The sequence below is a fragment of the Leuciscus leuciscus genome (genome assembly GCF_965113295.1).
Source record: "Leuciscus leuciscus genome assembly, chromosome: 23".
NCBI classification, from domain to species: Eukaryota; Metazoa; Chordata; class Actinopteri; order Cypriniformes; family Leuciscidae; genus Leuciscus; species Leuciscus leuciscus.
Window position 1 is genome coordinate 10,095,617 of NC_138747.1, and position 569,927 is coordinate 10,665,543.

General features: G+C 37.9%; 7 protein-coding genes across 9 annotated transcripts; 3 read left to right on the forward strand and 4 right to left on the reverse strand.

Annotated features, from left to right (window-relative positions):
- Positions 1 to 34,976: 34,976 nt before the first annotated feature.
- On the forward strand, positions 34,977 to 282,096 carry igsf21a (immunoglobin superfamily, member 21a). 2 transcript variants are annotated; one of them, XM_082155028.1, is made up of 10 exons: positions 34,977 to 35,538; positions 134,226 to 134,338; positions 200,031 to 200,152; positions 209,165 to 209,283; positions 248,390 to 248,505; positions 262,772 to 263,252; positions 268,353 to 268,453; positions 272,191 to 272,383; positions 275,917 to 275,955; positions 280,755 to 282,096. In XM_082155028.1, exons 1-10 carry the CDS (start codon positions 35,400 to 35,402, stop codon positions 280,829 to 280,831), a joined length of 1,500 nt encoding a protein of 499 aa, XP_082011154.1. In that variant the 5' UTR covers positions 34,977 to 35,399; the 3' UTR covers positions 280,832 to 282,096. The 2 variants fall into 2 exon arrangements, with proteins under 2 accessions (XP_082011154.1, XP_082011155.1); XM_082155029.1 differs by having other exon boundaries at positions 34,978 to 35,538; positions 268,353 to 268,438.
- A 2,466-nt stretch (positions 282,097 to 284,562) lies between these two features.
- Positions 284,563 to 287,811, forward strand: klhdc7a (kelch domain containing 7A). Its single transcript, XM_082155022.1, has one exon. The coding sequence runs from the start codon at positions 284,708 to 284,710 to the stop codon at positions 286,976 to 286,978; it is 2,271 nt and encodes a 756-aa protein (XP_082011148.1). The 5' UTR covers positions 284,563 to 284,707; the 3' UTR covers positions 286,979 to 287,811.
- A 629-nt stretch (positions 287,812 to 288,440) lies between these two features.
- cfap107 (cilia and flagella associated protein 107) lies at positions 288,441 to 294,378 on the reverse strand. Its single transcript, XM_082155044.1, has 4 exons — positions 293,696 to 294,378; positions 291,978 to 292,088; positions 291,368 to 291,542; positions 288,441 to 289,552 (listed from the first exon to the last, which is right to left on the reverse strand). Exons 1-4 carry the CDS (start codon positions 293,786 to 293,788, stop codon positions 289,296 to 289,298), a joined length of 636 nt encoding a protein of 211 aa, XP_082011170.1. The 5' UTR covers positions 293,789 to 294,378; the 3' UTR covers positions 288,441 to 289,295.
- Positions 294,379 to 294,492: 114 nt separating this feature from the next.
- On the reverse strand, positions 294,493 to 296,625 carry aadacl4 (arylacetamide deacetylase-like 4). Its single transcript, XM_082155034.1, has 4 exons — positions 296,407 to 296,625; positions 295,720 to 295,945; positions 295,566 to 295,629; positions 294,493 to 295,466 (listed from the first exon to the last, which is right to left on the reverse strand). The coding sequence occupies exons 1-4, from the start codon at positions 296,581 to 296,583 to the stop codon at positions 294,683 to 294,685; spliced, it is 1,251 nt and encodes a 416-aa protein (XP_082011160.1). The 5' UTR covers positions 296,584 to 296,625; the 3' UTR covers positions 294,493 to 294,682.
- A 3,435-nt stretch (positions 296,626 to 300,060) lies between these two features.
- On the forward strand, positions 300,061 to 308,132 carry dhrs3b (dehydrogenase/reductase (SDR family) member 3b). Its single transcript, XM_082155042.1, has 6 exons — positions 300,061 to 300,653; positions 305,890 to 306,033; positions 306,314 to 306,433; positions 306,661 to 306,899; positions 307,500 to 307,625; positions 307,744 to 308,132. The coding sequence occupies exons 1-6, from the start codon at positions 300,459 to 300,461 to the stop codon at positions 307,826 to 307,828; spliced, it is 909 nt and encodes a 302-aa protein (XP_082011168.1). The 5' UTR covers positions 300,061 to 300,458; the 3' UTR covers positions 307,829 to 308,132.
- A 29,612-nt stretch (positions 308,133 to 337,744) lies between these two features.
- On the reverse strand, positions 337,745 to 359,312 carry lrrc38b (leucine rich repeat containing 38b). The gene is made up of 2 exons (XM_082155043.1): positions 356,928 to 359,312; positions 337,745 to 341,360 (listed from the first exon to the last, which is right to left on the reverse strand). Exons 1-2 carry the CDS (start codon positions 357,553 to 357,555, stop codon positions 341,113 to 341,115), a joined length of 876 nt encoding a protein of 291 aa, XP_082011169.1. The 5' UTR covers positions 357,556 to 359,312; the 3' UTR covers positions 337,745 to 341,112.
- A 32,234-nt stretch (positions 359,313 to 391,546) lies between these two features.
- Positions 391,547 to 532,469, reverse strand: ephb2b (eph receptor B2b). Of its 2 annotated transcripts, none has more exons than XM_082155016.1 (16): positions 532,286 to 532,469; positions 475,131 to 475,210; positions 466,637 to 467,321; positions 431,711 to 431,866; positions 428,987 to 429,322; positions 412,960 to 413,084; positions 411,606 to 411,768; positions 410,042 to 410,150; positions 409,717 to 409,781; positions 407,240 to 407,353; positions 406,900 to 407,147; positions 403,330 to 403,545; positions 403,092 to 403,241; positions 400,491 to 400,684; positions 398,219 to 398,374; positions 391,547 to 396,894 (listed from the first exon to the last, which is right to left on the reverse strand). In XM_082155016.1, the coding sequence occupies exons 1-16, from the start codon at positions 532,455 to 532,457 to the stop codon at positions 396,786 to 396,788; spliced, it is 3,078 nt and encodes a 1,025-aa protein (XP_082011142.1). In that variant the 5' UTR covers positions 532,458 to 532,469; the 3' UTR covers positions 391,547 to 396,785. The 2 variants fall into 2 exon arrangements, with proteins under 2 accessions (XP_082011142.1, XP_082011141.1); XM_082155015.1 differs by having other exon boundaries at positions 407,240 to 407,362.
- Positions 532,470 to 569,927: the final 37,458 nt, after the last annotated feature.

The following is a 569,927-nucleotide window of genomic DNA, read 5'->3' on the forward strand; positions in this document are numbered from 1 at the left end:
TTCCACAGATGATACATATTTATTAAAATACATTTTATACAGCTTAATATAGTGATTGCTATGCAGGATTTGAGAAAAATTTCAACCAGCATAACAATTTTTTTTTCTGTAATCACCTATTGCACCTTTAACGACAGATCTTTTTTTAAATCATCATTGCACTCCAAAATGGCCAAATTTGTCGTTTCGTTGCTCAGAATGCTATAATTTATTTGCTGCATTTTTTGATATTTTGCCATTAGAACGCACCATCATTATGTGAGTGTGTAATTAGTGTCAGTGACTGTAGCAGAATAACTGCCTGTAAATATTTTAGAGCATCAACCAAATATGCAGTAAGCAAGCAAATACTCAGCTATTTTTCAGTCACTGACATACATGTTATGAGGGCAATTACAGTTGCTGCATTTTGAACCTCGACACAACCAGCTGCATGATCTACACAAATACACACAAACTTACTAAAGGAAAATTGTTTAGTCGATAAATGAGAATGTTAAGAAAGCAATGCCTTTTCTGTGTGATTTTAACGTAAAGATCAAGAGCTGAATTCCAGATAGCACTTTCCAAAATAAAAACTGCACATCCAGTCTTATTCCAGCTGCAGCTAACTCAGTGGCTGTGATTAAATGTCAACTCAGAGCAACACTGAGGAGTGTCCAGGTTAACCTCGGGCCACCTAACAAGTGAACACATAATAAGAGGATTCTTTAGGGCCCTGTCTTCCATGATACCCTGATTCTGAAGACTTGGTCTGTAACGACTAAATTGTTTAAAGCTCTGCTGTTTACACTATATTTCTTCATCAACACTGGCCAGAGGGTATAGAAAAGGATCGAACCGCTTTGTTTGCCTGTGAAAACCTGTGCCCTCTTTACTTGCTTGAAACAGGAAGCACTTTATATTACCTGTCCATACGTTTTTTTTTTACTCTTTTCCATTTTTAGATCTTCTGTGAAGGTTTTTTTTACAAATTTCGCCTCGTGCTAGTAAGAATATGTAACCTAAACAGTAAGTTAAACTGCACTATGTATCTCTATTACGGCTTAAATTCGCTTATAGTTGGGGGAGAAATTCTCATGTGCAATGAGACATAACTAAAGGACATATTTACATGCTTCTTACAAGAGCACCATCTGCTCAACAGCTCTTATGTTTTGATCATAATGTATTTACCCTGAAGTGTGTAGGACTGTGCCAGTGAGATCAGGTGGGCTTTAACTCAGGTGGTGATGGAGCAAAAGGTCAATATGCCAGGCTATGGATCACACCATATGGTACTGAACGGCGGGGGAAGATGATCTTCTGACTGAGCCTTTTCTTATCGGGCCAATAAAAGCATGTTTAACAGAGCTGTTGTACCTTGCCTTGTTTTACTTTTTGGAGAGATGACAGATTTTCTTAAGCTATCTTCTCAATCTTCAGTGAAAATGTTCTTCACTGGTTTTTCTGCCTGAGAAAAAAAAAAAATATATATATTTTTTTTTTTCATCCAAAAAAATTTAATTAATTTATCCTTTATAGATCCATGTCAGAAGAATTCGGACATTTTACCCATCTAAACAAATATAATATCCACCACATAATCTATGGTTGATTCTGTGGTTGAAATTGCAGTTCGTGTTTAGAATTTAAAAAAAATATCTTACTTGTTTGTTTTGCTAAATCTACCTACATAGTTAACATTTTATGTATGCTAAATACACACAATTAAATAATTTTAATCTTTTTGCATAAATCTGACAAAATTACAGCTTGATTTGTAATGATGCACAATAACGCTTTGATTTTTCTTTGTTTTCCTCACACAACTCTTCACTTAGTTACCCTTGGTTAACAAGTATGGGAAAAACAAACAAACAAAACATTAGCGGCTGGTTATGATGTAAATGTTGAAACACACAGTTCACATAATGCTATAAAGAAGGTTTATGCTATCTACACTACCATTCATATTATATTTTTTATATTAATGAATTAATTTAAAATATGAATTAATATTTTTGAAATAAATGTAGAAATGTATTCACATTAAAGACGTTTACATTGTTACAAAAATTCTATTTCAAATAAATCCTGTTCATTTGGAATTTCTATTCATCAAACAAAAAAATCATCATGATTTCCACAAAAAAATAATTTAAGCAGCACAATTGATCATTTGTGATAATCATTGATGATAATAAAAAAGAGCACTAAATCTGCATATTAGAATGATTTCTGAAGGATCATGTGAGACTGAAGTAATGATGCTGAAAATGCATCTTTGCCAGAATGAATTACATTGTAAAATAAATTCAAATAGAAATGTTATTTTAAATTATAGTAATATTTCACAACATTACTGTTTTATTGTTTGATCAAATAATTGCAACCTTGGTGAGCATAAGAGACTTCTTTCAAAAACATTTAAAAAAAAAATACTGAGCACACACTTGAACCGTATAGTGTACTTTTTGGGAAAAACCTACATGTTGTGCTTGAAGTTCTACTCCACTTTTAAAGCAATCAGCCCACTCTGACTGTTTAACATACTATTTTGCATGATCATCCATCCATCCTTGTGCCACTGGCCTCTGAATATCCCATGGAACAGGTCACAGACTGTCAGGATAGCTAATCAATCATCCCTCAGACTGGCCATGGGCACTGGGAGCCTCAGGGTTTTGTCCTCTACTCCCTGCTCCTCTCACTTTTCACATATGATACAACCTTCTCAAAATTCCTGATGCATGGCTGTCTCATTCCACTCCTTAGTTAACTATTACACAAATCAGTATACCATGAAAACTGCTAGCAAGGGCAATGACTAAGAGGTTGTGCATTAAAACAGACCTGACATTTCTTCAAACTACTTGGCATACACATCAACAGATCGTTAAAATGGGATATAAACTCTTTTTACACTAAAGGTTCTGATATACTCATGGCAAAGTTCTTTTTCCTTCTTCACTTAGGGGTAAAAATAAGTTCGAAACATGTGACCAGCGATATACTTTTAGTGAACATCCTGTTTAGATGAATATGTGCTGTGTGCTTTCCTCTCAATAACAAAATAGACAAAAAAAATAAAAATAATGACAGCAGTGAGAAAACAGCAGTTAAGAAAGCATCTGATCATAGCACATTGAACATGTTTGCACATGCTCTGCAATTCGGCTCTCCAGTCAAGTCACGTCACATTTATTTTAGCATTTTATAAAATGGATTGAAGATTAAAATAGATTAAAATATTAGATTAGAAAATAGATTAGAATAAATCGATTAGATTAAAATCGTTTTGTTTTTTTTAAATAACAGTGACACTTTCAATTAACTTCATTTTGTACTATAAAGCGTTTTTTCAGTGTGTTCATGTTTTTACTCTTGTGGACGTCCGACCTTGACAGACTGAACAGAAGAAATTAACCGGAGAAGATTTCCATGTCAAAGAAGGCGGAGCCTTAGCACACACCAACCTATTACATTATCACTATGGATAAATGGTGTGCGAAGGTGTTTACCAGCGAAGTGTACTTTGAGAGGCTGCTCACTGCAGTGCCAATGGGTGAAGCTTGACGTCCAGCTCCCCTCGCTGGACGTAATGGGTGGAGCTAGATGGCCCAACCACCTTTTAACCCTACCCATAAACCTTTTGTCCAGTGAGGGGCAGCTGGATGTAATTTGGCTCTGCAGTAAGAACCATTTTAACTTTTTCCGGATAGTTTGCTTTGGAATGTGGTTTTAAACTCCCGAAACAATGTCCAAACGAACTTATTTTGCGCTCGATGGTGTTTTAAGCCCCCAATGGCTCCTTAGAGGCAGCTAACCCTACCCTCAACCTTAAACCTACCCATCCCCTCGCTGCCTGGAAGGTGCCGTTGGGGGCTTAAAACACCAACAACCTTATTTTGCCTGATTTTGATAGAATTGTTTCCGTTTTTTTCTGAAAGAAGTCTCTTACACTCAACAAGGCTCCATTTAATTGGTAAAAAAACAAAACAAAAAAAAAAAACATTAAAAACAATATGAATGCAAAGTTTAAAAGATCAGCTTTTATTTGAAACAGAAATATTATGTAACATTATAAATGTCTTTACTGTCACTTTTTACAAGTGTGTTTTTCGTGAATAAAGGTATTATTATTTTTTTACAAGAAATTACTGTACTTTCTCAGGGAAGTTAGGGAACAGTAGCCTTCGATCCGACCATCATTAGATAGTTTCTTGACAACATCCATAACCGTCTGGTCTAGTATCTCTGGCATGAGTCTAGCGGTACTGGAACAGAGTATTCAGCAGAAAATCCAAGATGCAGACTTTCAATACATTCGTTTTTCTCAAACTTTTGCCCAGGGTAAGCCAAACCCATCTCTCGGATGAATTCTTTACCCCAACCCATTTGTTCTTCCAGCCTTTACCCTCTGGAAAATTCCACAGGTCTCCTTCCTCAATGAGCTGCTGTGTAATAAACAGCATCTTTCCCACTGCAATCAGGGTCCTTAACTCAGAATATTAATCGCTAATGACCTCCTCAGAGCTTCTGTTCATTGTTTTACACACTGACGTGTCATTTTTCTACTGTATTTATTGGTGTACTTCCTTGCACTCTCGCCTCAGCGCCGTACGAGACTGTTTTCCTCCTTCCACGGCACACAATCATCCACAACACGGCAATAAAAAAATCATGAATGCTGAATTTTAAATGTTGTTTGGGTGTGTGAGAAACACAGTCCTCAAATCAATGGGTTCCTGCCAGCTAGCTAGTTGTAATAGACAGGATAGTATTAGCTTCTAATTTAAGACAATCAAAATATTGCAAAGCGAAATGCTCACTTATAATCTTCAACTGGATGAGTGTTATGCATTCTGATACTGAACATCAATTGAAATTTTACAGCTGTTCAAACTCTCAGTGTGGCTTCCCATCAAGAAAACAAACAGTGGTGATGCATGGGCTTATTAATGGTAGCTGTGCCATGGAAACAAACACGTTTTTCCTAATGCTCCTTTCTGATAGGGTTTAATGTACTGTGACTCATATGCATGAAAGAAAAACGTCAGGCTTAACCTCTCACCACAGATGCCAGAGATTGCTAAAATGTCATGTTTGATAAAAAATAAAAAATAAATAAAACTTGTGTCCTTGTAACTACAAAAAGAACACCATGTAGCATTCATGTGACACTGAATCGTGACAAAGAGAGACCCTTTGACCCCCAAAAATATTTGGACACTGAAGTCACAAAAAAACCTGAGCATTAGCAAACTTGTCAGAACTATTTGCACTTTTATGCTATGTTTAGAATTTATTTTAAAGCTACACTGTGTAATTTTTTAAGTTGATTCTTAGCAAAAAACACTTTGTTCTTTCAAAAATATATGTGCTCATTAATGTGTAATTACTTGTACCGACTAATCAAGTATTCTCGTAAGCGTAGAATCTGCCATTTAGAATACATACGAGCGAGTCGCTCGAATGGCGGCAGCCATGTTACGCCTCCATCTTGAAAATACATTAGCCAAAGAGGGACATACCTGGAAATTCAGGCTTCATCTTTCGCATTTTTACACAGTGGCACCGTGACGAATGCGAGGGGGAGATTACTCACGACTGCCGGCAGATTTGAAATAATACGGCCACCGTAGGAGTTAAAACGCCCTTGGAATGGGAGGTGCTAGAAAGTAATATTCAGTTGGTAGTCATAAACAATTTCACCGCTAGATGGGAGAAAATCCTACACAGTGTAGCTTTAACCAACTGGTTCCGAGGTCTATTTTGGTAGATGTGTGTGTCACCATTATGTTCAGTTTAGTTTTGTTTTCATGGACTTGCAGTTTGTTGTAATTTGTCACGTGTCTTTGTTCAGATTCCTGCCACTCATATGTCTCCTTGGTTACAGTCATTATTATTTCATCCGTATCAGCTGTGTTCTATTAATTATCCTTGTTTGTGTTTGCTTTATAAGTTCATCCCTCACGTTCATTCTCTGTTTGGTCTACATTACCTTTAGTGTGTGTTGCCCAGCCTGTCTTTATGTTATTTGTATTATCCTCATTAAAGTTCGTATTGGAACTTTATTCATAATCTTCGTCTGCCTTCCTGCAACCACCCGTGACAGTATGAAGGTACCTCCTAAGAAAACAGACAAAGGCATAATGTCACATTTATGAATCTAGAAAAAAATTCAAGTAAGTTATAGATCCAACCGAGTGAATACTAAGGACTACAATGATTATGTCTTGCTATTATAAGTTGAAAATATTTAATTAAACAAATATTTTATTCCCTCCACCAACCACCAAACCACACACAGGTTTGTGGTATGGTATATCATATCAGTGAAGGATACATTTACGCTATATTTATCTTAAGATGAAGATATCTAATGCTATATGACATAATATTATTAGGATATTGAATTTGGATGTGCATTGATGTCTTTCTACCTCTGAAATTCAGACCCAGCTGAATTAGACAAATAAAAGTATCCAAACTTGGTCTTTTTGGATAGTACATTGATTGTGTTCATCATTGTAAAGGGGTGTTATAATGCCCTTTTCACAAGATGTAAATACGTTTTTGATGTCCCCAGAGTGTGTATGTGAAGTTTAACTCAAAATACCCCACAGATATTTGTATGCGTGTTAAAATTGTCACTTTTTGAGGGTGAGCAAAAACGCACCGTTTTTGTGTCCTTTTAAATGCAAATGAGCTGCTGCTCCCGGCACAGAGGGCGGAGCTTCAAGAACTTGTTATTTTACCTCGCACAGACATGCACTGAAACTATCATGTTCAAACCGGAGTCAGCCAAAGATGGAGAGATTCAAGAAGTGACATGTAGAATGCAACAGGACACTTCTGAATGGTTAGTTGATGAATTTATGTAGCTTATGTGTAGTTATCTTCTAATCATTGATTAGCATATTCTGTCATACTATGTTTTGTCCCTCTAGAAGTTAATAAACAAAACTGCATGCATTTTGCAGAAGAACATTGTTTTGGTTGTGCTTCGGCCTTGTGCTGATGAATATGGTAACCCTACTGCTCATAAAACATTCACTACTATGGCTTAAGATGTATAACCAGTTTAGATGGAAAGGATCTCAAGCTGACTAGCTGAAGACGTTACTGTAGCTATACCCATTTATAGACATGGTACTTCCTTTAAAGTAAATTCCAGCATAGCTACAACAACCATATTCTAATGACCCTTCACAATAGTTAATGCTTTACAATGAGCTCTGTTAGGGAGCTACATGTGGCAATTTATATGTTAAATAAAATCCCCTGTTGAATATAATAAAAACGCCATCTCCACATAATTTCTAACTTTTCAAACCCCTCAGTTCTCTCCATCTCTGAACAGCCAAGCCAATAGGCTTGTTTGAGATGCGCCTTGCCTCGCCAGAAATGTAGGCGAGAGTCGGCGGCTGCAGTGAGGGGAGGAGGGAAAAAAGTGCAGGCAAGACGGACAGAGCAACTGTCCCTGACTGCAGAATCCGACCGCACTCGGACACATTTCTAACGGCATGCATCTCGCAGTGATCACCGGTGATCCGTTCTGCGCAGATTTTGCTAATCTCAAACAAGCCTAATGTTAACTCACTCGTTGTGACAACTAACCTATGCCACTCCCACATCAAAGTAGCTGGAGCAACTTTTCTCTATTTACGTATATAACAAGACAAGTACATATGTACACAATCCCCCCCCCCCCCCCCCCAGGGATTGATAATGTATTGACTCATTATTTAAATTTTGTTCATTTTGAACCATTACAAGTTACATAGTGTACCTTTAAGCAAACATTGATTTGCTTCTTTCTTAAAAATAAGATCCACCCAGTATTCTGTATCTATTGCAATGGCATTCATAATTTAGAAAGTTTAGAATAAGTTTCAAAATATTTTATGGGCCACGTTTACTAAAGAAAAGTTATTTAGAGATTTTTCATAAGCTTACAGTTTCTGTGCAAGTGGCAGATCCTTCACACATTGGAAAAACAATCTTGCAGATACTTTTCTCATCCTGCAGTCTTTCACTCGAGGGAGGAACATACAATAGTTTTCTCTCTCAGCGCGCTGAACTTAACTTTGATTCCCAACCTTTGAATTAAACAAAGTGTAAGAAATCTCCGGACGATACGAGTTTTTTGTTTTAATTCATGTCAGCAATGTTTCTATTTGCAATATGCCCTAAAAAAAGGTTGGCAGTAAAACATTCAACGCATTCCAGTGCTAAGCACCATAAGCACCATTACAATAGCAGTATTCGTGATTACCTTTAGTCTTAGTCAGTCAATAGGCAACAACTTAAAGATTACTAAAAGAAGAAATTGGTTTGCTAACCCTGTCAGCTACATTGACACAGTCTGCACTTTTGGGTTTCAGCAGTTTTTGTGTTTGATGGATAATGCATTACTAAACGACAAAGCTTTTAATGCAAAAGCTTTGTAGATACATTAAACAGGAGTTCTATATAAAACAATGTTGGTTTAATGATATTATATAAAAATAAAAATTATATCAAATAAAATGTCAAATAAAATCAAGATTATATGAATCATAATAAATTTAATTTAATCCTAATTTATTCCCTTCAGGTTTTTATTCAGTTTATGTTCAGGTCTTCGAGTTTCAGGAAACCAATTATTTCATAGGAAATTCTGTGAAACTAAATGGTCATTTTCTGGGCGCAATATTCCTTTCATGCAATACAAATCATAATGTGCCACTGTTAGCACAGTTAGCTAAATGTTGATCATTCAAAAAAACAAAAAACATTATTTTTGTGACTTGTCCATTTATCATAAAGTAACACATAAAATGCAATAAAGCATGCAAGTAGCGTACTTTTGCTGTGTTTCCATCCTCTAGTGAATGTCACTATGTTAGCTAATGTCTAGTTCGGAAAAAAATGAAAATACACACTCTGACTAACTTTAAATCAAATTATTGAAACACATTATTGAAAACTTTTACTATGTTCATGTCTTAGTTTGCAAAGTCAGAATCCCAACAAACCCCACCATAATTAGCACTCTGACTATCCCAGAATAACAGGTAAACCAGGACCGCAATTTTCTATATGGCTGACAAATCTGACAGGCAATTTAAACATTCCGGATCAGACATATCTGAGAAATAATGGTTTACCTTTAATAAATCCATGGAACTTTGTATCTTTGCAGCCAATTATTCCTGAACCAAACTTCTGTCAAAAGTCTCCCTGCAATTTGGAGGTCTCAGTGTTTCATATGATAGGAAGGAGAAAATTGTTTCTTCCTCAACTTTTGTCCATTAGCATGAAACTTTAATTCAATATTTTTTTTTAATTAAAATGTACAGCACTGTGTTATAAAGCATGGAAGTTTGCTAACAATAATTATATATCTCAATGCATGTCCAGGTGGCTTGTAGTTTTATGAACACACTGGTTAATCTGGATAAAAGAGCATGTATTTTTGTGAAGGTTCCAAGCCTAGTTAATGGAGCTGCGAATAGACAGTGTTATCTTCAATAAGCACTAGATAATTGGCATTTCTCTTTGCCTTGCATGGAAATTTCCCATTTGTTTACATTGGTCCAGAAAGAAGAAAATGCAGTAGCTATGAAAATTACCTGATAAATTCTCTGCCTTGATTCTCTATCTCCCTCCACCAGACACAGGAGGAAAGGAGAGAGAATTAAAGAGAGAGTGACAAAGGGAAGAAGAGAGAAAAATTGAGAATGTGTGTGTGTGCCAGTGGGTCGAAGTTTGGCTAGTTAGCTAGCTAACTACATCATTCTGCATATGAAAAAAACTCATACTCTACTGATGGCCATATTAATGTTTTTTTGTTTTTTGTATATATATATATTTTGTATTAAATAAATAATTTAGCAAAAAAAAAAAATTCTGCATATTGATACCTACATGTATATTGATACAATTATATTAACATTTGTTTAACATCGATTGACAGCCCAAATACGTTATATAAAATTCCTCTTCCTACAGTACAGAATCTGTCTTAAGAATAGAATATGCCAAGGTATATTGCATTCAGTAAAGTACAGTACAAAGAGCCCTTTTTAGCCAATTTCTTACAGTTTGAAAAGTCATACTCCTAAACATTTCTTATACTGGTAGAAAATAGATTTTCTTTTTTTTTATTGCATGCAATTTAAAAAAATAACTGGGTTACTGGAATAATTTCATGCTGATTCTACTATCGTTCTTATTATTTGATTTCTCAGTTTTGCTCAAATGATTTGTGCACTGGATTTCCAATCTACCAGTTAATGTATGCAGTTCCATTACTGGTAATATTTGTGACCATTAACAGGCAGAATTGGATTCAGTGATGGGTGCATCATTCATTCCTTTCACAGTACATATACTGTACATACAGAAATGGTGCAGCTGGTAATGGGCTAACCGCAAATGTAATGCTTCCAGATTACATACAGGGCCCTGCTGCACTGTTAGCGGTATTAGTGATGCGATATACTGTATCTGGAGTGGGTTTTGGTAGAACAGTTGTTCCACTTTCAGTAACTGGTTTAATCTCTACTCTTACTTGTCCCAGATTAATCCTGACAAGGCTGGCATTATCAGCTCTCTGACACAGGACACAGCAGGAAACCAGTTTCCTCACATTCTGGCTACAGGGCCCTATGGAGACCCCCACAGCATCATGATCGTCCATAAAGGGCAGATGATACAGAACTATATCTATATCTATGCTACACACAACTGGTCAAAAGTTTGGAATAATTGTTTTTTTCATGTAAAAAAAAAAAAGGCTGCATTCATTTGATGAAAAATACAGTAAAAACAGTCATATTCTGAAATATACCAATGTAAAATAACTGTTTTCTATTTTAATATATTTTAAAAATTATTTTATTTATTTTATGGCAAAGCTAAATTTTTTGCAGCCATTACTAGTCTTCAGTGTCACATGATCCATCTGAAATAAGCATGATCATGTACAAATTCATATCCACTATCCAATACTGACAGATACATTAAAATGTACATACAAAATCTGAAATATCTCCCAATAATCACATGGTACTGATATATAGTGCGTACTTGAAACAAGTATAAAAATCACCCTGTGTAAGGTGATGTGATGGTCTCATATTTGAAAACAAGGAGCCTGGAGGTGCTCTGTGCTCTGACAAACACATGCGATTAATTATCTTTATAATTTAGAAGCAAATGCTGTTTGATGTAGCGTGACAGATTGATGTAATACAGGCAGAGTGTTGCAGCCGTGGCTGTTCTTAATAAAGCAAACGGAGGCCTCTCTCATCTTAATAGCAACTTCAAAGGCAACATCAAGAACTTTTTTAAAAGTAGGCAAATTACCGAGGGGCAATTACTACTTTCCCCCCGTACTGAGAGATGTTGTATTTGCCAGACAATTTGGGCTTTAAGTACTGCTACAATTACAGCAAGACAAGAAAATAACATAGGAGCCATTTGGAGTAGCCACTTGCGGTCACATCGGGACAAGGAAAAGGACTTCCGAGTACTCATGGATATGCATTAGGACTGTGATGATTGAGTAGGACAACCACAAAAGAGATCTGGCAGAGCGATGGAAAGCCAGAGTGTCAGTAGTTCCTCTGTCGCAAAATGACATGCAGTGGCGATAAGAAAAATTTAGACACTTTTCAGCCAACTGCACAGTTTGATGGGATCAAAAAATAAGCCAATTTTCGCTTTAAGTGGAGAGTACATTCAAAGACCCCCTCGAAAAACCTCCCCCTGAAGTTTTTCAATCTTGTCTGACTCTCCGCAACAGTACGCCAACAGCTGGACGCTGCACTCTCTCCTTTATACCCCCTGGACCAAACTGCTTAAGAGCTGTCACTGGTCTCGGAGATAAACCGGCTCACTAAGACCTCTCTTTTATGTGAATGTCAAAGGCCACATGCTAAGGCTAGTAAGAGCTACTGAAGTCTGCAAATAAACCCTGCCTCCGCAGTGACTGTAGATGGAGACCTTTTAACCCACACTGGGACAAAGCAGGGCCGCTGACACTTCCGCAGCCTCATTCCGCAAGTTTTAGGACACAGTAACTCCTGCTGGTTCCTTTCTTTCAACTTTATATTACAGCATCCTGGGTTAAAGTTGGCACTTAATCATTTTCTCAGAACACGAAAACAGCAGGCTTCTGCACCCATCGATCACTGCTCTTATCACATTAAACCCAGGTTACCGACGTCAAACTGCATGGATCTCTGGGCCCTGGCATGTGTCACTTTACTCGGTTCTTTACAGCTGTTAAACAATTGGGCCACCGGGGATGAACTCAGACTCTATGGCAAATGTATTCTTTAAATGTTACATCCTGGCGCTTGACCAGTCAACAGAATATACACACTTTCTCACAAACAAGGGTGATCAAAATATATACTTCTGAGACTGTTTTGGGCCTTTTCTTCAATGTATTGTTATATTAGTCTTGCAATCGTTGTTTGTATCAAATATTTTTTAATGCCTTTGTCTTGCTCAATGATTCAGTTTATTGATTAGTAGTGGTGTAAGTTAACAATATAACCTACAGTATATTGAACAATATGTATCGTGGCTAGAGACAATACATATTGTGTATAGTTCACCCAAAGTGAAAGTTTAAAGTTTAAATTTAGCATCAAATATGGGAAGTCACATTTGAGCTTCCATGTTTGTTCATTATTATTAATAAATAAAAAATATAATAAAAAAAATACAATATTTAAAACATTTTAAAGACCCCCTGTGGTGAAAATCAAGTTTTTATTGTGGTGTTTTTAATATACTTTAAGAGAAACCATGTGCAAATTCATAAGTCAACACCACTGCTGAGTAATTTATAAAGGGAATTTTGCACAGGTTCTGGCGTACACATGCCTGGTTTTATAAATCTGAAAACTGTTGTGCGAACGCAAAATCTAGCATTTGTGCATTCGCACACTTTTAGGATGAAACCTACAGAAGGCACCAGCTGGAAAACAATAACTTTTAACATTAACATTACTAAACAAAATAGTCTCGCAATCTTTGTTTAAAAACTATATAGGACATTGTGTTGCTCAATGATTTTTTTTTAAACTCAGAAGTAGGGGTGTAACGATACACTCATATCACGATTCAATACAAATCGCGATACTGAACTCACGACATGATACTATCACGATTATTTAAGCCAAAATAAAGAGAGGTTTATATCACTATCTAGAAGATATATATATGCATCATAAAAGCAAAGAAATAAAATGGAAAGACAGCCTTTGAAAAAAAAGAATAAAGAAAAGAATCAAATCCACGCATATTTGTAAAAATGGCCGAGAAGACATTGAGGTATTTAGGCTTATTGGAAAACAAAAAGGAAATGACAAAAAAGACAAACTGAGCAGAATAATGCAGCTTGGCATTTCCTCGACTGCTTGCAATTTACCTCACAAGCAAAGATTTATGGCTTGTCTACATACTGAAATTATTTTATTCTCACCAATGCAAAATATATTAAAGATGTGACAAGAAGCTGGGCCACCGCTAACTTTCTAATGAGATATCACATAAGGCAAAGTTTTGGAGAAAATCATTGATTCAGAGCTGTGTGTGACACTTTACAGTATAGTCTCTCAAACAATATGAGGCATAATTTTGCATAACAAATTATGAAATAATTAGTAAAATACAGTAAAATAGTTTAAAACAGACTATAGCATGTCAGATCAGCTTTCCAAAACATATCAATTACCTGTACTATACTATGTAAGCAATAATGTACGAGAGGCCGTGCTGAATTGTAAATTAGTGAACTGTAACAATATTTTATTAACATTTAATTAATAAAATATTATTAACTGACACACATTGCTCACCGTAAAATCCTTGTTCATCGTGACTTGAGACTATTTCCGTCGGTTAAAATGCGAAATGAGCCTGGCACGAGTTCTTAGTTTCCTCTTTCTCTCAACTTATGAAATGTAATTGCTCGTCAAACCAGACTTTGTTTACGAGTCCTTCAGAGGCCAATACAAAGAAGCCGGTCTAGGTGTATAGCCAGTGGCCCGTTGCACAAAGCTGGTTTCAGTTGCAACCCAGGTAAGTTTGAGATTAGTTTGAGCAAACTCTGGATCAAACCTGAGTTGACAGAAGACATAATACCAAGCTTTGTGAGACAGCTGAACCTGATCTAAACCAGGTTGGATTTATCTGGATTTGTCAACTCTAAACCTACTCTGAAACTCTGAGTTTGTACAGCTAGCTTCGTGCAACAGGCCACAGGTATGTTGCAGTTTAGTTTGCACCAACCCTGGGTTTTAGGCACCATGAAAGGGGCTCTGCTTTTAGCAGGATTCATCACCGTAGTATAATAGTAACTTGCGCTCCATAGCTAACCAGCTCCGAAATTGGACCAATCAGCTGTGAGTAAAGTGACACATGTCTGATGCAATAAAGCCACTCCCCCAGTTGCTCTTGCTCCAAATTAAAGGTCAATATATAGTAACATATTTTTAAGGACAAAATTGTCTGGCTATAGCGATTATTATTTATAACAATTATTTTATATGATTTATATTTTATTTGTAGAAATATTATACCCCTTATCCATTACAAATGAACAATTTAATTGAACAATTATTATTAAGCGTTTAGTTTAAATGAGTATAAATATATACAGATAATATGTAATATAAATAAGATTTGAAATCAGTAGATGAAGCTTTAAAAATGACTACATGTGAGCATATGTTTGAGTCCCTGTATACCTAATACAAAAAATGTATATATTAAAAATAATATTAACATTACCATATCACCATTTAAAATTTTGTTACAAAAAAATCTAACATTTCATACAGCTGCGTTCACTCCTATGTAGAAGTAAACTAGATGAAGTGTACAAAAAATCTGATTGGTTTTACTGACAGTGATGCTTAGGGAACAGCTTGAAGAAATCGGAGTTGAACAATTTTGACAAGTTGTGACCCTGCCACTCAGAGAACCCACTGTGACAGACTCAATATCACTCTGAAGGCCCAAACCCCCATTGCTTAAATGACCCAGCTTTCCTCCGTTAAATATTTCAGCTGCTAGCAGGGAAGGTCAGTCTCTGTATGTGACATCTATCTCAAACAAGCCTCGCAGTGTCCACGGTTTGGACCCAGTATTGAATGAGTTCCGCATTCATTTACCATGGTATTCACAGTACAGATCGGTCTAAACATACTTTGTTTTTGTATTTCAAGTGCATTCATGTAGGCTACTGACAGTGTAATTGCTATTTGTTTTGCATATGCATTTACCTAAAGCATAATGTTCTACACAAGCCCACGCGTATAGATGTTGGAAATAATAAATACCTTCTTCACTGCTGACAGACGAAGGATGCATTTGCAGGTTGGTTTCAAATGATGTTTGTCCTCCTTATGCTCTTTGTATTCTGCTTTCTTTAAATGTTGACTGAGTGAGAAACCGCTAAACGATGAAAAGTATGAATGATTCAGACTAAATAGCGAACCAATTCAGTTTTCATTACCCATTCGACCAATTCATTTAAATTACCTATTCAAAACTGTTTCCAAATCGCTCCCATACACTAAAATTCTCGAGGGGACAGCCATTTGTAGTGGTGTCCGAAACCAATGGATAACAAGTGTACAACCGATGTACGCTCAACCATTGACATAAAATATTCGCTCAACGGCAAGAGAATGAGTCGCGCGCCGAATAAATTCCCGTGTCTCGTCAGAAGATGGCGCCAGCAGCTGTAGGCTATTCGGTTGTTAAGTCGTGACGTAACCACTCTCCGATAATACTCTTTCCGGGTCCAAAGTCCAGTGCTGCGTTCCAGTCCACTTTTAGACACGCACTTGCGAACTTCCCTAAGCACTTCCCCTTGGGGGAATCCCTGCCGCCATTTTGAAGTGCGTTCCACTTCGTGAAGTGGACGAGGGAAGTTTATATGGACAGACCCTCGTTCCCTCGATTTTGACCGAGGGAGCGAGTCTACTTCAAATGTACACTTCAGGCACCTATATGTGCCACAATGCAGTACGATTGTGACGTCACCACATATCTCGTCTAATCACCACCACACAGACAACTCTATGATATATTAATGATAATGTTTTAAATTTAAAACAACCCAAACACACCTATAAACATTTGGATGCTGCATTAAACAAATTATTAAAGGGAAAAAAATTTAAATAATATATCAACTCCACAGCTGATTCCAAGTGATCAAGGGCTTAGGACGTTCCAGTTCAGCCCATTGCAGTTTCCGCCAGTAGTGGGCACTCGCAATGACGTACATCCGAGGGAACGAGACGAAGGGAAGTTAGCGAGTGAAGGGCATGACAATTTTGGACTGGAACGCAGCACAGGTCCTCTCTACCTACCTACCGCTTTCGCTAGTGTTTTGGTTATTATTGAGTGTTTTTACAATGCCGCAGTGCTGTGTCCCGTGTCCCGAGCTAACTCACTTCAACCTCGAAAATCTTCTTTTTCATTGATGCCTGGACTCTACCCTTAATACCCTTAATTATGCCACCTGAGTGATGAGCTACACTAACCACTCTGTTGGTGTTAAAGGAATTTAAACCCTTTTTGACCGCCAAGGGTGCCTCACTAAGAAGGACATGATTGTAAGTAAATTTACAGGTTCCACCATTGTTATTTCTGGACGAGAGGAGCGCTTGGACCCGGAAAAGGCTAAACGTCACGCGTGTCAGACTTAACAATCGGATAGCGATATCGTACAGGTATAAATTATTTTTAATTTTAAATGTAATATTTTTAAATAGTTTCTTTAAAGTTTATACATAGTTTCCAAGACAGAGCTCAAGATAAATCTTTTCATCTTACTATTGGAGCAGAGCTGCCAGTCTGCTAGTTTCAAAGGATTTTAACAGCAAGCACAAACTGCAAAAACGACAGCCCATCTAGTGCAGTGTCCGGAATTTACTCGCTTGTTTTCATTCACTCCTTCAAGTGGACTATATTAGTTCAGCAATGTACTAGGGACGATTTCAAACTCAGTCATTCATTCACGAATCGGGCTTCGCTGGTTCTGATACCAAACAGCGAAAATTCTGACACACTACTTGATTACTGAAATATTGTGAGGGGTAATGTCATCTGCGGGGTTATACCCGTTAGATAGATTTATATGGGTTATGGAACATATTCAAAGAGTGAAAATATAAATCGTGAGTCGCGAAACCTATAGCTAGCCTACTATAAACAGCTGACAGAAAACACGTAGGCCTACTCTACACGACTTACTTGCTGAAAATATTTATCTCAGGTCAGTTCGGTTGCAGACAGTTATGATAACCGTTTGAATGATTCATTGGAAAGAACAGACTCAAAGAATTATTCATTGGCGAATTGGGAATCGTTCTGAACAGTCGTCAGAGATGGTTGCTCAGTGAATGGGGATCCGTAGATATTCGCTACTGTGCTCGTAGGATCGCATTGGTAAACTGCAGCTCTAGTTGGCCTGCATCAAGTCAACCTACATATGTACTGTACGTTTACTGCAATTGTCTGCAATAGACTATTGGCAAGCTGTGCAATAGAGTGTATCTGTATCTGTATTGAAGATAAATAGCTCTCTAAATGTGTAGTAGATAACAAAACAACTTCTTGTGGTGTCTGGCATTGTAGTCCCAAAAATGGTTGGAACAGAGGTAATGACTTTTTAAATGGCCCTTAACTAAAGGCTACAAAAGCACTGCCTACAAGCAAATAATTGTTTTGGAGAGAAAAGGAATGACTCAGGAATGCTTTTGCAAACATTTCTGCTGCACATGTTTATCTACTAAGTGTTCACTAGGGGCCAGTAAAAAAAAAAAAGCCCGGTACTAGGTGGGAGGATTCTCATCCCAGTGTTAATTTGGCATCTCTCTGTGCCAACTTTAGATTAATCCAATTTAAAGGCTTATATCGAATTGACTTGAGCTAATCCAAATTCCATCCACATGCCTGCATAGATACAGCATGATTCATGCCACTGATGCACTCTCTTCTATGATGAGCTCACCCGGGTTCTGGCCACATCCTATGAATACTGATGTCCCACAAAAACACACACACATTTGCAGTCTCAATCAACAGTGACCCCAGAGGATATTTTAATGGATTGAGGAGGCCGATCCCCTCGTGGTGCCCTGACGTTATACTGATCCTGACGTATGGCTTCACTAAATTAAAAGGAATGGTGGACTTCATTAATCTGACGATCTAAAACAGCGTTTGCTCATCCTCTTCTTGGCCCGCAGACTGTACAGTTTATCTGGACTTTGCATCTGCAATCTCCCAGGCTGTGGAAAACATCTCACAAGTAGTCAATAATAGTTAGACATGATGGACTATTCGTATTGCACCTACAAATTGAATTGCGTAAAGTGGCCATTAGATACATTTCCGTCTTGATCCTACCAGTTCGTGTTGGATTTCACACAATGATAGGAAATGTACATAAGATATCCGCACTTTGCTGCATGAGACAGACAGATACTTTACATGGATACTTTGTGATCTAATTAAAGGGATGGTTGACCCAAAAATGGAAATCTGCTGTCTCACCCTCATGTCATTCCAACCCTGTATGAATTTGTGTGTTTTTTTTGAAGAGCAAAAAAGGAGAATCTTATGAAAATTGTACTGGCTGAGCTTTTCCATGTAATTATAATGAAAGTATACCAGAGCTTTTAAGCTTCAAATCTTGGCGAATTCATTAGAGAAGCAGACACCTTCAGAAAAGTGAACACATCACCTGATTAATTGAAAAGATCCCAATCAAAAGAAACATTCTTTAACATGAACAGTAAAATACATGGGTTTTGCAGCAATGAAAGAAATGACCGTTATTGGGGGTGACAGGGATCAATAATGAATGATTCATATCCTAAATGGTGATAATATGCTTGCATTCCATGCAGGTTATATCTTTGTCAAGGCTATTATGTGGGTCATTGTCAGATATGCAGTTAATGGAGGATCAGGCAGAGTATATTCTTCCCATTACTGACGTTAATATCACCCTTAAGCACTATTTGTGGGCTGTGTTGTTGATTATCGAATGTTTTTATTTTTTTTATTTTTTTATCCCCTCTGTTGTCGCAATACAGAGAAAAGCTGAAGAACATCTTTGAAGAAACTGCCAATTATCCTTATTTTTTTCCTCACATTTTTTGCAAACGAAGAAAAGTAAAAGAAATCCCTCCTCATCACTGTTATTAAAAGAAGCAGACTTCCAATTGACTTTGTTGCCTAAATTAATGAGGCTTGTAATTAATTGAACTGCAGCTGTGCTCTGTTAATAGATAACTTTTACCCTCTTTATTTGCCATAGATTAATAACTGAATTTAATCTGATGTGTCCCAGACCTTATTCTTATTATTGTTGTAGGTCATTGCTTCATAGAACGTTAGCTGTGTCACCTCTGGCAGTACAAAAATGCAGATGGACATCAAAACATGCAAAGCACAAGGAGTCCTAAAAACTGTGAAAATGCCCATTCATCTCAACTGCAGTTGCTCGGCTAGTGCAGGACTCCCGTAAACTGTGGTCACATTGACATAGACGGGCAACAGTGCCCATCCCCTTTTTCAGCGTCACTGGTTCCAGAAGTATTTTTTCAATATATTTTAAGTTTATTGCAAAATATGCATTATATATATATACAAACTTAAGTATTTTTAGAGCATAGAGAGATTGACATGTTGCTTTTTTCAACTTTCTGTTTATGTAATCTATACAGCATCAATCGTAATGTAGTTTTTACGTCCGGTACCCGCCTGTTACACTCTATTGTTTCAATACCAGAAAAGTTAGTAGTTTAGCTAATGCTAATAAACAGGTTTCTGTTGTGTTCCATATATGAAATATGTGTCATAAATGAGGGCATTTTCATTGATAGGTATTCACATAAACATTTGCATATTGAATACAATATACAATATCAGTGTATTGACAGAAACTACTGTACAATGTAGGCTAAACAATGTTACAGATTTAGAGATGTATAAATTTGTATGAATTCTTTAAGTTATGTTTACTAAAATTGACAGAACTTTTGAAAGGCACCCTAATTATTAGTCAAATAATTATCTATCCAAACAAACACCACTTTATGAATGAATACTTACAAATACTAATGAGATAACTTTGCATAATCAACTAGGATATAGAGGAAGCCTCAAATGCTTTAATAAAGTCTCACTGAAAAGCTTGTATGTATTCATGAAGTTGTTAACGTAAAATACAACCTTAAGAAACGTGCACACTGACCTAATAGTGAATTGTGATTTAATTTCTCACCTCTCCAGAGCTAGAAACTATTTGACAGGCTCAAGAAGCTTTTCTAAGCCACGCTGCATTCTGATTGATAGTAAAATTCTAAGCACTTGACAATTAATCTTTCAAAGAGAGAGTCATTAATAATGCATAGTGTAATTCCCCTGAGTACAGAGAGCAATAAGACATAACTGTTTTTTTAAGTGAAATGTGGAGCAGTGGCTGGATTTCAGATTCCTCATTTACACTGGATATGGCCAACATCTGGTTTGGTGACTATAAACAAGATTGTTTAATTTCCAAAGCATTGCGGTTGCAGCTGTTATACAGATACCATTAATGCAGAGTGGCGTTTAAGAGGTTGTTGTACAGTTTATACAAAGATAGGATCATATCTCACATAATTCACAATTGAAAAGAAAAAAGTTTTATGCAGTTGTGAAGGTCATGTGGTATCAGTCTGTTTTTGCATATTTGAAGTTCGTTATTTTTAACGTAGCTGGTTTTGATAACATGCTATTGCATATGTTGGTTTAATTTTGTGTTTTTCAGAGGTAATTGAATTATGTATTTATGTATGTATTTTTATTTTATTTTTTTTATATCTGCATCCTGCACTCTCTAAATAAAAAATTAAAGGGTTCTGTCAAGCGTTTCATATATATAAAACCTTTTAGGGGCTCCCATCATGGGATTATTTTATGGAATTAGTTTTATTTGTTAATAATTTTAATTTTTTATGAAAGTGTATGAATTAAACGGTTTGTATTTTTGCCATCATAAGTGATTTACAAAATTTCGAAGCTCAAGACAGGTAGATAGATACAGTAGATAAACAGGCAGAAATAGTACAGAAGAAAAAAATGTCTAGGCACTATACAGTAAACAAATTGTATTAAATTCACAATGATGTATCACTGAAATGACACAGGCCATTGCTTTAGAATCAGATGTGCTATTAAATTGGCTATTTGTGACGCTATGCATGCATGTAACCCCAATAGAGACAGAGTGTTGAGAAGCTTCATACATATCTTTTATTTGAAGACACCCAAGTTCTTCTTTTTATTCAGATCAGTTATGTGGCCTCTATTACCCGTACTATTACTCATGACTGTTTTGTACTTCATGGAAACAACAACATTAAAATGAACAAAACAGATTACATTGTCATACAGCCATTGTACGATACTTTGAACAGCAATTCAAAATTAGAGCCTTAACTTTTCCTTAAGATATACATTTTCACATAATATCTCTCTTTTAGTCACTTACGCTGCTGAATCTGAACTTAAGTGTGTTTTGCAATGGTCATTGCATTAATTAAGTATTTCTGACTTTCATATTAAACTCTTATACTTGAATAGCACTTCTCAGAACACAAATTCCTTTAAGTTATTAAGTGCAGAGTGTTCATAATGTGCCCTTTCACAAACATACTGTGAATATATGCTATATCTAAAGAATCATTAAGTGAATGAGTTCTTAAATTGAATTTTATGCAAGCAAGAACATAATTGATTAACTTTTTTAATGGGTTACTAAATCGTGCCAGTCTTACACTAGGCATGTTCCTTCCAGTCAAATGTATTATACTTTTCCCCCTTTTAATTAGAAGTGAGTTTTTAATTAGAAAATAGTTATTTTCCAAAGAGAGATGAAGTCATCACACAAAAGCGATTCTGATACATTTGCTTGGCGCACAATAATATTGCATGGTCAGGATAATGCATTTCAAATCTAATTAAATCAAACACCCTTATGAAATACCAATGTGCTTCCGGCTTTCTAACTTGCCGGCACTCCAGGTAAGAGCCAAAGCTGTGCCATTACATTGTTTTTTGCTGTAATTGACTGTCTCATCTGATTTCCTGTCTTCTATCAGAGAACAAAAAAGTAAAAAAGTTTATTATATGTTTATTATATGACAAATATAGCACCTTTGGTATTGCTGTTGTATAGAGTACTTTGAGTTTTCCAGGTCTTTCAAGAGATACTTCTGCCATCATTTAAACTCCCTCATGTTGTTCCAAACCCATATGACTTTCCTTTTTTTTGTATAAAAAACACAAACACAAAATTAGATGTTTTGAAAAATGTACACACTGCTCTTTCCCATACAATGAAAGTGAATAGTGACCAAGCGTTTTTAAGCATCATAAAAAACGGTCCATAAAATTAGTGCATTTTCCTCCAAGTCACAGTGAAGTCTGGTTTAGCTGTAGACATGCAAGTCTTTGGTCACTAACAATCTTGTTGTGGTTACCATTCACTTTCATTGCATAGAAAATAGCAGTGTCGAAAACTAAATATCAATAACTTGTGTGTTCCACAGAAGAAAGAAAGTCATGTGGGCTTCAAAACTACATGAGGGTGAGTAAATGATGACAGAACTTTCATTTTTGCGTGAACATTGACTGCAAGCTCTCACTATTAAAGTCTAAGTGGCAGCAGTTGTACGAGAGATCGATCAACAACATTTCTCTGTGAAGTGCCTCTGCCATACATTTGTATAAGTGCGTAATTGATTATACAACTCAAGCTTCACCTCCCTCCAGCTACTCCTTCCAGCTATTTGCTTTTCATCCATGTCCAAATTTTCCGTAACGGCTGCTAATGCGGTTAGCTTGAACCTGGATTTTTCAACTTGACCCCTAAAGGACTTTGCCTAATTAGTTCTTAAGAAAAGCTCAATTAATCTTTCTTAGTGGGTGTAGGTGGGGTCCAGCTCTTTCCAGCAGACTTCCATAGAAAACCAAGGAACCATTTCCACCTGATTTGTGGTTTAATATATTAAAATCCTGGTGACTTTCCCTGCAGCTTGTTTGTTTGTGTGTATACCATTTTCTTTTTTTCTACAAAAATAAATAAAAATCTGTTTGGATTTATGATAATTTGCTGAATGTTTTTTTTTTTTTTATGTGATTACAAGCAAATTCAATTTGATTGGTAATAAACTGTGCAGCATGTCATCTGCAATTTTGTCCCGGTTGATCAGAACACACAGACCATCTGATGTAGCTTTCAAGGTATTTATGCATCTCCCTGCTCTGTCTTAACTAGATGGGGGAGAAATATATTGATTGGCCAAATAATACTTAAAGGACTATTAAGGATTAATATAAAAAATTAAAATACAACATCATTTACTCACCCTCTTATTTTTCGAAGCCTGTAACGTGTGTCTTTATTTTGTTTGTACAACAGAAAAGGAGTTAACCTGTTGCTCGTATTACCAGTAGCAAACCACATTGATCCAATCAATTCCCAGAGGACAATATCAAGTCCCACTCTACATTTTTTTCTTGTTCGAGAAGCGGTTTCACTCGGATATACATATAGGGAAGAAAAGACTATGGCAACTTCCATTTCATGCCAACTCTTATAATCATCTCAAATATTGGAAGAAAAAAAAAAACCTTCTTGAAAAATAGTGCACACGTTTTATAATGTTGTTATTGTGCTTTTTTTTTTTTTTTTGGAGCTTGACAGCCCCTGGTACATTCTTCGAAACTTTGTGTTCCACAGAAGAAAAAAGGATGAGATTTGAGCAATATGAGGGTGAGTAAATTCTGACAAAATTAAAAAAAATGTGTGTACTATTCCAAACTGAACTCCTGAGCTACTGGTCCATTTTTGGACATTTTGGGCTGGTTGATGTTCCCCTGAAAATGTCAATGTAGCGTCTCACTTTTGTAAAGGTTAAGCTGCTTAAATATCCATTCATATCCCTCCATTGACAGAGGTCATAATATAAAGTATGTCCTTTGTTATTATAGTCTGTGGTAGCTAGAGACATTTTGTATTCCTGGAAGGCACTTGACTTAAAGATCAAAGATAAGAATTCCATGGATGTTCGTGCTCAAATACTTTGAGAGTGTCTGTCTTCAAGTGCTGAATTCGTAAAGGCTTTCTATGTGACTTCTGCTATCCTCTTCAATATTCTGTTGTGCTGGCCTGATTCTGACTGAGTGTGAGCACTAGAGTTGCTGAAGATGAGATCAGCCTCTGGTTACTTTTAAACTTCATCTAAACTTAGGGGTGCATTTCCTTAGCCAACTATGGTCGCAAGTTCTGTCGTTATCAGCATAGTACAACAAGTCAATGTTTCTCGAAACCATAGTTCCAATAAACATTTGCAAACAGCATCGCAAAGTTGTCTGGACGGAACGACAAAGCTGTGGTTAGAAGCATATTTTCTTGTTTGCGTGACATGTGGACATAATCAACCCTTATCTTGAGCAAAATAAACAAGCTGACATTCAGTACAATCTATATCTTTCATTTCGAGTATATACAAATTTAATTTGTCCTTTAGTTTGTCAAGAGATTTAAAGAGTTTTGAAGAGTGCGCATGTGCATAGTACGTATACGAAGGAGCCTATGATTGAATATGGAAATAACGGAGAAAATGAGAATCAGTCTTCAGATGACATGTCCATAATTTATAACAAAAATATGGCATTAATTCGATCTCAAATGGATTCATTAAAATAAGTTATTACTCTACCAACTGCGTGATGTCATTAACCAACGTGGTTCTGGAATGAGTTATAACTAGCTAGTTGATTTCTTCAACGATACATACAATTAGAGTTAAGCAGTGAGTTACATTGTTGTATGGGAAACACACCCCAGATTGATCTAGTAATTAAAGAGCTGATGGGATATTGTACCACATACAGGTATGTGATTATATATTTTTCTTGTTTAAGTCTAATTTGACTAATTTGGTGCAGTGCTGACATGACACCTCTCTAAACTAACCATTTGGCATAAGCAAATCATCTGTCTCTTTAGCTCTCAAGCTGTAACAAGACAGTCTGTAGGTTGATTTACTACCCTCTTCTCCTTGGTAGAATCATGTGTGGCTCAAAGAAGTAGACTGACAGTTGTGTTTATCTAAAATGCTTCAGGTGTATTTGCACCAAGATATTTGGGAATTAATTTCAATTAATCCGCCTCTGATTCCTTCTTAAGCACAAAACCTGAACATTTCACAGAATTGTTTTCTGTTATGCATCAGCTCGAAAACAATCCTCTGAGATTGGAGACATATTTCATAGTTGACCGTTCCAAAGGTCCTCAGGAAAATTGGTAGTGGCTAGCAAACAAGAAAACATGAAAATCTCTTACCTAAATTACCCTTGAGAAGAGGAAGCAGTATTGGATTATCAAATTAATGCTTTATGATATGGAGCCATTTTGAGCTATTTTCTGTCTTTGCTTCAAAGAGCTGAAATGGTTATGAGGCAAGCAGAGAAACTAGGCTTCCAACAGCTTGACATTAAGATAGAAAGCTGTTGAAAGGAGGAGAACAGCAAACCTCCTTATGAATATCTGTGTTGTATCTCTGTAGGATGCTGATCTGAAAGAGTTTTGCAGTTTTGCTTAATTGCTGTCAGGCTCAGTTTGTGATCGTATTCCTAAACCAGTACAAAAGGACATGCTTTTCCTGACTCAGCACAGTAATATAGTATAGGGGATTTACATATATAGTACTTTAAATCCATCTTATCCAGGGAGAGATATGGCATACAAAGCGAGTTAGATGTATGCTTTATTTCGAAAACCCTGAAATAATTCACATACAGTAACTTGAAACCTTGGTGCATCCTGACTGACTTTTCTTTCTTGTACAATATGCAATGCAACTGTGTTGTTTTTTCTCATCGATATTTCATTTCTGTTCAAATAACACTGCATAAGAAGATCTCAATTTAATGTGAGAATAAGCTTTAGACCCATTCTGTACGACTTTCCATTATCTCAATTTGTCAGTGGTGGGAAATTAAAGAAGCATGCTGAATTTGCAGAACACTTTTTTTTGGGAATTAATGGTGTTGCAGGCCACTGCACACATTCATATGCTGTTATTGCTTACTATCAACATAAAATGGAGAGGAACTGGGTGACAAGGTCTGTTCCCTGCAGTGAAGGGAGCCTGATAGAATACAGGGGAGAAAATGGCAAGCCCACTAATATAGTTATGATGACAGAGAGTGAGAGCAAGAAAGAGAGAGAGATCAAAGTCAGCTAGATCTGACGCAGGCAAAGCACTTATAGAAAGGGGAAAAGGGCCATCTGATCTTGAGGCGTCCCCACAGCTCAGCAATCTGCATAGCATTGCACTATACTTTAGTTTTTGCCATTATTTTTAACCATTGAAAAGATTTACGAGTGTCCAATGGTGTTCCTAGTGTGCATCTTCTTGTTCCAATGAGGTTGAGGGAAACATGTTGGGGAGGGGGTAGGGGGTGGGGGTGGGGGGTGGAGGGTGGAGGGTGGAGGGTGGAGGATGAGAAAAAGAATAAAAGCTCAACTTTTAATGTTTTAAGAAAAGTGTTTGGAAGCTAGTTTTCATTATAGCGTGTAAGGCTATGTTCACACTTAGCGTCTTTTTTGACATGAAAAAGTTGACAACGGCGTTTTTTTAGCAAAAAAAAAACGCTGGCAGCGTTCGGTTACAGCCGAGCGCGTCTTTTGTTGCTATAAAAACAGCTGCAACAGTAGCCTAGTGCTGTGTGATGCAAAAAATGTCGAGAAAGAGAAAGTTGGCTCTTGCGTTGGCTTTTGAAGTTACCGGGGAGGAGAATGTCGGTTCACAAAGACGTTTGTGGGTGCACGACAGACAGTTGTTCTTGTTGTTATGGAAACGACAGGTCTCGCTACTCGCTTGTCATTGGTCAGCTGTCAAAAAGGCGCTTGACGTAGGGCGTTCTTTTCAGAAAAGTTGAACTTTTTTCAACTTAAAAAGACGCTCTGAGCTGCAGAAAAAGACGCCGGCGGTGGCGTCTAAAAAAGCGCTCAGGACTTTTTTGAAAAAACGGTTCACTCCATAGGGTTATAATGTAGAACAGACGCTGGCAGTTTGAAAAAAGACGCTAAGTGTGAACATAGCCTAAAGCGTTTTTTCTGGCGCAAAAAGGATTGGCTGTAAAATAATATTTCTTAATGGAATGTGGCCACTATTCTGTATTCCTGCCAAGATACCTGGAACAAATTTATAAAAAAGATAAAAATAAAAAAAATAGACATTGCCCAGTCCAGAGGGAGATAACACATATTAAAAAAGGACCCATCGGGTTTGGTTCAAGCTGTGCTTTTGTAAGTATTGTACAGTACAATTTCTCAAAGGATATTCTCTTTCATAAAACTTGCCCTAAAACATTTTAGATTTTTTTTTAACTTTTTTTTTTAAATAAGATTTTTTCAGATAATAAAAAGACTTAACAGTTGGAAACTGAATCAAACTGAAGGCTGTCTCTGACAGAGTAAAAAAAGGGGGGGGGGGGGGGGGGGGGGTAATTTTGGCTCTCATAATTCTTACTTTATATCATAAAGTGACTTTATATCCTAACAATGTAACTTTATATCTCAAAATATAAACAATATACTTTTCACTGTTTTAAAATTTACTCGATGTGAATGTGATATTTGTTATATGTATGTGATACTCAAAAAATGGATATTTTCATATAAAGAAAATATGGCCTTATGTGATTTTCTTTTCCTCAATTCTACATACCATTTTTTGCCCACATTTGCACTCTTCCCTGCTATTATCCCGGATAATCTTCATAGCATCCCTCACACAACTTTCGGCGGTAGAGCTGTACTAATCGACTGTGGCAGCTAGTAAATGATGTTAAAAGCAACTTGAATCACTTGGTGAAGGGCCAGTTAGTGCCATTCTGTCTGACCGAAGCTTCTTAGGAGGAGTAATAACAGTAAACATCCAGTAATATACTGTTCCAATGAAGCTTGTAAGGCAATGTCATGACAAAATATTACTTTCATTACTTTACTGTTTGGGTATGTGGTCTAGCAAGTAAGCTATCCCAACATCCTGTTGTTAGAGTTTATAAAATGGCAATGATTTAGTGTTATGGACAGTAGAATTTGTTGCACGTTAGCTCACTTTAAATCCTCAGTTTATGACTGTTTTGTTTAATTTGCCTTGTTATCTTACAAATATTATTCATAGATATTACCATAATGGATGTTATGCTCATAAAGTGGCAAGCACTATTGTGACTCAGGCAATAATGCAGTTCTTTTCATTCAGTGATTCAAAGCTCAATGGCATTTTTAATTTTGTTGTATTTGCACCAATTGGTCAGCTCAGTAGTCTTGTTTGATCTTGGGTGGTCTGCCAAAATATCAGTTAATTAGAACAAACTCATTTTAATTAATTCAAAGTTTGATATGAGGTTTGAATATCATTGCATAAGTAGTATGTGTTATTCGTGTAACCTGCAAATGATTCATTTGAAGTACGATCCGTCCATTATACATTCAGTTTATTCGGATTTAAAAGCAGTGTCATCAATCGGAACGGTTTTCTGCGCGGTAGATGGATGTCTGCATGATGTAAATTGTTGCAACCTCACCACTGCTGTTACCGACTCAACCTGGTCACACCCTGGAGCTGGGAAACGTCCCATTTTCCAAAGTTGCTCCTAATCTGGAGTGATAGTGCGGACTTGCTGCAACATTTTTCCTGCTGGCGCTGTTACAAGCCTGCCTTCCACATGCATAATATCCATGCAATACTGCCCCTGACAGATACTATAATCTCTTTGAAAACCAGCATTTGCACAATGGGAAAGTCTTGGAGCTGCTGCTTTGACTAACATGGAGAAATAGAGAGGGGCTTAACTTCCTGGATGTATATGTTGAGGTACACCTGGATACGTGGCACTTGTATATTTCCACTTATTTTATTAGGATGGAAAACTTTATATGAGAAATGCTGCAGTAGAGATGACAAAGAAATATTGGTAACACTTTTTTTTACAGTGTCCTAGTTACATATGTTACATGTACTTACCATAGTAATAACAGTAAATTATGCATAATTACATGCTAACCCTCAACCAAATCCCAATCCTACCCTAACCCTATAGTAAGTACATGTAGTTGCTTAATATTACTCAGTACTTAAATATATAATTACACTGTAACAATGACACCTTAAAATAAAGTGTAACCGAAATATTTTCATGAGAGTTACCATAATGTTGAAGTCTCCTTTATTTATATAGCGCTTTGTATAATACAGATTGTTTCAAAGCAGCTTCCCAGTAATAAACAGGAAAATAACAGTATTCATGTTGCAAAAATACAATTTCAGCTGTAAAGAAGCTTTAAAAGCAATAATGTCATATTCACCTCAATTTAGTTTAATGTTTATTCAGTTTAGTTCAATAACAATTTTCTGGACATCTATGTAGAGGAACACCTGGACAAGTGTATACGCTATGTTATGGTTAGTAAACCTATCGACTGAAAGATCTTGATTTTTTTTTTTTTACTTATTGTATTTGCACACGTTTATACATATCATATATTGTGTTTAAAGTGCCATATTTCCCCCACTCTACATAATCTTTTACAGACAATATGTAATTTGTGATGCCATGTTCAGATTTATAGTTTTCTCACGGGAATATCCTTGCTGAATGATGCAGGAGCACCAGGGCGGTTGGAAAGGCCTCATTTGCATATTAGATTATGTGTTTGTTTGTTAGGCTTGTTTTTTGTGAGACATGTTCTGGTTGACTGATGCTGTGACAGCCCTTGTTTGCAAGCTAAGGAAGTTCAATAGGCGTCCTGTGAGAAGCATGAGGGAATCCTTAAGCAGGTTCGTCCACACTTGGATGATCCTGCTTCTCCTGTATGAGGTCTGGGCTTTAGCTCTCTAGATGCGTAAGGCTCTGTAAAAACCACAGCTTAGATCTACAGCAGCTTGTTGGGATTGAGGTTGTGCTCCACCCCACATCACATTTCAATGGATAGAGACATGGAGAGAGATTTTTTTTTTTTTTTTGTTAATAGCATGAAAGATGTTTATTTTTTTATTTTTTTATGTGTTTGCACTGGAGACACAGTTATTACATTTAAAACTAAAGAGTAGATTTTTTAATTCTAATTCTAATTTTATGATTCTTTATTGAATGGCTATGATGTAGTTCCATGATTGTTAAAAGCATTTGCGTGTAAATTTGCTTCCATTGCATATTAATTTACATATTTAATTGTTTAATTGTTACATATTTAATTGAACACACACACACACACACACACACACACACACACACACACACACACACACACACACACACACACACACACACACACACACACACACACACACACATCTGCATGTACGCACATCCATCCATCCATCCATTCATCCATCCATCCATCCATCCATCCATCCATCCATCCATCCATCCATCCATCCATCCATCCATCCATCCATCCATCCATCCATCCATCCAAAACTTCTCATTGCCTGTGACTAATTAAACCAAATATATTGTTATAGCACTTATACCTGGTAGAATTAATTATTAATTATTGAATTAGCTACTTTTTGTTTTACTCTACTACAATAATAAGCATTTTATTTTCAATCACCCTTTATGATAATAAAAAAAAAGAGGAATTAAGAAATGTGGTGGGAAACATGCTTATTTATCATGTAAATGTCAAAGTAAGAACATCAATTTTTATTGTCTTAAAATAGGCTTAATATTCTTGATGTAAAATATAAAAATGTAAAATAATTTCTGCCAATGCTAATCTTGATGTAAAATAATTTCTGATTTGGAGTAAAATGTGTTAAACGAGTTAAATGTATTTCATGCCTATTCAATAAAGAGTTTCTATATTGTGGCTTGAATTGTGTGTAAGGAATATTCTTAGAAGAAGAATATACTCCAGATAGTTGAATCATTGAAAATGTATTGCACACCTGATGTTTGGTCTCATTACTGTCTGTTGTCATCTATTCTATTCTATTCTATTCTATTCTATTCTATTCTATTCTATTCTATTCTATTCTATTCTATTCTATTCTATTCTATTCATTCTATTTATTCTATTCTGTGGCAGTATTGGTTTGTTTCAGAGCATTTCTGCTTCCATGTCTCTACACATAATATGCATGCGTGATGATCAAAAATGAGTCATCCTAAAATGCAAATAAAGTCACCTAGAAGAATTCGAATACGTTTTGTTTTGACAGCAATTTTGTATAGGACTACCACACAAGCTTTCCTTCACTGAATTTTGCAGCTTAAACTGCAAGTCTAGCTAAGTGTGATAAAAGACTGCAGGCACCAAGAACGACAGCTGATGGAAATGTATCTGGTACGCAAAGAGAATGTTTACTGATGTCAATGAGAATCGGAAATTTCATCTGTCCAGCCCTCTTTTCCCTGCCTGCTGAGTTAACTCCAGGCAGTTTAGAGGACAGAAAGTGTCAAGTGTTCAAGAAAAGGACAAGAAAAATGTAAGTGGAAGAAAATGGGATTTGTTCTTCCGCCTGCATGTCTGTCTCTTTTTGTCCGAGGAACTCTCCTCAGCTGTCTGTCAGACCAACAATCAGAATGCAAATACCATTTAGGATTTATCGAACCAAGAGCCTAGTCTTAAATTAAACTTAAAGAGACTGTCATCGTTTACTCATGTTGTTCCAAACCTACCCATAAGACTTTGATTAATCTTCGACACACAAATTAAGATATTTTAATAAAACCTGTTTCTGTCCCTCCAGGTAAACAAAACTAAAAAGATCCAAAAAAGGTTATAAAGGCATCGTAAACAATAGTCTTGTGACTTTACAAGTCACAATAGTCTTGTGACAATAGTCTTGTGACTTTAATCCGAGTCTTGTGAAGACATTCATTCGCTTGATACGATGCACAGAGATTTGATTTAAGATTGTATTCACGTATAAACACACACATTGGCTACATATATCGCATCATATGGTAAACACGGAAGCTTGTGTGTGCGTCTTGCGGTAGAACAAACCTCATTGGTTCTCGTGAGTGTGTGAAACAAGAAAACCAATGAATTTGTCTAGTGCGTGATGCGCACACAAGCTTCCGTATTTATGTTTATCTCTGTCATGACAACTCCCAGAGTGTTTGGCATGGTAATGGATATAACAATGTTGATATGTTTGGTCTTGGCGGAATAGATCTGCTATACTGCTGCTTTTTTTTATTGCTGCTGCTGTGGCAGAGCAAGTACGAGACTTGCTACTGCCAATACATACATGACACTCTGCTATGAGCAAGTAAGACATGCTGCTGCTTTACAATAAATCATACATGAATTAGAAGATCTATACAGGTGGAGCTGTGGAAGTTGGAGGCAAATGCTACGCATGTATTTGAAGGTTGAGCATGCAAGCTCATTGCTACTGATACAGCAGGGACCAATCAGCTGCGCCCTACAGATAATGATGTGATTACGAGCGATTACGTTTTTCGTGTACTGTCGACAATGTTGTCAAAACGATCCCTGTTCACACAGATCCGCAAAAACGATTAAAACCACTGTTTTACGCTGCCAGGCCAGTAGTTGGTGATGTCACTTTGTAAAGAAACAGTTTATACACGCCTATAGACTGAACGCGTAATACGAATGATATCACAAATTCACCTTTTTTTTCTTTTTTTTCTAAAACGTGCACTTTGAAACCTGTTTTCAAAAGTTTGCTTTTTCAGGCCCCAGGCTGCTGTCATGTAAATGAAAGGCCAAAGCGCATCAAAAGTTTTCAGATTTTAGTTGAAAACGGTGTCGTGAACGGCCCCTGAATTTGTTTAAAAGATTTCTCTTACAGGTTTGGAACGACATGAGGTTGAGTAAATGATGACAGAATTTTCATTTTTAGGTGAACTATCACTCTAACATCTACAGGATTAAAGAGACTAAAGTCAGACCACCCAAGACAACTGGAAAAGGTGTAGTTGCTTCTGAAGAGGTCTGTCAGTGTCCAAGGGGCAGGTGCCAAATGGACAGGAACATGTTGAGCTGTGTTGCTTCAATAAATTGTTGTTGACACTGCCCTCTAGAGATGCACGATATCGCATTAGTATTGTAGGTCCCTGCCCAGGCGTCAGCACTACCCAGACCAGAAGCTCCGCAGCCTCTTCATCTTGAGCAGAGTGCTTACATGCTCTAGAGAGGTGCTGTCTTTGTCCATTAATGAGGCTTCACATTTTGTTTTTCCTTTCCTCCCGTGTGTTCATTCCCTTACGTCACAGCACCGCCATCTCATAAATCATCAGAGAGACTTACCAAGGGTCTTGTCATGACTCCACAAGCACGTGTGCTTGGAGGAAGTATCCAACTGACACCAAGCTCTGTCTGGCACAGCTCAGATAATAAATATGCAGTATAGGAGCATTTGCAAGCATGAGTGTCAGTCAGGTATCATGGCTTTGTCATTCTCTTTTCAAGTTTCTTCAGCACATAAAAACAAATACACATTCAAATGAGCCAAATGCAGGCTATACGATATATCTTTTTCCAAGCTCCCCAGACTCCCAACAAGATTGCGCAAGAACTTGTCATCTGTGGTGTGTAGGTGAATACAAAGTGTTCGGCACAATGGAGTTCAACATCAGGAAGACCTTAAACTGCCTCAGGTATGTGCAAGTACACCCACATTTCTTTAATTAGCACTTGTGGCAGGTTCTGTTGGAGAGTTCAGAAATATATTTCTAATTTGTGCCTTTGATTGAATTTCAGAGCGCCTGCAACGAGGTCTTGACCCCAGAGTATTGCATAATATTCTCATCCTTGCTTCCCTCCTTCCTTGTGGGTGTTGTCGGAGGCAAGATTAGCATTTCATTAATGTACTCTCGGGTGCAGGTAAAGTGCTAGACTGTATGCATCGTGTGGGAGCTCACCAAAACTGCCTCATTCATGGTAAAGACCCATATGGCCACATTAACCTTTGCAATGATTAAACAATACTCTTGCCACACTAATCTATTTGTCTACCAGAATGCATAGCAATGCATGCTAAATTGTGGTACATTATCCTTTGTCAGCATGCAATGTTGTATAATTTTATGAGGCCAATAAAATATTTCTCACTATTTTTATGATAATAGCATCATCATCCAGGGGCGAGATGGTGGCCCTATAGGCAGCTCTACAATTTGATTGGCTATCTGAGATGGCACTCCAAATGTGAATGTAAACTATGATTGGCCAACTTCTACATCAAAGGAGGGAAAATTACACCAAATATAACCTTTTTGGTTTATATAAAGTGCAAACTTACCTTGTGATTCAATTAATTAACCATCAATTTGTTCTGGGCTAATTTATATTATTACATGTCATATTCAAATGAATGAATGAATGAATTGTTGTAACATTTTTAAACCCTTAATCCATTTTGTTGTCAGGTGACCAGAATCACAAGAACCAAATGTGTTTTTTTGTGTGTGTTTTTTTTTTTTTTTTTTTTTTACTGTAGTGATGATTACCTTTAAAAATATGTCTGAAATAATCATTTTAGTACTTTTAAATTATGTATCTACCATTTTCAGAGTCATTCAATCAAAATATTTGTATAGAACAGGCCTTAAAAAAAAAAAAATGAAACCCACATGAATGCAAAGACTACATTTCTAATAACCTAGCCTATGATTTTTTTTTTAAAGAATTTGTCCCTTTTTTTTTTATCTTCACAGACATCCCATTTGACCCTCATGAACGAAAACTTACTGGAACACGAAAACTCACTGATGCTGAGTGGGGTTCATTTGCAGATACCCTAGGTGACGCTGTTCGTAGAAACATTTCCAGCGCTTGATCTTTCCAGGTTCTATGCAGTTAATGCAGAGTAAGGCATCTCACCACGTATGCCTATAATGATCTTTCAAAACCTTTTCAGTGTGGGGAAAAAATCCAGCACGAATAAATCGGCTTAGTGGACAGAATTAGAGGGGAAGGGTTTGGAGCCAGAGTAGGATTAAGGAAAATTGTGTGAAATAAAAAGCGAGTGATCACGAGTGACTCTGTTCGTGTCTGTTTCGGGAGGGAGGGAGAGAAAGAGAGAGAGAAAGAGAGAGAGAGAGATTTTCATCCAAATCCATATCTATTTTTTTAATCCTCGTCTGTGCGTAAACGTTGTTTGCTGCCTTCGCGAGGAGACTATTTCACAATGCAACGCTTTTCATAATCTTTACTTAATATTCAACAACCTTATATCTTTTGAAGTGCGCATTTGTTTTAAACTTCAATCTTCCCTCCGACACTTGGACAGCATCATGACCAGTTTGTGGAATCGCATCCCTTTGGAATGGTGGGAATTACGCAGCGAGCTGCCGGAGAGCATGTAAACGCAAATGGAGTTTGGGATTTATTGCAAAATATGGGAAAGATGACCGTCCTGTCTTTGTGTTTTCTCTTGTGCGCTGATCTACTGCAAGTAGCTGTTGGTAAGTAATTGTTGTGTTTTGTATTATCATACTCGTATGCGCTTTTTAGTAGAAAACACTCATTCTGCACAGCGCTTCGAATCCCGCACACACATATTCTCATCAGAAACCGCTGCACGCACATATTGAGACATCTTTCATATTTACTTAGATCAAGTTTGTCCGTTTTGTGCGAGACCCCGCTTAGTTTGGATTCTCCGAGAATAGCCAGGCTTCAGTCGCGGTACTTTGGGCTATAGTGTTTGCTGGGTAAGAGCACAGACACTGGGTGAATGTCATTTTTCATACGGTACATTGTGAAACAGCAGTAGGCTACGTTTGAACATTCTGACGCCCAGGAATAAATGAGGCTGAAAGCATTAGTGCCAAGAGCTATTGACTTTCACCCTGACCATATTTATTATTTCATAGTCAAATCTCATGATTACATAGCCTATCCATAATTCGATGACTTTTATTGTAAATGTGAAAAGAGGCACACATTTGGCTTTTTGTTTTAGATGAACCCAGACATACATTAACCATGGGATAATCTCTCTCTCTCTCTCTCTCTCTCTCTCTCTCTCTCTCTCTCTCTCTCTCTCTCTCTCTCTCTCTCTCTCTCTCTCTCTCTCTCTCTCTCTCTCGGCTAAATAATAACCGTGTTGTATTATGGTATAATGGAGTCATTTACCATTTTCTTATTCTTTTTGTTAATTATTTTCTCTTTTTCGTAGCGAATTTGACCCCCATAAATAAGGTTTGGACGTTAATAAATTAAGTTGGTAGAATTCCAAAGTATATTCCTTTTACAAGTATGTTTCATCAGCATTTCTAGTAACCAAAAAAGTTAGATTACAAGTTAGTCAGAATGGGCTATTGATGCTCATGAACTGAAATCATTGTGAGAAGGTAACCATGACAACAGTAAACGCATGTTCTCTTTCCTTTACAATGCGGTACACGAAACCTGCAGACACAGGTATTTTTTTATATGCATAAAAAAAAAAAAAAGAAGACATTTGGTTAACTGCACATAGCCTACTGTGACACCGTTATACAGTTGTACATGTCCTGGAAATTACTAAAATATTTTCTTTAAGAAAAGTAACCCCCATGAAAGTCATTGAATAATTCACACACTGACCCTATGTAGCCTAATAGTACTGAATGCAGTTGGTTGCACTGTATTCTTACTTTCTGTAGTTGAATCTAATGTAAAACTGCAAACATGATTGTCATTTCACAGCAAAAATAAAAAAAAAAGAAGAAAAAAGCTACCGTGGAAGTACTAGGAACATTGTAAATTCACACTGAATAGATTTCCCTTCATTTGACTCTGAACCAAGATGTTCTTCCACCCCCCAATCTTTCTATGCCTCGATTTACAAAATGCACAGACCATGTACTGTATGTTGTAACAGCCTGATACCTGGAGGAATATTCATATACTGAGACAAGTGTTACTGCTGTGTTGATGGCATGTTTCATTGCTGACAGTGATCTCTTGCAAACAGTAAAAAAAAAAAAAAAATGTAATAAACATTTTAAACATGTAAAAAATTATAGGCACTGTTTGAACCATTGTGATATGCTGTGAATTTGTCTATTGCGGTCCCTGAGTTGACTGAAAGTCTGTATGGGGTGTCCCTGGGTCTGTAAAGGTTGAAATCCCCAGTTACTTGATGATTGATGTGTGATGGTTCTAATCTCTGGGCGACATCTGGCACGTTTACAATACTCATCTTCACTCCCACCCAGCTGTTTTCATTCTCTCTGTACTGGAAGATTACATGTCCTCATGCAAAAACCCTACAAAGAAATTTAAATCAAGACAAAGTCAGTGATATAACACCTACGATGTCCCGCAAATAATGCCTTACAGAGTGAAGTGATCATTCATAATTTCTGACTGCACTGGTGTTTGGCGTGTCCCATATTTTAATACAGGCCACCGGAGCATAATGCAGTCTCGTGAGTGAGCGAGAGACAGAGAGAATCATTTATTATTGCAGAAACCATCAGGTCACAAAGTTCAGCTGAGGTTGTGGTCACAAACTGCGGTATGGACAGTCTACAGCCACAATTAATGGACAGGAGATGGTTTTTATGGGTCGAGTGCCATTGTCATCCACCTGTTTCATTTCATCATCATTTCAGAGTCCTGCTGCCTGGCTGGTGTACAATTTTGCACATAATTTTGTGATCAGCGTTTTCGATGAGAGCAATAAAATAAGGACTGACAAATGCATAGCTTTGCAATCTTATGCTGTCATTCAATTAGCTGATACAAATGATTTATATCATTTTATTTACTGTCATGTTGTTCGAAACTAGGGTTATTACTTAACCAAGCCAAACTAAAATGAAAATAAGAAATAGGAAAATAAAAATGAATTCAAAATATGAATAAAAACAATAATAGTAACAATGACACTAAATTAACACTGTTCAAAACCTGTTTGAATTTCTTTTATCTCGATTATGCATTTTTGGTAAACTATCCCCTTTAAATCTTGGAAACACTACCAAAATATTATCTTTTATGCAAATCCTCAACTATGATCTCTTTCAGTAGATGAGGAGTACTGATTGTACATGAAGATTCAAAATCACGAATAACTTCCCTTTCTGTTTCTTTTAATAGTTAAAGACAACATTTCATCCTTTAAAAAATGAACCCATCTTTCATCTAGGAGATTTTTTGCCCTACTGACATTACGACTACCTCATACTTTGGAAAAATCTTCTAGAAATATAGCTTGTCTGGAGGTGCTGTTACTCCTAATGACCTTTAACTCCAGGACTGACCCACAACATCAACCTCAACACCCCTCAGAGCTCAGGGCAGTGCAGGCTCTCCACAACTGAGCCATTCAACCCCCCATGTGGATTCCTCCATTTCCCCTTCTTAAGAGACTTCTTCCCTAACAGATCCATCTTGATCAAGTGCACTAGCTGCAGTCAGAGACAGGTGTTGGCAATTCCTGCTTTAGTCTTCAATAATCACTCTTTGATTTCCTGCCTCCTTTAGAAGACATAAATGTGACCTTCAGGAGCTTCTTTGTCACCCAATACAAACTTGAATCTTCCAAATGAAGAATTCAAATGAGTTCTCTTTATGCTAACAGTTTAAATGCACACTTACTTTTTAGTCTCAGTTCAGTTGCATTGGGTTGAATTGAGATGAATCTGAATCAACTGCTTTGAATTTTTAGATGTTACAAAGGAGCATTTCATCTGATCATGCAGTTACAGTACAAAAATATGATACATCAATTTCATTTTGATCTGATAATGTCTTTTGATGATGAAACATCAAAGCAAGTACATTCAAATGCTGATCTCTTTTAGCCAGAACTGAGTGTAGTGAGTCTTCTCTTTCAACAGTTTCATCATCCACATGTTAGAGGTTCATAGAGCAGCCGTTCTCAACTGGTGGTTCGTGGAGCAGTAAAAATTGGTCACAGGTCTGTTTTAGTTACTTTTATGCATTTAGAAGAAGCATCTTAAATTGCACTCACTGTATACATTTTATCAGCTCATGCTTTCCAAGGGAATTGAACCCAAGAGCTTGTCGTTGCTAGTGTTATGATCTACTGTTTGAGCAACAGGAATGCTGTTATAAGTGGCAAATGAATGAATGAATGAATGAATGAATGAATGAATGAATGAATGAATGAATGAATGAATGAATGAATGAATGAATGAATGAATGAATGAATGAATGAATGAATGAATGAATGCATGAATGAATAAATGAATACATAAATACATACATACATACATACATACATACATACATAAAACAACTAACCATATAAGAAATAAAAAAAATTTAAGGATTAGTTCACCCAAAAATGAAAATGCTGTCATCAATTACTCACTCTCGTCGTTCCAAACCCATGACTTGCATTCATCTTCAGATCACAAATAAAGTAATTTTTTTATGAAATCTGTGAGATTTCTGTACCAGTGTCCCCACATTTAAAGTCTGTTCACCCAAAGCTCTGATGGTTCAAAACATCCGTAAAGAGATTGTAAAATAAATCCATATGAATCAAGCGGTTCAATCCAAGTCTTCTGAAGAGACATGATCGATGGAATGATGTAAGGGTGAGTAATTGATGACAGAATACATTTTTTGGGGTGAACTAACCCTTTAACATAGCAAAATCAATAGAAACTAAAAACAGGAGGCAATGCTTCCCATATCATTTTGCTGTTGATGTCCAATTGTGTCTAACTCAACTAAAATGTTCGGGGGAAATTGTCTCCAATTAATCTGTCACTGTTTTAAAAAAGTGCATTTGAGTAGATATCTTGACATCAAACGTGTAGATGTAAATACAGGTTCACTTTGCAGCAAAGATAAATATTTGTGTAATGAATTCTTGGCTGCTGACATTTAGACATTTAGAACCAAAATTGACAATTTTCCTTTTCAGCCAATGTCATGTTAACAATTTTGCATATTGTTTTCGAGTCTGTGCAGTTCATGGTAATATTAATGAATGTTCTGTTGTTCCTGCTTTTGCTGTTCGCGTTGTAAATGCAACAGAGCTCAGGGCTTCCCAAGCCAATGCTGCCATGTCTTAACAGCAAATGAAAACAACCATAATCCATATGAATATTGACGGTTGTACCATACCGGCTGTGTTCCCTTCCCACACTCCATGTCATACAAAGAACATAATGCTTTCTGCAAACTGTGTTCTCCAACTTACTGGTGTAAGCAGGTCACTGTATTGTGTAAAAAGCTTCAAGGGCTTCCGTCAGAAGGGGAAGAATAGAAGAGCACTTATAGAATAAACTGCAATGTGGCTGTGCTTGTAAAAATACTTGTTTACAGAAGGGTAGCATAGTTCATCAATACTGTACATACAGTACTGCACTTATGTGTGTATGTTTATAATGGATGAAGGGAGGCAGGGTAAAGGGAACAACTCTCCTTTCTGATAACCAATGGAAAAAGTTGGATTGGCATGTTCGGTGCAACCACAGAAAACACTATAAATTCATTTCATGATCAGAGGACAGTTAAAGGGATTAATTTCAGCTATATTCTCATCAGAACCATTCATTAGAATTGAATATACTAGGTGCAGACTTCAGAGCTGTTAACTAATAGCATTGCAATGTTTATTTGTGTTTGGATGCTCGTATCTGTGCACCTGCGAAAATGATTCTGATTAATGAGCAGGCTGGGGTGATCTTTACTGGCATGCCTGTCCTTTGACATGGAAATTTGCTCAAGTTGGGCAGCTTTGTCTTTTGTTTTTGCAAGCATAAATTAAATGATTACATGGTTATGCGCTGAGCTGTGGATTTGGCAGCCCTGTGCTGAAAATTGATTACCTTTGACAATTTCTAGTTTGCAGACAAAGCTATTGTCAACTCTGGGATAGATGTTTTGAAACTACAGTCAAATGAATTGAGATTTAATTAATCTAGCTGCCTCCGTTTCTCAAAAAGTCAAGGTGAGTGGCGGACCAGATGACCCCTGTGACACTTACATTTCAATCCAGCTTTATTTGAAACATAATAGGAAATTTTTGAAATTCAAATTCAAAACTATGAATGGGAAGGAAATTGTAATTTCGTTTAGAAAAAGTTTCACTGGCCTTCGATCACATTTAGGACTAATAACTAGGACTACTGTCCCAATAATTTTTTTATATTTCATTTAACATGTGTCATATCTCTATTGTAGAGTTTACTGTATGTATATTATAAATTTATATAATTATGAAATAAAATCATAGGTAACACTTTACAAAATTGTTTCATTTGTTAACATTAGTTAACTACATTAGTTGAACTAAAAATTATAACTATTTCTAAAGCATTATAGTTAAAGGGATAGTTCACCCCAAAATGAAAATTCTGTCATTGTTTACTTAAAGTTGTTCCAAACTTGGATGAATTTCTTTCCACTACTGAACACAAAGGAAGATATTTTGAAGAATGTTTGTTACCAAACAGTTGTGGGGCAACTTCCCCATACTTTGGAAGTCAATGGTGCTCCAGACCTGTGTGGTTACAAACATTCTTCTAATGTTAAGTTGTATCTGTTAATATTATTTAATGGACCTGAGCTAACATGAACTAACAATGATCAGCTGTATTTTTATTAACTAACCTTGAAAAAAAGAATACTACTGTAACAAAAGCATTGCTCATTAAGTTACTTTATGCATTACATTTATGCATTTGGCAGACGCTTTAAGCGACTTACATTGCATTATCCTATACATTTATACATAGGTATGTGCAATCCCCTGGGATCGAACCCACAACTTTGCGTTGTTAACACAATGCTCTTACCACTGAGCTACAGGAAAGCATTAACTAATGTTAACCAATAGAAGCTTATTATAAACTTTTACCATAATATATAATTATTGTTGTGATTTCAATCATTATAATGTATAGGCTACAATTAAAAGTATTAAATGTTAATCGTAATTTTTTTTTTACAATTTAATAAAGTTAATTTCTTGGGGGAATTTTGTTTTGGCGAGAGGCTCAATGCTCCACGGTCGGTTCAGGGGCAGCAGTGTTTCCTGTCTCCTCTTTTGATAAGTGGTTGGGTAAATAAATGCTTTTAATTGCAGACAATTGCAGAGAGTAGAAGCAATCTGAAGCTCTTCACCCATCTCCTCTGAGCTCATCATCAAGTCTCTAATGCAAAGGATGTGCATCTCTTCAGCTGAATCATGTTATGAAGGGCTCTCATCATGACATACATACAGACAAAAAAAAATAATAATAATTAAGATGTGTTTTATGGCTGTACATGATATGGCTGCGACATCAGATTAGCTGATTGAGTTAATATTTTCCATAATAATATATACAGCACAGCATCACTGCAGGGATTCAATAAGGCAATAGCACCATTGGGCTGTTGGTGGGCGTCGGTCGGGCTAGTTTTTGCAGTGTGTTCCACAAGCCAGTGGCAGTATGTTGAATCTGCATCAGGGCTGTCTGTGAGAGATCACTCTGATTGGCTGTTCAGTTTTGCTAACGAGTCAGTGCATGAGAATAAAAACAAGCACAGAAGTCAACACAACACAGACAGAAGGCTATTCTAATTTTATGCCATATCTGAGCATTCCAAAATGTGAATATTTTCATAACAACATGAGCCTCCTGGAATGAAGAAAGTGATCAACATGAGTGATATTCAAAATGGCAAGCAAGTGCTTCTTTATTAACGGTTTGTATATCTGCAGTCCTAGTTTTGGTTTCTCTTTTTAAATGACTAATGTAGACTATTGATACCTGCTGATATAGACAGTTATTTCCTTACACACAGGCACAGAACACATGTCATTGGCAGTCAGCTGTAGTCTTTGCGGTGTGTTCAAGTGCAGCTTTATATCCAAGATGCAGCCAAAGCGAGGTAACAACACAGTCGCCTTGTGCATTTCTTGGAAATTGAACCCATGACCTTGGCATTGTTAAAATCCACACTCTATAGGATCCCACTTTGGCATTTGAATGAAACCACAGTGGGATTAATCGTTCTGTATTGTGACTAAATAAAAAATTTGAGGATACAATATTGTGTCCCGTGCAACATGGTGGCTCAGTTGGTAGCATTTAAGATGCTGGTCCGAGTCCCGGCTGGGATTTGCATCCGTAGTTTCAAGCTTAGTAACATGCAAACTCTACATCTCCTAGATTTTAGCAGTAAATGTTGGAATTAAATGTTATTTTATGTTTTTGTGAGCAAATGAAATGGCTGTTTAGTGCTTAATGTTCATTTATGATGGAGATTTAGTTTCCCCTACAGTCGAAAGACATGCAGGATCGGTGAATTTTAGACACTAAATTGTCTGTTAGTGAGAGTGTGAAGGCAATGTGTAAGTGCTGCGACAGACTGGCCCAAGATGTTGGGATAGACTCCATCATCCCTACATTGCGGTTTAGAAAATGGTTGGATATTCTGGATAATCCAACATATAGACTATAGTAACATGTCTGTGACATTTTGCAGTAATATGCATTGTTCTCCAGCAGTGTCACTGGCTTCCCCCGGCAAAGATTCACACACTCCTTTAAATTCCACCTGCAGTGGAATCTGTGGCATTTCCCTTGCCACAGATTCAGGATGCTGCATGCCTCATATATATTTTTCTTGTCCTTGTACTTTGTCATTTATTTCACTAAATTCACTTTTTTGTGCCATTGTACGGATTGTTGTTTTCACACTATGATATAATTATTTAAAAATCTGTCCAAATGACTTGCGTCTTAGTCTCCCCCTTGCTCTTAATAAGGTGTAAAAGGAGTTTATGCATCGATTTCTCAAGGTTATTGTGCTGTATATTGATTTTAATCCCCGGGAGGTCAAAGTTCAGACTTGAGCTTCTCAGTAATGAACCTCTAATAATCTTGATTCTAATCTTGCTTGGAAGTCCCTCTGTTGCAGGAGTGGACGCAGCACTGGCACAAACTCATAGACATTTACTGACTGATGTTCTTCACAGTGTTTTCAAGATTACTTTTCCTTTTATCTCCGTACTTGTGAAGATCATTCAAGCTGTGCTGCCCAGTGAATGAGAACTTCAAGAACACATACTGTAGTTCCTGGAACTTATTAACAGAATTGTAACAAATATAAACAAAATTTTAGGAGACCTCCAAAACAAAATTAGGAACTTTTAAAGTCGTATAATTGGGGCACTTTAATCTCAAGGGGATTGTTCTGAACCCGGACATATCATAAAAAGTCCTACATTTGATGGCCATGTACAGTATAGGATGTCACAGCATCTCAATAGATTTCCATGACCACCTGATCTGACCCTGAATTCACAGAACTGGAAGTGGAGCCGTAATTAAAGGCCACATTAACCTTAAAATAAAGGAAGAATGGTGCTGCGTTTTATCACAAGCACCCACTGTGGCCTCTTGTTTTTCCACCATTCTCATCTAAACAGGCCTTGTTCTCTATGTATTGACCCATGCAACTGCTTCCAACTGTTAATATTAATGATATTCTTTTGGCTTGTGTTCACCACTTTATCTTTTGAGCACTTTGTTAGTGACCCTTAAAATATGTATAATCGTCTTCTTTTTTAAGAGCACAAGAACAATTAGATCCAATATGTTAAGATATTCAAGGTAAAAAAAAAAAAAAAAACTTTATTTTTTCACAATAGTATATAGATTGCAGCATCACCTCTTTCCTCACAGTGTCTGAAACGGTTCGATCAAGGATTCAGTCTCTCTAAACTCCTTTTTGAGAGCCAACTCTGCTCTGATTGGTCAGATGGCCCAGTCTGTTGTGATTGGTCAACTGTTTACAGTGTCGAAAACAAAACGCTCATTACCATATTTGAATTTCAGCTCAGGAGGGTTTCTTGGCACTTGTACACACAGTGTTAAGAACGGTAAAGATGGCCTGAGTTGTCATCCTTTGAAAATGCGTGCAAAGTGGATTTGCTTTCACAGTGCAAAAAATATATACATGTATATATATATTTTCGACATTTCGACAACACAAACCAAAGTCCTCCAGGCCTCAGCTAAAACCACAGTGTTTGAGGGCGGGTTAAAGTAGATTGATCACTGGCAGCCAATGAAGACCATAGGCAGGCATTATGCAAATTCTTTACAAACGTAGGTTCGAGTAAGGCCGGAATTACTGATGACTCGTTTCAGGCAGCCCAGAATCATTTCTTTCCTTTGGGAGACAATAACTCCCATTTATCGTGCATTTTGATCTTTGAAACTTTGCAGACCTTTGACAGTCACATACACACTACATAAAAAACGTAATACCCGAAAAAGCGTAATAGAGGCACTTTAAAGCTCTAGGTTGCTACATTAGAAAGCGTAAGAAACAGCTCTTTTTCTTGACTCCCATCTCACCAAGTTAAGGTGGTGAGAATTTAAGGATTGTGATCCGTGAGCTGATCTGAGGCTTTCCTCTCTCTGTTTCGGTCTGCCTGTGACAGCTGGGCTCGACTCAGAGGAAGTGAGAATAGATATTGGCAGGGAAGAAGAATGTGCCAACTTTTGTCTACCAATCATTGGCCATTGGCATGGTGCCTCAATCTCTACTTGCATTTAATGATTAGACAAGAAAAAAGGGAAATCATTAGGGTTTTCATGATTTATGGTTTATATATTTAAATGAACAGTTTCTTTATGCTACATATGATTTGCTAGATACCATGTGGGTTTTTCTCTCTGAATTCAGGTTCGTGGAGACACATCCACACCCTCTACAGTGACTCTGAATGCCCCGAAACCCTTGTATTAATACAGGAGTGACAACAGCACAAACATAAAACGATCTTGCAAATTGCGGTTTCTATTGAAGATTTTCAGTCTTTACAGTAAAAGCAATGGACTGCAAGTGATTGGCCAATTTTAGAAGAATAAAATCTTTCTGGCTTTAGATTTTGTACATGTTGTGTTCACAGTATGCTGGCCTTTATCATTACATTTGCTTTTGTTCTGTTGACAGGGCAGTTATTGCTCTTCCATCTCTCTATTTTTGCTTGAAGAGTGATCATTCCCTTTTCCAAGCCTGTGTAATAATCAAACACCAGTTTATTGCAATTAACCAAACAAGAATGAAAGCTTTTCTGAATTGCTTTTGCATGATTGTTTCATTTTCAACTCTGCCACACCATGTGTCATGAAACAGGATTCACACATGTAAAGACGGATGAAGGAAGCAGACTGAAGACAAATCGTTCTGGTAGGTATCGTGTAGGTATCGTGCAGGTAAGTGTTCTTTGAGGGAACGACGAGACTAGACAATGGTGAACTGCATTGGTAAGTGTTATATAGTGCTGGGTGATGATCAGTGAAGATTGGTGACAGATGATTAGTACTCTGGTGACTGGGAACGAGTTGGTGGAGTGTAGAGCTCTGGTGCTATCGATGTTGTTGACTCTGTGACACCATGATATGATGCTCATTTTTGTCAGGATTTTTTAAACTGTTAAAAAAATGCACAAAATAATAATATGAATATTTTATTTATATATTTATGTATTATTTGTAATAAAATCTTTTGAAAAAAACCTGTTCATATTTAAATATTTCTGAAATTATTTGAAAAGCCTAGTTTGGCTCAACCTTTTTTCTTTTATTTACACATTTCTTATATATTTCTATAAAAACATGTTTTCACTAATACAATTTAAATATTGATCATATTTTGTTATTTCATATTTGTTCACCAAATCAAGGTCAGTGTATTCATCACAGAAGACCAACATAAAGGCAGCCATTTTGATAACCAGGTAGTAATAACACAGAGAAGACACCTGCAGGCATTGGGTGCTTCTTAAACAGAAGGCTGCGTCCTAGTAATGCTGCATATCTCAGCTGCCACGTCATCAAGGACCGCTGAAGGCCATATAAATTGAAAGAATCCTCGGAAGGCAGACTTTGTTTCGCATCCTTTATTCATCTGCTTTTGAAGGATGCATCAAGTGTATTCTTTGCACCCTTCACTCACCCACAATCCTTTGCACACATTCCAATTCACGAAAAAGAACTGATGGAAAACAAGTTGGCACTGAGCTCATTTTGAAATGTAAAACAAAAACAATGTTTTCAGAGATAAAAACATAAATCTCTGATATTTTGTTTTGGTGTAAATTAATCACTTAACACTAAACTTCTCATAATGTAAGCCACTGGGAGACCACAGACGGTTGTCATTTACTGCATTGCATTAATAGAAAGGTAGTTAATATAAATATTTTTTATATAAAGTATTTTTCCAAAATTAAGTTTTAATTTTCGTGCCATGGCCGTGGGACCGGAAATATGTGTGACGTAGCATGCGTGTCTCCATCCAATAATCTCAATAAGCTTTGTGCGTTGTGCTACATTATGGCGGACGGCTTACAGATAGTGGTCCATTTGAAACAGCCGCTAACGAGGCATCTACATCTATGGTTATAGTGATCCCTAAAAGGGGAACCAAAAGAAAAAACATATATTAGGAGTATGTTATCTTTATGCTTAAAAACAGGCGTTGGAGGAGGTTGAGACATTCCAGGCTTATAATAATAATGCAAATGAACAAACAAGCGAAGATGACCCACAAGTGTATTTAAGCAAAAGACAGCATATCTTAATTCTGTGAAACACAGCAAACCCAACATTACTAATAGAGAAAATTAAACCAACCTCTGTGTCCTGTTTTTAGGGCTTCCCAAGGTCTCTCCAGTGCTGGAAAGCTTCCCTGTAATGAATGCAGGAAAGTCATATTCCCCTGGCCTTTTCCTCTTTTGTATTTTCTCTGCTATCTCCCTCTTTCTATAATATTTCTGCTCTCCTCCCCCATCATGAGTGTATAGTATAGGCTACACGCCTTACAGATCGCATTCGCAGTAGCTGCCTTTCCACTGCACACGACAAAGACAGCCGTCGGACCGGAAGTTATTAATTTCCAATGGAGAGTCGGACTCGTACGGGAGGCGATATTGTTTTTCACAGGATGGTATATTGGGATGACTTCCCTAATGAATATTCATGAGTCTTCCCCTACCATCCTGTGAAAAAAAATATCGCGTACGGGAGCTGCGGGGAGTTCCGATCATATGCGTATGCGTAAATTTCGGATCCGATTTGAGCTTCGGATGCATTGAAATATCTGAACTTCTGCGGCTAGACCGTATGCGACCGGTCGACCGGATATTATGTATTCTAATCAAAACTATGAGCGCGAAGCTAGAATTACCAATATATTTTAATACTTTAACGTAAACGCTAGGCTATTCCTGCAAAATGGCGGTTATTAATAATTATGGCTGAAAATAATTATTTAATAAAAACATTATTAAATCAATATTTATATTGATTAGCTCTATAAAATCGACTATTTTTTATTTTAGATGTATTGAGGGTAATTTGTTTTGTGTGGATATATTCATGCATGCATTACATTCATTAAAATCATTAATTTTACCATTGTGAATTGCCGAGGGTAACGGTTGCTTCACGACCAATTTCAAAGTTCTGTGCGACTGACACCAGGGGGCGAAATGCGCCAATCAAATGCGAATGTGTGCAGTGGAAAGGGGGCTTGAGTTCAGGCGAAGCGGCAGCGCGGAGGGCACGAGAGCTGATACTCTCTTCATCTTTACTACTATTACACGGAATAAATATGAAGGAACATCAGAAGGTATGTTGAAAGATACTGTACAGCTTTCCGAAATGTATCATGTCATCGCTCAATCAGTGTTTTAACCACGGACGTCGTCAATAAAACAGCTTGTAAGCAATGTCACGCGACGCGTTACACTTAACGTTACCTCAGACAAGCCTTTTAATGTCCACAAATCGTTATTTAGTTAAAAACTGAACTCTAGACAGGAACATTTTGATAAATATGCACTATATTACATATTCATTATATTTGACTTAACCTGTTCTTCAATATAGTGAATTTTTGAATATACACTACATCAATTATGAAAACAAGTGTTTATGATAGCCATTGTGTAGTTTTAATTTCACAAATGGAGTAGAAACATAATGTCAATTAAAAAAGTTGTTGTGGTTATGTTGTTAGCGGTTAGGCTACATGATTACTAGTGTATGATGCTTTACATATGTTTCCATTATAAGAACTTCAATTAAGTTTGTTCAGCAAAGCATTCTTTGTGTAAATGCAGTTGTTCTAGTCATGTGATACCAACTTGCATTAATTGTGTGGAAAAGTTATCTTTTTTTGCAAGATAATTTATGATATAATATAGATACTGTAGGCATTTAACAATTTGAGAGGTTTGTTCTGAAGGTGTTATGTGTGCAATCCTGTTACGTGCTTAAAATAATACAAATCTATGTGTTTTTCATCTCAACCTCATTATCCTTTTTTTGTTTTATCATATTGTCCATTCAGGAAACAATTCCCTTAGTAAAAACTTTGTGATTTTATTTATTTATTTAGTGGTTGTCTCCATAGGCACATGTAACATTCACAAGATTAAGCACACAGGTAACAGATAAACCTAAAATTAAACTATTTGTTTATTGTCTTTGGAGAGTTGTTGTGGTGCTAAGTAAAGGAATGAAAAATGGTGAGAGGCTATTACCATATTTTATTAACACAAGAAAATGTCTTGACTTCTTACTGCTTGGCTGGTTCGGATTCCTGAGAGAGAAGCTCAGAGGACTTAAGGCTCCCTCAGTACAAATAATAGAGTGGGTCTCAGCCCATTATCCCAAATGCCCTGTTCTTTATGTGTCTTGAGAGTGATGCAGATGAGAGGGAATCCAGAGGGTGTGCATAATAGCAACTGAACTTACTTTGGCCTTTACGATTTTGGCGGTGTTATCACATGCTGCATAGTCATGTCTCTAGAGTGGGTAATTTTTAAAGGCAAGACAAATGCCATGGGTAAAAAAAGAAAAAAAAGAGAGAGTTGTCCAAGAAGAAGGCTTTTTCTAGACCCTGAGCACTCTAAGGTTTGTGGCAGGCATGCAGCGGCAGGGTTTTCACATGGTCCTGAGAGAAGCGGCTTTGTTTGCTTTTTTTGATTCACCATTATATAAAACTAATATAAATAGAAACCTGATTTAAAGAGGCTTTACTGTATTAAGGGTGTAATTTAGGTCAGGTCATTTTAGAACCTATTTCATATCTAGGATCAAATTACACTTAAGGGAGTTACATTATTTGTAGCATTAGCATATAATGCCTTTATTTCCATTTATAATTTCTGAGATAAAAAATTCTACAAAGTGTTATTTTGTATTATTTTCTTTGTTTGAGTATAAGTAATGAGAAGGATCATGGGTTGCTTCTTCTCAGACGCCCTGTGGACCATCGTCTCTTGCGGTGACAGACAAGTATTGATGACACTTTAGTCCCTAGCTTCACTTTTTTGGAAGGATCAGCAGTAGACGACCAGTTTTTGCTTAGACAGGCATCATAAGAAATTTCTCCGCTGCATTTCCTCGTGTTATGCTGTAAATATGGATTGTGTGACTTGTTTATCATCGTTAAACGGTACTAGACATATAAAATGCATTCTGTCGCTATCAATGTATATTACTGTTGGACAGACTGTCAGCAGCCTTGCTTACGCAATCATGAGATGTTAAGAGCAGAACATCTCATGATTCACTCCATCACGATTTGGGATTTTTGGCACTGTTGGCCCTCAGAACCATCAAGCATATGAGATTTGAGTCAAGTGGGTTTTTAAAGCAACTTAAAAAACAAAATGAATTGCATGATGCTTGTGTTGGTCCTTATCTTCTTGCTAGTGATGCACAATATATGCAGGTATATCGGTTATTGGCCAATATTAGAAAAAAATATTGGCTTAAGGGCACACAATGTGAGTTTCGCCACTAGAGGTCGCTTATTCAAAACAATAACAAAGGTGTAGCTTGATGATGCCATGAATGAGTGTGGATTCACCTTCACAGCCGATGGAAAGCAATCAGACGGTACTCATTATTATGTTCATGGGTGAGCTAATGTAAAGTTTTTTTATTTTTTATGTTACTGTGGTATGAAGCAGGGCGGGGCTGAAAGCCTCCCAAGAAAGTACATTTTCTGAATGTAGTCAAACAAAACTGAAGTCTGATCACAGCAAATACTAAAAACGTAGTGTACTTAAGTTTCAATAATGCACGCTCACATACACGCACGCACATGCTCACACACACTCAAACACTTGCTCGCTTACACGCGCGCACACACGCTCACACGCTGTAAATGTTAAAATTGTGGGTGTATTTTTTATTACTTGCTTTTGTTTTGCCTCCCTTGTTTTGCCGCCATTTTACGCTAGCGAGACGAGCATGTATGCGACGAATGACGTCAGAGAAACGTCAGTAGGCTATAACGGCTATAATCGATTATGGCCTATTACTGCATCAATGCAGAATCGCCCACTTTTGCATCTCGATGCATTGTAGAAACGATTATTTTAACACTCCTAGTTTTTATTATTCTGACTCACTGCCGGTCCTTATTGTGTTTATTTTACAATTAAAGATACATTTAATGTCCGCCTCCTTCTTCCCTGAACTTTATTACAGTTACGTTTGATTACTTACATTTTTATTCATTTATTTCATTCTAATGAAACAGCTGCAAGTGCTGAATTTCTACTCGTACAGATCACTTTATAAGACAGATTAAAATTGTGGGGTGACGCAGCACTGTTTTACTTGGTCAAAACAATCTTACTAAAATGCATTTGAATGTGTTGTAAGCTATGTTATAACATAAAAAAAATAAAAAAATAAAAAACTACAATAGAACAAATCATGTTTATTAGGCTGCTGTCGCTTTAAGCGTATATTTCGCTTTAAGTATATTGATCTAATATACTGATACACATGCGCTTTCTTTCTCAAGCATTTATGTTCACTTTAGCCACAAACTACTGTGATTGTGAGGATACTCGCAAAGACGGGCATTTTGACATATAAGTGTGTGTATTTGACTGTTCAAGTCCAGCAAGGCACTAAAAATAACTCTAGGCGCTAAGTTCAGTACTCATATGCTGTATGAGCAGCGGATTTATGTACGCGCGTCTCTCACAGCATTCAGAAACAGTCTCTCAGACAGCGCACACATATAACGAGATGAGTCTTCTTTCGCTGCTTACTGCACTTCAATGGTTTAAAATCACTTGTTTTTTTTAACTGCAAAGCTTAAACACTGATTAAAACGATAAGCTTTCAAGACTGCACAGAACGGCAAAGTCACGTGAGCGTAACCACGATAGAAATGATAGTCCAAAATCTCTACCGGTTGATACATTTCTACTGGTTAATCGTGTCTACCGGTATATCGCCCACCCCTAATAATAATAATAATAATAATAATTTTGTAAATCTCCTTACAATGGGTTACAATGAATAGGTGATGAACACATTGGAAATATATTGAATTATTGAAAGGAGGCATTAGGAGCAGAGATGCATCCCACTCCTCTTCCTGCAACACATTTTTTTTTCTGTAAATAAATGTGGGAATAATAGAGTTACACTGTTACAAAGATGCAGATAAAAAAAAAAAAAAATCAATCTCTCTCTGGCTCAGGGATTTTCGATCTTTGTTACACATGTCGCTGTTTTGCTTCCTGGGAAAGCAGCTTTTAGATTATTAATAAGGGAGGAGGGAGTGAAAGAGATGAAAACATTCTAATCGACGTCATGCTGGATGGACCAAGGCGGAGGAAAGGGAGAGAGCATTTCAAGAAAAACTATTGCCATATTATACACACAGAAACTTCAGGACAACGTCAAAATAAAAATAAATTATAACAGGAATATATTAATATTGCGTAGTAGTAGTAGTAGAGTTTATTTAAACAGACCGAAAATCAAAGGTCTTCATTACAACGTGAAACAATTTTTTCGTCTAGCTTGAATAAATTATGAAATATATTATTATTGCACAGTAGAATGTACTTCCTAAAATAATTATAATCATAATATCATTTATTAAAATTATTTTTAAGGATAATTTACATTTTCATTTGATTACATTTTAAAAGTTTTTTTTCAAATTGATTTTATACATTTTTGTTTTGTTTTATACATTGAATTTGATTTAGTTAGGGATAGGAAGACCTCAATATTTAAGTGACTGGCTATTATAGCTAACCTCTTTGTGAAACAAAGCTACATGTCTAAAGGTTGAGATGTTAAATGGCAGTTGTATTTTAGGGTGCATGTTGTTGTTTTTAACCCATTTTTGCTGTTTACTGAACACTGAAACTGAAAAATAGTAAAGTATTTTGAATATTAAAGTATATTTTGTACAAACATGGAGAATCCAGATTTTAATTGGTCTGTCCTCTTGAAGGAGTTCATTGGTGAGATTTGAGAAGGATGCTGCTGGGTAGCCTATACTGGTGGTCTTTGGCAGGGCAGCAGTTCATTTGGACAATAGAGTAGAGGTCTGGGTTGATGTTTACAATAGAAAAGCTTGCCAGCTCACACTTTTCAATAAATATGCATGGTCACGCACCTCTCTGATAGTTGTAAATAATGTATGGAATAGTACGTATTTGCACAGCTTTGATAAAATCCAGTACAATTTCAGCGCTTCTAGCCGTAATCCTTTACGTAATCCTTAAAGAAAATAACAACAAATGCAAGGCAATGCAATGAGCAATCAACACCACACTTGAGTGTTTTCCCAATGCTATTCTAATGCAGAGCAGGCACTCTGGATTTGGGTTAGAAACAGCGTGAGTCAGATGCTTGAGGCTTATCTGTTCGGTGTGGGACATGGCATAATTTTGGCTGAAGGAGGCAGATCATAGGTCACTGACCTATAAACAGGACATATGATATAAAGAGTTTGATGAACCAAATGTCCTAAATTAACAAGCAAATTAACCAGTGTACCGTTTAAAAGTCAGTTGCTAGAAGGAAAAAACAGATGATTAAACCTGATGTAAAGACACAGCAAGTTTTAATCACATATTAGTCATTCCAGAACTGTATGCTATTATTATTATTATTATTATTTTCAGTGGAAAATATCATTTTATAATTGTTTAATTTTTTTTAGATACACTTTTCCTTTAATTTCGAGATGGAGTTTTTAAGGTTTTATTCAGTTGTTATCAATAATGGATGATATTGGAACAGGTCATTAACAATTTAGTACAACAAATCGCTTTGTGGTGAAATGGAGGATTACATTTATAATCTAGCTCACCCTGTAAAACCTAGACACCCTTTTTACAGTGTTTACTGTACCATTACTTTGTAGATCTGACGTTAAAGAAGAGACTCTCACAACCGTTGATCTAAAATGCAGATTGATTTTAAGGGGTGTTAATCAGAATCACAATACAATTTAATATTGATTCTCATAGCCAGCGATATTATATTTGCCAATACCCTTAAAAACAATTACTTTTTGATCTGATTCAGGCCTATATTATCAATATATTTGATATTATAATATTATGTGCCTATTTTACACAACCCAGGGCCTGAATTTCATTTTGGAAAATGGCGGGGAAATCCCCCCTTAGGTGATTCTTATGGGGGGGAATTTTTTATTTGAGGGGGGAGTTTAGACTTTTTTCCAATTTTTATTACATTTATCTCACCTAAATGTATGCTCACTCATTGCATTTTTACAATGGGGTAATTTTGTTCTTAAGAATTTACACAAGTAACACAACACAAGGAAGCTTGATTTCAATCTTTGAATAAAATTGAAAAAAGTAGCACAAATAAATACAATAGAATAAAGATACCAATAAAGAGAAATAAAGAGAAAAGTTTTTGCTTAGGTCTAACACTAGTATTCAGAAATACTAGAGACTGAATAAAGTAATCAAATGTAAAATAACACTGGGTAGTATTTTAGTCCTGACTAAATTAAATACATAGGCTATTAATCCTGATTCCTTAAAATGAAAGCTATGTTTTGTTGTTTTGACAACCAAATTAATGACAGACACATATGGCTGCTATAGTTCACGGATCCTGTTTTCATTATATGGTCACGTGCGATTTATGCTTATTTAAGACATAACCGACTGTGTTTAGAGGATACTCACCAAGACCGAAATTGACAATTTTCGCATGTTTTTGACTGTTAAAGCGATATAATCCACGAAAAAAAATCTTTTGTTACCCGCGAGCTGTTTGTGAGGCGGCTTTACTCTGTGTGCAGAGAAAAAAACATCTCTCAGACAGCGCGCAAGTACTGAATAGTTTCAAATCGCGTGAATGTTTAAACTGGTAGGCTACGACTTAAAAAGACGTGCAAATGGTAAAGTTACTTATGATGCAATGCTGGCCCGATTATGCAAATGACAATTCCGTCTATCCCGACTCCCGAAACGCGAGAGTGTATTATCGCCTGCAGCTCTTAACGAGCTAATAAAGACGCAGCACTTCTGAATCACTCGCGCTGTTTGTGAAATTGCGTCTCGCAGACGGTTTTAAAATGACTGATTTGATTTTATAATCTGTGTGGATTAATTTACTAATACAACCTACATGCTAAAGTGAATCAATGTTTGCGGGAATTTCCCGCATTATAAATGGGAGACCTGCGGGAATGATTAAAATTATGCGCAATACCCGCAATCCCGCGCCGAAATTCAAGCCCTGACAACGAGTTACATTTTTATTATCTCACAAAAAAAAAAAAAAAAAAAAATTGTATAACAAACATTTCTCTGAAAATGGCACATCCTTTACTGTACGTTCACACCGCCGCCGACTTGAGCTGCAAAGAAGCTCTGGCCGCCCTGTCAAGGACGCTTGTCAAAAACGTACGGGGAAGCTTGTTGACGCTTTGGCCGCTCTGAAGTCTTGTGTCACACCATGAAATGTAAACAGAAAAAAAAACAAGCAATACATTGACACTAGGAACCTTTTATAATGACAGCATTTTTATTACCGTTTTTGTCACATTTGGTCGAGAAAAAAATATTTGATTAATATGCGCGAGGGAGAGAGAGCAAGACATATTGTTTGAAGACGGTGAAGGTGAGTGCGCGCGCGCGGCCGGGGCTTTCTCTCTTTTATAACTGGTCCCTATATGAAAATAACGTCATATCATAAATGATAGGAAACCCAGCAACAGCGATTATCAGTTTCTCCTCCATTTTCTCGGAACTAATGTTTTGGTAGGAACGAAAGTTTACATCGTATGTTTCTCCGGAATCAGCCAGCGCGAAGGACGTCTATATTCCGATTGGTTGCTGGCGTTTGCCGCTGTTTGCCGCTGAACCGCGTCATAGCTCATTACCATAAAGTTGAGATACTTTCAACTTTCTGATTGACGCTCAAAACGCTCAAAACGCCCAAAACGCGACGCCAATGGATTTGACGCTCCTTGCAGCTGAGAGAAGCCAGCTTCCATTGAAAATGAATGACTTCCGGTAACTTTGGAAGCTCAAGTCGGCGGCGGTGTGAACGTACAGTTACCCCTATTGGGACATCCACAAAAACAAAACAAAAAAAAAACCTTTACATTTTTTAAAATAATAAACAAATAAATAATGGGGGGAAAAATCAAGTCACACATGAGATCAATAATCTGATGACTGCTTGTGATATGATAACAGTCAAGTCGGTCAGGCTTCTGTGCTAAAATGTGCAATGTGTAAAATTTTGTGCAAATCCTCAAAAAAAAAAAAATTTTTTTATTTGAGACTATTTATTTATTTTGGCTGCTACTATACATCGCAATCTGGGGTACATGCTGACATGATGCTAAGAATATTTTCTACAGATAACCAAATTACAAGCAATAGCACAAATAAATACAATAGAACAAAGACACAAATTAAATAGCCTAGCGGTTTTCAGGTTTTTCAGATAGATCTTTCAGGTACAGAAAATTTAATAGAGTAGTCAAATGTAAAATAACACTGCATAGTCTTCACTATGTAAATTAAATGTAGATTAATCCTTATTAAAGTCACAAAAGTTATTCAGTCAAGAATAAGACTTTGTCTTTTGTTGTTTGATTAACATTAATGACACAGACAGCAGCGGGTATATTAGGCTACTGTCACTTTAAGACCAAATGCACAGATCCAATATACTGATACAAATAAAATAAAATTCTCAACTGTTTTTGTTCACTTAAGAAATAACTGGCTGTGTTTGAGGATATTCGCCAAGATGGGCATTTTTAACATATTTGTCCGCTCAAGGGCAAAAAGTGAAAGAGAACTCTCTCTCTGTGTGCGCTGTGGATGTACAGAAAACCTCTCACACAGTGCGCAAGTCCAAAAGTGAGTTATCTGTCACGTCTTTTTGCACTTGAATGCTTAAATTGACAAAGATTAAAAACATGTGCCACTGATAAACTAATAAACCCATACAGAGAAAATCTGAATTTGGACTCCAGCCAGCTGACATTTATTAGTTTGTGGTTTAAGTAGAGCTGCTTTTTGTTGTTATTGTTGTTGTTGTTGTATTTCATTTAATTTATTTTGTTTTTTAAGTTATCGAACATCTGGTTGAAAAATGTGGTAGACATCTGTCATCTGATCCAAAAGCAGATTCTGTCTCCTCTCTCTCTTTCTCTCTCGAGTATCCCTGACACATTCTGTTTGGAAATTAAGTAAGCCATGCTGTTACACGTGAAAACATCAATGGGTGTTTCTCAGATTTGGACATTTTTGGAATAAAATGTCAGACTCCTTTGTTTAGCCAAGGCTAGAATGTTGTTTTTTTCCAGTCTTGCACATCATTATATTGGACATGAATCATGATACACATGAAATATTCTGCTCACCATTACTTTTTACCTTAATTATAATTTGTTTTAACTGTAGTGATTTACCTGTAACAGGGATAACTGAGATAAAAAATAAAAAATAAATAATAATAACTGATTATTGGGTGGTCATGGTGAAAATGGCAATTTAGCTATATAAATTTGTACATAATTTGTGTAAAAATTTACATTTCCGTTAAAAAGTTATGGGGTTGGTAAGATTTTTTTTAATGTTTTTGAAAGTCTAATAATTCATACTAATTAATAAGATTAATGGGAAGTCTTATCTGGAACAAGGCTAAAACCGCAACAATAAATGATTAATTCTAACAAAATTGCACATGAAAGTTCCTGTAGTTGAAGAAACACCCTACATGGAGGGCCTGACGGATTGTTTGAGATGATCAGGGTAAGGTCATCTTAAGTAACTCACGCAACTAGCTTGTGTTTTAAATTTTGTGATTGAAAAGATGGTTGCTATTTCATAGAAATGGTGAAAGTCATCATTGTCGAATTATGCAGCCCCACTGAGATCTTTCTGTGCTGTGTAAAGTAAAAACAAAGCTTACATCTAAGCTACAAAAGGAACTGTCTAAAAACATTTAAAACCTTTGAAACAAAGAAGTAATCTAGATTTTGCAGCCTCTACGCATTCGTTTTCAGGAGCAACTCTAATAAAAACTTTGAACTGTTCTCTATTAATGATCTCTGTTCACAGCTGGACGCTTCAGTTCACCTCGCTTTTTAAAAAGTAAGCTACGTGCAGGAAGAATACAATTGCTGACTGACTTGACTTCAACTTTTCTTTACCTTTCATGCTGGTACAAAGGGGATTTTGATTGAGAGACAGACACTTTGCATCTTTTTTTCACTCTTTCTTTCAAGATGTCAGTTTGAAATCACATAGGAGCATCTGAGGCACAAGGCAGAATGGCTTCTCGTCCTTACTGTGCCGGTTGGCACCGCTTTTTTCTAGCAGAATATGACATATTTTACACTTTCAAGCGCACCTGATAAGAGGAAAGAGCATTTTTGTGAGAAGATTGCTTCATGACAATTCTTAATTTTGCCCTCACACCTTATGCCGGTTTGAAAGAATTGAATAGACTCTGTTGGGGAGAGAAAATAAGAGTAGCAAGACTTCAGACTGAAATGAGACTCCTCTAACCCACTCACAGTGCCAATGCATTTCCCCCAAGGTCAAACGGGCAGGATATTTTTGTTTTAGGCTTGAATTTCTAACATTTCTTTCTCTGTTAAGAATGTTCAATTCCTCCATTCATTCTTTGTTCAAATTTATCATTGTTTTATTGTGTAAACTAACTTTCAGTTACCTTGTGTTAAAGATACTGTTTGTTAAATTAGACACACTCTTCAGACATTTACTCCATTATACTGTTGCGACTATAATAATCCTAGATGGAGCAGTAGAGCATCAGCACATCATCTTAGTTGTCAAAGTTGTCAAATGCATTTTCAACCAACTTCTCATATAGAAGAAAATGGCATTTATAGAGTTGACCTTAAAATGGACATTTTGCTATCGTTTACTCACCTTCCTGTCACTCAAAACTTGTATGACTTCTGTAGGACACAAGGGAAGTTTTGGACCCCATTGAGTTTCATTGTATGAACAAAAACAGAAAAAATTAAGTCATGTAGGTTTGGAACATAGCCTAAGGTTTGGGATTTATGGAAGTTAATGGTACCCCAAGACTGTTTGGTTACAAACATTCTTCAAAATATTGTCCTTTTTGTTCAGCAGAAGAGATACATTTATGAAGGTTTGGAACAACTTGAGGGTGAGTAAATGATGACAGAATTTTCATTTTTGGGTGAACTATCCTTTTAAAATCATTCCAATCCTCCAATCATTCTTTGCTACTTCAATTAAAAGTTACTACATTCAAACTACTTGCTTTTCAAGGTTACCTTATGTTAAACAGTTTTAAAACTGATTCATGCAATTTATAAATAGATATTTTTTGAACTTGAAATGAATGCAGTTCTGTTCTTATTGGCAGACTGAAACTGAAAAGAGAATTCATTTAGGAAAGAAAATGGCGCCTCAGATGAACTTGAAGGGAGAAGTGATGCAAAGATTCTGAATAGACTGCAAAAAGGTTTATTAGATCACCTAGTGGTTTCTAAGAAAGAGTTGGATAAAACAATGTCTTGGACTAATTAAGGAGAGTGCTGAACAGACCCCAGCATGGCATCATGATTTTTATTTTATTTTATGCTATTCAGGCTCTGATAAAAGACGGACACGTTTTCTTCTGTGCGGACATCTTGACTGGAAATGTCTGTTTTTACAGGGACAGACCTTGTAGATAATTAGTTATTTCGGGATGCAGCAGAAATTACATTACAATTGAGACTGAGAATGATTCTGTGGTTCGACTTTATGTAAAACGTCTTACCAGACGTGCATGTATTCACATTGTATGTGGATGTTTAAGATGTTTAAACACATTTTATGTCAGAAAATCAGTGTGGTTGGTATACAGTGGCCCTAAAAATGGTTTTCACATGTATATCGCATGTTAAATGTCATTGATATTGTGTATCAACAAAACAAATTATGCAAACCTATTCAAATGACTTTCTCAGCCATTTTTGTGAAATGTGTGTTAAAAGCACAATACACTACCATTCAAAAGTTTTGGGGTTAAGATTTTTCTATTATTTTTGAAAGAAGTCTCTTCTGTAATATTTGATCAAACATAGTAGCATTTCACAATATTATTGTTTTATTTTATTTTTGTGTTTGTGTGTTTTTTAAGTTTTCAGTAATGGCAAAGCTGAATGCTTTTCCTTCAGAAATCATTGTAATGCTGACTTGGTGTTCAAGAAGCATTTTGTATTATCAATGTTGAAAACAGTTGTGCTGCTTTTATATATAGGCCTATATTATTTTTTATTTTTTTATTTTTTTTGGAAATAGAAACCTTTTGTAATATTAGCTATAGCTAATATATATATATATATATATATATATATATATATATATATATATATATATATATATATATATATATATACGGATCCCACATTTTTTCAACAGTAGTGCATGTTATTAAAATAAATTATGCTTGGTTTGATATTTTGTTATATAATGCTTTTGTTATAAAGTGTCTTCTTATGAACCTCATATTCTTCCATGAATGTGAGCCATAATACGACCCAGCTGTACTTGATACACCAATATTATCACTGTACAATATCATAAAACCAACATACGTTTGTCTCTATATATAGCCTGAATGCAGATTATCTTCTGAGTGCAATTATGGCTGCTTTATGAGTGTTTGTATTTTCATTGGTGGTACAGTATAAGTCTTGTTCATTATTATGCAAAAATAGAGCATGTCTCCCGACTGGCATAATATGAAAATAGGTCAGTGAATGTTCTCACTAAAGTTCTGAAATGACTGAGCAATCATTCTCTGAGAAACTGAAAGACAGGGATGTGAGCGGCAATATCACAGACATATTTGCTCTCTTCGCATTTATATCAAACATGTAAGCAGGTGACAGATCTGAAATTGAACATTGATTGTTTTTCTATACTGTGTGCATTCAGCATTTTAATTGTAATTCATCACCTGTCTCGATACATCCCTCAGCTGTGCCTGTTCTTTGGCTCTGCTCTTTTAATTTTTTTTAACACAGAGGTGCATGTGTACAAAGTAATAAATACACCCAGGGTTATTGTGTGATAAAAATTATTGATTTAAAAGCATTTTTGTGAACTCAAATATTTTTTATTTTTTTTGCAGTCATCAATCTCTCTTTTCAAAGTGTTATTGTAGTGGTTTGGGAGAAGACATCCCGCCTGATGGTGATATGGTTTGTGACACAAGGATTGCCAATAATGTTATAAAGTTCATCTCGCAAGTTAGGGTTAGAGAGAGTTCAGCTGATTTGGTCTGACAGCAAGTCTTGTTTTCAGATTCTTGCTTTAGAATGAAGTGGCATATGTATTGAGCTTAAATAGTTTCCAGTGGTTGTGCTTTAAATGTAAATGCATTTTAATTAGTGGTGGAACGGATCACAAAATTCACGGTTCAGATCATTTACGGATTTTGAGCCATGGATCAGCCCAAAAAAAAAAAAAAAAAAATTAACTTGGATGTATGTAACTTTGCTTTTCATTCATTACTTAAAGATCACTTGAAGTTCTTTGATACTACTTCAAAAACTACTAGCCAAACTGATAAAGTTCAAACATTATTAAATTTAAGTGAATAGTCGGTAATAAAATGAGAACAAATACACAAATTATAAGCAGAGATGAATACTAAATAACAAAGTTACAAAGTCTAACAGTAGGATTCAGGTCCAGAAATTTATAATTAAGCCTAAATGCAAAATAACACTATTTGTTCACTTAAAGCTGTATTTTGTTGTTTTATTAACATTAATGACACTAACAACAGGAATATTAGGTATGTGCTGTCACTTTAAGACCGGCTGCACAGACCTTTTCTTTCTCGACTGTTCACCTATGACATAACCGAGAGAATACTTGCCGAGACGGGTATTATGACATAATTATGTGTTTTGTGTCCGTTCAAGGGCAAGGAAACGCGAAAGAGGAATCAATTCGGTATTCGAGCGCTATCTGAAACGCGTCTCTTTCTCTCTCTCTTTGGGTGCGTGCGGCTGTGCACACAGATAACGCGCAAGTCCTGATTTTCACCTCTTCTTCTGCGTTTAAAATAGTTTGAATGTGTAAATTGGCAAGACAAAACACGTCCAAATGATAAACTTTCACTCTATGATGGTTAAATTTAGCAGTTAATCCGCGAATCACATGCGTGCCGATGGGGCCTGATCCGTACGACACACGGATCAACTGCGATCTGTTCCACCCCTAATTTTAACGCATTAATGATTAATACATACAAATAAACAGCATCATTTATGTACTATCGTTCGAAAGTTTGGGCCTTTGGGGTCAGTAAGATTTCAGCAAGGATGCATTAGATGCTAAAGTGACAGACTGATACATTGTTACAAAATATTTCTATTTCTGATAAATGCTGTTGTTTTGAACTTTCTATTAATTAAATAACTTTTACCAACCTGTTAAGCTTGTTAGCACAGGGATGGGCTACTGGCGGCCCGTGGGCCTCATATGGCCCACTGAACCATATTATATTCGGATTATAAATTTTAAAACATTTAGAAAAGTCAGTCACGAAAGACAGCTTTTAGATTATGATGTTGATACTAACTCCAACCAGGAGAGGTCGCTAGTTTCCAGCCGATTCCCGTAATTTCTTCTTGGGGACGATGCCCCCAGACCCCGCTACAAGGATTACATTCACACACATCACCTTTTTCACCTCTTCTGGGTGTGCAGGTATGATTAAAGTGAAAGCTGAAAGTGAACCTACTGCTTTATATGTTGTTTATATGAATCAAACAACAAAAGAAAAACGGGAAATCACTCAGTGCTCTTGATTGAATAATTTAGTAGCTTTAATGAGAATAAATTACTTACTTGAATATTGCTGTTAAATGCTCTGGCGAGGAGATAAACATTGCTGACCGTGTGTACAGCTCACTCAGGGCGGGTGAGCCCATAGACTCCATAGGGTCCATAATAACTCTAATAGGTTAGAGTCCATCAGCAGTCGTGGGCGGGGCCTAAGCATTTGTGATGTCACAAAAGCTACAATCTGCAGACGGCTCGTTCTGAGACACTGCTTATGATTTATGGGGATTAAAAAAAGAGGAGTGTGTGGATTTTTACCAGTATAGGGTGGTTGTGTACACACACTGCCGACACGCATTCATGTTCAAACACCATGTAAAAGAAAATTTTGCATAATAGGTATCAACTCTAAAAATAACTCCACAATTGGTCTAATGACATGGCCTTATTGGCCAAATAGAAAACACATTGCTGAATTGAAATTTTTGCTTAAGTTTATATTGCAAGCAAAATGATTGTGAATAATGTGAATATTGGATATCGCTAGTTCACAGGTAAAAACGAACACTCAAAACCCAGAGGACTGTATGATGAAAGGAGAGGAACACATTATAATATTCTGTGTGTCTCTAGTATTGTGAGCGTTGAATACACCCTATAGATGAGATCAAGCTTCTGGCAGAATGTCTGGCGCATGCTCATTAACTCGCAGGATGCATGCTCTTTGTAATTAGTGTCTGACACTTGTCTAAGCCCGGATCCGAGCCTCATGAAAGGAGAAGGCAACGCCAACAGAACAATCCACTAATGATACCGAACAATTAAGATTGACATTCCAAACGCGTTCGTTCTCATCTTTTCAACGGCTGTCAATAATTAAAAATCACATCAGGGACTGTTAGCTTTGAGATGCTCAATGCTAATCATTACTCTGGCACTTCTGAATGTTTCACTGTTTATGTACATGAGACATTTTTAGAAATTCAATTTAATTAGAGATGGGTATTTTGGTAATTTGTACAGTGCGAGATGGACATATTTAGCTCCGCAGTGCATGCAAAAGGGTTTACAGTCACTGAGATCCATTAGCATTCCCATTAATGTCAATGGCAACTGCTTGACTGCCCAGGTACATGGTTTAAAACAAAACCTTTCTTTATCGACTATCCCAACATATTTGTTACGGTTGATGAACATTGTTATTGTGTTTTCATGAACGATTGCCATAGAGTACTTTCTCATTCCAATTTTTTTATAATTTTGGACCTAAACCACTGTAAAAATTTTATTTTCATAATTGATGTTACATATTTCAAAATTTGCAGTTGGTTTTCAATTGCTCGGAGAGTTTGAAGCCAGAGGTTTGAAATGAGGAGTGTTATTGTAGTGTTTCATTTGCTTAAGGATGCAAACACTGAGTCACAGAGTTCTTAAGGAAGCTCTTCATCAATGTGATGAGTGTGCTTTCTAAAGCCCTATTCGCACGGGATTAGTATTACCTAGGGACCTCCGGTAATTTGTAATAATCTCAGAGGTCGTCTGTGATTTTTATCCCGTGCGAATCTGCCATGTCTGTAAAAATGTCTGTAAAAATTCCCCCGAAAATGACCTACCGTATTTCGGCCAACACAGGGGTCCTCTGATAATACCAGTCCCGTGCGAATCCCCATGTCTGTGATTTGGGCTGTTTTTCTGTGAGCCTATCGTTTCCTAAAGAACGTAATAACCATTATGGGCCGTTTAACAGTCCATTTTACGTCTGTATTAAAACTATATTAACAATAAAATCTCTCGATATGCTTTACTCCAATCCGATTATAGTTTTTCTCCAATAAAAACTATGAAGTGCTGCAAAAGAGAAAACAAACTACAGTAAAGACGTGATCCGGAAGCTCAACTCGGACCGTTGTCATGGAAACGTCAAAGTAAGTATTTTGGCGCAACATGGAAGCTCTTTTGGAAAGTTTGGACGCTTTTTGTGGTAGTGTAATTTAGTAGTCTGTATCGGGGAGCATTTCTTTGTCTCACACGGCCTCTAAAGACGTCCATCCTGTAAGTATCTCAAGAAATCAAAGTGTGAAAGAGTAAAAATGATATAAAATGAAATAAACCAAATAAAATGAATAGAAAAACAAGCCTATCGCGACGTTTCGGTATTTATAATACCTTCTTCAGGCAGGCTTGTTGTAAATATGGACAAAGAATAAAAGATAAAGAAGATATATTATATATTTATACAATAATATCATATTCTATAATATATATCATATATTTCTCTAATAAATTGGTTTTAAATAAGTTCTTTTTTTTGAATTGCAATACTGCAGCGCGATCTTCGTTTCAGCACGTTCAGCTAGTGAAGTGTGAATGGGTGGGCGCACGCTGTAAAGTCCGTAAACTCGAGGGAATTATGAACATTTATTTGCCCGTGTGAATGAGCCACCAAAAACACAGACGTCAGGGGGTAATTTCTTAATTACAGAGGTCCAGGGGTAATACTAATCCCGTGCGAATAAGTCCCACATTTGGCCACAGTATTTATATCGAGTTCCAGTTCTTTGCTAGAACATGAGACAGAATTAGCCTGAACTATTTACTAGATCTTTTTGAGAGTGTATTCAGGTTTTAATAGAGAGTGCCAGAGTGAAACATCATGTTTTTGGAACACAGCTGCTTGGACAATATTATATGAAGCAGCTCAACTCATTTTTGGTATTTTCAGTGTAGTGCACTTATTAAACTGTAGGAGACATTTTGTTGAATGTTTTAAGGAGCCGAATGGGTAAGATTTGCCATTATAGGCTAAGCATGTCTGCAACTGGTGTTTAGCAAAAACTGAAAGCAATATGATATTGAACTTTATTGCTCCTTTTTTTTTAAATCAGGCTTCATTATAGGAGGACATATCAATGCATTTCAAATAGTGTGTGGGTCATAAGGTATGCCCATGTGCATAAGATAACTAAAAAGGATTTTAATAAAAGTCATGCAAGCTTAAAAAAACTTTATATGATTTATAATCACTGGGTGTTGATTCATGATAAAAAACATTTTTTAAATAGCTGATTCTATTTGCACGTTGAACATGTACAATACAGCATAGTTTGCTTTCCAGCAGATTCATGTGGGTATGCTAACTGACTAAAATAATATATTTAAAAATTGCTTAAATATAGTATCATATATTAGGTGTGTTAAAATACTGTACATGTAAAGTTGTCATACTAATTCTGCTACTTCAGAAAGTCAACTTAACTGTAGCTATTATTATACCGGAAATTACAATAGGACTCTACAGTAAAGTTCCTATATTAAGGGAGGTCATTCATTCTATGTTCAAAGTTTTCAAGTTGAGAGAAATGTTGTTTCAATCACACATGATGTGTTGCTGCTAGCTTTAGCACGTTTAGCTTCTTCCCTGCCATTAAGAAGGGAAAATGGCAATTGTTGAGTGTCCAGTATTCCACACTTTTTCCAAATTTTTTTTTCAGTTTAAAAAGTAGCAGGAGTATGTTTGCAGTATGATATGGTGCACTTCATACACACAAATTATATATATATATATATACTTTAGGGATGCACCGATTGGGAAATTCTGGGCCGATACCGATACCGATGTTTAACATAACAACTTGGCCGATGGCCGATGCCGATGCCGATGTTTTTTTCTTTTTGTTATTTATTCCTTCTTTTGTGCCACGGAAACATACAAGTCTTTCGGCTCTTGATCACACTATCCTAGAATGAGCACAAATTCAATCAGACCAATTTTATGAAACAAAAAAAACCTTTAATGTCACTTTCTGGTTGACAGTTATAACCTTATTTATAAGTTCTTTTTCAGTTGTTATGAAGAGCAATATGAGAGAGAAATTTGGTAATCATTGTCTGACCCAACAAAAAAAACATTATAATATTCATTTTATTTTTCGTGTTCGCATTTATGAGGGAAAAAACACGGGTGAATGTTCATACCAAAATATTAAATTTTAAGCGCGCACGCGCTCTTCTGCGAGAGAGAGAGAGAGCCCCGACCGCGCGCGCGCTCTCACTCACTATTCAGAGCGGTCAAGCTTCCCCGTACTTTAAGAGTCCTTGACAGGGAGGCCAGAGTTTCTTTGCAGCTCAAGTCGGCGGCGGTGTGTACAGTTAACGCTCTATCTGTTGACGGCGCTGAGGGAAAAGCTCCCGCCACTGGAAGAAGCAGTCGCCGCCCATTTGTGTCGTCCTGCGCACCCATCAAAGCCGTGCAGAACGTCTTCAGCACTCGCGGATCGTGCATACTCCGCCGCTTCTTCTGCTACACACCATGGTCGTTCTTTTCTCGAGAAAAGGAGTTTTCTCATAGAAAATAAATAAATAAATGCGTCATTGTACCCAGCACTTCTGAAAATGCACTTCCGAATGCGTCTCTGTCCCCAGCATATCAAACCAAACTGACGCCCATGTGACATCGGCGAATGTCATTTTTATTTCCCGATGGCCGATGGCAGTTAACGAGGCAAATATCGGCCGTTACCGATGTTCAGCCGATGCATCGGTGCATCCCTACTTCATCATGCTATGTTAATGCTCCTTCTAGAAGTATGTTAAGGGCGTGATCTCAGAAGAGGGATGGGGTGCGTGCAGTTCACGGGAGGTTGTAGCGGGGTCAGATGTGAGTTTTGGATTTGGACTTTGGCTATTTGAACCTAGTTTAATGGAAATGTGTGCAATAAAATGTGTGCAGTAAACAGAATATTTTTAAATATACTTTGAAATATTAACAGAGGTAAATAACCTCATCCAACACAATCCCTTCTGATTTCATGTCCACGCTCTTCGCTGCATTCGTCTTGAGATTTTTCAGCTAAGGAATTAAACTTCAGAATTTTTAGTGTGGGATGATTTGGCCGGCTGTTTTTACTGAAATATTGCCCAAAGAGGGACAGTTTTTATTTCTCTTTCGTAACTCCCTGCAGTGCCAGCTTGGGTGGAATGACCAAAAGATGGGCAGCTCTTTGTGGACGTGTCCTCCAGGCTTGGCTGCTTGTTTTGGGGACGTGTGGAGAGACGAGAGAGCAACGCAGAAGCAATGGGAGACTGCCAAGCCTCCCACTGGGTGTTTATGGTCCTCATCAGTTTGAAATGTCAGCCCGACTTGAGAAGTTACACTAGGCTCTTCTATAAACGCCGTTCTTTTCAGTCAAGTGATTTGGACAAAATCAACCTCCTGCCAGTCTTGGCTATAAAAGTCAGGAGGTCAATCATTCTGCCCGAAACAGTTGTAGTGCACATCCTTAAAATGGCAGGTTCAGATTACACAATGTCAGCCCGATTTTGGAACGATCTGTTTGATGTAGGGTCTCGTGGTGATTTGTCAATGACAATGGGCGTCGGAACGCAAGGATTGGTAATTTTATCTCGTATAGTGTAAAGCTGCACGATTCTGGATAAATTAAGAATCAAGATTTTTTGGGTTCAAACAGAGATCATGATTCTTCCACGATTCGGAACAGACAACTAAACAAAATAACGTAATTTACAAGAAGTTCTGACAAATGTTAATTGTTGCAGTCAATTTGCTGCCATCAAAAATCTAGGTGGAATTACAATATGCAGTAGAGGAACGGTTCGTGGAGTTGTGGCAGCGATACTCCTGCCTTTATGATGATTCCTTGAGTGTTTACAATGACAAAGTGAAAACAGATAAATGCAATGAATACTGCAATTAGCATTAAGCTAGCAAATCATTCATCGCTTTGGTAGTCATTGTTTGTTTACACTCTTGTTTCCGGAAGTCAGTTACTAGTTCTCGATGACATCACGTACGTCCTTTAAGATGGCAAGCGATGATTGGTCGGAAAGCAACATGTTTCTTGTCCACGACGCAGCAAGAATTCAGGAGTCAAAATCGCATAATCTGACAGTCACTATCACAACAGACAAAAATATTGTGTAGTCTGAGCCCGGCATAAGACACTGCAACACAAAACTTATTTTTCAAATCCCTTCTATGTCATCATCTAAAATCCGAAAGATTCTTTATTTGCTTACAAGTGCGTTTGAGAATTTGTTCTACTCCTGGAGACCAGGTAGAATGATAACAGAATTTATATTTTTGGGTGAACTATTCCTTTAACAACATCAAGAGTGCAGAAAAACATGTCTAGATGTGTCTAATTCTTCGCATTTAAATCCCCTAGTGAACAACACGCTAATTTCACTCCCTCCTCCATTTCCTACTATTCTTCTGGAGGCTTTTCAGCAATCGGCATGTGACCAAGCCATTGATCGGATCTTCTGCGCTTAAACAAACAGATGCAAATGGATTTTATATGCATCTTCCTCTCAACCCTTGAATGTTTTTGTTCCCCATAAATTACAGACGCCACACTACACAAGTAGACAATCTGTGTTAAAAGGAGTGAAATAAGTGCTATGGCTGTGCTGTTCTGTTCTAGTTCAAAATCCCAAATTTTTCGTCCACGTGTAGGGCTGAAATGTGAAACAGCCTCCACAGCTGTATGATATGAATTGATTAAATGGACGATTAAACGCTAGACCGAGCAGGATGGCTGTTTAATTCAAAGGCATATGCAAATAATCTTGCTGTGTAGATTGTTAGCCTACTACACACACACATACACACTCGTACACACTCTCACTTCAGGATAATATGAACAGGAGCCCGGGAGAGCGTACTAAAGAGGATTACAACTCTCACAGACACCGTTTTCTATATGCAGCCTCAGAGATATGCATTTGTAGTATAGATGGCTCAGCGGACTCATAACCTGTATGCATGTTGGCAAGTTTCTTTCTGATCTCGAACAACAACTTTGCTTCGTTTGCGTCAGATTTTTCTCACTAGAGCTATTTCGGTTGTTACATCCATGATTAAGCTGGCAAATCCTTCCAACACTGACTGTTGTTGCTTGTGCTTGGACGTGGCGTTCTCAGGAGGTTTTGCTTCTGAACGCGTCAAGTGTTTAATAGAGTAGGCTATACTTAATTGTGACAATCATCTAAAACTTCATTGTATTGGAGAGTATAAAGAATATTAATTTCTATTTCACTGTAAATTTTATGTTTCATTTGATTATTTGTTTTATTTTACCTCATTGTGTGTATCGTCTTTGCAACTGGTTTCTACCATAATCTGGCTACAGTATCTGGCTTTGGTTTCTGCATCTGTCTAATTTATCTAGCTTTTCCATGTGACAGATGCATATGTGGCAGAATATTGAGTGTTAATGGTTGCATGGCATTTGATGTCAACAACATTTGATGCGTTTCTCTTCCATCTAAAATTGATAAGCTTAATTAATTTCTCTAATATAATTATTCATGATTATACCATTAGCCTACATTTTTAGCTGCATTTTTGCCTTTAGCACATTTTTCTCCCTGCTGTTTGCGGCCTTATCAGAACAGACCTGCAACCCACCAGTTGAGGACCACTGGTCTAAATGACATGACCCTGAAAGAACCCTTTGAAAGCGTCCTAAAAAACAAATCTATTCCGCACACCTGCAGCATTATCACAGCAAATGAGCACGGGTGATCTTCCTCGTATTACTTCCACATTTATCACCACATCTTTCTCGCTCTGCACTAAAAATCACAATGCGCCCCATGCATGTTCTGACATGCCTGTATATCCACCAACATTTCACACTTGACAAAACCCACAAGCCCACCTGTCACTAGCTGTGCCAGCAGGTGATATGGAAACTCATAGCGTCGTGGTGTCGGGCTCCACACTGACCCAGTTAGCTGTGGACTTGGTAATGAGGCAGTAACTCGCTTCAGCTCTTGCGATCCATGCGTGCCAGTGCCCTGCGGCTGCACAGCATCTGGACCTCAGCTGCATCTTGTCAGGTTCAGCAAACATGCCCAGGACCATGACAGAACAGCCAATATGTGCAGTCCGCCGCATACATCATATGCTACCTGAGTGCTGTTTTCCAGGAAATCGCTATTATCTAGAGCGCATAGATGAGTCTTTAGGGACCTGTTAGATACAGCAACAGTTCAATATTTAAATAGATATTTGGAGGGGTGGATATGCAGTCTATGTTGGATTTACGTTTGCTGTAGTTTCAGTGTAAATTTCACATTAGCTTATCAGACTTACACCACCTCTCTGAGATATAATGTCTGTATTGTACATGTATAGCTCTAATTAAATGTATAAATCTCCATTGTACATCCTGTTAGGCATGACTGTGGTGGACACAGTATAAAGATGCTTTTGAGCTTCAGATTGGTACAATACTCAAGTCAGACAGCTGTACCTATTGCATTTCTCCATAAGTTCTCTCCAAAAACAAATTTGAAGACACTTTGTGGGCAGGATTGCATCATGCTTATAAAACTAGAAGCAACTTTGGCTTGAACTTTAACTTCTTTTCTGTCTCCAAGATCTCAGTTTTTAGATGAATTATTATGAAGAACTTGCATTGATTTCTACGGTTAAATGTCAGATTTTGCAGACCGGCTAAAAATATTTTGAATCTCTTGGACTAACTTGTTTACGTTACTTCACACAGCAATGAAGCAGCCAGAATACCGCATGTGCAGTAATTGCTTCAACTAATGGGATCTGAAAATCGAAGAGGATGGATAGATTAAAGGAAAAGCCAGTCTTTTTAAAACAATCACCCACTGCTGCGTATTGTGATCTACAGGCTATTATACTCTAAATATAATCAAGAAATCTCGAAAGAGTAATAGAGGAGCTTTGTTTATTTAAATGGTCCTATTATTTCCAAATCCATAAAAGCAGTACATAGTTGTATACATTCATTGCTGCTTCGGGTTGTTGGCAGTAATGAAGGTAGTTAGGCGGCGTTGGAACTGTTTTGTGTAGTGAACCCCAAGAGAATCATTACCCCCTTTTTTTGCAGTCTTTAGCCATTGTATTTAAAGACATACAAAACTGAAGAGCTCAGCTCTCAGTGGAACTGCTTAAACCAATAGAAAATCCCCTTGTTTAAAAAAAATCCATGCTCTTAATTTACATTGAGCCGATACAACTCTGCACTTTTTGCGGTCTCTGTGAACAGGTGAAGAATATAGAAACTGCTTAAAAGGGTCAGAAGCTATTTTTATTGTATTTCAGAATATATAACAGAAAAACAAGCAAACCCACAAATAAACTTTCTGAAAGTGAGGAGAACATAACATTTGCTCGAACAAGTGACTTCAGACTTGAATCTTTTACCTTATACAGTATGCCTCTAATGATATTTATAACTTGATGTACACGTTTCATTAAAAATGAAGTATACTAATAATATTATTTAGGAACACATGATACATTGGTAACATATCAGTAATGATCCGATATGAACTGGTTAATATTGTGTGTGTGGCATATGAATATTGAGTTATTGAGAATATTGAGATTGCAAAGGCAATCTAAATGTAAAAATAGGGGAAATTGGTGACATTATATTAGTCGTTATATTTGATAATTAAATAAGTAATTTAATTAAATATTCATCACATCGACTCATTTTACAATCCTACTAGCCCTTTATTTAGACTAAAAACCCTTCTCATTCATTTGGTGAGGAACATAGCATTTTGAGCAGCATTTGCACAGCCTGCCATGCTGTTGGCTATATGCCAATGCAGTAGATGCATATGCCATATTAATGCTAATGATTAATTGATCGTTAATTTAAAATGATGCTCGATCATGGGAATTTGTGTAAGTTGACACACCTAGTCCAGCTCAATCCAGATAAAATCAACAGCGCTGGCTTGCAGCCCCAGTGCAACCTTTCAGATCTCGCATCACTGATTATATTGCCTCTTGTGTGGATACAACATCAGGGTGTGTTTATTTGTGTGTGATTATTTGACATGATGATAATGTGCGTTCCTAATGCATCCGGTACATGAAACTCTTGATATTCAGTATGCAGACGGGAATAAATGAAGCACAATATGGCCTGTTGTTAATACGCCTCAATGAGGAAGTCTGCAGAAAATAATGATCTGCCCCATCAGCGCTCTTGATTGGCAGGCATATGATTAATCTCTAACTGTGATTAGGCACTTTGGGTCCAGGGCAGCTGAGGTGAGAGGGTATTTTCATTAGGGCCTCATGGATAGTGAAGATGAAAATATTACCATGATTATTAACTATTGTTCTGAATTTGATTACGTTTGATTGCATGGATGAAATTTAAAGCCGCAACAGTGGAAATCTGGACTCGTTCGAAGGTCATCATTGACTTCATCTCACACTTCATGATATATATATATTTTTTTGTCTGGTAGAAGCATGTTTCCAAAAGATGTTTTCTAATCATGTGTCTGGGATATCAGCCCATAGAATATGTTAATTTGGCCAGATTCATACACGTACAGAGCCCGTACCAAAACAAATGAAATCAGGCAATCCTGTTTCATTCTTGGAGTCGAGCCAGGACAGTTCTGAAAATTATTTCTAGTGAGTCTTAAGGGATACTCATTAGTTCCGGCAGGAGCATAACATTTCTACACGCTCTTTTTGAATAAATGCAAGCAGGTAACATCCTGCCAAAGGCCATTTAATTCTCTCGTTTATCAAATTGCGAGCCGAGTTTCAGAGCACTTTTTGGTCCCCGCCAAGACATTCAGTGAGCGCACTAATCATTTAAAGCACTGAAATGCAATTTCAAACCTGCATTTTTGCACTATAATTACAAGCTTTTGTTCTTGTATGATTTCCCTCTACTTTTTTATGTCCTTGCTTGTCCCTGAGAGTTAGCAGACGAGAGCTTGTCTAATCCGAGATGGGACTTGCTGGCTTGGTGTTTAGGATTGAGAATTCTATGTTTATTTACAGACCTGTGACTCTTGAATTGTCCTCTTCATGTAACAGCTTAGTAGCAGCTTGAATTCTGATGAATAACAGCATGAATAACCTCTGTAAGTAACTATACTGACAGTGTTTAAAATACCTATAAAAGATGGTGACCTCTGAAAAGTCTCATCACAGTGGACATGACGTTATTTAATATCATTAAATCAAACTGGATAGTGTTTGGGGGTTCTCAGAAAATTTTAGCAATGTATTTTTTATGGTTGTCAAAGTTAAAATGCTAAAAATAATGAATTAATGAATTTTTTTTATTCTATATTTATTCAATTTAATTTTACAGTTTATTTTACTTCAGACTGGTTGAATTATTTTATTTAAATTTATTTTTAATTGTATTTATAAATCTTTATTATAATTAACTTTTTTTTTTTTACAAATTTTTTTCTATTGACAGTAATTATTATTTTAAGCTAAATATGCAGTTATTCTACTGATTCTAACATTTACTATAATAGTGGGCAGAAAAAAAAATCTTAGTGTTAATGTAATTAATACAAAGTAAATATTTTCCAGATTATATTTTAATAATTTGCTTCAGTAAGCTAGTTAAATAATTTTGCTTTGACATTGTGACAATGTTAAAGCCAATTATTTCATTTTGCAAACAATGTGCTATCTTTATAATGTGACTTGTAATAGTTTTACAAACAGTTTATATGGGTCTTTTACATGAAAATATGTGACCCTGGACCACAAAACCAGTCTTATGTTTTTTTTTTGTTTTTTTTGTATTTATTTATACATCATCTGAAAGCTGAATACATAATTGATGTATGGTTTGTTAGGAGGATAGGACAATATTTGGCCGAGATACAACTATTTGAACATCTGGAATCTGAGGGTACAGAAAAATCGAAATATTGAGAAACTTGCCTTTAAAGTTGTCCATTTCTATTGGCGATAGTGCTGCATCCATTGACAAAAATAAATGTTTTATACATTTAAGGTGGGAAATTTACAAAATATCTTCATGGAACATGATCTTTACTTAATATCCTAATGATTTTTGGCATAAAAGAAAAATCTATTATTTTGACCCATACAATGTTTTGTTGGCTATTGCCACAAATATACCCGTGCAACATAAGACTGGTTTTGTGATCCAGGGTCACATATGTAACTGCCTTTATATTTTAGGAAGGGTGACCCTTGCAAGGGGATCATCATATTTGGTGGTCCTCTGGGTCAAAAAGTTTGAAACCCCCCGATTTAACAATCGAGTTCACACAATTCACCAGTCAATTCCCAGTTAACCATCAGCAGCTTCTAAGTGAATGGAGAGCGTAGCAATTGGGACCACAAAACTTATGAGAGCAGCTCCGATGGAAGACAGTGATTCAAAATCTTCGGATGACATACAGCTCATATCTCCATCTCTGGGAATTACCAGAACCCCACATGAAAAAACACTCTTGAGACAGGCATGTGTAGAGTAGAGTAGCGATTGTGACAGACAACTCGCTGTCCACTGATAGATTTAAAAAGAAAGTATTTGGCAGCTGCTCATGCGGCATAGGCCTAATGACAATTGTAATTTTGCAGTTTCATCTGTTTTTTTCATATTTACTATAAGTTCACAAGGAATTCTTAATTATAGCTGTCTGTCTTTGCTTGTGTTATGACAAAGGAAAGAAACACAACTGTAGTTTGATCATATACATGATAATAGGACCATCTGTGTATATATTCCTAAGGATTTATTATTATTATTATTGAGCCTTTTCCAGGGAGGTTTTGGAGTCCAATTTTTCCTTATTTATGAAAATATAGTGCACATAATTATGTACTCATACATTTGTGTAATGATGACCAGATGCTTATTTATTTAATAGATATATTATATGCATATGCACTTTAAGATGAAAATGTACTTGCACTCTCTGCTATTGCATGATTCGTGTCTACGCCTATCTCAGTTCCATCTGGGATGAGCTCTGCCACGATGACTGTGAAATCACATGGAAATCCAGATGAATAATAAAGTGACTTACAGGTTAGAGTGGTTTGTATTATGCCAGGAATGTTGTTGCCATTTTCAGATATTGTGGGTGGGAGGACTGGCAGAGGAGATATCACAAAATTGAACACCCCTTAATTAGTATTGAACATTAAAATCATGCATTTGCATAAAACATAGGTCTTTGGCTTTGTCTCCTGTAGTCCTATAGAGGCTAAACATAAAGCTAGTTTTCTGTAGGCTGTAGGATTATTTTGTGAAATGTTATTTCTGTTAAGCTTTGAACAAGGAAAAGCTGAGTCGAATTGAAAGAAAGTAGCATCTACACATTTTTTATCCTCAGAAATATATAAAAGGAATACGCTAACAAATTAGCCAGTAGCAACGTTGTCATTAGCACTTCAAATATAACGGCTTTAGCATGTGGTGTCACAGGTGTACATTTATACTAGAGCTGGGTAAATTGAGAATCACAATTTTTTGGTGTAAAATGGAGATCTCGATTCTCTGATTCTGAAGAGAAAAAAAACATTAGCCACCTGAACAAAATAACATGCATACTAGAGGTTCTGACAAAATGTTCATTGCTTTAGTCTATTTAAATATATATATTCATTTGAACGAAATTATTAAAAAATAATTTGAATGGAGTCAATGCCTCATTCATAAAGACTTGTTTCGTTATTGGTTGAATCAGCGTTTGTGAATAAATCTTTAAAATGAATGATTCTATGACAAACACTATTTTTAAACACTCACTCGTTGCCACCTCCTGGTTTAACTATAAGCAATACAATACATACAAGTGTCAAAATACTTTCAAAAGATGATTTACTCTTATTTTTAGCACTATCGTAGACATCACCCTTTATACCCAAACTATAAACTTTTATCCCTTGTTATTTAAATGTTTGTGACACATCAATAACAATAATGAGTGGTTTAAAATAGGCTACTGTTTGTGAAGCTGCTTCATACTGTACATTTACATGGCAGCTGCTCTGTCCGGATCATCGGCAATGCGAAAGAAGATTTGAATGTTACAGTGTGATGATCGTACTTTCAAAGTCTTTGGTTTAAACAGTTTCACATAGCAAGCGTCAGCGGAGAGTAAACAGCACGTGTTTTGTCGCTGCACATTTCAATGAACGAGAGCGTTCACATCGGAAGCGTGACGGCCGACCCTCTTAGTCTTTAAGATGGGCGGCAACAAAATACACGCTGACGCTTACGATGTGAATCAGGCGTAATAGACATTGCGAAATCGTTGTCATTTAGGAATAAGATCACATGGGTGTTTGAATCGAGATGACAATCTTTTAACGATTAATTGTGCTGCTCTAATTTATGCTCACTTAATGTGTTTGAATGTGAGTCAGAACTATCCGGTTTATAAAAACTTTGAAGAATTTCTGGTAAGCTTGAATATTCCTTGAGAGCTCAGTGATTCATATTTTTCAATTTCTACCACAACACACCACTCTGATGATCTAACCCATGACTTTTCCAAACTCTATGCTCTACCTCATAACTTGGTGATTTCTTTGTTCTTTTCTTCTGTGACTATTGACAAAATCACCCCATTTATTATGAATTATCATATTGTGTTGACATCACTCCCTGAGATGAACCAATTAAGAACCATTAATGCAGCTCTAATACTCAATATCGACAGAACGATAAGCTTTAAAATGTGCTAAAGAACCTTTCTGTCTAACAAAGGGGAATCATTCCTTCCTGGGGTAAAGTGGAACTATAAATGGACCATTTTTCAATTTGAAAGTCTCTCTTTTTCTGCAATGTGAGCAATTAAGTTGAGCTCTTGTGGAAGTCACTCACAGCACTCACCGCAGCCTTCGGCAGAAAGAGATCTTGAAAATCCTCTCGTCCGTTCCTTCTCATTTTTCATTTTCCCTTTTACCCTGTCACCCAGAATGATAGCATGAATATTCACAACACAGTATGGCATACTATGTCTTAATCCAAGTTATTATCTAAAAATGCATTCACACAAGATTATAGTATATAAATGGCCTAAAGAAAATATATATGGTTGAAAATACAAGATATTAGCCTTTTAAAGGGAAAGTTCTCCAAAAATCTTTATTTACTCACCCTCAAGTTGTTCCAAACCTGTATGTCTACCATGGAACACATAAAATGGACTTTGCCTTCATTGACTCATTGCCATCATGACATTAAAAGTTCTCCTTTTGTGTTTACTGAAAACAATTAAAGTCATATCTTATTGTAATGACATGAGGGTGAGTAAAGGATGACAGAATGTTCCCTTTTGGGTCAACTAATCCTTTAGATCAGTTGCTAAGTAACTAAGCAAGTTGATAAGTTGCTTCACTGTGTGTGGATAAATCAGAATTAATTCTGTATGAAATAGGGCAGCATGATTTGGGGAAATGTTTTAAAAAAATAAACGCACGACTGTGACAATACAGTATATGGTGTATTTGAGTTCTTGACGCCTTCTCTGGTATTTTCATAATAATAAAGTATGTTTATAATGTAGTGCTAATCTACATAGCCTTTATCACCATATAGAATAGGCCTACTATAAAATAATATATTGTCTGCCTCGTTCTATGATAAGAAGCCACATCAGATCACAAAAGGAAATTTCAAACCCTCGACTGATGATGTGAATTGAGTAAAACATGTTATTAAATGTTGTCTTTTGCCTAGCATTACAAGTTTAGGAAGATGTTTGACACTTGTTTCTTTCTCAAATGCACCTTTTAAGCGAATCAAACTCGCAGTGCTTTCAGAGATGGAGCAGCATTTACTACTGATCACAGAGCCGCTCTTTTCTAACACGCTCTGCATATATTTATTTAATTAAAAATCATGTTGCTATTTCATAATCGCACTATGCCAAATTGCTATTTCAGTTAGATTCCGATTAATCGTGCAGCCCTAGTATGAAATATCTAATATCCTAATATTCCTGGGAGAAGAAATATCACAGGAGTAAAGTTCGTTTGCCCTTTTTAGATTCATAAAATAAAAGGTCTTTAAAAGGGATATTATGACAGGAAAATAGGCCTTAATGGCCTCGTCCTCTGATGGGTTTAATAACACATTTATTTGAACTTTGAATCTTTTCTGGGTCAATCTCCCTCAAACATTTTTATTGGAATTTATGTTCTTTCTGCTGAAGTGAGGGTGTTGTATAAAGACTGTCGGTTTCTTTTCAGGGAGTGATGGAGACAGATTTCACTTAAACACAATGCTTAATGACTCATTAATGCGGTCAGCCATTGAAAATTGATGAGATAGACATTTTATCCCGATTAGCTCCGTTAATGGGCATGCCTGTAAAACCAAACTGTCATTTTAATGATGCATGCACATTCCCAGGGCCTCTTATTTTTAGATCAATAATGCGTTTAGTAATCCATCAAGATTGACAGCGATCATTAAAATAATAAGGAAAGTGGATATTTGATATGAGGCGCTCCTGGTGGCTGCTTTTCGTGGAGGCTAATTGTCTGAGGCTGAACAAGGCAAGCTGCCCTGACAAGCTAAGTATCACCACAATGTCAAATCAATGGTGATTCTACCTTCAAGAAAGTGTTTACCCTCATGTTCTATAGGGTGGTCCTTATTTTTAAAGTCTCCAATTGTCATGCTCTTAACCCTTCAAATTGTTCCTTTATATAAGAAAATACAGCATGCCAATTTTTATGGCAGTAACATAATAATTACTGGTAGCTCAATAGCTTTAAACTTTCTGATATTTTGATGATTTTCGTAAAAACAGATCATTTGAATTGGTATTGTACCTGGCTAGTAAAATTCCCAAAAAAATCTCCATAAAAGCATCTAATGCACCATATATTCCTAAATATGTATTTTAGACACATATCTCAGTTTACTTATTGTAGAAACTAAATCCAAATTAATCCATCCATGACCCAGTTTAGCAGATTTACCTTTCCTGGTGGAATCAATACATATTTCTATTGATGATCACCTTGGTTATTGTTTGGGTTTAGAGCACATTTTTTGGTTAAAAAAATTATATTATGTTCCTTGAAATTGACCCGGAACTTTAGCCGAATCAAGCAGATTATCAGGAGGCACAGGCAACCATACATGCAATGAAAGTAGTCAATGATCACGCCGAGAGAGACAGTGGCTCTGATTCAAGAATACAATGGCTATCTCACACACTCTGAAGAACAATTGCAGTTTCTCCTTCATGTGGTGGAAGATCACCGACGGATCTATCCAGACTGCAAAAAGTCAACACTGGCTGCTGAGCATCAGAAATGAGGGATTGTTGAAAACTTTGTGTTTTTTTTGAGATGGTTGTCTTTGTCGTCATGTCAGTGTTGCTCTGATTTCAATAAAAATGTAGTTCATTTGCAGCAACTTTTAATATTACTTGCATATCACAATAACGCCGCACAGCTTAACATAGGCAATCTTCCACATGATTGAGCTACCTCTAAATATAAATTTTTTTTGGTTAACATTTTTGCATATTTCTAATTTTGAAGTTAAAAGGAACAGTTTAAGAGGTTAAGACACTAACATTTTGCACAAAAAAAAAATGTAACTTGATAATGACCACCCTAATGTTCTATTGAGATTGACTTTACTGCTTTAGCCTGGGGTCCCAGAGATCATTAATCTCTTATTTTCTATTATTTTCCAGTTCTAGACATGGACATGTCAGAAATGTGACTGGCATCCATTTTGGTAGTATGACATCTGTTTGGGGATAATTTTATCTCAGCAAAAATACAATAAATCAAAATAAAGAACTGTGGAGTGTGTGAAACCAATCTGAAAATCTTATCCTGTGAAAAATCATTGAATTTAATTCATATTTTATGTCTGGGGTCTCTGAGATTCCAAACAGAAATACTGTAAAATGTTTAATGGACAGTGGTTGTAGGGTGTTAACAAATTGATATTTTGTTGACATTTAGTAGAAATCATGTATGTAGAAATGACTCAATGTAAAAATGGTCTTTCAGGCCCCAATCAAAACAAAGTGTGAATGATATGTTGAATTTTTCTCTGTAGGGATATGTTACATTATACACCACACATTTTGAATGCCAGAAAGAGCCTATATTATGTAAATTGCATGTTGGATTGTTGGTAAATGCTGTTCTGTCTTGGCTGACACATTTTTTATGCTGAACTTCCATAGTTGGAGACTCTCAAATGGCTTCCGTGTTGCCTGGTAATACAAGGCTGTTGGAGTTTGTTATGGATGTCTAAAACGGATTTAAAAGCAGACTCGATGTGTCAGTGTTACAGTCACAATTGGACTGAGAGTCATTGCTTTGAGTTGTCCATTAGGAGCATTTCCAGGATTGTAGAGAACGCTTGTGCCACTTCCTGTCACTTTCCATTTATATCATATTTATTCATTTTGGCAGACTGCTTGACCAAAGCTACTTCCAATTACTGTATACAATTTATGGCTGATACAAATACAAGTGGAGGTTACAATGAAGAAACAGAGTGGCGCAAAACAAACAATAACCTTGATTTTGTGGTCATGCTGCTGAGATATATAGTTGACTTGAAGTAAGTTATCCAGTAGTCTCGCTTGTGACAAAGTCTGGCCCCCATTGCAGCTTAAACTGGGTAGCAGAATTGGTGAATAGTAGTAATAATAATAATTATTATTATTATCATTATTAATATTATTATAATTTCTATGTGACCACCCATTAAGAACAGACTATCCTATAAAGCATGATGAAATACAGTGTGATTTGTCATTTGTGCATTTCTACCAGTTATTGGCCAGTTTTGAAACAAGATTCCTACTTATCAGCATTTCAAAGCTCTAAAAATGAGATGTAAGACTCATAAAGGTCATTTTTGTAAATGAGTTTGATTGAAGATATCTCAATTTTCATTCTGTGTTTAGAAATTAACATAACAAAGTAAGTTTTTAATAGGAGTAATAGGGCGTTTCTTCAACCTTGGGCACTTTTATCTCTCAGGGGTTGGTTTTACCTTTTTTATTATTTAATTTTTATAACTTTATATTATATGAAGGTCACATTAAAACTGTCTTGGAAACTTTTTTACCATGCTTTCTTGATATGGAGGCAGTCGTGGCCTAATTGTTAGAGAGTCAGATGGGAAACCCGAAGGTTGCGGGTTTGATTCTCAGTACTGGCAAGAAATGAGTGAGGTGCCCTTGAGCAAGGCACCTAACCCCCAAACGCTCCCCAGGGCGCTACAGCAAATATGGCTGAGTATTGTAAGTTAGTGTAAGTGGTTACCAAGTAAATAACTGTCAGTAAAGAGCATACTCAAGATATGAGAATATGTGATGTGTGAAGATAACAAATAAGTCTGAACATATTTGAAATGATGTGTCTTGTTTTATATTTTATTTTATATATATATATATATGTATGTATATGTATGTATATATATAGGCCTGTCACGATAACAAATTTTGCTGGACGATAAATTGTCCAATAAATTATTGCGATAAACGATAATATTGTTGTTCTGAGACCATTTTCATCTAATATAATGATAATGGCATAATAATGCAGGTACACCTTTTCAAAGATCTATAAACTTTTATTTCTAAAGAATATTAAACATTGAAAACGGAAAACATTTTAAATATCCACAAAAAATTTACAAAACAACCAAAACCAATAAAAGCAATGAAATAAAAGCAAAATTCACTTGAATAAATACCAAAAACAATAAATAAAATGGATGTAAACAAAATTGCACTTCAAAAAAAATTATTAAACATTAGGCTCAGACATAAATAGTGATACATTCCATAACAGGCAAAACTGCCAGTTAGGACCTTTGTAAACAAAAAAAACAAAAAAAAAAAGCCTCAACAGGCCATATCACACCATTTTGCACTGTCCTCCTTCCTGTTACTTTGTCGACTAAACGACCGAGTGATGTGTACTGTCGGGAAGACGGAGACACACTTTATTGCGTGTATATGCTACTATTTTGGGCATATAAATGGCACGATAAATAACATTCGTGGTATAGATACGCATTTTCATGAGATCGGGCTCGACATACCGGCCCGCTCAGGTTAAGTGGTTCACCACGATCATTCGGTTTGAATCCGAAGTGAAACCAATTCTATCTTTTTTTTTTTTTTTTCTCCAACTCACAACTAGCGTCTTCTCTCTCTCCCGGCAGTCGCCGCAAGCAGTCCCGCCAGCGCTTTCCCATACAAAGACCATGTGACTGACAAGCGCCGCGGCACCGCCTCCCCACACAAAGACCATGCAACTGACAAGAGGGTTCACACTCCTCCTATACGCTAAGGAACCGAGAGTGGTCATCCAGTCTCTTTGGTAGAGAGAGAGAGAGAGACAAGGAAAACAAACAAGCATGCAAATGGAATTATCGCGGCCGGAAAAATTATCGAGCTAATTTTTTTTATCGTGCGATTAATTGATTTATTGACTATCGCGACAGGCCTATATATATATATATATATATATATATATATATATATATATATATATAAATTCTATAGACTGCTATTAAACACGCTACGAAATTTGAGATGTGATAGCAATGACAGTGCAGTGGAAATGCTGAATGAAATCTCCTATACATGTATAATCCACTTTTGGAGTTGGAATTAAACTGAGAGTTAGAAAATAAACTCACTTAAAACACTCTTCCAAAAAAAGTGCCCAGGGTTGAAGAAACACCCAATGATCACTGAGAGCTCTGTTAAGAGGATTTTTGTTGTACATCCCTGGTGAAAAATAAATATACTAAATGTATTTGAAATGTCGAGAAAACTCTACAATGTGAAGGTAAAGCCAGTTTTTGTTTTTCACTGCCTAAGGACGAGCATGTGAAGAATTGGTGGTTAAAATTAATCTTTACCACGATATCACAGCAGTATAATCCTACACTTTTGCTGTGTTCCCTTTATTTTACTTATGACTGCTTCTCAAATCTTGGAGTTCAGTGCAAGATTCGCAAACCGCTTGCTCTTGAAAAACTTAGTTTTGAGTTTTATATTGTGTAGGTCTCCTGCTAACTGGTTAACTCACGTTATTACTGTCTTACTGACATACTTCTGCTAATCAGTTGGGGGCCACTATTACCCAAAATTCTGTCTATTAATGCAGATTGTCTGTCGTTCTCACTACTTTGAGGAAAGATTAAGCATGGAACAAGATTTGTTTTACCAACATTTATGTTACATCAGTCATTCACGCTAGAGCTCGGCTAATGTATACATTGCATACTGTACATGCACTGTTATTGGTACAGTTTCCACGTGTTCACCGCAATATATTAGAAAAATACTCGGCAAATAAATTAGTAGAAGTAAAATAATCGGTTTGTTGATGGACATGCACTTGTTAATGCTGATGGTGAGGAATTACAGTTGCAACATCTCATAATGTACCTCAAACTGAGTAGAGTATCACTGAGAAACACTGAGTCCTGCTTGAGTTGTCCTTGCGATGGAGGTTCAGTTTGAATAACTAGTTCTTCCAATGTTTCATCGTCAGACTCGCGCTCAGATTGATATGGTAAAATCTACGTCATTGTTCGTCACTGTCTTTAGTTTACGGTGTAGGAAGCTTCAGGACAGCTGACGTTATTATGGCAATGGGCGTTTTTGTTTTCAACACGCGCTGTACAAGGTAAACCAATCACAATAGAATTAGCTGTCTGGCCAATCAGAGCAGAGTAGCTCGCAGAAAGGTGGGATTTAGAGAGATTGATCATTTGACGAGTCTTTTGAGAATCATTAAAAATGTGGTGATGAGCAAATGCATATTATGAGAAAATCAAACAGTTTTTTTTTACCTTTGATGCATGTAAACCTGTTGTAGGAGACTCCAAAACAACATTACGAGACTTTAAAATAGCATAATAGGGGCACTTTAATATAAATGTCCTACAATTGTACTTTTGTTATACTAAATTGATATACTTAAAGTCTGCTAAATTGGAACAACTAGGCTAATTGTATACTTAATGTACTTGAGTATATCTTTAGTTGGACCTCAGCACTGTTTCTGAATAACTGAAGTATATTTGATTTTGCTAAAGTGGAACTATTGCAAGAATACTTTAAGTACATTTTAAATATTTAGCATTTAAAGATATTATATAGAGATCACACTATCCTTACTAATAGTGATATTAAACACATTTTAGGCTTAATATTTAGAAATGTGCATTGTGTAAGTCCAAATAAAGTTTCATTATAATATTCTCAAGTCTCAAGCGATATGTCAGTAAATATGTTAATGGTTTTGTAGTATACTTAGTATGAAATAAATGTACTTTAAATACATCTTGGTATAGGTTTTTTCACTAGGGATATCTTGAAATTATATTCTAGAGCATAACCTGAACCCAAAGAATGACAGATTTTATTCAGTTTGCTATGAGAAGAGACACATTAATTAATTTCCTAGGCACTAATTGCAATAAGCCAATTAACTAATGTGTCATGCATTTAGTTAATAGATTTAATTTACTTTCTGTAATTAATAGTCACTGACTCTGCTGTTCTCTAGTAAATTGATAGTGAGTAAATTTATTGGAAAACATGGCATCATAGTGCACATTTTGAATAATGGTTTCTGTGCTTTGCTCACTGTTTACAGTATGTGGACCATTTTGAATAGATGCTTAGCAAGAGATACATTTTGGTCAGAGGAGGAATGCTACAATAAAAACCATACTGGATATATTATCATCAGAGTGCTACTTCAATCAGGCCCAAAAAAGCCTCTTGTGAATGTTCTCCTCATATGCACTGACCGGGCTGCCTTGAAATCCTGCAAATTTTTACTTTAAAATGAAATCTCATTGAATCTTGTGATAATGCTTTATTCTTGCAGCCAAATCTTGCTCAGTCAAGGGCATTTGAGTTGCAACCTCACTGTTCTCGCAGGGAGGAGAAAGATTCATCTTCACAGCATCCAATATGGTTCCAGGCTGAGCTGATTAGCCGTTTAATAAAACGTCTAGATGAATTTAGCACTGATGTGCGCTCGTATGCGGCATGGCTGAAGATATTGGACTTGCCCTCCCACCGTGTCCTTTTCAGAAGAACAGTTACAGCGGGCTCCTTTGAGATGGGCACTTCCTCCTGTCGTCCTCGTCAGGAGCAGATGAATCTTATTAGAGATGCATTTTGTCAAAAAGACCGTCACCTCTGCTTTTCTTCACACACTCTTTTTTCTGCGTGGAGAGAAAACCATATTGAAATGGATTTTTGCTTCTCATTGCATCCAACATATTAATATTGTGCATGGCAAATGTTCCCCTTGCAAAAGCCAAATTTCCGACTGAAGCGCACCTGATCAATAATTTTCACACAGTGCAATGTGAACTCCAGGCCGTGAAAGTACAGAGACGCATACCAAGCAGAGCCTCTTAGGTATACTGTGGTCAGCATAGCATGAGGCGCTTGCTTTTCTTACCATAGAAAAACCATAATTTACATCCATATGAAAAGAAGGTGCATAAAATGTGGCCTTCTGAACATTGTGAGGGCAGGTAATTTCTTCACTGTGTGTGTCTGCCTATAAATGTTGGATCCAATTTGAAATATAATTTTGTATTCTATTTTAAAGTGTATTGTTTCTAAACAATAAGGGTCTTAAGCTAACGAAGAGCACACTACACTAAATGCAACCAATAAAAACGATTTATGTGAAGTTAAAACATAGTAATGAACAGCAGCATTTGCAAAATATTTTTCTAATAACAGATGACATAAAAATTCAGTGACTGAATAATTTTTTTACTTGTTAATTTCAAATCACGAGGTCCGTGGTCATTAAAAATGGCCTCTGTCCATCATGGCCTCCTAATCATCCCCATATACTGATTGACTTCATCACTGTAAGCTGGGCGTTGTGGTGCAATATGGCTGCCATTGCATCATCCAAGTGGATGCTTCACATTGGTGGTGGTTGAGGAGATTCCCCCTTCCATTTAAAGCGCTTTGAGTGCCGAGAAAAGCGCTATATAAATGTTACGAATTATTGTTATTATTATTATTATTAATTTAAATGAACAAACCCATTCAAATTAACAGATTCATTTAAATGAACTGTCCAAACAAACTGATTCATTTAAATCAATCGTCCGAATGAACAGATCGATTTAAATTAAACAAAAAAAACTGATTCTTTTAAATGAACTTTCTGCACATTCTAAGCAAGCATATATTTATTATTTCAAAATAACTTTTGCGAATTGAGATAAATATTCCATAAATATATTTTCATTAAAAAAAGACAATGGTTTATTTAGCTGTTTTCTTTATTGCAGCAACGCTTGTCATTCTGTTTGACTCATAAGAACCCTATGATTGTGTTGCATTTTGATTGCTTAAGACTTTAGGCATCCAAAATAAATGACTGTTGGTTATTTTTCTGTGATAAATTCTTGAATAATAAATAAAGTCTTTTGTTGGCGGTTTCATGTATTTTCTTGTAGCTCCTAATATATACAGTAGGTTCACTGTAAGTTACCATACAGCTACTTGCTTAAGTATATAAAACATTTTTTTTTTTACTAACATTTGCCGGAGTACTGTCCACAAAACTATGACTCCGACAAGAACATTTATTTGTTAATGACCCTGGATGTAGCTCTATCTCTCCACACTGTTTATCAGGAAGTAGCTTGATACTGCAGCTATTTTGAAAACCAATGAACTACTATCTACTGAAGACAGTAGTTATTTTAGCAGTTAATACTGCTGCTTTTAGTTAGTTACTCACCAACACTGCTGTCTTCCTGTCTCTGTCCATCGGCCTGTGTCCATATGGCTTGTAGCCTATTCCATGCTGAACATTAATGGGCTATAGTTTTCTATGCCCCTACATTGGCTGGCCTCTGCAAGCTCCTCATTAAATGATATGAATGGCATATCTGTCAGGCCTCATGTTCTTTTGGCTGTTGAGGGAAAATATGTGCTACCATTGGCACCCAGTACGGGCTCACCAAGGCACCCATTTTGAGGTGCAAATAAATAAAAAACAGTTTTCTGAGTGCCAGGTCGCCCTCTCGGAATGCTAGCACCTCTGCTAACGCTTGTCAGTCCTGTTCGGAGGTGTCAACAGCTGTGTACCAGCCTGGACGGCTCACCTTTACTTTTTCTCCTCCAATGCCAGACCGTGCTTAGCATGACAGAGTGATTGGCAGACTGATATTTATGTGCGCTTTCAAACCCTTGACATCTAAACAACATGAATCTAATGGTGCAAGTGCAAAGTTATTTCCTAGGGAAATGGTGGAAGGGGGTTCTTCATTCCTCTGATTTGGCAAGTGAACATGCCCATAAAATCAGATCGCTAATCAATTCCCGTGCCAAATTGAAGCCGTTTAAGAGATGTTGTGTCGTTGTGGCTTTCCTGCTGTTTTTCATTACATATCCCTTTCGGCACTGAGTTATATAAACTGAATGTTGCTGATTAGATGTGGCTTTATTTTCCAAATGCATTTATGTGCAGTTCTTGCTAACCTCTGTCTGTCTGTTTTTCATCATTGTTCTGCATTACCACGCTGCGTCTAGCTAGTAGAGATGCAATGATGTGGGAGTCTGAACTGCATGACCCGAATGACCCGAATTTTTTTCTCTATTTTAAAGGGATAGTTCACCTAAAAATAAAAATGATTTCATGTCATTCCAAACACATACAGTATGACCTTGCTTCTATTGAACACCAATGTGAATATTTTATGAAGTAAAGCTGCACGATTCTGGGTAAATTGAGAATCATGATATTTTGATTTAAAGGGATGGTTCGGAGTAAAATCAACCTAGGGTCCTTTGCACCATGTCCTCAAGCCAAACACACCCCAGACGCCTTTTTTCCCCTTTGTCGAACATTATAAGAGTTAGAGCTTATTTAGAGATATCAGCTGCATGGCTTAGTGCAGGCGCTAATTTACGTATCTCGTAAATTACCCCACTAATAATGCCCGGAATCGTACCAAATTTCTACAGTAGTACAAATAGGTTCTGTACTCATAAAACGAGGCATTGGAAAGTTTGTAAGTACATCAGGAGTTTATTTAAATAACACTTGCCCGATGGCTAATGCTACCGCTAACCCGGACGTCGAGGTCACTTCAGTGATTAGGGAAAAGCACATAAAAGTCCTGGCAGCGCAGCCACGCTTCATGACGAACACTCTTAAAGACTTCACTTGTTTCATTACTGGATGAATCAGTGTTTTTGAACAAATCTCTTGATTGAATGATTCAATGACAAATAAATTTTTTAACAGTCTCTTGGCACCACTTAATGGTGTAACGATGTAATTGATACAATCTTTATTTGAAGCATCAATTTACTTTCAAAAGCTACTGTAGACGCCAGTGTTTGTATCCAAACTAAAAAGTTTTATCCCAGTACTTCTGTGATAATTTGATTTATTGTAAGACAGAAATAATGATCCTGTGTGGTTCAAAAGACTGTTTGTGAAGCTGTTTCATATCTATACATGACAACTGCTCTCTCTCTGTCATTGGCAGGGCCAACGCCAACACAGATCTGAATCACTGTGGTCGTACTTTTAAAAAGTTTAATAGACTTGAATTTAGGAATAAGGTCACGTGGGTGTATGAATCAAGATCGCAATCTTTTAACGATTAATCATGCAGCTTTATGACAGCGAGTAAAGAATTTACATGTTTGAAAGTATAGGACGCTGTAGCTCATTTATTTGATTTAAAATGAATGCAATGTTTAATTATGCAGATTTCAAGCCATGAATTAGTTCATAGCATGTGTGCAAGTGCAGAATAAAAAACATATATATGTATTCAAAGGAATGTCACAATAAGTGTGTGTTAACCTTTAGAATGGTATGCAATGTGACATGAATACAAAATGGAGGGAGCATTATGAAAAAGAACATGGCATTACGTTCTACATACTTTTTATACAAAAGGTTATTAATATATTTTTCATTGTGCCTCTGTAATTATTGAACATACCGTTTTTTTTTTTTTTTTTTTGTCTCCTGAATGTCTTACTGATTACTTCACTGGATTCAAACACTGCACTTTTGTATCTGCTCTCACAGAAAGAAAAGCTGATGGGTCACAACCACTCTCATTTACAATCAGTTTGTGTGAAGTTTGAGCTACACTCTATGGTGCAGAGTGTCTACAACACAACTCTGTTGGAGCACATGCTGAATGAGGCCTGCCATTGTCTTGCTTCCCAGGAAAGATGTCATCTTGATGCCATTAAATGTCTCTGTACAATCTAAGGTTATTACAGTTCTGCATTTTTAAATTAGTTTTTATTTTAATATCATTTTCAAATTTCCTATACATTTCAGTTTATTAGGAGCCAAGTACAGAAGGTGCGTAGGCACCTTTTGCATCTGTTCCCGTTCCTATTATTATTATTATTCATTTTTCCGACAGGGAGTCTATGGCAGCCCAAAGAACCGCTTGTGGGAAAATTATGAAATTTGGCACACTGATAGAGGACAGTCTGAACTGTCACCATAGCAAATTTGGAGTCTCCAACTCAATCCCTCTAGCGCCACCAACTGTCCAAAGTTGCACTCATGTTTATGCTAATCACTTTTGAACCACATGGGCTAGAAACAAAATTCTTGTTTCCTCTGATTCCCTAGCTCAAGACGATTCGATTGCATCCTATGACGTCATTTTCCGTCATGGAAAATTTTCTGCCATTTAGAATTTTCCAAAAAAACCTACTTTTTCAAACTCCTCCTAGGCCGTTACTCCGATTTTCACAAAAATTGAACCAGATCATCTACAGACCATGCCGACAAAAAGTTATGGTTAAACCCGTTTTCGATAAACCCACGAACAAATTTTACGTAGCGCTTGCGAAAACAGACGTAAGGCTGTATCTCCGCAACGTTTTATCGGATTCAGACCGAACTTGGTACGTCATCACATGACTTGAGGTTACATGCTGCGTTGCAGCGCAGCGCCAACTACTGGTCCGGAGATATGAAAATGGCTATTTTTGCTTATAACTTCTGAACAGTTTGTCCAAAAATCATAAAATTGGTCTCGTTAGATTCAGGGCAACATGCCGAGTCGACTAATATCCAATTTTGCCCATTTTGAATTTTGTGCTAAAATGCTGTATTTTAAGAACGCATGAACGGATTGTTACGAAACTTGGTATGGGTCATCAGCACGATGCCCTGAAGGAGCGTGATAAATTTTGAACCAGCGCCACCTAGTGGTCAAAAGTTATAAAAAAAAATCCAAAAAGACTAATAACTTTTGAATAAATCTGGCTATTGAAATGCCACTGGTCTTAATATATTCCTTGGGTGAAGCCGAGAACATAGATACTAAGTTTTTCTTATTTGGCCAAACTTCCTGTCCGCCATCCTGATTTTCATTCAAAACCTACTTTTTCGAACTCCTTCCTAGACCGTTTGTCCGATTTTCACCAAAATCGAATCGTATCATCTCCAGACCGTGCTGAATAAAAGTCATGGATTTCGTGTCGATAGACGAAACCGTTTTCGTATAGTGCAGCAGCAAAGTTGAGGCATGATGCCAAAAGGACTATTCAGGCTTTATCTCTGCAATGCCTTGACATATTGACACCAAACTTTGTATGTGTCATTGTCACTTCACTCTGACCACATCACATCAGTTTTGTAACTGCGCCACCTATTGGTCGAAAGTGATAGTTCATTAAATCATATTTTAAATTACTTTAAAACGGATTATTTTTCAGCCATTTTGCCTAAATTCATTTTTAAATGTCTTTAATTGCTCATTGTTGCAGTTGGTCTGACACTTTCAACAATGTTGGCATGTCTTATCGTCTTATTCTGCTTGGCCCCGATAATTGCTGCTTGCAGCTATATTTTTTGTTAGTTTCATTAATGTTTTGTACACATTTTATATTTAGATTTTATATATTTAGTTTCAGTTCAACACCGCTCTACAGTAATTTGAAAGTGATTGCAGTACCAGTTTTGGCCACAATCTTATATACGGCTCCTTTAAAATTTTAGTAATTATAGTTTAGCAGAGTTAACAGAACACTTCCAGGTAAAGACATTTCATTTCAGCAATTTATTTAATGTTTACAGTTAACTCTTGTGCAAACTTCTTAATAATAAAAATAAAATAATGGTTTGAGATTGAACAAAAAACCAAACAAATGCAACCTAAAAGTAAAAATGATTCATTCATGCTCATTCATGTGGTGTATAAGGAAAATAAAGAAATATGTGTATGATTATTGTTTTATGGTTATTTCTATGATTAATCCTTTCAAACATTATTATTGTATTGATACAAATATGCTTTTTGTCTATTGCATCTTTTAATATCATACACTCATATTTATACTCAGATTCATGTGTTCTTTTCAGACCAGACATTTAGTTTACTTATACTCTGACAAATTGTACGTCTATTTGTGGGCTAGACGTGCTATTTTTATTTTTTTATTTTTTTTGTTCTGCTCAGTGTGGTTTCCCTTTTCTAATAATGTGCGATATCTTGTTTCATTTCACATGAGATGGTTATCTTACTTGGAATTAAGGTACAGCTGTATCTGCATAAGGTCCAGACATGATGGAAATACTAATTTGGCCATTTCTGCTTCTTAGATCTGGTTCACACAGAAAGCGGTTTTGCTTTGAAACGTTTGAAGAGACGCGGGCAATGGAATGGGAAAAAAGCACAAGGTCTCGAGATGCGTCTTTTAAAAGTTGAACTTATTTTAACTTGAGTGCCGCGTTTTTAGAACGTTGTGTCATGCATGAGACGCTGCAAAAGACGCGAGCGCACCCATTCCGTTTGCACGGATGAACCCTCATACCATGACAGATGTTTGCTTTTCCACCTGTAGCTGATGAGTCTGGATGGACCCTTTCGTCTTTGGTACTGAGAACTCAGTGTCCGTTTTTCCCAAAAAACAAGCTGAAACATCGGGCCCTGAGAACTCTGAGACATCTCTGAATAGAACAGATGTATTCCTTTCATAGCAGAGATTCAAGTGGGAGTCCTTAATGCAGCAGTAGACTGGTTTCCCAAAGTATTCCCAAGCACACGTGGCTGTATTTTAACACAGTAGCTTGATGGTTTCTCTTGTAATGCCGTCTGTGGGCTCGAAGGTCACACACATTCAACAGAGGTTTTCTGCCTTGCCCTGCACAGACTGAGATTTCTCTGGATTCCCTTAATCTTTTCATAATATTATGTATGGTAGATGGTGAAAGACCTAAATACTTTACAATCTTGCGTTGAGAAATGTGATTTGTTTTTAATTGTTTGACAATTATCGCATGATATTTGGCACAAAGTGATGAACCGTGACCCATCTTTGCTTGCAAAGTCTGAGATGCTCCTTTTACACTCAATCACAATATTACCAATTCACTTAGGCCTACTTATTGTTAAATTTGGATATTCTATAAGCTTTTTTCTTTTATTTTGCCTCGGTCCCAACTTTTTTGGAGTGTGTTGCAGTCATCAATATCAATCTCTTTATATTTAAAAAATACAATCAAGATATTTAGTGAAAACATAATACATCTTTTCTTTGTTCTTTTGCCAGTTAAATAAAGTTGAAAGAGAATTAACAAATCACAGATTCTTCATTTTATTGCATTTTACAAAATGTAAAATGCATTTTAAATATATTTCACAGGTTAATTAATCTATTTTCCTCTAATTCTCCTAAAAAAAGTTTTTTTTTAACTCTGATTAACAGGTGCAGTAATGTAAAATATGCAGAAAATACAAAATAGCATTTTAAATGTAGAGCAGAGACCTCGATTCCCATATGGAGCTTTGTGATTAGCAATAATTCTGTCTGTGGGGCCACAAACATAACTCAGCAAAAGCCAGGATGTCACCTGGTTATTATGTATGTTTATCAAAGGTTTTTGAATTCCCAGCTGTATATTAGCACGGACGTTTGCTTCAGTAGCAAGCATAGGTTTGCTCAATTCTCAACTTTACTTCAAGATTTTTTTTTTTTTTTTTCATTTATCTTTTTTTTTTTTTTTTTTTGCTATCCAGAGTGCTAGACATCTAATGAAAAGTATCTATAAAGCAGTATGATTTGCCAACTCAGTCTTTGTAGTATGATTGGTATTCTTTAGCCTAGTTTAAAATGGACTATTGGGATGAACTGGTGTCAAGCGTGGGACAAGCCAACATACCTTGTGCAATATACGTAACTATCCATAATTAATGTCATTTTCCGCTCCAGACTCCCTCTGGTTCTGCAGTTTAGTACCACTGGCTAAAAGGTCAACCTCAGCAAATTAGTCTTGTCATTCCATGAGACCACCTGCATGCTTCAAATAGGAACATTTCAAACCACAGGTATAGTGTCACTTTGAGTTATCGCCAGTTGCAGAGTAGCTCTGGGTTTTTGGCACAAAGCTCGGCTGTCGCAGCAGAACAGAGGAAGCTAGGAACTCTGAAGGAAGGTTGTCAAAAACATTCTCATGAGAGAGCAGAAAACGGATCTGCATCTCACCCCCCGTGTCCTTTCCTGTGAGTCCCACTTGGATTACCCATCATCTTGTGAATCATTACCTGCTCTTGACCTGGCGGAGATAGACACTGAATGGGCTTCCGTGGTAATGGTTATGTGAATAATTAGTTTAATCACTGAATTACGGGCTCATGGGGCTTTGTCAGCCCTTGGGGACTCGCATCAAGGATCCCACTCAAGTGCAGTGAAACACAGAAGCTTCAGCACTCGACAGAAGTCTACAGAGCTGCTTTTGTGTAGATCCATTCATCTTGCACAAAACAGAGGCTAACGCAGGCTTTTTTGTCCTACTCATTAGAGGTGCACTTACGAGCTAATGAGGGAAGAGGAGGGATGGCGGCCTTGGCATGGAGATGCACAGCGGTCACCCCATTTAAACTTGAAGAAGAGCTTGTTTTGTGTGTTTGTATTCGGCTGCACACTGTAGATCCTCTTCTACGGGGGTTAGTTAAAGCTTGTGTGTGTGTGTGTGTGTGTGTGTGTTTGTTTGTGTGGTTTCTTTCTTTTCCCCCTGTCCCAGTTTATTATGCAGAGACGCAAGTAAGCTATCTGTAGGTTGCTTTCCGTGAAAAGTGTAAACACTGTGGCTCTGTGGTTCTGCCAAATCATTGCTAGTTTGTTAGTGCAGCAACATTTTGTAGCAACATTAATGTAACCAATAGCATGAGTTTGAGGGTGGGATTATCTCTATGAACAATGGCAGATTGATGAAGGAAAATCACATAGTCGTCCATTGAAGGACCGACTCAAGCAATATGTGGAACCAGAATATAGACTTTTTTTTTTCCTTAAAGGGATTCACCCAGAATGGAAACTTCTATCATAATTTACTCACCCTCATGCCATTCCAAACCCATAAGTCTTTCGTTCATCTTCAGAACACAAAGACATTTTTAAGAAAATCTGAGGCCTTTGGAATGACTAACCCTTTAAGAAAACCATCATAGAAACTGCATAGCAACACCCTAGCAATCAGAATACCCTAACAACTGCATGGAATTTCATTGGAAACCATCCAGAACACCTGGCATTGCTCTTCAGAAAACTTTAGCTGTTTTTGCTGTTGCGTTTGTTGCCGCTAGTGACGTATAAATTGCACACAGCATCAGTGTACTCTGATATTAAGCTCATTAAGCTCTCAGTGTAAATGTTCTTGTTGTTGTGTAGTTTTAGGATGCACACTCTCTTGTGTATACGAGACGTCAGCTGTAAAGGCTTGTCAAAAAAAGTGACTGCTTTAAAACCTTGCTGCGTCCTATAACCACAAATGAATGTTGAGAAACGCAATGTCAAAACCATCTCTTTGCCTTTCACTCTGTGCGTACAGCGGTCAACAATCCCGGTGTCATTTTCCCCTTCAGCCAGGCAGAAAGCTACCGCGGTTCGTCTGTAGGTCAAACATCTATATACAGCGTTTACCTTTTGGAAATGCAATGAATGACAGCTAAATGTGGCCTTAAAGTGTCAACATTCAGGGATGCATATCGCTTCAATGATAATGTTTATTGTATCTGTCTCTGTGACTTTGACTGACATTGACTTCTTCCCCCCTGTGTTTATGATGCATGTTAAACCTTTTAGTTTGTTTAAATCAAACAGGTGCAACCGGTTATTCAGACCACCAGTTGATCTGGCTGGCTTTATTTTTCTTTTCTCAAGGTTTTTATCTAGCTTCCTATGAATGTTATGCTGTATTCTCAGATGCATCAGCAGTCAGGGCGAACCGTTTCCCCTTTAGTGTTTAATACAATAACATACACAACACAGAGTTGAGGCTCAAATTGCACCCTATTAAAAGTCAGTGAGGCATTGCTCAGATGTTTCAGGCTGCTGTTAGGCAGCTCAAAGAATAATTTAACATGCATCAAGAGTCAATCTAATATGTGAGGAACAAAATTAGAGTAATCCTTAAAAGGGGGGTTTAACATAGTGAGACCAGAAGCCATAGTGTACTGCATGTTTCCTACAAACACATGCTACATAAGTGTTGAGGAGTTAAGCCTAAAGTATACTTAGTAGTAGGCTTATACCTACAAGTGCCATTATTAGCATTTTTCTAACCATGCATAGTCTGTATGCTCAACTTTGAATATATATATTTATTAATTATTAATTATAATTATATATATATATATATATATATATATATATATATATATAAAATACTAAAAAAATTGTAAAAAAAATAATTTTTTGCGCTAAAAAAAGGTGGTAACACTGGCCCGGGCCATTGTTTCAGTCAAAACATTTACAGAGAAGTAGGGCTGTCCCCGACTATGGATTTTCATAGTCGAATCAGAATCGTCATGTCTTGCCTATAGTCGACTAATAGTCGAATCATGTGTATGGGGGTGGGGCTGGGGGCGGGGCTTTAACGTTTCAAAGCCGCGATGTACAGAAAATCACACAAAGATATAGAAGAAAATTTATAAAAACATTTTTGATCAATAAAACTAAGAAATAACATAAATAACTCCAGAAAGGCCACACTGCAGATTTGCATTTCACATGCAAATCAAATTAAATCGGCTAAATGACCTGTGCGAGCAGGCCAGCCTACAGCACAACATCGATGCACCAAAAAAATAAACAATTAATTTACTAAATTAAATTAGAACAGCCTTTCTAATAAATAAAAATACAAAACGAAATAAATCAGAGTCAAGTCACAGGATGAGGAGCAAATGTGTGCAAAATGCCTAAAGTGCAGGGGAACATATATTCAAAACACAAGCCACAAATAGTTAGATTAGATAACCCTGACAGATTAATAAATGAAATAAAAATAAAGAAATTATAAAAATAACGATAGTAGCCAGAATTTTCAACTTTGTCTTTTTAACTGCAGAAACAACAATAAATGCTAAACTGGAGAGGCAGTCTTTTTAGCAAAAAATTTTCACAGCATCCAAAAATAAAATTAGAACCGGCTGAAAAGTTTTGAAATCACTTGTACCTGATCGAGAGAACAAAATCCTGAACGTCTTTCACTCTGTCTGTCCGTTGGAGTCTTTTCAAATTGTGCGCGCGGATAAAATACATTCTAACGTGAAACCCAGTCTATGTGTGAAACATGTTAACGTTGGCCGGCAGAAGTGCGATCATGGTTTTCCTGATGCTAAATCCAGCCTTGGAGGATATCCTTTCTAATCGTGTACATCCACACTTTAGATTTTCTTATCCCAGACATTGTTAAAGATTTAAATCCTTGCAGCGAAGACGCTCCTCTGTTACGATTAGAAACGTCAAACAAATTTCGCCTACGTATGCGATTGCATGTATCTGTATGCATGAGACTGTCTGAATACTGGCAGAATTCACATTTTTGTAGTAAAAAGAGACACATTATGCAGAAGTATAATTTGCTGTTATGTGTGTTTGTCAGAGCCTGCAGTTGCTGTGTGACGCGCGTTCGCTGCTGGCTTATCGTGACGAGCTGGACGTTAACTCACCCTCAAGTTGTTCCAAATCTGTATGAATTTCTTTCTTCTGCTGAACACAAAAGAAGATATTTTGAAGAATATGGGTAAACAAACAGTTGATGGATCCCATTGACTTCCATAGTATGAAAAAAATAAAATAATAATGTTATGGAAGTCAACGAGGCCCATCAACTGTTTGGTTCAAATAGTATTATTTTGTGTTCAGCAGAAGAAAGAAACTCATACAGGTTTGGAACAACTTGAGGGTGAGTAAATTATTTGATTTTCCCAAAGAATTGATTTTTGGGTGAACTAACCCTTTAAGCTGTTTTCAAAATAAAGTAGCATTTCCAGCAATCGAGAAGTGATATTGTAACGTCTAGGTCCAGATAATAAAAATGAATAGTTCAAAAGGTAAAAAAAACCCCAGATTTATTAAAATTAAAACAAACTCTGGTAATCCACCTGAAGAAAGGCAACGTGACAGCGTGTAGAACAACAATACCAGATCACTGAATGGACAAAAAGGACCTTAAATACACAGTGATGATGACAAAATAACAAAACAGTTGTGATGATTGAATGAGTTTCCATGACAACTAATGACTGGTGAGAAACTAGGAACTAAGGAAACACAGGAAATAGGTAACTGAGGAATACAAACTAAAAGTCCATGAACATGAAACTAGACACACTGATCTTGACATGTATAACATGACAAAAACCTATATTGTTGTATTTTTATCAAATTTTTTTCACGGCTGAAGCTTTTAGTGATGGGAAGTTCGGATCATTTTACCTGACTCGGATCTTTGAATTTTGTTCAGCGAAAAGAATGAATAATTTTTCACACCATTTAGTTAATTTCAGCAGAAAATAATTAAAATGTTGTTTTAATAGCCAAATTCCCCAACACATCTACGTATGCAAACGTTGATCAGAATTTTAATAAGAAAAAACAGTTCTCTTCAGGATAATGTGAGCGAATGGGAGGCTTGAAATAAAAACAAAACAGTCTGCGAGACAAAGAACTGTACTGTAGATGGAAGGCTGTGTGAAATGCCTGGGGAGGGTTTGATGTAGTCCCAGTGTATTCCTCCTCAAGAACTTGACTAACTGTGGTTTGCCAAATGACAACTGAGAATGACAGTCAATTGGTGTGCCAAATAATGGTCTTTCCACGCTACCATACAGGAATGTGTCTCCATCGGCCCCAGCCAGGCGTGGACTTGAAATGGAGAGACAAAATGATGTATTGATTTATCCATTCTCTTTAGAGCAGTTGTGCGTGTGTTCGCGGGCACGTCTGGTTCTGTGTTTGATTGTGAGCGTGAGAGAGAGAAAGAGGGTGAAATTGCTTATTGAATGATGGAGATAATCTCCTATTGTAGTGTCAAGATTGTCTGCAACGCAGATTTAGGATATGTAGAATACCAAGAATTTCCTTGCTGCTGTTCTTAGCAATTTCGACTGGACATTTTTCATTTTGCCGTAGCCGCTAGTTAGACAAGTAGGACTCCATCAACCCTGCAGCAGTTCCCCATGATTAGATAACTGCTGCTTCGCTGTGATTCCTCAACCAGTCACGTGAACCTCAGAACCCCCCATAAAATTAATTCCCCAGGGCAGCAGTGGTTGGGTGTGCATGCGTGTTGAACGGCGGGGGGATTAGCTCTTCCTGAGCAGATGTACACACCTGATTGCTTCAGACTCCCCTGACAGTAGCCCAGAGCCCCGCTGAGATGGGTGACCTTGTAGAGACACGCAGGCAAACCACGACTGCCTCCTGTGTTACCTTATTTAGGAAGCTTTTGACACAGCTCGCCAGAGACAAACGAGCATCCTCTGTGTCTCTGTGGCTGGGTCACATCGTGACCTACGGAGCACTCCACGGATTCCCCTCTGCAATGCCTCATTGATCTGGTGGTCTTTTGGGAGGGGGGTGGAGGGGGGATCTACTCACTTACTTTAAACCTCATGTTAATCAGACTTTCACATTCCTCTTGACATATCTTTTTTTTTTTTTTTGTCTTTCACTTCTGTTTTATGTAATTTCATTTGACTATTTTATATTTTATTTATTTAATTTAAAATATTTTATTTGAGTCTTTTTATATTTAATTATTTTACTATTTACATTTATATTTTGTTTATATTTATATTTTATTACATTTTAAGTTTTCTATTTAGGTTTTTAATACTTTGTTTAATTTTTTATATATTTTTTTTATTTTAAAGGTCCCGTTCTTCATGATCCCATGTTTCAAACTTTAGTTAGTGTGTAATGTTGTTGTTAGAGTATAAATAATATCTGTAAAATTATAAAGCTCAAAGTTCAATGCCAAGTGAGATATTTTATTTAACAGAAGTCGCCTACATCGAACGGCCCGTTTGGACTACATCCCTCTACTTCCTTCTTTAATGACGTCAGTAGAACAGTTTTTTGACTAACCTCTGCCCACAGGAATGCTCCCTCAACTCTACCGAAATTCGTTTATGTACTTGCGCACTTCTTATAACTTACTGTGTTTACTCAGCTCTTATGGTGATTTTCTGAAGTAAAACTGATGCTTCATCTTTTGTGTGATGTACAATAAAGTTTATTAAACTCATCAGTATATGTTTGATCATCATTCGGACCTGGTCCGAAACAGCAGACTTGTAGGCTATTAATAAATAATGGATACATACAAGCAGATGACAAATACGTTATAATAACCGTAATTAAACTACTAAACTATACCTGTTCCATCTCTATACAGCACTCTGACTCTGTAGGCATTATTGTCCGACTCGAAATGAACACCGTTACTGAGAGTTTCTGATATTATCATCATTCCGTGAGATGAAATTGTCCCGAGACTGAGCACGAGCTCATGAAGCTCCGCCCCCTGGGTCGTCCAGCAGCAGCTTATTTGCATTTAAAGGGCACACACTAAAACAGCGCGTTTTTCTGAGCCCCAAAAAATGACAATTAAACATGCTGTAAAAAAAGGTCTGTTGGGTATTTTGAGCTGAAACTTCACATACACACTCTGGGGACATCAGAGACTTATTTTACATCTTGTGAAAAGGGGCATAATACGGGACCTTTAATAATAGTTTTTCATTTATTTATTTTACTGCATTATTTTATTTTCATGACCTTTTTCCACTGTCTCTTTGTCCCGTAGAATTAAAGTTTTTTCTTTACTTTTTTTTTTCCTTCTTCTTTTTGCTACTGTACCTTTAAGAAATGCCAAAAGCACACTGAACTACTGAAATTATCTGGGATATTGTTAAAAATAACTTGTTTCTAATAGTGTAAAACTTATTCAGCAGGTGCTACAGAAACACAATGTTCTCCCTGTTATCTCTCCGTAACTTGATTAGTCGTGTTGATGCATCAGTTATTCATGGTCTGATGTTAGAAAGTTGAATCATTTTTCCAGGTTATTTTTCCTAATTTTTCAGGTTCTTTTTCCTGATTTCCAAACCTGTAAGACATTCATTCATCTTCAGAACACACATGAAGATCTTTTTGATGAAATCTGCGCTTTTTCTGTCCCTTCATTGATAGACTACGCACCTACCACTTTCACAAGAGCTCTACGACGCATGCGTGCTGTGTTGATGCGAGAGCAGACGTTGTTGCGTGAATTCACGTGGAAGATTAATATTTTGTAAATAAAGTAGTAAATTATGCTTTTTGCGCAAAGAAACATCTCAGATTTAATCAAAAAGATCTTCATTTGTGTCCCTAAGATGAACAAATGTTCTAAGGGTTTGGAAAGACATGAAAGTGGGTATTTAATAACAGAATTGTCATTTTTCTGTGAACTAACCCTTTAAAGACTTGTTTAATGAAAGCGTGTTTTGTTGCATATGCAAATTCAATTAGTTCTAGACACAGACGAATACAGACACGCACCCATTCTCACTGTGGCTTTGTTATGCAGCATATCAACAAAACAAACCAGAAAACCGTGCCACAGTACAGCGGCAACAATACCTAGTGAAGCGTTGAGCCACTTGTATCTCTTTTGAAACATGTACTGTAGCTGTCCTCGGCTGAAATCCATTCTCTATACTCGCCACCCACAATTATTGCCTTCTCTAAGGCGTGAAACGAGCTGTCAAAACGTCATATTGTTTTCCATGTCGCTGTAAAGAAAACTTTTAAGCTGTTTTTATTGATCAGCTCAGCTGTTTCGCCCAGACGTGTTATTTGCTTATAACGGTATGATGTCGATGGCACAAAGTCAAATCATATTGAGAATCATGTTCTACCATCTGGTTACAATTTTGATTTAAAAAAAATAAAAAATCCTAAATGCATTTTGCTTCCCATATTGTTTGAATATAGTTATTATGACTGACAACATTGTGCTGGGTCTTGAGCTGATTGTGAATGTATACATGTTGAATATTAAAGAATATTAAGCAAATAACAGAACATTTTAAGCAGCCTAACCAAGCTTTTGTCCACCATACGGCACTAGAGAGCATTTAATCCAGTGCAATGTGCTTTAGTTCTTCCAGTAAGTGCCTCTGTGAAAAAAAAAGAAGAAAAAAAGATGATTGGATAATGTTTGCTGTGTCCTGGCAGAGATATTGATCACACTTTGATCCCAGGCTGGAAGTGAAACTCAAGATATTCTTAAAAGTGAGAATTAATTAAATTTCAAATATGCGCTCTCTCTTTGCTTTCTAGAATTTCCCCCAATGCAAGAAAAAGTGCTTAGAATTTTTAAGTGGCATATTGATTTCTCAGTAACATCTAAGTTTGTAGTCTTTTACTAATCATTAGAAACATGATTATTCTCAACATGACCATTCATTTCAGGCCATTTTTTGTGTGTGTGTGTGTTGTTGTTTTGTTTTTTTGTTTTTTTTGCATTGAGATATTTAGTCCATTTCCATTTCAAAGAGTATGATGATACCATAAATAATTTCAGATGGTAATACCATGGAAAATATATTATGGGACTGAATATTGGTGTTTATATAATCTGTGGGCCAGATTAACTAACAGCTTGTGCCACCGCAAACCCTCTTTTGGCGTTAAAAACTACTGTCAGGATTTAGGATGCATTTATAGAAGTTTCCCTTTCAGATGCAACATTTATGGGAGGAGAATATTAAAATGAATCATGCAAGGTGATTTAGGTTTGCGCTCGTCAATTTACTGGTATTTGTACCATTATTTACCTCCCAAAATAAGTCTTAAAACAGATGCTAATTTGCGCTGCTTTTAGTAGATTGTGTTGGTCATTATGGAAATGATCTGGCTGCATCTGTTTTTTTATTTGCTCGTCTTCAGTTGATCACGCGCAGAACTTTCCACTCCCATCTGCGCTTTTATGGAATTTCGCTCTCACACTAATTTGTCTTGTTTAGTAAATCTGGCCCTTAAGGGGGTCGCACACCGGACGCGCAGCTCCACGTCTTTTAAATTCGAACACATTATTCTCTATGAGAGTACACACACCGGCGGCGCCTTTCGGCGGCGGCTCAGGACCGTGTTCAAAATCCTGCTGCGCCACAGAGCGCCATTTACGTAGTTTTATATTAAATTTACATTTATGTGTCTCAAATCGTAGTTAATGTATATACGGACTTCACCCTGTGCTGCAATATACATTTAGTTTTATATTTATTTACAGAAATCAGAAAATTGCTGATGTTATCGGATTTTCAGGTGAGAGTTGTCCTAGACGTGGCGCTGAGCTGCGCATCCGGTGTGCGGCCGCCTTTAGTGTCTTAAAGTCCCACTGTAGTCACCAAAATAACATATTTAAATGCCTTAAAATAGCTTGAATGTAATGTTCAGTTAGTATACACGGATCCATGAAATTAGCCCCGCCTCCACTCACTCACACCAGCTCAGAGATCCACTCGCTAAACTTTACTGTAGTAAACACAGCACAATGGTATCGCTCTTTACAACGCCGGAGACATAACTGTAATTAATATGAGTTAGGCCTGCACGATTAATCGCAATTTACATGTAATCGCACTTAAATCGATTTTGTAACGGTCACCAGCTGGAGTGCCCTTGAGAGCCACCAGAGGGCACTCCACATCAGACACTCACGTTCACTCTCAGACTACATTTCCCATACTCACTGCCCAGACTCATCATCTCTGATCACTCATCACAGTCACCTGTACCTCATTATCACTGATTGCATTCACCTGTGTCCCATCACCCTGTTAGTCTCAGTCTATTTATACCATGTTCATTCATTCACTCACCGCGAAGTCTTGTTTTAAGTGTTACACTGCAATTCCAAGCGTTTTCCCTGGTTTCTTCTCTGGTCCCTGCCTGTTTTGTTTGTTCCTTTGTTGGTCTGTTACGGACTGCTCCGAGACACGAAGGTTTAGATCCAAGTGCAGCTTTATTTGAGGGCAATCCAGAGGCGTAATCCAAGGTACAGGCAAGAGGTCAAAACACAGGTAGGCAGTCCAAACAAACCAACAAAGGAACAAACAAAACAGGCAGGGACCAGAGGCAAAAGAGTAAACCAGGGAACATGGCAAGAAATCCAAATTAACCAAAAGACAAGAAACCAGGGAAAACGCTCGGAATTGCAGTGTAACACTTAAACAAGACTTCGCAGTGAGTGAATGAATGAACATGATATAAATAGACTGAGACTAACAGGGTGATGGGACACAGGTGAATGCAATCAGTGATAATGAGGTACAGGTGACTGTGATGAGTGATCAGATATGATGAGTCCGGGCAGTGAGTATGGGAAATGTAGTCTGAGAGTGAACGTGAGTGTCTGATGTGGAGTGCCCTCTGGTGGCTCTCAAGGGCACTCCAGCTGGTGACCGTTACAGATTTGGCTTATCGTGATTTTGAAATCGCAAAGGCTGCGATTTTTTTTTTTTTATGCGCAGCTTGTCAGTTATGTACGGCTCTGTAAATGCTGCTCCATCTGAAAGCACTGTGAGTTTGAGTCACTTATAACGTGCATTTGAAAAAGCAACACGCGTCAAACATCTTTCCAAACACGAGAATCATTTATGAACCTCTTGTCCAACAAAAGACAACATTTAATAACATGCATTTACTCCAAACTCACTTCATAACGACAGTTGAGCATCCTTCTGTGAGATGATGTGCCTTCTTACAGAGAAGGCAGTCATGTATTTATAAGTCATGTTTAATCAAAGCGTTTCAATCTTCTGTTTATTCAGCTACAGCGATAGGGATTTCCTGGAATGATGCGCTGTTATTGTACTTCTGCGGTGGGGCATATTTAGCGTGTTTGCGTGAGAGCGCCCTCTGGCGTTCAGATGGAGCAGTATTTACTACCGATCAGCCACACTCCACTGACAAGCTGCGCATAAGATAATCGCAGCCTTTGCCAAATCGCGTGCGGTTTTATTGCAATTAATCGTGCAGCCCTAATATGCTTGACTACATTATCAAACAGCTAATAATGTGTTGGTGATATTGCACAAACCATGTTGCCGTTCACCATCTCAGAGTCAGAAAGCTGCCTTCTAAGAATCAGCATAGAAACGCTTTGAACATCATTGAACTTAACATCGTAATATACATCATATTCATCATTCACCCGCTATATTGCTAAAAGTTCCCGATTTTTCACATCAACAGAAAAATATACTGGGATAACCTGGATTCTCTTGAGGCTCCACTGCTTCAGAGTGGTCATATGCTAAAGCCCGCCCGCACGTTGATGTGATTGGTTACAAGGTAGGAGAAAGTACTCAGCAGTGGTGCTGACTGCTGACTTATGAATTTGCACATGGTTGCTCTTAAAGGATATTAAAATATCTCATAGACATATCAACAACATTAAAAACTTAACTTTTTCACCACAGGGGGTCTTTAAAAACCAGGGTACTTTTTTCTTGGTCAGAGTGCGTGAGTTGGGTACCAGCAACAACATTTTATTATTTGTGTTGCATTATTTTGTCTATTTGACCTTCTGCCATTTGGCTTGACTTGTTTGATTTGGTACACGCATATCTTGAAGTGTCAGCTTCAGAGTTACTGTACCTCCCGCTCAAGACTTCAACATTAATTTAACATGTTAATCTATTTAAATCCACTATATCTGGAGTAATTAATTCTATTAACACAACCTGTACTCATGCAGATCATTTCTCCCCAGGTGTCCATGGGTTACTTTAATTATAATCATAATTGCACTGATAATTACACTGATTGGCTTTGTGAAACTATCAGTGAACGTTGTGAAGCGAAAAGCAATATGATTAACTTACAGTCAGAGATGGGTCGCGCTATTTAAAGGCAGTCGCGCATGGGTGAATTCAGTGCCTGTCAGAACGCTGATGATTCTGTCCTAGCTCAAGTCCACTAGAATCATTTATTTGCTGCGAGAGTGATCTATGCGTTTGCGCTGAATTACCACCTGGTGAATTACATCCAGAGAAGTATGCCATGCTCCAGGGAGATCGTAATCATTTGTGCAATACTGCCGCTATATCATGACAACATAATATGTAAACAGAGCTCTCAAATACATTCTTCAAGTCAATATATTATTACGATTTTACCATCAGCCAGAGTTGACAGATTTAGATCTGAGATGAGGTAATCGCCATACTTTAGTTGAAATGTGAACATGTACTGTGATAAATATTTCACCTGTATTTGTACATTAAATTTACAAAATCTCAAGGCTGAGTTCTTACTTAAGAACATTTCTTGGCAAGACTAGTGTGAGTAGAGCAGAGATAATTGTAGAGCAGAGATAATTGTATCTCAGAAAATGTAATAAATCTATCAGTAATAACTTAATGCACAATGCACTGACTTTGGACATATCCGGTATGTGCATGTACAAATTAATCCTCTACCTTTTTTTTCCCGCAATAATTGATAGTATCAGTAACTGTTTTAAGTGGTAGAAATATAAACTGCTTTACAAAAAAGTCCTAGTTATGTTTTTGTGTTGTTTTTAACTCTGATTTAATAGCAGTTTTACAAAACATTTATGATGTTTCCTGTTTGCATTAATAAAAAAAAAGTCTCTTTGCGCTTTGAAATTTGAGTGATGCACAAATTATTGCTACCACATTGTTTATCGGCTGATATATAAAAAAACATTTAAAAAAATAATATAGATTTTGTAGCATTTAGTAATGAATCATTATTAATAATAATAATTAATACTTATTTGTTTTAATAGTTTTTTTAATATTGACCATTTATCAGTTATTGGCAATATGTGCATATTGCCTTATCTGTATCTGCCAGAATGTTAATATTGGTGGAAATTTTATGTCAGGTTAAATATAATTGATATGGATAATATATGAGACATTTTGTGAATGAGTGAGCAAAAAGCTAAATTATATCCTCTGTTCTGTATGGCCTATCTCATTTTAGAGCCTTTTGGCTTTTTTTGATGAAAACAAAGAACTGCCAGCTTTGCTTGGCAGTTTAGATAATTTCTTCAATATGCACGCGAAGGAATAAAATACTGAAGACACATTGCCCTGTGTGCCGTCTTTGATCTCATAAACCTGACAGATGCAATTCCTCTACCACTTAGAGCTGTGCAGTAATTCTAACTCTATCCGACTAATACACTTTAGTCCAATTAACACTCCTGCCTCCTCGCCATCAAAATAGGAACCCGTAGTTGTCCATAGTGTCCGAATGCTGAAGGAGCTCCAGACGGGCCTAAATGAATGCCAATGTTGCCTCTCATTCCCTTACTGCTTGAACTAGAAAAAAGACTGCGAAGCCGATGGACCAAAAAAGGTGACCGGGAACAGAGAGGTGTGGAAGCAGGAAAAGGGCATAATGGAGGTCGGCAATAAAGGACAGCAAAAATAAAAGCAACAAAGCTTTTCTGCAATAGAGAAAAAAAAAAAAAAAAAACTGAATACAAAGAGCAAAGGGTGAGAGGGATTGAAAAGTGAGAGAGAGAAGTTTGCGTAGGAAATAATGCTTACCATTTCACTCGTGCTATCAGAGGGAACAACAAATAGAACTGTCAGCCGCTAAGATTCTCCTCTCTATCTTAATGAAATACACTGAGGGTAATATGATGGTGGCGATAGAGATCTCCCAAGGCTATTGTCAGATTGGGCTCCACTCAACTGCCCCCCCCCCCATTCCATTCTCCGTCCTGTTCCTGCAGATGTGGGCTGACGCATGTTCTCCATCCTTTGAAAGGTATAATAGCGGCGGGAAGATGACACGAGGGGAGCTCAGCTTAGCTGCTCTCACACCTGCTCTATGACAGGCCGTAACGCAAGGATGAATCGGGCGTGTGACAGCGCATAGACACAGCTGAGACGGCGAGGATAATAAAGGCTGATTAATACTGGGCCGTCATCGTGGCGATACAGTGAAATTTGCGGGGAGTTGATTGCTCCAGCATTGCGGCTAATCGCGCCGGACGCCCTTGACTCATCACAAGCAAATGTGTTTGCGTGCGAGTGTGTGTGCACACGCACGGTGACAGCTGTAAGGGAAAGGAGGAGGTGGCAGCGTTGACGTCCGACGGCAGAAAGGGGAACGTGAAAGTCAAAAGAGTGCTGTAATCACCTCACAACGCCAGCAACCATTAGCTCAAGTTAATGGCAAGATTTATACCGATGTTTACCCTTTCTGAGTGCGTGCATCTCCGTCTGTGGGTCTCCGCTGGTAATGACTTATTCTGGAGCGAGAGGAGTCAAATTTGTACTCTGAACCGACGTCACACGTGGAGATGGAGGTCGAAGGAAATTGTCATTCCGCTCTTGATGCAGCCTGTCCCTATTCGACATGCTATAATTAATTGCTGGAAAAATATTGTCCCTAAAATTGTCTCCTTGAAAGAGGCAATTGCATCATCGTGGCTCCGGCAGTAATGGATAAATGGCGGAGTGCTTACCTCTCACCAAAAGAATATACAATAAAAATGGCAATGAATGCATTCTGTAGAAAAACTGCTGGTGAAAAGTATTGTTCGGCTTGCTCACTTTGTCACGGCACGTCTAAGACAAATGTGCAACGCTGTTGGTAATCGAATTGTCCTATGCTGGAGACGTACGTTTGTTTATTCTCAGCATAACTGCCAAGTTATTTCAGTCAAACTAGATTGATGTGATGAAAACATTTTTGATGTAAGCATATAAAAAAATGTCTCATGCTTTGTTTTTTATGTTTTCCACATTCTTTAAAAAATATGAGGTGCTGTAGCAAATTAGCTCAAGGGAAATATGAATAATTAATTATCACTCGTTATAATTAATTATTCATATTTGGATCAGTTAATAGAATTAACTTGATATAGCAGAATTAATACCACAATCAACTAACCTGTTCATCCAGCGAACCCTCAGTATTAATTATTTATTAATTCTAAGAAATGTTCATTTCCAGGGTGAGGGAAATCACTTACTGTGCAGTACTACTTGAATAAAACGGTCCTGATGCAATTTGTTGAGGCTCCAGTTGATCTTTGCCGATGTTGTCTTGAGAGAGAACCAGTTGGAGTCAGAGGATCTTTGGTGAATGGAAAGACAAGCCCACAGCCTGACACAAACTTAGGGGTCCTTAGAAGACTTATCTAGGGGGCATACCATGAAAATCTGACTTTTTCCGTGTTTAGTCCCTGGTGCATCTACCAACCCAGATTTCGCTCCCCTTCTGACGTAGGAAGGGGATCTTATTATGATATTTCCGCCGTTTAATCTGCCCATTTCCACCCACGCCACCCGCCATTTGGTTTTCGCAAATGACAACAGTGTAACCAGTTCTAACGCAATGGCAAAAGTTAAAGCAAAGCATGCTATCTTTCGCTCAGGCTTCATCCTTGTGGTATTTTGACCACAAAATGTCACAGCTATCTTATAAAGACCTCAGGGAACTGTATCAACTTGTGTAAAAGTTAAACATGATGATACATGCACAAACTCTATGTAACTCTACAACAACTACATAAATGTACCCACTAACCATTCAGAAACGTCCAGGTGCGTCTAATAGTGGCAACCTCTTCCTGAGTCTCTCTGTAAGGCTGCACTCCGCTACTGGTTATTTCAGAGATTTTGGATGAGAGTTTGAGATTCGAGTGTTTTGTTATTGCCGGAGTATCCGAAGCTTGTGTAAACGATCGACCCTCTTCTGAACCGGGGCATGGAGCAGCAGCTCATTTGCATTTAAAGGGACACACATAAAAACTGCGTAAATTTGACAAGCTATAATAAATTATTTGGGGGGTATTTTTGAGCTGAAATTCACAGACACATCCTGGGGACACCATAGATTTATATTACATCTTGTGAAAAGGGGCATAATATGTCACATTTAAAGTGTGAAGATGTCACACCCTCTGGAGGTGTGTGAGCCAATAAGAATTTTTTCCTTTGGAGGGAAACTTTAAGACTCTTTGTGTTCTAGCAAGGCATTTGCATGTAATTTGATTGGGTGTTGAAGAGAAGAACCTTCAAGTTTCTTGTAATACTAATGTGTCTCAGTGTTATAAGGAATGAAAATTAGAGTTCATAGATACCATTGCAATTTTAGTTAACCTAAATGTAGTTTAGGTATATTATGGATTATTTGTTAAATATTACAAATAATTGTGTCTGATCCGTCTCAGTCGCTACAGTGCAAATTCATATATCCAATTTTAAGATGAGAAATGACATGACAGCAAACTTTACAACTGGACATCCAGTGACATTACTTGTGTCTCAAATATAAAAATTACATGAAATGACATGAGAGTTGACATTACAAAGTGGCATTTCTGTAACAACCCAGTTTCTAGTTATGGATATCAAAATAAACATGCAAAAGGTCACTATGGTGGACACCAGGCGGATCTGTGCCATTCCTAGAACAGAATAAAGCACTAGCTTCAGTGCCAAGCTGTAATCCGCTTTAATTTGTTTTCAGATCAGGCTTTGGAAACAGCAGCCCGCTCTCAGTACCGCGCTCTCTGAAGAATGTGGGCAGGGACAGCTGTCTTCTCTTCCGGCGCTGTTTAATACAGGTTTTCTCCCTGCTTTGCCACCTCAGGCCTCCGCTCTGATGAATAATTCTTGCTGGGGTGGAAAGAGTATTCCTTACCAGTTATTTTGAGAAGGGCTACTTTGCAATCACATAGCGTTCAGTGGTTACACTCGGGCTTGTTATTTGCAATCGGAAGAGAGGGGTTTGCGGCCACCCGGATTAGTATGCGTGCGAGCTGCCTTTCACGTAAAAAAATAAATAAATAACATAAAAAGCAGCAATTGAGTTTGAGGCTCGCTTGTCTGTCCTTCATTTGATAGTTAAGGTTGAGCTATAAAAAGACGGAAAAGATTAAAAAAGCCCCCTTCCGTTTTGCTTTTGACCGTGTTGTGCTAGATGCAGGTGATTTGTATCCATGAATGCTGGCTCTCCATACAACGTTATTTTAATATTGCTTTTTGTTCCCCCGAATGTTCGAACGAAGGCATAATTCTATTGAAATGATGAAGCACATCTTGAGAGACAGAGGGGGTTTAAAATGCACTGAAACAAAGCATGCAGGCAGAAGGTTGGCAACGCAGGCAGGGCGGCTGGCAGTCTTTTAATCCGTGGCGCTGCACTGATAAATCGCCACGCGTGTTTCATTTTTATCCTTCTCACCAGTTGTCTGGCCCCTGAGTAATGAGCAGCCCTGGGTCTTCTCTCAGACCCTTAGATATAATGTCCAAACAGTGGGATTAGTGACTCGCCTGTGCTGTGAATTGAGTGGGAAAGTGCTGCTCGAGGTGCCAGGTGAATGTTTAGGAGGCCGCTCTCCCACAGATCCCAGGCACGGCTACAAAGCGATGGGGGCAAAGTAGTATACTATGGTGAGCTGGTGCAAAGACATGGAGGCTCAGCCCATGGGCCAGAATGCTTCGGCACACAAGGATGCTGTGTCCTTTGCTAAGTGTGGGGTTACACTGAGCCCTGAAATTCTGTGCATTTTATATGGACTTCCAGCCTCTTAAACAATGGGAGACAGATTAGCTGTTGTTAGGCAGCTGAACTTAGCCTGACCCAGCTCAGTTGCTGGCACAAGCACATCTTTTTACTTGCCGATGAAAAGCCTTCAAAACTTAAAACGGGTCAGTGGTGCAGAGAATTTAATTCTGATGTTGTTTACTCTGTTGTTTAGAAAAGTCTCTCTGTGGAGATGGTGAAAATGCCTTGTCATGCATTACAAAAATACTTACTGTTATTGTAATTGAGTTCCTATTTTCTGATATAACTAAAAACATATTGAGATTCTCAGAGAGTGCTATTTGGAATTCAAAAATGTGGAGTTATGATTTTTTGTATGTGTGAAAGGAATCTCTTATGCTCTCCAAGGCTGCATTTTATACAGGTAAAAACAGTAATATTCTGAAATACAATTTCTCAATTTTTCAATTTTAATAGATTTTAAAATGAAAAAGAACAGCATTTATTTGACATAATATATTTTTTTAAGATAAATAATGATTTTACTGCCATATATATATGGCAGTAAAATCATTATTATACAGTATATGCCTGCATTTTATATATAAATCTATATCTATATCTGATTGAATCTATATATATCGGCAAAAATTGGTAATAGGTTCTCTATGTTTTGTCTTCAGACATTGTTGGCAGTTTTTCCCTATGATGGGATAAAATTCATAATTTTTCTGTTCCAATCTGTATGACAAATATAGGCTAGCTTTTAGATATTAAGATTCCTTGTAAAAAAAAAAAAAAACTTTAAACGCAGCCATGGTTAAAAACTAGAGCACAGAAGGATTTCTGCTTCAGCCTGTCCATATTTCCTGTCATTTAACAGATCGATGGAAGCAGCGCTGTCAGTAATCTTTTCCTGTGTGTGTGGGTGTAGACAGCAGATTATATGCTCCAGTGTTTGGTTACGTCAGTGTCCTGCCTCCCCCAAACCGTCCCCCCGGTGCAATGAAAGAGTACTGTTGTTTGTTTTTTTAAATGTATAATGGTGTTCTGATTTAAAGAATGAGTGTACTGACAGTACCTTAACAGACTGTTCTCTTTTAGCAAGAAGCTTTTTTATTATATTTTTGAGCTTTTGGTAGAGACAGAGCGAAAATGAAAATTATGGGTATTGAGTTTTGGAATGTGTTGGATTCAGACGGGTTTTCCTGGATGAGTACCAAAGCTCAACATTTCTGTTACATCTGCAATAGTAGTAGTAGTAGTAGTAGTAGTAGTAGTAGACCACAGATCTTATATTAGGAAAACCACTGCACTGACAGACTTTGTGAAAGCCTTCATTGCTGAATGGTATTGAAAAACCACATTCACATTAGTTTGAACATGCATTTCCCACATAAGCACCATGGCTCACCATGTGTAGCAATATGAATCAAATGTAATGGAAATGAATGAGCTCTGTATATAATATCTGTAACCTGTACCAACTGATAAACACAGGCTCATTGGAAAAATTTGTCTGTGGCAACATGTTGGCCAAAATATATGTGACCAGTGCTGGCAAAATAAGAATGAGCATATTTCAAAAATGAGTTCTTGTTATTTGGCACACACCAAGTCAAAACCCATATCTATAGGGAATATATATGTTAAACTTAATTGAAAATATTTATATAAAGTATATTTACCATTGTTGACCAACTGTTACCTAACTGATTTTTCTGCTTGGCTGTCAGTTTGAGAAGTGTGTCATTGGTTTAGCAAAATGATGCAACAAAATATCAATAATAACAATAAATAACAATTCTCATGTTAACAAGTACAAAAAAAAGACTAAATTCTGTCAAATAATTATACAATGCGCCAGTTCGCTGGGTGTTTTGATTAATCACCGAAGGTGTTATTGCAACTTGTTAGGAACACGCTGAAAATCACATTTCATTGGTTCAGACTCATGCCATTGAGAATTCGCTATGAATATACACAAAGTTGGAATTACAATGATACCAAACTCGAGAAAGCATTGAGAAGCGAGCAGAGAAAAATGGATTATTAAAACAAAGGAAAGATTTAGGAAGGTACACCTCTCAGAAAACATACAAATAAAGATCATTTTAGATGTTTAATTGCTATTTAGAGCGCTAGACAAGGGCTTAATAAATTCACTTTTGTGCAAACCTAAAACTCTACCAAAATTAACATTTTACTTGTTTTGCCTGTAGCTTGTAATTAGCCGTGCTCATTTTGCCTGCACAGGTCACATATTACATTGCTTCTTTGTTTCATGGCATATTTAGTTTTACCCAAAACAGATGAACGTGAATCTGGCATCATTTATTATGTTGGTGGTTGTATGTATCATGGCAGTTCTGCATGAACTGCATGAAAATAAGTCTCTTTTTTATCTATTATCTTCCCCTGTAAGTTGTAACCATAATTTATATTAAAATTAATCAAAGTTAGAGGCATTTTACCGCCACTAGCGTTCATTTCAGCTGAAAATTGTAGTGAATTGGATGTTTAAGTATGTTTATGGAGTTTTACAAAAATATTGATAGAGGCACTTTGTTTTCCCAATTCAGCCTAGAATGGCTGAGCCTCAGCTCTGATATAAAAAAGCTTGTTTGAGCTTCTGTACTGAAAAACTTTTTGAAACCCTTCCCTGCAGAATAGGATCAGGGTTTGGTCCACGTGTAGCAATTATGCTAACTGTTAGTTTAGCCACAGTTACAATACTGTATGTGGAAAGTTGTTTAGACTGCTGAAAGAGTTTGTCTTCCCTAAATAACAAATTCCCTGAAGAACGAAATGAGCTCCATCAACCAATCATAATGCTTGGGGGTGCTGTCGTGCGTTGAGAATGTAAAGCCCTATTCGCACGGGATTAGTATTACCTAGGGACCTCCGGTAATTTGTAATAATCTCAGAGGTCGTCTGTGATTTTTATCCCGTGCGAATCTGCCATGTCTGTAAAAATGTCTGTAAAAATTCCCCCGAAAATGACCTACCGTATTTCGGCCAACACAAGGGTCCTCTGATAATACCAGTCCCGTGCGAATCCCCATGTCTGTGATTTGGGCTGTTTTTCTGTGAGCCTATCGTTTCCTAAAGAACGTAATAACCATTATGGGCCGTTTAACAGTCCATTTTACGTCTGTATTAAAACTATATTAACAATAAAATCTCTCGATATGCTCTACTCCAATCCGATTATAGTTTTTCTCCAATAAAAACTATGAAGTGCTGCAAAAGAGAAAACAAACTACAGTAAAGACGTGATCCGGAAGCTCAACTCGGACCGTTGTCATGGAAACGTCAAATTAAGTATTTTGGCGCAACATGGAAGCTCATTTGGAAAGTTTGGACGCTTTTTGTGGTAGTGTAATTTAGTAGTCTGTATCATGGAGCATTTCTTTGTCTCACACGGCCTCTAAAGACGTCCATCCTGTAAGTATCTCAAGAAATCAAAGTGTGAAAGAGTAAAAATGATATAAAATGAAATAAACCAAATAAAATGAATAGAAAAACAAGCCTATCGCGATGTTTCGGTATTTATAATACCTTCTTCAGGCAGGCTTGTTGTAAATATGGACAAAGAAAAAAAGAAAAAGAAGATATATTATATATTTATACAATAATATCATATTCTATAATATATATCATATATTTCTCTAATAAATTGGTTTTAAATAAGTTCTTTTTTTTGAATTGCAATACTGCAGCGCGATCTTCGTTTCAGCACGTTCAGCTAGTGAAGTGTGAATGGGTGGGCGCACGCTGTAAAGTCCGTAAACTCGAGGGAATTACGAACATTTATTTGCCCGTGTGAATGAGCCACCAAAAACACCGACGTCAGGGGGTAATTTCTTAATTACAGAGGTCCAGGGGTAATACTAATCCCGTGCGAATACGGCTTAAGACGTGTTTTCGGTCAGATTTACTCATATATTGAACAGCACAATCACTTTTTTGTTGTTGCATGGCTTAAAACTAGCTTCCTAAACCCTGGTACTATTCTTACACTGATTATAAATTGTAAATATGCTGTCGTCTCGGTCCAAAGGCGACGCGGGTAAAGGAGGCCGCAACAAAGCCCCTCTCTCTTCAGGCGACGCTAACGGGTCCACGGCGAGTGTGTGCCCCGCGGATGATTCTCCTGTGAATGTCACTTGGACTCTTGTCAATCATAATGCTTTTTGATATCTTTTGTGCATTAACTGTGACACAGTTTCTGATCATGTGAAGGGGGTTTCATGCCTGGAGTGTCAGTCAGTCGTCTGTCTTTCTGTCTTTGTATTTTGATGAAGGGGACATTTTATTTTGAGGGACGCTTGACAGAGACAAGAGGCTGTGGATAGAGAGAGGACAATGCAAAGGACCACTCACTGGAGAGGCTCACTCCACCAAGATCAGAGAAGCGCTTGTTTGACTTTGATAAATGAACTCTACTATTTATACTCTCGGATTCACTGGGAACTCTCTCTTGATTGACATGAAGCAGCCACCTCTTCATTGCATCCTTGTCTCGTTCCGTATCGGGCAGTGTTGCTCATGTGACCTGCAGCGATGCTGGGGTCTCCTGATTAAACATACAAACCATGATTGATCATAGGGGTTAGTCAAACAACTGCCTCGCTCTGCTACAAGGACCTTCCACCTGGCCGGTAGTCCGATTTAGCTGGCAGCAAAGGTTGTGTTTACCTTATTAAAACAGATTGAAATATCTATTTGCTAGCCACCGTGCTATTTAATCTTTATCTGGGTTTCTTTTGAGAGCTTTTGGATGTCCTCGGTTTGACTAAAACAAATAAACGAGGAAATATTGTGTAACAATTGAGTCACTACTAGGCTATACATTTTAAAGTAGTTCCCTGGTTTCCTAGTACTGAGATACCTTTTACAACACTTTACTATTCAGCATTACATAACTTTAGATTGATGTTTATCAGGACACTTTGTTTGCACATTACAACTGAGTGAACCAATTATCAGCCATTTTTCTCTTAAACTAGAACTTTCAGATTCATTCTAGTGAATCCGTTTATTCGGATAGTTTGTTTAAATGAGTCCAAATGAAAATTCTCTAATTCAAGTCATTGCTCGCCATTTCAAGTTGTTGCTGCTTTTGACCAAAGTACATCACAGACTTAAAATGTAAGACTAAATGAGACTAAAATATGAATATGTGCTATTTTAGTTGAAATAGTCAAAATCAGTGATACTGTAGCAGTTTACTCCAAGATTATTCGCGTTTGTTTGTACGTGTGCCTGTTTCTTTTTACTGTGCTCTGGCTTTCAAAAACAAGGCTCAGTTTTCATGAATATAGGCATGAATGTGTGTTAATGAATACAGATGATCCATCAGTTGATGTTGAGGAGCCTGTATCATCACAATCCACAGGGAAACGAGAGTGGATTTTGCTTCATTTCCATCGATTATGTGATCATAATTGCATAACCTATAAATCAATTTGCACTGTGTAGGCATGATGCACATGCGAATGCCATCTCCTCTCACAGATGGGTTCTCTAAAAATGTCTTTGTCTGTTTATGATGGAATGCAGAAATGTCAAACACATTTCAAAATTGCCTATCTACCATCACATTCATGGTAAAGTAGTATTTCTGAAACTATTGACCTGAGATTTGAGGTTTTTAATATAATAGCAGTGCAGTTATTGTAAGAATATGCAGATCTGGAGTTGTTGAATTTGACCTTGTATAAGTCATAAAAAACGTCTGGAAATCAAGTACACTTATATAGATGCAGTACTTGTTAACATTTTATGCTTTTTTTTATTTATTATTATTTGATTTACATTTATGCAGTGTTTTTTTTTTTTCTTTTTTCTTTTTTACTGAAATCATGGATTTAATTTGTCTTTAAGGCATGTACTGCCCATATATATAGACATATATGTTTGTTATCTGAACTGAAATTTTATAGGTCATGTAGAAATCCATACACAAGATAAATCCTGTTCAAATATAGCCTGAAACAGCTGTTTAATTCCCTAAAGTCCTGATTTTAACTAAGCTGTATGACTCATGACCAGTGATGAGAGCTCAAGGCCACATTCAAGTTAGGTTAAATTTTATCTTGTTAACTTCTCTTGCCAGTGATTATTTCGCCTACAGGCTTTTTTCGCCATAATTTAAAGATATTGTAGGCTGGATTTTGAACCAATCGAACAAGAAACTGGCCTTGAGCCGAACGGTTTGTGAACTGCTCTTAAAACATAATAAATGCGAGGGCATTACTGTTTGCATGTCACTTGAGCGCTCTAACTTTAAATTAACAGCGTACAAACATGCTGACTTCCCCTTTTTAGGACCTTGGCAGAGCTCAGCATATTTATGTCCAACTTGCATTTTGTGAAGAATAAAAAAAAAAGACAGAATCTGGAACACAGAAGTAACAACTGCTGTCTCGCTCTTACTGCATGTTTGCAATAGGTTGTTTATCTGACTGGGAATACAGACTCCGAAACCTCCCCGTCTGTGACTTATGCCAAAAACAGAAAGACTGATTGATTTAGGGGATAAGTAAGGGACGTGGAAATGTGGAGGGAAAAGACAAAGACCACAAATGACAGACCACAAAGAGTATAGAAGACCAAGATTGTGCCTGTTGCTCTGCTAATATTGATAACCTTGTTTTTGTTTTTTTATCATTTTTAAGTCACCTTGCAAAGCATCTGCTAAATAAATAAATGTAAATGTCTGGAAAATCTGGATTAATCGATTCTAATATAAAAGTATGTGTTATATATATCAGCGGCGTGGGGTCCATATAAGCTGCGAATGCTCTGCATATACCCAAGCCCATTCATGGACTCGCTGATTTGTATTAATACTATAAATTCCCTTGTTTGAGGTGTATCAAAGCTTTTATGATAAAATATGTAGTCATTTATTTATTTGCCAAACAACAATTTTCTTAAAATCTGCCACTCACTGATTGTTCCGGGCAAGCTGATTCACAGCTTTGTCTGTTACGCTCTGTTGTTACAGTACAGTATGTGTCGTCGTCACTGTCCTGCGTTCTCATTGGTTTATTGGTATATGGGGAATTTAATGCACAGGGAAAGCTGTCCGCGGATCACTCTCCCAAGAGGAAAAATGTGCTGCTGTTGCCAGATCACAATCAACTAAAATTATAGTGTTTGATACAAGACTAACTAGACTAAATAAAGTGGACAAAAGTCATAACTAAAACTATTTTCATAGTATTTTATTTTCTCCATAGGGACATTTATTTTTACATAAAAAAAAACAAAACACAACAACATGTCGCGCATGACAACTCAACAGCTTTTATGGGAGCTTGTGAAGGCATCAACAGGTACATGTAGGACCCTTTCAAATAATGGTCATAAATAGGAAACTTTTAGCTGTGTTGCCATGTGTCATGAGAGTAAGCAACTGAGCAGATAACACTGTTTGGAGAGCGAGCGTGCTTATTATAAACCCATCCAACATGCACCAGGTGCATTTTTGACATAATGCGTCACCCAGCATACCGGTTAAAAAGTATATATATATATATATATATATATATATATATATATATATATATATATATATATATATATATACATACACACACACACACACACACACACACACACACACACACACACACACACACACACACAGTATATGCATGCATGCATATATATGTTCAAAGCATGTATATATATATATATATATATATATATACATATATATACATATATATATATATACATATACATATATACATGCATATATACATAAACACAAACTTATATATTAGAATCAATTAATCACTGACAGTTTATGCAAAGCATCATGGGACATACAGTATTGTGGATTAGACTTTTCAGATATCAGGTATCTGGATTCTTGAACGGGCCGAACGGGCCTGTGTGACTAGGGACTTAGAATCATCCCAATCTTCCCACCGTTACTGCACTCCTGATTATTATCAATACTGAAAACAGTTTTTTTTTAATAGCCTAATGTTTTTGTGGAAATCATGATTCATTTTCATATATTCACACATATTATTAGGATTCGGTGAAAAAGTTCAAAGCAACGGCATTTATTTTAGATATAAATGTTTTCTAACATTATAAAAGTCTTTACTGTCACTTTACTGTCAATTTAATACATACTTGCTGAATAAAAGTATTAATTACTTCCCCCCCACCCAAAATAGAATAAAAGTTATTTGTGGAATCAAGCTCTAAACCTTTTAGGAGTATTTCTGAAGAGTTTGAGGCTCATCCTCTTCTTCATGGTAGTCTATGAGATCTAAAAATCAGATGTAGCCATGTAAACCTGATCCAGCTGCATCAGGTGCTTCTGTACCAGGGCATCTGGTCACACTTAGATGGGTTCCCCCCCCCGTCCATCAGACTTAGCACTCCAATCGCCAGAGTAGTGAGATAATGTCGACAGCCCACAGCAATTAAAACCCTTGAGTCTAGAAGCAGCTGATTTGGGCTCCTGATTGCTGTCTATTCTGTCGTGCATGGGGAGGAGGTAGATTAGATATGTGTCATGCATCCCTAAGCCTAATACTCTCTGGGCTCGAGCTTGTCATTAAACAGTAAATCATTCTGATTGAACATGCATCATCTCGTAGCAACTTCACGACAAACCCAGTCCCAGCTCCAGAAGGCAGATCATCTTTTTAAGCGGCATAAATCAGCTGCCATCCACGTTCATCATTCACAAATCCGCTCTTAATGCTCACAGTTCCCACTCACTTTTTCCTAAATCTTTGAATATTAAAGCCTATTCAACACATGGGGCCTGTGCTCCTGGCTTCATCAACCATTAAGGTGCTGTTAACATTCGGTTTTCTGCTTTGCCTAAAATTATCTTAAAGGAATGTTTCAGGTTCAATAAAAGCTCTATTGACAGCTTTTGTGGCATAATGTTAAAGGGGTGATGAACTGAGAAATTAAATTTTCCTTGAGCTTTTGACATATAAGAGGTCATCATACTATAAGAATATCCTGTAAGTTTCAGAACTGAAAACTTCCTTGTTAGTCCAATAAAAGCTTTTATTGACACCAGACACAGCGAACGACAGGTTTTTCAAAGTGGGGATCTATGACGTCAAAGGGTATAAAATACCGCCTCCGCAGAAGAAGATCAACGCCTACTTCAACAATTCCTGTTTAGCCCCGCCCACCGATTAGCGCATTAAATGAAACCCATTATAATATGCAAAACTGTTATCCAATCATAGCAGTGGACGTTTACTTCCAAGTCTTCAGTGCGGCACGCCCATAAAAACCGAGCGTTTCAGGAGCTAGGCTCAAAACCAGGGTAGAAAATAGCCATTCATTTGAATGTTTTTGAATGTAAAAACCAAGCGAACGTCATAAGTTGACCTCAGACAACAATATAAAAAAATTAAAAAGCCAATTCATTTGAATTATTTCAGAAAATAATTTCAAAAACATCTATTTTTTATTACTTTATCTGAGGTGAGATTTATTATTTATAAATAGTTGAATGTATATATATTTTTATATTATAATTTAATTTATATTCAAATCATATATAATGTGTGTTTTAATTATGTACTTAAGACTGTTTATTTTAATGTTTACTGCCTTTTCCTTTGCAATGTAAGTCTGTTTCTGTAACCATTTTGCTTTTATTAAAAACTCATAAATGATGCTCTGTGGTAATCAACATTGTGCCACAAAAGAGCATAACTTTAAGAAGTGGAATTGTCTTGGACACAATATCATATTTAGAGGAGTCGGCATCACAATATTTATAAAAAACAAGATTTTTCTCAAATGTTGTTAATTGTGGCAAAGAAACAGCTATTCTCTATGCCTGAATGATGCTTGGCATGATTACATTGATTGCACATTTTTGTTCTGGGTCTCTAATTGGCTGCTGCTCAATCTGAAGTGCAGTAATATGTAGATTGTGTGGGCATCTGAAATCTGATGCATTTCAAAAATAAATCTTTGATTTGTTTTAGTTTGTTTGACTTGTGGTGTTACATATAGAACGTCACTACAAGCAACCATAATGCACTGAATACAATCAACATTACAAGAACAGAAAAGCTGAAACATTTAACAAACATGGTTAGCCTTTTAGGAACTAATTAATGTCAATCACTGATATGATTAATTGGTTTTAATTATTAATAACCTTAGATAAATAACAATTTCCCAGGTGCACATTGGTTCATAATCTTGAAAGGTAATGGCTAAATTTATATAAGTGCCAGAAATCACAGGGATTGTGGTTATCTTCATTACCAATCTTGATTAAAGGGCTTTATATTTATGAGGCGATTATTATCACTTCATTCCGTTGTGATGAATACATTGTGCATAATTGCTGGTCTCTTGAATCATTGTAGAAAAATATCCATTGTTACCTATTATGGAAAAAAAAATTCAATTGCCTCTGCAAACTGTGCAAAGTAACTCGTTTGCCTGTTGTTTCCTCGTACTGCTTAAAGGTGTGTGTTTATGAAGTTGGAGTTTTCTGCCAAACGGCAACCGAACAAGAGGCAATCAAGAAATATTTACTGTACGCTTCTGCTCTTTTGAAGGGTTTTAATTGTCCAGTGAGACAAATTATTTCCTATTCTTGAATTAAGTATGAAATCTGAAGAGGGACACTTAGTGTTAAAATGGCTCAATCTACGTTTTGTGAACATGCTGATTGTTTTGTTTGCTTTTAAAAGTGTTTTCCATGATTCGTCCATGGTCCATTATTGTTTGCAACAGTAATGTTTTTTTTTCTTTTCTTTTTTTCTCTGTGAAATCAAATATAATATGAGGGGGAAAAATCAATAAAATAATATGTATCTTTATTTTTTTATGCTCACCAAGGCTGCATGTATTTATTTGACAAAGATAATACAGTAAAAACAGTACTATTGTAATCTCCTTGAGTTTGGTCTCTCTTCCTTATCTTCTCTCTCACAGCAGTTTCTTGGCTCAACAGGACACCGTTTCCTGAATTAGATTTAAAATGCACGGTCGCCAGAGCACCTGCTTCTAAAATACGTTGAGGAACAAGGAGCATCTCTAAATCTTCTCTAGAACAACATGTCTGAGCTTTAAGCGCCATGTGGCCTTGCTGCTTAATGTGTCTCAAGGCTTTGTTCCAGAGATGCTTTCTCAGCATAAACACACACATTTCATCTACTCCTTTTTTTTCCCCCCTGAGGAACAACAGGACTGCTTTGTTCCACCCTATTTTCTCCTGCGAGGTACCATGAAAGTGCTTAAAAATGTCTGTGACACCACAAATCAGTGGACTGTTTATCCCACTTATGATAAAGTATAGAGTAATGCTTGTAGACAACAAAGTCGGCAATTCCTCTCTTCCTGGAGACATTTGCTTCGCCATTGATGCCTAGGAAAGCCATTACCATTAATCACACCAAAGAATTACACAGTGCGCAGTCCAGCCCGGTCCATCTCGGAGTTGTTTAGATTTCTTATTGTGCCTTTGGCAGATTACTGTTATTAATGGCAGAAAGGGCGCTTTGCAAACTCTCATTAGATGTTATTTTAATGGTGAGACTGATGGATTAAGATGTGGAAGAGACCATGCTTGCTTCTACAACCAGTTAATATGAACCAATTACTGTGGCACGTTCGTAGCCTCAACATTTTTTATTTTTCAATGATAGTCAACTTGGTTCCAGTTCATTTCAGAATGATTTTAGCACCAGTGCACTCAGCATTTTGCTACGTAGTCCGTGCTATACTTATCCGTCCCTTCAGATCCCAACTGCTTCCTGAGGCTATCCATGAGCAGTGCTGGATTTTTTTTTAACCCTTTATGACCTACCATAGAACAGTTCTGCCAGAGTATATCTTTGTATTTTTACATGCTGTGCTGTCATTCTTTTGTGCATTTTCATATGCCATACATCAAAATAATCCTTACTTTCCCAATTTGAAGGCTATATTTGTAATAAATCAATAGTAACTAGATAAATATCTCAAAAGTGCAATAAAAAAAAAAAAAAACTTGTCAATGTGAAAAACGTGCATAAAACGATTTTAAACTATACAGAATTGATTTGAACTGTTTACATAAATTAGTTTCTAAGATGCACTCATTTGAGTCTGTACAAATTGCGTAATATGCGTTTACAAAAACAAAAGAAAAACAAAGAAAAAAAAGAAAAAAACACAAAAATGCACTGCACGTCATTTCTTTCTTTGGCTGCACACCTGGCTTTCTTCCTGGGACGGATCTATTCCTTCAAGAAAGTCGGCTTCGTCCTTGAAACGGAATCTGGAGCCGATGAGCAGACGGAGAGTTCATCTTCATCGGACGCAATTAGTATTGCCAAAACATCCGCGTCCATGTACTTTCGTTTAGACTATGTTACGTGCGTGCGCGTGTTTGTGAATGTGCTTGCATTTGTAAAAGTGTATTTGTGAGTGTGTAAAGGAGAAATAAATGATAAAATGAAGAAATGATAAAAAGACAATAACGAAAAGAAAGAAACATACCAGTACAGCAAATGGGAGTCAAACGCATGGTCAAATGACGCAGCGTGTGACGTCACAACATGTGACAACCTTTGGGGTCATAGTGCACAGAACGTGATACGTCAATGAGCATCGGAAGATGTAACTATCAATCGCAGATCTACAGAACGTGTGCAAAGACGTGCAATGCATTTTTGTGTGTTTTTTTTTTGTAAACGCATATTACGCAATTTGTACAGACTCATTAGAGGGTGAAAAGAACGCAACAGGAGCATGTTGGAGGCTTGATCTGAACATGTTACATCTCTGGTTTTGTATGCAAAAAGAGTTATTGAGCTAGCGATTTGGTTTCAGTTTCTATAGGCTCTTAAACAGACACACTCAAACGGGAGCGCCGGCGCTCCCGTCGGTCTTAAAGGGTTAATGCATTTGTTACTCAGCAGTTGGTGATGTTTTTTTATGAGACATTGCAGCAGCTTCATGTCAGCCCCGCGCTCCATCTCTCCAGACATTTAAGGCACCGTTTTAACATTGACATACCAGGCGGCACAAGAACTGCATTAATAAATGTTAGGAGCACAGTGGAGATGTCTCACTGACATTTAACAGTAATATCCAGCCTGGCAGAGTCTCCGAAACATGTGGTGGTTGAAGGTGAGGAGCAGATGGAGAGTATGGAGGCTATAAACAGGTCTGTCTGACTTCCTCTGGGCGAAGGCTTATGCCATAGGGCGGATCAATACAACACTGCAACGAGCCAGAGTAACGGAATGTACTGGAAGCCTGTTTAGTGGATTTAAGCTTGGTTAAAGCTCAGCTCAACACATGAGTGGGCATAGTAGTCCAGCTGTATTAGATATGTTCAGCCTTCAAATCTTTTGTTATTCTGATCACAATCTCTGAAGAGAAGGCTCTGAAGTTGGTGCAGAAGGTCCTGCACATTGGAGGGCACACACCTGGCCGTTGTTGCTGTTGCAGTTTCCAAACTCCCAAAAATTCCTTTCTTGCAGAATTCTTGATTCTCTTTAAGAGCTTCAGAGTTGCAGACTTAAAACAACAACTTAGTTACTGAGTTACTACCTGTTTTTCACAAAGATAACCTTTTTATCCTTTCTGAGAAGGAGGTATTTGCAAATTGGAGCCTTTCCAATCCAGCACTGATTGGCTGTTGTTGTCAGAGGTGGCCACAGTATGGCTCCTCGGGTTATTTGCATATTTTAACATTTACTTTTCTGTGACAGTGAAGGTTTTTCCTATGTCATGTCAAAGTCATTTTGAGAAAACGGGCTTAAAGATTTATATCAGCCAATGAGATTGCGCATTTAGAGTTAAATCCCCCCTTATACTTTCACGATTGGTTGCTGGTAAAAAAGGAATGGCCATATTTGGATCTGATAGCATTGTACAGGAGAGAGAGAGAGCTTTCCAACGGTGTATGTGATGACAGGGTGCAGGCAGCGATCGCGGAGCAGCGGGATGATTAAGAACGCCAATTTTTGTTTTATTAATAAGAAATCTACAGACGCAGACAAAGTGTAGTAAAATAAAGACCTAAATGTGTATTTCTGACTTTTTTTCACCACAAGTCTGAAAGAAGACATGTTATTGAAGACAAATATCCCAAAATCTCAAAATTGAGAAAATTGAGTTTTTTCCTGCTGTGTCTCGCCTTAATAAGTAGGTTTGTACACATTGTTTAAGTGTATATGGATTTGGAGATGATCTGCTCCATTTTGTGTCCATTTTGTGTATGGATGGCGAAAACCAAAAAATGTATTGACCGACCACCGAGCCTCATTAGCCGGTTGAAACCGGTTAACCGATTAGTTTAAAATATGCTACGCTATTTGAAATAACAGCCATTTCGAGCCGCGCCTGCAATTTCGCAACTCTGTCGCATCTCTCTGCCGCTCTGCCTCCCGCTCACACACACACTGCGCCGCCCTTCCCCTCACGTCACTTTTTTAAAATCCCCTACAGCGCGAAACATGAGTCCCGCAAACGCGGCGCCGAGGAGCTTGTATGTAATCGGAGGACAAATGGCTCCTTAGTTTCGAAATGGTTTGGGTACAAGGTGATCGCGTTGAAAATATAGGCGTTTGTCTAGCGTTAGAAGCTCATTTGAAACATTGCCGCGGCTCATTTAAGAAAATGACAGCTCCGAAGAAACGCCGCTTTAGTTTGAGGTAGTGCTAACAATAATAAAGAAAGATGATGATCATCATCACCTTATCTGTTACTTTTCTTTGCACGCAATTTTGCTGTCGTCTGCCCTGGCTCTAACCTCGAGTGTTTTAGCCTGTAGCCTTTACTTTTCGCAAACCTTGTGAGCGCGCGAACCCAAACGCTGTGACCTCGCGCCAAATGTTTTTATTGGTTTATTAAGTACAAACAGGCGCGTTATGAAAAATTGAGTGTGAGGGATTTGTTCACTTCACACAAAAAGATCTTGGAATGAGATGGCTAACTGTAGTAGCGTTTAGTCCACTGTCTATAATAGCCTAATTTAGAGATCACATTTTTTTTTTTAACCGACTACCGACCACTTTGATCGGTTAACGTTGATACGGTCAACCATCGGTCAAACGGTCATCGGTTAACATCCCTAATTTTGTGTAATAGAAGTATGTGTGGAGTCTGTGAAGATCTGTCCTTCCTTTGTGGCTTCACCCATGTGGCAAAACTCTTTTTTTTCCTGGGAGTCCTAATGAGTTTATGATCATTCACATTTGTGGATAAGAATGAGGGAGAACAAAGGAGTTCCTGTGATTGAGGTTGTCACTCTGAGTTGATAAATCCCCTCCTCCTGTTCTCCACAAGTTGTTGTTATCTGAAGGCAAAAGGGATCTGTTTTTGTTGTCCACAGAAATCCGATCAGATTAAAGTGAAACTCGTTCCACACGAGGGGTGGAAAGGTGTTGCCATTCTTTTCTCCTGCTGTTCCCTACATACTCATTGACTTTCACACATTCATGAGGGGTCTACTCCATTATATAATTTTCTCTTTGTTTCTTTTTTCCCTCTGCATGTCCCCCCACCACAAATATATAAAATAATATTAATACAGAAATGAAAAATGTTTGTCATAGATATATGCAAATCATTGTATGTATGAAGTGCATTACTAATGTATTTTTAATACAATAATAGAGAGAATATAAATAGAGTGATAAAGTGAAGTCAGGTTTTCATAAGTTTGAAATCATAAATGACACATAAACACAAAATGAAATGTGGTTGGCCTCTTTAAATGTTGTTCAGATGTTCTCTTGTCTAAGTGGGCGATTCTTGGGCAGAATAAGCTGTGAAGTGACTCCCTACCAATCAAAATCTGACTATGTGAGACAACTGGGACTGGCATCAGAAACTTCTGAAAGTTTTTTATGTGTTTTGAGGAGGTGGACACTGTTAGATTGATGTTGACAGGCTCTTTTAAAAAAAGAGCAAATTAATAGGCAGAAAATGTTGTGGCAGAAGTGTTATAAAATAGGGGGCGTGGTGTCCTTATTGTGCCAAGAGAAGTGAAGGTCGGGCTGTAAAGGAGGGATGTGCATCCAGAGGCCCAGGAACGTCGTCATCGTCTTATACTTAGACCTCAAGGACACCTTGTGCATGCAGGGACGTCTGGACCTTTGCAAAGGAGTGACATAATGCTGAATTTATGGTAGTGGTGACAGGCATAATTAGCATCAGGTGCTAATAAGTTGCCAGCAGCGGTACATTGTCATTCCCACTCGTGTCCATCCTTTTATTAGCTTGGATATTTTGTGTTTTGTGGCTTTTTAGTCCATGTCTGTTGCATAATATACTGAAAAACACATATACGGTATGTATTATACTCATATATATGTATGTTTTTTGTGTGTCTGTGTGTGTATATATATATATATATATATATAACTGTCAATTTAAAATACATTTTCAATCAAGAAAAATATAAAAAAATATATATTGACCGTAAAATATCATTATGTGAGAAATTTTTTATCTAGATGACTTACAAATGTTCAATGTACAAGTGACTAATCAAATGCTCTCTAGTATGAGAAGTCTCTCTCCCTAATTACATCTGCCTTTGACTAGCAATAGCAACAAGTAAAACTAGTTCACAGACTCATGTTGATTCAAGGCTATTGGTTATTTAAAATAAAATAAAAACTAAACAAAAAAAACCCCTTTTAATATGTTTCAACAATAATTTTTTTTTTTTTTTACACTGATTGCAATTGTTAACACTTAGAAATCTGTCATGATGATGAAGTTTGTGTAAATCACATTAGCTGATTCCATTTTACCTGCTTAGCTAAGGTCTATTTACATTCTGATTGTTGTATCCGTCCCTCAACTTAACATTGACAGGCTGAATCCTTCCGCCCATGGGAGCGCATACCCGGATTGGCAGCAGACATTTATGTGATGTGAGTTTATGCTGGTTAGGGCATGATGCTTACAGTTTGTTGACATCAAAAGGATTGAGCATTGGGGAGACCCAGGTGTGACGGGATACAGGATGTGTCATCTGTCAGAGGTTCACCGGATTGGGCTGATTTCCCAAAAGTCAAGAGCAGGTGTGAACGTATGCCCTCCTTAGTGATATGGAGACGGCGTGAAAGGGATTTAGATGGAGGTATGTGCCAAGAATAGTTTGGTTTTAAATCATTTAGCTTTACCTCACAGAATTCCAATGCTGCCTTGGGCTAAACTCTAAATGTGTCCTTTATTTGGCTGTAGACAATATGCTACCCGGAGTTATCGTGAACACCCTTGTTTAGTCGTCCTTTCTATCAACCTCATTAGTATTTTCATTAAGTATTCAACAAATATGAAGACAAATCATATCGGAGGAAATTCCGGGCTATTAGTCCCCAGCACAAAAAATGACGGATGGCATTTCTGCTAGAAGGTGCAATGAGGTTATTCAATTACAGTTGAGTTGTAGGCTGACTCGTATGATGTAACATGTAGCAGCGAAGTAGAAATTGAACTGCCTGTGTGGTTAACAGCTACGCCGATACCGAAGTGAACTTCTTGGCCAACTCTCTCATCATTGCTCCGTGTAATTGGGTAATCCGGCCGTGGTCTTTCCTTAAGCTAGCTCTAGCAGAGACTTCATGGCTTAGCAAAGCCTGACCGCTTGCCCATAGGCGCAGTTATTGGAGAATCAGTGAGTCCCTCCAAAAACTCCCCTTCTCGCTGTGGCCGTTTGCCCTATCATTAAAAGATTTTGTTTGTCGGCTGTCATTTCTTTTGAAGGCTTATGAAACCTGGACCTTTTTCAGTTGGACATCAGTTTGGGGGGTGGGGGGAGTGTTTGAAATATGTACTGCTCAGACCCAAGTGCACAAGTCCATGTAATGAGCTATTTTAAAGTCCCTGCTCATGGCTCTTTCCGTATCAGTAAGTCACGCAATATCACACAATTCTGCTCATAGCCCTTTTTCGCCCCTAAATTAGCATGCAAACACAAAGGCATATATAGCCTCACGCTAAGGAGGCCGCTACCGTAGCCGTGATTGGGTGGGAAACTGTCTCATTTGAATTTCAAAAGCAGAACGATTAACAATGCAGGAAGAAAAGATTGGACAAAAGAAGTATTTTACATCAACGTGATTTGTACAACGCTGGTTCCAATTTACAACTTGTAATTTTTCTTTAGTCGCTATTGTTTAAGCAGTGACCCTATAAGGATGCTATTAAAATGCAGGCAGAAGTTAAGTTAGTTATTCTAGAAAGTAGACTTTCTAGATTTAAAAAATATATTTTCAGTGTATTTTTATTTTATTTTATTTATTTATGTGGATAAAAAAAAAAAAATGTGTGTGGATGGATTTTTACCATAGGCTGGTTGTTTACATTACATGTTTGTACAAACCATTAGTGTTCAAACATCATGTAAAAGTGAATTTTACATAAGGCTCTATCTATCTATCTATCTATCTATCTATCTATCTATCTATCTATCTATCTATCTATCTATCTATCTATCTATCTATCTATCTATCTATCTATCTATCTATATATCTATCTATCTATCTATCTATCTATCTATCTATCTATCTATCTCTCTCTCTCTCTCTCTCTCTCTCTCTCTCTGTGTGTGTGTGTAAATATACTCTATCTATCTATCTATCTATCTATCTATCTATCTATCTATCTATCTATCTATCTATCTATCTATCTATCTATCTATCTATCTATCTATCTATCTATCTATCTATCTATCTATCTATCTATCTATCTCTACACACATATCTATATATACTGTGTTTATATACTGTTCATACACTGTTTTTACCCACACAGAGTAAATCTCTTTCAGCTAGAATAAATTGCTCTGTTTCTTTAAGTAGTGATTTTCTTACTCTTTAAGTATCTTATTTTTTTTTACCCTACTTAATGATTTGACATTTAAATAAAAATACCACATATGAACATAATGCTTCCCTTGCACCAATTTCTCGAGACTTTCAAAGCTCTTTATGGATGTATGGGTGCTAAGTGGAAGGGATTTTATTTGAGAGCTTCAGCTCCTTTTAATGACCTGTAGCTCTCGAGGCTTATCCATTCAAATCTCCTCTGGCGTAAAGATCCCTCGAGCGTGATGATTAAATTAAGATTCTTTAACAAGCACATCAAGGTGCAGCTAGATCTCAGAGAGAATGCTTCGCGTGTTGCACTGGCAGGCCACCTTACAATAGGAACGTAACATTTCAGAATGACTCTTTCCGACAGAGGACTGATAATCAGTCTTCATAATTTAAAAGAAAAGGCCATCTGACTGTGTCAATGTCTTCATGTGTATATGTTTTCAGCAATCTAGCTGTGCTCAATACGTCTTGCTTTAGGACCCAGGAACCGACTCAATTTCTAGAAGGCAAAGTTTGGGAGAAAGTGATTTCTTGGGGTTCAGGCTCCATCACAGTTTGGGAATTTTGAAACGAAGTGAGGTCGCAGATCTGCTGGAATTTGTTCCTATCCTTGCTCCCTTATTTCCCTCGAGGCTTAGAGGGAGCTGCTCAGTCTTCCACCGAGATAAATGTACAGAATTGCAAGTCAATTCTGTCAGTCTGACACAGTGATAAGGCCTTGGCCGATGCGGTGAGCAATTGAGCTGTTTTGTCTGACAAGAGCTAATTGAGACCTCAAGATGGACAGATTATTGAAAAGCACGGAATTGGTCCTGCGAATCATTTCATTTTACGTTCCTAGATTACGCTGAGGCATAACGATTCATGCTCACATACTTGTTTGAGCACTTGACAACAATTGTTGTTTTGGGTGCAATGCATAATTCATTCAGAGACTTACAAACATTAAATGGGTTTTTAAAGTAATGTTGGTCTAAAAATGCTGTGGAATCTTGGGAAAATTCTTGTGTGTTGCTGTCTGTGGTCCTGAAATTGTATTACAGCATTGTTGAAATGAAGAGTAATATTTAATGTGACACATCACTATTAGTTGGAATGTGAATATGATGTAAATGTAAAATATATTTGATTGTAAAACAGCGCATCAAGGCTGTAATCACATGAACGTCAACTGTGAGATTTTCGGTTGAAAATGGCAATGGATATAGATTTGGCTATTATAATATTTAATTCTCCAGGTAATAATCACTCCCCTGGGGAGCTTGCAAAACACCATGTTTTTCATTTTACATCAATATTCAATAAATCTGCTGTAGTCTATAGTCTTCAGTTAAATGTCTTATCTCTTAAGGTAAATGAGAAGATTGGCAGAGAGCGCTAAGGAGTTTTATTTTAATTTGTCCCCCACGATGAGGGACTTAATTTCCCAGCATGCATTGACATGTAAGATTGGATATCTCCTTATGATGTGATGTACCAGATGAATATGAAACATATGCAATTATTATTCCCTCCTGCAATAGGAAATTAATGCTTTAGGGGCATACTAAGATTTGGTATTAATAAAAAAAATAAAAAAAACATCTATCTATATATCGTCTGTCTGTCTGTCTGTCTATACACAGACACAGAAAAACACACACACACACACACACACACACACACACACACACACACACACACACACACACACACACACACACACACACACACACACACACACATATATATATATATATATATATATAAGTTTAGTTCATACCGTATATTTGTTTTTAATAAATGAACCGAAGTTTCCTCACATTGATGATGTGGCTCTCCCTCCTCTTTCTCTGTCTGTGGTAAGAGGAGTATTGACTGGTTAGATGGATAGACTGTGCAGTCAGTAGGATCCAGGCCACCTGCTAGGCAGCTAGAGAGAGCACTCACTAGAGCAGGACATTCCCATCTTTATCCTTAAGAGGCGAGAGCTCTTCCATTTGTCATTCATGTCTGCACCCAAGCATTTTGATAAATGTGTTTTCAGTGTGTCGGAAATGTGATCAACTTTGTAATTGCGCTCATTAACTCCCTAAACCGAGAGCACGTATTTGTTTAATCAGAAATTATCCAGAGATCCGCATATGTGAATTAGGTGCACGGTCTAATGTGGAAGAATTAGTTTCCCATAAAATTCTTATGAAATGATGCAAAACTTGTTACAAAGCATTTTAGAACAAGAAAAAAAGCGTTTATATAGCATGCATAAAAAGGTCGGCCATATGCCATGATGAAGTGTAGGTCCTCAAAAGGCTGTATATAAAGACGCGGGCTAATTGTTATAGTTGTGGCTAGCAGGAGTTAGCCGAAGTGTCAGTTTATTTGTGGGGTGGGACTGCAATAGCCAAGCTGATTTGGAGACTAAATTAAACAGATGGCAAAGTGTCCATGGCTTAAGTGTAATTAATGAAGCAAATGAATCTCTCCTTCACACTTCTGAGTGTGTGTGATGTGCTGTTGAGAAGATCTGAGTTTGAGAATGTGGCTCTTATGAAAAACAAAAAAAAAGTTCTCACATTGTACTTTTTACATTTTTAAACCTTGTATACTTTTTTAATTATTTTATCTGTTTGATACTAGGGAAATGCAGATCCACTTGAAGAGACGATCACAGTTGTGGGGCCTTTTTGTTTCGTGTTCATATCTTTGAATATTAGAACAGAATAAATTATATGATTTCTCATTAAATTTTTGATTACACAAAATTAGCATAACTTGAGTTCTGTAGAACTGAACACACTTAAAGATTTACATGTAATTTACATAACTAATTTGTCAAAAACATTACATAACATTTACTTCTTTTTTATCAACAAATGCATACCATAGTTAATGTGCAATTTTATATAAAACTGAAGGTACATCTCAGAAGTGGATGTGATGTTAAACACTTTTACAGCAAAGTACTGCAAAAATACTGTTACACTGTAAAATGTGGTAACCTGCAGTTATTACTTTAAAGAGCTATTTCTATCTGATTTCACCCATAAAAAATCACTTTGTTGGTATACATGAATATACAGTATGTTTAGGTTGATTCTGCGATCTTAATATTTTTTGTCTTGAATAAACCCAGTTTATTTAGATTTTTTTTTCTTCAGTGTGTTATTCTTTGTTTATTGTTTACTTGTGCAAATGTGTTTGTGGCCTTGTTATATTCATGGTCATAAAACGTGACTCTTTGAGCAATTCTCATTTTACAGACTTCAGATTCAGCATGACATTCAGCATGACAGACATGCTTTAGTTATTTTGAAGTGAAAGTCTTAGTTTCCCTAGAAACAAAGGTATTTTAATTAGTTTCAATTCATTCTGTAATAATTCTGAATAATATAAATGATATCATGGAGTGGTATGGTTGTTAATCTTTTCAACCTGCACCCCGTGTATTGCCATCTGGTCATCATTTGGCTCTTTTTTAAATGTGTGAAAATGAACATGGTTCCAGTGATGTCTCACTTTGCCTCTGCAGGATATCTGACTGTAACGATAGAGCCCTTGCTACCAGTTGTTGTGGGAGAAACGGTGACTCTAAAGTGCAACTTCAAGACAGATGGAAGATTGAGAGAGATCGTTTGGTACAGGGTAAGTTGCTGTTTTCTGCATATGTGCTAATATTTCATCATTAATGTACTGTATAAGTTCATAATCTGTTATTTTCTTCTCTGATTGGACCTGTTATTGCAATATAACTTGTTAAAGTTCTGCCTTTTAAACTGTGTGATCTTGAGGCCATAGAGACGTTTATTATTAAAAAGACTTGCTTCTTATTGGTCAGCTGCAGATAGGCCTATACATTAATATTCACTGTTGTCCATGGAAACACTGTATATCTGACTGATCAACACAACCCACCGCTACTTTCATGTTTTGGGCATCGCACTGTTGACTTGCTCAAGCGATCGCTGTTGTTTCATACAAATTCAACTGCCACCAATCTACCTTCTCATTTATGAAGTGAAAATGGCCTTAGAGGCTGATTGTTTTGTTGACTGTTTTTATTTTAGCATAAGCTTTAAGGTAGAATTCTATTTCAAATTTTTATTTCATATCAACATATTTATCTATTTGGTTAAACATCGCTTTGTATGTTTTGACCATAGAGTGGTTTTCCTCATAGGGATTATGATAAGGTCTTTAAAGAGTTATAAGCCATGAGCCAATCCAACCAAGGTTACAAGGTGAATCACAACATTACAAACTTTAATTTGAAGGAAATAAGTATTTGAAAATCAGACAAAAAATACAAAGGTACAAGATTGTGTACTTAATGACTACAGTAGTTCACACAAAATGTTTAATTCTGTAATAATTTACTCACCCTCAGACCTGTATGAGTTTGTTTCTTCTGTTGGACACGAAAGAAGATATTTTGAAGAATGTTAACCAGACAGTTGACTGTAGCCGTTGACTTTTATAGTATTTTTTTCTGCAATGGATGTCAATGGCTACCGTCAACTGTCTAGTTACCAACATTCTTTAAAATATCTTATTTTGTGTTAAACAGAAGAAAGAAACTCATGCAGGTTTGGGATGACTTGAGGGTGGGTAAATGATGACACATTTCTTTGGGGGGAACTATCCCTTTAATAAAGGAAAGAACTACATTGCAAAGTGCTTCATGGGAGTGTGGTGTGCGCTAAAATGTTGTTTTGACAAGATTTGCTTGTTGTGATTCTCTGATTGGTAAAGATTTATCTGCAAAATCATGGGCAATGTAGTTTTTCCCCAGGAGTATTGTTAAACATGATTTCTTTTTAAATAAGTTGAAATAATAAAGGCTGATTGCTTCGACAAAAGCATATACAACTGCTTAACAAACTCGTAGCTCGCAGTAGGTCTGTCTTTAACAGCTAATAAGTTATCATTAAAAATCAATTCCTATATGGAGAAAATTAATGGGAGTGTTACTTCCAAAACCAGACTGTTGCACTGTCTATTCCGACCAGCAACATTGGTTCAACCAATGATGTGCGTTTGGGGAGGGACTGTCTGTTTGTTTGACCAATGGCAGACCGGGGAGTGTTTAGGAATCATTTTTACAATTCTGTTTGTTGATGATAGTGGAACAGAAATACTTCATCTTTAATTTTCATCTGGTCATTATGGACCTGTCTTAATGGATCCCAGCTGGATGCTTCACATTTTACCACCCACTATTAGCTCTTTGCCTAGTAATAAGCGAATGGATTATTTAAGCATTTTTTGCAAGAGACATTTCTGAATAAATTTTACAGTACATAGCTGCCTAATTCACATATGCAATATATATGAACTGACTGCCCTAAAGTAAAATCTGTATAATGTGGTTAAAACGAATCTCTTAGATCGGCTGTGGATGTACCGTATATCAATACACAGTCAAAATCTGTGATCTGATCATGTTCAGACAGATGGTTGAGGCCATATCTGTTTAAGACCTAAACAGTCTTTGATTCAACCTTCTGTTCACAAATGCGACACATCTACTGTCTCCATACTTGTCTTTGCAAATGCTGACCTTTCCAGACAGAACAAAAAGAGATTAATAGCACTTTACATATTAGCTATAGTCTCATACATCATACTGAACGGTTAGACAGTCCCACTGAATCAGTACAGGTTCCAGGAAGCTTGTTTGTTTGCACAAGGTCTCTTCCCTGCATGATTGGCTGTTTATTGCTCAGATGAAAGTTAACTTTGTTGGGTGGGGTTGACAGAAAAAAAGAATACATACATTTTGTATGAAGATAATATTCAAATCCTAATTCATATCCTCAGAGTTATGTGCCTGTGAAAATAGCAAAAAGCACAGCCCTTTTTTTTTTTTTTTTTTTTTCAACAGAACACGTTCGTGTGATAATGAACGGATGCAAAGCACGCACTTCTGATTGGCTTAACAGCTGAGAAGAAATGTCTATTTGCACATTGACAACCGCAATTTAAGGGAAATGCCTCTGCGGGCATTTGGCGTATGATCAAAACCACAAGGTGGTAAAATGAACCAACTTGCTCTCCTATGACTGCTGATCAGCACAGGGCTTAATACATTATAAATCAGTTATCTGCACTTGGTTGATAAAGTTTCTTAAATCTCAGGTTTTTATTTGACTGAACTGTCGACTTATCAGTTTTTGCTTTTGTTCGAAATGTAACCCTGGTTGATATCCACCTTTGGGATTTACAATATCTAATCAACAGCTCTGGCAGATGACACAGAGGCTGTTTGAATAAAAGATCGCAGCTGTGGGTTGATCATTACGGGGATGCTGTTATCTTGACGGGCCCAGTTTGAGGGTTTTGTAATGCACACCACAGCCCGACTTCTCCTTTAAGATTCTCTGTCGGGCTGAGGCGCTTCCTCTGCTGCTCAGATAAAGGATATTACTATGGAGAGGCTCTTTAACCAGCGCTGCCAAAAAGCACTCATGCCAAATTGAGGCTTGTTGCCTGATTGGAGGATTCGTTTTCTTCTTAATAGCTGCCTCTGCTTCAGGTCCATGACAACAGCAAATCAAGTTTTGAGTGGAGTGTGCATTTCAATATCCTCTGGTGTTTTACATGCATAATATGTGATGAATGAAAGCTAGTTCACACTTCTCCAACAAAACAACAATTGTTGGATTATGGCATTTGTTGAGGCAATGCAAAAAATTATGTCACAGACTGTTGTAGAATATTAGTAGCATATATACAGTCAACATTTGAAGTGGATCAAAAAGGTTAATCAAAGTTATATATACTGTATATTAGGGGTGTAACGGTACACAAACATTACAGTTCGGTACGTACCTCATATCAAAGTCATGGTTTGGTATAGGTTTGGTACAGCAGGGGGGAGAAAACTAAACACACATTTTTAGTAAACTGTTTTTTTTTTTTTTATATACAAATGTGTATATGTTTAAATAAATTCTATTATAATTACTTTTCTTAAGGATGAAAAAATCTATCTTAGCTAATGCTGTAAACTATATGGGGAGCCCTTAATTACACATTACTATAATATTAAAGGTTACAATTGACAACAGAGCCCAACTTATTATATTTAGTTGCTATTTTAATAATCATCACTCAAAAAGAAAAAAAAAAGTTTACTGTAAACATAAGCAGGTTTTGTACATAAACATAAACAGTAAACATTTGCACATAAGGCAGGTTTTGCATTAACTTCTAAATCTAGAGTTAATTTCTCGAGCGAACTAACCTGCTGTCGACACTAAATGCTCGAGGGAAATGTAATGCTACGTGAGATATTTTCTCAGGCTGTTTTGATATCTTTCCGCAGTTGAAACACTGATTAACATATCGCGTAATCGCCTCTTCTTCTGCGCTTTTTACTGGTAGAAAACAGCGTTGCATTGCCGTGCACGCCCCCTTCTGGATTGGAGTGTGGATCGCCTGTAACTGAATGTATTCGCCGTTCGACTGTATGCACCGAACCGTGGCGTCCGTAATGTACGGTTCGGGATAAATACATGTACCGTTACATCACTAATGGAACCTGAGGATGGAAAATGTGAACAGATCAAGTGCTGCATGATGTTAGCTAAAAAGGTTTTTCTTTTATTCATTTAAATGGATTCCTTGTCCTGAGGTTTATAATGTTCTTGAGCACAGATGTTAAAGTCATGGAGGAGCCCACCTATCACATTCGCCATATCTTTAGAAGTTAAAGTATTAATGCAAATAGTAGTCCAAATGCATTAAAGCATCCTGAGTAAGTGCAATGTTGCAAAACATCTTTAATTATCACATACATGTCCCCGTTTCCCAGTGAGACCGTTAGAATGGTCTTATATTAAACTACAGACAAACCATTGATGCCTTGATAATGCACCATGGGTGTTGCTAAAAATAGACTTAGAAATCACTTTGAAGCTGTTTTATATTACGCCCATGGAGTTGGGCGCGAGCTTAGAATCCTGGGAAGGCCCATGGAGAATTTTCCTCAATGAAACGCCTGGCAGTTCATCTCACATTGTGCTTGTACTGATTATGTCATTCTAATGAAGAGATAGCCTCGGCCCCGTCCCACCGGGCTGCTCGACGGTGACGGCTGCTAACACTGAGTTTCCGCCTGACTGCCTGTTGAGTGCCACTCTGAATTACCTATGATCTTACCAGATTAACCCTCTCCTGCTCATTACTCTTCACAGAGTGCTGGTTTACACATGCTGGGCAGCGGTTTGCACCCAATAGAGGGAGTTTAACACCGATTTGCCCTCAGGACTCATGCGGCTTGTAACATTATTTTTCACTGAAAGGTTTGCTGCAATAGGCCATGCAGATTAGACAGGCTAGCATTAGATAAAGCTTCTTTTTTCCCCTTTTTTCTTTATGAAAGTTCTTAATATACACTGTAATAAAATGATTTTTCGAAGTTGTAAATAAAACAGATTATTGTAGTACGTTTTACAAGAAAATGCTTTTTTTATTTTTATTGTGTGTTACTTGCCATTTCTTTGTAATAGGCTCTATGCACGATCACTTCCGCGTTTTGTCTCAACCCGCCCAGTTACATCCGGTGCTGCGTCGGAAACCGTTTTTGCATTTGGTGGAGATAATGGTAAATTACACTCGCTGTTTACAATAACTTCCAGCGGTTAACGTGAATGATGTTAACAATATTGTGAGGCAGTTAGCTGTCACACCTAAGAGTAAGAAAGAGAAGAATTTAAATTATATATTTCGAGCTACATCGACAACTTTGAGGGTGAGTATTCTCTCATATCATGCGAAATCCGACTAGCGAATCGGTTTCTAAAATCGTTGTGTCCGTTTCTGAGAAAATGAATTTTAAGAAAGACTTTGCTATAGAAAATGTTCTACACCAAATTTTTGAAAAAAAACTTTTTTTTGATAAGGAACAAGGCTTCACTGAAATAGTGGTTGAAAAATTTCTGATATTGCAGAGTCATCAACATAATGCTATTTCAAGGTGAGCCTTCATTGAAAAGATGTGAATATCACCCAGCAACATCTCAGAAAGCTCATTTTATGTTTTTCAAAGTAAGGTCAACCTTTAACTCTCATGTGCACATCTTCGGCATTTTGGCTCCCACTCAGCTCTAATATTCCGGACACTTTGGTTGTTTCCCCGGCTTAGTTTGTAGCCCACGTCTTCGCAAATCTCATTACCAGTATTGACACTGAAGCACACCATTACAGTATGCAAATGACTTTGCTCTTGGCAAGATAATGCAGTTTTAAGGAGTGGAGGAGTGTGCAGATTAACACGCCTGTCTTTCGGACCACCATAACGGAATGCTACCTCAACCACTTTCTTTTTGTTTGTTAGTGCTATGTGTACTGTCAACTTCAGAAGACCTCTTGACCCAGAGGTGGTGATCTCAGACTGAATAACAAAATGGTTTCTTAGCATTAAACCTGCGAGGCACAGCATTCCGATTCCTGGTTTGAGAAATTCCTACACTTGGTTGCTATAGTAACAGAAGTGTTGGATGGAGTCTGTGCATTCTCACTTTGTGTAGTTGCTACACTCCTGTGAGGCTCCCACATGCCACTCTTTCTGCTATTTTAGAAGCCCTTGTGTAATTGTGTCATGCAAATTTTCTTCCCAGGCGGGAAAAAAAGCTCTTTAGTCTTCGCCGAGAGTTGCACTGCATAGCTAAAAATATTGTTTTCTGGATATTTTTACCCTCCCACGACTCTAAAGAATCTAGATTGCTTTCTGAAGGCGGTGCTTTATGCTGTGTAGGCTGTCTGAGGTGAAGACTGTGAAAACAATGTGATTATTGGGGTTTTCGTTAAAGCTTCAGATTAAGGCACTGAGGTGAGATGACCTACAAAATGATGGGAAACATGCAGTTTTAATAATTTAACAAGGGTTTAAATACCCTGGATGTTGCACAAGGAGCAAATTATTGCCAAGTAACTCTGGATTATAAGGGTAATACAGCATATAATAATAATCAAACAAATGGTCCACGTAATTGTTTGATGTCCTCTGATATTTACGCTGAATGTGGCTCTGAAAAGATTTGAATCAATATTCAGAAGTAAAAATAAAAAGCAAAGATTCTATCTTCTTTATATCCACACAAGCAAACTCTCCAGAGCAAATGATGCTCTAAATGTAATGTTGCTGTTTAATGAGCCCCCTAAAAGACCGATTTTGCTTAGAGAATTACTGCCATTGAGAGTGTTATCTCTGAAATGAAAAAAAATAAAAAATGAAATACTAAAATTTCTTCTCAATTAGTTTTTAAAGGCCTCTACCTTCGTTCATTAAACGTACTGTGGTTTTTGCAGAATAAATGGTGTGAAAATAAAGAATTGAATTACGAAAATCAAACAAACCAGACTTGTTAGTATTTCTTACCAGTATTTTGAGCTGCACTCCATACTAAGACTGTTTAATATTCTTCACAGAAGCTGTGTACCATTAAATTACATGGGTTTTTAAAGGAAAATGATGAGTTGTTTTTTCGAAAGAAATCTGCATCTGATTGTCCCAGAATGTCTTGTGTGTGCGGTGTGCAAAAGTGGAACAACATGCAAAATACATTTATTAAGAGACACTGAATGTCATTTATGCACTGACTGTTTTCATTATGTTGAGTGTGTATAATACAGTATGTTATTAAAATACTGTGTACACATTAAAGAAAAGCTATTGTTTGTTAAATAGTTGAAGTGTTGCTGTTATTAGTGAAGGGTCATGATGATTGACTCTAGTTAATTAGTGGGGTCGATTAGTGAGCTTTGAGTTTTGTCATCTTCTTTATGTAATTTGGTGGTTCTTTATTTTGCAGGCTGACAGCATGCTGCACTTACCACCATACATGTGCAAACAGGCATATTTGGACAGTTTTTAGAACATCTTGCACCACGAGTGTTGTTTTTTGACAGCATTTCAAATAAAAAATAGTGCCACATTTTAAAACCCTTCTCAAGACCCGTACCATTTTTTTTTTTATGTAAGAACGTGTGTTATGTAAACGCACTCCAAGAAATGTGTCTGATCAATCTGGAATCCAGCCTGATGATTTTGTGCTTCTTTAAGACCATTTTGTTGACTTATTATTCAAGGCAGTGGTTTTCAACCCAGTTGATTCCAAGGACCCCCAAATTCGATGATTCCAGTGGGACCCTAGCCTGGGTTTCCCCATGCTGCCTTGAGCACAGCGCGATTTTATTCACGCTGCTAGGCAGCCTGGACACCATGGACCAGATTTTCCCCTCAAAAAGGGAACCAATCACAGAACGGGGAGGGAGCAGCAAGACGATGACGACGTCTATGCGACACACCGAAGCAGTTTGTTTATATCTATGGATCCAACATGGCATCAGACGCGAAGTTACCTTTCGATGCAGCCTTAGATAGTCAAGTCAAGTCACCTTTATTTATATAGCGCTTTTTACAATACAGATTGTATCAAAGCAGCTTCACATTGATAACATGAAAATAATACAACAAAGTTTGTTTCTAGAAGAAAATTGCATCATTGTCCACCCACAATAAGGCAGATCAATAATATTGTTGAATATTATATGTCCCCAACTAAGCAAGCCAAAAGCCAAGGCAACAGTGGCAAGGAACCAAAACTCCATCAGGTGACAGAATGGAGAAAAAAAACCTTGGGAGAACCCAGGCTCAGTCGGGGGCCAGTTCTCCTCTGGCCAACGAGCGAACAGTGTATGATTATGATCCAGGCAGCGTTACAGGTCAGAAGTCAGATTGGTCGTGTCGATGATGCCTTCACAGGGCTGATGAGGCTGGCACTTCAGGATGCGTCATGGTTAGGTCCAGGTGCAGATCCACCATCTGATCTGGATACGGCCGATGTCCACCTCACTTCAGGAAACGGAGAGTCTTGTTGACACTTCAGGACTGCATTGTCGTCGCGTCCAGGCGCTGGTCCTTCTTCAGATCTGGATACGGCCTGGATCCGACGGACTGCGGTAAACCTCGGTATAAACAGAGAGACTAATATTAGCGTAGACGCCATTCTTCTTATGATGTAACGAGTACATCAGGATTTATGGGAAGTGTTACCGGTTCCGGCTGGCTTTATCTATGCAGCCTAATATGGAATTATAGAAGTCTATAATGTGTTATGTGTATGCTAGGTCAAAAAGATGTGTTTTTAGTCTAGCTTTGAACTGACAGAGTGTGTCTGCTTCCCGGACAATGTTAGGAAGATTGTTCCAAAGTTTTGGCGCTAAATAGGAAAAGGATCTACCGCCAGCAGTCGATTTTGATAAGAATTGAAAACATTATACAGAAAACAGATAGTGTTCTAAGTAGTTTAGAACGCAAGTTTATTTCGTCTTCTTCCTCGTCGAATTTCTGTCGCTCTACACACGTCATCTGGTATAATTGAAACGATTGGCTATGAGCTACGTACAGGCGCATTTGATAGACATTTGTAGCGCCCAATAAACGGCTCTGGGCATTCGTAAACCACGCCTCAAATACGAGAAAATAAACGTGGTTCCCAGACCACGTCTCAATGAGAAAGAGGTCTGACGTTAGCCAGGCTAGTGGGACCCCCTTTTTAAATATAAATGCAGGTACACTAACTTTCAAAAGTTTGGGGTTGGTTAGATTTAAAATGAAATTTATTTTGTTGATGCCATTTATTTTCTTCTGAATTTTCAGCATCATTACTCCAGCCTTTAGTGTCTCATGATCCTTCAGAAATGATTCTAATTTGCTGATTTGATGTTCAAGAAACATTTATTATTATCACAGCTTGAAAACTGTTGTACTGCTTAATATTTTTGTGTAAAGACCTATTTATAGTGTATATCAAAAAATACTAAATGTTAAAATATAAAGACAGCATGTTGTTTGCTAAATTAAATTTTAAAGCTGCAGTCCGTAACTTTTTTGGGTTAAAAATTATCCAAAATAAATGTAAGCAAATATATAACCAGCTAGTGTTGCACGGTGTACCGATACTTCAAAAGTATTGCGATACTCGGAAATGAAAAACGTCACGATACCTAAATTTATCAGTATCGATACTTTAAAAAATAAATAAAAATAAAACGCCTCCCTATGGACGTCTGTGTTTTTTTTCTGACGCACGCAGCAAAGAACCTGCCGCTGTCAGTGTCATGTGACAAAACACTACAGCGAGATGGCTGCATGTGCGAGCACAAGTGGTCCACGACTCGTAGAAAAAGATGACGCGAGGAGTGACATATGGAAGTACGTTGCCTACCTTGCTCTGTTGCACGGTGCACCGATACTTCAAAAGTAAATCGTAAATGAAAAACGTCACGATTCCTTAATTTATTAGTATCGATACTTCTAAGAATGACCGCGTTCCAGATTTGTAAGGCCGGCGACACACTGGCTGCGTGTCGTGTCCGTTTTTATTTCGGCTCCCATGTTAACTGCCTGCGTGACACACGCGTCTGGGCGCAGCTCGAGACGCGCGGAAAACGCGTGCATGCTAGAAATAGAACCGACGCCTATTTTTCACGCGACACGCAAGCGTGTTGGAAGCGTTTCCAGGCAAAATAGAATGGGAAAAGATGTTTCTATGTCATTTTGACACAAATACATATTAATAAATGACATTTTGATGTTTGAAAGTTTTGACATAAATACAATATAAATGTAATTATTATTTTTTTTCGATTTTCAAATATTGCACCTCTCAATACAGAACGAATTATTCTGTAGCCTATTTTGCCGTCAACACTGCTGACGTTGTCTTTGCTGCTATATATTTATGTTTAACATGAAGTATAGGCCTTCCACAACTCTCTCCCCCCATGTCAAATATATCACCAATGAGGCTTATCATATGTTACCAATATTAAACATTGTTTAATATAATCGCTGTTCATATTTTTATTCAAAGTTCAGAATCAAGATGCTGCTAAATTTATATATTTTTTTACCTTGAATGTCATTGCTCTAATTTATTTTTTATATTTTTATATTTCATATTTTGTTCAAATGTTTAATATATCTGCTGTTCATATGTTCATTTATTAGTGTGTTCTATGATTAGAATGTTGTCCCGGTTTTAAAATAAAGCACATCAATGATATTTGAGAGTGTTTCTCCCTTTTCAGGAAAGTATCGAAAAAGTATCGAAATCGCAATACTTGACTTGGTATCGGTATTAGGGATGGGACGGTATGAAAATTTAATATCACGATAATAGTGACCAAAATTATCGCGATTATCAATATTATCACGGTTTTGTTAAAACGAGATGAAAGTGTTCAAAAAGAGTTGATGCTCACACTGAAGACATTTCAACAAGTTTTATATTTGAAAATCAACAAACAAAAAATAAAACAAGCAGCTCTATGCACTTTTTAAAGCATTTCCTTCCTTATAATGACGGTCGTCAATAGCAACGCATTATAAGACCGCGCACATGCATTGTAACGGCCACCTAGTGTTAAGTAGTGTTCATGACATGAATGTTGATGTGCCTTTAAGATAACTTCTTCTATGGTGTACGTTATTGTATGCATGCTGTTTTTATGTGAGCGCGCACGCACAGTGAGAGTGAGATTGATCACGCAAAGAGGAAGATGACCGCTCTACTGCTGACCGTTGTTTTATTATAATGTGTTTACTTTGATTTGTAGCATGTTTTAGAGTTTTCTTTTCCCTTTTAACATTCGCTCTTCGACATGTATGTGAAGAGTGTGCTTAACTGAGAGAAAACATCTATAAAAGTCTCGTGGAACTACCAGTTCATTTGCACTGTCTTGTATTCTTCATCTGGGCAGACTTCAAACTCTCTGACAGACGTTACACCATGTATCACAATGGACGCGCTCGCTCGTTTCATTCAAATACAACTTGCCGTCTTGTGTCTCCGTTTTTAATTGTATTGAAAATTAATAAATCAGAGTTGATTTATTGTTTACAGAGTTTGATAATATTGTTGTGATCATCTTGTCTGAACGATTGTTTTGTACGCTGTACATGATTTTTAAAAAGGTAAGAAAACATTAATCCCAATTCAATGTCCCCGTAATTAGCCTATGTGGTAAAAAAAAAAAAAAATCTGTGTAATAAGTGTATAATGAATATAAATTAGTATCCCTTAAATGTCACTCTTAATAGTCTTGTTTGAACTTGTTCGTTCGTTCGTCTTTGGCTAAGCCACTTGCTGCAAACTTTTCTTTGCGGAAGCTTCACGTTTATTGATATAAAATAGTTCAACTTAAAACAACATTTCATGCCCAATTATTTCCCAGACGTAGTTTTGGTATTGAGGTCAAAGTTAACTTGCCTTGCGTTCGCTATACAACAGTCGGTGATGGTCACACAAGACGACTCGGCAGATCTGAAGTTTCCCCCTATTGCAGCGACTTTTTCTTGTGCATGTTCTGCTGACAGGGTGACCATCCTCGATTAAGTTTCCCTCGGGACTTTTGTTAAAGCCAAAATATGACCACACATCAGAATTGGTTCTTTTAAAATGCTGAACAATCTCCCGAGCACGGTCACTGCCTTCCGCAATTCCTTCTTGAATAAAAAAATAACATTGCGCGCTGCGCCTGCGTCAGACTGTTGCTGGCTGAACAGGATCTAAAATCGCGATAATCAAACACGGTTTTAATGATAATTAAATTTTAAACGATATTACTAACCGTCAGTACATTTTATCGTGGTTTATCGTGAAACCGGTAATCGTCCCATCCCTAATCGGTATCGAAACAATAATTTTGGTATCGTGACAACACTATAACCAGCCAGTGTTCAAAACTTATCTGCTTGCCTTAGCTCGATTCAAAACGGTAAGCTTGTAATAATGTTTTTAATTCCAGTGGTACTGGTTGATTTCTGAGGGGAAATTCGAGCATGTCTTTGCGCCATTACGTCACATCTGTACTCATAAAGAAGGTGTCTCGGCTAGTAGGCTATATTGAGTGTGAGGATGCTGGAAGTGGAGATTTATAGCCTTTTCTCACATGACTTGATATAATTAAACTTATAAATTTGATGGCGGATCCAGAAAGGTTCAAATGACAATCATCAGTGACAACTGGAGATTCACCCGTTGTAAAATGCAAAGGACTTCGGAGAAAAAAAGAGACTGCAACCTCTTATCCCATGCGAAAACAAGGATAAATATCGGAAGGGCATTAAATGTAGTCACGCAATGCTGATGTTGTTAACATCAACAATTTGAGAACAAAGTATAGTTTGCACGGTTTGACGTGATATGATAAGCAATCGTTAGATTTAATCAGCGCGATTTACTGCAATGCTTTTTTCCCCTTAGTTGGTCAGAACAAAAGTGGATGTTACTTACTTGTTCAGATGACATTTTCCAGTGAAAATTCGTATGTTGGTCATACTTGCAAAAAGTAGAATCTGTGATTGCGAATGACAGTATCCACACCACCAGCGCGGTGATTGACAGCCGCACATTCTCCTCAAAACACTGGATTCATCTGCGCTGTGCCGTGCCGAGGCATAACTGCAATTGCAGATTTCGAACAGAGATGGCGACAAAGAGGAAAAACTACGTACTGCAGCTTTAAATATTTTATATTGTTTATTTTAAATGTTCTAAAGCCAAAATTAGTGAAAGAAACCCCCACTTCTTGACAACTTTTGAAAATATGCACTCTTAAAATCTGAATAGCAGCAATACTCTGTATAAAGAAAGCGAAATCTCTTTAGGACACTTGTAAAAACTATAAGCTATAAGTAATAAGGTTTTTCTCATGACATTGAGGACATTGTTGGTCTCAAAACAGATTTTCTAAATCTATCTTGCTATCACAGGATGATCAAACAAGGCTGTGTTTATTGAGCGATTAGGAGTGGATCAAAGGCTGATTGTGACATTTGCATTAGAATAGGAAAGAGATTTTAATTCGGGCCGACATTGTCATAGCCCCCTGCCAAAAGCGTGTTGTCTTAAGGAATATGAAAATAATGTGAAGGAAAAAAAAGGCCAATTCACCTTGAGTTTTTTTTTTTTTTTGCTTTGCTTTGTCACGCTGCAGTTTAGGGAGAAAGTTTTCTCAACAGAAAGCACGTCCGGGAGAGACAACGTCTGTCTTTTTTCAGAAGAATCAAATGTTCTTGCTGCCCATTGCTGCCATCCAGGTATTTTCTGTTCCTCTTTTTTGAAGCACTCAGAACAAACTGGCTGGACTTGATGTACGTCTGAAAGGTTCAGTGATGTGGCCTTTGCCATTTGAAAGAGGCAAAAGCTTGGAGAGAGCTGATTGTGCCAGAAAAGTGCACCCTTGAGTTGATTTTAGAAAGGGGTTTACGTGGGCACCACGTTGCACTCTGAAACACATTTTTCCAACAGATGCCAGCAGGTGCCAAACTGCACGTTGAAATGGTAGGGAAAATACAACACGAGGGAAGTTCTCCATCTAGCTAAAGGAACATTGCAACAAGGCAAAATATAGTGGATGAAATGTAGCACATTTAAAAAGCTGTCAGCATACAAAGAAAAAAAAAAAGGTTTAAAATCACTTTAGCAACTTTGTGGTCATGCGGGAATAGCTGATTTTTCCACAGTTGGCACAAATTGTGGTAACTCTAAGTGGTTTTGACAACTGTAAATCAGTCGTGGAACATGGTCATTACTGTCAAAATGAAGCGTCTCTCTTGCCCTTTCTTACTTTCAATCCTCCAGTGGCTGAAGTTTTGAGCTAGATCAATGGCCACTGCTTCTCGTCCTGCGCTTATCTTTGCGCTTCGGACCACAGCTATTTGGGTCAGCTGTGTGGCAGAGGAGAAACAATTAAAGAAACCTCCCTCTCCTCCTCTGGGTATAACTCTTTGTGCGGAAAGATGGGTTTTGTAATAGATTTTTGTCGGTGTAAAATGAGACGCTGACCTCTGAGTCCGCCAAGCTCAAAGGCATCTGGAGAGGCGAGGGCAGCGTTGTCCCTGTGGGCTTGGAGCAATTTTAATTCTACCCATCACTCAGTGATGATGTTAGTCATGCTCCTGATAATGAAAAAACACATTCATGCCATCACTGAAAAAGCACTTTTAAAAGCATGATTGGATCCAAACAATTATGGCATGTTGAAATGGCTTTGTCTGTGTTTGTTTTGGCTTTTATATGTCCTCAGCAATGTGTTTAATTGTGTCTGGATTCATATAAATAAAAAAAAAAATTGGACTGACTCATATCGAAATTGGATTCATGAAGTAGAATGTTTTGTTAATTTTGTCTGGGGCTTTTTCCCCTTGTTGCAGTTTGCTCCAACATGAACTGCTTGTGGGCATATTGTTCTTCCACTCTTATTCTGTTTAGAGTAATGAATTGCAGGCATGCTGATCTATACAATTTATCTGGACTATGCTGTTGACTCATGCTCGACTGTTATGTTGGGTGTTAAATATGTGTGTGTTTGTTGTTAAGTTGTTTGGCATGCTTGTTTTGTTTAATGTACTTTTATATTTATGCATTTTTTATTGTTATTATGCATTGTGTTACGTGTTGTGGTAGATTTTTCCCTAAACCTAACTACGTACATGGGTCTCGTCTACTATCGACGTCCCCGTTCAATAATATTAATACTCTAGCGCGTCTACAGTCGGCGTCGGCCGAGTCACCTAACTAACTTGTTCCTCTAACTAGCTTGCTGCGCAGCAAAAAATGACAAACAGACTTCAGCAAATGTCCTTTAAATGCTTTAATCACGGCCGAAGGAGATCCCAAGCATTTCTCAAAGAATCTTCCCCAAGAAGAGAGAAATAAGGTTAGGGGCCCTATTTTAACGATCTGAAACGCAAGTATCAAACGCGAAACGCAAGTAACTTTGTGGGCGGATCTCGGGCGCTGTTGCTATTATACCGGCGGGATAAATGACTATTGCGCCCGACGCAAATCTAAAATGGGTTGGTCTGAAGTAGCTACATTATTCATAGGTATGGTTTGGGCGTAACGTGAAATAAACCAATCAGAGCATCATCTCACATTCCCTTTAAGAGCAGGCGCGCTTGTTCCATGGCGGATTGCTATTATAATTATTGCCAGGCGCACGCCAGGAGCGGTTCACAGCCGAGGAGACCGACGTTCTCGTCAGGACCGTAAAAGACAGAGAAGTGACATTGTATGGGGATGGGAGAAACCCACCCTAATTAACTTCGGTTAAACAGGCGTATAATAATTTGGGTAAATGTGTAAGCTAGATGTATGCCTATTTTTTCACATCTTCATGGACACCACAATGATTTCCCTCATGTGGAATATTTTTCCTTGTAATTATGAATGGTTTGCAAAAATGTCAACTGCTGCGTCTGTGTGTAGATGAGATAAGCAAACTGCATGCGCGTTGTGCACACGCTACAATATGGCCAAGCATGCGCCCTTAAATTAGCATCTGAATAACGCGCCACTGACTTTAGACTAGGTTTTTCCTGGTCTGTGGCGGAACTGTTTTCTGGAACTGCAAAATAGCACCAGGGAACGTTTGCGCCGGAGTACGCCTCCCCTTTTCGCTGAACCGCCCCCGGGAGCGCAAGTTCATTCCCTAATTTACAGACGTGCGTCTGTGGAGGGAAAAGTCTGCTGTGCGCGGGTGCAAAATAGGAATGATACATGCGTCGGTGTACAAAGTCAATTGTGCTGGGTGCAAGATAGGGCCCTAGATGTTAGAAACATGGTTAGTTTAATATACAGTTTACTATTTTATCTATTAAAAATCCATCACAGTGTATACATATTTTGTTTATGTATTTGGTCATTCATTTTGTTAAAAGATAAAAAAAATAGTTTTGTGAAGATGATCAAAAAAAATCTTCTTTACAAAAGTCACCAAAAAATATTTCATCCACAAAATTCATTGTAATATATTTAGTTTATACATTTTATACTATGCAGTTTGTTTATTTGTTTTTATACATTTTAATGTATTTTTGTATTCAATTACAAAAAAAGAAAACTAATATGTAACCTAAAATGCTTAAAAATTCAAGTATTCATACGTAGTGTTCATATTTTATGAATTTTGTTTTGTATATTATTTAGATATTTTGTTCATAAAAATATCAACAAAACACTTCAAATGTATGAAAAACAAACACAATGCACAACATGTATTGTTCAGAAGATATATGGAATATATTTAAAAAACATACAAAATATATAAACAATAAAATGCATAATGTAAAATGTTGTGCATATTTTAGTTTACATAATTTGTGTTAAACATTATTATGATTTATATATGTTATATGATGCAGTTTGTAAAGCATCCTGAGCACTGGGGTAGCACTATATAAAGTAAGTTTATTCTTATTGGTGGTTGTAGAAACAAGGCTGGTCATGTGATCTCAACATGATGGCATGACCCACTATATGTACAGATATGAGGGATCTTGTGTGAGTTTACATCATTTTAATCATATTTGTTGAAAGTGCTATTAATTTTTGTGTAAATCCTTTTTAATGAGGAAAATATGACTGAGTGCCACTTTAAGCAGTGGCATTTGTACGGATGGGTCACTCTCAGCCTCACTCTGCATTTAAAAAGCTGACTTTCAGCCGTACAGAACTGGGGTAAAACCCTTCTCCACTTATCTTTCCATAAAGTGACACATCTCACCCTCTCTTCCTCCCTAACCACTCAAACCCTCTATCTTTGTTATAATTCATCCTTCCAAGGGCTGTTCATTTCACTTCTAATCTGTACCCAACCTTGCCTCGCCCTTCTCCAATCTGTTCGTCTCTTGTGACCAGTCGTGGTTTAAGTCACGTTGTGTTATCATTCAATTTTGGCTTCCTGACAGATGTGTTGATGCACCATGTTATCCTTGGTATAGCATAGTGTGCCACTTAATGTTGATGTAAGAGTAGATTTTATTACAGATGATGGTGTTGACAACTCTGTGTGTGTGTGTGTGTGTGTGTGTGTGTGTGTGTGTGTGTGTGTGTGTGTGTGTGTGTGTGTGTGTGTGTGTGTGTGTGTGTGTGTGTGTGTGTGTGTGTGTGTGTGTGTGTATGTATGTGTTTTATTAAATGGTCACTGAAAGAAGGTGCTTTAGGAGCTTGAACTAAATATTAGAGTAGCTTTTAGTTTGTATTCATTTTATATGTGGTTTTACATTTTTGCAATCCAGTTATCTAAAGTTAAAAACGTGTCTAATTTTATTTATATACAGTCATGTCCAAAAGTGATGTCCGGCCTAGGAAAATGTACATCTTAACCCTTTATCCAAATAGTATAAAACATTTGTTAAAGGTTTTGTGTAGTTGTGCTTGGAGTCAATTGTTTTATTTGTGATACTGCAATGGATTTTTAGCCAGGCTGTCATACAAAGAAAATTGGAACCCATGCAAAAACAAGAAAGAACCAATTAAATATAATTTACTGATTATGCTGTATTTTATTATTATTTTTTTTTTTTGCATAGTAAAATTAAACCTGTATGTAGTTTGCCATTTTTGGGACTTGTTTCATTTTTCCCTCATATTGAATATATATATATATATATATATATATATATATATATATATATATATATATATATATATATATATATATATATATATATATATATATATATTTAAATTACACTGTAAAAAATTTCTAACCCTCCCAAATCAAAACTTTCAAGTGACCGATAACATCAAAATTTTTCAATTGGCTCAAGTGAAATTCTTGTTGCAATAGTCTGTTAACATTGGCTCAATGAGAAATAATACGTCAGACTAACTGAAAAATTTAGATGTTATCGGTCACTTGAAATTTTTGACTTGGGGATGTAATTTTTTTTTTACAGTGTAAATATTATCCTAAAATTTCGATTATTTAATCGAAACTGTAGGGTCATTAAAAACAAATATCGACGTCACTTTTGGCCACTACTGTAATATATACTACTAGTCCGACTACTACTACTACTACTAATAATGATGAGGTCGCATGACAGGGTTGCAAATATTTTATCACTGTTTTTCTGCCAACTTGCACACGTGAGATCACATGACCCACTCTGGGCTGCTTACATAAATAATGCTGGTTAAGTAGGAACTGAAGAATTACTAGGATCACAGTCCTGCTCCATGAATGTTGTGCCATTGAGCATGTTTTAAGTCTACAGACTTGACTGTTTGCCAGTATGTTTGCTAAATACATCATGCAAGAAAGAATGTGTGATTTACATTGGTGGAGTTGATGGATAGGGCTGGAATGTTGCAGAGAGAGCATTGTGCAGAGGTTGCACTCCTGGTGCTGTTCCCATCTGGAGCATTTATATTTTTTATGTTCCTCATCTTTGATGTTCACTCACATCTCCATCTTATGATTCATCTGATGTATAAAGGATAGTTATGGGTAATCCCTGAAGCGTAGAGAATATACGTTAGTCTGTTTCAAAGAAAACAGACATAAATTTGATCTTTTATTTATTTATTTTCCACTGGACAGCTAACTCATAACTAAGCCTTTCCTCTAGAGCCAGGGTTTTTAGCTTAGGGGATCCAAGGTTCAGCAGGTGGTCTATGGGTTGATAAATACAGCATTTCTTTTTTTTCTTTTTCTTTTTTTTTATATGTATATACAGCTCGTTAACACAAATATCTAATCAGCCAGTCACATGGCAGCAACTCAATGCATTTAGGCATGTAGACATTGTCAAGAAGATCTGCTGAAGTTCAAACTGAGCGTCACAATGAGGAAGGAAGGTGATTTAAGTGACTTTGGACGTGGCCTGGTTGTTGGTGCCAGACGGGCTTTGAGTATTTCAGAAACTGCTGGCAGACTGGCAAAAACGTTGCCTGATCTGATGAGTCTAGATTTCTGCTGCAACATTTAGATGGTAAGATTAAAATTTGGCGTAAACAAAATGAAAGCATGGATCCATCCTGCCTTGTGTCAATGTTTCAGGCTGCTGCTGGTTGTGTAATGGTGTGTAGGATATTTTCTTGCCACACTTTCAGCCCCTTAGTACCAATTGTGTATCATTTAAACACCACACCTACAGTACATGAGGATGGTTGCTGACCATGTCCATCCCTTTACGACCACAGTGTACCCATCTTCTGAGCAGGATAATGCACATGTCACAAAAGGGGCTTTCGCACCGGAGGAACCTTTACATAGTTCCTAGAACTACTGGCGGAACTACCCAGATTTTGGCATGTTTGCACTGCAGGAACTAGGAATGATTTTAGTTCTAGGAACTCCTTTTGGAGGAACAAATTTAGCTCCTACTTCAGAGTAGGGTCTTAACCAGCACTATAGGACCAGTGATGTTAGTGTACGCTGATCGGCCGAATGCACACGAAACACCAGCTCCCACATACAATTTTTTTTAAAAAAGCTGTGTAAACACACAGATTATAGCCTATATATTCACAAATTAACTCATGGAAAACAGTGATAGATGGGCCTCTATATTTCCCCCTCCGAAATTCCCTGCTCGCGAGGTAGTGCTTTTTCAAAGTTCAGGAGCTTTCAGGGGTGGGACTTGGGCGCTGAACATGCTGATTGGTCGAGTTCATGCCGCATTTTGATTAGTTGACTCTACGTAGCGTTTTATTCAACCACCATCTGTTGTGGTGCATGCAGTAACAGTCGTCTGCTATTCGAATCAACAATGGAGTTTAAAAAAATACGACAGATGGACCGACGACGAGGTTCAGGCTTTAAGCTTAAATTCAGAGGATGAAATCCAGTGGGAACTGTAAAGTCGCGCACAGTCTAGTGATGTTACGTTCGTGAACGAATCGTTCTTTTTGAACGAATCTTTTAGGTGAACGAATCGTTCTCGTTCACGTAATCCATTGACTCATATTTCTCGTTCACTGAAATTCCTCCCTCCACAGCCGCGCGGCGCTATTAGCAGCGCATGCGCAGCTCAGTGAACCGGGTAGCTTTGTGTTTTCAACCTGTCAAGAATGACTAAACCTCAAGCCAATAGCCTTCGAGTATGAGATGTGACGGAGCATGTGATTTGTTGGATGTAGTGAACGAATACGCCCTTCACCCGAGTTGCTTTTGAGTCTGAACGAGAGAGAGAGAGGTCTTCTCGTGAACGAACTGGTACATGTCGTTCGTGAACGAAAAGAACCAATTGTTTGAACGATAATGATGGCGAACCGATAGAGCTGGGTTTGTGTAGTCAGCATATTTGCATCAAAGAATGAAATTTACACTTTACCATTGTAATGAAAACAATTTAATAACGCAAGCATGGTTAAATATAGGCTTACAAAGACAAATTAACATTGTCATTTTGTACTTGACTGTTTACTTGATTTAAATTTACACTTCTCTTGACCTGCTTTTCTTTTCTTTTGTTTGTGTGTTTTAATGAGTTTTGTGGTATTTTGCACTTTGAAAAATTTACTTTACTACTTGTGTTCATTTTGTATTATCAAAAATGAATTAATTACGTTTTATTCATGTCATATGCACTTCTCTAAAAACTAAAACAAACCAAAAAATATGACAGTATTGGTTAGGTCTCATTTGCGTAACGTCAGCAAATAGCATTTCAGTTCGGGCTGTGAAGGGGCATGTAATTGGTTGGATCTACTGAACGAATACGCCCATCACTGGCCGAGATCGCTCTGTTTCGAGTCTGAACGAGAGAGAGAGATGTCGTTCGTGAACGAATTGATCAAACTGGTACATTTCGTTCGTGAATGAGAGTACTGGGTAGATCGGTCATTTAGCATGTGATTAAATCTCATTCAAAGCGCAGTTATAGGTGTGCATATAATTGTTTATCATATTTAACATACATAACATAACTCAACGTTTAATATAATCCCAGATTTATAAATGTGTATGTCTGACCAAACAATTAAAATGTTAATTATGCAAGAAAACCTTGGATTGGTCATCTGAACCTCTTATTTAGACTTATTTTATTAATTTAGTAAATAAGGCACAAATTTTAACAAAGCCAAATCAGTTTTTCTGTAACAAGTAAATACGTTCGTTAAAACATAGCATAAAATACACTCTTTTTCGCCACCTGCTGCAGTATATATGTAATATGAAGAAATTATCACTGAACGAATCAGTGAACGAATCTGAACGAATCATTTTGGTGAACGAACTGAAAATGAACGAGTCTCTGGAAAGAATCAAAATTTCCACCACTAGCACAGTCCTACGTCACCGGACTATTTGCCTAATCTTCACGGTACTTTAGACCGCGGTGGAAACGCGGCTAGCAACAGGTCTGGGGGAAAAAAAGTTCCTGGTAAAAAAGTTCCTGGGACAAATTGTTTCGGTTAATTTCGGTGGAAAGGCGGCTTAGCCCTATGTGTTTCTGCTCAGCTACACTGGACATCAACCACAAGCCATATGCTAATACCTTTTCATGTACTGTCTACTTTCTATGTATAACAGTTCTATCTAATAACATATTAGACAGGACTGTTAGACAGATCGTAAAATAATGAACACGGAGAATGCAAGCACTATATGCCCAGCCTCTTCTCAGCGGCGTCAAAATAAAAGTCACGACAACAAGCGTGGCTTACGTCACTTCAGAGTTCCTACTGGCAGTGCGAATGCAACCAGGAAAATGTTCTTAAGGGAACCAAGGAATGTTTCCAGCGCTTTGTTGAACCTATGCCATGAACGATTTAAGCAGTTCTGAAAACAAAAATGGGTCCAACCCAGTACTAGAAAGTTGTATCTAATAAAGTGGTCGGTGAGTGTATATATTTAGCTACACTGCCATTCAAAAGTTTTTGATTGGTACGTTTTTTTGTTTTGTTTTTATGTTTCTGAAAGAAGTCTATGTTCATCAAGACTGTAAAATACAGTAAAATTTTAAAATACAGCAAATACACTTCTTTGCTCAAACATGAAGTACCTGAAATATCCATAAACACTCATTAGACATCATTGACTTTTGTGACATGGGTTTAATACAAAAATTCAAAAAGTCAAATTTACCAAAAAGAAGATAAAAACATCTCCAGGGTCAAGAAAAATCTGCCAGTTTTCTTGAAGCCTGTCTATAGTGAGGCAAATAGGAAAAGATAAGTATCTTCCTTTCTTTTGTTGACCAGAACAAACAAAACATATAATCCGAGGGTCAAATTGATCCCTTGTCGGATTTCGACCAACACCACTTATCAGGTGTGATTTTAGAGAACAAAGTTACACTGGATAGTGTTGTATTTGAGGAACAAAGAGGGGAAAAGATATGAGATTTGGAGCAATTTCATTGAGTACACTGTTATGGTGGCAATGACAGTTATGAGATTGTATCTAAAGCAATAACTCAACAAGTGCTAATAACACATAGCCATGCTATTTCCCATAAGTCACTGCTCGCTTAATGCCAATGGCACAGTGCTGTTCAACTCCTAGATAAAATTACATCATTTCAGCAACTAATGCTGATGACAATTCTCGTCTTTCTTACCTTCGTTGTGAAATAGGAGATACTGATGGCATACTAGGGCAACCAAGATGAGGATTTCAACTTAGAAGTTAGAGTGCTGCAGTCTTGATCTACAATATAATATTATACCACCTTCAAAGACACATTCTTTTAGAATTATGACTCAATTCTAAGGAAGCATTGAAGTGAAAAAGTAATACCTTACTGAAATTTCTAATTTGAGTTGCTGGTCTTAGCTGGTCTCCTAGTTTGGCCAAGCTGATCTTCAGCTATTAGTCAACTAGCCTGTCTAGCTGAAGCTCAAATCTGCTCTAAAAGCTCAAGATTTCTAAAGTTATTTTACCCAATATTTGTGTGTGCAATGTATTTTTAATGCTTATTATAGCAGGTGTTTTATAAATGTATAATATAAATGTGTAAAATATTATCATAGTTTCACTATGGCATTCTACTCTATATAATACTTTACTGTTGTATGTATTGTATATTTAAATCATATTTGTATTTGTTTTAATAGGTTTTTATTTATTTATATCAATGAAATAATATTCATATTCATTATTATTACTATTTTTACAAATTTTTTCTCGAAATAATTTCCAAATCAGTCACTTATGAAGTTCCATGATGGTTAGGATGCTTTCTTTGAAGGCAGTGTGGCATCTTAGTTCAGGGCTCGAATTTCGGCGCGGGTTTTGCGCATAATTGTAATAATTCCCGCAGGTCTCCCACTTATAATGCGGGAAATTTCCGCAAACATTGATTCACTTAAGTATGTAGGTTGTATTTGGTAAATTAATCCACACAGATTATAAAATCAAATCAGTCATTTTAAAACTGTCTGCGAGACGCAATTTCTCAAACAGCGTGAGCGATTCAGCGGTGCCGCGTCTTCTATCTCTCGTCTCTCAAAATGTGTTGCACAAGGCAATCGTTAGGCGTTGCAGGCGGTGATAATACACTCTCGCGCTTCGGGAGTCGGGATAGACGGAATTGTCACTTGCATAATCGGGCCAGCATTGCATCATGAGTAACTAAAGTTTACCATTTGCACGTCTTTTTAAAGTTTTACCAGTTTAAACATTCACGCGATTTTAAACTATTCGGTACTTGCGCGCTGTCTGAGAGATGTTTTTTTTTTCTCTGAACACATGCATAGAGTAAAGCTGCCTCACAAACAGCTCGCGGGTAACAAAAGTTATTTTTTGTGGATTATATCGCTTTAACAGTCAAAAACATGAGAAAATTATGTAAATTTTCGGTCTTGGTGAGTATCCTCTGAACACAGTCGGTTATGTCTTAAATAAGCATAAATTGCACGTGACCGTATAATGAAACAGGATCCGTGCACTAGCTCTTAAAGTGACAGCAGCCATATGTGTCTTAATTTGGTTGTCAAAACCAAATTAACATATCTTTCATTTTAAGGAATCAGGATTAATAGCCTATGTATTTAATTTAGTCAGGACTAAATACTACCCAGTGTTATTTTACATTTGATTACTTTATTCAGTCTCTGTATTTCTGAATACTAGTGTTAGACCTAAGCAAAAACTTTTCTCTCTATTTCTCTTTATTGGGATCTTTATTCTATTGTATTTATTTGTGCTACTTTTTTCAATTTAATTCAAATATTGAAATCAAGCTTCCTTGTGTTGTGTAAATTCTTAAGAACAAAATTACCCCATTGTAAAAATGCAATGAGTGAGCATACATTTAGGCGAGATAAATGTAATAAAAAAAAAAAAAAAGTCTAAACTCCCCCCTCAAATTAAAAATTCCCCCCCATAAGAATCACCTAAGGGGGGATTTCCCCCCCATTTTCCAAAATGAAATTCAGGCCCTGTGAGTTTTAGTCTTTCCAGTCCGTTGTCCTCTGCTAATGCTGCCCATGTTTACATGCTAATAATCAATTGTCAGAAAAGACAAAGCATTAGGTTTGCATGCAGATTGTCACGGTCGGAGGATATCGACAGTCTGCTCAGCAGCACTTCTGTGCTTTGCTTTCTCTGTCAGTATCAGTGACTTGCTCAAGGGAAGTGTTGGACCTCGCAGACCGCTGGCAAGAAAATAAATTATGTCAAGACTTGACTTGAATGCTGAGAATTATAGACATGAGATCCAAATGAGAGGTGTGAATGAAAATGGCGGCTGACTAATGCCTGTAATTTGATCCAATAGTGCTGATGACAATTTCTCTAAATTGCAAATTGCTTTGGAAAACAATTTTGTCCCTATAGCATTGCATTGCACAGACAGGCAGATAATCAAAGGGTAGACAAGAAAAATCACATCCAACATGCACAACACATACATAGAGTGAGCTCCAAACGTCTGAGACCACAAAATCAGGCATTCAAAATCGATTTTAACCTTAAACCTTAAAAATAAACTGAACATTTTAGAAAATATAAAATAAAACAAGAAATGTGGTGACATAAAATCAATAAGATAATGTTTTATAAGGTTATGCAGTTTTTTTAGGTCACTATTCAATTAAAGAATATTTGTGACATTAAACGTACATTTTTCAAGGTAACTTTTAATTCAAAGTATTTATAATATAATATAATATAATATAAAACGGAAATTCATTTTAATTTATTAAGGTTTATTCAGATATTATTATATTATATTATTTTATATTATATTATTATACATAATTTTCTTACATTAGAAAATTGAAAAATAGCATTTTCACTACTTATATAATATATAGTCTTTTAGACACAGTGGTACACAAAGGGCCGGTTCATGCTCGATGGTGACCATACAGTGTATTTGTGTTGGTGTTTTGTCTTGTCATATTGTATGCTGAGATAACACAGAGTATGGACTTTAGGCTGGTGTTTTATTCAGGCAGAACAGCTTGGCCCTGGAGGCAGTGCTGCAGGGTGGTGATGTAATGCAGTGTTGCTGTCAGTGTGTCACTGTGAGTTTTACCAATACATCATCTCATCACACATGGCTCCCTTGCTAAGACCAACCATTATTGAGCTAGGTCACCTGTGTTCCTGGGAAATGATGTAACATGGTCAGAAAGTGTTCTTATCAGTCTAAGTGTTTATCCCCCCATCCTGTATAATAATGTTTATTTATTTTATTTTATTTTTTTACTGCAAAATGCTTGCCCCAAGTGGAATGAAAAGCCAGAGAGGTCTAGCATCTGTCAGTTTTAAAAAGGTGTCATCAGGATTCTCTCAGCATTCTTCTGAAAATAATAAGGTGTCTCGGTGCTCTTTTAATGAAAGCATATTTTAATGATTTATGTTGTTTGTTTTTGAGGGTAAAAAACCCCATCACCCATTGAGAAGGAGGGGGGATAATGAACTGATAAAGACGTTAACAAACTAAAGATGAATTTCAAGTTTCCTGCTGCTAGCATTTAGCTAATTAGGACCAAGCCAGGAACTTAATAAATAAAAATGTTACAATTAAAATGTGTCCCAGTTAAGATGAAAGACTGCTGTTAGCCTTGAATTTGTATGATTTTGTTTGTCTTCAAGTATGTTTGACTGTGTACAAAGGGCTCAAGTTTTGGCTGGTTAGATGGCCTTGTTAGCCCCTGCTGGTTGATGGCGTAACTACACCATTTGACTGCAAAAAACAAACAAACAAAAAAACGTGCAACAAAACAACTTGCTCTATTGACAACCATTTTTTTTTTTTTTTTTTTTTTTTTTTTTTTTTTTTTTACGCTTGGACAATCTCCAGGTCCTTTAGACCTACTTGGAGCTTATTTTACATTAAAATTAGACATTAACAAAAAGAAATAGACAATAAAAGGTTTTTCCATTTTTTTTTTTTTTTTTTGCAAGTGCTAGTTAGGAGGAGGAATCTTTTTGGCAGTTGATTTGAACTAATCTAAAGGTTATCGGGTAAAATAAAGACAGTGTTCTTTATTATACAATTATTCTGTAATCCAAGTTTTAATCCAAAATAGAACATGGATGAAAATATGCAATCTTTTGCAATATTCAATATATCCTACAATGTTTGTTTAACATAATTATAATTATCTGCTGTCTTTAGCTACACATTTTGTGCCTGTTAATTTCAAGATATGCTTAAGTCACAGGGGGACACTAAAAAGTCAAACAACACTTCCCAAAATCTTTCCAATCTATTTCGAGGCTAAAATTATGTTTCCATTGAACTATAATAAGAATAAACCAGATGCTTTCATCTCTTTCTGCTTTTATTTTTTAGAGATATAGCCTCTTTCTCTCTGAGAAATCCACATATTTTGCCATAATAGCACTGTAGGATGGAATCCAGGCTGGCTTCTCCTGGTCTGGATTATCTATGGTCTAGTTAAACCATTTTCTCATTGGACCATAAGCCAAGTGGCATCAGAGAAAATGGAAATTTCCCTCATTTTCTTCTTTTCTGCCAAACATATCCAAATTACGAGCACCCTGTGTTTCTTCACAGCTTTAATTGTTGACAATAATTCATACTGTGTTGTACACATGCCATATTATTGGGAATAAGTGCTCGGGTGTCATCTGAGGGCTGTCCCAAATCTCACTTCATTATATTGTTGGCAATGCAAATTACAGTTTTGTTTTCCCCCATAATATATTTTGCATGCTTTCTTAGTGTGCATAGAAAAGAACTGATTTTAGATGTATAGATGGCCTTGATGACTTCATAACGGCTTTGTTCACATTTTCAGAAAAGCTGCAACTGTGGAGAGGCAGGAAGATTAAGATTCAACATAATTAAATTCAGAGGAAATGGTGATTTTCTGTCTCTCAAGCCTTTCTCATAAAATCCGTTTCACATTTGAATGCATTTTGTCCCTTTCTAGACACTAAAGCGCTGTCTTTAATGATCTGCCATTCTCTTGATATGAAAGGATTGGAGCAGACTGACATGCAACCTATGACACTAATGCAATTATTCATTGATTCCAGAAAGATTCCCAAGAGGCTTTGATGTTATTGCCAGGCAGTGAGGGCATCGCTAACCAAGGGGCTCATCCATAAACGTGACGTTTTTGGTCTTTTCAGCGACAAGCCCCCAGTTGCAGCGTTTAATGCATTTTTGATGGTCTTGTAATCTGTGACAAAATCAGCCTGTTAGCTGAAACAGACCCTTTTTCATTAAATCGGCTGCCCGAGTTGTGTTTGATCACATTGATCTGTAAATGCTCTTGCCAAGCATGAATGAGATTTATAACAGCAGCCAACTGCCAGCCTCATCACCAGAGTTTTCTCAATTAAAAAAGTTGCATGTCCTAATCTCATTCCAGACCTCCTTGACACAACAGTCTTGACATGTACACTGATGCGCTAAATCAGTCAGCTGCAGATGTGGGTGAGGAGACTATCTGTGCAGGTCCCAGTTCCCAGATCACATTGTTATCGCTGTAATAGGTCTGATCAAATCAAGCTACTCCAGCTAATACTGTCAACCGGATGTCTCATATCACAGCCGAGCGCTGCTTCCAAGTAAAGCACATATACCATTTGATGGGGGGTTGTGGGGTGGTCGAATCCAGCAGTGCTTAAAATAATATTTTGGATGTCAGAGATATGCAGTTGTTTGCTTGAGAGTTTGACTTCTTCTATAGTATATATATATTTTTTTTCATACTATGGAAGTCAATGGGGCCCATCAACTGTTTGCTTACTTATATTCTTCAAAATATCTTCTTTTGTGTTCAGCAGAAGAAAGAAATTAATACAGGTTTGGAACAACGTGAGGGTGAGTAAATGATGACCGAATTTTTATTTTTTTATGATTTATCCCTTTAACCCGTCAGAAGAGCCACTTGTTTTAAAATTGTGCTGCACTGGTTGAGTGTTTTTGATTCACACAAAAAAAGAATTGGAACATAAGAGCCATTCTTTTGGGAATCGTCCACACTGGTCGAGCTGTGCATTTTTATTTTTTTTTCACTATAAAGGACCGTATCATATAAGTTATTCGTTCGGGTGTCAGTCTAGACTCAGTAAGTCAGGCTTGATGTTTTTGGTTCATTAAGACGATCCGTATCGTAAAAGTCATTAGTTCGATAACCAGAGACAACACTGGTTGTGCTGTAGGTTTTTGATTCTGTAAATAACCGGTTCATATAAGCGTGTTGTAAAAGGATAAAACTCATTACAAATTTCTGACCATTATTTTGTGGTACATATGGCTTTATATTTTTTTTATTACATGACATCTAGTACAGATGGCACAACTACATTCACAGCTAAAATATGATTTTATTTTTATGGCGCTGCATTTTCAGTGCAGGAAAAAATTTCATCAGTAGCTGTTGAAAGTTAAATCCAATAGTGGACAATGTTAGAGTATACAGAGCTTTCCAAATGGTCTTTGAAACAAACCGAACAAACCAAACAAACAAACCGAACTCTGACACCAAAAGCTTAAGCATAAAAGTGCCTTTATTCTGCTTTTTACTTGCATGCCCTGATTTATTGTTTCAATCAGGTATGGTAAACACATCATTTTGATTTATAATGCTCCTGTCCTCATGAAAGGGCTGCTGTGGAATGAGAATACGAGCATTCACTGTAGCGCGCCGTTTACCGATTCAATTACCTCATTCACATCCTCGCATAAAAGCCAGAGATACATAAACATCAGAGAAAATTCATAGTATCGGATAAATCTGTCAAAGGCCTCCTTTAAGCCGTTTTTACAGGCTGTTAAAGTATCTTAGACGCAAGCCATTTTTCCCTCGCTATCAGGCTGGAGCAATAAATGAATGGTAACATCCCAAAAAAACCTGATGAATCAAATTCAGAGAAGTGACAGGAAGATGAGCTGAGATGAAGAGCAGCTGGGATATATAGATAGGGCCGTGTCATCAGCCTCTCCTGGTGAAGAAAAGCTCGATTGATTTGTTGTTGAGGCCTGTGTGTTTCAAGGCCCCCGTATCCCCAAAGGTACCTGTTGGAACACAATGCCACCACCATCAGAGACACTCTTGGATAGAATTGATTAGATGAGAGTGCTTAATGTGTATTCAGGGCATTGTGGTGGAGGCTATTTGAAAACCCTTGAGCTTCTCCATACATTGTCCTGATGGTGCACAAGTCCTCAAGATAGAAAAAAGCTCTCAGGAGAGACTTAAACAGCTGATGTTAATGTGCTCCTTATTATTGGCGTACCTGTGTTTTAGCAAAAAAAATATGAGAGTAAGGTGCGATCAAGGATTCTTTAGATGTCTGAAAACAACTTCAAAGTGCTGCACAGATGGAGGAGAAGAGTCTTAGCTTGTGTGGCTTTTCTGCTTCCTAACCATTTTTTCCGTTCCAATAGTCCTTGAAAAAAGTAACATGGTGAGGTGCTCATTTGAACATTCAGGAATATATATTGTGCCATCTGTTGTGTGTGTCTGGCAGATGCACATTTCCTTTTTTTCCCCACATGTTGACCAGACACACTTGAAGTATTGATATACTCTGTATAGCACAGAAACACACATATTTATAAAGGTGAGTTTTATATATCACAAACCCAACTCACAAGAACAGTGTTGTTTTTCTTTTGCATTGCACAGTTAAATAACACATGCAATAGGGGGATTTTTTGACAATTTTTTGAGGGGGTCTTTCATGTCTTTCTGAGTGTGAGTTTTTTTTCTTAACTTCTGATCCTGTTTGAGAGATTTCTCTAAAGAGAATTAGTTGCAATTGACCTTTGTTAGAGGCCACAGTAAGGTGCAAATGAGCAGAGTTTTATTCACTCAGTCCATGCTGCAAGACTGAGGATAATCATTCTTTGATGTTTAAAGTCTGTACTAGTCTGGGAACAAAAAGCAGAGTGTGATTATCTCTCCCATTCTTTTAGTGTACAGTATACGTACATGTGCAAAACATTGAGAATAGTTGCAGATGAAAGAAACGAAAAGAAAAGAAAAGTAAAGACTCAGAAACCGAAAGTGTGTGTCACAAGAGATTGATTCAGTTTCCCCAGTTTCCCCCAAGAGGAGACACACATTCTCTGAAAGCAGCTAAGGTCAATGATGTCTTACTCTGCAAACAAAGTACATCTTTGCATCTATTTCTGCCTATCAGCCTTGGCACTCGGCATGAAATCTGACTCACCGGCACTGACTCTCTCTAGAAGACATTATTTCTTGATTCACTCAAGCATGTAAGTGTGTGATGTAAAACATGCTTTGCGAGATGGCAGTTTGTCCTATCTAGGCTGGCTTTGTCATTGTTTTTTTTCTTTTCACTGGTTCAGTGAAATTAATTGCTTCAACACTGGGAGGATAAGAACTATAAAGTGCAGGTATAAATAGCATTAGCCACTCCAATGTAACCTGGACAGCTCCAATGGCCTTGAACTCTGTACATTTTTTATTATAGGCTAACCATTAACGATAGCCTGACTGTTTGTTGGCTAATTTTCTGTATAGTCTTGAAAGTGATAACTTTTTTCAGTTTAGATATAAATATCACTTGTTTAATATTTGTTTGCTTCCTTAGCCATTCTGAAGTCATTTAGAAGTCATTGTATTGCGTAAACTTCTATAAGGAATATTCTATACAATATAATAATTAGTTCCCTCGTTTTACTAAATTGTGGCCAATCAAAACGTGGGAACGAATTAGTACAACGTTAACACGATTTACTAAATCGAGGGAACGAATGAAAAACTCATGGGAACGTATTATTAAAGGGGTGGTTGATTATGATTTCACTTTTCTAACTTTAGTTAGTGTGTAATGTTGCTGTTTGAGCATAAACAACATCTGCAAAGTTACAATGCTCAAAGTTTTTAAAGAAATAGTTTTTTAAGGACTACAACAAACGGCTGGTAGGGACTACACAACATTTTTCCCGGGTTAGTGACATCACTAACCCTAACATTTACATAAACCCTGCCCCCAGAACACACAGTCCATGTTGAGAAGAGGAAGAGTTGTTCTATACAGCACATTTGTGAGTCAGCTCAAGCTGGCATCTGTCTTTTCACATGCAATACAGTACGCAACACAAATGCAATAGCATGTCACTCTGTAGGCATCTTACAACATTTTTTGCACGAGCAATTTTATAGATTATCATGACAGAATATGCTAATCAAAGACAAGATGATAGTTAACTCCACATCAGCATCATAAATTCATCAACTAACCATTCAGAAACGTCCTGTTGCATTCTAGATGTTGTCACTTCTTGAGTTTCTCCATCATTGTCCGACTCCAGTTTAAACATAAAAGGCAGAACAGTTTCTGACATTTTAGTGCTTGTCTACATGAGGTAATTGGAGCTGCTAAAACACACAAGCTCTTGAAGCTCCGCCCTCTGTGCCGGGAGCAGCAGTTCATTTGCATTTAAAGGGACACACACAAAACGTTTTTTCTCACCCTCAAAAAGGGACGATTTTAACATGCTGTAAAATATTATCTGTGGGGTATTTTGAGCTAAAACTTCACATACACACTCTGGGGACATCCGAGACTTATTTTACATCTTGTGAAAAGGGGCATTATACCACCCCTTTAATTCGTGGCCATGGTTTAACTAAAACGTGTGAATGACTTTTAAAAACTTATAAAAAACCTGGATTAAAAAAAATATATATATATATTCATAATGACCTTGCACACTGTAAAATCTTATGAATTGAAGATAATTCCTCCAAATCTGCTGCTTAAAGGGATACTTCACCTCTGGAAAGATGAATGTGTATTTAAAATATGTCATTTATGTAGAAGAAATGTGAAGACATTTTTTAATTTGGAGTTTTCTAGACTGAGAAAAGCCAGAAAATTTATTTTTGGCTTATGTGGATGAAAGACAACAACTCCCAGAATGCACTTGCTTCGCTGCCCTAGGAGGCCACGCCTACCGGTAAGAGAGCGCAGTTGAAAACAACAAGGTTAGGCTACCAGTGAGTCTCCGTGATGAGTCTGCCTGGGATTTCGGGATCGCCCAAAATTTCTGGGATTCGACTTTTGCGTTCTACAGTCGCCATTCATTATGTTTACTGTGGCGAGCAGGACGAGGCTGACGGCCGCGGGAGAACGGCGCGAGGCCGGTGGCGTCATTACTGAGACGCGCCGGTCTCGCATCTCTCACGGAGGTGCGGGAATTTTCTTAGCAATGTTAAAACGCACATCAACCGATCACTTGTTTAGCATTCACAAGTGCTATTCACAGGCGGGTTGAAAACATGCGGAACAGCCCCTACTACTGGCTGTAGTCTTTAGCCTCTGGCCAGAAAATCCTCAGATGACGCAAAATGACGATTTTTGCGTCATCGGAGGATTTTTTTCCAGACAAAAAATACATAAATCTCTCCTCTCAGGGGGATATGAGGGTGGAAAGCACGGTAATTCGAAAATACTACAGGTTTTCTACTAATACAAAACTTAATGCTAAATCCTGAAGTATCCCTTTAAATGAGAAAAATATATTCGCTGACTACAGTGACTTTACTGACCGTGCAAGGTGTTGCAGAGTGTCAAAAGGAAAAGAGCGGGCAAGACCGTTTCTGTTCTCATATAACAAGTAGAAAAAAATACTGTGTGTTATTCTTCAGCTGCAACAGCAATACAGTTGAATTTTCTCATGGGAAAAAAAAGTTTGTTTAAGGGATCTTTTTACTGTCTGATTTGATTTTGCTGTGAAACTGCAGCTGTGCCACTTAAGACATCTGACATGGCGTAATAGAATAGCGGTCATCCTCCCTGAACTTGTTCTGGAAGATAAACAAAGACAGTAACATCTGAATTCTCAAGAGCAGAGCACATTTAGCCATATTTCTCTATTCCTCTCCTGTTTCCCGCTCTCCCACAGCTTCCTCAGTGTTCTACATTTGGCATAGCACAATGCAGCTGAAACAGATCCAGGGCAGGGAAAAGCAGTTGATATTGCAGTTTCTGTTGGTAAATAATGCACGTCTCCCCCTTTCTCTCTCCCTCTGGGCCGGCGTGGTGCCTCGTCGTAGTAGTGAGAGTGATTTATTTAGTGTCTTAGAGGGGCACTCAGGATAGCTTTTCATTATTGCTGCAAGCCTTGCAAGGGACAGTTAGTTAGTCCCATTCCTCGAGGGTCATGTTTCTTTTGTTTCTGTATCTTCCGGATTGTGCACTTTATCACATATCACCCAGATGCTTTACGTATCGATTCTTCATAGAGCCATTAACCTTTGAAAAAACAACAAAGCTTGAGCTGTTATGAGTGATGTCTCAATGACAAGCGACATGTTATTAAATCTTATCCCGCCGCCATTTAGAATGGTACTGTATATAGAATAAGGGACAAAACACACAAAAGCCCTCTTTATGTTAAAAATAAAGAAATGTATCAAAATAAAAAAAATCCTTAATAAGTACATCTAAAGGAAATCGGAATACTCATGACATTTATTGCTTTTAATTTTAAATAATTTAGTATTATTTTAAATACTTTTAAATACTATACTTGAAAAATACATATGAACCTGTCCTCAGCATGAAGTCACAATGTAAAACTGCCAAACAAAATGTAGCAAATTCAAAAATATACATTTAAATTGAAAGGATTTTGATTATCTTGTGTCTGGTGAAAGAAATACATAAATTAAGAAGACAGCCAAAATGTTAAATGTCATGGATGTATATTTAATCCACTATTTTGTAGGTCAAAATGACCATTTTCACCTGAGATTTGGAGCCAATTTACTGGGGGTAGAAATTACTTTAGAAAGATGGCAGCATCCTTATCTTATTGTTACACAGAGATTGGTAGGTCTATATGTTAAATCTGTTGACTTTAGCAATCTTTGTTGCATTCTATGCCAACAGTGAAAGTAAAAAAATGCCTGTAACTTGAGAATTGTTAAAGATACCTTAATCCTTTTGGATTCTGGTTCTTAACAAACATTTATTTTGGTATCTTCATTTTGAAGGCCCTATTTGGTTCATTCCCAGAGATATGAAGATTTGAATGAGTAAATTGGTAAGTTGTTAAAAAAATGTAGTGGTCAAAAAATAAATGTGGGTCACTTTGCATACAGTTGATATTTGATTTCTTTTAAAGAGGAATATCTGCAAATAATGTTGAACAACAAATAATGTTGAAACTAGAAATGTATCTTTTTTTCCCTTTTTTCTATCAACACAATTGCATAGAAACATACCTGTCTGAGTGCCATATTATTTTTCCAAAGTTTGCATGCCTGAAACTCTAAAAGTATTAAATATATCTCAATAGGATTTTAGATTCTGGTTCTTAACAAACTTTTATTTTGTAATCTTCATATTTATTTTCAATTTGGCTCCAAATCTCAGGCGAAATTTTTTGCATTTTTGACCCCCCTCTACAAAATAGTGGATTACTCATTAAATATGCATCCATGACATTTAATATTTTGGCTTTTATCACTATTTATCTTTGTCTTTCTTCAGAAAAAATATTACCAGAATCTAAAATTTTAGTCTTTGAAGTTTCCGAATTTTGTTTGATTTGACACGGAATGATGTGTTTTACGGCAGCTACAACTGAGGAAGAAGACAAAATTGCTCCACTGTACAAACGTGGTTAGGGTGGAAAGGTTTTCAGTTTTGTCAACCGTATATGTATGTGTGTATATATATGCGTGCGTGCGTGCGTGCGTGCGTGCGTGCGTGCGTGCGTGCGTGCGTGCGTGCGTGCGTGCGTGCGTGCGTGCGTGCGTGCGTGTACTTGTACAACTATCTTTGTGAGGACCATTTTGAGTTTTAGACCATTGGAGTGAGGACATTTTGGCCGGTCCTCACTTTCTGAGACCCCTTTAAAGGCCTGTTTGAGTGTCAAGACTTGGTTTTAGGGAAAAGGTTATAATTAGGTTAAGGGCAGGTTTAGGGTAAGGGTTCGGGTTAAGCACTTAGTTGTGATGGGTAGTGTCAATGAATGTCCTCATAAAGATAGATGTACAAGAATGACTGTGTATGTGTGTGTATAAACTGTATATGTCATTTTTGAGTGGTCATTTTGTACTGTATTATTAATACAATATTGCAATATTACAATATTAACTTAGCAACATTTATGCCTCAACATGCTCCCTAGTGTTCCCCACTCCAACCAGAATCCATTAGCCCACATTTTTCTCAGCAGCTTTCCACACCACAACTGCTTAAACAAGCGTTCCCAGAAAGTTTCGTGTCTGGACATCAAATTAGCTGCCGCAAAGAGACAGTGGGGGGTTTGGAAGCAGAACGACACAAAATATTTAAGATTGTGGGGTTTGATGAGATATAACAAGCGTGTGTTTTGTCAAAATGGCCGCCGATGAGAAAGAGATCCTTGTACCAGCTTGTTAAATTGTTTGGTGTGAATGTGACCAGCAGCATTTTAAATCATCCTTGGTCCGAAATTCAATAGACATGGACCATTCTGACCCAAGATATCCCAACGCATTCTCATCCTTGGGCGTCATAATACTGACGCTTTTGACATTTCGTCTACATCGAACGCACATGGCACCCTTTAGCGTCAATATGAGACGCACAGAGCTTTGTTCGGTTATGGGTAGGTTTAGGTGTAGTGTAGGGATAGGGTTAGACCGCTAGGAGGCGCCTTCTGGCCCATTTCTATCTGCGTCTCATATTGACGCTAAAGGGTGCCATGTGCGTTCGATGTAGACGAAATGTCAAAAGCGTCAATATATGACGCCTTGGGATGAGAACGGGCTGGATATCCTGTGTGCTTCAAATTCTGTGAGCATCATGTTCCTGTTGTGTTTTTGTTCTTTTAATGGTGAAATTGAAGCTATTATAGCTTTTTCTATGTCAGGAGCATAAAATGTCTCTTTGGGGGGAGAAAAAAATGGCCCATATATATAGTGGTCATTTTGTACTGTATTATTATAACAATATTGCACTAAGTTAAGTTAGCTTCATTTATATAGCGCTTTTTACAATGCAGATTGTTTCATTTTGTTGTATATTTGGAGTGTTTAGAAGTACAGAAAAGTTGAAATTATTCTCTTCAGGTGCTTCGTTGATATCTTTATATTCTGTTTTGGTCATATTTTTCAACCGGTTCAGATTTTTCTGTCATCTATGACGTTTTTTCAACTATTACGTCACAGTATTTGCAGCGGAACTGCCAAATAAGGACATCGACTTCCGGCCCAACACTTCCAGCAATCCGCCATTTTTATTTCTCGCTGCAATTTTGTAGTCCAAGCTAAAGGATGCAGAAGTTACGAGAGGGTAAGTAAAAATTTTCGGTTGTTGGATGTTAGGGGTGTGACGAGATCTCGTGTTACGAGATCTCGCGAGATTAAAACGCGACGAGATTTCTCGTCGAGGTAAAACTTTGTCTCGTGAGTTGTTGTGATGTCAGTGTGATGGAGCGTGAGGGTGAAATTAGTAGGCTATTGAAGATGCCCCTGCCACTTTTAAATCATTTGTGTGCCGGGCCAATCACACACACACTCACTGTCCCTCGCTCACTCACTCGCGCGCGAACACACACACACACACACACACACACACACGCTCACTGGCGGGCGCACACACGCACACTCACTGTTGCTCGCACTCTCACGCACACTCACACTCAACCCGTCGTGGAGGACCGTTAAAGTTAAACATGCTAGTCTTTCTGTCATGATGTCCTGAAGCATCGCAGACGCGTAGGTTGTCGCCCACTATGACACACTATTCGAAATGAAACGATCGAATCTTGCGTCCCGACGCCCGTTGTCCTTTACGAATCTCCACGAAACGGATCGTGCCAAAATCGCGCTAAAATAGTGTAATCTGAACCAGGCAGGTAATAAACATTTGACCTATCGCGCAAAGAACCTATTAAAGCACTAAGACATGGGAACAGTAAAGCTAACATTCACATAGCCTATCACAAGTCATATCGACATCAATATTAGTTATCGCACATCGCAGCTTTTCCTCATATCGTGCAGCCCTAGTTAGCTACTGCCTACTGTCGACATGCTTATATTCTTGAAAATGAACATGACCATAATCTTAGTCTGTTCTGTCTGTGTAGTTAATTTTATCTCTTTTTCATGCTTGAAAAAAAAAATGTGTTTCTGTGTGAACTTGTAGTTTTGAGAGAGCAGTAGGCTACTTTGATTATGGAGACACACTTACTGTTTGCATTTAAAGTGTTATTTCAGTTATTTATATTTATTTTATTTATACTGTTTTATTTTTCTTTATGTTCGATTTGTGGAAAGGAGTTCGATTTCTCATGTGAAATCGTACAGGGGAGAAGCCAGACAGTAGAGTTTATAGCAAAACATTTTGCAGTGTTTGCATGTCATTTACTGCATAGAATTCATTAAAATAGAAGTAAAATAACATTCATTACAAGTTGATTTCAAAATGAACCTAAATTGTTTTGCTTTTTGTGATTTTCAGTTGAATAAAAGACTATTTTCCATTCATATATTTCATCATTGAGGATTTCTTAAAAATTGTGTAAAAATCTCGTCTTGTCTCGTTCTCGTGAACCCAATCTCGTGTCTCGTCTCGTCTCGTGGAGTAAGCGTCTCGTCACACCCCTATTGGATGTAGTAACCCACACGCTTCATTACACCGTCTAATGTAGATGAACTGCCGCGCTTGTGACAGGGCGTATGTTTAACTGAAAGAACGAGCAGAGAGAGAGACCCGGTCGCACGCGCGCACTCTCTCTCTTCGGAGCCAGGTGAAAGTGTAAACAAGACTTCACCGTCTCCAAACTAGGCGCTGTCTTGCTCTCTCTCCCTCGCACATATTAATCAAAATAAATCGACACGGTGGTAAAAGGTCGGAAGACCAAAGTTTCATGTGTAAATACAGTAACACACCATTGCGATACATACATCCATATGAAGACGTTGTTCTGCAGGTTCGTCGTCTTCATTTTCATCTCGCTCCGGCTCCGACTCTGGCCCGAACATGTAAGGCTGGATGGACAAGTCTTCCGTTGTTGACATTTTGTTAATAACGTGTGAATAAAAAGTTTCTGTGCCGCTAGATAATCGTATCTCTGCCATCAAACTACAAAAATGGCCAAACGGGGTGGAGTTGAACCGAGTGTCACCGCTACAACCTGGAGAGGGGGCGGGGTATGAAGTGTCTCATTTGCATTTAAAGAGACCGCACCAAAACGAGTTGCTCTCAGACTCACATCAGAAAAGGGGTAGAAAAGGGTCCTGTGGAGCTATAATAATGAGGAATTCAGACCCAAGCATTGCAGTTCCGCTTTATATAGACCACAAATGTATGATTTATATGTAGGGCTGTGATGGTATGGGATTTTTTCTTACCGCGGTGAAGAAGCAACAAATCTCACGGTTTGGGCGGTTAACCGACATAACCCTCCCCCCCCAAAAAAAATTCACCCGCGGCCGCATCACACACTGCAGACGCGATCAAGACCGCATGTAGCTTGTAAATGACAATGGAAATGAATAATCATAAAGCAGTATTCTTTATTTAAAAAAATAAACAAATTAACATTTATATTAAATTGTAAATAGTAATAATGAACTATTAATTAGGTAGCCTTAAGGCCGGCAACACACTGGCTGCGTGGTGTGAGTGTGGCGTTTCTGTTGCGTGTCAGCTGTGTGGCTTTTTCTATGTCTTTGCACATCAGAAACAGCGCTGCTGCTGCTAGGTGACATATAAGCCTCATTGGTGATATATTCGACATATGGGGAGAGAGTTGTGGAAGGCCTATACTTAATGTTAAACAAATATATAGCAGCAAAGACAGCGTCGGCAGTATTGACGGCAAAATAGGCTACAGAATATTTCGTTCTGTATTGACAGGTGCAATATTTGAAAATCTATAATATATTTTTTTTATTACATTTATATCTGCATTTATGTAAAAACTTTAACTTTCAAACATCAAAATGTAATTTATTAATATGTATTCATGTCAAAATGACATACAAACATCTTTTCCTATTCTATTTTGCCAGGAAACGCTTCCAACCGGCTTGCGTGTCGCGTGAAAAATAGGCGTCGGTTCTATTTCTAGAATGCACGCGTTTTTCCGCGCGGCTCGTGCCGCAACTGAGACGCGCGTCTCACGCAGGCAGTGTGCAAGCTCTAACCTGTTAACATGGGAGCCGAAATAAAAACGGACATGCCACGCAGCCAGTGTGTCGCCGACCTAAGGTAGGTGTGCTGCACTTAAGTCCAGCAAACGCCACAGGATGGTTAATTTTTCTAAGATGTGGTCTTAAGTTAGTGGTATTTCCTCGCGAGACGGATAGTTTTGTGCGACAAATACGGCATATTGCCTTGTCCAAATTCACCGGCTTCCCCTTAATTGTCACCTGCCTCAAAGGCGACACAGTATTGGGCTTAGACATTTTAATCATTCGGCTAGCGCCGTCAACTGTTATTGCCTATACCACATAAGAGAGATCGCTACTTGCAATTAAAATCTAACTCCAACTGTTTACGTTATGCTTGTCGTTTATGCCTGTGTTTGTTTGTATTTAATTGAACATTATCTGTAAACATCACAAAACCTAGCAGTTAATTAATAATAATCAGACACACACAAAAAAATAAATCCCCCATATGTTTAACGGACTGTCCCTCCCTTGCGCAGGAAGCGGGTTTTTTTTCTCCAGAAGCCCTTGAACATGGGACTCGCAGAATACAGTAAATTATAAGAAAATATTAATGTGTTTATAGTTCATATCACACACCATATGCACTCCTGTAACTTTCAGAAAAAAAAAAGAAAAAAAAGTGCGGTGATGACCTCACACCGCGGAAGGCATCTCATTAACGCGATATTGCGGTGATGCGGTTATCGTCACACCCCTATTTATATGTAAAAAGGAACAATTTAAAAGCATAATATGTCTCCTTTAAGTTCAGGGCTGATTCATTTCCATTGTAAAAATCATTAGTTATTGATTTAGTTATTTTATCTATAAAGCAGTTCTGGAGAAAACAGTGACATCATCGTCCAGCTCAGTTCTTATACAATGGTGTCAATGCAGTCCAGAGGTGGGAGTAAGTCACACATGTGCAAGTCACAAGCAAGTCTCAAGTCTTAACCTTCAAGTCTCAAGCAAGTCCAAGTCAATTTTGTGAAAAGCAAGTCAAGTCACTGCTTTATGTCAAGCAAGTCAAGTCAAATCGTAGCTTGGGTCACAAGTCACTGGCAAGTCATACAAACGTTTGATGATTTCACTGAATTTATATACTAAAATAAGTTAAAACTACAGAAGTTGTGGACCATGGTTTTATTTGCAAAATTTTTTTTAAATATGCATTTCCGCATACAGCTGAGTGGTTACTACAATAAAAAAAAGAAAAATAAATAAAATTTCAAACTACATACCCTAAAATGTAAATGTAACTGAAATTAGGCCAACATTAAAGCGTGAAAAAATAAATATGCCTCAAACATTGCAGAAGACCATTAAAAGGTATTAAACAATTCACAATTCAAGTATAATGGTTCCTATGCCACCAAATGGCATTCTTCAAACTGGCATCCCCTTTATATAAGTTATATATTTTTAATTATGAAGTTAAAACCGCCAATAGGTGGCGCCAAATCACCGTCTTAATGTACGAGTCATAGAATTAATTCAACTGATTTGTTCAAAACGGCAGATTCGTTCTGGAACTAAGCAACTATAGGTCACTGAATCACAAATACGCATAACTCTTTCTGTGGCTTGTTTGGAATTATTGTCACTGGAGAAATAGAGCAAAAACAGAGAATATTTGGAATATTATGTCTAAAATGTCACATCACAATATTCACTCTTTTTTTACTGAACGGTTTTATAAAATCATTATCACATTTGCAATAGCGCCAATATTCTGGAAATATTTTTTTAATCCCATATGTTATAGGCTAATTATAAAAATAACTTCCACCACATTTTGAATTTTGGGTGCATATTAATTCTGCTGGCATTTTGCCCCCAAACCCCTGATAACATCTAACCCTGCTTTAAGAGAAACATAAAACACGACAAAACATTAACAGTTTTCTATGTTGTTTTTTGTCATTGGAAAGAACGACATATTTGGCTTTAAAGCATGATTGGAAAGAAATGTGGCAAATGTTATACAAAACATATGCCATCATTAATTATCATTTGAATATTGACAACATTAAGCTACATTTGAAAACATAATTGTGTATAAAGAGGCAATATTCTCTCTAGATTTAAAGATAGTCAAATTAACTATGACAAACAGGTTAAACAAGCCATAGCTTACTTTTAGACGTGGTGAATGAAGTTCGACTGTTTGAGGTTGTGATGGTCGTCCGATATCCCTTGCCTGTTATTATGCGTACAGCAAATCTTCTTGTATGAATATGGTCAATTTCTAGTGTTTATATCCAAAAAGAAACGATGCTGGGAGATGTTTTTATATTTAGCGCGCTGCCGCGCTCACCGCGATGTATGTTTTTTCTGGGCTTGTGCAGCGTCACGCAATCGCGCAGAATCTGATGACTGGAGTCAATGGTTCCGTTGCTTTCATTTTGTTCATCAATTGATGTTGCGATGATTTATATAAAAATGTATATCAAGTCATTCTCGAGTCATACAGTTCAAGTCAAGTCAAGTCTCGAGTCATTGGATCTCAAGTCAAAGTCAAGTCGAGTCTTTTTCTTAATTTAGTCAAGCAAGTCTCAAGTCCTTAAATTTGCGACTCGAGTCTGACTCGAGTCAAGTCATGTGACTCGAGTCCCCCATCTCTGATGCAGTCAGATCAATAATATTGTTGGATATTAATTTTAACTAAGCAAGCCAGAGGCAACAGTGGCAGAATGGCGTAAACAACTTGGGAGAAACCAGGCTCAGTCGGGGAAATGAACAGTTGAAATGAACTAAGACATTTGCTTTACTATTTTCCACCCCCTCTTTCTACCACAAGGACCATGTGGAGTTCCTAAAGGCACAGAGGGGCTGATAGTGATCAAGGCCTGTAGGCCAAGATGTGTGTACTTTGGGGGTCTATGAATTGTCACAGCTTTAGTACAGTGGGGGAAGTTGTAATTATCTGATTGGTCAGTTTGAACGTCTCACATTTGGGTTAAAGTCACATGGCCAGGGAAAGGAAAAAAACAAGATTGTAACTGTTGCTCTATCTCTTTGATGCTCTGGCTTTTTTGATTCTTGGGCCCTTCTTGGCTTTGGGTCTTTCTCTCCCCTCTGTAACTATTTTAAGTGTAACCATAACCTTATATCGTCATTAAACCCTTTCAATTACAAATAATGTGCTAACTACTTTTGATTTGCTATTGACTTTGAAGTGCTACCTATTGCAATACAATATCGTCACTCTATATAGCAACGCTCTCCCACATATTTAGCTATTGTAACTGCGCATATGTCTGTCGTTGGTATAAGTAGCAATGGGTGGTAATAGACAAGCAATGTACAGTTTTCTACCATCTTGCTGACAACGTTTCTTTAGTTATTCAGCAGTCTTGCAGCCTGAACCCCTGTGGGAAATCCACCCTTACACTGTTATGTTTTTGTACTTCTGTGATGCATGTGTTTTGGTTTATCTTCTTTGTTTTGTTTATTAGTTAAGTTTAATCCACTGATATTAACATCCACCTCTCCCTGCTCATCCATCATCTTCGTATGCGTTGACAAATGTGACAACAGTGATTTGTCTTTATGTTTGTATATATTTTTGTATTATGTGTTAACATAAATACAAACTTCTATCATGAAACTCTAGATGATGCATGCTAATATGCTCTTAACTCAACCTGCTTGCAATCACATCGTTACCTATAGGGTACAGCTGATGAGAGTAGCCAATGAGCTTGCATGCTCAACTTTCAAATACTCGGTTAGCATTTGCCTTAGCAGTGCACCGCTTAATTGCAACGAGTAATTCACGTACGCTTTAATAGCAGCATGTCTAACTTGCTCACAGCAGTATTCAAATTAAAATACAGCGGTTTTTGTAACAGTCTAGCTGCAATGTATTCTGCGATTATCCATGAGTTGTACTACATGCAATGTTGCCTTTTGATGATTGCCTTGGGCAATAAAAAAGGTATTCAATTCAATTCAAATTTATTTGTATAGCACTTTTCACAATACATATTGTTTCAAAGCAGCTTTACAGAAAGTGCATTTCAGAAATGTACATAGAAAAATACAGTTAGTTAATCATGTATTAATTTAGGGCATAACATATCGCCGGCGTCGAGTCGTCTCTTCACAGGCTTAGAGTCGTCTCTGCACGGGTATTGGGGCATCTGAAGTTTCCATGAGAGGCTGGATACAAACTGGAGCTGACGAACTCTATTTACCTCGGGACTAGCGTCCCGAGATAACGACAGAAAAGCAGATGGGAAATAATTAGCGTAGCTGCTGTTCATAATATTAATGCATTCAATCTTATTCAACTGTAGTATAAAAGGTAAGTATTATGTGAATGCTTGGCTAAAGAGATGTGTCTTTAATCTAGTTTTAAACTGGGACAGCGAGTCTGAGCCTCGAATAATATCAGGAAGGCCATTCCAGAGTGTAGGAGCTAAATGTGAAAACGCCCTCCCTCCTTTAGTGGTCTTAGATATCCTAGGAATGACCAGAAGCCTCGAATTTAGTGATCTTAAAGAGCGCGATGGATTGTAGGGCGATAGAAGTTCCGTTAAATACCCAGGAGCTAAACCATTTAGGGCTTTATAGGTCATTAGTAATACTTTGTAATTGATACGGAACTTAATAGGTAACCAGTGTAGAGATGATAGAATTGGTGTTATATGATCATATTTTCCTGACCTAGAAAGAACTCTAGCAGCTGCATTTTGGACTAACTGTAGCTTGTTTATTGAGGATGCAGGACAACCAGCTAATAAAGCATTACAGTAATCTAGTCTCGAGGTCATGAATGCATGAACTAACTTTTCTGCATCAGAAACAGATAGCATGTTACGTAGCTTAGCAATGTTTCTAAGGTGGAAAAAGGCTGTTCTTGTAACATATGAAATATGATTTTCGAAAGACAAGTTGCGATCTAGTATAACTCCCAGGTCTTTTACTGTAGTGGATAAAGTAACAGGACATCCTTCTAAATTAAAGTTGTATTGTAAGAGGTTTTGTGGGCATCTTAGAAGACAGCATAATTATTCCTTTAAACACAGCCAATGTAGGCAAGTTTTGGAACAGAGCCCTGGTGTGTGGGGTTGAAGATGTAGGCCAGTGGAAGCCCAACAGCACGTAACACTTAAATAACACCCATTTTTTGATAGCATGCTCTTTATTTTTCCTTCCTATCCTTCCTCTCTTTTTTTATGTGGGTTTTCACTCTTTTAGGCTGTGATTCTTGCATATACAAGTATCTATTCCCTGGGCATGTGCACAGCGAGGAAACAATAGCTTTCTTCATGCTTTCCCTTTGACAGCCCCCTTGCCTAGTCCGCTGCAGACTCCAAGAGAGGCACTCTACATGAAGACGCAGAATAACGAGAAAAGATGTGGAAGTAGAGAGATTTAGAAGGGAGTATCCGTGTACCCTGTGCCTCTGTCCCTCTTCTACGCCACCATGCAATGCCACCGTCGCTTGGTTTATTAAGCCAGGGCACCTGATCACAGGGCCTTGAAATCCCCTCAGCCCAGAAGCTTCGTTTAAATGTGCCTCATGTTTCACTCCGTCGTCAGAACGATAATGAGAGGTTTGTGGTGAGCTTGTCTGGTTTTTAAGCACTTCACAAGTTGCAAGCATCAAGGCCGTGTCCTCTGTCTCCAATGCCACGAGAACGTAAACATTTATGCCTTGACATGCTCCCTAGTGTTCCCCACTCCAACCAGAATCCATTAGCCCACATTTTTTCTCAGCAGCTTTCCACACCACAACTGCTTAAACAAGTGTTCCCAGAAAGTTTCGTGTCTGGACAACAAATTAGCTGCCGCAAAGAGACAGTGGGGGGTTTGGAAGCAGAACGACACAAAATAATTAAGATTGTGGGGTTTGATGAGATATAACAAGCGTCTTTTTGTCAAAGTGGCCGATGAAAACGAGATCCTTGTACCAACTTTTGTTGCATTGTTTGGTGTGAATGTGACCAGCAGCATTCTAAATCATCCTTGGTCAGGAATTCAATAGACATGAACCTTTCTGTCCCAAGATATCCTGTGTGCTTCAAAATCTGTGAACATCATGTTCCTGTCGTGTTTTTTTTTTTTTTGCCGTTTAATGGCCAAGCACTTTTACTCATTATTGACTACTCTTTTCTCTCTCTCTTTTTCCTCTCTCTTTTTCATTTACTTATATTTTCATGAGAAAAGGAGGAACATAAATTATGCGTGCCGAAGAAAATGGCAAGCATGCCACGTCTACTTGGAGACTTTAATATAAAGCATGCCTCAGAAAATCCAACATATTATATGTACTTGCAAATACGCTACAAACACACAAGTAAATTTACATAAATAGGGGAAATGTGCTGGCAGAAAGCGAAAGCAAAGAAAATATAAATAGAATACAATGTTGTATTGACAAAGATACAAATGAATCAAATGGAATTCAAGGTGAAACAAATAAGGCACATAAAAACAGTCTGAGTCAAAAGAGACGCTCTTCTTATGAAGGACATCAAGACAGCACTTTTTCGGCTGTGACTAAGGACTCATTATGCGTTTCTGACAGCAGCATGGCTGAAGCTCTATCTGCAGGCTATGGCATTTCCTTCTTTTTTTCCGTAGTGTGGCTATAGGACATTAAGTCAAGCCCCTTAGGGAAATTACTGTGTGAGGCTACAAACCCATATCACAGAATGCAAATACACCACATGTCTCAAACGTGAAGGGACAACAAATTTGACTGGCACATTGAATGGTGCACCTGAAATAATCTCAATAGTGTTAGCCTGACAGTGCTAATTAACAGCGCCTGGGTAAACGTCCGAGTTTCATTGGTTAACATGTTAGATTGCTCAATCTGTACTCATGTAAACTGCCTCAAACAATTAATATTCTGTTAAACCTGTCAAGCTTGTGTGCGCTGAGAAGTCACCACACTCAAGTCCAATATTGTTAATTAGCGTCTTGCCACCAGAGAACTATTATTTTAATCAAGGCAAAGTCTATAATAGAGGTAAATTGGGAGGAGCGGTAGTGCTCTAGGTGCTGTGTGAGTTGTCAGAGAACACATTTACTCAATCCTACCTGCAAAACAGCCATTTTATTAGCTGCTAAAGTGTCCAACTAAGTGCTCAAATTTGGGTGCCATTTACAGAATTTACCTGGCATGTTACAGGAAGCTGTGATGTTTTAACAACTGCCAGGTAACATATTTAATTTTAACATTGTCAAAAATGTCTGTACGCTGCTGTAATACCTTCTGAGAAAAAGAGCTGAAAAACATGGCGCCTCAGAGAGATTTAATTTTGTACTTCTGAGGACTCCAGCACAACAAGCTTTGTATAAGAAGTCACAAAGGGTGAATGCAATGTTTGTATTGAAGTTCGGAAGGTCAAAGGTCAATTAGGCTGTGTGTCCACCAAAGCGTTTTTTTGCCAGCTGAAAACTCTAGGCGCTCTGCTGAAACCGCCTAGCTGTAGGCGCTTGAGAGCACTTACGCAGCACAGCATTTGTTTTTTAAATGTACTTATTTATTTTTTCAGTTGATACGCTTTGGTTGCTCTAATATGGAATATCCATGGAAGTGTTACTGCTAAATCAGTTCAATGATAGTTTATTTCTGTATTGTTTCTATATAAAAATGTCGATACAGTGTAAAGTATTTGCTCTGGGTCTTGTTTTAAATAATTTTGTTCTGTTGTTTTGCTTTTTGTTGTCGTCTGTTGACGTTGTACAAGCAGAATGTGGCGGTTGGTCAGTGTTGTATTTGTCCTGCCCCTCCTGCACTGTGATTGGAAGGCTGGGTAAAAAGTGACAGTAATGAGCGCTGTGTTTTACCCAAAGTTGAACAGTCTTCAACTCTCAGTGACTGGTAAAAAACATTGAAGCGCTCAGCGTGAAATAGACGCTCAGCGCCTCGCTGTGCTGTGCTGCTTGATTATTCGATTATCGATTCCTTTGTGTGGATTTTAATATGACTTTAAACCATTCAAGCGCAAGAAGACCCGTGCGCTGTTTTCTGTGCTGCACACACATCCAAAGCGTGCGCACAGAGAGCCGCCTCTCATACTGTATAGTGCGCAATACTGAAATATTTAAAATATTAAATCTTTACAGCATGCAGTGTTAAAGCAGCCTCATAGACCCACTGTTGTCTATTATGTTGCTAATATTATTCAAACTACAATATTGACAAGAAAAAAGAGGAAACCACTCATGGCTCTTGGCTGGATAAATGTAATAAGCGCTTTAGAATCAAACATGAACACAAAGTTAGGCCTAGAAAAATAAAAGGAAAATGGTACAGATCATTTTAATTATAAAGAGCCTGCCTCTCTGCATTGAATCAGGAGGCTATTAATCTATTATCTAAAATCATGTGTTAAAGACTGAGAAATGCCAAATGCCTTTGTTTTACTTTCATTTAAACTTTTTAACGAAATGAATATGTTAAGTAGCTTACAGCATTAGTTTAATGAATCAAAATGAAATTGAATTGGTAAAATTAGCGGTTATTAGAGAATCACATTTGAAAACTTGACTTCTGGTCATGACCGTATCCTTAAAAAAAAGTTTTGATCAAATTCAACATGACACCTCATGGCCTCTTTGTAAAGAGAAGTCTTAAGGAAGCCGTTCATGACGGAAGCTTTTTTAGCACGCTCTTTGAATAGGGGTGTCGTTTTTGGTTTATCTTTGAAAGCTGCCCTCTTACACTCCCTTTTAGAAGTTCCCTTTGAAGCCTCCCTTCAGCTGCCATTACACATTACGATCCAGCTAGTGCATCAGCGTTGGTACCACATGACAAACAGAGAAACGCTGGAAAACCAGATTTGACACATGGCGGAAAACTTGCATCAAAAGACAAGGAGAGGTTTAATATTGAATGAAGGTTTTTGTTCTGTAATTAACTGTGTCAAGCGCAGTTCAGTTGGCAGAGACTGAGTCACACTGCAAACCTAAATGATTTGTAAGTAATGGGCCACCGTCTGTTCCCTCTGTGAGGTTTGTTAAAATAAGTAAATAAATAAGTAATATCACACCACACTTGGTATTAAGAGAAGTATAAAATAAGCCTCATTGCTCAGTATGAGATTGATGAATATTTGAAGGCTCCGTCGCAGGATAAACACTTTTTTTATTATAAATTAATTTTTTTGCCGTTATCCAGCAAACAAGAGGACTGATTACTTCAAATCTGTATGTTAATCCTTGGTAACCTGCCTGACACCTCGTCATCAGAAAATAAAGGCCAAATCCCTCCTCTGGATTACTGATAAGAGCATCTCTGAATAATGCCTCTGTCGTCTCAGTAATAGGTGGAACATACAACTGGGATGGTACACATCAAGTTCGTGGTGGAGCTGGAAATGGCTTCTGTCTCTTGTTTAACATGGAATTACGGGGCTGTTTTAGCACGTTAGAGAGATGTTACACACTAAAAGGTGTAATTTGAATAGTGTAGTTGAAAAAAGATGTATATATACAAATAAACTGGAAACACACACTAGATAGAGAAATATGCAGAGCTTTTTGTCTTAAAGATTGTATCGGCGATTTCAGGCCCAAAAAAGGCCCAAACATAAATGATCACATTAATTTAATCTTTCCTAACGATCCGCTAGCTGCCCGCCCCATAAGCAGGTCGTCAAAAAAACGCGTCTCTGTAGGCAGCCTAGGCTCTGAGATCTGCACACAAAAACAATTGGTTTCACCAACCACTCAAAACCAAAATAAATAGTGTTCCAACCAATCACCGACAGGGGGTTTTGCGCTCGTGCACGCTGCACACGAAGTCGGAGCTGAAGAAGAAGCCAGCATCTATCAACGAACAAGAAGAGATTCTCTCCACCTTTCAAAAGCCTTCCCGATAACTATTCGTGTCTTGGAATAAACACAATGGTATTCCCTCGCCCTAATCCTCCTCCTCCTCTTGGGGATTGACTCAGCCATGTTAAATTTCTCTTGTTCGTTGATAGACGCTGGCTTCTTCTTCAGCTCCGACTTCACGTGCAGCTGTGCACGAGCGCAAAACCTCACAACACCCACCCCCTGTCAGTGATTGGTTGGAACACTATTTATTTTGGTTTTGAGTGGTTGGTGAAACCAGTTGTTTTTGTGTGCAGATCTCAGAGCCTAGGCTGCCTACAGAGACGCGTTTTTTTGACGGCCTGCTTATGGGGCGGGCAGCTAGCGGATCGTTAGGAAAGATTAGATGAATGTGATCATTTATTTTTGGGCCTGAAATCGCTGATAAAGTCAACATGAAATGAGTCCAATAGGATTCATTGAGGAAAAAAATACCAGTCTGGACTTGATTTTATCCATCAGGAATTGATTGGATCAGGAAAAGCGGGTTTTAAATGCTAGGATGAAATCAGTTGAATGCAAATGTATGATGGATTGGTGACGTCAGCGGAATAGGAAAGTCGTTTCAGAGGTGGCACAAGTTGCACTATTCAGACTACTTTTCAGAGTTTTGGGGTCAGCAAGATTTTGTAATGTTTTTGAAAGAAGTCTCTTATGCTCCAAGGCTGCATTTATTTAGTAAAAACTACAGTAATAACTATTATTGTGAAATGTTATTATATTTTAAAATGTAATTTATTCCTGTCATGGCAAAGCTGAATTTTTAGCAACCATTAATTCAGTCTTCTGTGTCACATGATCCTTCAGAAATCCTTTTAATATGCTGATTTGGTAGGAACATTTCTTATTATTATCAGTGTTGAAAACAGTTGTGCTGCTTAGTATTTTTGTGAAAACCAAAAATGACTTTGTTTCAGTTTTTTTATTTTTATAAATAGAATATGTAATGTTTAATTTTAGCGTTTACTCCCCCTTTTGAGTGCCATTACAGAGCATGCTGGGGTATAGAAATCCCAGCCCAGTTTCAGTTAAACTTAAGTTAGTCTAAATTAAAAGAAACTAGTTCATTAAACTCAAAACAATTAAACAATTCAGATTACTTAAAATATGTAGGTTTCGTGAACTCAAATAAAAAAGAAAGTTATAAATATATTTAGAAATGTTAACTAGTTTGAACCATTTTTTTTTATTTAAGTTTGCTCTACTCAAACCAATGATATATTTTGAGTGTTAGGGTTTACAGAAATGACATTATGAATGTCACTTTTGATCAATTTAATCTCATTGTTGCCAAACCTTTGAACAATAGGCTAGTTGCACGTGGCCGCCATTTTGGATTTCGGATCAGCGAGTGTGTGGCTGGACACTTCCGGTTTCGCATTACGCCCGGTGCAGGGAGCCGGAGAAAGCCGAAAATTATCTTTTATAGTTGTTTATAGAATCAAATATCACTTAAAATACTACTAAGATCCATATTACTATCACACGAGCCAATGGCAATTAAATGCACGGATGCATAGTCAGATTAATGAATGAAATACAACTGTTCACGAACAGAAGATTGTATTTGACTCATGCTGCATACACATACACAATGACAATTATGCCTACTGTAAATATAGAGTTACAACTACGATTAGAGTTGTTTGCATAAAATGAAGTGAACATTCACATGTTTGCCCTGTGATAGGCTACAATTTATCTCCATAAATACTATTTTCTCAATTCTGCGCATATATTCTTACTTACATCAATTGCTCGATCAATATTTTCATCACATATTTTACATTTACATTTTTAACTGTATGTACCACAAACAATTTAATATAGCTAAGGTTGTGTATATTTTACACGTAGTACAATACTGTATGTGCTGCTTATAAACACAAGACAGATCATTATTTATGAAACAGATCTTTACTCATCTCACTTGCACAAAATAAATGCTGTAATAGAAAGCATATAAACGCACAGGTGAAATACACTGAAAATTATATGCATTTAAAAATTTGGTCGGGTTGAAGTCATCCCTCCGGATCTTCTGTATACACTCAGCCCGTACCGCAGCGTCAACGGGGAATGCATGAAAGCTGACTTCTCTGTTGTAACGTGACGAAATGGTACATAACGGCACACAACGATGAAGTGCTGAGGCTGTCACCCTCTGAAAGGCAAGTCACCTCTCTTGAATCCTAAAAACACTCATTGTGAAAAAATATCTCTGTGGTAATGGAACTCGGTCGCTGTTGTCTCTCGCCCTCGCTGTCAGACCACCGGAAGTACTGGCCCACACACTCAAGTTCGAACGTCAACGGTCGCCGTGCACGGAGCGAATAGTGTACGTTTACCCAAATTGTCTTTTTCTTTGGATTAACATGCATAAATTGTTTACAGTAAGACCAGGAACATGTAAAGACTGTCAGTTTAGATATCATGATATATAGCAAATAATGTATTTGTAAACAATAAACAAAAATAATGTAAACATAATTTCTATAATCACAAATATTTCAGTTGCTATATTATATACAGTATATCTATATAATACTATTTAGCACTATCATTGCTAAAAGAAGTGCAGTATTTTCAGCTGAGACTGACAATTTTAAAGTTAATATTATCGTACTTGCGCTAGCTTTGCATAATTCACACAGTCTCTCCTTATTTAGCAATGCCACCAGATCCAGATGGTGAGTCTCTCTGTCTAAAGGGGCAGGTGTAGTGCAAAGAGACGCTCTGAACATATACAGACACACAGGATCTGCTGTGGCCCATAATGTCTCCTGGACCATCTGTCTGCCGGCACTCGCACCCACCCCTGCCTGTTCGCATCTGTAGATGGATAAAATGAAATATTCAAATGACAGATCAACTTTATAATTATTGTCTTGATGCCATGGTGTGTAGCGGTGCAACAATTTGGTTTGTATGCTTTCCCAAATGGAAAGATTGCGGAGAAGAAAACAAAAATTGTGTGTGTGTGTGTATTTATTTATTTATTTATTTTTATGAAGATTACTAGCTTATTGAAAAATAATATCATGGTAGGAAATCCCTTATTTCCAATCCATTAGTTCCTACCTTGGTGCAAAGTATGCATAGTACAGTACACTCAAATATGAATTTAATTTCTGGAAATCTAGATTACATGTACTCAAATAACCTATGCTTATCTCTCTCTGGCCCAAATGATTAAGGGTGAACTCTCCCAGAGGTCTCTGTGTCCTCTTTTTGTATCCCATTGTCACATTGTCCTTCAGTTAAAGAATTGCTTTCTACTGCCGAGTGAGGCTTTACATAACATGTGTTATTGTCTCCTCATTGACTAAAACTTACATAACATGTTTTAGTGGATATGGGTGGGGAAATGGATGAGTAGGTTTGTTGTTTGGTGTGTATAGTTGAGTTTTCCTAGAGATGTTCTAGTGTTGTCAAGCCCTATGGCACTTCAGTTGACAGGAAATGAGTGAAAGTCTCTGTAAGGAAGTCCCCAATTACTGTTAACATGGGGCCAGGGAATGCTTCCTGCCTCCTTTGTTTTGTGGGAAATTGGACCTCATGTGTAATGTCTTTCTGGCAGAGCAAGACAACCTCTCCTAGTCCTCCCCTTGGTATTTATTGTCCTTAAGCAGTAGGTTAATGTATGCCCCAGACAGCAAATCCCCAGCATTATAAGCATCATGGATGTTTTCCCTATTAAATTCACCCTTCCTGTTTATTTTTCTGATTTTTAGAAGACAAGAAGCCTCACACCATTTCTTTATCTAAAGCAGTTTTGTGTTGTAGCAACTAGAAATAACTGCATCTATGTCGCTGCCATATATATATATATATATATATATATATATATATATATAAATAATTCATTAATTAATTTCATATACACACAATATCACACCAAGTCGCATCTCTAAAACGTTGCGAATAAACTCGCTTGACACATTTTTGCCATTACTTTTCACCAGCTGGTCCCAAAGTCATTTCAAGTGGCTGTAAGCTGTCTTTCTTTCAAATAATTGTTACTTGGGTTGATATTTAATACATTGACATTCATACATTTTTAAGTGTGGCTTAGGCGTCCAAATACTTTTTGGGACCACTATCTGGCCTTTGACTTGACGTTGTGAATCCAGAGCCGTTCAGATGTTCTCCTCTGCCCTGATTTGGGTTCAACTGGAGCTGGAACATGTCTGGCAGCATGAGTTTTAATCCCAGAGCAATCTGCCAGAGAATGCCTTATCCAATCACTGCTCTGTCCTCCTTTGTGGTCTTGGAATGGAAATGAGTGACAGCATGCCTAGAGCATGTGACACTCACATCGGGGCAGAGTAATATTTATCACCCCAATGGCCATCTTGTTTTTTTTTTTGCTTTTTTTGTGGGGGTTTTTTGTGCATACACATCACTTCCTCATTACGGTTTTGGGTTTTACCTTTTCAGGCAGATATCAAGTTATCCAGAGACCAGAAGTGTTAACAGGGTGGGCGCCCTGAATAGATATACATATACATATATGAAATGTGTACTTTTGACTGCTTATGTGCCTCATTACTGTAGTTTTATTTATGACACACAAAATAAACAGAGCCTGTCACAAATATTCTTATGCAAGACATGCACATGACAGCGCTGCACCTTGAAGAAAGTGATTTATGTAATGGCACCTATCAGCCGCATGAGGTGGGATGGTTGTGTGTCTGTTTAACTGGATAACCCGTCCCATGGCATCTGCGAAAGCCCTACAGAGAGGCAGATCCCTTTCATTGTCATAGCCGGGAGGGAGGAGACATCTGACGTGCAGCGTGAAATTCATTCAGCACACCTCTCACTGTACTCGGCACAGCGGGGACCTCGGCTCACCATGGGTTCCCAGGTGAGCAGGTAGAGCAGTTTAAGCTCACAGCTGTGTCCTGTGGAGACATAGCGGAAATATCATAGGGAGCTACTGGAGAAACACTGGAGGCTGTGATTTAGTTACAGTTATTACAGCGCAGCTTTGAATTAGATTTTTTGTGTTGTTTAGAATGAAGAGCCCCTGGTGTTGAGGAAACGGCCACACTTCCAGTGGTACAGTGGTCCTGTTTCGTGTTCCTTTCAGAGCGCCCATTGTTCCCATTGTGGGAGCACAATATTAAACCAATTGCCATGCAGATGAGCTGTTCTCTAACACTCAGATCAGTACAATGCGCCGATCACGTCTTTTTTGTTCGAATTTCATCAACACGTCAGCTCATACTAAGAACTGCAATAAATCTTATTAAATCCAAGTTCCACCATCTTCCAGTCTGCAAAGTTTAACAATGGGACTCTGGTAAAACATCACGCTTTAATGAGTCAGTCTCTGTAGATTTACATTTACATAAGAGTTGATTTTACGTGTTAATTTACTGCAATTAATAAATAAATTAGCTCCTTGCTCGCTGTCAGCAATACATGGTACAGTATACCAGTACCTTAAAAATAACACAGATGAAAAAGAAAATGCTTTGATGATTTTAAAATATACAAAGAGTAACTGATATATTTAACTTAGCCTACATTTTGATTTGTTTGAACGTTTAGGCACTGTAAGATTTTGTGTTTTTTTTTTTTTTTTTTTTTTTTGTCTTATTTAACTTAAGTCTGCATTTATTTGATAAAAAAATATAGTTCAAATATATTCCTGTGATGGCAAAGCTGAATTTTCAGCAGCCATTATTCCAGTCTTCAGTGTCACATGATCCTTCAGAAATCATTCTAATATGCTGATTTGGTGTTCAAGAAACATTTATTATTGTTATCAATGCTGTAAACAGTTGTGCTGGTGAATATTTTTGTGTAAACCATGAAAAATAAAAAATTTAATCTGGATTCTTTGATGAATAAAAATTCAGTAGAATAGTAAATGTGTTTACTGTCATATTGGATTAATTTAATGCATCCTTGGTGAGTATATACAAAAGTATTGATTTTGTAAACTTACTGACCCCACAAAAAGCTTTTTCTTTTTCTTCTTATCCTTTTTTTTATATTTATTTTTTCAGTATACTGTATGTTCCCTGGGAATCACACACATGACATTGGTGGTGTTAGGGCCACGTTCCACACGTTGGGCTAAAATGCTCCCTCAGTTTACACAACGCCTGTCCGCTAGTTTCTATGTAGTCTGGTCACCATTCACTAGATTAAAGCACTCGATGGCAAATAAAAGTTGTTTACAAAAGCTTTCTTACCCAGGGTGAGACACCATATTTTGCCGGGTTTGTATACTTTGCACACAGAACTAGATTGACTGCTGGTCGCGCAATATTTGAGAACATACAAAGGAAGACACAGAAGTGTGGCTGTAAATATTACTATAGGGACTGTGCACCCCATATGGCTATGTTTGTTTAGAGTGCTGAATACGCCTCATGCATTTTCAAGAGATCGACATCCACATTTTATATCCAGAGTGACTATACCTTAAATCTTCAGAAGACACAAGGGGAGAGCAAGTTTATTGATATGTGCTGCTGTATGAGCCGATAAATAGTTGTCTGTCACACCACTGACATACGTATGACATAAGTATGTGCTTTGCGGGTTGTTATTTTGCTGTCAAATCTCTAATATGAGGCCTGTCAACATTTCTCAGGTTATGAAATAATGGCTTAGAATGGGGTGGTCGTAGAGCGAGACAAAACTCCTGTTAAGTGATGGGCGGAGGAGGGAATAGAAGAAAAATAACGAAGTTGGAGAGTTTTTGACCACATATCTGAAAGGATGACAGCTGTGGGTGTCTCCTGAAATGCCAAAGAGTGAGGAAAAAGAAGAAAAAAAAACATGGAATTTATTTATATGTACATATACTGTACACTACCATTCAAAAGTTTGGGGTTTGTAGGATTTTTTTTTTTTTTTTTATGTCTTTAATGTTTTTTAAATATTGGAATTTATTCACTCTGATTATATCATCATAGTTTTAAATAATAGTTTTGTTTGTTTGTTTGTTGGAGTTCAGTCTGATCTTTTTGTCTCTGTTCAACTAAACATTAAGTTAATTGGTGTCCATACAGTATGTTGACAAGGGCTGCTTCTACCTGAAGCCTCATTTCCAGCATGACTGTGGCAGTGATCTAAGGTCACGATCGGATTAAGCCATTGAATCACAATCTATGTGAGAGTGTGTGTGTGTGTGCCTGTGTGTATCTTCAGGCTGCAGGAAGTGATTCAGGAGTGCTCTATAAATAACCACAGCTCAGTTAGGCCCGAGGGATGGGGTGCCACTCTGCTGAAGTGAGCTGAGTGAAGGTAGGGAGAAGGCCAGGGCCTCCATGTGGAACCGCAGCAGACGGCGTGCATTGTTTACACTCTGTAGGGATCCTCCACCTTACTCGCTCATACACTTGTAGATTGCACCCCTCTCCAACCCCTCTTGATCCTGCTTGCCTGCTTGGATGCACTCCTCTATAATGTGCCACTGATCAAATTTGACTGATTAAAGCTCAGGCATGCTTGTCATATAATGAATTTGAGTAGATTTCTGATATCTGAGGCTGGTTGGAACATAAAAAGTGAGGAAAATACAGACGTAGTGTAGACATAGGAATACATAGGAATTACACCAAAAAATAATATAACACAATAATATATATATATATATATATATATATATATATATATATATATATAGTTAGTTGATATCTAAGTGGATGAGTTGTTACTCACTTATTTGTAATTTGTCTTCCCATTGACAGCATTATTTGTTTATTCTGACTCATTCGTGGACATGGCACGCACAAAACTATATAGATCAGACAAAAAGATCAGACTGAACTCAAACAAACAAATAAATAAATCTAGTATTTAAAACTATGATACTATAATCAGAGTGAATAAATTCCAATATTTAAAAAATATTTATAAAATACATCTAAACATTAAAAAAATATATATATATATCATACAGACTCCAAACCTTTGAATGGTTGTATAGAGTATATGTACATAGAAATAAATAGCATGTTTATATTGCATGTTTGTATATAAATTCAGTCTGATCTTTTTTTCTGATCTTTTTTATAGTTTTGTGCGTGTTCCATGTCCACGAATGAGTCAGAATAAACAAATAATGGTGTCAATGGGAAGACAAATTACAAATAAATGAATAACAACTCACCCACTTAGATATCAACTCACTCACTTAGATATCACTGCATTGTCACATCAAAATCAAACCTGAAATGACTTGAAAGCACAATCATTTAAGGTTTTTAGTGAGCAATCAGCTTTGTGAAATTAAAGGTAATTTCTGTCTGTGACTATCAATGCAGTGTTTACCAAGTTTTGATCACTGATGATCCGAAAATAAGTTCACTGTTAAAAAGAACAGCTGAACATAAGTTCACAAATAAAGGTCACACTTTAGTTTAGGGTCCAATTCTCACTAGCTATTAACTAAGACTTTTGCCTCAATAAACTTCTAATCACTGCTTTTTAAGTAAGGAATAATTGACGACAGGCCGTTGAATTATTAGAAAAATAATGCACACCCGAGGTGGTAATGCGGTCACGACGCGAAGCGGAGTGGCCGTTACACCTCGGGTGTGCATTATTTTTCTAATAATTCAACGGCCTGAAGTCAATTATTCCGCTTATACTACAGTTACCACACCTCGAAACATTGTTCAGATTATGTATTTCAAGACGTTTGTAAAGTTTTTGTCATTAAAACGCTCTTGTATGTAGGACTAATTTCTTACGCATCTATCCCATGCCTCCGTTGCTAATTCCAAAACGTCATTTCAGAGTTAGTAACGGAGGTTTGAGCCACTGATAGCAGACTAAATGCTGGGGACACACGACTCGCTGACACATTCTCTGACTGGTTTCATCGACTGCAGCAGATTTTAAACACCGACTTTGAACACAGACTGAACGCGCTGAACACGCTTTTGGGCATGATCAGTCATAAGTATCAAATTACATTCATAACCGGCCTTAAAGTGTGTTCCCGGCTTTATGCAGTTATTAATGCAGTTATTAGAGAGAGATGTTGCAATAATGAGACAGAAAAGCATGTGCGTCAATATTATTATTTATTAATTAATTCAATTCGTTTTAATTAATTCGTTAATTCTTTTTTTTTTCTATTATTGACAGATGACAATAGACTAGCCAAATAAATGAAACCCAAAGCCCTTTTAACAAGTAGGCCTATCAATAATTATTTATTTGTTAAATTATCTGCAATAAAAATCCGTGCTGCAGGACTATCCATTTATTTAGCCTATATTCAGTTTAATTTTCTATTGATTATAGATAGGACTTTATAGTTTATTTATTCAAATTAAACTGCATGTTTCTATTGATTGTGAAGCTAGACATTGAAAATTGCAGATCAAGCGCATGGGGCGAAATGCTTTTTCTTGTTATGAATTGTATCCTATTTTCCGTTATTACAGTTGACTACGCGAAGTGATATGGAACTGTAATGCGGTCGAGACCTGCCTGGAACTACTTTAGCCGTGCGTTTCCCTGAAAATAATGCACACCTTAGAACGTTCGTCAACCAATCAGATTCAAGCATTCAACGGCCCTGTAGTATAATAGTTATTAAGTTAGTTGTTAAGTTTAGGTATTGCAGAATAATGCATTAATATGTACTAATAAACATATGCTAATATATATATGCTAATAAGCAAATAGTTAATTAGACCCTAAACTAAAGTGTTACCCAACTAAAATATAGATCTGAAATGGTTTACTGTGGTGTTCTAGTTATTAATTTGGAGTAAATGGTAAAAGGCACTACCTTGATGAGAAATATATATATATATATTTTTTTTTTTATATAAATTTAACATTAATTACACTGTTAATGTCAAAATGCAAAATCGAATAATTACATTTTTTTACAGTAAGTAATTTACATGTCAAATTTAAGTGGTATTGGAACATGAATTTACATTGTTTTTAAAAATAATAATAATACTCATTGAAGTCTTTGCCTCCTCATTTCAGAATATCACTGCACACCACTGTTCCAAGGTACGGTATCCTACTGTTACGGGCAGCAAGGTTTGTTGTGGGTACATAGACAGACTTAGGAGGAGGAGATGGTTCTCGCCCACCCAGATCCTCTTCCTCCTCTCCAGATGGTAAACTCTGTTGTACTCCAGTGTCTTGGCGGTAATATGTGGAACAGATTCAATAAACTACCCTGAGCTGGATGTGTGTTTCCCCCATGTGGCCTTTTTCCTTAATAAAAGCACATTTATCTGGTTTCCTGTCTCTTTCCATATTCTCATAGCAGAGGTAGTCGTCAAGACAACAGGGCGGACAGTCATCCATGATGGATATTCTTTCACATGGGAGTTCAGGTCCATTTTGATTAGGAGGTAAAATCATTATAGGCCCACATGTGTGTGCCATGCCAGCTGAATGTCTCATTTCCTTCATCACCACAGCGATATGCATGGCCTTTTTCAATAGTGCATTTTAAATAAATGGCCAACAAGAATAAATGACATATTATATATAAAAATATATATATATTTTTCCTGATTTTCTTTTTTTATATAATACACTATATATTTAAATATATGAATATGCTGCTAATATATTTAAATAAATGTATTTATGTATAAATAAAAAATATCTTTAAATACATTTTGGCCATATTTTGCCATAGAAAATAATTAAAAGGAAATATTTCAGACATAAATAGAAAATAGATGATGATGATGTTGCTGATGATGTTGTTATTGTTGTTTTCTAATTCATATAATGTTCTAAAATAAGGCTAATTATAGCTGCTTTGACACTTTTAATTGTGGGAACACCCACAAAAAAATATAGAAAAACTCTGGGAAAAAGTGTAAGAAATGTTTAAATGTAGGTAGGTAGGTAGGTATGTATGTATGTATGCATGCATGTATGTATGTATATATGTGTGTGTGTGTGTGTGTGTGTGTGTGTGTGTGTGTGTGTGTGTGTGTGTGTGTGTGTGTGTGTGTGTGTGTGTGTGTGTGTGTGTGTGTGTGTGTGTGTGTATATATATGTATATGTATATATATGTGTATATATATATATTAGGAGTTGCACGACTACTGATTTCTGCTAGTCGATTTCTTATCAAAACAATACTCGAATTACTCGACTACTCGTGGTTCATGCTACTGTAAATGAAAAGACATGAAATAGCTAGATCTTATCAATAAACATTTATTAATTCATAGCCTAATGCAACAATTACATAAGTAAACTCTCAAAACATTATAATTATGACATTTCATTTTTTTTTTTTCATGTAACAGTCTAAAGCCAAATAAATAGCTGTTCTTGCCTTTCATTTCAGACGTCTGCTTCTAGGGGCCGTTCACATATCGCGTCTTTTTCGCGCTCAAGGTCGTTATTTCAAATGTAGGCGAGCGGCGAGCGCACTCATAATGGAAGCAACGTGGTGCGCTAGTTTTTCCAGGCGGGTTTTTCCTTCTCATCTCCAGAAATATATCTAGTAGTAAAGCTAATGCAAGGGCTAGAAATCAATTAATCCTTTGCTGATACTTCTTCGTCGTCATCATGGAGAGCGCAGTTCATGGTTGCATAGCAACGACAGACGCCATGGGAGCGCAAGCGCTTGTAGGAGACAGCGGCCGCGCTTTCCACACGTTTTTAGACGCAATATGTGAACGGCCTCTTGCAGAATGGGCCAATTACAATATTTTTGTCATCCTTGATGAAATACTTCCACACATCTGACGTGTGGTGTCTGTTGGTGACGTTCGCCATTTTTAATTCATTTATGGTTAATGGACGCTCGAGTAGTCGATTGTTTCTGACAGCGTCGACTAGTTGTTGAAGTAGTCGATCTATCGACTACTCGACTAGTCTATGCAAGCCCTAATATATATATATATATATGTGTGTGTGTGTGGGCACATCCAGGGCACGAAGCTCCCGTTCCACCACATCCCAAAGATGCTCTATTTGGTTGAGATCTGGTGACTGTGGGGGCCATTTTAGTACAGTGAACTCATTGTCATGTTCAAGAAACCAATTTGAAATGATTCGAGCTTTGTGACATGGTGCATTATCCTGCTGGAAGTAGCCATCAGAGGATGGGTACATGGTGGTCATAAAGGGATGGACATGGTCAGAAACAATGCTCAGGTAGGCTGTGGCATTTAAACGATGCCCAATTGGCACTAAGGGGCCTAAAGTGTGCCAAGAAAACATCCCCCACACCATTACACCACCACCACCAGCCTGCACAGTGGTAACAAGGCATGATGGATCCATGTTCTCATTCTGTTTACGCCAAATTCTGACTCTACCATCTGAATGTCTCAACAGAAATTGAGACTCATCAGACCAGGCAACATTTTTCCAGTCTTCAACTGTCCAATTTTGGTGAGCTTGTGCAAATTGTAGCCTCTTTTTCCTATTTGTAGTGGAGATGAGTGGTACCCGGTGGGGTCTTCTGCTGTTGTAGCCCATCCGCCTCAAGGTTGTGCATGTTGTGGCTTCACAAATGCTTTGCTGCATACCTCGGTTGTAACGAGTGGTTATTTCAGTCAAAGTTGCTCTTCTATCAGCTTGAATCAGTCGGCCCATTCTCCTCTGACCTCTAGCATCAACAAGGCATTTTTGCCCACAGGACTGCCGCAAACTGGATGTTTTTCCCTTTTCACACCATTCTTTGTAAACCCTAGAAATGGTTGTGCGTGAAAATCCCAGTAACTGAGCAGATTGTGAAATACTCAGACCGGCCCGTCTGGCACCAACAACCATGCCACGCTCAAAATTGCTTAAATCACCTTTCTTTCCCACTCTGACATTCAGTTTGGAGTTCAGGAGATTGTCTTTACCAGGACCACACCCCTAAATGCATTGAAGCAACTGCCATGTGATTGGTTGATTAGATAATTGCATTAATGAGAAATTGAACAGGTGTTCCTAATAATCATTTAGGTGAGTGTATATATATATAATTTTGGATAATTGTATGTATTTACTGTGCTATGCATAATAACATTTAAAATATATTATGAAGTATTGAGTGAACAGAGAAAGACCACATGAAACCATGATCTGAAAGGGTTATGGGATGTTCTATCAAACATCTGTATGAGAAGAGAATTCCCATCATACTCATTCATTTGTTCACTTCATTTTTTCCTTTTATTAAATTCCATTGTACAGTGGCACCTTGTGTTTCCCACTATGCGCTTGATGTTCTCATTACTGTCCTCTTCTCGTCATGATGACAAAGTGGGTGACAATGTCTGTTTTTTCAAAAGGCCCATTTCGTGTTTCTATTTATCGGAGAGAATGTCAGAACCTTTACTCTGCTTCTCCCACTAATCATGTACTCTGCGTTTTTAGCATGCGCTCGCTGCTTATCGAATATTTTCATATGTGCTTGAATAAACACAAGCACCCTCTCATTTCATAATGCATGTAAACAGAGCAAACCCTTCACATTGTGTATCTCCACAATTATAGATTTTTGCTCCATTCTCCATTAGGGGTAAAAAGCAGTTTCAGTAAAAAAAATTATTTTAAAAGTCCTCATATCTTCTCATTCTCCTTTCTTCTGTGGTTCTCTAATGCAGTTCACTGTGATTTATGAAACAAGATACAGGTGATTTCACATTATGGTTGTACATTAAAGGTCAGAATTCAGTTTTTTATAAATCTTTTGAATGGTGGCTGGATTGCACTTGAAGAAATACAGGTAGAAGTATCTCAAGCTATCCATACCAATGCTGCAACAATTTGAGTCAAGAGCCGAAACCACCAAAGGAATCTGTATTCAGCTACCGGGAGCACTTTACGTTTTCTAAGACATGTCAGACAGAAACCTTCTTGCATCTCACCTTTTAAGGGAATTTGAAAGCATTATTGGAGTCAACTACAAAAGCAACCAGGATCAACCTGAGGGGAAAACACAACAATCAAACACAGGTTTGCTTTTAGCGACTGACCTTTCAATGTCACCACTTCCTTGTGAACCTGTAGCAAAATGTAGCGGGCCCTGTAGCAGCCGCATCGTCGGATGCTTGCAAGATGGTCAGTGTGATCTTCGTGCTCAGAGTGCAGTGCTGAAACATTTCTTGGATGCGTTTTAAATGGTGTCACAAGTGGTTGACAATATGAGCACTTTACTGACCTGTTTCTGAGACTCTTGATTGGCAATAAGTGTTTGTTTCTGAAAAGATATATTCACCATTCATTAGTTGCTAAGTTCACAGCAGTTTTTTGTTTAGTACAGTTTGTTTCATCATAGTCATCATATTTGTTCCCAAAAGAATATATAAAATGTGGACAAACTTTTAAAAAGTGTGTGTAAATTAACGACTATTTTTTTTATTTATTTTTTATATTTTATTTTTTTTATTTCATAAAACAATATATACATTGCAGCAAAGAATATTTTCTGGTAGAATATTTTTAACGTTGTATCTGCATTATGAGGAAGAGATGGAAGGGCTAGAATATATTCTTAACCCCCACAATTTTACACTCATAGGGTCTCATTCATGAAACATTCGTAAATATACGAGTAAATATGTGAGTGATTTGCGCGTAAAGAGACCTTCCCGAAAACTCTTCTCCTGTTTCACAAATACTTGGTAAACGTCAGATGTGATAGTGAAATGTGTGTGTGTTAATGAATTCCAATCAGTCGTAAATGGGACGTGCGTGCACGCTCATTCTCAATTACCATAAATCCCGCCCATTACTGTAAATCCGACTGACAACTATATATGGGCATCATATTATGACACCAAACGAAGGATTTCAACATGTCTTCTCAAAAGCGAATGAAAAAGAGAAATTTCTCAGATGCAGAAAGTGAAGTTTTATTATCAGAAGTTCATTCAAAACGCCACATTTTATTTTCAAGCGTACATAGTCTCTGAAAATATGCCTTTTGCGCAGCGCTCTATCTGCCAAATCTAGCAAAAGCGCTATATCAGCCATCGTAAATGTTTCTTGTTTTTACGCCAGAACCACTTTACACACGATTTACACAAAAAGCTCGTGTTTCATGAATGAGACCCATAAAGTTTCAGGTGTATTAAATCAAATCATGTTAAAATTGCTCTGGAATACCTTGCTGTTATTGTGAGTTTTAGATATGCATTATGTAAACATTATCCTATACGCTTGAATTGTTTATCCCCTATATTCATTGTGCCCATAATTCCTTTCTAAAAGAAAATTCAAGCAATTATGAATCATTGTGTGTTGTAGTGGCTGCAGGCATTTAGTGTGAATCTCTAGAGGACTGGAGGTTATTGTGGCTGTCCTACACTCATTTGTGAGGGCAGCGTGAATTGTTTGTTCAAATCAAACCAATTTAACATTGTCCCTGTGTCGCTGTTGTTCTCCACACTGAGGAAAACCAATCGCAAATCCACCTAGGCCTGATTTACAGCGCCTGGGGACCAGATTAAGAGGCCATAGATAGCATCTCAAGTGTTCGCCGAAAGAAAGACACCTGTCCCGCCAACAATTCCACCGCTTCAAAAGCAGGCATTAACACTTCCATTAAAATCTGTCACCCCTCTTTCTCCTTCTTCTCTCTGTGCTCTGAAGAGAAATCGCAGTCATTCAAATGCTAAGCGACTTTCTCTCCCCTGTGGATATTAGCGCCAAAAGAGGAGCGCTCCATCATTTGCCAAGAACGTCAGGGAGGGGAGAAAGACACAAAATGAGCCAATGGTGCTGCGAATATCCCTCACCTCTGCAATATCTCTTCACATTTCATTACCTTTCCTGTGCCGCAGACCAACAAAATGCAGCAAAAACGTCAGTCATCATTAAATCGCTCTCTTATAGTGCACTTAATTCCTAATGCCATATATGTAAGTGTCTCGCTGAGTTCATCATGCTCGGCAGGTTTCTGAGCGCTCATTTAAATTCATCTCTTCACAAGCTCTTAAATAATATACCAATAATAACTCTAAATGGATCATTGGGATCGTTTTTAAAGTGTGAGAACTAACTTTGCCTGTGGGCATCGAGCTCTTGTACTTGCTCTTGTCTCATCTCATTATTTATGTATTGGGGTCTATGGAATATCCACTTCATTAAAAGACACATCTTTGTATTAATGTTTTATTCTTATTTCTTTACAGGTAACTGACGGAGGTACTATTAAGCAGAAGATTTTTACGTACGATGCTATGTTCAATACCAATTACTCCCATATGGAGGATTACCGCAGACGGGAAGATCTGGTGTATCAATCGACGGTCCGGTAAGAGTCATTAATTGATTTTCAAAACATAGTATATTTATGTGATCTAAAGAGCAATTCCTTGTTCCTTCTGAATTATGAATTAATCATCAGAAGAGTGTCTTTGTCGATGCATTTCACAGTATTTGCAGTGTCTTGCATCATAAGTGTCATTTGACACTTTTTTAAAGACCAATTGGACAAATGTGTGAGTGGGATTACCATCTCAGGTGTGTTGAGTATTAATTAGCATACTGTATATGCTAATGACCTTTTGTTTAATTCTGTTGCACTCCATCTAGTGGTTCTGTGTCCTGTGTACTGTAAACTGGTCTCATAAAGGCCTAAAAAAGTTACACTCTGTAAGTAAATCTGAATCATTGACCTGATTAAGAGACTTTTCCTCACTATCCAGTACGTTCTGGTATTTTCACTCACTGAGCCCCTAGCCAAGCTTTTCAAGTTTTGGGCCCTCAGTTGCAATTTCCCTGCTCCCCATTCAGAAAGTGTCATCTTTAGCCTCCCCTTTCTGAACATCTGCTTTAGTGTTTCATAGGCCCACTGAGGAACAGACGTGTTCCCCAAGTCACCCCTGATACCTGAGGCTCAGCTTCAGGCAGAAAAGCAAAAGCAAGACCCAGAAATACTTTGTCATACCTACCAAAACACAAGTTTCTTGTCAGACCAAAAGCTGGTACAAACTATTAGATGGTGAGGAGAAAAAGGAAGATTTTGTCTGCTGCAAAACTAGCTGCACTTATCTGTGCGCAGATACAGTATCTGCACGTGTGTAATAACTCCATCAGAGTTTTTCAGGTAACAGGCTACACTGCCTTCTTGCTTTGCCTGGAAAGTGGGACAGTGTATGCTGTGTGCACACGCACAGAAACAAACACTCCTACCCAGCAGGAAGTAAATTGACTGTCACACTATAAACAGCGGTAGAGATCACATGTATTGACCTCGCAGTCTCACATAATGCTCGGGAAGGAAGATGGCAACTGCAGAGACCATCAAGCTTCATGTGCAGTCGCCTAAGTATAAACGCACACACATTGTTTCAAAAATCCATTTCTTAAACAGTATTTTGTTTTATGGTAAAAAAAGAAAATCTACTTAAGTCAAGATTTATTCTCTGAAATGCTGAAATTTTGTTTTAAGCATAGATGGGTAACGTTTGTCAATACTTGTCTGCAACTGAAAGTAAACAATACTATTTTCACAAGGTTTTAAAGTCCATACGGTGTGACAGAGGGATGGATGGATGGATGGATGGATGGATGGATGGATGGATGGATGGATGGATGGATGGATGGATGGATGGATGGCACCAATTATGAAGCACAGACACTTGAATGACACACACAATGACACACGAGCATACACACTTTTCAAATCCTTTTTCCTGTAGCCTCTGACACAGCATTCAGTGGGAGATCTAGAGCACCCGAACAGGATATTTCACAGGTATTATCTCTCATTTTCATTCCAGAGTGGCAAAACACCACACCAGCAGGCCTTGCCACTCTAATTCAGATCTCGCCCTTTCGCCTGTAAATAAAGGCATAAGCAAGAATCTTTCTGAAAACGAAAGCAGAGAGATAGACATGTCTGCCTTTAGCTGGGCCATATAAGTTGGCTTGTTTTCACATTAAACTGAGAAAGCAGTGATTCTTGTCTGCATGCTGCTCAGAAGTATGCACATATTTTAGAGTAATGGAAAATAATAACATCATTTTGAACTGCTTATGTCTCATCATTTTCCATGACTGTTTGAATTCCCTGGAAAACTCAACAAAACACAAGGTGTCAAATTATTACAGGCCAAATTGAAATTCTGTGTCTTTTCTTAACGTTATCCTCACAACCACCCTTAATGATGATATGTTGTTGAAGGTGTTTGAAAAATTAATTCTGTTTCTCTTTAATATTTAATATAAGTCATAATGTTAGGTCTTTCTTCTTGTTCTTCACTAGCTTCTCCTTGTCACTAAGCTGTCAATTTATTAAGATGGTGAGTTTGAGCTGCCAATCAAATCTCGAACAGGTTCACAGGACCCTCCCCTTGCACTCTGACCTGGCCCTCTTCTCACATTATCATGGACACCTCAATTCTCCACCTGTTCCTATGAGACCCAAATGCTCTTGGCAAAACTTTTGACTTTATACTCCGAAACAAAAGCACTTACGCCCACCGGGCCCTCCGGGGCCCTTCAGGAGAAGCCCGTTCTTCAATAAAAGCCCCTGATTATCATGCACATCTATCAGAATTATTTTTTAATTTTTTTCATGCCTCTTAACTGAAACGTGACAACAGTGTTAAAAGAGAGACATGCAATATGCTGTGTGTCTTTGAGGCATGTGATTTCTCTTTTTAGTTTTGAAGTAAGGATACTCTGTAGTGGGATTTGTAAAAAAAATGTGTATTTTATTATTATTTAAACATATATATTTAGTATAATCTACAGTAAAGATTAATGTATCAGTCAGGCCAATTAATTAGCTAAAATTTTGCCATTTGGTTATCATCGGTCTTGTCAGTGAGTACATTTGTAGAGACCCCCCGAGTGGCATTTTAATTAATGTTTTGATTTGTTTGTTTTTTTTGTTTTTTTTTTGCTTTGCATTGCTTGTTCATCCATCTTGCTAACCCTTTGAAAGTTTGCAGAGGCCCCTGAGTGGCATTATAATTCAGTTTTTTAAAAGAGTTTTCAGAGATGTAATTTCAGCTGCCATGCACATGGCTCTTTATATATCGACATCTGCCATTGAAAAGCCCGTATTGGTTGACCACTACTATGAGTGTACTCACAACTAATCTCATTCAAGCAACAAACAATGGATTTTTTTTTTTTTTAATTGTGTTATGTGTAAATCATTCACAAATCCTTTCATGCATAAATGGCAACATTTAATGTAATTGTGTTTTTGTTTTGTTTTTAACTGATGTTCAAGGCCCTATGAGTGAATATACAAGTAAGAGATCACCTCAGCTGACCTCTGTGTTTGATGACTCATGAAATCATGAGCTATTGTGAATATTCCAACACCATAAATTCAGCCTTGGACATATTCTAACATCATACGCCCACAACGCCAATAAGAACAGGCCTCAGCTGAGAAATTCATGGCACATTTCTGTAATTACAGAATGTTATATTCCTGGCAGCGAGCGCTCTGTCCCTCTCAGCATACACACACACTTAAACACACTGCAGAGTGGCAGGACCTGGCTAGGCAAATCCCTCCTTGCCTCGGTGTGATTTAGTGCTAATCGGCTTTTTATTACTCTCTGATTAACAATCCATCTACATTTTTAGAGCACAGTGAGAGAGAGAGAGAATACAGAGGGGGTGAAACTGAGAAAGACTGTGAAGGAGCTGGTGTTTCAGTCCCATTGAGGTTATTTTGAAGAACTGAATGCCAGAGCGAGCCAGACTATTGTGCAACATCGCCGGCATTTCAGCAATCCAAAGAGGAAGTATGCAACAGAGGGGAGAGAATGAGCAAATAAGAGACAGAGGGTGTTGAAAAGCAGAGGGAAGGAGAGGTGGAGAGCTAAGAGGGTAAGATAGACAGGAATTGAGAAATATGCTGGCCGGGATTCAGAGACCCGGGCAGTAAAGCTCATCCAGAGAGAGGACACTTGCAGGGTAGAACGTGAGACCAATGCCAATGTACAAAGCCGGAGCCAAACCTCTCATCCAATCATCACGGTCTGTGCATGTCAAGCAGCCCTGGAAGTAGGGGAGTAAACTAACAACAACAACAATAAAAACTCAAAAAACTGCCAATAGATTAGGTTACAATTATAGACATCTGTGAGGAGAAATGGCAGAGTGGTTTTATTTACAGCCACTGTATTGTTGCCATCACTATCGCCATGATGGTGAACACTGCAATTAATTGCCTGTGTTTCTACTCATCAAGCCTAAGTGAGCTATCTGAGGTGCAGGGGGAAAGAAAGCCACGGTGGGGAGGCGTACATGAAAGGAATGCTTATTCGCTTGTGCTGAGAACTCACCCGCTGCCCTCATTCAATATAAATGAGCTTGGTTTCAGTCAATCTAGCTGTTTTCTGCTTGTTTTAAAGGGGCTGAGCAGCAAGACTTTGTCGACCGGCGCCAAGCACATGCAGACGATGTTGGGATTGTTAAAGAATCGCTTGACTGAAGCGAAAAGAGAGGCTGAGATTATTTTTTTTTTTTTTTTTTGACTTTTAGAAAATTATGAAATCCAGAAGGTGGAACATGAGCTGAAAGATTTGCAAACAAAGTTAGACCAGAAGTGTTTTGTAACCCAGAAACAGGGCAATATAAAAGCTGTCTTTTCAGAGCTGTGAAAACGTCTAGGTTCCATGAGAACAGGGAACGAGATACTGCGTCAATGACGCTATTGGGGAAGGGAACCGGTGTCTGAAAAACTATCCAATCACGGCAATCGAAATTGACCGGCGACAGCCTATGACGTCACTACTAGTGCGACCAGGAAATATAAAAGGGGCGCCTAGAGAACGTCATCCACTTTCGTCTGAAGGGATTGTTCAGCAGGCATCCCCAAGGCATGGCTAACGATGAAGTGTCTCGTTCCCTGTTCTCAGGGAGCAGAGGTTACAGTCGTAACCTGGACATTCCCTTTCGAAAGGGAACTCGCACTGCGTTGATGACGCTATTGGGGAATGAAGTACAATCCCACCATGCTGAGGGGAGTGCATGCCAATTATGGCTCATGACAAAAACGTCAGAACTGGCAGTTTCAACCTGAAATGCCAAGAACACACTCCCCCTTCGGGTCACATACAGGCTGTCAGTGACATTATTCCTTGCAGTCACTGCCCAAGTTATAAGCCTCAAAGTGGCCTCCCAACAACGGAAAGCCTACCAAGGCAGCTCAAAGGCTTGGAACTTACAGCTTCCATGGAAGGTGTTCCTTTAAGGGAATATGGCCAGGGGGTCCAAAATGAGTCCCGTCCAGTCACTTTCTGAGGGGAACATAAAGTCAATCCATTTACTGACCGACCTAGTCTTGCCAACAACCTGTCTGTTTCCTAAACAGAGTCTCTCACAAAATCAAGGGCCTTCAAGGAGGCCTGTTAAGGCCTAACTACTTGATAGCGAGGATGTATGCAGAGCCATCAAAAGCCTAGGCGCTCTCACAGACATATCTGTGTGCCTGGTTATACTTATTTAACATTCCCAACGGGCAGTGTACTCAGCAGAAGTGCTATCAATCGTTTAAAGCAAGGAGAGTACAATCTTACGCTACCAGATTATCAAGGAGGCCTACTGAAAGGCCTACAGCTTCGAAAGTCACGGGTGTCAGCCCGGGCAGTGCTTTGGCTCTAAGGGAGCATACTCAACCATCCCAAGTGGGAGGGAGTCACTTATCTGTCTCTACCTGAGCCTAGGTGGTGAAGGGTGATAACATACGAGCTATGGGTAGCAAAGTACTCTAATTAACGACCCTAACAACGGGAGCACTATCGGCATGACCCTGAAGGATGTATCAGGGTCGAGGCCTATTATCTTGTAATTTTACAAGACAGATTTGATATTCTATGCTGTCATCTACCCTGTTACACCACTAGCATTTACACCTAATGCAAAAGGCGGGCCTTGGCCGGACGACTCTTGAGTAAGAGGAGGCTAGTACTAGGAAACTAGATTTACAGAAAAAAAATTCCTGATGGTCTATGGAACCTTCACTCAGATATTGAGAGGCTTGAGGCGAGAATGCTTAGCAGACCAGCACCAAAAATCCTAGATACTTAGCCTAAGCCACAAACGAATATTATATGTCTGAAGTTCAGAGCTATAATCTCAAAATGACTCTCAAAAGTGAGAGGAGAACTACTGCTCTAGTATAAGGTGGCTATCAAGGTGGCCTGACGAGGGCCAACGCCCTTTAGTTTTATCTGGAGCTTGACCGAGCGGTGGCCTCAGTAGAAGAGCTCCCGATAGGGAGGAAGCCATCTCACGCAGAAAATGTCTGTTGGATGCTCGGATGAACGGTGGCCTGACTAGAAAATTTTCGTATAATACGGCCAACCTGTTCACTACCACAGATCGACACTATATAAGCCTGATGGCTCTAAATCAGAGGAGGCCTGTGGAAAGGGTATGCATAGCCTACCTATATATGGGGAATTCAGGGCCCTATTTCTACTCCTATAAAAAAACCTTCCTAACACACCCCTTAATACTTTCTAACAGGGAACCGAGGTCTACTGTTCAACCTTACTAAAAAACTCTAGTAAAGGGAGGAGACCTACAGAGCTCAACCTGCTGCCCGTAGCGTGATGGCCTAAACGACATAAAATGGAGGCCTATCACCTTACAGAGTTCAAAAGAGCACACTTACTACCAAACCCGACACCAGACCTACACAAGGGTTCCAAATTGAAGGAATCACTGATCACATCACAGATACAGACCGTAGTGTTATGCAAGATTTAATGTGCCTTCGCCTCTCTGAACTTTCCCATCACCGTCTCGACGGAGGTGGCAAAAAGTTCAGAAGGCGACACTGGTGCATCGAGAAGAAAAGCTTTCTTTCTCCCCAATGTCATCCCAGTTCAACCACAGATGCCTATCCCTGGCCACCATCGCCGTCATCGAGTTCATCCGATCGCGGCAGCTGTTAGTTTGGTGGCCCGGAGAGCTAATCTGTAGTGCGGCGCAGCTCGTCCACTGCGTCAGGTCCAAATCTTTGCAAATCAGCGTGGTGTGCTTGCAGCACAGCCATTGTGTGCAAGGCATCACCAGCCAGACCCACCATCGTGTATGCGCTGCCATTTAAGCACAATGTTTGTTTAAAATGCAAAGCCAGAGCACTTAGTGTCGATGCCTCAACAACCACGAGATAGTTCGCGAACCTCTCGATAATTGAGGCATCGACACATACCCGTGTTTGCGCATCCCCTCAACATCAGCGTATTGCTCACTGATGGCGATGGATGCGCGCTGAACACAGGATTTTCCATGCCTTTTCGATCTCATTGTGTAGATCAGGCAGGAATGGAAGGCTCACGGAAGCTAGAGCGTTATGGCTGGAAAGAAACCTTTCGTAAAGTCTGCCACGAGCGGTCTCTTCCCTCACGCGCTCCTACGGCAGCAAAGCCTCGCTGAGCGCGTTTCATAATACTAACAACTCATCATATGCGGGGCAGGGTGGCTGTGAGGGTTCGGGTTGTAAATCCTCTTCACCCTCATCAGCCATCTCCTGCTTTCTTGGGCTGTCCAGCAGAGCACTCGCTGCCAGATCAGAGGATGTTAGTGACAACACATCCTCATCCGGCAGCTCAAACTCGAGCCTCCGAGGGGCATGAGAGAAAAAATAACTCTCAAACTCCTTGGCGAGCTCCCTCTGAAACCCAACGATTCTAGTCTCTGCTCTGCCTTAGCGCGAACGGGACCTGAATCGCCTGGCACAGATGTCTGTCCCTCTTCCCTCGAGAATAGGGCGACGAGAGTTAAGTTTTCTCAAGGGAAAAAAAAACACAGTTGGCACGAGCAGTTCCCTCAATAACTGATCGTGCTTGCTCTGAGCCCAAACAGTAAACGCACAAGTTGTGTGTGTCATCTGGTGTCAATATCTTAGACACGGATCCACACTACTTCTTGAAACACTTATTTTGGATAGATTGGATAGTTTTTCAGACACGATTCACGTGGAGGGCGTTCCCCAATAGCATCATCGTGAAGTATGTATTTAGTCTTTAAAATAAACTATACTCCCGTTCAAAAGTTTGGAAAAAAATACTTGTATTCAGCGTGTATACATTAAATTGATCAAAAATGTACCACAGTTTCTTGAGCACCAAATCAGAATGATTTCTGAAAGATCATGTGACACTGAAGACTGGAGTAATTCTTGGTGAGCATAAGAGACTTCTTTCACAAACATAAAAAAATTCTTACAGACCCCAAACTTTTGAATGGTCTGCATATGTAAATAAGATAATAAATAAAATGACCTTAAAACATCATATTATTTGAAAAATAATAACTCTTTGCTAATTGGGTATAAGTTCAAGATGTATTTTCTGAAAACAATGTCTGATGCAGTTTTACTTTTTAACTAAATGCACCTGCATGGTTTAAATTTATAATATATATATATTGGAAAACAAGACAAAAAAAGACTTTTGTAGTCTAGTGCTCAAAATTAGGCATCATTATAATTTTTAAGATGAAACTTGGCCCAAATGTTCTAATCTATTTTTATGGTTTTCAGCAACAGCCATTTTTACCCAGCCAGTACAGTTTGTCTCCTATTTGTTTTATTTGGGGCCCTGAGAGAGAAAGATACAAAGATAATGAGAGGAATAGAATGAAATGGGTAAAAGCTACAAAAATGGACCACAGGGTCGAGCATCTGTGCATCTCTATCAGCCATTGTCAGCAGTCTACCCCTTTCTGTGGGCTCCAGGGATAACAGAAATGGATGGGTGGAGTGAGGCATTATATGAATTTGCTGAGCCAGCAGACAGGCAACTGTTTTCTTAGGCAGTGGTCTCTCTTTTCCTTCGTCTGGCACATTAGTATGACAGCACGCCCAGTTTCTTCAGCTTCACTGCAGTCTATCGTCTTTTACGGGGGGCCAGGAAGGACAATTGTCCTCAATTTTGATCTGCTACCTGCAGCTGAAAATCTCACTTTGATTTGCATTGTAGTCCATGCTCAGAATAAAGAATAAAGCCTTCGACTCTTTGGAGAAGTATGTATTATTATAAACACTTATTTTGAATACTTTATCATTTCCTTTGGAGTCGTGTAGAGATGTGATATTACTTTTCTAAACAATTGGATTTCCCCCAAAAAAATTTCACTTTGCAGATAAAAAAGGACTGTAGTATAATTTGAGGGTAGAACCAAAACCATATATAGAGCCCATAATATCACAGAGTCTTGAGGATCTATTATGGGAGCTTGGCACACACACACACACACACACACACACAAACAAATCATATTCAGTCTTTGAGTCCCTGAAAATGTCTTACAGTAAATACATTTTTATCTTTTTTCATAGGCTCCCAGAGGTCCGGATCTCAGACAACGGACCTTATGAATGCCATGTAGGAATCTATGACCGAGCAACACGGGAGAAGGTCGTCCTGGCATCAGGGAACGTTTTGCTCACGGTCATGTGTGAGTATAAATGCACTGCAGAAATGTTCCGTTCTGTATTTTCTCTCCATTGGGTGTGTGGAACAGTGTGTGCTGATTTGAAGCCATCTTCAATTGGGATAAACACGGATGGAACCGTATGTTCAGGATTAAGTAGACCATAATTTGCACAGATCAACTTTTGGCATTATGTAGTTGGCAGAAATGTTGACCCAAGGGTGGTGTTGCACCCAGAGGCTGACCTACAATATTTTGCGTTGTCCTTTAACTCGTCCCCCGTGGCTTTGAAGTGCTTTATCCTGTGTTTGTTATTTGGAAGTCTGCTGTATTTTCTCTGTTAGAGCTTGAGAATTTGATCATTACGGCTGACTGTCTCCATGTGATAAGGACCTTTGAATGGGAGGTAGAGTAGTGTGTGTGTGTGTGTGTGTGTGTGTGTGTGTGTGTGTGTGTGTGTGTGTGTGTGTGTGTGTGTGTGTGTGTGTGTGTGTGTGTGTGTGTGTGTGTGTGTGTGTGTGTGTGTGTGTGTGTGTGTGTGTGTGTGTGTGTGTGTGTGTGTGTGTGTGTGTGTGTGTGTGTGTGTGTGTGTGTGTGTGATTCATGGCACTTCACTTTGAACTTCCCCACTCGCTGCTTATATTCATGCTGTGCTGTAAAGCATCATTTGGGAAACTCTGAGGCGATGAGAAGGCAAAGATTACAAAGAGAGCTGATTTGCTTTTAATCGTTGTACGCATGTTCCTATCTCTTATTTAATTTTTTTGTAATACTTTATAAGAGCTTCCCTAATGTTCATAAATAAGACAAACAAACCTTATTTGAACATTATTTAATGCTTTGCAGATCATAAATGTATATAGTTTAAAATGTAAAATATTTGTATCAGTGTTATTTTAGTATCATTGATATACTATTATAGTTTTTTTTTTTATCAGATTTAATTTTTTGTTTTCTTTTTCATTTTAATTGTAATTTTTTTCTTCTGTTTGATATATATATTTTTTTTTTTAATTAGTTTTAGTCTTTTTATTTTAGAACTTTTTAAAGGTGCACTGTGTAATTTTTAGCGGCATCTAGTGGTGAGGTTGTGAATAGCAACCAACAGAAGTTACGGTGGCCGACAGGAAAATATGTCGTCGTCTGAGACAGCAGAGAGTTGCCAGTTAAGCAATGAGGTTTCTTTACAAAGATAAAGTAAGAAATTATGTTTACGTAATTATTCAAGGCAAGGCAAGGCAAGTTTATTTATATAGCACATTTCATACACAATGGCAATTCAAAGTGCTTTACATAGGAGAAATTAAAATAATTAAAAGAAATAAGAATAATTAAAACAGTTTAGTAAAATAAAATACAGTACAGTACAGTACAAACAGTCGGACGAACAGCGGCACAGTGCTCATTCAGTAAATGCATAGCTAAACAGATGTGTTTTGAGTCTGGATTTGAATGTGACTACTGTAGGAGCACATCTGATCTCTTCTGGAAGCTGATTCAGTAAAACAATATGTTATTGCGAATATTATTGCTACTTGTTCATCATTGTGTCAGTGTTTTATTCGCTTGTTTCTTTGCACGAAGAACAACATAGTGACGAAACGCATCTTTCCGTTTAGGGCTACTGTAGAAACATGTCGGTGCATTTCAGTGTAAGGGGACCCGCGGTGTATGTAGATAGAAATGGCTCATTCCAATGTAATAAAAGCATAACGGTTCATTAAGTCTTATACACCACTGAAAACTTAGTTATGTAGATATGATATTGCATTTCTGTCAACAGATCCTCCTAAATACACAATGCACCTTTAATGTTTATTTTTAGTTAACTATAATTTAGTATTAGGTAACTATAATAACCATGTCTTTCATATTCATATTTCAAGATAATCTACTAGTGTAACCATTTGAATTGTTTTGGCATTGATTACTAGCTTGGTTAGATAGAGCTCATTAGCAATTCTCTCTGTCTCCAAATCAGCCGCGACAGAGAGATTGTTATAATTGTTCGAAGATGTTCCCTTTCATCTCTTGCTTTAACCTCCACGTCCGTCTAAAACAAGGACCCCAGACATTTATGTACACTCTACACTCTCCCTATAGCCATTATCCAGGCACTAGCCTAATGACAGCCAGCCTATCTGAGTATGTCAACGTTCATCCACCGGTCTGAGATGCAGCTTGGCGTTAATAAGGAACCTCATCATTCGGGACCATTGTTAAAATGAACAAATAAGAAAGTGTGTGGTCCTTAGGCTGATAGTTCTATCCTGGAAAGCTGCTGAACTCTCTGATAAGACAGACTGGAAGTCGGTGAAAAGCCCCAGAAGGGGTGACGTGAATAAACATGCCTCTGAATAAAGAACGCCACTTCCAGTCGCTTCAGCTGGAGAACACAACCCCGTATGAATGAATTACACTGCCAGTCGGAAACCATGTCGATGGATAGCATTAATGTTAATGGACTGCTCTTTATCAATATGAGATGTTTTGAAGAATTTAGCTTGTAATTACTTAGGAACCAAAAGAAAGTGTGTGTGCCTTGTCTAGCTGACACACGTAAATCCCTACACCTCTACAGGGGAAGAAGGATAGCCTCTAGCATTGTGGCTAATTGCCATCTTAGCTGAAACAGAATTATTCATAACCTATTAGTGTGGCAAGTTCAATGGGTAAAGGAGAAAAGAAGAAAAAAACATGACGAGCAAGAGAATAAAAATAAGTGAAAAAAAGTTCATTAGTAGGAAGCCTTGCGCAGATGGTATTTTAATTTGCTAAAGGACGGCATAAATAAGAATGTCCATTTTAATTAATTTTTGCCTAGAAATTCAATGATTTGCTTTTTAAGCCTAGACTTCAAATTATTGGGGGTGATTCACAAGTCTAGGGTGACTCTACCATGAACTTCAACTTTAGGAATGGTTTATGTGAGTATTTAAGTCAAATTGAAGGCTGAATTTGAATGTACGAAATGAGACTGAAAGCGTGAAAGTGAACACTAATACGCTGATGATGAAAGTTACATCACATGCACTGTACGTGTAACGGCTACCATGCCGGAAATGCTGGTTGGAATCCCGCTCGCTGTAGTGTGAGTACATCCGGAGGGGTTACATTGGTGCCGTGACCCGGATGGGAGTGAGGTTTAGGAGGATGAGTGTAACGGAGGCCAGCTAGTAAGAGCTGTGCTGGTAAACCTCACTTCCCTGGCCTCAAGAGGCGCATAGAGACTGATGCTAGAGGCTGTGGTGTTTAACGTCCATGTTAGCGAGCCCGCCTCCCATGCCGAAAACGCCCACTCTGAGCGGTGCAAGTAGAACTGGATGGGTTACATTTGCAAACCCTGTACTATGAGTAACAAACTATACTTTAGCTTTAAGAATCAATAATAATTAATAATTTAAACATAATTTGAAGAATTAGTCCATGATCAATAGGAAATATACACAAATATGTTTGCTTTCAAGTACTGTTACTACTTGTTTGTTTTAGTAGTTTGTTAGTCAGTGTTGAAAATGTGCTCTGTTCTCTCACTGCTTATGTTTGTCCTGTCATTCGCGGCTGTGGGGCCATCGATTGCCTTATCATCGACAAACAGAGATGGCCTCATCTCATTATAATGATGATGTTTGTACTCGCTCATTTCATAATAAGTCTGGTCCACATATCTCCAACTGCATTCGTCGACGCATTTCAGACTGACAGGCCACCAATGTCTGCATTTACTCGTCTATACTTCTAGCCACTTATTTATTTGAAATTGATGCATACAATTCCTTTCTTGAGGCTAAACGTTGTGCTAAACTGCAGCACTTAAAGTAGCATTTAACACCAGAGGAGATGACCTAAGACAAACCTGTGAAGTAAGTCCGCTGAGCAAGTAATTAGTTCAATTAAATGCTATATTCAGTAAAAGCAGTCCCTCTGGCTGTAAAGGCTTAAAGTTGAAAAAAGCTCATCTGAATTAAGCCTGATTAATTTATTTTGTCCACTACCACCTTTTAACTGACATGAAGATAATTTAATGAACCAAGAGTAATTGAGGAGAAGACAATGTAAACTAAGGGCGTTTTCACACTTGAAAGTCCGCACCAAGGTCCGAACCAAAGTTCATGTTTTGATGCATTTTATACATTCGGTAAGTTTTGGTTTGGTTCCACATTGCAATTATGTGAGCGCAGTAAAGAACTTTACATGACATACTTGCGTCCTATCGTCATCATCTATGTGGGCGGCATCTTGACATTGATTGGTTTGTAAACGGACGTGCGTCTGACATCAGCATGTAGTCAATTCGGCGGGTAACTTTGACAAGAATGAATGAACAGACGCAAATCGTTGCCACTATACTGTTATTATTACGGCATTACTACCTGCAGCACCAACTATACTCGAGGCTAGTTCAAATTCGCCAAATTAACATCCTCGTTGTGCAAACATTTTATCATCGCCGGCAGGACAGGAGGAGAAGACAGCAAGCAATCCTGCGAGAACCACCGGAACTTCCTGTAAATGGTCTGAAAGTCTGAACTATACAGAAAATGCTTTCACACTAGAAACGAACCAAACCTTTGTTCAGTTTGATCCGGACTGAGACTACCTCTTTTCGTCTGACCAAATTTCGTCTGTTTGTCCGGACCGTGGTCCGGTGGAGGTTACACACCTGTAATTTTGATTCGGATCAAACTGAAAAGTCAGAAAATCCAGACCAAACAAGGTAGGTGTGAAAGGGTCCTAAAAGGGTTACTAAAGTGCGCTTTATGTTACATATTACAAAATTCATGTATTACTGGCTACATACAGTCCAAAATATAGATTGTATATAGATATAATATTATATTAATATGTATCTATATAATATTATATAGATACATGTTTTGGGGCAGACATGGCCTAATGGTTAGAGAGTCAGATTGGTAACCCGAAGATTGCAGGTTAAATTTTTTAAACATGCAGGAAATGACTAAGGTGCCCTTGAGCAATCAGTAAAGTTAGTTTTATTTAATAAAGAAGTTTGCTAATGTTTTCTCTTAATCACGGAGCAGTAATTCATCGAATTATGCATGATGGAGAAGAATGAGCACATTTGTATTTTGGGAACAATGATTTATAGGTTTAGCATAGTATGCTAAATTGTGGTGGCTTCTTTTGTAATCTAGCACTCTGGTCTGCAAAATGGAGATTGTGGAGTGCAGATTGTGTTCACGCAAAATTTCTGGGTGTGTTTGCACAGTGATCTGATTTACATAATTCCTTTAGTGAAGCGGGCATTAAAACATCACGGACAGAGCATAAAAACAAACAACACTATCAGTAATTCCCCCCTAGGGCACAAAAGTAATTAGTACTCAAGGATCATCCCATGCTAATTCAAATCTTTTGGTTACCAATAAAGATCTTTAACCAGTGGAACTAGGTTACACTACCCCTCCTGTTAGCAAACATGTCTGTAGAAAGGATATTGCAATTACCAACTGATTTTGCTTTTCAGTTCAGTTTAGTAAAGACTGTAAAATATTCACAGTACTAAACCTGCTTAGACCATCTTGCCCGAAACATCTCTATATGTCGACTTTGTGTTCACATCACGCAAGCGTGCAAATACTTTGTTTTAACCTTTGAAAAGTGCAAGGAGGTAATTGAGGACATCCTTCATAAGAAGTGAAGGATATGTATATACACACCCAAAAAAGAGAAAACGAGAGAGCTTGAGGCAAAGAGAAAGATGAGCCATGGGGTGCTTGGGGAGCAGTTACTGCTTTATCCCATAAACGGGTATTCACTTCAATTACGGCGCCCAACTTTAATCAAGCAGTGTGTATATATAGCCGTGCAGCTTTTATAAATGGAGGGATTAATGACACCTTGCTGCAGCACAAACATGAAGGAGTTTGGAGACTGCGTTTGGTGCGGGAGCAGATGCAGTGCAGGTGGGGAAGGTTGATGGATAGCCGTAGAGCGTTTATGAGAGTTTTTGTTTGTGTGTGCACAGTGATCCTCATATGTTTGGGCCCAGACCAAGAGTCCCAGGCCTTGTCCTGAGACCGTGGAAGCATGTCTGTGCCAAAAGGCCAGGTTATTGCTTTTGAGAATGTTGCATTCATCATATCCATCTCCACGTAGCAGAATGTACGCAAGGTTAACGTGGAGTTTTAGTCTTCTGTCTTCATCTGTCTTCTGAGCAAAACTCGGTATTCTAAATCCATGTGCTTCAATCCCCATTTCCTTGTAAGGCCGTCCGGGCTTTCAGGCTGGATCCTACTTGTTGTTTTGTACTTCTTTTTCATTATAAAATCATTATAAAATAAAGGATCATTATGACCGCCGCTAGCATAGCTAGCGAAAGCGGTCATATAGGGATTGTCAAAGTTTTTTTTTTTTTTTTTTTTTTTGTCATCTACTGAATTTTTCGTCAACAATACCAGGGACACCGAAACACCGGGGAACATGAAATTTGGTGGGCATGTAGCCCCACTAGACTTTTACGGAAAAATTTTGTTTGGTCTCCGGGGGCCACTCCCCCCCCCGCGCTGGGCCCCCCCAAACCCCAAAAAATGCAGTTTTTCCTAAATAACTACCTGAACCGTGGCACAGAGGATGAAGACATTTTTATGGTATGTTGCTCTTAAGGGCCCACATCAACCTAGCCCATAATCACTCATTTGTGATTTGCGCCCCTCCCATAAAAAATGAAAATGCAATATTATTCTGCTTTAATCGCCCCTATCTTCAGTTGAGATGTTCAGAACTGCACCATATTTCATGTGTATGATTAACTTGAAATCCTCTGGGGGTATGCTAAGTTTCGTAGAATTTCATCCATGGGGGGGGTATAAAATAAATTCATTTATGTGCACATTTAGTGACTGTACACTCATCGGCCTGTAGATGGTGGTGTTGAGCGAAGGGTTGCTGGTTTAGGATGATACTGTCACACACACACATGCAGGAATACAAACAAACGCAAGCATGCACATACACTGACATCCACACGCACAGACACACACCCATACACACACGCGCACACACATGTACGCACGCATACATTCACGCACAGACACACACACACACACACACACACACAGACACACACATACACAAACACACACACACACATACACACACACACACACAGACAGACATGCACATACTACTACTTTTTTTAGGTATATACATAAACACGCAATACAGCCAAATTGCTCCACGTCATTTATTTTTGTGGAAAGCCAGTGCAGGCCTGTGCGGCGGTCATATTTTGTACCGCCATGCGGTACATCTAGTTTTAGACATGATGTCTGACCTGCTGCCATTAGTTCTTTGATGGTGAAAGGATCATTTTGGTAGTTGTTTTGCCAAACAGCTTAGCAGGAGTCTCATTGAAAAGAAAGACAGATGGTTTTGTAAAACGGATGAATTATTAAATCTGTCTGAGGGAGAACACAAAAAAGGAGTGATAATCGTAGTGGAAAATACACAACCATCAACTTCTCGAAGGATTTCCAAACTAAATATGTTGTGGTCTGTTCTTGTCTCCTTTCAAGTTTGAGGTCTTCAGAGAACCATACTTGGTGTCTTGTCAGATCGAAGCCTCTGAAATAGTGAAGAGGTGAGCTTTAATAATTTGTGTTTTTGCTACACTTTGCCCTGTCACCTCTCTGAGTCCACATAGAACATTTGGCTTTTGTGTTGCTGAGAGAGAAAGCATGAGGAGAACTGAGAGGTATAAACATCAGCTGCGACCCAGAGGTCACATCATGAGGGCCCTCGCACCTCTGAATAGACAGAGTCAATATGTCTTCACTTTGCAAGTAGTTGATGTTTTTGTAGAGAACGGATTATGTTGCAGACTAATTGTATTATCCCTTGATTATTGTCTAGTAGATTAGTTTCTGCAGTAGTTGTTTGCCAGAAACAAAGATTAAATGAAAAAAGGAATAAAATAAGAAAGCATTCTAGAATATAAAGTGACTGAATATGTTGTTATCCTATTTTAAATATGGTAAGATATTTTGGTACGTTTTTTTTAATAATTTTTTTTATACTTTATTAGTATCGGCCGACATTGGATATTTAATTGTTTATTAATATGCTAATTTCCACATTTTTATCTATACCGGCATATAGGCACTGTTTACACCTGGTATTAAGAAGCATTTTTTTCAATCCAATCACAAGTGGACGACTTATTGATTTCATAGTGTAGATGCTCATGTGTTCGAATGCGTTCAAACAACTACAAAAGACCTCCTACTTTCCGTCTGCTGACCTAATGCATAAACAAAATGCTAGCCGTACGGGATTTAAACTTTGCGAAGCTGAAGACCTAAGTTTGGTTTAGTTAAGACAAAAAACATACCAAACAACAATGTTCTCTCACCATTCCTGATTTCTAACATGCACTCAGTGTTCAGCGTGGTCGTGCGGCTATCAGAGTGGAAAAGAAAACTGCTGCTCTCTGTTTGTTTTTCCATCATCTCCTTTCACGTTCATATGTAAACTGTCAAGCTTATTTCATCCATTAGATTGAAAGATCTGACCCGCCATATAGACCCTCCCCTCGAAGAAATCAGGACAGATGTGGTTGAAAGTGGACAAAAGAGACAGATTAAAACAAAAGGTGTTAACGGGAATGTGTCTCCCTTGTCTACTTGTGATTCGATCGACCAAAACGCTTAATTCCAGGTGTAAAAAGGGTCTTTATGGTCACTTAAAGTGAATGAATATGGTTACCCTATATTTTTTCCTCATTTATCTGTATTAGTCAATAGTGGATATTTAGTTGTTTAAATATGCTAATTTCTTATTTTTATGTTTAGATATTGTTACGACCCCCGAGATAGTCTGGGGTACAGGGGTCTAACATTTAAAATTGACATTTAAAAAGAAATACATATGATTGGTGTGCTGTACAAAGAACCACAAGTCCAGATGAATACCGTGCAATAAGCGGATACATTTATTCAGTACAAAAAGGTTATATAGGTAAGAGTGAAGCAAAAACACCCACAAAGAATCTAAATATATGTACAGTGGTTATTTGCATTATTTTGTTGGATTAACAATACTACAAGGAGGACACAAACAAAAGGGTTTACAACAATAAACAGCAGGATAATTTGGGCAAATAGCAGACATCGACAAAAAACAGCGTGTCAAGCGAGAGACCTGGCGTGCTCTTTTATCTGTTTCTATCTTTCCCATTGGTGCTAGATAGGATGGATGACGTCAGTGGCTGATGAAGATTGACAAACTACTGGACCAATCACGGGTACCTAAGAAAGTGAAAGTAAACAAGAAAAGCGGGGAGAGAAACAAAGAAAACACGCACACACAACACAAGGACGTAACAGATTCCACTGTTAAAGGCAGGGTAGGTAGGATTTTTCTAAAAAAAAAAACATTCCAAATTTGTTTAAACTGTCTTTATATACCAATACATAATTAAAATGTAAGTACTCTGAAAAAGAGAGTATAAAAATCGAGTGTCTGTACACCTCTCACGACTGTTGTAAACACAGCTAATTATTTCCATTCACTCCACCCCCTCCCTTCTGAGCTTCTTCCAAAGCCACGCCCCCAAAACACATGAACGCGCGACGCCAAACGCTCAGGCTCAGCTGGAAGACGCATTTATTTACTTACTTATTTATTTACCTGAGACGAGTGGAGAGGAAGGAGCGCAGTGCATGCAGTGACATCATGTCAGAATCACATGTAATAAAATACCTAACTTTATCACTATAAATATAAACAAATAAGATGGCTTTTAGTACTCACTATCAAGCTAGCATATCGATACTGGTAAAGTTTAAAATATATTTTGTTTGATTCGGTAACGAGCTATATTTATAGGTAACGAGCTATATTTATAAGGCAAAGCTAAAAACAGGTTGCATTGATACACGTTTTTCCATTACCATCAGTTAAACTGTGATGAAGGTGAATTTCGTGTAAGATTCATAACATATACGGTGTTTTGCATGTAAGAGTTTCCATGATGAAAACATTGTTGACTCTGATGAGGACTAACGTTACACTCCGGAGACAAGTACCGCATCGTCGGTTCGAGGACAGGTCCGGGGTCGAGGGCGAAGCAGAGGAGGTCGTTCAAGTGTGCGGGCAACCAGGGTCCGAGGAAGTAGTTTTTGCCTTGTTTGCCTTCGCTGACTGCATATGCAGGTGCTTTGAATTTTGAATGCTCTTTCTCTGCCATAATTTTACTCTTCGTAGGTTCCGCGCCTCTCTTGCACTCCTCAAATCAAACGGGTGCGCGCGCATGTGGGCAGATCTTGTAGCAACAGTGGTGGTAGCCATGGTTGCGAGAGAGAGTGACAGTCGCCCAAACCAATCAATTGTTTCGTCCCGAATGGAAATAATGAGCTGTGTTTATTGCAGATTAAAAGGTCTACAGTTACTCGATTTTTATACTCTCTTTTTCAGAGCACTTACATTTTAATTATGTATTGGTATATAAAGACAGTTTAAACAAATTTGAAAAAAAGTTTTTTTTATAAAAATCCTACCTACCCTACCTTTAAATGTAATCTTTAGCAAATCTCAAAATGAGCATACATTTTTCATACACTGTAAAAAAAAATGTTTAAATTTTGTAAAATCAACTTATATAATTTGTATGGTTCAGATAAGATAATATTTTGAGTTTCTGTTGATTAAACCAATCTCCTTAATTGTATTAATTTTTTTTTAAAAAATTTTATGAACTTAAAATTTTTATGCAACCAGGTTACTTTAAGTTAAACCAACAATATATTGTTTTACAGTGTACTGTACATTATAATAGTGTGATGTTTAAATTCAAGATTAAAATTGTAGTTATTATAATTTATTTTGAGAAATTAGCATCATAAAAAATCAATCTTGAGCAGTTTTTTGGATGTAAAGTGTAGGACCGTATTAACACTGTTTCTTACCATCTGTTACATATAAATCTTTTTTTTTTTTTTTTTAACTACCCGGGCAAGCTAAATTTGACAGCTACATGTTGTAGCACCGCCTACAGTGCTGTTTCATTGGACCAAAATCCAGCTCCACCTAATTGTAAATTGCACACAAATTGTATTGGGATTGGCTGCCATTGTGTCACAGTTTTGCATTCATGTAAACAGACAAATATAAACCCTTCACATCTGGTGAGGAAACTATGTAAACCTGCTTTGCATTTGGAGGCCAGAGGTGTTAATGGACCTTTGATCATCTGAGACCATCAAGGGCAGAATGAACCTGGGGAACATTCAGTAGCCGTTATCCACCTGGCAGTATGGGTATATAAAGTGATGTCAACCCATCTTTCTGTTTTAATTAGAAAATGATTCATTAACCCCCAATTACAGCACTATAGAGAATTACATGCTGGGTTTCTATGTAAAGGATAATCTAAGCCAAGAGTCAATTGATGTAAAATAACCCCAAAGAGGCTCAAGGTTTATAATTATCCTGAAGGGGATTTTTTTTATTACCCTGAACATGCTTCCTCTACTTTAACTCTTTTACTCCAGGTTTGCAAGCCAAATAAATGTGTGTTTCAGTTTTTTCATGCATTATTATAACTAATTAGTAATTGAAAACAGCTCAAATGTGCGCATAGGTTATAATTATTGAGCAGTATAAGGGCGCATCTGTACATTTTATGCCATGACCGCATTTCGTCCACTGGACCGTAAACTGCAGACATTATGCAGCGAGCAACACTTACAAGCAATCAAAGTTAAATAATGGCCTCTATTTGGGCTCTATTCTATGGGTTTTGTTTAAACCTGAATGCCCATCTAACATACAAGAAAGTTAAGAGTGTTCAGATTCTCATGACAAAGTACAGAAATCATCCCCTCAACAAGCACAACAGCTTAATGAGCAAACACTATGCTCTCACACAAGCATGTATAAATGGGCCAGCAGGCCCCGAAGTGCTCGCAGATGTCGGAACAACGCAGCACTTTTCTGGTCGTGGCCCCCATGTCATTTTATGCCATGCATTCAAAGTGTTCACTTGACTTCTCACTTTAAGTATAGAGGAGCCAAAGGAATGACACACTGTGTTTGCTCTCCCATGCTGTGCTATTGCGTAGATTACATTAGATTTGAGTGTGCAATAATCTGCTCTTATTTTCCCTGCATGAACCAAGAGCTGTTTATTAGAGCCTGGACGAATGCACTCCTGCAGAGGACTGGTTGTTGCTCAGCAAATGATGCCCTGCATGGTAAAGGCATGTGACCAATAATGTGCATTTGGACTTTATCAGATTGGGCTTTTGAATGGGATCGTTTCATTATTTTGTAACCCTGAGTTGGCTGGATAATGGATGTTTTAGAAAATTACAGCTGCTGCCATGCACAGCAGGAAGGGTACTTGAGTTTGTTGCGAAATATTAGAGGGGACTGTTTCACACATATTGTAGCCTTCATTGAAATTTGAACTTTAGGCCATCACTGCATGCATGCAAGCTAAAACTAGGCTTTTATTTTTATAGACAAAGAATCTTAGTTGCCACTCAAAAGCATAATTAGCCAATTCAGTAATGGAAATGTGATTTACTGAGGGCTCCAGACTGTGACTGAAATTGTCATAAATATGAATTAGGAAGTTAGTTAGTTAGTTAGTTAGTTAGTCAGTCAGTCAGTCAGTCAGTCAGTCAGTCAGTCAGTTAGTTAGTTAGCCTAAATTAATAAATGCTGTAAAAATGGTTTTATTCAAACTGAATAAAACCTTGTGTTGCTGTTTTATAAAAAAAATAAAAAAAAATAATGGTAATTCAAATTTGAATACGTGGCCTGAAAATAGCATTGGTTATTATTGAAAATAAAGTGTAACCAAACATTTTAGTCAGTAACTTTGTTGACAAGATCAGCATTGCTGTTTTCACTTTGTTTTTGGGTGAACTCACTTCTGCTCCATATAGACCATCTTCTTAGCTTTCCCCTGTTGTGGTTAGATGCTTTCACCTCGTAGCAGCTCCCTTTGTAGACCCCCATCTCCCAGCAGGCCATCTTCACAGACTGGGATTCTCTCCTCATGTTGGCCTCTCCTGATGGAGGAAGAACATCACCTCCCAAGAGAGTTGCTGATTGAAACAGATGATGAGCTGGAAAAATCCTATTCCCCTCTCCCACTGTGGTGACGCAAGTTATTGAAAATACACCTTATTCAAAGCTCTTTGTTACTTTTCAACCCCCAAGACATATGCAGGCATATATAATGCAAAACATATAGAGAGTACATCAGTCCTTGATTTTAGCTATGTGCATTGGGGGAATGTATTATATGCATGAGCGCTTTAGCTTAGTTTTTTTGTTTCCCTCGAGTCTGCTCGCATGCATGCACTCGATGCATAATGTGAAACACAAAACATCAGACCCTGCCTAATCTCTGCCAAGTCTCGACCCCAAAAGTTCCCACCGCATCACATCACAGCTCGACAAAGTCCAGATTTTGTCTCTCAAAGGGAGCGTGTCAACCTTCCGCGGCCGACGCTTGAAATTAATATGTGTGAGGCAGACGTATTTTTGGAGTCAGTCCCATTGCATCTTTCACAGGGGCAGCTGTTGCCTGGCGGTGACACACAAACATTCGCAAACACATGGCGATATGGGTTCAAGGACTCATGGATGCCGCCCATAGGCATGTAGCTAATGGATTTGTTTTCACTCTGCCAGCTTTCCTGAAGTTTGAATACAAATTAGAGAAGAGGAGCTGGAATCCACACTGGATTTGGCATATCTCCTCCCACAACTCCGTCAGGTTTGCTCCTGAACAACTCTCCCCCACCAGGCTGGTGTTTTTTAATTGACTAAATGGAAAAGCCATGTATACCGTCTGGATGCTGAGGCAGTGGCTGACAGTGTGTGGAGGCACATTTGTAATGGGCCTCCTTTAGAATGTATTTTAAACCAACTTGTTTTTGGTTTTTAAGCTTCTCCTGTTGAAATGTACCTTCATGTCACTCCATCTCAGACTCTCAATTTATTGAACAGTCAGTGATACGTTGTATATCAGGCTTTCTGCAGAATAAATTCAAACATGGCGCACATGTACATTTGTGTCATTCCAGCATAAGAAAGCAGTCAACTCATGTAATCTGATCTAATTTAAAGGGGCAGTTAAAATATAAAACATTTAATATTTAAAAACAATGTGTATGTGTATATATACTTTTTTATTATTTTTATTATACCATGATGGAAAGACAAAGTAAAAAATAAATTCAACAGAGTTGCATCCATCGTGGTGGCTCCAGTGATCTTTTGTCCAAGACAAAGATTTTTTAACAGGTCCACTTTTGAGGAAAGTACTCCCTTTCATTTACTAAAAAATTTGCTTTTACTCCCACGGTTTTATTTCTGAAAGTTTAATAAAACACTTTGCTCACAAACAATAGAAATAATATTAAAAAAATAAAAAAATACACCCACAGAGCTAAGGCAAAATTCAAATCAGAACAAATGGAATCAAGCACTCATAACCATAACCATAATTCATAATTTTTCATAATTCATGTTTTTATTTTATTTTTTATATTTGATCCACATAGAGTGACAGAAAAACAGTGTTCTGGCAACTATTTGCAACTAACTGTTTTGTTTTCTACATATTAAAGGGATCACCCAAAAAAGATTGTCTTTACTCAACTTTGTGTCATTCCAAACCTGTATGATATTCTTTGACTTTCTTTTTAATGGACAAAGCTGTTCTTATTTTGTGTTCTGCAAAATGATTTTTGGGTATCCATGTAACAGAAAAGTGTACTATAAAATGACACCTTGTACTCCAAAACGAAGGCTCCATCATTTCGTTCCGTTGAATGTGACTTTGCCCGAAAGTCACTTCATCTAACCTATTGTGACTTAGCGATTGTAAAATGGAAACGAGGTCTCCACCTGAGTTACAATTATAGCAGGACTATTTCTGTTGGAACATGGGAGGTTATCTCTGGACAGTTTCTGTGGTCTGTTCAACTGAAAAGACAAAGCACAACGTCTGTTTAGCTCTGTCTGTGATTAATGCTCTGGAATCTGTGTCCTTATGGTGGAATTTGGATATGCATCTACTGTATACAGCCTGGTGTTATTTTAAGTCTCTGAAGTGGCTGATGGTGTTGTAAAAAGGTAGATGGTGATACATTATGCCCCCAGTTTTTTCTCTCTCTGGCAGGACTCAGGAAGTGCTTCATGAATTATTGTTGCCAAACCTGTTATCTATTCATGACAGGTAATTACTCAACAGAAATATGGCTAGCTTAACACCATTTGTACTTTGTCAGAATCGCTCACTTCATATGTACGGCACATTAATCGATAGACCGTTAATAGCGTGGTCAAAGAGGATAGACAATGAGAACACACTTCAGTTCGCACGATTAGTTTTACGCAATCAAGCTTTTTTTCATTAGCATGACCTTCTAACCATGTGCTTGACTCCCATTTGTTATTTTGCACTGCTGAGCCTGAGGGCAAACTTGGATAGCGGCCTCAGCTACGTTTGGCTGTAAACAAATAAACAAACAGCATAATGTGCACATCATCACCCTTTTAAATCAACTAAATGATACTTGGCACCTGCCAGAGTACGTCCTTTTAGTGGCAGGACAAGATGCGAACGAGTCGTGTCAGAAATAGCATGGTGCAATTAGGGTGTCAGCATGTTTTATGATGTTTGGTGACAGAGACATTTCGGTCTCTGTCAAAGCTTGTGTATAGAGTTGTAAACGCATGTGCGATATCCATGTATGCGGATTGCATTATCAAGGACAACAATGGAAGTATCTTGGTCATCTTATATCCTGCTGAATACAAAGTGCTGTTCTGCTGTCAGGAGTCTGGGTACGGAGCGATCTCATTTAAACCCTGCAGGATGAGATGTTAATAGCAGTAAACAGCTTGAGTGACAGCATTAAATAACCCTGAAGTGAAGCCCTACAGCTAGCAGAGCTGTCGGCAAAAGCCTTCGGCTGTAAAAAACAAAGTTGCCTATGTCTGGAAAATTTGCTGGAAAGATGCATATAGATGCATCCTTAAAATGTACTGTTTTGCGCTTGAATCAAGATTATTGCAGCTAAAACGATATTAGAGGATATGATTGCTTATGAATATATTGCATGCACTATAATAATTAAAAAGACCAAATATGAAAATTGTCATCATTTACATCATTCCAAAACTGTACGATTCAACTGCTGTTGTTTCATTTGCACACACACACACACACACACACACACACACACACACACACACACACACACAAAATAGACTTCATATATTGTTTTGTGTATTCCACGGAAGAAAGAAACGTATACATGTTAGAAATGACGGGTCAGAATAATGAAAGAATTGTTGTTGTTTTTTGGTAAACTATTCCTTTACAGGTTTGTTTTTTGATGCTACAATCGTTTCTCCTATATTTTGATTCAAATATTCATTATTGATCATATATTCAGAGATGACTATAATCCATTTATAGGTTGATATCCCAAAATGTGGTACCATCTCTGAACAGTAACTTTGCTTTGTTGTTTGTTTGAGCACAGCATTGTTGGTTCAACCAATGGCTTTGAGTTTTTTATTCCTCCGATTCTAGTGGTGATGAAATTTTGCAATCTTGCTTTAATAAGTAGTCATTTAGCACAGTCTTTTCACAGTGTGCAGAACATTCCAGAATAGTGCACAGTGAGATAATGAACAGTCTGGGCTTGAAGTATTTTGCCATTAATTTTGTCCGTTAGCATTCCAAAAAGCATCTCTGTAGCTCCAACAGTGTTTTTTTTTTTTTTTTTTTTTTTTTATGCTTTAATTCGCCAAGGGTGCATTAAATGTAGCAAAAATGACACTGAAGACATTTACAGTATACTGTTACACAGGATTTATATTTAAAATAAATGCTGTTCTTTTGAACTTGTATTATGAAAAATATTTATATTATTCTTTCCTCACAAATATTAAGCAGCACAACTGTTTTCAACGTTGATAATAATAAGAAATGTTGAATGAGCACCAAATCAGCTTATTATAATGATTTCTGAAGGATCATGTGACACTGGAGATGAGGTAATGATGCTGAAAATTCAGCTTTGCCAACACATAAATAAATTACATTTTAAAATACAGTAGTCAACATTTAAAGTGGATCAAAACCTTTCATCAAAGTTATACGGTACATGGATTTTGAACAATACCCGTTATTGTCTTAGGACAACTTTAATGAACTTTTTTTGATCCACTTCAAAAATGTTGACTACTGTATATTAAAATTCAAAAGAGTTATTTTAAATTGTGTGCTTTTTACTGTTTAAAAAAAAAAAAATCAAATTTCATGGTAACTGACTTTTATGGGACCTGTAAATAGTTTGGGATTATGAAAGGGGTCCTTGATTCAATATTGATTGAATCAAAATATTAAGAAACCTAATTTAGTAGGCAATTAAAAACAGTATGTAGATCTTGTTATAGGGTTGATCTGGTTTTAAACCTGGACCCTATAAAAGCAGGTCTGTTTTGCACTTTCACAGCCTCTTGAGCTTCTGTGTTTGTTTGAGATTCCCTTGTTGTCTCTTAATATATGGAAATAAGTATGAATTATTCTTTTAATGTTCTATGCAAATGAGACATCACTGGAAGCACGTTGACCTGCTGATGAAAAGATTCTTGCCATTTAATGAGTTACAAATAACTACACTTAGTAAATGTCAGTGTTTCGGCGTCTGCCCACTGAGTAGCAGTCTGGACAGTCTAATTATGGCTCATGTGAGCATGTGTTGGCTGGACACTAAAGAAACCTGGGCTACAGATATTTATACAGTCTCTCCGGAGCCTAAAGTGGCCTTGAGATGCAGGCTCATGTTTTATCATATCTGGAGAGGGATACTTGCGGATGTCAGGTCAGTGAAGTGTATTTGCTTCCATTGTTCACTCTGAGTGACTAAATGTGAGTTTTTTTCAATCTCCTTGAATCATCCACACTTAAATGAATCTGTCATCATGGCCACAGGGCTGTCTTAAAGGGACAGTTCACCCAATAATAAAATTCAGGTATTATTTACTCACCCCTGATGAGAGAAAATGTTACAAAAGTTAGGGCTGGGACAACGCGTCGAAGTCATCGATGACGTCGACGCAAAAAATACGTCGACGCAAAACATGCGCGTCGATTCGTCGACCTGTTTTCATTTCTCTAAAAAACGTGTGCAAATTACTTCACAGTGTGTAAGTTACCTTATGTGCGCTGATACGCGATGGCCATCATTCTATCCAACGGTATATAACCAATCCAGGGGTTTTCCTGCATTGAATTTTTTTTTTGCCGGCCGCCAAAGCCTTATTTGATCGGTGAGTGATGTAGAATAGAATGACTGACTGCGCCTGACAGGGCGCATATAAGTACGAGAGAGAGCCCCGGCCGCGCGCGCGCGCACTCACCGTCTTCAAACAACACGAGCGCTGTCTTGCTCTCTCTCCCGAGTCGTGCATATTAATCAAAATCATTAGACACGATAGAAAAAGGGCGGAAGACCAAAGTTTCACGTGGAGCATTCGGAGAGTGTGAATTGTGGTAAAAAATAAACTGCCGGGATAATCACACAACGCTTGCCGTAGGCTACACGTCCACTAATGACACGTCCGATTCGCGAACTAATGACTCATTTGAACCGATTCACTTTAATGAATGGTTAAAACAACTGATCTGTCCAACACTGAACTCACGTCACGAGACGTCTGAATCGGTGTATAACAAATCGGTAACACTTTACAATAATGTTCCATTTATTAAATTCTAGTTAAGTACTTTTTTTTTATTAGTATTTTTTTTTTTTTTTTTTGAAAAAGGTGAGTGGCAGAGTGTATTACTATACGTTGTTGTTATTTTTATGTGAATGAAGAATTAAAAGATGCACTTTTTTCAGTAAGCTAGGACTATGTGTTTTCAACATAAATGTTCAATTCTGTTGGTTCAGGAAGGACGCCATGACAGGCTGCTGGCTCCCACTGTTATTTTTTGTTGTTGTTGTTGTTGGAAAAGCACTCTCTGTATTAGCTTAAAGCCCCCAAGTTTACATTTGTTACTGTATTCTTTCAATTGCTCTAAACAAGTATTTTGGGTGACCTTTTTATTTTTTTATTGAATGCTAGACATCAAGTTGTTGTTATTTTCATCTGAAAGAAGAACTTTTTTTCAGTAAGCTAGGCCTATATGTGTTCAGTAAGCTTGTTTCAGTAAGCTATGTGTTTTCAAGGCTTTAAGGTTTTATTGAATGCTACCTCTGACTAAGAATGCATTACTATGCACTTGTATAGTCTTTTATTTTGGAATTTTAAGAGCAATAAACATACATTGCAATGTTAAGGAATTCATGTTTTTTTCATTCAGATATGTAAATTAACATGTATAAATTGCTATTAGTCAATTAATGGGGATTGGGGAGATAATCGATAATCGAATCGAATCGGACTGGAAAAATGAATCGTTAGATTAATCGATGCATCGAAAAAATAATCGCTAGATTAATCGTTTAAAAAATAATCGTTTATCCCAGCCCTAACAAAAGTACTATACAAGAATCATTAACCCTATAAAGCGTACTGTATCGTATTTGATACACGCATTTCTAAGGCCTCTAAATTATCAACATGATGACCTGAAAACAGTACCAAGTAAAAGGCCTTTTAGTTCACATGTCTTTTTGCTGTGTCAGACCTTTTCAACTGTTTTTTATGAAGTAAATGTAAGTGTTACGAACTGCTCTGAAACACGGGTCAAATAATAATACAAATATCCAACAGAGTCCGAAACACAGGAAAATAGGGAAATCCATGAAACTAGGCAGAAGAACAGAACCATAATACGGGAAGCCAGAGAATGCACTCAGAAATGCAGTATAAACACAAACAAGACTTTTCCAAGTGAGAGTGAAAACACAGGGCTTGTCGGTATAGGCAAGCATCAAACCATAATGAGCACAGGCAATAGTTTATGGGAAATGAAGTTCATGATAGGAAAGCAAAGGAGTCAAGAGGCGTGCCCTCTGATGGATATCATGGGCACCCCAGCTGGTGGATGTAACAGTAAGAAAAACTTTTATATTATTAGTGATATTGGACTGAAGCAACTATTTTTATTTCTCCAATTATAGTAGTGATGAAAATCTGCACTCTTGCTTTATGCATTTAGCACAGTCTTTCCAGGGTGTGCAGAAAATTTCAGAATAGTGCACAGTGAGATCATTTACATTTTACATTTACATTTATTCATTTAGCAGACGCTTTTATCCAAAGCGACTTACAAATGAGAACAATAGAAGCAATTAAACTAACAATAGGATAACAATATGCAAGTGCTATGACCCTTCCCAGTTTAATATAACGCAGTATGTGTACTTTTTAAATTTTTTATTATATATATTTTTATAAAGATAATAGATATAGAATAGAAGATAAAGTGTTAGTATTATGGATCAAGTGTTGCCGAAAAGATGCATCCTCAGCCGTTTCTTGAAAATGGCTATATACGGACTCAGCCGCTCTGGTTGAGTTAGGCAGATCTCATTCCACCAGCAGGGAACAGACCAGAAGAAGGTCAGGGAAAGAGATTTTGTGCCTCTGAGATGGCACCACAAGACGGCGTTCACTTGCAGAGTGCAAGTTTCTGGATGGCTCGTAAGTCTGAAATAATGAGTTTAGGTAGGAGGGAGCAGAACCAGTGGTTGTTCTGTAAAAGTCAGTGACTTGAATTTGATGCGAGCGGCAACTGGCAACTAGTGCAATTTTGTGAGGAGAGGAGTGACGTGTGCCCTCTTCGGCTCGTTAAAGCCGATAAAGTCCATTAGCATTCCAAAAAAACATTCCTGTAGCTCAAACAGTAGTTTTTTTTTTTTGTTGTTGTTGTTTTTTTTAAGAAATTAATACTTTCATTCAGCATAGATTCTAAATTGAGCAAAAGTAACAGTGAAGACATGTACAGTAAAAATAAAAATAAAAAGCACCATACAAGCATCATTAACCCTCATTAAAGCGCACTGTATTATATTTAATGCACACATTTCTAAGGTTTAATTCATAATCGATACTTTTTTTTTTTTTTTTATCTACAGCACTTTGATCATTAAGCTAAGCATTTAAATATCATCTTATTAAGACCACTGATATCTATATGCATTTTATGTAAGTAGTCTGCTAGACCTCTTACATAAAATGCAATATCTCAATGATTTACATTACAAGCTATAAGAATTTCTTACTTTTTGGCCAAATAAATATAGCAATTACACCAAATTGCATAATTTGCTTAGTTTGGGCCTCTGCATCTTTCTCCTATATGAGCTCCATATTCTCCTATATCATACTATCATACTATATGAGCTATAAAGCCTGATGTACCATGATACTCAACAAAAACCACATATGCAAAGAATATATATATATGTATGTATATGTGTGTATGAATGTATGTGTTGTCTAAAGGTTCAATAAACTGTTTCAAATCAATGAGATTTTAATTACATTAGGCTTTACAGAAATACCTGACCAGTTAAATTACTTAAGTGGTGTAAGTCTTCCAAGTATCTTCCAAGAAACCATACAACAGCTTTACGTGAAGAATAGACTGACATTTGAGCTGGGGTTGTGTATTCTGCAGAAGGTATTTTAATAATGGTAATTATTGGCTCATCATTCCTTTTGAAATGTATAGATGGCTGTGTCATTGCTGAGTTATGATAGACGGTATTAGAAAAAAAAAATGACTCATGTCCAGAGGCAACCTCTCAGATTTAATTTAGCCTATTTGGCAATCCACTGCATTCAGAATATCCCATGTGGAAAATAGCTTCTTTTTTTGCCCCCTCCATTCTATGGCGCGCTCAAATAGATGATGTTTACAGACTCCTGAGCTTTGGACTAAGTCATTTTTAATACAATCCCTGTGACTGTTTCCAAATAGCATGGGACCCATCGGGAAATGAAACATGTGAAGCTCTATATACTGATATATACGTAGTGTGGTGGTTCAAGTGGATGTAAACAATTGTTTTTTATATTGCTTCAGTGTTGTTTTTTAACAAACGTTGTAAACAACAATATCCCCTCACAAATTCTTTACAGATACTAAAATTACACTTTATAATGATATGCAACGCTTGGTATCTCGTATGAAAATTGATAGAAAATTCGGAGCTGGCACAGAACACATTGTTTTAATTGGAAACCAGGAATCAGGTTTGAAATATCCATATTTATTCATTAAAATTTTAGAGCCGTAGAAAAGAGGAAGAGATCCTGCCCATCGGTGTGTTTATTAGAGGTTGGAATGGAGATTTGATCTGCTTTCAGTCCCCATGCTGATAGCTTATTTGCAGCATAACAGAGCAAACACATGCTCACACAACTGCATAATCAATGAGAAAAACACAAATTTAGGTATAAATTAGTATTCACATCAGTTTCTGCATAGTATACTGCTATTAGAGGTCTTGAATAAAAAATAAAAAATAATATGAAAAACATACATTTAAACAACAGCTCAGCTTGTTAGTACAGCATTGACTCCACTGCAGTGGTGTTTCAAGCAGGCCAACAGTGGGCACCATGTGGTCGGTCTCACTGAAGTAGTGGTTCTGGCAGAGACTGAGGTCCACACTGCCAAAAACACCTGCGGCGACTCAGATCTGCACAGTATAGAGCCCTGATCACCTTCCCTCACATTGTTCAAAACTCAAGAACTACGTTTATCACCCAAAGCTGGACAAACCTTCACTTCTCATGTGTCTTTGGTGCGCCACTAGTGGTGCGTCCTTTAGACGTCCACTAGACGGAGAGGCGCGGCTCAATTGCAGGCGACTCAGTAGCAGGTGTCTGCGTTTGCTTGTTGTCCGTAGCGTATTTGTTTACGTTTTTATGTTTAAACTACAACGTTTTATTTATTTATTATTACTTCAGTTTGTGTACGGTTGTTTTGCCGTGCTTATCGGGCCCAACAATGGAGATATTCTTCTTCCTATTTTTGACAATCGTGCTGAACATCGCTCGGGGTTTGTTTGTGAAGCCCGACAGGATCCAATACACAAGGGACTTTCTCCTGGGATTTAAATCAAGCAATTATGTGGTGGACCTAGATGCAACTCGGCTATTAAGTCGCGGGGAGTTTGATTGTTTTGACTTTTTAGTCGGTGACAATGCTCCCATACAAAGTTTTAGGTGTCCGGCACCTGGTAAACAAATCAGGAAAAGAGGGAAACGGGGCGGAGTGCGGCAACGACTAAGAAAACTAATGGTAAAGAAACGTCTTCCCCTACCAACGATACTGCTGGCTAATGTCCAGTCCTTAAGGAATAAGACCGATGAACTGCAAACGTGTGTGGCCTCTTTGCGCGAGTTCAGGGACGCTTGTGTGATGGCTTTCACTGAGACGTGGCTGTCTGACACTGACCTGGATTCTACCATGAACATCGATGGTTATGGGGTTCCGATCCGTTTGGACCGTGACCCGGAGACGACGGGGAAGCGTCACGGCGGAGGTGTTTGCCTGTACATAAATCCAAAGTGGTGCAACGGCGCCACTGTGCGCGAACGGATTTGTTTACCGGACATCGAGCTGTTGTCGGTGTCTGTTAGACCATTCTATCTGCCTAGGGAATTTCCCCAAATATTTTTGACAGTAGTGTACATCCACCCAAGAGCAGATATAAAATCCGCTTCTGATGTCATTTTTTCAGTAGCTCAAAAACTACAATCTATCTCTCCTGATGCCCCGTGCTTCTTTCTTGGTGATTTTAATCATGTTAACTGTAAAAAGTCGCTGAGCAGTTTCACCCAGTATGTCACCTGTCCCACTCGGGGGAACAGACTATTGGATCTCTGCTATGGCTCTATCAAGGGAGCCTATAAGTCTGTTGCAGGTCCTCCTTTAGGATTTTCGGACCATAATGTGGTGCATCTTTTGCCCACATACAGACCTGTGCTACATAGGGACAAAGTGCAGGAACGTGTGGTACAGGTGTGGAACGAAGAGAGCACTTTGGCCCTACAGGGCTGTTTTGACTGTACCGATTGGTCTGTTTTTCAAGACTCATCCAACAACATTGATGAACTGACTGATGCAGTATGCAGTTACATCTCTTTCTGTGTGGACAGTGTGATTCCAACTAAGACAGTTGTTTCCTATCCTAATAATAAGCCCTGGATATCTAAAGAACTGAAACATCTGTTAAGGGAAAAGAGGACTGTTTTTAATAGTGGTGATAAAAGTGCATATGCTGCAATTAGGAAGGTTGTGCGAGCTGAAATAGTAAAGGCTAAACTCCAGTATAAAAGGAAAATTGAGTCTAAATTCAGTGAGTCTGATCTCAGATCTGTGTGGAATGGAATGAAGCTAATGACAGGTCTACACAAAGGTACCAGTACTGTGTCATTAAATGGATTTGATTCTGATGAGAAGCTTGCAAATGAATTAAATAGTTTTTATATGAGATTTTCTAACAGTGATTTTAGTGAAAAAATCAGTCACATGTGTGATAATTTGGTTAGTGATTGTATTCTTGATTTTGATATTGATGTATTTAAGGTCAAATCATTATTTAAACAAACTAATGTTAGGAAAAGTCCTGGCCCTGACAACATCAGTGGTCGAGTCCTTAAGTTTTGTGCTGGTCAGTTAAGTGAGATTTTTAAAGTCATTTTTACTCAATCACTTCAGACGCAAACAGTGCCAAAGATTTGGAAACATTCCACAATTATTCCTGTAGCTAAGTGTAAGAACCCCAAGGTCTTAAATGACTTCCGACCTGTAGCTCTCACCTCATTGGTGATGAAGACTTTTGAGAAGTTGATTAAGCAGGAGTTACTGAAGCAGGTAGAGGAGCAGTTAGACCCTCTCCAGTTTGCTTACAGGCCTGGTAGAGGTGTTGAGGATGCAATACTTACATTGTTAAATTTCCTTTATCAACATCTGGAATCCTCAAAAACTCATGCCAGGCTCCTTTTTATTGATTTCTCTTCAGCATTTAATACTATTCAGCCCTTCTTGCTGGCTGAGAAACTTCAGTCTCTTTTTAACTTGAACTCTAATTTAATTGGCTGGATACTGGATTTTCTGTCGAACAGGTCGCAGTGTGTTAGGGTAAATGGTGTTTCATCCTCAAAAGCCCTTACCTCCACAGGCTCTCCGCAGGGCTGTGTTCTTTCACCTTTGCTTTTTATTCTATATACGAATGACTGTAGGAGCAAGTATGAGAATAGGCACTGTGTGAAATTTGCAGATGATACTGTTATAGTGAGCCTTTTGAATAATGTTGAGGATGGGCATGGCCCTGTAGTTGATGATTTTATTGCGTGGTGTGACAACTTCTATCTGTCTATTAACGTTTCCAAGACAAAGGACATGATTATTGATTTTCGTAGATTACAGCACAATGATTCAGAATCTGTTATTCAGAACATGAATGTTGAGACAGTTGATGAATATAAATATTTAGGAACCATCATTGACAGCAAACTATCTTTTGAGAGCAACACAGTTGCTGCTTGTAAAAAGGCCCAACAGAGACTTTTCTTCTTGAGGAAGATGAAATCATTTAGCGTGTGTAGGACTCTGATGTCTTTGTTTTATCAGTGTTTTATTCAATCAGTCCTGACATTTTGTATTGTGGTGTGGTACAGTGGCCTTACAATGATCAACAAGCATAAGCTAGCTAGGCTGGTAAATGTTGCCTCTAAGGTGGTTGGGGTACAGCTACCACAGCTGCAACATATATATGATAAACGGGTCCGGGGTAAGGCTAACCACATTTTAAATTGTTCTGATCACCCACTTTTTGGGGAGTTTAATTTGCTCCCCTCAGGTCGCCGTTTTAGGCTACCCATGTTAAGAACCAGACGTGCCAGGGATTCTTTTATTCCTGTGGCTATTAGGCATCTGAATTCATTTAGATAATATCTTATGAAATTTTTTATAGTATATTTTTATATTTCTGTCATTATTCATTATGTTATACTGACCGTGTATTGTATTGGTTTCTGTCATTGATTCTGGGGAAGGAGTGTCTCTATTGTTGTGTTGATGTGTGTCCTGTGTTGTGTTTATATTGTTGTTGGCATCTGGTAGTGCTCTTATTCTGTTTTTGTTTTAGATATCCTGCTGCACACTAAATTTCCTTTCTAAGGATAAATAAAGTGAAACTTGTAATTATGTCCCCTGCTACGTGCTGTTCCGCGGTACGAGCTCGGGTCAGCCTTTCTTTGAAATGAGGAACAATGAGGAAATAATGAGGGAAGGTGCCATGTGAACGTGCACCCGATTCAGAATGATTTTATAAAGGAATAATTAGTTTCAAAGACACCTTTTTTTGTTGCTTTTTTCGGTTGAATGTCTCATAATGTCTGTATAACAAGATACACAGCGTTTAATAAAACATGCCATTTTCCAAGACAGAGCTTCCAATTTCAGATGTTTTTACCCAAATCACGAAAATGCTACATTGTTTTATTCACCATCATGTTGTTCTAAACAATTTACTTATCACAAACTCTCTCATGAACTATCATATAAATAACTTAAAATGCATTGTGTTTCTCACACAAAGCTATTGTATTCCTTCAGAAGTTTTGGAACGGATTGTAGAAGTTGTATTGGCCACCTTTGCATCTTTTTTTTGTTATTTTTTTAAGTTTGAAAGCCTCATTATTTGTAATTGCATGACCAGTGCATTCTTTAAAAGTTCTCCTTTTGTGTAATAAAGGTTTAGAGACATGAGGATGAGTACATAATGTCAGTGAATTGGTCCATTGTGCGTTATCCACCAACTGATCATTTCCATCAAAGAATGGAACCTAAAGCTGCCAACCTTATCTACTCCTCCTTTTTCAGTTGTTCCTGGAAGTCAACTGTTGTCTTTTTGCCCTGCTGATAAAATGCAGAATGGTTTTTCTATTACATCAACATTGACCTTGCAGAGATTATTCCTATATACACTGCAGATACACTGCACAGACACTTGGCCAGCATGAATGCCAACTGGCACAGTACTCATCAGTTGGGAAAAGGAACGTCTCGGTATAGATATATTGTCATGCTAAAGTTCATGATACATTATTAAGTCTCAGCATGACAGAGACAAAGTTTAGATCAAGATGGAGCTGTGTTCTTCTGAGGAGGCAGTTAACTGGAGTTTGTTAAATGAAAACATACAATTCGCAGTTTTCTTGGAATCAAAGTGGAAATAACAAAAAATCATATTTTCCATGGAGATAATTAACCGTTTTTTAGTGCCATTAAGATTTGTTGATGAGATCATTTAAATGAGAATCAAGAACATTTTATTTGTATAATTGTTATTGTAATAATGTGTGTGGGTGTTCTACTGCTGATTTTTTAAAATGTAATTCCAATTATTGTCAATAGTGATTCTTATTACTGATTCTAATATAATAGATTCTAAATGATTCTGAATAGTGATTCTTAAGTGTTTTTTATGTTGCTTTTTTATTTAAAATCATTATAAATTAATGCTAGTACAACTTGTTTACAAATCAAATAATATATTATTTTTTATTATTTTTTATTATTTGTTTTTGTTTATTTATATATCCGTGCATTCATTGTTTCATAAATTCATTTGATGAAAATGTCACAATGTTTGCTTAAAATTGAGAAAATTGTCACCCACAGCCACATATATTTTTTTAACATTTAACTTCAAATATTTTTTGTATTTATTATAAAATGATGAAACCATTATAAAATTATTATGTAACTGTTCCAAGAAGATCCCACTTAAACATACTTTTGAAAAACAGCTCTGGGAAAAGTATTTACTAGCAAGGCTTGTATTTGTTTTGTCATGCTGGCCCTGGAGTTGAAACGTCTAACCCATACTCCCCTGCTCTCGACTAGAAAAACTGGGTCTGTGCTCTGGGGCAAGCAAATGGAGCTTTCTGGTGGTTGGAAGCTTTCAGAAAAGCATCATTCTCCATCTGTCTAAATCCTGTGTGGGCCACACCAAGCCTCTTGGCGTGGTGCTCTAAAATATGGAAGTTCAGCTGTACCACTAAAGCTTTGCTTACATGCTGACAGGTTGGGGGCTTGGAAGCGTCTGTCATCTGGTATGTGATGTCACTCCTCTGTAGGGCCGTGAAGGGCATTGCTCATATGGTGTGTGTTGCTATAGGACAGCACTGAGAATTGAATGATGGATACCAGCGGCTCCAACTCTTTTTGACCTCATATAAGTTTATGGCCCCATTTTTCTTTGGTCAGTAAATTTGGTGATATAAAAAAAGATATCTGGATCATGTCTACTGATCAACCAATTTGAACCTCAGGGGAACCATAAAGGGACCGGAGTTTAGGGGCTCTGTAAACTGCCCAGCTGCCTTTAAGGAAGGGTTTGAGAGGCCAAATCCAAGCAGATTGTGACGGGGGCACCCAGCAGATATGCACCGACTTTGACTTTACGGGTGCCAGTCGTGGCATTACAGAAGCTGTGACGGGCACTGGGTGCCCATCTGCTGCTCTCCTGCGCTCTTTCAGCAAAAACCCTCTTCTTTGTCCCCTCGCTCCGTCGGTTTTCTTCTAAATCCTCTCTTACGTCCCACTCGTCTCCATTAAAGCTGGTGCGTTCCAAGTCCAAGCCTGCTTTTAGCAGCCAGGGGCTTCAAAGACGACGGGAAAAATGACAGTTAAAGCCGCCTATACCCATGACGCATCTTATTTTCTATCATTCGCGAGTCGCTATTGTGTGGCCAAGCTTAAGTTTAAGGGAAGCCGAGAAACAAATTGACCCAACTCATAAAAGAAAGTTGGAAGAAAGTTTGGGAAGAATTTTATCTGTTTAACATGACATTTAAATAACAATAGCCGTGGGCCTTGAAGTTCAGTTCTGCGTCAGAGACTTTTGATGATTCCTAAGCATCTACAGAAGCGCAGCTCGAACAAAAGAGCCACACAGATGACAGCTTTCACCACAGGGTGATATGTGAACGAAACCATACGGCGGCAAATGGACGAATGGGTCCAGAAGGGAGCATGCACGGGCCCACATGGAAACCAACATCGCTTAATGACATCAGTGTGATTAATGAGCTCTGTAACTGGTGAACTTGTACAAAGAGACACCAGCGTTTGGCACGGTCTGTCAGTCCCATCTCCCACCCAACAGACAAAGTTCTTTTTGAAGCCCCTGCAATCTCATGGCACTGCAAAGGCCCACTTTCAACGTCAAGCTGCTCCCTTCCTCCCCTAAGAGGAAGTATAGAGCGACCCCGATAAGAGCTGACAGCACAGTAATGACGAATGCAAATGAAAAGGGCGTGGGGCAAATGCAAATGCTAAAAGCACAATGGGCTTTGCGATTAAAATGCGCTCTAGAGCCTTTTATCTCGTGGCACTGCTCGTCCTGGGAACACTATTTCAAAGAGCTGACTCCAGTCTCAGAGCTTCTTTCTACTGCCTTTTCTGTCTTTCCCAAAGACTGCCCTCTTGCTAACGTAATGACAGGTAGCAGTGGAGCCTGCATCAATACAGGCTCAACAAGACAATGCAAAGGGACGGTCAAGTACACATCAAGTGTGTCATTTGAGATTACACCATAGCTAGTGCGGCATAAAGGTAGTTTACCGACATTCAAAATAGCTATTTTTAAAATCTACAGTACCAATGTACTTTGCATATCAATCTTTGTTGAACAATACTTAAATGAACAAAAACAAATTTAGATTTCAATATTTAAATAGCATCTTTATTAATGAATTGTGGTAATAAATTATTGGGGATCATTTGCAATGTGCTGACATTATGAAAATGTTTGCGTAATGTTAGGATGTTGTGTCATCCACATCATGTAGTTTTTATTCAGAAAGTTATATTCATCTCTTTGTTTGTTGAACATGAATTAAATTAAATTATTAATTTAAATTAAAAAGTAGACATTAAAAAAATGATATATATTGATAAATATTTTAAATTCAATGTTTATTCATTTTAGTCAACTTTAAAGAGAGATTTTTTTTTTATGATGGTCATGAAATTCTTGGGGACAATTTGTCAAGTTTGAGCAGACATTATGAAAAGGAGTTTTTTTAATGTTGTTTAATGTGTGTTTTTTAAAACGTATTTTTAAATCTACCAATCCATACCTACTGTATCTACTGTATCACTCTTGATGTACATCCACTGACTTACAACTGAAATTTTGTTCTATTAAAAATATTGTATCATCCTTACAATCAGGACTCTATTGAAATCCAGAATCGTTTAAGAATTAATTTAGAAATGCCTGATAAATTTGATTAGTTTACTTGGCTAGTAATGCCAATGACTATTCACAGTCATTACCACTGTATCACCGACTCGACATTTTTTGTGTGCATTGTCAAATTTCAGATCCATCAAATTGATTAGTTGCGTCTTAAAGTACCTTATGATATCCACAATGGATACAGATCAGTAGGCTGGTTGTCTACACAGTAGGATATGATTAATACCATTGACTTCTGTACATGGCAATGAAACCTTTTCAGTGCATCTGAAAGAGAGCAATGCTATTTTCCCATTGTATGTTATTGGCTTCTTCAGAATCAGTTATGGAGTTTGCTGATGCCTGGTCTGTAGACTAGTTTAAAGTCAGAGCAGAATCTTGCGGTCTCTCAGAGCAAGTCTGTGTGTCTAGGTTCAAACTGAATGAAAGTATCTGTTCTGCCTCATTTCAAAGTATGAACGGTTATGTCATTCAAGACTGTGAATAATACATTGCTGTTCAGATGATCCTATGCTAGTGTTTACTTCACAGGGAAGATACATCAAGAATGAAGCCTTTTTATTTGCCATACCATAGTGGAGTGCAGAAAAGACCTTGCATACGTAATCCGCCTTTACAAGTTCTGCATCTGTAAGAAGAACATAGCTAGACAAGTCCAGTTTAAGCATATCACAATAAGAAGCAGACATAAAAAGACTTGATCATTATTTTAAATCGACCTAATAGTATTACAGCATTCATTTGCAATTCACACTATTGCACACAGCAGGGAGAAGCAATGCTAAATGCAAATAATAAAATGTGACTAACCATTTAATCATACATGGGTAGCAAATTAAATAGGCTTACCAGCTTTTGAAAGGGAGATGAGAACGCTTCCTGTATCTTTAGTGCCGTGTGCCTAATCAAACTCAACAGTATTTAGCTGCAAATTCATCTGCCACTTGGTAGAAACTATCATCCTGGAAAACCATGAAAGAAATGTGATGCAAGGTAAAAGAAAATATGACTCAGATTACATTTAATACCATCTGAAATGAGGATAAACATGGTTTGCACTGACCACAATGTTTTCTGTTCAGTGAATTATTGGCTCCCGAGAGCATATAACCATTGAATGAGTTCAGTGTTGTTGTTGATGAGATGTATTAGTTGGCATTATTATTATTATTATTTTATTCTATTTGATTTGATTTGAAGTTGAACTTCCATTTTACTTTATTTAAAAAAATGTTTTATCATTTTTTATTTCAGAAATTCTACTATATATAAAATATGATTAATATTGTATTTATTATATACAATGTAGTTACTTTTAAAGGTAATTTTCTGAGGTTAATAGTTTAATATTCACTTCTAATTCCAAGTGGCTCATAATACATTAATTTCATGGTGAGTCCACTTGAGTAACTTTGGGTTAAATGTCAATGGTGATACAGAAGGACTATAATTGTAACTGTTTTATTCCCAGATCTCTGAACCCAAAAACTTTGTCATACCTATCCCATTATTGACTGTTAGACCTGAAGAACCTTCCCACATATTTCTGAATAAGTTGTTTGATTTGTGCCAGCATAAATTTCAACCAAAGTTAGATAATGTGATTGCTTGTTGATAAGTGCTCTTTAAGGCAGTTCATTGAATTAATCAGGAAGGTTTTTTTATCAAATGCATGAGTGGTTTTGTGTGATTATCTGTCATTACCTTTATTCTACTCCTATTAAAACTGTTGATAAACTGTTTGATGAAACCTAGTCTGACACCTCTATGTTGTAGTCAGACTCAAATGTATGAAGACCTCTACAAACACTGGCTGATTAGTCTCAAGATGCAAAATGTGGCTCACCACTAAAGAGACACCTACATAATCCATTAGGAAAGTTATGAGTATATGACTTCCCCTGAAAAAGAGAAAGATTTGATCGGCGTCCCCTGCGTTTTGACTGAGAACCCAATAGATCTTAGTAACAGATGTCAGAGGAGGGTGAGAAGGGATGTAGACCCCTCCTTTCCCTGTCTCATAGGGCCACTAAATCCTTTAATTACCAGGCCAACGAGATGTGTCTACTGGGAACTCTCGGATAAATGTCCCTGTTCCTCAAATAAAGGGAAAAAAGTATTTGCAGTTATTTTTTAAAGAGAGCAATGTAATGGTGCTTCAGGCTATCATACTGCAAAAAGAACATGGCTGCTCCTATTAGGATCAGTGGTTTGATGGTGTGGCTTATGAGAGGATGGAATATTCACACATTTTTTTCAAAGAGGGGAATGGGTTGGAAAAATGATAGTGGAGTGATGAAACATTTATTGTATGCTTTTTTATAAAGAGCTTCTTTTTTTTTTCTTTTTTTTTTGCAATTACCAAATGAAATCGCAAAAATTACTGTTATATTACAAAGGACCAATCTCCCCATTTGCTGTTGGTCAGTCAAGCAGGTAGCCCCGCCCTCAACTCACGTCATTGGTTGAGCCACTGTTGCTATGTGTGGCTGATGGTGATGTTCAAACAAATAGAGCAATGTTTTGTTGGTATTGCAAAGTGTTTGCACTTTTCAGAGAATTGATTACAAAAGGCTTACTTCTTGTTGTCTGAGCATATTAAAGGGATATTTTACCCAGAAATTAACATTTTTATCATCATGTGCTCACCTTCATGGCATTACAAACCTGTAATCTTGACTGTCTATCTTTTGTTGTGTAAGACTGTGTTGGTTGATGTTATAATGCAATTACATTAACTGAAGACCCAAGCTTTCAAGTATTAAGGTAAAAGAGTAGCAAAACATAGAGAGCGCGTAGATGTGAATTTGAGAACTTGTACAATAAATATTCATACTTGTAAGCAAACATTTACACTCATAGTTCCAATGTGAAAACCTGTAAAATAAAAATCTGGAGTTAAATGTTGAAATTTGCACTCGCAGACAATAGTCACAAACCTGTATTCTGAATTTGAAGCTTCAGACAAGTAGTCACAAATGTGTAAAATGCCATTCACAGAAATACAATGACAGTCACAATCTTGTAATATTTGCATTTTATCTTACATTCACATTTGCAGTACAACCTCAATTAGGCACTTGCAACTTCTCACATTTGTCACTGCAATTTCAAATTTCGTGCCTTTACTTTTTCTACTTTTTTCGCAATATATTAGGTGCAAAACTAACTTGTGCACTTGAAACTCAGTGGCGGCGAGAGAGAAAGGGGTGTTCAAAAGGAGCCGTTTTATTGGTTGGCGCCTAGCCAATGAAATGGGACTTCTATTGTACGCGATGATGTCACGAAACCAAATGTTTCAATTTATTTAAAGTCATAAGACAGATTTGTGTGAAGAACAGACCAAACTGAAAATATTGCACATCCATGAGAGTTCACCAGAAAAGTAGTGATGTCTGTATCATGAATTAATTGTTCATTTGAATCTTTTTAATGAATTGGTTGTTTCGGCTAAATGATTTGTTCATGAATTGGACCGATTCGCTTCTTGAGATCAACTCACAGACTAGAGGTGAAGATTAGTGGTCAGTGAATAACAGCTTAAATTTCGGTGTTTCTCACTCAACACTATCATGTAATTCCAGAAGAATTTTAATTGTTTTTGTGAAATATTCCTTCAAACTAAAATTTTCACAAAATTACACACTTTACATTACTTTTAACATCTGCCAGACGGACATTCACAGAAACATGCCAGGACTGACTTTGGTTATGAGTTCTGTTGTCATCATGTGCTCGTGTTCAGATTTGAGTTAACAGTAACATTGTGCCATTCACATATAATAATTCATCTTAAGAGCCACCAAGGAACAACTATATCTGCCAACCAACCAACCAATCAATCAGATTTATTGAGAATTGTTTAAGGCTTAATCTCAGTGCCTGTGGCAGATTTAGGAGAGTTGTGCAATGAAATGAAAAAGATTTACTTTAGGGTCAGTGAGGAGACCAGTGAACCAACTCTGGTGATTCTTATTTTATATACATCACAACAAAACCTATAGGTTTATAGTGACCTTCCTAGTGTGTTTCTCTTTTGGAGCTTTGTTTACAGCAGGAATAAAATTGCAAGTGGTCACAAGAGCAGTGATTATTTTCCAACTTGATCATCTGAGAATAAAAATTACTCATTCAATAAACATTCAATCTTGTTTATTTTTATTTTTTATAAATAGATCAGCTTTTTCTTTGACTGTGATGTTGAAACTTGATAAAATAAGACAGAACTTACACCGACGGGAGACAAGTGTGACGAAGTTGACAAAATGGGCTCCTCTTTGAAAATACCATGTGTTTTCTGTCTCAATTTAATGTAAATTAAATGAACAATTGTACAAAAAAAACTCTCAAGAACCTTGATAGTTTAATCAAATTGAGTGTGAAAAAGCTGTAATTCCATCGCATCAAGCAACATTCCTAATCTGTATAAGGATTAAACAAGGTATTGTTGTGTGCCAAGCATACCAGCCATATAATTTAATCGTTTCAAACATTACATCAAGGATTATTCTAAAGTCTTGGCTTTTTAGATTTCCCTACTGACAACATCCAGAGCAGCTCTAATTTCTTATAAACTCCAATGCAAACTGTGGTGTTGAGATGAGTCTCATGATAAACTCCCAGACTGCCTTTGTAGTTTATTAAGAATTTGCCATAGTATTATTTATTGATAATATTGCATATATTTCTTCAGTGCCTTCACCCATATGTTAAAAAGTGTAAAGCTAATTATTTCGGTACAATAGTAGCCTATTGTGTCTGTGATTATAACATGGATATTAAAATACCGTACTTTCTTCCAGTTTAATGTACAGATACAACTATATGTATGTATGTATATACAGTATATGTAATAAAAAGTACACAGGCTTGTAGTGGTGGGGTTTTTCTGTGACACTTTCAGCAAGTTACAACATTAGATGGCAGCAAATTACTTATGAGTGAGTCAAAAACGCATATTAATTTAAGAACAAAGCAAGTTACTGTCTTCATGAGAGAGTGAATAAATAAATAAATTATTTAACCTATTCATTCAAAAACGCTGATTGTTTCACAAATGAAACTGGTTGAATTTGAAATTGCATACTACTCTTACTGTATCTGCTATATATTTATATGGCAGAAATAGTAAGAGTCGAATTCTAGTATGCAACTTAGCCATTGTCTTTGAGGGAGTCATTGAATCATTTGTTCAACTAATTTGTTCAAAAAGAGATTAATTCATGGAATTAAACACCACCTCACTTTGCATAATGCATAATCGTTTTGTGGTCATTTAAATGGTATCGTCATCATTGGAGCAAAATGGAATGGAATGGAATGGAATGGTTTTGTCATCATTGGAGCAAAAACAGTCAAGTTTTAAATTCTAAAATGCGTCTAAATTGTTGTTACATATTAACTTGTTGACTGAAAGGAGACCTGCCATCACAGCAGGAGACAATTGATCAGAATTACCTTGCACAGTAGGCTAAGCATATATCTAATCATTTTGCAATCAACCTTATATCATTTTGGCATCAAATCTATGATTAATTGAGTGTTGATTATCAGGTAGAATTTAGTAAAAGGGTTAAGCAGAAATCTAGTCTGGCTTATTCAGATGATAAGGCCAATAGATTTTTTTGACTGGCAATGGTTTGTATCGGTATGCTTGGCTCATTTCGTGAAGCAGTTGTGAGAGCACATGGTTAATTAGCCTTGACTAGCCACTGCTATAAACAGACACCACGGGGTCTCATCCATCAAGACCACTGTGAGCATTTAACAAACAGAACATTTAACATTCTCTTTTATGGCTCTGGGACGCCATCAATTCAGAGCCAGCGTTCTGCGTCCTGGTTATGCGTGCAGGTGCGTATTATAGTCCCCTCCGCAATATCAAGTGACAGCATATCATTCTCCAATTTAGGACAAGTCTCAGTTTCCCAGAGAGCTAATAGTGTTCGCTAAGGTTAATTTCCTGCCATACATCTGCCATCAATAAGCAATTAGGTGGTGAGGAAACAAAAGCTCTCAAACCTTCACACATTCCTCCATCCTTTTTATTTTAATCAATTAATTTCAATTGCACATTTATTGGAGAATGGCACATGGATTTAGACTTAAAGTGACACTCTGAAAAAACGTTATTACCCTTGGCCTCCTGATATGCAATCTTTATGTTATCCTCTGCCTGCTTAGTATGCAAGGGTTATTGATCAAGTGATTCATAGCAGATGTCCTAAAGGGCTCTTCTTTAAAGGAATAGTTCACCCAAAATGAAACTACTGTCAAATATGTATGGCTTTCTCTCTTTTCTTTTTCTTTTTCTTTTTCTTTTTTCTTTTTTTTTTTTTTGGAGCACAAAATACTTTTTTGTTGAATGCTAGTATGATCAATATGATGAAAGTGAACAATAACTGGCACTGTCGAGTTCCAAAATGACCAAAAAGTATCATAAATGCTATATTCCAAGTATATTCCATACAATAGTTTTGCATAAGTAGCAAACCAAAAATGAATCATTATTTACTGAAAACCTCTCTGTTCCCATTCACAAATACGTGGAAAAAGTAGTTATGTCTGATTTGTAAAGTACTTGAGTCTGATCATTTTGATGAACTGGTTGATCCAGTTCACACAAACATCTGAATGATTCATTAACGCATCAAAGTGATGTGGTTCTTGAGTTCAGGAAGGGAAAATTATCAGTAAATAAGAGCAAAATTGTCAGTCTATTTGTCCCTCAAACTATCATGGTTTCAGTCATGTAGACCACTTTAGTTTAGTTTTATAACACTCTTGCATCCTTTTTGAAGCTTGAAAGCCAATTGCATGGAAAAAGCGACCTTTCTTTCTTTAGTGTTCTGTTTGGTGAATAAATTATGATAAAATGTTCATTTTGGGGGGGGGGGGGGGGGGTGTGAACTAACTCTCTAATCCCCTGCTGATATCACATGCCTTTTGTCATCCTTTCAACATGCAAAAAATAAATACAATTAAAACACTCAACACTGGTCCTAACTGAGCAGAAGCAACATCCAATTGTCTCAGCAGGGTGTGAAAGGGAATTTGCAGGAAGTGTTTTATGTGATAATGCAGCTGCCTGAATAGTCAATGCCCACCTACGCATGTTGACAGGGGATCATTAATCGCTTGGTGCTTGTAAAAAAAAAAAAATGCAGATGTGATAAACCCCCACGCCCCTTTTCATCCCTGAACAGCTGATAAAGTCAGCTCATTCCAGCTGACAGGTTGGCTTAAATTAAGGCTATTCAAATGGAGAACTGGGAAGGGGTTTGTTTTCTAGCCTTCCAGCGTCATATCCTTTCTACATTAAGTACCAGGAAGTCCGTCTTTGTCTTCCCCATGGATCCCCACAGGCGGTCAAGATATACGCTCCTGCTTTTCCGATGTCATGACATGCTTGTATGGCTCCCCAGTGGAGCTTGGCAGGAGTTGGTTGATATTATATGCATAAAGCTTCGCACATCGTCTTAAACAACTCCGGTTTCTCACACACAGCCTTTATGACCGGTGCTTTTTATGTTTCAGATAGCTGCTGGAATGCCGAGCACTATAACAGCACCCCGAGGACCGTACATTTGCGGTTCTGCATCGTAGGTGGTTGTATCTCATTTCAATGCGATGGGTCAGAGTCTTCGCAGACTAAGAAACCCAGCTTTGAAACTCCCTGTGGCCCCACCACGATCCTCTCATCTTCCAGACTTCCGCTTCCTTCCTCTTTTGCCTTAAGAGTTTTCTGTACAACACTGCCTCTTTACTCTGAACTGGCCCATGTGAGAAGTCGGGCTCCCATTGACAGAATAAAGCTACGCTGACATGCTCCAAAACCCCCAACCATGCACAACCACATCTCCACTTGAAAGTGCATTAGATATACACAAGATTTCAGAATCTGTTTCAAAGACCAAAGAATGTTAAAGCTGGTATGGAGATTTAGCGTTCAGACACTTAATAGGGAATAACTATGCATGTCATTATGAAGGAAATGCAGCTCTGAAATACAGTTCAGAATCATTTATACAAATGGAATTTACTGTATAATGTGGGATGTCACAGAATTTGGCAAATTTTAGATGAAGAAATCAAAAGTAGGGCTGTACAATTAATCAAAATGCAATATGGACTAGTGTCTTAGAATATTAAACCGCAATAAGACTGATATTTAAATCTGAAGCCTGCTTGTTATATGTGTCTGTGTGAATGAACGTGGCAGTTTCGTCTACTGCACATACTTAAACACGTGTGATGCTTGTGTTGTTTTCAGTGTCTGCCGACTCACTATACGAGGACGCTCCATGAACTTCACTCTCCAGAGATCTCCAGAGCTGTTCTGAGAGTTCACTTCACAAGAATTTAATTTCAAATAAAAGTTTGGTTTAACTTGAATAAATTGTCAAAAATCTATTACAATAAATTACAGAAATTCTACTCAGAATATACAATAGATTGTACAGTATCAGTTCATTTAATTAAATTTTAAAAGATTAATTTAATTTAATTGTCTTGTGCATTCATTCAATTACCGCCTGGTTGGAATAAAGTTGTATTAAAATGAAAAAATGTAACATTTAACTAAACCATTAAAATGGAATTCAGAAAAATTTTAATTACACAGAAATTGGGGGGAAAAATAAAACGGATTTCATAGGTCCTTAAAAATATATTCATTTTTTGGTTAAATTGTATAAATTTCATGATTTCAGTAGATTATACATTATATTGGATTACAATTTTTTTTATCTAAAACGGAATCCAGAAAAAATAAAACAGGAAAAAAACTGAATCCAGAATTTAGTAAAAAAAAATTTTTTTAAAAAAAGAACAAATTTCATAGGGCCCTGCAGAATGTTTATCAATGTTTCTCTATCCCACAGCTCCACCCAACAACATCTCAGTGGTGGCAGAGAACACGCCTGCACCATTCAGCCGCTACCAGGCCCAGAACCTCACTCTGGTCTGCATTGCCAAAGGAGGCAAACCAGCTCCATCGGTGAGTCCCTGGCAATGTTATACACAAACACATGCTGTTTATAAATAGGCATCATTTACAGTTGAGAGATGTCCCTAAGATTTATTTTGCCATGGTCGATTTTGTCCCGATCACTTTATCAAGTAGCTTACGGCAATAATGCGGAGGAGGCATATCCAGTTGTCGAACAGTTTCTTTCATGTATGTTTTAATTAGGGGTGTTCTGGCTCTGAATTGTGTTATTTAATTTTTTTTTACTGATTTTCAAATTTTCAGTCACTGTTTCGCAGCTGTCACTTCCGGGGCTTAATCGGGCCTCATCGGCGCTCCCTCGGGGCGAACGGCCAGGGGTTTTTTGCCCATCGAGTACCTTAGTCCAAAGCGAGCCAACTGGTGCTTGAGGAGGGGCCATGAACAGAGGCGGAGTTTACCTGAGTCAGGAGTCGGTCAACACCTCTGCTCATTTCCCATGTTTTTATATCTGGCTGCCAGCTAAATCAACATTTAAGACATTTTAAAAAAGAAATTCAGCTCAAAACTCACTTTTAGACACCAGCGAGTGTTTAAAAATAACCTCCATGTGATCCGATGGGGATTCTGATCACTGGATGAAGCAGAAATATATTTATATGCGATGCAAAAGGCTACTTATGCTAACCATTGCGATAATAAATACACATATGTTTATGGAAAATATCAGAGACTGCTTGCAGAACGTAGACAAATCATACAGTATATGATTATAATCATGTATTTATTTAGTTTAATGTCTTATCTGCCTCTTCCCTGTGCCTTTGTTGACACTGGACTAATGCATCTGCATATGTCATAAAAAAACATGCACTCTGGTTAACTCGTATACATAAAAACTCCTGTAACAGTTTAGAGAGACGGGAGAGATCACTCAAACCTCATCAGATCACATAATTCATAGAAATGTTTAGTCTTTCTTTCTAAAGAAATGTGACGTTAATATATGATATTTTAGCAATATTTTTCTAAATGTGTAAGCCTTTAAAAAGCCTTAATGGAGTTCAGGCGCAAGCGAATAGGAATGTGTTTTCTTTTTATATGAAATGGTAAATACCAGTTTGATTCAGCATGATTGATGTGCACTCCTGACACAAACGAATAAATTACTGTCACTGTAAAAAAAAAATACTGTAAAATATTGGTCAAATATCGATGCTGGAATCTCAAGTCTTTAAGTAAAGACCAAGCGTTTGCTTCTGTCATGCTCATTTTGTGATCTACTAGTTTGTGAAACTAGTTTTCAGTCAGCTGGTGAAACAGTGGAGTTGTGTGACGTTGTTCTATGGAGAAGTGTTAAGGGTGGGTTTTGCAGGCCTGACAGTGGAAACACAACTTGATTTTGGGATCTGTGCTTGAGGTCCGAGGCTATTGGCCTCGCCCAGCATGTTGTTAGCCCTGGCTCGCACTGCCCCGACAGTGGAAAAGTGGCTATTGTTCCTTCAAACCATTTTGACGTACCTAGCAATAACAGGTCTTTGTGCTATTGAATTGGTTGTTCAATTGACAATTTCAATCTCAATGTCATTGTTGACTTTATATGAACTCTTTTATCAAAACAGTAGAAAATGATTTGTGCATAAACCTAAGAGATAGTTTACCCAAAATTGTCATAATTTAATCGCCATCATGTTGTTCCAAATCTGGATGACTTGTGTAAGAGAACAATGTTTTGTCCTTTCAATGAAGGTAAAACAACACTTTACGCCTACTTGAAATATATATATATTTTTTAAATATCTGCTTTTGTATTTCACAGAAGAAAGTCAAACAGGTTTAAAACAACTCTTATTCACTGTTTGTACAGTGATTGTGTATAGGGTAGAGTGCAAAGACCCTATAACTTTGAGTCTTTTCATTGAAGTCAGTGGTGTTTTTTACGGCTCACACACCTCAACCTTATGAAAGTCATCCACACCAGCTCCGCTTGAGTTCAACCAGCAGTTTGTGAAAATCCCATGAGCCCATTAATCACGCTCTGTGGGCACTCCGTAATGTATTCCGGATCTATCTTACCCCCATCTTCAGCAATTAAGAGCCCAGCGTGATAGGCATGTGGTGTAAAAATGATTTCCACCTCCCTACCTGAAGAGTCACATTGCCGAGCACTAGGGCTGACCAGCTCTTGCCTTCATTAGCACAAAACCCATGAGTGCAAGTCCCAAGGAGGGTTCAACCCGCCGCTCCGCCTCTCATTACCAGCCAATCCACTGCCATTCATTCACACAAGACAGCCTGCGCTTCCTCATCAAACACCCAGGTAGACCCGCTAATGCAGACAAGCGACATGAGCCAAGAAACAGCAGTTAAATTAGAGCTGAAAAGATCTTTGTCAAAGGTTCCTGGATGTCTGGGAGGCTGATGAGGCTCTTGCAATAATATTTTTCAAAGTAGTTTCAAATCTGGGCTGGTGGTTGAATGTGGCTTGATTTGTGTCGTCCTCAATAGCGAATGAGCCGGTTCTTTTGGATGTGTGAAAGACAACTTATTCAGAGATATAAAGGTTGATTCTCAGTATTTTCCACATTTTCAATAGCATGTGAATACATTTAGAAATAAATGTGTTTCTAAAACTTTTTGCTGTCAAAAAGATAAGTGATTTTTGTTTGTTCAGGTAAAAAGTCTGTTAACCGCGATCTTCCTGATTCTCACATTATCATCAGTAATTTTGAATCTTTTTGAGATTATGGCAGGTGCACAGTCAAAATAAGGGACATAAATATAGAAAATGTTATAAATAAGGTAAAACTTTACAAAAAAAGGTCACATTATTTCTAAATTGCATCAGAGATTATTTTTGTGTGGTACTCTTTTCTTTTTATTATTAACTCTTTCCCCACCACCATATAAAAAAAAAAAGTTGCCAGTCACCGCCAGTGTTTTTGATATTTTTCACGAAATTTTCATTGCCCCCCAGAATATTTTGTTGTATGAATATCTGAACATGCCTCTTTCTATGTCAAAAGAAAGAAGAGCCTTTGCTTTATAAAACAAAGAAACATCAATTTATTCTAGCTTTGTGCAAACTTTTTTTTTTTTTTTTATCAACTTGAATGTGGGTAAGTTTCATAAAAAGCAACATTTTGGGCAAAAAACGGAGAAAAGTGATTTTTTTGTCAAAGACTACGTCTGGATCAGTTTCAGAATGTTGGTCAAAACATAGATAGAGTTGATCGAGTCCATCAACACCCCCAAAGCTTTAGTCCTATAGCTTGTCCTGGGTCGACATTTCATTCGGTAACATTAGGCAGTTTTGATTTATATGCTGTTTAATGTTGATTATTGCATTATTTTAATGAAATTAAATGTGATTGCATTATATCGCTTGTTTCTGCCTCTTCTTCGCCTGTGTTTTGATCAGGATATTCAGTACTCTTTCAGAAGATGTGTAATAGTGCCCCCTACCTTATAACAGTGAAAACACGGAAAGCCGGAAATTTCCGTTAATGGCAGGGAAGCGTTGTCTCATAAATGACAGAAATTTCCCTCAATGGCGGGGAAAGAGTTAATGTTGATAGCTATTTGGGCTCTGAAAATATTTTTTATTTTTTTATTTGTCCTCATAAAAAAAATTAAAAAAAAGCATTTTAAGGTTGTATCATACAGGATAGAATGTAATTAACTTTATTAAGTAGGCCTGTACTCTGGTATCGTGTGGTAATTAATTATGTGGTTGAAAAATAGGGAAAGGGTGGAGCAGTTTCATGGATTTTGATAAGGCTCAATGGGACCAGAACTGGATGGGGAAAAAATCTTTTGCCAAATTATATTACATCTCATGTGGATTTCTTCCTCTATTCTGTGTTCAAACCTTAGAAGCTCTGTAAAACAATGTTTTGAAATTAATTGTATTCAAGAAATAATTTGGTGTCTCTGGAACTGAAACGGCCCCATTAAGGGAGAACAATGATGTCAAAGTCCCCTTGTAATCGACTATATACTGTTAAATTAATAAATTAATAAATAAACAAAAAAGTCTCCACTGACCTAGACCTAGATACAACTTTAAATTGTTCTTTCTTTTACTGTCTAGTTGTTTAGTTCTACATACAAAAAGCAATATTCTGATCTGGATCAATAATAGAATATGACAAAGACAAGTGATGAAAATGGCATGGAGTTAAAAAAATATATGTATTTTTAAATCAGATAACCAAATATAAAATGCAATCTTAATGCTTTTAAGAGAATCAGAAAGCTAACAATAGTCACTAAGCAAGTTTTAAAACCGAACCAAACTAATATTTATCTTGAATTGCAGGACGATTATTCACTTGTTTGCCTCTTGTTTTACTAAGTATACAAATAAAATAATGTTATTCTCAACAGATACAGCTGTGCTCCTGGGCCTCAGAATCGGACTGCATTTCTCTTCTGCAACTTCAAATGCCTTTCTCCTTTACTGTCTTATGATTCATCTCATTTGGGCTTTACTGGTGTCATTGCCCCATGGCTTTCTTCTAAATCATCCAAAACATTTTCTATTTTCTTTTTCATGCGTTTACTCTCCTTTTTTTAACAATCTTTACTAAGTCAAATCAATGCCATGGCTTTGCAGTTTAACACCCTCTTGAAATCAATTTAACAGCCACCGTGCATAGCTTGGGGTTCAAAACATTGTATCATTCCCACAGTGAGCTGAGCACCAGGCATGTTCATGATCTCTCTGCTTTTAGAACAGGCTGTCTTCATTTTGGCACCGTTCAGCTCTTTTCAAACTATTTTGTCTTTCATCAGGCAGACAGAATTCTTTTGACAGAATTGGATGTTGAATTTAAAGACAGTGCATCCAAAAATGAAATGAGACCCTTAGCTGTTAAGTTTCACAAATGACAAAAAAAAAATTGTTCTCAGCTCAGTGAATAACTTACATTTTAGTATTTTCCTCACAAAGCTGTGTGACTTTTTTGTTTGGTTTTGCTTTGCTTTGATAAAATAGCAGTCCATTATTTGAGCAACAAAAGGTTAAGAAATGACAAAATGTTAATTTTACATTTAACTTTAAATGTGCACTAAGTATTTTTTTTTCTCTCTTTCACTGGCCAAGGTGGTACTGAACTTTATTATGCCTGTAGGATCACACGTTTTTGGTTACATTAGGGCAGTTACATTAAATGTACATCATGCAACTTTTGGCCCTCTAGCAGTTAATAAAACAAAACTGCATGAAGAAGAACATTGTTTTGGTTGTGCTTCAGTTGCATACGTATATGACCCTTCATAATAGATAGTGCTTTACAATCAACTCTGAGAGCTACATATGGCAATTTATCTGTTCAATAAAATTGCTTCACCTGTTGAGTAATAAAAACGCCTCCATTTGCGTTTACAACAAATCCCTTAGTTCTCAAGCCAATGTTGATTCTCGTTTTATACAAGCTCTGTCGCACTTTCTTTTTGTCGGTATACTCTCCTCTTTTCTGCTCTTTTTAAAACAGGTGATTCCCCGGATGTTCAAGATTTAGCTTGCTTAACTTTTCTCACTCGTTGTGACAGCTAACTTATGCCACTCCCATATAATAGGCTTACCATAGTGAATCAGGGCAAGACAAAACATTTAAAAAAGGATTGATGATGTATTGTCTCATTGTTTAAATTTTGTTCATTTTGAATAGTTAATTTATATCAAAATAAAAAGTTACCTTTAAATATAACTGCTTTCTGTAGGCCAATGATTGACTCATGTGAATGTACACAAACTTATTTTTCAAAAGTATTCTTTGTTTTTAAAGTGTAACATTTTAAGCATTTTGTTTGTAAGTCTCCTCACATGGCAAATGGACTTGTTTGTCAAGGGTTGTTTCTTATCTTTAAATACCAGGAAAGAGCAGCATTCAAAAGCACAGCAGTCCATCAGCTGAGGCCAGGCTGGTGTGTCCTCTGCACAATCTGATGCTGATTGAAAGAGGGCTAGATAATCATCCCCTATATTATCTGTCATTAAGTTCGCTCGGCTCTCACTCCCGCATTTTAACCACAGAAGTAAAGCCATAATTTCTTTGACACTCCAGTGATTAAATATGACAATGTTAGGAAGTAGAAAAGGAGGCCAAAGGAACGGGCACTATTGTAAAGTCTCTAAATGAGTTTTCCACTCAAAATAGTGTGCTTGGCAATAGGCTGTATGCAGGTGCTTTCATTAGTGTCCATTCATGGGCAAATGGCTCCGCTGGCGGCGTGAAGCATTGTGCTGTGGCGAGCACGCGGAATTACGTCGCTGTTTGTTTGCTGCGCTCATTCAAATCCGCAGAGGTGGGGGCGCACGCATGCATGTTTTGTGCGCTTCTATTGTGTGAAGCGTGCTGGAACACTGATGCATTCAAGAACTGAAACTAAGGTTTTTTTTTCTTTTGTAATGTGGTGGATCTAAAAACTGCCAAAAACACTTCAAGGGCAATGTACTACATGCTATTTTGGCTTATTTCAGCACTTACTGCATTATTGTGCAATATATCCTGCTTGAATAGACTCATTGGCTGCTGTGTAATTATTCTCCTTACTAAGGCGTGAGACATGAGCGCCGCATTCATGCGGAACTATTTATGGTTGTGTGGGAGTTAGACGTGTGACATCCCGACATCTCCCTAAAAGGGACTTAAGAAACTCTGCTTTTCCCCAGACAACAACCAATCAAAGACAGCCCATCAACAGTGCATCAAACATGTCTGATATCTAATTTGTATTGATGGAAATGAGCATTGTGACTACGGCTGTAGATACAAGGCAATTATTGAAGGCACATTAGAGAGAAATTAATATAAGGACAATTGATTATCCCCTGTGAAAAGAAACAATGAGCTTTTTCCTGCTCGTGGTGTGATAAGCAATTACCAGTAATAAGCAATGCTCTGCTAGAATGATTAATGGAGCTTACTGTAATGTACAGTAGTTATTATAACCAAGGTTATTATTATAACTGAAACTAAAACTAAAACCATTAAAAAATATTATAATAAAAATAAATAAACTTTAACTGAAATAAAATAAAGTTTTATTTTTAATAAAAAAAACTTATTTTACTCATTTTATTTCAGCTAGTTGGAAAGGCAACATTCCTAAAACCGTAATAAAAATTAATAACAAATATATAGCCTTTTTTATTATATATTATAACATGGGACGTGTTTAAGCAGTTTTAAACAAAACTTGCACATGTTGACTGTGGGAATCACATCTTGGTAACAATATACAATAAGGTTTAATTTGTTAACAGTAGTTATAATATGTTTTATATATATATATATATATATATATATATATATATATATATATATATAACATAAACTATAATGTGTGTGTGTGTGTGTGTGTGTGTGTGTGTGTGTGTGTGTGTGTGTGTGTGTGTGTGTGTGTGTGTGTGTGTGTGTGTGTGTGTGTGTGTGTGTGTGTGTGTGTGTGTGTGTGTGTGTGTAAAATAATTGAAAGTGGGGGGAAAATCACATTATGAAATAAATGTTTTTCTGTCATTATGAAATAAATATATACCTGACACAGGCTGTATTACTATATTACATAGTTTGTTATACATATAACATATTATTACTACTGTACTGCAGACCTTTTTTTTGCAACCTCCCTTTTCCAAGATAACAGCTCTGAGTCTTCTCCTATAATGCCTGATGAGTTTGGAGAACACCTGACAAGAGATAAGAGACCATTCCTCCATTCAGAATCTCTCCAGATCCTTCAGATTCCCAGATCCATGTTGGCGCTTCTTCTCTTCAGTTCAGCCCCCTTATTTTCTATAGGGTTCAGGTCTGGGGACTGGGATGGCCATTGCAGATGCTTGGTTTTGTGCTCAGTGACCCATTTTTGTTTTGATTTTGAGGTTTGTTTTTGGATCACTGTCCTGTTGGAAGATCCAACCATGGCCCGTTATAAGATTTATAGCACAGGCTGTCAGGTTTTGATTTTTTGTCTGTTGGTATTTGATCGAATCCATGACGCCATGTATCTGAACAAGATGTCCAGGACCTCTGGCAGAAAATAAGGCCCACAGCATTAAAGATACAGTAGAGTATTTCATTTTACACATGGGGTACTTTTTTATCCCTGTATGAACCAAACCCATATTAAGTGTTTGCTGCCAAAAAGCTCCTTTTTTTTTTTTCTGTGACAGTGATCCAAAAACAAACATCAAAATCAAAACAAAAATGGGTCACTGAGCACAAAACCAAGTATCTGCAATGGTCATCCCAGTCCCCAGACCTAAACCCAATAGAAAATGAGGGGGCTGAACTGAAGAGAAGAAGCGCCAACATGGATCTGGGAATCTGAAGGATCTGGAGAGATTCTGTATAGAGGAATAGTCTCTGGTCTCTTGTCAGGTGTTCTCCAAACTCATCAGGCATTATAGGAGAAGACTCAGAGCAGTTATCTTGGAAAAAGGAGGTTGCAAAAAGTATTTAATAAAAGGGGGCAAAAAATTGTTCCCAACGTGTTTTGGAGAAAAACATTTCATAATGTGATTTTTTTTTTCCCCCACTTTCAATTATTTTACTTCAATGAAAGGTTCAAAAATATCAAAATATCAAAAGGATTAACAATGCAGATTTATTTTTTACAGCCATCTTTGATCATATTTACCAAGGGGGCAAATAATTCTGACCAGCACTGTGTGTGTGTGTGTGTGTGTGTGTGTGTGTGTGTGTGTGTGTGTGTGTGTGTGTGTGTGTGTGTGTGTGTGTGTGTGTGTGTGTGTGTGTGTGTATATATATATATATATTTTTTTTTTTTTTACATACATACATACATACATACATACATACATACATACATACATATATATATATATATATATATATATATATATATATATATATATGTATGTATGTATGTATGTATGTATGTATGTAAATATAAATATAAATATATATATATATATATATATATATATATATAACATTCATATTAATGAACAATACTTTTACAGCATTTATTTGTCTTTGGTCATTTCAACATTTATCAATGCATTTTTCAAAACCAAAGTTGTATTTATTAACATTCATTAATAGTGTGAACTAACGTGAACTAATAATGATTTTTAAATAATCAGTAGATTAGTAGATGCTTTAAAAAATATATTGCTCATTGTTAGTTCATATTAGCTAAGGCATTAACAAATGTTAACAAATAAAACCTTATTGTAAAGTATTACCACATTTCTTTAGAAACATGTTGGTGAGAGCGTATGTTTAGACTGTGTTGAAGACTGAAGTGTGGCATCCGCAACTCACAAACGGCATTCTGTTCAAATTGCAGGGAGCTGTATTACAGTATGAATAATTGAAGAGACTGTGTTTGCAAAGAATGGGGCTTGGAATGAGTTGAGCATGTTGTGTGACCGTTACCTTGGTGATTAGCATGGCTATGAATAGGAGTTCTGTGCACTATCTGCAGAGGCAGCCTACCTCTCTCTCTCTCTCTCTCTCTCTCTCTCTCTCTCTCTCTCTCTCATATCTAACCCAGATTGAGGAAGATGATTTATAGCTCCACATGCTGGCGACATGTAGGTACTGCAGACACATTAAAGGGATAGTTCACCCAAAAATGAAAATTACCCCATGATTTACTCACTCTCAAGCCATCCTTGGTGTATATGACTTTCTTCTTTTAGATGAATACAATCGGAGATTGTATAAAAAAATGTCCTGCTCTTCCAAGCTTTATAATGGCAGTTATGGAGGACGAGATTTTGAAGCCCAAAAAAGTGCATCCATCCATCATACTTCTGAAGCGAAGCAATGCGTTTGTGTAAGAAAAATATCCATTTAAACCTTTACAAACTAAAATAACTAGCTTCAGACAGACGTCCGTACGCATCGATTTATGGAAAAAGAGTAACCCTTGACCTGACGCATGACGCATTGGCGAACATGGAAACGCAGAGGATATAGCAAATCAAAACAATGGTCACAAATTAGAAGTCTAAAATGAGAATTTTTAAAGAGAAATGTCGGAGGAGCTTGAGTTTTTTTGCCCAGCCCTATTTGTTTGAACCGTGAGAGGCATGAACTGCCGGAAGCTAGTTATTTTAGTTTTTAAAGTTTTAAATATGGATATTTTTCGTACAAAAATCCATCGCTTAGCTTCAGAAGGCCTCTCTGGAGTCGTATGGATTACTTTTATGATGGATGGATGCACCTTTTTGGACTTCAAAATCAGGACCGCCATTCACTGCCATTATAAAGCTTGGAAGAGCAATACTATCTTTTAATATAACTCTGATTGTGTTCGTCTGAAAGAATATAGTCAAATACACCTAGGATGGCTTGTGAGTGAGTAAATCATGGGATAATTTAAATTTGTGGGTGAACTATCCCTTTAACTAGAGATAATGGACTCAATATTTGTCAACCCGAGATAAATAATAGAATACCACAACTTGGAGTTTGGCTAGATATTTTGTTTTCTTTTGTATGATGAATCAAAGTTCATAAATAAGGCTAACATTATATCTTACATTTTTTTAGCACGTGTACGTATTTTTATGCTTTGCAAACTGAAAAAAGTGACCTTTGGTTGTGAATTCTGCTTGTCACACTTTATAACTTTAAAACATTTAATTTATTTACAATTTTTGTTTGTTTTTTTACTTTTTATTTATCAAAAAAATCCTGAAAAAAAGGATCACTGTTTTTACAGAAATATTAAGCAGCACAACTGACCAAACCGCTCAATCCATGTGGATCTCTTTATGAACTTTTTGAAACAATAAAGTGGTAGTTATGTGGACTATCAATGAAGGGACAGAAATCTCTCAGATTGCATTTAAAATATCTTCATATGTGTTTCGAAGATGAACGGAAGTCTTACAGATTTGGAACAACGGGAAGTAATTGATGATTTTTTTTTTTTGATTTTTTTTGGTGAACTAACCCTTGCAATGGCTGCTGAAAATGTAGCTGTGTTAAAACATGAATAAATTAAATTTTAGAATAGCCATTCAAATAGAAAACAGTTATTTGAAATCGCAATAATATGTCACAATATTACTGTTTATACTGTATATTTCATCAAATAAATGCAGCCTTGTTGAGCATAAGAGACTTCTTCCAAAAACATTAAAAAAAAAATGTACCAACCCCAATGCAACCTTCATATTGTGTGTTTACATGGCAAACAGGCATGTGACAAACTGGCATTTGCTCATATGCTTGCTTAGAAAACTCCCTAATTTGACTTGCCTATAGATCCTCCATACGTTGCAATTGAACTAGCCTCTGTTCAGCTGTAGCATGAATTATTGCATTGTCCTTTCTAAAAAGCCTCCGTAGTCAAGCCATTGTTTTGTTATCTCACACAGCCACTAATATTAGTCATTAGCTGTTGTCTGAAGCCTAAGCTATTAGCATGTGGTTTCCACTATGCATCTGCTTTTGTCTCCCCTTCCCTGTGGCTGCAGGGGCAAATAGTCCGATAATGCAAGTAAAAGCCACAGTGTGGTATATGCTGTTAACCTCTCTCAGCAGCAGAGATAAAGTGTGTACTTTAGAGCACATTAGCCGCAAAAACAGTCCTCGCGTGGAGGAAAAGAGCACTGTCCCTTACAAGACTCTCTCACTTCCTATCTATCTAAATTCTTGTGATATTGCTACAGTAGCAGGAAACAAGACTTCTCAAGGACGTGAGCTTAATTCACCCTTGTTACATTATGTTTATTTACCCTGCAGAGTGCGGAGGCATAAATGGTGGGATCAAATCAAAGCCAGACTAAACCACACACATAAAGAAAGGGCAGAAAAAGGGCTACAGTGCAAGGAAAGGTCTTGTGTAATGCAATGACACTTTGATCTTGTGCAAACGGAATTTAAAGAGTCCAAAGGTCCCTGAATGGACAAGCAGATTATATATAATATATCTATATAGCACACAGAGCATTTATAGCTTTATGCAGAATTCCTCTCTTTCTTTCTTGTGGAGCAGTGGAGGGTAAGGGAGGGATTGAGAGGAAAAGGGGTACAAGCAAAGCACTGTGCAAACATTAATGCTACAGGCATTAGGCCTACTGAATTTAATACACATATCTGGAGGTTGTGTGTTGAAGTGGGAACTTAATTCCCTGTCAAGTGATTTACCAGCCGGGAATCTTAATACCCAAATGCACTGTAGTGGAGAGAGGCTGTTACAGAAATGTGCTGGTGGAACATAAACACAAAGCAGAAACTGTGTCACGTTTATTTTCCATTCACCAGCGCTGAGGGATGAATGACGCTTAGCATTTTCCCAGATACGTTTGCTTAGACTTGCCAATCACAAGCCAGGTAATTTCACAGTTTTCTTTGATTGCAGCAGATACTTTCTATTCCTCATACCATTTGTATACCAAAATTATGCTGGTTTTAATGCTGGAGAGTGGGGACAGCAAAGCACTTTCAGAACCAGCCTGCATATTCAGGTGACAGTCAAGCAAAGACATACTGACTGTTGTACTAGTAGTAATACATGACCTGCCAACTAATCGTAGCACATCAGTGCGAGTCTTAAGAGTTTGAAGAACATATTTAAACATCTAAAGTCATTTGATTTGGCATCTCTATGAAGTCGTGAGTTTCTGTTGATGCAACAGTCAGAAGTACACAATTTATTAAAAAAAAATTTTTTACCAAACAGTTCACATCATTTTTAATAGACAGATAAGGAAAAGTATTTATTTATTTATAGCATATTTTAGGGGCTGGTATAAATAATAAATAAATTAAAAAATAGTGGGAAAAAAACTGGCTTCAGCTGGCCCATAACCTATAGTTTACATATATGTTGGTATAAAGATAAATGATAAATAAAAATTATATGAAAACTGTTTCATACCATTTTTTTTTATTATTATTATTTTTATATACCAGCATATGTTATGGGCCGGTTTTGTTTGTTTGTTTATTTGTTTATTTTATGCCATGCATATTTTAGGGGCCGATTGGAGTCTTTTTCCATCCCACTTTTATTTACTCATTTATTTATTTAAAACTGCACAGTTTATTTTGTCACGTTATGTTGGTGTTTTGGTTTCGTTTTTGTGGACATTATTTTCTTGTTTCCTTTCGTTGTCATGGTTTCTAGTTTGTGTTAATTTGTTGTTATGGTGATTAATTGTTACCTTTATTAGCTCACACCTGTTTCATATTAGTTAGTTCATTATCTTGTGTGTATAGTCTTTTGTTCTCTGAGTTGATTTTCTTGTGTTGGTTGTGTATGGCGCACCCTGTTTTGTTTTATTGTCGTGTTGATGTCACTCTTTTGTTTTGTTATAATAAAGTTTAAAGCTATATTTAGATCTGCTATGCTTCTTCGCATCTTCACCCTCATCATAATGTGACACATATACTGTTTTCCTAATATATATATTTATTTATTTGTTTATTTTATACCAGCATATTTTAGAAGCAGGTTGGACTTTGTTCGTTTTCAGTCCTTCTGACACGTTTTCAGTTGGACTAAAAAGTTTACATGGTGTTTTAAAAATTGCCTTAGGCCCCATTTACACTGCATGGTTCAAGTGACCCAATTCCGATTTTTTCCTCTCTTGTGGCACAGATCGGATATGACCGGTGAACATTGTAAGCAGGAAAAAAACCTTTCATTTCTCAGATCGGATTCAGGCCTCACTCATATGTGGTAATAAATCGGATATGAATCGGATACGTGCATTTGCGTGTGCCATGTAAGCAGACAAATCGGATATTCCCCAGTAAATGCGAATCGTACATCATTAAAAAAGTGACGTCAACTCAGGTGGACACCACCAACTGAGATCACATGACTTATTATATCCAACAACGCGATCCCACCAGTCTTGAGTCCTTTGCCGCATCCAAACCTCCCTTTGAACCGATGTTGCAGCGATCGTCGCTAAATTCGCCCAGGCTGCAACAAGGGCTCTCCTCTTTTTTCTCCGCCGTACGAGACCAATGTTTTGCTGACTTTTTTGCTGACTTTTCAAAATATTGTGGAAAACAAAACATAATTTTATTTGCATCTGCATCCATTGCATTTCGTGCTGTTTTACTTCCTTTTCCGGGTCAGAACGTCTACATTTGGTAGTTTCGGCAGTGTATAGTGTAAATGCAAAAATCGGATACGGGTCACTTTTAAAAGATGATGTAAGCGGGTCGTCAAAAAAATCGGATATAGTCAGCAAATCGGATTTGGGCATCAAGACCTGCAGTGTAAATGCAGCCTTAGTCTAATTGAAGTGCTAATAAACATACTGAAGGTGAGAAAACTCGCACACACTTTAACTTTCTGTGTGTCTTTCCAGGTATACTTCAAGCGGGACGGAGAGTTGATAGAGGTGATATCCTACGTTTCGCCCACTGTGGGTTACGAGGGCGCCGGCTCCGCTGGTGTGCGTGGAGCCAGACCTTTGATCAGCAGGGATCTGGATGACACTAAGCTGAGGAAGTCTCTATCTCTGCTGGGTCCGGATGGCAAGCCCGGACGCCTCTACACGGAGAGCCCTGGGCGGAGCTACATGGCCAGACAGCCCGGCCAAGAGCCCAGCCCGGCCACAGAGACCATCCCAGAGACAGTGGTCAGCCGGGAGTTCCCTCGCTGGGTTCAGAGTACAGACCCCCTGTACTTCTTCAGCAACACACACATTCCCCAGAGTGATGGGTCTGTGCTGGTTCAGGCCAAACTTACCTGGACGCTGAATCCACAGTTGGACAACGACGCCCTGTTTAGCTGCGAGGTCACGCACCCGGCTCTCTCTATGCCTATGCAGACTGAGGTCATACTGGGTAAGTCTTGCTTTTGTTGGCTTTACCATTGATTTGGCAGGATATAGATCTTAAGATCGATTTGAAAAAATAGGTTTTGACCTTCATTCTAGTCATTCACCTCCCCTCGCCCGATCACGGGTAAATCCCTTTACATCCCCATCTGACAGATGCAGCGAGACCAACACTGGTTTCTATTTGTTGCTTAATTGCATTACAGGCAAGTAGATTGCAGTTGCTAATGCAGAATGCAAAATCTTCCAGTGAGTGACAGGCCAATTCATTGAGCTGTCCGTGCAGTAGATTGAGTTAACTTAACCATGTTATTGAAAAAGTCAACCTGAATTAAAGAAATCAAGGATAAAGGGAATCTCGCAGTGCACTAAAATGATGCTGGATCTCACTGTTGCAACCCATTCTTAATTTAAAAAAAGCTTTACTGTCTGCTAATTAAGATACTAAGGCGAGGATATGTAAAAATGCATGTTGCGTTTTATATTTGTCAGTGAAATTAAATGTTTGCTTTCACTTGTCTGCATGTAATAAAAGTCATATAGCAATATCAAAAAAGAATGGGATGCTCGCATACCTTTGTATTTTCATGGATGAGAGGCTTTTTTGTGCATTTTTTTGCTTTTAAAGCTACAACAAAGATGGCCTTATGATCCCATTATCACTTCAAAGGCAGCACTCACTTGTAGTCTCTGCTATCAGCCCTCAGAAAAAGGCGAGTGATGAGACGCAAGACAAGATAAACAGAGACATTTCTCACACTTAATGGCAGAAGAGCAGTGCAGAAAGAGATGAACGAGGGGAAAGGACAAAAAAACGAGGGATAAGACGAAGAAAGGAGGGATGGTCTAGAAGTTCCATTCAATATTCCTCTCTCTTTCTCATTCTCACTTGTTCCGTCTTTCACGTCTCATTCCAGCATGATCTCCCTCTGTGCGTTTCATGGCTGCTAAGACAGAAGTTTGCAATCCTATCGCAAGAGGATCTGCTTCTTTTACAAATGTTTGCCTCTTACCATGAGAGATAGAGAGATGTGATTTTATTTTCTCTCAAACATGGTTCCCTGGTGTTTATGAAATAATCATTATAACCACAGGGGGAAATAACAGCAGGGTAAAATTTGATTGCATATAGCCACGATATACCAAAACAAATCATGGGATCTCTATGTTTGAGGAATTGGTTTGTGCTAAATGACAAAGACAGATCCCTTAGCTTAGCGAATAACACATCAATAAGTTGTTTTTCTATATGCAGTTGGGCATAAACTGTGCAACAATAGAAATGCATCAACCGGGAGTTTTTGCTTCACTGTTTATACTGCTGTAGATGTATTTCATATCTCTCAGTGGGCAAGACTGCTTTGTTATTTACACATAATAATGATACATGGATAAATGTGAAAATGTAGTGCGGGACATGTCCCAAAGCCAGTCAAGATAAACAAGAACATGCTTTTCAAAGGGGTATAATGCAAAGTGGTGATTAGTTGTTTACACTTGCCAGGCAACGTTACAACGAGCAACATTAATACTTTTTTAAAAACTATCTTTTTTATATATTATTAGATCTACATTTTTAAATATTTAGTTTTTAGTCTTATGTAATGTGAAGCTGTTTTTGCACCGATGCCAGATCTGTTCATTGGTTTTGAATAAGCTTTTATTTTGTTTTGCATCCACTGAGTTCCAAATAAAATAAGAAGAAAATTGCTTTTATTTGTAACATATTTAATTCACTACATAGGCCTTACAATTTAGAATATAAACCATGTTTTCATTGAATTTCCTTAAAATTCCTGTGCAAATTTAACAAGTGCACGGTGTCAGCATCAAAGCGATATATATATATATATATATATATATATTGTATATTTTAATGTCTGTCTTGAGAGCACAGGAATGTTTGTTTCTGAAGCTGTACAAGGAAAGGATGGTGTTGTATCATCGCTTGCATGGTAGTGCGAGCAAGAGAAGTAAATTCGCTAGAGTGCAGGCCTAGAAAAGCCTACTAACTTTCGATTTTTGTATTTTAACAAAGCCTTGTCTGTGCAACAGTTCGATCCATAAATTTAACAGTACCTAGGTTTCTTAAGAAAAAAAGATGAAGAGCACTATTTCGGCTTCTCTTTGTTTTCACCGAAAGAATACAAAACCAGTATATGCAGTTTATTGGTTTTAATTGTGTCTTATCTCATACATGCATACACTAACATACAGTAGTAAAAAATTTAAATAAAAATTGTTGTTGTTGTTAAAAAAATAAAGTAAAAACAGTAATATTGTGAAATGTTATTACAATTGAAATGACTGTTTTCTATTTTAATATATTTTTCAGCAGCCATTACTTTAGTCTTCAGTGTCACATGATCCTTCAGAAATCATTGTAACATGCTGATTTACTGCTCAAGAAACAATTTCTTATTGTATTAATGTTGAAATCAGTTATGCTGCTTAATATTTCTGTGAAAACTGTGATAAACTGTGATTATTTGACATGGAAGTAAAGTCAGTCGCAACTTCTGTTCCATTATGACTTTAAGGAACAAGGCTGTTTTATTTATTCCAGTTACTATCCTGATACTTCTTGTGTAGGTGATCCACTAACCTGTACTCAGAAAATGAAAGGCAAGTCATAAGAGCATTCACAAGTCATAAATCTTTCACAGTTTTTAATATTTTCACATTTCAACATCTTTACAGTGACTCAGATTTGTATTACACTCACTGAATATTCATGAGGCGAGTCTCACGCGGTGTCCTAAATGGATGCGGTTGGTCCATAGAGGCGGTGTTCTCAGAACGCTGTCCTCACCTCAGAGCATCACGGCTGGGCTTGTTGCCCTGACTTGGCTGTCTGTCAGTCATGTCCAAATATGCAGTGATTCAGTCAGTGCCTCTCCATAATTAAAGCTGAGCCAGGCTCAGCAGTGAGGATTTGCATGGGTGAAGGTGCTACTGATTCAGCAAAACACAGAAGGGGAATGAGTTATATTTTCACATCCAGAGGCTAGAGATGATCTTTGCTGCACGCCAAGTTCCTCTACCCAATAGACTGATAATAAGTACACAGATGTTTATTGTGGGTGGTTTGTGGGAGTGTGAACTAATATGTGAACATTCAAACATCCTTATATCTCCATTTAGAGTTTCAGTGGCTTCGAGGTTCGGTGGACCATAGAAGCACGAGAGACGTTGTCATTTGAAGGTTTGGTCAAACAAGTCTGAGAAGAAAGCCAGGCTCAAGTATGACATCATTTATACATGGATAACAGACATCCTTTGGCTGGTCCTGTAACAACATTTCCTGTAAACCTAACTAAATAATTTGATTGGTTGATGAGAATGTTCCAAGAACATTCTTGGGTAAATTACATTAGCCCAGAGCCACACTTGACATGGTAGCACAATCTTAGCTTACAGTATTTTCTCTTATTTCCCTCCATAGCAGCTCCTAAAGGTCCCAATTTCATACTCGGCTAATATTAAAACTAAATATTGAAACTTTTTGTAGTTCTCTAACCTAGTGAAGCCTGAAAAGTCGACAGCTGTGTGGCCCTCAGTTACATTGTTTGGATCCTGGAGTTGGTTCCAGACGTCTGGCCATCACTTTACTTCAACAGCGAGCTTTTTATAAGGCTTTTTCAGGGTAATTCTGTTAAAAATACAATTTAACCGGTGCAATTGTACCCTTTTTGTTTTCTTTAAAAAAGAGACTGAAATGGCAGAATCGTTACCTGGCATCATGGATAGGAAAATGTCCCAGCTCAGTGAATTTTTTATTTGTCGACTCCTGTGGTTAGGTCTTAGGTTAGGCAATCCAAGGTATTGATCCGTTAATTCATCCACTTGGTACGGAAAAGGCAGGGTCAGTCTTCAAGTGTCCATTGCTCTGTCAGAACACAGGCCCTATCAATGGTCTCCTTTTGTTTTCCAACTGTTTTCTTAGGGAAAATCGATGGAGTCGTTGAGTCATGATTCATGCCTTGACAAACTCTTAATCTCTCTTGTGTATAGCATTTCACATCTCTTTTTCCACTCTGCAGAGCCTGGCCGCTAATATCCCAAATCATTTCCATAATAAGAAAGCTGGCAAAAGAGGATTTCTGTGTATTCAGTGTAGTGTCCTGCCATAACTTGATTTATGTGTGAAATGCACATTCACAGGACCCATTACAAATGTAAGAACGGAAATCATAATCCATTAAGCAGCACCAGGGGGTAATCATTAAACTGACTAAGACTGGCCTGATGCCTCATTAGCTTTTGCTGGACACTCTGTGGCTTGATTGATGGCTAAAAGCATGATTAGCCATTGTTTCACATAGTTCTCAGTAGTTGGATTATCTGTATGTGTTGTAGGAGCCAAAGCGTAGCATTAGTCGTAATGAGGGTTGAAAAAAGGCCACAGTGGGATGTATTTTTGAACAATTTCAAGTCTGATTTGCCTTTACTAAGCTTCACTCTGGAATTTTGTGTTAGTGCAAACATATGGCTCACAAAACTTGTTTTATGGTTCTCAGGGCTATGCAGAGTGGATGCTGGTAATCATAGTAAACGATGCAGAACCACTTAACATGGGACCATTCGGAGGCTTTTTCGCACTGCTATAAAGCGTCTTGCTCGTACTGCCAAATAGAGGAAGTTTCGCTTGAGAAACTTGTGGTCTCACTTTCCAGACGTACAAAATCACTTTCTTATCTTTCCCTTGAGTACACAAGAGAAATCCTCTGTGCCTAAGAAGGTCAAAATATGATGTTTTAACCTTCCTTTCCTTCATCACATCGCAGCCATTCTCTGAGACCAAATTAAACCCATCTGGGAGATTCGGTCCACACAAGACAAGGGAATTAGTTCTCTAAGTGTCTCTTATCTTACTTCCTCCACCGTTTGCCTTGCACGCTCTGTTTCTTCTTCAGTAATGAGTGTCTACCCAATTTAGGTCCTTGTCCCTCTTGGGAAATAAATACTCCTCAGCAATTTCAATGAAGGAAACCAAGTGTCTCCAAGTTGACCTCCAAGTCAAACACCATGTCTTTAGTCTGTTAATACTGTGCTATTGTTTTAATGTTACCCAACCAAAACTATTTTTTCTTGTTTCCCTTCATAGCGGCTCCTAAAGGCCCCAGGCTTGTGATATCCCCTACCAGGGCAAAGGTAGGGGATACGGTTCGCATCACCGTCCAAGGTTTCCAGGTAGGATCTCCAGTGGTAAGTGCATGGGGATTATGAAACCAGGGCCAAGTTCAGTTTTGGATACGAGGAGGTTTGTCCCACATGTGCAGTTAAGCCTGTGTGATGTATAGATATAGTGACCATTCTTACAGAGTGTGCAATACAACACATGTATCTGTCAGCTCCTGACCCCGCTGCTGCTATCCATGAGCTATCAATCCAAATGGTTGAGCCTGTCCGAGGAGGGTTGCACTGCCTCTGACAAATTCAAACCGTTCAATCATTTAAGTTGCAACGAAATCAAAATAGTGGGTTTTCAAAGTCCTTTAAAGGTCACCAGAACAAAAAAAACTTTGAAAGTGATCTATTGAAAAACACTTAAGGCTGCAACTAAAAAAAAATACCTTGAGAACTCAAGGTTATTGGGAAGGACTGGGTTCGTATCGACTGTGAGATAAGATAAGAGTCTAATAAAAGAATAAGGATGCTTTTGTAAATGGTCTATAGGCAAAAATGGATGAAATGCCATTTAAGTTGCGGTTATCTTTTTTATTTTCTAATCGATTTTTCTGATGTTAGTGCTCTATATTTCATTGTCATCTCCATAAACACAGAACAAAGAGAACAAAACTAATAAGCTGTTGCATTTAATAAATCTCTTAAAATGAAGAACTTTTATTTCTAAATGCTAAATTATTTATTGCTAAATGATAACATGATCCACATTTGTTCCATTTAGATGTTTTTCCGGTTTGCCTGCTGTTGGCTGTTAAAGGAAATAATTGGTGTTTCAGAGCACTGCAAAAAGAAAAAAAAAAATTAATAAATTGGGGTTTTTTGCCAATAAGAATATCTGGAAAAAAAATCCTTAAAATAAGACACACTTACTTTTACTTCTAAATTCTGTGAGACTTTCAGAGAATAAGTAGCAACTAGCAGATTAAGGTTATTTTCTCACCCCATTGTCAAATAGAGGTTTCCTATTTTTAAGCATGCAATCTCACTAAATTGTGTTATATTTGTGCTTAATTAAAACTGAGTTAAGAAGCATTATCAAAAAATAAACTTAATTAGTATTACAGTGTGTTAGTTTAATTTAGTATAAAGTAGTATATTTTCTGAAAACAAGTCTTAATAACGTATGCCATTTTGCGTCTAATGTAAATGTATCTTGTTTAAAGGATGTTTTCCAATAAAATGGTATAAACAAGACATGAAAACTGATCAGAAAAAAGTTTATTTTATTTATTTTTTTTGCAGTGAAAAACATATGCTTGACAAGAATAGCCCCAGAAATAAGGCAGAGTGATTTATAATGCTAACATTTGGCTTCTCTTTGCTAGTGCTAAACTCCTCTCACTTGTGTTTGTGTTCTGTTTTGTATTCTCACCAGAAGGCATAAGAGCATCTGATTAAAAAACAAATCAGCTGTTTGTTGATGTATTTCACTGCAGCTTTTAGGGATGTTGTTGCTTTCGTTTGTTCTTGTCAAACTAGCTAGCAAAACAGGTGCGAGCACAGAGCTAGCCAGGAGCACTTTACTGTCAACGGCGCCAAATTTATACTTGCATCAATAGTCCGTCAGCTTCCACAGACCTAGTGAAGCAGGGAGATTGTCTCAGTGTAACTATCACCGTCTGCCAAGAGGTAAAAAAAAATCTTCCCCGAGCAGATAAACACAGGACAGTTTGGTGATGATCCACCCAATCTTTTTGACAGGTCTGACTAAGAGATGTGTCTAGCCAACAGCATTCAGGTGAAAAGAAATTAGACCCGATATGCTATCATCACTGAATCTACTTTACGCTATTTCATTTCATTTAAAGGAATGTTACTGTAGTTCTGTTTTATCCCTCCTGGAAAATCCAGGTAGCTTGGTGATGGTTAAAACAGACCATTTTCCTGTTGTTTTACTGGTCTTTGGCAGGTCTATACTGGTCATTAGCAGATTTAGACTGGTAATTCCCAGATATTAACTGTTTTTAGCAGATCTAAACTGGCCATTTGCTGGTTAACACTGCATGGGTGCACGGGCAGTTTGTCTGGCAGATCTGTGTGTTTATTTCACCCACAATTTACATATTTGAAGTACACCTTTAAATAATAGAAAGAATGGTCACCATAAACAGGCTTGACGGGGACATAAATCCAGTTTGGATCTTAATATTTACACAAAGGATTTCAGAGGATTTTAAAGCCAATGAAGATTTATTTGGAAGAACGTCTCCCTTATCCCTAGCTGCTCCAGAGCCCTGGGTTTCACATGTAGATAGATAAATGTTAACACAGAACACTAAATACTGCCCTGCAGGTCAAATTACAAACAAAAAAACCCAAAAAACAGATTCAATATCCCCTTTGGTTTACTTTGACTCTAGTAAATTCACCAACAGGAGGGGTCACATTGGTGTTTCCTTCCTTTCTAATTTGAAAATTGTATTTGAATGGAGTACAAAAGCATTTATGCTCTCCAAGAGCTTGTATTACCATTACAGTACATCCTGATATAAACCATGTGAGTGCCATGGGGGATATTTTTGATCTGGATCTGACCTAATTCCACCAGCAAGTGCAAACTCATTTCACTGCAGTCATGGTGTGAATGTGGAAGTCCAGTGACACACAGCCAAGCCACACTCTCCAATGAGCCATTATCAAAGGTCACCCAGCGAAGCCACGTGATTTTGTGAAGTTAGATGGATTGTGCCAGCCAGTCACTTATCACATCTAGAACATGGGTAGATTGGTTTGATCAGCAGGGGAAAGATAGATCTAAAAACGAATCGGGATGTAGCCCTGGCTCAGGCACTGAGATTTTCTACCTTGTTTCTGGGTTTCATCACACCTGTCCTTTTGTGTAGAATCAAACGATCTTATAGTGAGCTTTCACAAGTATTAAAATACAAGGACTTATTCAAAATAGACATGAAAGAATTTAGTATTGTGTGAGTGGGCTTCCAGGCATACTGTAGTTGCAGACAATGCTATACACCATGGACCTCTGTAAAGGAGAGTATAAGAATATTTTATATTCTTTTGCCTCTTGTGGACTACCTGTTTGATATGGTATTTTTTTCATTGCCCCGCTAAAAACCATCAAAACCCTAACATTCCTTTTCCTGGATAAGTCTATAACAAGAAATGCCTAAATTGTTGATGAGTTGGTAACTTGGTACAAGATTTATATCTCTTATTTTTTGTCCTGTCTTCCAAACTGAAAAAGGTATTGATTATTGATTGTTTTTTAAGTAAAAATGTTGGTGTTTTTCAAAATGGGTTTCTTAATGTCTTAAGATGCTTTTTTAAAATTCACTGTATTTCTAAGGGATGCACTGATATTAGTATTCTGGTGATACCAATAAGCTGATAATTATTTAAAATTATATATTTTTTTAAATATTAAAATCTATATTATTTTAACTAAATAAATTAAAAATAAAACATAAAAAAAAAATCAATTTAAAATGCTACAAGTGAATTTATGCATCACAGTATTATAATTTACAGTATATATATTTTTTTAATTAATTTTTAAAAATGTCTGTAAAAACTAACTAACTGTAGTTAGATGACAGCAAATGTAAAAAATAGGAGAAGGCATGTACAATTTAATATCCTAAATATTTATCTAATATTGGGCCGATAACTGATTCAGTACCAATTTATTGTGCATCCCTTTCTGTATCTTGGGGTTCAACTGATTATTTTTCTCTTCATCTTTTTTCCTTAATGTATATGTTCTTGTGTACTAAACACACATACACTACTTCCAGAATGAGGTGTTTCCTGAGCCTCTGTTCACCTGGACTCGGGTGGGGGGCAGACTGCTGGACGGCAGTGCCGAGAAAGATGGGAAGGAACTGGTGTTGGAGCGAGTGCCTGCAGAACTCAATGGCTCCATGTACCGCTGCACGGCCCAGAATCCATTGGGCTCCACTGACACACACACACGCCTAATTGTTTTTGGTGAGTCGCTCCAGCAGTAACTCCTTTTTCTATCCTAAATACACTAAGTAAAGTTCTTTGTTAGTTTTTGTTTTTGTCTATGTAATATTAAAAGTCAATATATATGTCATATTCATTCATTTTAGTAAAATTCACTTTAATTTTAGTCAATGAAAATAACATATTTGTTCACAAGAAAGTGCAAAATGAAACCGAATATATTACATATAAAGAGTAATTGAAACTAAGCTGGAAAAGATGTGACATTTGATAGATGACTACATTTACACATGACCGTCAAATTTGCAGTACCTCTGAAGTTTTTGGGTCACAGATGTCTTTTCTTAAAGGCACACTATGCAGTTTCTGTTTTTCTCAAACAGCGACCCCTAGAGTCACTGTGAAGTACTTGTATTTAACGGTACTGTCATAAATACCACTCACGCAGAGCCGTCTCTGCAATCTTCCGACCGCGATTTCTTCGTTTTCTTCGTCGACTCTGCCATGATTCACGTCTGAAATGCGTGCTAGTGTTTTCCATAGAGGCTGCTTCATATGCTGTTGATGTATGTGACGTCGTGCCGTAAAGCAAGTCGTGATTCTCGCAAGATTTTGCGTGGCGCCACCTCTCAAACTTGCATTGCTGTTGGGATGATTCGCCCTACTACGAGTTCGTTTACCATCGAAATTATTTTGAAACTGTTATATTAAGGTACAAATCTTGCATAGTGTGCCTTTTAACCCTTTCACACGTAAGTTTAAAATATTCTGACTGACCCCCCAGCGTGAGTTTTTCAAGGCGACCGTTATTTAGAATGTGTCACTTTATGGTTTCCGTGGTGACGCGTCATTGATTGTCACGTGACACACCGCAGCAACAACAGAGCTGAATGAATGATGATCTGCTTTTATGTCATTTTTCCTTTTTTATTCAAAATATTCACAAATTTGTTAGATATGGCATGAAATATCTGATATTCCAGTTGTCAAATATATGCAAGTGGAAGTGTTTTGTTGTTTAAACACATTTATAACGATCGCGTTAGTTCAGCTGTATTCGCGATGGGCGCCGCCATCTTAGTTTGTGCCGCAGACGCGCAGTTCAGAGAATCGGATCTGTTGGATTTACAACACGTTAATTCATCCACTTCTCCCGAAATACATACAAGTAAGTGGCAGATCAACTGGGAGAAGAATAGAGTAAACTTTAAAGTTACTTACACAATGTGTATCTGATATGAATAAAACGAATTATAATGGAAAGGATTATTATTGCCTCTTCCTTTGACATCAGTGTGTATTTTACGAACTGTAATGTATTGTTTTTTTAGTACTTATATGTCTGGAACCTAAAATAAACATTATGTGGTTGAAAACACTGAAAAGTTGTGATATATGTCAGCTCTGAGCGCGCCTGTCTCTGGCTCAGCGCCAGCCAACGCGCGAAAGCACATTTGAATTTAGCAGTTGATCACGTCATGCACTGACCGTTCTAATCACACCGGTGTGATCGTACGCTCCAGGGACCAGCCTAGACTGATCACACCGGTGTGATCGTACGCTCCAGGGACCAGCTTAGACTGATCACACCGGTGTGATCGTACGTGCGAAAGGGTTAAGGAATATTGTCTTTTGTTAGCACAAATATCAAATTGTCAACATCTTGTTCAAAGAAAAATTGCCTCTTTTGTGTGATAGTTTAATTTCCCTGTGTCTTTGTCTAGCTATCCTTTGCTTCTGAAACAAAAAGCGGTGCCCACTTAGTCTTGGCTTTTGATTTCATCGATGTTAGAGAGAAATTGTTTGCTGACACTGTGCGTGCGTGCGAGTGTGCGTGCGTGTGCCCGCGCTTTGTGGCCCCTGGACTAATTTCCCCCCTGAGTTTTCGAGGCTGTCAGGGTTTATGAGAGATCTGCCTATAGCGTGAGCGCAGATCTAATCAAATATGTGCTTTGGAAGATAAAGGACAGTCGGTGCTCCTCTGGATAATCCGAATGACACCGAAGGCTGAGGACAGCTGCATATGGTTCATCATCAGCCGTGAACATACTATTGCACTTGTGATCTATTGAATCAGTTGTTTATACCAGATTCAACCACATGCGAAAACTATTTTTTCTCACTCCTCAAAATAATGTGCAATCATGTACGACACATGCACAACCTTTGCTAAACTAAAAGGGATAGGGCACTCAAAATTGAAAATGTTCTCATTATTCACCCACGCTTATGTCATTCCAAACTCAGAATTTGCCATACGATTACAACGAATGGTGACTGGAGCTTTCAAGCTTCAAAAAGGATGGAAAAGAATAATAAATATATCATAAAAATGTTCCATTAAGTGGTCGGTCCATCCTCAAATTACATACAGTCATACAATAGCTGTATGAGGCTTTGTCCAAAATTGCACAGCTAAAGTTTTGAAAAATTGCAAAGGGAAGCTCAAAATACAGTATTTCAACTTGAAGTCATACAAATAGGTCATGTGAGGAAAAAGGCTGAAAATGTACTTATTCTCAATCAGTGAGTTTAGACTGGTTTTGTGAACTGAATCCTCCGATTTATTAAAAGAAGCCCTCAATTATTTAAATGTACTGGTGGATGTCAAGAATTTCAGTGAATATCTAATTGATCAGTTATGTATGATTGACATATTAAAGTTGCATGAAACTTGTATGCTTTTTGGACCATTTAAGCTTCATTCCTAATTCACTGTAATTGCACGGAAATACTTTCTTCTTTTTTGTTTCACGGAAGGAATGTGGCTTTGAAAGAACATGAGGGTAAGTGAATAATGATGACATCATGTTCAATTTTAGATGAGCATGTGCTGTGCAATTCTTTACATTGAGACACATCTACAAATCATTGGGCTGAGCACAGGAGGCCATTTGGTGGAAAGTGGTTATTTGGAGAGGACGTCACCTGGGGAATGGTTCACGTGGAAGAGCATTAATGTCTATGTAACACCCAAGTGAGCCCTGCGTCATCCACCTCATTCAAATTACCTTTGTGCTTTTGAGTCTGAACACGGGTGGCAGAGAGTGGAGAATGGTGATTAGAGCCTTTGAACTGGGCTACTATTGACCTGTTTCAATAGCCATTCATTAAAGCTCATCAGCTGTATTAAAGAACAAAGATTAGCATTTAGGAGAAAGGAAGCTTGTTATAGATTTTTGCTGCTATGGTATCAGTTGAGGTGATGGTTGAGGATCCTTGGAAAAGATTTTGGTGGGGGGGGGTTTTGTGGGTTTTTTATTTTTTATTTTTTACTCTGTGCATTCATAGAGAACTCAAAGTTCAAAAGGTTCTAGTCTTTGGTGGATTTTACATTGAAGTCAGCCAAGAATAGGGGTGAACTTATGAACGTTTGCTGCTGATAGCTCTTTGGCGGTATTCTAGTCTTGTTTCTGTGAGATTTGTGGTTTTTATCCTTCATTAGACCACAAACCTATGATGGTTATATTTTGTATTATTTAATAATACACTCTTTCTCTCTCCCTCTCCACCTCTTTATCACCAACTCCCCCTCCTCTTCCTCTGTTCTGCAGAAAACCCAAGTATGATGAAAAACACACAGAATCCAAACAGTAAGTATTTGAACGCCTCTGTGATTATATTCATTGGCTGTGTGAGCCTTTTGCTTCCTCTTGTTTGAGAAGACTCTTTGATTAATTAAAAATGACAAAAGAGCAGCAGTGTTTTCTTCCTGAGTGCTAAACTAAAGTTTAAAAATATATATATACAGATATGCAGCGAGATGCAGCAAGGTCAGAATACTGCATCCCACAATGCATTGCACTCAACTTGATCTTTCATTTTGAACCAAAGCAATATCTCCTTGACTGAATATTCGGCAAAAAAAATAAAAATGTACACAAAATTGGATATCATTTTCCAAATAACTATTTATTTCTGAGATAATAACTAGACATCAATTGTTGAATTAAATAAGCAACACTGTAAGTTCATGTGCAGTATTATTTTAGTATGTATATACTATTAAGTATTTATTAATATTTTGAATTAACTTTTATTTTATATTTTCCGTTTTCATTTTTAGTTTAAGTTTTAGACATTTTGTTATGTGCTTTTGTCATTTATTACTTTTTTATATTTCTATTTAGCTTATATTTTTCAGCTTTAATCCACATTTATTTCAATTAACAAGAACTATCTTTAATCGTTTTAGTTTTAGTTAGCAATAACAACACTGGTCATGTGACAAGTGTAGTATACCAGTACTATTTATTTTTTATTTATTTTTTACTATAGAAGTTCCAGAGGGTTTTCTTCCTACGAGTGGTGTAATTTCAAAATGAATAAACACAATAATGAAGCAAGGAAATGTCAATATACAGCATCCCATTATGTCGTGCTCGACATGATCTTTCATTTCAACAGTGAATGGAATGAAAAGTTATTTCAACCTCAGAGATTGTCTTGACTGATTAAATTATAGGACTGCCAAAAGGTAAACTTGAATTAAATTTGGACTAAACTGCCAAACAATCAAATTTATTTTGTAACATAACTACACACCACTTGTTGTGTTCAACATGGGTCATGTGACGACTGTATTGCATACTATTTTTTTTTAAACATGATTTAACTAAACACCATTGACTGAATTACACATCATATAGAGTATAGCCTACTTTGTCTTAGTGCTAGATGTTTCATAAACAGCGTTTCTTCCTACGCATGGTATAATTGCGAAATTGCTAAACTGTGGTTTGATAAATTACAGTTATACAGCAGGTAAAAGTATAGACTTTTATCTATAATCATACTGAGAATAGGAGAATACAAGAGATCCAATAACCAGTTATTTTGTAGATTGAAAGGGTGCTATAGAACACTGCTATTCAGATCCTATCCAGGGAAAGGGAAATGCTATAATGGTACAGTTTTATTTACTTTTTAATTCTTTCCCTGTCTGAGATTTTCTAAAGCTGCATACTGTGTTTTTATTGTCTCTGGTCTCTCTCCGTCCTCTCCTCCTCTCAAGTGGCCATGTGTCTTGCGAAGGCTTGCTGCTTTCATCATTTAGAATCTTGAAGTGAGCCATCGCTTACCAATGCACCGGCGCGTCCACAGCAAATATAAATCAGTGATGGATTGCAGTTGTTTTATACATTCAGTGCTGGCTCATTTACAGTTTCTTAGAGACTCATATGTAAAGATGAAGAACTGTCAGGCAGAGGGGTGGAAATGAGGCCTCTGGCCTTTTTTTTTTTACCACTTATGTTTTTCTCTTATTCTTTTTTTCATTCTCTCTTTCGCCTCACCCAAAACCCTTCACCGCACCCCTTTCCTCTGCTCCGCCGCTTGTACGGATGTAAATTTGAATATGCAAATGCGGCAGGGCAGGTGTGTGAGAGCAAGGACAGAATCAGGTCAACGTGAGCGCTGGTCTTGAGTCGAGCCTCAGATGCCCCTCGTATGCAAGTCAAATGGCTTGTAGAACAAGGCCTCGGGAGGTCGCCATGTCTGACGTGTGTCTGAATCTCAAACACCCTCTCGGCTCACAAAATAACACCCTAAAGACTCTAGTGCTCACAAATGGCCAGAAGTCTGGAATTCTACTGCTGTTAAATAAATAAATAAAATGCTGGGTCTGTTCAGAATGCTAAACTACCATACATACATATTTTAATACTTCACACAGTGTGTTAATTTCTGTATGCATGGAGTTGGCAGATGGCCTAATGCATTTGCCAAAATATGCAGTAGCCTAACCTGTACATCTCGAGCACAGAGCACAAAACCGTGGATCTAATGATCTACTAAGAATAATAAGTAATATCTTAAACATGAATTAAATGCATTACAAAATGATTCCCATCATTTGTAGAGAAGATATACGTGGGTTCTTTTTAAACGTGACAGGTTGTTTAATTTCAAAGAGATGATGCATTTAAAAGTAAACTGTCCAGCAGACAGATAAGTGATATGTATTGGTTAAAACACTCGATAACACAAATAATATTTCATATGAATGAGACTTAATAGTTTGTGATTGTTACTTACAGCATCCAAAATAAATGCAAAGTTGTATTTGTCAGCATTGCAAGGTTTTTATTTGCATTATCCTCTCACAAACCCCCTGTACACGCAGCAGTGATGCTGAGATTCATATTGTTACATCACTGATGGTCATTTGGGCTCATATTTGGTTTTATACATAGTATTATGTTCTATATTTGTGTAAGTAGCTCCAGTGTGGCGTACTTTAGAAGTAGAGTGGGTCTTTCTTTTCCAGTGTAGACAGTATCACTGATTATAATGCGTTCTATTTGCTTCTGACGTGCCACACTGCGCTGCGCTTCATGCATTAAGTAGAGAGGGTGTTATAGCTCAGGATCTGTGAATAATCATCATTTGTGTAACCCTGTGTTTGTCCTGATTCACTGATCCTGATGGAAATATAAAGAAGCATTAAACTCCAACAATCTTTTGTAAAGTTTTAACCACGCCAACAGCACTTCAGCTCAATTCGAAGTGCACGTAGAATGCAGTTCCTTTCAGGGATGCAAAACTAATCTGTTCCCGCCCCGAGTGTAAAGCAAAACACGAATGGTTGTAGTGAGAACATTCTACGATTGGTCAGCACAATGTGGCTGTTATCTTGGCTTGAGTAGATAGTGGGTGGAGTCCTATTTGTGGATTTGTCTGAACATCAAGAACTGTTTCGAAATCCACAAATGCGTGTGGTGATGTACAAATGCACAGAAAGCCATCCACAAATACACAGGAAGCGATTCACAAATGAATGCCAGGCAGAGTTGTGTTCGTTACATTTTATTGACAAATCTCATTTTAATTATCTGTAAATTTAATTAATTTGAACCACATTTATTTGTGGTTCATAATATATTTATTTGGAATAAAGGAACGATTCTACACCCATACTTGTAGGTGACGTAGTTAAAACCAGCCTGATCTCATGAAATGCGTCCCTACAGCACGCATTGTGTTTATCGTGCAATTTATACGCTAAAATTAGTTTTTACGTGCATATGACACGCAGTTTTTGGTGCATATGATACGCACTTTATTTCGTGTAATACGCACGTACCCCATAACTCTAATTCTACCCAAACCAAACGTATAATGCGCACGTTACTCACATCACTAATCCTACCCAAGGGGTTTACAGTGCGTATCATATGCACGTAAAAACTAATTTCCACGTATAAATTGCACGATAAACACGATCCGTGCTATAGAGACGCATCTAATGAGAACTGGTTGTTTAAACATTACTTATAGGTAGTAGAGTCTCTGAAGAGGACTATCGAAATAAAGAATTAATCTGTTTACAGTATATACTGTGCTGCGGTATGCTAGTATTCCTTTCTGAACATAACCACTGAGTTTTAACCATAAAAGAAAAAAATTATTCATATTGTGGATATGAAGTGGTACTTATGTTATATTAATTGTAGCACTAACACCAATATAAGCCATAAATGTATAAGTAATGTTATATATTACCACTTGTTTTGTCAATGAAAATGAGAGAGATGGTAATAAAATTACTTTAGCTCTGAGGAAATATTGCTCATAATACTTATGACAGCCATCATCATTTTGTGCTTATTGAACATTGTGTAGTATGCATGAAGGTCTGGCCCCGCTGATCCACCACCACTCTACAGCTTGTTCAAACCTTTTAGAGTGCATTAGACAATTACACCGAAGTACCAGAGAAAACTAGCAAGCTCATACAGCTTTCAGACAGCCCACTGTATCTCAGCTAGAGGGGTCTCTCACGGAGAAAGTGAGGAACTCTGCTTTCTCCTTTATAAGCCAGATCCTTTACATTTGGTATAGATCACCCAAAAATTTAAAGTCTGTCATTATTTACTCACCCTCGCCTCCAAAAAAATCACTATAGAAGTTGCCCATTTGACTATGCAGGTCTTGATCAATCAGTAACATCAAATATTATGACATCCAATGTTTTACATATTTAATTTGAGATGATTTGGATGAATTATTCAATTTAGGATTGAATAATGATTAAATGTTAATCTGTTTTTTTCTTACACTAATCTATAGCAGACAAATCATATACACTATTTTTGATCTTTCTTTTGTCCTTTTTGAACTAGATGAGCATAAAGACTTCTCAAAACTCTCTCTTGTGTTACACACATACATACATACACACACACACACACACACACAAAAACATCATAAAGTTTTAAAATGACGCGTGTTAGTAAATAATAAGTTACATTTTGTTTGTGGGTGAACTAACCCATTAAGACAGGGCTGTGTGTTTGTTTCAAACCTAACAAACCAAGTATTTAGACCAAGGTTAGATGATCGCCTTCCTGCCAAATACTAATTACTTTTATTTTTTTATTTTTTATTTCAGATGGAGCTCCTGGTTTGCACAAGTTTGGACTGATATGCCTACCACTTATTCTCACAGTGACTGTTGAATTGACGTGAATGCCCATGATTCAGCCGCACACAAACACGCCACCTCTCCGGTCAGACACACACACACACTCATGCACACACTTCACACACAGGCACACAAGCCTTCTCCAGACCATGACTAAACCTACCTTGCTTTCATCTGTGGGAGAACCTGAACCCCCCAACAGGGGGCACACCATCCTATATTTGTCAACACAAAAAAAGATCCAGATGGAGATGATGATAATATCACTGATTAAAAAATAAGATGAAATGAAAATAACATGCTGAATATGAGAAAAAGCACCACCTTGCCATCTGCCCCTTTCCACACAAAGTTTTTTGTCCCCTTAAACTTGCCTGTCAATCAACAGAGACCAGTCGTTTGGAAAAGCAAAAAGGCATTTGGGGTTTGAACAAATATCGAGCTGAACAAAAATCTCATGCGTGTGGAGAAAAGACATTAAGGAATTGTGGGTTGCTGACAATGCTGTCACTTCAACTCCAACTAGCCGTCCTTGAGTTGCCTCCATAGAATAACTGCACACTGACACAAACAGGACTCGAACACACCCCCCTTTTTAAGGACCATGTTTTACGCCATTTGTGTTTTTTGGTCACAATATTTTTCCGTTTTGTTTTCTTGAATGGCTCGTGGCTGGAATGTAACAAAAAAGAGACAATACTAAACGTCCTGTGACATTTTATTGCAAAGAAATGGAAGATCCTCTTTTTAAGTGTATTTTGTGTACATCCCTGTAAATAATGAAAAGTATATTACAGAGCAGAAAATAAAAAATAATAATTAATACGGGTTTGGGAGAAAGATGCAAGGGGATATAGCAGATAATAGCTTTATTGCGTGCATCTGGTCATCCCCAACCGAAATCCAACCCAGGCTTTTAGAAAAACTGTGAAATCAGTGGCCTTTCTATGATCTGATTTCATGCGTTCAGTATCTATGACATCCGTGTGACTGTTTTCAACCGCAGAGGAAAGGCGACAGCTTTTCTCTGGGGTTGTTGGTGCATGTGACGTTCAAAGAGGATTTCCCCTCCTCATCTGTTTGTCGCCTACCTGTCCTTAAGTTTTTTGTCGCATATTCAGTGACCTGCATTGTGTACAGTCCTTCTCTCTAATCTAACAGTTACTGCTAGGATCATGTTAGCCACCATTATGGCCCCTCCATCCCCCAAAGGAAGCTCAAGTGAAGCCAAGTGTAAACGGTTGTTGCATTTGTTTCATATCACCTGTATTAAAAATGGAGATGATCAATTAAAATGACTGGAGTGTGATTGTCCGTTTGTCTTTTTTTTTGTCAATACTATGAGGTGATATAATGAAATAATAATAATCATCATTATAAGTTATGTGACCAATTTGACACTGCTTTTATGAATTGTGAAAATCTCAATTACTGTGTTTCTCTGTTATATCAGGTTCAGCTTTAGTCTCCCAGAGTCATGTTTGTCTAAGGGCCTTTCAGCAGCTGCATTGTGGAAGACAGGACCTATATATCACAAAAGCACAATGATCCACCCCAACACTTTTATATTAACCTATACAGTATCTAATGAATTTGTTTGCCCACATTTTAAATTTATGTACAATTTAAAATGAAAAATGATTTACATTTGGGAGAAACAAATACAAAAAAAGAAAAGAGTATATTCTCTAGTAGTCTCAGACTGTTGGATCTCACTGTATGCGATTCCACAATGGATGATGGAAGGATAGGGTGTAAGTAACACAATATTACCCTTGCATGTTCTTACCCTTCAATTTGATTATCTCTCTCTTTCTCTCTCTCTCTCTCTCTCTCTCTCTCTCTCTCTCTCTCTCTCTCTCTCTCTCTCCATCTCTCCATCTCTCTCCGTCTCTCTCTCTGATGTTGTATATAACATGCAATGGTAAATTGTCTTGATTGCTTTTCTAAACCAAAAACTTTTTCCCAAGCTTCATGAGATGGAAGTCATTAGAGAAAAATATTTCAGCTATGAATGTGGCTCAGCCCTTGATGGTCTTGTTTAGGTTTGTCCTCTGCCACCCTGACTTACTCTGAATGTCCTCATGCAAAGTAATCTCTTTCCTTTTTTACATTCACATGAATTGCAATTCAAGCTTTTCTAGGCACACCATGTATTAAAGGATTAGGTCTAAAGCCTAGGTGGGACAGGTGGTTTTATGGGCTTAATAAAATCAGGAAGATAGGCCCTTACTATTTTAGGTCTCACTTCCCATGTTTATTGGAAAAATTATTATAACACAACTACTTTTAAAATAATAATGTTTATATTGATTTTGTCTGTAAGACAAACTTAAAAATGTTTCACTCATGATCATTTGAAATGAATATTATATATTCAGCTGCTTCTGACAGATTTGACCTTCAGGAATTTCTGGAACTTTTCTTTGATTTAAAAAAAAATTATAATGAATATGTCAGTTACAGTAATGAAAGTTTGTAAACTGGATTTTAATATCTTCTTTTTTTTTTTTTTCTTTTTTTTTTTGCCTGAAGACTCATTCTCATGCTGTTAAAAATTGGAAGGAAATAGTAGTGATTTACTTTGTTTGGGTTGCTTGAGAAAATTAAATCACCAGGAATCCATTACGGATGTCTTGGCATAGTCTATTATATCTTCTGTAATTCATATGTTTCGGTTGCAATAGTTGTGCTGTAACAAGCCAGGAAGGTATCTCCCTTGAGTACAAATTAATTTGGCACAGACTATCAACAACAAGGCTAAAGTACATCTGGATTAGCTTGGTCTGACATTAACTTGACACTCACTATGAGTTTCAGTCTATTATTTATTTCACAATTCTTTTCCACAGCATGTTGCCAAATATATTGCGTTTGCAGATCCAAAACTCTTCACTTGACACATGATAGAAGGGGCAGAGGGGTAGTGGACCTTTGTGACTTTTCTGTCAATTATTCAGGAGTAAGCTTGCTGGTTCATGTTTCCTTAGTGCAGCTACAAGACAGCTATCACATAGCAAAACAAAGTCTGTGTCTCACAAGAACAGCATTCAGTCTCCGAAAGTGTTTATGGCTATTCTGATAATTTTCTCTGATGGCAAGTCAACCATATTATAGTTGTTGGCATTACAGGTTATGATATCTTACATTTTACACAGTGTTTTTTTTAAGAGCATGCAAATAATGCCTTTGGCTAATGCAAAGCTACTTCACATCATCTCTCAAAGCCTTGCTAATCAGCAACACTGTTGTCATGTGTTCATGGAAAAGAACTTTGATCCTCAGCATTTACTGTGCAAACAGCAGCATCCTGGTCATATAGTCTTATGATTGTAATTTGTGTAGTGTATCAGCCAACTCCACCTCTTAAGTAAATTACATTGACCATTCTCACTGATTATGTTTGCAATAGCCAGGGTATGGTATCTATTTTCATAGTTATATAGACATATCACCAATTAAAACAAGATATTCTGGTATTAACACAGTCATCACTCCATTTGCAATGTAATTTGCATGTCTTATGTTTTGTTTTGTTTTGGTGGGTTGTACTTTTTTTCTGCACTGGAAAAAATGAAAATGATAACATTTTGAAAGTTTGTATTGCATACTGTCAATAGTTCTTGGAGCAAAGTAGGGGGTTAGATAAACTTCCAAAACCTTAGTCTGATGATGTGTTTTCATAGCGATCACCTGCACGAGGTGGAATGATACTGGTCCCCGCCCTTAGAGAACACAGGATGCAAATGCTCTTGTTGTACATATCAGGTTTTTAGTCACCCTGAGGGAGGAGAGAGAGCTGACAGTGTGCTTCTGCTTGCAGATACTAAACTACAACCTACACTGGCTGGGATACTCTAGGGAAGAGGCTTCAAATAAAATCCAATGTCCAGCGGACCACCATAGATTTCACTACAGAGATGCAAATTGCAGAATTGCTCGGAGTGCACTTTGACATGCAGCTCCTGGGCAAATTGACTCTTTCTGTGGCCACCATGCTATTTGTTTCCTTGATTTTTAGATTCTACAATTCCAGGGCACGAAACAGAAGGCAGGGAAGTGAAAGAATTCAACAAAAGGGTGCGCAAGCCACCAGAGGAAGCTACAGCGCCTGCAATACTGGGCAAGAACCACAGAGTGAATCGGCAAAAGTGTCTGACAGGGAAAATCCTTTTCAACCATCTCCAGAGAAAACCTTGCAAGAAAGCCTTAAAAATGTTGCATTGGAAAGGGCTCACCCTGAAATCATGCACAACTGTGCAAAAGAGGAACCTGCAGGTACAAGCAACACAACTGAGGCTATAATTGAGGCAAAGAATGTCAAACCGAGGTTAACTTTACAACTTCCTGATCGAACCGAAAAAGGTCCTGAAAGTCCAAGTGGTCGGCGATCCCCATGCCTGGTCAAGAAGCTGGAAGCTGTTACAGGTGTTGGCAGAGAGTTGAGGCAGGACCTTGATCACCAGGGTATGTTCTCGAGTTTTCAGTCAAAAGCAGAAATCAAAGTAGAGAATGCTGACCTTATCTTGGATGGGAAAGAGAATTGTAGGACAGGCATCCATGGAAAGATCTATGAGTACTACATAGAGTCCTCTTCTCATTTCATCTCAGATTTAAGCCGCACCCAGTCTGTCAGTCCAGTCTATTGTCAAAATGAAAGCAGCACTTTGTTTAAATCACAATCATTGGACTTTCCCAATTTCAAGTACCGTTCCCGATCACCAAGTCCACAACCTTCTAGATTCATGATGAGAGATCTTGAAATGACTCCACGTTTTACTAACGAGCCTGCCTCAACTTTCAAACCGGAGACTGTGAGGTACCGCAGGCAAGTAGTCATCCGCCAAGACAGCTATCTTGCTGCTGCCGTTGACTCAGAGCTTCCAATCCCCTTGCCCACAAAGAGGGCTTTAACACCTCGCAGCTGTTCTCCAGCACAACCCAGTGACATCCCTTCAAGCCTGTTAGACTCTGATATAGCAAACTTGGATGCGCCGGAGGAACCACAAGTCGAAACTGTCGCCGGAGCAAAATTCTTACACTTTCCAGAGAACATGGGGAATGCAGAACTCGAGAGTCTAGCAGGAAAGCTCGATTTAGGCAACTGCTTGGAGACTTTAACACTTGCTAAAAAACACGGTCACATTGCCCTTCAGCAAGCTGCTCTCCGTGTCATGTCTGATAATTACCTCCAGGTCCTCAGAGACCCAGGCCTCTTTGGCAGGCTGAAAGCAGGGGAGCGTGATCACATCCAAACACAACGCATGAGAGGGAGGAAGTGGTTAGTGGTTGCAGATATGGAGTCCCCGGACTGGAGTAAATGCCTGTCACAGTCTACAGATTTAGAGTCTGAATCAGTTAAGACATCCAGCGGTATGTATTACTACGATGATTATAAGGACATATGGCATCTTCATTCCCACATTCCCCAGGAGGTGTTATCTAAAGGTTGTGCCATGTGCACCATGGATAATTATCTGTTTATCGCTGTGGGTTTCCAAGGGCTGGACCGTGAAGCGACCCCTTCAAAGAAAGTGTACTGTTACAATCCAATGACTTCAATTTGGAGTGAAATAAGCCCCATGAATGAGGCAAGGCCTCACTGCAAACTCGTGGCTCTGCAGGGCCATCTTTATGCCATTGGAGGGGAATGCCTATCAACAGTTGAGCGCTACGACCCCAGGACAAACCGATGGACCTTTGTTGCACCCCTTCCTAATGAGACGTTTGCCGTAGCTCACCGGGCCACAGCTTGCAATGATGAACTGTTTGTTGCAGGGGGCACATTGAGGTACACCCTCTTGCGCTACAATCCCAAAACAAACACATGGCGAGAGAGCATGATTGTGGGTAGTAAGGACAAGACCACAGAAATTGTGGCTGTGAGAAACTTCTTGTACCGTTTCGACATCAGTCCTCTGGGTATCAGTGTGTATCGTTTCCACGCGGTGGCCCGACTGTGGTACGAATGCTCCTCGATACGTCTCCCCCATTGCACGGCCTTTCAATGTGTGACTATGGACAACATTATCTACTGCGTAAGCCGTCAATTTACCTTGAGGTTTCTTGCAGATGAGGTATCTCCTAGCTTTGTTGCACAAGATTTGAAAGTACTATCTCCGGCTAAAGGCGTTTTGTTTCCAATTATCCTTGTGCTGCCCGACAGGACCACTCAACAAACTCATGTTTAAATAAGGTCAGACCTTTCAAGTCGGAAGTTGTCTGGTAAGAGCAAACAATCAGGATCATATTATGCACATGTTAGAGGAATGTACTTTTCCCCAATTAGTGGCAATTGAGATAAAATATCAAGGCTATTACATTGAATTATTTTTCAGTTAGAATTACACAGCACTTACTGATCAATAAATCTGCTGTCGCAGTAAAGGCTATTTGTTTGTTTTGGGCCTGATGTCTAAATCAACCTTTAAATCATGGAAATGTCTTATGCAAGTGCTTAAAATGTTTCAGTAAATATACCGCTTTTGAAACACTGGCTAATTTTAACTAATCAATACTATGTGTAGAATAAAGCCGAACTGCAATTGTGGAGATGGCATCATAAACAACATGAATGGCTGCCATTACTACAATTTATGTAAGCTGGATAATTATATGCATAGCTTTTTATTTATTTATTTTTATTTTATTTTTGACGTTGACGTTGTTTCCTCTGCATATCACACTGGATTAATCTTACATGGTACCAGCATATTTTTTTAATAAGATGTAATGTAAATTATTGGTTGTATTATATTTAGTTTTACTGTATTTTTTTCATGACATTTCCACAAATCTTGTAGTCATGAGAATGGGATTTATGGTTCTTTGCAAATCACAGAAACACTTTGGACAGTCCACAGGAAAAGTTTATCTTTTTTTGTGCGTATACTATTAAACATTATAGGGAGAACTAATGACTTAATGGGTAAGGAAATAAGAACCTAATGCTTTGCCTCTTCAAACACATTTCTGTATCTTCTGAAGAACTAGGAATAAAAATTATTTCATCTATAATAAGTCTTGGTTCTTGTGTTAGACTTCAATAAGTAATGAGTTCTGACAAAATGTGCAGCAGGAGGTGCTTATATGACCAGGGTCTTAATTAAATTTAAATGCAATTATGCTGTCAAAAACAAAGTATTCAATACAATCACCGTGACAATCGAGAATGCATATGTGATCAAAGAAGGTGGCATGCAGAGGAGAGTGTGCTGTGATGCAATTCCCTGTGATGTATCGTTGCTCTCAATGTGTAACTCTAGCACCATCATGTGGGGGAGATTTCAAGGTCTGATGGAATCTCAACCGAACTAATACGCCACAAAAACAGTCAGTGACAAACACAAAAAGACACATAGTTGGAACGTTCCAAAGGCTAGCAGAAGAACACAGTGGGATAAAACCTACACAGCAGGAGAAGTGTGAACACAGATGGTTGGACGTCAAATATAGCATCTGATTCTGTGTAATTAAACACTTTGATTCAACATAATTAAACACTTAATGAGATAGGAGTTATGAAAGTCCCCTTAGAATGTTCGATAAATGACTCGGCTATCTGAACTAGCGCTGTGGTCCAAATGAACTGTTGATTCTGCGTGCGCATGATAATGGAGCACATCGTGTACTGTGAAAAAAAAAGATAATTTGCAGGGTTTTTATTAACATGGCAAAAGCTGTTTTTTCTCTCACGTGCACAGTGAATTGTGCTATGTGCATAAAAATAGACCTGCAAATACACACCAACAAGTAGTAAGCAGAGGAAGAACAGTCTGTCAGATGGAAAAATCTATGAAGGTCTTAAATATTGATAGACCATTATTATTTCAGTGGGGTTCAAAAGTTTGAGACCATGTAAACTCAGATGTTCTTTCTTCCACGGAAGCACAAGATGCTCTTTAGATCAATCTCACACATGCTGGAAAACAGGATCCTCAGGTCTTACTAAGACACTTGCTGCTGTCATTCAAATATAAAAATGGGAAAAACAAAATACTAAGACACTTGGAAATTCATGTTAATGTTTCTGTTCAGCTTTTCACTTTAATTGACATGCAGAAAATATAATGTAATATAAAACTAATGCATTAAATGGGGTCATGGCCTAATGGTTAGAAAGTCTAGTAACCTGAAGGTTGCGGGTTCGATTCTCAATAGAGGCAGGAAATGACTGAGGTGCCCTTGAGCAAGGCACCTAACCCCCAATCGCTCCCCGGGTGCCACAGCAAACTGGTTAAATGCAAAGGACAAATTCCTATAATGGGTTACCATACTTGGCCTTTGGATGTCACTTTTTAACTTAAATTCTAAACGTATTTGAATTGTAACGTTTGGACCACATTGTAGTATTGAATCTTTTTTATTTGTCTTGGTTCAAAAACACCTATTCATTCAGTTTTTAAGAGTCACTGATCAATAAAATAAGGTAGTCTAAGCCCTCTCCTGGTTGAGTCCAGTCTGTGTGGTACTGGAGGGCTGAAGGTGGTGAGAGACAAAGGGTAAGGGTCACAGCAGGCTGGCTGGATTACTGGAGACCTGCCTGCAGGGTCTGTGTTTCAGTGCCAGGTCCATGTTGCTGTGGTTGGCAGGGTGCTGACTGCTGGAGAGCCGCTTGGGCATGCTGACGTGGCGAGAATGACAGAAGGTGCTGATGGGGTGCAGAGGGTATGAAGCCTTATACACACTTAGTGTGGGCACAACTGCTCGCTGTTGTTGCATGTTAGCCCGCCAAGATTCCGCCAAGCCAAACTTAGTTGGGGGGCCTGTGTGTAAAAAAACAAAACAGAGAGAGGCAGAGAGAGAAAAGAGAGGCATGGAAAATCAAACGACATACATGGAAAGTATGTCGTTTCTGTGCCACTACCGTCACCAAACAGTAGAAATGACTCAATAAAAAGAGCAATGTTGAAGGGTTATTATCAATAACTTAAACTATTAAAAACATTTGTATTTATTAAAATATAAATATTAGATTAAAAACAAACAAAAAAATTGTAATGTAGCCTTGGCCAAATGAAGTTGAAGCACTAATAAGATTACTAACTGGAAATAAACAGAAACTGAACTAAAACTGAACTAAAAATAAACCTAAATAGTAGCCTAATATTTAATGACAAATGAGAAAATGTATAAATAATAGGCTACTAAAATAACACTCTTTGGGAAATCAGCTGATGAATGGCTTAATAAAAATAAAATAAAAAATAAAACAAACATAATCTGTTAATTACTGCAACTGGATCGAGTCAGCAGCTTGACTTGGCCAGTACGATTCATTTTTGTGGATCAATTGATTCATTGAAAAGATGACTCAAAAGAAAGATAAGAACATAATAACATGATCAGTTTGAGTAAATCACCTTTATTTTCAATTATTTCCTGACACAGAGCTATGAGTCATGACAATCACTTTTATGATAGGCCTACTCAAATTACTTGAGTAAATTTTTTCAAGTAGGCTTATATGTACTTAATCAGACATATCATTCCTCGTTATTTCGAACTGAAGAAATCGCCACCTCCTTTTAGACGCCATATCCAATTCATGAATGAGCTGATTCTTTCCAATGAACCTGATGAATTGGCTCACAAATTACACTGAACAATTCATTTGTAAATCTGACTGATCTGATTGCAGCTGTTCTTGAGTCAACAACTCACTGATTCAATGATCCGGTCAAAATGAGCCAAGAACCGGGATATCAGATCGTACAAGTGATGGCGTGAAATGTAAGTTACTATTTAGTACTGATTATTGTAAATGAAATAAAAATCATGACAGCACATTTGTACACTTGAATTTTAAGTGACTTAAATTGATATTTTAGTATATTGAAGTTTAATGTTTTGATATTGTATAATAAGTTTTGGTAATAAAAAAAAGATTGAGTATTTGCAGATCAATAGCCTGCATAGGCCTATTACATGTCTGCATTAATCTTTCTAATTAGTGCAGACTACTGACTAGTGCTGGCTAGAATAAATTAAAACATGGTTCATTGATCAGTACTTAGTTTTAATACTTAAGTAGCCTACATTCTAAAGCAAGTACTTTTGTACTTTTGCTCAAGTAAAATAGAAAATGAGTACTTTTACTGGAGTGATGTTTTATTAGGGTATCATACTTTTACTCAAGTACTTGATTTCTGTTCTTCATCCCCCACTAGGCCTACTTTAAAAATCCGGGAAAGCACTATTTAAGCTCGAAAGCCTCATTAATAAAAATAGCAGTCGGTAGCTACAAATCTCCTTTTAAGAAATTAAGTCACACAGGTTTGAAACAACATGAGACGAGAGTAAGTAAATGATGACAATTTAAATTTTTAATTTAAACTATTGATTTAAATCACCCACTGAAAAATATCAGACATCAATTTCTCATGCACATTTGCCACTGTTATTTTATCTCTGTGCTCAAATAAAAGGAAAAAAAAGAAAGACATTGGACTAATAATAAAAGCCAAAGTATTAAAATAACTGATATCCACGATGATTAACAGAGATGGTCTCCAACATTAATTCAAAACGCTGGCCGAACTGCATTAAACCCCATCTGGAGTGAAAGGAATGCTTAATACCTTGGACTGGATGGTCTGACCTCTCCGGGACCCAGGCCAGTTTGTCAGAATGCCAGGAGCGCAGTGTGGGCAGAGAGGAGGAGGCCTGCCGCCCGTACGACTCATCATAGAGTGTCACCAGGTAGTGGGAGGAGGGGACGTCATGATGAGAAAGTAACAGCCTTGTGGGAATACCCTAAAGCATGGATTAAACCCATGGACACGGTTTATCAGACCAGTGAAGGACAGGACGAATCATTTACAACGTACAGCTAACTACAATGCTTAAAATAGGTATAGCATGTTTAATATTTAGTCAAATTCAAAGTAAAATTTGCATTAACATGCAAAGAAGTGTCTCCCTCAACCACTATTGTTTTTGCAACTTAGTTTAAAAGTGAAATCATTCTTTATGGTTTTGTAATCTCTTCAAGTGACTTTTAAAGAATCACAATTATTATTCAGAGTTTTACAGTGATAGTTCAAAGCTCCAATATGCAGTGGACTGATATTTTGGAGTTTCACGTCTATGTATGCCTGCCATCTGTCATCAAAACCGAACATGATTTACCCACTGGTGTGTTTATGATGTTTGGTAAATGATGCATGAACTGATGGATTTGTCCCAAACCTCAGATCTGTGAAGAGCCTTTCGCCGCATGGCAACATCAGGCCTGTGCAACATGTGGGGCGTGTAGTCCAGCCTGTTGGTGCTGTTTGCTGTCTTGCACTCTCGAGCGAACTGTCTCACCACACAAACATACATAGAAACACTCAGTAAACAAATCCCACGCTCAGCAGAGCTCACGGTCCCTTATTGATCGCAGATGTGCTCTCTCAGGTCTGTTCCTGACTAGGGGACTGCAGCACGACTTGCATCAATCCCATTTGTCTGCCTCCAGTCTGTGCTGACCAAGCTGATCAGCGGCGCTAATCACTTTTGCATAGATCTGAGCAGTCTAAAGAACTGCATCCCTTTCAGGGTTTAAACATTGCAGTCTGACAAGTGCTTAAGTAGTGTGTTAACTACTCGAAACAAGAGTGATTAGAAATTGTCTCTAAATAATCACCAGTATATGTTATAAAAAAATGTTTTATGTAATATTAAAATAAATCGGCAACTTTGAATAAAATTGGATTTGAATTGCCTAGAAACGACTAAAGACGATGTATTATATGGAAGGCCAACAGGACCAAAATGTGTGAAACTAACTAAACACGTGATTACGCCTTAACACATTAGTTTCACACGTTTTGGCCTTATAAGTTTGGGCCAGTAAACTGAACATGTAATACGCATGCATGAGCATGACGTCACCGTATTCACAAATTCGTGTTTTTGTAGTTTACACTGAGATGATAATGGTATCGTTTTCAAAAACTTGAATCTTCGATCCTATTTTAAAAAGTTTGTGTTTTCATGCCCCCAAAAATGAAATGAACGACCAAAACGCATAAAATGTTTCCCGTTTTTAGTTGAAGACGGTGTAAACGGCCCCTAAATCATTTACATTTATTGCGAGTATTTGATGATGTAGTCGCTCAATAGGAAGTTAGGTTCGATATTTGCAGCTCTTTGGGTTTTTAAAGTGACTCTTGGTAAGATATATATCATTGCAGACTTTTAAAGTCATCAGTGTTTAGAGCATTAGATCACACAGCCCGTTCTCATCCCAAGGTGTCATATTCTGACGCTTTTGACATTTCGTCTACATCCGACGCACGTCACCCTTTAGCGTCAATATGAGACGCAGATAAATATGGTCCAGAAGGCGCCTCCTAGCGGTCTAACCCTAACCCTACCCCAGACCTAAACCTACCCATAATCTGCGTCTCATATTGACGCTAAAGGGCGCCATGTGCGTCGGATGTAGACGAAATGTCAAAAGCGTCAGTATATGACGACCTAGGATGAGAATGCGTTGGATCACAGCAATCATCAAAAGATCCAGACAATATCCATGATGGACAAAATCAAGTACTGCCGTACACCATTTCTCATTCACAAAGCTGTTTTTCTCAGATACAAGTCACAATATAGAAAAAAATATGATCGCAACTTCCGTTTAATGTCAACTTTAAAATAGTTGGGCCTTTGGTCAAGAACCCCTATGCAATGTTCCTGGATCAGATATACTATCCATCAGACATTTTGAACTTTAATTTGCATGTGCCTTGGTGTATCGAGATGAAACTTAATTCAAAGAACTAAATTCAGAATAGCATACTAGTTAATAGTTAGACTATAAATTATGAATAGTAAAAGTAATGCATACTAGTGCATAAAGATATTTAGCATCAGTTAAGAATAACCACAAAACACAATAATGTTATAAAAAATATACCTACTTGTAATTTCTCCTCCACCCAATTACCAATGAGTACTTTGTTGCTATACTTCTGCTCTATTCTCCAACCAGGCTGGCTCCACTTGTTTTCCATTTTTTTGTATGCCGTAGTTACTTCAAATGCAACACTACTTCACACTCTGCAAACCTCCAATATGGTTAGATGGTCAGTTATGATAGAGGGTTCCTTCATGACATCATCAAAGCAGGAGACATTCTAGAGTTCCGTTGCCATGGACACACCAAACACCACTGCTGCCATATACAAAGGAGCAGCTGCTGCAAAAGAAGTTTCATCAGATTCCTTTAAACGTACCACGCAAATGCTGACTAACACTCTGAATGATGATAATTAGCTTCACTTGTAGCACCAAAGGAGACTGCAGTCTCATACAAATGAGGCTGTACAAGGGACATGCGATGTGGGAGGAATGTTAAGTGCGTCACATACTGAAATAGCATTCATGATTCAATGGACAAATTGAGCATTATTTGTACATAACAAAAGCAGTTTAACATTTACATCAATCAAAAACAAAATTATTTGATAAATCTAATGTGACTGCTTTTTCTTGCTAGGTTTAGTCACAGAATATTGCTAGATGACAATGAATCTTTCAAAGAGAAAATTGGTATAGAGTGCAACACTTCATCAGCGGTCATTGTTACAGAAGTATTTTTCCTATTCATTGTTCCCATAGGGATTAAAAAAAAACAAAAAACGAATAAACCAAACCTACCAGCTACGAGATTAATCACATTACAAACTTTGATATGAAGAAAAAAGTATACAAGACAAAGATTGTGTAATTAATGGATTTAATGATGAAAAGGAAGAGAACTACAACCAAATGAACCAGACTGTTCAATTCCAGAACCCGACTGTTGCGTTCTATGGTTAAAGTGTATTTTTGCTCATTCATTTATCATGACATTTTTTTTACAGGCCATATTCTAAATCATTCTGACAAATCTTTTGACTTCCCAGTCAGAGAGTCTTTACATAACTTACAACACTGTCCATACCCCTTTGAGAGGATTCAAATGTCAACCAGCCTTGGTTGAAGAAGCTGATGATCCCATGGAAGCCATCAGATAGATGCTCCCACTTGACATCCACTCCTACTTCCTTCAGTCGCTTCTGGAACAGAATGCCATCGTCTCTCAGCACATCAAACTCACAGGTCAGGACGAAGGTGGGCGGATTGAGGCGGAGAACATCGTCCTCGGCTAGTAAAGGAGAGATCTCTGGATCTAGGCCCTGTTTGATGATGTGATAGACGTCAGCATCGTGGCTTGCGATAACTGGCGGACTAATGGCTCCCTTTCTAAACTGTGGTGGAAGATTATCTGGATCCAGCCATTTCTCATAGTGACGTTTTAGCTCGGCAGGAACATGCTTGCCTTCCAGAATCTGCTGGCTCACGGAAGTATTCCCGTTGAGGTACTGCAGGAAAAAGAACACCGTTCGGCCTCTGAACAATATGGGCACTGAGTGGTTCTGCTGGTATGAGGGCAGGTGGAAATCTGCCATCTGCAGAGCCGGGTAGATGAGAACCTGGGCACAGGGAGATGGCAGATGACCATCCTGTGTTTTCGACAGCCTCTGGCAGAGAGCGGCTGCCAGGTTCCCCCCTGCACTGTCCCCACCAACTGCCACCCTGTGTGGGTCCACCCCGAAATCGGTTGCGGCTATTGACAGGAAGTGGCGAGTCACAACCTCACAGTCGTCCAAGTGGGCAGGGTACCTGTGCTCGGGGGCCAGACGGTAACTAAATATGGGAAACAGAGAAGGAAAACGACATAATAAGATTATGAAATTCAACCGGACAGAATTTATAAATAAAACTGAGTATGTCAAGTCAGCTAACCCAACAGACACAACTGTGGTGTCACTCTCCAGTGATATATACTGACACACTTCATCGTAATCATCTGTGGAAGGACAAACAATTAAAACATCAGTACTTAAAACATCAACACAACAGTATTTTACTGTGCCTATGCATGCATATAGAGTTTTACCAATACAGCCAAACATCCAGCCGCCACCATGAAAGTAAACCAGGCCCCTTTTTTTCTCTCCCGAGACAGCTGTAGGCTCATACACCCTTACTGGAACTCCACTGAAGGTCAGGTCCTTAATACGAAGCCCGTGGGGCACTGGCCCTTTTCTGGCCATGATAAAAAATCTGCACCATCGTGTAAAATTCATCTGATGACACAGCCCCAATCGCTCCAGAATTTGGCCCTACAAAAGAGATTCGTTGACAATGATATGCCAATTCATAATATTCACATGTCAGTAAATGAGCCACTCAGGGGGTAAAGAACTCAACTTGGCCTTTTGAATGAGGTAAACATGTTCTGAGATAAGCAGGATAAGCAGAATGGCTCTATTTTGCCCTTGAGAGAATATCAAGTTAGTGATTACAGAAAAACATTATTTTGAACTTGCTATGCCCAGTTTTAATTCATCAGACATTACTGAAGAGTTATTAAATAACTGAGATGGACTTTGTATTGAGCACTTTATTATGACTAAAAAAGGCTTTGTGCTAAAATATTCCGAATAAAAACCAGAATCAGAGTATATCCTACATAACAATCGTTAGTCCTTTTTTAGAAATAAGGAATTAAGAATTTGACAAGAAATGGGTCAATATGATTGGATTTGCCAGCGAATGCAACACAAACAGCATGAGCACTCACCACAACGTTTATCCCAACATACGTACAATGAATCGCATGTAGTTTCCCAGGATTAGCAACTCCAGGAGGAATATTTGCATTTCTCAGCTCAAAGTATACTAGGACAGCTACCAACAAACAAAAAGCAGCAAAAAAAGCTGCAAACACAATGATCAGAATTGCAGTTGCAGTGTACATGGCTGTTTGAATATGCTGCACACAAAGCAATAAATGTTCAAGATACATGTTCCCTCCCACTTTTATTGCAGATATAAAGTGAAGGAGGGCCAAGGTTGCCAAGTCTACAGGTTTCTCACAGAACTAGGATTGGTCAAGTGTTGATTTTTTGCCAGAAGTTTGGACTTTTTGTGGCAGGATAATGGTGGTTATGATTATAATACAGTGAGATTGCAAAAATAATGTCAGCAGAAATAAGTTAACTCTGGGTGACTGGCCTATATTAAGTGGATGGCTAATTAAATGATAGTATAGCATAATGGCACTGTACACATTTATATCCTAACAAATATTATGCCTAACAAATATTAAAGTCTACAAATAAAAGGAAATCTAATCTGGCGATCCTGACAAATGTCTTATCCCCATAATTCCAACTGAACAGATAACACATCAGCTAATTAGTAATATCAAAAACGAACAAGAAAATATGCTGGCTGATTGTTTACATAGAGATAATTGATGGTGACATGGATTTAGAGAAGACAAAACACTGCATATTCACCAACTGGAAAATAACTTAGTTCCTTTAATCCTATTACTATGCAAATGAGAATTAATGATACAACTATTTTCCATGACAGGCAATGTTAGTACTTTGGCTCCCACTGAGAATACATTCGATTTATTTAGTGAACTTTCACTATTGATCTGTAGATGGCAGTGACACTCTAAATGAAAAGAAAAAGCCATTGTGTTGAGCATCATCGTGCTGTTATATTTCCACAACAAAATGTGGAAGATGAAATCAAGCCTCATAATCAAATAAAAACAGAGGATAATAGTTTTACAGTATTCTGCGATACAGTAAATCAAATCAGCATCTGTGATTTTGGCCTGTGTTTGATCAATAGATCCAGAAATGGACCAATTTAAGTGGAACATGCTTTTTCTCCCATCAGACAACCATTAAGCCTTCTCTGAGAGTTGCTGGGCCATTACTAAGAGGCACATCATAGCACAAAGCAGTCTTTGTGAGGCTGCATTTCAACCAGTCCGGTCTGAGCAGCCCTCTATTCAGCTTTTAAGCAGTAGAAGCAGAGGCCAGGCCAAAAATCACAGTCTGGAATCTCCACAACGGCTCCTGCATTTACTGCTTGAATTTAAGAGCCGTTTACAAAGGTCTCGATGTTCTGGAGGTGCACTGGTCTGCAGGAATCCTTCCAGTTTGAGCACTGTGGACTGAAACCAGCAACGGGAGACCCAAGTGTAACAACATTTAGGGCAAACAGTAAAACACCTGTTATACACACACCACACTGAAAAAGTTGTGGACTTTGAAACCCTAGGAGTTTGAATTGAGAAAGAAAAAATAGGGAACAAATAACATTTATTTTGCAAACCAACCTTTACAAACGTTACCAACAGTTTAATATATCTCATAACCCACAGTTTTGCAACCAAAATACAGTCATCATTATTACAATAAAGGTAGCTTGACACTATCAATGCCATAAAAAATAACTAAATATAATAACTAAAATAAAAATAAATGACAGGAATATATATAAAAAAATAAAAAAAGTTTTAGTTTTAGGACCATTCTTTTTCTTTTCTTTTCTTTTTTTATATATTACAATAGGCCTACACTATAATATCCGTAGGCACGCCCATTGTTTACCACCATGCGGTTAAGGTAAGGAATGCCTCACATTTATAATGTAGGCCTATAGGCCATGCTATAGCCTACTGAAATATAGTTTCTGTTCATACAAACATATCTTGACAAACTGGTTATTTTTTTTCCTAGACAGTTCAACAAGTCCTCTGTCGTGTTGACACTTGTGTTAGCTGGCAGCGTTTTGAATTGAAACAGTGTCAAATTCGGTCACAAGAGAATAAAGCACTTTAAAAACTAAGCTGTTAAACTGAAAATGCCAACCCAGTGATTCTTGCAATCACATATAACAATACAAAACGATGAAAAAGAGCATTAATTATCGCGTTTCGATATGTTTTGAATTAATCTTTCATGTAAAGGAATAATTTTACTCAAGTCAAAAACTTGTTGTGAACGAACCGAACTAGATCATCTCGTTCCTGTATATCTGCTGACCGACTGAACGAGTCGTTCGTCCAGTTCGTTAAGTTTACGTCGAAAGAAGAAGAGAATATGAATGCTGACCCTGCACAATTAAAATGACGTAAGTTCATTATTTATTCTTTATAAAATTATTAAAGTCATGCCCAGTAACTGATAAAATAGAGGAAAATTACTGGCTTTCTATCCCCGGGAAGAGCAGAAGTAGGCCTGCACGCAAAATTATTAGAATATGACACGTTTCGTTGTTTTATTTATTTATTTATTTATTTATTTATTTATTTATTTTGTAAGAGTCGAATCTAATTAAAGCTGCAGTCCGTAGCTTTTTTGGGTTAAAAATTATCCAAAATAATTTTTTGAGCAAGTACATAACCAGCAGTGTTCAAAACTATCTGCTTGCTTTAGCTCGATTCAAAACGGTAAGCTTGTAATAATGTTTTTAATTCCAGTGGTACTGGTGGATTTCCGTGGGAAATTCGAGCATGTCTTTGCGCCATTACGTCTGTACACATAAAGAAGGTGTCTCGGCTAGTAGGCTATGTTGCCTGTGAGGATGTTGGAGGTGGAGATTTATAGCCTTTTCTCACATGACTTGATGTAATTAAACTTATCAATTTGATGGCAGATCCAGAAAGGTTCAAACGACAATCACCAGTGACAACTGGAGATTCACCCGTTGCAAAACGCGAAAGACTTCGGACTTCGGAGAAAAAAAGACTGCAATGGGCCCATGCGAAAACAAGGATAAATATCGGAAGGGCATTAAATGTAGTCACGCAATGCTGATGTTGTTAACATTAACAATTTGAGAACAAAGTATAATTTGCATGGTTTGACGTGATATATAAGCGATCGTTAGATTTAATCGGCGCGATTTACTGCAATGCTTTTTTCCCCTTAGTTGGTCAGAACAAAAGTGGATGTTACTTGCTTGTTCAGACGACATTTACCGTGAAAATTCTTATGTTGGTCATACTTCCAAAAAGTAGAATCTCTGATTGCAAATGACAGTATCCAGATACACACCACCAGCGCGGTGATTGACAGCCGCACATTCTCCTCAAAACATTGGATTCATCCGCGCTGTGCAGTTGATAGTTCCGCGAATAACTGCAATTGCAGATTTCGAACAGAGATGGCGACAAAGAGGAAAACCTGCGCACTGCAGCTTTAAATAAAGTGAATGATAAATGTAATTTTAGTGAACCGATTCAAAAGGTTTGAATCACTGGTATGAATCAAAATCCCCACGACTAGTTACAATAAGCACAGGTTGAGAGGCAACGAAATTGCCTGTGGTACCACTTCTGGGGGAGGGGACTTAACGTCATAAAGAAACGAACCCTCACGTCGCCAACGTTTGATAATACTTCTGTCAGTCCTCCAGTTGTCAATCAAGATAAATGGTCTCTTTAAAACCCCTATCAGACCTGAGGTATCGTCATAGTTGGGTTCTGGCCGCTGTCAGTCGCGACAGGGCTCCGTCTCCGGTTCAAAGCAGCAGCGCACACTTGTCGCAGCAAGAAAACCGCTCCGTGGATAAAGAGTTTATGTGGAATTAAGGTGCGCAAAATGACAGATATTCCGCCGAGGCACACATTAACTGAGTTGGATTGTGGTAGATAGATGCATTTCAATCTATTTAGTGTGCGTCAGCGCTGCAAAATAAGGCAAATTGCCTTATCCACTCATATAAATAGGAGTAAAGGTAATCGCTCCGAGCAAGGATTCAATTAGTTCAGCAATTGTTCCATGCGAGAACTGAGATAAGCGGATACTGAGACGGAGTGAAATGGATCTGAAGGCGCTGGGCTGCGTGGTGCTCTTACCTATTCAGATACTCTACTATATTGTCAAGGCGACCGTGTGCTGGGTCTTACCGAGCAGGCGGAGAGATCTGACCGGAGATGTGGTGCTTATCACGGGTGGCGGACGGGGCATTGGCCGTCACCTGGCTAAGGAGTTCGCCGTGCGTGGAGCTAAAAAGGTAAAAACATAATGTATCATTAATGCCTCTTGGTCATATTGCTGCGTAATATTTCTATTAAACACTTTTTATAAATTGTGCCAAGGTTAGTAGATAGCCCATAGTTTCAATACCAGGTGGTCTGACTCTTTCTTTCTCTTTATGTCAGTATGATTGATCATTTTAATCTTCTAATTTAATCTTTTAATCATTTAATAATAAACAGTTTCATCGCTGTAACGTTACATAGCGGTATTTGGCAAAAACGTAAAATAATTATTAAAACAACTACTATCAATATAAACACATTATATAGCCAATTATATTTAATGATGTTACTATCAAGAAATCGTAATTGTCATGTAAGTTATATGCACATATCGGCCTGTAGTAAAAATAAATAAATTTATTTCAAATAAAATAAAAAGTTAAATCTAAATGATGCAAGTACATTGCACTTCCCTGAATTTATTTATACTGATGAAGAATATCAATTAAAAAATTAAGTAATGGAAACAAAGTTGTTTCAACAACGATGAAAACAATTGTACAGTGTAGCTTTATTGTAATAATCATAACTGTAGAAACTATGTTTAAGTAGGCTATGCTGTGTTTAAGTAACTGTGGTTATCATGGTAAGCTATTAACACAAATCACTAGCCTAGTAATGGATTTTTTTTTTTCACTCGGGCTACTCCTCTCCCTAGAGACATTATAATGTCCTCTTCATAAACCCATTGTCTTAACAGTGCATAGGTCATGACCCCTACGGTCAACAGACCAATCGAAATGTAGAGCTGGATCCCAATGTCTGGTTCAACTTGTACAACAAACTGGGTCAACTAACAAACAGCTATTTTGGGGAAAAACAGCCTTCTTTCAAACTTTGACAGCTCTCATGATCAAATTATTACACTGGTCTGGGTGGAAACCCCTCTACAGAGGCCGGCAGTGACCCAAGAAATTCATGGTGCCAGCAAATTTGACCTTGGCTGAACGCTTTAAAGATTAGATGTCTGACCTTTCTTATGAATTTTTACTGTATTACGAGCTCTATCAGCAGTATTTAATGGCTTTATTAAATATCTCACATTGGCAGTAGTGTACGCTCATGTTTTTGTGTCTCAGCAGTAAGATTGCAAATAAGAGTGATGTGTGCTGAAAGTCAAGAGCTGGGAAGAAATGTCTCAGCTGCCTCACCCACACAAGACATTGCATTATAAATAAACCCAGTGGCCCAACTGCAATAAACAGAGCTTAATAACTTCTGTAACCACAGTGACAGGGGCCCCAATGCTTGGCGGCGTTACACCCAAGGCTTTGATTTAAACGCATTTTCCCCCCAGACAAGCTTGTGTGTATGGGGCTAAATAAAAACCCAGTGTAAAAGTCACAGCGCAAACCTCACACGGCAAACAGCTCGGAGACCTCAGATCCCTGAATGCTCGCTGACACAAGTCACCTTTTACATCATCACAGGGCAAAGGTCTTTGAAAGAAGCAGCTTTGCAGCAGTATGCTAAAGGAAGCCACCGTGCTTGTCAACACCCCGTTGTTAGCCATTGTCAAGGTGTGAAGACTCTGGAAAAGACACCTGCAGTGGCAATCTTCACAGTTAGCCCATTCTTAAGGAATGCTAAAAAGGCATGAATCATAAATGAACAGGGTAGGAGTTAACTTGACCACCCTTGCCTCTAAGTGGGGGTTGTAATTTTCCAGAAAGCAGGCCGTTATTATGGCGTCCAAGAGGTCAGCAAGTCCTTACTGCATGGTAATTCAACACTGGAAATATTCTGCAAAAGTTACATCATCTCCCGCTAACCAAACCCTAAACGATGATTTGAAGAACCAAGAAAAAGAATTCTGGACGTTAAAGAAGCACCATCATCGGTGACGGTGACCATCCATGTGGTCCCATGGCTGATGGCTTAAGGAAGTGTGAAGGAAGTGAGCCCTATGTAAATTACTTTCTGTATGTGTATGGGTTCGGGGGAGGGTGGCAGGGACCATACAGCTCCCAGCTGGGCAGTGCCCTGTGGCTGACCCTTCTGTCTCCACACTAATTAGACAGCGGCAGGCGACTGCCTCCTGAACTCCTTGTGCCCCCATGCACATACAGACCCTTTCCGATGGGAGCAAAGTGGATTACTTGGGCTACGTCTACACTAGTCCATTTGAAAATGCATCTTTTTCTTTATATTTTGGCCTTCTGTTCTCACTGAGACTGTGTTTTTGAGCTTTGTTAGACGCTCTTGCAACTGGATAAATTTTGCGTTGTAGTGTGGACTGTGAAAACAGAAGTATTTGAAAACAATGACGTTTAGTCATGTGACATATTGTACCGATTGATAACTATGTTTATACCAGTATGTTTCTGCTATGTGCTGTTCACTTTCACAATGTTGCTTCATAATACATTGAGTTGACAGAAAACGTACTCGCAATTTCTGTCCTGCAGCAAAACCTAGACGTGTTTATTCATGCACAGTACGATGATTTTAGCATTTTTCGACATTTCAGTGTGGAATACAAACTAGAATGCAAACTTGTAGAAAATGATTGTGTACGGAGAGCGTTTTGAAATGAAAACACCATTTTCAAATGTATTTCGGATTAATGTAGATGTTGCCTTAATATAGCAATAAAGATATAGGTTAAAACATCTTTCTAAATATAAAAGAACAGCAGAGTCCATACCACAATTATAACAATAACACCTCACTTTCAGAATGATTTTTTCCAGCTGATGATTGATAAAAATATAGACAGCCAATCAGAATCCATCCTGCTTTAAAGAGCTCGAGCATTTAAAGCGGCAGACACCAAAACTGCAGTGTGCTTAAATAAACAGAATCGATTTCCCACTGATGTGGACACTATTATAGTTATCATTCTTGGTGTGAACAGGCCTTTAGCGTGCAAATCGGTGAAACTACTGGTCTTTTATCATGCATTTCACCTAAACAATAGATTTTATGCTCCTTCATAAGCGTTTCATACACAGTGTGTTTATCTCTAAGGAAACATAATATGTGTCCTCACAGGACCGGATTAAGCACGGTTTGTTTGCTCCTTATTTTCGCATATTATATGCTAATGCGGTGCACTCAACCATTGCTACTCTAAGGACTTTAGTGATAAGACTTGTAAATGTGATGTGTGCAGATGAAGCTCATAGTGTGATTGTATGGGAGACCACCTTGTGAGCTCTTGTTCTCTGACAGAAATATCAAGATTGTTGTGAAATCCTATTATAAGCTTAATCAAGACCTTCCCAGTAATTAGCTCAAAGGCCATGCATATAAAGCAGACGCATACAAACACACAGGCAGGTTTATCAAATTAACGTCCATTAGGCCAAAGAGGTGAAACCACCTGCAGATCAGACCATCTTTGGCCTAATTCATCAGCAAACACCACTGATAGAGATTTCTTTAGGTTAATTAGGATGGCTAGCATTACATTGTTATCTGAGTAGAAAGAATTTAGCTAGAAAAACACTGAGTACAGTAGTCTTACATTTTTGTTGAATAATAGTATTTTCACATTTCAGATTGACCCTACTTTTCACATAGGAGTTGGCTGAAATGCATACTTAATGAAACGAACACACCACATGCTCAGAGAGACTGGAAATTTCCCCAAACCCTTTTAAAAAGAGAAAAACATAATTGGACCAATTGCAGGCACCCTTGCAAATGAACGCGTATCATTCTTCACAATCAGTCAGCAGTGTGAACAAGGTTACTGTCCACTTCAGGATTTTTCAGTCTGTTTTTGCTGTTAAACACAAGGCTTTTTAAGAGTAAAAGCTTCAAAATAGACCCTGGGTTTAGCTGACAACAATATTTCGGCTCTAATCAAATTGAATGTTAATGGAAGGCAAGGCCAAGTCCCCTTCACAGGCCGTTGTTATAAAATATCATAATAATGGCACTCTGGAGCTTGTTAGCTCTCCACAAGTCTGTGATATATTCACAGATTCCACACACATATTTTTACTTATGTGTGGAATCGTATTTACATGTACAACACAATAGACCTCTATTGTTGTTATATAAAGTTAATTATAATTATTCTGGACATGTTTTTGTAAAAGCTAAAAATAAATTGTTTTTGTTAATTGAAATAAAGCTAAAAATAAAATAACATGAAATATAAATATAATATAAATAAAAATCATAAAAATGGCAAAGGCACATAATAAAATTGCTAAAACTTAAAATTAAATTAAAATAAAATCATAGTATATAAATATACAAATAGCACTTTAACTATAACAGATAATAATAAATAAATAAATATTTATCATAAATAATTTTTCTAAATGAGCATGCCCGCAAAGAGAGGTTTGTCATATATAGCTAACTTCTGCAGCCAAACATGTACAGAAAGGATAGCCAAGCAACACACTATTGTGCACACACTATTATGTGGTTGTTGAAGCAGAAAATGGCCGGGTCTGTACGCCCAGCAGGCTGTGTAATCTTTATGAGAATTTGTCTGTGAGAGATGAGGCAGCATCACTGATTTCATTACCTTCTCTTGACCTCTCAGACTGAAAAATCTAATTGACCAATCACTGCCCCCCGTGTTCCCTGTCCCAGCCAATCCATTCATGCAGTCATCTCTCTTAATCCTTTCCCAAACTAACAGTGGCCTGTGAAAAATAGCCCCACTGTTCCTTCAATGAAATGGCCTCTTCTGTTCTTACTATAACTACTATGTTTCACATGTTGGTGTGGTATATATTCCTCAGAAATGGATCAAGTTTTTGGGGGTAAAACTTTCATAATTCTGAAATAAAAAAATTCTGTTCTGTTATTCCTCATATTGAGTTATAAGTAAATGTGTTTTTAATTTAAAAGGGACATAATGAAATACAAAAACCAGATTATATTCTGACTCATGCTTTTTGTGTCAAAAGTTATGGCATGAATATAGGCCACATAGCCTCTTGTGTTTACAAGTATACACCCAAATTGAAGAACAAGACTTGATAAATTAGGTAAGACACCATTCAAGCACAAGAACTGACAATATGAAATACTTTCAGGCAAATTAAATCTACTTTGAGACACTAATTCATGACTAAGCACTTATCTGCGCTATTGAACAGTGACCTAGTATGGTTTTGCTTCCAGAAAGATGATTTATTGCCAGTGTGGCAGATCACATTATGTTTTGTAAACCTTTATATTTCTGGTCGGTTTTCTGTTCTGTTTCACCTTTGACCTTTGGTCCCTATCTCCAAACAGCTTATCCTGTGGGGCCGGACGGAAAAATGTCTGAAGGAGGCGTGCGAGGAGATCGCCCTCATGGGGACAGAATGCCATTACTTTGTTTGCGATGTGGCCAACAGAGAAGAAGTTTACAAGCAAGCCAAGGTTGTCAGAGAAAAGGTATGCCCCATAATATCATACCCTGAGGAGTTTCTTAATATGATTATAATAAGATTAGTTCAAACTGGTTGACTCTAATAACCTCTAATAACCCCAGTGCCGGCTTTGTCTCAGCTCTGCTGCCTTCCACCCCCATAGTCTGGATAGAGATTACACCTCGCATGAAATGTCTGGGTTAGATAAGGCCCAGCAGAATGGCTGAGCTAACTGGCCATAAAGGAAAACGAATAATCTGCTTTGGAAAGAATGTCTCACAGTGGGTATTTTGTTCTGATGGTAGGTGGGAGATGTTACCATTCTAGTGAATAATGCTGCAGTGGTGCATGGGAAGAGTTTGCTGGACAGTGATGATGATGCTCTTCTGAAGTCACAGCACATCAATACAATGGGACAGTTTTGGGTAAGTACAAAAATCAAGTCCCGTCCTAATTGGGTTTTTTTTTTCTCATTCGAGAAGCTGTTTTACTTGGATATGCGTTACAATAGGGAAGAAAAGATGATTGCAAACTTTCGGTTTCATGCAGACATTTACATATTATGTTCAATAATGAAACATTTTCAGCATTTTCTTCCAAGTGCCTACTTCCAGGGATTTAATTCACCTTTTAATAATCCTTTCATCCACAGACCACAAAAGCCTTCCTGCCTCGTATGCTGGAACTGCAAAACGGCCATGTTGTGTGTGTCAACTCCATCCTGTCTCTGTCACCCATCCCTGGTGCTATAGACTACTGCACCTCTAAAGCATCATCACTAGCCTTCATGGAAAGCCTCACTCTGGGGTTGCTGGACTGCCCGGGCGTGGGCTGTACCACTGTCCTCCCGTTCCACACCAACACTGAAATGTTTCAGGGCATGAGAGTCAGGTGAGCTGAAGTTTTAAATTGCAGAGCACATGGGTACAGCACATCTGGATTAACTATTAAAAACACCACTCATATAGGCAGCTTTTCCACAATCATGTAAAATGGTTGATGGCTAAAATAAAATTCCGCCCCATATTTTCTCTTGATTATTCTGTTTCAGTTGGCAGTAAGTAAAATGGGCTGGAACATAATTTCAAGTATTTTTACGTCAATGTGACATCTATTTACTTTGCTAATGCGTGGTTGTGGTCTTATTTTGAATGATTTCTCATTATTCCAAAACAATTTTCTTCATAATCTTTAATCATAATGCAATAATTTGCTTTTCCTCCAAAGCAACTTTAGTTTTCACATAGTCAGACTTTTTTTTACAATACTGACCAAAAGCCAAATCGCTTTTAAGCCTTTGTTTTAGCAAACTAACATTTGGTCTGGCTTCATTCTGGTGTGTAACACCCACTTTTCATGATCCAATCAATTCCCAATGGATAAAGTCCTGGACCACCTACCTTTAAATGTAATACAATGGTACAAATACAATATTTGTAAGTGTGACAACCAACAAACACAAGTGTATTTAACTGGGGTTTTTCTCTGCAGGTTTCCCCAGCTCTTCCCTCCTCTAAAGCCAGAGGTGGTAGCGCAGAGAACAGTGGATGCTGTTAGGACCAATACAGCTTTTGTTTACTTACCCTGGACCATGCATGCACTCGTTATCCTCAAAAGGTACAGTCTGATTCATTTTACAAATAAAATTGTATTTCAAAAGCCAACTATTTCAGCAAATATGTTTCGGAAACCCTCATTCATTACATTTAATCACTTTGTTTTACCCATCAAACAGTATGCTACCGCAGAGTGCCCTTGAAGAAATCCACAAGTTCTCAGGAAGCTACACCTGCATGAATACTTTCAAGGGACGGACATGAGACGTCTGGAAACGACACGTTCCAAGTGTTACATGTTTTTATAGTCAAACAGCTATGGAGTTCTTATGGAGTATTTCAGAAGCAATGAGTTAGAAGAAACAGGCGGCACGCCAGAGCACATTGTGCCTCATTTCCAGGACCATTTTAAGGTTATCAATGACCTGTGGGTTGAATTGTTGGATAAACACAGAATGGACAGAAAAAGCCTCAATCGAACGCTGTACTGTATGCGTACTTTAAAGTTTTTATCAATCACCTTTTAATTACTGTCACTGTAAATACAGCATCTGAATAAAAAGCAGTTTTAAAAACAAAAGTCTTCTATTTGGATGTTTTAAAATCAGCGAATTCCAGGCTCACAAAGTAAAGCTGTAGTTAGACTAGCCCTGGGCTACAGTTGGAAAGTATGTGTTGTCCCACAAGCGGTGAATGCCTCTTCAGCACTTCATTCTCACCAGCACAACAGGCTTGACCTGGTGCTCTAGCACGTGCGCTGACTCGTTCCCCTGTCAGAAACATTCACCGTGCTGCTGCTGGAAAGAAATGAGATAAGTCAGATATGTTTTGCTTCATTTTTCTTAGTCTTGTCTCTATTGAGAAGATACAACAAAGATGTGAGCTTGGTTTATTTTCAAAGCAGGGCTTGAGTTACCTCAGACTTTATCTTTGTGTTGAAGGTTTGGCTTGATTGTAACTGTTCTCAGAACAAAGTACAACATTTTGAAAGCACAAAGTTACAGGGAGACCAGGGAAAAATCACTGGGCTTGCTTTATGGCAAGCTGGAAATATTTAACCACAAATCCATCCCACTGTTGCTCTTGCGTTATGTAAAAATACACATGTGCCTTGCTAAAATTACTCCTGCAGTGAAAGCACTGCACTCATGATGTGAGCTGAGAGGCTATTTAGTAAAGGCTGTTGATTTAGAAACATATTTAAATTACAGTTTTTTTTTTCAATTCAACATGCTAATTAAAAAGAAATATTGAAAAAGGTGCAAATTAATCATACTTTCCCATACAACGTCTATTCAATGAATTAATTTAATTTTAATATATTTATTTACATATTTAACATAGATTAATTAAATCAATAAAGGCTCTTTCCCACGCTGTAAGCGGAGGAATCGCCCGGCTGACGCTTTCTCAAATTTGTATTTACTAAAAACGAAATAAATCATATTTATTTATCATTTCATGGAAATATGACTAGTGTAGTTTTCATGTCAGTTAAATGTGTCCGTTCTGTTACATGACATTTTGCACGTAATTTGTATTTTTACCTGGTAAACCAACTTGTGCACAACTTGTATGATTGGTTGTTAATAATCTGTTAATTGGTTAAAACAAAAATATCAAATATGTTTATCTTCAGCAGCGGCTTCCACAAAGAGCTGTGCTTGTGGAAGCAGCAGGACTTTGGGTGAGCGTTTTACCGATTTCCGCATGTCTCCCATTGAAAATGAACTAGACACTTATTTAACTGACCAATGGTTTTATTATTGACTAAAACTAAATCTATTAAAAATCATTTTCATGATTCATCAATAAAGCTGAAATAAAATAAAATATAAATATTAGATAAAAAAAAAAAAAAAAAAGATATTGGCAGCCTAATGAAATAAAAAGAACTTTAAGTACTGAGTAAAGTGAAATAAAGCAGAAATATTTAGAAAAATATATTTTAAAAAGCTATTAAAATGGCAAAACCACAAAATAACTAAAACTTAAACTAAAATAAAAATGAAAACTGACATTATAAAAATAAAAGCTAATTCTAAATATATTCTAAATATGTATGCTAAAATAACACTGCGGTTGGCATTCCCTCAATGTGTTAAGTACTGTGCAAACATCAAGTTTGAGCAAGATAGCATATGAATTCACCCACATCTGAAGTGCAAAAACTAAGTTCAACCCTCTTTGCAAGTAACAATGAAAAATAAATAGAAATGTGGGATCTTTCTGACCTCTGGCTGCCAGATAAACCACATAATCATTCATATGAATTACAATGAACCATGCAAGCTCCTTCCCCATCAATTACAGCTATGCTGCACATCCTGATTTTGAGTAGAAAATAAATTAGAACATGTTCAGTTAAAGGATAAATAGGACTCTCTTGTGGGACTGTTTTTTATTGCCCCAGAGTGGGCCGTTAGAAATGCTGCAAGAAGAACGTGAAGTTGGATAAGAGTCATGAAATTGGGGAGCTGTATGCAAGAAGAGAGAAGGGTTCAGACCCCAGCGGGAAGGTTCAGACCAGAGTTAGTTAAATACAAGATAAATCCGACCACAACATAAATCATAGACGTATCATGCAGTTATCACTGTATTCATACTCGCTTGCAAAGCCTGCTTGAAATCCTTAAACCATGTTTGCAATCCATCCTCAGTGATCAGACTTTGATCAGAATCCCTATGAGATGTGAAAAGACACATGTGGAACAGAAAAACAAAACAACAAAAAAGACAATGACTTTTCCCCCACCCGCAGTAGGATTTATTATTCCCAAACACAGACAAGACATTTCTTCACAAAACACTGCTTATTAATTACTCCTCATATGTGAATCTCCCTCAGAGAAGCCTCATAAACCATCGCAGTGAGAGTAAGAGTACTGATAATTCAATTCAGAGCTCTCGTACATGTTTCACGATGTCTCCGATGGACTCAGTCCCTGCGGATTCATGAGTGGGAATCTTAATGTTGCAGGTCTGTGGTTATGCATTTATAACCGCGGTACTTTATTCTGCCGAATCTGTTTTCCATATTAGTCTGTAATCCCATTTTTTTTCTTTCAATCCATATTTCCTGGCTCACGGATCAAGGCGGCTTATGAGGAAATTCAAAAAGCCACAGAAATCCTAAAAATGCACTTTAAAAGAGCAATGTCATGGTTGATTGAATAAGAGAAAACAAATCATCAAGGCAAATACTTGAATCTCAACTAGATTTAAATATATTAACATACACGGTTTATAGATTTTTTTTTCTTTCAAACTGTCTTAAAATAAGTTGAAAAAAATATTTAGTTGTAATTATTGTGTTCAATGTATTGGACAATTATGGCTAATCCTATCAGCTCCCTTTAGGACGTTCCTGACACCTGGAACTGGATGGAAGTCACTGTAAATGGTTCTTTAGTGTTGCTACACTCCTGATTAGCACTGTTGCTAGTTCAGCATGTCATTCATCCATCATTCAGCAGCTGATCTGACAAAATGAGACTTTGCTGACCCCCAGCAAGGGGCTGAACTCCATGCCTCAGTTGCCCTGTCTGCTGAGAATTATGGGCAACTGAGGCATGAGGTTAAAGGTCATGCTTAGTGAGAGTGCTAACAGCAAGTTCTTCGCAAGGCACTGTTCTTATGCCAAGACAGAAAAGTAGGGTTTTTATCTAATGTTATAAAGCTGCTCAATACAACTGAATTCACCAAATCCAACATTTATATTGTATCATTTTAAAAGGATAGTGTTGGGGTAAATTACATTTCAATCAACATGTAAGTCATATAACAGCTTTGCGTGACAAAATTTAATTTGTTAGTTATACAGACATAACTTCTCCAATGGGCAAAACAATGCAAATAAATAGTTGATTCAGGAATCAAATCAGTTGTGAACTAATCATTGAGACCACTTTTGAGAACTGGATCCTCTGATTCACTTAAAAGATCCGACTCAGGATGATTCGCTCACACATTAGACTCATGAAACTTCATGAACATGCCAAGGAGACGAATGTCAAGGTTTTAAATAAATAATGGTTTATGTTTAAGTGTACGTTTACACGACAATGGTGTACTAAAAATGGAAACGGTTTTCCTTTGCGTTTTTTAAATGTTTTGCGTACAGACGTCAACGATCCCCGTTCACACGGATCCGCAAAAATGACTAGAAATGATATGCAGAACAGTATGAGGATCAGTATATCCAGGTATAATTTTTCATTTTTTTGGGCAAACTATCCCTTTAAGATGAATATTCCTAATCTATATCCTGATGTGTGGTTGTAGCAGAGAATGAACAGTTGCATGTTCCCATATCAGACACTACACCTGGTAATACCAGAGTACACAATGCTACGCTAATGCTTCCTCTATAGATGAAGCATACAGAAGAGCAGTGTCCTTATCAGCAAGCATCTTTCCATCCTGTGAGCTGTGGTGAACTTCCACTCCCGCTATATCTTTTTTCATTAGCGTCGCTTTCTGAAACACCGTTATCACTGTGGTAGATCAAAGCAGGAACAACAACAGAACCACGAACATCACAGCCAGGCGAGAAATTACATAAGGGCTGCGCAGCCATGCCAGATCACCTCGCCTTTATGACCAGGCTGTTTATTACACTCACGCTTTCATCTAGCTGAAAAGGGCCTACACCTCTGATATTGAGATTACAGTGGAGACAAAAACAAAGACTTGACATTGATTATGCAAACTGATCTCTGCATGTAGTCACTTTTAATGGAATAGGCATGAGCGTTTTGCAAATTAGTTAAATGGGTAGTTCACTCAAACAATTACATTTCTGCCATCATTTACTCACCCTCATGTCTTGACAAACATGTATGACTTCTGCAAATCACAAAAGAAGATTTTTTGTAGAATGTTATAACTATTTGTATCCTTATAATGAAAGTCAGTGGTGTCCAAACAACATTGGACACCACTGACTTTCATAGTATGGACCACTTTTTCCCCCCAAAAAATATCTTCTTTGTGTGTTTCAAAAAAGAAAGAAAAGCATAAAGGTTTGGAACAACATCAGGGTGAGTAAATTATGACTTTTTTAATTCTTTTTTTTTTATTCTTTTTTTGGTGAAATGCACCCATTATAGTGCTTTAGGGGCCTCTATGTTATCATACCCATGAGTTTAGCCGGCCGACAGGGGAAGAAAGAGATGTCCTACATGCTTGGAAACAGAACGAAAGCCAGTGGAAAATGCAAACAGACAGAGGGATTGGGGTGCATGGGTTAAACACAGTTTATGATTTGGCAATGTATTCTGGGGTCTTTATGAAGGCCACCAGGCTGCAAATTAGGAGCCTCCACTAAAAGTGCCGCTCCCAGATGGATCATTTCAGGCACGTTATTTACGACCCAGGCCACTTCCTTGTCAGTTATGCAACCGTGCTCTGTTCTCAGGCATTGCACCAGAAAAAAAGATCCCCCTTACTGCCAGAGTCCAGAGTTAATCAAGCTAGGACCATTAGTGGGTCATGAAAAGGATACAAGCTCTTCATAGCACCCCGAGCTAATGGGGGAAACAGCTTAAAGAGCTTATGCACACTTTAAACACGCAGATCGAGTCATGTCTAAGTGAGAGACCAGATGTGTTTGAACGCCTTCGGCCATTAATAAACACCGACTCAGAGGTCTTCCAGAGGAGACAAATAGAGTTACCTTTCTGTGACCCTGTTGCACTGTGTTTGCTCCCGTTGGATTTATGGGCCCGTTTGATGTCAATGTAAGAACCCATGTGGGAACTAAATCAAAAAATGTGACAGAGTTCTCACTCAGGGTTGCGCTCACCAGATCAATAAATCTGTCAGATCAGACATCATTGATCCTTTGGGGAAGACTTCTTCAATAGCAATTGCTTTGAGATTACTGGCTTGACATGCAAGGATGTGTGGCAGCTCTGGTAATCAAATTGTCTGAGGTCGGGCTTGCAAAAGAATATAGGGATGTTACAACAGAGGTACTCTGAATGTGACCCGAGTTACAACAAAGCATTGATCACAAAGCTGTTTAGCAGTAAGGAATAAAAGATGTAGCCTATGGAACAATGTAGGAGATTGACAAAATACAAAACAACACTTATGAGCTAGAAAGAGGTAGGCACTTACAGTTCTAATAATGGATTTAAAGCAATAGTTCACCCAAAATATTTACATTTTGTCATCATTTGCTTACCCTCATGTTGTTCCAAACTTGACTTCTGCAGAACACAAAATAAGATACTTCTAGTTACTACTAATAAGTTACTACTAAAATGTCAGTCAATGGGGTTCCACAAAATATCTAAATGAAGACAGAACGTTAATTTTCTTCATTAAACTATCCCATTTAACAAACCCAGGAATTATGTTACTCATGGAAAGACTGAAAGCTTATGTCTCAAAGCACAAACACATGCAAGGAACTGAGAAGGTGAAAATAATGGATTTGGAGGGCAGCATTAAAAAAATTAATACATCTATTAATATTAATTTAATACATTTGAAACTAGACATCTCAATAAACAAACTGTTAAAAATACAGCTGGGATTTCAAATTAAAGTACTGGATTTTCAAGAGGCCAGGCCCAAAATATAAAAATGTCTTTAACAGGATTATTGTTGAACGTGGCCCAAAACTAACAGATGCCCTTACTATGAATCACCCTTCACTGCCATAATAGTATTTACCCCACAAATTACAACACCACCCCAATTTTCACTCAAAGAAACGTTTTTTTAATGGATGGCTTAGAGACCACAGGCAGACCAGACTATGTAAAGTCTAATATTTCTAGTAATCTGCAACTATCGTAAAAATCTATATACTTGTTCCTGTATCTCAAAGAGTAGATTGTGGCACTAGCACTGCCAATGCCATGGATTCGATATTCAGTGAGTGCATGAGCTGATAAAATGTACATCTTGAATGCATTGTAAGTTGCTTTGGGTGAAAATGTTGTATAAACATTGCGCTTCGTGACAATACACGCTTCATCCTGAGTTTATTGGTAGAGCTGCAAATGATGGTCAGGTCATGAGGGCTACTATAGTCGTGAAATTAAGCAATTGACAAATCCCTAACCCTAACCCTAAATCCAACAACCAGAAAAGTCCAAGCATTTTTATTTTATTTTTATACCCAAGTCATGATGTCATGCATCAAAAGATATTGGCCTAGTTTGGACTTTTTAAAAACAGAAATTCCATCAGATTTTGACCTATTAAGCCAAAATTCAGTTTGAACAACAGTCCAAAAGAAACCAAATGAAGTAAATGGCACAATGATTGAGTGTATTTTGAAACTCCCCTTAATTCACAGTATGATGGTTTCTTAACACTGCTGTAATCTTTTGGCTGTCGATTTTCATCGAAATCAAATATAAATCTACACGTCAGGGTGGAGCTTCTGACTCCTATCGTTACAAGCGCAGTAAATTCAGAAATATTGCACTCGTTATAGAAGGAAATGACTTTTGGAAATTGTACAAATGTGTATCAAAGCAAGGACCTGTAAACCGAAAAGAGTCCTGAAACGATGACCTTGCTCTAGTGAGTCTACAAAGAGCTCAGCTCTTGGCAGCTCATGGCTCCATATTTCCGAGTTGTCATGGTTCGAGTGATGTGAACTGAAGATGAAGACAAGCATGTCATTTGCTGGAGCAACACAATACCCGCTGCATGACCCTTTTTCCCTGGCTGCCACCGCCAGGCTGGATGGGGATGAGCATAGCTGGGCTGGGGCTTGCTGGAACAGAGTCTTGGAATCCCCACATCTGGCTTATATCTGTGGCTTACGGTCATTTGATTTTTGGCTGATGGCTTCCAGCAGTTCCACAAAGGCTGGATTGTTCTGAAGACTCAGGGCTTTTCTTCTCCACTCAGCACTGGCGCCGGTGACCACAGCTGGGGCTGCTTTTCGCAGACGCGGTTTCAGCCCCGCAAGGACTGGAGACAGGGAGGAGATGAGCACAGCCCACTCAATGGGGACACCAAGCTCCTATAGACCCTTCCAGCATTTACTGTCAAGAAAGACTGTAATGTCAAGTTATTTTCTGGACGTCCACCCCACTTTGATTCACGATGGTTGTGATGTTCCATAAGTGGAGCATCACACAGATTGCATGGAGAGAAACTGTTGTGAGGGGCTTAGACTAAGTTCCATTGCTCTGGTACATTCCACCTCTTCAGACCCATCCTCCCCTGTTTTTCTGCAGCGCATTGCAGGGCTGATCACTGGGTTCAACTTCAGGTCAAGCTCTTTGCTTGACAATGGGCAACCCAGTCTTGAATTGGAGCAGATCAGGCAGTTTTCCCATAGGGTCCTCACACACACTCAGATGGGACTTAGCTTAGTGGCCTTTCCCGTTTCAGCCATGCCATTGGAGATCTCAGGATTCTATCTCTCTGTAGACCTTTGCAGGCTCCATCCGTCTGTGTTCTTTCTTAACGGCATTTGAACCAGGGCGTCCATTCAGTGGAAAACAAGCTTAACCAATCTCTGAATTCAAATGATTTTTCATTGTGCTGTTAATGTAATTCAAGCTTTTTAGCACAAGTTGTCCCATTAGCACACTGAAAAAATTCAATACAAAAGTATTTTTGTCTTGTTGTTCAGTACTAATATCTAAGAAATATTTTTTAAAGAATACATTAATACTTTTATTCAGCAAGCATAAAATGGACAAAGAGTGGCAGAAAATACTTTTATATTGTTACAACAAATATTTCATCTAAATGTATATGTTTAAATAAAATAATAAATTAATAATAAAAAAATTTTTTTTACTTTCTATTCATTAAGGAATCCTGAAAAAAACGTATCACGGTTTCTACAAAAATGCATAATACAGCGTAATGACATCCATAATAAAGCGTACAGTCGTTTTCACTGATCGTTTTGACATGTTGTCTATACGCAAATCTTTTCAAAAACACAAAAGAAAAACTTTTCCTTGTTTCAGCACATAGTTGTCGTGTAAACTGTAATGAAGTAAATTGTAATAATATTTCACAATTTTATAATTGTATTATCTGAAACTTGGTTTCTTAATTACATATTCAATATATATTAAAAAGATATAAAAACACAATACACAAAGAAAAGATATGTTATATTTTTTGCATGGACATTCATCTTTTTTTAAGGATGATATTTACACTGGAAAAGAAAAAAATACAGATTAACAAACTGGAAAACTATACCAATGACTTTTTCTCCCCATGATATCAATTTCCCTGGGAAATAAAGTGATGAGTTTGACACTTACTATAGTAATTGTAGCAATACAGATTGGCAGTAAAAACAATTTTTTCAAAGAAACGTTGTTTCTTGAGCTCTTTTGGTGACAGGGCTGTAGGTATCTGCAGAACAGAATGTGCTGGTGCGGTCGAGCCAGCAGAGGACATGGATCCTACACATTTTGTGAGTGAACTCTGGCTGAACCCCTGGGTTACTGTTTCAGGCACGCTCTGACAGCCTCACCCCAATGACCCGGCTCGCGACTACGCAGTTCACCAAGAGGTCCCCTGTTCATGCACACCAGTCCCATCAACCCCCCGTGCTACCCCTCCATTATGCCCCACTCTACCCTCTGCCCTGCTCTTCAGTTCCACTTCCCCCCCCTTCAGTTTGCCACAGTCAAGGAGATGGGTTGGGAATCTGTCTTTGTTGAGTCTTTTAAATATGGACACAAATGTAAAACAATTTGTTTTGCATACCAGACATGCTGGTAACACAAACTCTTGCTGGGAAAAAGCGAGTTCAATGAAAGTTTAGATGTCAGCTAAAGTGCAACATTTGCATACACATAGAGCTTTTAGTCCAGGATGTACTTGTACAATAATATCAACAGATTTCAAAGGCTTGTCTTGCTATAAATGGATAGGAGAAATAAATAAAACCTTGACCTTCATTTTAGCAAATCAGGGTATGCTATAAATCAAGTAATTTATCTTTTCCTTGGCAATAGTAAGATAACAACAATTTGGTCACAAGAATGCCTTAGAGGTAAACTTTTAGTACAACAGCATGCAACAAAAAATCTGATCTCAGCATCTGCAATTAAGAGAGGTATCTCAGTTCGAAACCATTTTTAAACAAATATTTTAGGGTTGACTTGAGCTTTCTTTTTGAAGCGCTTGTTAAAATCTGAATTATCAAATGGGATTACGATGCTGGCAACAGAAAAGTAAAAGGTTGAGTTTCAAAACCAAGAACAAACTTATTGTCGTACATGCATAAATGAAAAGCAAGATGAAGGAGCAACACTTTCAGCTCAACCTGTGAAGGCAGAACTCCATGTAATACCAGTCAACACATAAATCGACTACAACTGGGTTCCACAACACTAATGGCAGATAAAACAGCAAGAGAGCTCAACTTCACCACTCACATCTTGAATGATGTCTTGCAAGTTCACACGTCATGACAATCTGTCTTCCGCAATAACATTTTATCATTCCAAAAGAACTTCCTATAAATATATATAATTATATATAAAAAAAAAATCTTAAAATTCTACTAAAAATGATATTATAATTCTATAAAAAAAAAGACCTACTCTTATGCATTGTTGGCTCTTGTATTATGCGTTTCTTGTGATATTCATGATAAGTCATTTTGGATAAAAGCGTCTGCTAAATGATAAAATGTAAATGAATAAGAGATAATTAATGTGTGACTCACGGGCTGTTGCAACATTTTATGTTAATTTTTGTTTCTATGAAGAGAGCAAGATAACAGATTTTAAATTCAAATAGATTCCTATGTCTTCAGTTTTCACTGTTCATCCTAAAACTTTTTTTTTTAGCAGGTTCTACTGTGGGGTGGTGCCTAGAAAAGCATTTCAACAAAGTCCCCCACGCCACACCTCATAAAATGTTTTCTTTTCTTCTTCAGTTTCTTTAATCGCAGACATCCAGTTTTGAGCCCCAGGGTTCAGTCTTTGTCAACAAACACCTGCTCACTTCAGAAACATGAGTTTCATTTGCAGTGTCACTACATTAACTCACTTCTCGGTGTAAGCCAACTCCTCATCTCATTATCTCCCCAGCCAACACCCTCCATTACTGTCCCAGGCGTGACATAATGGTACGGTCTACTTATTCAATCAAAAGACTCCTGCTGGTGCTGTCTGTGCAAAGTGCCAGAGAACTGAGGCCACTCCTGACTCCTGAAGAATCCAGTGACTGACTGTCTCCTCTCTGTCTTAACCCAGGGCAATATCTGTCTCCGTCACCATATGGTCAAACAGACTCTCACCTGGAATCAACAACCTTTTAATATCATGTCACAGACGGTGCTTTAATGATGTGCCTGCTGTAAGAAGCTGCTCGGGGTTCATTTGGTCTCTTTTGAGGTGAGACGTTTGGTAATTAATTAGTTGAGGTACCAAGGGATTCATCACCAATATTAAAAATTATTATTTCATTTTATTGATAAATGAATAATTCTATACTAGTACATCTAAATTAATGATCAATGCAAGTCAATGCAATCCCGCACTCTCCCAGCTGATTTAAGTGCTAAGGCCAAAATGTCTATCAAAAACACAAAGAAGGTCTGCACTCTAAAAAAAATGTCCTTTTTGAGATGTTGATTTAGTCAATAGACATTTCAACTAACAGCATCCAAGATTTGATCTCCTGTTATGAATTAATAAATATCTCAAAAGGGAAAGACCTCATTTTCTAAATAAATTCTTTTTTTAAATGATTTAAAGGCAACTAGTAAATGTAAGCGTCACAACATTAATGTACAGAATGAAAAATTACTATTATTTTTGAGTTCTGCTAAAGATTGCATTCAGCAGTGCTTTTAAATTATTAGTGTGTTTGATGCTTAACTTTTTTGAGAGCGCTAAATATTGGATAATGCATTCTGAAAAAAGGTGGAAATTAGCATTCACAATTAAAATAACCGATAATAATAAATGAAACTAATATCTAATATCGACCAATAACGAATATATTGTGCATCGCGAGAGGTATCCCAAGAAGACAAAATGTTGTACTATAAATGTCATGCTAAGGAAAATTTCAGCTCTTGAAAAGGTCAAATTCTTTCAAATTAAAATTAAAATGTAAAAATGTATTCTCAAGATGCTTTCCCAGCATTCTCAATTCAGAGATGTTCTACCATAACATTTTTGCACTAAAGGGTCCTGAGAGACTCCCTTCCAGGTCTCACGGCCTCCATGAGCAGCCCCTTCCACCATGCGTCGCTCTTCCAGTCAGCCAGGGAAAGACCTGAACTTGAGATGACCCTGCTGAGCGAAGTCCCCATTGGGTTCATCTACAGGCCACTGCACCATCCCTCCCATCCTTCCCCCAGCCCCACTATCATTCCTTAAATTTCCTATTTCCTTTGGTCTTGGAGTTGGATTCAATAGACATCTGCATAGAGAACAGCCCCCTCCGCCCCACCGCTATCACTCCAACCCCCACCCATCTAAACACTGTCACAGGAGGATGAGATCTTGTGTGTTTGCCACACCCCCATGACGCCACCGATTCTCTTCCCTGACTGCAAGTCTCCTGTACTGACACATGTACACAATAGTGTTTGTTATTGTCAGTGCAGGCATGCATGCATACATGCACTCCTGTCAGCAGAAAGCTCTGAGTCACTGCTGTGTATGAGGGTGAGCGTTTGCACCTCATTAAAAGAAGGGCAAAGGCTGCTGGAAAATCAAGAGTCAACAGAGAGGAACTTCTCTCTTTAAGTGCTCTTTGCATGTGGTTCAAGTTAACAGTTTCCAAAGTCTTTTTCATCATCACACCACAAAGAGATGTCAGAGGGTTTACTAAAGTAAGAACTATATTAATATTACTCAATATTAGCAGAAAATGAATATTTGATGTTAAAAGAATGTTTTGGGTTCAATAAAAGCTTTTTTTCATTGCATTTGTGTCATAATATTTTAATTGTAATAATTAAAAGACTATAATATATCAAACTATCTTACAAAAGTTTCAAAAGGTCTGTTATGTTTATTTGTTTTTGAAAAAAAAGGTCACTTCTGCTCACCAAGGCTGCATTTAATTAATGAAAAATACTGTAACAACAGTAATATTGTGAAATATTATTACAATTTATTTTTAAAACAATTTTAATATATTTTAAAATGTAACTTATTCTTATGCTGACAAAGATGAATTTGGAGTAATCAGCCATTTTTTTACGTATTCATTTCTTAAAAATAAATCTTAATGACCCCATAATTTTGAATGGTAATGTATATACACATATAAATATTATTTAGGCAGTTTATTTACTGTAATTGTGGTTACAGCATTGCAGAGTTCCTGGAGTGTCTGAAAACTTTTGGTAGATTGTCCTATGCAAGTTGCTTTGGATAAAAGCCACTGAAAAAATGCATGAAAATGTAATGTAAATTGTGAAAATGACCAATTTTAAAACGGGAGCTCTGATGACACTAAAGTTGAATGATTGGATATGACATTGCACAGAAAAGATATCACATTATTACTCTTATATGCTTGTAAATGTTCATGTCTTGAGACCATACTTTTGAAACTGTGTAATGTTTATTGGCTGGCCTGTTCTACTTCCACTGTAAATGCAGTGAATGTAACCACGATTTCTGCTTTAAAAAATTAATAAAAAACTGAAGAGTGAGTTAATATTTTTTATCCGAGTTTTTATTTTATTTATTATCTGTGGTATATTTTTTTTATCTTAACTTCTTTTGAACCTGGAACATTTCTTTAAGCATCGCTTGAAGCCCTCTTAATCATCTGCATATGTGGCTTTGAAGAAATGCTTTTTTTTATTCTCTTTTAAATCGATATGGGAAATCTGTGGCAAATCACTTTGAAAGTCTGGAGTATGACTCCACATCAGAGGACCCATTAAGCGAGGATGCTGCAGTGAGGGAAGCCATAGCCATGTTCTGATTTCCTCTGGCTCAGATGAGGGTGTGGGCCATGACATGATTAAAGACAGAGCCAGCCGAGACCTGGGAATGCCATTAATGGAGAGTGCCAAGCAAACGGCCAGAATAATGCTGCAGACTTTTCCAATTAGCTCATAAAAGACCCATCACAAAGCATAGCCTGGTAGGAACAGTCCCAGAGAATGGACTTTCAAGGAAAAGCAAGAACATGCTACCCAAGAGTCCTTCAAAATCCAAACCCCTCGGAGAGAAGAATATAGGCAAGGAAAAGGATATTTTAGTTACCTTCTCCAAGATTAAATTGCTGCTGGAGAGCAGAGTGAATTAATACATCTTAAAATGGCCCTTATGAAAATTGGATTTCCATTAAGTACCGTAGCAAGGAATTTTAACAAGGTAAAGGGCCGATGTCTTGGCAGCCAATTCATGCTTTTTTCCTGCCATTAAAAAGTCTAATGCTCATAATAGGTGCAAATTAGAATGTTTTCACAAAATTAACCTTATGGCTGTCGTTAATTTAAAGCAGATAAGACGTGGCTATTAAACGCCACAGTAATGGGAAACATCTCAGTATAAGAACAGCAAGAGACTCACAAAAATACATACAGTGGATAAGAGAGGACAAATTGATTACAAAGTTCTTAAATGTCAACAGACAGAACATTTTATTTTAAGTAACACTTGGATTTACACATCATTTTGTTCATTAGCATTTTTTATAATCCAACTCTCTATAAAATGTTTAAACATGATAAAAAGCCAGACAGAGGACATAAACTGTCTTCAACACTATAGCTTGGATGTTCTAACTTCCTTCATTATGTGATTGCCAGTTTTTGTTTGCAAGGAAGGTTAATTCAACTTCATTCATGAAATACATAAATAGTATGGCAAACATATCAACAACCAAAAATTGTCAACATACATTTTCTCCTGAAAAAAATGTATCTAAGTATAAGTAATTTGCTTAATAATATTATTTATATTATTAATAAACGATGTATTAATATTGCTGTTGTTAGTATTATTATCCCATCCACTTCAGCTTCTCTTATGACATTTTTTTTTTTTTTAAATGTATAACACTTCTTCTTGCTCACAGGTCATGAACCGAAACCTCTCTTGTGCTTTGCTGCCACTTTGTGGAGACATTGTGTTTCACATTCTTATTATTCGACCTACAACTGATCAAAATGAATCTAAGATTTAAAGAAATCTAATAAAAAATGTAGTCCTGTCAGCTAAAGGCCTATAGAGCACAGTGATCCCCAAGGCAAACTTAGTAATCGCTTTAATTCTGTGCATTTTTACAAGTCTGCAGTTACTTAACTTAAAGGTGTACTGTCGATGTAAAGTAGAACTCCAGGGAATGTTTTGAAAATGGTGTTGGAAATGGTCTCCATGTGATAGCTGTTAACTTTATGTGCACTTGTTACCAGCTGTTACTGGTGTAACAGCAAATGCGGGAGTGAGACCCCTAATTTTTCCTTCCATGTCTGTATGGAACACGACTCACTCCGGAAACTGCAATGATTGACACAATGGTAACCTTAACAATGTTCCGCCATCTGGCGTGTTTGGTATCCACTATTCTGACTAAAGTAAATACAGTGACAAAGACTCATGTGTTCAGCAATTTTAACTAAAGCAGAGTCTTCTCCTTCTTCTTCTTGTTTTTTATTTTTATTTTATTTTTATGGCGGTTGGCAAACAACTTTAAGGGGCATTACTGCCACCTGCTGGTTAGGAGTGTGGGCCAATAGTCTTAGAATGGAAATTACGGTGGATATTATAGAGACCATCAGATTTAAGAGTAGAATGCTAGTAAGAACTACTAAACTTGCCTAATTAGGTCAGCAGTTTCAGTTTCTGCAGAACCATATGTGGCAGCAGTTTCAGGCCAAACATTGGTTCTGCAGAACCATATGTAAAAGCAGTATAAGACCGGACGTTGGTTCTGTGGAACCATATGAAAGAAGTTTCAGGCCAGAAGTTTCAGACAGGTTCTAATGAACCATATGTAACAGCAGTTTCAGGCCAGACATTGGTTGTGCAGACCCATATGTGCCAGAAGTTTCAGGCCAGACGTTGGTTCTGTGGAACCATATGTAACACCAGTTTTAGGCCAGCAGATTCAGGCCAGCAGTTTCAGTCGGAAGTTGGTTCTTCAGAACCACACGTGACAGCAGTTTCAGAACAGCTAATTCAGGCCACACATTGGTTCTGCAGAACCATTTGTAACAGCAGTTTCAGGCCAGCAGATTCAGACCATATGTTGATTCAGGCCCCATCCACACTACTGCGTTTTCGTTTAAAAACGGAGACCTTTTGCTACATTTGCACCTCCCGTCCACACTAAAACGGCAAAAACGGAGACCCAAAACGGAGAAGTTTAGAAACGCTGCCAACCCGTTTTTCGTTTTGAATCTCCGGAGGGCGTTTTAGTCTGGACGGGTCAAAACGGAGGAATTTAGAAACGATGACGTAGTGGCTCACGCTCGGCTCTATGATTGGGTGTCATCAGTCATGGCGTATATCTTTGCTAGCCGCTGTTGTGCAAGTAAATTCTGCATTTTACAATGCTATAACTGCCTACATGCGCCGGAGGCAAGCTATTATTCGAGCGATCTGTGACAATTCCCGCGTGCAGCGGCGGTACCGACCGTACATGGAGCGTCAGTTTTGGGTTAACCCGGGAAGAACCAGCGCATGGTGGGATAATTTTATCAATGAAGTTGTGTTTACACCGGCACGCGCATGCCCAGTGTTGGTGAATGGTCGCGTGATCCGCGTTTTCAGTCGTTTTAATGTGGACGGAGATCAATTCTAATACGCAGCTAAAACGCTGGTGTGGAGGGAGATCGTATTCGTTTTAATTCTCCGTTTCTAAACTAAAACGCAGTAGTGTGGACGGGGCCTCAGACCGAAACTGCTGTTCACCATTCTCAGTTAAAAGAATAGGGCGTTCTGCAGGCCAGCAGGTAGTTCTGCAGAACCATACATAACAACAGTTTCAGTTTCAGACCAGATGTTGGATCTGGTCAAACCATCATGGTGAAACATGTTCGCAACATGCTAATTCATGCTAGCAACATGTATTGGGGAATTTCCTTTGTCTCATGTTTATATATATAACTTATAAGTTTATATGCTGATGTTCCAGACAGAAAAACCGATCAGAGCAGGTCAGACGGTTTGTGCAAACCGTACTGTTCTGGCGCGGGTTGCTATAGCGTTACCAACTGATCGGATTTAAGGTTTTCCTAAAAAGGGCCATCAAAACCCAGAGAAAGACTAGGAAGACTAGAAAGTAAGAAGAAGAAGAAGAAGAAAAATCTAAAAGTATAGATCAGTATGTTGGCTTCCTCAAGCCAACATAATTAATGACAAAGAAAAGACACAACCAAACATTGCAAATTTGCATGATGAGCAGCCGATGTACAGTAATATTGGTGTGCTTTGGTATAGTGGTATAGCTATATGCAATATGTAAACAGATATATTTGTGATATTTATATATTTAGAATATTTTTACATGCAAAAACATGCATGTATTTATTTTAGATATTTTATTTTAGAATTCGGCTTGTTTTTGATCAGAGGATAATATGATGCCCAGCTTTCAACTGTGTTTTGGAAAAGAAAATTTCTCCATTTATGACATGTCTTATCATAAGGAATACTGTCATTAATCTGCTACCTTTTTAACTAAATTTAGAAGGCCCATACATAAAGGTAAAAATGGCCTAATATTTTAAAGACAGTTCGACAATACTTAAAAACAATATTAAGTTTGAAAAATAATAAACCTTTAAAATGTGTTAATACTTGTAAACATTTGAATGTTTTTATTTACATTTTTATGTATATTAATTTTCTATCTTTTGTTTTTATTAATGTAGCTATTTTTTTAATGTGTATCCTATTGTATTGAACTCTGTATCCTATTGGTTTGAACTCAGACCTATTGGCCTATTTGTTTGTTAGACTTCAGAATTATTAAAGTCAACTAAAGGTTCATGAGGTTTGAATATAAATGAGTGTTGCATATAATTTCTTCCATAATTCTAATATGAGATTTTTATTTTATTTTATTGAGTTTAATTGGTTAATTTAGTGATTGTATGCTTTGCGGGTTCACGCTAACCGTGTCTGCCTACAACCACAAGGTGCAGTCATAGTTCATTTGGCACATCACACCACAAGGGGGCAAACTAACATAAAAACACTCCATTTAGCTATTTTCAAGATTAAATAATGACATATTTTTAATGCCCAAATAAATAAAAGAATTTCCTTGTCTGATATCCAAAAAGTTAGTGCTAAAATATTTGACCCTCGCCTTAATTAAAATCTGAGAAATGGTTGAGATATGACTGAAAAGACATTGTTTACTCAAAACTTAACACCCACACTCTCTCATATCGCTCGTTCCTTATTTAAAAATCACATTTCCAAATGTTCTTAAGCAGCTTTCAGTGTGGTCTTTCATCCACACTCATTCCTCACAGAACCTCAATCTGTAGTCCTTGAATACATTTCCTCAACACATGGCCAGTGTGCTACTGATTTCCCCTTGCTACTTATGTCTATGGGTATAAGTGAATATGATTTTTTACCAAGGTTAAGATTGCTGTGGGTTTATAAGACCTCAGGCCCCTGATAATGGTGCATTCTGGCAGATATGATTAAGCTCTCTGACTCTGACATATGTAGTCTGACTAAGCATAAGTCTGTCTCTCTCTTACACCGTACACATTCTCATTTACACTTAGGCTACATACGCAGTATTTTGGTATGGATTACACTTCTTTATTTGATCTCTGTATATACTGTGCTAAGCATTTATAGGGTAGTCGTAGGGTTTATTTCCCTGAGATAATAATGTAGAGTACAAAAATAAAACATTGAATACTACGAAATATGAGATTAAACTAAGTGAATGAACCAATTTTTAGTGACCACTCAGTTCAGGTTAAATTAAATGTGCATTTCTTAGGTTTAATGAGGTGCCTATGAGCTTCATTACAGCCAAGGATTTCACTGTCAAATGAATGTGGCTATTAATGACCAAACAACAGTAAGTAAATAAATATTTTAAGTGCACAATACTGTATATGTTATAATATTTTAAGCAATGTAAAAGCATAAAATGTTAAAGTGTAAGTCATTCTCCCTCAGTTCTAACAGCTCTGTGGTACAGCGATCTGTCAGTTTGATTGACAGCTGGGCTGATTCAGGGTTTTTGTCCCCATAGTCCCCAATGGTGTGACATTCAGCTAGTCTGACAACACACTATCTAAGACAAGAGTCAGTAACATGATTTCTCTAGGTTAGATTGGCCTCTAGCATGCTTCTAATTCTTTTACTGTCACTACACAGGGAAAGTGGCTGCATCCGAATTCCCATACTTCTTTACTATATAGTAGGCTAAAAACAGTATGTGACAAAAGTATGTCCGAATTCACAGTACTCATAAAAAGAGCAAACAGTAGCCTACTAGGCAAAAAGTAGCCGGATGACTTACTATTTCTGCCGAGATTCTGAAGTGTGCATTCGATGGACACATTGGGCCTGTCAAAATACACACACTTGCAGTCTTGGCCACTTGACATTTACATTTACATTTATTCATTTAGCTGACGCTTTTATCCAAAGTGACTTACAATTGCTATATATGTCAGAGGTCGCACGCCTCTGGAGCAACTAGGGGTTAAGTGTCTTGCTCAGGGACACATTGGTGTCTCACAGTGGATTCGAACCTGGGTCTCTCACACCAAAGGCATGTGTCTTATCCATTGCGCCACTACCACCTTGAGAGCGTGTGCACGCGACAGGAAGTAAGTGTGCAAGACTGTCCCAGGTCTGAAAACTGCCAAAGAGCAGTACACTTAACGCACACTAAAGCAAACTTTGCATATCCTGTCATTCATCACATTCAGGAACTTGCGTGCCCCGATTTTGGTTCATATAGGAAAATAAGGAAATAATTACTTATTCAAAATAAGTACCTACTCACGATTCCGGACGCACCCATTGTGAATATGCCTTAGCTTCTGAGAAACTTCAAGAGTCTAAAGGGACATGGTGATGGCAAAAAATATATATTTCAATGCTTTTGCGTCACTCGCAAAATACTAAGTTTCTTGGGGGAAAACAATACTTTTGGGAGAGAACGCAAAAGTTGTGCAAGTGGACACAGAAGCATTGAAATATAATTTTTTCTTGCATCTCATTTTTTCCCATCACCATGTCCCCTTAGGCGTTTCATACTGCCGTCTGTTATATATAAAACAAACTATATTATATTAGTTTTAAATATTTACAAATACATTCAGGGGTTGTAGGATACTGTATGAGAGATATAATAAGCATATTTGGATCACTCTGATATAATCGGCACTCAGTGTTATGGTTTGAACTCTTGTTTGTTAGACTTCAGAATTATTAAAGTCAACTAAAGGTTCATGAGGTTTGAATATAAATGTGTGCTGCATATAATTTCTTCCATAATTCTAATATGAGATTTTTTTTTTATTTAGTTCAATTGGTTAATTTAGTTTACTTGTTCTAATATGACCCAATAAACCTAGTGATTGTATGCTTTGCAGGTTCACACTAACCGTGTCTGCCTACAACCACAAGATGCTGTCATATAGCACAGTTCATTTGGTGCATCACACCACAAGGGGGTAACCTAACATAAAAACACTCCATCCAGCTATTTTCAAGATTAAATAATGACATATTTTTAATGCACAAATAAATAAAAGAAATTCCTTGGCTTAATTAAAATCTGAGAAATGGAATAGGCTGATAATGTTGCTGCGCAAAAAGGTATGCAGCATTTGTTTGATTTGTTGCAATGGGAGTGAAAACTACACATGGGCGAGTGGCCTGGCTTTGGCCAGGCATTCAGAGTCTTGCTACGTGCTGCAAACTAAATATTTATTTCCTCCATCATATGGCTGAAAAGACATTGTTTACTCAAAACTTAACACCCACACTCTATCACACTGCTCGTTCCTTATTTAAAAATCACATTTCCAAATGTTCTTAAGCAGCTTTCAGTGCTGACTTTCATCCACAACCTCAATCTGTAGTCCTTGAATACATTTCCTCAACACATGGCCAGTGTGCTACTGATTTCCCATTGCAAAATGCTAAGTTTCTTAGGGGAAAACAATACTTTTGGGAGAGAATGAAAAAGTAGTGCAAGTGGACACAAAAGCATTGAAATATAAAAAAAATTCTCGCATCTCATTTTTCTCCATCACCATGTCCCCTTAGGCGTTTGAACTGCCCTCTGTTAATGTGATGAAGTTCAAAAGACCCAAACAGAAAGATGATTTCCTGCCTAATGACTAGGGGTGCAACGGATCAAAAAACTCACGGTTCGGATCGTTTCTCGGATCAGAGTCACGGATCGGATCATTTTTCGGATCAGCAAAAAAAAAAAAAAAAAAGACAAATAAACATAAGTTTTGTCTTTTTTTTATTAACACTTTTAAATTATTAAATTAAAATATATAAAATCAACAGTGGGTGTGCTACGGGATACGTGGCTCAAGCACTTTCAGCATGTATTTAAAGGACTAGGGATGTCCCGATACCACTTTTTCACTTCCGATGCCGCAGCTTTGGCTATTTGAATGCCGATACCGATATCAATCCGATATTTTTATTTTATTCTTGAACTAACACTACTAATAATAAAATATATAATGGAAGCACTTTGCTCAATTAGCCAGATATAAACATATCACTCAAATGGAGAACAAATACCTCTCTCTCTCTCTCTCTCTGACACACAAACACACACACACACACCAGCATTGCAATCTTGACATCGCAGCCTGTTCATTTTGCTGCGTTCACACCAAACGCAAATAGAGCGTCAAATTCGCGTCTATCGCGTCTACTTCGATGCTTGAACAGTTTGAATCCATTCGCGCGTCCAAAGCGAATAGGACGCGCCGCGCGCGTATAATGATAAAGCGAGCATTTGAAGCGAAATAGACGTGTGTTCAGAGCTAAGGCAGGGCTACAGATTCCTAGTTTCCACTGTAATATGGCTTTCTTGTGCCAGAGTGCCTACACACCGTCACAGTTTTATCCACTAACCTCTTTCCTTCATCATTATATTTGACAGGGAAGCTAAAATGCTCCCATACAGGGGATTTAAATGACGCGGGCTCCTCTGTTCCTCCGCTTGCAATGACCAAGCTGTGTGTGGACTGAACATGCGCAATTTTTTTTAATTTTTTTAACTTTTTTTTTTATACATCAATCCGCGGATCACGTGTGTGCCGAACCGAAGATATTGATCCGAACGGATCACGGATCAATGATGATCCGTTGCACCACTACTAATGACACCAGGGGATTTAATTATCATGGGTCAGGAAATGAACAAGATCTGGACCAGAGTTTTTTCCACTGTTAATTTGCTACCAAACTATGGTCTACCACCAGATCTATCAGATGAAAAACAGTAAATAAAAAAAAAATAGAAACAATATAAAAAATGTTGAAAATTGCACCCTTACAAGTTGAAGTGTACGCCAAGTCCTACTGTAGTTGTACTTTGCAGCTCAACCTATTTCTGTCTCTTCCTACTTTTCTTACACACTCTCTTAGATACACTCAGAGGGGACATGCGACTTTGCATCATGTGCTAATTAGCTCAGACAGGCCTCTGAAGAGAGCCAGAGAATGCTGAGTGAGACAGGAGCACAGCCAAAGCCAGGCCACTCGCCCATGTGTAGTTTTCACTCCCATTGCAACGAATCAAACAAATGTTGCATACCTTTTTTGCGCAGCAACATTATCAGCCTAATGGTTTTGCTGCTATTGTTATGATTTCATTCAAATGTTTTTATTTTAAATGAATGCATCTTTTCACATATGCGGTTTGCATTAAGGCTGCCTTGAAGCCATAATGAACCTCACTCTTTTTAGAAACATCTTTGCACAGTCATTATCGTGTATTCAGAACTAAATTAGAATGAGGTGCGAATACATTCAGAGTATTGCTACGTGCAAACTAAATATTTATTTCCTCCATCAAATAAGAACACCTTGTTCCCAGCAGCAAGCAACTAACTGAGACCTCACAGATTGCATCCACTTAAAACTTAATCAGAGAACATTAAAATAGTAACATAGTCCTAATATATCCATTTGTACAGTTCATATATGTATTTGGCTTGTAGCCTAAAGGGCTTCCAGGCATGGCACATTAACTGCCATAAAGTTATTTCGTTCTCAGTTAATTTGCCTGAGTTTGTTCCTCTCGCTTTCAAGCATGCCCCGCCCACTGCTTGTTATTTACTTTATTTCGTATTTACCAATCATTCTCTTCTCTTGCTTCGGGCCACTGTAGCAGAGTCCTAATTATACATCAGATTCATGTGCACTGAGGTGAGCAAAACAAAGCTGACCTTTTCAGGTATATGCACTCCTTAACATGCTTTGTAACTTATTTTAAGGCTCAGGGGAAGAAAGTAAAAAGGTGTAGATGATATTAGATTACATCTTGGAGACCTTGTCATTTGCGGTGTAAAAGGATCCCAAAACAAAAACAAAGTTTAAACAAATGTGCTATTAGGATAGCTACTTTTAAACAAAAAATACGTATATTTTATGTAAACAGAAATGTACTTAAAAACACTTAAATACTTGACTTAGACTGACAGAAGTATATTTGGCCTATACTTGTACTCAATCAACTATCTTAAGTAGGCTAAGTATTCAAAGTATACTTGGCTTGTAGTTGTATTTATTCATTTGATTGAGTAGCTTATTAAATTCTCACAGTTTTACATATAGGCTTTATGGTTTCCAATTCTGAGTATCTGAATTTGTGTAGGCTATAGGCTAGTCCACATATGATTTTACTTCAAATCTACTCCACCCTTTCCCTGTCACTGACGGAATTTTCTGGCTATTCATGTTTTCACTGTTATATGGTAGGGGGCGCTATTACGCATCTTCTGAAATAGTACAGAATCTCCTGATCAAAACACAGTTGAAGCAAAACAAGTGGTAGAAGATTGTAAAATAATGCAATCAAACAACATAAATTCAAAACTGCCTAACGTTACTGAATGAAATATTAGCCCAGAAAGAGTTAACGACTAAATCTTTGGGGGTGTTGATGGACTATCTACTCCATCTGTATTTTGATCATTGTTCTGAATCCGAACAGGACATAGTCTTTGAGGCGTTTGTTTAAAATGCTGCTTTTTTTTTCTTCAATTAAACTATTATTGCAGAGATGGGGTTTGGGGCTGGGTCCGTGGGACTGTTTCTGGGGGATGAGTCTAAGAACAGGAGACAAATGTAAGGAGAATGCAGAAGACAAAAGGTAGGTAAAATAAAAAGTGAACCCCCATTAACAGTCCCATGGACCCAGCCTCAAAATTATAGCCTACTTCTTCCTGCCTCCATGTATTAATGCTCATGGGTAGCCTAAATGGGTTCCATTCAGACCTTAACATTAAGTCTTTTACTGTTATATATCAGCAAGATTCAACAAGACATTTTCATCATGCTAAACCCAATGTTTAGATCTGTATTAGATCTGTATACTGTATTTATGCAAATTAGTATACGTAATTAGATTATGCACCGTTTGTCCATGTTAACAAACAATTTCAAAAAACTTGTAATACATTTTTTGTTTGTCTTGATGTAAGTAATCAACTCAGTAATTTCATGGTGATATCTAAAGGTTAAAGTTTTTACCCAATTAACGTGAGAAAAATAATGAATAGGCGTATAATTAGGCTATATTTGGGTCTTTTTTTCGAAATTTTCCCCTAATGGGATCCTTCTGTGCTTTTTTTCCCTTACTCAGGACATATTGAGGACACAAAATAAGTTGAGTTTGCTTCTGTTGCAATTTGTCCTACCTTTTTTCATAAAATGACTGGACTATTAACAAGACACACCAGAAAGCAATGAACACAATGAACCGAGCAAAAGGGGCACATGACATGATCACATGATGGGATAAGGGAATCACATGCTAAAACCAGGAACATGACATTGGGAAAACTTCAAAATAAGAGACATGAAACCATGGACATGAATACAAAACCAAATGTGACAGTAGTATATACTTAATGTGCAAAAGTATATTGTGTAAATATTAAACTATTAGTATGCTGTAAAAAAAAAAAAGCTGTTTTTTTGTTTTGTTGCTTGTTAGCTTTTTTTATTCTTCACAGGATCCTGAAAAAAAGCCAAAAATGTCCACAAAAATATTAAGCAGCAGCTGTTTTCAACATTGATATTGACATTGATAACATGTTTCTTGAGCACTGAATCATCATAATTTAGAATAATATCTGAAGGATCATGCAACACTAAAGACTGGAGTAATGATGCAGAAAATTGATAAATTATATTTTATAATATATTAAAAATAGAAAACAGTTATTTTAAATTTTAATAATCCTTCACGGTATTACTGATTTTACTATATTTACTGATCAAATACATGCAGCCTTTGACAGCATAATAGACTTTCTTTTAAAACATAAAAAAATATTACCGACCTCAAACTTTTCAATGGTGGTATATTTACATGCTTTATGATGTAAGAAAAAAAAAACTTACAATTTATTTGACTTTTATTGTATTTTAATGTGGGAAACATGTAACTAAATCGTAGCTTCTTAAGTTTAGCTTTGGTTACCTGAAGTTAACTTCATATTGTATTTTTGTTTTTTCACCATAATTACTGTAGTTTGCGATCAAAATGATCGCAGTCCCTTTCCTGGATCCCCTGCTGGATAGTTCCAGCACTGTAAAATCAACACCTGTCCTCATTATGCAGTTACTCTGCTTAATTTCACATGAAAACCTCGGTAAGTGTATACACATTTAAGTGTCTTTAATAGCACATAATTACAGTAAATGATTCAATTACAGATTGCTGTAACACATTCAAATGTATAGTGGCGATTAGTTTCATAGCTCACTGAGTGAGGGTAATTTCTGAAAGAAAAAATCATTAGACAGTATGTAACAGAACAAGAGCTTCTGACCAGTTCGCAATGTTCCATTTACCTGTACTTTACTGCAGACTCAACACTTCTTAACTGAGTTTAAATAGGCCATATGGATATGCTCTATTTTCAAAAGCTTTGGGAATCAAAGCTGTTTGCTTGCACACTCTAACAAGTTTGCTTAGTTAGTAAGAAACACATTACGATTTAGGTGATCTATACATTTCAGATATGCAAAGGCAGCTGTATTTCAATCGTCAACTTTAGACATTCTACTAACTGTACGTAACTACATGCCAACTAACTCTAATCAGTAGGGGGAAAATAGGAAACAATCACATTTTTTAAAGTCACCCCAGTTTATCTGAATCAAATGAGCGTAGCATCCTTTTATTCAATATGTTCTTTGTGATTGAGCAGAAGGCTTGTGAAAGGACATCCTTTTGATGAATGGCTAATAGATCGACCTCATTAAGAATGACAGTTGTGATTGTGAATGTGGTTTGTCTCCCTCTCTCCGTCTTGCTGTCCGTCTCCCTCCCTGTTTTCCTGTCCAATCAGTTTTGCCACAGTGAATTAATCTGAGAAAGACGAGCAGACATCAATCACATCAGAGGGATGTGGCCTTGGAGGAACATCCTATTAAAGCTCATTCACATTGTACAAGGCCACATCCACCATTTCCAAAGCCAGACACAATACTGTCAAGGCTGGATAGATGATTACAGCGAAAACCAGACGCGGAAATTAAAATCTGATGATTACCCACAATCTGCCCGTTGTTGTTTGTACAGGCTTTGTTTCCTAAAGGCATGTGAAATGCGCTGATTGATTTTTTCTTTTTTCCCCTTCAAATGTCAGGTTTGTCAGGGGTCAGAATGCCAGGTTGTTGAAAGGTATGTGTCAACTTCTGCCCACATGCATGATTCAGGTCACATGCGACTTTTGCATCATAATAACAAAGCTGTCCATACGCCCTCAATCTGTCAGGAGCGAACGGTAGGTCTGCTCTCTGGCGCTGCTAGACATCTGTAATCCATCTTCCCCATGCAAATGTGAGAATATCATACAGTAAATTTAATGAAAGTCTTTAGGTTAATATTCACAAGGAGTCACTGTATGTAATTCTGCTGTCGTTTTAGTGGTGTGATATATGTGTACAGATGGCCACTGTGGAGAGCATGTGCAATGCATATTATATACACTAATGTATTTTTCTTGTGATATTTTGATGGCACTATGTACAATATGTTATGCTGAGTGTGATCAGATTTTGGTTTGAGGTCAGTTAAAGTTGTCCTTTTACCCACTTGTGAATCTCTAGTGGTCTGTAGCTTTAGACACACACACTGTTCTTGAACTACTGTACCAGACCTATTGATCCACTTGTTTGTGTATCATTCTCCTTCTTATTTTTTTTTCAATGCTCACCAAGCATTTATTTGATCAAAAATATAGAAACAATAGTAATACTGAATGTAAAATACCTGTTTTAATATATTTTAACATGCAATTTATATATTTATGATGGCAAAGCTGAATTTTCAGCATCATTACTCCAGTCTTTAGTGTCACATGATCCTTCAGAAATCATTATAATATGATTTGATGCTCAAGTAAAATTTCTTATTATTATCAATGTTGAAAACATTTGTGCTGCTTAATATGTTTGTGGAAACCATGATTAAAAAAAATCCAGGGTTCTTTGATGAATAGAAAGTTAAAAAACAGCATTTATTTAAGACGCGTACTTTGTAATAAATGCTTTACTGTCACTTTTTAAAATTAATTTAATGCATTCTTGCAGAATAAAAGTAGTTTTTTTTAAACAACTCTCTCACCCCTTTGTAACGGTAGAGTAAATATGACAATTGGTTAAAAAAAGAAAGAAATCTTACTATTTTCAAACATTACTGTAAATGAATCCTTTTTTTTTAACCAATTGTCATGTTAGTAATTTTTTTTTAAAGTTTCAGCCCCAGAGGTTGCCGTACAGTAACTTGAGAAACCTACTTTACCTCAAGTTTTAGCTCAGACTAGCAAGCTTTCGAACAAAGATCTCTCTAGAGGTGTCCGCTTCTTTCTTCAGCATTCCCCTGTTTCTCTCTCAGGTTTCTAGGTCATCTTCTAATTCACTTCACATAATTTGCTGGGGGTAAATAATGTATATAGTATTTAAAATATTTTATAATATAAATGAATAATATAAAGGTTAAACTATATTTTTTATAGTCTTTTTTGCATTTTATTTTATTTCTTATCTTAAAGATCTTATGCTTTGCTAAGTTCTCTGTCTATGTTGCCGTGGTTCAGAAATGTGCTACACTAAATACTGCAACTAATAGTCAATATTATTGCTAAACGCCTGTTGCTGCTCAACTATTTCTGGACTTTTTTGTTGTTGTTGTTCTGGCAAAAGTGGGGACATTATTGTAAAGAGACAGTAAAATTCCTCCAAAAGGCTTAGTGTATTTATTGTTCTAAGAAAACGCTCGCTGTGCCTCTGTACAGAGAGAATAGGGTTTAATTTCCATGTCATGTCTCTGGTTACTCTTGCACATAAAATCCTGGGAGTATTAGACCTACGTTCTTAGAGAGTTTGAGTGTGAGTGTGTGAGTGAAAAATAGAGGTCACGCCATCTTAATCGGAATAGACTTCTCTGTAGTGCGTTATGTGAACCACAACTAATGAGAAGAGACTGAGCTCTAAGCTTAAAGTGACCCTGTGAACCTCCTACCTTAGCACTGAATCTAGAATCAGAGGATGGGACCTGGCAACAGTCAGACACGGATCTCCCGAAAATGGCACTTCCTCTTAGTGTGAGCAGGACAGACAAGTGTTCCCGCCTCTCCCTCCTAGCTCACGCTTCAGCATCCCACCGTGCAAGCCTCAGGCCCTGTAGCCATGGTAACCAAATGAAGTAAATGCTTGCAGGAGGGCTCTCTATTTCCACCCTTCATTGCCTGATTGTTCTCACCATAGATTTTCTAACACCAAGTTTATGGAGAATGGCATTACCGTTTCTCTTGCACACTTGCGTCACTGTCCACCTATTACTTTATGGTGCTTTTTGGAGTCATTAAAGAATCATGTGGACAAAATCCAAACAGTGAAATCAGGGGCTGACCATCTGCTCTATTATAAAACAGCAAAGTGGGCAAACACCTGTCACATGACCCAACTAGACGCCACTTCTCTCCACAGCTGTAATATCAAAAAGCATAATTTGTGAATGCAAACACCGACTTGGAAATGACGTTAATCTATTTGTGCATGGAAACTTACAAGAAAAGTGGGTTTGAACTGCTACTGACTAAATTAATATAATATTCATATTCAGTTACTACGATAGATAAAGGAATAGGTCACCTAAAAATGTAAATGTCTTTCATGTTTTTTTTCCACTGAAAATCTTGACTTCTGATGCAATTGATTTCATAATTTTGATTTGAGAGCAACAATAAACAATAAAAGGGATTATTTTCAGCCAATCATGACATATTTCAGTCGGTTCCGATTCATTGCATTAGAAGACTTGTAATAGGCATTAGTCATACTTTCATATATGCATTTTTGTTATTGTAGTTTATTTATTTTTTGTCCTTTTTGGAGCTTGACAGATGTGATCACTATGGACTGCTGTTAAGGGCTCCATGAAGATAATTCTGCATTAAAAATAAAAACATACAGGTTCATAAAGACATGAAGGTGAGTAAATGATGCAAATTATATTATATCTTTTATTATTTCTGAGTGAATTATCTCTTTAAGATTTAAAAGGAAAGTTCAACAACAACAACAACAACTAAAAGAACAAAAAAAGAGAGAATTGTTTGTTTCAGTCAGTGGTCACCAAAACTCTTTAATTATAAACATTCTTTAAAAGATCTACTTTTGTGGTCTTCACGAGAAAGAAATGCATACAGATTTGGAACGACATGAGGGTGAGCAAATGATGACAGAGTTTTCATTTTGGGTGAACTAACTCTTTAATGCAAGTTCTGAATCAATATTAATTTCAACACCTATCAGGTAACAGGTGCATTTTTGACAATTTGAGAGTTTATAACTTCCCTACATATATTGCTTTCATCATTTGATTCTTCAGATCTATAAAAGTATCTAGCCAAACATGCTGTTATTGATTACTGAGACTGAAGTCCCTTAGAAGTCTCTTTCACAGAGATGTACATTGCTATTTAAAGAAATGGTAAGGAAAATGAAGAAAATCAATGTAAAGAAAAAAAGATCAGTCGAAAATAGTTTACTGTTTAATATATTGTACAGTATTTCATCAACAGTGCACTGCCATATGGAGTAAAAAACAAAGTACTGAATGAAGTCGGGTCATGCAGGAGAAAACCTTCATTTCATTTCCTTCTTTCTTTCTGTAACTACATAGTAGTTGGTTTTCTAGGTATATTGTGTTCAGTTAAGACTGAGAACAAATATACTCCATGTTATAATGCAACACACATCTTTACTACATCGCTCAGTGTGACAGTTGTGACACAGGATACTAATGGGAGCTCTGGGCTCTTTTCAAATGACACACATACTGAATTATTGACAGATGGTACAGCAATGAACACGCTATATTTTACTTGCTATTGTAGACAATGAAGCAAAAGTATTGATTTGATGCATTTTGTCATTGCACATATGAAATGGTCCATGTAAAATCAGCTGCTGTTCTGTTTGTAGTGCTAAAAACTTCGAAGTCATGGGTTCCCTCAGGAATTTCAAATTAATTAGCACTTTTCAATTTATGATTTTAAAGAGGACCTATTATGCTTTTTACATTTTCAACTTTCTTTAGAGTGCATGACAAAGGTCCAGTGTGCACAAAGTCCACTCCAAAGGGTGACACTCTATATCAGTAAGCACTGTTTCTGACTCCCTGAAACGCCTCATTTGTAGTCTTGTTTTCTTCCGAGAATGTACACGTCATAATATTCTTTATTTTAATAATTAAAAGCACATTGTGCTTTTCAGACAGAGGGGCTTCATAGAGACTTGAACTAAACAGGGCTGCGTTTCCCAAAAGCTTTGTAAGCCTAAGTTGATTTTAGAGAGAATTGGTGGCATTTGTTCTGAGATCAGCTGATGCTTTTGGGAAACGCAGCCCAGAGCGTTACTGACCAACTGGGAAGAAGAGAGGTGCTGCAAAAATGTAAAATATGTTTTTTGAACATTCAAGCATGAATATGATCTATTCTAGTAGACCCCAAAAAACTAATTCAAGACTTTGTTATAAGGCATAATATGGCCTCTTTAAATATTAAAAACAAGATGCTTAATCTAACAACTGATTGTCTTTATATAGCGACTTTTAAAACATTTTCTTTTTCAAATTTCACATTTCAGGTTTGACTATGTATAATATATGTTGCAGAACAAAACATGAATGGCCATTCATATTTTTTTTACTCTTATTTATCTTTTTTTTTTCTGATTTTATCCATAAAGCATAACTTGCTATTCAAAAACGTTGAAATTCCAATGGGAAACCATGCCGAGGTCGGCCTACAAACTGACGTCATGACTAAACAGCTCCATTGTCATGGCATATGAAGTGTCTATAACATTCTGAATTTTCAAGAAGACAATACCTCATTTCACTTGCAAATACATACAGCTAGCTATAAATATTTGGGTAAATATGTGTGTGTGGGGGGGGGCTTTTTTGCAGCAAAAAGCTGCAGGTTTGATTTATGCTGATGATACCATGCTACAGTCGAGCTTTGAAAGATTGTGCATATGGTCATCCGTGTTCTGACACTGGAACATTTACACTACATTGATATGCATTCATGCTTTCTTACATCCAACACAATATGATGGCTGAGGTTGTGTGACTGGAATAAAATTAATTTAAAATAAGACGGCTATTGAATCACAATTTCTTTTTCCATCCCCAACATTTTTGAAGACTAGCACACTGTCTGCCTCATTTCACAGATCCGATTAATTATTCATGCACTGCAAAAAATGAAGTTGTGATACCTGTCTGGAGAAAAGCTATATATTCTCAAAATAGCACATCCAGAGCATCTGCTAATGGACAGCAAAAGTGGAACAGTGGATGGTGAAGGTATTAGGATATTAATGAATGCGTTTAATTGTGCAAAAGACACGAATAAACCAATTCTTAAGACACATGAAGCCCTTTCAAATAAGGATATGAAAGAAGCAAGATGTTGAAGTAATAATAAAGGAAAACAAAAACAATCAAATGTCTTTTCCTGACATTCGAAAATCATTTGCCCCACACGGTCTACTGACAAAATAATTTTCTTTAAACAGACGGTATTGATGGAATTGACATCATTAACAAATTTAGTTATACACTGTATTATTATTATTAGTTGAGAGACACTAGACAGCAATCTGAAGACACATGAATGTACAATGGCCTCAAAACATATTTGGACACTTAAGTCACACTTACAAATTCTGCAAAGAAAGGATGCTGCACTTACTCAGAACATACTTCCCTTTTCTGCAATTGCTTTTTTTCACAAAACAGTCTCAAAGCAATTTTTCTTCTGTATACATTTAATTGATTTATTTATTAACATACAAATACATCATAAGGCATTTTTGAATTAATCATTCATTTTTATTTAAACCGATCACAAATCTTTTGTTTGTTGTTTTTGTGCTTTGCTTGGTTTAATCTTGCAATGGCAATATAGAAGTTTGACTTAAATATCCAAATACTGTTTAGGCCCACTGCATGCCTTTTTCATATATACCTTTAAGACATGAATAATACAATGACATTTGTAGTATGTACTTATCTTTATCCCATAAATATTGTCTTCAGTCACATTAAGGGTAAATATGTGAGTAGTACCATAATTACGCTAAATAAATGTAATCTTGCTAAGATTACAGATTCTCTTTGAAGAAAAATAAATCTATATTTCAAAACACATTAACCTCAGTCCCTCAGTCGAAGCGTTCTTTGGCAGATCTGGGCTGAACCAGTATACCTGGTGTTTTGAGGGCAGGTGTAACTTAGCTAGAACCATTTTAAAGTGCGGCATTTGACACGGCTATTCACATTAAGCTCTATTCTAAACTTTCAATTTCAGGTAATGCTTTCTTAAATCTCTCTAAGCTCATGTTATTTTCCCCCATCCTTTCAAAATGGAAAGAAAATGGCTTCCATCACATATACTTGGCTGTATAAAGCTGGATCGTTTGACTTCTGACTCACCTTGCATGACTTCGTATAGCCATTTCACCAGTGCTTGTCTGAACCATTGCTGCCTACCTGTGCTAATTTGGCACAATCAACAAGTAGCACAGTTGAAATTTGCTAACTTTATATTGACTACATGAAGGGAAACTCTACGGACAATAACACTGAGAATTCTACTGTGGGACAGGATCTCAAAGAATTTCCTTCAACCTGGAAGTTTGCATACTAAGGCTTACTTTCATACCAAAAATCCTTTGATTCTAAGGGTACTGCATCCGTACTAGCCACTATCAGTCAGGCTATTTCTGCTCAAGTTCTACCTGGTGTCTGTTCAGTCACGCTGTTTGTTTGAACTCTGTCAAGAACTGGCAGCTCTGAATCATTTTGAAGGTTGTTCGGCTCCCTCCTCATTCTTCACTCTCCTCCTCGTCCCCTTTAGTGCCCTTGCTCCAGCGCTGAAAACAGTGGACGGTGGATGCCAGGAAGAAGCTGGCCATGATGGCGGCCACCGAGACGGAGATGCCCGAGAAGATGATGATGAAGAAATCGGTGAGGGTGAGGGTGATCTGGCACTCCCGAAAACTGTCCTGGGAGAGCTGGCTGAGAGGCACACGGCGTCCATCAGTGGGCAAAGAGCACTCCATTCCTTCTATACCTGTATAAGAAACACAAAAACATAATATAGTTTTTGGTTATTATTGTATAGGCATCAAATTACAATGGTTAGATCAATGTACATGGTTTCCATAAAACAAACTGTGGTGTGTTTTTTTTTATGAAAAGCAGTTGCTTAAACAGATGTAGGCCTAAAAGCCCAAGCCTTCCTCTGACTGTACACTTTCCTGCATGGGCTGTTGAGTAATAGTCTACTGTGGAGTGTAAGTTTGTTAAAAGAGCACAATGGGCCTCAAAAGGGGTGCTAGTGAGCATCATTATGAATCATAAAATGATAAAAACTGACACCCTTTGGTCTTCAGGGTTGTGTTGTGAATGCCTTTTAAATTCCTATTTAAAGGCTTAGTTCACCCAAAAAAAAAAAAAAAAAAAAAAAAAAAAATGTTGGCAGAATTTTCATTTTTGGGTGAACTTTGATGTAAAATTGCAAATCAAATTTCAATGCAAGGAAGTAGTTCATTAAATAATTGCTCATTCATTTGACTCAAATTTTAACTAAGAAAGCAGGACAAAGTTTGAATGTGGTTTAACGGCCTATTTTGAAAGATTAAAAAAAAAAAAGTTTCTTGAGCAGTAGATCAGCACATTAGAATGATTTCTGAAGGATCATGTGACACTGAAGACTGGAGTAATGATGCTGAAACTTCAGCTTTGCCATCAGAGGCATATTTGACATTTTAAAATATATTAAAAAAGAAAACAGTTATTTTAAATTGTGATAAAATTTCAGTTTTACTGTTTCTACTGTATTTTTGCTCAAATAAATGCAGTCTTGGTGAGAATAAGAGATTTAATTCAAAGACAAAACTTTTGAATGGTATTATAATTTATTTTTTAATAAAATATAGTAAATTACTCCAATGTAACTTCATGTGGGTTGTGATCAATTCACACTCACACTCAAACTTTACATTTTGCTCAACCCTAATATATAGACATTCATGTTGTCTGTATATCTGATATTTTAACAATGATATCATTGGTTTAAACTGGACTAAATACATAACAGACAAAATAACAATGACCATAATAGTACAGCTCTATTAGTTTACATAAAAGGACTGTACAATTGCACTGTATGGACATTCAGATCAGATTCATCTGACACTAATGGAATTTGTGGACTCGTTTCAAGAACTTTTTGATTTTTTTACAGATGGAAATGAAATGGCAGGGGGCTTATGAGAAGGCCAAAAATAGCTCTCATGTTTATTTATGCCACTGTTTGACCAGGACAGAAGTCAGACTGTCAGCCCTCACTCATTTAAAACAGACGTAAAAGACACACACACACACACACACACACACACACACACACACACACACACACACACACACACACACACACACACACACTCACAGTGTGACCCTGTTGACTCACTGCTGTGTGTTAATGAGACTGAATCAAGGGCATATGAGACTCAGGCACGTCTACCACACATTATCATGAAATCCACAGAGAAGAATATCCGACAACAGCTTTCAGCTGCGCCGAGAAATATAATCAACTCGCATTATATACATGTAAATTATATATTTGTGTATGCGAGTAGATGTTAATAAGAGAGTGATTAGAGTTTACGTAGAGGAATCCGACAGAAAAGAATGCATCTTCATCTAAACGAGCAGAAAATAAAAAGAAATAAGAAAGAAAAGTAAATGATATCAAGGCTGGCTTGTTTTCTTCAATGGCTGAACGCTTAAACTCAAGAAATAAAACAGCAGGAGCATGTCATGAGATCCAAAGATGATAAAACAAGTATTGGGCTTTTTCACTCGTTTATCTCCCTCTCTCTCTCTCTCTCGCAGTCAGAACGTGCAGTCTCACTGAAGAATGGGAGTGATGACATGTTCGTTCTCATTGCTTTTAACTGCCAGGTCATCTGATGCACTGGAGCGTGAGGCTCTGTGTGGGAGATGTAACTATATCCAGAGCGAACTCACAGTTTGTGTGGGATAGCTGCACAACAGAGTGTGAATCTAGCATCTCTCATATTCACTTGCTCTGTACTGTAAAACACTGCAAGCATTTTACATGCTTCAACTACTATTTTACAGTAAATTACTAAATTCTGCATTTTACTGTGAAACAGATAACATAGATAACACATTACAGTAGGGTGATACCCATACGCCTGGAAATGATGTATAATGTAAAACAATGATTAACAATTAATATATAATGATGGGTAAACATTTTTTAAATAAATTATTCTGAAATTTACAGTGAAGCACTTTATACATTATTTTAAAATTGAATTAATCAAGTGCAAGGGCTTATGGGTATTCCCCTATATATGGAATTTCACCATGCAACAAGATCTGGTTATTTTACAGTAGTTTTTTTTTTTTTTTTTTTTTTCATATTGTGTTATGAGTGGGAAAAACAACAAGCTATTATGCATTGATTTCACTATACATTTCTGTATTTATAGTATTTTATTCTAAAAAATAGCATGCTTAATTCTACATAATTCAATATCATTCATTATTATTTTACATTATGCATCATTTTGAAATCATTCATGTAAAATAATGAATAAATAATCTACCAGTGATATTTTACTATAAATACTATATTCAGAAATGTACAGCAAAATCAATGCACGGTAGGTCATTTTCACTCATAACACACACACACACACACACACACACACACACACACACACACACACACACACACACACACACACACACACACACACACACACACACACACACACACACACACACACACACACACAAACAGGATTGTGTTGCATGCTGTGTTCCCACATTGTTTGTGTGTGATGAAAGATTTGCTGTGATGAAAAAGTGATGAAGGATTTGCTGACTGTCATGGGAGTTCAATACTAATTTACCATAATAGCTCTGAAGTTCATTCCAATTCAATGAGGTACTGTTATTTTACAGTATGTACAGGCATGATAAGTAGTAGCCAGTAATATGCGGTCACATTCACAGTCAGTGCGTATTAAACGCACGTGTAATTTCATTTAACGGGATCTGATGTAACAATTAAAGCCTATAAAGACATTTTAAATATGGGTTGTCACAGTCATGGCCTCAGCCTCAGTCCTGACACCAGCCAGCCGTGTGCGTTTATTATGCTACTGAAACTCGTGTTGGTTTCTGGCAACTCAGTCCAAAGGAAATGTTCATAAATGATCCTTTGAAAAAGGAAACCTGTTGGCTAAAAAATCATGGACAGTTGTGGATTGATACACTCCGCAGTCCTTGAGGTTGTCATGATATTATTTACAGGATGATATTAGTCTGATACCTGTTCTCGTGGCATTAGTCACCAGTTCTCGATTACAGACAGGACTATCCCATGCCAATATGATGCGTAATGCGTCACCTGTCCTTTACAACACAGCACCATCATCACAATTGTTAATACAATTGTTTCAGACAGACTAGGAATGAGATTAAGGTGCTTTAATAATGTTTTTTGAACATTAAAGAATTAACCTCTAGTGCACCCAATAAACAAAATAGCATCATATTTTACTCCTTTAACAACTTTGTCATGGCTGTAGACAGATATTTAGCAAGGAACCTAATATTGTAAATATTTCCACAGAAACTGGTATGTATTTTTGTGTTAAATTACTAGATAAACAAGTTCAGTGGGCTAAATGTCCTGCAGGGATCAGGCATGACATGTTTATATGATTAACTCACAGGTGGACGTACCGGGGGAAGTCGAGCAGGTGGGTGGATCATACTGGAGCCAAATGTAATGGAAAACCTCAAACACTGAAGTGGAGTAAGTTGGAGTTTAGCTTGTGTTAAAAGAAATCAGTGTAAAATACATAACCATTTTTTTTTTCTTATTATTTGACAGCCTTGATTGTTTCTAAAATATTTTTCAAATGATAAACAATTAAGCTGGCATTAGCCAGCCAGTCTTTTTTATTTTTTATTTAAGCAATATTTTTTTTATTAATGCATTATTATTTTCCACTTTTAGAGATGATACACAGGAGGACTCAAATTGAATGAGCACAAAGGCTCAACTGCTGCTCCGACTGTTAATTGTTTTAACATGATTTGATAACTGTATTTCTATAACATACATTTATAATATATACAAGTACATTTCAGCAAAAAAAAAAAAAAAAAAAAAGAATGCATCACAGAATTTACATTACTTTCTCTTTCATCTTCAAGTAAGAGTCTATGTATCAATTAACATATTGATTTTCACATTAGATTCAAGAACAAGTCTGAAATGTGAGCTTTGACAGTCCATATGTGTTTTAGTGTCAGAATAACTCACTGGAGGATGAAGGAGACAAATGGCCTGCATTTATATTCACATAGCTTCGTCACACTCATCGCTCTGCTAACTTCAGACACTGGCCTTTGGCACTTTAAGAGGCTCTCTTAGATCACGTGATCCTCACCTGCCTCTCCAGGTTGATTAATGTTTCTTAACACTTCACATATACCTGCACAAGGTATATTTTTTCTTCTATTTTCACTCTTAGGAGATGGAGAGCACAGGCTGTGCTCAGAGAGAGATGAATTAATCAATACTCTGTGGCAGGAAATATTATTAACCTCAGTGCATCGTGACCTGGTTACGGTTTGCAAATGATTTATTTCCGTCACAGGTTACTGTACTTGAACTGGTGGCCTGGGCAGCCTGCTATATTGAAGCTATATTTTGCAAATATGAGGTTTCTGAAATTTCAATCATATTTATATGTCCGCAGGTGCACTGTGACACGGTTCAAGGAGATTTTGAACACTGTTTGAGATGTATGTGTTGTTCAAGGAGGGCACTAACCAGGCAAAAACAACTTGTCCTATAAAGAGCCTGTGAAAATTTTCAATATGTTTGTTTTCTGAATACAAAGGTCAAGTTTATTTAAAGGAACTGTTCTACTAAGGATGCTCTGATTGATACTGAGGTGTCAGTATGTTCCCCTACCATAAAAAAGTAAGCTGAAAAGTGGAGCAGCTAATATTAATCAGAGCCCATAAAGGGGAGTGTTTGAATTTATTTAGGAAGGGGAAGAATGAGTCAGAACGGTTGGTTCAGGGCAACAGGGCAGAGGGTTTCAAATGTAAATTACTACATGTGGATACTTACTGTTTTTACAGAATTTTTTTTATTTTTTTTTATTAATAGTATTTATGTTAGTATTTTGCAATTATAAAATTACATTTTTTAAATATAATTTTCTTAACAGAAATCTATCCACTTAGCTTGTTGATGCAATGTTTCATTTAATAATTTTGTTTATTATTTTTTGTTATTCCGTTTATTTCCGTTTACCAAGACTGCATTTATTTGAACAAAATACAGTAACAAGAGTAATATTATTACAATTTAAAATAACTCTTTTCTATTGTATTTTTTCCTGTGATGTCAAAGCTGAATTTTCAGTGTCACATGATCCTTCAGAAATAATTATAATATGCTGATTTGGTGTTTAAGAGACATGCTCAAAAAACATTATCAACGGTAATATTTTTGTGGAAACCGTGATACAAACTATTTCAGGATTCTTTTTTTATTTATTTGTATTTATTTTTTTCAAAAACAACAACATTTATATTTAATAGAAAACTTTTGTAAGATTATAAATGTCTTAAGTGTCACTTTTGATCAATTTAATGCATCCTTGCTGAATAAAAGTAGCCTACTAATAATTTTTTTTTTTATAAAAATGTACCTTTTAATAAAAAAACTCTTACTGACCCCACATTTATGAACAGTAGTTTACATAATTATGGAAGTGTTTAAAAAATATTTCTAAATATAGAGAATATATTCATTTTAAAATACATTAATATTCAAATAAATATGACGCATAAAACTTGCTAAATGGAATTTGTTCCTTGTTTATCCTGCCACAATGTCTTGTTAGAGGAACTATAAAATATATGAATCAATGATAGGATGAAGTTTTGCATTTTGCTTCAGGTGCATGTTAACACCGTAAACGATACTAGGTCTCTTCACACCCTCGGCTGTGAAAAGCAGAGCTGTGAACACTCAAAGTGGTCAGATTCCAGTACAGCTCTAAGAGGCCCAGAGGAAAACTAACACACTCGCTTGCTTTTAATGAGAGGATCTGAGACAAGCTGTGCCTAGACAGTGTCAGGTTCTCTCTCTCGTGAGTGTCAAAAGATAGTCTTCTGTCAAACATGCGTCCAGGATAGCTGAGATTAATCACGCTGAGTTTCTCTGACCTTTCAACCTAAATAAGTTTTGCTACAGGGAGTAAACCTAATTCTGTCAATTTTAACATTTATTCTGACCCTGTTATACACCTGGGGTGCACGAGTGCTACAAACCATGCCCCACCAAGTTACACTTACAAGTTTCGAGTGGTTGTCACTGACCTAAACAATCTTTGGGAGTAAGACTAGCTTAGTAGCTTATATTGCTTTTGAATCTTATTAAGTATGAAATAACAGTAGTAAAACATAAAATAAACTATACTATCAAATGAATACACTCATGGTAATTATCACGATTTTTTATTTTTTCTAGTGCGCTGTTCTAACATGCGCTTTACTGAGCGCATAAACCCAAAGGGTGCACACTAAAAGCCTGTCAAACAGCACCTAGTTACTGGACTAAGTTATCTTACGAGTCTTGTTGCACTAATAGTGTCAAATACACACAAGGTTTACATAAACACAGTTGGTTAATTGTAAAATGAAAGCAAACATTTGAGAAAAACTCTGGTGCGTGTCATGTGCGTTTATATTAGATGTGTCTCGCTGGTCTTAAAGTGACAGTAGCCTATAGTAAACATGCTGCTGCTTGTCCTTAAAGGAACACTCCACCGTTTTTTGAAATAGGGCTTATTCACTTTCTTTCCCACATTTAGATAGGTGGACAAATGCATTTTTGTCTCAGTGCATGCATTGTTTTAGTTTGACAGGGTTGGCGTGAGCTTAGCTTAGCATAATGAATGGAATCCTTTGTTGCCAGCTAGCATGTCCTGAATAAAAGTGATATAAAAAAAAAAAAAACCCTACCTAATTACTTCTTGTGGCCTGCGTATTCACAACAAGCACAAATAGCGATGCAGATTAACACTAGGCGATTTCCTAGGCAGATATTGACTTATATATTAAGGACTATATTAGGGGGAAGCACAGGCGAAGCACTGCTACTTGGGCGTGATATCTCTGCGCCCAAGTAGCAGTGCTTCACCTGTGCTTCCTCCTAATATAGTCCCAAGTCAAAATCTGCATAGGAAATCGCCTAGTGTTAATCTGCATCGCTATTTGTACTTGTTGTGAATACGCAGGCCACAAGAAGTAATTAGGTGGGGTTTTTTTTTTTTTTATATCACTTTTACTCAGGACATGCTAGCTGGCAACAAAGGATTCAATTCATTATGCTAAGCTAAGCTAGCGCCAACCCTGTCAAACTAAAACAATGCATGCACTGAGACAAAAATGCATTTGCCCACCTATCTAAATGTAGGAAAGAAGGTGAATAAGCCCTATTTCAAAAAACGGTGGAGTGTTCCTTTAAAAGGGATAGTTCACCCAAAAATGAAAATTCTGTCCTTATTTACTCACTCTAATGTTCTTCCAAACCTGTATTCATTTCTTTCTTGTGCTGAACACAAAATAAGTTATGAGGTTATAAGTGACACCATTATAGTTATAAGCTGAAGAATGTGGGTAACCAAACAGCTGCTGGTCCCTATTGAATTCCATAGTAGGAAATGTATACTATGGAAGTCATTGGGGACCAGCAACTGTTTGGTTACCCACATTCTTCAAAATAATTTTTATTTCCAACAGAAGAAAAAAAACGTATTCGGGTTTAAAACAACTTGAGAGAGTAAATGCTGAAAATTTAATTTTTGGGGGGAAATGTTAATAAAACAACAAAACACAAAGAGAAAATCACTCACTGCTCTTGACTGAGATATGTAATAGTAGCTTTAATAAGATTCAATGTATAATTTATCAAGTGTTTTATTTTCGTATTTGTTCATTTAATTACTTTCTTGAATGCTACTGTTAAATACACCTACTGTAGCTGAAAAAATTAAGCACGGTTTATTTAATTTTTATATTAAGTCTTATTTTTTAATACCAAAGAATATAATGGCAAAGATTTTTATCTTCGCCACTTTGGCCTAAATGTCTGCCATTCTTTTTTATTTTTTATTTTGTTACCTATGGCTTTGTTTTTAAAAATAGGGACATTAGTTTGGCTGTAATGCTCCGTCACTTTCAAAATAGTAAAACCAGCACGAAAAAGAATCGTGATAAAATCGTGAATAGTGATATTCTCTTTTTGCAATATTGCCCACCCCTAATGGTAATTATAGCTTAAAAACCTACCGCCTAAACCTTACCCTAAACCTAGCCCTTCCATAAAATTAAAATTAAAATTAAAATACTTAAAAAAATGATTAAATCAAACAGGATGACTTACAGCATCTAGTGATCTTATGTTACACGATCGGTATGTATTATCACTATGACGATAATGAAGCTTAAAAAGTGAGGAAACTGAAGTAGAAGAAGAGCAGAACTAGTGACAACATCAGCAATTTCAGAGGAAGGGGCTCTGATGACATCTTGAGTAGCAGTTTCATTGTAGGGGGCGTTTTTTTTTCTCGAAACCATAGTTGGACACAATAAGCAATAACATTCAGTACATTCTATATCTTTCAATCAGATATAGAATGTATATGTATATAGATATAATTTATGTCTACAATAAAATTCTCTAATTCATTGTCATTTACTTCTTCCCCATATAGTGAACCATGTGGCATTCACTATACAAGTTATATAGTGAACGAGTGAGGGATTGAAATGCCATCAAGCGAACAGCCAGGTGATTGTCGGCACCTGATGGATTACATTCAAAATTAGCGTCTGGTAAGAGGAATGAATGCTTCGGTGTAACGCACTCTCTCGCCAGTGATTGATTTACTTGCCCGACGTGAGCCTGATATTGGAGTCTGGCATCTTCCCCATCTCTAACTCCATTCAGGCCATTGATTGTAGGCGCATGAATAGTCGGGTGTGCATTTCAGCGTATTGACAACCTTGCCTGACCTCAGCTTAACTCTAGCTTTGCTCTCTACCTTGTAATACACTGCACAGGAACTCAAGGGCTCTCTTTGGAGGTACAAGTATAAGCTGTTTGATTGAGCTCTGAAAATGGTACAGTTTTGCATCATGTATTAGCATTTAAACAGAAAATCACTGTTAAAGATGAAGCTCACATAAAGGTCAAGGGGAGGTAGAGAATTAGCAAGCGAGATATTGTAAAGAAGCTTTCGGTCCTGTGTCAGCCACAGCCGTGCGTGACTCATTCTAATCAGGAGGGGTTTCCCTCAAACAAGGGACTCAGTGATGTCACAGACACACAGGCTTGCTCTCAGTGGTGCAGTTAGACATACTCTGCATACCATGTGTGGCATGAAGCATACGGTGGAGTTATTTTAGCATGCAAAAAAATACACACTATCGCACTTACGGAAACATGCCAGCAGTCAGAACCGCAGTGGGGGCAGAACATACCACATACATTTAAAACAAACTATGTGCTGAGGATTTATTTGATCTCTATTACATAATAAGGATATATGCAGAAAGTACAGCATGCCAGTCGATATGCAGCCTAGGACATGCCAGATGGTGGAATTTAATTTAATTATAATGTTTTTGTGTGTGTGTGTGTGTGTGCGTGCCATTTCTGTCCAACTGTTTACTTCATTAGCAGGTCTTATTTTGATCATGTGATTAAAGACTAGACAGTAGACGGTAACATGACAAAAGCTTAGGAAAATATAGTCAGAAATAGTCTTATTCAAGTGGTTTGTTCAACACTGAGTGTGAATCAACTCGTAGAGGTCATGGGTTCAATTCCTAGGAAACATACTAATAAAATGTTTACCATAAATAAACTGTGTTGCTTTGGGGGAAAAAAAGTGTTGGCCAACGACCAGCGACGTTCATCTCAATCTGAGGTCAGTTTAAAAGGTTTCTGTTGACATGTCTTGGGGAAATAGCTGGTTGTAAATCAGTTAAAATGAGCCCCTTCAAGCTACTTTTACACTGGTCAGGGCAGTCTGAGGTCACAGGTGATGTTAATTATAGATGCGCTTTGTTCTGTCTCAACCATGAGCAGTGATGACAGCGGTGGATCATGTTTACACTTGTTTCCCTTGTAAAAGATTCATAGCAGCGTCTGCTGGTAGACTGAGAAAGTCCACTGAACACATCCTCTCCTGAGGACACTTTGTGTGAGTGTCAAAAAAAGAGTCAAGTTATTTTCGTAAAATAATTTTAATGATAATAACAATTATTATTATTATTATTATTATTATTAGTAGTAGTAGTAGTAGTAATATACATGCCATCTTATATATATATATATATATATATATATATATATATATATATATATATATATATATATCATGTGCATCTCTTAATCACAAGCAGCAGCATATGATGGGTCACTTCTAAATACATGGTCACATTATAAAAAGTGTGCACAGTTGGTTAGATTAAGGAGGGCAGGGGTCATGGGCAACACTTCTTACCCCACTCTCCTGTATACAATTCATAAATTGATCTTGATCTTCATTAAAGTTATAGATTGATTGTTTTATGTTGATTTTATCAAAAAGGCACTTTATTCTTATACGTATAGTACAACAGTTCAAGCCGAGTAGATAACGTCTGCTCACTTTCTGATCGGATTTAACTTCACCATATTAATCCATCTGTTAAATGGCACCCCTAGTGACTAGCTCTTTCATCCACCAGGCATAGTTCAAAGGTCACACAGTAAAGGGCCCATCAGTCCATTAAATCATTACATCAGCCATTATCCATTGCAGCCCACTCTGCCAGGCTGCCTAGTCTGTGTTCAGGGGCGTATGATCACATGTGCACATGGGAAATCAAAATGTGTGAAAGAGCACCAGCACAAACAAGCGCAGAGCAAGTCTGCACTAGCTACACACCAGACGTGATAAGCGTAGAATCAATGGTGTCAATAAAAGCAGAGCCATCCATCCAGTATATACGTCTCTGTCTGTCTATCTGTCGATCTACGTGCGTGTGTGTGTGTGTATAGACTTAAAAAACTGTTTCCTGTGACCATTAGCTCAAGTGATTTGGTCTTGATATAAACCAGGCTTGGCAGTGATCGACTGTAATGGGCTCTCATTTATTCTGATTGTTGATGCTCACAGAGGATTATCTAGACACTCTCTATTCTCCAAACGAGTCTCCATCTGTCAAACATAGGGATGATGCCACATACTTGTGTATTGAACACACGCATACAGATTGCAAATACTATGCTATTGAACCTAAGTGCGTACTTAACATTTCAGCTGAACATATCAGTTTGCATGTGGCAGATAATTGCATCTGAAACTGAACTGCAATAGCAGAGAGATTGAGAATAAAATTGTCATTCTGGGATTCAGCAGTTTCTTATGAAAATGATTTTGTTTTTAATATCTGGGTAAGACAAAGTCCAAAGACCATTACCAAAAATACATTTTAAGCATATACATATCAATAGCTCTTTGGTGGAATATAACGTCCATTTTCAGAAGCTCTAAGAAAATTTTATTGGACCTGACCCAATAAATCTTCTTTCAGCCAGGCAATGCAGAGGACGTCTCTAAATGAAAATGACCACAACCACAAAAGAGAATGTGGTTCGAGTCACAAAAAAAATTTAAATAAAAAAAAGAATGCGTCCAGTACAAATGGCCCTCCCCAAAACAAAAATGGTCTTATGCTCAAAGATAAAAAAACAAAAAACAAAACAATATATGAAGAGTTCAAATGCAAAGCGCCATCTGAAATTTTCTTCTAGAATGATCATTTTTATCAAGCTCGTATATTTAAGTTCAATAATTTCACTTAAATGGATATGCAAATTTCCTATTAATTGTTATTTAAGTGAAATTACTTAACTTAAATATACAAGCTTTATAAGAATGATCATTCTAGAAGAAAATTTCAGATGGCGCTAAGAGGCTTTTGCATCTGAACTCTTCATATTGACTTCTAAAGGCACTTTTTGGAATTGAGTAAATCAATTAAATGCTTATAAATGCCACTATAATGACTTTGAATTATCAATAATATTTTCAATATTATTATTAATTTGAGAGTTGGGAATTAATTGTGATTCAATTATATAATACAGATCATGTAATTAATTTGATTAAAATTTTTAATTGTTTGACAATAAGAAAGTAAACAATGACCTAAATGACCCTTAAGTAGTTACTGTACCATCATTATCCAAACCAGCAGATGACTTAAGGAAAATGCTAGAGAATAACTCAACTTTGGGAACAATTTATTGCTGAAGCTCTGAGATCAGATCAAAACCAACGGTGAGAGGATAATCTACAGTAATATTTTCAGCTTCTAATCCAACAATTTCTTTCTCTTATCATTTTTCTCATGCAGCTAGAAATAGAAGGACTGATAGTTCCTGCTGCTGGGAAATCCATCTTCTCATTAAGGGGATAATCCACGGTGAGCTCTGATAATGCAGATATGCATTCGCGAATTGTGTCTGACCAACGCAAAGCATCTCGGGTAAGATCAGCAGTTCAACTGAAGAGTTTAAGAGGGTAATAAACCATTCCTCTGATAGGAGGAGAACAGCTACAACGTTTATTTGATTTCAAATTCCATTTTCCTAAACCTTGAGGCAAAATATACCATTTCTCTATAGACTACTCTCTTTCTCCTGAGAATTTACTATCACATTTCTTAGACTAGAAATGCAATGCACCAAGCATAATCTACTGTATTCAAATCGGTAATTGCAGCAGCAGTCGTTGATTAGATCACAACACAGCAGTCACTAAATCTAAATGAATTAGCATGATACTCTCATTCATCATATCATTGTAAGTGAAGTCCATCTCTAGATAGATAAATAGCCTATTAGGACATGCTGTCCATGCACAGTCCAGTCATCTGTTTATGTCCGCTACAAAGGTCATTCTAGGCTGTTTGTAGTTATCACCAGCTGCTCTCCGACTTCCTCAAGTCATAAGAGCCCAGTGATGCAGAAATAAGTGGAAAACATGAGGTGAGATGTGCGCTCCTAACTCAATTTCAGAGTGCATCTACGGTGTGCCTGTTGGTGGGTTTGCCAGAGGCTTGGCTCCACTTTTGGCTCCCCGTCTGCTGCTGACGCTGATGCTGATGTGAGCTTGGCTCCCTTCTCTCGTACAATTCATTATTACCCTCTAATAACTGCTTTGAAAGCCCATGATATATGTATTTGTCAGAGCCACTGAGGGATCTCATATTTCACCCAGTGGAACTTCTTTTCAATGACCAAACTGAAATGGACATTAGCATAGCAAATGTGAACGCAATGACAAATAATAGTCAATGTGATTTTCTGTTCACTGTGGTTGCATTCTCAGATACTTTTAGAAAGGACTAGGGCCTGGTTTCACAGACAGGGCTTAGACTAAGCCAGGACTTAGTTAAATTATAAAATTTAAGTAGCTTTTATAAACGTGCCTTATAACAAAACATCACTGGTATGCATCAAGAGACAAAACAATGGCACTGACATATTTGAAGATATGTCAGTGCAAGTTGCTTTCAGTTAAAACAGCTCAAACATGCATTTAAGTCTGGGACTAGGCTTGTCTGTGAACCCGGGCATAAATGTTTCACAGTACTCATGAGGACTGCATTTTATTAGCCATTGTGTGGTTACTCCGCAAGAGAAGCTGTTAATTTCTCCTTGCGCTAAAGTAAGGTCATGTTCATATGTAAACAAACAGCGCAAGCAGCTCAGCTAAATGACACATAATGGAGCTCTGGGGCTGCATTGTGTTTGCCCATTTGATAATGTTTGTTCAGAGTTATCTATTTTCCATTTTATCCACAGGGAAATGATAACTAGGACGGTATATACAATTTCAAGTTGTAAATCTCCCTGTCCTCTTGCGGTAAAATCTAGCATGCAGATAGATAGAGGGAGATAAAGTCAATTTATTCACCATCTGATTTATGGGTTTATGCTGCTTGTGGGTTTTGTTGTAAACCATAAAAAGACACAGTGACCGTTATTTATCACAATGATATACAGGTTTGCTACATGTTTAATATTTATTTAAACAGAATGAAACAACTTTCAAATGAAATGTTATAAACTATGTGTCGAAGAAAATAAAAACAGACGATGACTGTATATGTTTGTGATCTATTTTTGCATTTTATTTCAGCTATTTATTTGTAAGAAATACATACCACTAATATGTGTGAACTTTTCAGTCACTAGAGGAATTTATGTTTTGCTTTCAGTAAATATGCTTCTTTCTAATTTTGATGTCGATGAATGTCAAATAAAGTGTCCAGTGGAAAATCTCGATCTATTTCACAGAGCTGTATTCATCAGACAATGAACTGAATCTCTGAATAAGCTGATTTTTTTTCTTCTTTTTTGCTATTGTGACCCTTCCCCTGAGAATGATGCTCTTTAATTTTCTCTCTTTGAGAGTAAAAGAAGTAGCTTTTTATACTGAACTTTACTTTAAAAACAGTACTATGGCTATAACATGGTACATTAAGGGTGTTAATATCTTACTTTCATGTATATTATGATACCGAATGATTACCATATTCATGCATCATGGTTTTGTTATGGTACAATTATTATAGTTAAAAAAAAACATGGTATTAACACAGAAGAGTAAAACATACAGTAAAACACCCGAGAATTCGAATTCCATCATCATTACTGAACTTTGTTGTTCCAAACCTCTTTAATCCAAGGAAAATAAAGGAGAAATATGTTTCAACAGTTTTTGTCTATAAAATGAAAGTCAGTGGGTCCAAAACAACACGGGACCCCGGTGACTTTCAGTGTATAGACAAAAACGCAGAAACATACTTCAAAATTCGTAGTCTTTAATGTTCCACACAAGAAAGAATGTTATATGTTTGGAACAACAAAAACTATAACAGAATTTATATTTTTGAGTATACTATCCCTTCAACCTCTGTGAATACTACCACAAAGAAATCACAGATCAGAAAAAAATGGTTATTTTCATCACTGTAACCTCAATGAACAGCAGAACAAAATCACAGCAAGAAGCAATTGATGCAAGTTCCCAGATAAATAGCATGTCCATAAATGACTGATATATCACACACACACAACCACCCTGGCCTGGCGGGAATAAGCAGGTGTTCGGCATGCGTAGCATGTCCAATGATCACAAACCACATCCCCATATGGAATGTAAAATGTGAGCTCTGTAGAGGATAAGGGCATCACTGCATACTTAAACATCGCACAATGTTTTGGCACTGTCCTCATTTATCTGTCATTACTCTGGAAATCCCTTGTAGTCATTGTAGAGGTGGGAGAGAGCTAAATTTAGATCAGAGGAAGAGGTCCCTTGTTTAATCTGGAGTAATATAAATAGCAAAGAATCTTGTCATACAGTAACGTTTATGCAACAGTAAGACAAGGATCAACAAGCTACAATAGTTGATGTCAAATTCAAGGACTTACCATTGGGAAGCTTGTGACTGTTTTCCACCAGCCAGGTAAATAGGTTGGCAAAGTTGCAGTTGCACACCCAAGGGTTGCCCTCTAACCTAACCACCCGGAGGGAGGGCAGCTGGCTCAGGGCACTCACCTGTAGCCCGGACAGGGCATTGCGTTCTAGTTCTAGTTCACGCAAGGAGGTAAGACCCATGAAAGCATCTTCATTGACCATGCTCAGATACGGGTTGTTGCCCAAGCGCAACTTAATTAGGCTCCTCGACTCTCCAAAAGTCCCTTTGGGGATCTCGGTCAGGTTGTTGCTGCCGAGATCCAGGAAAACCAGCCTGGAAGAAGTGCTAAGGGTGCCCGGCTCAATGTGTGAGAGCGAGTTGTTGCGGAGGTCCAGGTAGACCAGGTCACTGTAGAGCACTAGGAAGTCCGAAGGAATCCGTGGGATCCAGTTGTCTGCCAAAAGTAGCCTCCGTACGTCCAAGGGGATCTCGTCCGGAAGACGGGTAAGTCCTCGACCGCTACAGTCCACAGTGTGAGGGTCTGGGCAAAGGCAGGTGGCTGGGCAATTTTCCCCTTGAGTCAACAAAGTGAAGGAGAGCAAGGCAAGGACAGGCTGGAGCCGGTAGACACATGGCAACATGGTCAAGAAAGAAGAGGAAAAGAGAGGGAATAGGGTTCTGGGGTGAAGGGGATCAGGGTCAGAGGGCAGGAGATTAGGAAAGGGGAGGGGAAGGGGAAATCGAGAAGAGAAATAGAGGAATCAGTGCCAGCGCAGGAGCATCCTGCTGTCCTGGGCAAGAAATCTTAAGGCTTGCACATAAAGCAGCTCGAGCAAGACGTGGACGCTGTTTTCCAAGAGATCATGTAGCAAGCAGCCCTGGAGTGATGAGCAGACTGCTGGCTTTAAAGGCACGAGGGGAGGAGAGATAGCGAGCTGTGGGAGGGAGCACGAAAGCATGAGAGACTGAGAGAAAGGGGTGGAGAAATCAGCAGACAGAGGTAAACAGAGACCAGAGAGGTAGAATGAGTGGAAAATCAGAGGCACGGACAGATTGGCAACGAGGAAGAGGAGGTGTGGGGGGGGGGGGGGGATCTTCCAGCCGCTCTCTCGCAATTAACCCGCGCTTGATCGTAGTCTGACACAAAAGGATTCAGCATAGAGAGGCTCGGTCACGGTGAGCAAAGAGTGACATTTTTGCATCCCTCCATTTGTCTCTCAGCTGAGCGCAGGAATGAATGCTTGATTGCCGGCTGTTCTCATGAACCCTGGCACTTTGGAGCCGTTGTAACTGAGCTGTCATGGTCCTAATGAGGAGAATTCCCACAGAGAATTAGGTGCAGGGCAGCGGTGTGCTCTTCCCTTCTCTTTCCTCTTCTTATCTTATCCTTTCGTCTGGCTCCCGCGTGCCGTGCGATGCCAAGGCACGACTGTGTCTGATGAGAGGTTGTACAGCACGGTTTTGCAGCTCTGTTGCTATGGTGAGGAAATCCAAATATCCACATAGAAGTTGTCTGCATGCAGATTAGAGACCAGCGTGGGGAACGGGGGAAGTCTATCAGCATGCTGGCTCATGGACTCCACTGCTTTTGTCCTGTGTTGTCTTTGCCGTTTAATATGGAGGGATGAGGCGACCATGCACTCAACACGTGATGTCATTTCCTAGTAAGATATATGGTCACACAATTGCTACAGATTTTACATGCAATCATGTTCTTGTGCTCATATCATTATATAGCCTCTTCCACATTATACAAATCTATTCTGTAGTTCTGTCAATAAATCTGTCAGAAAAGTATTTGGACCCACATAACAGATTTTAGTTATTCTCAAGACTTGACCTTCATATGACATAAATCGATTTCAAACCAATCCCAGAGTTTTTTGTTGTTGTTGTTGTTGTTATTAAACAAACATCAGTGCCAAAGGTAATTAGGGAAATTTCTAGAAAGCAAAGGGCACGTCTTCATTCATTTAGCTCTCGTCGGGCAGTTCATTCAATCATTGCTGCTTAAAGTAAAGGACAGCGAGCCGAGGAGGGGCTAGACAGCATAAGACACTCATACAGATCCTTCAGCATCTCCAGACAGGTAAATGGAATTAGGTAAGCAGACTTCGGTCACGACACAAAATAAACCAGGAAATGACATGAATTGTACAGGACAAGTGAAACATGCCATAATGGGGTCACAAACATATCAGTCTGCAATTTAATAGTGCATTTGAAAGAGACGTGTCCCAGAGTGTCATATAGAAAAGAAAAAAAAGTGTATTGTATGTGAATACATGTATGTTTGTATGTATATAAATAAAATGAACTGTAGAATTTACTGTTTGAACTGGCAAACTTTAATATAGAGAGAGATTTGAGAAATCCATTTTTTTGTCTCTAATATTTATTACCCTAACATTTTTGACAGTATTGAACTGTATAATCAAAAAAAAAAAATTTGTAATAAATAAGCAGTGAAAATGAATGATTGAATTGATGTCATTATTTATGTTTTGGACAAAATTCCTCTTTTGTGTAACTGCCGAATTTCTTAGCCTTCTTATCCTTCCATTTCAGCATCCTGTGGGAGTGACCAATTCAATATTCACATTCAATGGAGACATGATTCCTTTTTCACAGTAAAGTTGTGAGAAATATATTTTTGTACACAGATTCCATTTTCATGATTCCACTTTGGTTAAAAATTTCTGCAAAATGAATGAATATCAATTTATATAGCATTCAGTAGCTTTCTTACCTATAAATTCTGTGCCTTTCTGGAAATACAGGCAGGATCTAAAAGTCAAAACAGGGCAGTTCATGCAATACAAGAAAAGTGAAGATGTATCTAGAACATCGCTCATGTCTTCATAATGGTGCACGCTCCCGAAGGTAAAGGTCTCTATTGAAGTTCCATAGTTAACTTTGCATGTGTAAAATTAAGTCTCCTCCCGGTCAATCCCCACAGACCCGGTCCAAGGAACTTTGAAAGATCACTCAAATTATGTTTGGAATGAGGCCATATTACCATAAAACTGCACAATTAATTAGATGCCCATGGAAAATATGTAGGGGCATGTGTGTCTGTGACAGGGGATTGCAATCACTACTTTCCATTCCCTATGAATAAATACCACACTTTATATGGGACAGGCAAACTATTTTTTTATGACAGGCCATATAAAAAAAGAATGTCTTAGATGGAAGGATTTTTTTTATATTAGGAGGACCATGTCAGAATATAAACCAATGAATTCTGTTCCTCGTTATTGATTTCTGCAACTGGTTGCCACGTAAAATCAACAAAAGTAAAGTAAGTTATAGAAGTAAAGTTGTCCTCTCTTTCTTCACCTACTTCCGGGTCTGCATGTACTAGGCAAGAAGTTTTTCTTCTAAAGTTTCTCTTCTATTGAGAGAAACACAGACACATATTAAAAACAATAGGGTGTAGTGGCATGACTCAAAACAACATACATGGCAAACCTTTAAAATATAAGACAAATGATAATTAGTTTAATTGTCTAAGAATTAAGTATAAAAAGAATGTGAATGGGGCATTACAGATGTGTGCAGCAATATAATTATGGAGGAACTGATAAGAAGACTACAAAGGGAATCAAAGTACCTTTTGTTTTTGTTCTTTCATTCAAGGCTGCAACAGACATATTTATTTTGGCTGACACGGTTTGCTCTATATAAAAGAGTTGCCAAAAGGATGAAAGAATTGCCAGTCTGCTCAGGTGTACAGACAGCTGTAAATGTAGAACTACATAACCAGCCCTGACCTCTCAGATCGATTCAGCTTGATTGTGTGTCCATCATACAAATCAGGCATGTTTGCACTCCTATTTTTAGTTGTTGTAACTGTTTATAATAAAACTTAAGACAGGGCACTTCTTGGTTTGTTCTTTGTTCCATGGCTCTCTTCTCAAAAGGCAATGATAGGTCATAAAATATTACCTGCAGCCTGCAAGAGCAGTTCTTGCCTGCCTTATGTTTTATAGCTCTGGACCTGAGGTGCTACAAATTGTGTGTGGATTTAGTGCCAACTCAATAGCTTGATATTAAAACTGTTAACTACCTAGAAAATGTCAGAGGAAAGTGAAAAGGCAATATGTTGTATGCTAGATTAAATAAGATCAACTTAGACATTACTGGAATAAATTTGTAAAGACTGTTATTCTGCAGGTGTTATAATGAAAAGTAGGTTTTGCCAAAATACTTAATTGATATTATAACTTGATGTTACAGCTTTTATTATGCATAAAAAGGTTAATGACCACAACATACATATCTTTATAAATCTGTAGTTATCTGAAAGTGTTGAAGATTGCCACTCTAAATATGCCAATGGATCTAATGATCTAAAATAAGTAATCTGACTTAAAATGTTAACATGCAGAAGTAAGAAGACACTGACTGACCGACCGACCGATCCAAAATTATCTTTACAGAGTGAACACTTTATGCATTCATTTATTTATTTTTTGACCGAGACGAAGAATACTTATAGGAAATAAACCACTAACTCAGCAGACCCTTTGTATAGTTTATGCATTGCTAAAGGGCAACTGAACCAGCACTGCCCAGCATGAGACGATGCAATTAAAGCCCTGCGCATCAATAAGTAATGAATGTCAAGTGCAGCGTGTTGTTCGGCTTGGCAGGGTGCTAGTGGCCCGTGGAGGCGGATGTCCAGTCCAGGATGGGCCGGAGGGTGGGGGGGTAACATAGAAACAACAGGTATTGGCGGATGTTGCCCTTTTACTCTGTTGCAAGAGCAGCTTTAAGGGTTATCTCACAATTGTTAACGATAAGCAACTGGACAGAACTAACCGGTCCTGGAACAGAGCAAAAGGGCAAACGTTTTCCCAGAGGAGGGAAACAGAGGCTTTGGAAAAACTTGAAATGTCACCTCCCTTTGAGTCAATCTCGGAATGTGGTGGACATTCAAAACGCTCGGGCAGCTGTCGAGACTAAAGCTGTGGGCAGAGTGAAAGGATGCCAAGTTTGAGCCAAGTCGGGATAGCGCTTAGATATCAGGGATGAATGTGTTATCGTGGAGAAAAGCAGGTGACGGAAGCAGACACATCTGATCCTGAGCCGTGATAATGTTGATTCACAAGTGTGCCTCCTTTAATGCGTGTGTTACATAACTCTTCAGTTACAGACTATAAACAAGAGATATATTACCCAGCAAAAGTGAGAGCTTCTAAAAATACTTTTGACATTTTCATGTGAATAAGAACCCATAACACAACAGCCAAACACGATGCATGTCATGTACTGAGACAAATACATAGAGCTTCTTAAATACAATCTCTTCCATCTTCTGGATATCCGTTACAGTTCTCAGTGTTCTAACTGTGGATACAAAACAGCAATAACCGAATGACCTAAAGCTGGCGTACTTATGTCACATGCATCAAGTGTGATATATACCTAAAAGATATTCTTATTCTTGAACGCTCTTTGAAGAGTTTTGTCTCAAGGTCAGCAGTGCATTGTGCAAATAAGCTCAGACAGGAGCAGATGCAATGAGAAAACAGAACAATTCCTGATAAAAATACTTCACATTCAGAACAGATGTTCTTGCACTGAGTTTTAGCAGAATTGTCAGTGATTCTTCTCAAAGGGATAGTGCACCCAAAAATGACAATTGTCGTCAGTATCGTTCCAAATCAGTATGAGTTTATTCTGTGGAGCACAAAAGGAAAAATGTTATTTAAAGAAGTCTCTTATGATTACCAAGGCTGCATTTTTTATTTATTTTTGGTTATATGATTCTTTGATGAAAGTAAAAAATAAAAATAAAATAAAATATTTGGAATGGAAATCTTAATTAACATTATACATGTGTTTACTGTCACTTTTGAGCAATATAAAGAGTCCTTTCTGAATAAATCTTGCTGACCCTGGTAGTGTATACTGGTCCATATGATTCATGTGTCTTGTGAATTCATTCTAAAGCTTTGTGTGAAGAAAGACACATTTAAGTTGTTTCTTAACTGATAATCTTACAATACTGTGAGCTGTTAACACATGTGAACCAAATCATTCAGACCAATTTTGTGAACAGGATCAACTGATTAATTGAAAAGAGCGGATTCAAATGAATAATTTGTTCACAAATCAGTCACTTCATATAACTGGTTTAGACTATTTTGTGATAGGCCTACTTTAATGGTGCTTTTTGAAGCTTGAAAATCATTAATAGCAAATAGTAGAATTTTGATTAATTTCTCAATTTACACTCAACAGAAGAAAATCATGAGTGCGAGTAAACGACAGAATTGTTATTTTTGGCTGAACTATCCCTTTAACACTGGCTTCTAAATTGGCTTTGTCTAAAGCAAGCGCATGTATTTTGTTTATTGTGAGTCTTGTTAAACTTTTCCCCCCTTTTCATCTTTGCATCATCACCAGCATCAAGCAGAGACTCTGCGGCAATGCAAAGTGAAGTCTTGTTCTGGGGTCACAGTGAAAGGAAATTAAAAGTATGGATTGTGAGGGTACCACATCGATTCCCTCGCAGTGGGGACGTACTGTCTCACTCTCTTTATCTGTGTCACGTCTCAGCAGGGGTAATGGGTGCAAATCACTCGCCTCCCTCCACCACAGGAACACCGTGAGGCGAGAATGACACAATCCGCCATGAGATAAAAAGTTAAAAAGATAAAACAAACGGGGCAAGCTAGAGGTGACATCCATTTAGTTTCTCATTCCCTCATCACGTTGTTTGCCACCTGCCCCGTCGCCCGTCCCCTGAGCGTCCTCATCCCTCCGTCTGGCTGTGGTTCGCTAGTCGACGGCTTTAGCGTCGAATTGCTCGAGCCATCTCAGCATCCTTCACACTCGTGCTATTACAGGAGGCGTTTATGTGAGCGTGACAGCCAAATGATGACAGCGCTATCAAAGTGAGATCTGTGTTTTTCTCGGCTTCAGCAGATGTCAAGGTCTTCGTGACACTGTATTTTGCTTCGTAAAAAGGGATCTTAAGGTCACATTTATTTAATCCTACAGTCAGTATTTTAAAAGAACAGCATTATGTGAAAACATGTAAGTTTGATTGTTTAAGCCTCAACCTTTTTGAGAATGTTAACAGGCATTGTGTCACGGGTGGCACTGGCCCTCTAGTGGACAGAACCGGAATTGTTTTATCATTGTGCCTGTGAAATATTAATACAGATGTAGAAACAAATATGAAGACTTCAGATGCAAAAGCCTCTAAGTCCATCTAAAGTTTTTGTTTAATATTAACATTTTTATCAGGCTCCTATGTATAGGTTTCTACCCAAGTACCGGCATTTCTGAATGGGCTGAGGCTGGGATTTAATGAGTTTGAAGTGAAAGTATTTGATGAACGTATACTATGTGCGGAGAGCATTCACTCAATATTATCTCATTTTTGACAGAGGTGGCTTTTAGAGGCTTTTGCATCGGAGGGCTTCATATAATATAAATAAAATACTATATTTCTAATGCAGATACTATATTATTTATATTATAATAATATTTATGATATTATATTTGGAATTTGTTGTATTCATTTTAATGCATTATAATACAGTAGTCAACATTTGAAGATCAAAAAAGTTAATCAAAGTTGTCCTAAGACATTGTTCAAAATTCATGTATAACACTGATGAAAGGTTCTGATCCATTTCAAATGTTGACTACTGTAATATTTAGAAATATTATTGTGTGTTTAGTTTGGGGTTCTTATGACTAAACTAATATCTAATTTCTGTATCTTAAAAATATATTTAAAATTAATATGAAAACATAATATCCTTTAATTTTCAGTTATTATTTAAATATTAAGTTTAATTTTATCATTAGCTTGTATTATTTTATTAGTTTTTTATATTTCTATTTAGCTTTCCGTTATTATTTTTTAAAGTTTTAGTAATTTTAGTACTTCAATTACAAATATTTTATTTATGCCAAGGCAACATTTCTAAGTTTTTCCATCTAATATTTATATATTATTTTATTGCAGCTTTATTTCAATTCACATTTTAATTGAAGTTTTAATTGTTTTAGTTAATGACAACATTGCAATTATTATTTATTATTATTATTATTCATTTATTTTATTTTATTTCCAAAAGCACAACCTGCCTCTCTGACGCACTAAATGCTACGGCTACGTGTGCTACGGCAAAATAAAAAAATAAAAATGAACACCTTTAGTCGCACGACTGACCATCATTTTTAACAAACCCCTAGCGTTTTTCTTCTGCATCCCTGTGACACGTCATTCCCAATTAAATGAATGCATTTGTCTGCTGAGAGGTGTCTGAAGGGTGTTGTGTATCTGAAATGAATATATAAACATCAAGTGTCAAGATGCTCTACCATCACGACCACATCTTCAGTTCAATGCACTCTGTGAAAGCACTTTCTCCACCTATAGAGCCCAATTAGTCTGCCATTAGCCTTGCCAGCAGAAAGTGATATATTCAGAGCAGCTCATTTTCCATCAAGGCCAAAGGGGATACAGGTTCTCCTCCCCTCTATTAAATGTCAGCCGCAGAGGATAAATAGTATATTATACTTCATTACGATAGCAGTAATTTCAGCAGTTTTATTTCATATAGTAAAAGATATAAGGTCAGAAAGCACAGACTTGTTCCTGTTAATAGCCATGCGGCTGAAAGCTGAAGTGACAGAGCGTGAAATGGGGAAACGGACACCTTCGGATTCAGAGGATTTTCAAGACGGTCGTTTAAGGTATGGAAAGCCTTACAGTTAACAAGTGATGGCCGCCTTAATGCGATGCAACAGTGAGCAGTGAGAGTGACAGGAGCATGTGGCAGCACCCGAGCAGACAGGTGTCGTCACGCGTGCACATTTCCCATGAACCACTGCAGTAAGCCCACAGTGGTCCGGGGCTTCACCTCGTCAGCACTGTGTGTCCCAGAGGTAGTAACTGAGGTAGCTGCTGATGGACATGCCGGCTCTAGCTGCTAGCGATTTCTGTTTTGCTGAGAAGGACATTATGTGTGACATAAGGTTAAAAAACTGTGATATGTTTAACAAGTTTTCAAGTCAATACTTGGATGTGCCTGAAAGAGAAGTTTATTGCTAAAGCGGTCCAGAAAACCCCTACAGCCACCCAGAAAATAGCAACATCTTAGCAACTGGCAGGACTCTGCTCAAGTCCCACACTTGGACTCTAGAGGCGAGAACAGTGACGCCTCGCGGAGTTTGTTTTGACATGTGAGACTGTGCGCTGCACAGAGCGAGACACTTCAGATACAGATTTTAAAAAGACCGCAAAAAACGGTATCAGTACAGTGTTCTAAAAATAGAAGCAAATAACATGTGAGAGTATACATACAATATACATAAGTGTCTAATTTCAATGCTATGGCCTATGTGTAGATGTTTAATATGGAAGCTTGTTTCCGCCACAGAATAAATCCTTTTAAAACATAATTGCGACTTTTTATCTCACAATTGTGAGTTTACATCTTGCAATTCTGACTTTATTTCTCAGAATTGTGAGATATAAAGTCAGAATTACGTGAAATAAAGTCGCAATTGCGTGTTATAAAGTCAGAATTGCGAGATATAAAGTCAGAATTGCGTGAAATAAAGTCGCAATTGCGTCTTATAAAGTATGAATTCTGACTTTTTTTCTCACAATTGCGACTTTATTTCTCACAATTCTGACTTCATATCTCGCAATTCTGAGAAAAAAGTCACAATTCTGACTTGATGTATCGCAATTGTGAGAAATAAAGTCAGAATTGTGTGATAAAAAGTCGCAATTATTATTATTTATTTATTATTCAGTGGCGGAAACAAGCTTCCATAGTTTAAAGATGGCCATCCGTAGGCAATTTGCGGAGCGGCTAGCGATAGCAATTAAGTTACGATAGCATGAGATCCCACCCTCCCTTCAGAGCGTCTCCAAAGCCACGCTATCTTCAAAACACATGAACGCAACGCACACAGCAGAGTTTGCAAAGCGTCACGAGACGAGAGACATCTTAAATTCAATCTGTTCATCATATAAAACGATTGTCTCTTCAGAAAATTTGGACTAAACCGCTCAATTCATATGGGTTAGTTTTAGGATCTCATTCTCTTCATGAACTTGTGTCAGTTGCATAGCTGTCTATTGAGGGATAGAAAGCTCTCAGATTTCATCAAAAATATCTTCATTTGTATTCTGAAGATGAATGAAAGTCTTACAGGTTTGAAATGAGGGTGAGTAATTAATGACAGAATTTTAATTTTTGGGTGAACTATCCCTTTAAAGGGGACATATCATGCTAAATGCACTTTTTTAGCCCTTAAATGCATTTTGTTGTATATTTGGAGTGTTTAGAAGTACAGAAAAGTTTAAAATATTCTCTTCAGGTGCTTCGTTGATATCTTTATATTTTTATGTTTTGGTCATATTTTTCAACCTGTTCCGATTTTTCTGTTCTCTATGATGTTTTTTGAACTATTACTTCACCGTATTTGCAGCGGAACTGCCAAATAAGGACATTGACCTCCGGCCCACCACTTCCAGCAATCCGCCATTTTTATTTCTCGCTGCAATTTTGTAGTCCAAGCTAAAGGATGCAGAAGTTACGAGAGGGTAAGTTAAAATGTTCTGTTGTTGGATGTAGTAACCCACACGCTTCATTACACCGTCTAATGTAGATGAACTGCCGCGCTTGTGACAGGGCGCATGTTTAACTGAAAGAACGAGCAGAGAGAGAGACCCGGTCGCGCGCGCACTCTCTCTCTTCGGAGCCAGGCGAAAGTGTAAACAAGACTTCACCGTCTCCAAACTAGGCGCTGTCTTGCTCTCTCTCCCTCGCACATATTAATCAAAATAAATCGACACGGTGGTAAAAGGTCGGAAGACCAAAGTTTCATGTGTAAATACAGTAACACACCATTGCGATACATACATCCATATGAAGACGTTGTTCTGCAGGTTCGTCGTCTTCATTTTCATCTCGCTCCGGCTCCGACTCTGGCCCGAACATGTAAGGCTGGATGGACAAGTCTTCCGTTGTTGACATTTTGTTAATAACGTGTGAATAAAACGTTTCTGTGCCGCTAGATAATCGTATATCTGCTATCAAACTACAAAAATGGCCGAACGGGGTGGAGTTGAACCGAGTGTCACCGCTACAACCTGGAGAGGGGGCGGGGTATGAAGTGTCTCAATTGTATTAAAGAGACCGCACCAAAACGAGTTGCTCTCAGACGCACATCAGAAAAGGGGTAGAAAAGGGTCCTGTGGAGCTATAATAATGAGGAATTCAGACCCAAGCATTGCAGTTCCGCTTTATATAGACTACAAATGTATGATTTATATGTAAAAAGGAACGATTTAAAAGCATGATATGTCTCCTTTAAAGTTCTGCACTATTTTGTGTTATGTTTGTATCATTCAGTAGGCCTATACATTTTAAAAACTATCGGTTGATTAATCAGTTATAGACCAGCGTGGTCCAAAAGTTATCGTTATTGGTAAAATCCACTATTGGTTGACCTCTACCCAGAACACCCTAGCAAATGCATAGCAACCCTAACAACAACACAGAAAACCTTAGCAACATATTAGTAACAGCCTAGAGCAGGGTTTCTCAAACTCGGTCCTGGAGGGCCACTGCCCTGCACAGTTTCAACCCTGATCAAACAAACCTAGCTGTGAGTTTCTAGTGATCCTGAAGACATTGATTAGTAGGGTTGGGTATCATTTGAATTTGTCCGATTCCGATTCCTTGTTTCGATTCCGGTTCCTAACGATTCTCCTAACGAAAACTTTTTACGAACTTTACTATGAATTTCTCACAGGGCTGTTTTCAACTAAAATATCAAATCTATTTAAAAAAAAATTTTTTTAGGATATTTTAAATGAGCTAGCTAACCAATGGTCTTTCTGAAGGAAATAGTCCATCAATTGCTATTTTCACAGCTAAAATGGGCTATCAGGTAAAATAGGCTAAATAAGGTTGTTTACACTCATGTGTATGTGTTTTCATGATTTTTTTTTTTTTTACGTTCGCCGGCATCGCGCGCAGTTTTCAAACGGACGAGCAGAGGACGAGAGAATATGGTTGCAACTTGCAAGATACCGAAGAATAAGAAAACATCATATAAGTACGTTTTTAAGGTTTAACGTCAGGGTTGTTTGCTCTGAATACATTTTATGAGACGCTGTGAGTTAATAAGGCAATTACATCCATATACGCTTACACCTGTGCTAGTAATACACGCATTTACCATGCCGTGTGTACGTTACGGTTTACAAATGTTTAACTAATGTGGGGAAGTAGGCTACAGCTGTCAGTGTTCAGCGAGTTAACATTTGGCAGTTTGAAATCGATTAGGTAGTTACTTCAGTTCAGAATAGAGCTAGAAATGATCAAATTGGTAACTTAGACAGCGGTTTCTTCTTCCGGTCGGCGGACTGTGAATCGACACTAGGAATCGAAATTTTAACTTTTGAACGATTCCGGTAAAAATCACAAAGCTAGTCCCGGTTCCACTCGATACTCGATACCCAAGCCTATTGATTAGCTTGCTCAGGTGTGTTTGATCAGGGTTGGAGCTAAACTGTGCAGGACAGTGGCCCTCCAGGACCGAGTTTGAGAAACCCTGGCCTAGAGCATTCTAGCAACCCCCCTACAACCTAGAAATCACCTAGAACACCCTAGCAACCGTATATCAACACACAACCCCTTCCATTGCGGAAGTGAGTTTTGCTGCTGGAAGCATCACAATTATTTAAGGCTGCACAATATATGAAAATAAAATGGATTTTGCAACATGGCTTACTGCAATATTCAAATCACAAAGGCTATTATTGCAATACATTTTTTTTTTTTTTGCTCTTAGCTGGTTTAAGATGGTCTCTCAACCAGACCAGGATAGGAGATTAGCAAACCAGCTTAGGCTGGATGAAATAGTTTTTTCAGTAAAGAGTTTGGTGGTAGGCTCTTTTAATTTGGGCCAGTATGCAACCACCTAGCAACCACATAGCAACACACTAAAAACCACTCTTAACACTTTTGGCAGCCACCCACAACACTCCAACATTGTGGTCGTGAGTTCTGCTCAGGCAAACACCCCTCACAATTTCATCAGGAAATGTAAAAGTCTAGTTCTGAATAATTATAGTAATTGAGCTGAGCTTGTAACGTCAAAACATTGGATCATGCCACGTTTAACAGATAATAACATACTAAATGCTCCAACTGCTGACAATGATGGCTATTGCACGTCACCTTCCTCAGCTCTGTCATACTATAGCAGCAGCACACACACAAAGATAGCACAACCTGACCTACACACTTGTACCCACACACGCATCCACTCCCATGGCTGCTCCGCTTCACTTGGTTAATCGAATTTGTCTCAGTTGCAGTCCTTTTGGTTCTGGGATTTGAGGTTTTTTGCCCATGAGCGGTGTGAGTGCCCCATGACATGTCATTATTCACTTTTAGTTATTTTACGTTTAGCTGCTCTCACTCATCCGACCCAAAGTCTCTCTCTCTCTCTCTCTCTCTCTTTCACCTCCCCTTTTCAAACTTTTTAATGCCACGAACCACAAATTATCATTATTCTTTTATAGCCAGGGACTTTTCTAAAATATGAAAGCAGCTATATATTTTAATCAAAGAGTCATTTATACAGTAAAAAGTATATATGTGTATAGTATGACAGAGCTGTATGTACACAGTGCTTAAATGTATTAGACCATCACCCAATATAAGGTTTGTGCCACAGCTGCCCTAAACTAACTGTTTTGGTAACTACCATAATCCTTTTTTTAGGTTTCTGTAATGGTTAATCCACTAGAATATGTGCTCTTTAGTCACAGTTAGCAAGTCAAAGTCTGGAAAAGCAAGAAAAGCTTTAGGAACAACTAGAAACTATTTGGAAGTCAATAACAACAGAGACCATTGCATGGAAAGGTACTGTACATTAAAAAAAATGCAGCAAGAATGCAATCTGTCATTATCAAGGCCAGAGGACGTCACACAAAATATTACGTTTTTTGTTTATTATGTGTGAATAAAGACTATTTAGTTGTTTCAGTTTGTTATTTGCCTAATAAATGCTAATCGTTTTCTTAGTTTTAAACAAGTTTTTGACATACTCCTATATTTGTGCTTAATATTTATTATGACAGGTGGCCTAATAAATTTGTTAAGCGCGCACACACACACACAAACACACACACACACACACACACACACACACACACACACACACACATTATAAGTAATATTGTGAAATATTATTACAATTTAAAACTACTTTTTCTATTTGAATATATTTTAAAATGAAATTATTTCCATGACAAAGCTGAAATTAATCCAGTCTTCAGTGTCACACGATGCTTCAGAAATTATGCTAATTTGGTGCTCAAAAAACGTTTTATTATTATTATTATCAATGTTTAAAACACTTTTTTTGTGTGTGTGGAAACTGTGAAACATTTTTAACGTTGTAAATGTATTAACTGTCTCGTTTGATCAATTTAATGCATCCTTGCTGATTTTCAACCAATGTTTAGAAAGCATACTAAAATGGGTATAAATGTCATGAATTTTAACTTTGTTTATATAATTATTTTACACTACTGTTCTCAGAACTTTTCCACCCTTTGTGAACTGGACATTGGTGCAGTTTGAAAAATCCAGATCTAAATAATTATTGCAAGGATCTAAAGACATAAACTAAAGAGAAACTGAAACTGCCAAGTAATAAATAGGGCCTTTTCACAATTATTATGCTGTGTCCTTATTATGCACCAGTATGCAAAACAGCTAAAAGCTGAATTTAATTTCAGAATGATCCAGTTTTCAGTGGCAAAACTAGTGCAAGTAACTGGCGACTTGAAGCTGCTATATTGATCAACTCCCTCTACCGGTCAAAACAAACACCACATGACTGAGGCAATTTCCCAGGCTCTGTTGCTCAGCCTTTATTGCCCACATTTAGAATTGTTTCACTTTGGAAGCTGTTTTAAACGCACAGTACAAAATGTTTCCACAGACAGCTCCAGCAAAATGAAGCCATCTGGTCACCCAAGCTCTGGGTCTCAGTAGACTACAGAAATACAAAGGGCATGCTAGGTAGCACAAGGCAAGCCACAGACGAGACCATGGTGTCAGGTGATGCACATGCAACAACAGCATCTGTTTTTCTTGGATTGCAGAACTTGGTACAAACACACCGAGTGTTAAATCGGTTCATGATAAACTGAAAATGCATTTCTCTGTATTTTATGATCAAATTTCTAATCATCTATAATGAGTTCCTTTGAATAGTGAGATTTGGCAATTGTAGCGCGAGGTTTGGGCCCAATATAACTTCAGAGAAGCTGGACAGTGCATGCAGCAATCCTGGCATGCAGTCTCGGTGGCTCGGCTCTGTCTGCGAGGGATCTGGCACTCAGTCTTCCAGCAGTGCCAGCATACCCTCCGTACACAGACACACCGCTCTCCTAATGCAGGACAGAGAGGCTTTCAACCCTGCTGTACAGGGCATCTTACATCACACACTCAGTAATGTGGCTCTTTGTACCCTTTAAGGACCTACTTCTATCTGTTCTAAGTAAGTGGTTTTCATCTGAACATCTGCTCGGCCTATGCAGTTTATTAACCCCATATGGTGAAAGGCTGTTTAAACTTCAATACACATTGGTTGTGGTCTATTATTTATTATTAATTAATGGTATTTTTGTAACATAACAGTTGTTTAATTTAATTATAATTCATTATACTGTATATTAATGATATTTAGCAACGTTTCATATTAGGCCTGCGCAATATACTGAAATTATCAAAATGTCGCAAATGTATACATCACGATATGCATATCGCAACGGCTTGCAATAACTGGGAGACAATGAACAAAAGATAAAGACAGTCACTGCTCTTAACTGAATAACTTTTGTAGCTTTAATAAGAATCAGTGTACATTTAATTCATACAGTGAAGACTAAGCAGCGTTTTATTTTTACATTTGATTATTCAGTTTCTGTTGTTAAAACTTAAGGTAGGCCCTACCTGAAACCTGAAACCCTAAACCCCCTGGTTACACTGATGTTAAAATGACACTTACTTATGCTACAGTAAAACACTGCTGTTCACTTTCAGAAGTTGCAGATATGCTTTCTACTGACAAAAAGAATGTGAAAAAATGTGTGTTGGTTATATAATTTTAAATACATTTTAAATATAATTTAAGCTTATTTTAACACACTTCAATCATTAACATATCACATAATTTATTGAGTTATCGCATTTCTCTTCAATATCGTGCAAATGGAGCATTCCTTAATTAAAAGAGCTGTGTGTGTATATTAGGGATGGGCATTTCAAGCAAAAAATAATGATCGATGATCGCTGAATTATTCGATTATTCGAAAATCGCACCCCTCCCACAAATACTCACCGGTAAAATGCTAAAATCCCGCTCCGACATAAATTTCTCTTTACTGTACTATAGGCTATGTGTTGTAGTCATTAAAGAAAACACATTTAGTTTCATAATGATGTTTAAATAATATAATGTTATTTTTTTATTTCATCTATGTTGATTATATGAAAAGGGAACATCATTAGTAAGATAGGATAGATGCACAATATATCGGGAGTCATATGGAGTGGGTCAGACATGTTTTTGTCCACTTTATTAAGTTTTGTTTTGTAGAAAACCTTTCTTTAAGGTGAATTTCATTTTGTATTAATTGTATCTTAATTTTTATCAATGTTTCATCAACCAACTGCCTGGATTTAATAAATAAGAAGCAAATATAGTAGACAATATAATCGCCGGCACGATCACTTTCATTGCAAGTGAACTGGAGCTCGTCTCATAAATGAACCGAAACTCAGCGCATAAGTTGCCTCATAGACACGAGAAATATATATAGAGAAAGCTTGAAATGTCTACTTTTAAACAAAACAATTCAAACGAAAAGAAACAGACTACTTCTCTGCTTATGTAATCCGTATGCTTTTCTCTCTATAGGCGCGTTCAATACTGCGGTCACTATTGCAGCCGACACTGAGAAAATGTTTATTTTTACACTAGTTTATTAATAAACAATTAAAATGTCTCCTTGCTGTATTTGAAACATTCATAATCATTACTTTTGCCGGTTCTTTGTGACAGCTTTTAGAAGCGTTATTGGCAGCGTCACCCTCTGGTTACATTATCGCGTACTGTATACACAATAGATACGTGTGTGTATCTCAATTTTAAGGAATGTTCAGGTTTTTTGTAATAAAAAATTAAAATAACTTTATTTAATTCAAACTTTGCTGTATTTTGACATCAAAATACATAATTCCCTAATTCCCATAAGTCCCTAATTTTGGTAACAGAATTGGAAAAATATTAACCTCATAAACTAAACAGAAAACAATTTTCAGGTTTCAGGTCTAATATTTACACTAAAAACTACTCCCTTTTTGTACCATAAATGTGTGGAAATTGCCTCCAAAAGCAATGCATCAGTGCTGTTGACAGGGTCAAAAGGTCAGCTGAAGAGATGGCTTGAAAGAATGACATCATTAACATGCCGCCACCAGCCAAGCTGGCAGAGGGCAAGCAGGGAGCTGCGGGGTACAGGCCAGAAATAAACCAGAAATGGAAATCTCCTGCTCTCTTTCTCCTTTATATCATCCCTCTCAACCATTTTCCTCTATGCCACAGCGACTTTACTGATTTAAAGCAATAAGACGTAACCTCAGAATACCACTTGCGTGTGTAATCTATCACAAATGACCTTGGTGACACAACATTCAAATGAACTTCAATTACTCAAGACTAACCAAGTCACAATTTCGAAAGTCTTGCAACTAGAAAGGGCAAATGTGAATTATGCTCCCATTGAATAATTTCCTTTAAATTGGTCTGGTTTAGGATCAGCCCTAGGACACCCTGGCATGTCGGTTGCCACGGAGATAAGTCCCCTGTGTGTGAGATGTGACGTAAACTGCTGCGATTTAGTATTCCGCTCCCTCCTTACATGGTAGTAAAGAATCCCTCTCTGGGAAGAGAGGCCACGTGACACGCACATCAAGTCAGTCGCTCTCTTTCAGAAAGGACACACACACAGACTTTTTATCCCTGTTATATGAAAGACGTCCTCTCATCTGGGAAAGAGACACCAGAGATGTCCATTCATCTAGCAGATAGGCTGCGGGTGAAAGGATGGGCTGTCAGTCATGGTGACTAAGCTGTGGTACACTTTATTGAAAAATGTGACATTTGAGTGGTGTTTGGTACATCTTGACTGCACAGTGACAGGAGCAGTGTTACCCTGCTGAAGAAAGCCATTTTTTCAAGGATAACTACACTTTTGGGTGACTTTCAGCGTATATTTCGACATTATTATTTAACATAAAAATAATAAACAGATTGATCTGGTATGGGGAGAAGGCTCGGGGCTGATAACCAGAGGGTTGTTGGTTTGATTACCACAAGGAACAAGATATGAGCTATTACTGAACAGCTTCAGTTTGGGTTAATTAAAACAAAAATAGAACCAGAATCTACTCATACTCACAGAGTGAAAACATTGTCATTAGACCAATGAATCTTGGTATTTCCACCGACCAACTCAATTCTGGGCCAAGAATGTAGGGATGAAGTTGATAAATTGAATATGTTCATTTGACCATTTTTTATTTTCTTTTTTAAAAAAACGCCATCTCTGCATATGCTGTGAGTCTGGGTTGCTTATAACATTCATCTGGAAACACAATGTGTTCCAATTCATAAGACTGGTAACATAAATGATTAATACATCTAAGCCAACATGGGAAAATACATCAATAACTTTCTAAATATGTGAACTGTTTATCGCTATTTTAAAATAAAAGTTTAAACCCTCGCTCTTTGCCTGTTTTGATGTCCACATATTCTTGTTCAAAAAATTACAGTGGCTGTAGGTAGCAATTCTATCGTAAAGAAGGGGTCAAATATTAAAGATTAAATGAACATTTGAATTAAATGTGGTTTGGCCAGTATTAAACAAGGATTTGTCCTGCTATAAAGTGTAACAAAACCAGGCCGCTGGTGCCCTCTGTTATAATACATTTGTTATAATACATAATGTAGTCTACATTTGATGATTGTTTAAATATTATGTATTTTAACAGTGTTGTTCACTGCCATACCTGAAATCAAACCATATGATTACTTGCTTTTGATACTTTATTTTATAATATTATTGCCTCGTTATTATGTATTTTAAGTCATTTTAAAGGTTATTATTTGCTTAGGTCTATATTAATTACCACCAAAAATATCAGATTAATCGATTAATCGTCACAATTACCGACCGATTGCTTAATTACCAAAATAATCGTTAGTGACCGTCCTAGTTGTCATGGAGCTGCTAAGTCACGAACCTCCGGGGAATCACCCATTTTTAATAAACGCAGAACAGAGGATAGTCAAAGAGAATGCGACAGAGCTCGTAATAAAACAAGAATCAACATTGCCTTGGATTTTCGGAGATGCCGAGAACTGAGGGATTTAAAATGTTGTAAAAGCGACACACACAAATCTGGCGTTTTCATTACTCAACAGGTGAGTAAGGTATTTTATTGAACAAATAAAATTGCTATACGTAGCTCCCTAACAGAGCTCATTGTAAAGCTTTAACTATTGTGAAGGGTCATTAGAAGTACAATATCTAGATGGGTATAGCTACAGTTTTGTTTTTTTAAGGCTAGAGGGCTAAAACTTAGAGAGTGTGCCTTTAAATTATGTGTGCATGAGCATAACTGCATGAACACAATCAAAAAGTATGCCTGTGAAACACACATTTACCTAATCTTCTCAGGGAAAACCCTTTACACAAGACATAAATGTCACTACATTTATGTCTATTAATGCAGATATGCCTTTGTACAAGTACCTGCAAACATATGGTCTCTTCGGTAAATTGGTTGTGTGGATTCACAAAGTTGTTTGTGTTGGATTTCCCCACTGTAGGAACAGTAGGAACTGATAGCGTGAGTCGAGACTGGAGACACAGAAACAGCCTGTGAGGGCGAGAACTCACTGATATGTGACAGCCATTTTACAGATGAAGGGAAGAGCACAGCTGTGTGCTCTCAGATAAGTCCAGTGAAACAGTGATGACAGACAGAGATGTGCAAGAGCAGGATGCTGTGTGGGATTCTGAGTTTTTTTAAGTCCATATCAGATCGAACTGCATCAGATCTCCAGATTTCATTTTATTAAACAATTTTGTATCTAAACATCTATCAATCAAAACATGTTGGAAATAGCCTATTTTTTGTCATTTCTTTAAGGTAACTTTTGTCGTCTCTAGATAAGAATCATAGCATTACTAAAGGTGCTGTAAGTAACTTTTTCACACTACTAAAGCATAAAAATACCATAATATGTTTGCAGATATTTAGGCAACATGCTGAGTTCACATACTTTCTGTGAAAAACACTTCTACAGACAGTTATTTTACTTTGAAATGTGCGTTCCGTGTGGGAATGTCTGTTTTTGTTTTGGTCTGTGTGATCTCGCCCACTGCCAGTTCACCCAATAGTACTTTCGACAACCCGGGATGCCAGTTGGCAGGAAACACTGCGTATTGCAGCCAGAAAACAAACTGGGTTTTGGTCTGTCTGCAGAGTTTGGTCAAACTGCAGAGAATACCCAACCTAAAAAGCCTTGGAATCCATCTAAAATCTCTATGAATGAGAGCATATTAAAATGTGGATAAATCAACTCATCAACTTACAGTGTAAGTCTCCTCGGCTTTCATTGTCAATTGCGCTCGTTCCTGTTGCGTGTCCTCAGACTGCTTACGTTTAAAAGTGTAATTCAGTTGTTCTGTCGTCACTAGGGATGTCAACGATTAATCGACGATCGATTAATTGTCGATAATACATTTAATCGATACAACTTATCGATCATCGATTAAGCAGGTCTTCATGCGCGTGCGCGCTGCTCAACCGCGAAACATGTAAAGCGAGCGCGCCAAAGTTATGTTTGGGACCATTTTACACCTTCATCATGACTATAAGTTTGTGTGTGCATTCGCAGCCTTTTGTTTTGTGCAAATGTAAGTTGTAATACTGTTTATTTTCTGTAGGCCTATCTATATCTGATTTATCTCATATTGGATGCATTTGGTTAAGAATGAACTCTGTAGTAAAGCGTCAGCTTCAGCGCGCGCAGCTCAAACGGCAGTGCACGACTAAATAATGACTATTGGGACTGTAATATTACATAACATTATAAAGAGAACAATATTGTAATAAAACATTGTGAATTATTTGGGTTTAGTTGCCGTGTCGCGTTGCTCCAGGAAGACCGCGTCCACAACATGAGTAGTTCTGAATGAATGGCACGTAACTTAGTTCAAGTTCACTTGTGCATGAATTTGCGTCATTTTGTGCAGATATAATTTGTAATATTATGTTTATTTTTAATATATCTGATTAATCTCATATAGGATGCGTTTCTTTTAGATAAATAACGTGCTAGCAAAGTGCTCCAGTTTAACGGTAGCAGATTCATTCAGCGCGTCCACAACAGTCACACATTCTAAGCGCATATGAGGCGGCGTTGGTGACACGTTGTATTAGTAGTTATATTTGATTATTAAATAATTAATTTAATTATCAATCACATCGAAACATTTTACAATCCTACTAGCCCTTTATTTATATTTAATACCATTCTAATTGATTTGGTGAGGAACATAGCGTTTTGAGCAGCATTTGCAGACCCTGTCATGCTGTCATAGCCACTGCAGTAGACGCATATCGCAGTATTAAGGCTAACGATTAATCGATTAATTGATCGTTAATTTAAACGACGATCGATCATGGGAATTTGTGAAAATTGACATCCCTAGTCGTCACTGGCACGCAATGAATTCTGGGGTAGGCAAGGCCACTAAGGATCCATCTGTGGAATCCTTCATTTCACAGGCAATGAAGGATGCATTCGGAGACCGCATTTAAAGGAGCCATCGAATTGGGTCAGACTTCGTCGCATTGCAGTGACGAAATCAGCCTTGAATGCGGCCTTCAAAGGATACAGTATGGAAATACTTTTTTCCGACAGGCAGGTAGGACATAGTATCATTGCATTCGGACCGAAAGCTTGGGCGAATGGACGCAATGTTTGGACGAACATATGTACAGACTTCCACAGACGATACATTTAGTGTTGGGCAGATCGAGGCTTCGTGAAACACTGAAACAGTTGAAGCAAATGTGCCGTATTGTGTCAAGGCTTCGAAACAATCCGACACCCGTCTCCCCGTCTCTTCCGTGTTCTACTTAGTAAATATCGGGAGTTTTCTGGTTAGAGCGTTCAGCGCACCTACATGTATGAGAATGCAGATTATCACTACGTTTTATGGCTGCCAATTGATTAAAACAATGAATAATGATCTCTGTATGAATTATCTTGAGCCAGCTGATTTTGGGCATAAACATGTAAAAAGTAAAAAGATTGACATTGAAAATGACACAGAATGATTAAAATATTTAATCCAAATAAATAAATGCTTGTGGTTCATAGTGATGTATGTTATTCATCTGTTCTCATACACTTCAGCGTCGCGGTCACTAGTTTAGACGAACACTGACACCCTGTGGTGAAATAGCGTATTTTTAACAGTCGCAGCTTTCTCAGAACGGCTTGGTTTGGATTAAAACTTCATGTTCCGATGAGTTTGGAAAATTCTGCACTAAATCTTATTGCGGACACTCATATTAGGTGGCGTTTGTTCAACTAAATGACCACAGTACATTGTAAGTAAACATAACCGGAAATAAGTGAGATGTAGCCTACTATTTCCAAATGGAAGTGTGTCACGAAGCTCAGTGCAAGTGGTCCATTGTCAGAGTTTGTTTTGTTTTTTCTATGAATGGCTCAGCTAAACAGGCCAATAAGAGAAAATTCATTATCATTATTCATTTAAATTATACTAATGTATAATTAAAACATCTACAAATGTATAAAACTGATCAGAGATCAGGTAAAACCCACAGACACTTGTTCATTGGATCTCAGTGACTCCTCATGATTCATGGGTTCTCAGTGACTCCTCATGATTCATGCCATGGGTTCTCAGTGACTCCTCATGATTCATGGGTTCTCAGTGACTCCTCATGATTCATGGGTTCTCAGTGACTCCTCATGATTCATGGGTTTACTGAGATCATCGCCCCAGCGTCAGTTATGACGTAAGGAAGCCTCTTTTACTGAAATCACGTGACTCTGGTAGTTTGATACGCTCTCCAGTCCGAACCATTGATTCGGGACAAAAGATTCGTAAAGGTTTCGAAGCTTCATGAAGCAGCTAGTGTTTTGAAATTGCCATCACTAGATACATACATTAACGTTAGACCACTTAACTGAGAAATCAAATCAGGATGTGAAGAGACTTTCAACCATCATAACAAAACAAAACAAATGCTGGAACAAATCAACCTGCCTAAGTTTTACATAGAAATTAGACAATATTTTCAGTTACAATCTGAGTGGATTGTATCCAAGTGGATGCTGCACACTGGAGGTGGTTGAGGAGAGATCCCCTGATATGATTGTAAAGCGCTTTGGGTGTACAGTAGTACATATGAAAGCGCTATATAAATGCCTCATTCTATTCTATTCTAACATTTAGAATTTACAGGAAATTACGTTTCAGTGTTGTTTTAGCAATATAACACGAGCATTCACATGCACATTACAGCAAAAATACTAACCTTACGTCTCCTTCACGATGTTTGTAACTCTGTGGGGGAAAAGCACGTCGTGTCGTATTTACAAGAGGACCAATCACTATACTGTTGCGGATTACAACTAACGTTATACCCAACTATAAAGGTAACTTAGAAGAACAAAGCTGTGTAGAAATAATTTCTCACGTCTGGTTACCCGCGCGCAACTAATACGAATACAAACAAAACACATACGTGAACTTTTACATCAGCACGTAGGATAGCTAGTTAGCAGCTACCACCCATACATCCTCGCCATACAAAAAAATAAAATAAAAATTTGAAAACAAAACGGCTTACCTGTTACAGTATGGGACGAAGACGACTGGGATTGTAACTAAAAAGTGTTGCTGTTACTTGCGGCCTGATGGAGTGGGTTTCTCTCCCGCGGCAATGCTAGTCAACACACAGGAACTCACAGGCCCGAAATGGCTAAGATGGCTAAATTGTCTAAAACAGATGTCAATCAAACTCATCAAGCATTATCCAATAACACATTTTATTTATTTAAGGACTTAAGATGTTAATCATGTTTGTAATATTACAGTAATATAATAATACAATATTTGTCTAATAACTGGGTGTGCCTATTCATTGTAGTGGGCGGGTCTATGCCCGTTATGCCCATCCATTGGCTACGCTGCTGCAATATTGCCAGCTACTTCGCTCATTTTTGCTCCATCAACAAAAATAGTTCCAAATGAAGCATGTCTCTAAGCAACACATAGTAAAGGCACATTCCTGAATATTTTAATTCAGTCACTTCAAACGAAATTGGTTGAGAATGATTCAATGACTCACTAGTGTCATGTCCGAGATTGCACCCTATAGGCTACCCTTAAATAGGGCACTATTTGAAGGGACAGCCATTTTTAGTGATGTCCGAAACCACAGTTGACATTATCAAGTGCACTCATTCAGTCACACAACTGATGTACATTCAACAGCTAGAAAATACCCCAAAAGAAGATAGTTTCAAAGGATTATTAAACCAAGTTTCAAATTATTATTAAACAGCAAGCACAAAAAGCGGCAGCCCTTCTGGCACACTCAGTGTCTGAACTGAATCACTCCTTCAAGTGGACTATAATAGTGGGGTAATGTAGAGAATTGTGAATTAGGGGATAGGGGGTAATTTCGAACACAGCTTAAATTTGAATGAATTGGATGAGAGAATGATTCAATGACTCAGTCATAAGACGGTCACTTTCGTTCATAAATAAATCTGTTATTTGCTTGTTTGTTGTAGCGAGTAGGCTATGAGTTATTAATAATTGTAACTCAGTCTATAAGGGTTTATATTTCACATATGTTAGCTTGCAATGCTCTGTTAAAGTCTGAATGCAATAAAAAATAATTTGAGCAAATCGGCTGAAGGAATGATTCAACCACACACTTATTGCCACCTACTGGCTCTAAAGGTGTGTTCGACTTGAAGCAGTGCTGCGCAGACCAATCGGTGTATGACATCAAAGAAAAGAGAGAGCGTTTCGCATGCACAAGGAGCGGTCTGCTCTCTAATCTCACAGTACTTTGGTGTCATACACCGATCAGTCTGCGCAGCGTCGCTTCAAGACAAACACACGTTAAGAGTTGCAAAAATCAACTGAGCTACAAAAAAACAAGAAGCAGCTTTGAGTTACAAATACATGTTTTTTGTTTAAAATATGATTTGTTTAACTCCAAATAGTTTTGTCTATTTGGACAATATATATCCAAATAGTCAAAATATTGATATTTATTATAGCTATAAAACAAAATCCAGTGCTACACATTAGATAGAGGTTATTAGCCTATAGTAATGATTTTTGTGTTGAAAGTCATTCCCGACCCAGTGGCGGTGCTTTCTGTGGGGAGGCAGCGCTGTAAGGCGCTCACAAATCTAGTGTTGTCCTCATAACTTCCCTGACCAATTGGCTTGCCGGGCTCTGCCAAATGACTCAGCTGTCCCCTCCAGGGTCCAGCCCATCGCTCTGCCAGAATAATGCCACAGTTCCAACAGGGGCCATTCCTCCACGGAAGCCACTAGACGATCATTCACTCTACAAAAGGGATATAGAAAATATGATTTAAAAGAGGGGTGCAGATGGATTTGTCCTTCATCAACATAAAACTGATTAGTATATGAGTGATTCAGGCTGTTATGGAAGGTTTCGGGATTGACGGATGAGGGACGGATTGTGACTGAAGCGAGTAAAAGAAAAGATGCTGAAAGCTCATCTCAACACAGCCCTTCTGGAATCAATATTCAGCTAGCTCAGAGTATTGTGTTCTCACACAGCCACGGTTTTGTGCCCACTCAGCAAAGACAGTAACTGGAACACAGCATTAAAAATGAAAGAACCAAACTATTAATCAGTTTACATATAAGGGAATTCATAGCAAACTGTAATTGATATTTTATGTATTATAAAAAAGAAAACGCAAAAAAAAGCAGACTTCTGCTTTGTGTGGCATTGCTTTAAAATAAACTGTGAATGACTGATGTCTCGGCTACGCTTTAGAGAACATCTATTCTGCGTCTGTGGATTCGATTAACTTACATTTAAAAAGCAGGACTGGTTTTACATAAAGATGATGAGCTGGACATTTTTGGACATTTGAAATCCAGCGGTTGTTTTTTTTTCATATTAGACCCAAACATGGGTTGAAACTACCCAGCATTTTTTAGAGTGAGAATGCCTATGCACAAATCCGTCCCTGCTTGAGCACATGACAATTTTTTTGGTGTTTGCAAAATCATAAATTCGCCAACATGCAGTGTGCATTTAAAGAGAATTATAAATGTAAGACATACACATTTCACCACAAAAAAAAAAAAAAAAAAAAAAAATATATATATATATATATATATATATAAATAAACAATTGCTAATTTTAGTTTTGTGTGTTAAACCAAGCCAAGGGGGGGAAAACAAAGGTGCTCTTGGTGTACAATGAAGACAAGGCTGCCATCTGCTGGTCAGAGTAGCCATTGTTATTTCTTCTGCAAACACAGATTGACTACATTTTAATATAATCATAAACTACGTTCATAAACAGTGTTCACTGATCCTTACACACTAACTAGAAGACGTCTTTAATAAAATATGTTAATTTGTAATACTTTACGATGGCATAAAAACAGAATTTCGTGGTTCCCAATCCTGGTCCTAGAGGACCCCGAGCACTGCACATTTTTGGGTGCGTTTACACGACAGCGATTAACTAAAATCGGAAAAGTTTTTCCTTTGCCTTTTTTTGCGAACAGACGACAACGTTGTCAAAACGATCCCAGTTCGCACGGATACAACAAATAAATAAAATGTGACATTTTTAACCTACAAATTTCAGATTTCAAATCACCATCATGTAGCCTACTCCTTATAGCATTCTGAATTTTTTTTGTATTACCACACAGAGCGTGTAATTTTTCTTTATGATAGACCTACTGCATTTTCTTATAATATATATATACAGTAAGAATTTTTTTAAATATGTATATATATATATATATATATATATATATATATATATATATGCATATAAATATTATATATTTATATAAAATGTGTGTGTGTGTGTGTGTGTGTGTGTGTGTGTGTGTGTGTGTGTGTGTGTGTGTGTGTTTGCTTTGCATTTCCTTGCTATAAAAACTAATGTAATATTCTTAGATTCTTAGATTTAATGTATGCTTCAATAACAGACTGAATCAGACACAGTCCACGGTTAAACAGTACATCTGTTTTAAAAAGTCCACAAGTGAAATAACACTAATGTGTGGCAGGAAAGGCTGCGCAGTTAGTGTGGTGTTTGTTTTGATCAATAGATGGCACTGTTGCTCACTTTAGCAGCTTCAAGTCGTGTTATTCGTCTTGAAGGTTTTGCTTGTTAACACAAAGGCTCAAGGTTTGGTTGGTTAACAACATCACCTATATACAATAAACAAATATTCACGTAGTCCTAGAATGCTAAATCAATAAAATAATTACCATTCTTACTCTTCTTCTCTGTTCTGATATACCCACAAATCGTCACTGGATGGCGACAGAGTACCTTTTTTTGCGTCGTGTTTTTTATTTTTACGCACTACCACCAATTTATTTTTCTTTCAGGGTGGCAGATGGCACAGTGAAAACAATTTAGTGCCAGATAAGTATTTAATGAAGCTGTTGGGCGTGTGTGCAGTGAATACATCTGAAGGGCATAACAGACCGCACTAATGTGTCAGTGTTTCCCCCCTCTGCAAGTCTCTCAGTGGAATGTGCGCATGTGCGCGGGCTGAGTTACCCAACGACCCAGAGTTCAGAGTGTTAAGTAGGTCATACTCAGCAGGTCAGACGTGACTCTCGCCTCTGGAGGAATGCTCTATCATAGGCGCGCGCGCGCGTTTGAACCTCACACTCCATAGTTCACAATGTTAAATAGGTCAGTCACATGTGAGACACAGCGGGTCAGATACAACCATGTCGACCGTGGAGAAATTTGTTCTCTAAAGCGTCTAAGTGTAGGCTAGGTGTGTGCTGTAAATATTAATGTAAAGTTATTTTCATATCGCAGTAAAACAATGAAATCTGGTGTTTGTGATTGAATGTCAGCTGGTTTCAATAATTTTGCATTTACATTTAATCATTTTGCAGACGCTTTAATCTAAAGTGACTTACAAATGAGGAGGAACAATAGAAGCAATCAAACCAACAATAGGACAACAATATGCAATTGCCATGACTATTCCCAGTTACTGTTGTCTCGCACAGGCTACACGTAGCAAGCAAAAAAAAAAAAAAGGGATATAGATTAGTATAGTGTTAGTTTTAATGGGTCAAGTGTTGACGAATTTTGGACTCCCAAATATGATCATCATAAGATATATATTTTATATAAAGGGCCTATAATATTAATATTATACACAATATAATTTTTTTACAGAAGGCTTTAAATTGTGTCTTTATACTATATATATATATATATATATATATATATATATATATATATATATATATAAGGTATAAAGACCCAAATTTATGTGTAAAAATATATTTGAAAAAATATTTAGTTTCTATTGATACCATGTTAAGTTTTTTTTTTCTGTTAGATGTATTTATTCTTTTATATTAAATATTTTATTATTGATCTAAATAATTTTTAATTATTTAGTTTAATATTATTTTTATTTATTTATTTCCTATTTTTTACAGTTTTTCATTCCCATCCTAAAACGTTAAGGGTAGTTTTATATTTTCGTGTAAAGACTCAATATACTGTAAAAATTTATAATTGTAAAATATTATTTGAAAGATATTTAGTTTCTATTGTTACATTATTATGTTTTCCCGTATTCACTATAGTAAAGTACTGTTTTATATATTCATTTAGATTAAATATTTTATTATTTATCTAAATCTAATTTTTTATTAATTTATATATCTTTTATAAATATTTTTTTACACTGTCTTTAATTACATTAATTAATAACATTTTAAAAGCATCTATATATTTTCATGCACGAGGACACAACTTATACTGCAAAAATCAATATAATGTGTAAAATATTATTTGAAATATTTAGTTTCTTTTGTTACATTATGATGTTCTTTTCCCTTGTTATAGTGCTGTATTGTTTGATGTATTTATTTATTAACAATAACTATTTTGTTATTTATTTAAATATTTTCTATTTATTTGGTTTAATCTTATTTTATTATTTATTTATTTTACACTGTTTCTCTCTAAACGTTTCCACGGACACTCTATAGCCCCCATTTCTGGCATTATATCTAATGCTATTGACTGTAATTGTACAGACACTGACCTAAAATATGAATTTGAAATCATCCTCAAATTACATTCTCTGTTCATTAATACAAAAATCATGCAAGTCATTTTCTATTTAGTTTAATACCAACTGACATATTTCCATCCTTTTTAAAGCATTTATAATGCCTTACCTCAGTTTTTAATGTTTCACATGTGCTGAATACTAACATATTATCATTCTCACATAGTTTCCATCCTTCACCAATTCTGCTTTAGAAAAAAAGAAGATAATTCAGTTATTATGAACATCATCACTGTACTGTATCTCACTGCCTCCCTTTTTTTCTCTGGCTGGCAAATGCTGTGTGTCTGGGACAAATTTTCAAAGCATTTGGATCTCTGTCTTGCATTAAGTTCCTCCACAGACCTTCAAAAGGCTCAGGTCTTTGGTTAAAGTTAGAGAGATGTGCAAATGATCTCTGGTAATTGTGGGGTGGAAGAGCTCCAGATCATCTATCTCAGAAAACCATCAAAGATCTTTTAGGTTTTAAGTGTTTAAAAATGGTGGCTCTCAAAAGGAATGTGCTTTGAAACAGCAAACGGCAGACCTCTTTAAATACATCTTCATTTTCGCCTGTGCGTATCTTAATCCTATCCATGATGCTGTAAAATGGAAGCAAATACATTCCCGGTGGGTCTGTTCCACATAAAGCCTGAAGAACATTGCTTCTGTTGATGGCTGCTGCTACTGAAATGAGAGCTGACCGTGCACAGATCTCTGTTAGTTGGTTGGAAATTGTTTGATTTTGCCTAAAACAATTACGAAAATACTTCCAACTGCTCAATAATTCACTTTAACTGGACTACTCGGAAATTACAATGAAAACATTGTAAATTATTTATGCATTGAATGTTATATTACACAAATGATGACTAGTTCAGCTGTACTGCAGTGTATTATTACATGAATACATATTCCACTGAATTATATACTTGGAACATTATGACCTTTTTGCAAAACTATTCTGTTCTTCTAATGGCAAATTATTGTACACCGCTGACATTTTTAATGCAATCACTGCAATATTTAATGACCCTTGTGGTCAAAGCATTTGTATTTTTTCCATATTTGCGTGTATACAAAGTTGATTGAAAAATCTAATTCTAAAAACATTTAAATAATATCTTACCCTGCTGTCTTTTTGTTATATAATAATATTTAAAAATGTGTTTCTACATTTATTTATTTTATTTATATTTATTTTAAGAAAAGGTTAAAAATAGCATATCTAACTCTTGTATTAATTTAAACAAATAATACAAAAGAGAATGTTTTAAAGAGTTAGATATGCTATTATTATTATTATTAATAATAATAATGCTTCCAAAATGCTACACACAACAAATAATAAACAACAAAAAGAACAACAACAACAACACCAAATAATAATAATAACAATGTGGCTTTCCAAAAGCTCCAGATCACTGTACAAACAAACAAATAAACAACAAATAATAATAATAATAATAATAATAATGTATAAATAGCTTTCCAAAAGCTCAAGGTCACTGCACACACAACAAATAATAATAATAATAATAATAATAATAATGAATCCATTTAGAGGAAAAGAGAAAACTTTTTTTGGAGCATTTGTATCTTAACAGACAGTGTCAGGAATTTAAAAAATGATAAACATTTGGATAATTTGTCATCAAAAATATTTTAGAGAAAAAAAAAATAATAGTAATAATTAGTATAAGAATAATAACAATCACATTAATAATAAGAATAATAAGAATAAGAATAATAATCACATTAATAATAAGAATAATAATACAAATAAAACTTACCTCATGTCTTATATAAATATTTTGTATTTCAGGCAAATGTCCAAAGCAAAATAAAACACACATTCCAAGTGAACATTTCCAGTAGCCTACTGATGAATTTTAGACTCCAGTCTCGATATGTGAGGAACTGCTCTTTCACACACCGTCTCAACAATTTGACAGCAATCTGGCAAAAAGCTTCCATGCCTGTCATAACTGTCCCAATGCTGGGGAAATCTGTGGAAGTCAATGGTTTAAAAAGGTCTCATGAATCGAATATTTTCAAAATGTAATTACTAAGCTGAAATGTTCTTAAGCAATTTATATCACAAACATCATCTGGCTAAATAGAACATTATTCATATTAGTTAAGTATTTCAGAAATATTAGTATTCTGATTTTTTCAGAAATAATTACAAAATATGAAACATCACAGAATTATTAAATATTATAAATAAAATAAAATAAAATCATTCCAGGTATACTGCAAGTATTTTCATCAGGTTTTCCAATAAAAATATCGAATAATCCTTAAAACAAAGATCCCTTTTCTGATATTCAAATTTGAATGAGATAAAGATTATTTAGTAACGTTTGTTCTTGAAACATTGGCAGAAAGGGAATAAAACGTTTTAAGGATGTGTAAATATTTTTAACAAAACTAATATAAATTATATTTGAAGTGTATTTTCAAATTATTATTCTCTCTCCATATATTTTGCTATATTCTCTATGACTATAAATGTGATCCCCCTGCCACCATATCTATAGTAGTAATCTTTATATATATATATATATATATATATATATATATATATATATATATATATATATATATATATAAATATCAATATTTACATGAACTATTACTTTTACGCCATGAAATGAAAACTTAAAGTAACTTCACGGGTCAGACTTTATTATCAAGCCTATCATAGTTCTGTTTATATTTTCACACAACATCTTTTTGAACTGCTCACACTGCAACCAATCTCTGTAATGGCTCATTTGCATGGCATTTCTAATATTTGACTGCATAATATTTGTACTGACGAGTGCAAATATGAGAAATGTTAGGAAGTGAGTCTTCTCAGCATGGGATGATTCAACTAAAATATACACGACCAGAACAAAGCCAGAACAAACGATCCGCTCCAAATGGCTTCCACTAGTGAATAGTGATAGATGGATATTCACAGTACGACTTGGCCATCAGATTCAGCCAGGGTTTCAGTTATCTGCACACGCCACGACCTGGAAAGCTCACTGATTGCACTTTGATTGACCTGATACTCTTTTAAATATCTGCCGATCGCATGTGTGGAACAATGAACATTAGCGGTCCTTCAAATAAGTGAATCGCACACATGGCCACTGTTTACATAGAGTTGTAGTTTCCTTTTTTTCCCCTTAGCATGACCACATCATGATCTTTTAAAAATGTGATTCGAAAGCAATGATGTGTGAGTGCAAACTATTCCGGTCATCATCATCGTCATGACCATGAATGAAAAAGCAAGGGACGTTTCCATTAATCTAGATATTTCTGGGCATTCACGTCGAGTTTGATCACTTTCATGTGCATTTCCAGTGAAAGATGATTGTTGGGTTTTTGGTCCCGTTCTGTTGAGGGTCTGGCGCTGGTGCTATTCCCGCTGAGCCCGCGGTGGCAGTGGTTAACAGGGCGTAAAGGAGGGGGAAGCAAAGGCGGTCGGGATTAGATGAGAAGAACTGTTGGATTGACAGCGGGTTGTGCACTGAACTCCTGAACTCCAACTTCTCCTCGCAGGAGCCGCGTTTTTTTTCGCCTGCCAGTCTCGGCGAGGTCAGCGAGAGGTCACGGGGCTTTCACACATTTGCCCGTTAACGAGGCCTCCGAAGCGGGGCGAGCTGTGAGGAGACACTGGGATCCGGTCGGAGAGAACAGCAGGAGGGGGAGTGCAGAGTAGTGCACTTTGTGAAAACCCAAACACCCTACAGGAACATCAGCACAAAGGCTGTAGCATAAAGGCCAGTACTATGAGGGGTGATTTGGGGCGTATAAATGCATTTAATGTGAACTTTTTAAGGAGATATTTCACTTTACTCCTGTCTTCAGGGTGATTTTACAACTGGGTCTTTAAAACATTGAAATAAATGTTCCAGGTTGAGTATAAATTAAGATCAGTAATGTAGATTACTACAAAAAATTATTTTGGCCAAAATTGAGGTGATGGTAAGGAACTTACAATGGAAGTGAATGGGGCAGCAAATGTGAAGTTTAATTTTATAAAAGCACTTACATTCATTCTTCTGATAAAATGCCTGCATTATTTTAGCTGTAATGCTGTTTTAAATGATCAATATAAGGTTTATTGCATTGTTATTGTGAATAAGTTGTAAATAAAATGTTACTACTGAGCCCCTTTTTAATGCACATATTGTTTATGTTTTGAAGCTATGCTCTTGAAACTGAGTATTTTAATTTTGATGGATTCACTATACGGACGGCACTATTCATTTCCATTGTAAGTGCTTTACTGTAACCCAAAATTATATATATATATATATATATATATATATATATATATATTATTTTTTTTAGAAAAGAAGGGACAAGTCACTTCATTTTTGTGGTAATCAACATTGTTCCACAAACGCTGTTGATTAGACACTTTGTTCATCACATAATATAAATATTATTGGACCATGTGAAGATAACTTGATGGGAACAAAAATATAAAAATTGGGGTTATTTTATTTTTTGTCAGTTTACCTTCAGTTGTTAGGTTTTTTAAACACCATTTAATTTGACAATAATTATAAAATCTTTTTTTAAGAAAAGGAGGGAGCAAGTGGAAATTGTATTTTTTGTGGTAAACAACATAATGCCACAACACTGTTGATTAGACATTTTGTTCATCACATAATATTATAAATATAATTGGTCCATGTGAAGATAGCTTAATTTGATCATGTAAATTATTATTTATTTGGATTATTTCGTTAGTTTACATTTTTTATTTTATTTTACTAATTACAACATTTTAAAATAAACTTTTTAATCAATATATTTTTAAGAAAATAAATAGAAATACATTTTGCTGGTAATCAACATTAGACCACAAATGTGTTGATTGAGCAAACATACTGAACCTGGAATATTTCTTTAAATATTTTGTTGCCACTTTTATCTGAAGCAAATTACACTTCTTTCAAGCTATACATTTTTAGTATTATGCATTCAAATTCAACCCATGACTTTGGCATTGCTAACGCAATGTGCTATCAGGAAAACAAGAACTGAGGCTAACACAAAACACAGAACGTTGTAAAACAGATCTCATTTCATTTTTTAATGAGGAGAGTCAAGTTGGGCTTTTTTCAATTTTTAGAAAATAAACCAATAACAATATTACAAATAATGAAATTGTTACATCATTCACAGGGTTACAGTCAAATGTACATTTTATACAGCGAAACAGGACCTCAAATCTCTGTCACAGTGGTCCAGGTGCTCTATTTGGGCTAGCCAAGAGAGAGAGAGAGAAAGAGAAAGTCTGCTGCCCCGTAATGAAAACCAGGGCTGAGAGACATGCGGAAGAATGCACTACTGTCTTCCTAACACCAGAGGGTGCTGCGGCCCTTCAGGCACTACAGCTCGGTTCAGGAAGCCATTTTCTATCCGAGAACTTCCCACCATATTTGGAGGATGCAGGCAGAAATGTGGACCAATAAGAGCGGGCCAGACCAGCTTGTATTTACGTTCACAGTCGCACATAATCATCATAATAATGGTTTTGCATTGATATTATGCTGCGGCTGTAGCTGCGAGCATATGCTGTTCACAGCTTGCTGTCACCCAGCTTTCAACAAAAAGCTTTAAATGGTGCACGGCTCTGTGCTGATCACGTTTTAGCTTGCCAGAAGGAGCATTTGCAGTTCGCATGTCCACATAATGGCAGCTTATTGGTTATTTTCTCAAGCCATCTGAGCAAAAAGGGTTCTCAGTTTTAAAAAATGTCTACGTACCATCTTTCCCAGCACTTTTAAAGGCCTAGAGCTGTGTTGTGGTAAAAACTATGTGTTTAAGGTGATAATCCATGAGAAAAAACAATAAGAAGTGCTTAAATCACTCAGCGTGACATTCTTTCACACTCTTGACGCCACATCTCATTTGTCTGTGGTCTACGTAGTGTTCTGTTAAACGACAAATGAGGGAAGGAGACGTATGAAGTAATTAGTCCCCTACTGAGAAACAAACTTGAGCGGTTAAAGATGCAGTGGAAAAACAGAATTACATAAGATCGTTGTGATGAAATATTTCTATGTAAATACAGGTTTGCTGAAGAAAATGCATAGCAAACGTCAAGCATGTCATAATCTTTCAACATATCAATATCTTAAAACAGAAAGGCTCATTGGCTGCTAATGTTCCTTCGGATCTCTCGATGCAAAGTGCCAGAAACTCATGTGATCATCATTGCCAAACTGCAAGAAAAACGTCTTTTTGCAAATAGCGAAGACCCATGAAACTATACTTATGAAACGACACATTTCATTGGAAGGAAACGGAGATGAGGATCAGGAATACAGGATATCCCTTCAACACTGGATTTCATTCAAAGCTCTGTTAATCTGGTGCTGTTAGACAGATTTAAAACACGCCGTAACTTGCGGGCAGCACCTCTAAATATTGCTGAGCCACTGCCATGAAAACTAAACTTCTAAATTTCTGTAGGTCCAAGTTTTTTAGATATACAGCAGCAATGCGTGTGGATCACTGTGTTTCTGCTGCAGCTTTGAGTGACAGTGATTGTCCAAGGAGGGTGAAGCAGAAGCAGTGTTATTCTGAGGAAGATGAGGGATTCAAAACCTTAGTCTCACACTGCAGCAGTGACACTGAGAAACCATTAAATATTGAGAGGATGTGTGCTGGACAGACAGGTAAAGGCTGGTGGCACCATCGCTGGCAAAGTTTTATATTGTGAGAATATTCTGTCTCTCACTTCCCAGACTCACTCTGTCCTAACCAGCTGTTGAAAGCAACCAAGGTCCTGCATATGGCATTTATACCATGTTTTCACAATTTTAAATGTATAAAAAAGTATTACATAAACAATTTTACTAGTCTTTTGGTTTTTAAATCAATAGTTTTTTTTTCTTTTACCAAACAGGAAACAATTTTCAGAAATAAATAATGAAATTGACTTTATTTTCCTTATCTCTTATTTTATGTTAGTTTATTTTCATTTTTCTAGTGTATTTTATACAAATCATTATTTGTATATTATTTGTTTAGCCCTGCAAGTAATGGGACATTTTTCCAATTGCTTGATATTTATTTCCATAGTGGGCTTTATACTGTAGCTCTGCCCACTGTGAAATCTCATTGGTCCCAAATATTCACTACTGTTCAAAAGTTTTGGGTCAGTAAAGAGTATTTTTAAAGAAATTATCACTCTTATTCAGCAAGGACTGTGAGAGTTAAGAATTGTACATTGCTACAAAAAAAAAAATTGTAATTTAAATAAATGCTGTTCTTTTAAAATTTCTATTCATCATGTGATCCTAACAAAAATATGAATCAGCACAACTGTTGTCAATGATTCCTGAATGATCATGTGACACTGAAGACTGGAGTAATGGCTGCTGAAATTTCAGCTTCGCATCACAGGAATAAATTACTAAAATATATAAAAATAGAAAACAGTTATTTTAAAATGTATTGATATTTCAAAACATTGCTGCTTGCTGTATTTTTTAACAAATAAATGCAGCTTTGGTGAGCATAAGAGACTTCTTTCAAAAGCATTAAAAAGTCTTACCGCCCCCAAACTTTAGAACAGTAGTGTAACAGAAACACTGGCAGTGATTGTGCCGCGCTGAATTTATCGCTTTCAGTGTGGACGGACAAATTACACGTTGCTGGTTAGGACAAGGAGTTAAGCCCAGATTCATTTCCTTTCTCCCTGTATCCTCCTGCTGGTGATGAAATAGTTACCAAGAGCTGAGAGCTAAAACCACTTAGTTTGTCAAGCTCATAGGAAAGTTAAATCCTACCTCTTTCTGGACACAGAGGAAGGTAGATGTGGTTGTCTCTCAAGCCTTTAGATTTTTATCACTACACATCTCAAAGAGTTCACACCTGGCATGGCCTGTCTGCTGGATGTAGTGTTTCCTGCCCAAACACTGCGCGACAGGATCTTCATTCTAATGGAAGCATTATGTAATGGGAAGAACAGAGAATGGTCAACACCATCTGATTAGAACTTCATCAGCACTCTGAGATTCAGCCTGTGGACCTTACCTACACCGAACTGACCTCACAGTACTGCATGCTTTTAACAGATGCATGTCAACCCTGAGGTTATGGAATAAAGCGAGCCCCTCGTCGACAGAGCGAGAAGTATATTGTTTACCACAGTGACCTTAATGCTGGTACATGGACGTACCTGCACGTGCACACACACACAAACACACTCGCGCACACAGACACTCCTGCATGGATGAAGATGCCTCTGGCTCGTTCATCTCTACAGCTGCTTTTTATCTCTCAGCCCATCCTAGTACAAAACGAAAAGGCCCAAAATAAACAGACAATAGCGACTCTCCATTCAGTTTCAACAACACATAAAAAAATGAATCTGTACACTAAAATCCAACACAGCTTTGAGGAAAAACCTCTTTGAGGGGGGAGTTTATGCTTCAGAATATTATATACAGAGTTTTATTGTTCTTATGTCTATGACATGGAGGTGAAACATCTCAGAGAGTACCGTGGAAGTACCTTACCATGGAGAACGGTAGGAATTACGGGTGTATTCTCTGTAAAAAATAAAACAAAACCTATACACACTCATTTACAGCCGTCATTGTTTGTGATTTGTTGTTTAAATGTCCTATGAAACTCCGGCTTAATATCATAAGCATTTTAGATGTCAAATTTAAGCTTTGCCCCAATTGGTGAATGTAACCAGTTCAAATATGTCCTACAATAACAATATCCTCATATAAAACTATGCTTCACAACGAACAATCACTTCCCTGTTATGAAAATGTCCTCTAACGGCATACTTTATCAGATATTAAAAACCCTAAACACCTTATTATAAAACATCTTTTTTTTTTTTTTAAAGAAATGATTTTGGTGGCAAAAATATAAGCATATCAACACAGTGATCTCCAAAGTGTATCAAATCCAAGCTTCCTGTGAAATCAGTTTCCACCACACATGCTCTGCAGCTCCATGGGCTCCATACGCACAGCGCACACATGCACACGCACACGGTAGGGATCCAAACATTAAAGGAGAGCATTGATGATGAGAAGACCACACCATACTGGCACTCGGGGTCCTTCTCTGTAAGCAGTTCACGCAAAGAGCACACAAAAAAATTTCTTTATGCAACTGTGGGGGAGAATATTGCATGCCGTCTTTCAAACTAAATAATCTTAGCCCATGACAAAAAGGAGGAAGAATATAAAAGATGACCCCCTCGAGCCATATACGCACACGCACACGAAAGAAAATCCATCAAATGTCAATGTAGATCCATCTAATACTGAAACTGGAACTAAATGTTGGACTACATCAGGCTCGTACTGATGACCTCACAACGTCAAGTGTGCATCTGATATGTACAGGACGAGGTACAAAGGGATGATGCTCTATTTGGCAGACTGTTATGACATCTGTAAAAGATTTCTTTTTTCTTCCCCCAAGAAATTCAACACTGTGATTACTACTTCGACTTTTTTTCTCCGTTTGTCTGTTTGTTTGTGTTGATGTAATTTAAATGGCAACATGACTGAAGTCTCAGATTTTCTTCAAGGCAGTATCAGCTGCCGAAATGAAGTCCTATTTCATGGTGTTCACATACTTTTCCCTCGGCAGTCAGGGATAGGGATCAAGGTCCCGCAGGTTGTCCCGTGTGTATCCACTAATCAGACAGTCTTTCTTTCTATTCAAGATTTTCTTAAAATATAAGAAAGAAAATCAGAAGCATGTATTGTGAGGTGAGGTTTTTTTTATCTCCTGTTTCTTCATTGCCCTTTTAAAGGGTAGCCTTTCGATTTAGTCCACATATTCAGTCAGCAAGTTTACACCAATCTATATATTTATATAGATTCCTTGTTTTCATAGCTTTAAAAATTCTTTACAAAAAAAACTCTTTAAAAAAAGAAGACAATAAAAACAACACAAAACAAAAAAAAATAATAAAAGAATAAAACTGGAAAAAGTAAGGAAAATTCAAGGGGGCGGAGCCAGTTGCTGGGAAACTGAACGGTCATCCTGTGATTGGTGGCGGCTAAAGCTAAACGATCAGGTGTTGTGACCATATTTCCCAGACGCAGCTTTCCCGAGTCGAGCCCATTAGGGTGTCTGGGGGTTAATGGGGGATTCAGATGTCACAGATGGAGAAGGAGAGTTTTTCGGAGGAGGGGGCAGGTGCATATCCTAGGTGGTCCAGAAGGAAAATCAGGCTTAGGGTCTGTGGTTGCCGCCCCATCCCTTCACGTTGGCTCTCCGCCGCCTCCTCTTGTCCTCCTCCCAGTCTAATCGTGGCATGTGGTCAAACCTCTACCGATTGGATCTGGTTCAACTGGGCCCTCATCATCTGAACGCTGTTGAGGATCTTCTTCTGATGACCTGCTAGTGTCACTCCGACCCTGAGAATATCCCTACGTACAAACACACAGAGAGAAAGAGGCGAGATTAAACATGAGCACTCTGAAGGCAGATACCATAATGCTGTAGTAACAAATTTTTATTCACTGGCTTCAGCACATTATGCCAAAGTAAACTTAGCATGTTAGTTCAAGACTGAGTAACCGGTAAATTCCTTTATCCCTATCATCCTGTTTGTTGCACAATCCAAGCGTCTCTGAAACAACAACACCTCCTTTGTTTTCACGGCGTGTCTGGTTTGGCTAGGTAACAGTTGAGGTGAGGAGAGGAGAGGAATCTAAGCGTGCATTTCTCTGGCTCCCATTTCCACTGTGATTGACAGCCAGCAACAAAGATGAGAAATATACCTATATTTATTTCTGAATTTAAACCTAGATTGTGTCTAATCACTAAAATGATTTCAGACTGCATTTGATAATTCATTTTGAAAAAGGACAAAAGGGATAATAAGGAGATTGAACAGTACAGCTACACAATCAATCACATTGAAACTGAAATCGTAATATGGCCTTGTGCATTTATCATTACACTGCAAAAGGCTGTCACTTACATAAATGGTAACACATTACAATAAGGTTCAATTCTTTAACTTTATTTAATGCATAAAATATTATGAATGAACAATGAACTACATTTTAACAGCATGTATTAATCTAGGTTAATGTATACACTTTTTTATAATATATATTTATAATATATCATTCAAAAGTTTGAGGTCAGTAAGATTTTTTGTTTCTGAAAGAGGTCTCTTATGCTCACAAAGGCTACATTTGTTTGATAAAAAATATAGTAAAAACAAAATTATCAATGTTGAAAACAGTTGTGTTGCTTAATCGTGGAAACCGTGATACATTTCAGAATTCTTTTATGAAAATTAAGTTTAAAAAAACTTATTCAGGATATAAATCTCTTGTAACATTAAATATGTGTTTACTGCTGCTAATTGTCAATTTATTGACTATTATTATTTATAGTATTTTTACTATTACTGCTATTACTATTATTATTATAATTATTATCTTACTGACCCAAAACTTTTGAATGCTAGAATATATATATATATATATATATATATATATATATATATACACATACATACATACTGTATATATACCGGTACACATATTTGTATTTTATATACTATGAAATATTATATTTTATACCATATTGTGCAGTGAACTTTAAGCAATAAAGAGCCAAAATATGAATTGATAGTCAGCACTTATGGAGTAAAAGATCCCCTAGAGGTTCTGCTGACTTGGTGATCAAAGTATGGCTGTATTCCAGGCTGTTCTCTCTCGTAGGTATAACACTTACTCCATGGTCATCTGGGAAACGAGGTCGAAGCTGGTGAAGTTGCCATTGGCAAAATTGTCTTTGTACTGGCCCATCTTAATAGCGTCCAGCCAATCATCCACAGTGCTAAAGCTAGAGAAGTCGGGCACACTGCGGTCAAGCAAGGGCAAATGCACACTGGAAGGCAATGAGAAAGAGAGAGACATGAGTCACACTGTTGCAGTAAAAATAGCCTTTAGCCACCAAGTACACACTGAAATCCCCCTACTGTACATGGTACAAACTACATGTGGTTCACATTTATTTGCCATATTATCATCAATGAAAAAAAAAAAAACCATGAAAAATTTTTTAATCTTGTGCATATTTTTGGCAATTGTGACACGCTTGGGATTTTTGAGCTATATTATTTCTTGGGTCAATATAATTCAATCTCTGGAGAGGACAAAAAGATGTTAGGGAAGAATTTAAGTGCAAAATATCCTCTGCCCTGCTTAATTCTTCAAAAAAAATGCAATTAATGTCCCCAGATGACTGTACTTTCTAGCAACATTACTGTAGCATATAAGCCTCGAGGCAAAAAGAGCTGGTGGGAATCGCGCAAAACCAAAGCCTCTCACCATCAGTGTGATGACAGAAGAAACTGGGCCACTTTACATTTGTCCACAAGAAACTGACTAGAGTGTTGCCCACTGTTTCTTCGTCTACCCAGCTTTACTATTGTTTGAAGTTCATGATCGCCTGAAGCTTTCAATAATGATTTGATCTATCACCCATCTATTTACCCAGTTGATTTTATTTATGTACGTAGCAATTCAATTCCAAAAGAAATAACTGACAGCATTAATAAAGTCTACCACAGGTATCAGAACTTAAACCAAAGCATTGACCCCAGACTGAAAACAGTATGGTAATAATTTAGAAGGAGGCTGTTTAAAGACATTTCTATTAAGGTCATATTCCATTTGGTTTTGTAAATATGCCTTGAATGATGCGAGCGAGACGGGTCTGGCAAAAGGTCAGGCGTAGAAAATTCCCCCTAATATATGAAACGCACACAAAAGGACACATGCAAACAGACATACACTTCAGTGTAATGGCGAGGGTGTAAGTACTAAATACCTTAAAAAAGAAACTTCAAAGCAAGTAATAAAGCTGTTTTTGTAGCCACACATATATCATATAACATGGATGGATCTGCACTCCTCTCCAAACAATACAGTATTATGTATGTGCAGCGGTTAGACTGAAAACGCCATTACGATCCCTTGATGCTGCCATGGCATACCATAGTGTAAAGTTTCACGTCTGTGTCTTTACTCTTTTACAAAAAGGCAATATGTCTCCATAAACTAAATACTGTAGAAACTTGTTTAAACATCTCTGTGACATTCTACATAAATGTGATTTATTGTAATGACTATTGCACACTACACTGCACAAGTTATGTCAGATGAGTCAAAGTGTTGAACGTATGCCCCGTTTCAAAGCTTAGAGAGCTGCAACCTTGCAGGTGACTGTTTTGGAACACACTACACGTGAATTTATTAGAACAGAATATTATGTTAGCATGAAGCTCTAATACGCATTAACCACATTGCACAGATATATTTGGTAAAATACATTTAACTTTTGATATTTTTTCCTAAAAAGAGAAAAACACATTTAAAAAAATATTCACTCAGTCTGTTGCTTTCTCAAAATAAGGTATCTTAGAAGGTAATATCATGTTGCTCTTAGGGTCCGAACTAACAATTATTTTGATAATCGATTAATCTTGATTATTTATCAATGAAAAAAAAATCCCAAAATAATTTTAAATAAAACCGTTTTAATTTAAATTTTTCCACTTGCATGACTAATATTTACAAATAAGGATAAAACTGTAAAATTTAAGTTATGTGCTGAGGAAAACATGTCTCAAATGCAATAAAAAGCACACGCATATGTCGCATTAACCAATTTCTGAAGCCCCTAATATGACGCATTCTCGTGTTTAGGACAACTTCCCCACAGAAGTTCACACTGCGTCCTCTGCTGTTTTCCACACATGTCAAATTATTCACTTCTTTAATGTGAGTTGACTGGCAGATATTTTCCTTGTATAGTGCGCAGACACGATTAACCGATGATTAGCTGCAGTTCTAGTTGATTCATATCTTTTGAAACACCTTTCACATCAGTGATGCACTAAAATGCTGTCAGACTGGGCAGCCCACTAGGTTTTACAACCACCGACTCGTCTGCTTCTGATAATCCAAAAAACCTGAATTCTGCATGTTTTCTAACTCACCCTGATGACAGTGGAGTCATGGCCTTCAGGCTGTTGGGGTTACGTATCATCTTGTCCAGGTTGTTGACAATCTGGCTGAACTTGGGCCGGTTGTTGCGGTCTTTCTGCCAGCAGTCCAGCATGAGCTGGTGGAGGGCACTCGGGCAGTCCATGGGAGGGGGTAGCCGGTAGTCTTGCTCAATGGCGTTGATGACCTGTAGAGGGAGACACAGATCCGTAAGGGTCTCTAGCCTGTTATTAAGAGGGGCGGAGAAAGATACGCTTGATGCATCTCAAGCACTATATATTAAAATTTCAGTGGCAGGTGACAAACGATGGTGGGAAAGTGGGAGGGATGGTTTCGGGAAATGACATGAGGCAGATATGAACTCAGGGTGCCTGCACAAGCATCACTACGTAACATGCGGTCACGCTCTTAACATCTTTAATTGTTTCTCGGGCCTGGTGTTGGTTAATCAGTGCGTTTAATTCTTGGAATTGTAACATTTAATGTAATACATTGAAATTAATTTAATTTAAATAAATGTAATGTATTGCCATAAAACATTGTTTTGATAGGAGCTGTCGGCATGGCGCAAGGCAGGTGGTGGTAGATACGAGCCAGCATCTGGGCGGGGGGTTGTAACACTGCAGGAGACAGAGGATTGATCTGCAGTCTTCATAAATGCACTGTGATCATTATCTGGGTCTTAGGGGGACACAAGGAAGCCATTTGTCATTGGCCACAAACACACACACGATCACACTCACCGTTCACACTTACACAACCACACACACAGACTATAAATAAGCGGTCACAGTCAGCTGCTATCTAAATACCTCCTAAAATCAGCTAATAGATCTTGATTATAAGGGTGCTGATAACAACAATTTGGCAGTGCATGCGTTTCCTCTCTGATCAAATGTGAAAAAAGAACAGTCGTAGAGTTACTAAGTTTTTTGGCAGCCTTCAGCCCGAGTCTGGCTCCCTCCCGCCCTACTCATTTCCAATCATGCAACATCTGTCAGATTAAATATGATTAACACATGGCCTGTAATATACACGCTGACTAAATTGTACATTTGGAAAATGTGCTGCAAGTTGTTACAGGAAATTAGGAATGTCATTTAAATAAAACTTAAATACATCTCCAGCAAATTAACTGTGTAGCGTCACTAAATGTGCAAAACAGACATGGAGCGTTTATCTGAACTGAGCCGATGGATGTATCGTCACATTTGAATGGAACAGGATGCTTCAAGCGGCCTTGGTGGCCAGGAACGAGATGCACGGCCATGAAGCGAAAAGTGCGAGCAGGACCCGAGTGAGACCCGTCGTTCCCCAGCTCATTATCGTAGCCATTACGGCACTCCATTCAAGGCCTGATTAATCTCATTCAGGCGCCTCAAACGGCCAGCCCGATGGGAGGACCGCAACGCTATCTGGAGCTGCTAATAAGATAACAGGCGAGATCTGCGCTCCCTCTTAGCGCATTAGCGTTCACACTTTCAATTTGAAACTATTTTCATTATCTGGACCCATAATTTGACTTTTCGAAGCCACCCAGAGGGATGCTAGAAATGGGAGCTGTCTTCAAGGGCAGGGAATGTTTAGTGTGGCACCGTGCTTTGCATGTGAAATCGTCTTTTTATTCATCAGGAAGTGAGTGTGAAGTACAGGTGAATTTTTGTGGAAGCCTTCATGAGAGATGTATATAGACTAAATGATCCCCTTTGACACAATACAAGGACAATAGCTTGAAGACACTCTCAGTGTCACATGATGTAGCCACAAAGATCATACGTTCCAAAACAAACACAAATACAGTCCAAACCTCTTATTTAAACCCCAAAAATTTGATTTCTTGACGCAAATCCTTATGTCTTCTGCAATCTGATGCCAATCTGCAAAGACTGATAGCGCTCATGCAGTGTTTGGGGTTTGAGGTTTGGCCTTGCATACAGCAGAGCAGCACATGGGCAGATTTACGACGTGCTCTCTCTGCTGTTTACCTTAGCCTCTGATTCAACATTGCAGCACAGCGCTCATCTATCACGCTCTAACACACGGCAACCGACCAATAGTCTCTGGCATGAGTGTTTGACTGCTTCTATTGAAAATTTGTTTTATAAGAAATTGGTGGTTATACTTAATAAAGATGGAGGATGTGGAGCTTTGAAAAGGTTATGAGGTTGGAACAGATATTGGAAGATTTGAATAACTAACTAAAGTAAAAAGAATTGTATGACTGAGTTTAAAACTAGGAATTCAAATTCCTTAACCATGAAACCAGACGTACGTTTAAAAAAAATTTTTTTTTTAAGAAATTAATATTTGTATTCAGCTTATTAAGCAGCACAACTGTTTTCAACATTGATAATTAGAAATGTTACTTGAGCACCAAATCCAAGGATCATGTGACACTGAAGACTGGAGTAATGATACTGAACATTCAGCTTTGCCATCACAGGAATAAATTGTGATAATTGTTCAGAATATTACTGTATTTTTGATCAAATAAATGCAGTCTTGTTGACCATAAAATACTTCTTTCAAAAACATTAAACAAATCTTACAGACCCCAAACTTTAGAACAGTAGTCTAAGCACTTAGGTACTTACGTCCTGATTGGTCATGTCCCAATATGGCCGCTCTCCATACGACATCACTTCCCACATGACAATCCCATAGCTCCATACATCACTAGCAGAGGTGAACTTCCTATATTGGATGGCCTCTGGGGCAGTCCATCGAATAGGGATCTTCCCACCCTGTATAAACCCAAATCAAAAACCACATCTCAAATCAAAGCACAATTTTACATGAAACTTGCAAATCAAATAAAACAAGAGTTTTCACCAGGGCACTGGTATAGGTGGGGTCAGATGTGTCATCCTCCAAGAAGCGGGAGAGGCCGAAATCAGACACCTTGCAAACAAGGTTACTGTTAACTAAGATGTTGCGGGCGGCCAGGTCCCTGTGCACGTAATTCATGTCTGCGAGATACTTCATCCCAGAGGCGATCCCTCGTAACATGCCCACCAGCTGAATCACAGTGAACTGCCCATCATTTTGCTGTAAACAAGTACATAATAGAAATTGGTCAAGACATAAAGATAACTGTTTTAAGTAGTGATTTTAATATGCATTTTAGCATGAAAATTATTGCATAAAAAGGGACAGAATGCACTCATAATTCTCAGTAACAAAGAAACATAATATGGAGTTATATCACACTAAATAAAAGCAGAGCCAAATGTGACTTTTTATAGTAAGTTATCTTATGATTGTTAGTGTATGTCCATGTATAGTTTATCTAAATTGCTATAATATTTACTAATAAGATTGACTATACGATTGATTTATTAATAATTTATGAAATTGTGCTACAGTTTTTTTTTTTTAATTGTGCTACAGTTATCTCTCTTGGGCAACCTATAAATCCCAAACAACAGCACTAAGACAAGAATAAAGCTGTGGAAATCACAGTTAATGTCTAGTGTGCCCAGTCGGATAAGAGACCGAACACAATGCATTGAGTCAAGCCCGGATTGGGTTGGCTGTGCAAACACTCTGGTGAGGATTGGTAGAGTTTATGCTACGCAATGCTAGATCAGACATTCGATGATCAATGTGGGCCCGTGGCAAATCTTGCAGCTGTTGACCATGGTGGTCAAAAAGCCCTTTGCTCATTCGGAGGTCCAGCAGTTTCTGACCCAGCTGTGCTTGCAGCTGCCTTCATCTGCAGACCCTCCGCAGACAGCCATGAGGCAAGCAGCATTCAGCTTCTGATCAGAGACGACGAGTGCAGCCGGCGCAGTGTGGACAGACACGCACGCGTCAAGTGGAGAGAGGCGGAAAGCATTAGACGGTGCATGAAAGAACCATACGATGTCTTCATTATGTGTCGCATACAAACCATTCCTTCTCTAAACTGCTTGTGTCACGCTCAAACCCTTCCCCCATGTTAAGTCGACTTCATCGAACTTCTCCTCACCCTCCACAGCAATTAAGCGGCATCCATTATTCATAAAGCTGAAATCCTTCGCAAATACAGCCTGGCACTCTAATCTGCTCACAGTGTTTGCCTATAGTTTAATTGGAGGGATTCTTCACCCCAAAGTTATTTGGATCTGCAGTCTGAGCAAGCAAACATTCTTTTTATTCCGAATTATTCTATCCGTGCCATTTCTTCTCAGACATGTCTTTGCTGCCGGTTCTGTGAAGCTGTGCTTAACTTTTCAGTTTGACGTTTCTCAAATCTGTTTGAAAGTTTTGGCAGCATACCTTTTTGAATTTCTCTCTCTTCTCATGGTTCTTAATCCACCACAAAACAATATTGGAAGTTGGATCAATGCAAGAACGACAGGTTAGCGTAGAGTCCCCCTCCCCTCCCCCCCTCCTCACTGTCTTACAAGAGCTTCATCAGACTCATATTCTAGCACTTCAGCACTAACACACAATGTTATCATCTGCTGTCTTAGTGAGGTGCCACAACAGAGATGTGTTGTTTTCAAAGAATTCAGCGTTCTGTCAGAAATGGATGACAGTCTTGCAAAAACAACCCAATTGTGCGGCTGCACAAAGATCTGAGGCGTTTCAAAGCTCCTGCACGCCACCAAACTGACGTTATGAGAGCAAAAACACATTAGCTGGTCTTTTTCAAATGTTTTAACAGAATTGTGATTTAAACCCAGAGTAAACCTGATGTATGAGGTGTTAGTTGTAATTTTTCACTCTTACTTCTACTTTCATTACCAGACATCAATCTTTTCCTCACGCTATGGCACGGTGGGTCATGTGTGTTCTGTCATGGGGTGGGCTGTGCAAGTATAAACACGAGCGAAACAACTGGCTGGCCAAACAGCTAAAATAACATCAGAACCTCACAATTACAGAGGTTAGCGAGAGCTGGATCTGATTGTGGTGAGAAGAAATAAATTCATTTCAAATATCTAACAAATGGCGGGTCGTTTGGTTCCTGTTTACTCGCCTTCGTTTAAACTACATAAACATAGAGGTTTCATGTTTCAGATAATTACACTTCCTGAGCCTAACACCCCGAAAAGCAATGTGTCAAGGATAAAATAAGTTTTCTCTTATGATAGATCAGAGGCAAAGTCTTACTAATGAGCAAAATAAATCATTCCTTCCCAAAAGATTACATATTTACATAAATCAAAGGCATATTTTCGCCGCAATACACAGTGAGGCCAATTAGCAGCAATCAAGCCATCCGGACACCTATTTTATCCACATCAGCTCTGCGTTGAAATCAAATTGACGCGTGCCAGTCATAGGCTGACGGAGCCATTTTCTTATCATCCCCCACACTGTTCTGTAAGCGGGGATTTGGATGGTTTTTGCACTCGGTTAATCATCTAAATGCGTCTGCAGGGATGGATGCTGTTATGGGAAACTGCGGAGAGATGTTTCCTCATGCTAAGAGTTTTCAAATTAAAACAATAAGGACAATTTTCTTATCATTCAGTGTGTTCTACGATATAGGATGGAAGTAAATATGGCGGCTCAGTTTATGAGACAAACCGCTCATCTGATGCTTGTAATGCAGAGAACGTGGCCGAGAGAGCGTGACCAATGCGAAATGAGGGCATGACTAACCACAGAGCAACGATTCAACGAATTCTTTAAAGAGACCATCTTAAAGCAAATGTTAGTGTGGCAACCCGTAGAGATGAATGGAAGAGTATTGAGCTTATTACAACAGTCCTACAGCTGGAATCAATACTGAGAGTAGATGTTTGCGGCAGGGGGAAGCTGGGTATTACAGAGAGACCCTGTGGAGAATTACCTGATGGACAGCATGAGAAATTAGGAGTGAACATTTGTATGATGTTCAGCATGGTGATGTGCATACACACCTGCTGATGTGAGATTATCACTTCAATGCAACCAGCATTTGAAGCATGTTTATGTTACTGAGCTTTTGTTTGCTTGGGGAAATCCACATTATTATAAAGAATCAGTTCATTCAGAAGGTCTGTTTCAAAGAAGTCATTGTCCATGAGTGTTCACACATATTGCCCTGCATATTTTGAATTGTAAATTTTGAAGTACTAGGGATGGACGATATTAAAATCCTAGACAACACTAATAAGATTATAATTATGTAATGGACAATAAATGATAAACGGCTGATATTAAAATTCAATACTATTTTGTCTAAATAAAATAAAACAAAAATCAATTGCTTTAAATGCTAAAAAAAATGTGAATTTAGGCAAAACAATATAATAATGTATATTATGGCATTTTTTATTATATATATTTATATTATAAATTATATATATATATATATATATATATATATATATATATATATATATATATATATATATAATATATATAAAGATTAATTTATCACTGCTTTCAATTAGGTTATATAGTTTGCATCACAACAATCCTTACCCTGAGGAAAGAGTCCAATGAGCCATTCTCCATAAACTCAGTGATGATCATGACGGGGCTGCTCTTGGTCACCACTCCCTCCAAATGGATGACATTGGGGTGATCAAACTGCCCCATGATGCTCGCTTCACTCAGGAAGTCTCGCCTCTGCTTCTCTGTGTAACCTGACTTCAGTGTTTTGATGGCCACAAACATCTCTCTCTTTCCTGGGAGCTTTAGGTTTCCACTGCACACCTCTCCAAACTCTCCTTTGGATAAAGACAAGTGGATTGCTATTTAGGTCAAGGCACAAGAAAAGCTTCATGGTAAAACACTGTTGGATGTTTGGAGGTTTAATTACCTGCTCCAATGACTTGCTCAATTTTCACACACGAGATATCAATCTCCTTTGCAAACTCCCTCACAGCTTCATTGGGGTCTTCGTATGTAAATGGATCAATGTAGATCTTCATTCCTGGTGACACTTGGAAAAAATAATAATAACCCAGCTATAATATATAAAACTAATTTAAAATACTATATACAATACTGCACGTCAGAATAGTCAGTGTAAATGTTTGAAAGCATTAGTGATGTGGGTCTTTGGACATTTTGGGAATGGTTGGCTTTCCAGTAGCTTTGAATTCTGAGCCTGACATTGGAATAGTTCATGACTGCAGTCAGTGGAGTGTAACAGCGTTCGCTAGGAGAAAGATAAGGCATTTTAATGTATGTATCAGCTCTGGAGTGTCATAGTCCCTGATGGAGACCATTTATCAGCAATTTCCATTGCTGCCAATCAAATGGCTTTTGATTGCAGGTAAATTGGCTTAAGGTGAACTTAAATGTGTGGGGACTCATGTGTGTGTCATTCCTGCCTTAAATCAGATTATTCAGCCTCTCAGCTCCAAATCTACCCAAAGGCATTTTAATAGACATTGTCTTGCAGCTGGAGTGTTTTTTTTATTATTTTTTTTATAATTGGCGATCTGGCTGCACAGACATTTTGGAATTGATAAATGTATTCTCACAACAGACAAGGAGAAGATAAATAGAGCAAGAGAAGTGAACGGCATCCAACGTCAAAGGATTTGTGAACGTTACAATATTACAAATTCATGAGGTTGTTGTGTATGTGCTATGCTGGAGAATGTTCTTCTGAGTAGAGCTCGCTTTTAAAGGGATAGTTCACCCAAAAATGAAAATCTGTCATCATTTACTCACCCTCACTTTGTTCCAAACCCATGTAACTTTCTTTCCTCCGTGGAGCACATAAGGACATTTTTAGCAGGATGTTGATGCTGCTCTTTTTCCCATTGCCTTTCATGATATGGACAAGAGCAGCACAAACATTCTGAAAAACATCGCTCTTTTTTTTTACAGAGGAAAACAAAAATGGGGACAGAGTTTTCATTTTTAGCAAACTTTCCCTTTTTTAAGATAAAAACAAAACAAAACAAAAATGGGTAAGCAAAAGAGAGAGAAAGCGTGAACAAGACAAGTACAGGTGAGAAGAGTGAGAATTAGAGCACTTTCTTCTCTTGAGCACTAATGGATGAATTCTGACCTTGATTTTTCTAGGTTTTACCAGCCCCACACTCTTCCAGAAATGATTTCAATAAATACAGCATTTACCAATGATTACACTGCGTAAAAGCTGTTTAAATTGATAAGGAAGGGCAAAGAGAAATAAAACTTGAGGAAAAGTGCCAGACCATTTTCATTCAGCAGAGTGAGCAAGAGAGAGATAAACTATAAGCCCTCAGAAAGAGAGTGAGCAAGAGCAAGCGAGCGAGCTTAGCTTTAAATTATTGCCTCGAGAGAATCTTAAAGATTTATTTCTATAAATGGAACAGCACTCCGAGGCTAAGATGGTATTTACTGAAGTATTGCTCATTTTCTGACTAATCTTTGATGGATCTTACTAACTTTGAAACACCTGGCACTGAGCTTTTTTTGCATTAGATTTGTGTACTACTGTGATGGGAAAATAAACAAGTGGCGGAAAAAGAACTAAGCAAAAGAACAAAGACAAACAACGAAATCGCTCGTAGGGAAAGTGGATAATATGCTCTCTGATGAGATTTTTGAGGGGAAACTGGGATTAATACTTCACAGATGAATCTTGAGAAACCAAGGTTCAACTTTGAGACAGTGTGTTTGACAGTGAAAGAGATACAGTAGAGGTGTCTGAAGTGGGTAAACGTAAGAGAGTGCTTTAGTAAGTGTTTGTATGTATGTAACAAAAAGTATGGAGAAAAAAATACATTGAAGTGGATTCATGTAAAATGTTGATGGTTTTACTGTCTTAATGACCTTCAGTTTATTTGTATGCCTGTTTGAGATTTTGCTAGCTTTCTGTTTGTGTAAATTATACTAGATTTTTGTTTTTGAAAGAAAGAAATACTTTTATTCAGCAATGATGCACTACATGTGACATTAAAGACTTTTGCATGGCTATAAAAGATTTCTATTTCAAATAAATCTGTTCTTTTGAATCTTTTGAATTTTCTATTCATCAAAGAACCCTGAAAAAAAGTATTCCGGTTTGAACAGAAACATGTTTTCAACACTGATATAATAAATGGTTTTTTTTTTTAGGTTTTTTTTATCACCATTACAGGAATAAATTACAATCATTGAAATTTTATTTCACATTATTACTGTTTTTACAGCATTTTTGATAAAATAAATGCAGCCTTGGTGAGCATAAGAGACTTTGTTCAAAAACAAAGTCTTAAACAAAAAAATCTTACTGACCCCAAACTTTTGAATGACAGCGTACAAAGAAGTGTATACATCGTGTGTGTATAGTACTGCCAAGTCCTAAGTACTCACTGTGGCCGCTTGTGTAGTGCTGCAACTTGTCCGTGTATTCTGAATCCGCTCTCTCGAACCCACGTCTGAAAGAACAAAGGCAAACAGCTCTACTTGTACTGTTTAAAAAGGTGCTAATGCCATGAAAACAACACTTACTACTGCCCACCATCATCTTGTTAACACAACCTCATCATTAGAGTGTTTACGAGCTATGCTGCTCTGTAAATGTCCACTAATGAAGCAAATGAGGACAAAGGCGTAAGATTTTGACATGTTGTTGGTATAATTGGGGGAAAGCTATGCTAATGGTTTACATGTTTAAAACACACTGAGAGGAACTCACCGGTTGCAAACGATGATGATGACCACCACCGCAATGAGAAAGACCAGACCAGCAGCCGCCGAGCCAATGATGAGAGGCAGCTTCTCTTGAATGCTAGTGTTGTACTCCTCTGTAGGTACACACACACACACACACACACACACACACACACACACACACACACACACACACACACACACACACACACACACACACACACACACACACACACACACACACACACACACACACACACACACACACACAAATCCAAAAGTTAGCACTTCCTGACAAACCCCACCAGTGTGTCTCTATATATGAAGCAGCCTGAAGCAAGTTCAGACTCCACTGAGGCACAGGAGTCCTGCAGTGTATGTCTACACAGGTGAGAGACCCTCACTTCCCCACTTTCACAGTGGGGAATCTGGGACAGGAAGCCCTGTGCAAGATACCTTCAGGCAGATGGGGATGTACACTTGGACTCCTTGGCTACAGCAGCATATGGGCAGGCAATAGAGGAAATGTGTTGGTGCAAAACAGACGGATTGGGATGTTGGGAAGGCCTGGGGAACTTTCTTTTCCCTTCCTTTCCTGCCTAGCTTTCTCGTTCTCCTCTAGTTGTTTATAATTACAGACTATTCGTTCACAACGCAGACAACCCCCTGCGCTCACTCTGCAACCCTAGAGGCTAAGTAAGCTGCTAGCGTGCTACCAGATTTTACCACATTTAAACACTTGCTCCGAGCTCCCAAAAGCAGATGAAGTAAGTAAACAAAAACCTGAACTTCATCGGGTCTCATGTGAATTCAACTGCACAGTAACTTCCTTTTTAATCGGTTTTAAAACTCTTGGTTAAATCACTCCAAATGAGCGCAGCCTGCTGGCATGACACATCCGTGTTTGGATCACCTTGCTGAGTTGCTGTCTCTCATCATGCCAGGAGAGAGCTCGGGAGGATAGATCAGACTAATTCTGACTCTCCGCTCTTAATAAGCGGCTTAGAGAGTAAGGAGCCATGAGTGAGCAGCTGCCTCTGAATGAGGAGATCTGGGAAGGGCAAAACGATGGGCGGCCATCCAATGGCATGTTTGAGCCACCATTCTTCCTCTGCAGAGTTTTGCGAACATAATCTAAAAACGGCCCAAACTATATAAGCAGAACAGTATTATTTATGTAACAAAATGTATGTATACAATTTTATGTTTTCCCCCCAATATTATTTATATTATTAATAATATAAATAATGATCTAAAATATGTAGTGTATCTTTAACTACAAATCTGTTCAAATTCAAATATTTTTGGCCCAAGATATCATTTATACTGAATCTAATCAGAAACATGCAGCAGAGAGAGGACAGGACATTTGGAGATGTAACATGGATCATCATTAGACGATTAGATTAGTAGATGAACTATCTGCTTCAGCAAGTCAATTACACACAGGCTTGCTCTTAAGATAAGAAGTGGGAAAATGATGGGCTAAATCATATGCATGTAATTTATTCCCATGAATGCCAAATTTGAAGAGGTGATTTTGTATTAAATAAACCACTGTTTTATCATAATTTTGATTAGATATTCACCCTCAGTCATGGTCTGGAAGTACATCTTGCCGCTGAAGCGTCCGAACCCCGCCACCGTACGGGCTCGGACCTGGAAGACGTAGATGCCTCCGGGTTTGAGGCCACGGATGACTGCAGTGTTGGTTTGACTCTTTACTATGGAAGAATTATGCTCCGTCTGGTCCTGAAACAGAGAAATGACAAAAAAAGGGTAAAGACATTAATTTTATAAATTCAGTGCTGTTTTTAGTCAGTATTTCACACCAAAGGACATCACAAGAGACTCAGAAGAGTACATATGGCTCTCTAACAGGGCTATCTATCTCATCAAACCCCATCAGGAGAGCCCGACTGAGGGTGCTGGGCACAGGAACGGTGGCTGACACTTTCAGGCCAGCCACGATTCATTAGTCTGGGTTGAAAGCTGTGGCCACTGTCGCGCTGCATGAGTGTCTGTTTGTGTAAGCAAAGAAGAGAAAGAGTGAAGGAGAAGCAGATAATGTAGGACTCAGTGTGTCTATACATGTACTACTTGAGTGCTCCGTTTTTTTCCTGTCAGCTCTATTTCTGAGCTCTGTGATGTGAGCTTTTCTGCAGTGTTTTGCAGTGTTTTGACAGGCGGTCCTCAGCACTGTCTGCGAAAGGAATTATACTGAGGAAAGACTAAGAACAGGAGCAGAGCCCATGGGACAGTCAGCTTGTGTGTGTGTGTATTACAAAGAAAGAAAAGACAGAAAGTATCTGTTAAACTATGCGTGTTGGATTTAAGGGTGTGGTTGTCTTATGTGTGTCAACCAGCGCAACAAAGCGAGCGAAACGGGAGACTGAAAGAATATCGGCATACTATGTGGGTGTGCGTGTTTCTCAAGCACAAGTTAGCGTGTGTGATTTCTGCGGCCCGCGCTGACAGAGAGGAATCTGTAACTGAAATATTTGTTTTACTTCAGTGAAATCTCTGTTATTTTAGCCACTGGTATCCGGATCGAACCACAACAGTCTTTTGCCGAGCAACTGCGTTTGTAATAAAGTTCGACAGAAAAGGAATTTGCTATTCGATATGTCCGACAGCTGCCAAACCCCTCAATTAAACAGCAATCGAACATCAGCAACCCTTTTCACAAGGAACTTTAATAAATTAACATTACTTGATATATATATATATATATTTTTTCCAGTTTAATTTATGTAAAGTAAAATATCAAAATAGTTCTGATCATTTGAATATTTATCATTATTATGATCGATAATCTTACATTTATAAGTCACCCTCACATAACCAAAAATTAATCATGCATGCTTATGAACATGTTAAATGACACTGCATGCTTTAATGCACTAAAAGTGCATACATTACTCAAGTGTGTTTATGTGGTACCTTCTCATAATACTGCAGCTCATAGTCGAGAATGACCCCGTTGGGCTGGTCAGGCTGGGACCAGGAGAGAGTGATGCTGTCAATGGTGCGACTGACCTGATGCATGATAGACACCGTAGAAGGAGCTGGAAAACAAAACAGAGACATATTATATGCAGTATTTAAAGATTGATGCAAAACAAGTTGTGGACATGCTTTATATACAGCAATATAGGCATTAAGGCACAGATCCTGGTGTGTGATTAAACAGATGCAAATTGCACAGCGCTGAACCACATAAACAAGGTGGGAAAGGGAATTTCCAGGCCAGGCTCTGTCTCTGTCTCACTCATTGGTCATGGTTCCTCAATGCGATGTAATCTAGCCTGAAATCTCTTCTCTTGTTATATTCTCCTGAAAAGGAAGGCGGACTAATTTTGTGGTGTGCTGAAAACACATAAAACCAGGTGCAATTTCTACTCATGAAAACCACAAGTATGTTGAACACAACTGGCATTTTGTGTCTTTGAATTTGTGAATTATAGAGTTTATTTTTTATTAGCATGCCTGGTAATTATGCGGGAGAGTGTCAAACCCTATATTAGTAGCTCTGTTGTGTCGGACTTGTCCAACCTGACTGCTGTACAAAAGAATGCTTCCCTGTTCATTACTGAAATAAAAGTCCAGGGTGTTCCTAATGGCCATTAAGCATTAGAGCGTGGCATACTGGGTCAGAAAAACTCAATGGAGATGCTCGGGAACGCAGTTGAAGCAGTGTGGGCTTTGGAGAGGCAGGATTTATGACCCTTGCCGTCTCCAAGGCTCAGGCCCGTTAAGACACGGGCCTCTCCTCAGGCACACACTTCTCTACGAAAAAGCCACTCTTTGGGAAAGCCCGTCGCTACTATCAGCTTGAGCTTTTGGTCTCCGGGGTTGAAGGAGAGCTTAAGTGGCTTATTCGTGTGCTTATTTCCAACTCTTGAGAGCCCAGAATGAGTTGTAAATCTGTCTCAAATGCACAGGTGATAGAGAAGCTTAGAGCAGCACTGCTCATTTTCAGCAGGTTTTCTCTCTAGGGGTATCACAAATATGAAATCTTATAACAAAATGAATTGTAATTAATGATTCAATTGTCTGTTAAAATAAAATAAAATAAAATAAATGACAAAAAAATAAATAAAAATCTAATTTGTCCAACCTGACTTTTGTACAAAGGAAAGGTCCCCTGTTTATTACTAAAACAAAACAAAATATAATAAAAAAATAAATATTACTTTAATTTAATTAATTTAATTAAATCTAACTTGTCATCCCTTTTATTACTAAAGATATAAAATGAAAAATGAATTAGTAAAATAAATAAACAAATTTCAATTTATGATTGTAATTTACAGTGGACAATAATCTCAAATAATTGTGATCAGGCAATTATGATAATAATCTAATATGGGGTATTATAATAATCACTACAGGCCTAGTCTGACCTAGTGGGCATTCATTTATCCAAATGTACATGCTGAACAAGCTATAGTCTTGTTGTCCCTGCCAGTTAATAAATATATGTCAGACGATAATGAATGGCTTCCCAGAACCCTGAGCACTACGGGAGGGTTTGTGAATCCTCTGTTGGTATGCGCCACCGTACTCGGTCCAACCAAGACCTGTGTTCTAAAAGGCAAGCAACTGGCAGCATCTTGTCTGCCTTAATGGTGGTATGCAGTATCAACAGAGGACTAATAAGGAAAGCAGTCAGGCTTCCTCTACAGGGAAGCATACAGGCATCATATTATACATGAATAAAATATATGTATTTAAAGGCTGACATATGTGCTTTGTGCGCTGCATTTACATTGCGCCCAGCCTGTCGCTGGTAATCCAGTCTGGGCTAATGCAAACAAAGTCAGAGCATGTACAGCAGCTCATAAGAGTGAACATATGCTGATTTGAGAGAGTTGAGAAGGCAGATTGTTGCGGTTTTCCAGTTACTGGGGGATGTTTTCCTCATGCCTGAATGACAGCCGTCTATCACAGAAAGTAAGCGGGCATCATAGTTCAATCTAAAGGAAAACAGTAGCATCATAGCTAAGAAAGCGACAACTTAAACATCTTAGCGAAGAAAGTGTACTCTCAGAAATGATTATCACAACTAGTAAAGTGTTTGTTCTGCTTTTGCAGAATTCCAGTGTTTCCACACAATTGCGCTCCATGGTACAGCTGATGAGGACTATTTATCTGCAAGCCTAAGTGCTTAACTTTTTCCTGGCAGACTGAGTGTTCGGACACATTGGAACGATCACACTATGTGCCGCACGCGGTCTCGGTGCGTGAGGTGCAGAAAACATAAGCATGAGGAAGAGATAAGGTTTGCATATGGGCGCTGAGGAAAACAACCAGATGGAACAGAACGGTCCTGTTTAAAAGTTGGATGGAATAAGGATGAGCTTATAGAATCATACATATCCAAACAGTTGATTGGTAATTTATTCACCACAGTGCTGGGCATTAACATTTATATGGGCTGTTCTTCTGGACCAATATGACAAACACCAGGGTCTGTGCACACTTTATGACTATTTTGCAATAGTTTCTGAGAACTAATTCGGTGCTATATGCCTGTATATCTTTACTTCAACGTCTAACAGATCCATAATAAATAATATACACGGTTTACCAAGTTAATTCCACTCATATAAGTTTATTGGTCTGTAATGGGGCATGGACTTGCAAACACAAAAAAGCCAATTCTTGAGCTCTGATCCAGTTGAAGTGCCTCTCAGCCATTATAACTACAGCAAGCCTGGATTCTGGATTCTTTCTTAGAATCCCAACAATTACTTTGCCCAAAATTCCAAACAATAAAAGAAACAAAAAAAAAAACGAAGATCATGCTGCTGAAAATTCAGCTTCGCCATTACAGGAATAAATTACATTTTAATATATATTGTAATGGAAAAGAGTTAAGCGTTGAATTGCAATCATATGTCAGAATATTACTGTTTTTACTGAACTTTTGAACAGATAAATTCAGACTTGTAAGCATAAGCATAAGCATTTCAAAAACATTACCCCAAAAGAAATCATTCTCAGGTGACACTTATTCGGATATAATGTATATGCATATATGTGAGCATTTGTATGTAAATTAATAAATGTAAATGATCTCTATTAAAAAGATGCTTGATTGAATTAATATGTAAGTGTGTGTGTATGTGTGTGTGTGTGTGTGTGTGTGTGTGTGTGTGTGTGTGTGTGTGTGTGTGTGTGTGTGTGTGTGTGTGTGTGTGTAATACACAACATATATTCATATTAATTCAATCAAGCATCTTTTTAATAGAGATATTTTTTTTATTAATTTACATTATATCAGAGTAAGCGTCACCTGAGAATGATTTCTTAATGTATAGGTGTTTAATGACTAATGAGTGATAATTAGGGACAGGGCGTACAGTGAGTGAGCAAAGAACCAAAAGCTCGGCCTAATAATCATATAAAAGGCTCTGAGTGTTGTGGAATGTTCTCTCAACTCCACTGGCTCTGCACTACGGGTCTATATAATAGGTTTGGAAGGCATGTGGATCTCATTTGGAGGCGAGTTGTGGTGTGGAAGAGCGACGTAGTGATTTGGTAAGGTTGGTAGAAGTAGCCCTTACAGGTCAGCGCTTATAAATTTCGTCCACCCCCGTCGACTCCCCGAGCCCCTTTTACGGTAAAACTTTTCCCCACAGCAAGCTTTTCCCAGCACAATCTGACAGCAGCTGCTGTTCCTCTACCACGCAGGACCGTACACTGCGAGTATTCCCTATTTACGAGACTCACGTCCAGAGAGAGCCAGAAAGGAGGGGAAGAACCCACTGCATTTGCATGTAACATTTAGCAATAGTGTACGACCTAAAAAAAAAAAAAAGGCAGAGAGAAACAGTGAGTCTGGCAGGCGTCCCTATTTCCCATCTGTATTGGATTGAGGGTTTTATGTCTCCACAGAGTTTCCAGCGCCGTAAAGCAGCGCACCCCCTTTTCAGTTCATCAAGCTTTAAACCATCTGCACTGGAAAAGATTGAAGCATTAATGTACTCGTATACACACCATAAGCTAATTCAAAAAATAGGCACTTCAGCGTCTTAAGAAGATTGCAGACACTTACAGAGAGTTTGAGTCTAATCTGAAACCCTCAGCACGGTTTCACTGTTCAAGGTACTCTGGTGTTTAGTGAAAACCCAAGCAAGTCTGTAAATGGCAGCTGTCCAATGACGCGCATTAGCATTCCTTCTTTTATGCATAGTCAATATGATGTATGTCGACTGCGTTCTGACAGATCTCGCAATCTTCACAGACAATCAGAGGTCTGTTGGCACATCACATCTAAACAAGGGAACCTGTTCAACTCTTGTTCTTTTTGCTAACAGAGAGGAGGACAAATTATATTAGCGTTCATGATTTTGTTATCCTGCCATGATTTATTTGGATCAAGACTTAGGCACAAGGACAGTGAGCTAATCACGTGATCCCAAGCCGGTACGTGATTTTAGCCTGGCACTTTAGACTAAAAAAATAACCTAGGGAATCAAATTACAGAAATACAGATACAAGCCCCACAAAAATCTATACATTTATGTAACATTTTAATTAGCATATTATCGGCATGATACATTAAGATATCATCTCTAATAAACTTTTAGCTAGTATTCTTCTAGAAGAAGTCTAAATAGATGCTGAAATGTAAATTATGGATGTATTTACAACATCTAAAACGTAAACATTAGGGAAGTAACGATACATAGCTATATCGAGATATTGCGATATAAAAATGTGACAATATGTATCGTTGATGCAAAAGACATAATTCCCGATATAGTTTGTCAAAAACTCAGCTTACTGTATTTATAAGGAATAATTCACCCACAAATGTAAACTCTGTCTTCATGTACTCACTGTAGAACCACACTTTACATAACAATACATACGAATACTCATGAGATCATGTTGCATAATCATGTGATGCTGAGAGCTGATAGAGTATCCACATTACGGAGATCACTTGTGTCTGAGGGCTGCAAAACTAACCTTATTAGCTGTCTTTGTCATTGCTCATAGCTTTGACGTCGTCTTGTTCTGTACATCATCACTTCCGATACACTTTGTAGATGAATGCAAAGAAATTAAAAACAAAAAATGCTACTTTTGTGCTTACGTTTATCGCTATTCAAAGTACTCATTCACCCTACTGGGTTTTGCTTTTTAATAAAAAAAAAATATATATAAAAAAAAGGAACTCCTTGTTTAGCAACTAATAAAATATTGTTAAATATTACAATTCGAATTTAAATTTTCAGCAGCCATTACTTCAGTGTGATGTTTTGATCTTGAAATCTATGTGCAAGGAGTAGAAAAGTAAATAAAAGAAATGCAGCGGAGGGTCTTGGATATTCGAAAGCCTCGAATTTCAGGATCCTATCAAACAGCCGTTCCATACAAATTACACTGGACATTTGTTTATACTTCTTGGTCTTTTTTAAAATATTTCACAGAAACACAATAAACTTTTCCACTTCCAGCAAAAAATCAACATGTCTAATTGAGCCTTTGCACCTGTCACTGCAGTACTTTGTTAATCCAGGATGATTACAGCAAAACACACTGTTCTTTGTGAATATTATTGGCTTTGATTAAACAACAGTGATTTAAACACTAAATCCCTGTTGTATTGTATTTACTGTTGTTGGACGTATGAGCGGAATGTTTTCAATCATCCAAGCGTTCGTAATTGGCAAGACTTCAAACTTATGACAATAATGCACTTATATTGTAGTTTTCTTTTCTGTACACATGCATAATGAAATGGATATTTTATGCACTGCTCACTGCATAGTCAACAGCTCCTGTGGCAAGCCCTGCATACTTATGAAGGCCTTTTCCCTGGCTAATGCAAATTAAACAACCCTTACTTTCCTCCGATGACACCTGATGTGATTAGTATGCAACAGCATGTGACAGGACGAGTGCTGTGATTTTGGACTTTGCCAGTGCTCCAGGTGTCCGGTGCAGTCTCCTGCCCGGCTGCCCCCTGACCCCACCTGGCACCTTCCATATGTGCCCTCTCTGCCACCTTCTGTCACAGTGCTCCCACACCAGCCACCCCTTTTATATTTGTGAGGGACGGCATGAAAAGGGCAGCCTTCTCGGGGAAAGATCCATGTCCGAGGTGGAAAAATCCCCCCCTCCCCAGTTCTTCTGCATTACAGGTGGCAATCGACATCCATCTGAAAGCAACACTGAAGCGAGTCCATTTTGAATACCGAAATGGATGACTCTCTCTGCAATAAGGTCAAGACAGTAAAATACAAAAGTGCACTTCTCAATTACATGGCAATAGAATCATCTAGCTCTGTATCGCCACATTCTCCAGAGGCTGCCGGTGGCATCACTGTCTCTGGTGGCCCGACAGGAGTTCGCCAAAGCAATTCTGAAGATAATTAAGTCATAAATCTTCCACCAGCACCCGACAGCGCCCGAGCCAGATTACCAGACCCAACTCTGCATAATGTAATTCATTCACACAATGATTCCCCCATCTGATAAGGAACCAATTCATTTTCTCAGGTATTAAGGAAAGCCTGACACATGTGGTACTGCTCACCTTGGGCTAATGAAATGGATAAACAAACAGTAGCTGGAGTGTATTATGCTGAATGACGCAATAGAGTACATGTGAGCTGGCAGACGGAAACAGCATATGGGTCGGCCGTTTATCTGGGTGCGCCAGACTCTCACGCAGAAAGCTAATGGCCGGGAGCTAATGTTGCCAGGAGTTTTCTGTGATGGACAACAACTGTTATGCTCAAACAGTGCGTTAGACTGGAAACATGCTAAACAAAAATGGAATATAAAGAATAAAATACCATCTGTAATAACTTGGAGTGCACTATTAAGTCATTAAATATGTTTCACCAATTTATGTAACAAAGTAAAACCGTTTCAATTATTATACTGTGTGTAAAAGTTTGACACAGAAATGTAATAAAAAATTAATTACTCTTTTCACAAGTAAAATTTTCAAAGTTCAATTCATCAACAGTTAATGCATTAAGTATTATGAACTAACAACATACAACCTTTTGTTTTTACAGCTTTTTATTCTAGGTTATTGTTGTTAATTACCATTAACCAAGATTAAGAAATGCTGATATTGTTCACTGTTAACCATAATATTAAGTGTATTTAAATTCTGTATATTACAACATTAATTTGTGGTTATTTGTTAAATGTTTATTAATTTCTTTTAAACCTTTTTTTAAATATACATTTATTAAATGTGGATAATTTGTTTTATAAAATTATGCAATATTTGGTTGACTCGTAAAACCATCATCTCTGTTGACTCAATGAATTCAGGGCATGGCAAAGGATGTAAAGCTCAACCACATGAGGCTTATTGAATCTTGTAGACAGAATTGTTGATTTTTTGTGTGTGTGTTACCATTCATCCATGTCTGCAGTGGGAAGAACAGCACTACGTATAAAGTGAAGCGGACTGAGCCATGTGGCTCTATTTTTCTCCATTCATGGGGAGAGGCAAGTTAAACGACCCCTTGAGTAGCACTTGCCAAGTGCTTCCCGACTTTAGGCAAATCACAAATTGCATGCGATCTGTCACACACTGCTCTAATAAAACTTTCAGAGAGAGGGACACCCGGGCGGACATTTTCTATCCTTGCCCTGATAAATGCTGGTCTCAAATGTGTGTGTTAGAGTAAAGTGAAGGGCCTGGAGTCAGTTTGGGTTTACTTGATGACTGATTAACCTTGCTTACCCTGTTGATGCAGAGCTGCAGGGGACAGGCGAGGAAAGCCAAGCAGAAAGGAAAGGTAAAAGCTGTCTTTGTGTCTCCAGCTGTCCGACACAGACGCGCACTATTACTGTAGCCGACCAAAGCTCAAGGCCTTCATTCTAGTTTGCCTCTGTAAAATTGCCACAATAACACATTGTGCCTTTCTTCAATACAGCTTTGTTAAGCTTTCTGGTGTGCCATAATTAAGACAAATCACTAAACTAATAAAGGAAAAGCATGTTTAGACCTCCAAGGGACACTGATCTAGATTGCTGCTTGGGCTTTAGTCAAAGATCAACAACTACCCTCAACAACACACTATGATGCAAGTAAATGGACGCTCAAGCTACTTGTATGCATGTCACTGAATTACAACAAAGTATCAAACCAAGTGAGGAATTAAACCACACGTCTATTAAGCTAAATAAATAAATAAACAGGTTAGGTTTTCAATGATAAAACAAGATAACATTTTCAAAAATAACACGAAAGGTTTGCAGAAATGAAAAGTCCACATTTTAAGCATGGGTTAAGTGCATCCTATTATTTTTTGGGCTCCACTGTATCAGTAATTCTCATTCAGGCTACTTCAAATTGAATTTTTATCCATTAAACTCAAAACCCTTGAAATAAGGGGGTTTTCAGATTTTTTTTTCTTTCTGCTATTTGATTCACTGGTGGAAAAGTTTGAAGGCCTTCAAAAGATTAAAGGACCCTTGACACAGTTTTACAATGACCAAATTCATTTCAAAGGTTCTTCTCTGCTAACTTTTTAAAGCATGATGTGTCAACGTGTCTAAGTTGAAATGGCCTAGATTTTTTTATACCAAGATTAGTGGTTCTCATCTAGTTTTGCTTCAGGGCACACATTATATAATAGACATCAAGTGGTTAATTAGCATAGTACTTAGTACTTACTATTATTACATAAAAATGTATTTACAAACAAAGTGTTTATTTATACTGAAAGCAAATAGCCAACAGCTAACCTGGATTTTTTCCTGTAACTCTGCCCACCTATATTTATAATTTGTGTAAATAGCATCTATCAGTATTTGCTGTAAACAACTGACAAATGTATTAACAAAAGAATATGGGAACTACTTTTTCCCTTTTTTTAAAGGTTAATGAATTGCTCTCAGACAGCAAATGCAGTGAGTTTGCTTCTTTCTTCTCTGAGAAAATCAATAATATCAGAAAGGTGATCAGCACATCCTTGAGTCACGCTGGGGTCAGACAGATCAGACCACAACCTGTTACTATGTCTGATTTCGAAGAAATTGATGGCAACATTTTGGAAGAAACCGTACAGCACCTTAAAACATCAACCTGCGCCCTTGACACACTTCCCACATCTTTTTCAAAAGTGTGTTAAACTGTTTAGAAGCAGATCTCCTAGAAGTGGTAAACTCCTCGCTTCTCTCTGGGAATATCAACATATCACACCAATCCTCAGGTCTTTACACTGGCTCCCAGTTTCATTAAGGATTGATTTTAAAATATTATTACTGGTATATAAATCACTAAATGGCCTAGGACCTAAATACATTGCAGATATGCTCACTGAATATAAACCCAACAGATCACTCAGATAATTAGGATCACATCAACTAAAAATACCAAGGGTTCACTCTAAGCATGGCGAGTCTGCTTTTAGCTACTATGCCAGCCGCAGCTGGAACCAGCTTCCAGAAGAGATCAGATGTGCCCCTACAGTAGTCACATTCAAATCCAGACTCAAAGCACATCTGTTTAGCTGTGCATTTAAATGATTGAGCACTGTGCCGCTGTTCGTCCGACTGATTACACTGTATTTCATGTCTGTATTCTTCCTTTTGATTCTAAACTGAACTCAAATGGCACTGATTGATAACCGGTGTTTTGTTGAGAGGGATTGGACTCATGACGGTCAAGGGAACACTGTGGTGACTAGTACAGATTATTGGTCTGGATTGGTACAGATTACTAATCTGGTGGGCTCAGATAATCCATGGTACTGTAGTAGTGGGGGAAACCCCGATGGTCCTGATGACCAAATTTGTGAGCAAGTGCTCACCTTTTTCAATTGAGGTGAAAATTGATCTCTCTAGAGACGTCTAGAGTTATATATGCCAACCGAAAATCCACAGAAGAAAACTGACCATCATGGGGAAATCTCAGAGTCAAAATAAGATACACCGGTGTTTTGCCAGATGAGAAATTTATTCTATATATCATCTTTTTACTATTTTAATTCATTTTACTCTAATTCATTTTATAACTGTATTGTATCATTTATCTCTTTTAATTCCTTTTATAACTGTATTAATTTCCCCTGCTTTTATTTTGTGTCTATTTTCTATGCAAAGCTCTATGAATTGCTATGATTATTGATATATGCTATGCTATAGCATAGATATATGCTATGATGTGATTATTATATTTCCTTTCTATGTAAAGCTTTTGAATAACTGTTTGAATTTCTTGCTTTTATTTTGTGATTATTTTTATTCCTCTCTATGTAAAGCACTTTGAATTGCCATAGTGTATGAAATGTGCAATATAAATAAACTTGCCTTGCCTTGCCTAATGAGTATATTTAGTTTTCTAACCAACCTATGTGCAATGGTTAGTTATTAAGTGTTGTTTTTTTGATGTTCACAACCCTATCACACCCTCATTTTGGGTCGTGACCCACAAGTTGAGAACCACTGGCTTAGATAATAAAATCATCTTAAAAACTACAAATTTCTCTGCAGTGAAAAATGGCAGAAAATAGTGAACCATAGGAACTTTTTGCAGCTTTACTCACTACTACATTCTGGGTCAATGCAGAGAACAACACCAACCTGATACTTAGTGGGCAGACTGGACATAATTCATCAAGATCTGGAAAAGAACTCTCCAAGGCCAAGATCATAACACTCTCCCCATAATAGCAGTGTTTATGAATTGTTCATCCCTTAATAAGTGTGCACGAGGACAGTTTAAGCCCATGATGTATCATCACGCATAAGTATAACTCGGGCTCTAAAGACCGTCCAGCATACAAACTTGCGCTCAGAGTTTTTCTTCCTTTGTCTGCTGTCCTTTCAGCCATTTGAGTCAAACTTCAACTGTATTGTGTGTGATAATGATGGACAGTGTAAAAAGGCCTGGGAGAGGATCATACCGGCAGCTGTGGAGAAACTTCCTGAAAACAATGCTTGAGAAAATAGACAAATAGACGCCTACTGCAAATCTCATCATCGAACCTAAAATCTAAAAGGGGGCCATTCGCATAAGAAAACAAAAACTTTTCACGGCAATCACTTTTAATTTTCTAATTTGTTTTTCTCTTGCAGAACATACCTCACCTCTTGGGCAGCCAGGCTTAAAAACTTGTCTAATTAAAGCTTGCACATGGATACGGACAAAAATGCACACACACAATCTACTGCGAGCACAAAACGTGAAGGGGGAAGCTCGAAGCCGCCTTTGCTAATGAGGGGTGACAAGATGTTTATGTAACCCCAAAGCCCTCCAATCCAGACAAAATTAAAGGCCAGGACAGACTGACCCAGGCCCCTCAGTCCTAGTGCCCTGTCCCAGGGGGCCCGGTCTGCTAACAGGGAGCTGGAGTGAGTACTTTCACAGCTCCCCCTGATGGAGGTCCGGGGCTGCTAATCCAAAGTGACAGGCGGAGCGGGGGTAGAACGTCCCAATAGCAGGGAGGAACTCCAGAAGGAAGAAAGCACGAGTTAGAACAGGGCAATGCCAAATGAAAACATATGGAGAACAATCTTTCTATAAAAATATATATAAAAGCAATAGCAATTCATTACGTAAAAGCCATATCATGGAAAATTGGATATTCCATGCTCTTTTGAAATAATAAAATGTACTAAGTAGACCTACTCTACTTGGTTTTTATATATAATCCTGTCTGTAACTGTGATTTATGTTTACACCACATTTTCACCCGGTGGACCAATACCTAACTATGATATCCTTGCTTAGACTAGTAAAATGCACTTCTACAAAACTAAAACTTTCTTGTCAGTCCAAACAGAGCATTTACTGTATTGACGACACAGAGCTAAATCGCAAAACATGACCACCCATATTTACACATCAATGACTAATAGGAGATCAGAAAGCTGCTCTGCCCAGAACGTAAGCACCAAAGTACACCCAGGGCTGTTACTCATTTCACATGCCAGGAGAATGTTTCTTAAAATCACTGCAACCAAAAAAAAACAAAACATAAAAAAACATGGATTGCCAGAGAGAAGAACATAATTGTCATTAAAACAAACCCCCCCAAACAACAACAGTTTTAGACATAACATTTTTTTTTGTGACATAAGTGTGCTTTTAGAAAATAATGGGGTTGAATTAAATGAAAAATGTAATTACAAATACTGAAATATTCAACAAAGACTTTTATTTTTTATTTGCAGTCCCAGTATGCTTTTATGTGCAGTAATGTAACATAAATGTAATGTTTTAAAAAAAACGGCACAAATTCTAGGCGATTCTCCAAGGAGAATATGTGGACTCATAAAGCTTGGGGGGAAAACGTTGGCTTTTGTTTCAAAGATGCTGTTCAGCAGACTCATATGAAGAGAATCTAACAATTCTTCTGTTTCCAGCAGATCAGTCATTTCTTGTTCAAAGAAACATTGAAAGCCTCATCATTCAGCTCCCATGGCAGTTTCACATACGTTCATAAGTCCCCTAAATGTCTCAAGTGCACTTAGTGTTACTGTTGAGAGACTGAATGTAAAAAGTTGAAGTCTTTACAGGATCCCCGTCAGTTTATGAGAGCGAGTCTGAATACGCCCTTTCGCCTCTAAGACCTGCTGCGTATGTATGTTTTTCAACTCGAGTTTCAGTGACAATACTTAACGCATTGTCTCTACACTCAAATGTCTGTGATAATTGGATTTCAGTAGCTGACTGCATGAATGCGAGTGAACTTAGATAGGAGAGAGTAAATAGTTTGAGTAGGTAATGTGTGCATGTAAACTAGTTGGTTATATATGTTTTATACTACGGGGCTGTTGAATGCTTGATTCTGATTGGTTGAAGAACGTTCTAAGTTGTGAAATTATTTTTAGGGAAAAGCACGGCTAAAGAAGTTCCAGGCAGGTCTTGACTGCATTAGTTTCATATCACTTCGCCAAATGATTTTAGTTATTTCAAAGGTCTTTACAGCCCACAAAACTAAAACCCACAACGAGCAAATAAATATAGTAAACAATAGGATAAAAACAACCAATTATAAAAATAATTGGCACAAAATTACGTTTTATTATGTATTTAGCATTTATTAGTTATTATGGAAAAGCAGATATCTCTTCCTCACGCTCTCTCCCACTCAAATGCACATACATACAGTAAGGACACACACCCGCACAGAAATGTGTTATCAGCGCTGATCTGACGATTTTATCAGTAAAATAGTTTAGAAACTTAAAAGCTACATGACATCTCTAACTAGCGAGATGCACTGCAGATAAACATATTTTCTTTATTAGTAGACGCTGGTGCCAAACACTGTTGAGAGACGCACAAACTGAGGTAATTCACACACGCTTAATCTCTCTCTCTCTAATAACTGCATTAATAACTGCATTAGACTGCTAGCAGTTGCTTAAGTCTCCGTTACTAGCTTTAAAATGATATTTTGGAATTAGCAACGGAGGTTTGGGATGAGATGTGTAAAAACAAATTGACCCACACACAAGAGCGTTTTAAGGACAAAAACTTGGCAAACGTTTCGAGATACATCATGTTTTGAGGTGTGGTAACCGTAGAATAAGCGGAATAATTGAGTCTGGGCCGTGGAATTATAAAAAAAAATAATGAACACCCGAGGTGCATTACCACCTCGAGTGTGCATTATTTTTCTAATAATTCAACGGCCCGTCATCAATTATTCCTTACATGTGTGATGATGAGGACACAACATATGCACATCTACTCAATCACCTCTCTCATTTTGCTTTGGTCTCATCAGTTGTAAACACTCCAAGGATAAAAGATGCATCTCTTCCAGCATGCTCTTTGCACAACAGATCGGTTAAAACCTCCCTTGAATATTGCAAATGTCAGGAAATTGTTGAATTTTGAAGTAAGCGATGTCACAACCAATTAAAATACAGTCAACAATAGAACAAGGAGCTTTACTAGGCTAAAGCGGGGATGGGTTTGATGATCTGTCTGTAGCCAGCAGGATGAGGAACATAAAATAATGGCTCTCTGTTTGAGCCTCTAAGAGCTCCAAGTACCGATCTGGCACAATCAACCGCACATTTCATACAGACACTTAAAAGTACAAATCAATGCTGCAGTCCCTCTGAAATAATTGGAACACAGTAATCTAAACCACAATGGCATCAGTGGAAAAAAAGCAGACTTCTGTTGCCTTTGCAATGGCAGCTTCTGATTGTACTATGTCTTGAAGTCATGGCTGTTGCTTCAGGAGGTGGAAGAACGGTTTGTCTAATCAGTAGCAAGAAGCTGTTTTTCATTAAAAGTCATCATTGGCTGGAGAGATCCTAGGCTCCGGATAATCTGTCTCACTATGGTTTGGGTCTGATTCAACGTGGATCACGTTGAGTTTCTGGGAATTATGTCTAACCTCATGGTGACATGGTGGGATGTGAGCCAAAAAGTGTAATTGGGATGTAATCTGGAGGTAACAAAGCGAGTTACAGAGTATTTTGAGATCTGTTTAACGCACTATTACACATAGTGAGTTTAGACTAGTGGGTAAATAAACAATGAAAGCATAGATGGTTATGTGGTAGAGATTACATTTTCTAAAATAACTAGTCAGTGGTTTACCTGAACAACTAATCGCCTAATCTTAAATAAGCCCTTAATAATTAGGCTGGTTTCAGATAAAATAACCAAATAAAATGTAACAAAACAAAGCATCATGACCATTGTGATCCATCCCTATTATGTGTTCAAACAGGTTAACAAAAATGAAAAGTTGAATTTATGAGTATGAGCATCCAACAAGGCAACTTCCTGTGGTACTAGTGTTCATTTTGTCAGCTATTTTTACATTTAGTCTTAGTCTTAGTCCTGTGTCAAATGTACTTTTTAAAAAATCTTATTTAATCAACCTTGCCCAGTTTTCATTCAGTCAAGTTTTAGCCAACTACAAGCCTGGGCATTTTAGTCTAGTTTTAGTCAATGAAAAAGTCATATTTTCGTCATGCTACATAATGGTTAAATTGATAATAGGCTAACGATTATTTGCTTAAAATTATAAATCACAACAATTGTTGTCATTTGAGAAATTTATATTTGCATTTCATCAGAATTATTGCACTTTCATATACAAGTATTGTCTCATATAGTCTCATAATGTCTCATAGAACTCATATGCATAGTTTATTTTGACCTACAGTAATCTAGTTTCATAGGCTATTTGTCATAAATGAACCCATTCTCTACATTATGAAAACAAGACATATCTCAAAAAATTAAATGGTGAAATTTCTAGCCTAATTCCAAATTACGTTCATGTTTTTTAATAAAAATAAATAAATAAGTAAATAAAAACCTACGTAGGTGCATTTATTCATATAGTCGAAATTCATGTTTGGAATTATTACAGACGGTTTGATCGCAGTTTTAGTCACAGAAACCAGCGCAAGCGGCTCTTGAAGGAACACAGACTGGCTGAATAACACTTTCATTTAGCAAAATATCTCAAATGGAGATCCCTGAACTCCAGCTTATATGTTTGTCTGTGTTTTTGAAGTTTTCAGATCATTCGCGCTTCTTCAGCAATGGTTAAGGAGAGCACGACGCATGGTTTACAGATTGCAAATATTAAGTAAAACATTGGGTAGAAAAAATGTGTTCTTTAACAGAAAAGCTCTGATTGGGGGATTTAAATTCATGAAATCTTGCAACCGCAAACACGAAAGCTCGTAGCGGCTTCTTAAAAATAGTCTGTAATACAAAAACAAAGAGAGAGGTTTTAGTAATGCTTTTATTTTTTAACTACATTTTGGTCTCGTCTTTTTTCGTCAGCGATATTGCATGTTGATATAGTCACAGTTATCGTTTAATGACGTTGGTGTTGTCTCGTTATAGTCTCGTCTTAGTCATGGAAGAAAAGGTTGTCAACGAATATTTTTCGTCATAGATTTCATTAACGAAATTAACACTATGTGGTACCAAGGCACCTAGTTGAGACCAAAAAAAAAAAAAAAACCTGTAAAGGTGTAGACTTACCAGCCTGGTTAGTTGTGATGTTGACTGATGCATATTGGGGTGAATAAGGGCTCTGGTCTGATACACCGTTGACAGCCTGGACTTCGAATGTGTACTGGGTGTGAGCCAGAAGTTCACTTATAAAGACCCGGCTCTCCGTGAGTCCCAGCTGCCGTGGAACGAACTGCACATTGTCCCCACAACGCGTGCAGCCCCCTCTGCCACCTCCGCAACTCTTGCAGATGATGTTGTAGACCACGTCATCACGACCACCAGTCTCCCGCGGAGGATTCCACTCCAGCATCAGTGAAGTCTCATTCACACTGGAGATGACATTTTGAGGAGCCGATGGCACAGCTGGAAAAACAAACAAGAAAAATATTTTTACGAAAATCTGAAAGAAAAATGAGGTTACCCCTGTAAATGACTCAAAGAATTGTTATCTGCCCTTTGTTTGAAATATATATTAGGGGTGTAACGGTTCTCTGTTCTCCACCCACGGTTCGGCACACACTTGCACCGCGGTTCATTTAAAATCTGACGCCGTATACACATATGGTTTGCTGAAAATAACAAGATGTAAAACAGACTAATAGGCTAATTTAGTTTCTGACGATGGATCCGCATTCTGGCTTCCCTTAAACTTTGTACAATGAGAGTGCTGTATGCTCTAACATGACCAGTCATTTACGCCGTCATCACCCGGGTGTCGATAGTTTGCAAGCGCAGGTCAGACCTGAACAGCACACATTGCTATCAGTGTTTAAACTAATCTCATTTGGCAATTTAAACATTTAAAGAAGACGCAAAAAGAGAACTTGCACACGTTGTGAGAAGATTTTTGTGAGCACTCATCCGAAGCCTGCACATGGAAAGCCTTGCACTCAAACAGTGCACAAATATTGAGTTGTCACGGACAATTTCACACACAAATTATGTCAACATGCCCATCTTGGCGAGTATCCTAGCAAACATTAGGTTATGTCTTAATTGAACGTAAACAGAAAGAAAACGCATGTGTATCAGTATTAGTGTACTGGATCTGTGCATTATGTCTTAAAGTGACAGCAGCCTAATCTTCCTGCTGCTGTCTGTGTTTTTAATGTTAATCAAACAACAAAAGACAAGGGAATTACTCACTTACTTTTATCGAGAGGATAGTAGCGTGACAAATAAATGAAGGAAGGTGAAGGAGATGAAAGGATCAGTAAATGTGAAGTTGGACTTGAACTCCCAACACCCACTTAAACTTCCCAGCACAAATGTGTCAGAATGTGTGATAAGCACTTTAATTTTCAGAGGGGTAGACAGAATAATACAATGAAACAATGTACATTGTGTGCAATTCCATGTGTATTTCCTTGCATATTTCCATCATGCTAATTTGAATTATGATAACATCGCACAAATCACAGGCTTACTTGGGTCTATTGGGACATTTTTTTTCGAGCTGTTCCTGTGTTTGTAAACATAATTTGCATTTGCTCATGCACACACAGCACATTTGAAGAAGAGTAAGAACAAATACACCTCCGAGATCTCGTCCTGACTGACAGCCCAACTAAAGCTAACAATACCCCGTGTTTATCTTCAGCCGGCATGTGCTCCCAATTACTGTGGGTGCTCCTCTAGGGCCAAGTGAGGTAATCAAGAAACAACCCACTGCCTTTTGCCCTTTTAAAAAAGCCCCCCAAAAAATGAAGCCTCCAATTGATTACCCATTTACAGCTGTGAATCATTAAGAGCCATCTCTGTCTTGAAGCTCTGTCGCACGCAAAACTGTTTCTAAACATCCCATTCCCAGGTTAGTGGGCGGTAAAGGCTGCCGTTTCCTCTCTTTAATCAGGCAAAGGCCCACTGAGCTTCAACTCTGCGACACGATGCTGCTCTCTTATTCACAACAGCTGCTCTCCTCCCAGGGCCAGGATTTTGCAAATGGCTTTTGTAAAAAAGCTCTCGTTCTTCCCTTTCTCCTTCTTCTTTGCCCCCACCTTGCCTTTTTCAGGAAGAGACAAAAACATGCCGTTCACAACAACATAAGGAGCTGTCTGTCTCTCTTTTCTAGTCTTCATGGCCTCATCTGTTTCAATAATAGGGCCATGAGTAATTTTTCTCTGCCTGATCTGTAGTCAGTGGGAATGAAGAGAAAAGGCGGCTGTTTGCAATGGTTTTGGAAGAGAGGTGTGCTGTTGACTACGCTGTAGGGGTAAAAAAGGTTAGGAAATAATCAAACTTTCCTAACGTTCTCTCAAATTTATCATTGGTACATCTTATCCATTTTAGTGATTTACTTTGTATTGCTGGATCAGTTGAATCAGTTTGGATATTTCAGCACATTCATGCGCACCAAGCTAAAAATATTCACGATGAATTTTTGTAGCAGAATATTTAGTTTAATGCTAAAGTCCATCACCATGTTTTTAATTTATTTACAGAAACTGTGCTTTATCATTTCTCTTTTCATATTTAGTGTAAATGTATTTATTTAAAATTTTATGCTATTATACCTAGTGGGATTTAAAAAAAAAAAGGTTTCTGCCAGATAAAAACTTAGAGACATTATATCTTAATTTTGTGCAAGATACATACTCAAAGATTAAAAATACTTTATAAATATTTACAATATAAATCATTTTATTTTGGGCACTTGTTTTTTTTTAAATAAATAAATAAACAAATTTAAAAAAAAATTTTTAAGACATTGAAAGTTCACACTGAAAGTTCAGAAATACATAGAGGACGCACTTGTACAGGGCATCTCTAAGGGGTCAGAGTCTGTGCGGTAATATCCATTTCGGCAGACGCAGTTGGTGGCTCCGTCGTTGGTTGTGCGGCTGTTGATTGGACACTGCAGGCATTTCTCGTCACCTTGCGCAGTCTTGAAGAAACCTGAAGGGCATGCTGAAACAGAGACAGAGAAAGGGATGAGAGAAGGGCAAGAAAGTGAACTTTTTAATATTACATGATTCCCAAGTGTCGGAGGACACTAAAGAAATGATGGGCCACTGAAGTCAAGCTGAAACACACTTTGGAGCATTTCACACATGTACAGAGAAGCAGTATAGTCAGTTAAACATAGCATGTTCAGAATATGGGGCTGAATAATTCAAATCATGTGCTCTTTCATGACACGCTAAGAGCGTTCCACTTCATGTGATCTGCTCATGGATGTCCTCACTTTGATAATTAATAGGTTGATTGTAGAAACAGCGTGTAAAAGACAGGGAAAAAAAAGGAGAATAAGGCCAGAAACAGTATATTCATGTACAAATACGCAGATTAGCGTGCTTCAGGTCTCAAGGATTGAGACTCCTCTTTTCTTGTTTCCTTTTGCTGTACTTTTAACCTGTGACACCCCACACTTTACAACCACACATTTTGGAGTGAAAGAGAACATAAAAAAATTAAAAAAATAAAACATGTAGACTTGATTTTATCAACAGGGAATTGATTGGATTGTGAAGAGCAGACCTCCAAAGCCAAAATGCAGCAGGAACTGATTTGCTGTGGATTGTAAAGACCTTTGAGAAAGCTTTTGAACTGTGGAGGTCAAGTTCACTCTTGGGAACATCTCATTCTCAAAATAATGGTAATGTTTCTTTTCAAATCTATATTTTTTTTGCTGCTATTGTTAAGTTTTATTACGTTAAACAAGGATTAAAGTGATGTCCTTGTATTGAATTCACCCGACTGGATGAAAGTCAGTCATACGGCAGCAGAAAGTAAATACGGGTTTGAAACAGCATGACAGCATTTTTTAATTTTTTTATGTTTTAGGTTGTCTATCCCCACAGGACCACCAATGTGTATTAAGAAGCGAACAGGGTAATTTTTTATTTACATTGACTATGTTTGTTGTTTTAATCACCGTTGCTCTACCAGAGAGCAGGAGTGTATTTTCATGTGTACATACCGGAATTCCCTGGAGGCCTTTCAGACCATGCGAGTTTTCATGTTGTACTTCTCTGTACCAAACAAACAAAGCACTTCCCAAAGAGTGGGATAACTGACAAGCACTTGGCCCGGATGAACAGCACATTGCTGTGTGTGGAGTACATCCCCAGCACTAACCCAACCATAAGCGCAAGAGAAAAAGACCACAGCAAGTGACGGCCCACATCCACACACATCTGGAAAGAGAAGCCGCCTTGCCTCGCCAAGTTTGAAAAACCCTGTCACCCCATTCCTAATAGGTGACCTTGCTTCCACGCCAAATTATTTGAACACACCTTCAATATCTGAACCGTTTTAGAGGAGCTAAAAAGCAATAAAGCACAGACACTTCGGCCTCCATAGTCTAAGCTGGCAATCACGGCAAGGATTTGTGCAGCAGGCCGGCCAAGGAAAATGTCTGTCGACGGGTTTATTTGGAGAAAGCAACTCCAGTCAGGGTTCAGCCGTGCTCTTAAACATGCACAAATAAGCCGGACTGTACATCCGTTGAGGCGGTGAGATCACATTCTTTCAGCTCAATTACAGGGGGCAGAGGTTAACTAGTGCCCAGTGGTCATTAAAGGGGAGTCTGTTATTTCAGTGAAATGTTTCAGACAGAAAGGGTGCTATTCCCCATTTCCTCTGACCTGCTCGCCACAGACCGTCTCTCTTGATCCCATTTCAACACCCTGGCAAACCACAGGACCAGCTCAGCATCTAGGAACACTTTAGACTGCCATACACGGACACACAAATACACGTTTTTACATTCCCTCTTTGCACTCAACACATCCGCACTCATTTTCTTATTCCAAAAACACCCACGCTCTTTCTCCCTCTTAAGAGTTTAAGCAAACTTAGTCTTTCCCAAATCCAGCTGACAGGTTTCTATAAGCCTCCACCAGGAAACTGACAGCCCCCCCCCCACACACACACACACACACACACAAAAACACACACACACACACACACACACAAACACAAACGTGTAAAAGCATGGCTAGATATACCATGTGAATAAATGAGTATAATAAACGTTTAGAAAGGGATTGCTGGAAAAAATGCACAATGTGAAAGCGATAGAGCACCTCGATATCACCTAATATTAGATTTGACATGTTTTTCTTTTCAAATGATTTATGGCAAAACTAGCCATGTGTAAAGTGAAATATGAGGCTTGTGTGTTCGGAGAAAGTGTCATTGGAGTCACAGAGACAAGCACAACTGCAAAGCTTCAGCATTTAAGATTAAACTCGGACAGAAAGGTAATCAAAAACAGCAATGGAAAGCAGACTGGACCCAAATGGACTGAGATCAAAGAGAGAGAAAACAGGAAGAGATGGAAAACTGCAGCAAGAGTGCTTAAAATAAATCCGCTTTTGTCCTCTTGTCTATTAATGTATTTTAAAAATATATTTTAAATCCTGCTCTGTGATGAGCATGTTTTGAATTTTTGAATTAACTAATTTTATATATATTTTCGGGGGCACAAGGTCAAAAATGTCCGGGTGATGCAACTTTTTATTATAATGAAGGGGGGTGGGCTCATTAAACAAATGAAATTCTTGCGGGGTAACAAAACTGCATATTAATACAGTATTTTGGGGGGGAAAAACATTGCAAAATAAAAGTCCTGTAGTGTGACCAACAAAGTCATGCCTCATGTGTTCCAAACAAAATAAAACATTTATTAAAAAACTTGATGTCATAGAGAGGACCCCTGCAGACAGAAATTAAAACGTTATTGAAAATGGTATAATAATAATAATAATAATACTAATACAAAGATTACATTTCTAAGAACTTGGCACAAGTGTTTTAAACAAGATTTTTCGTGTATCATCATTGACCCATTAAGAATCATCTTAACACCTTATCTTGCAGGTTGACATACGCTAACTAGTGTTGAAGGGAAAATTGTGCACATTCACTACAAAAACAGAAACTGAGACGGCCCGATCCTCCCTCCATTAACTCTGCCAGTCTCCTAGAGAGGGTTAGCCTATGCCACGCTGACGAAGAAAGGGGGAGGAAGGCACTGAGTATCCGCGCCTGACTCCACCACTTGCCATCTGGGCATGACCTTGCATGTCTCCATACTTGCTTCCAGATGGTTCCATCCAACCAAGGGAAATAATGTCAGCCGTGCTATAAACGTGGGGACTGTGCTAAACATGGCTGTAGAAGTGTACGACTCTGCTCGCAGAACTACCCCGTGCGGAGGAATGCAATCGAGAGAAAAACCGTGTCAGCTGTAGCCCCAGGGACGATAGAAACCCTGATTAAAGAGCACATCAGTGCTTTGATACAGCTCACATCCAGATTAGAAATGGTTGCATTGTTTGATCACAATGTTTCTCTTGCAAGCTCAGAATGGAAATAAAGTCTGTTTTTTTTTTTCTATAGAAAAAACACATAATGACACTTTTGAAATTGAAACACTTTGGACCCTTTGGTCTCTTTTTTGATGAGAGTGATTAATCTGGTTCTGTAGCAAGGAAGAGATGAAGTCATTTCGAAATACGTCCTTTGCTGAAAAGATCAGCTTATTTACAGCATTAATTTACAACAGCCGGTCCATGCAGGTTTATACTGGTCTAGCTGACTAGCATTGTCTTTAAGCTGGTTGACTAAGAAAGTCTTAAGCTTGAGAAGAAACCTATGGTGACACCAGCATCGTAGCAACTTATGCTAGTGACCAGATATGGGTGTTTCTTCACAGCTTTATGTAATTTATACCACACTAAACAATTTTGCCCCTAATAGTCTGTGTCATTTCGAATGAACATGTAAATTACCAACTTAAAATATCCTCTTAAAATATGATTTACATACAGCTAGCTATAAAATTAACCTTAGTAATATAAATAAGTTGCTCACCAAGTGCACTTGTATGACCAATATACAGTAAAACCAGCAACATTGTGAAATAATATTACAATATAAAGTAACTGTTTTCTATTTTGATAGAATTTTTATTTATTTATTACTGGGATGGTAAAGCTGAAGCAGCCATTACTTCAGTCTTCAATTAAGGTGTTAAACTGAAAAAAAAATGAAACAAATTTGCAAGTTAATTTTGACTGCCCTGAATTTAACATAAACAAATCTAAGTCTAAGCATTGGTATAATAGTGCAAATTGAGAAAAAAATAAATCTCCAGTGATAGATAATTACATATTAATTACCAATGAGAAAAGTACAGAGTTATCAGTTTATTTTATAAAAATCCACAAGGCCAAAAGCACTTTTAGTTAAAGAAACACCCATACACTGTCAATTTTATCCAGAACACATCAAAGAGGTTCAAGACCCGCAGTCAAAAACTTAGTTGTCGCATTTCAGTGACTACGGGTGAGAAGTATTGAAAGCAAACTGCCTGGCACTCTTTCAAACCTTGCCTTGCTTGTGTTTATTGCCTCTAATAACACGTGCAGACCGAGGAAAAGGTAGCAGTGGCATAATGGCAGGCTTAGTGGGCTGTGTGAGTGAAATCCCGTTGTGAACATGTGCTCGGGTGCCAGAACGCTAGTCATGTTTTATTACAGGTAATTCGCTGCCGATTTCAAAGATTGCCAGAGCGTTTTCATCCAGTCTGATTTACGTAGGTGCTAAAAAAAGAGGCGTACACGCAGATGGCTGCATGTGCGCTGGAGCCGGTTGGTAGCGGGGCAGGAATGTGTGTGTACATGTACCGGCGGATATGGCTGCGTCCAATTCAGGAGCCAGGAGTGCAAACAACACCGGAGCCTTTGGGGCTGGCATTTCCATCATGGCTGCCTGTGCATTATGCTGGATTCTCTACAGACACTACTGGCTGTACACAGTGTCTAATCCAGCTAAAGTCACAGTTACTTAGGGAAAAAAAATAATAAACCTGGTCACTCATGTGCATATGCAATGAACATTTATGTACCTCAACCCATACACAGCCACATGTCCTTTGTTCCCCACCAGAACAAAAAGGCCTCTTTGTCTGGGGTGACTGTAGTAGTGACAAACTCCCCTCCCTTTTTTTACGCTGCCCGTCTATTCAGCCACTCAAAAGCTGGCTTGAAAGTACTGCATTTAATGAAAGCTATATTAAAGAGAGACCAGGGACAGAGGTGTGTGTGTGGGGGGGGTGTATGTGTATGTGAAGAGAGATGCATGGAAAAGAAAAACAGAAAAGCGAAGAACCAAGGGATGCTCGGTTTTGTTTGCACAGCAAAAAATGTGCTGAAAGCAGGGAAATGAGGCAGAGTCTGAGGGGTTTTCTGTATGAATGGGGGAAGTCCTATTGTGACCAAGGGGAGCAGTGTGTGAAACAGATGGGTTATGTGTTTGTTACACATCGTCATACAACTGCTTTAGAACAGCTTTATATTTAATCAAACCTCAAAATTAATTTCAAATGACCTGGTAGAGCTTAGAAACCTTCTCATCTATATAAAAAAGTAATATTAGGAGGAATAGGTCTTTGATGATGTATAAAGTTGTCCAAATTAATAGAATAAGCAACATTTAGGGATGCGCAATATATCACCATATCGGTAGTTGGGCGATATTAGATTATCCAATATTGACCAATACAAATATTTAATTGTGCATGCTCATTTAATTAATTTTTCCATTAAAATTACCTTTGCTGTCATATAATAATTTTTAAAAACACTAATAGTTTAGTAACACTGTTATAATGTAATATTAAACAACTCTCAAAATGAATATCAATCTTTCATATTGTACATTATAATGTTGTGATGCCTAAATTCACTTGCATTTAAAACAGCTGACTTTAACCTTTTAATGTTAATTAATTTAGACAAAATAGTGTTGAATTATAATTAGTTATCACTTATAACATGAAAATCAGTTTAGCTTATCACATTAACCAGAATTGTAATATTGTGCATCCCTAGCAAAAACAGACCTTGTTCTTTAATGATATTGTGGCTATTCAACAATATGCAATATGCTAATTATGCAATGCGACTCTGAATGGAAGTGTTCTGATATAGTTGGATACTAGTAGAAATTCCTACTAACATAAAAAAGAAATGAAATTATGCTGTTTTTACTAGTAGCTTATACAGTGCGTGCAGAATTATTAGGCACATTGATTTTCTGATTATATTTTTTTTCCAGGCACATTTTACCAATTCCAAACCACATTAATCTTAATAACTACAATTCATTTTGTATTTAATCATTTATAAGTGATATATAATTGTTCATGAAGGCTGGAAATGAAAACGCCTTATATTCAGGTGTGCATAATTATTAGGCACGCTTTCCTTTACAGATAAAATAAGCCAAAAAAGAGATTTAACTCAGACTGAAAAGTCAAAAATGATTAAATCTTCCAGAATATGTTTTAAGTTTTGGGAGTTTATTTTTAGTCCATCTCCTACCCTGAAGTCTGAAATTAACTCCCAAAACTTACTGTCAGATTCTGGAAGATGAATTCTTCAAATAGTGGTAGAAGAGGATGTGGTGCTGGTCCTTCAAGAGTCACTCTCAATCTGTCTGTCTATAAAGCCTATAAAAAAACAGTCTTCATGTATTTCACAACACTTCAGCCTGTGATTCTTATTAAGTGGGGGTCATTTTTTAGGTCTCTGAGACCCTGACACCTTGCACTTCTGGAGACTCCAGATAGGTTACAGTTCTGGAAAATGGTGGCGCTGGAGACTTAAGGGTTCCTGATGGTTTCACACTTAATTCTACACATTAATTCTTAATTATTTTGCAGTTAACGTGTCTTTTCTTCTCCACCTGTTTTTGTCTGACCCTGCTGACCCAGTGAGTATTTCACTTTCCAATGGTCATGCCTCAACTGCAATTTCTAATACTGCATTTAATACTTTTTGACTTTTCAGTCTAAGTTAAATCTCTTTTTTGGCTTATTTTATCTGTAAAAGAAAACATGCCTAATAATTATGCACACCTGAATATAAGGCATTTTTCATTTCCAGCCTTCATGAACAATTATATATCACTTATAAATGATTAAATACAAAATGAATAGAAGTTATTACGATTAATGTGGTTTGGAATTGGTAAAATGTGCCTGGAAAACAAATATGATCAGAAAATCAACGTACCTAATAATTCTGCACACATTGTAATATGATACTTATAATAAATAATATAAGGCAGGGTAATATGAACAGCCAAGAGTGGTCTTTTGAATTCTGCTGAAATCTGCTGTTTTTTTTACGCAATTACATGGCCACAGGTCTACACATGAAAAGGTAATACAAAGTTCATCATTCACCATCTCAAGAGTGCGAGAGTTAGCGAAAGAACTCAGTTTGGAAAAGCATCAGTGGGTCTTAGAATTCAATTAAGGCTCAAGCCTGACCAGCTAATTCAATCAGGACTGTGTGAAAGCAATTAGACAACTGGCATTCAGCTCACCCCACCACACGGGCATAAATTACAAATTTATTTCCCTCTCTAGGTCTTCTTGTCTGATGCAATTAACATGCCAGGAAGATGTCTGCCCGGCATGTTAGTGAGGAACCAGGCCGTGTTCCTGGGAATAAAGGAGAGCATCAATGATCTTCTCAAGGTCTCTCAATGTCAACTCTGACTCCATCAGTCATAGTAACTGGTAACACAAAAAGGGTTGAGTTAGACATAGGTTAATCAGTGCCATATGCTTGGCTGTCTTACCACAGTATGGTCAGAGTAGACACCATATTTAATTTGACATGAGCAAAATCGGACAGTGAGGGACAGAAGAACAGCCCATTTAGTTTAAAACTTTGAAAAGTCTTTTCAATTTAAAGTGGACAAAAAAATCCATAATATTATGAATAAATACGGGTTATGAATATTAGATATGACCTAAGGCTTAAAAGACATGTTGAAAAGGCTACTCGGTGTACTTCTATCCTTCACAACCAGGTTATTTTTCACATCCAATTACATTTGCTAATCTATTCTGACTGAAAGACTGCTACAGAGTTTCATAACTAGTTATGATGTGTTAGCTACAAAGAATGAAAAGTCTTTGACAGACACAATAGCCGCTTTTCCACCGCCAGGCCGAACAGTTCTCATTGCAAAAGCGTTCCATTCCGTGCAGCTCCCGGCCAGCCGGTACGGTTACGGTTTAATTTTCCACTGTGGGGCAGATAACGGCCGCTCTTTGGAATGTAATACAAAAGCATCAGTCATTGCCTTGGTAACGCACGAGTTTACAGACGATATGAGATGTAAATAACACCCGCGTTATGGAGGATGATCAGATTTATTTGAACTTTATTATTCATTTGTGTTAATATTGCTCAAATAGAGTGCTTAGCCAGCTACAGAGAAACTGGTAGCTAGGCAACAGACAAGTGACCAATTATGAGTTGCGACATCTCTTCACATATTCTACCAGCACAGTTCAGCCCAATTCACACCGCACAGACAAACACCAACAAACACGTTTGTTGGGTTTTACCTGATCAGTGTGTGTACCCCTGTCGGCGTCTGTTGGCGTTGGTCAGGGTTTGTTTTCATCTGACTGACCATGTTCAATCAAGTGTTTGTTGGGGCAGTGTGAACATGAGTTATTTTTCATAAAATTCAAAATCCAACTGCCAACTTGTTTGTTAGCGTTTTTTCTGTGCGGTGTGAATTGGCCTTTAGACAACAGTGCAAAGAATTCTGTGCCGAGAACAGTTTGTAATCGTGCCGTACCATACCAGGCTCAAGTGGAAACACAACTGGAACCGTTCCTTACCATTCTAAGAACCGTTTAGTCTGACAGTGGAAAAGCAGCTAATGCCAGGAACACACTTAACGACTAGCTGAAACATTCTAAGACTGAACTGAACACACTGACAGACTTTTCAACGACTGGAGCAGATTTTAAACACAGACTGAACGTAACTGTCTCTGACTCAGCTTACAGTCGTTAAGTGTGTTCCCAGCTTAATGTGACAAATTTTTCCCTGCTACATAGTATGCAAAGAGCATTACGTCCAATAAGCAGGATTCCGTATTAGGGGTGTCAAAATTAATCGTTTCTGCGATGCAGACGAGGACGATTCGGTATCGGTTCAGTAATAGACCATAACCGATTACAATGTACTGACGCTTTTCTGACGTCTTTTGTCGCGCACGTGTTTTGTTGCGGTAGCATACGATGGCAGAGGAAGGTGAGACGCGAGTGCGAGAAAATAAAAAATGCTCCAACTACTTTAAAAGCCTACATCTGGGCACATTTCGGCTTTGATGAACAACCTGGTAAGCACGACCTGCAGAAGACACGCGCTGTGTGCGCTCATGTCACGCACAAATAGAATATGCAGGAGGTAATACCACAAACTTGATAAACCACGTTAGCCATTTTCACCCCGAGCTGTTAATGCCTGGCAGAGTCTGACTGCTAGAGTAAGCGGATGAGCTTCAACGTCACCCGAATCCGCAGCCAAAAACAAATCATCCACCCGCCCCAATAATTTTCTCTGATTTAAGTATCCGCACCCGATGGTCAAATTACAATTATTCTGTGTTGTTACGCGTGATTATAAATGGATGATCGTCACCTTCAACAGCGGACTTGGCGACGGTTGATGCGCGCATCTTTAATGGTAACATAATACACTGATTAATCAGTGCTGCTTTTAAATGAACATTTCTTTAAAACAAAATTTATTTGACAGATTTTCCTTTTCTTAATGGCATAAACAAGCTTTACTACCTTGAAACTTAAACTGGAATGTCACTGCGACATCCCGAACAGGCGAGCACACGCACACACACGCGCACAAATCACTTTTGAAGTAAAATTTAAAATTGAGGATGCAGTGCATCGTGATGCATCGCGATATCGAATTGAACTGAATCGATGACATGATAATCGTAATCGAACCGAACCGTGAGACCAGTGTCGGTTCACACCTCTAGTCCGTATACTAAATATTAATGAAACAGCAGAGAAACAATAAAAGGAGAAAGTGCTGCATCTACTGAGACTCAAGTGTGCAGCCAATGGATAAAATGGATATGGATGGATACTATCCCATGAGACCACAGGAGCTGAGCAACCATCAAGTTTAAAAAAACTGAAATAATAATAAAAAACCTGGATATTTAAACACATCCCTGTGACTCATAAACCACAAGCTCATGGCCTCGTGAAACTTTCAGAAGTTTGAATACTCTAATTTGCGCGAAATTCTGACATACACATGCAAACTTCTCATCAAAAATTAGGGGATACATCCTGGTGTCTGTGTCCAATCTTGGCCCCTTTGCAGTTGTTAGAGCTGTCTTCAGACAGGATCTGTAGCCCAAATCCGCCCAGCAGGCGCCGCCGCCACAAATTAAGAGCACCGGTGGAGTGTGTGTGGAGAGAGATTACAGGGAAATGTGTGTGGCACCTGGGAAAAGAGCTCTGTGGAGCGCCTGCAACAGCTGGAATGTGCCTATGAGCGCGCTTATGTGTGTGCGGGCGTATGTATGCATTCGTCTAACATGCATACCTCACATTTTAGATCAATGCATGGTCCCCACATGTTGCAGTCAATAAACACATCCAGAGAGAGAAGGAAAATGCAAATGCAAAATCTATTCTAGCTCAAAAGAATCCCCTGACATCTGCAAATGGCTGAAGTGAAAAGGTGTGTGTTGTAATTAGAATAGATCAGAATTGACAACCTACTGTACGGTGTATGGGTTTGTCTGTTTTTTAGTAATCAGAAAAAGTGCCTTCAGACAAAAATAAATAACAAGGCTCGAAATTGCGACCATTTTTGCTCCTGAAATTTAATCTATGCGACCTAAAAATATATTTGGGGGCATTTGTGCGAGTGCAAATAATGGTTGTTATGGTGCAAATCCTTATTTGATCGGTGAGTGATGTAGAATAGAATGACTGCTGCGCTTGACAGGGCGCATATAGCCTATAAGTACGAGAGAGAGCCCCGGCCGCGCGCGCGCACTCTCACGTCTTCAAACAACATGAGCTCTCTTGCTCTCTCTCCCTCGCGCATATTAATCAAAATCATTTGACACAATAGAAAAAGGGCGGAAGACCGAAGTTTTTAGAGCCAGAAGACCACATTTCAAATCTTGGCCACAGGATGTGTAAAGCCCCTGTGAAATGAAATCTGTTAATATATAATTTGTAGTTGTAGTGCTCCTTAATTTTTGGTGGGTGCTCCTAAATCTTTGAAGTTGGGAGCACCAGTGCTACCAAGTAAAAAAGTAAATTTCGAGACCTGAAATAAATAAATACTGCGGTTGCCAACTTTATCTATTATGCTTATAATAAACACACACACATTTATAAGTATTTATGGATATACTTTTATAAATTTGCTAAATGCATAATATAACTGTCACAGTTCTGTTCTGTCTGAGTGTTTTTGTCACTGGTCATATGTTTTCCTTTGTTCTGTTTTCCCGCCACTCCTTGGTTTCCATGGTTACCCTCATTAGTTAATTTGTATCACCTGGTTTCTCGTTAGTCTTGTCAGCTGTGTCTTGTTTCCCTGATCTGTTCTCCCTTGTATTTAAGCCCTGAGTGTTTCAGTCTTCACTTGTCGGTCAATGTTGAATGTTAGGTTTTCTTTGTTCTGAGCACACGCTCCCTTTTGTTTGTATTTGTTTAATATTGAGAATTAAAACCTTGGAATTCATAATCTTCGTGTTCGTCTCCTACTTCATCCACCCAAGAAACCTGACAGATTGACCGACCTCAATATGAGCTGGGAGCTCGCTGGACAGATCGCGGCTTTGGCTCGGGATAGCCGCGATCTGTTCCAATTCACCTGGGGGTTTGTCCCTCTTGCTGCCTCCTGCGCGCTGGATGACGAAATAATCAAGGCGTGTTACCGACTTGGGGCGAAGGAAGTCGACCCGAGGGAGCTTCCAGATCTCTCCGGTCAGGACTGGAGAGAGGCACTCTCCTGTTGTCTGGAGAGCTTCCTCTCGTGGCACGCCATGTCGCCGTCTGCACTTCACGCCAGTCCAGCCGAGCCTGCACTTCACGCCAGATCTGCCGAGACCAAGGCAGTAAGCGTCGTGCCCGCCGCGCCTGTGACTGACAGCGATCTTCCTCCTCTCATTGGCCCTGAGGAGCCAAAGCCTTCACCGCTGGTTCCGAGTCCAGTTCCGAGTCCAGCCGAGCCCGCACTTCACGTCAGATCTGCCGAAGACAAGGCAGTTCGCGTCATGCCCGCCGAGCCTGAGACAGTTGTTGGCCCAGAGAGGCCAGATCCAGTCCTGAGTCCTGTCCTGAGTCCTGTCCTGAGTCCAATTCCAAGTCTAGCCTGCCCGCCAGAGCCAGAGCCAGTCGCCTGCCCGCCAGAGCCAGAGCCAGTCGCCTGCCCGCCAGAGCCAGAGCCAGTCGCCTGCCCGCCAGAGCCAGAGCCAGTCGCCTGCCCGCCAGAGCCAGAGCCAGTCGCCTGCCCGCCAGAGCCAGTCGCCTGCCCGCCAGAGCCAGTCGCCTGCCCGCCAGAGCCAGTCGCCTGCCCGCCAGAGCCAGTCGCCTGCCCGCCAGAGCCAGTCGCCTGCCCGCCAGAGCCAGAGCCAGTCGCCTGCCCGCCAGAGCCAGAGCCAGAGCCAGTCGCCTGCCCGACAGAGACTTCTTCTCCGCTGGTCCCGTCCAGCACAGAGCCCTCCTCGCCGCTGGTCCCGTCCAGCTCAGAGCCCTCCTCGCCGCTGGTTCCGTCCAGCTCAGAGCCCTCTTCGCCGCTGGTTCCGTCCAGCTCAGAGCCCTCTTCGCCGCTGGTTCCGCCCAGCACCAAGCCCTCACCGCTGGTTCCGCCCAGCACCAAGCCCTCACCGCTGGATCCGCCCAGCACCAAGCCCTCACCGCTGGATCCGCCCAGCACAAAGCCCTCACCGCTGGATCTGCCCAGCACAAAGCCCTCACCGCTGGATCTGCCCAGCACCGAGCCCTCATCGCTGCACAGCACCGAACCCTCATTACTGCCCTGCACCGAGTCCTCATCGCTGTCCAGCACCGAGCCCTTTCTGGTACCCGGGACTTTCCCCAAGTATTTTTTGGGGGGGGGCCAAAGGGCTCCGTCCTGGCCACTTGAGGGGCCACGGTCACCCGAAGGGTCTTCTCCGCCGTGGCCACCCGAAGGGTCCTCACCGCCGTGGCCACCCGAAGGGTCTTCTCCGCCGTGGCCACCCGAAGGGTCCTCACCGCCTTGGCCACCCGAAGGGTCTTCTCCGCCTTGTCCACCCGAAGGGTCCGCACCGCCATGGCCACCCGAAGGGTCCGCACCGCCATGGCCGCCAGAGGGGTCCGCACCGCCATGGCCGCCAGAGGGGTCTCCGCCATGTCCACGCCCTCAGTCTGCTCCGCCCTGGAGACTTCCTGCCATGTCTCCCCCGTCAGCCTCCAGGGCGCCCACCCTCCCACCCCTTTGGTCTTTCTACGGCGCGAGGACGCGCCTACCGGGAGGGGGGAGTTATGTCACAGTTCTGTTCTGTCTGAGTGTTTTTGTCACTGGTCATATGTTTTCCTTTGTTCTGTTTTCCCGCCACTCCTTGGTTTCCATGGTTACCCTCATTAGTTAATTTGTATCACCTGGTTTCTCGTTAGTCTTGTCAGCTGTGTCTTGTTTCCCTGATCTGTTCTCCCTTGTATTTAAGCCCTGAGTGTTTCAGTCTTCACTTGTCGGTCAATGTTGAATGTTAGGTTTTCTTTGTTCTGAGCACACGCTCCCTTTTGTTTGTATTTGTTTAATATTGAGAATTAAAACCTTGGAATTCATAATCTTCGTGTTCGTCTCCTACTTCATCCACCCAAGAAACCTGACAATAACAGTATAATAATAGAAAAAATAATTTTAAAAACACAACAACTTCGCTTTTAAATTCATTAATTTAGCTTGAGAAGGCACAGTGCAATTTCTACATACACATTATATCACTTTTTGTATTTTTATTTTTAATTAAAAATATTTTTTTTTTTTTTTATTCTTTATTAAAACTGTAAAAGACACTGGTTTTCACAGAATGATTGTCTAAACACAGATCCAACAGGTCGGTCACAGAAATGTCTGTTTAGTAGGTAAAAGGACAAAGAGGGCAGGAGGACACAGCAGAAACGCTGCCTCAGCTGCATTATAGGCCTTTACCGTAATGACAGAGAGGAACAGGGCCCAAATGGTCCACTCTCTTAGCTCCTTTGTTTGTTGTCCATAATTTGAAAAAATGGCAATGGGCAAATTAGTATTTTAGAGAGGAAGATGGATTCTGGCAATCATCAGATCACAAACATCCAGACGCTGGAAAAAGGAAAACACAAAGTGAAAGAAATGGATTTCTAAAGCTATATCTGTAGAACAATTTTCTGTCATCCTCAGCAGTCTGAATTACAGGAATCTAAAAAGGCTGCTAAGAAACAGACAGACAAGGATCATTTTGTGTAGGTGGATTGCTTGACAGAGGTCACAAGAAAGGTGTCACTAAAGGCAGAAAAAAAAAATCTGTACACCACCACACACACAACCATTTTGTACCTTCACTGGAGTCTGTTGCAGATGGTTGGGGAGGGGCAAAGCTCAGCAGCCACATTTATCTCCATTAAAGAGCGATTGTCAATCACAGCAAGCTGTCCAGTGAGACCGAGTAAAAATCTTGGGGATACAGTGTAAGGATTTGGGTGACATTCAGAGCAGTCAGATGGGGGCCACAAAAGGACACCCAACAGACACACAAACACAAAGACCTCTAGAAAACACTAAACTCCAGTTATTCCAAAGCTCTCAACATCAACCAGACCCTTGGCTAATTTGATTATGTTTTCAGTTACTACAAATGTAATAGACTCAGCTCTGAAACAAGCTGGACTTGGTGATCACATATACTACAGCCGTGGCTCAAACCAAACCTGTGATAATTTTAGAGAAGGTCAAACTACACAAGCATTGCGTACCTTTCATTATCTATTGATATGACATGGCTTCATCTCACACCCTGATCTGGAAATCGGATGCTGCTATTGTGACGACAATGTTACGACAATTTGTAACTGGAATGGGTTGTGTCTACAACTGTCCTTCCCTTTCCTCTAGGGAAGGAAAATGAAAAGACGTGATGACTGTGGTGGTCTCGTTTTTTAAGATCTTTGTCCACCTTTGACATCTTGCCCTTGGTAACAGGTTACAATAGGCTACGCCCTCTGCTGCAAGATGACACGGCTTGTTTGTGTCTTACTACTAAAAATACAACTAGCCATTCAACATTATGATGAAATAACCCACCGTAGCCTAAGGCACAAAGGCCAAGCCCTTTATTAAGATGATAAACAAGCAGATGAATCATGCAATTTTGGTTCGGAACACTCATGATAGCTGGATCGACGCGTCAGGGCGCTTTATGAGTTTTGACTGTGCCTGTCAAAACCTTGGCCCAAAAACTCCTAACGTGCCCTTTCCTCAAGGACGGGGAAGTTGCCAGGGCAACCACAGCCGTTGCCATGCAGGGCCCTCCCTGGTTGTGCATGCATTCCATGTTCTGGTCAAAGGCGCGAGATGCCTCTTTCAGGAGGGGCGGAAGGAGAAGGGGGAGGGCTCTCCTCGCTGGAAACCAAGGTGTCTTCACGGCAGAATCAAAATAAGATTGGAGGAGGAAGAGGTGTAGTTCTGAAAAAAGGAAGCAGCGTGAAGGCAAACAAAGAGAATCAGTCAGGCAGATGGAAATGGGCCTAGTTTTCCTAAACGCAGCTTTGAATCGCTGCGTGGAAAGGCAATGTTTTTCTCCGAAAGAATGGAAGGCGTTTGTGAAATTACGCCATCGAAATGTTTTTTTACCTTAATGCTTTAAACTCAGCCGCACGTACAAAAATCAATACAAACACAAATAAGTATTTCGTTAAAAGGATGGCATTTTTTCCACGGGTAAATAATAGCTGCAAAGTGGGGAGTCGGCACTTGATGAGAAGCAGAAATGAAAGAGAGAGAGAGAGAGATTTAAGGAAATTGAGAGAGTCAAAGAGAGAGCGACAGGCAGTGAGACAGACAGGAAACGAGGGGGCTCTATTGTTGCCCGGCAGATGCAGTGTCTAATTGACAGAGACTGTCTGTGCAGCGTCCAGTGACAGTGGCGGCCTCAAGGTGGGGTGCGAAATGATGGGCAAGCTGCATAAAGGAGCTGTATGTTCCCTGTCAGAGCGGACAGCAGGAGAGGGAAAGGAGGGGACGGCTGTGGGGCAGAGGATCTAGGGAGAGCAGCTGGTGTCCAATCCTGTTGCGATCCCTTCCTAGAGATATAAACGCAGATGCGCGCAGACATACACACACACGCAGATGCAATCGAAATGAGTCTAGTCGTGTTCATTCGATTCCAGTCTTGTTTCTGTAGCAAATCCCAGGAGGGTATTTATGTAAGATTATATCAGTTCGGACCAAAAGTTTAATGAGCCTTTGGGGAATCCGACCTCTATTATCTGTTTAATCTGCAAAAACAACAGCTGCATAATATCTCCAAATACACCCAACACAGAACCTGTTTTTATCTATCAATATCATATCAAAATCAATTAGTGTCAAAATCCATTCGTGTTTTTTTTTTTTTTTTTATTTAAATATAAATATACAACATTTTTAAAATAAAATGTTATTAAAATGAATCAAAATATATTTGATAAAATATAACTTTTTATTTTAAATATTTTATAAACACACACGCGCCTGCAAAAGTGTTCTTTTTCACATTTTGCTATGTTGCTGCCTTATTTTAAACTAATTTAAATGACTTTTTTTCATATTAATCTACACTCCATGCACCATAATGACAAAGCAAAAAACAGATCTGTGACAACTTTGCAAATATATTAAAAAGAAAAAAACTGTAATAAATACAGTGCATAAGTATTCAAACCTTTAACTCAGTACTTCGTTCAAGCACCCTTACAGCCTTGTTTTTTTGGGTATGATATGACAAGCTTTGCACATCTGCATTTGGTGATTTTCTTCTCAGACCCTCTCAAGCTCTGTCAGGTTGGATGGGGGCTATCGGTGGACAGACATTTTAAAGTAGTTTAACAAGGCAACAACATAACAAAATGTGAAAAAATTAAGGAGTTTGAATAGTTCTGCAAGCCACTGTATATACACAAACACACAAGTTCAAAAGTTTAGGGTCTGTACGATCTTTTGCTTTTGAAAGAAGTCTCTTACGCTTGTCACGATTGCATTGATTTGATAAAAAAATTTATATTTTTAAATTGATTTTTATATGAGAAGTTTGCACGTTTACATGGTCAAAACGGTTTACAAAAAATATTAAGCAGCATAGCTGTTTTTTAACATTGATAATAATAATCAATGTTTCTTGAGCAGTAAATCAGCATATTAGAATGATTTCTGAAGACTCATGTGACATTGAAGACTGGAGTAAAATACTGAAGATTGGAGTTTATAAACAGACAGACAGAGAGACAGATAAACAGACACAGACAGATTTCCTGCACAAAATGATGAAAACAAGACATTGCATGGATTCAAGCAAAAAACCTGTATCAAACCGCGTCGATATTCAGCATTTATTGTGTGCCTCCCTGAGGCGTCTACACCTGCATTTTCCTGGGCGGGTATTGTTCGTCTGCAATTCATTTGAAGGGTTTAATGGTGGCTATTTAGGGGTGGAATACATTATAAGTGTCAATCATCAAGGCAAAGAGAGGTTGCGCTCCTTAAGCACATATTCTTTACATGCATTGCATCAATTAATTAGCCTATAAATTATGGGTTTTACTGAGATAGAAAAAAAAACACTTGCCGGTGTTGTATGCTCCCCTAAAATGTCTTCCCCTTCACTACTGTCTGCTTAACCCTGTTACAGAGACTCTGGGGCGGCTCTGTAGTCCTGCATTTGTACCAATCAATGGAGCCTGTTAAAAGCAGACCCTGGGGGTCAGGGAAATTAAGCGGCTCTGCTTGTGTGAAGAAGGGGCCAGACCAGCACGAGGTGCACGGGGGATGAGCAATGCTTCTCTGTTGCTATGGTGACGGGGTGCCAAACTACTATTCGCAGTCTCCTTCATATTGGCCGATCAGTCCTTTGAGAACAATGGCATCTCCATGGCATGGGGAAGGCCATTATATAAATGTTAGGCAGAAGTATGCTGAAGAAATTGGGATTTATATATTAAAAAAGATTGCTTTGTCAAGCTTGTCAGGGCAGAGGTTTTCAAACTTTTTGATGCAAAGGCCCCCCAAATGTGATTAACTCCTTGTGGGACCATCCTACTAAAATACAAACGGCTATATGCCATCATGCACAAACACACATTTAATAAGCATATTATTATTATATACTGTACATATTAAGGATATGTAAAAATGCCATTAAACTAAATGTTATGTGAAAGATCATAGAAAACAATTACATGTACTAAATCAAGTTAAATCTATAATTTTATAAATTACTTCTAAAAGCCCTTAAACACACACAAGTACAAAAATTAAAATATAATAAATAATAAATAAATACACATCACCTTGAGGACCCCATATTAAAACCCCCTGCTTAAGTTAGGCTATTTTCTAGGTCAAATCAATGGCTCTCAAAAGAACAATTACGTGTGTTTTTATTCTTTTTGGACCACACACACTAAGAGCATGAACTGACCTCCTAAAATGAGTTCACACTGGAATGAAACATGGGACATTTTTCCCACAAAAGATAATGTGTGCTTGGTTTACTGTTGTAAGGAGACCATATCTCATGACAAGTAGCTATACCATTTTCGCACACTCCATTATGTTCATAAAATCCCACCTGAAAACAATATAATCATTTATGAGACCACAACACAACTCGTTTCCGCATAAACGAGTGTGAGAAATTCACTCATATGTCTATGCATTACTGCTGCTTTAAACACAGGTGCACATATCACGTAACATAATTGTCACCGTAACTTTCTCACTACACGACGTGCCAAACCCCAAAATCAACACGATCCTTCCCTAAAAACATTTCAACTTCCAAAAACACTAAGCGTTACCATGGGAATGGAGGCCAAGGACATCTTGGAATTCAGCAGAGTCTGATTAGGATGGACCAATTAAGACAGGTCCAGCTGTCAATCATCATAAACTGCAAATTCATCAAACAAATGCTGAACTCACGGAGCCACAATTGAGACATTCCGAAAACATGTACCTGTCATATTCGCACAGACTGGTGCAGAACTCAATGCCAGGCCCGTGACAGCTCATTACTGTAATATGAGCTCATGGTGGTTGTTTGCCAGAAGGTCACTTATATACTCTGTGTGAGAAATTAGTGTTTATATATGACTTATATATAGAGAGATATTTATTTCTTTGCACTTCATTTGTTGGCTGAAGAATTTTAGCATGAGGAAGAGCAGTTGAGTAAATATTGGGTAAACGCCAAGTAAAACATTTACGATCACATGGACGTAAATGCACACTTACTGGCATCGAAACGAGTTTAAAATCCCGCATTGTGACCGCAAAAGGTCACTTAATCTAAACGAAGCATAATGGGACCCCCGGAGGTTCAGTCCGGAGAACGACTGTGACTGAGAAACTAGCAGGATTAGTCTAAGGTTTCTGGAGCTAGTAGGATTAACCCACAAGGCCTGACAGGGCCGGTTGGACGGACACACTTCACAACAAAGATCTTTCTCCCTGGTGTAAGAAAGACATGACAGTTGGATGCTGCTCAGTTACGGGGCCACATGCGGCTAGCCAGGACGTACCGCTCACAAGACTGCCTGCCAGTACAGGGAGAAAAAACAACACAGGGTGAAACAAAAAGCACAAATAGCGGCATTCAAAGATAATTTAATGGCTTTCAGTAGATTGCATCAGCAAACCTTAACCAATGTGATGGAATTTAAATTGCGTGTGGATCGTTTAATCCCAGCTATGGAGCCCGGATGAATGATCCGTGTCCGAGCATGGCTCTGGTCTACTTCGGCTTTTGCGTATGCTATGTATAAACACAGAGGCCTCCATCATGCTTTACAATCTGTGACGACATCCACGGTCTTTATGGGCTGGACCTGCTATTTAAGGTCCAGTGACACCGAGCTGAACCACAACAATTAAGCAGGCGCCTGCTGCTGGAGGCACATAGTGTTTTGAGCTGAACATGCTAATTGAGTCTATTTCCAGAGAGCTTGAAGCAACCTGGGCCTCCCAAAGGGTCAAATACCTGCTTATCAGCACAACTTACAGGTCATGCTCAGACAGGCTCAATTAGCCAGCACTTCAGCTTTGTATAGGACGACTCCTGCTTTCAGCACACACGCCCCATATCAACAGAACCAGGGCGTCAACAGGGTGACAAGCAGAACTCTACAATAGCCTGATTGTGGCCTGTGCTGAAAAGCTAAAGTGGGATACTGGATGAAAGATGGACCCTAGTTGCAGGAAGAGTGCTTTGTCTGGACATGAAATGCATGTTGCTAACACTACCATTTTAAAGCATGTGTATCACATGCAAAACTATGTAATCATGACAATGGGGGATTATACAGAGTAAATAAGTAGATTTTCTCAATTACAATTTTTTTTTTAAACTTGAACTTTTCAAGTTTCCATGTACCGTGAAATAATGGCAAGAAATCAAAAAATTCGCCAAATTGATACAACTGAAATGAATAAAATCTGAATCAAAATTGTGAATAAGAACAGAATCAAATATAACTGATAGCTTGTGAATTGGAACTGAATCGAAATAAATCGAAAGCTTGTAAATTGGAATTGAACCAAATCTTTACATTTATATCAATACTCAGCCAAGGACATGGACTGTGCCAACAGCTCTATGTGCATTGTCAAAAAACAAACCTTAGAGGCCAACCTCAAGTGTCTGCGCCTGTGCTTTGATGCATTCTCAATAACTTGTTTAATTTCTATTCATTTCTCTGGCAAAAGCATCTAAAACAGAACATACTGTTGGCATGTACGTTTGAGGTCTTGTTGAAAGACCTCAGACATGCTTGCACAACTACTTATTTTAACTAGTCAATGGGTCAATGTTTACCTTATGCAAATGACTCACGCAGTGCAGCATCAGCAGTCTTTGCTGTTTCTGGCAAGTTCTACGCAGAGTTGATGGAGAGTGTGAGTTGAGAATGTCGTGCAGCTGAGATGATGAGGGTGAAAAACCAAAATGTGCAAATGTGCCTGTATGTGAACACAAATGAATTGAAGCCATTCAGATGTACACAGCACAGCGTGGTTCACTTATAATGTGCTTTGTAAAATGCAAATAGCTTCATGTTCACCTTTGCATCATTTCAAATATCCTATAAAAAAAATGTAATATGCATTAATTTTACTCTAGGGTGAGTAAATAGTGACAGAATTTCATTACTGGGTAAACCATTCCTTTAACACCACTAGATTTTACCAGTCATTGTTTAAGAATGCAAACAATTGTATGTCGATACATCTAAAACGCAATGCAAACACTTCTGAGCACATGATGAGCATCCTTTACCTTTCTAACATCTAAGCAGCTAAAGAGATTATTTAGCTTTAATGTGTGATGTCATCTGATATGCTGCTGTGAGTGGGGGCCATTCAAAAGTTGAACTTGGAACTCTCACAAGAACACGGAGAGGGAGGGAGGAACTGTGTTGTTATAGGACCAGGGTGTATTCATTAGTGGGATCAGCTGTACATAAACAACAATTAATAAACAGAGAAAGTATGGCTGTAAATCCACTGCCCCATTGAAGATCATTGCTTTCTGGTGGGCTTTGTTATTGAACTGAGTGATCTGTTGGCAAAATAGGTCAATGTGTGAAAACATGTCATGAAGGAACCCTGTCCCCAAATCAATATGTGTCATTCTATTTATGGTAAAAGGGTCACAAGGAGGAGCTGTTATAGCTGTATGGGGAGGGAGCGACATCACCTTACGAGCTTCAGTGTCAGTTGGCACTTATTTTAGGTCTCCTCAAGCCTTTGAGATCGAAAAATCTCCTTTTGATCGTGCCAAATTCCAAAGTGTCAAAGTCAACCATGTCCCATGCTGTTCAAGCCCAGTCAATGATTTATTATGCTCACTGTCGTTTACTACTTACATCTAATTCTTGCTATTGATAATCATGGATGATTGAGAGAAAAATTGCAGAACTTTTCCAAAAGTATTATGTACACCTCTTCACTGCAAGCTAGGGCTGGTCGATAAATTGATACCGATAATTATCACGATATAATTTTTCTCGATAAAACGATAACAAGAGTTCGATAAATGTTCGATATCATGTTTAAGCGCCAAAAGCGGAACAAAGCAGTGCTTACTAGAGCAGATGCGTTTACTTGCTGATCGATTGGTCTCGGTCACGTGACCACTAAACAGCGCTGTGAGATCCAGTGAGAAGCACTTGAATTCAGCGAAGAGCACAAATGCCTCTGTGATTTAAACTATTTTAAAGTCAGATGAAACAGCTCTGACATTGACAGAAAGGAGAAACGCTGTGTGCAATGATACAGTCAGAAGGCTTTTCAATCTACATATCGCCATTACTGTACTAACTGGACCGTAGAAATGTGGGATATTCAAATAGAATTTTATTATATTATTAATGCAGACATGTATTAAATGTATTAAATGAGTAATGGAAAATAATTACAGGAGTTTTTGGTGATTAGGCTATAGCATTTGTGCATTTATACTAAATGTAACCTATTTAAGCAACTGTTTTTCATACAAATACCATAGAAACAATATAGTTACATTTTACCATGGTAGTGAGTTGCTATGTGCGTGGTTTTAACTGTGGTTATCATGATCTAAATGTATGGAAGACCAATGGTTAATTTCAATAAAACCCAAACAGTCAGAATATTTACATTTTATCATATTAAAATTAGTTTTTTGTTTTGTTTTTTACAGATGTTACGGTTTTTGTTAATAAACATTTACATCTGCATCCTAACTCAAGCAACTGCTGTCAACTCAAGCTACTGTCAAATGTGCATTTATAAGAGACAAAACATGTATTAATAAAAAATTATTAATATTGGAGCCTGCACTGCAAACTGTTCTGAAGATACGTGCCATCAAAGTCAGGCAACACAAACCCGTTTCATGACTTGAAACAATATCACCCGTTAGCACATGCAGAAACCAAAAAAATCCTTTTTCTATTAAGATATTTATTTTAAGGAAAAATTACTGGAAAAGTGTAAAGAATTCAAAACGTTAAGTGTTTGTCATGTTCTGACAATAAAGAGTACTTTAAAGACAATTAGCCTAATGGTCTGGTTTCTACAACTTTCTCTTATGAGCAAAAATCTGCCTTTAAACTTGAAATAAATAAACGATAGAACGATAGAAAGATAGATAGATAGATAGATAGATAGATAGATAGATAGATAGATAGATAGATAGATAGATATCAGAGACTGATATGAAAAAGTAGTAAAGTTCAAAGTAGTAAAGAAGAATACAGTACAACACATCAGCCAGTTTAAACAAGACCAGAATGAAGGGCACACACAGCATGACTCTTTGATCAATAATGCTAATGTGTTGTACGGGACCCAGCAAAGCCATTCATCATCATACAGCTCTATTAGGCAGGACAGCAATAAAAAGCCCAGTTTCCCCCCACTACTGGGCTGTTCCAGTAAATATAAGCATTTAAATATAAATATAAGCAAAGAACAGAATGTATGCAGATGAAAAGACACACATAAATTAAATAAATATATTATTAATTAAGAAATGAATACTTCAATCCAGCAAGGATCCATTAAATTGATTAATAGACATTTATAATGTTGCAAAAGATTTCTATTTTGAATAAATTCTTTTTTTTAACTTTCTAGTCATGAAAGAATCCTGCATGAATGCATCACGATAATAAGAAATGTTTCTTGAGGACCAAATCAGTATATAAGAATTATTTATGAAGCATCATGTGCACTAAAAGTAATAGCTGCTGAAAATTCAGTTTTGCCATCACATGAATAAATTACACTTTAAAATATATAATATATATATATAAAACAGTTATTTTATATTGTAATATAATTTCACAATATTACTGTTTTGCTGATTTTTCGGCTCAAATAAATGCAGGCTTGGTGGGCATAATAGACTTCTTTCAGTCTCACCAACCCCAAACTTATATATATTCTGTCAGTGGCAGTCTGAGAAAGCAGTCTGCGTGCAGCAAGGCCTACGTCTCAGTACTGTGAAAAGAGAAATGTGGTCTTACAGGCATATTTATCATTGTTGGTTAGTCTCGACTAAAGCTATGAGTTTTTTTTCCCTTTTTTCTGCTTTCCCTTTGGTTTCACCAAAAAGCTTTTACGACAGCCCTATTTTCATACTTAGCTTGCAAAATGCCAGAGGGACAAAGAGAGTCATTAATAACAGGCTCTAATCCATTCCTGCCGGTCCTCCGATCCTAAAGCCGGCCTACTCGTCTGAAGCAGGGCTGCCAGTTTGGTGAGCCACTGTGGTGCCACCACACAGTCTGCTGGCACCAGCTTGAGAAAAGTGAGCCGCCTTGAGAACTAGCATGTACAGGCGCCTCCTCGCCCTGCCCAAACCTCCCCACATACCACTACAGTGCCAGTAGCCTTGATTTGATAACACTGGACTAAAACAGACTATGCATATTATGTATATGGTCATAAGCATGCATGGATTCACAGTACAGTATCATACTGAATAGCTCACTTCCTGCTGTGAGTACAATCATAAGATCTGGTCCACAATGTAGTTACATTTACATAGAACGATATCATCTGAAAGTGACCAATCATACATTAACATATATATACACATACACAATGCTATTAAATATTTTATTTTTTTTATCTTTAATTTAAAAACATAATATTGAGTGGACTAATACAAAAATAAAATTTTAAAATAAAATTTACTTGCTTTTACTTTCAGAAGCAATATGCATGTGACAGTCAATGAAAAGACTGTGGCTGTGCCTCTGAGGACAGAGACTAGAGATACAGAAACCAAAATGTTTCTATATTGGTGAATGAACATGTTTTCTTTCTCACCACAATCCACATTTATTTTAGAATGAATATGAATGTATTTTCCTTTGAAAAAATCCAGGTTTCTTTGAAACTCAAAGTACAATATGTTTCATATTGCATCAACAGAAATATGGTCTTCCGCAGTGGACTCAAGCAATGTGGTACCTGTTGGACGTTTTCAAGCCAGCATCACCATCATGTGGCCTCCTTATAGGATTCCTGTCCCATATTCTGCAGCTCTCCAAGCACCTCAGCATCCACAAGGCCACTATTCATAATTGGAGATCGTCCAGGCCTCACTTACCACCCCACATTCTATTCCATCATTAGAAACCGGGTATTATCGTATTAGTCTTGGAATGTTCCTTTTCATGAGAACAGAGTTAACCATCTTCTGTTCCACATGCAAGGAGATATAGCCTACTGTGTACTCAAATTCAGTCTGGTCGAAATATAAAAGATTTTAACGCTGAAGAAAAGCCAGTGAATCACTGAGTCATCGGTTTTCTCCATGATGTCCGGCACGTATGCTTTGAGTTGCCAAATGTACTAAGTCTGAAAGCAAGCCAAGAAATTCAATTCAGTGTGTGCCCAAAATCTGTGGAGAGATTGAAAATCCAAACATAAAAAGAAACTATATTAATGATTAGCTGCATTTATTTATGAGCAGTGTGTTTGTTTTATCATTACTCTGGAAGGGAACTGAAAGAGGGATTACCTATTTAATTCTAGTTTACTAGGCACACAAGGCTATTCATTATGTACACTGCTGCAGAAGAATGCACTCCAGAGACATGCTGCATGGACCACACAGCTCTGCATTTCATTTGGTCTATACACAACACATGTATTCATTATTGCTTATTCTTTTTTGGCTCAAACATTAGCCTATTAGCGTCTCAAAGTAAATCCGTCTGAAAATATAGGACTGAAACAATGTTTTAAACTACAGTACACCACTTGAAAGGCCTTCTTAAGTGCAAAACAGCAAAAATAACACAGCATGAGGCAAAGCTCGACGTCTATAATGGCGACAGAGTTTCTGTGATTAAACAAGTGCTCTTCAAGAGGACACTGTCTAAGTGTGCCAAATAAAACCACAGACAAGTGAGAAACAAATCATTGCTCAGGACGGGATGAATTTGGTGTCCGCAGAATGTTGAACTTGGCAAGAATTCTCTCAGACTGAGGCCTGTATTAGTTGTTGTATATTTACTTTAGCCCTTCTAAAATGGAGTCCAAAGAAGACTCACTTCATATATAGATTTATATATCTTCAAGCAAACAGCAGGTGAGTTTGTGATGGTATCCTCTAGATGAACTCCATTTCCTAAACAAAAATGTAGAACAGCGGTGGTGAGAAGATATCCATCTCCCAGTGTGAGGCTCTAGATGTTCACAGAGTCTAAGAATAGCTCATTAGATTGTGTAATTTGCATTGCAGTGCTTGGGGCAATCAAAATGTTTAATTCTTAGGCTTGTATAAATTTGGCTGGAATTTGAACAGCAATTGGTTTTTAATTATTTATCATCAACATCAAACGCGCTACAATTGTGCTTGCTTACGACACTGAAGACATCATAGACATCAAACCTGACACAATTTAAATTTGCACAAAAAGGAGTTATCAGAATGTCAAAGCAACTAAAATGTAAGCTGATCACTGACTGTCAAGCTCAATTGCAATATAAATTAATGTAAAAAAAATAAAAAATAACCTTGGTCATGTTTTATCTAACCGTAATTTAAAAAAAAAAAAAAAAAAAAACCTGCAAAAAAAGTACGACATGAAAAATGATTAAAAAAAAATGTGTTATGTGATATGCAAAATGATGTTTTAGGTTATAACACATTTCTGATTGCAGTAAGAATCTTGACATTCTTCAAATCAAACATTCACAAATAGTGTTAAGTCCTAAAACTAAAAAAAGAAAGTCCTCTCTACCTGTGGTGCATTTCACAGGTGAGTGATAATGTGGTGCATACTAATGATCAGGGAACAATCTGACAGTAATCTCTAAAGGTTTGATTAAGCTGAACTTTTCTGAAGAGGACTTTAGGTGAATCTGCTCAATTTCAAACTGAAAAGCCGTAAGAAAAACATGCAGTTCAGCACAGACAAATCCACAAACTAGACTGTCTTAATGTGTTCTCAGTGTTATCAAACAAAGCTCTGTAGAGGTGCTGGCTCATCAAACAAACAATCCCGACAAACAATTCATCGATATGAATTCTACTACTGACAAACATTTGTTTCTCTATTACCATTCATGCTATTTGGCAGAAACAGTTCAGCTCTATTCAGCTCGAAGTCAACTGTTCATAGCATGCTTTTATTTTTCAAATTTTGGCCTTTTACTTTTTGATCCCTTGATCCCAAAGCTTTTACACTGCACTTTAGGCAACAAAATATTGAAGGGTTAGGAAAATAGCTCTTTGGAGACCTGCATTGTCGGAAGAGCTAACAGCTGATATTAGCACAGTACGTCAGCCCAACTGTGAGGCATCCATTACCGATGATCCATTCAAGGGGTGAACACATGCTCTTATCTTCTGCCCTTCACCCACTTTCTTGTTTAATCTTTAATCACCATGAGAGAGGGACGGGAGACATCATGTAGGGAGACCTTTTGTCAGCAACGGTTTCTTATTTTAGAATCCATTACTACTCTGCAAATCTATCCCCATGAAGGAAAGAGGCACTCCTTGAAAGACACGTGGCTTTAAGCACAACTGTAAGTATCAAGCATTGTTGTGAGAATCGCCCAATGACGAATCGTATTTCACCAGAGAAAAAAATCTAATAAAAATAAATATACATATATATGTTATTTTAACCACTGCTAAGAATAATAAAAAAAATGTATATATATATATATATATATATATATATATATATATATATATATATATATATATATTTTTTTTTTAATGAAAGAATGCAACCTTTTAAAGTTCTCTTGAGCCACATGTGGAGCGCATCAAACTGAAGTAAAACCTTAGAGAACCTAGTGTAACAAGATCGCCTAATTGATCTTTGTAAGGTCATATGACAGATCAGGAAACGACACACTTTGTAGCCTATATCCTTCAGAGCATAGCTGGGGGTCAACAGAGTGCGAACAACTGGAATCCTGCAGCAAAGAAAGACGCAGCGTGACACAGATTGCAGCACTGGCCTCACATCGGCATGAGAGCCATCTATCAAAATCTCCAGAAAAAGGCTTGAAGTGTAACAAATTCCTAACCCTGCACTAACCTCAAATGTCACTCAAGGTTAAAGAATTGCAATTCATATTGGCTTGCATGTCAATTGAATTCATCCATCACCAGTTGCTGTCGTAGTGGCACAACAGCTGTACTGCTATTTGATCCTGATTTCTTCCCCAGAATCGAATGGTATTTGTGACAAAACATGCCCCGCTTTCTGTAACCCCTTGTTCGTTATTTGCCAGCGGTTAGCACAGACTTGTAGCTCTTCAGAAGACACATGCCCTGTTTCTTTTCTTTCGACCCGTGACAAACTGATACTGCATCCTGTCTAGGCCTTTCAGTGGTCAGAGCATGAATCAAAACAGATGAAAGAGATCTCTGGCGTTTGTGAGAGGTCCCATGTATGATTGGAAAAAAACATCCATGGCTTCTGAAGGAGACCAAGCCCCTAACCTCTTTTCCACCTCGGCATAGTTGTGCTAGAAGAAACCGTTCCATCAGCATAGACCTCTTAACCCTTCGATTTTCATCTCTGAAAACTCATAAGGTGTCCTGAAAGAAAGACAGGCGTGAGAAATCCCTCAAATGATCAGAGATGCCACAGAATAGTGATTACAGCCTCTGAGGATCATGGAACTCCAACAACGAGAATCCCAGTGGACATGTGAGCTAATGACTGGCTGCTCGGAGATGCATGTGGAACAAGTTAACACATCATGCTCCCTGAGCTCTGGGCCGTTCCCAGTCGTTTCAGTTTGGCGTTATCACTTACAAGGGAGTGATGAATGTGCTGAGAGAAAAATGACGAGTGTTCCTCAAAGGAGTAAGTGTGGGTGGGTGAGTGGGGAGGTATCTTTAGCTTTTAGAAAAGTTACATTTATTCTGCTTCAGAAGAAAGAAGAAAAAAAAGAAAGAAAAAAACGAGCAGAAAAAAAGAAGAAGAAAAAAAAAACACCTGGAAGAGCTGAAATCTCCATTACGGCTAGTCAACATGAAATAAAAGTGTATCACTACTCCCCTGGGTCTCGGTAGGTGGGTAGACAGCTCCTATGGTACTTGTGATCCTAATCCTTGGCTAGCGTAGAGGAATCTTTATTTTCTGGCCATGCAAGCGACGAGTCTAAGGACTCGACTTGTTGGCTTTACCGTGTGTCTGCTGTCACCAAGAGCACTTTGAGCTCTTTGTCACACTCCCACTCCCAGTGTTGGGCTCTAGAGTGAACAACTCAGTATGAGAGGGTTTAATTTCACTGCTTAACGTTCTTTACTTTCCCAATTAGAGTCCAGACTGGAGGGTTGGCAAGAGCAGAGTAGTTAGGAGCTCAGCCATAAAAGCGTGCCATGGGTCAGATGTGGATTGAAGCTGTCTGAAAATTGCTGCTAAAAAGGCCGTATTGTACATACTCAATAGGTGAGGAATAAGGCCGAAAAGAAAGTCGAGAGGTTTGCATTACATTGCAGCCATGCTATTCTGAAATGTATGTGTCCATCAGCAGTAGATAATGCAGAAAATTGCTTGATGAAGTGTTGAGGGGAGGCTGTGGTAAGAGGCCACTTGAGTGAAACAGCACTACAATGAACCATGAACATGGGATTATATGAATGCTTGTGACTGTATACTTTATTGGGACAGATTGAGCATTAGAGCTGTGTCTAATATTGATTTTCATCTATTGTTCAAACCTTCAGCACATTAATTGAATTATGGTTTAGATTTCATATATAATTTCAAAAAGAGCTAGAAAAGCTCATTCAACAACCCAATGGGTCAAGCAATCACAATTGCAGCATTAAATCTATATCCACGTTTGGCAAACTGTAAAAAAAAAAGAAAAAAAGTGCAAATACTCATTTACACCTGAAACATATGCACCATAATCAACAGAACATTTTACAATAAAGTTCAACTTTTTTTGCAATACTTTTACAGCATTTACTAATTATGGTTAGTGTTCATTTCTTTACATACTAATATATATTAACATTTCAAGTGGTATAAATATATATATATATATATATATTTTTTTTTATATATATATAATTTGTTTTCAAAACTTCAAGGAACAAAATCCCAAACATGGTCTCCTACCTGCAAAGCCCTTCATTTAAACATGGAGGGCTGAAAGATGATGCTGGGACAATTGTTTGTTTAGCTTCATGAACCCCTGGGATTTCAGGCTGACCATAAGCATTGCAGTGCCCCGTGTTTGCTGTTAGCCAATTAGAGCTATCATTAAAAGCAGATGCTCCATGGGAAATAAAGGGAGTCACAGTGGTGCCTGTGGATCATGATGACTTCTTCGCTAAAGCCTTGTCGATGTGGAATGTAGCCAGCACCAGGAATCCAGTGGGACACACTGTCCTTTACTCCTTTAGTCAACCTCTATATCATCAGGACATGGTTTGCCTTCAGCTTTTTTTATTCTACGGTATTGAGAATTACTGTAAGATTACATCAAACCTTAGCCTTAATCTTCTGTCTATGAATGTGCCACCACTCCACTGTCTCCTACTAATTCAAGCCCAAAACGGTGGTGGGAAACAAAAGTTAGGATGCAAATTATTCATAGCATTATTATTTACGTTTTGTCCTCCTCAAGTGTCGTCTGTTGTAGCATTTTAGTATCAACAGCTTTAAGAGATTTCCCAGTTATAATGTCTAAAATTTAGATGCCATAAATGAAACACTTGTGTAGAAAGACACATTTCTCCATATGGGAAACTGCTGTATCTATCGTTGCAGAGCCATAAATAAACTCTCGTGGATCTGGATCACACAACCACATTCCTGAAGAACAGACGAGTAATGCTTACCACTGTAAAACCTGCTCGCTCTCTTTCATCAGACTCAAGTTCATGAGAACTTCTCAACAGGTGGAAGGTCTGCACTCAATCAGCTTTGCCAAAGCAAGCACTTTGTCTTTCATCGACAATGCTATGTAGCTTAAAATACCTTCACCAAGAAGTCCCCCAGTGCCGTTGCATTTGTTTGTGTTCATTTGATGTTCTTGCCTAATGGGTATAAGTCAAAGTAGACTGCAAAAAATACTACTTTCAATTAGCTTTTTTTTGTTTGTTTTTTGTTTTCCAGGTACATTTTTTAACTACTGAAAAAGGTGTCACTGCAGTAAGACAAAAATACATTTATATTAAAGATATATTCTCTGAAATCAAGTCTTAATATCAGTATTAAAATGCAGTGTTGCTTCTCAAGTGAATTTATTTTGTTTTAAAGTAATTTTTAGATATTTTAACAGGAAAACAAGTTAAAAAAACAACGAATTAAAACTTTTTTTCAATGTACATTCAACACGCTCTCTACAGTTAGTTTTATATTCCCATAGTTTGCACTTCTAAACCCATTTTCCATAGACTGTGTGATCAGATTACAATTTGGAAAAAATATGAGCATTGATTGTGGACCTAGAGCCCCTAACCATGAACATGTCTCCTATTATGTCCTTCTGCTACCATTTCAAATGAACACGTTCTCCGAACAAGACCCTGTGCATCTCCAGTGGGTCCACGTCTAACCCAGCTCTAAACGAAATCAGATCTGCCTTTATAAAGGGCATTTCTGCTAAAGGAACCTGGCTTGCTTCATTAACTTACAGCGCCTCCCTGGGAGGAAATTTAATATTGTTAGTAAAACGATCTCAAATTTCTGACAAGAAGCCAATGCCATCACAAGCAAAAGTAAATTGGTATGTTGTCAATATTTTGACAGACGTCATGTCGAAGAATCATTATCTGTTGAAAGTGCTGGAGAAGACTTAATTGAAACATGCATAATTACGCGCTTGTTTGTAGCGAGGTGTCTGCATAAAGTGTTAGTGGAGTTGTGAAAGTTGCTGTGAGACAGATCTTTCATCTGCAGATCTTATGACCTCTTGGAACCAAGAACGTAAGTGGATACCACGGCATCCCGGCGAAAACATCTTTCACAAATCAATTCATTACGCCCAACTCTCAGCAGTTAAAAGCCCTTCTTTCTTGCATCAACCCATCCCCCGACCACTGACCACAGTCCTGACATTGTCTCACGCAGCGGTATCAGCTTTCCCCTGCCAGAGAGATAAATAGCTCAATGAATTGAAGGCAGACCTCGATCAAAACCGCTTATGTACAATACAGTCAACCACCATCAATAAACTATTTTCAAAATAAATCTATCTACTTATCTACCTATTTATCTACCTATTTATCTACCTATTTATCTACCTATCTATCTATCTATCTATCTATCTATCTATCTATCTATCTATCTATCTATCTATCTATCTATCTATCTACATATCATATATATCTGTCTGTCTAATTCAGTAACATTTTACAATAAGGTTTAACTTTGCATGCAATACTTTTACAATTTATTAATAATGGTTAATGATAAGTTCTATATGTACTAATAAATTATACAATTTATTGCTATAAATTGTTAATATGTATAATATTTAAGAAAATAAATAAATGCATAAAAAAATTATCCACCCATCCATTCAACCATCCTAAAGTTGAGAAAATAATTAGCTCTATTCCTTTCAAATGTATCTAGCCATTTTCACACCCTAAAAACACATCTAGGCAGTGCTAATCATCAAACGCTCCGTCATAGTTTTCTCTAGCCTTAAGAGTGCTGAACCAAGGTCAGTTCTAGCGCCTCATTAACATTTAGCTCATGGGATTAGAGAAATTTCATGACATTAGCACTCTCTCACTTGCAATCAGGCCCTGCTGTCAAAAAAAAATATTATGAAATATTCCTCAATGAATTAATATTCACAAATGCTTTATGAATATAAGCTAAATGCTCAGTGATTAGGATCATTATTCTCTCTGTTAGGAGTAACAGTCTTTCAGCAAAACACTGACAGTGTTATGTGAAAGGCTTTAACAAGTACCTTTTTATAGCTTGCTTGATTTGACTTGACTTTGAGCCTCTCCATTTGTCTTTCACAATTGTATGTTTTTTAAACCCAGGTGTTTATAGAGATACCTCAATTCCAAGCAGACTCTTGAAATATTAAAATCGATAGCATGCAGTAAAGTACATGATGATCAAAAACAACCAAATGTGTATAATTATGTCAGCTCTTCAATTTAAAGTAGACTGCTAGATGATTTATCGGCAGGTGCTCCTGTGCAAGGATTGTGACCGTACTCATTAACTGTCATTGAATGCATATCGGCAGAGCGCCGCCCTGCTAGCGCCTGCAATGAGCGGCTATCATCACAGCTCATCCTGGACTAGACGGGGAGCCGGGGTGGTAATTACAGCCAGGCTCATGAAGAGGCTGAACGAGTATGTGTGTGTCTGTCTGTACGAGTGGGTGCGAGAGGGAGGAGGGGGGGGGTCTGAAACACAGGTGGGCGTTTTATTGTGTCGTCTGTGTCAGCGTGGAGCCTGTCTGAAGGCTGTCGTTGCCGTGGGAACAGGGCCCGCCGTCGGGCGAAACGAGAGCTCCCACTGTAGAGCGAGTTGAATTACAGGTGAGGTAGGCTGAAGGAGAGGAGCTCTGGGGTTTGGATAAGAAACGATCAATACGCTCACACGCTGTGAAAGGGCCAGCTTACATTGATGCTGCACAGGGATACTGTGAAAGGGGGAAAAAACAGCCATACTACCCACATCAACATGTTTGAGTTGCCTGGGATATCACAGTGAAACCACAACATCAACAGCGGGCTATTTCTAGAGCTTCAGCTTGGTAGGAAACACATGCTGTAGCTTGTAGGTCATTTACAAAAAAAAATTACAATACAAACATCTAAAAATCCTTAAAATATGATTAATTTAACAAAGCAAAATTGCGCAGATTAAAAGACCCAGTCACAATAATTATAAAGATGACTATAATGATTACTATGTTAGAATCCACACCAACACACAATTTCGTTTTGTTTATTATAAGCAAGGGCTGTTGTTATGTTGTCTGCCTCTTTAAATGCTCGAACTCTTTAAAACGGATGGATTCTGATTGGCTGTCAATGTTTTTATCATTCATCAGCTGGAAAAAATACTTGTGAAAATGAATCCAGCAATATTGTTATTGTTGTGGTGTGGTGCTATTCTTTTACATTTAGAACTATTTTTAAAACTATATCTTTATCATTATAGATATCGTCGACTTCTTTTCACAGAATATATCTTACATTATAAAATTCTAATAATTGCAATTATTTTAATTATTTATAATTATAATACTGTAATAGTTTAAAAATAATAGCATTTGCTACGGCAAAAGGCCAATATTTTGTTAGTTATGCTTAAAACAAAACAAAAATGTTGCCAATGGGGTGTTGCCAAAATATACTCTCTGAGAACAAGCCTTAAAATATACTGCAATTTTGTTTTAAGCAAATGTATAATATTTTAAGGATGCATGTTTTTTGCAGCATATGAGACTACAAGAAAAATGTGCTGAAAAGACGACAGATAACCAGAACACACAGACAAGCAAACAAATACTTTTCTGCTTTTTAGGGTCAGTTGCAGCTGTGACCAAAAATTGAAAAGAGTTTTGTGCAACATGACAAGATCACTACACATTAGCAGAAAAGCATGCTTACCTCTGCAAACAGTTCCATTCTCCACAGCCTCGTTCCCTGCTTTACACATACAGCGGCCAATAGGGACCATCCACTCTCCATCTCCATTACAGTACAGTTTAATGGGAACGTCGACCTCCTCGGCATTAGGGACGCACACTCCCCTCGCCGCCACCAGTGAGGTGCTCTCTGCTCCCGAAAGCGTCTCCTGAAATATCGCTCCGTTGCGGATGGTGCGAGGGCACTTCCGGTAGAACACTCGCACGGCGATAAGCGACATGCAACCGCCGTAGTCCTGGAAGGCTAGGTAGAAACCGTTACGGGAGACGGGGCCGAAACTGCGAACCTCTGTGTTAATCTTCATCACGCGTCCGCCCAGGTCTACTTGCGAGAAGCTCTCATCGGCCGCAATGGTATCCACCTTGATCCAAGGGTTCTCCATCCACGGGGGAAAGACTTTGGTGGCCGTGTCGGAGTCTGATTCATAGTAGTAGAGGTTGAACGTTTCCTTGCAGGAACCAGGGACTCTTGGGATGCTGCTGCAGTCTCGTACTGAGAACTTCATCTCCACATGAATGCGTTGAGCACCTCTTCGGCGGATGTACTTGGTGCGCACCCAGTTATTTTGGTTGGCGACGAAGACATTACACACCTGATAGGTACGAATGGTGTTCATATTCTCATCGTAGCCACTCACTTCTTCCCACTACAAAGAAAATGAGAAAGCAAAGGTTTACATATTTGATTTACATCCAAGTTTGTTTGTTTTTACCTCTAGACAAGGAGAAATGGGAAAAATGCTTTATTTACTACAATGGTTACATTTTAGCCGTATACATTTATTTGTATGAATTATTAAATATGTGCTCATGTGACAAAAATGCCAGATTAAGAACCGGCTACAGGTAATAGAAATAGTGAATCCCTTCTCATAGATCTAGCTAGATTAAAAAAAATGATCTGACAGCAGAAACTATCATGTTATAGACACATTTGTATCTCTGCATCAAATATCTGGAGGGCTTTACGAGCACCTGAACCATTTTCAGCAGCTTTCCCCATATGCACAAGCCAGATTACTAAGCACAGGAGGAATGAGGTGGGAAAGAGGGCAAAATTCTCCTGCTAGACTGCCAACAGGCCCTGGCACTAGGCATAGAGAGGACTGGCATTGGCTTGGGTTTCCTGTAGACCCCCACATTGCAGTGCCAAGCGATTCTGGTCTCTATTTATTTTTGTCTCTCTCACTCACTCTCAATTTCTTGCACTGTATAAAAATATGTACTATTAATATAGCTCAGACGGAGACAAAGAAAAGGTGATACACTTTGATGTTTACACAATTATCTATTTTTTGCTTTTCTGCCCTCAGGCAGCTTAAAAATGGAGCCAGCATTAGCATTATTAAACTCTTTCCCTCACAACGAGAAAACAACTGAGTATAGTTTATTAAAATTAAACAAACATGCTGAATCAACAGCAAAACTAACAAAAAATAATAATAAAAACAAATTAAAGGGAGTGTATTAAAGGGATAGTTTATCCAAAAGTTCTCACTCATGGTAAGGATTTTTTTATTTTTTTTTACTCGAAATATCTTATTTTACAAAAAAAAGAAAAAGTCATACAGGTGACATGAAAGTGAGTCAATTATCACAGATTTTTTTTTTTTTTTTAACCTATCCCTTTAATTAGAGACGAGACAAGAAAGAAAAAAGAAAAGAAAAGAGAAATGAAATGAACATAAACGAAAAGAAAAGAAAAGACATGCAGAACATTTACCTTCAGTTGACCTACTGATCATTAGTGTAACAACTCACATAAACACATAAAAAAAATCCATCCCGTTGAACATTACAAACCTAAGATAATCAAATTATACGGAAAGCACTTGATAGAGTGAAAGAGACTTCTTGTAAAATTTACAAGTATATATTGCGCAGACTAAAGCATGAAGGGAACACGCACCAGGGACTTCACTGCTCGGCCTAAAGTGACTCCAGATGACTCCATTGTGGTTTTCAGCCAACTTGCCTGCAATCAAGCCACAGGCTTACCAGGCACAGAAGTCTTGACCTAGTCCAAGAGGGAAAGCCCTTTTCTTCACCTTAAAAAACATTTTCGCACCACGGCCTCAAAGCCCAGCAAGCGATCACCCAAACCCTCCCCAAATCACCCTCCCCTTGAGTGTTATACTCTTCACTTAACAGCTGACATAATTTCCCAAATTAGTTGCTGCTTAACAAGGATTTTGACAGAGTTTTGACAGACTGGGGGAGAAAGTCAAGCCTGTCCAAAACCTCCATTCTAACAAATGATCTTGGACTAATTAAAACAGCATTCTTTCCTTGCAGCTTTTGTTCTTTGTTCCCATGTCCCTGTTATTTGGCTGAGATGAACTGAAGTGATTCTGGATAGGATTGTGGTCATTAACACTTGCACTGTGTGTGTGTGTGTGTGTGTGTGTGTGTGTGTGTGTGTGTGTGTGTGTGTGTGTGTGTGTGTGTGTGTGTGTGTGTGTGTGTGTGTGTGTGTGTGTGTGTGTGTGTGTGTGTGTGTTTGTGTGTGTGTGTGTGTGTGTGTGTGTGTGTGTGTGTCTGTGTAAAATTAAGTTTTCCATCACTTCAGCTCAGTCCTTTCAAGCAGCCAGATGTGTTTTGGGTCACTGGCAGCCATTGACCTTGCCACCTTTCTTAAGGATGACACATTCTTCCATGAACCAGAAAGGGGTGAGAATGAAGGGTAGTTAAACAAGAGAAGACAGGGTGTAGCATCCTCTTGTTTGTAGTCTGTCACTCTGACTAATCAAATTAGAAAGAATTTATATAAAAGCAATGTTGCTAATGAGAGACTGAGTAAGCGCGTACCACATGATGGTCCAAACAAACGGCCTTTAAATGGAAAGCCTCCCTTTGTGCTGTCTCGGCTTCCCTGCCACTCTTTCATCAGAGGCAAAGAGGAGAACCAAATGAGACATAATAAGAGCCAAGCGATCAAGCACTGAGTGTGAAATTAGAAGAAACATCTTCATTTCCATAGGTTTTCTCCTGGACTGTCAGTGGGAGTGTGGCTAAAGGGAGACCATGTGTTTTAAGAGGGATTCATTAAATGTGTTTTTTTCTTTTTTGGCAGGAAAAGTATATAATATATAAGCAGTCTTTTTAACCTTTATTGTTAAAAAACTAAATACAAATTAATATTTTATATATTTGAACAAATAAATACAATTATTGATTTTAATAAGTTAAAATAAATAAAATTATCGATTAAAATTATTGATTTAATTAGTTAAAAAAACATTTTTTATAATAAAATAATTCATTAAAATCAGTATTTTTTTATATTGTGTGTGCTGAAAAATATTTTAAATACTACTCTTTTTTTATATAGTCAATAGTTATTAAATGTGAAATATAAACTAAACAATTTAAGCTATGGACTTAACAGAGAGAGTCATGCTTACTAAATCTATTTATAATCTATCATATACTGGTTCCTCCTGAATCTATGGGTATTTTACCGCTCTCACAAGTGTGTCAGGGCCTTTATCAAAAAGTGTTAAGACCCACAAGAAGAGGCTGGCTGCCCTCTGGTTAAGAGGTCAGAGTCTTACATAGGGGGGCACTTCAGCAGTGGTGCACCACTGGCTTGAGTTCCTATATACTGGCACCCAAATATAAAATTATGCCGCCATTAGGTCCAAGGGCTCGAGCTATGCTTTGAGGGTCACAAGCAAATTATTACAGAGACTGCTAGGGCAGAGCCCAGAGATTCAGTCCACTGAATGAGAACACAACCTGGTATGTAGGCCTCACATGGTTCTGATCTGCAGTCTTTCAATCACGACAAGACATACTAATTGTATTCTGTGTTCTTCTCTTAATCTACTGTCCTATAATAGTTCAACTAGACATTGCATGCTGTGTTATATTAAGCCAAGCATCACTATATCTCATTAGTTAAGGTTAAGGATTTGAACAATCAAAGATATCTATCATACGACCTTAAAATTTTGTATTCACAAAGTTTGCTTTTCTAGTTAAAAATTACAGTTATACTGTACAAATTAATTTTAATTCTACTTCATTACATTTAAATTTAAATTCAGGAATTACATTTTAATTTAAAGTGCGTTCTCAATTTAATTCTGAATGGTACACAACCCTACTAAATAATAAACAGTGACATACATTTGTGCTAAACCTGCTAAAAAAAAACTTTCAGAACACTAACAACATCACAACATCCAGGTAAGAACCAAAAGCATGAGCATTTATTAAATTAAAAACAGTTCTGTCTTGCTGTTTTTGGATGCAAAAATGTGTCCTCAGTGAACATCCTTAATAATGATGATAACACTTTGGCAAACAGAATGTTTTAGCTATATGACTAATCTTGTGTAAACAGTGTCTTCGGCATAGAAAAGTATCTAATTTCAATAAATCATGCACAATTTTTTTTATTTGACAATTGAACTGAAAAAAACTTGTAACTTGCACTGGGAAAAGGAGCTCTGTGATAAATGGCACACTGTTCTTGTGGACAGAAGTTTAGAAACTATAACTCCCCAGCCACCCAAGACGAAGGAAAGTTCACAGCCGAGCTGTGATCTATAAGTCTCCCAGACAGAGGCTCTCCCGGCTAGAGCGGAGCCGCACGCTTGTGCTGAATTATGAAAAAGTCTCGCTCCAGGCGATGCAGAAGTTGGCCGCGATCAAAGTTTTGTGTTATATTAATTGTTCCACTATGACACGGCTCTGAAATTTTATTTGGACTTCTGCATCTTTTACAAATAAACTGTCAGAACCTTATGAAGTTTACATGAAGCCAGCAATTAAAGCTCTCCCAGGGCTGTCATTTGTATTCAAGCATTTGTAAAGTCGAAAGCTGAAATATGCTGACTCCACATCTCAATGCAAACCGCTCTTTGGACTCAAAGAAATACATCGTAAATCTGCATAAATAAATCATTCACGCAGAGGGACGAAAGGGAGCATGTATGACAGCTCCTGAGGGAAAGTTTCCCAATTTGCAGTTGTGGGAAATCTGACAGATAGAGTCACATTGAGACATTTGTCCTGAGGGGACGTGTGGGACAAATGACATCCGGATATTTCAGCTGAAGTGCAGTGGGATTACAACCCTAAGCGAGATACTGAACTCCCCACCATTAGAAAGATTGACAGAGGGACAGAAAGTGATTGAAAAAAAAATGAGGCGACCTACAAACTGAGCCGTCTTTGGCAGTCAGCTTCAATTACCTCCATCCACTGGTAATGCACAACATGTGAAGTAAGACAAACAAGCTTCCTATTGCTTCTTTAACCCTTGTGTCTATCTATATCCATGTGGATCATGTTTATATAACTCATACGAATCAAGGACATGACAAAAGAGTTATGCTGGAGAAGGGCGGCTTGTTTCAATCTTGACATGTGACCACACAGAGATTTGATTCCCTGATGGTGGGACCCTAAAATAATACAATAGTTTTAGACCGATCCACATTGGAACTGATTTCAGGACATTTCTTGAACCAAATTATTTAAGGCGGTTCTGATGGGTTTGTGTTGGCTGAAACATCTGTTTCTTGATGACTTAATCTAGCTCATGTCATGCTAATCAGAAATACTAAAACTATATGGTTTTAAACAAGGAAACCACATTTTTAAGAGAAGCTAAAGTCATGTCAAGTCAAGTATATTTGTATAGCGATTTTCACAATACAGATTGTATCAAAGCAGCTTCAGAGTATTCAATTAAAATAATACAACAAGGTTTGTTTCTAGTGGAATTTATTGATTGATAAAATTAAATTAAATATCCCCAAAATATCCCCAACTGAGCAAGCCAAAGGCAAGCTAAAGGGTTGTTCCAGAACTGTATGACTTTCTTCTGTGGAATACAAAATTAGATATTTTGAAAAATGTGTTGTTTTGGAACCCATTGACTTTCATTGTATGGAGAAGAAGAATAGTTTTTTTTTATAAATATCTGTCGTCTTTCACAAAAGACAAAATCATACAGGGTTGAAATGATATGAGGGTAAGTAAATGATGACAATTTCCATTTTCAGGTGAAATATGCCTTTAACAGGGGACATTTGTGAGCATGTTCCCCTTTACAGCATCAAATTTCATTTCATTGTTCATTATTCCTCGCAAAACAGACAGAAGCAGTTCATGAGCATGCAAATAAAGTCACAGATGATTAATGACAGTGTTAGATCTGGACCTTGAGGCAGTCAAGTGAGGGCCACACTATCACACTGATTAGTTACACAAATGTACTAGCTTATTTTCATGTTCTGCATCAGTAAGCAATGAGTCTAGATGCATGACCAATACTGGGTTTGAACATGTTTGCATTTACACACATTTGTAATGTCTCCTGCAACGCTGTTCTCTAACTAAGCCGGTAATGACTTAATTTACAGCCTCATGAGGATGTGTACAAACTGCACACACCATTGCAGTTATAAATTAAAAATAAGTCATCCTTAAATAAAATGTTTTACATTACATAAAATGCTCCCAGAGAGGCATAAGAGAAAATTGTCTTTTTACTCGATAAAACGACCATTTATAAAGTGCCCTTGAAAAAGCTGAAAAAACTTTACGCTTTTTGTTGATTTAAATTGTGAGGTTAACCGGATGAATTAAAAGGTTCACACAGTGCTGCATACTGACATTTTCTCTACCACTTACTTTGTTTGTTTTTAGAGTGAACACTGTGTTATCATAAAGAAAGTGTCTGATTCTGTGTAGCTTCTTAAATCAGGGTTTGCATGCCACTTTACAGTTATATAGATGGCCAAAAATCTAACAGACCAAATTTAAAGCCAGCAAATTCCACCTTTGATTTCAATAAGTCTTTAAATTATTAAAAGACATCTGAAATTATAACATAGGATTTTAAAAAGCTGATGTGCAGGTCCAAACACGTAACTATACAGACATGTGGAGTAATAACTACAGTCAAAAATAATAACAGAAAGCACATGAAGTATGTGCTCCTCACACCTGGCTGTGATAAAGGGTTACCATAAATCTTTCTTTAATGTAGGTGTTAACTTCCATAATTACACTGTTCAATACAGTATATTCCACCTGCACAAACCATCAAGCGGTTTAGAATAAATTCAGGACACAAATGTGAATGTATGAATGAAAGAATGAATGAGTGAATGAACAAACCACATCTGGATTTCGGCAACGGGGGTTTGTTTTGCAAAGCTATTCAGTGGCATGTAGGCCAACTGTTGATGGAGTGCTCTATATTTTGACTGACACTGATACTTTAGTTAAGCCCACAAGGCTCTGCAGGGGTGTAAGACAATAACTTAAAGCCTTTCTCTCTATAAGGTTTACAGAATCCCACCTGTTTAATGCTGCTGCGGGGAACCGCCATGTGTGAATTTAGTCAAAGTGTGCTATGTCTTGCTAGAGACTATTCTCTATATCTTGTTTCTTTTAAGAAAATGTATATGCTCTTTGAAAATACATGGTGTCAGACAGCAGAATAACCCAAAAATTAATCTGAGGGAAAGTTGGAACAATCACTAGCATTCCTTGCTGAAGAATCAATTTCCTCTGAGACGCTGGGGTCATTTTGGATATCTATTCTATAATTTCTGAATGTGTCAGAACAGCAAATAAGTTTTGCATCTGAACTATGCGATATTTAATTTCACACTTTATATCACGACATTGCCTCTTGTCTGTGTAGCTATTAGATGTGGTATTGAAATGCTCTGTTAATTCTTCAGAGTTGTAAAAATGAAAAAGATGTGATGACGCAAAGCATGTGTAATTCCGTTTCTTTTGTTACAGAGGAAAAGGAGAGGTGAATCTTATTCGGTGCAGATTGAATCCAGAGCCTCAGACCCGAAGACACCAGCACTTTGTTCTTTAATATTGATTGCTCTAATCAGTACAGGGGGAAAAAAGCTGCGTGCCCTCAGGTTCGAAGAGAAGATGGTGAGCAAAATGATTTCTAAAGAACTTTGAAGTTTCTCAGCCACATTGTCAGAATTCTATCCTCTTTTCTTCCTCCATTTTTTAGTCTCTCTGTCTCTCTCAGTCTTCCATTTTTATTTTACTGCTTCCAGACGCATGGAATGGTATAATTTAAACCATCCCCCCAAACAGACACAGAAGCATAAATAATTGAATAAAATAGGGAGTGTTTTTTTAGAAATACACCAGCAAATTACTCAGGAATATATTTTTCTTCCCCCGATCTGTTCGGAAGAACATAGATCTTGGTGTCGGGGAGGAGACGATTAATTGCTCCTGACCAGTGGGCGCTGAGCAGGCATGAGCCTACATGGATGAAACCTATAGTCTTAGTGGCACTATATGGTAAGGATTCACATCCAGTTTCTGTCATAATCATCAGAGTAGTAGGATTAATTGATCATTTCATGTAACCTCAGTAAACTGTGTGCAATAAAAAGACTAAGTGAATTAGAAAAAGAAATCTGTTAATATATAGACACATTAAGAGAACTTACACTATTGTCACTTGTCCCCGACAACGGATATACTGTCCAGCCAAGCTCTGCGGTCGCTGTGGTGGAATCCATCAACATTTCTGTGAAGTAGGAGGAAACATAAAAAGGTTACACATCCAGGTCATGCTTTGTACAATGTTCAATGTCTGTGAGTTCATATACAGATATCACCCACAGAATCTAGCAATCTTTCATTTATCTTCAATAAACAGAGTGAGGGAAATTGCTAATGTTGTCTCGAATAACTCCAAGAGGTTCCTAAATTACAAATAAAACCAGAAAAAAACTGACTCTGACGTTAACACCAAATATAGAGCTTAATCGCTTTTTATCCCCGGTCTTTGCTTAAGGAAATGCTGGGGAAGAATAAAAACCTATGAATATTTCATATATTTCCATGCATTAACATCATTCTTTATCCAGACATTTATAGAGGCTTGTGATACCACTTAACCAACTGCTCCATAAAATACTATCAACACGTTTGACACGAATCAGCCTTAAATCTGTTTCGATATTACAGCTGTCTCCAGTAGTAAAGATGAGAAATGCTGTAAAATCAAGAAATAGTGAGAAATAGGAAATAGTGGGTTCTGCTTCCCTGCTGTGTGATTCAGCCAAGATCTTTTACAGACAACAGCACACTTTCAGGCTCCACCACTGCAGAGGTTACATGGGTACAGGATGTAGGTAAGCAGTTGGACAACGATGAGATAACCACCAGAGACATTTTAATAATGATATGGCAGCGTACTGATACTGAGAAAGGCTAATCTTTTACAGACCTTACAATGCCTTTGCAGGCAAATGTGCATAAATATCCAAAACACGCATATTTCATCGTTCTAGCCATAGCTAAATTTGTGTTCAGATTGACTTCTCTTGTCACAGTACTAGGGATGCCACTAACGATTATGTTAACTGAGTAAAAAGGGTTAAAACTTCATTTTGAAATCGTGATGAACAGTTTGCATATTTAGAACGTTTTTGATGTATTCTCCTGGGTTGGCGTAGGTTTATAAATGATTTACATTAAAATCTGATGAAATGGCACACATCGCGTTCCCAGATGAACGTTATAAGCAGCTCAAACTCACAGCATATGCAGAGATGGAGTTTGAGATGCTCCACAGATGTAAATGATAAAAGTTCATGTGGAGCAGCATTTACTGTGAACGCAGCCACTCTGAGATGCACGTTAACTACACACATGTAAATAAAGTAGATATATTAAACATGCAGGGCATATATCTATTGAATTGAATCGCAGTCTTTTTCAGTAAATTGCCATCGAGGATTTTTTTAAATGGAGTACTCGAATTTAATTGAGGAATTAAGACAGACTTTCACAGTACACAGTTTGGGTCACCATTTATATGTGTTTTGAAACCACTTAAAAATACTATTATTTTAATGCCAAACAAGACAAGTGAATTTTAATTTGGTTTGCACATACTGCGTGCTAATATGAAAGCTAATTTAAAATATATTGTAGTTGAGTTTTTCAAAAATTGTGACTAAAATATAATTCTGCTGTGTCCTAATATCCTAATATTTTGGGGGATTAAAATGTGTAAACTGTGCTTGCCGTTGATGCTAAATCCATACATTTGAAAATATAAATCTAATAATGGTGACAGCAAAAAAAAAAAAAAAAGTATAAATAAAAAAAATTCACTAAACAGGCCTCATCAATATTCAGCTTGGAAATAATGGCTTTTAAATCAGTTATCACTCAAAAATCTCCATAAATAGCCCCTCTGTGTATTTTTGCATCAAAAATGAATGCGTACATTCTTCTTCCCTAGATAAAACATTGATATTCTACAGTTTGTATAGGGACAAGCATTTTATGCATGCCTTCATAGTAAAGAAACTGCAGATTTGAGTGCCACTGAAAGGGGACGAATTATAATCAGCTGAAAGATGACCGTTTGGTTGAGTAGAAATCAGTCTAATAACAATTACTTCAATTACTCCAGCTGTTCAACATCAGCTCAGACCTTCAAGTAACAATTCACCCACTCGTTCTGTGCTGAGACTGCTAGGTTGGAGAAAAAAAATCTAGTAACTGGAGGCCAGTTACTCTACTTCTACTGATTAGTTGGTGTTAAAGAACATCTCAAGTAATTGGGGTCAAAGAGAACACATTTTGCCGTCTGGGGTCCTCAGAGGCACGGGGATGATAGTTCTCAGTTCAGATTGGCCGTCAGTCATCCCATGTGAATATTCCATGTTATCGCATTGATGGCTTAATTAATTTCCTCTAGTAATTAGAGTAAGACTAAGTTGTTAGACTTTTGGAGGGAAATAGAGGAAGTTTGTGTTTTATCACAGTCGAATGCAGCTGTTTTGACTTCCTTTTACAAGCATCAGAGTACAAAACGTCTTTCAGAGCCTCAGCTTGAGGCCAACTAATTACCAGTCTTAGCTATTGGAAATACTTATTCATTTACAGAATTTTCATTAATCTTGCATTAGGCTATTTGATCATTTTAAATGCGCTTTCGAACGCTGGTTGCAATTAAGACGGGCCTTGAAAACGACAGCGATTTTGAAGGAAAACAGTAAGTGTACTGTTTGGGGCTGTGCAGAGGAACGCAGCCTTTCGGGCATGTCTCTATACCTCAGATTCCCTCTGAATTATATTCCAGGAAAAACCAAAAGCATTCAATGAAAAAAAAACTACATGTGGCTCCAATTTATTTGAAAAAGGACATATTCCATCTCTAAGGCACACAAATTTAAGCTAAATTACATGATTATCACTAAGCCTAAAATTTATATTCAGAGACTCATGAAACTTACTCTGGATGCCCATTCATCGCAGTCTAAAATGAAGATCTGCTTTCAGTTGGTACACAGAGGTGAAATCAAAATGCAATTATGGGCCATAATAAACAATAGAATTGAAAAAGTGGCAAAGTGAATTTTCTAACCTCATGCCGAGGACTTGTGGGCATGTGGTCCTTTATAAAGCACCATGAGTGCATTGACTAGCGGTGAGGTAAACATTCTTTCCCTTTCATAAGCTCCTGTGCTTTATACGCTACTGCTTTTCGCAGTCTGGAAGAGTGATGCACTGCCTGTCCTGTACCGTACGATGGATAACCCCCCAACCAGAGGCCTCATGCGTACTCAGAGCCAAGCTAGAGATTTACGACTCCCCGCAGTTATGGCCGTACCTCACTGCTACGACTTGCTTCCAGCTCTTCATCCTCTGTGACGAGGTAAACCAGAGGGGTCTCTCGGCTCCACAGGACTCTCTTATGGACTTTTTGAAGAGAGTGGTGGATGTGGCACCATGAGGATTGAATGTGTTTATGCTCACACCACGTCTGGAGGTGACAACACATTCCAACCAGGGCCTATGAATAAGCCTGAGTCATTGTAAGGTCCAGCACAGACACCATTTTAAGACCCAGGAGGACGGGTGAGTTTAAGCTTTTCAACAGGAATCATTTTTATGAATTTTCCCAATGTGAATATGTAATGGTGGGAGGAGCTTTCTGACCGCTTAGTAAAATACCTTCTCAGAGTATAATGGAGTTCAAGACATCTTGCTTATGCTTTACACTAGGGGTGGGCGATATGGCAAAAATATCATATCACGATTTTTTTCAGGAAAATCACGATTAACGATTTTATCACGATTCTTTTTATGTTGGTTTATGTTACTATTTTGTGACTTAGCATTACAGCCAATCTAATGTCCATATTTTAAAAACAAAGCCTTAGGTAACAAAATAAAAAAATAAAAAAATGGCAGACAGGGGCGAAGATAAATATATTTGTCATTATTTTCTTTGTTATTAAATATTAAGATCAAAGATACACATTACACATACACAACTTAATATACAAATTAAATAGGCTAAACAGTGCTTTACGTTTTCAGCTACAGGTGTATTTAACAGTAGCATTGAAGAAAGTAATTAAATGAACAAATATGAAAATAAAACAAAACAGACTTCACTGTATAAATTATACATTGATACTTATTAAAGCTACTATTAAAGTTATCAGTCAAGAGCAGCGAGTGATTTTTCTCTTTGCGTTTTTGTTGTTTTATTCAAATTATCATAAATTCAAATTATCATAATTTACTCTCTCAAGTTGTTTTAAACTCGAATAAGTTTCTTTCTTCTGTTGAAAATAAAAGTTATTTGGAAGAATGTGGGTAACCAAACAGTTGATATACCCCAGTGACTACCATAGTATATTTTTCTCCTATGGAAGTCAATGGGGACCAGCTATACTGTTTTGATAGCCACATTCTTCAAAATATTAATATTAGAAAAATATTAGAAACTATTAGAAGGAAATTAAAACAGGTTTGGAACAACATTAGAGTGCGTAAATGATGAGATAATTTTTTCTTTTTTTTGGGGTGAACTATCCCTTTAAGGACAAGCGGCAGCGTGTTTACTATTATAGCTACTGTCTCTTTAAGAGCTGCACGCGACGCGTCTAATATACACGCATTTGACAAGCAGATTTTCTCTCAATTTTCTCAAGTTTGCTTTCACTTTAGACATAACCGACTTTGTTTATATAAACCTTGTGTGTATTTAACAGTATAAGCACAATAAGACTCGAAAGATAATTTAGTCCAGTATCAAGGCGCTGGTAGACAGGCTTTTAGTGCATGTGAGCTTCACATGTACGCGCTGAGAAACGCACACGTTAGAACAGCGCATCAGCATGCGAATTAAATGTTTAACCGACAAGGCATTAAAGCACATGCAAATTGTGAACTTTTGTGAACTGCAGTCCCGTTCCGCTGCGTTAACATTTTATGCGAATATACGTCGCGTTGTTCAGTATGTTGGGACCGTTGGGACAGAGGCACCAGAACAGATATAATGCACGATTCTACGATATTTCTTCAAAAGCACATCGTGAAGACATTTTAATCGTCCACGATAAAAAATCGTCATATCGCACACCCCTACTTTACACTCATATTACTCACATTTAACCTGAGTTTGTGGTCCGAATTGAGTGTGATGAGATAAAAATAACGTGTACCGCAAAATAATTGATTTACACAAAAACAGTGCAACCCTATTCATGAATAAATTAGGGATGAACGATATATCGGCCACCATGTTGGTATCGGCCGATATATGTTCATTTTTAATGTTATCGTTATCGGCACGATAAGAAAATTTGACCGATATATTAAAGCTGATAAATAATGGATTATTTCCTTCAGCTGAGACACTTGAGATGCGAACTGTTCACCATGATGATTTTGAATTGCTTGAAATATGATTGGAATCACTTAAAAAAGGAAAATACTGTTAAGTGCAACATGTGCAGCGCAAGTCTGTCATATAGCCTAAGCTACATATAATTATAATGAGAACATTATAATTGTGTGTTTGGGTCATGGCTTTTAATGGTGAGGCTTTTATTTTTGTAATCAGGCTCTCAAAAATTATATAAAAATTGGGGTTTAGATTTATCAGCCAATATATCAGTTATTGGCATTCAAATACAAAGATTTATCGGTTATCGGTATCAGCCAAAATTTTTATATGCATCCCTAGAATAAATGACTCTTATAATCTGTTCTTTTAAGTGAACTAGAAACATACAGCACAACTAATATAGTTTGATTCATGCACAACTTACTCTTTTGAACCACTCTTTTTAAACAATCATTCAAAAAGACTTCAAAGTCAGTGTGAAGTTGAACCCTATCATTTTAATCATTCTGACGAATCCACTGAACTCACTGAATCCATCTGGTAATATATTCAAATACAATAAAAGCACAGATGATACAGATACATATAGATGATGCATAGATATTGATGAAAACAGAGAGATTTTGAGGTTTTCTACAAACTTTCATATAGTAGTTTGTAACCAAAGAGTTCATAACTTTATAATAATACAAATTAAATGTAATTTAAAGCTTATTTAAAAAAAAATTTAATCTTGATTGTGTTGATTATTATATGTGTAAGCCTAAATAAATATCTGAAATTTACCCAAATGAATTGTAAAGAAATCAATTTTGAACTGAATTGAAAGCTTGTGAATCTGAATCTAAATCAGGCCATATGTATTGATGACCCAGCCCTTGTTTTCGCTGGGATTTAGGGTGCCATGGCATTTCATCCGAAGGTTAGAAAGGCCAGCTGTTCATTGCAAGGCTGTAAACAAAAGGATCCTCTGAACACCAGTCCACGTTAATTGATAGGAAACAGGATCCTTTCAGACCAGGGATTACTGTTGGGAAAATTGATTGGTCAGCAGCTATGCTCCTGAGCCAGAAAGTGGCACCTGTTAAAATTGCTACTTTTAAAAAGGCCAGAGAAAGCTATTTGGGGAACGCTGCCGTGTAAAATGGCTACACGGATCATTAATAGGAGGGTCTGTTTATTTGGGGAGGTGATTAGGGTTTAAGCTGTAGACCACAGAATGCCACACACACTTGTTGCACAGTCACTGGACTGTAGCCACTTCACACTGTCATAGATATACATTCACTGACCTTGAATCTAGGCCTGTTTCCAAATCTGCATCAAGAAATGTCAACTTGGAATGATAAATGGAAAGTCTTCGGATGATAATTCCATTTCCTAAAGAATTCCTAATATCTCTAATACCTGTGTATGTCTGTGGCTGATTTTATATACTCTCCGGAGGATGCTTCCGGAGAAACCGGCTTGGCTGACTCTAACTCAATTATGTGGGTGGGCTAGTTATGACAGAAGACTATGGTATCATTATTCTGAAACTTGCAGAGGTGTATGTGGAGAGACTGACTGAACTGTTTTGGCAGCTAATGCCCAACAAACCTCCCCTTGCCCTTGGATAGAGCATGGCGGTGCTTCAGACGAGTACTGGCTTCCAAATAGCCTAGGCCAAAATTCACATCAGTGACTCACAAGCAGCATGTAGAAGCACTGGTAACACTTCAGAACAAGGCTCAATTTGTTAATACTAGGGGTGTCCCCGACTAAGGATTTTCATAGTCGAATCAGATTCTTGTCGATAGTCAACTAATTGAATAGTCGAATCATGTGTGTGGGGTTGGGGGTTGGGGGTTGGGGGTTGGGGGGGGGGGGGGGGGGGGGGGCAAAGCTGCGATGTACAGAACATCACACAAAGATATTGAAGAAAATGTATAAAAACATTTTGGATTAAATTAATTAAATCAAATTAAATCGGCTAAATTGCCTGTGCGAGCACGCTCTAAGTAGCCTAGGTCTACAGTGCAACATGAATGCACTGAAAAACAATTAATTAACAGAATTAAATTAGAACAGAATATACCTTTCTAATAAATAAAAATTAAAATACAAAACGAAATAAGTCATAATCAAGTTACTAGATGCAGAACAAATGTCTGCAAAATGCCTAAAGTGCGGGGGAACATCCTTCCTCTATAGGAGGAACGCGTTGCGTTCATATTCTGGGTTCATCTGCTTATCTGCACATAGCATGGTTTCTTAATAAGGTGTGTAGCCTACAGTGTTTTAAAAGCTTTTTTCACGTTAAGCGTTTTATAATGTCCGAGGAAAACCAGCTTGTTAACGTTGGCCGGCAGAAGTGCGATCATGGTTTTCCTGATGCTAAATCCAGCCTTGGAGAATATCCTTTCTGATGGTGTGCATCCACACTTTAGATTTTCTTAACCCCAGACATTGTTAAAGATTTAAATCCCTGCTGCAAAGACGCTCCTCTGTCGGTCACGGATCGAAAGTGAAACTTCTGTCACGGGGTGTGTGGATTTATTCACGCACGTTAAAAATATTTATTAAAAGCTTCTATCTTTGCACATTTTTATCTACACCATTATCATAATAGGCTGTAGCCTATATTAACGTATTGAAAGAAAACCGGTAGTTTTTTTTTTTTTTTTTACAGCATTTATTAATCTTGGTTAATGTTTATTAATAGACATAATTTTTTAAAGAAATGTAATACTTTTATTCAGCAAGGATGCATCAAACTGATCAAAAGTGACAGGATGTATCGGTCAATAATTGGTATTGGTCGATAAAAGCAATTATTATCAGCTGACTGTATAAAAACATTTGATGATCCGATAATCAGGCCCGATTATATCCTGTCTTTCAAAAGGGGACGGAAAAACTTGTCAGACTGCTTTTTCATCCTGTGTATGAAGGAAATGTCTCATGTTGAATTTAGAGCTGTCGAAGTTCAGGCAACACAAACACAACAAATTAGCAGTTAAAAATTAGTGCTGCTAAAGCAGGCTTTTTTTGACCTTATGAATCACTTGTAGTTCAAGCCAGGGTTGCCAGGTCCGTGTTTTTTTTCTCTTTTTTCTTACACCAAACATTATTTGTAGCGTACCTGCCATCTAATAAATCACAAAGAACTTTGTGCTTTACTACTTGTGGTAAGAAACAGTCTCAGCTTTCAAATTCTGTCCATTGTATCACGAAATTCAAACAATAAATAGAGTTTTGAAGCTCTTAAATGTGACGTGACAGAGCGCTGTAGTGCTTCAGGTCAAGTGGCAGCGTGGAGAGCGAGTCAATTCTTCCACTTTAAAAGTTATAGTATGCAAAAAACATGCATGAACATCGAATGTTGAAAGATACAGTACAACTATGTAATCTCTCAATGTTTCAACTGCGGAAAGACGTCAATAAAACTATCACATTAGCATATAAAACATTATCACATTATGTTGCATTTACCTCAGGAAAGTTATCAAGTGTTCACAGTTCCACTAGAGGAGCTTATTTACTGTTAATTATATATGTATGCTTGAATACATTTGCCATGAAGACAAGTGTGTATGAAAACTACTTTAAGTGCAACTGAGTTGTATACAAACATTTCAGTTTGCATTTCAGTGTGATTATTATAGGCCTATATGAAAATAATTAGCAGTAGAATATAATAGCTCTGCTGTTAATTTCAACATCTAATAATATAGTAATGTTCCAAATGAGAGGGTTCCTTGTGCATTTGGTATCAGTAGATATTCTGAATAATCATCTCTCGGTATCTGCAAAGAAACTTAGTATCGGTAATAATGCTGAAAATTCAGCATTGTTATCACATAAATGGCATAATATCTAAATAGATATAAATAGAAAACAGTTATTTTAAATTGTAATATTCACAATATTACCGTTTTCACTGTCTTTCTGATCAAACAAATGCAGCCTTGGTGAGCATAAGAGACTTACTGACTATTCATTTTTGAACGGTAGTGTATCTGTTGTTCATTGTTAAAATAAATTAAATAATTTAATTTAATAAAATTTAAATAAATTAAATACATTTTGGTAAATATTAAATAAAATAATATTAACCAAAATTTATAAAATACTGTGCAAGTACTACTCATTGTAAGTTTATGCTAGCCATAGTATTACAAAATGTACAAATAAAAAATAGAACCCGACTGTAAAGTGTTACGAAGCACTTTGGACACTAATACCATCTGTTTCCCAGTGCACCTTATTTTCCTGTAAGGACACAAAATAATAACTAATGATTAAGATTAGCCCATTGCACCATGATTAAGAATAACATCACTCCTTGTCAGTCAGTCTGTTATGAAAAAGAGAAATACTGTGTAAGATTTGCAAACCCTCTGATATCAAAATGTTTCCTCAATAGAAGCAGCAGTACTGTACGCTCCAGGGACATGATCCAGCACAGATTAGAGAAGTCATCTCTACTATGCAGCCATTTGTTCCTCTCAGGCATGTAACCTCACACTGTTCTCTCTGAGACACACCTGAAAAATTAAAGCTAGTTGGGGTGGGAATACATTAGAATCGAAATGAGTAGTTAGGGCATCTGAGCGATAACCACATAGCTGTTGCTGCTATTCAGCTCAGGCAAATACTTTTACATATACGACAAGAAACCACAGAAGAGGTAATTAATGCAGGATCGATGTAACACTAGGATCTTGCTGCAATTTACCGAAGGGCCCGGAGAAACCATTTGATCTGAGTGGCATGTGTACGTGATAATGACGTTCATATGTCACGTTGAAGGGTAGAGGCCCGTGTGGTTGGAATGATGAGTGAACACCGCGCCGCAGCTCTGACGTGCCCCTAGTCGTCCAGAAATCTTTCAGCACAACGAGGGTCAATTAGGTGGAGTGCACATAACCGCCGCATTACAGAATTGCTTTGTATGGTAATTGAGTCCGTATGCCAGAGCATACGGCACCCAGAACGTGCTCGGAGAGTAAGGGTTTAATCCAGGAAGGTGGCAGATACCCAAACCCCACCAGCATTACTTTAGGGGCTTGTGAGGACCAAAACAGAATCTGTTATACTTCAGATATATCCGCGGAGAGGTCTCTCACTCTCTCTCTCTCTCTCTCTCTCTCTCTCTCTCTCTCTCTCTCTCGAGGAGATTAATGAATGCTCTGGGATTATGGTCTGAATTTAGGGGTCAGATGATGATGATGATGATGATGATGATGTAGGGAAGTGTGGAGGGATGTGGAAGGGAAGGCAGAAATAAAAGTGGACTCAGCCAACACAGAGTATCAGTGTGTTTCAGAGGAAGAGGAAGCGGGTGGTTGATTTTGGCAGTGTGCGGTTCCTTGTGAAATATGCTACCACACAGTCGGCGGAGCGTTCCTGACTGCTTGACACAATGATGTAGCTCTGAATTCCCAGGATTCAACAGGACATACTATGGTAATTCTCCATCCTTACATAGCCGACTAGCACATCATTCAAGACCGCTAAGGGTTGAAAAAGAGTTATACCAAAATAGAAATTAGGGAAAACACTGCATTTTTTTTATCTTCCACTCAGACACATTGAAAGATGCCCCCCAACCCCCACCCCCACCCCTCCCTCCCTCCCTCCCTCTCAACAAATGAGATGTCCTTGGCTACTCTCTAATTTGTGTTTGTCTCAAGGCCAGTCCCTCAAATCAATCCCAGCGCCTCTTTAGCAGTTTGTTTAAATGGGTTGGTGTTTCTTCAATGAAAAGCTTAATTATTTACTTTGAATGTGCCTCACAAAGGGACCACGAAATGTTAATTGCAAGCTGCACTCACTCTTTCCCTTTTTCAAACCCTTCTCGCTTGTGTTGGGATCCGGCTTCAGATGATTGGCTGTGTCTAACAACACGATGGAGAGAGCTGACAGACAAACTGCCTTTCCAACCGATCGCTATTCCACAGCAGATCAGAACACAGACGATGGACCTTACATCATATTGGATTATAAAATCCTATTCTTCCTGCCAACCATTTAAGCACTGTGGTCTTTCCATGCTCCGAAATATGTTTTTGCTGTTAAGGAGGCTAGATGGTGTGCCGCCAACTTGTGAGATGCTAAGGGCTAATGTGTTTTGGTTTTCAAAGAACACCGTATTTAAAAACCATTACAGCTGCTGCAATGTAAATCAAGTGTCATAAATGAATCATTCTACAGTATGGCTGCATAAATATAATAATGTGAGCAGGAAGATTTAGATTTAGAAAAGGGGCTGCACAATGAATCGAAATAAAATTAAAATTGCAATTATTAAACCGCAAAAGGCTAAGTTTTTTACATAAAAAAATAAAAAAAATCTAAATGTTTACTTCACTTTTACATTAGCATAATTTCATTCATTTTTGTAGACAGAAAAGTTTATTAGAACTTTTGCCAACTACACACAGAAACTTTTCTCTTTTTTTTTTTCCCAAATAAAAGCTGGAGAATTTAACATCAAGTAATGCCATGTGAAAGTACGAAAGAAATGTATTACGTTTGTGATGTTACTAATCGAATGTTAAAATCATCATCAACAACAACAACAAGCCCCATTTCTAACAGAAAGCTGAAATTCTAGGAATAGACACAATCCTTATTTGCAAGGGTGTAAAAGATCAATACCTTCTGACCGTGTTGCATCAGAGCAAGAATACCTGCAAGGGAACTGACTTCGTAAAGAAGCATGAAAAAGAAAGCTGACAGGTTCAGAAACATCACCACGGATCAAGTTGATGAAAATGATAATTGCCAGCATCCTACACCTTGCCCGCAAGCCATAGACCAAAGCAATGACGATTAAAAATGTGTACATTGTGCATGCATCATGAACACAGAGGAATCCAATTAGTCACGGCTGTGCGGTTTGGAGGTTTGCAATACATGCTGATTTCTTTCTTCTGACACAGCGTGGTAAGGATATGCCTCTCCTGGGCTTCTTGTACAGCGTGGGCCCTCTGAACAAGGGATGCATGTTCTAGTCTCGGTGACTAATGACCAAAGATGCATTGTATTCCAACTTAATATACTGTACATTGTGACAGCAGAATAAAGATATTGTACTATGAATTTGAAACATCACACATGGGACCATTCTTCAGGTTGACCCATGAGCAAAATAATGTATTCCAGTTGCATCTCGATCTCTTTAGGTTTATCTTGTGTTGCAAGTTGCATGCTCTTTGTATAACCCCAACAGGGAGCACAAAGATAATGCATCCAAGAGCTTCTTTCCTCAGAGTGTTCTGCAATGAAAAACCAAACATGACCCCTTTTATAGTTGTCCAAACAACCATCACCAAAATAAACCCTCTCCTTGCCCGTGTGATTGCATTAACAAGTCAATTTTGCTTGGTCATTAACCTGCCAAAACAAAGGTTTATTGCTTGTTTTATGAGCTAAAAGATCCTTTAAAACAATCAGTAAAATTTGCTAACAGTCAGCGTAATTCTGTGCTGGAATCTTCTCATTGATATGGGACTCCCAGGAACCTATGCGAGTCCTCCACGCAAGCCAAAAAAGCTTTCTTGGAGGAGGAAGCCACAGATGGGCCACTCGCAAACTGTCAGAAACAGACGCTGCTCTACAACACCCTGTTGTGTTCCAGAACCAACTGCAGACAGATAAATATTCATAAGAGTGGAGGAGACGTGTGGCTACAGGTTTCCTCTCTCTGATATCCTTTTGAATATTTAAATCTGGCCATAAGGGACCCTGGACTTTCCTAGACTCACGAGGTTAACCTCAAACAGGAGGTTTGATCTCCTTCTGCTAGCTTTGGAGAAGAGTTACAGTGCTGCATATTTACATTCATAGATTTGGCAGATGGTTTTATCCAAAGTGACTCTCAGCGGTATACATTTCTCATTTTACCAGGGAATCGAACCCCTGACCTAGGTGTTGCTAGCGCCATGTTCTACCAGTTGAACAATTGAGGCTGCAGTGACATATTAGACCTCATGATTGTCAGACATTTGTGACCATGCTAATTTATTGCTATATAAGACTTTCAAATTTTCAATTACTTAGATATCACAGAAAACATACTATAAAAATCTAAAATGATTAGTCTGGGATCTATAAATCACAAAGAGACGGAAAGAGGCAGACTTGTATTATAAAGAGGGTAAAGGTCAAATATTGAAGCTGCACTCACCTGCACTGCAATTTTAGATGTGTCATTATAACACTAATGAAAGTGAACACTTCATGTCATGCAGAATAGGCCCTGTGGCCGTCTAACACCTCAGAAGAGAATCCACTCCGACAGAAGAGGGAAAACAGCACCATTAAAACCTGAATGGTTTGAATTTACTGTTCGAATGGTCATGATGTTACAGCAGCCTGAGGCTGGATACAGATGGTGGACGGATAGCAAATCCAATGCATGCTTGCTAGCACTTCATAACTAAACACTGTTCAATATGCCATGACCTTTCACATAAAGATTTTTTGGTAACACTTTATTTTGCAGTGTCCTTGTTACACGTTACATGCAGTTACTATAGTAAATAACTATAAATTATGCATAATTTCATGAAACTAACCCTAAAGAAAACCCTAATCCTAACACTATAATAAGTACATGTAGCCTAGTTAATATTACAATATTTAAATGTATAATATATACTGTAACAAGCAACCCTTAAAATAAAGTGTATTCTATATATATATATATATATATATATATATATATAAAATGAAAAATCAAAAGAAATTTAGCATTGAACGTTTTTTAAATATGAATAAATATTTATATGATATTTATATAATATATGCACGGATCCAAACTCCACTAAAATTCCTGTTTGGAACCAGATTGAATGTTTAGGGCAATTAGTGCACATTTTGAAGGCTATAAGAACATGGTTTCAGCTCTGTCCTGATAAGGTGAGACATATGAGGCTGTAAATGTTTAATGAATGCCAATAAATAACTAATTTCTTAATATGTAGTAGTCTCACGTATCTGAGCATCTACAGTGTATGTCACATCACATAATCAAATGGGTTGTAAACTGAGCATGCTTGACCACTCTCTACCGGATGTTATTTGGTCTAATATGAAAGGATTAGCTTACTCAATTTCTGAAATAAGTCAATATCTTGCAGGCTTTCTTTTTAGCAGCCATGTGTGTCAGAAACCATGTGCGGGGAGGGGACACTTCATTACCTTTCCCTCTTGTTCACATTAAATCCAGTGAATTGAAAACAATGTTTTTCAACATGAACACATGATTCTCCAAAGAGTTTTGAAATATAATAGGCCTAGTTCAAAAAGAACACATAAAATGGAACTAATGTGAATCAGATTTTATTTTGAATTGTGGAATACACTTATGTTTTGCATTAAAAACAAAAAATTAATGGTGGTTGACTGAAACTATCATTTTAAACAAGTAAAAATCACACTGTTAATTATTAATTATGCAAAACACTACCAAACTTGTTCAAAGCCACAAATTATACTCAACAATCGAACAGAATCTCTAAAAGTAGGCTTCTAGTAAAAAGTAAAAGTAGGCTTTCAAATCTCTAAAAGTAGGCTTTCAAACATAAAATGGCTTTCATTTGATAATTGTAAAAAAAAAAAAAAAATTGCCATGCCAAAAAAAAAATATTAATAAAAAATTACAATGTAGCCTACTACAAAGTAGAGCTTAGGAAGTCCTGCACTGATTATCCTGAACATCTAGTGCATTTAGTATCTGACTGGAGTCATTGGCGTCTGTTTTCATTTAAAAAGGGTCATCATCAATAACCTTGTAATAAAAGGAAACAAAGCCAACTATTAAACAAACAATAAGGCTTGAGTCTAAAAATATGTACAAAAACATCCTACAAGCATATGCTCAGTGTACAGAGATATCACAGTTACCATTAACACCTAGCATAATTACAGCATGATAATCAGCACTGCGACTCAGCAAAGGCGTGATGAGAAGCCATTTAGAGCAACAGCTTTTACACTCGATAAAGAAAAATTAAAAGTAGTGACCTGCTGGGCTGGATCACACCCTCAAATTACCCCCCTGGGTAATCCATAACCATCTCCCAAGTGCAAATTATTCAATCTGCTATAGTACGGAGTGTACTGCTGACACCCAATATGTTCATAATGCTGTGGCCTCATTACAAAAGCCTCTCTTTATTACCTGCAGCTGCGATTATGAACTTTACCTCGTTAATATCAATTCTGAGGCTTGATAATAGGTAATGGTTTCTTTCGACTGAGAGCGAGATCCATTAAAGACACAAGGGTAGATTTTCTTGTCGATACTTCTGAGGAGGGAGGCGCACAATGGCACTGAAAACGGGTTTTAAGGGGTCTGACGCGACAGGATGATCTCCTGCCAGTCGATGGAGTGCTGTCTGCCAAAGAACCACTTCATTGATATTTGTCAGCATGTAGGCCAGGGTTTCAATGCATAATCAATGCAAAGCTTCTCCTTACTATCCGTAGTAGTCTCTATTAAACCATAACTGGACATTATGAAAATGACCACTTATTCGACAAATGAGCATTAAAAGTGTGATGAGGTGGCTACAAAAAATCTGTAAGAGAACAGAAACGGTGTTATAGATAAGAACGATAGCCTGGAACGATTATTCTTGAGGGCTGACAGAAGCAGCGCCTTTAAGCTGTTATCCAGACCACGGACTGATGTTTTTATCTCTTCTGGATTTTTTATGGGTGGACCGTATCAGTTGCAGCTCCATCATGTTTCCTGACCCGAGGAGAAAAGCAGAGTTACTCTTCACACCCGTGACCACTTAACCAGGATCCCCCTACCAAGGGGTTGCACGTTAAAGGGAAAACTAAAAAAGAGTGGAAAGTAAAAGCGCTGTCTCGCTGCAGATTCCAGGCCCGTGAGTTTGCTCGTCATCCCGGGATGAGTTATGGCTCCCTGTGGTCCTCTGGGAACTATAAACAAGAGCCTCTGGGGCGGCCTCCACTGCAGACCGCATGCACCGGACCATTATGTATCCGCTAGCTTGTTGCACCACCCAGACGCCACTAGCCAAGCACAAACACAATTCTGGAAAATGTGCTCCAGGACATCAGAGTGACCTGTTATGTCACTCTGGACAGAAACTAGCTTTAGTTTTACTCAGATACTTGAGCCAAATGACAGAGAGTTTAAACCCATTGAGGGCTCTTATATGTCTAGCATTAATTCAATGCTTGTGGAACAGAAGTGAGGAAAGAGGCCCATGACGAGTGTGCAAGATTTCTGGGATGGATCTCGGTGCAGCTGTGGAGAGGGAAGCACAATATGTAGGGCAGCAAATTTATCAGGAACTTTCCTTGGAAGACCTTAACTGATGAGTCTCGGTCCGTAAACTCCCTCAGATGGAATTACTAACAGCTGAGGTGCACGACACCCATCTGAAATCTGAACTGCACAAAAATGTTGCAATATCACATAAGCGCCAACACAAACCATGCTTGTATTTCTTTAATTACTTTGAAATCGCAACATAATGAATTGGGAACACAAAAAAATGTTGTCAGATGAAAAGAAAGCCGCTTGATCTTCAAATCCCAGACAGTTAAAAGACCATCAGACATCAGTGACTCTAATCAGTCGTACAACTGATGGGCCTCATTGCTTATCTAATGTTATGAATCAAGAGTTAAGCCCTCAAACAGATCTTGCACACAGACATCTCCATAATTCAGGATCTGCGCTGGACGTCTGTGTGGGCTGGAGTTCCTGTGATGAAGGGGTCAGTCAAGTGCACTAAGATTTCTGTGCTTCTAAGCGACTGAGTTGACAAATGCTTTCAGGACTAGTGTTAATTTCGTTAATGAAATCTATGACGAACAATTTTGTCGAAAAGCTTTTTTCCCATAACTAAGACAAAAGGATGACGAGACTACAATAAGGTCATTAAACGATAACTGTGACTATGCAATTTCGTTAAAGAAAAAGGATGAGACAAAAATGTAATTAATGAATAAAAACGTTGCCAAAACCTCTATTTTTGTCTGAGAAAAAAAGAGAAAATACTATTACTATACTACTACTATAAGTTTTTGTGTTTGCTTTTCTGTTAAAAGGATACATTTTCTGCCCGGTGTTTTACTTAATCTTCACAATCTGACAACCATCCGTACACACAGAGAATGACAACACTGCAGAAGAAGCGCCGAGCTGAAAACACTGAACACCAACAAACAATGAAGCTGGGTTTTAATATCTCCATGAGATATTCTGCTTAAATGAAAGTGTCATTCAGTCAGTCAGAGTTCTTTCATGAGCCGCTTGCTCTGTTTGCTGTGACTAAATCTGCGATCAAACCTTCTCAGTGATGAACTGTAACATGGTGATGAAAAAGCATGGATCTCGACAATATTGGTTGTGATTGTGGTTGCTAAATAAACGTAGGTGCGCAACCTTTGTGTGAAGTCTTTTTTGCTGTTGTTTTAATAGAAAAACATTAATGTAATTTGGAATTATTGGAATTACTATTAGGAATTTCGCTGATTTAAATTTTGATTTCTTTCTTGTTTTTGAAATTTCTTGTTTTCATAATGTTGACAAAAAGAGTGTTACTTTATATGATAAATAGCCTATAGTAAATCAGTACACTAGATTATGTAAAATAAATCATGGCATTATCTTGATTTGTGCTTATGGTGAAAGTGCAATAATTATAAAAAAATTAAATAATCAAACGACAACCATCAATGTGATTATAATTTTGAACAATATAGTCATTATCAGTTTAACCATTATGCAGCATGATGATGAAAATATTTTATTTATTAAAACTAGAGTAAAATGCCCAGATATTTAGTCGACTTAAAGGAGAAGTTCACTTTTAAAATGAAAATTCTGTCATCATATACTCACCCTCATGTTGTTTCAAAGCTGTATGAATTTCTTTCTTCTGCTGAACAGAAAGGAAGATAATTAGAAGATTATCAGTAACCAGACAGTTTTTGGGTCCCAATGACTTCCATAGTAGGAAAAAAAAATACTATGGAAGTCATTGGGACCCAAAAACTGTCTGGTTACTGATAATCTTCTAATTATCTTCCTTTCTGTTCAGCAGAAGAAAGAAATTCATACAGCTTTGAAACAACATGAGGGTGAGTATATGATGACAGAATTTTCATTTTAAAAGTGAACTTCTCCTTTAAACTTTACTTGACTAAACAAAAACAGGAAAAGGTTTACTAATTATGACTAAACTAAAAAGTACATTTGACACAAGACTAAGACAAAGCCTAAATAAAAAAATAGCAGACAAAACGAACACTCTTCAAGACAGAGCTCACTCCCTCTACTCCTGGAGGAGTATGGATCAACGGCTCATTCAGAGGGCAGACGTGAGCCGAGGCAACCTTGAATGTGGTATAATATTGCAAGCTGACAGAGAGCGTGCAAACAAAACAGGGGCTCAAAATACTGGGGTAATTGATCGCCAGGAAGGGCAAGGGTAAGAAGTTTCCCCTGAGCAGAAACAGGCACAAGCCTGTTTGTCAAGCCACTCTGTCACCTGAAATTATCAAATGAAAGAGTTCACACAGGACAGAAGTAGAGTCTTCAATTTTAAAACACACATAAACGTTTGCTTAAGACCTGTGTAATGTGCAGACAGATGGCTTGTTTAAAGTCTAGAGTCTATGTTCTTTTTGTTCTGACGCTTGCATCTCCAATGGCCGTTCGTTCACATCCCTAAATGTTTGCTCTCGGCCGATTAAAGTCACTTAAGGTGATTTAAAGATTTGGTCTGATTATCAAGCAAAAGGCATAAAAAGATCTGTATTTTAAACCACCAAACAGACCTTAAGGCACATCATTTTTAGCATTAATGCTTTAAAGTCCCCCTGTGGTGAAAATCAAACTTTTAATGTTGTTAATATGTCTATGTTGTGTTTTTAATATGCTTTTAGACAAATCATGTGCAAATTCATAAGTCAGCACCATTGCTGAGTATTTTCTCCTTAAAACAGCAGAGAACCAAAGACAGTCTCAATATCGCAGTTTGAAATCGCTGGTGTTTCTGACATCACAAACTACCTTGTAACCAATCACGTCAGTGTGTGATCGTAAATAAGTGAATCTCTGAGCTGACGTGAGAGAGTGGAGGCAGGGTGATTTGCATATTCATAGAACCGCATATACTAAATGAGGCAAGGGTGTATAGTTACATTCAAGCTATTTTAAGGCATAGGGTTTAAGGCATTTTGGTGATCAAAGATGAGTTTTAAGGGATACAATTATTGACTACAGGGGGACTTTAAGCACTGAAACAATGTACAGACAAAACAAGTAGCCTAATGTCTAACTATTAAATCATCTGAAAAAAAAGAAAGAAAATCAACTTCTAAAACTATCAAGGTAACGATAAAAACGTGCCAAAAAACATTGATTAAGCAATAGAACAGCATGCATATTTATTGGGCAGTCTATTTCTTTTTACACCCTCTTCTGCTAATGAAAGATGGGCCATAATAAAAGTGTCAGTAAAGTCTGGCAATAAAAAATGACTAACAGATTCATCCAACATTGTTCTGGCAAAGCAAAGCAGTACCATCAAATAAGGTGCTTTATCAGAGACAAAGCACAGGGTATCTGGGTACACACAGTCTGCTACAATTGCCAAGATGAAGAAAGAGATACCATTTTCAGAACGGTTTAACTACATTCCACAGACACAATGCTGCCATTAAGGTATAAAAGGTTTTGCACATTTAAAACAAATCCAACCACTATGACAGCTTATTCACATGTGATACATAATTTAGTTTTATGATGTCCTCTTCCAACCTAGAATTTTAATGTACTGTTTATAGTGAATGAGTGTTTATCACATTCAGAATCAAATATACTGCAGTAGGGCTTATACTGAATAAAGTGCAACTTTAAAACCAAGGTGATCGTACAGTAAATGTAACAAATTTACTGCCAATGCCAACAAAACTATTTTGTGTTTATGACAATTGGATATTTCTGCTAGCATCTGAATAGAGACTCTGAGCAGTTTGATTTAATTAAAATAAAAACGAATTTTTTTCAAATTTATAATTAATTTATAATAAAATAAAAAATAAATTTAAACATAACTCTGAAAGCTCCCTGTGAATAAAAAAAAAGTGCATAAAAGGCATCTTGGTAACGCACTAGCACAGGCTATTTCCCATCATGCAAGACAATTTCCTGCTCAAAAGGGGAAAGACCAACATTTCCAAAACTGCTTACATAACATATTTGAATAAGGAATAAAAATCTACAGGTATACATGCATACACATATATACCAAAAAGAAAATATATATAGTAAAAAATATATATAAAAGAATATATAGGCTATTTATTTCAGGCTGGTCCAGCTAATGTGCATGCATATTAATTAAATTACTTAAAAAAAAATAAAAAAATAACTGAAGTACATTTTAGGCAACAGACAAAAAGGAGCCATTTTTCTCTCTGGCTTTTCAACACTTGATGCTCCACCTGAGAGGCAAATCTAGAAGAAAAGATTATTGTTCTATATTGTGGCACATTCCCGTATCCACAGAACATCAGACAATACCACACAAGAGGAGGAGCTTTCTCTGTATTTCTAAAGGACACAGGGGTAGAACTCTGCAGCCTTTTAAAGACATAGTCATTCCTTAAGAAAGTCTTCAATGCCAACATTCATTGAAAGAGACAGAGACAGGAAGCAAGAAAAGAACTTCCATTTGTGTGTGTGAGAGAGAGTGTGTGTGTGCCTTTGGGAGCACTGGAGTGTAAAGATCACTCTAATTTAAAATTTGCAATCTTCTGCTATGTTTCTCTTTAGTACTAGTCGCTAAATAATGACAATCAACAGGTGCCTTAAAAACAGAGAGAAGAGGCTGTTTTTATCAGTGCGTGAGTACATTATGCCAGAGCACCAGCTCCACGTTCAACTCTAAACAAAGCTGACGAGTGATTTATGCCCCTCCACTGAATATAATGAAGCTCAAAATGAAAAAAAAAAAAGACAGAAAACCAACACAGAACAGAAAGCGGCCAGTATGACTGAGCAATTCAGCGCACACATATCACACCCAGGTGCACACGGTCAGCTGGACAGACAGAGAGAGAGGGAAAGAAAGGGAAAGATAGGGACAGAGGATTTAATTCACTGGCTTGGCTGGGCAGTGGCCTGGGAAAAGCTGTGAGGGAAAAAAAAGTGTGTATAGGCATGCAAATCAGGTCTGCATGTGGACACGCGGAGCTGAGCGGGACTTTTAGGAGAACCAGCGTTCACCTCCCATTAATATCACACGCTGTTAATGAGGAGCTGGGGGAGAGTGGCGGAACAGGTGTCGGAGCAGCTACAGAATGGGAATAAAGAGGGCAAAAGCAGTGATCCGCGAGGAATGCCTATGTGTGCTGGGACTGGTGGGGTGGGGGCGGCCGAAATTGTGCCCAGTATGAGGGGGGGGATACGGCTGGCCCACAGGAGTTTAAAGTTTGAATGCTTCAGTGCGTGCGAATATTCATATGCAACTGCATACACTACCACTCAAAAGTGTAGGGTCGGTAAGATTGGTAATGTTTTTAAAGTTTCTCCAGCTCACCAAGGCTGCATTTACAGGGCTCGCAAAATTTCAAAATCGCTGGTAGCCCTTCAGGCGGGCACTCTTCAGATTTTGGTAGCCCAAAATTAATTTTACTAGTTGGTTAGGAGTCAAAACATCAATCAAAAACTTTTTCAAAACACAAATATCAACAATTGGATTTAAATAATCAAATTAGAATTATCAATACAAATATGCATCTGGTTCTAACTGAACTGAAATTTGTGTGTCCAGTGTGGAACATGAATCAGTCTGTGTCAGATTCTGAATCAGAGATATCAACTGAAGTGCGCAGCTCCGTTGTTTTAAAGTCTGACAACGTTAAAAGTGTTAATTTTCTGATGGAATAATTCACATATTGAAGTGTAGCAATAAATAATAATACTAATAACAATACCAGACTTTTTTGAGGCAAGTAAATGGTGCTGTAATTATTTTATGCTGTTTATACAGCAGAATATATGATGGTCAAGTCACCTTTATTTATGTAGCACTTGTTATCATACAGATTTGTTTGTTTCAAATCAGCTTTACAGTGATAGTGTGTTAGCACATGGATTCAAATATTCTGATACACAAAGTAAAGCATTCATGTGAAAGTGGAGCTTTAATTTTTATTGATCATGTGGATGGGCGTAATTTGCGGGTGGGACATGTCCCCACCACTTTTTCTCAGGATCGATATTGTCCCCCATAGGGCTGTGCGATTAATCGGAATTGATTTTCGATTTCAATTTTGGCTTCAATTTTGGATTTTTCCTGCATTTAAATTTTTTGGGGCGGCGGCCAAAGCAAATTTTTGTCCCGCCAAAGCCTTATTTGATCGGTGAGTAATAGATGACTGCTGCGCATGTTAACCTAAAGAACGAGCAGAGACATCGTAATGTTATTTTTTCCCTAAAATTGTTATTGTACATATATCTGATTTAGCATTGTATTAGCAACATTAGCTGTCACTTTTGATCAATTTAATTCTTCCTTGCTGAATTTACAGGTTTGTTTTTATTCTTCAGCTTAGTGGTTTGAAAGAAAGCTGTGATGTGGCTAGTCATGTGATTCGTGTCTCATAGATGAACTTGCACCCATTTGGTGTAAAAGCTAACACACAGGAAACGCTTTTTTACAGCAATGCTATTTATGTCTCTTTCTTATGGGTGAATGTGAAAAAAGTGGGTGAATGGCTATAATAAAGCACTATACAACATCCTTGTGCGGCCAGGAAGGAAACATGGTCATCTGAGGTTCATGTCCACATTAAAGGCGCAATGAAAAAGGAAAATGTTTATTCAATTTTAGAAAATTTCCATCAAGGTCTTCCGTGTTGCTTTACTGCGTTTACAATCAAACGCTTGACGATTTACAGTCTCTACTGTGCTGCTAACTAGACCGCAGTCCATAAAGTATGCTGTAAATCCAAAATAACAATACAAAACTGCTACATAAAACTTGAAATGGGACTGCCAGGCTTAGACACACTAATTTGATATCCCCTATAACAAGCATCCTTGGTCCGTCGCCCAGTCCCTCACATTCCTTTCATGACAGGGTGCACATGGCTGGAATACAAGATGAGAATTTTGGTGCCAACTTCAGGACAAGATACTTAAAGAGACAGGATAACAAGTTGAGAATCTGAACCTTAAGGAAACTGACAGGGGTGAGATTCTCCAAGGGCCGCCGAAGCAGCCACGCATTCCAGCCTCAGCTCAATGGCATCTTATTATTGACCGCCGAAATCAATAAGTAACTACTGAGAAAAAGCAGGAAACCATGGAATCTAAAACAAATAATTAAGTGTCTTTCTTAAAGAGATATATTGGTATGGTCATCAAAACATGCATGGTTTGAGCACTATGATGGTGCACTTTAGTTACAGTATTCAAAAAGTTCCAAAAAAGAAGCGCTGAAGAAACAAAACATATGATTTATAGATGCCTTTCAAAACACTCAAAGACACCTTACAAACCCCATTATAAACAATATAAAAGAGGCAAATTAGGATAAAAAAAATATATAATCCTATAGGATTACAATTCAGCATAAGTTGATTTTAAAATGTATGTTTGCATAAATGATTAATACATCTAATAACTATAAATGTAGAAATATAAATGTATCTACTGAATAAATGCAGTACATACATCCTGAAAAACTAGTCCCATCTGAATAGGGCTTTGTGTGTATTACTTAGTTGATTAATATTGTGTATTGTGTGTGAAAGAAAACAAATAAAGGACATGATGAAACACGCCCCGGCTCCTGTATGACATATGTGGCTAGACGCTGTCACCATTCAGACAGAAAAACTGCTGTCCTGTTTATTTTCACTGCATGCATTCTTGTTATGATGACACAATGGAACAAACTCTAGAGTAAATCTTGACCCTCATGCATGCAATAAAAGTTGACAGTATTTCAAACCAACACACAAACAACTACATTCTTGCAGTTTTTTCCTCTATCAAAAATGAACTTGACTACATTATTTTGGGTTCTCAAAAATCAAGTAACACCCCATCCTAAAAGTCCAGTGAACTAGAAAATCAGCATAGGGTTAGTTAGGTACAGAGCATGAGAGCGGGACCATGTGTGGGACCCTCTCCCTAGCGACCAGAGAAGGTGTCTGTACTGAATAACCACTGACAAGCCCAGGATTGAGATGAAGGCTCAGAGGTTAATTGAGTCTCTGTGCTGTGCCTTCCTCTGTGTAATTTACTGTGATTAATGCAGCAAGGTTTCTGTCAGACTCATTTTTACAAATCGGCCAAAGCGCAGTAATTAACTGCATTGCTGCAAAGGAGCTGCAAATGCGGCTTCGCCAAAACATATTCTTTTACGGTTCGTGCAAGTGAAAAGGAGACACATCTTTAAAGGCATTCCTGTTCAACATTTGAAATATTAATGTACAAGTAATTAATTATAAAGATCACTGTATAAGCTCTTCAAATATATGCATACATGCTCTAGCCATCACAATCCAGAAATTTGCCCGAAGATTTGACAATTGTCTTACAAATAATTGCAATTGCACATCACATTCTTTATGAGATGCTCTGAGTGTAGTTCATTTATATATGAGGAGTGGGTTGCTGATGAAACAGAGGCCTGCATCTATACTGTATACACTTTAGTTACTTAATTTGAATGCATACAGGTATATTAGATTAGTAATTAGAGTGCACTATTAATGTACTTTGCGCAACTGATTGTAACAATTGCAATGGGAATAAAAATGTCTTTGCATGTAACTGTTGGGCTTTTGTCACCTCATTAGCCAGGTGTACATTGAAGAACAGATATTAAAATTATTAGTGATAGAAAGGGTATATGTTGCAGGGCAAGCTCAAACCCTCATCACCCAATATGTACACCATGGCACATGGCAATCATATCCAGAGCAAACAAAGTAGATAACATACTGTCACTCCTGGATGTCCTCATTAAAAAACAGATATTATTTCGCTCATGCTATTTTTGTTATGTTTTGTCACTTACTTGCACACCTGTACAAGCTGCATTTTGGATGTACGTACTTAACATATGTGCCAAGCACAGCTACAGTAAATACTAGCAAAGCCGGTTTTCAAGGAAATAACAGAGAATGGCATGATTAGTTAAGGATTCGAGTACAATCTTTGAGAAGAAGGGAGACAAGAGGAAGCTGGAGCGTGAAAATATTCCTCAGATCTGTGAAGGTAAATGCAAACAGTATGAGACAGTAAATGTAGATGGTTTAAGAGGTAGTGACGGCTGTATCTTTTCTGCCAGAGGGCCAGCAGCAACCTCACCATAACCTGAGTAAAACGGCATCCGCTGAAACTTTCCACTGGAACTTTCTCTGGCAGCTCAAACTTTACTTCAATGAAAATCTCCAAAGGCACACAGATCATAGCAGACTCATCAAAAAGGCCTTCCGCCTAACAATGAAATTTCCAGAGCGAATGTTTCATGTTTCACGTTAGTCTTCTCCTGTCCGCGTCTTGTCAATGTTTCTCTTAGCAGTTTCTCTGTATTGTCAGAAATAACAGAACGAACGCTAGACAAAGAAATCGGTTGGAAATAAAATGTGATCCGAGTTGTTTTTCTTTGTTTTGTTTTTTTCAAATGCACCTGTTTAAGTTTTCAAAGCTGAAGTACCTGTGCAAATTCAATTTTGTGTCTGCCAAGCCCATTCACTCCTATCATTATCTTTCCCCGATGAATATAAGCGAGGAATGACAAATGTGTCTCATGGCTGAATAAGTTATGGGTTCTGCAGCTGACTTTAATTTAAAAGTCGAGGTGACAAAATGGAAAAGATTCTGTCCTGCGACCGGCTCGTCTGTGTGTGTATTCTTTTATGATACGGTTGGCCGTATTCCCTTGGCAACAAATTCACTGGGCTTATCGCTGGGAGTGTGTGTGTGCATCAATTTTCCAGCGTGTTCCCTTCACAGGGGTGTGTGCCTGCATAAGATGTGTGCATTTGCCAGCAGGCTCATTATAACCTTGTGTGCAAATCTGCATGTGCATTCACTCCCAACCTTTTTATTTATTTTTTATTCTTTAATTAGCATATACTTTTTATAGTAGAATACAACAGATTCCTTCTGTCTTTTTTTCTTTAGTACAAGGAGAAGATCTTGGCAGCATTTAATGCAGGAGGTCTTTGCTAGAGAAATGGAAACCAGAGAAAACAAACAGGAATCCGCTCAGATTTCCCTCATTGTGACGCTGACCTCATTTCTCTCACTTTGACAATCTAAGAGGCTGCAGATGAGGGAACAGACTAGTCAAAGAAACCTAATTTCTGGCCAAACGTGCGAAAGTTTCTCTTGACAAGTAACGTGAGTGGCTCGTTCTCACACCAGATTAACTTTAAATCTTTGTAAGTTGATGTGAGCGCTTCAGGCGGCATTTATCATTAACACCTGTTAACCAGATTAGCTATTCAGAGTTGGGCGGGATTGTTTAACAAGGCTATAGTTGCATGTCATCAATTTCAAATTAATCATTCACTTGTGACAAGTGTTACTGAAAAGTTTACTCTAATCAAATGTTGTGCCAAAACGTATAGTGAAATCTGATCCCTGCCTTTTAGACGAGACGTGTTGACCTGAGCTTTAGTTTCGACAGTTTGAAACGTTGAAATGTTTTGCTTACAGTTGGCAGAGGCCTTCTCATAGCCAAATTCATTCAATTAATCATATTTACTAGTGCTCACTAAGGTTAGCACTCATCATTAGTACTGTTCCACATCCAAGGGACTAGTGATTAGAGCAAACTAAATAACCCTAGATCTAACCCCAAAATGTAAACTTTGCCCTTGTTCTGTATTTGTTGGGGAATAAATTATACCAAAATCATGTGGTTTGTTGGAGGGCGATGTGCTTTTTTTCTAAATGATCTGACAAACGATAAAATGGGCGGGCTTGGCTCAAGAACAGCTTAGTTACTGCACAGAAACACCCTGGCAACCACCCTAGCATTGTGGTGAGGACTTTAGCATGGGCAAGCCAAGCACCACTAACATTTCTTTAAAGATTGTGAAAAGAACTGATGACATTTACAGCAAACTCATTTACATGCAGAATGAATGGAAGACAGGGTATCTATGTCTGCGGTCCTGCCAAAGCTCTAGGCTTGGTGCTGTAGAGTAAGCAGCCAACCACACTGAGCTCAGCTCTTGAGGGAAAAGATATAAAGAATTGTTGTTCCTAATTAATTATGATGAATTTGCTGCTAGATTACAAAAGATAATAACCATGCTATTACGACATTACTGCCATTTGAGTTTTGAGATACAGATATTTTGCTGTTTAGTGTGTGTGCATGCGTTCAGTAGGGAGGTGTATATGTGTGTGTGAATGGCTTGTTTTGGCCCTAGGGACTGTGAGTGAAGGGGAAATGGGGGTTAATTAAACAATCAGATGTAAATACATGGGCAGGTGGTCTACTGTGAAACAGAACATAAAAATCTAATCAAATACACTAACAGCTCCTTAATCCATAGCCTGGCATGTGCCGTCAAAGCGCAGACGCACTTCAGCCTGTTTTCCTGTCTCATTGGCCCTGATGCGGTCCACTTAATTCACGGCTGGCCAAAAAGCCTATCCGGTTTCAAAAACACTAAACTACCTGTGAGTGGGCCATCTCACAGTTTGTGCACACAAAAGCGGTAGTTAAATTTTTCCATGGAGCATAGGGTCCCTGATGCATTTTTAGAGTGACTAAAACTCTGGGTTGGTGTTCCATTATTGGGGGTTCAATTGTTTGCCCTTTAACGCTCAGTGATGCAGAACCGCGCTCTGGGCTATTCGCTCCCGATGAAATGCGGCGCATGGCGTGCATTCCAGCCCTGTCCCCGGCACTCCAAAAAGTGGACAAATGTTTGCTGTGTGACGAGCCACTAAGCCTGCAGAGAATGACACCTCTTTCTTCAGCACCTCACTCTCTCTCTCACTTGCTTTCTCCATCAAACTCACTCTCTATCCATCTGGACAAAAGCTATGAAAATGCAAAATGCTTGACCATTCCACTAGCGTTCTTCCTCTGTTCAGACTTGCTCCTTTTGTCTGATTAATACCTTCATGTCTTTCAGAGTGTCCCCTTCCCCCTTTGCCCACTTTAGCCTGAGCTCCAGCCCCCCTCAGCCCCGGACGAGCCATGCTCCTCATTATACTGCCCGCTTCCACTCTAGTTCCCAAGATTAGGCAAATGAGCTCCTCAACACACTCTATAGACTCCCCTCAAATTGCTAACTCTTTTCAAAAAGTCTAAACAACAAAAAAATGGGAAGGACTGAATAATAACTACTCCCCTGTTTGTCCACCAGAGTCATAAAATGCAAGGTTCTCTTTCCGCCTGACACAGAAATCGTTAAACTTAGGACAATACGGCTGTTGCAGCGGTGATGAATAACAACTTAAAGCTCTAGAATGCATTCTTATCACAAATAAATTTAGAGTAAATCCTGAAATTATAGCTTTCCACTTAAAACCCCTTATGAAATCACTGTGCTGCTTTCTGTCCTGTGACTATATTTCCAAAAAAGGAAGTTTGTTGTAAAAAAGGCTGTTTTGATTAGTTTGTTACTTGCTAGCTGGTTGCAAGTTGTCTGAGAGGGAGGGACAGTCAAATTCTAAAGAGAACTTGATTGGACAAATATCCAATTTGGGAGGGGGAGGGGGTGTTCACAACTGTTTAAGATAAAACTGAAACACTGAGTACACTGAGTAAACGGAGTACACTAACATACAAATCAACTAAAAGCTAACACAAAGACTAAAATACTTAAAGAAAACTCTAATTTTGACTTCTTTTTCTGAGACTTTAGGCATCTGTCCTACTTACATTTAGTAGTATTACGCAACAGTGCTGTTTATTCTGTGAGAATGGCAGAGAGAAAACACAGTGGTATGCTTTGATTCGCTCAATACAGTGCAACATAAACAAAACCCATGTTCCCCTGCATCAGATCTGAAAGATGTCACAAGAATGACAACTGAGGTGGGGGGGGGGGGGAAGCCTTTTCAAACCCTGTCCAACTAACAGGAATCTTTCTTTTCCCCTCTCTCCCCCCTCTCTCGCTCTCTGTTTCTTATTTCTAGATTGGTTCTCAACTGACAAGGTCGTAGGTCAGTAAGCAGCAGCGTGTGTGCATGTCTGTGTCATGGTGCCTCAGGCTGCGATCAGGGCCGCTGTGAGCAGTAGAGGGATGAACTCAACACAGAAGGCAAGCTGGAAACCTTGACATGCAAGCACAGAAGATCTGGAGCCTCTCACTGTAATGAACACAACCTGCTGATGGCATAGTGGGTTCGCAGACAATGTCACTTGCCCTTGGTGTGTGGCAGTGATCACTGATTACATAACAGAAAATACAATGCAAGGGGATACTTCACCAAAAATAATTAAAATGTTGTCATTTTTTACTGACTCTCGTGGTTTTTGTACAACTTACTTTCTTCAGCAGAATGCAAACAAGAGATGTTTTCACAAGAGTTCACATGACACTCTTTTCCATATAATGAAAGCATACAGTGACCAGGGCATAAGCTCCAAAAAGGACACGAAACCCCCATAAAGTGTCATAGAATTATCATATGTGATTTGCACATACACATATATGTACATATACACATATATATATATATATATATATATATATATATATATAAACCTTTTTCTGAGGATCTGACAGAAATTTAGGTAATCATTTTCTTAAATTAAAAATAAAAAAATTAAAAACCACTAAAATATTTGTGGGGGGGGGGTTTTGTGTTTTTTTAGGTCCAGGTTTTAAGCCAATGAAGCTGAACACTATTGGTTCTTGAATACGACCTGACCAATTTACAGCAAGTTACAAAATGTGAATGACTACTGAGAGCTACAGTAGAACTAGTAACATTATCAGCCAATAATGACTTACATTTCTTACTATTCTGAGGATGAATACAGAAAGAAAGGATAGCACTTTTCATTTTCAGATGCTATATTCCTTATATTGAGGGAACAGCACATTTCTAAATTAGTGCACACATAATAAATCTATGCTTGCAAATATAGTGTGATAAGAGGTTTATGCAGTTGTAAAGTGGCCCTCTCAGAAGCTACTTGAATCCAAAAATTGGTTCATCGAAAAAAATCTTTCCACCTGAATTGTGATTTGGAGATGTTCAAATTACCAAAGGACCTCGGTTCTAATCCATCAACAGGGCCAAAGACACTTAGACGTCTAGATGAATAAATTCATTTTGCAATAATACTCTACAGTCCAAAGTAGTGACGTCTATGGCTTATATTGACTAACATTCCTAGAGAAAGATTGGATTTCATATTATATTTTTTTCTGAGTAAAATGTCAAGTATCTCAGTGCCTCTCAGACACAAGCTGCCATCTTTGGCGTGAAGAACGCAAATCTCACCCTCTTCTCCGGTACTCTCTACGGTCTGGTATCCTCTCTAAACGCAAGTGCGGCTATTGAAAAGGTGACAATAGGCACAGCATGACGAGAATTCCTCCTCTTCAATGTTCAGTTTTACATGGATTAATCAGTAGAAAAGCTCTCAGCGAACTTCCACAAACGCCGGACCTGATGGTTGAGAGTCACCGCTGCTCTTTAGCGTGAAGGATGTGCATTAAGAGAGAAGAAGATAGGAAAAGAGCAGGAGAGACAGAGATAAGTGAATGAGAGATGAGAGAGTGTGGTGATATGTTCCCCGCTGAGGTGATAGATGCACTTATGCAAACTGAGGGGTAAATCAGCCGGGACTTGTCTGGCCTGCTGTGCATAGGCAGACCGCATGTCAGATTACATTGTGTTGGACTGAAAAGCATACTTGTCCAGGTGAATATAGAAGTTGGACTTAATCTGGGAGTGATCAGCGCCAGGAGGAAGGGAGGGTGAGGAAAGCGGTGTGAGCTGAGGCGGTGTAGCAGACAGGGTGAACCCTATTTATCACACTCAGCTGAACACCATTTTCGCCTGAATCCAGACTGGAACGGTGCCAGTGCAGCTTTCGCATTAAACCGGGAGATGGAGAGAAAAGACACCTTAGTCCTCGAATATGAATAAATTCAGATGTTGGCACATCAAATTCCTCTATTTTGTGTGCATGGTTGTAGAGCCGAAGTGGCACATTATGCTGTGAAATGGCAAAAAAAAAGGGGATATAATAGACTGCGTTAGTATTTTGTCTAGTGCATAAAATGCCTAGGGCTAATGTATCAAGCTTAGGGGACATACAATGGAGCAGAAAAAAAAATCATAGCATCATATTTATTTTCTTGAGACAATGTAAAAAAATTAAATAAAATAAAAATCCCTAATATCTCACAACCTGGACTCTTTCACTTCACCTTTGTCATAAACAAGGATGCTTAAAAAAAAAAAAAAAAAAAAGGAAAGGAAAGGAAAGCACAAGGTCATGGATGAAAATGCAATCTCTATTTGATACCTTTGAAGAGTAGATCACAGCCTTCTCCATCACTTTTAGAGGTGTAAAGATCAGAAAGGATCAATGAGATGTGGCTTAATGGATCATTTTTTCTGCTCGGACTGAATAGTCACTCTTTGTCAATAAGTCCGGCTGTCTCTTTCTGTGGCACACAAATTACTGTAGGTCACTTCTCTTAGATAACACATTTAGCATCGGCACTGACCAAAAATCGATCAGTGTTGGCTTGCCTCGCTTTAGAATGCAGCCCAGTGCCGTGTCAATAATCCTACAAATTACAGAGTAATCCTCGTGCAGCTGCTGTTCACTTCATTTGAGCGAATAGATTATGTCCCATTGTGTCATAACCAGAATGGGTTTTGTATCATATATAACAGACATCCATCCTTCCAAAGCTATAAAGAGCATTTTTAAAGTCTATCGAATTTCCATACTTTCATAATTTGATAAATTCCTTAGGGAAACAGAGTATTCAATGAGGGGGAAAATGTAGACTTTGGATCAGGAAAGGTGGATGTTAAACAGCACAATAGACAATGAGTTTGCTAGAACAATATCTAAATAGCTATTTGGCTTTTTATCAATCTTTTTTCCACTAGCTACAGTGAGCAAGCTCAGTGAAAATGGAAAGATACTAACAAAAAGAAGTTAACTACACATTTAAGTTCTTTATATTTTTAAACACTAAAGAGGAAATACATACTGTTTTTATGATTATGATTATTATTTAGTTATCTTTTACAAAAACAATAAGTGTCTCAATAAGGATAAAGCATTTAATTAATTTGACAACAAAAAAGAAAACTGCTGTGCACTACTACTGACTCACTGAACCATCGTGTCACACCCACTCTTTTTATATTTTTTGCATGACCTGTCCAAGACATCCAAGATCTGTTTTAAATCCGCACGAAGCAGGACAGCGCCATGTTTTAATGGAGGAAACTAATGCGGCAAAAGTCCAAACTTTTTCCATCTACACTGGAAAACTCGTTGCTTTTTCTATCAAAGCTAAGAGCACAAGGCATTCCTCAGACAAGCTCTGCCAATCAGCACTAAAGTGAGGTCAAGGTGTCACTTCCCCTCCCATTTCTCATCGGAGGGTGTTTGTGTCACAGCTTTGAATGTAATTCTGTTGGGACAGAATATGTAATTGGGTTTGACTGAGTGTGAGTATTATGTATCTGTCTCCAAATCACTGATGATTAGGCGTTTGTTTGATGTGTGAACATAAGGTTTAACTTAATGCAGAGAAGTGCCTTGTATGAAAACAGACCATTCCTGGTGTGATTTTGTGGACGAAGGTACAATCACTGGGAGTGAATGATGGGGACAGGGTTAATCAAGGCTGGTACTATTTGTGAGGTGTGCTGAATTTAAAGATGGGTTTGGGCTTATTGTACCTCACAGCTCTGTTCCTTTGAAGTGCAAAAAAATATGCTTTAAAATATACTTTTCCTCAGTGAGAGCAAACTCGACATCTAAAAGAAAAAATATTTTAAGAGATGTTTAAAAATAAAAAAAATTAAAATCATACCTATGTCTGACCCTAGAGTGTACTGGGCATTTAGTCAAATTCACACTAAAATGGACAATGGAAATGGAAAATTATTATAATAGATGCATTAACATGAATTGTATTCAACTTAATTTTCACTTCGAACAAATAATATGGCAGAACACTTTCTTTTTTTTTTTTTTTACTTTTTCAGGGACAAGATTTGAACCTGTCTCAACCAACTGAGTACAAGTCTGAAACCATGTGGGCTAACCACACAACCAAGGCTCAGACATGATGTTGTGACTTCCATCACTGCAGAGCATCATAAACCATACTGAGGACAATCTGGAAATTGCGAGAGAGAGTTGTATTGTCCAGACAACTATCTACAGCTTTCCTCTTCTAGCAGTCTGACAGCCCTCTGAGGCCAGCCCAGGGCAGATGGACCACACTGTCAGGGTACAGATGAGCCACGGCAAGACATCAGAGAGGAAGCTAGTCAAGCAGAGAGTCCAATCTCTAAAGCAGGCAGAAATCCAGCTGTAGCTTGACTTACACTGCCCAACAACATTCAATCCATTTAGCGCATGGAACCATCAGTGTCCAAAACAGCTATAATGACTTGAAAAGAGCAGATTACAATTCTAGTTCTTTCCAGAGAGCTTCTCACCGTCTGAATCCATGTTTGTCCACAAAATGGGGCTGAAATGATCCAGCAGCTCCCCAGCCAATCAGTTTAGGACGCTGACGTGTCACGTGTGAGCCTCACCATTCTCGAAAACGGGGTCATCGTTCACCTTAATCGTCACTTTAAAAAAAACACTAAGAAAATAATCTGGAAGGACAGACAAAAGAATCCCTGCCTTGGTTTTTACATCTATTTCTGTCAATGCTTCAAACACTTACTATGAATAGCTCTCGCTCCCTCCTCTAAATCAATGGGAAAACAGATCATTGCAACAACAAGGCTGACACATATAATCCTTGTAGGCTAGTATGCCATAGAGTGCTAGTGCTGGAATAGATCCAGCAGAAACATTACCAGTGCTTCAGGCGAAAAGTCAAGTAAGTATAACTCCCCGTCCTGACTGAACTCACTTTTTGGTATCCATTCCACTTTTCCTCTGTAGTACTTTTTTGTGCCAGCTAAGATGTTGAGTGCCAACAAGAGTGAGTTGCCAGAGGTCTAAAATGCACAAAACACTAAAACAATGGCCACAACATTCCTTCATGCCTGATTTAAAGATTAATGCTCAACCAGGAGAGGATCGAGTGAAGGTGCATGATTAGAAAGTGTGCAAGACTGACCTGCTTACATCAGTGAGAAGTTGTTAATTCATACAAATAAGATGGTCCTTTGTGAATTAAAAAACAACACATCTGGTTCCAGTTGTCTTGGCTTACCTAATGTGGAGGTAATATAAGGTTGGCTACATCTATGAAGTCCATCACTGCTTTTGCCATCCGTCATCAGTCACCGTAGGGGAAGGTTCAGAGAATATCAGATGCATTCCAACTCCAGTCTTAATTAGAAGACTAGAAATGATTTTCCTGCACGCTGCTAATGCTCTGAACATACTCGATCAGTGTAATGCATCGCCCTGCTCCGGTATGCCAAGACGGACCTGAGTAATGAGCATATTAAATGCACTGCTGACAGAGAAAGCAGTTTTGCACGCTTGTGTAGAACTCGTCGCTTTCCAACAAAAATATTTGATTATTGTTTGCAGAGAGTCCCCCCGATTTCCCAGACCAGAGTCCTGCATATACAATCTCTCAATTCGAACAGCTTCCTCCGAGCCCACAAAATGAGAAAGGCAGAGGTCGAGGTGAACTCGTTACGGACTAGGAGAGCCTGAGATGTCTCTTGTATAATATTTAAGTTTGTTGTGTTCTGTTTTTCTGCACAGTGTAAAAAAAAAAAAAAAAAAATCTCATCTGTTTGTTTAAAGTCAGTCTTACATTGATTAACACTGATGCATAACTACTTTGCTCTATACAGCTGTCAATTTATTTAAACAAAATTGTAAAAATAGCTGGAGCCTATGTGTTACTGTAAAGGCATCTACTGAAGGACTAATCACTATCTGTTCTGTTAATGCTATAATCAATTTATTAAAACAAAGAAAGGCTAATGTAAAAAATTTAGTTATAACCTGCTTATTGACTTCTGTCACACACCTGCCATAAAAGTTTGAGTAGAGTGTAAAAATTGTGCAATGCACTAGCGAGAGTGAAAAACACATAGTTTTGTCCTGTAATAATGTGAAACATGAGGACATACTTTCACCCTCACCCTGTTAGCACACACTCAAATCACCTGAACAATAACTCAACTGCCTCACCTAAACAAATGCAACTTTCCTTGCAAATACATGCAAGCAACAGCATACCGAAACTTGTCATGTAAACAAAATGCTGTTGTCAAGGTTACGCGGCTAAACATGAGAGGAATTAATTAGTAAATATTTTCAAAGGCTTCAATAGGTTTTTCAAAATGAAGTGGACGAAGAGTGACAAGGACAAATTTTAAGCCCTCAAAAGGTGAAACAAATGGGAAAACTTTATTCTGATGCCAAAACGCATTAGTTGTACGTTTTAAAATGCTTACTGTCTCACTGAAAAATACCGAAAAGCTTTTAGCGTAGATCTCACAAATGAAAACCACAGCCACACATGGAGAAGGTTCTCAATTACTCTTTACAAAGGAAGGTGCGTTTTTTTTTTTTTTTGGACAAGAACCAAAAAGCTGTGAGCATTGTGTTCTAAGAAATGAATCGAGATGCCAATATCCTTTCTGTGCTGAGCTATATGAATGAGTCAGGGGCTCTCATGCAGTATTCATATCCTCTACAAAAGATTTTCTTGGCTGATAAATCTATTGCTATCTGGACATGGACAGGGTAATGTCTGAGTCTCATTTTCAATGGACAGCGGGGCAAAAGGGAATCGAGGGTGAGAAAGAAACCTGTTGATTCTGTTTTATATTATTTTCCTCCTCAGTGTCAAAGGCAGCAAGCCTGAAACAGAAACCAGATGCTGTCTGTGTGTGCCCATTAAAGCCAGACTGACAAAAACTAGACTGCTATTGACTTCTGTCACACAACTCCCATTAGGGTTCATTTTGTGCAAAAGTGTAAAAAATCATGCAGAGCACAAGAGAGAGAGAGAGTGCAAAACACATTGTTTTGTCCTTCAGTAATGTAAATTATTTGAGGACCTAATAGCACAATAAGACGCAAGAGAACTAAATTCGGTACCGGCACGCTGTCTGTGAAGCATCTGTGAAGATTTCTCTTTCGCGTTTGAATGGACAAAAACACACACCAGTTTTGGCGAGTATCCTCGTACTGTAAGCACAGTCTTAAATGAATTAAAAAGTCTTAAATGAACGTAAAGAGTTGTGAGAAAAGAGAATGTGTGTCAGATCCTTGTCATGTGTGTCAGTTGTTAAAGTCTTAAACCTGCTGCAGTCTGTCTCAATGTTAATCAAAGAACAAAAGAAAAAGAAAAACATCACTCACTGCTCTAGACTAAATCCCTTGTGAAGCTTAATAAGGATTAATCTATATTTAATTTAAACAGTGAAGACAGAGTTATTTTGATTATATTTTTGAATATGTGATTATTTAAGTTCTGTATATTGCCTACCTGAAGGCCAATGAAAATCTGCTATTAAAAGGCACAGCTAAATGTGACATTTATTATAATGGGTTTATGTAAAGATTGTTTTAAGTTCACATAAATTAAAAGTTGTTACATATTTTAAAGCCTATTGAATGTTAAAAATTATGGCTTTCAATTACACTAATGTTGCATTGCATGGCTATAATTAATGGCTAAAATAGAGAAAAAGTATAAAAGTAATATTTATTAGAAGCAGTAGCAGTATTGGTATCGGTGATACTGGCTTTTCATCCATGTACTAAGTAAAAAGATGGCATTGAACAAATTAAAAAAAATATACCATCTTTATGTTGTTTCTACAATAATTTGGAGATTCAATTGTGAAATTATTACAATCTAAAATTTTTTTTTTTTTTTACTTAGTGTTGTGTTATGTTATTAATAGCAATTAATTACAGAAAAATGTGGGATTAATAATTTTTTTATTATTTAACTTTTAACGACTGACAGTACACATGCATATTAATTACTGACATTAATGCAATAGCAGCTATTTACTTCTGATAAAACACTGAATATAACACAAAAAAAGACAAATAGCCACTGCCTGCCCAGAACTAATGACTTTGCTTTTGAGGTAATGGTTCATTTTCATCTTTCCCATTCATCTTAACTTAAAAAAAAAAACTAGCGAAAATTAAAATATGTAATTTGGTGATAAAGTGTTCGAGTCCTCCGACTCTTCATAAACACGAGGACTGCACTTCACAGACGGATAAATCCTTTGGCCAGTTTACTCTGGAGACCACGGATGCCTCTACATTATCTGACATAATGTGGGTTCTTTTGTTCCCCAGAGGAGTGGAGAAACACTATTATGAGTATAGCAGTTGAAAACGTGTTGAATAATGCATGGCGAGTTAATTAATTCACGGAGGTGCTTTGATCGAACAGTGCATGTTCTTACCACCCTTCCCTAGAGGAGGATTTCAACCCTGCGTCTAAACCTTCTCGGCAGGGAGGCCCTCCGCTGTTTTCCCTGACACACACACACACACACACACACACACACACAAGGGAGAGCAGACAGGTTTGCCGCGGAGCCTGGATGATTGTCATTCTCCACCTGTAATCCTTCCAGACACACGCGCAAACAATTCTCTACAGCTTTGACTGGGAATGTGGCAACCCCAGGACATACAAGGCCTGCCTTTTTTCCTTTATTTCTTTGGTCCCCTCCTTTTCCCCCTCTTTCTCTCTCCTTTGATTTGCGCAATCGCCTCTCTGGTTCATTCGCCTGTCTGGCAGCTTTGACACATGGAAGGTGAGAGGAAACCCGAAGCACTAAGACTCCCACATCTGGCCCTGGTCCCTCAAAGAGAACACGTGTTCTGCGATGGCCCTGGGCGAAATCGTGTCTAACCGACGTCCAGAGCCAAAGCTCTTAAATCTTTTGGCACTGATGAGGTCTTAATACAAAGCAGAGTGACAAGTAATGTTTCCTCCACATTGATCCAGCCACATTGGCTTATTCCTGTTAATATTTCACTCTTTATATAAGCAGAACGAGAACAAAAAAACAGAAGCAAAGAAGCATTTTCACTTAGATGTGTCTCCTGTTTCCCCTCCCTGGAAGACTGTATGTGAAAGAAACAGAAAGAGAGGGCAGAAGAGAGCTCGATTTCCAAAGAACAGAGAGTGGATAGAGACCCAACAATGGAGAATGAGGTGGCAGCTGAGTGCCCATCTTTGAGTGTAGTGGATTGTGTTGTCTAAGAGGTCACTGAGCATTGCCCTCCAGCTACACAACTCAAGTGAGGCAGCTTAAGACTCTTCTCTTCTCTCGGTTTCAAGGATTTGAAGATGCCATCTAGAGGGTGCCAGCAGCAAACCAAAATAGTCCAGAAAAAATCTTATGAGTACATGCTTTGTGTTCACACCTGAAGCGGTTTTCACCTCTCGAGTGGAGTGTAAATCAGAACATTAAACAATAGTTTGCTCCCTGAATTTAGAAAAGACCAACCTTATGCTAGATTCCCTGGGCTGCCAGCTTCCCATCGGAATGTTCTGTTGAAGTGTTTTGAACTTGCCAAAGGATAAAAAGGTTAAACGTGGATCCATTAGGAGAAGCAGGGGTGCTGCCAACCAAGGTCTCCATCCATTATTCAAAAAACATGGCCTTCCTGAAAGCAGGCATTATTTATGATGTGCAGCAGATCTATGCCAACGACATGTGCTTATCATCAAGCTCTGTAATAACCAGTGGGTGATCTGAACCACGTGATGCTGCAAGAGTCTGAAGTAAATCAATTTGTATTTACATGCAAGTGTTTCTGACCAAGACAAAATAGTGCCTCCAGAAGTTAGTTGTATTGGAAAAACCAACTGCTTTTGGGGATGTCCTCAGAGGAAAAACACTTCATAAAGGGGCTAAATAACATCTTTATTTACTTCTTAAAATGCTTATTGTAATCGTGATTAGCTTAATAAATCAATAAAACAATAGCACAAAATAGTTTGTGTATCATGCAACTTTCACACAGACACATATAGCAATCTGTGACTCAAGATGGAGATACTTTCTGTGTGCTAAATGACTTCTTCCTTAATTCGACCCCTAATTTTATAGAAATTATGCAAGTTTCTGAAAACTTTAACATTTTGCTTCTGAGTTCAGACATTAACTGCTTTTTCTCAACCAATCAACACAATGTGAAACCAATTGATTTGATCTATTCTGTACAAAGAGTATTGAAACAAACATTCATCTGGTCTGAAAACGTCTTTATTTAATAGTCTGTTAACTTGGATGGAACAACCTAAATGCAATTTACGTTTGGCAAGTAACAAGTGGCTGATAACAATCGAAAATGACCCAATAAGTGAATCTCCTACTAAAAAGCTTTTAATGGAGTATTGCATTTTGGAAACAGTCACCAGTACACAAACTGAGTACATTTGTGTGGTGAAGCACATGTTTGCTTTTGAAATGTGTACGAGAAGGGCTCATTAGCTTCTAATGATTTTAAGCAGCAGTGTCTGATGCATATACTACACATGTTGAGCACATGCAAAACAGTATCTGAATGATAAATCTGACTGATGGGACATGTGTCCAGAAGGCTGCAAATACTACATGAAGAGTGATATTAATTACTTAATTAAAAATGATGGGCAGCTACCATAAGGCAAGTTGGCAAGTGAAGTATGCATGTCAGCTTGTCAACGTCAGTAAATTTATAGATTCAGCTAATGCTAATATCATAATGGCTGCTTGTGGTAAAAAAAAAAAACTTGCATGTAGCTGAAGAACACTATTACTGTTATATTGGCTTCCTCATTTCAAGCATTGCTCCAGCAATAATTTAAAAATGGCACATAGCCTAAAAATTAAGCACTTTCTCAAGGGAAAAAAGTCTGAACATCCAGTTTTAAAGCCAGTTCGAACTGCACCAACAAGCACCAAAAACATTTTCCAAATTTCAATGTTTTTGAGAGAGTAAAAATAAATAGTATTTAAATAATCTTCAAGCAAAAATACTGTGCCATGTTTAATTCAATAAACTGGCATAAAAGCTGGCAAAACGTTAGTCAGTTTGCAATTATTGTAATTAAAAAGCAAATCATTATTTCTGATCTTCAACAGTAACTGCCAGTAAGCTTTAATGAATTTGCACCAAGAAATGATACAAATTTATGCTGATATTGTCTAAAACATCCCACTCTCGAATGGGGGTGGGCGATATGACCAAAATCTTACCAAAATCTCGTACTGTAATCACAATACGAGTCATTTTATTTCACGGTAATGATATTACGATATAGTTATTTTTGCTTTAAATTAGGGCTGGGTGATTAAACGATACAAAATGATAATATTATATTGCAATATAATTTTCTTTAAAATTATAACAAAAGTTTTATAAATGTTCTATATAAGCCGCACCACACAGACCATTTATCAGCTCAGCTCAAACGGCAGCGCGACGCAATTTAATCGGTTCATCATATAAAGTGATAGTGTCTCTTCAGAAAATTTGATAAACCGCTCATTTCATTTGGATTAGTTTTACCATCTCTTTATGAACTTTTTGAAGCATCAAAGTGATAGTTGCGTAGACTGTCTATGGAGAGTACAGAACGCTCTTAGATTTCATTAAAAAGATATTATGTGTTCTGAAGATGAACGACAGTCTTAAGAGTTTGGAATGAAATGAGGGTAATTAATGACAGAATTTTCATTTTTGGTTGAACTAACCCTTTAAGACACCAGTGGAGATTTTGAGTTTGACAAACGTTTATCATTTAGTAGCCGTTTGTTAGGGCAGTGTGAACTCATCTAAAGACTCTAAAAGATAGCAGTTATGCTTTAGATATCATTACTGCAGTTTAAAATCTTCATCAGCATAAAGGTAATAGTGTAAGACAAATCTGGGGCTGTACACTTAAAAACAAACATTTCTGCAATCAAAAAGAATGGCCTTTGTCATTTCCCTTTCCATAAGAGGCTTTTTATTTCATTGAAAAAATCCTGTAAGGCTTTAAGCTTTTATGATTTGTAAAGCAATAGGTTTAGACCACTGTATCAAATGAGCAGTCTGTATGAGGCAGCAACAAATTGGCAGACCACGGTAGCAAACGACAGATGCACAATCTGTTAGCTACCATTTTAAAAGCTTTGAAAAGCATGGCAGGCATCAGTGCGCCAGCCATATTGGCAAAGCACTGAGGATACAAATCCAAAAAGTTTAAAGGTGTTAAACGATATCAAAATGTAAATGTAGGCTAATGTTAAAAATATGACATGCCTGGTGCTAGCTATTCAACTATTTTAATAGATTAAAATTACCACATTCGTATCAGACCACCACCACCACAACAGTCTGATACTTGACATGTAGAGGGAAGCATAATGAGCAATAATCTGTACAATAATTTGAGTCACCTGACCCCATGTAACATGCAGTCGAGGTGTGGTCTTGTAGTTCAAAGGCTAGCCATGCCCTTGACCCAGTGTTCACACCTCATGCACTAATCCAACTTCAGGCCTCTCGTTTCCACGCGCTCAGGCAAGACACGTTCTCCCAGCCTGATCCTGCAGGTGCTTCGGCAGCCATATCACCACGCAACAGCCTGAGCCATATGGTCACCACATAGAGCGGCCTCGCACGGTATGTATCAGAAGAAGCGTGGGCCCATTCTTCATCCCAGACGGGGGGGAAAGGGAGGAATAAGTGGCCTTTCCAGCCCCATCACTCAAAAGACCCAAGCAGCATACAGAAAAGAGGGACGTTTAGGTAAAACCCAACATGTTCGGTGCCCAAACTGTGTAATCAAGAACATGTTTCTCCAATCACTCTATGAGCCAGGCCCCTCTGACGAGAGAGAGACCGTCGAGGGACTCGTACAGTTACCACATGCATGCAATGTGTCTGCCACATATCACCGCAGGCCGCAGAGAGAAAGCAAATGTATCAAGAGACAGGCCTGCAGCGGAAAAACGCCTTCATGTCACCAACTCCACACACTGTGTTGAGTTTTGGGGGCGGCTCTTAATAATTCACTCTAAGCCCACCAAAAACATCAAATGCAGATTTATGTTCTCGCTTAATCAACGGCTACTGTTTAATTTAGCTAATAATAAAAAATACCCCCAGACTGATTGATATAATACATAGGTGCTTTGCCAAAAGGGAGCACAGACAAAAGCTCAGTTTCATATAAATTACTTACTTGGACCAGTAAAACGGCACATGGCGAGAAATCAAAGAAATGAGTTTTAAAGGGTGAGAATGATCTTAACAATGAGAGCCAAAGCTTAAAAGATTTAAACATATGACAGTTGAGCCAACGAAAGTCTCGTTCATCAAACGCAGAGCTGTGTTTTCTCAATGCGTGACCAAAGTGTTTCGTAACAAAGAAGAAATCAGGCCGCACAATGTTGTAATTGATATGCCAGGCCACTCCTATTGGGACGGTGTCTCTTAAACAGGGTAAATTGGCTGGGTGGTATTGTTTATTTCCCTAGACTGATTAGGCTCACATGACTCATGATAAACAGCACAGGTGGCAGAGATGTCTACAATGAAAACACTGATAATATCCACAGAGAATCGATCCAATTTACATATTATTCTATAGGACCTGATCCTGAGCGCAAAAATTATCGCCCTGCAGTCTATTCGCAAAGCCACTGTGGTTGAGCGTGATGCTGATGGATTGTAGGTAATGCTTGGAACTGACATCCTAGCTAAACCTATGCACATGACATCTTGTGTTAGTGTCAGATAAAAACAGCATTCAGCATACGCGGCATGAAAAATAACATTCTGCACATTAACTCCATCACATGACTTATTCATTTTCATAGAACCACCTCAGTCACATCCTCCTCTTCACATTTATTCCCTCAGGAGGCTGTATAGATTTTCCAGCTGCCTGCCTGGATGATCCATGATGATTATTATCTGAAAGGTAGAGCTGGTGGAAGGTATGGAAAATAGTCATCACTCTTTGCTATACCATATATTGCAGTCCTGTTTCAGTGAGCAGTGTTACTTCATGGCTACAGTTGTTCCAGACATTGTTTAACCAACCCCAAAGGACGCATACCCCAGTAACGTGGCTAATAAGAAAAATCTTTATTGGAGGGACACACTTCAATATAATAAAAAAAATAGCCTAACCTTTTTAGTTTTGAAGAGCTGATACCAAAAGCTATCTTTTAGTTTTTTTTGTTTGTTACATTTGAAAAAGGAAACAAAATGACCTCTCATTATCGAGGCATCACATTTTCCACTGATAATTGCTATTGCATTCTAACTGATGAGCTTGAGCTCAAATAATGGGTTGCTTATCATTCTAAATCTTTATCCATATTAGCTTGAAATGTCAAATGAACATCTCTGAATAAATGAATGCTGATGAGAATTCAAACTTATCTTTTTGCCACCCCATGCATATGTAAAAGGGTGAACTGAGAAAATGTAAATATTTCATAATTTAAGGCCATCAAACTGCATTTAGCGTAATTTCAAGATGAGCCACTTTCTGTCATGAAACCGCATCTGTCACAAAAACATGAATGCAAGTGATTCTGCTCTCATATTTTCACTTGGCGGTCCTATTTCATAAATTATTACATAATTGAATATATAACATTAATTATAATTAATTAAATTTAATATATTACATTTAATGTATTCCTGTGATGACAAAGCTGAATTTTCAGCAGTCATTGCACCAGTCTTAAAGTGTCACTTCAGAAATCATTCTAATATGCTGATTTGTTGCTAAAGAATTTCTGATTATTATCAATGTTGAACAAATCATATAACAAATTGAATGACGTTTTATTTACAAAAGATACTTTGACCCTGACTGCACTGCAAGCATCTTTTTGACTGTACACAAGACAATTGAGGCCCTTTCAAAAGAGGGTTTCAATGTCTAGACACATTTATTAAGAAAAAATAAGTATTAATGCCTAACTAATTGTATTGACCATCACACCCACCTGCTGCCCCTTTCTAAGCTCAACCCACCCACGGTGCTTATTGGAGATCATTCAGAGAATAAGGAAGTCCACCATGGGTCAGTCCTAACTGGACTGCAGCTGCTCAACCCCTAATAAAACATTACATACTCTTCTGTTGCTGTGACCCCTGGGTAAAAAAAAAACAAAATTTATATATCCCCACCTTCAATTCCAGCTTTGATTTAATTATGTTTATTCTACTCTATTATAATGGCTTATGTGAAGCTTACAAATGTAAACATACAATTATACACAATTAATGGAATCACCAACAAACCATAAACATTTAATTATGCCTTCTATTATGATGCAATGATCTCAACTTCAAGTCAGAACAAAAAAGACAGACTTTCTTAAGGGTTCAAATTACTTATAAATTAATAGGAATACAACAGAGTATTACCCTGTCCCCGCCCGCCCTTTCTGAGTGCAGTCAAGTCACAGCTATGGGCCAAATCACTCAATTATCTCTGCTAATTCCCTCTGTGCCAAGCTAATGCAATTATATGCAAACAAATAGCTCCATGGTAACACTTTTTCTCTTTGGGGCACTTCGCCTTTCAGCGACAGGTAATTTTGATTAGCTTGGCCTGTCAAAAACAGCCTGGGCATCCACTAGTGGAGAATTTCTAAACACAAGTGGAGGGAAGTCAAATAGCTGTATTTAATTTCAAATTGTTCTTTATAAAGCGAAGTAGGAAAGTGGCAATTGGACCCCCTACAAATTATTTCAACATAATTCTGTCACCGGAGGGCCCATAGCATGCAAACTTAGATTAGCCATGAAAAAGTCACAGGTGGCCTGGGAATGGAGTCCGGGTGTTAATCCTGTAAGGAGAAGGCTGACACATAGCCTAAAACTGTGCTTGTTCTAGTTCTCATTGCACTGCCAAACCAGTCTGATTCTTGTGGAAAACAACCAAGTGAGAAGTGTAATTCAGCACTAGTGTGGAAGGAAAAGGCATCAATGCAAAAATACTGCGGTAGCAATCAATGAATGTTTATACTTTAGCAAATTAACCCAAGTTGGCTGCTTACTCCCTTGCCCAGCAGTTCGATTGCCCGGAATGTAGAGAATTCACGGTTTGTTTAATTACGAAAATAACGGGAATTCACGTCTCAACAATTAGAGTCCACTGAGGGATAAAAACTGCAAGGCATCTATCACAGCATTCGGGGGTCTAAAGGCAATGAAACAGCAAAAAGGCATCCTGTGGCTAACAGAGACCCTTCCACTACTTTCTGGGAAGAGGAAGCTTTCTGGTTGCGAGTGCATGTTGTGACCCAGCCCTGAGCAATGGGAGAGTCAGCGTCATAGTGGTCCGAGACCATCGCTGCATTTGCCATTGACAGGGATGAAAGCAATAACATCAGACTGAGTTATAACAGGACCAATGGTCAGATCCCCAAAGAGATGGTATAAGTCAAGCCGTCAGCCCTCCAGCCTGAGAGAGAGGATGTATGCAGTCAAAGCCTGGCAGACATCACGCGGTGGCAGAAATGCCAGGAGACGTCAAGTGCGTGCTGGGTAACAGCAGTTCAGGTGAACGCGGCTTCCCTTTGTGATGCAGATGAGGATGCAATCAGCCTGCCTTTATCTCTGAAGACAGACTGTACTCTGGGAGACACAGAGCAGCACTGCACCAGTTCAGAGGAATTGTGTTTGTCGAATGCTTTGATGGAAGGCAGATGTTTAATAGTGTGTGAACAAGGTCTGACCTCCTGCAAGAACACAACTGTCACTAACTTCAGCTCAGGAGGATTGTTCTTAAAAGAATTGTTGAACCAAGAATGACAATTCTGTCATAATTTACCCACCCTTACGTCATTCCAAATATGTATGACTTTTTGGAAAAGATTTTGAAAAACTCGTTTGCCCATACAATGAGAGTCAAAAACACATTAAAGGCTATTGACTTTCACTTTATGACATAAAAAATATATATATAAATAATATATTTCCAAAATATCTGCCTTTGTGTTCCACAGAAGTAGGGCTGCAATATAGCTAAAAAAAAATGTATCACGATATAATGTTTCATATCGTTCGGTATCGATAATTATTGACATTTTTTATAACCTTTTAACTTTTTTTTAAGTAGAAAAGTTTGACTTTAAACCACACAGTTTTTTGTTTTTTTATCCACATTATTAAGGCAAACAACAAATTATATTAGTTTTAGCAGTCAAAAATAAAATGTACACAAAAATATCTTCTTTATGTCTTACATTAAGTTAAAGAAGTAAGTGTTAAAGAAACTCTTGAACTTAAATAAAATGTTACAAAATGTGTGCAATGTAAAAGTGTAAACGTAGAACAATCAAGGCAAACTTTGAGGTAGATCAACATCTGTAATAAATAGGGGTGTAACGTTCACAAAATTCACGATCAGTTCGATACAACGCAGTGGTGTCACGGTTCGGAACGTTTTCGATACAGCGAAAAGAAAGAAATGCCAGAGAAATTTCCTTGATTTAAAAAATATATATATATATATTAAAAGAAAATTAATTTTGAAACGAACCGTCATATTGTCATTTAAAAGTGAAGTTGCAGCCCTCAACTGATGTTGATGTTGTCATGTTGTGTTTTGGCCTGATGCTCCACCCTCCACCTATCTACCAATCACGAAGTCAGTAGTGTTTCGGCATCCGGGTTGCCAGCTCTGCTGTAGTTACCACAGCTGCAGCTACAAACGTGTCGGATAAAAAATGCCAGCCTAGCTGGCAACCTCAAATCAGGGGGGAGGGGGAGAGGATTAGAGGTCGACCGATTCATCGGCCGATTTTTTGCATTTTTTACATAATCGGCATCGGCCAATATCCAAGTGTATCAAGCCGATTATTAGGCGGGCGCATCTGTGGACAGCCTAGTGTTGTTGTTGTGGAACACGTGTTCGACGCACGCTGCACCTAGAGTCATTTTCCAGCAGAGTGAGCAGAGCTCATCCAGTGCCTAAGGAAGGAGCTAAGTTCCTTGGAGAAAACTCCTTTATATTTAATTAAAAACTTTTGATATGTTACTGCCAACTTAGAGAAAAAACATGAATAGGCGACATGACGTTCGGCTACTTTGAAATTGATAGCGTAGTTGAGATTGCATTATCACAGCAGAAGGGTTGCTAGAATAGTAGCAAGAATTTACAGACAGTGAATCTGAGACTTTTATTTGTTCTGTTTGTGTGTCTTATATTTGAGAGGGTTGTCACTCAATGCAGAGAAATAAGTAATAAAAAAAGAGACCAACTATAGGCTAGTGAAGGACTGGCTTTGCTTTGCTAGCGTCGTCGTTGCTAGGGTTGGGTATACAGACAGACCCGGTGCTAATACGGCACTGGTGACTTAACGACCGGACCGAATATCAACGCGGATTTCTGTGCTTCATTTCAGTGCTACTGTTATGTCTGTGCTTCTCTTGGATGCTCTGAAAACGGACGTTAGAATAACAGAAACATCGCTTCGCTGCACGTGACGCTAGTCAGCAGCTAACTTTAGCATTCCGTTAGCAAGTAACTGTTAGCTGGATTAAACACGGTTAAAATGCTGGCCAAACAGTGTAAAGTGTGACTGTATTTCACTGTAGACTAGGGGTGGAACGGTACATGTATTCGTATTGAACCGAATCGGCACAGGCTTCACGGTTCGGTGTATAAATTTCCACGGAGAATACATGCTATAAAACTCGTGTGCAAAGTAATGCGGAACTACTGTTAGATACGCGGGTTCTTTAGGGACACCTAATCTGCAGCCCCGCCATAGAGGCTCAGGCTGCGATGTAAAGATTGCAATGCTGGGATATGTTGTGTGTGTGTGTGTGTGAGAGAGAGAGAGAGAGAGAGAGAGAGAGAGAGAGAGGGGCGCGGGCGCGATCGAAATGTCGCGTGTGTTTAAAGTCGCAAAGTGTTTACTTATATTTGTGTGTGCGCGCGCGCGTGTGTGTGTGAGGCGCGATCGAACTGTGGAAACATAAAAACATACTCCGTCATTTTGTTTATCAGGACATCATTCAAACTGCAAAGTGTTTAAGTTACTGTTAATTAAAATGTTAAGGAAAACAAATATATTAATCTGAAATGTAGCAAATTAATTTTCGATTCATTCAGGTACAATTACCAAACATATCTCAAGGTCTTTTTGTCTTTTGTTCAAGTGCAGATTGGTAAAGTGTTCAATAAATGTTTTTGTTGAGAAATTTTGTCTATCTTAAGTAATTATTTGTGTTACATTTTATCTTTCAAATAGAGGTTAAAAACAAGCGCATAATCGGCCAAATATCGGCCAAAATAAATCGGCAGCATTAATCGGCCATCGGCCGACCCGGATTTCAAAAGATCGGCATCGGCATCGGCCTGAAAAAAACCATATCGGTCGACCTCTAGAGAGGATACACCGCTCTACAGTAATTCGAAAGTGATTACAGTACCAGTTTTGGCCACAATCTTACATACGGTTCCTTTAAATAAGTGTGAGTTTTCCTACATCTTGAAACTTTTAGTTTTATAAATGGGGGTAATCTTTGAAGGATGAACAAATAATGTTTTGGTCATCACATTAAAAATAACATTTAAATATGATAATATTTTAGTTTGAAGTGCTGGAAAAAGATGTGACGTACTTGAAAGCATTTTACTATTCCTGCCAAACTTCCATGGTTACAGTTACTGTTACTACATTAAATCCATGGTGAATGCTGCTGATCTGTGGACTTATAGCCTATAACTAGTTCATTCGGTTTCCACGTCAGCGCTGTTTAATCCGTTAATAATGTCGAAATTTTAATGCTTCTCACTGGATCTCGCAGCGATGCTATTACTTCAGTGGCGAATTCAAATGCTCAAATGCTTTATTTACTGGATCTCTTAGCATTGTGTAGTAAGAGTTTCGCTTGATCAAGATCGGCTCGCGCTTCACTGACAGTGGTCCAAACTGATAAACGGTCCGTGAAGCACAAAATAATGAGTAGGGCAGTTTTCTTCCGCTTTCATTATGTTTGCCGTTTGATGTCGAGCAACGCTGTGATGGTCGCGCCAGCGATAAAAATATTGAGCGCTATATCGAAAGTTTTTTTATATCGTTACCGACAATGGTGTACCATCGATAAATACCGATACCGTTTTATCGCCCAGCCCTAAACAGAAGAAAGTCATACAGGTTTAAAATGACATGAGGGTGACTTTAATTTTTAGATGAACAAGGCTATTCCTTTAAGATTGACAGAGAAATTTGTTTGTTCTTTCAGAAAATACAAACCGCATGATCCAAGTATCATTTGCATTTCTTCACAGGTGCAGACAGGATAATTCATTCATTTGTTTGTTTGTTCTCTCACCCTAATTTTATAATTGGCCACTTGTGACACTGATACAATATTTCATCAACTGTATCAAGTTCATGTGATTACAACTATCTCACATGTTATTAAAAAGTGGTTAATGTGGATACTAAAAGTGTCAAAAAGCTTTCTGAGTCCCGAAAATACCAATGGTCCTATAACAGTGGTTAAGTGGCCTTGCAAGCACAAAGCGAGGGCTGGTTTTATGCAATTAGGCTGCTTTAATTAGCCCCTTAAGACAACCAGCCAGCTGAAACTTAATTAGCTAAACTGCTCCCAGTGCCACAAGCTCAATGTACAGTAAAAATCACATTCAGGGGGCAATAGATGAACTGAGCAAAAATCAATACTACAACATCATAGGTGATGTTACAACATATTTGAGGTCTAGGATCACTTGCAGTATGACGTGCATGACGGATGTTCATCCCCTAAGACCACCTTTTAACTGGACGTATTATTATGGCTACATAAACATAGATTGAACAATGGGAGCTTACATATGCATGAGTAATCGCATTGCTCACAGCTCTAAGGAGTAAAAGACTGCCTGCATATTTCATTTTCAATGTGTTTTGCAGAATTCTTAGTAAATTGCACGAGACAGTTTGCGCTGCATTTGGTTACAGTAAAGATAAATGTTCTTGCAAACTAGGCCGATGGGAATGAGAGAGCCATTCTGATCCACCAGTAAGCACTTAGACATGATTAAATGGATTGATTAGGATGCATTAATCTATGCACAAACATAGATTAAATATCTAATCATGCCATGATTTAAATATGTTCTATGTAAAGTCTCTCTAGCTCTGTCCTGAACCGCAGCCTGAGTCTTGTCTTGTACTGCAGATTGAAACAATTATCACCTCAAGGTAGAAAAACACAGCTATCATTTAGCTGTTTCAAGAAAAACCCACATGACCTTCAACCACACACTCAACCGATCCTCTAAGTAGTAAAGAATTTTGTAGCATACAGACCCTCATTTGTCCACTCGCTACACTAATACTAAAGTCAGCGAAGCTCAGGTAATGGTCAAACTGCCATGACAAGTTATTGTTATTATGAGTAAAGAATATGGTCCTTCAGCTTTGAGACCCTGTGTAAATAAACACAGAATTACCTAAATATATGTACAGAACATAATATGAAACAACAATACAAATGATTTTAATTGATTGTCAACAGCTGCATTCATGTTTTTGTGAACCTACAATTGTAAATAAGCTAAAGTTTGTTTAACAAAAAAGTTAACTTCAATTTGAAAAAAAAACATAAAATTGCCAGGAAGGAGAAAACTACACAAGAACACATAATATAATGTCATATTCAGTAGCCTTAATGTAAAACATTAGTAAGCTTCTTCGATGGTAGTCTTCAATAATTATGATTCAGCCTAGTGCATCTTGGTGGAGTATTAATTGAAGAAAAAAAAATTGGATGTATGTCAAAATATCGGATCATTAACATTTCACTGTGAATGCAGACTATGATACAAGGAACAGTCTGAGCTTTGAAGGGAGATAGATTTCTATTCCACTGGGGGTGTGAGAGCCTCTCTATGGATAGAGTGACATCACTCTTCGGACTGATCCAGAGGGGAGGAATGTGGTAGAGAGCGCCTCTGATCCGCCTCAGATGCTCACTGGAAACTCCCTTTATACTCCCTTCAGTCACTTGCAGGAAACTGCCTGGACCTGACCAAAGAAACCCTATATTACAGTCACATAGTTACACTGAGATCCAGTGCTTGTGGATCACACGGACATGGTCAAATGCTGAAGAGAGGAGTAATGAGCATAAGTTTGGCAGTCATCACTAAAATTATTTTACAATTTCTGATAAATTGGCAGTCATAATTACATAGCAAGATGAGTTAACTCTGACTGGCATGTTTTGTTTAATAGATTTCCTTGCTTAAACAAAAGTAAACATCCTTGATATGGGTGACTATTGACAATAGGGGTGGGCGTCTGGGCGATATGACCAAAATCTTATATCACAATATGAGTAATTGTATCTCACGATAACGACATCACAATATACTTATTTTTGCTTTAAATATGGTTTTTAGGGTATAAAAAAATTAATACCATTGAAATTTCAGAATTCTTATCACCATTTTCAATATTACAAAAAAATAATAGCCTAAGTTAAAAAAAAACTCAAGCTTACTGAATACAAATAAAGAGTCATAAAAAGAACAAAGAAACTAATTACAAGCATATAGGAAAAGAAACTACAATAGATCAGAAAAATGTCAAGCAATATAAATAAGAAATATAGGCTACATAAATTGTATAAAGTAATCAAGCACTGCATAGTCTTCACTGTGTAAATTACATAGGCTATACATTTATTCTTAATTAAGTTACAAAAGTGATTCAGTGAAGAGCAGTGAGAGATTTCCTCTTTTTTGTTGTTTGATTAACATTAATAACAACAGCAAGTAAATTTGGATGCTGTCACTTTAAGACCTACTGCACGGATCCAATATACTTGTGCGCTTTCTTTCACAACTGTTTACGTTCACTTAAGACATAAATGACTGTGTTTACTTGCAAAGACATGATCACTTTGACACATAACATAAGTATGCGTATTTAACCGTTTAAGCTCAATTAGCCTGCAAAAAGCACTCAATTCAGTTCGCACGCGCTTAATGAGTAGCGGCTTCATATGTGCACTAGTGTTGTCAAAAGTACCGACTCTGGTGCCAAGTCGGTACTGAAATTTAAAAAATGTGACGAAACCAGCATTTCCCATTTTGAGCGCCTTTGAGAGGATTCTGTTGAGCGGAACATATATGTCTGTGATTGGCTACAATGATCAACACTTCAAAAACATGTTGTAAATAGATGTCTTTGACACTCTTCACCAAGCACTTACACAGAACACAGAAGAGCGTTTGAAAGCAGGCGTCTATCAGCGGATCTCTAATATATCTGCTGATAGGCGGATCCTCTGATAGATCATTGTAGCCAATCACAGACTTGTTGAACGCATGAACACAATGGCCAATCAGATGTGTTTAAGAATCTGTTCAACAGTGCTCCCAATGCTAGAGGGAAATGCTGGTACCGTCACATTTTTTTAAATTTCAGTACAACATTAGTGTGCGCGTCTCTCAGATAGCGCGCGCATATAGCTAAATTAGTTGTCTTTCGCTGCTTACAGTGCTTCAACAGTTTAAAATAAAAAAAATGTAAACCGCAATACTTGAAAAGCATGCAAAAGATACGCTTTCGTGACTACGTAGCAAACGTCACTCGAGCGTAACTTGGATAGAGACGATAGTCCAAAGTCTCCACCGGTTAGTCTACCGGTATATAGCCCACCCCAGTTGACAGACTATGAATTCCTTAAATTGCAGGTTTATTATTAAAGTGCACAGCCACTCGCCGAACACAAGAATCTGCTTAAAATACACAGCAAGTGTAGAACTGACACACTTGTGAAACAAAAACTAAAGTCTGACACTGTCAAAGATAGCATGCTGTGCTGAAAACGGCTGTATTTCTACAAAAAAAGAAAAGTCCCTCTGCTATTCCAGACTTTCTGCATGGTTAAGGTAGCCCTCGGCCGTTCCCTCGAAACGTGACACTCGTCTCACTAGAGAAACAACTGGTACCAGCACTAATTGAAATTTTGCATGCAAAGTGACAATAGCCAGGCCCTGGGTAGCATGGATTAGGCGCTGAATGGAGGCGGATTCTTTGTGAACGCCACTGTGGAGGCTGGTGTGCAGACGAGCTCCCTGCATCTGCTCATTCAGCGGACTGAGAAAACACAGGATTGCGAGCAGCCGCTCACTTTACCTTTATCTAATCCCGCTTCTGAACCCCTATCACCACCTCTATACCCCACACTCTGCGTTTTGTTACCTTCCCGAAAAAACTGTACCGCTATGTGTCTGCTTACGCTGCAGTGGCCCACACTCGGTGTATAGTTGGAAACGGACGTGACACATTTACATTTGAAAGCAGATTATTCAAACTTGGCAGGCATTTCAAAGTGGAAGTGTTGATATGAGGGCTATGTTAACAAACAATAGCTTTAATGATCCCCTCTCTCTGTTGTTTAAGAGTATTATGGAAATAGATTATGAAAAGCTTAGCTGAAACAAACTTTGCATTTGTACAAAATGCTAAGCAAAAATTATTTTGGTAGCATTTAAATACCTTCAGAAATACTGTATGATCAAATGGAATATTTTGATAGCTTTACAACGATAAACTATGACCAATAAATTATCGGATGAAACAACTGACGTTATTAAGAATTATAAATTATAAAAAATAATAATCATCTCTTCAAGCATATGCCACTATGTATTTCTTGGAAACAAAATGTACACAAAGCAGAAGCTGAAAGAAATATGGAAAATATTCTGATAAAACAAGTCATGAAAATAGTATTGTGGTACTACATTATGAGGCCCGTATTAAAACCAGCTGTAAATGCTATTTTTACCCTTTACCCTAAAGACAAACGTCCATCATGTAGACGAGCACATCAATATATAATCAGCGTTCAGATATTTACAGTATGGGAACAGACGCAGCTGCTTATGGGATGTCTCAAGATGAGAGAGAATTTGCATTGTATCATGACATTATGACAGCAAAATAGAATGCATGCTGGGAATATTGAAATAGCGAGGAATCTTTTGAACGCCTGGTGTCCTACTTACAATAGATGCCAACTCTTGACGTGGTAAAAACAAAATGCAGCTCGGCTGTGGCCTTATCCATGGTATATCCCGACCCGCTTAATAACATTTTAAAACCATGAAACATGTAATTGTGATTTGTAATCACATAAAGCAAATCCAGCAGATATAGTAAAAAATCTATTTTCTAAATGTAGCCTAAAATCTGATACGGAATATTGTTTGATTACACTGTGAACCAACTGAGATGCAAAGCAGAATAGCTAAAAAAAAATTCACTGAAGACGCACAGGTACAAAGGCTAATACTAAATTACACTGTAACTAGTTCAAACCGCTGCATAATGCAAGATGCCATTCAAAATCTTGTCACTGAGAAAAAAACTTCAAAGCCCCTTAGACTGGCAACATCAATTTAAAATAAAAACAATAAAGAGCAGAACCATATTTTATGGACACCTACTGGGAAAAATCTGTCTAAATTCACATATGCAAATCCAACGTGGGTTTTAAAAAAAAAAGCACTTGAAGTACTTTATTCTTCCACTAAAGGAGTCTCAGACTCAGACAGAATCTTATATCCTGAGGGTCGCCACACAACCTAATTAAATTATACTGATAATATTTCACACAGACAAGTACACACAAATTAAATACAAGAGAACTATTCCATCCTCACAACTGAAATAAAACATCTAAAATTCCTTGAGATAATTTGCACAGTTATTTAGTGAGGAGGATAAACGCTGTTGTATAAAGCTTTAAGATGACGTCAAATCTCACCTACCCATCTCATCTACTGCCTGCCATCACTTTGTTTTTAAGGTCGAGGCAGCATTGACCTCTTTTTCAACTCTCTAATTTTTTGTGTGTAAGCACCCACGCTTTCACACCATTGACTAAAAAACTAGGGTGATAGACAGAGGAAAATGCAAATCGACCAATCACTCCAGGGTTTGTGATTAAGCAATCCACAAGGGAAAACAATCTTGATTAGGAGAATTTTTTTTTTAATATAAATAAAAGAATTCAATAATTGAAATAAACATTTCAAAACATTAAGACTAATAAATATTGTGTGTGTGTTTGTGTTTGTGTTTGTGTGTGTGTGTGTGTGTGTGTGTGTGTGTGTGTGTGTGTGTGTGTGTGTGTGTGTGTGTGTGTGTGTGTGTGTGTGTGTGTTAGAATCTCTTTTCCAAGAAGCAATGTTGGAATCATAATTTATACTTTTCTGAACAGCGAAGACGATACTAAAGGCAACATATAGGCTACATTATAAAAAAAAAAGGAAAAAAAAAGGGCAAACAACCTTTGAGGACCATAAGGCCTCTAAAAGTAATCAGGAAAATAATTTTGATTCCTTTATTAAACACTCAGGCTTTTTCTCATTTTTGAATTATAATTACTGCACATATTAGCCTAGTTGATATTAAATGTGTGCGCACATTTAAATTTAAATTAAATTAAACTGGCCCTAGAAAAAAAAAATACCCCCAAAATATTTGCATGCTTTGTTCAAGTGACATGATTGGTATAATAATTAATGGTCTATAATAATTAACTATCTGAAATTGAAATCCCTGTACAACATACATCTAAAAAGTTATAATAATGTTGAAGTAGTTATGGTTAATACTGCTCCATAAAAAAAAATTTAAGAAAGATTTATTAGCAAAAGAAAAAAAGGCAGTCATGCAGTACTGTTGAATTAACTCTTATTTAATTAAAAATAGAGTTGTGCCTGAGAATGCAAATGTGTTCATTGTATTATGCATATTTTAGCATGCATAGGCTATAACTACACTGTTGTTAGCCTTACTGTGTTCTGAGCATACTCAATTTGATAAACTTGATAAAACCTTGAAAAAAAATTCCCCTGTTAAAATCTCCAGTCTAAAAGTACAGAATCGAGTAGGCCTATGCCTATATTAATCCATTACATGACAATAAACTCAAGTATCATTAAACTTGAGAACTAAAGACACAAGAGGTTCCTGTAATACCAGCAGTACCTACTTAAAATTCATTGAGTATAATTCACTGGACACAGACACTTCAAATCGCCTGGGATTGAATGTGTGGTCAGTAAGTGAGAATAAAGGACTGTATGGTTGTTTTGTTATTGTATGCTCACTGGAAACCTGCTTCATTGTCCAACATGCTGAGTCCAGCATCACCATTTCAGCTCTGAATTCCCGCTGAACACGAGCGTAAAACAACACGTGAATGCGTTACAAGAGAAATAAATATTAATACAGAAAAATAAACAAGATTAACATGTAGAAGTGGTTTGGATTTAATATTTCACCTCTGAAATGATTGTACAAATAAGGGGCGCGAATCTCGTGCAGGGTTCGCGCACGCACACGTATCAGCGCGTGGGGGAAAAATAATGCGTTTTAATGCTCCTATTGCACATGAAAAGATGATAAATATATTATTTCTCAAACTCACTCTGATGCTGTCCAAATAAATGCGTTTCTAAGCCACCTGTGATGTTTTAACTATATAGTTCGCATGACAGAACAAGCCTTATCAAAGGAATACGTCCTTGTCAGGGGGAACGCAACCGTTAAAAAAAAAATTGTCACATTTGTCCCAGTATCATTCCACATTCGTTAATTAGCGAAAAATGGTTTCGTATCTTATTTCTGGGATGGCATTCAAAACTAACGTGCCGTGACCGTAAACTCTCAGTCTGTCGGCAAGATGCTGGACTCGCAAAACACGGGGAGAAACATCTTACCTTCAACAGCCAGGACCGAGGGTAGTAGTGTCCATAAAATCCATAGGATATCCATCATTGGTTTCTTAGGGGCGAAATTGTATAAAGTCCAGACATTCAAATAAATTGTGCCCTGAAAGCCATTGATATCAGACACTGGCGCAGACCGGCAGACTTTCACCTTCCGTTGCATGAATACGATGCCATAAACACAACTAAAATCCAAAGCGAGTATGGACGAGACCAAATGAGTCAGACGAGGGGGGACGGTGGTTAGAAGCGCCGCGTTAGATCGGCCAGATTATGAATGTGCATAAGGAACGTCGATTTATAAATACCAAAAACTGGTAATAAAGATTATTTCATTGATAAGAATCGACCCGAGCGGATTCCCATCGGTTAGACTACAAAAGTGTGAAGCCATCCAACCCGAAAGCGCTCATTTCTTCTGTCCCACCTGTCAATCAAGGCAAGAGCGTAACTATTCAGCCTTATCAGCGGATGCTCGGTCGAAAATTGTGACAATTGGGAATACAGGGATATGTGAATTTAGACAGACTCTGATATTATTTATGAAGATTAGTCGAAATTTATGTTTGTTACAGTTTCACTAATGGTAGATAATGGAATAGTCTGTCGCCTTCGTTTTTTTCTGTTTCCCATATTCTTCATAAAAAAGTAAAGGTAAGACGGCTTTTAAAATTACTGTGAAACGAGGGGACACATAAATATCGGAAAGCGTAAAAAAGTAGATAATTATATGCTTATTGTATAAATGTTTCTAACGTATAGGGCCTACTTTATTACATTGCTTTAAACAATAACCTATAGGCCTAAATGTAAAAATATATAAAAGTTAATTTATATATAATTTTTTTTTATAAAAAAAATGTTTTACATGCATTGTGGACAATTGTAACTTAGTTTTAGATACACAAATGTTTTATGTGTACACACTGAAGCAAAATCAATTAGAACACAATGAGATACAATGTGTCTGTGTCTGGCAGCTGTGACAAACTCACTAGGCCTCATTTGCAATTTTAACAATGTGTGTCCATGGACTAACAATATTTTCAAAGCGTTTGTGTAGGTGCCTATAACAACTAAAGTGCAATGTAAATAGGATAGCAAGAATAAGCAGAAAAAAAAACAGAAAGGCAAAGTTTATGCAACAAAAATATAATAAAAAGATCATTTGTCCCTCAGATGACAATAAAAACAAATCTTTGAGAAATTGTAGCAGCCTTGCTCCATTATTCAAGCAAGACATTTTTAGCATAAATTCAAATTGTCACCAATTTACACAATTTCCTTTCAGCTCCCGAGTGATATAAAAAAAAAAAACGAACCTTGAAACCTTGTGATGAGTGAATCACGTTATTTTCCAATCACTTATTCAACTGAAAAGTCTCTTGGCAAGAGATGGAGGTTATATTTGTTATGTGAATATAACAGGATCATGGTGTAGGCTATAAATTATGCACCTGCTCTTTCTTTTCTAGTCCTCGTTTATAGATTAAAGTCATTTGAAATTTAATAATATAAAAGTAGCAGACTTTGTGAAGAAAGAAAGAAAGAAAGAAAGAAAGAAAGAAAGAAAGAAAGAAAGAAAGAAAGAAAGAAAGAAAGAAAGAAAGAAAGAAAGAAAGAAAGAAAGAAAGAAAGAAAGAAAGAAAGAAAGAAAGAAAGACCTGTGCTCTCTAGTATGTGAAGCTTTTTGTTTTATTCTTGCCTACAGCTCAGTTGACTCTTGCTTGAAAATCTCTCGAAAGTCTGGAACTAGAGTTACCTGATCCCTGCTGGTTGTGTACTACACATCTTCAAATCACTATACAGAATGTCCATTTTTACTAAGTATTTTTGTGGAGTTTGTTAAATAAAGCTCCACAAAAAAAGGTCACTAGTACAATGCAGGTTGTATTGATTATTTACTGCATTGCCCACTAGTGTTTCAGTAAATTGATCTTTTCAAAAAATCTATGCAGAAATTGCAAAGGCAATTTTGACATTTCAGTTTTAAATCTATTTTATGAGTGGATCTACCCTAAAGTAGGAATGTAGCCTGAAAACAAACTTTGATTAATCACCTCCTCTTACTTTAAAGCAAATCTATAAGCAGTTTTATCGGCGCATTAATAAGTGACAGTCACTGGCGACAGTGGCACTGTTTTAAAAAAAAATTTTTTTTACTTTACATCTCAGACAGCCAGGGAAGAAAAAATGTAGGACAGAATAAAATCCCTCAAACAGATTGTTAATGGATAAGCTTTTTGACCTGTCAGTTGTAGTTTGTAAGAAGCGACAGCTGAATTTATGTACCATTGTGTGCCAAGCCACAAACAGAATTTTGAAATATTCCTTAAAGCAATATACGACTGATTTCCTGTTTCAGCAGCTGGTAGTGTAATCCAAATAATGCTATAGCATAATAACCAAAAAATGAGGCACTGGCCCACAGGCGGAGGTGGACACAGGCAGAAGGTAAAGTTCGGAGAAGCCCACAAGATGATTCTCTACACAGATGGAATAAAATGAGTGGTTCTGAGCGACAGTAGCAGGGTATGAATGGGGCACGGACTTCAGATTAATGGCAGCTGAGACTGCTTTTACCATTCCCTGCGAGGTCACAGAATTTGACCAAGTAAATCACGGCCGACTTAGAGGATCACAATATATCTGAACGCAGATATAGACCTATAAGGTGTCTGTCTAAATAACCCGAGACTTGCGGGCAATGACGGGATTAAGTTATTCTGTTCCCTGTTATTGAATTTGGAATCTGCGTTTTGTTAGTCCATGCTCTCATGGAACAAAGCTGTTATTGTAATATAAAGAACTGGCAGTATTTTACTTGAAAATACCAGTCAGTCTGTGGAGAAATATCAAAGGATATAAAACTAGACTAACCATGGGAGACTGGACTTTAATACTTTGACTTATGTCTGCTAGAATATCAAGTAAGAAATGTTTTAAATTATTTTTATCATTTCCCGTATGAAAAAGAATGTGTATTGTGAATTGATACCATTCTCTAAAATCACAGTACATCAAAGAGAAAACTACTGTGTGTGAATTAGTTTCTGGTGGAGTTATTTAGCCTGAACCAAAACCTTTAACATTAAAATCAAGGATTGATTTATTTTTTTAAATTTATTTTTAATTTATTTTTTTAAAGAAAGGGTTTCATTTATTTATATAGTTTCAGCTTTGAGTTTTTGGACTGTGTCATGGATACATATTTTTAACTGCATAAATGTTAATATCACAAAACAGATTTTGTTTTGGCTCTGCGCTTTCTTGTAAATTTTTTATGCAAAACCATGTATAAAAAAATTTAATAAAATAAAAATATAGAAACGCACACATTCACAAGGCAACACACGGGATAAGAGAGCGGTTTGAAAGTTCAACATATGGATTACATTTTGAAGGGATACTATAATTTATACTTTTAGAAATAAAAAATAAAATAAAATTATTATGCTCAACACTGGAGCCAGTACAAAAACTTAGCACCAGCAATATTTAAATTCAAATTTTGTTTTGCTTTGCAATTGGAAACTCGATTAATAAGCGTACCACGTACATTTCACTGTAAAAAGTTTTAATTGTAACTGTAAAACATGATCAATATAGAAACAAAATATACACAATATATAATAATCAAAATTATAAACACAAAGCAAAACGTATGAATGCTTCCAAACCAAACTCAATCCGTTTATCTTGTTTTGTCATATTTTTGCGAATAACATATCTAAAAAATAAATAAATAATTATAATTATGCTGAAAGTAAGGCCTAAAAGTTCAACACATCAGTCAAATAAATAACTGTATCAGATAAAATGTGTGATGTGTGTAACTTCAATTTGACTCTATTGAACAAATAAAGTACCAAATTGCTTCAACAGCACCACCTAGAGGCGGGGAGTTGCACTTATCTCTTCATTCTCATTCTTGCCTTCTAGTTTTTGATGCATGTAGAATAAAAAATCATTTTCTGTAGACTCAAAGTATGAATACTTAAACTTTGAGCTTTACTACTTAACATTGGCGTCTATTCAAATTGAATTTGAGAAAAAAAATCAATTCATGGAAAAAATGCATCTCAAGTATCTCATACATCAGCTGTAAATCAACCCACGAGAGTAGCTACATAAGCTACACAAAATCCCACATTTTAAAGCATGGTACTCTTCAAAATCAATGTTTTCCCTGTATCCATTCACAAGCAGAGCCATTAAACAACCGTTTACCCAGTGTCCAAGACACCCTTATCTGTATTTTGTTATTGGCATGGCAGTCTGCAGAACTTAATGAAGGTAGACTTTAAAGTGCTCTGCTATCTGTTAAGTATGTGTGCTTGATCTCTGACCTTTGCGGCAGATCCTGGCTGCTCTAAAATCTGAGAAGACTCTTCAGATGTGAATTAACCCTCAAGGGACACCGCCTCACAGGTCAGAGAAAAAAGATAAGGCTTTTATACCGGCACTTCACATTCAAGGCTTAAAATTAAACTTGGGCTTGACTCGAGGATGGTATTCCACTTGGGGTTTCTTTTGCAGTTACAACTTTCTTTCTTTTTTTAGGGTGATAAACGAGCCTTTCCAGCGATAAGGGTTGAATATAATATGTGAATTTGAAAGTTAATGAATTCTATTCTTCAAAGTGAGCACAATAATCAAATCCATTGATATACAACGCCAGCTCTCTGTACTTCCTCTGTGGTCAGGTTTAGTTACTGCTTATCCTATTCACTAAAGTCATCCTATTAGTGTTTCAGTGACTCGCTGCCAAAACGTGAATTTAACCTCAATTAGGCTGTGCAGATTTAATCAAAAGGCCAGAAGTCCTGTCCCTCTTTAATTAACTTATGGAGGATTATTATATCCAAAGTGTAACTTATGTGATCAGAGTTCCTATAAAAGACAGCATAAAAATGCAGTAAATCTATTCGTGTGTGATCAGAGTTTTAAATTGGAGGAAAGTCATTCTTATAAAGTAGTTTTAGCCATTTGTCATACCGCATTACCTCACTTTTGGGTAGTTTCGTGGCAAGAATGCTTTGTTGAAGTGCTCAGTCAGTGTGTCATCCTGTAGTCTTGCATCTTTATCCGTTTATGAGGGAGACAAGCCTGTGTTAAACAGTCTCGGAGACCTAAACCTCACAAATCAGCCACTGCAATGCCGGACATGGGTTTTATCACCAAAATAAATCCATGTCTGTTATGGGAAAAGCACAGCCTCTGCTGAAATGATTCAAATGACCGTCGTAGAAAGGCAAAGTGCATCTTTCAACGTTTGTCGTCAATCATATGGTCTGGGCCACATGAACCCCAAATAAACCTTATCCTAATTGATAGAGCTCTCTTCATATATAGCGAAGATCGCTTCAGCAGCCATGCTGAAACACTTTGGAGGGTGGGGGTGACTTTAGAGCCAGACCTCCTGTAATGTTCCTCAGGTGGACGTATGCAGCCCTAAAGAAGAGTGGCTTTCATTAACGGCATGAAACGCAAGCTCCCTGTCCCCAGCTTTGTTCACTTTCCAAATGCAGATTAGCCAGAATTCCCTTGCAAAGCTCCTGTGCGTCCTGTCAGATTTCTTGTAGCCAAAAAATATAATCCCAAGAAGGGGATTTTCTCATGTGCACCTGTGTGCGCATGTCAAATTCCATATGTAATTCTAGACAAAACATGTGCGTTTGTTTCTGTGAAAAGCCAAAGCACATGTTGATTTTGTGGAGGATGCTTCAAGCTTCCTATACACATTTGCTGCCGATTGTTTTGTTAAAAGCCAAAAGATTGGAAAAACTACACAGATAATTCCCATTAACTTTTATTCTCAACAATCCTTCATGAGTAGACAAAAAATTCAATAAACATTTATCATATTGTTCTTTAAAAGCATTAAAAAGTTGCATCAAAAACATCCACTATGTGAAAGAATTTGTATGTATTAACTGGCTTTTTATTGAACAGCTTGCAATGAAACTTTAAAAAAACAAGACTTTCCTTGAGTTCCTATATCTGTCTATGAAACGCTGTAGACAGATTTTTATGTGAAGGACTGGGGACGTTTTTGCCGGGAGAATCAAAGGGACGTGATGTTTACGCTCCTGAAAACCTTTCTTCTGCTCAATGATACATGAAACAAATGCTTCTACAATGTTCAGGATACTGCCGAAAAAAGCTATTCTGTATTTAATGTCTATGTGTCAAGCAAAGAAAAGAGATTCATTCAAACTAGTCTCACACAGCCAGATGAGATGACCTATATAGTTTATAGTCTCAAATATAGTCCTACTTTATAATCAAACTATCACAACAGTGTAATCTTAATTATCTGTCGACATGAAGCCGGTGAATTGCAGAACTTGTGCATAATATATATCCACATCACTATGATCAGATGCATTCTTAACTGCAGCTTCCTCACAGCTGTCATTTTGTGTGTGTGTGTGTGTGTGTGTGTGTGTGTGTGTGTGTTTATTTTGCTATTAAAAGGAAAGCATGCAGCACATATTTACATAATTATCTAACCCAGCAAGCAATAGCCGTCATTTCACGGTCTAGGTTAATAGACCGGCTATGAGTAACCCACTTCTAACCAAAAAATAACCTTAAATTTGGTTACATGTCATTTTTGCCAAAATAACTTCCGAGATGTATGATATTCCATCATATAAGCAAAGTCAACAGTGATTACAAGGTGTTTGGTTTCATATCTTTGACATGTTATATGCGTAGCCTGTACTTCTATTCTTGGTCTATGGTTAGATGTCTATTATAAAAAATGTACTGACAGCCCAAATTTTGCCTTGTTTTAGCCCAGATGTCAGGGCTGTGTTTGGACGGCTATTAGATGTCTTTTAAATCCAAAATTGCTTGCTGGGAAACGTCACTCTCAGCAGCGTGTATGGCGTCGGGATGTTCGTTATATCGCTGCAAAGGTATTTCCAACTTTTTTTGTCTTCTAAGCGAAGAACGAAAAAGATCGAAATGTACAAATCGGGGCATTGAATCACATTCAGTCTCTTGTACGATACGTGTGCGAATTGTTGCTGGCTGCAGTTCACTTAATGGCCACCAGTGGCACTAATAACAAGGGTTTCTGAATTCTACATATAGCACCTTCTAGTGACTGGTCACATCTAAATTTTTCAATTAGTCTGGCATATTATTTCTCATTGAGCCAATGTTAACAGACTATTGCAACAAGAATTACACTTGGGCCAATTTAAAATTTTGATTTGACCAGTCACTAGAAAATTTTGACTTGGAGAGGTTAGAAATTTTTTACAGTGTATGAAGTTATTGAACAACTGCAGTATTTTTACTTTTAGGTCTTTAGCAGGATATAGATAAATTAGCAGGATATTTAACTTAAATAAATAAATAAATGATGATGATTATTACAAAAATTATTATTGTAATGATGATTATTATTATACAACTGCAATGTTTCACTTATGGATCTTTATCAAAATAAGTAAATAAATACGTACATATATTGTTTAGCATTAATCTCAATTTGCTGATTTTTACTATTTTTCTCTCTATATAATTCTGTCCACACACCTAAAACACCAGATGGAACTGGTAAACAGAATTCAGTGGCTAATAGGATTTGCCACTATGATTGTGAACTTTTTAAGTGTACGAGGACGCAGTCTCCCACCCTACCCGACTGCATTTACCATTTCTGACATAATCTCCACGCCGCAAAGTAAAAATCCTTTATTTATAGCAAGTGCAGAACGGCAGCTCAGTGAACTAAAAGATTAAACTCTGTGTGTCAGTCAAACCAATAATTTCCAGTACATTTCCATAAACTTACCATGACTGACACCAACAGCCCAGGATGTGCAACATTTAACATCTTCCTATATTTACATAAAAAGTGTTTAATGACAATGCGTTTAATCCTTAAAAACTACATTTAGCAAATATACAATTTGGCTGATCAGTATGCTGTCTCAGTGGTGCAATTAATTTGCTAATGCTAATGCTCACCGCTTTCAAACAGATTCCTAACTCTCAGCAAATTCAGTAACTATTCATTCTGTGTTGTTCTTCTACAGACGATTATTACTGCTCTACATCTGGAAGATATTTTCCCGATTTACCATCAGGCCTGTGGAACACTCTCATTTTTAATCACTGTTTCGTGGTCTGAGGGCGGCTGGGTGCACCCATTTCTTACTGGGCTCCTCAGTACCACACTGACTGTAAAGAAATTCAGCGCTGTGCTAGCTCTCAGAGGATGTTTTATTAATGGATGGGGATGACAGTGTTATGGCCAGGCCAGAGATCGGCCCCTTTAAAACCGCAGCAATTGCTTTTTCAGAATAATTTCAAGGTGTTTAGGTGGTGCCTAGACATGAATTACTGTCCAGATTTTCTCCTGTTACCCTTCACCCCAGCTGTCATACTTCAAATTAATTTATAGTTTTTATTATAAAAGTTACTCTATCTTAGATCACAATTTAGATTAATTGTTTTTAACATTGATTTTGTGCTTAAATATTATTAATAGAAAATTCACAATTAATTACAACATATTTGAAACTTTTGGGAAAATAAACATTTAAAATGAGCATAAACATGTTTTTGATCTAAAACATAGTTTCTAAAAATCCATGTATCTCAGTAAATGAGTAACTTTAATAATAAATATTCCACGTCATTTCCAAAAAGAGTACTTACTGGATTGTACTATATAATAGAAAATTCCTCTTTCAAGATTTAACTGCTTTTAATTTTAAAATGAGGTAATTTTTCTGTAATATCTAAAATAAAATATAGAATTCTGTCTTTCTTGTATTTTGTTCCTGACGTTTTGCCAGAATTGTCCACTGCACTAATAAAGTACTTTATAATATAGGCTAGATTATATGAAAAAAACTTTATGCAGCTTTTTTGCAACTATTAAATCCATTTTTGAACTATTAAAATCATCCTAAAATAAAACACAAATCTTAATACAATTAACAAATCAGCATCCTTTATAGATTGAACAATTGACTGTTTGTCTGGCCAAAAGAGCTTTAGACAAACAAAATTGAATAATTTGCCAATTATTCACTGTGTGTCTAGAATCATTGTGTGTGTGTGTGTGTGTGTGTGTATGGCACTGTGTGTGTATTACTTTGTGCGGTGCAGTTGGGAAATAGAGCAGAAGAATACAAGACTGACATTCAAGAATCTGGATCATTCTGCCTCTAGATGAGCGGGGGCAGTGAAATAGCAGACTGAATGATCCAGGGGTCGTTCCCATGACAACCTTTGCCCATGGAGTTTGCTGACCCCTTCAGCCTGCCAATACAAGCATACAGTAGTACAGATTGTAGGTCACATATGGCACAGACGATCCAATCAGGACTAATCTGGCTTGACTCGGGTCATAAATTACACTGCAAAGCAGGCTTCTACCCAGGCTTATCTTGCTGGACAGGACAGGGCCACATTAATGTGAGTGTTTATGAAAACAATACGCACAAAGGAATCCTGCATCCGAGTAAACACTTGTTAGCGTGATGCTTTTCTGTTGGCCTGTCTTTGTTAAAAACAATCTTTAGATGAAAATAAACAAAATCATTAAAAGAGGGGGGGGTTTTTGTTAAAAAATAAATTTCCCATGGGAGGAAAAAAAATACATATTCATAATAATTGTAAATCAATGGCATTCATTTTTGCGCTAACATCAGAGGAACAACCGAAGCTGATCAATAACATTGAATAGTGACAATCTGTTTGTTACCATGGTGACGTAAACATCTGAACATTAGGCACAATCAATCGATCAATCAATCAGATTTTGCCTGCATCCCATCTGTGGAGGCATAGGGGGAGGGTGTGGGGGGGGGGGGGGGGGGCTGTTAATCTCTCTTTTTTGTGTCTAAATACGTGAACCCAAGACGCAGTCAGTGACTGGTACTTGAGCAGACAAATGCACACGAAAGGAAATTTTTTGGACTCAATTTGGCCCATTTGTATCCCTCCGGTTCTGACATGCTTGTAGTCTAAGTGCATTATTTATAAAATTCTGTGTCAGTAAAGACAAACTGCTGAACAAGAGGTTCACATTTACAGTAAAATAAGATGTTCAGCATGCAAGAAACTGGCACAAAGCAAGATCCCAGTGATTGCTGACAGATGGGCAGCCGTATTCCATGCTCCATAGCATTTGCCAGGCTCTCATTTTTAATGATAAAGATGTTCAGTGTGGCAAAACCTTTGATCACCTCATCTGACACTGTCACACAGACAAACCACTTACACTACTGTCAAAAACGTAAGGTCAGTATAAGATTTTTTTTTTTTTTTTAAAGAAATTAATACTTTTATTAAGCAAGGGCACTAACAGTAAAGATATTCATAAATCATAATGTTACAAAAGATTTGTATTTCAAATAAATGCAGTTCTTTTCAAGTTTCTATTCGGCAAAGAATCCTGGAAATAAAACATAATTCACGGTTTCCACAAAAATATTAAAGCAACTTTTTTAATAGTGATAATAGTAAGAAATGTGTCTTGAGCAGCAAATCAGCATATTAAAATGATTTCTGAAGGATCATGTGGCACTGAAGACAAGTAATGATGCTGAATTTTTTTTGCTATCACAGGAATAAATAACATTTAAAATATTAAAATAAAAGTAATTTCACAATATTACTGTTTTTCTGTATTTTTTGATCAAATAAATGCAGAACTGGTGAGAAAGATTATTAGAGTATAGAATGAGAAAGTATAGAATACAAGTATAGAATATAATAGAGTATAGAATACAAATTATTTAAGTAGTAGTTAATGGATTCCAGATAAACAAATCTCTCTTATTTAAAAAAAATAAAAAAATAATAATAATAATAATAATAAAGCAAAAATATCAAACCATCTAGACATTTGTACGGTATGTGAATAACTTTATTTCTATCCCCTTAAAAAGAAAAATAAGAAATGTTACACTTTACTTAGGTTTAAAATAAAATCAGATTTTTGTTTGTCTTACACAATTAAATCTAAGACATTTAAATATATTTTTCCTGGAAAACAAGAAAATACCTACTAAATACAATTTTTGTGACTGATTTGTGGAATCCATCTTGGAAAAAAAATGAACAAACAAACATATTTTTAAGTAATAGTCCAGAATACATGAGCATTATAAATACTGCACACTTGTGTCCACGTACTGCCTTTCTCCAGAGAGACCCTGTATAGATTTCCTATACCATAATTCTTTTTCATTAAAGGTTTCTTATTTTTTCTGGTGTCTGGTGGACTGCTCTCAGAGTCACAGAGGACGACCAGATCAGCAGGGGAACAGATAAGTATGATTTATTTGTCATGTCTTTGGAACTGCACAACAGATACAAGATACAACCGCCGAAGGGCCCTGATTTTATTTGAAGATGGTAGAGAAATTTAAGGATGACGTTTAACGTACTCTGTTTTTAATATATACGTTGAAACATTAGCTCTTGGTTTATGGTTTACGGTCTGCATCTGAGAATGTCTGTGATTTGTTTATAAAAAGAGAATTATTTTTCCATAGGGGTCAAACACACTGGTGGAAACACTTACTTGTCACCACACCAAGCACACACACACACACACTTAACTAAACATCCACTAAACACAACAACTTACATGGTTATATAAACAGGCGTGCACTAATCCACAAGTAATCACTAGAAAAAAAGGGCCAAGAAAGAAATGGAGCTCTTAGAAATGAGCAGATGTTCAATTTTAAAGCAAATTAAAGCGACACACATATAGAAGCGGCAAAGGTCAACGATTAGGAATCGGGTACATGTAAAGAAGCTGCACTTTCCATTCCCGAGCAATGAAATAAACATCTGTTGAGTCCACTCGCCCTGCACTCGAAGTTCAATTGTAGAGGGCGGCCTGAACTCAAAACGCCTGCTTAAAGAAAGGTCCAATTACACTTCCTATCTCTGCCCTCTGGTTGGAGATTTCATGAATGAGCTGGTAATAATCATGGGTGAATGGATTGTCACCTTTTCAAGTGAACGAGGGCCAAAAGGGAATATAGAAACATAGAGAGAGAGGGCAGCCACAAAGCAGTTTTTAATGGACAGATGCGAATGTCTGGACGAGACTTGGAAGTTGGCAAGCATGAGCGGATGAGGTCTGCAGAGAACGCTGAGCACCGAGACCCCATTTAGCCTCTCTGCCGTGCTGACAGGGAGGAAGCAATCAGAAATAATATTCCAAAACCAGACGTGGGATAACTCATATTTTTCAGATGGGAGGTAAAGGCTTGCAGGTGCATAACTAAACTAATCTGATTTTGTCATTAGCAGTAATTTGATTTTTCACACGGGATCAAAGTAGCCGCTTCTGGAGACCATCGATCAACTCTCAAAATGTAGAGAGATGTCATTCAGAAATTTGGCATGCATCTGAACAAATTAGTTTTGTTCTCTAAGTATGTCTTGAAATCTGTTAAACAGCTGTTTAAACTACACTTAGGGTCCATTTTAAAATTTGCTGGCCAAGGACATATGTTACAGAGTATTTTCCTACAATTTTCTCATTTTTCTTAGAGCAATAGAGTATCATTTCTTGTTTAACATCCTGTATGCATTCCACAGGCACCACAATAGTGCTGTATGACAAGGTTCTCTTCACATTTGACCGTGTTAAGATCTCATTACATTTAATTTACGCATCTGGAAAAGTGTCTGCAAAATGTAACTTATACTGCATTCAAGTTATATATTAATCATAATGTTTTCCTTGGGAAATGAACCCACGACCTTGGTGTCAGCAGCACCATGTCAAGTCAAAATACAGGAACACTTTTATTACTGCGCTCAGAGTCCAGATTTATTTTCACTAACAACAACTTAAATTAAAGGGGAAAATGCACTAATGTTCTGCAAGTTATGCTTTGATTGCTTAAAGATATGCATTAATAGCAATCAAAGCATTTCAGACTTCACATTTATTACTGACTTTGTATCGATTACATGCATTTAGCCGATGCTTTTATTCAAAATGACTTGGAGTATATTTAAGTTACTGTAAAATTAGCAATATGAAATAGTTACCCAACGTATCTATTTCTACTTTCTACTTTACTTTCATTTAGGGTTGTACCAATATTTAAAATTATTTTTGATACCGATAAGCTGATTATTTTTATGTTATGCCTGTTAATCGATTAATAGCTGATAAAAAAAAAAAAAGAAAAAAAAATCAATCATTGTAAATACAAGTGAATTTAAGCATCACAACATTATAATGAACACTATGAAAATGAATATTCATTTTGAGATTTGCTTAAGATGTTTAAGATCTTTAACAGATAAATGATTTATATTATTATATAATATTTATATATATTTATATTATTTATATAATTTATTTTTATTTAAAGTATTTTTAAAGATTATGTTATGACATCAAAGGCAAATGTAATCTAAAATGTAAAATTAGAGCAAACGAGAATGCACAATTCAATCAAATATTGATTGATATATACTATTATTTAAAATGTTAGGTTCAGTAAGCTTTGGTTAAAGAAATTAATCATTTTATTCAGCAATGATGCATTTGATTAAAAGTGACAGCAAAGGCTTTCATTTTTTGACAAATATTTTGTAAAAATTTACTGTTCTTTCGAATTATTTTCTATTCGTCAAAGAATCCTGGAAAGAAAAATAAAATCACGGTTTCCACAAATTAAGCAGCACAACTTTTTTTAAAAGTGATAATAATAAGAAATGTTTCTTGAGCAGCAAATCAGTATATTAGAATGATTTCTGAAGGATCATGACACTGAAGACTGGAGTAATGATGCTGAAAATGTAGCTTTGCCATCACAGGAATACATTTATTTTTAATTTTTTTTGTGGATCAAGAAAGTTCATCAAAGTTGTCCTAAGACAAGAACGGGTATTGTTCAGAATTCATGTATAACTTTGATGAAAGGTTTTGAACCACTTCAAATGTTGACAACTGTATATTAAAATATCAGTTATTTTTTATTGTACATTTTAATTGCAGACTTAGTGAGCATAAGAGAAATTCTTCAAAAACATCCAAAAATCTGACCCCAAACCTTTAAACTGTAGTATATATAAGCTTTTATAGCCAAAAAGACATTCATGTAAATCAGAAAAGTTCTGATTTATTTACAGTCCTGCAAATTACTCAGCAAAACCTTTCAATGCTTACAGCTTTTCTTGCCTCTTCATTCACCACCCGGGCATACACAGTCTGACAGAAATGCAGAGTTTGGGTTTGAGGGCACTAATGAAATTAAGGCAGTAGAAACTGAATGTGTTCCCTCTCACAGCTCTCATGCGCTGAGTCTTTAAAGAATTGTTCAGGTTCACTGAGCAGAGATGGAACTCTCTGGTGCTTTCATGTGCACGGGAGCGTGAAGGATTTCATTTCAGAATCACGCAGAGGTCACCTCCCGAGTGTCTTGTTTTAGGGAAGCATCTTATCTGAAGTGTGAAGGTGTCAGTGAATAGAAGTTGAGGACAGGAAGGAAAAATAAAAAATTAGGGTGCAGAGGACGAGGTGGCAATATTTTGAAGTTTGATGCTAATGTGAGCCGAAGCGCTCCTCTAATGCCACTGCTCCAAATGGGAAAAATTGACTTTCTGAGGAGAGGTGCCACACGCCAGCACTCTGAGAAGCCGGAAAAGGGCTAAGTGGAGTGTTCTGAGCAGGCAGCAGCAAAGCCTGGTGCACAAGCAAATATTTCATGAGTAATTTAATATCTGGAACATGAACACTTCCCCCCTATCATGGGTTGCGGGAGGACAGACAGCCAGCGATCTGGGAGAGAGAGTCAGGCGGAGGGAACACGACGGAGACTGAGAGGAGGGGACAAGAACTGTGTGCATGAACGTTTCTAAGGGCCAGTTAAGGGTTGAGAATACCCGCCATACTATGCTACCCTCCTGCTCTGGGTCATTGCCTGGACTCAATCTGTCTTGGCCTAATGCGCCTTGAACGGCGTGCCTGCTTACGGTGGGGCCAACGGCAGACTCACGCAACCTATCAGCAGGAGTTTTGCCTTGTCATCCTGCAGGGTCCCTCCCTCTGTAACTTCAGAGACCGATGATGTGTAATGAGTAGCCATTAAAATAAAACCACGGATCTAGTATCTTGCCCTTTGGATTCATAGACTCATTGTCTATTCTACCTTGAATGTACGGCTGAATCGAATGAATTGCACGGTAAACATGGCATGCTATCGTCCATGGGTAAACTAGAGACAGCTAAATATTTTCTAAGGGTATATTGTTGTTGAAGTTGGGTCACTAAAATGACAAGCAGCTCCACAATGGCCGCAGGGTGTGTCTTAATCAGCTCCCTATAATGATTGCACTTCATAAAACGACCATATTGTAAGGCTGTCCTATAGAAAAGTCCTCCCAAAAAAGTCCAAAATGCAAGTGGAAATGTACTTAATTGGAACCTTATTTTTCTGTCTTTAATTGACTTTCATCCCTTACATGCATAAAAGGGAAACAATAAAGTATATATTTTTTTATTTGTTAAAAAAAGGTATAGGGTAAACATCTCATGTGGTAAGTAAAAAAATAAAAAAATAAATTAAAAAATTAAAAAAAGAGTAAAATGAGGCATTTAGACATTAAATATAATTGTAAAAAATGAACTAGAGAACAACAGAAATAAGTTTACAAGAGTTCAGCTCAGTATAAGTTTGACTTATTTTAAGAAATTGATACTTTTATTTTGCAAAGATGCATTAAACTGTTCAAAAGTGTATATAAAGACCTTTACAATTTTGCCTAAATTCTCTGAAAAAATAATATAAAAATGTTTTTTATTCATTAAAGAAAATGTTAAGTATATTAAAATATTTTCACAAAAATAATAAACTTTTTAAAACTGGAAGAAGAAGAAGAAGAAATGTTTCTTGAGCAGCAAATCAGCATATTAGAATGATTTCTGAAGGATCATGTGACACTGAAGACTGGAGTATTGATGCTTATAATTCAGCTTTGCCATCACAGGAATAAATTACATTTAAAATATATTAAAATAGAAAACTACTTTAATATGTTGTAGTACTACTGTTTTTATTATATTAATCAAATAAATGCAATATCGGTGAGCATTTGAGACTTCTTAAAAATAGCGAACTTTTGAACGGTAGTGTACATCTTGCTTAAAAGTGCATTTCTCATAACTCAGTTACAATGACTGAAATCAACCTAAATACATAAGGTTACACCGACAAACAATACTGACAACTGCAGGTTCCCACTATTCACATTGTACATTATAATTGTGTCACAGGTAATTGAGTCAAGTTTAGTGAATCAAGGCCATTGCTAATGTCCAAATTCAAGTACAATACATACCAATTCACATCATCATGAACTAGGGAGCAGAATGACACAACAACAACAGTTTCCCCAAGCATAATGCATCAGTATATCATTAGGAGGAAACCAAGGACAACATGCAAATTAGCAACACTTGCTGAAGGTCAACCACAGGAGTGATCTAAATTCAAAGCATGTCTACACATCACTACATTATCTGTAATTATTCTCAGTGCGGCCAGTGAATACATGACTTTGAGGATGGCATTATTTATCGTTCTCCTTGTCTAATTTTTTAATTGGAGTCAAGAGTTCTCAAACGAGAAAAAATCCCTTGTGATGGTGTTAAATAAGTGAATTATTGATTCACACAAACCTATTTCTTCTATTTTTTATCTATCCGTCTATCTATCTAGGTGAAGCTAGTTCAAGATATGCGTGTAAGGGCAACTCTGACATGCAAAATCTGTTATGGAAGCTCATGAATGTTTAAGAAATTCCTGGGAAAACACTGTCACCATAACTCTGTGAAATGATGTTAGTGCTTGTAAGCACACAGAGCATGTATTAAGCAAGACTTAAAACTATAAGGCATCGCACAGCAAGAACATTAATTATGTGGAGATAAGTGACATTTTTAACATATAATAGCTTTTGATGACCAGTTTTAGCACCTAATACACAAAGCACCTCTAAAACCAATGTCCAAAGAAAAGATTATATAGCCTATATGAATATAGCTGTGAATGCACATGATATACAAGAATGTGAATAAAACTGACTGTTATACAGAATAATATATAGCTGTGAATATTTTGTCACAACTAAATATATAATATATATATATATATTATGTATTTCTAGACAATTGTGCTAGATTGATTGAAAAGTGCTATACAAATACAAACGCATAAAATTGTACTTTATAAATAAATAGAAATACACAAATGATATAGCCTAATAACAAGTCATATTGTATAGCACTGTATCTAAATTTGGAATAACAAAAATAGGAAGAGACTGGATTTTCTTTTAAGTTTGGAGGCTAAAATTATATAGTCAACATCCTAATTTATGGCATAGTAAGGATCTGAAACCAACATTCAAAACCCCTGCTACAAAAATCACACAAAATAATATATTTCTAAATACATATCTTCTGCTGAAGCCATTTTTAAAAAGGTATGTGAACCTTGTCTTAACATTGTTGTTCAGTCTGTTGCCTCTATTGCCCAGCGGACAAATACACAGGTCAGATAACAGCATAACAGCACAACATTTCTCTTGGACGCGCAATTGGTCAATGCCCCGCTCCTGGAAGCAGCTGTTGCCCTTTTTATTCGGAGCACTGATCAAAGCCCATCCTTAAACCTCAGCCTCATTAATAGTTCCTGCCAAACTAATCACAGGTCAGAACAAATGGGACACACCCACAACTAGTTGCTCTTTGAGGTGGTGGTGAGTGTTTTGCATGTCTACAGATAATAATAATAATAAAACAATTAATATAAAAAAATATTGTTATTACTACTAATAGTAGTATTTTTTTTATTTATTCCTGGACAACGATACAATATGAAACTACTAAATAAAGAATATATTGGATAACAAATTTTTTCAAATACCGGTACATTACAAAATATACAAAAATGCTTTGGTTTTAACGGGGGTCCTTCATAAAAAAATAAAAATAAAAAAAGTAACAACTACGATAGTAAGAGCTGGCATTTCAAAGAGTTTTATAAATAAGAAACAGAGATGAACCAGTTCACCCCGACCATGTTTTGAATCACACTCACTTAGCTTTGAAAAGCTCTCAGAACAGCCTGCTGTAATTTCCTTTTGAATCTGTATTGAAATTCTTAATGTCTATTATTTTCTGTCTACTTCGATTAGGTATGCTGGCCATTCCCAAAAAAAAAAAAAAAAAGGCTTCGCCATATGTGTTTAATCAACAAGTGTGCATGAACGTGTGCATTGATGCAAATGTCCTTAAAAAAAAAAAAAAAACATGAGTGCAAGAGTGCACAAATGCATTAGGGAATATCCACACGCTTCCTCAACAATGTGCATGCTTGCACGCCTGTACGTGAGTGCATGTATGTAACTAATGTTTGCTCTAGGCTGCATTGTTCTCTGCAAAAGAGTAGGCTTCTCTGATGATGCCCTCCCGCTGGCCCAATGCCAGACTGGATAACGGGCGCGAATCAGGGGTGACTGACTGGTGAGAGCTGGCCTTATGAACTCTGGGATATTAGTTAGCCCCTGTTGATTCTCTTACCCCCTCTAGCTGCTCTGCCCGGTTACACTGTGTGAAAAGAGCAAGCAGAGAGCGCTGCCACGCCAGTGGTGCGGGCCACATTACGCAAAATAAAACAGCTTTTCCATGCCACTGACTCTTCATTTCATGTGAGTGTAATTTTAAACATTTTGTCAAAAGTACTACTCATTCCTTAGGTATAATTTGTTTTTTCCAAGTCAGAAAAGAAGTTGTGCACTTAAGGCTTCAAGAAGTCATTCCTACAGTGCAATACATTTTTATGACTCAAATATGTCTACATACAGTATTATATTACATAATTATCATACACAATTTAAAAGTGGAGTTACATTAACATGATTTTTTATTTTTATTACTACTTAAAGTTATCTCCAACCAGGTATTTCAAACAAATATCCTAAAATGACATGCATAGCTCTGATTATTATGACTGTCATATATTTCAAAATTAAACATGTTTCATTGCATTAATAATCAGGTTATAATTAATGTGCTAATGCCTGAGACACTGTAAATGCTAGTAGTTTTATTACTTTACATTTTATATAATCGTAATAGTAACACTTTACAATAAGGCCTTATTTTTTAACATAAGTTAATGCATTATAAATACATTTCACATCATGTATTAACCTTTTTTTTTATTTTTCTTAATTTTAATATTCATGTTAGTTCACAGTGCATTAACTAATGTTAACATAAAACTTTTGATTTTAAAAGTGTATAAAATTAATAAATGCCGTAGAAATATTGTTCATTGTTAGTTAATGTAGTTAACTAATGGTAACAAATGAAACCTTATTGTAAAGTGTAACCAATTATTATTATTTGTATTGTTATTGTTGTTGATGATGTTAAAAATAAATTACCAGCATCAAAAATGTCTTTAGCATTAGCAAATATAAATTGAAAAGAAATCCAATAAAAAAAATGCCAATGTAATGTCAGTAGTTTTATTACTTTATAATAATAGTAATTATAATAACAATCTCTACCTAAACACCATCATATTCATTCTCACATTGTTGTAAATTAAAATAATGCTCATGACATTTCCAAAGTGTAAATTGTTCGTAATAGTCTTGCTTTGTTTCAGTGCGCTACACAGTGTGTATGAAAGGGCTTGATACACTCTGGGTCAAATCAGTAAATGAATCTGCACAACCATCAGCAGCGAAATAGGCATGAAGCCTGAAGAGGCACTCACAACAGATGGAATTTCCACCCCTTTGCATGCCATACAAATAGTATGATGGACGTTACACAAAAACAGACGCACACGGTGCTCTCAAACACACGCACACACATTCAAAGGAGGCTTGGTGGCCGTCATCTCTGACCGAGACATATCGGGTCATGCTGTTTTGTGGGTTCCTACAGGGCACGCCGTGTCAAAATGCCACACTCTTGACGGAGGGCTGAAAACGGGTTGGAGGTTGAGGCGACCGGATGAAAACAAGAGGCGCAGGCAATCAGCGTGAGGAACACTCAAAAGCAAAGGTGGTCTGTTCTGTTTGCCCCAAGAACGAAAAGCGAGAGGCAGAGGCCCTCTCGTTATTTTAGAATCTGTGGCAGCAGACACTGCGGGCGACAAACACGGCATTCACAATAACCTACTGAGGCATGAGGCGGGAGGCCAACGTGGGTGAAAACATTGTGTACTATTGAAAGACAAGTGGCAATGGTGTTTTGAGTGTTTTTTTCTGCTTCAGTAGGTCTAAAAAGATTACGCTGAATGTTTAGGCATTCTCACACAACACTAAAACCCTCACACGAAACTACGAGTCTCAATGATTAAACAAATCTGAAGTGATGGAATATCTAGTGCAAATGCAATACACATAGTTTCACAAAATGTAAATGTTTTATTCACTCACCTTAGCCCTACGGTTGCATCTTGATTATAAATATTTGATTAGTGATGGAAAATTTAGATGACAGCTGTGGCCAAGCCCTGGTGCATAAATGCCTAATAAAACATTTGGAACATGACTGTAAGGAAATGCAAAGCAGCCAGCTCTGTTTTCATCCAAAAGGCAAGTTCTTCTGGACTCAAGGGGAAAATGTCAGGCATGCATTTGTTGACTGGAGAAGTGACATTGGTGAAAAACCACAAGGCACTCGTTTGAGAAGAGGCTGACTCTGCATGCATTCTCTGGTGGATAGGTCACCCTCAGGGATGTTCAAACAGCACATCGACCCAGACTGCTCTCCAAAAACGCTTGAAAATAAATACTATGAGACATTCTGCTATAACCCAAATGGCTGGGAATCTTTACAGACAGAATGCTTATTACTTGAAATGACAAAACACATTTATTTTTGTTCAACTCGTTGTGATTATGTGCTCTGCATTCCATAACATACTTCCCTCAGATAAATTGATGTTCATTTCATACTTCATATACTGATACGGTACTATATATTCTGTTTAGATTCTATTCATCATGATATCGTGAGAATCTTGAAATATTTTGCATAGCTTTTGTAATTATAATATGGCATCATTGAGTCACATGTTTTTACTGCAACAAAATGGTTTTGGGCAATTGCCTACATCAAACATGCTACGTTGGATTAATGTCTAGACTTTCCCTGGTCACTTTAGGGTATGAACTGTCCTAGTCAGTCTCTGACTGTTGGCTTTCTTTTACTTCTTACACTAGGGATATTCATTTGTTATGTATTATCAACAATATCATATGACATCTGCTTTATAGTGCGTATTAAACTGCAGCATTCCCTAAAGGTTCAAAAACAACTGTATTTGTTTGCATAACCTACAACTGTTTCTCTGGATTTCAGCACAATGTAAGTACACTACCATTCAAAAGTTTTAGGTCGGTTTTTAAATCTTTAGGTTAAGATTTTTAAATGTTTTTGAAAGACAGAAAAAAAGAAAGGTACAGTTAAAACAGTAATACTGTGAAATATTATTATAACTTTAAATAACTTTAATTACTCTTGTAATTTATTCCTGTTATTGCAAAGCTGAATTGTCACATGATCCTTCAGAAATCATTCTATTATGCTGATTTGCTGCTCAAGAAACATTTCTTATTATTATCAATGTTAAAAAAATTATAATTCAGGATTCCTTGAAAGTTTTTTTGTAACATTATAAATGTCTTAACACTTTTGATAAATTTGATGCATCAAATTGGTGTGTGGGGGGGGATAAGGTTTTACCCAACATTTTTTGGAACTGGTCACAAAAGAAAAAGGATACTACATGGGGTAAAGAGCAGTTAAAAACAGCTGTATATAGGGAGATAAAAGCAAATAAATAAGGAAAACATGAAGTCATCGGTCAATCTTTTCTGCTTTGTTGTCGCCCTAAAAAAACTAGATTTATGAAACATGCATGATACCTTTGTCTCCTTTCTCTTTCCTCCCAGCTCTGTGGAGTGCTGTTCTTTTAGGGTTCCAATAGGCTTGTCTTGGCCTCCTTTCTTTAAGCCTGTTTTGGAGAAAAGCCGGTTTAAACACTCATTGCAAATATTCTCACATTCATTGAACTTTTAGACGTCTAATAATCTTTGCCTACGACCAGGGGTGTCCAATCCTGTTCCTGGAGGGCCACTGTCCTGCAAAGTTTAACTACACACCTGAACCAGCTAATGAAGATCTTGCTAGGCAAACTAGAGACTTCCAGGGCAAGTGTGTTGATGCAAGTTGGAGCTGAACTCTGCAGGACAGTGGCCCACCAGAACCGAGTTTGGACACCCCTGGCCTAGACTCATATTTTTAAATAACCTTCACATGAGGTTTTTTGCTTGCAATTTTATGTGGCATTCATATTATTCTGTTTCTTTGCCCACCTTAAGTAGGGATACTCCCAAACTCAAGTTAATTTTCTCTTAGATCATACGCAACCACAATTTCACACAGGTGAAGTCCAATTAAGTAAAGCAATTTTGTGAAAATTTTAAAAGGTGGGTTACATTAGAGGTAATTTGGGTGTGTCAAAACAAGTTCAAAAGAGCTATGATGAGACCTATAATTTGGTGTAATATTGAAGGGTGATGCAGAATGTTCCCTCTAAGGGGCACCACATAACCAGCTTTTCCATTTAGATCCTACTTTGTATTACAATATATATTTTGAACGCCATCTGCTGGTGGTACATCACATCGTTTTGCAAAAAGCCACACACATGTACAGCTACTTATTATATAATATATGCCCTAGACCAGTGGTTTTCATTCTGTTTCTGGTTTCAGATAAATGCTCTATCTTGTTTACCCTTGTATCTCAATATATTCTCCTTGGTAACTTTAATATAGCTAAAGTTAACAATTATTTCTATAGTCTGCCCTTGATTCATTTGTAAGGAATGTAACTATGATATCTGACCATTTAAATGTTATCTTGTTATATGTTATCTTAAACACTATCTTGGAACGCTCAGTAAGTGCACCTGTTCGAATGGAAATATATAATTTTTACATTTATTTGGAGTTTACTACGACAAAATGCCCGCTTTTAAGAGAGAGGTCATAGGACTTGTGCCACAGGTAAGTTAGGAATTATTTTAGGCGCCAACAGATAGCCTACTACAGTCTAAAACTCGGAACGCGTTTCACACCTGTGTTTGTTTGGTTGAACATTTGACATAATAAGACTGGCTAACCGAACTTGAAGTGCCTCTATTATGGTGTTTTTTAATATTAACTTATCTGTCGTGCAGTAGCTGTCTGTGAATGTAACGTTAATCGGTAAAGTCGAAACTGCACGATAAATAAAGTTATTGAGACAGTTCACTTCACCCAAAAATGTAAATTCTGATATTACTCACCCTCATGACCGTATAAAAAAAAAAAACCATTTCGGAAAACATATGAAGATTTTTTTTATGAAATCTGAGAGCTTTCGTTCCCTCCATTGACAGCTATGCAACTGAAACTTTGACGCTTCGAAAAGTTCATAATGAGATAAAACGTACTCGGTTACCTAACGTAACCTCTGTTCTCTCTAGAGAGGGAACGAGTATTGCGTAAGTTTAGCTTACGCTACGGGTAAAGTCATCTTTTCTCGAGATATGAAGCAAAAAATTATCCTTAATTTTAATATCTTGTCAACGCAGTGCGGCAGCAAGCTGACCTAGAGCAGGCAATCTAGCGTGCTCATAGGCTGCTCTGCGGCAACTGCAGCAGCCTATCACTGAGCCCTTGGCGTGACGTCACGTCCAATGAGCGCGAGCAGCGCGCCTACGCGTCACGGCCCGAGGCGGGGCGTGGCAGAGGGTATAAATACGGGCTGAGAGGCTGCTTTCACTGGTTTTTGTCGCAGAAGCGAGTGAGCTCGTGGCGCGAGCACGGCGGGTTACGCAATACTCGTTCCCTCTCTAGAGAGAACAGAGGTTACGTTAGGTAACCGAGTACGTTCTCTTACGAGAGGTTCTCTCGTATTGCGTAAGTTTAGCTTACGCTACGGGAACTCCCTTGTCAACGCCGTGCGCGCCCGGCATCCACTGAATGAGTCCCAGGGAAGCCCGGGGAACACGAGAGTGTGAGCCAGGCGGCCAATGACATGGCTAGCGCAAGTACATAAGCACATAGTAGGGGGAACAGAACGGCGCGGCCGGTCTGACTAACCAACCCTTATATTGTACAGCTCAACCAGGAGGGCTAAATCAAACAGCAGTAGCCCGCGCACAGAAGTGGGCCGGCCTACGCGAGATTTAGACTGATAAAAGTTTAGCCAGCAGGGCGGGAACTTCTAGATTGTAAAATCTAACAAATGTAGACGGGGAGGCCCAGCCCGCCGCCGTACAAATGTCATGAATAGAAATTCCGCTAGTCCAAGCCCATGACGAGGCCATGCCTCTAGTAGAGTGGGCTCTGATGCCCAAAGGGCATTGCAGGTCTTTAGACGCATAAGCAGCTGCAATAGCGTCCACTATCCATCTGGACAGAGTGTGTTTCGAGGCGGCGAGACCCTTGGTGCGCCCACCAAACGAAACGAAAAGCTGCTCCGAGCGCCTCATGGCGGCGGAGCGCGTAATGTAATTTCTCAGCGCTCTGACAGGGCAAAGGAGATTACTGTCAACTTCGCTGCCGGTAGCCGGCAAAGCTGAGAGAGAAATGACCTGTGCTCTGAAGGGTGTGCCCAACACCTTGGGGACATAACCGTGTCTCGGTTTGAGAATAACTTTAGAGTCATTAGGTCCGAACTCGAGACATGCCGCGTTAACTGATAACGCATGCAGGTCACCCACACGTTTGACTGAAGACAGGGCTATCAGAAAAACGGTTTTGAGCGTGAGGTATTTCATATCCACAGTTTCCATGGGTTCAAAGGGATGCGCTTTCATGGCCTCTAAGACCAGGGAAAGATCCCAAATAGGAACCGAGGGGGGTCGCGGGGGGTTCATCCTCCTAGCTCCTCTAAGGAAGCGGATAATGAGCTCATTCCTCCCTAATGCGCGGCCCAGCGCCGAGTCGGAAAAAGCTGATATGGCCGCAACATATACTTTGAGCGTGGAGGGGGACCTGCCCATGTCCAACAGCTCTTGGAGGAAACAAAGCACACGCGACACCTCACATGTTTGTGGATCCAGCCCTTGGGCGGTGCACCATTTATTAAACACAGACCATTTAGATGTGTAGAGCCGTCTCGTAGAGGGAGCTCTAGACTGTGTGATCGTGTTCACAACCCCTATTGGCAAGTCAACGGGTATCCGTTGACTATCCATACATGCAGAGACCAGCGCTCTGGATGAGGATGCCAGATCGAGCCGCGGGCTTGAGAGAGAAGGTCTCTTCTCAACGGTATCGGCCAGGGGGGTGTGTCCGCCAGCCGTATTAGATCTGGGAACCACGTCTGATTCTCCCAATACGGGGCTATGAGGAGCACCGTGTGGCGCGCTTCCCTGATTCTCCCGATGACTTGTGGCAGCAGAGAGACAGGGGGAAAAGCGTAAAGCGGGCCGCTGGGCCAGGTTTGGGCCAGCGCGTCCTCGCTCTTGGAAAAGAACCGTGGGCAGTGCGCGTTGTCTTTTGACGCAAAGAGGTCGACTTCCGCTCTGCCGAAACGGCGCCACAGCGACTGGACTGTTTGGGGATGCAAAGACCACTCCCCCAGGGGAACATTGTCCCTGGACAGTCTGTCTGGACCCTCGTTCAGGAGACCCGGCACATGCGCGGCTCTCAGCGAGCGCAGTGAGTGCTGAGCCCATACAAGGAGGCGTTCCGCCAGGGCGCAGAGAGTTTTGGATCTGACACCGCCCTGACGGTTCACATAGGCTACCACTGACATGTTGTCCGTGCGGACTAGTACATGGTGGCCCTGTAGGTATGGGAGGAAGTGCTTGAGCGCTTTCTCGACCGCCAGCATCTCTAGACAGTTTATATGAAGGTGACTCTCCTGGTCTGACCAAGGGCCATAGACCGGTCTGCCCTCTAATAGCGCTCCCCAACCTAGGTTGGACGCATCTGTCGAGACAACTTTCCGGTGCGAGACAACTCCCATCGTCACTCCCGTACGATACCATTCGGCTGCTAGCCAGGGCTGCAGGGCTGAAACACAGCCATGATTCACTCTGACTCGTAAGCGGCCGGCCGTCCAGGCTCGGTGAGGCACTCGCGCTTTCAGCCAGCGTTGAAGCGGGCGCATGCGCAGTAAGCCCAGCTGGAGCACTGCTGCAGCTGAGGCCATATGCCCCAGGACTCGCTGGAATGTCCTCAGCGGAACCTGACTGCCCGTCTGGAAAGACGCGGCGAGATGTCGAATGCGGCGCGCGCGCTGCTCTGACAATCTGGCCGTCATAGCCACCGAGTCCAGTTCTATTCCGAGAAAGGAAGTCGACTGGCGGGGTAGTAATGAGCTCTTGGTCCAGTTGACCGAGAGACCCAAGCATTCCAGATGGCTGAGAAGCGCTGTTCTGTGAGACAAAAGCTCTGCCTCTGACTGCGCGAGGACTAGCCAGTCGTCCAGATAATTCAGTATCCGCATTCCTTGTCTCCTCAGGGGAGAGAGAGCCGCGTCCATGCACTTCGTAAATGTACGGGGTGCTAAAGATAGACCGAACGGCAGGACGGTGTACTGATATACCCGACCGTCGAAGGCGAATCTCAAGAATGGCCTGTGACGGGGTATTATCTGAATCTGAAAATATGCGTCCTTTAGATCGAGAGAGATGAACCAGTCTCCCGGGCGAATTTGCGCGAGGATTTGTCTGGTTGTGATCATTTTGAACGGCCGTCTCATGAGAGCTTTGTTCAAATGTCTCAGATCTAAAATAGGTCTCAGCGCTCCGTCCTTCTTGGGTACGAGGAAATAACGGCTGTAAAAGCCCGACTCGCTCTGAGAAGGATGCACCTGTTCTATAGCCCCTTTGTGCAGCAGCTTTGCTATTTCTGCCTGAAGCAGATGCGCTACTTCTGTATTCACTCTCGTCTCTGTCCGTGCTAGAAAGCGCGGGGGACGGCGAGCGAATTGAAGCGAATAGCCGTGCATTATAGTATTCAGCACCCATTCTGACACGCCCTGGATAGCTTGCCATGCTTTCGCACACATAGCTAGGGGTCGAATGATCTCTGGGTTCGGATCGCCGCGCTGGGCGGGATGGGGAACCTCTATCAGAGAGGACGGGGCGGCGCGCGCGCTGCCGGTGCTCGAATATGGGGGCTCGCGAACAATGGTGACTGGCTGTACAGCACATAACGGCTCGGTCACTGGGGACGGGGCACATTTTGATGCTAGAAACCCGTGGCGCGAGAGCGGCATGAGGTTTAACGTGTTTGATAGTAAGTGCGCGCGCTCGTGAGCGGGCACAGGGCTTACATATGCAACACGGCCAGTGTAAGGGAGCTTTAGAGGATCTGCGTCCCGGGATAACTGTGTGACAGAGCGGGCAGTGGGTAGGTGTGGGCTTGGAAGAGCGGGCACATTCTCTACCTTTAGCACTCGAGCAGCGCGTGCCCGCTTTATGAGAGTGCGCTCTGTGAGCGTTACCGGGGAGATCGTGTTTGTGTGTAGTGGTGAGCACTGGGGCGTGGGCACAAATTCTACACTCATGACACCTTCGGCGTGAGCCGGAAAACCCGAAACCATACTCTTTATGAGATTTCTCTGGGTCGCCGTGAAAACGGCGTTTGTGTGCAGGCGAGAGAGTTGTATTACTGGCTCGTTGGCTGCGATGTAAGCTGCTGCAGTAGCCTTTTCTAAGGGGACTGGCAGAGCTGGGCGCTTTGATGGCGGTCCGGCCGCAGCGGGACTCAGCCATCTTTTCCTCCTTGCAGCCGCTAGGAGGACTTCGCGGGCTCAGGCTTGAGCGTCACCTTGGGCCGGGGTCCCCGGGGGGGAGGCGGTTTGTGACGGCTGGTTGAGCGCGACCTAGGGCGGCCGCCCTGTCGTCGCTGCGAAGACGGAGGCTGGGCAGAGCGCTGAGAGGAGTTCCGTGCAGGAGGCTGCTGAGAGCGGCCTGCAGACGAACTCGAGCGGCGGGGCAGGAAGAGATTCATCGCCTGCGATGCCTTCTGCACCTCCGAGAAGCGATCGACGATCCCGGCGACCGCTGGGCCGAACAGGCCGGTGGGAGAGAGCGGTGCGTTGAGGAACACTGAACGCTCGGATTCGCTCATATCCGCCAACGTCAACCAAAGGTGCCTTTCGGTGACGGTGAGCGAGGCCATAGCTCTCCCGATGGCTTGTGCAGCGGACTTTGTGGCGCGAAGGGAGAGGTCCGTCGCGCTACGCAGGTCCGTGAGAACGGCGCGATCCGGGCCTTTCTCGTCCAGCTCTCGGAGGAGATCGGCTTGGAGGATCTGGAGCACAGCCATTGAATGCAGGGCGGAAGCAGCCTGGCCGGCGGCGGAGAAGGCGCGGCCGACGAGTGCTGATGTGGTCCTGCAGGCCTTGGACGGCAGGGCAGACTTTGAGCGCCATCTGGCGGATGGCGGGCAAAGGTGCGTTGCCACAGCATCTTCCACCGGGGGAATTTGAGTATATCCCTTCTCGGCGGCCCCGTCCACTTGGGAGAGGGTCGAGGAGACCGGTGAGCGGAGTCTAGCGGAGAATGGGGCGTTCCACGACTTAGAGAGCTCAGTGTGGAGCTCAGGCAGGAAGGGTGCTGACCTAGAGGCAGGCGCTGGGCGGCGGCTAGGCAGAAAACACCCGTCAAGTCGGTTAGGCGCGGGCACCCTCGGTGGGGACCAGTCGAGTCCCAATTGTTCGACCGCTTTGGTGAGGAGGCGGAGCAGTTCCGCGTCGACACTGGCGCGGGACCGGCTAGACTCCTGTGCAGAGGAGGTGGAGCCAGACCACTCCTCGCTGTCCGAGGCCAGGATAGAGCAGCTGTCCGTTAAAACAGCGTCGTCCGCTTCATCCCCCGAGGCGACGGCAGTGCGGGCAAAGGCCGGCCGCTGCGCGTCGGGAAGGGGGGGAGGAGATGGAGATAGCGAGGCTCGCGGGAGGGGCTCCGGCGAGCGCTCAGCTGCTGCTGCGGGTTCCGGTGGCCTCTGAGAGCGGCGCTTCTTCTTGCGCGGCCCGGTGGAGGCAGACGGAGAGACAGCTGGAGCGTCGAACAAGGCGAGTCGAGCCCGCAGGGTCGACATCGGCAGTTCTTCGCACATTTCACAGCCACCCGCCGCGAGGGCGAGGGCAGCGTGGTCCGGTCCCAGGCAGAGAGCGCAGATAACATGGCGGTCTCTGTCGCTGAGCGGAGCTTTACATGAGATACAATGCATAATAGAAAGGATATGTTTCGCCGGATAGCGAAGCAGGCAGGGATAGCTGAAGGCGGCGAAGGCGGCCGGCTTCCTCAGGCAGAATCCTCGGCTTGCAAAGCGCTGGTTTCAACGGCGGCTTCCTCAAAGATCAGCGATGCGAAGAGCTTCGCTGAAGAGACAAAAATCAGTGAAAGCAGCCTCTCAGCCCGTATTTATACCCTCTGCCACGCCCCGCCTCGGGCCGTGACGCGTAGGCGCGCTGCTCGCGCTCATTGGACGTGACGTCACGCCAAGGGCTCAGTGATAGGCTGCTGCAGTTGCCGCAGAGCAGCCTATGAGCACGCTAGATTGCCTGCTCTAGGTCAGCTTGCTGCCGCACTGCGTTGACAAGATATTAAAATTAAGGATAATTTTTTGCTTCATATCTCGAGAAAAGATGACTTTACCCGTAGCGTAAGCTAAACTTACGCAATACGAGAGAACCTCTCGTAAGAGAACTAATCTTTTATGAATTGAGCGGTTTAGTCCCAAATTTCTGAAGAGACTCGATCACTTTATACGTTGAACAGTTGAATTTAGGCTTTTGTTCACATATAAACATTGATCAGCGAACATAAACAGAATTTGATTCCAGCTCAAAACTGTATGACGCGCGAGAACAAACCTCTCGCGGTGCGAAACTCAAACGTGCTGCGCAATACATGAACCTCATTGGTTCTTGCACGTCAAATTAACATGCTTGGGCTTCGTTTTAACACAACTGATGTGTAAGCAGAGAATGTCTGTAAGTTGATGAATGTTTATATGTGAATAAAAGCCTAAATTAAATCGGTTCATCATATAAAGTGATTGAGTCTCTTCGGAAAGTTTTGGACTAACCGTCTATTCATATGGATTAGTTTTGTGATCTCTTTATGAAATTTTGAGGCGTCAAAAGTGTCAATGGAGGGACAGAAATCTCTCAGATTTAATCAAAAAGATCTTCATTTGTGTTCCGAAGATGAACGGAAGTCTTATGGATTTGGAATGACATTAGGGTGAGTAAATAATGGGAAAAAAATCATTTTTGTGTGAACTATCCCCTAATTTTTTATTAATTTTTTATTTAAAGTGTGTAACGTTAGTTTCTCTGTTGTTATGTTTGCTTGTAAAGCGCTTTGAGAAAGCAACTTTTAAACGTACAGTATGGGATTTTTTCTCCACTAGGGGTCGCTAACCTATTTACAATAACAAAGGCGTAGATTGATGACGCAACATTTGCTATGAATTATGGATTTTGTCGTCAACGTCAAGCCGACCGATCTAATAATGTATATGGATTACTGAATACATCGATGCTTTTATCATGACTGTGATATGAAGCAGTTCGGGATTGCTAAGAGACAGCTAACGTTATCAGCTCCAAACGCGATGCGAGTCCCGCGGATATAAAAGGAATATGGACATTTCATTCTACCGAACTACACGCAGAATTACTACTCACAGGTCACTTGAGAGGTAACGCAGCGCTGTTTCACTTGGTCTAACATTACACTATCACTCTGCATTTGAATGTGTTGAAATGTATGTGTTAACGTTAGTTTGTCTGTATGAGACTAGCAGTAAGCTAGCTAGATCAACATTAGAATAACATACAGATCATATTCTAACATTTTATCATTGTTGAACTATATAACCTTGATTAGTTTTATGTAAATGTGCTCACCTGTTTAATAAAGTACATGTTGTAGGAGTTGTCGAAGTCTCGGACGTGGAAAACACCGCGCTGATATTGATTCTCGGTTTAGTTCTCCTTTTTTATCCAAAGTCTGCTAGCCATGGTCCATAATGTTTGAACGAAACAACAACAGCGTGCAAATAGACATTGCGAACTACACAGTTGTCCGCGTCAGTTTGGTTACTATCAGAGGGCTCTGGTTCATAGCTCTGGTTGCCATGGCAGCACGAGCGGAAACCAGAGACAACACGGATATGACGGCATTGACGGCGACAAAACGGAAATAAAGACACGGTCCGTGTCTTCGAATTAAAATATTAATTTCTCTGGATTTAGAAGTTAATTGGAACTGTCGGGATAATGTAAATACACAACTTTAAAAAATATATAACATAGATATAGTGATTTTTTATATTTTTAAATAAAAAAAATACATATTGTGCCTTTAAAAGCGCTATATAAAATAAATGTATTATTATTATTATTATTATTGTCTCCCAAAAGAAAGAATAGACTCTGAATCGCCTAAACGAGTTGCTAGAAATTCCAGACTCACTTCCATGACCAGCATAGGTAAAACATTAGCATAATGCCCACCTATGGTCTTCATTGGCTGCCTGTTAACCTTCTTGACCCATACTTAAACACTGAATTTGGTTTGTGTTGTGTACATGCCGATAAGACGCTGTTTTCTGCTCTGTAAAAGCAAATTCTCTTTATAAACACTTCAAAGGATACGGATGTGTGGTTAAAATTACCACAGATATACAACAGCTGTACAAACTTTTGACAATTGCTTCTCAAATCTCTTAAGTGGGATTAAAACACGTATCCATTAAGATGGGACAGTACAGTACCCACATTATTTGGACCAACTTGCTTCTTAGAATCGCATAAATATGATTCATTATTGATTTTTTGTTTTGTGTTTTATATTGTGTAGGTCGCCAGCTAACTGCTAATCATCTGTGGGCACACTATTATTACCTAAAATGGTGTCCATTTCTGCAGATTGTCTGTTGTTCTTACTACTTTGAGTAATGAAAAAGGATGCAGCAAGATTTGTTTTACAAACTTTTAATGTTACATCAGTCATTCATGTTAGTGCTCGGCTAACATATGCGCTGTTATTGATACAGTAATGATACAGTTCCCACATGTGCACCACAATGAATTAGAAATAAACAGCTTTTGTGAGGAAGTAGCTTATCATTTAATGAATCGACTGCCATGTTTGATACTAAACAATACTTTGGGAACTAGGCCTATATGTTTAAAAAATATATATTTTTTAAGATAAGGCAGCATGGGGAATGTCACGACAGGTTGAACTTGGACTCATTTTCGTCATTACCACCAGCAAATGTAGTAATATTTAATAATAGGCGTTATGGAATATTGAGTAATATTGTATATCGTCTAAAGAAAATAAACAATATGTTTTCTTTCTTTGGCTTTCAGGTCTTACCAATTATAATAAGACTTGAATGACTATGACTGTCAGTGTAATGAACCCGTAGCTGGAGGTGGATTAGAATCCATGTTGCAGAGGTTCTTTGTTGTAATCTGTTAGCTTTGTAATCAAAGTCCAGGCAAGGTTCAAAACATAGCAAGACCGCAAACAAAATCCAAACAATAGACAAAAAGGGTAAAAACAATAGCAACAGACAATGGCAAGAGAAATCGGTTGGTAAGGCACATAAACTGGCAATACTTCACAATGTATTCAGTGAAGCACATGGCTTATAAATCTACTAACAGGAAGTGCCACTAAAACTCAGGTGACGGCTCCCTCTGGTGGAGGGATGAATGTTCAGTGTTCGTGGGCTGAGGTGTTACACTCTGATGCTGATATAATGCAATGAATTAAGTGAATAAAGAGAAAATTAATAATTGAATTATAGATATTGTGTAATAAAGAACTTAATATACTTAATATTCAACAATATTATTGATCTGCCTGCAATGAATCCATTATATGAGAACTGAACTGAGCTGGACAATGACATCAGTGTTTTCTCCAGAGCTACTAGTATAAATGAACTAAATGAATAACTTTTTACCAACAAAAATGAACCATCACTGAACTTACTTAAGCTGGACTATGACGCTATTTTTCTGCGTCTGCTGTACAGCAGAAACAAACTTATTTGCAATTATTGTCCTGTTATCTGTATTGTAAAAAGCGCTATATAAATAAAGGTGACTTGACATATTGTTGTTTAATGAAAAAAATTATAAAATAATGATGTATTCTCTCTATGGCTTCTAGGTTTCAACGAATGAATAAGACTTGAATTGTAATGTTTTAATACTATATGCCTAATAATGATAACCATATTTAATGAATAAAGGTTTTAATAAATAAATGTATTTTTTCTATGATCCAGATTTCAACAATCAAACTACAATTAGATTTTTAGTATCACTTCTATGTATGCCCAATAAAGCTGTTTAATGAACAGATTCAAATCTAATCTTAATGTGGTTTTATGAGCACTGTGGTGACCAGTAATCTGCTGCTAACAGAGCAACTCATGCTCTTTTTACCACTCAGTTAAAGCATATTCCACAAACATTGTAGTATGTTTACTAGCGATATAACACCAAATATAGAACATTATTTACAAGATGAATGCGCTAATCTACAAGAAACTGTGTAACGTGTAACTGTTACTGACTGTCATAATACTCTGAACGCTGGCCACTGACGTCACTGCCATTATATGATAGGATGAGGTGCCTTACTTGATCCAAGTTAGCCGTTACGCTTTTTCCAATGGTAAGAGATACAGACCCTCTCATCTCCCTATAATAAGACAATCTCTGACTGAATCTTCGGACGAGTCGTTTGAGGATCATTGAAAAATGTGGTGATGTTCAATGTATATTATGAGAAAATGATTTTTCAGAACGCCCACTGGTACACACACACACACACACACACACACACACAAACACAGAGGTATCTTTGTGGGGACTCTCCATAGACATAATGATTTACTGTACAAACTGTATTTTCTATCCCCCTACACTAACCCTACCCCTAAACCCATCACAGAAAATGTTCTGCATTTTTACATGTTCAAAAAAACATAATTTAGTATGTTTATTAATCCATTTTCTTCGTGGGTGGTCCCCATAATGTGAGCTCAGGTTTTACTATCCTTGTGGGGACATTTGGTCCTCACAATGTAGGTTAAAGAAGTAGGTTACACACACACACATTTAAAAGGCCTATGTGCAATAAAAAGTGTAGCCTACTGCATTCAACAGTTTATTTCATACGCATATTTTATGTTTATTTCATTTGTGATATGCAGTTCTGTCAGGACCACTATCGTCATATATGATTGACAATTAGCATACAATTTGGATTGGCGGTATGGTTCCGTTCTGGGCAAGAACTCCCTGCGCATCCATGCAGCCTAGCATGGATAAGAGCAGGGAGAGCAGCAATAACCCCCCTTGGGGTAAACAGAACAGAACCAACATGAATGTATGCAGATGTCATTAATTCAAGATTTTTAAGTACGACATAATTCGAGAATTTATTCTGATTCGAAGGGAATCAGAATGCTAAATCCTGACTGAAGAGAGGAGGAGCTGGGGATGGAGGAGGGTAATTCGCTCCTGAGAAACGCGATAGTTGCTGATAATACTGAAGCAGCTTATATATGTATACGGTGATAGGCGTCGTATTCCTATAGGTAGATGTGGATCAGCTGATAGTCAGCTGATGCGAGCTTGACTAACGTGACCTGCCAGAACTAACGCTACGCTTGATAATTGTCTGCCATTTATGCCAAACCATATTTAAAATAATAAAAAAATCTGCTAGAAAAGACTTTTGATGCGTGTTGAAATCTGTCAGTTCACTTTCATGATTTTATTACAGGCTAATCAGTTAACAGCTAGCAGGCTTTTGGTGAAACTGTTGGTGGGCTTGCTAGCCAACTTAAAAAAAGTAATTTTTTCCCAAATCATTTGTATAGAGCTTTTAACAATCTATGTAATTTCAACGCAGCTTTACAGAAAATCATGCATTACTGTTTTAAGCCTTAAAACTTCTAATGAGTAAGCAAAGGGTGACTGATGGCAAACAAAAAAAAAAAGAAAAAGAAAAACTCAATAAGATGTCAAGGACGTAGTGGAAAGGGGAAAAAAGCTATGGGAACCATTTTTATAAGAATCAGTCACTGAAAGGGCTGTTAGGTGGCCAGTGGGTGTGCTGTCTGAGGCTGATATAGCCCATAATTTTTGTATAAATTTGAGGCTGTAAATTTTGCATCAATGACATGACAACTTTATGCAACCCTTATAGCCTATACTAAAAAAAAATTCAACATTCACTTGAGATAACCTGATTATTCTGGCCAACTGCATCATGTGTGAACACCTTTATGTATTTCACACACCCCATTAAGATTCATAGCACATCCAGAGAGTCTTCATTGTATGCCTTTATATTTCACAGGAGGTTTAAATATTGCATTTTTGTTCTCATTTAAGAAGGTCCTTTTGTTCAGTTTCTTTTCTTTTTCCCTCATTGCTGCTCTAAATCTGACAGCCACCCTGTTGCTTTTTAGAATCCAGAATCCAAAGAGATTGCATCTCCTAATTACTTATTAATGCAACAACATTATTTGTTTTGAAAAGTTCTTCTCTCACATATAGACATGTAAAAAAAGAAGAAGAAAAAACTGCCACAACCACACATGATTGTGTCATCTGCTTTTAACAAAACCAGACCATTTGTCCAGCTTCTCTTTTAGTTAAATACAAATGGCTATAGCAGGCTGCAAATTATGCATTTGCATATCATAGATTACATCTATATCAATACTTAGGAACAAAGAGCCCAGCTGACCATCTTTGTGTAATTGTGTTCAAATATTGATTGCCATTTTCACACGAGCATGCAGAATTCATTATAATTTGTTTTCGTCTCTGTCCAGCAGTAAAATGAGCCGGGAGAGGAAAATAAAGCCCAGAGTGAATGGCAGATGGTCAAATCATTCACTAGGACTCTTTATATTTTCAGGAATGCTTCTCTGGCAAGACGATTAAATCAATGAGGACAATGATAGGAATGCATAAACCCATCCACGTGACTTGGGCATGTTGTCATGAGGGATACAGGAGAACTATGTGGCACCCCTTGGATAATGTGCAAGGTTAGTGTCTTGATAGCTTTTGCGATACCACAATGTAGAAATTAATTTCCCATCTTGTATCCCACATTGCATTTGAATCAATTTATGCATCAAAGCCATCTTTCTGTCTATAACAGCCGGTCACTGGAAACTTTTTACTTTAAATTCACTACATTTGAAAGACAAATGTCATACTTTTTACTCCACTACATTTCTGTCAAGGTCCTTGTCCTTTTTCTTGTTGTTACTATTTTCTGTTTGCTTATTTAAAAAAGCATTCCCTTTCATTCAGTCTGCTCAAACTGAGAAGAAGAACATTAGTCAGTCAACAGAAGATTACATTATTTCTCCAGATTGTGTGTACATGTTAGGCTGCATTTTATATAAATCAAGGGTTTCATATCTCCAGCTGCAGAGAGCTTTTTGCTCACTTGCCAAAGGAAACATACTTGGAAAAGTGGTTTCAGACTGAATGAGTTTGAGTTTTGTGCTGTCACCTGCTTTCAGCTTTGCCGTAACCAGTCAAATTGCACACATGGGTCTGAATCATAGGTCTGAGTAATATTAGTTCATCTCCAGATGTAGAACCCTTGTGGGCTATAATGAGCATGACTCACTACGACCACAAACAGGTACATTAATCAAAACTTCAACTATGGATGTATATACACACATCAGATCTTGTACTGTCTCAAAGATTGCCACCCATATGGGTTCTGAAGCAATCACTGCTGAATAGTTGAACATGTTACCCTCTGTAAAAAATGATATGATCAAAAAGTTGTGACTACCTATGTTTTTACATTGCTTTAACTCATCAAAATAAGTTAAGCAATTTTCCATTTTTTTTCTAAGTTTTACAAGATTCAACTCATTTATAAGTCAATTTAATGTAATTGAAGTCGAAATGACTTAAACATCCAAGTTGATTGTACTTAAAAAATTAAGGGCAGCAACTTTTTTTTTACGGACGCATTTTATGATTGTTATAAAATAAGTATTTAGCTTAATCATTTTATCCCACAATGTACAGTAGTAGTTTCATTTTGCTTTCCTTTATCAAAGTATACCTGCACAGAAACATTTTCTTTTGTGTTCTGCAGAAGAAAGAAAGTAGGTTTGAAACGACATGGTGAGTAAATGATGACAGAACTGTTGCTTTCATGAACAGTATAACCAATTGTAATTCTTCAGGTTTCAATCACAAATTACATCTTGAAGGTTTTGCGGTTGTGAGGCTCAATGTATCTATTTCTCCAACAACTATGGTGAATCCCTTTAAGAATTATTTTTTTATTTTTATAACAACTGAAATCTCTATTTAATGGAAACCAAAGTCAAGTGAATGAATTATTCAACATTTTTGAGAACCTTTAATGTTGTTAATATAGTGTAATTGCCTTAGATACGAATAGATTGTATATTGGTTTGATATTTTGTCATGCAATGCATTTAATACACTTTTAATTTGGCTTAAGTGTCCAAA

What these genes read in the sequence shown, in the direction of transcription:
- igsf21a (XM_082155028.1), top strand. Translation starts at nt 35,400, where the DNA reads ATGGTGGGAATTACGCAGCGAGCTGCCGGAGAGCATGTAAACGCAAAT. An exon ending in TCTACTGCAAGTAGCTGTTG is followed by an intron (nt 35,539 to 134,225) that starts GTAAGTAATTGT and finishes TTGCCTCTGCAG; the next exon opens with GATATCTGACTGTAACGATA. An exon ending in GAGGCAAACCAGCTCCATCG is followed by an intron (nt 248,506 to 262,771) that starts GTGAGTCCCTGG and finishes GTGTCTTTCCAG; the next exon opens with GTATACTTCAAGCGGGACGG.
- klhdc7a (XM_082155022.1), top strand. Translation starts at nt 284,708, where the DNA reads ATGCAAATTGCAGAATTGCTCGGAGTGCACTTTGACATGCAGCTCCTG.
- cfap107 (XM_082155044.1), bottom strand. Translation starts at nt 293,788, where the DNA reads ATGGAAAACAAGTGGAGCCAGCCTGGTTGGAGAATAGAGCAGAAGTAT. An exon ending in AGGCTCTTCACAGATCTGAG is followed by an intron (nt 291,543 to 291,977) that starts GTTTGGGACAAA and finishes TCCATGCTTTAG; the next exon opens with GGTATTCCCACAAGGCTGTT. An exon ending in GTCAGACCATCCAGTCCAAG is followed by an intron (nt 289,553 to 291,367) that starts GTATTAAGCATT and finishes TTTTACACACAG; the next exon opens with GCCCCCCAACTAAGTTTGGC.
- aadacl4 (XM_082155034.1), bottom strand. Translation starts at nt 296,583, where the DNA reads ATGTACACTGCAACTGCAATTCTGATCATTGTGTTTGCAGCTTTTTTT. An exon ending in ATGTTGGGATAAACGTTGTG is followed by an intron (nt 295,946 to 296,406) that starts GTGAGTGCTCAT and finishes TCTCTTTTGTAG; the next exon opens with GGCCAAATTCTGGAGCGATT. An exon ending in ACCACAGTTGTGTCTGTTGG is followed by an intron (nt 295,467 to 295,565) that starts GTTAGCTGACTT and finishes TCCCATATTTAG; the next exon opens with TTACCGTCTGGCCCCCGAGC.
- dhrs3b (XM_082155042.1), top strand. Translation starts at nt 300,459, where the DNA reads ATGGATCTGAAGGCGCTGGGCTGCGTGGTGCTCTTACCTATTCAGATA. An exon ending in CCGTGCGTGGAGCTAAAAAG is followed by an intron (nt 300,654 to 305,889) that starts GTAAAAACATAA and finishes ATCTCCAAACAG; the next exon opens with CTTATCCTGTGGGGCCGGAC. An exon ending in TTTCAGGGCATGAGAGTCAG is followed by an intron (nt 306,900 to 307,499) that starts GTGAGCTGAAGT and finishes TTTTCTCTGCAG; the next exon opens with GTTTCCCCAGCTCTTCCCTC.
- lrrc38b (XM_082155043.1), bottom strand. Translation starts at nt 357,555, where the DNA reads ATGTTGCCATGTGTCTACCGGCTCCAGCCTGTCCTTGCCTTGCTCTCC. An exon ending in CAGTCACAAGCTTCCCAATG is followed by an intron (nt 341,361 to 356,927) that starts GTAAGTCCTTGA and finishes TTTCTTATACAG; the next exon opens with GTATAGAAGGAATGGAGTGC.
- ephb2b (XM_082155015.1), bottom strand. Translation starts at nt 532,457, where the DNA reads ATGCAACGGAAGGTGAAAGTCTGCCGGTCTGCGCCAGTGTCTGATATC. An exon ending in AGCTGCAGTATTATGAGAAG is followed by an intron (nt 411,769 to 412,959) that starts GTACCACATAAA and finishes TCTCTGTTTCAG; the next exon opens with GACCAGACGGAGCATAATTC. An exon ending in CCACCTATACCAGTGCCCTG is followed by an intron (nt 403,242 to 403,329) that starts GTGAAAACTCTT and finishes GGGTTTATACAG; the next exon opens with GGTGGGAAGATCCCTATTCG.